We start from the raw sequence: 576716 nt of genomic DNA, 5'->3' as shown, positions 1-576716 counted from the left end.
GCAGAAGTGAGCTGAAGTGGAGAAGATGGGGTAATAATTGTATAAAGTCATGATCAGTTCTTAGATAACTGGGAATAGTAACTATCTAGTAGTTCACCAGAAATTGCATGACAAGTTTTGCTCACCTGAAAAATTTATTGATGGCTTGCTAGTAACCTGGGAAATGAGCTTGGGCCAGAGGGAAATAAAGCACATGCAAGTTCCCATCCTAAACTGCAACGATGATGAGTTCCATCGTGAAGGACAGCTCGAGCACTCCTCTGAGCTGCCTTTGTAATTCTAAAATCTTTGCTCTGACAACCCCTCTTTTCAAATCAGCAAACATTTTGCCTGCAGACTGACTTCAGCCTTCAACCATCTATTCTCTGGGTTCAAAACACCAAGGAAAGGGAATTCCCTTATCCCTTCAATGGGCAGCAGAAATGAATGTCAAACTTTAATCTCTCTGCCATCCTCGGTCTTCAGACTGAAGATGTGGTAAAATTTGGAGACAGAAATATGTCTGTATTTCAGTGGCTTACTGCTTCTGCCAGATGACTATTCTGCATTTGGCTACCGAGCTTACACACACACACACATTGGGAAGCAGAAGATGTGAAGAGAACCAAGAAAGCTGAGAAATGGAAAGATCAATCGTTAATCCCCAGAAAGTAGTGTTTGTGGGCAGCATGGCTAAGTTTAGAAATCAAAACCTATTTCTCATAAAATAATCGTCACTAGAACAAAAAAGCCTGCAGCATAAATTATTTCCTTTGGACCCTATAATGCGGAAATGCTATTTTTTAACTCTAATGTATCACTCGTGTTTTCAAACTGTGTCAAAGTCCTTCATATCAACACAGTATTAGATAGAGGTTATTCCTCTCACTGTGGAGCTAGCTGCAGATATAGTATCTACATCGACATCATGGTTTCTACCTAGCAAATTAATTCAGAGCATGTCGGCAGTGCGTAATTTTTTCCTCCTTTCTTCTCTCATACTTTCTTTGTGTTTATTTCTGATTCAGTTATCACTAAAATACACATTTTAATTGTATTGTACAAGATTCAAACTTCCCCAGCTTTGAACATTCGCATAAACATTTTCACTCAACTTACCTTCACACCGCCTGGAATCCTTGCCGAATGTTTGACTGCCTGTCTGCATTAGACAACACAGAGGATTTTTCCAAATATTCACATAGCTTTCTAATGCACATAAACTGCACAGACATGCCACACACACGCATTTATAATATATAGATACATGGATATCTATAGATATTATATATATACGCTATATATGTGATGCAGAGATAGATAGATTGTATAGACATACATACATATTGGATAACCACAGAGATCTGAACAGTAATAATGAAGTCCAGCTGCAATAGCAGGGGCTCTTTGCCTGCGAGACCTCTAACTGGTATCTGTGCATACCTGGGTATGCAAGCCATCACACAGAGTAATAAAAATCTGCTACAGATATACCTATTTTATTGTTATTCTTCAAATGTGCCTTAGAAACTTTACAACAAGCCAGGATTAAAGCCTGTCTGAGATGATACATTTATTTCAGTGGGCGCTGGGTCAAACACAGAGGTTCTGGTATTGGGAGGAAAAAGACTTTTGTATGTATGTAATATTAAAGTAATTGCCCCCAAATCAGCAGGATGGCTTATGGGCTTAAGAGGCCCTTTATGACAAGGTGGAAGTCAGGTAGGTTTTAGGTAGGTAGACAGACACACAGTGCTTCCTCCAGCTATTCTATCATCTGGTTTGCTATTTATTGATTTTCACTCAAGTAACATTACACCAGCGTTCAGTACAGTATGGAAGCACAAAGTATCAATTCATCTATCTATCTATCTACCCGTTCTTTAATCTACTGATTATTTTATGCGTGCGCATATAAATATGCTGCACTAAGACATATTACCTGTATGTAAAATCAATAGCTAAATGACAAGCAGATGATAGATTAGCTGAGAGCAGCAGGATTTAAACTTTAAAAGCTAAGAACAGAAAAGCTGGCTTAACCTGGCTTTAGCTGGCCCTGCTCCACCTTCCTCCTCTGACTCCTGAGCTACCTCTCGCCTCCTGGGGCCAGACTTCCCACAGCGTCCCTAGGTCGATGCCTTAAAAGCACCTTTCAAATAAATCTGGTGTCAGTCATCCCTGTTTTCTTCCCCGCAGCGTTGTGCGGCAGCACTTCCCTCAGAGGGAAGGAGAGGATGTGTGTGTGGGACAGGGAGGGGAGGAGGAAAGGGGTGTACAACTTCAAAAGTAACCCAATTCAGAGCACTCAGCCTAAAGCAAAGAAATTAAGAGCTGCACTTCTCCCAGCTGATTGGTAGAGGAGATGAAATCCATATGGTGGTCTCAGCACACTTCCTAGCGGCCAGGTGCCTGTATGGTAAATAATGCAGGCAGCGTAGTCCATCCCAAACCCACTGAGACCTGAATGTGGCACCCCTGCGTGGAGTGGCCCTGAAGCAGACACCTACAACACAGACATCGTCCAGACTGGGGAAGGAGAATGACTGCGTTTCCCCATTGCTCTTGGTTGAACAGCAAGGGTCAAAGCCTAGCCATGGAGAAATCATCTGGTTTGTCACTGTCTTTAAGAAGAGATGGGTTTGCATAGGAAGGACATGGATATGGCACTTCCTATCACACCACAAATTTGTAAATTTAACCCTTGCATGGTGCTCCTTGATAATCATCCCCCACTTGTATGTGAGGGGTTAGAGTTTTTCTAAAAAGTCTGAGGAAAAATAAATTGTATTCAAAATCAAAACAAGTCACCCAGGCAAAGGGAAAGAAACCGGACACATTTCATATCAGTGCAGCTTGAATCTCCTCCTACCTCTCCAGTCAGCAACCTGGTACCCTCTGATATCTGGAAGGGTTTAGGGGCAAGGATGGACTGCAAGCCATGCTACACCGACACAGGCAGGAGCTGCAGAGCTTACACCTTACATCCTATTGCTTGGGAACAGCTGAGGAGTAACCATCACTGACTGCAGAGGAGAAGAGGGACCTCCCCTGTTCAAAGCATGGCTAGCTCAAGGCTGACCCACGGCTCTTACCTAGTATGAATGCATACCATGGCAGAGGCTCTGCAGTGAGTTCTCATCACCAGGTCACACCCACATCTCGCCTTTTGGTTCCACCCTAAACCTCCATGGAAAAATCTACTTAACCTGAGGAACGCATGCTCAGTGGCCATAACTCCTTCAGCTTTGAGGGACCTGTCATGGTCATTATGATCTGACGACCTACCTCCAAAATGTCATCACCATCTTCAAGTGCTAGCAAACACATTATTATTCCCCATTATTAAAGATGCTCCTTAAAACCAGCTCTGATGAAGATGTCCCTAGACAGTCTTCCCCGAAGGAGGCAAGGCTTCCCATCAACCAAAGCAGCCTTGGAAGCAAGCCTATGGTCAATCTCGCTGAGCTAGAAATGGAGCCCTCTGTTACTCCTTTTCTTGATTTTTACCTGCAGAGGCAACACACAGCTTCTCCCCAGGAACCCCAAGGAGAAAGAATTCCGCATGGAAGGAGAGGGGCTGGAAGAAGAGCCTGGGGATTAGCCTTGCAGTTCCCATAGCTGCTAGGGCTGGCTGTTGGGGTTGTCACATTCATGCATTCTTGCCCTTCCTTTGCCAACCTGCTTTTGCATAGGCAAAGTAATTTGCAAGCCCGTGGCCATTTTACCAGTTGTGGCAACTTGCTGTCCTGAGCAACCCCTGACATTTTCATGCTGGAGCTGGCCGTGGCTTCCTATTGCATACGGGTAGGACACACGGCACTGTGACTGGCTGATGCCCTCACTGCCGCACGCTTAGTGCATTGTTCCTGCAACCACAGATAAAGAAGATATCCTAATAGTAAGATTAACAGTTGTGATACAGCTCCCTCACTGCCCTTTCTGGCAGTGCGTTGCCAGCTGACTACATATTGCCGCTCCAGTCGCTGAAAGGTAATGCTAGCTCAAACAATGAGTCAGATTCACAAGAAGTTTCACAGTCTGTCATGCACTTTTTTTTTTTTCATTGCTTTGGACCTGAACGGTGTTTAATAGCACTGCCTTTCTCCCACCCACGCAAGTGAAAAAGGCTAACTCATTCTTCCTCTCTCCTACCCATCTTACCAGCTTTACACATCCTCTCTGCTTCAGCTCAGGTCCGCAGCATTTGACGTCCTCTGCTCCTGCTGCAACCCTTCTGCTTAAAAAGAGGGGACGAGGAGAAAAGGTGGTTTGTTGGGCTGAATGGTGTCTATCAGTTCAGTTTCTAGCCCATGAGGAAAATTTCAGTGGAAGTTAAACTGCTCTGGCATATGCTTCTTTTAATTTCAGTGTTGGGAAACTCTGAAATTATATTTGCAGCAATTCAAAGTCACAAGCAACAGCTGCCAGATTAATGCTGAGCCTTTATTCATGGAATAGCTTTGCTATTCCTGGTGACACCATATGGAAACACAATGCAAAAACATAGCATAGGATCATACCATAGTTCCTCTCCCACCTAGCCAATTCAGGTGACCAAACACTAACTTATTACCTACTTCAATGCACAGAGTGGGCAGGAAGCTGTGGCATCTCGAGAGGGACACCTGGTTCATAGGAGATCCCAGCCTCCAAAGTGCATCTCAGACCTTCTCTTTGGAGTGTGCTCTTGCCCTGCAGTAGTAAGTCTAGTGACTAGCTGATCTTTGCCAAGATCTCAGACTCATTGAAACTGCCCTGATGCCGCTGCCCGCACAGTGTAATGCATCTACTGCACCTTTACATTTCTCCTAGGCATGGGTCAAACTGCCTCCAGGTACAGAACAAAAGAGCAAGGAGGCTTCTCCACCTTGCACCAGCTGAAAAAAAATATCCCCAGACACCATACAGCCAGCTGAGAAGGAGGAATACATCATTTTCATCCTCCAGGAAAGCTCCTCCTGCCCCTACAGATCTCCTAACTATTCACCACTGGGCCAAAGCTGTTCCCAGCAGCAGAGACCCATTATCCCAAAGGCCCCGCAGCCAGCTGTGCATTTCCCTCATAATGAGCTACGTAATAACTGAAGGTCTGGCCTTGCGCGGCAAAGGATGCTGACCTCAGAAAATTCTTTGCAAACCAACCTGTACAATGGCAGTGATGTATTGCTGGAAGTGCAGTTTTGTGTTCGAGAGGAAGTCGTGTCTAGTAAAAGCTCTGACACCTGATTTGCCTGCAAACAATGCAGCTCCTTCTGCAAGAAGTGTCCCCAGGAGAGGAGAAAGACGGTGAGCGAGCTGAGGAAACCAGCAAGGAAACCGAGAGCTGGAGCGTGAAAGAGTTTGAACAAAGAACAAGGGCTGGGCAAAATGCCTTCAGATTCGTCAAAACCAGGCAGCCCCACAGGACTTCTCCCAGGCTCAGATTCAATTTAGGAAATCATCATTTCAATGTGTTTTAATTTTGCTGTTGTTCTCTTTCATTTTCAGATGGGGTTGTCCTTTCAAACTGGACTCAGATACTTTTTTGTGATTGATATTAAATTTAGCATTCAGTTACTTAGTGTAAATACACTGAAAAATTTCCTCCTGCTCAAACTGCATGTTTGTGGGTAGAGCAGCCATGCACTTTTTTTTTCGTTTCCTTTTATCTCATTGACAAAAAGCGCTGAAAGTTTTTGTTTCAGATCAACTAAAGACAATTCTGAAAATAATTTGGCTTATCCACCCCCTCCCACCCAAAATCCTTTATTAACACATTTTTGGTAAGAATTTCTGGAGGCCTCAGAAGCTATAACCTTTGCCTGAGTATCTGTACCATCTACTTCTAGGAAAGCTGCCTGTAAACTACAACTAGACAAGATCACAATCAGATGTTTCCTTCTCTGGTGTTTCTTCTTTAACTTTTACAGTACCAGTAATGCTACTTCCTTTTGGGTCTGCATACTGAAGAAGGAGCACGGCTGTGAAATAGTGTGATTTCAGAAAAGGAAACAAAAACTGTTTCCAGTCTGTAAACCCAGAGTTGAGCAGGGTAATAGAAAGAGACCACAACAGACTATAAAGAAACAGTCAGTGCTACTCTGATTGGACCACTCATGCAATTATTTCTGTATCCTGTTTGGGATGTTAATAGAAATAATTTGTGATGTTAATAGGAATAAAGGTTTTGACAATGGATGCAAAGAATTGTGAAATGTCCAGAGATCTTTCTTACTTGTTCCTTAATTAGAAATTTACTTATGCCAGAAGTTTTTACAATCTTTCCAAATTTATTCCCTGTTCACCTAACTGTATGTCCACCTTGTTTCAGACAATAACATGAGGTGCTTTGTAAGAAGTTATCATCCCTTATCTGACAGTTACCATTTTTCCACTGGGGAAACATTAACTGAGATCTGGTGTCCTAAAATAGTCCCATTTCTTTCCCCTTTAAATCATTTAAGAGTGTCCACTGTCCTGTTACTGTTCGCACCTCAACTGAGGCCTCAGCTTCTGGCATTAGCTGGTAAGGTTTGCAGTATTTCAACACAAACTATTTAAAGGCTGCTTTATTAAATAATTATTTCTTGATGGCATTTAGTTTTGTTTTTAACCCTTCTAGGATCTTGATCTTCGTGACGAATATGACTCTTGGTCTCCAGGAGGAATAGGGCTGGGATAAGAAGTCCAACATCCATCTCATCACATTGATATCATGTGACAACACGCTGTACAGACTACATTTTCTTTGATCTATTTTAAACTTTCTGCCCTTCATTTTTTTGCTGAAAGTCTCCTTGTTTTACTGTTTTGATAGAGGGTGCCCATTTGGCATGCTTGCATATGGTCCTTGACAGATGGGTGAGGATGCATGAGTGGGTAATGTCCAGGACTATGCAACCAGAGAACTCATGGCATAAAGGAGGAAAGATGGATAGGATAAAGTAGATTCTCATGTCAGACCACCCCTGGAGAGGAGGTGACCATCCCAACCCATGGCCAAAGACAGCCAGATGGAGCTGGCTAGTGGAACAAGCCTTTGGGTTAAGGATGAAGGGAGATCACAGCTGTGTGCCAGAACACTGTGAGTTCTGGCTTTGGCTGGGGGAAGATATGAAGATGGACATTTATGTGGTTGTGAGCCTTATAGGACTTCCTTTGTGAAATTGCATCTGAGAACACAAGTTCTCATCTGAGAATGCAAGAGAATGTATGGGCACTGCAGAAGGACAAGCATTCGACTTGGTCTAATAGAAAGACAAGCCAGCAATTATGAGCCAGTCCCAGTTTCACTTTGAAGCCCAGAAATATAGTGGAACACATTCACTGAACTGTTTGTAAGCAAGCCAGGGAGTACTAAGATGGAACATGAGTTTGTGAAGAGCAAATCATGTCAAATCAATCTAATTCCCCTTAATGCTAGGATAGTTGGTATAATGAATGGAGGGAAGATGAAAATCTGATATAACAAAACTATTCTATAGTTTGTAGCACATTCCCGTAAAACATTCTTATCAGCCAACAGAGCTTCTGAGACCTGGGTATGATCACTGAAAAGCAGGTGCAGGACTACTTGTGAAAAATACTTAAAGAATCACTATCAACAGCTTGAAGATGTAGTAGGGGGTTTTGCTGTGTGCAGTATTGCAGAGATGTCCCCAGAGTTGAAAACCACTCAGTGACAGACTGGGCAGTACCTATATAGAATCATCATATGATGCTTTCAAGGGAGAATTTTCAGAAACTCCAGAGAAGATCAGGATTCGTGTTTTCTTGGTAAACTGGAGAAATGGTCAGAAATCCAAAGTGATGTTTAGCCCAGACAATAGAAATACATACTTGGGAACTCAGACAGAAATGCCTAACAGATGGGAGCTCTCTAGCAGCAGGGACATAGATGAATTGAAGAGATATGCTAGTGGAAAACATGACCTGCAAGGAAAGGTTTCAGAAAAGAGATTTGTTTAGTCTAGAAAGGAGGAGACTCAGTGAGGACAATCAAGCTTTCCTCCCATGCGTAAAAGGTTGCTTTAGAGATGATAGCAACCATTGTTCTCCAGTGGCACTGAGGATAGGACAGGGAAAAGAGATGGTTCAATCTGAAGCAGGAAGGACTTAGGTTATCTATTCAGAGGGCATGCTGAATAACAAGATCCATAATCACAGAGTCTGGATATTAAGGGACGTTGTGGAATCTTGTGCCACAGCCTTCAAGACCATGGTAGATGGTTATCAGTAGCCACTGCCTAAATATCCCTAGCTCCCACTTTAGAGCAGAGTGGGCCTAATGTCATCTTTTCTGCCTGGACAAAGGCATGAAACATCTACCTGGATGGAAGACAACACACCCTGTATTTCAGCTATGTAAATTTTTTCCAGTCTGAAGATGAGACTTTGCTTCAGATTTCTGTAATGTTATAACAGCTTCCGTATTAATTTCCCCTCATATTTATCTTATAATGTAAGTTGTGCTTGTCTTTTGGATTTTCACTTAGAAGTGGTGGAAGCAGAAAAAGTGGGGCTCTTACAGAATAGATTCACATGTGAACTCTTTTGAAAGGTAGAAGGGACTTTTCATTGCTCCTATCCGATTTCCCACATAGACCTGGGATAAATCCACTTCGGTACTGAGCCCAAGTTTGCTAAATGAAGCACAGATTTCAGGAAGGTATCTAACCCTGTTATGAAGAAACATGAGAAGAAAAAAAATATTGTATCAATTTAGTAATTTGTCCTGAAGTTGATCTCACTGACTAAAACACAAGTGAAATTTGTGAGGCTTCCTCTGCTGAATTACTGAAAGATCTTTTTTCATCACAATCAAATTCACCTCAAGATCTGCTAAGAAGAATGAGTCCTCCAGACTCTGATGGTCTGGTGTAAGGGCTATTGCACCAGCAGAAGTATAGTTACATTACTTTTTCATTCTTGGCCAAGGTTAAATCTAAATTATACTGTATAGAGGAAAATTTAATTCCCTCCGTGTGTTCAGTGAAAAGAATCCATTGGAAGACTGTCACTCCCTTGGCATATGACTTCTCTTTCACTCTGTGGTACCATGAGGTCTTTCGTTCCATTTCACTTTACAGTCTCCCCATTGAGGAGCTGTGATTTATTGGCACAGGCAAACAAAATATGAATAAAGCCTTTATGCTTTCTCATCTCAGATGTAACTGAAATGTTTGATATGGTGCTTAGAAATTCTACATTTTCACTCTAGATCACCCAACAGAACGTTCCCATAAAGTGCTAGAATTTTATTTAAGGTGAGTCAGTACAAAAAGAAAGCCAAATATCCTGGGAGGTGGGGGAAATGCAAAAGGGGAAAGGAAAGAGGAAAGGGGAAAGGGGAAGGGGGGGAGGGGAAGGGGAAGGGGAAGGGGAAGGGGAAGGGGAAAGGGAAGGGGAAAGGGAGGGGGAACGGAAAGGGGAAAGGGAAGGGGAAAGGGGAAGGGAAAGGGAAAGGGGAAGGGGAAGGGGAAGGGAAAGGGGAAAGGGAAGGGGAAAGGGGAAGGGAAAGGGAAAGGGAAAAGGGGAAGGGAAAGGGGAAAGGGGAAGGGGGAAGGGGAAGGGGAAGGGGGAATGGGAAAGAGCTGTCTGGAGGTCCAGGAAAAAGGATACCTCTGTCCAATTCAGATAGGAAACTAACTGGAAAAACACTCGTCAGAGAAATGAAAGTTACATACAGAACTGCTGTGCAAACACTGGGAAGAGTATCTGAAGAGCAAGAATACAGGTTAATTTTGAAAGAAGAGAAGGAAGACAAATGGCAGCACCAGCAAAGAAGGATTTTTAGAATATCCAACAAAGATTTAGAAAGCAAGTTCATATCCTTGGTTTAGGCTTCTGTTTCTTATCAGCAGCTTTAGAGCTAGAGGTGGGAACTAGAAATGATACCAGCTGTCTAAAAGTGAGTTGGAAACTCACAGTAGAGCAGAGTGACCTTCCAGAAGACGTAGATTTGCTGTTCGGGCTGTATCCATTAGCAGGACCAAAAGAACCCTGCATTTAGAGCCAGATCCTGACCTGTGACAGGTCCATTTGCAAAGGTTACTCCTGAACCTGTGTTTCAGATCTGCTCCACAGAGAGCTTTTATAATTCACAAGCCACACACATCTCTGGGAACACAACTTGTGTCGAGCCAGAGTGAACCTAAGCAGACTTGCTTCCATCAGGCACCAGCCTCAGTAAGCAGTAGGCCCTAAATCCATGTGTCTTTGGAAGAAACAGTAAGATAACAACCTGCTGAAACCAAATATGTAACTTGGCATCACACAACCAATGTATCACAGCCACACCCAGCATGCCCACATGAAGACAAATTTGCTTGAAAGGGATAATGGAGGATCATTCCTATCCTCTCCATCAGAAAGTCAGGAAGGTCTGTTTTCATTTATATTATTTTATTTCTCCCCAAATGAACTGAGTTGCAATAACTCAGGTAGCCTAGAAGGTGTTCACCAAAACACAGAAGGACTTCTGATATTAGCCAGTCCTCAGACCAGCGTTTTCCCAAAAATCTGATAATTTAGCTGAAAAGCATAAAGAGACATTAAGGGTTATAAAGACACAGCCCTTGGGGTCTTTTGGCATAACTACCTGCTGCACAGATTTCACCACTCTCCTCAGAACTCACCTGATACTGGTCAACAGAAATGACAGATTACCAAATATTTGATATTGTCTATATTCTGCCATATTGACCCAAGCTGATTTATGTCTGTGCAAACAGATTAGGACTACAGGAGATGGTGAGATTTTGCGGTCAATGTACTCATCTATTTTCTATCCTCATTTGTGGCATGACTTTGAGCAAGTCACTACTTTGTCCTGTACTGTAGTTTCCCCATCTCTATGACAGAGACCTGACTCGATCAAGATCATTTCAGACTCACTAATATTGTTCCCTGGCATCTCTTTTTTCTCCCCTTAAAGAACATACCCAACCCATGAGGACTTTCCAAACTATATTCTCAACCTTGAGGACTTTCCTTGGCAAAATTGTTATCAAGAATGAGGAAAGGTTTTCCATGCAGAAAAATAAAACTTAGCTTTCCAGTTTGAATGCAAGTGAGGAAAGTGTCTGTGATAGAGCAGTGAGCAAAGTTCATTCAGGAGCATCAAAGGTGGCCAAACGGTATTGAATAATGAAGTAGAAACATCCTTAAAAAAATTCAGAATGGGTACAGAAAGTGCACAGAAAGGAGCTGAGAGGTGGAGGCAATGACAGTATCAAAGGAAGGAAGAAAGAAAGAAAAAAAATTGCTGTATGCACTCTTTCATTTACGTTTCATTTTCCCGATTACTATATTCATGGAGTTACTGAAAGACTGTATCAGATGAATAACAAGTATGCTGTTGCCAGAAGTAAATGTCCAGCACATCTGTTAACACAGATTGGGCTGGACAACAACAGCAGCAGAAAAAAAAAAAAAAACAAAAAAACAAACCACAACCAGTTGTCCTGGAAAGACTTTTGAAATGTCAAAGACCTCTGTTAGGAATATACCTTGGGTAAGACATTGTACAAAGTTCTCTTACATTAAATAAACTGACCACTGTGCAAAACATTAATTGAACTACAGATTTTGCATTGCCTATTAAAATAAGACCTTTGGTGTTCTCTGTGGATATTATAGATACACAACAGTATATACATGTATAATATAAGAGATGGCTATTATATATAAAGTCTGGATACCTATAACATACAGATCATGCCTGTGATGTACACATCAACATGTAATTTGAATTCACCTCCAGAATGCCTAATTCATCATGTTTCCAGAACCCAGGAGTTCCCACCATGTTTTGATGGAATCACTTCATTACATTTTGATGGCTTGAGGACAAAGGACTGAGCTGGGGAAAGGGGGAAGAATGGGCCCACTGAGGATTCCCAGAAACGTGGTATAGTATCTATGATAGAAGCATACTGCTTCCTTGAACTTAAAAGCTTTAAGAAAAAAAATAAAAATTAATTCATCCTGGAAGAATTAATAATAAGGGGCAAATCTGTTCTTTCTGGTACTGTTTTTGCAGTACATGTGTCCCAGTTACATTTCTGTGTCATTCCTGGAGTGTGAAATTGAGAGCATGAAGCTATTAGTTTGGTGGCCTGCATATCAGGAAAGGGATGAAAGCTGTCTGATAACGGCCCTAAAAATTGACCACTTTCACTATGTGTTTGTTTGGAGAGAGGAATTTTAAAAAGAAAAAAAAAATCCCAAACTACCAATGAAATAAAAGCTTAAAATCAAGATGCTAATGAGAGTAAACCACACTCATTTCATTCTCCCACAGCAGTAGTGGTTTGGAAATGTGAGTGAGACCTAAGCATCTTTAGAAACAAAGGAGTGGGGAAAATAGGGAGGGAGGAAGAAGGAAGTGATAGCTGGGGAAAGGAAAAAATCCTCTGATGGTTAAGCTCAGGTTGGCTGACAGAGCAAGGATGTCCACTGGTGGGGTCCTACAAGGTTCACCACAGGATGCACAGTTATTTTCCACCGAGACACGGGAGGCAGCGGGCCCAGCTCTGCCCAGCTCTCAAACCACCCAGTGATTTAATACAAGAGCCAAGAAATGACCTACAGGCCTGCAAGGGGTTTCAGTTTCAAAAGAAGGTATTTCAGATGCGGATTTGTATTTCTGGTCAAAATAGAAGCGTTGAAGTGTGAGTAATTCAGCCCTGGCTGGATCGCAGTATGCCTCTGTCAGAGATGCAGAAGGGTCTGGAGATCAAATATATTATATGGAGCTGGAGCAGCTCCCTCAGGGAATAAGAAGGACGCCTATACTCTACACAAGGGCTATACCTAGAGTCCCACAATGCAAACCAACTCCTAAATGCCACTTCACCGCGGTGCAGTGCAGAGGGCTGTCTCCCCAGGACACCCCAAGAGAGCTGGGAGCCAGCTCTCTGTGTACTTCATGCAAGGAGAGGGAGACTCGGATTTTGAGTAATTTAAAATACAACCCCAGGAGCCTGGCTGGCCTTGGCTTCTGGGCCTCCTTCAGAGCCAGGGAGCTTAATGCTTGCTCTAAATCCTCTGGTGCCCCAGTCTTTAATCTCTGTGGCTCTCATTTTCCCACCCATCAGATGAGGATGCCTTTGCTCTTCAGCTTATCTATTTAAAATTTAGCCCTAATGTAGCTCTATTGCCTGCCCTGGAATTAGAGTTAGAAGAAGGTAATTAAACTCTATCTGTACTTGTCTAGCTGTTTATGTATATCAAATACATATCCCTCAAGGAAAACTGGACAACTTCTGTTCTCCTGACTATCTTCTAGTCAAACTAAGAAACAAAAATGCTTTCCATTTTTCTGTCTTTTTTTTCTGTCTTTTAATTCTGAGTAACAAACAAAGAAAAGGGAAATGATGACATACATACCCTCAGAAAAGGAATCCCAGGACAACTAAGCATTTCCTGCCTCAGAAATTCACCGCCTTCACAAGTTCTGTTTAAGCACCCATATAATAGCTGTGAGTTGCCTACGTAAAACAGGAGAGTTGGAAGAAACAAGTCTTTCCTTGGTCTTTAACAGTGTGGTATTAATACATGAGAAAAAAATATACCTGGTCATTTATATTGACACCTACAAAAACTGCAATATCCTTGTTACCAAATGAAAGGAAAAAAATGATTCTGAAATACAGTCAGTAGTGGAGAAGTGTCCTTACTCAATGCTTCTTAGTTGTTTTTGAGTCATAAATACATTTTTGTAAAGATAAAAAAAGAGTCACCCTTAATTCAGCTACAAGAAACTAAGCTAGATGTCTTTTGACTTTTGTTTTTCTATGAAAATTACTAAGAAAGAAGAAATATTTGGGTCCTAAAGACTGGTTTCAGTACAGAGTAATGTTAACACAATGACCTGGGATTAGTCTTATTCTCTAATGAGTCTTGGCTGTGTAGTAAGTATTCATCTGACCTCGATTTCTTAAAATAGCCTGCCAAAAACAGAGACAATGACAACTGTAAGGTAACACTAATGTGTAACTGCCATTAGTGTCAAGGGAAGCTATACAAATGAGGGGAGAATGACGCTCATGTTATCTTGACTTTCATCTCCTGTCTGGTAAAAAGAAACATAACCACCAACAAGGCAAGCTACCAGCAAAAAGATCTTTCCCTAGTCTAATATCCATAGTGCCTTGATTAACCAGTGGTGGTGGAAACAATACCAGCAGCAGAGCTGGTGAAGTACGATCCCTTTGTACTCAGCAGAGCCTTAATGAAAAGCTGGAATGACACCTCTGATCATAACATCTTTATCACTTCTCCAGCAGAAATTTGCCTCCTTCCCTGCAGACATACACATTTCCCATTGTTTATCCCCTCCAGCACTTTATCAGCTATATGAGAACATGGGCACTACATGGAAGATTTACAGTCTTTGGTTGATCTAGAATTTAGTTATCTAGTCAAAATCAATTGTGTGGGATCTGTCTCTACTGAAAGGAAGAAAAGGTCATTCATCCTATCAGTAGGTGTTTTCCCCAGGAGAAAGAATTTCCCTACTGAAGTGTCTGAATACGGAAGCTTAATCTCCCTGCTGAAGAGCTCGACTGTGGGAGAAAATATCCTGGGACAGCTTCATGTAGCCAGAGACTAGGAAGACACTGTATGGTTCAAAACTGGGGCCCAAATCCTTTGATTTAAACCCATATTTCATGGGTCCTCTAACTTGAATCAGTTAATCAGAGGTGGATATGAGCAGGAAAAACACAATGATGACACTGCGTAGTTTTTGTCACTGGCAAAAAGGTGGTGATTGACATGAATCGTTACTGCAGAGTAAGCAGTGCATGAAACACACCATCCTACAGAAATATTCAGTATTCAATGTCTTAAACATATGTACCGATACTTTTTATATGTGTTGATTAGGATTTCATGGAGTTCATAATAAAATGGTGTATGTTTCATGCTAAGACATCCTAATTTTTTTCAACTATTATTATTAGATCTGCAACAAGTTTTCTAGACTTTCAGGACCGGACTTCCCTTGAGGTTGGATTTATCTCTCTATCCTGAAGCATCTATAACAGAGATGCCTACCTCTGAGCTAGTCACCCTCAGTTTCCTTTACAGTCAATAGAGAGGAAGAGGCGTCTAGAGGTGGTGATTCATCTTATCCTAATATAGATATCAAACAAGTATCAGATTAATTGCTCTCTGTAGATATCTGTTTATCTCTATTGACAATAAAAGGAGCCTAGAGTGACTAACTCAGACTTACCTGTCTATATTTTGGTTGCCTACAGTTAGCTGAGATGAGATAAATCCCAGCCAGAGCTTCCTTTGATCAAGCAATTCAACCACTATCGTGAAATGAAAAGGATAAGACGGGCAAGAGTGGATGAACAGGAAGGACAGAGTAATTGTCTGTTGCCTGACCAGAAATAAACACACCAATGGAAGGATTCATAATCTTCCACTAGCCCAAATATATCTTATCTTCCATTTGTCCAAACTGGACCTGAGGGAAAGGCTGTATCTGTCCTCAGGAACATGCTCATATCTCTTCATGGTATAGCCTCTGTCGATAGGTCAGAGCTGGGGATCCCGTCTCAGCAAGTGTGAACACTATGGATTACACCCACCCGAATACCTAGCCCCTGACCTTCTGTTTCATGACTCGATTGATTTACACTTGTGGCTCAGATTTTCATTTATGATCCAACCTCATTGTGCTGTTACTCAGATGGGGGAAAAAAAAAAATGTCAGAAATATGGAGGTGGAATGGGGTTTTCCCTTTTTTAGCTTGCTCTTATACCAGTATTTTCCCTACCACAACTTGAAAATGATGCTGCACTGAAAGAGGACGGAGCTAATCTTCATCTGTGTGTGCAGTTCCTAAGGGACAAACTTACAAGTCATTCTGTCCAGTCTTGGACAAAAACAGATCCAAGACTGGTGAGCATCTCTACCTCAAGTGCTTTTCAGCTCTCAAGGAAAGTCTGCTGTTTACCCGTCTTTTCTAGACTTCGATTATTTTCTCTACTTTCTTCTCATCCTACCAGAAACAATCAAACCAAAGGACCCTCAGCCTGTGTTGACTGTTTGAAAAAGGGGAGAAGGAGTAAGTCTGGCTTCAAAACGTTTTGACAGTTGGCATGGTAATGAGCCCATTCTGACTGAAATGACCTCATTGCTGCTCATTTTTCCTGGCTACCAATCGATTTATGAACCCTTTTTAACATCTAGAGAAGTGTTAATGAATCAAGTGTTTAAAAATAACATACACCAGGAGGCTGTAAATTACAGCCCCAACATCCTTTGAATGAATTCACGTCCCACATTTCCAACACCCACCTGGTACCCGTCTGCTGCAACATGGGTGTTCATTCAGGGTCTGAATTTATTATCCACAAATATGTGTTTGGGGTTCCACCAAGTCTTGACTCATCAGCATCCAGCTTGACTGTCAGTCCTGACACAGCAGAAGAAAGGGGAAAGAAAAGGATGATCAAGAGGGGGTGTTGCTGCTTGAAGATGAGGAAGTAAATGGAGAACCAAGGCCAGCTCTGGCCATCCTGAAGGCAGTGATGTCAAAGGAATGGCACACAGTGGTCAGTGCTGAATCAGTGCACCTCGTGTTTCAGGCTCTGTCTTGAGCAACCAATTGGATCGAGTACCACTTGGTGTGGTTAGCTAAAGCACTAGCACTGACAATCTGTTTGGTATGGACTGTTTGCGAGACTGAAAATTTGTAGATTGAGCTCTTAGGCTGGAATTCAGTTTGCCTGGCTGTCAGTTATGCAAACCTAAGAAGCAGAGGTCAGCTCACAGGCTGAGATGCTAGTAACCTGATATCATGTCAGAAAAGAATAAATGCCTTTCTGGACATCAACATGCGTGTTGTGTGTAACGTAAAGAAGTAAGCTATGCAACCGCGCTTGGGACACTAGAATTGGGCTTATGTGTTAAGGCTGAGCAGCATTCTTTAACAATAATGCTGACAAACTGGAATGAGTCAAGAGGAGAACAACAAGAAAGGTTAAAAGTTAAGAGAACTTGACCCATAAACAAAGGCTGAAGGGGCCAGATTTCCAAGGCTGAGAGTGGTCATCTCACCTATTCCTCCTGTAGTTGTGACATGCAGCAGAAAGTATATGTTTGAGCTGGGTTTAAATAAAGTAGCTCAGATAGTCTGGGCACAGCAACATGGAACACATCTACTTCACCTTGCTTCTCAGAGGACTTTTCAGGAAGCAAGCTTTGTAAACAGCCAATGTCATACTTGAAAGCTAACCCAGGTATGCCTATCCTTCTGTTCCATCACACTGGACAAATCTTATGGATTCAACCCAGCCAAAAGTAAGGATAAATCAGGACTGGAAAACTATTCTGCAGGGCTCCTGGGAACAATCAAGTCAATCCTTCTCCTAATGATGTCAATGGCAAAGCTCGCACTGACTGAGGTGGCAAGAAGCTAGGCTTTAAATCTCTTTAATTAGAATATAAGAGTAATTTTTGTTAACACTTTGCTGAGTGGTATATATATATATATATTTAAAAATACCTACTTCTTACTGAAGTGGTTGGATTCTCATTAGAAACCAAGACACTGGCACTCAGGAAAGCAGGCTACACTAGAAGGACAAACACCACCACCCCCAACCCAGCCCTGTGGAAACAACTGTATTTTGTGATTTGGTGATAATAATTAAATTTATCTCTTGGCCCAAAAAACTAATGCTTTTCCTCCCAACGGGCATTACATCCATTCCTTCCAGTCATCCTTTTGTTCCATCATAAAATCGAATGGTAGTCAATGAGTTGAAGCAAAAGGTTATGTCACACTCACCTGAGTCTTCCCTTGGCCACAAAAAAAAGCTTATGCTATTGAAATATCCAGAGGATCTAGGATTACGTATGAATGAGTGAGGAGCACGTTGCCATTAGGATAACACCATCATCTCAAAACACCAGAGCCATTAATTCACACCTGAAAAGCTCCTGGTTTCAGACTGTAAGCAAAATTCTTCTATTTCATAAAAAAAGAAAGAACCATTCCTAACACGAAAAAGACAGTAGTCTTAGGAAAACCAGGAAAGACTAGATTTCATGCAAAGTGTCGTAACAGATTTTGTTTCTGCCCAAAGGTAACATTCTGCTTTGACACAGATAGATGCAAATGCTGAAAAATTTTCTCAATTTTCATGACTTTACTCCAGGTTTACAGTGGTGTAAAAGCACTGGATTTAACTCATTGTGTTGTTATTTTTTAATCCAAACCACCTCTTAGTAAAATAAATGCATTGAAAGGCTTACTGTGGGACCAACAGCACCTGTCAACCAAAGGGGTTTTCTGAAGAGTAAAAAAAAAGAGACTTACATTTTTAACTAAAGTCGACAAAATTTAAGTCTTTGGTTAAAATGCCAAAATATCTTCGATAACACATTTACACACCTATAAAAACAAAAGTTCACTCAAAAATTCCAATAAGTGGTCCTTAGGTTGTATAAGAGCCATACAGCTGCAAAAACATCAAATATGTCTCTGATAGATTTTAAAGCAACAGTCAAAGAAAATTCTTGTATACAACTTTAAACTCAGTTTTGTTTTATTTTATTTTATTTTTATTTTATTTTATTTTATTCTTTAAATTTGAACTTCTCATTAAATAAAAAGCAAATGTTTGGACTTGCAAGGAGAAACATCACTCCATCTTTAGTCTGCAGTTTCCATGTAGATCCCAAGACGTGCACAACAGAATTTCTTCTTTAGCTAGACAAATATGGGACAGAAAGAAAGAAGAAATAAAAGAGGAAAAATAATTGTGGGTGAAAATGGCCCAAAATCACATCCTCATCTGATGTAAATCTGCCTAGTGCTAATGAAGTGTGCAGGGTTACATCAGCTGAGGGATTAATCCAGGTCTCACATTGAATGCAAAATGAAAGCTGAGAAATGCCAAATGCCATCATGATATGAACACACTGAGAAAATAAAAAGGTAAACTGGAATAATGAGGGAAATCAGCTCTCCACATTAAACAAGGCCCCATCATACACTCAGAGAAATCCAAGTCAAATAATGTATTCCAAAACAGCTTGTTAGGAGTGCAACGATTTTCCAAACTTTTACGTCCATATTTTACTGGACAATGTATGGCCTGAGTTTCTATTAAGCCATTATTACATTTTGCAGACATCATTTTGACACATTTTTGAACAGGCTGGAAGCCCTTGTTTATTCAGCTTTCCCCGTGGGCACTTCAAGAAGTTATTCTCCTGTAGTTCCAGTTCTGCTTCACCTAGGTACACCTTTAACAGTCCTTGGTTTGTTATTAGCTCACTGACTGACTGAGGCAACTGGATTTTGAATCCTTGCCATCAAAGCCACTCCGTCAACACAGTGGTGACATAAGAGTCCATGTAAAGGAAGTTTAAAGGGAACAAAAGACTTTTCAAGCAGGAAAAAAAAAATGCTGGGACCTTCAAAACTAAATTCTTGCCAAAACAACAAAAAAAAACGTTATAGGTAGGCTACAAAAAAACCCAGAGACCATCTGAGTTCCAACATCAGCCATACATTTTCTGTCCTTGGTGCTTCTTTGTGTATAATAGCTACAGACAGACCATCAAAGAGAACTTCTCTTCCATAGACCTCAGTCAGATTAGACTTCATGGTGTTTAGAGCATTGATAATCATCCAGAGGACTTACTGTCATCAGTAATAGCTCAGATAGACTTACTGTACAAGCAGGCTGTCTGGAATAGGCGAAGACAAGATAATAAGGTGTCATTCAGGGTTAGAAGAGTTGAACTAATTCAAGTATGTGTATACAAGAAAAAAGTCTTGTTGAAGACAAAGCCTAGAACATAACATAAGAATGGCCATATCATATGAAACCAAAGATTTAGCTGGTGTTAATCCTGCCTTCAGCAAAGTTCGATAGTAAGTGCCAAGCATAAGAGATGAGCATAGGAACAGGAAAACCAGAGACCTATATTCTTAGAAGACTGTTTTCTATGCTTCTAACAAACTGTGGTTCAAGGACCTCCCTAGGTAGAAGTGAAGTCTTTGCGTTAAATAACCTCAGAAGGATTTCTCTTTGATGAGTTTGTGCAGCTGCCATCTGCAAGATCCTGTGGCAGAGACTCCCATAGTTTAGCCACATGTTGTACAAGTAACCTTCTCTTTTTTGTTTGTGTTGTGGTTGGGACTAACTAGTTTCATTTGATGCACTCCTTTTATTGGGGGGGAAAAAAAAAAGAGAGAAAAAACATTCCCTATTTGCTTTCTCCATGAATGGAGAAGGAAACTGTAATTTCATCTCTTTTGAAGAATGAACAGGTTTAGTCTGTTAGTCATTCCTTGTACAGAAACTGTTCCCTGATCTTCTATGTACTTTTTTCAGTTCTATTGTGTCTTCTTTGAAACAAGGAAAACCAGCACTGTAGACAATATTCAAGGTGTGGGAGTACTACAGATTTATTCAGAGTTATAGTGATGTTTTCTAGTTTGTTCTCTATTCCTTTCTTAGCAGGTACCAAAACCAAATTTACTTTTTGACCTCTATCAAGCACTGATCTGATGTTTCCATCAAAATATAACTCCGAGATTTATGTTCCTGAGTAACAAAAATCAGTTTCAAGGTGGAACCTGAATATAAATTTTCATTATAACCCAAAACCCAGATCTAAATGCAGCTCTGAATCTCACAGAGGAACCATCTCTGCCTCCAAAGACAGAAAAACAAAATCCCAGATACAAAGCTCAACAAATTAGCAACTAAATGCAAGATCTGCAGAGCTCCAGATCTTAGATTTTAAGGCTCTTGCCAATATTGAAAGACTATTACTGCTTGCCTGTTGTAAGCTAAGACACAGTATTAATATTCACCTAATGCCTGCCAAAATATGTATTTCCCCTCAACAATATATAAGCAGAAATTACCTAAAGTTTCAGAGTGTACAATTAACCTTTTACTTATATTTGTAATCCCCTCTGAGCAAAGTCATAAAGAGAAGCTTCTGACTGACCTTCTTCCACAGGAAGATCCCAGCTTCCAGAAAGAATCGTTAGAGCTGATTTCCACCTATGCTACAAACTCTGGGCTCAATTCACACTATGTCTTTTTTGGCATATGTCTATAAGAAGGACTTGGAGTGGGTGTAAACATAATGGAATATTTTTTTTCCTTTCAGGCTGAAGACTATGCAAGGCAGAACTTAACAGCAGCTAAAACAGGGCATTTTAATGTTTGGTTTTTTTTTTTCTGGACTACATAACAATACTTATCCGTTAGAAGAAGACTCTGGATAAATAAAACACTTTTATTTTATGTTCCATCAAGCCTATTCAAAAGTAGGTGTAAAATTTCCTCTACCATTGCTTAAAGAGATTAGAGAGAATGTAGCTCCTTACATTATTATAAATTTTACTCTAAAATTGGTCAAGTTTTGCTGACTGAAGTGGAATAAGCTTATATGTGGAACTATCCTGGATAGCACATATTCATTTTGATACCAAGGCAGAAAGATAATGATGGCAAAAGACCCTGAAACATGAATTAAAAGAGCTAAGGTCTGGAGTAGGCTTCACGTGGCCAAAAGAAAATGTCTACAGCATAGATATCTACAGCCGATCTCAAGTGTCCAGACTCCCTAGCAAGTCAATGAAGAGAATTAGGCACTTCCAGGCTGCAATTAATTTCATAATCCTAAACCAGGAATCTAAAATTAGTGATGAATCATGCTCTAAAAATTACTTTTTTTTTTTCTCCAGTCTATATAAAGAAACTGAGGGTGATGAGCTCAGATGAGGACTTCTACACAGTAAATATTTTAAGTTAGCTGGGATGATTCCAGTTCCTTTTTCTTTGCTCACTTAAAATATTTTAGATCAGCAGTATCCTGATTAAAGGAGTTACACAAATAAAATATTCATGAAAGACTGTGTGACATCCAAGTCTTTGGAATTGCTGTTACTGACTTTAAAGGGACATGAGTTTTACCTAGGATGAGGCTCCTCCTCCTCAGTGTAGCTGTCTAAAAGTTCAATATTAAGCAAAACTAGTTGTCAAGATCTCTATGAAGTAAATGAAGAGGTGCAGACCTGATTTTAGTCGTTCTGTTACTGAAAAAATGTCAAAGGTAAGTGGGATGCAACTGCTAGTGCCCATCTCTCATCTGGATTCATAGTAGAAATCCAGAGAAGTAGTTTAGACCAGACTCCTAATTTTTAGAAAGCTAAAGTTAATTGTGATGGATCCATATCTAGTCTCTGTTGCTGTGTTTCAGGGTTCTTTTTTAAAAAATTGAATATTTGTAATATTTGAAAAAGAATTGCAAAATGTTTCTCTTTTTCCGTTGAGTTAAAGTGTTTGAAACTAAACCAAAAGTCTCTGTAACTGCTAATTTATGCAATGTTTCCAACTGGGCTAGAATATCACCCATCAAAGATAATCTCTCATTTCAAGTGACCTGTAAAACTCTTCATCATAAATAACATCCCATCCCAGTGCAGCGCCTGGTTCAGAAAGCTTGATTAGACATGCACACCTCTACAAATCACCTCCCCTTCTTCTCTAAGCCATGAACACATTTAAAGAGCTTTGCTTCAGAAAGAAGTATGACCAAGCTGCAAGATATGTCTTCCTTTTCTTTCTTTTTTTTTTCTTTTTCTTTTTTCCCCCTGCTTTATTAATATAAGTTTGGAGTAAAACCTGGAGGATAACACACACTCCGGGTAATATTTAGTCATTTTGCCTTCTTCCCTCACAGGCAATATATTCAACAAGGCATATCTTCACCATTTTCAGCCTATCTTTCTCCGTCTCCTAAAGTTCAATATTTTCACCAACTTTTAAAGTATTTTCTTCTTAAATTCAAGAGCAAAACTAAAGTTCCCTCAGGACTTCTTGAGACATTATGAAACTTTTTATTATTTTTATTTTATGAATATACTTCATTTAGTATGCTGATATATTTCAAGATAAATTTCAAGGCTTAGTGCAGAGAGGGGTGAGGGGAGTATCACTGTAAGAGTGCAGCTTTTACTGAGAAAATAATTTTTTGTTTTGTTTTGGTTTTTTTTTGTTTTCAGTAGGAAGGCTTGTCAGCCCTTCCTAAGGACTGTTGCTCTAAATTCATAGAAAATATTTTTAAGGACATTAATTTCCTTTCTGTAAGCTCCTCAAAAGAAAATTAAAACCAACACACACAAAAAAATCAAAGAGTTCAGTAAGAAGCAATATATAAATGATGAGTCAATTTAGCTGCACGGTAGCTTCCATGAGAACATTGTGGCATTGTCCCAGAATGGTGTGGACGGAGGGTCCATTTTCAGCCTCACCACAGACATTTTTGTGTCCATTTATCTTGCTTGTCCTTTTATAAAATGAGGATAAGTGTTCTTTGGAGCTTTTCAGAACCTGAAGTTTACTCAAGTATTCTGGTGATGAAGAGCATGTGATTTTTTAGATTTCAGCTATTCAAGGATTTTCCATTTAAATGATCTTCTGATGGTAGATGCATGTTTTGCTGATGTTGAAACATCGCAATTTCCTTGGGGATCGAAATTCCAAATTTCTTCCAACTCTGTTTTAGACACGTCAACCTACATTTTGGTCCCCAGCTTCCTTTTCATTGGTTTCTAAAAGATCAGTTAAGCAGTTGTCTTCAGTGTATGAAGAACTTGAGTAATTCCTACTCAACAAGCCTAAACACAGCAGACTTTTGTTTTTACCTTAAGCTTTTGTTCCTTACCTAAGACAGTTGGTTTCTCTTCTGTTCTTGGTTAGGTGGCCACTTTTTAGTTAAAATAATCCAGAACAGACCCTCTTACAGGTGGGATGATGAGCAATATCAAAAATCTCTCCAATAAATACAGAACTAAAGTAGCATTGCACATTCCCAGATCTGTAAGTATAAGCAACTAGAACATTACAGCTAAGCAGGCATTGCTGAAAATGATGGAAACAGTTCCTTTGAGTGGATCCCATGAAGCCTCCAGTACAATGCAAGCAGCTACTTCTCCCTGAACCTTTCTGTGCTTGAAATAAAGACTGAACCATCCCAGCAAAACAGTTTCACGTTAAAATCACAAGACCACCTCTACAGTCCCTACAGACTGGAAACACGCTGGGTCAAATGTTCTCATTGGCCTCGTTTTATTACAGTCAATGGAGTAATGCCAAAACGAGAATTTGGCCTAGGAACCTGAGCATATGGCATTGTTCTATTACACTTGCACAAATCACTGGATATTATTACTGAGAACATACTGGGCCCTTATTTGAGTGCTGGAGGAGAAAGGGTTTGAGCACAGGGCTATGAGCCAAGAATTCCTGAGTTCAATGCTGGGGTCTATCAAATAAGCCACGGTATTGCTGTTTCCTTGTGCATGAAATGCAGGGATAGGAGGACGAGAGTATCCACATTATTCACAACATTAATTTTGGCCTAGCAAAACCATCTCCCTGGACTTTTTCCATATTCTTTGGAGAAAGACAGGCTCCACCATAGCAGGCCTCAGAGAATTACCAGGTGTTGATATACCCTCAGTGATCAAAAGAAAGGATCCCGCAAAGGAACATATTTGTCCTATCTGGCTAACTTTGAAAACCGATAGCATTCAAGTTCAAACAGTCGGAATGGCAGGATTTATATACCAGCACATTTCCACCATAGCTTAAAGCTAGAATTGTTGTGAGAATGTGTAGGTGATCTTGCTAGCAGAGACGGTATGAAAGTTCACTTGAAATTTGTACAGGTCTTGAAAGGCTGGAAACATTACTTAATGTCAGAATTACTGTAGCCACACGTAGGATATTCATAGAGGTCACATAGGATAGTGAGTGATGGAGCATTAGCCAACGTATTCAAGAGGTTTCCAAGTGCTTAAGGCCAGACAGAACCACTAGAAGGGCTTGTGGAGTCTCATTTCTTGCATCTTTCTCAGTTTTTTACAGTTGCCCATAATTAAGGCAGACAGATTCCAGCCTAGAGGGCCAAACGATGCTGCGGGTTATGTTGCATACAACCAGCCAGTGAATGTCATGTTTGACTCACAGGTCGGACTCCCCATTGCTCCCAGTGTCTGATGCCATGAAGCTCAGAGATGGCAAAGGAAGCAGCTGAAATTTCCAGCCTCAAACACCTGCAGCAGCCCCGGCCCTGGTGCAATCTGCAGCAGCTCTGACGTGGTGTGGGTGGAATAGTAAATAGCAGGAGAGAAGGGGGTGAGGCAGCATCTGCTGAATTTAAGAGCATTTCATTTGAGCAGGCCTGCACACCTACCCCAGGAGTCTTACAGGAACAAGCTAAAGAGCTTTTTGAACTACCAGTGCTGTTTTTTAGGAACTCTGGGAAAACTCCAAATGCTCAAATAGCTGGTAATGTAACTTTAACATCCTTTAGAAGATCTGGTATTTTTCTGCATAAGGCTTTCAGAAAGTTTCTGGCATAGGCTCAAAGGCCCATTTATGCAGGTGTCAAGGGGATAGTCATATTCTGTGAAGCCCCCCCAAAAAAATCTTCTTTCTTCATGGGTCATGGGTAGCGTAAAATTCTCTACTTTGCTCTAAACATATTACCAGCTTTTGGAGGGAACCACAAGGTGAAGAATCAAAGGTCACCTTGCAGGGTTTCAGTTAGCTGCCCTAAATAGTCATGAGGGATCCAAATCCCCACCCTCTCCCTCCTTCACCTAGGACAGACTGGAGAAGTTGCCCTCTGAAAATATCTGTCTTCCTCCAAAAGACTAGAAGGTCTAAACCAGATGTAGACAGCTCATCCACAGACCACTCAAGTTAGGTGCCAGGATGGCCACCTCTCTGCCCTGCTGGCATGTCCTCAGGTTTCCTCTCCAAGTCTTCATTGCACATTGGCTGCAACATATTCTCCAACTATTGAGGGTGAATAAACTGAAAACACCGCACTGTGCAAAGGCTGGGAAGGGATGTGCTGACACACAGCAAAAAAAGCATTTGGGCACATCTCAGCAAACATTTTTGCATTCACCAGACTGGGCATTGCTGGCGTGGGCCAAACAAGTCCAACAAACACTGCAGATGATGGGTCTCAAGTGTCGAGGCCCTCTTCAGTTTATTACAATCGATTTCTCCATGCAGCGTGTAAGGACGATGTTAGGGAAAACAAAGAGGAGCACAAGGTTTATAACCATCCAGGGAACCTATCCTATTTATCTCACCTCTGCCTTTTCCCCTTGAGGGTTTGGTCCTGTCCAGAGTGAGGTACGGGCTACTGGGCCAGCTGTGAGGGCAGCCGAGACACAGGGCAGGTCAGGAACAGAAGCAGGTAGCAACCTGAAACACCAGCTGGTTTCGTTATAAGATACAGGCTCACTTTCATCCTGGGAGAAGATTCAATTCGCCCTAACTCAAACCACGCACACCTGGCAAGCTCCCAGCTTGGTCTTCACCCAGGTCCCCCCATCTCCCACACTATGCCTTACTAGGCAGTTTCGCTGCTGCAAACTACGTGATAAGCCTTCCTGATCTTCCCACATACTCCCGCACAGGTTCTGGTCTGACTGGCAGCTGCCGATGTGCTCCATCTGCCCTCCGCGGCTCCCTGCCTGCCCCAGGGAGGCATCTGCAAGAGCCAAGCGGAGTCCAGAGCAGCTGGGGATGGGGAGGTCTCCATACAGCATTTCTTCTGTTACTCCTAGACCACCACGCCCTCCCCTCAGGTACCCCCAATGCTGCTCTCCACCTCAGCCTCTTCAGTCTCCTGTGGCTCTTCTCCACTTGTGTTATATCTGTGCATTTGAGGGCCTCAGGAAATTCAAATCTTTGAGTCTTGTTTTTCTCAGAGGTGGGTGAGTTGCAGCATCCCCACCCAGGAGCATGGCAGCACGGTGACCTTCCCACTGCCATCTGCAGGTGCCTGAGAACACATCTCCACACTGCCCACACCGTTCTCCACTCTTCACCCCACACTCACTCCGAGCCCAGGCAAAATTCCCACTGAAGCCGACAGGAACATTGCCTGAGTGGGGGATATAGGGCTTTATTAACAGTTCGTTAATTGCTGTGGAAGGCACTGGGGTGACAGATAACTATTCGTAAGTGGGATGAATGTAGCATTTTTTTCCCTGGTCTTCCACAGCTTTGTGAGACAGCTCAGATGCCCCAAATGTCAGCCTACCCTCCAACAATGCGATTTGTGAGATCCCTTTGTTGTCTAAATTCCCTTAAGTGGAAATATGTTTTCTAACAGCACAGAAACTCTCCCCAAGGCTTCTGTTGTACCAGGTTAATCAACCATACATGACAGCAGAATTAGAGGTGCTAGTATTTTATGTTCTGCATCTAAAGTATGTTTCTTCGTGTGTACTTAACAGGCTTTAATTTTATAAAACATTGCGCAACAAGGCACCTTGGGGAAGAGCAATTAACTCAGATTATGTTTTCGTTTCAGTGAATACCAAATGAGAAACTGAAATACTGATTTATGTAGCCACAAAGTCAAATCATGCTCCTTAATACTGCCTGATTTTTCAATGTGGCCATCTTTGGTCACAGCCAACTCTTTTAGTCCTGACATGCAATTAAGAAGTTGCTCAAACTGAACTCTCCCTTACAAATATATCAAGATATTTTATAATCACGATACACAGACAACCAGTCCTGTTTGAAGTTAATTGTGAGACTCCTATCATCTTCAGTGAGAGCAGGAATAAACCTACTGAGGACATTTTGGTATAATTTTCCTGTTGATGACTATCGCAGCCGGTTTATGTTAATTATGGATGGGGATAGGCACTGCAAAACAATTTGAAGGATGAAGGTACTAATTTAGGATCCAATCTAGCTCTCATTAAAGTCAATGGAAAGATTCCTATTGACTCCAATGGAAGCTGGTTCAAGCCCATAAAGACCAAATGAGCTCATGTGAACCTTCTCATCCAGTTTCTCACTGCAGAAAAGAAATGATGCATCAGCACCTGAACCACTATTCATGCAGAGGGCTTAATTTGGTCACCTTGAGTCACACACAGCAGCTCCTTACTGTACCGGCCATTCCCTTGGGATCAAGAGATCTGTGGACAACATGTAGTGATTTGGGCTGATTCAGGATCCTGCCGTCTGAAGGATTTTCCAGTTGGAAATGCTCTTTTGTTGGTTGCAACTAGGGATGGGATGGAACAAGAAGTGAAGGCAGGAGGGGAAGGGGAAGGGGAAGGGGAAGGGGAAGGGGAAAGGAAAGGAAAGGAAAGGAAAGGAAAGGAAAGGAAAGGAAAGGAAAGGAAAGGAAAGGGGAAAGGAAAGGGGAAAGGAAAGGGGAAAGGAAAGGGGAAAGAGGAAAGGAAAGAGGAAAGGAAAGGAAAGGAAAGGAAAGGAAAGGAAAGGAAAGGAAAGGAAAGGAAAGGAAAGGAAAGGAAAGGAAAGGAAAGGAAAGGAAAGGAAAGGAAAGGAAAGGAAAGGAAAGGAAAGGAAAGGAAAGGAAAGGAAAGGAAAGGAAAGGAAAGGAAAGGAAAGGAATTTCCATCATGAACCTAGAAACAGTCTCAGTTGCCATTTTCAAGGTTTTCCAGTGGGATGCAAGGAGCAAGCCCCTCACATCATTTCCCCAGGGCATCACATCTATTCCTCCCCATCTCTGCTGCGGGAAGCCGACCTGTTCCTGGCAGCACAGAAGGTGGGCAGTCATGGACCCCACTACTCCCCCATCTCCCCTCCGAGGCCATCCAGCCTTCTCTGTTCTTGCAACAACTGATTCCTCTGCTCCCTCACTGGCAGCTGCCTGCCTGGCAGCCTGAATCAGGGAGAACAAACAGAGGTTGAGGCCAGGCAAAGCAGAAAAACAGAATTCAGTCTCCCTGCCTGCAAGGCTCCTCTCAAGAGTCAGGCAGCCAGTGAGCCAGAACCTTCCATCCAATTCTCCCAAAAGGGTTATGTTAGAAAATCCGTTCCCATGCAAAACCCAGCTTCTTTTATTTTCTTTTCTTCTGTGTTATAAATCCACTATGAATCCTATGCAGTAGGTTTTATTTTTACTCTTCACATGATCCACAATACACCACCACCAATAAAAATTTATTGATGAGGTGGGTTTTTTTCCCTACACTAGGAAAAGAATTCATTCTTTCTGGCCCAATCAGTAGAAAAATGTCATTCAGTGTAAATAAGGTTGTCATTACTGTCTACTAAAAGATATGATTTCCTTAGACACAACTATATTTAGTCTGTGAAAAGTTCATGAAAATTGAAATTTGATTCCATCAAACAGAAGTAGAGATATTTTTTCACAGCATTTTCCAGGACACCTAATTCTTATGCATGTCCTACTCTGACAGATAGCTCTTTAATAATGACACCCTATTACCTGCATTCATTGCTCTAGGTTTTTTTTTCCTTTTGCCTACCCCACTCATTAATAAATGTTTTACTACTTTTAGTTAACATGCCAGTGTCAGCGCAGCCAGGGAGAAGAAGCTGGATTTTCATCTGTCTGCTGTACTTACAGAGGAATCATTAACTAATTTCAGGCTGCAAATTTCTACCTACTAATAATGGAAGGAAATTTCCATAAGGAAATGGGATTGAATTTCAGATTCCAGCCTGAATCTCTGAGACTAATAATGGTGAAAAAAAATAATATTTTTGATACCAAGGAGTTTTGATGTAGTCTTTGAAAGATAAAAGGATGGGTCTGATTTAGGCTCTTTCAGGACAGACCTGACATTTAAGCACAAAATGGAGAATTTTTTGGGTCTTCCCACTCTGGCCTTCCAGGTGCAAAAAAAAAAAAAAAAAAAACAACCAACCGAAAAAACCCCTGCTATATCATGAATACTTACTTCTCTGCGACAGGATATTAACTGTCAGCCAACCAGCCCATCAGATATCTTGGCTTGCCGTCTCTGGGCCAGGAATTAAGATTCCTATGGCCCTTAGTCAGCATTGCTACCAGGGAAGGCAGAGAGAGCCCTCCCCTCTTGCCAAGACAGTAGCAGTGCTGGTGAGCTCGTCTCTGACAGAAGTCACTCTTTGCATATCTTCCACCCATCAGTCTGGGAATTAAGAGATAAGGAGCATTTCCGTACATAAATAACCTCTGAGCTGTCTTTGAAAATAGAGCTCGGCGTTTTTCAGCTTACCACTGGTGATGGCATTCCTGCTTATGCAAGCCTAGTTCATCATAGCCCTGACTCAACGTTGCAAGAAACATCATGAAGGCCACCCCCGACCCCTGTGCTGCCAGGGTGACTGGATCCCCGGGCAGAAACCTGCCCTGCTCCTCCCTCTCCCAAGAAAATGCAGAAGAGTCTGCATTTTCTGCCTTCCCCAAGGGGTTGTGGTCAGGGCTGCTCCCTGAGGGTAGGTGACTCCAGCTGCAAGATCAGTTCCAGATCCGCCCGTGCTGGCTGAAAAAAAATCTCCATGCCCATATGGCTTGTCACAGTCCCCCTGTACTATAGGTGTTTCCTTTTTCGATCGGCTGACTGCAAACACCCTCGCCTGCTCCAGCCTGGATAACACCTGCTGTTTAAGCTGCCTACACCAACCTCACTCAGGAAGCACCCACACAGATGGTTTGGCCAGCAGGTCATATGGGGCTGTCACCAAAGCGAGCGGGCCAAAGAAATGGCAACCTGGCATCCCCATGCAGCTGCCTGCAGCTGCCTGCTCCTGTGATGACCCTCCCCGCCCCCCCCAAACACCAGGTGAGCCCTGGGGGCATCCATGCAGGCAGGAGGGGACAGCTGGAGGGAGAAGCACAAGGCACTGTCTAGCTGCAGCCTTGAGCATCAGTGGTCACACTGGGGCAGCAAAATGCAGACCTGTGCTGGAACTGTAGAGAGGCTTTTTGGCACAGAGGGTACCAAATCCCTTTCCATAGCCCTCCCATAGACCCTCTCTCCTTTCCCTGGTGCACATCCTCAGATCCCAGCTTTGCTGGATGGAAAGAGTCACAAGCAAAGGAAGGATCCAGGCTCATTTGCTTTCAGTTAGCGTATCCCACTGCATGTGCAAAAATGCCATGCAGTTAGAGCACGATTCTGACCTCCTCCTTATCACAGCCCTGTGGCACTTGCACAGAGAGACCAGCAAGAGAGACCAGAGAAAAGGACCTAATCTGCAATCCTGCAAACTGGTTGAGGACACCAGCCAGAGAAACACAGCTATCTTATCTCTCTCCGATTTCCCCCTGGCTGTTTCCAGCATGTCACTCATAGAGTAGCTGTTACCCCGAAAAATGCTGGAGGTTTTATTCTGATCTCTGGTGTTTCTCATCTACACCCAGCTCTGCTGGCTGTAAGGCAGCCTGCTCTTGCATCATGATGAGATGAGAGCAGCATACCAAACCCCCAGCCAGGTCACTGTGTCCTTTCTTATTTTTACATCCCAGCTTTTCCATACCTCATTCCCACAATTTCCTCCACACAAAGTAGTATTTTGAAATCCCTGGACAGATGCAATAACTTCTCTTGTTTTTTTTTACCGAAAGGGTTCCTGCTTTGCACTCTGGGCAAATGTGGGCTTCTGCAGTCGGCCAGCTATTCAGCTGCATCACACCCTCCTGGCATCCCACCACTTCACACTGGCCAAGGTTCTTCTTCTCACCTCTGTGGCCTTCATTCTCTGACACGCACAGATCTTGCCGTGCCATCACAGGCTTTACCTTGCATAAAGCAGTTGTGGAAAAATTAAATGCTCTTTCTGCTTTTCTGCTGTCCCCTCTCAAGCCTCACTCAGCTACTCCAGTGCATTGGTTTTCAGTCCTCTCCTTTTCTCAGTCCATTTTGAAAGGTCATCTCTGTCTAGAAAGGCCAACGTACATAAATGTCTTTAAGTCTACAGGACCTTTTTCACTGCCTTCTGCAGGAGCAGAGCCAGGCTCTTGAGGAACCATTTGACACCTTTCATTGAAGCTTTCTTTCTGTAATGGTGATTAGAAAACTGTTCAAAACACCCACTTTCATCAAGAACTAGAGCTGATCTCAGGGTAGCATATTGGGCCAAAGACAGACAGTTGGCCTTGAGCACTTCAAAAACCTCATAAAAGATGCTCATGTTCAAAGCCCAAGAAAAAGGCTTGCCTTGGGGAATCTCATCCCTCCTGTGCTCCTATGCTACTCCCAAGGAGAAGTAGTTTTTTCTGTCCTACAGAGGATACTATTTTCTCCCTGCCTCACTCTCACTCATCCACATTTTCCCATGCCCTCTGTCCTTCTTCTTTTGGGAAGAAGCATCTTGGTAGAAAGCACTCTAACCCAGGTGCATCCCATTCAATTTCCAACTCCTAAAAGAGATACCTCAGTTAGAAACGAGAGAGAGAGTTCCTACCACATGATGGTTTAGATCTTAGTTTTACTGATTAAATTGACTCTTTCAATCCACTGACAATAGAGATTGGAGGATAACTGCCACCTACGTGGGTACTTGGTTTTCATGGCTGAGAAGACCATGATGAATGCCAGTGACTTTCTGTTCCAGCTCTTGGCCTTGGTGAGCAAGGGAAATTTCCAGTTCTATTCCAAACTGAAAATTATATAAATGACTGTTTTCTATAGAACAGGCAAAACCAAAATTCAGGGTGCAAAGTGCAGAGGGGTTTATAATCTGAATCTAGACTCTACCTCCATCACTTGAAGGTAGAATCAAATACTTCTTCCCCTCTCCCACTCAACTGTCTGAAATCCCATTGACTTTGGTGGATATTTCCAGCTCCAGTTGAAGCATATTTTGGGGCATTATCATTTACCCTAGGAAAAAAAAAAATGCTCCCAAAGAACTCCAATAGAGTATTCCCTTTCTTTCAAGCAACACTCCTTGCCCCAGATTTTGTTCTCCGCAGTTTCCATTCCACAGTACCAGGCAATCCCAACATAGCTGAGGAACTGGACTTGGCCACACAGGCAAAGCTATAACTATAGCATGTTCCCAGCTAAGAACAGAAACCAACATTTAGGCTTGAAAGTAATCTTGTCAGAGAGGCAGATCAAATAATGATGGCTAACACAGCAACATCTCTGCCCACAAGAGACACAACACACAGTGAGTGTTTGTGAAAAGATCTCCCACTGACTCCCATAGATATGCATCATCACAGCCAGAGCATGGGTGGGGTGAGAAGGACAAGCCACATGAGGGCAAATATGACTAAAAGTGCTATCTATCTCTTACTACCACCATCATCCTGGATAAAAGAACAGAGATCATGAAGTGAGGAGGAGGCTGAAAGAAGCCTGGTGAGAAGGACAGAAAATAAGGGAGACGACAGTCAAGGTGATTGATAGATGCTTTTCACTGTTGTTCTGGACGTCCTTGGCTGCAGGTCTCCAGTCTGCATTGAGGCTGTCTATTGTTTCACAATTTAAAATTCCTGAAGGATTTTGATAGGAGAGTTTTCCCTGAATTTTCTGTCTTTCAGATCATACCAAGGGCACAGGTGGACGTACCTATGCACATCTCCTGTCCATCACACCCCAGTGTGGAAAGAAGAAACATTTCAAAACCACAGGCAGAGTGGGAGAGATACCACAGGTCTATCAGCCAGGAGGGCAGGTTGCATGGAGAGATTAGCTCACAAGTGACATGGCACACTGCGCTGGGCAATAAGAAGGACTTTTCATAACTTCCCCAGAAAGAATTTCATCACCTTCCACTGCAAAAGATTCATGGCAATAGCATTTGTTTTCCCACCAAGGTGCACTGTTCCAGTTTTCTTGGGTCATTTCTCTCTACAGCCACCAAAAAAAGGGCCTAGGAGGTCTTCAGCAGATTGGCACCTCAGGACAGGATCTCACTGCAGACTTCTTCAGAGGGTCTAATTTCTGGCCTAGCTCTGCTCCTAATGAATCACTGGGAATCACTGCCAGTAAATTTGATAGTGGAGTTCAGCCAACACTGAGCGCTTTGGAAAATCCCAGCCCAAAACACTCTCAGGTGTAAGGGATGGGCTGAGCAGATCAGATGACTCTTCCTGAAGAGTTAACTTCAGCCACGACATTGAGGGATATCATTGAGTGCTCTGCTTTAGCAAATCAGGTCATTTGTCATATTTTTTCTCATACCTGTGCACACCAATTGTGCCCACATGCCATGAGCATATTGGCTGAGTGGTACTGAGCAACATATAAACAAAAAGCTGCTGTTTCTGCTGTAGATTATGATTGGAAAAGTTTTGGCAGTCTTTATGCTGACAAATATGATATTCCGCATCCAAAATCTTGAAGGTTCTCAGGGCCAAGAAATCTCCATGGAGAAAAGCACTATGGACTTTTTGTTATTTTTATCCATTTCTAAATATGGATTCAGGATCCTAAATTTAGGTTCCCACTTGAAAACAAAATTCCTGATTCAAGTGGTTGCAATAACACATTCACATAAGAAGCCTAGGGTAAAAAAAAAAAAAAAAAAAAAAAAGAAGGCCCACACTGGAAGCAGGGGACAGCCATTCCACGCCTTTGAGTTTTGCAATCTTTACTTGTGGCTAAAAGCAAAGCCAATTAAAGTAAACAGCAATCTGGGATCTGTTGTTGACACCAAGGTCTTGGAACAAGGATTTCAGCCAAAACTTTACACTGAATCAACGTCTCAATGTCTGTTTTTAGTTGGAATAAAAAAAAGAAGAGGATTCTTAACTTGCATGGCCAACCAGATTCAGTAAAGCAAACATGAAAAAGCAGTGGTTCTAGACACTCCCAGAAATGAATTCTGGAAGTAAAGCAGCTCCATCTCTAGCTAGACTGTCTGTGAGGGAGTGCTTGTCACAAGCCCTTCCCATAATCAAACTCTTGGTGAAGGCTTCCAATATAAGCTGGAATTCTCCATTTGAATCTACTTCTACTTCTGAACTGATCAAAGATAAGGGCATTTTGAGATCAACTCTAACTAGTAATTTATGTTCGGCATCCAAGGCCCCTCTGTGCTTTAATCTGTTCCTTCTAACTTTAATCTAGTTAAAAACAAAGTTACTATGCCTATATGGCATTTTTTGTCTGAATTAGCTAACTCAAGTAAGTCAATACAAGAGCAAGAAGCACTTCATGTAATCCTACCTCTGCTTTATCAAAGTATTTACATATGCTCCTGCCTTTAAGCTCAACTATAAGTGTATTTATGTGCTTTCAGGAACTAAGACATACGGTTTTAATGACATGAAATCAGAGACTTCTTCCTATCTGAAATAGCACCTCTACCTTCCCCTGAGCATTAGAGTTTAAACAGTAAATGACTTTGATCTCAGCTACCCTTCATTTTGGTTGTGGAGTTGCAAAATGAAAACCCACATGACAAGGCTATGCCAAACAAATTAACACACCTCTTTGCCCGTCTCTGCCGAACCCCCAGCCTGTGAATATTAGACAGAGATTTAGAGTAGTCTAAGTTCTACTGAAAGTTAAAATACATGAAATCAAATAGAATATTGTGCACCTAGGTCTATTGGGAGTATTTGTTGGTGTTTTGGTACAATCATCCTTTACAGGGCCATGCAGAGGGAAGAGGCTAAGGGAGATATCTGAGAGTCATTTCCAAAAGGACAATTGGAGAAAAAGATCCGAAGTTCTTTCCACCTTCAGTGTGACGCAAAGTAAAATATAGGCTCATTTTCAGTAGAGGTGGCAAAGTCAACCATGGAGGTAAAGATCATAGAACTGATGTGCAATTTGTGTCAACTAGATCTCCCTGTGGTTTTGTTTCTTACCGAGTTACGTTTGCTGTATAAAACTGGAGAATGACATGCTCCACTCCTAGGTGACCAACCCTGATGCACAACCTCGGATGGGATATTTCAAGTATAAGTTTTGCTAAGTATGTCAGCATCTAGCAAATATTAGCTATCCTGTATATAAGCTGGAAAGTGGGTTGGAGGTTGGTCTTCAGCACAGTGTGCTCCATGGCACTAGCACTTTTCTGTTGACTGTGTGCAATGGATGAGGCTCGCCTCAATCATATTCGTGACCTCTTCTCATTCCCATCATCTCCCTCTGGCTGACACTGGATCTCATGTTGACACATTGCTGAAAAAAAAACAAGCTTTATTTTTTATTTTGGGGGGGTTTGTTTGTTTGTTTTCTTTTTTTGGCCAAGTCAGTTTATGGCCAGATCAATTCCCTGATCTGAATCACCACGCAGACCCATGAAAATTAGTGTAAGCACAAAGGGAATGAGTGGCTGCAGAGAAAAGGGGACTCGAAGGACCCTTCCAGTAACTCTTTCCAGCAGATTTTTCAAGAACTATGCCAGATTAAAGCAATGACTTAACCACAGCATTAAACAGTCAGCTTTTGCTCAGGCAAATTTTCCATTATCAAAGGACCATTTATGTTAATAGGAAAAATTCCTATGACAAGAGCAGTGCAATATCTATAGAAGTTATCCTGAAATCTGGTTTGTACCGAAAAATATGATCAACTCCATCTTGATTTAGATTTAGCGGGCCCAGAGTTGTCACCTATGTACGTGTTTTATGCACCATTCTCATAGCGAGAAACATCATTGTTCCCAAAAGGCTTTCCCAGGGCTGCCTTGTAAGATGACCTTGTGGAAAACAGAATCAGACCCAGAAAAATCTATCACATGCAGCAAACCATCTGAGATTCATTCTCAGAAAAGCTCCCAGCCCATCAAATGCAAGGCCAAGAGAAATGGGAACGTGGCTTTTCCCTACACCCCCAGTGAAGTGTTTTGTGCCATCTCTGACAAGCTGTGTGTAATCTCAGGGCAAGCGTGTGTCATGGGACAAGAGGCTGTTTATGCCCCAGGACCATACGCGCTGAACTCAACCAAGGGGAAACTTCCCCACAACAGAGGCAGCTTTTTTGTGGAAACAACAAAACAAAAGGGAGTGCTGGGACAGGCTGCCCCCTCGATTGGAGGAGTGGAGGGTGTTGTTTCCAGCAATCCACCTGCGTGTTCATATCTGTCTCATTTGCATGCGTTTGTTTAAGCTTTTTAATTAGCAGAGGGCCAGATCCTGATTGCATATACACATGGGTACAACTCAGTTGATCCCGACGCTGGCCCATCTTGCTGACCTTACAAACCATCTACCAACACCTTTCATTCAGCCGAGAGACAGAAGACACGTATCGGGCACATCAGAGAGCGAAGGGAGGGAGAGCAGCAGGAGTGGTTCGCCAAGGAGATAACAACAGCTCTCCTCCGTCTCTCTGCACCACTGTGGGATGGGATGGGGCTGGGCATGAACTGGCAAGTCCTGCTGATTTGCTTCATCCCACAGATTACCCAGCAGCCCCGCATCGGTGCAGTCCCACTGCTGATCACATGATATCACCCCAGCATAAATACACTTAAATTGCTCAAGAGCCATATGCAGCTCAAGAGCCCCCATGGGTATAAAGTATCTCGCTTTCCCATGCAGCGAGATCAGAATCAGGCACAGTATTGGGTTAGGGAGCGGCAATAGTTGTTCCATAATTAACTCTGAAACCGGGTTCTCATTAGACCTTGCTTTTCATAAACACCCTTCCCTCCACGCATGCCTAATTTCCTACTACTCATCAGGGAGGTTAAGAGGGACTGAAGTCAGTAGTAAAGCTCCCATGTGTTCCACTAAGGCAGATTCACACCCACATAAGAAAGGGCAGTGAACTGGGTGCATCTCTAACTATCTTCTTTTTTCCTAGATATATGCACAGCACCTTGCAGCATGAAGATCAAGCCAGGCTGCTGCTGCCAATGAATGTTAAATAGCCATCACAGTGACACTCTGAAAGGGCAGGATATTGTATCACCCTCCACATTGTGTGAAGTGTTTGCTCAGTGTCAGCTCTATTCAAAACCACTGTCACATCTCTTTTAGATTTTTTTTTTATTGTCGTTCACTGCTGTTGTTCCTTGGCAATATGCATACAACCTCATTTATTCATGGTGCCCCATATCTGCAATGCAATAAATGTGGGCAGATGTCTTGTCCTATGTAAAGCAGACCCTTTCTTACGTGTCAGGATCAGGCCCATCTTATCTTGCTCCAGAAGGACAGATGCAGCTAAGGTGGAGGTAGGAGAGTGGGAGAAATGGGGATAAGAAGCAGAGTGGAAGTCCCCTCCAGGGAGACAACTCCAGCTCCAATTCCTCTTTTGGGTGTGGGATTCATGTTACCACCGAAGAGCGAGATGGGCACTTCATTTATTGCCCTAGGGAATCTATACTGGATGGATCTCACCCCCCTGTTGCAATAGGATGCTCTTCTCCCAGAGATGCCTGTCCCTCCTCTCTGCATGGAGAAGTGCTACAAACTATCTAGTTTACCCCAGATATCAAACATCATCCTGCTCAACACTAGGCAAACTGTGTCTCACCCCTGGTGCCTTACCAAGAAGAGAGACCCATGGGCAGGGAGGAGGCAGGAGGCAAGGAGAACACAGTTATGCTCCTAGTGCCTCTCCACCTCAGCCCTGCAAATCCACACTCTGTTTCATCTGCTCATCGAGGTGCGGGGATCATATTTTTGAGCCTCTTAAAATTAATTAACCCTCCTCAACCCAAGCAAACTTTAGCTGAGGGATAGCTTCATAGGCTGATTTCCAGCCTAAGGAACCAGTGAAGGGGGTCAACATGCAGTTTGAGAGCCCAACACAAAGCAGGGATGACCTGATGAATGGAGAGGGATATCCAAGGCCACATTTCCAAGTCCTTTGCTCACTCAGGTCATGACCCTAGAAGAGGAAAGGACACTGCCTTACTGCAATCACCTATGATGTCTCTCCACTCAATGAGATCCCCCATCCCAGGGCTGGGACTGCCAGATGATCCCAGCTTTCATCTCCCTGTCTTCTGAGGAGTCTTCTTCCCACTTCACCTTTCGTCCTCTCCACCTTAGCCCCCCTCTTCCCAAGTTGCCTCCCCTCCCATTAGCCTGAAAACCGACCACAAAAATGCAAGGAAAGTTTCTGTGCCTAGGTGGTGATGAACAACACAGCCGAGGAATTGTCTGGCTGTGGAGGGTAGAAATTTAGTTGGAGAGAGGCTTAACAATTCCTCCTGCCAAAAGAGTGAAAGATTAAATTCAACAAAGTAAGCTCAGAGCAATGAAGTCCTCTGGCCGGTTCAAGAGATGCCAGCTGCTGGGGAAAGCATGGTCCCAAGTGGGGAAGTGACAAGGGTGAAAGAGCCCTTTTGGTGAGCAGTAGTGTCTGTCCAATCTGCAGAGGGACTGTGATCTCCCCACCAACACAATGTACTCAATGAGGGAAGAGAGGAAGGTGAAATAGAGACAAAGTGACATGCCCCAGGCCATATGGCGAACAAGTGGTGGAGCCCAGCACAGCCCTAGGGGCTGCTTTACGGTCACTGCTAGGCTTCCCAACACCCTCTAGGTAGTCAGCTGGGGAATCCCCAGGAGTGCTGCTCCTACAGACCTTAGGGGCTTCTTAACCCAAAGCCCTCAGGTCCGGCATCTCAACCAGGGATGCTGCAGCAGCAACGAGCAGATGCATTCCTGTTGGGCACAGTGAAGCTCCCCTCTCCCAGGACATCTTCGACTTATTCAGTCAAGCAGGGATGGCAGAATTCTTTGCACGTACAAGGAAATGATTGCAGTGTTTAACTTTTGATGGGAATAATTGCTTGGCAAGAAGGGATAAACTCTATTCCCCTTTTTGTTTGGACCAGACAGCTATGGTGGTTCGGTAGCAATGCTCCACAGGTCAGCCTAGAACTGAGAAGTGGTGGATCTGAGAACTGGTCTCAGCATGTATGTGAGGATTCCTTTAGACCAGGAATCTCCAGCTGGGGGATAGCCCCACGGCCAGCTGTCTGCCACCCCCTGCCAGCTCCCTCCTGCCTTGGCAGGAAAACCTGACATGAAATGCCACAATTTCCAGCCAGCATCATACCCGAACGACCATCGCAACTAGTCAGGGCAAGTCAGAGCAACCCTAAGGCTGCTTGATGGCATGTCTGCCGAGCTCCATGTGTCCTCAGCAATGCAGAGAGCTGAGAAGACAGAGAGGTGGCTTAAAATATCCCTGTAGTGGGCTAACTCTGGATTATGGCACTATGGTGTGTGTGCACATCTATGTGTGTGTGCACATGTATCAATGTGAAATATGGTGAATATATGTGAATGAGTTCAGAGCCAACATTACAGCTTCGGGGGAGCCAATCCAACATTGTTACTCATCTAATTCCAAAGAGCAGTTATTCCTTTTAGTCAAAGTTTTATTTTTATTTCAAATGTGATGTGGTTACAAACTCATTCCCTTGTATAATTTTGCTTTCCAAGTTAATTACAAGATGTTCTAATTAATTATATTTAATGATTAACGTACAAACTCACAAGGAATGAACATAGCTTAGAGAACATTTGCTCTCAAAAGATATGTCTAGACTAGTTTGGTTTATCAGGAAAAGGTTGAAAAAATTAAAATGAGCGAGAGCCAGGGAGAGAGAGCAAAAATACACTGTGTAAGAAAAAATAACAATAAAAAAAGAAACCCAATTATGTCCAAACAAGAGCATATTTTTCTTTGGAGTTCAAACACCACCTTTAACCATCTCCCCACCCAGGATCTGATTACTTTTAATGGGACTCTGCTTGTGATTTAAGTTGTTGTTCATTTGTACAGTAATTAAGTTGAGTTGAGTTGGTGTCTATTACATCATGGTTTATATTATGAATTCACACTGCAATTATGTGCGTGTGTGCAAGGGTAAGTGAGCAGAAAAAGGACCTTCTAGTTAAGATCACAACTGATAACTCCAGCAGGCTGGGTTTAGCTAAGCTCTGCGACACATTTCTTCTCCGACCTCGGTCTTGTCACCTCCAGACACCCAAGTGACACATGCAGGAGTGGGGATGTTGCCTCCAGACATCCTAATAACCCATATACCAGAGTGAAATGCCCATGAGGAAGCAGGATCCTGAGAAGAGGCTGTGTGACTGATCCTTCACGCCTCGGGCTAGATGGCTGCTGACACCTGGGCAATAGTCACTGAGCAGTGAAACATCTAGCCCAGCAGGACCATGATTTTAAACAGGGTCTCCATTGCCACAGGAATCAGGGATTATAACATGAAGCATCCATCCAGGGATAAAGAATATGCATACATATCTATTACACACACCTCTGCTTGTAATACACACACTTCCTATGTGCATGTGTAATACACACCTAATTTCTAATGCAAGAAAATTAGATTTTATATAGGCAGAAATTGGAGTGGATTAAGCCAAAAATATGTTTCCAAGTCAGAATTTAAAAGCTTAAATTTTTTCCCCCCTTTCACAGATATTTTGTCCAATTCCGCAAATTAACAGCGGGCTGAGAAACACCCCTAAATGTTAGTGCCAAAAGGACTGCAACAAAGATTTTCAGGCAGTACCTTCAGAGCACCCCAGATTGAGCATGCAGAGATGCTCTGCTGAGTTTAGTGCTTGAGGTGTCATGTTGCCTGGCGAGCTGGCTGGGGACAAGGACAGCCCTCCACGAGGTGCTGCACGAACACAGGCTCTATTGTTCACCCAGACGGCTGAGTGCTCGTGGCAAGGGATACAGATATGCCAGCTTTCATTTTGTGCCGTGAGAACGAGCCAGTGTCATCTCCCTAGATTTATTCTCACCAGCACAAATGCTGAAGTCTCATTACCACCTTCCACCAAATATTGCACTGGCACAGACCGAAGGGAGAGAAAAATCTTGTTTCGCCAAGTTATGACAAAGATGTTGGACACATCTGAGAAGAACCTGAAGGAAAACACCAGAACACCTTGTTCCTGCTAAAAACTTCACTTCCATTCCAGTATTAAATAACCCTGATTTGCTGCCCCAGTTGTTCATCTTCAAGACTTTTACATTGTTAGAAGATCTGGGAAGTTGCCACAAGTGGATCACAAGAGCTCAAAAGAATAATGGCAGCAGAAAAGGACAATGAGGAATCTGGTCCTTTTGGGGTATTCTGGAAATGAAGCTGTGCAAAGCAGGTCTGTAGGAAGGAATGAGTTAATATTTGGATAAACCAAGCATCACTTTTATCCCCCTTTCTTTTTCAGTGCTAGGATCCCAGCTATGCTCCCAAGTCCCTATTTAACATCTCAAGCTACATTCTTAAAAGCATTTAACTTCATCTATTCTAGTAAATAAAACATGCATGGGGCTGTTCTTTGGCCCAGAGGCCAATTGGCAAGGACCGACTTGCGTCCGTGCTGATAAGCGTCTTTCTTTCCAAAACCGGGGGGCTGCATCTGAACCGCCTGTGGTGATGCTCCTTGGCCCGGGCTGTCCCTGGACTGTGCCCAGGCATTGTCTGGGAGAATGCTAGTTGGAACAGGACAAAACCATCGCCAGAGACCATGCTAAGAGTTGGATAGATTGGGAGATCATGTGCCAGTACCTGGGCTTAAGCCTTGGCCTTGTTTAGTTTATCAACACAGCCATAGCTTTAGGTGCTTAAGTGTAATTATTTAAGGACCTAATTCCCATGGATCTCCCTGTAGAATGCGCCTAAAAACAGGTTTCGTAGCAGTCTGCACATGGCTCAGGAGCCTGCCTAAACTAACCAATAGAGAACACCAAGGGGAAAAGAGAAAAAAGGAAATGTTTTAAATCCTGCCTCCCTCCAGGATGTAGGTACCATATTCTGGGAGGCAAAAGGAAATCGCCTTTCCCAGAGGATTCATGGCCCTAACACCTCTCCTGGAGCTAAGCAATGATTTTTTTCTCTCAGAAACTCAAAGAAGGGGCATGCACTTTCCTCTTCCCCATCATTTTTATCCCTCTTCTGAAGGACCTCACGGTGGATGTGCAAGTACTGGGTGAGCTGACTCCTTCATCTGAAAGGACTTGAATCATCTTTCCAGGAGGGTGCATGAAAAAAAAAAGGTGGAAGGAGGAAGGTCTGGGATGCTGAAGGAAGAGGAGGACAAAAATAATGTGTTGACACACGCTAGCCAGGATTGGTTGTTATTGACATGTAAGTTATTATTTTTAAGCAGTTGGGAGCAGGAAGGAGAAAAAGAAAAAGAAATAAAGATTGGAAGACAATCTAAAATACTGTAGTAAAACAAAACTTTGCTTTACTACTAATCCCACTGAAGTCTCTAGCCTGGTGTTGTCTCAGCAGAACATATTCTGTGAGCAACTTGGGAAGTAATTTGAGCATCTCTGAAGTGCTTTGTCTTTCATTGGCTCATCCAGTATTAAATCATCTGGCAATGAAGAAAAGTGTTTAAAGTTAACTTCCATACAGAACAAATTCCTCTGGAAAACTTGTCATTCTGCCCGGTTTACCCAAAGTCTGGTAGCATTGATTAGACTGGAGTTGGGTATGAATTTTTTATGTGTTTTCATTTTTTTCTATTAAAAAAAAAGCAATTAAAAAAGAGTGCTGCTAACTTCTTTGGACTTATCTACTTCCTGGAAAACTTACAAGGCAGATGTTTGAGTTGGGGAAGAGAAAGCTGGTGCTAGATTTCTGACATGCTTATCTGTCATCCCTGGACAATGAAATTGTAATTGCAGCTCCCCCAGGACACTGAGGATTAAAAGCTTCATGTAGGTAACACTGCAGACCCAGGGAAGCATGGGTCTTTTGCATCCACACTAGTCTTTCCTTCTCTCCTTTCCAAATGCCAGGGAGGCAATGAAGCCTTTGATGTTCCCAGGAACCCTGCTTCAGTGCACTTCTCTGCACACACCCACCAGTGCTTAGCCAACCCAGGGAGCTCCTCGTCTGCAGGCAGCTTGACGTGTCCTCCCGAAGGGCCAGCATCGTGCCTCCACACATCCACCTGGTCCTAGCTGGTCCCATAGGTGGCTTGACACCTGCCACTTGCTCCCAGCTGCCTCCACCCCTTCAACCCAGGTCACCTCGGCTTTTTTCCCTTGTTTCCAACCCGATTCCTCATTCTCACTAGCTACGCTGACAGTCCTGCTCATCTCTTCCTACCCGCAGGCTTGGGAAGCTGAAACACCCCTGTCAAGTAACACACCTAGTTAACTGTGTAATGCTGTACCTATGGGGCAATTCCATCCCAGCACCTGCAGGGATCCTGATTACACCCTAAAACATGATATTTCAATTTCATTATCTGATCGGGCATTAGCAACGAGCACCACTAATGAGTATATTAGTCAGTTCCTTTATTAAACTAGCGGCAGCATTTGATGCAATGACCTCCTGATGTAGCTCTTTGATGCCATGTGATTTGATTTTTATTTCTTTTTTTTTTTTTTTAATTGAGAAAGATACAGCAAGGTAAATGGAAAAATGGTGAGGAGCAGAATTAGCACATTGGCAGTGCAGGCAAATACATGTTCAGCAAGGAGAATGAGTTTTATAGAAGCTGCAGAAAAGGCAAGTGATGAGCTCCAGCTAGCTAGCTAATTTTTGAATATACCCATTCATTATTCTTGCCATTATTGTTATGAATTTGTTGTTGTTGTTATTCTATTACACAGCCAGTCCTGTGGACTGGTTTTACCATCTATAACCTGGCGATCTTTCACCCTTAGCAATTGTTTGGCCATATTACCACAGGGCTTGTTGTGCAAGAGGCTGTGCAAGCCCAGAACAAAAAGGGGATGCCAGCCCCAGGGCATTTCCAGTGTCAGTGTCAGACGAGCGACAACAGGCAGATATGGAAGGACAGAGGAGTATGAGGAAATGGAGATGCACGTGTGGCAGATTCTGGGGCGAAGGTTTGGAGCACAGCTCCGGGCTTAGCCAGCTACCAGCTCCACTGGGGAAGCATTGCGTTCAGGCACGTAAATTCCAGTGTCCTGGCAAAACTCCAGGCTGGAGAATAATACAGAACATCCTACCGAAACTGCCATTATAGTTTTCACTAGAGAAATCATTGCACTTTTCCTTCCAAGATACTCTGGTAGTGCGGTCATAGCCCCAGATGACTGCTGCAGCTCTTTCCAACCATGACTGCATTTTCACAGATTCCATCTCAGGTCCAGTTTCAACCTGATAGTTAATCATGATAGTGTTCAGGGCTCCTGTGGATAATTACTGGAGGTATTAAGCTACCCCAAACTGAAGCATTAGGTGCTTTGCACCCATGCAAATGGCTTGCTTGGGCTTACATATGAAGCATTTGCACTGGCCATAGATCATTTGTGGCACTGCTCTGGCATGCTGACATGTGAAACACCATCGTTAAGATCCACCTGGCTTTGGGACTTTGAGGTCGGCTCACTCAAGCTGCTGGAAGTGAGGCACTAAATACACAGGAGATCATAACAGAATTATTTCTACAGTCATTTTCCTCCAGGAGGCCAGGAAGCAGCAAAGTAAATTGGGAACATGAGGAGAAAAAATACCTGTATTGGTCTGGCAAATGTTGGAAGACTCAACCTGCCTATGTGCTACAAGACCTTGTATCCAACAGGTTAAAATACTATTGCCACTGTGTCAAGTATGTAGTCTAAACCTAACAGTCATGGACCACCAAGCTGTTGTCTTCTCCCCCATTGTAAGTAAAGCCCTCTGCTCCCCACTGCCATGGAGGATGGTTCCTGCGCTGGCCCTACTGATAGTCACCCAAGCTGGAGTTTGTGCTGGGTCCAGAGGGGTGGTTCAGATTTCTTTTCAGGGGAAAGAGTGTCCTATGTCAAGGTCCAGGGTCAAAATACTGTCCAGAAATACTACCCAACCCTCAGATAAGTGCAGCAAGGGACCCCTGACTTCCTTTGACCAGGCCTGGCAAGTGGGCACTTCATCACCCACCATCATGTTAGCCAGGAAATGGGCATTTTTGGGAGATACCTACAGAAGACCAAACTATAGCTGAGGCCCCCTCCTCCCAGTATGCTGGAGTAGCTCAGCGAAATGGGCTCCTTTTATGGTTTTTTTTAGCAGACCCTCTGCTGCAAACCACCCAGCCAAGCCACGTGTCCGCGCATCCCCATCAACCCTCCAAAAGCCAAGCCAAACCCCAGCACACCCGGATCTGTAATGGGCCTGCTTCCATCTGACTGCCCAGTTAACATCCTCCTGCTGCCTCCTTAATTATAATCCTTTTATTTTATCTAACCCCAATTGTAACAGTTGGTGAGTCACCGGGCTCCATAACAAGACAATCAGGACACATTTCATATTACACTGCAGTTTTCATTCCAGGGCGTGGGCTGAAGGCGTTGTTTATTTATTTTAATTTGGTTCGGTTTGGGGTTTTCTCACATGTGATGGAGTACAGAGATTTAAGCAGGGGGTAGAAGGGTGGAAGGGGTAAAAAACAAAAACAACCTCAATCCATCTGGATCAATTAAATCTTGTTGAAAAGTTTTCAACCCCAGGGTTGCCTGAGGTAGGTCTAATAGTCACACACTTTGGCATTTAATGAAAATGCTAATGATTTCTCCTTTGGAATATATTTTCACTTCTAGTTTGAACAAGATGCATCTCTCCTCCAATCAATTCCACAAGCTCTTTTTTTTTTCCTCCCCGTTTTTGCGCGTGCCCCTTCAGGGCAAATTAAGAAATTATTGCCTCTATCCAAAAAGTAGCTGAAATGTGCAGCCTTATGTTTCACGTCACAGGGGTGGGAAGGAAAAATCTTTGCATGGAAGCAACGATCTCGTTTGTGTTTGACTTGCGTAGGAAAAAATGGCGTTAAATCATTCTCACCCTGGTTCACCAGGGAAAGCTGCGGGCGCAGGTCTCAGCTGGTGAAAATCACTGCCGAGCCAATGGAGCCGGCTTTAGATTTACAGGCGCTGAAGACCTCACCTACAACGTTCAATTTTCTGGTTAGTAGTTCGTTGTAGCAAGAATAAGAGTGAGAAAGATAGAGAGGGATGTTTAAATATAGGATGAGACTTATCTCCCCCAACTTCTAAGGGATCGGAATGGAGAGCAGTGCTTCAGTTCATCCCTACATGGCAGAGAGAGGCAGATTCACCCCATCCCAAATTGAGCACTGAACTTTTTGATGGCTGAAGTACAATGACTGAAACAAATGCACCAAGTGGGAGAATTGCCACAAGTCAAACCCAGTTAGAATTTGCAAAGGAAATTCAAACAAATCACAAACGTTTCCAGTAAAGGATGCGAATACTGAACAGAGGCTTAGAGGCATAAAGGCTTATGGGAAAGAGGGGATGGGAGTAGGAAGTGCATCCTTGAAACTGCTGTCAGCTTAAGGGGAAACTAAACAATCTCCCTGCAGAGGTCTGAGAGAAAAGACACAAAAAATTCTTAGTTTTGCCTGTACTAGTATATTAAACGAGGCCAAGGCATGTGATTGCCCTGCTCTTAGCCAAGTCCCTAACAAGTTTTGTCCTGTGGCATCTGGCATATTGAGGAATGGCTCAGAAGACATTGTGTGCCAGGCATCATTCCCAGTGCACAGTACCCACAGGACCACACTTCTGTGGTGGGGAGGTGGATGTTAGAGTTCAGGTGTACCATCTCAAGCTATGCCCTGCCGTTTGTCTTTGGGATCAGAGAATGAGCCCTGGACCATTTTAGTAGGTGCAAATTCTGACTGTGAACAATTTAAAGCGGTCTAACAAGTCCTAGGTTGAAGGAGCTGATCCAGAAAATGCGGGCTGGCATCAGCAATAAGTCAGACTTTGGAATATCTTCAACAGTAAAGAATAATTAAAGACATGGATGTAAATGAAAATTGCAATAAAACGTAGCATGTTTTCTGACAAAGACAGATCATTCTGAACTGACCTGATAGTTTGCTTTGATAAGATCACTGATTTTCTAATGAAAGGAAATGCAGTAGATCTAATCTCTCTGGACTTCAGAAAAGCATTTGTTATGGTACCTTATGGGAAATTATTAAGTAGTAGAGTATGGAGATTAGGAGAATAATTTTAGGATGGAAAAGGGAGTCACTACAGAGGAAATGACAATAGATGGTGTTGAGAGAGGAAATACTAAGCTGGTTGGAAGTTATGACTGTAGTTCTTCACAAATCAGTTTGGGGACTGATTTTATTTAATATTTTGCCAAACATCCTTGTCACAAAAAGTGTTGTTAAAATTTGCTGCTAACAGAAACTCAGAAGGCAGTGCTGTCAGTGCGTAAGAGCATAAAGTTATGATATAAGATGAACTGCATGTCCTTGAGAACTGGATGTTCAATACTGAAGGGGTCATCTCACCCAACTTTAGCTATGTTGAACATGTAGTCCAAGGTAGCTGGCTAAATTCCTGATATATTCAAGTAAAGACATAAGTAGATAAATCAGCCTCTGAGGATGTCTTTTTTAGACACTTATAGTAGGATATGATACCTATTTTCTCCCCTGTGTCTGTAAAGGAACCATAGACAATTAGCCTGGACTAGACAACAACCCTACAGACATTCAAGATGGATGCTGGATGGATACATTAATGAATTAGGTACTAATGAGAGTTTTTGAAGCTATTACATTAAAAAAGGTCTGAAAAGTGGGATACACGAATCAACCATCAGAAGAGAACCTGTGACATGGCTGTCAAAAACACGTCTTACAAGGTATTTCCAATAAGGATAGGGAAACTTCTGTCTTGATCTGCACAAAACATGTAAAGTACAACCTCTAAAGCACCAGAACAATTCCGGGGTAGAGAACAATCCTAGTTGCCTATATTTAAGAGAGATAAACTCAGAATACAAAGCTGAAGTACTGGGATGCACCAGGAGATGGTGAACCCTTGTCATGGGAAGAGAATATACGCCTTGGCAGGTTTAGCTGAACAAAATGAAGGCTGAGACCACAGCCCTGATTGATATAAATACATCAGGAGAGCAAATAGGGAGAAAAAAAGATCTATTTAAACTAAAAGACAGCATGAGCATGAGCACAACAAATGGCATAAACTGAAATTAAATAAACACAGGCTGGTGGAAGAAAGACTAGAGTGAAGGACCTGAACAGCTTCCAGTTAGCGTAATGGGAGCAAAAACACACACACAAAAGAAACTTTCCCCCCTCATGAACCATTTTCAGCTCAAAGAAGAGATTAAAAGAGAGAAGAGGTATGACTTAGAGACTCAAGAGGTGCACTCCAGTTTTACAGGTTTGTATGGAAGAGAGAACAAGTAAACTTTCTGAAGAGGGAAAACCCTGTCTGGTATGCTATACCAAAAACTATGGTTGTCCTTTTAGCACCTGGTACTTCCTTTTTCTCACTAGGCTGCTGGTGTTTCGCTTGTAACAATACACTAATTGAATAGCATGTTGACAGATTTGCATGCCACAGTCCTCCTGCTTCTGATTTTCTTTGTTGCATTTGTGTACATCGAAGCCTGGAGAAAAGAAGAAAAAAAAAAAAAAAACAAAGCACACCAACAACTAGCAGGAGAAACAAAACAAATGCACATGCACACAGCACTTCCAAACTGGTCTTGAGAGCAAACAATAGTAGGAAGGGATAACTACCACTCTCAGGGCTCTCAGATGATCGGATCAGCAAAGCAGACACAGGAAAGGGGATTTCGAGAAACAAATAATACCTGTGCCTGAAATGGGAGCTTTGCTGTAAAGAGAAAAGAAACATATGCTCTTCAGCTGGAGTGGATTTCTTATGTTGCTTAGAAGTGACCGGCTCATCCTCAGTGTAAAGGACCGGTGTTGTATTAACCGTTCTGTATCAGTTTCCCTTCTGAGTCCCCTGCCTGAGCCATCAGGTTATCATTTCTGACAGGCAGCACAAATAGGAGACCAGAGTAACTCAAGTCGCTGATGCTGCTGAGCAGACATCCATCGGTACTTCCTGGGCACATATATATATATATATATGTACACACACACACACAAACATACCCTGTCAGGGCTGGAGGCTGGATGTGGCTGAATAGTATTGACGAGGAGCTGGGACAGGTGGTGACAGTGGACTGACAAATGCAAGTCCCTAGTTTTCACAGGGTAGCTTGAGGTTCTTGCTAGGACCCCTGATGTCCTGCTCCTTCTTCTCTGCGAGCTGACCTTTGCCAGAAGAGAACCATGCAGTCACAGCATCCTCCTTTGCTCACCGACAGCAGCAAGTCCCCTGGGAACACATGGACCTCTGCCAGAGCCATGATTATCAAAGCACAGGCAAAATATGTGCCCTGCAAGTAGTTTAACAAATTTTGGGTCCATCATCATTCTCCTGTTCTCATGTGGTCTTGTTTATGCTTAAGCCAGCATTCTGAAACAGGCACTGCCAGGTTCTGCATCATGACGGCTACAGAGTTGGCTCTTTTATTATGTATCCATTCCTAACTGAAAAAAAGGCATTTGCCCTAGGGGAAGGAGGTGAGCTACCATCTGAGCTCTTCTCTGTACCACCCTCTACCTCACAAGGCTTCAGAGCCAACATATACAAAGTTTCCTTTGCCTTCAACCTACGTACCTAAACACAATTCCACTCCCAACTATTCCCTCCCTGCATTTGTTTGCCCACTTCTCAGAATCATATTTCAGCTGTATATGGCCTGGATCCAATGGAGGAAGAAAATCTCTCAGCACAAATGCTGTTGTTTGCCATAGACCTGGATTCTCTTGGTACAGCAGCGTTCACTTCCTTGATAGACCAAGACTTAGAGCTGAAAGTTAGGAGATTTCCCTGGAACTAGAGCTGGGAATTATTCCCAAAGCAGAATAACGTCAGGGGAATCTGGACCTCCTTTTGATCTTTATAGCATCACCCCCTCTCTCTCCAAGCTCAAAGCAAGGCAGATTGTGACTTGCCATCTTGGCCCACACGAACATCAAGATAGATGCTGAAGACTTCTTTGTTCCTTGAATGTCAACTGTAAGTGTGAGTCATTGTGGCTTCAGGAAGGAGGGAACCTCTCAGACAAGGTCTTTCTGAGGGAGAGATGGGAATTGATAGCTGATGCAGAAGATCCAGTTTTAAAGATATGAAGCTAGATTCTCAAGGGCACTTGTCTCCCATTGATTCCTAAGTGCCTCATAAGATCTAGTCATAATAACTGAATCTGCAAAGAATTAATTTCCAAGGAACCTGAGTGCTTTGTTCCACCTTGTTGAAGTGCTTAATAAAACAAAGTACCCATATATTGCCTAGATAACAGCTTAAAGCTCAGTTGTACTCTTTATCTCCTGATGACTGGTCCCTTTCTTCACAACCAGATCCACTCTCTTGGGTTGCAAGGTGGGATTGTTCGCCTCTCAGTACAACTCCATGTCTTTTTCTCATTCAGTGAATTCACTGGGTTTTCTTACATGAGGGTGGAGTAACTTAACAATGAACAACTTGGCAAAATTGGGCTTTATGTAATTACTTGAGGATTTGGCCCAACATACTGGTACAACATGAGATGTATCTCACGATCTTTCACTTGCGTAACCCTCTTCCTCTTGTTGTTTATTGTCATCCCTTGCTGGGTTAGTTCCTTGGGGCAGAGACCTTTTATTTAATTAGTCTGGAGAGGGCCTGGCACACCTACAGAGCCATATTAATAATGAGAAACAGTACTAACCTACCCACAAGAAGATGTGAGCCTCCTTGCAAGATGTGTGACAGGGTACAACCACAGTGATCAGTCACGCTCTGAACCAATAGGACTCACCTTGGTTGGTCTTGGGTGGGAAACTTATCACCAATATGTCCCCAGGCTTTTTCTTCTTTTATGTTTGGAGAAATGTCATTATGATAGATCACTTGCTGATTAGATTTACCTCAAATAAGAAGATAATAAGTGTTTCTTCCAACCTCTGGAACTCCTTTTCCAAGACATCGGAAGAGGGAAAAAATAGCAAGTGGACAGCAAGTCTCATGGAGCTTGTCTCCAGGTGCTTTTTATCTGATGGTTGATTGACTTCTAATAGGGTAGCACTAAGGTTGCAGCAGGAGCTCCCTTATTATGAAGAAAAGAGAAGAGAGGAAAAAAAGGAAAGGAAAGGAAAGGAAAGGAAAGGAAAGGAAAGGAAAGGAAAGGAAAGGAAAGGAAAGGAAAGGAAAGGAAAGGAAAGGAAAGGAAAGGAAAGGAAAGGAAAGGAAAGGAAAGGAAAGGAAAGGAAAGGAAAGGAAAGGAAAGGAAAGGAAAGGAAAGGAAAGGAGAGAAAAGAGGGAAGGAAGGAAGGAAGGAAGGAAGGAAGGAAGGAAGGAAGGAAGGAAGGAAGGAAGGAAGGGCAAGCTTCAGCATGTATTTGTGACTTACTAGATGCCACAGAGAAAACAGAAGCAGGCAGTGATTTCTATGGTGTCTGATAGGGCGTAAACTGATTAAAACTGTTCCTACAGGTAGGGCATTCAAAACGTCTTTCCTGTGTGGATTCTCTAATGTCTAAGGAGGGCAGACCTCACGTTGCTGCCTTTCTTTCAATAAAACCTCCAGCTCCAGTCAGTTGCTTGTTTTCTGACACCTTATGGGAGCTGCATATCTTTAAATCTCAAATGCTGTCAAATGTGATTGAATCTGGCTAATGGCTTCCAAAGTTACCAGGCAGACAGACACACAGTCGTTCACACACATCCCGGCTCAGAGCATGATCTCATGAGCCAAATTTCCATCGGAAAAGAAACCTAACAAGAGCAGCATAGCCAGCTCCCCCTTGCTTGCACCCCAGGTGTGAAACGCTGACCCGCACCCGCATTGAAGATCAGACTTTGCAAAGAGCCCAGGAACAGGCAGGCCAACAGCCCTCATTTAGCCCGTGCGTCATGCCTTGCCAAAAGCAGCATGCTTTCCTTTGTCACTGCTTAAGGAAGAGTATAGCTTGAATCAAGAGGTGTCATTGACTTTCCCTTTTTATGCCATCCAACAAAGCCAGCATGGTAAAATAGAACTGGAAGAGCACTCTACGTGTGTGGCTTTTTGCTGTTTATACGGCACAGCCTGAATTTCAGAGGCTGCGTTTTGGAGGCTCTCTCTGCTCTCAGTTAGGAGAAATGTAGGCACCTCCAAAAGGCAATTCAGATGTTACATGGACTGAACACAGGCTTCTCAGCCAGAGGCCAGTAGGAAGGAGGGTTGAATCTAGCTCAGAATGGGGGGTTTTTCTTTTTTTTTTTTTTTTAAGCTGAAAAGGGCCCCAAAGCCATCAGACCATACCACCTTCCTCAGTTCCCCTGATCCTTTTGATAGCTCCCAGGCTGTGGATGTCAGCTTTTATCAGAGACAAAAGACGATCTGAATAGCAACAAAACTACACTGGGAATAAAACTGAAGTCTATTATAAAAAAAAAAAAAATACAGAAAGAGAAATAAAACAACAACGCACGCTAAAATATTCCATATGCTCTTATGGTGGGTTGCCCTCGGCACAGAGAGAAAGATTGTTACTAGGCACAATCTGATAAGGCAGAACGCAACTGCTAGCTACTAGGCAACCACCAAAAAAAGAGGAAAAAAAAGGACAAAATCAGCATACACACAAGAAAGAAAAAGGTAGAAGAGGGAGGTGAAGCTGAGTTTCTGTGCATAAAATATCGCTATTCATGGAGGAGCAGATGTTAATAAAACTTTGCAAGGGTTTCCAAGTGAGGCTGTGAATGACGCTGCAGTTTGGAGGCCACACAAGGATGCCTGTTGTAGTCTAGCTGGTTTTCTTTCCCTTTTTGTTGCATGGTGGAGAAACACACGCTAACCGCATAATCACAAGACACCCTCGGCACCTCCTTCTCCCTCTCTTTGTAGGTCTCATACCATTGTCAAGCCTTGTCATTAATAGATGCCTTGATCCTGCAATATGAAGCACGCACGGGATGGCCAGTTCTTACATGGCGAGGTACTCTCCACCTGGAAAGCAGTTTTGTACCGGGATGCCGAGGAAGGGTGTTGTATTGCAAAGATTTCGACCAACGTCTGCAAAGCTAGTTTTGTTCCCAGCTTACAGCTTCCCAATAAAACATGTGGACGTTAGCACATAATCAGAAGTTAAACTCTGGTGGATCTAGACCTGAGATCGCTAAGGACAATTACTGTTTCCTGGCACAAGAGCTCTGAATGCTGATTAGGAATTCGACGCACTACTGCAATGAATATTAATGCTAATAGTAATAATAATGCTGTAGACCTAAGCTTGCAGCTCTGGTTCAAGCAGACTTCCTATTGAAATTAGCCAGGCTTCCACACATCCTGAGAAAGTGCGTCTTCTTACAAAATGGAAATGCGATCTTGCAGTCTTACCCCATGGTAGCAGTCAGGCCCAGGAACAGCGCCAAACAGCTCAGCGAGATGAGCCTGCACAAGGGCCATTTTACATAAAGGAGGAGTAATCATGGAAACACGGCTCTCTGGATTGGGACCAAGCCCCTGAGTCACAGAGCGGGACCCCCCGTTGTAGTTTCTGTTGAAACACAGAGCAACGTGGGAACATGGCTTCGCGTAAAGAGACAAAGGGCAAAAATCCCTTATTCTGGGTTTTTAAGGCAAGCTCTTTCACACCAACCTGCTGTATGGCTTTGAGCAAATCACTTTGCTTGCTTAAGTTTGGGGTTTTTTTAAATTAATACTGAAAATGGGTTTCGACACATTTTTCCTCACGGGGGTGTTGGGAGGCTGAGTTAATAAATGCTTGCCAAGCAGTAGGAGATTCTCAGATGAATCTCACTTCCCCTGGATGTCTACCATGCTCGTTGCGGCCGTGTCTGAACGCTTACGCATGTATAATTAAGAAGGACCATGATAACAGAAAGTGCAAAGCACTGCTCCTTTCTCACTGCATAATCATGTCTTGGAGGTGGGTGGCCCAAGAGGAAAGCATTGCATCAGGTGCGACAGGGTTTGCTGCTGAGGTATGTTCTGAGAACAGTCTTTTTTTGTCTTTCACCGAATTGGGGCTAGGTATAACCTTTAGATTTTTCACTATATGCTAATTAAACCTTCCCTGGGCATTCAGCTATTCCCTCCAGCCCCTGCTTGCTTTCTGCGTGCAAACCCTCTACAAGCCTACACAAGCACCCATCAGCTTTCATTATAACTTACCTGCAAAATCCACACACTCCTGCTTTCATGTAAAAAAAAAAAAAAAACCAAACCAAAAAAAACCCTAAGATATAAAAACCATCGTGAAAGCCGGTGAAATAATCTGTTGCCTACAAATCAGACCTGGGATGGTAGGAATTAGACCTCCCACATCACGTTAGCTTGGAGGGCTCTCCCTTCCCCTTTGCCTGCAGTGGAATTCCCGTTCCTACCACCATGGTGGAAGCCAGCCCTGGCCCGGTGTCTGCATACCACCCCTCCTGTTGCTGCAGTGTGTTTACTTCAGGATTAAAAATTCGGGGGAGAAAATGATGAACTAACAGCCGTCTCTTTGTTGTGTGTGGTATAGGCAGGGCAGGTGGAAGAATCCTGCTTTGGTTGGAGGCCAGGTTGCATGGCCTCCCTGATCTATTGTCGCTGAGATCTGGGTGATCTCAGGTGAGGCAACACGTGAGAAAGGGGGAAAAGGCAGGCTGGGCCAGGCAGGCGGACAAGGTGGCAATAGTATGTCCCCTAGTGTCTTGTCCAGCCTTAAACATTCTATATGATAGTGTCTCCACTTTTCTATGACAACTGCTCCACAGGCCATAAGCTCGCACAGCAAAGGTGGTCCTTTTTGATATGTAGATTCAACTTGAGCTCAACTTTGCCCCATTGCTAGTTGTTATAATATGTAGCCATGGCATTGTATTATCTCATTGCTGTTGGTTCTACATGTCGTATTGCCACAGATAACCCTGCACACGTGTAGACAGCTCTAGATGGTTATCATGTCACGTTTGCAAAGTGGAGATACCTCCTAGCCAAATGGTATGATTCAAGCCCGCAATGTCATCTCAGACATGAGGGCCTCGCATGGCCCAGAGGCCATCCCAGTGCTGTGAGGAACACTGGGTTGTTCTTGCCATCTGGGTGTTGTTCCCCTTTCCCCACTCATGTCTCACCCTGCTAGCCAAGATGGTCTCCATCACGGTGGCTCCTGTCAGCACTCCATGCACTCGTGCACCAGCCTCCTTAACAAAGGGAGGAAGAAGGAGGAGGAGGAGGACCACGAGCAGATCCAGTGCTCCAGGTTCCACCGTCTGCAAAATTGAGGGCTTGAAAATACTGACTCAAGTCAGTGGGTGCCAACTCACCGAAGCCTGTACCGCACCCTCTCTTTTTGGCATACCTGAAGCAAACACTGGGGAGCCTTCAAAATGAGGGCTGTGCAATCACTAAGATCTACAAAATGGCTTGCAGGACTCTGCCAAACTGGGTGCTGCAGCAAGAGCTTGGGGAAGGCTGGAGTCGGCAGGACGTTTTTGGAGAAGGGGTGCAGTAGGATCTCAGACATTTGAGCATTTTACCCACTGAGGTTTCAGAGTATGACAAGGAGTAGGTGGATGGACAGACAAGCAGCAACCGTGGCCACAAGCACTTATTGCCTCCTGCACATTCATCCACCACAGACGCAGCTCAGCAACAAAACCCTGAGGTGGGCATTTGATGATGGAGCTGGTTAACCCCCCAAAACTCCTACTCCAAATGTTTGCCTAAATATACAGCTACACATATTACAAAGTAAGAGTCACCAGTAGCCTTCCTGCTGGGAACTAGCCCTTTGGAAAGGAAGACTGCAGAAAAGAGAGAAGGAACACACAAAGAAGGATAAACAACTCAGTTTAAGAGGTGGAATGGGGTACAGAAGGAAGGCAGTGAAGAAAGAGTCTAATCAGCTTCAGACTCCCTGAACCAAGAGGGGACCCCTCCTCAATGAGGAACAGGCCATGCAGAGATACAGGTTCCCATCCAGAGTCATCAAGGGTTTTCCAAGGGACTTGAAGGGGACTCTGGGTAAGATGCTACAAAAGAGGTTACGACTCTTCTGATCCCTGTTGTGGTCACTGGTGCAGTAGGTAATTAGGGAATTGTTTCAGAGAGTCAGAAAGGATGTCAACAGAGATATCAATGTAACATACTAAAATCAGTTCATTTGGGTTTTTCCACTGCACACATTCACTTTATGGAAAACAGGACAATACACCACCACAACATCCAGAAGAAAAACAAGCAAGTGGACAGGCCACCTCTCCTTGGGAGCTCCTGGGCAGAGAGGACATACAGAACCTGAACATGCAGAAAGTCATCTATAGAAATGGGATACACTCGTGTCCCTTGGATATGATGGGTCTGCAAGAGCAAAGGTGCCTGTTAGCTTCTTTTGCGTAGCTAATGAATTTGGCAAGTATGATTATGAAGAGTCAAAAGCCATACCAATAGAACTGTTGACAAGGCAAAGGTTTATAGCCCTTCCCGTTGAATATCCAAGCCCTCACTCAGCCTACACCCACATTCAGAGCTCCTATCTCATTGGCCCTCATTGGATCTCCCATACAGTAGAAGGCCAGAGGGCTGCCAATGCCCAGTGGAAAAGCAACAAGCCCAGCAATGTATCTGGGTTCATGAACCCCTTTGATAGCTGCATATTTTTCCCTTGTGGTTTGCCAGCAGAAGAGATACCTTGTCAGCCATTCCCAGCTATAAAATGGTTGACAGTTCTCTGACAAATTGAGCACCTCGCTCATGATCCTCCCCTTTCAGTTATCCAAAAGTCAGATCGTTATTTTCCATAATGGGTAACGGCTGTTTGCCTGAGGGGCAGCTTATGATCTCCTGGGCTTGCCATGTAACTAATAAGTAATTGGTGGTTTAGGGATACTATGAAGTCTTGTGTTTTTCCTTCAAGACATAAGACAAGAAGAGAGAAGTTATTTCTAATGGTGAGTGTATTAATCACAGGAAGAAGAGGTTTTAAGAACCGCTGACAAATATCAGCCTATAAGGAGTATAGCTGAACCTGTTCTCAGAGACCTTGAGGTGAGAGCAAGGGATTGACTTCCCTCACCCCTGAAGTTCCTGCCTGCACTATGTACTGCATTTGCTACTTTTCCAGGAAAGCATTACATTTACTTCCATTCTGCTGTCTACAGGTCCCAGTACCACCTCTGTCTGGAGGTGTTCATACACCTTTCAGGAACACTGGAAGGATCATGACCAATCTCTCCTCATTCAGTGGCATCAGCCAGAAGCAAGCAAAAGGCAGGCAGCAGAGGCAATAGCCTTCATAGATACCCATCTCAGCAACCTGGGGGGCTCACATAACTTCTGGCTGGAGGCATTGCAATGTTTCTGAGCCACCCAGGACCTCATCTACAGGGACCAGTTTGCTGAGGTCTCTTGCCACCTAGCTGTATTGTTTAAAGACATAATCAAATGGATTCCTGAAAACAAGCCCTGACTGTAAAGTTTCGCTGCAACCCCTAACACACCTGCTAATGCAGCTATCGCCTGGCTGTGCGCTATCAAAGGTGTAATAACACGGCCGTATCCTGCAAAAGCTCCAGGGGAAAGCTTGAACAGAAAAGCCTTCATAGTATTAAGGCAAGGAAAATATTATTGCACTTCCACAAAGCAGCTTCCCTTCCTCCAGAACAACCACCTCAGGTCTTTCATCTCAGCAAGTTCTTGGCATTTATTATTTTAGAGCTTTTTCACATCAAGAAGTGATTATTTTTGTTCTTGCTCTGAGATCACTTCTTATTGTTAGTTAAATAAATCAAATTGGTGGAGAAAATAGCAAATGCTTAGCAAAAGTGTATTTCATCAATCTGTCTGATCCTGGGGATCCCAAGTATTTATTCGACATGGAAAACCTACTCAGCTGGATTTATATATACACACATATATATGTACACATACACACATACATATATATATCTCATAGGTCTCTGTACATTTATATGATGGCTAATATCAAGTCTCTCTTTCTCTTTGCTGCTGGAGGTGATCATGTTTCTTGAGTACAGACCTAAAGACTGTCTCTTTCATAGGTAACAAAGAGGGAAAGTCCGAGAGACTTCCATTGATTTCATTTCCCTTGGGAAACTTAAGTTTTGTCTGCAAGAGTGGCAAGCCCTTCACTGGGAAAGGAGAGGAAATGAGATCGTGTTCCCATCTGTCTCACACTTCTCCAGCAAAACCTCTCTGCCAAACTCTGGGAAGGCTGCTATGGATGGTGAACCCTGAAAGAAATAATAGTCCTAGGTTTCTGGGGGACCTGGGAAATCCTGCTCACGGCCCTGGATATACCATCACTTCTGGAGCATCCCTTGGTGCCAGGTGGCTCCCTGCTGCCTTTCAGATGCAAGGGCTGCGGTTGCATGGAGCGGATGAATATTTGCTTTTTCTTCACCCTTTGATCAAGACTAACTCCAGCAGCAGCCAGTGGGCTCTGCCAGCTTCCCTTTTGGATCAGACCCATTTTGGGTACTGGTTTCTGCAGTAACCATCCATGCATGCTTTAAGGCATGTTTTTGTTTCTCATCTATCTATTCACGTAACAAATTAGCACAGTCTAGTCTTATGCAAATCGGAGTTCGATTTCCTTGTGTACATTGAAACTCTTCCTCTGCCTGTACCAGCCAATGCGCAGCTACTGTTATTTCCCTGCTAGGATGGGTTTTCATTGTTCGCTGCAGGCTGTAGACGTTAATGCATGTGAATACAATCCAAGTAAGCTAAGCATGTGTTTTACTATATACAGAGAGTAAAACATGGGGACAACAGAGAGAGAGGGCATGGCAGGGGGCAGGGGGGAGAAGAGAAAGGGTCGGATGTCTTTCAGATGACAGAAAGCAAAAAATAAATAGAAAAAAACCAATGCAAAATCTGATATTCTGAGAGGAGAGAATACAACTAATTACACGCAAAATGGCAGCTCCCCCCCTTTCCCCCAATGCCTTTAAAAAGAGATGGAAGGTACCTCTCACATGTGAAAGCAGAGTATGGGGAGAACAACATGTCATTTCCTTTCAGTAGCACCTAGAGAAGGCACAAAGCCCATGGGTCGGTTTTCTAGGCAAAAAATAGAAACCTGTTTATGATGCCCACAGCAGGCCTGGAGAGTGTAGAAATGAAAAAAAAGGAGGAAAACTTTATGACAGCAAGAAAGAGATTGTAAGGAGAAGACCCCACAGCAGACCATGGACTAGATCCTGCAGCCCCTAAACCCCAGCTCCAGGCTCTGACCACTGGACAATAAAACCCCCCACCCAACTGCTGTTTTCACTTGATTTCGGTCAAGCTAAAGTGGGGCATGATTTCCATACAGCTGTAATTTTGTCAGGGGAATTGTAATGTGTCCATTGCCAGCATAGTTAAACCACCATAACAGATGCTATTCTGATGAGAGCCATCAAAATAAGTAGATAGATTAACAGACAGACAGAAAGAGTTTGAAATAAGGAAGATATATACAGAGAGAGAGTGAGAGAGATGGATAGATAGATGAGCAGGAAGAGCTGGGAATATAAAAGATTATATAGATAGATAGACAGATCTTGGCATAAAGCACTTGCATCAAGGTGCAGTTGGCAGCCCTGATTTAATGCATCATTCGTTCAAAGTGCTCATCTCCCTCCCTTTAAGTAAAACGAAATTGTTTGTTATGTGTTACGGAACAAATCTGTGTGTGGGCTCCCTCGGGGTCATAGGATTGCATGAGGTAAAGGGCCTGATCCTGCCAAATTCCCAGCACCTCACTCCCCCTCTGATAACGCAGGGTGAAGGGATGATGCCCAGCATCAGCACCCGAAATGCCGAACGCCCTGGCAGCCCTGGCCGATGCTGGAAGGAGAGCCAGGACACAGGGAAGAAGGAAGGAGGGTGGATTATGACTTACCCGCATCATCTCATAACCTGCCTCAAGATGTATTTAAATTATAAATAAGTAGTAAGATTCTTTCTGTCAACACATTTCAATTTAGGACTTCTGGTTTGGCAAACAGTTTCACAAGAAAGCTCCTTACAATACCCAAGACGGTGTGAACACAGAGGACTCATGGCCACTCTTCTGCATCACAGAGCACCCTTTCCAATTTCACCTGAGAAATACTTCTTGTAATTTGTTTAAACTTTGAGGCTCTCAGGAGGCTGCCCACCCTTGATTTTCATTTGAAGCAACTATACCTTGTTTCTGTGCTGCATTAAACCCCAGCATAAATGCCTTTTTGTCAATCCAATACCATCGCCCAACACGATGTTTTAACAAAGACAGCTTTATGCAAAGCTTGGAGCCGGGAAAAAGAAACAATGCAAATAAAAGACTGTAATACTCCTATTAAATAATCTTGCTTTATTCTCCCTGACTCCTCCACCGCCAGTCCTATCTGCTGGCCCACCTCTGCTGTATTTCAAGGTAGAGGTAAAATTCACCCTGATTTCAATGAGAGCACAAATTTTTGCAGGCTCAATAGGGACTTGACTAACGACAGGTCTCAACTGTAAAATTAGTTTAGGAGTGAAGATTTTATTTTGCCTTCTTTACATCCGCAAGCCAGGATCGTTCTCAGTCACCCACAATGAAGATTCAATTTTTACACTTAGGATGGCGAGGCTGGGTGAAGGTTTCAACCCACGGGAAAAGCCCCACCTCCAAACCCACTCACAAACAAGAGTCGTCCTGAGCTCTGCAGAAGTGTGCTGGAAACCAACCCAGGCCAGACGGCCCTTTGTGGTATTTCAGCACATCCTGCTTCTTGTCCTACCTTGGAGGAGTGAAAATGAAAATATGAATATACTTTCCAAAACCTCAACATAGTTTTGGTGTAAGGGTGGGGAAGGCAAAGCTGTGGTTTTGTTTGCATTGCATATCCACAGAAAGTTCAGTCTTTTTTTTTTTTTTTTTTCCACCACTGCCTGATTACCCTTTGTGAAATGTCCCATACAAGGTAACACTGGGGCTTGGAACATGTCATTTATCCATAGAAAAAAAAAATCATTTCTTAGCCAAATTTACCTAGTTGTTGCAGTGACTGCATTCTAGACCACTTTACGTGGACAGATAACCCCAGCAGAGACGCAAAATTGCCTACTGTAGTTTGAGGAGGCAACACTCCAAGAATCTCAGGTTTTCTCCTTGCCTGGAAAACTGATTGTCCCGGTATCTCTAGCCAGGTCACATAAAATTTTGCATTCATTTTGTGGTAATAGCTTTTTCCCTCAGCACTGTGTGGCAATGCTTAATTAACGACTGCTCAGACCTGAGGAAAGATGTGAAAGATCGGAGATGGTTGAGGTGTATCACCAAAAGCATTTTCAAAGAGGTCACCAGCGGTGATTCACTTCACTGAATTACTGCATTTTCCAGCAGTGTGGCCAAGCATAATAAGTGCAGAGGGGAAAAAAAAAAAAAAGAGTCAAAGCAAAGCAAAATGGGAAGTTTGAAGGTTTTCATTTGGTTTTAAGGAAACAAACAAAAAAAAAAATAATTTGAGTCAGCCCAAAACATTTTCTTCAGCTGAAAATGAAATGCTGAGTATCATTTGGAAGTCATTTAAAACTTTTCTTTCTTTCTTATCTGGGTTTGTTTTTTGGTTTTTTGTTGGTTGTTTTTTTTCTAAATTAGGTCAATCCTTCAAAGAAAAAGCCATTTGGAAATGAAAAATGCAAAAAGCTTCAGTTTAAAAAAGTCAAATCAAATTGTTACTTCCATAAAGGAAATATTTTACCTTACAAATATCTACATGCCATGATTTTTAAACACTTCTCTTATTTGTTTTGGTCACAAATTTCTGCAGCAAATTCAACCAGCATTTTGATCCCTGGTAAAAATGTACTATTTATTAAAATATATACATTCCCCTCCACACCATACAGTACAAAATACTAACTACTTGTTACCAAAAGCTGAATTTAATAAGTAAGTGTGAGACAAGGCAGGGTTTCAAATCATCGCCAATGCTCTGGCAAAAATACCCAGCAAGTGACAGACTCTGTATGAAACCAGATCATAACTAGAGCAGTCTTCTGTGGCCATTACTCTAGGGAAGGGGTTCACAGACAGCACGATGCCCACAGGCAGAAATTCAGGATTACCACTGAGCTTGTACAGGTCTACAATAATGTTTGCACACTGAAAAGCTAGTCAAGTGTCAAGAAAAAGGCTACAATCCATGACCCTCGCATTTTCCTTCATGGTCTTCGTAGCAGAAGGTTTGGAAAAGTATCAAAAAATCACTCCTCTCATGGCCATTTGGACATTTCTCCTAATAGAAGCAGCTTTCAGCTTAGTGTCTGGGTATTTGCCTACCGAAAAGGGTAGTGATGGGTAGGGGAAATATTGGAATGTTGTTTTCTTAACTTTTGCTTGAAATTTTAGGGTCAAATTATACCTGTCCCACTTACGAATACATGCCATTAAAAAAAGACTTTTTAATAGAAAGTGCTCTTACTCTAAACACATTGCACGAGCGAAGGTTTATTCTTACTGTAGATTTTGGAGTACTTTAGCTGAATGGCCACGTGTGTGTCATGTTGGATGCTGAATATTTTGCCCCTAGGGTTAGGGGCACAACCCACGTATTTATGCATGTGCTGAAGTGCAGTTACCCTGACCACCCTATCAGCCTATCTCATTATCAGACCCTACATCTGCCTGTATATTTTATCTCACCGTTCTCTATTTATTTATATTGCCATGATATCTGAGATCCTGCCTACACTCAGCTGCCAACATCTAGAGCTCTTGTGCTGCACGGGAGGGGAAGGTATGAGGAGGGGGTGCAAGGCTCAGCCTGGCCAGACATAGTTGTATAACGAAGGCAGGTTCGAAGCACCATCTTGCCTCTACAAAGTGCAAAATCTCTGTGGGTTTGTCTTTTTTTTTTTTTTTTTTTTGGCTGAGTGGTTGTTTTTCTGCAAGGTGAGTGTGCGGGGAGGTGCAAAAAGGTATTCAGCTCACTTCCAAACAAGCTCAAATTCACCCAGCTGGTGTCAGAGGGGTTTTTTTAAAAAAGTATTTTAAAAAAAAAAAAATTATTTCCCACTCTGACATTTGTTTTTCAAACATTCGTTCCCCAGCCATGAGCTTTGATGGTCTCTGAGTGTTAAATACAGGGAGGCAACGTCTAATTGTGGTTTTCCTGAGGGTGCTGAAACATTTAAAATGCATACAGGCTTGAGGTCAGTGTCCTGGAAGTGTCAGCTTTCTCCCTTGGAGGAAGCTGGTGCAAGTGGTACCTCGTGAATCACTCTCCCAAGGCCATATACCTGAGATTCTCAAATTCTGCCTGAAGGAGGGGAGAAATGTGGCTCAAATGCTATTTATCACCCCTGTCTTTCAACAACGCTAGCAGAGTCATCCAATATCTGTGGCACCACCAAGAGACTCCCGTCCACGTTTGCAAGGAAGGTCATGAAGAGGTAACTGAGCAATGCTACAGTTAACCATTTCTCTTGACCCAATGGGTTTGTTCCCTTCTTAAATCAAACTCTAGGCACAACCCAGGTATGTTCCCAGAGGATTTTTTTTTTTTTTGTGAAAGTCTCTCTAGAAATGGGAGATAAAAGGCAACATGAAAAAAATATTTTTGTGGACTGTGTTCTCATGGTGGGACCCCCCAGTTCCAGGCTGGCAATGGCCCTGTTAGCAAAAATTAAAATGAAATTACAATGTCAGCACTGTTTTTATTACAGCATGTTTGATTCATGCTGTATCTTACTTGTAAGACCCAGATGGCCTTACAAATGTCAGTGAGTTATGCCCCGTGTCAAGTAGGTGGAGATATTATTAGCAGTAGATCAAACATAACTATGATATTAGATTGGGATTTACACCCCTACGTTCCTGGATTATAGGGGAGCAGCTGAAGGACTTGTGAAATTACACAACTTTGGTGCATTTAGGCCACTTCTCTTTCCCTGCCAGTACCCCATGCCTTGAAAGAAGCCAAGGCACTGCCATGCCTTAGCGGCCTTCCAAAAATCTGTCCTAACAAACTCAAACAATGCCCAATCCATGAGCTTGCCAAGACACCTATCCTTCAGGATGTCTTTTGACACCATTTTAGACTGATTCCCTGCGTTGCACAGAACCTAGTGCTGTCCCAGGAGTCCCTCTGTTGAGATAAGCAACTCTCTTGAAAAGGCAATGGTGAAATGGTGCCCCTTTGTTCATTTTGGGGAAGGGCCACCCCAACACTAGGGCCCAGAATGGGGAGAAAGAAGGAGAGGAGAGAAGATGAGAAGAGAGGAGAAGAAGAAGAAGAAGAAGAAGAAGAAGAAGAAGAAGAAGAAGAAGAAGAAGAAGAAGAAGAAGAAGAAGAAGAAGAAGAAGAAGAAGAAGAAGAAGAAGAAGAAGAAGAAGAAGAAGAAGAAGAAGAAGAAGAAGAAGAAGAAGAAGAAGAAGAAGAAGAAGAAGAAGAAGAAGAAGAAGAAGAAGAGGAGAGGAGAGGAGAGGAGAGGAGAGGAGAGGAGAGGAGAGGAGAGGAGAGGAGAGGAGAGAGGAGAGAGGAGAGAGGAGAGAGGAGAAGAGAGAGAGGAGAAGAGAGGAGAAGGGAGGAGAAGAGAAGGGAAGAGAAGGGAAGGGAAGGGAAGGGAAGGGAAGGGAAGGGAAGGGAAGGGAAGGGAAGGGAAGAGAAGAGAAGAGAAGAGAAGAGAAGAGAAGAGAAGAGAAGAGAAGAGAAGAGAAGAGAAGAGAAGAGAAGAGAAGAGAAGAGAAGAGAAGAGAAGAGAGAAGAGGATACTTACTAACCTATTCTGGTATTTCAGGCAAACTCTCATCTTCTCTACTTGTAAGTGCTCTTCTGGCAAGATGGCCTCAGAGATCTTCATGCCAAAACTCCAGTGGGAAGTGGTACAATTATTTGACAGCTGAAATAACTATGTAGTTGAAAGCCTCTAGATTTATATGCCGATCCAAGAAGTCCAGCTCTTCACTCTCTGTGTGTCTACACATGCTGTTTTTACACAGAGTTATTATTATTGTTCATCATTCTGTCTGGACAGAAATGTGCAATCTCATTCATGGGCACTGGTCAATATGTCACTCATAGACAAAATAAAGCTTTCCTTACACTGGATATCTCTATAGGGTGTCTAAAGAGAGCATTAAAATGTCACGATCCCTGTTAATGATGGGATTTCTGAAGTCAGGCCATGTTGGCCTAGCTTGATTATTGATCACAGAGCAGATCAAACCTAAGAATGATCTAGAAAAAAAAATTATCCTTTGCTAGAAGGTGAGGAAGAGCTCCATTCAGAAACTGAATAAAAAAATTCAGGAGAGTTAACATTCATTTTTAATTTTCTGCTGAACTTTTTTTTTTAAATGAATTCTAGGTCAAGGCAAAATATTTTGTTCAACTTGACCCTCTAGTTTTTACTTTAATTAGCCTTACTCATTTTTTTCATGTTTTTCTTTTTTTTAAGGTAAGTCATGTTTTTATGAAGAGTGCCTTTTCAAAATGAAAAATCAAAACATTTTGCTTTTGAAACATGAAAACAAATACATTTCCAGAAGAGGAACATTTTGAAAACGTTTAAATTATACATTTGGGGATTAATTTCCCCACAGCTTTTTTCAGTCAGCTTCAAGCCCAGTTTTTGAAATGTCTCCATCCCTTTCACATGCTATTTTTTAGTAAATCTAATTTAAGAAAATACCCAGTTTCAGGGAGACTAGTAACTTGTTTGCTCCACCAGGAACTTTGTTCCTGTGAGAAGAAACCAACCCAGTGCCATAATCTAACACCGTCTTTAGCAGCCAGGATTATTTTTCATGCTATTAATCTCTAACTTTTTAAGACTGGCAGCTAAAACAACCCACCGATTTTTACGCAGCCATGTTTTGTGGGTTGGAGTGCTTGCAGATTTAGAAGACCTATCAGGACTTTATCCTCAGAAAATAGTATTTCTCACACAGAGCATCACCTAGGTCCTGCCACGGCAAAGCGCCGTAATCTTAAGTGGAGTATTGTAAAAGGGGGTTTGGCATTTCTGAGGTCACTAATTGGAGTTGGATGGGGTTTGTACTGTTATGGCAGCCACTTTATTCCGTTCTTTTAGCTTTGAAGCTTTTAACATCACACTCAGAAATGTATTGTTATTCTTGCATAATGAAGGAGATACAATGCTTTGCATCTCAAATGGTTTCACAATGTTTGATGACATGAGGTTAATTAGCTTCATTTTTCAGATGTACAAAAAGATGGGAACTTAACAATTTACGGAAATAGGCATTGGAACCTAAACCTTTTTTTCCACCATCCCAGATAAAGTCTTGAAAGCTAATGTGGGCAAGGAGAAAGAAGCATATAATTAATTAAGGGTCGCTTCATAGATGTGTGCCTATGTGACCATAATTTTGTGGCTGGTTAAATGCTCAAGTTAAAATAGGACTCAGGAGTCCTGACTTGATTTTAATGCTTTAATCATGTGTTAACAGTGAAATAACACCCCCTGAAGATGTGTGAAGCCTATGTATGTATGAACATATCTATGTAGCTGAGAATCAAAGTATTTATGTGTTTGTTTATTTACTTGTACAATGGTATTTCAAGCTCCTTTAACATCATTGCTGTGTCTGGGTGCCCTCCAATTACATGCTTAGATGTTAGATAAGATAAATATTAAAATAATTAGTGTCTATAATTATTGCTGCTGTTGCCAGAAGCCCTTTTGACACCATGTCTAAGACCAAAAAGAAAACCTGATACATGTAAATTAGTTGATCATAATAAAGTTAAGGAAGAATCACTGCAGCACTGAGTGCAACATTGACAGTGCTGATAGAAACAAAGATGGCCAGATCTGAAAAGGTTTGGGCGTTGAGGACTCTGATGGGATGCCATTTGGGGGGTAGGGGGGATAGATGAGGAGCGATACGAGTCTCATTCCTACTCTACCTACTGCATTCCTTGGAAAATTCCTTGCTATCAAGTAGTGACAGACGACTTTCAATCTAACCAGACAATCTTCTGTGCAAAGGTCGAAGGCCAGCAAAGTCACCCTTGCCTTGCATGAAGACAATTCTTGCAAATTTCGTATTGATGCCTGGGGTGAGACATCTCTCCTACCTCCAGGTACAGGCAAAGCCAGTATCTTCAGTAGAGCTACTCAGTGAAAAGAAATGGGCACTTCCAGGATGTTGTTGACCTCATCCTAAAATGACTGCCTAAAATATGTATAAGATTTAAACCTTAGTAATGCCTTTTTCTCTCCACTTAACTGCTGAGAGACTCCAGACAACTACCAGTAAGTAAACCTCTTCTCTGTAGGGTCCAAAGTTGTCTGGGAAGAATCTCAAGCCTAATGACACACTATAGTTGATTAGATATACCTGAAAAGGCCATTTTTACAGCTGGGTATTTTTAACTCCAAGCATGGGGAGGTAGAGGAACATGCAAATTGAGCCAGGCAACACAGCAAACACAGTCAGAAACCTGTCATAAGAGACCTCAGGGGGAAAACGGTTATTGTCTGTGTCCACAGTGAATCACTGGCCAGCTCCCATAGACACTGATGCAGGTTGCAGAGATCAGAGAACTCTAAATACATGTAATTTTTCAGAGACAGAAGACTTTTCCCTGGATATTTACTCTACAAAGAGAGTTTGAACTCCAAAATTGTTCCTATTTCATGTGGCTCAACTGATGGGTACAATTCAGGACATAGCTTTGTTATTGGATTAATTCCAGCCTTAGTTTCACAGCTCTACCACCGCCAAAATCAATTACATTGATGCACTTGAGAGCAGAGATGGACTTTTCCTGACCACCTAAAAATGCAAAGGACACAGCCCAAACGCTGATCCCAGTCCAGTATAAATAAGACATAACTCTACCTTCCTTAGATATAAAGAAGGTATAAATGTACCAGGATACTGGTATTAAAAAAACATGCCAGAGGAGAATCAGGCCACCACTTTTCCACCTCTTCTTTATTGCTTGAGGACACATGTGCTGTGAACATTTTGAAGGAAGACTACCATCTTCATAGTCCCCCTCACAGAATATCAACTGACTGTGGTCAAGATTACATCCCAGGCTTGAATCTCCTCCTGGGAGTTTCTTTTTGAAAAGCCTCACACTCCAGGGCAGGTAATGGCATTTATTGATCACATCTGACAGGTTGTCTGTTCCTTTGAGGACCAAGAACAGCTGACAGCCCAGGAAATCCAATGTCCCACCCTTGCTCAGGGCTGATCCAAAGATGACAAATGAGAGGGGAGGCTTTCCATCATCACCAGTGGCTCTGGGGATGGAACTCATGGGACAGGAAAGGACCTTTTCAGAAGCAACATCTTCCAGAAGATCAGGATCTGAACTGATTCAAATTTCTCATTCAACTGCTGAATCAACAGAAACAATCCTGCTGCACTTACTCCTGCAAACTGCCTCTGCTTTCCTGAAGACAAATAGCAGCATCAGCAAATCATTACCTGGGCAAAGGCTGGAGGCCATGGGAAAGCCTTAAGGATGGAGTACCTAAGACAGGGGAATGGACTCAGAAATAAATGAGCAGACACTTGAGCGCAGGGGGATGTGAAATGAGATCGTGCATTTTTATACATAGGAGAAGTCTAACTTTGGTTTAGCGGATGGGATGCAGAAGAAACTGTTTGGTAGGTCAATCTGATTACTTATATTTGTGGATGCTCATGCACCTGACATGTACTTTGATATGCTGAGATGTGCAGGCCTGTGAGTCTATCACATGTATTGCTGCTCCTGATCACACAAATGGCTCTGCACCCAGGAACTGTGAAAAGAGTGCATCCCTCGTTTAGGTAATACAGTCCACCCATGTTCCTAAGCCATAGTCAGTCACCAAGCTGAAAAATGGTCAAAGGCAACATTTAAAATATATTACAGAACTATCTGAAAACACCTAGAAATCTTTGTGATTATCCAGGAACAAGAAGAATCTGTTAATCTGGATTTATTTTAGCACAAGAATTTATCAAAATCAATAAACTTCTGTAGGCATGATAGATGTTTTCTCTTCCATGCCATTGGATTCTCATTGCCTACAGACTTCCCACTGCCTTAATGGAAAAATGGTTCATGTTCCTAACACAGCAGGAGATATATGATGGAGAAGAGAGAAAATTTGGGAATCCAATGGCCTGAAGGGAGAACTTAGTCAAAAGAACCCAGTAATTCTGGGGAGTGAGCAGAGAATGAGACCTGGCAATTGATTTTAGCAGCAATGGAAGGAAGACCTGATCCTCAAAGTCTGAAGGCATATTTGAGTCAACGGGTTATTCACTCTACATACACAGTAAAGATGTATGACATCATGTCAGAGGTGTGGATCAAGTAGACCAGAGGGAATGGAAAGAAAATTCAGTGAAGACACAGGATTTCCTCATCTCTCCAAACATTGTAAATCATGTCTGAACTGTCGACACACTCTATGCCGATCCATCCTACTCAAGTAAAGCAAGCACTTATGTGCTTGAGCAGCTTGAGGTCTTCAAGAAGCCAGGAAGCATGAAGACATACCACTTGAAGGTTTGGAAAGCCTGTTGCCTCCTACCTGCCTCCCAACTCAATTCTCCCTAACAAAAGCTCCCAGAGACCAGCTACTTCCACTCAAACAGGACAGGAACAGTTTGAGCAGATTTCCTTTGCACCATGGGCAAGTGAAACCTGAGACACACTGCTAAAGCCAGAAGCCAGGCAAGACCTGGGTGTTGTCCACTCTAAGGGCAAGAGAGGAGAGAAGGGACACTTTGAAACAGTGACTCAGAACAGAGATAATTAATTTGATGCTCAGAGTTTGTGTGATAAAACTTCAAGTCAATTTGCCAATGAGGTGGTAAGGAGAGGTGCCTTACCAGAGCCTGCACCCGGCTTTTACATCCCCTGATGCAAAAGGACAACTCTGTAGAGCAAACATAACACAGCCTTTCCTGTGTGCCATCCGTGAAATACCTACACATACACAACAGGGACAGATATACGTCATCAAATCCATAGGCTTTCACCTTCCTCTCCCATGACCTTTTTGGAAAAGGTCCACTAAATACAAATGATGTTGACAGGCCCATATGCAAGCATAACTCTTTTTTGATGTACAGGATTTTGTAGAAAAGCCACCCTACGGAAATTAATAGACAACAGTATCCCTAGTATGTACATATATACAGTGCACACAGTATGAAATTCTTATAGAAAGGTTATCAGTGTCTGACAAACTTAATCAGGTTTTCATAAAGGAAAACATCCTGCCTGCTATTAATGGAAAGACCCTGGGTGACTGTTCAGAAATCCATCATAGGTTCGGTCCCTCCTTCCTCATTTTTGGCTTTCCCATGGGTCCTGCTCAATTCCTACTTGAGGATCCTCTTCTCTCCAGGCTCAGCATAATTCTATATTCCCCTCCACTTCCTGTCCCATACTGGTACTTTTTTTAAAAAAAAGAAGTCTATTATGAAGCAGCTGCAACCGAGAATCACAGTTCAGGACCTGTACCTATTCATTACTGTTTCCTCAGAGTCTCTAAATATAGTTTAAAATTTATCACAGAATCTATAAATCTGCTCCAGTGCGACTCCACAGGAAGTAAATTCATGAGCAATCATTTCTGCATGCATGCAGAAAAGGGATGACCTCCTGCAACTAGCTTGAGGTTTTGCAAGTGAGACAACTTCACCTCTTGCAGAGAAGGCTCCTCTGGCTTCCCTGGTCATGGGCATTTTTGACACATGGGAGAAGAAACCAAGAGTCTCAAGAAGCCAACAGTCATCAATGCCCCCCTGCATTTAAAGTAGCTCATATTGCTTTCTCCTGACTTCTTAATTATTCCTAATGACCTCAGCTGAGAGAGGAAGCTCTCCTATGACTGGTGAATGTTAGAGAAGAGTGTAATTAAAAGCAGAATTGGAGCTGAAGGATTGGATCCCGACCTGGAATAAAGCAACCCAGTTCTGTGGACAGCAGTGCTCCCTGCAGTCAACGGGACCACCCCAATTTACACACTGGGTGATTTGTGGCTTAGCGAGAAAAGAATTATCCAGTCAAGTAGTGTAAGAAGATTAATGTAGTTCTAATACAGAAATAGTTAAGCAAACGATTGCACTATAATATTGCAATATAATATTAATTGGGAACTAAAACAGTTCATGGGCTAAGCCTAAATACACATGCAGAAGGTCAGCTAATTATCTGTGTTAGCACAAACGCCAGCCTGCGAGGCTCACAAACAAGCTTTCCCTGAGTATTTCAGTCACTTCTGTCTTCCCAGAGGACAGGTTCTCATGAATTATTTCAGTGCCTCTGGAGTCGACAGTAACCCAGAGTGGAAATGTAAAAGGACAGGTTAAATAACCAGGTGTTTTGTACGTTGAGAGAAAAAAAAAAGAGTTGAGTTTCAGGTCAAAGCCTTAATTTAAACTTATAACAAGGGAAATATACTTCTAAGATAGAGCGATCCAACATCCACCCGGGAGTCTGCATAGCCTCAGGGCATTGTGTGAAACAGGTATAAATTTGCTATACATTTGTGTTGTGCCTTGGTTTCCGTAGAGCTTAGATATCCACACAAGCACACACAGAACATCACACAACCAATAAAGACAGGTGACAACAGGCGCCCTCCAGTTCTCTAGATGGAGACATACTTACTCGTAGACATGACACATGCTGCATTTCCTTTGCTGACAAGGTATGGGGTCCATACCACTGATAAGCACCCATCTATACCTGTACATGTATATTTTTATAGAAGACTGCAACAAAAAAATGCATTAAAAAACCAGTGTGAATATAAAAAAAATCAACCACTGAAATGTTAGGAAACACCAGATTGAACTATCCACCCTTCCTCCACCTGCATTGTTCCTTCTACATATGACGATCACACCCAATTTTTTTCCCTTTGCCTCATTCAGGGCACTGGGAGGACATTGCCCTTCGTGAGCCTTTACTCCTCGTACCTTCCTTCCTGCAGACCTGCTGAAGCTGATGGGTTTTCCATGGTGCTCATCAACTTGCATCTAAGCACTTCAAAAGTGATGGATTTATCTTCACAACACATCTTTGAGGACAGAAGGAGCCATTATCTGTTCTCCAGACTTGGGAATGAGAGGGGGTGGAAAAAATGAAGCTCTGGATTTGCAGTTGAGGTTGAGATAAACCCTATATTTTTAAATAATTTGGTATTATGCAGCATTAATCTGGGCACAAGATCCCCTGGCTTCAGATACCACTGAGAGCACTGAACATTTCTGCAAAGCAGAACTCAGGATGTGAAATTAGGCAACCCCAAAAGGAAAAATCACATGATTAGTGCCTGTCCCCATGTGACGAGACTTGACTGAGTTTCCCAATGACACAGAGAATTTCTGTGAAAGAGGTAGGGTTAAATGTGACATTTTTTAAGGTTTAGTTTAAAGGGGTTTTTTCCATAAGAACATCTTCTAGTCTGTTCTCCCAAACTCTGCAGGAAACAAGAGAGGTTCCCTCTAGTCCCTTCATCAACCACCTGGATTCTTCCCCAGACTACAGCCAATCCTGAGTGAATCAGAAGTCTCGATGACCAAAAAGGTGTATGAGAACACGTGGTTTATGGCAACGTGTGCATTGGCAAGTAGTGTGGTACAATAGGAGTGATTCTGGAGGGAAAAACAAACTGTGCTGAGGACCCAAAGACCATATTTTGCTGGGTTGCTTCAACATAGTTTTAGTTTGGCCCTGCAGCGTGAGATCCCATTAGTGTGGTAGCACATTAGGTGGGAGTCCAAGGAAACCATATGGCATGAGCCAAGGTAAAATCTCATCACCCTAAGGTGGAACTATTGGAAAATCACTTCAAAAGCACACTGCTAATCTGAACCTAAATGCCGGTCTAGATGCATCCTAAGACAACTCATAATTCAAATGCATAGGAAAAAACCAAAGGTTTTGCAGATGGTGTTAATTACAGTATTTCTCATCTCTTCAACCTTGAAACATTGAGCTTGGTAATCTTAAAAATGTCCCTTCAATATGTCTGTGTGCACACATGTGTACTGACACAGGACCAATGCAGCTGAAAAGTTAACTAAGGCAGATAAATCAAGGTGATAACACTGAAGTTAATACTTAGGAGGTCTTGATTCAAGTCTTATTGCATTACTCATTAGGAGTCTTTCCACTGATGTCAATGGACTTTTGCTTGGATCATCAGTAAAATGTAGTTACCACAGTCACATCAGCACAGCAACTATTACTCACGCAAATTCCCAGAAGGCATTTTGCCTGCAAAAAGACCACAAGATTTGACCCCACTAATGACTTCCATAGTGTTTTCTACACCATATAGATTATCGAAGTAGAGCCATGACTCAGAGGGCTTTCCTGCTCCAACCTGCCTACCATCAGCTCTTCCCTGCAATTTCAGAAATTAAGAAAGGCAGAGTTGCTGTTCACAAGATGTTTGCCCAAGAACAAGAGCTCTCGGCCTTTTCTGTAAACTGGCTTTTTCCCATGTGTTAAAGGGAAGGAGAGAAACCAAAAAAACCACCCAAGCAAACAAACAAACCAAAAACCATAACAATAAAAACAAACAAGCAAACAAAACCCTTCAAGACATTAAAATTATGGAATATTTGCTCTGGGAGAAGAAAAGAAAATAAAACGTAACTGAAAAACTGGTAGATCACTCATGTTAATTCAGCATCTCAGACAGTAATCACGGGATATGTGATGTGAGAGATCTTATTCATCCTGCTCCTGGCATCAGAATATAAGATAATTGATGTAAGAACTCTCTAGACAAACTATATGTTTCCTAGAGCATACACAGACAGAGCGTCTGCATTTGTGTCCTTTTCAGGATGTCCATCCTCTGAGCTGGCTCCCATCCTGCTTCGTCTCGCTCAATGCCCCTAACACCTATGAAACAACATCAGAAGGAAACTGCAAGAAGAAGGCGTTTCCAGCTTTTAGGGGGGAAAAGAAAAAAAAAAAAAAAGGTTAGAGTGAGAAACTCAGAAGCCAGTTCCCTCTAAAGCAAATGGAAAGACTCAACACAATAATACACAAGTGCAAAATTATGTCATGCGAATCCTCCTCTAATTTTCACCATTGCTGAACTTCTGGAATCAATATATTAGTCCAACTGCAATCTGTTGATGAGTGAAAGGAGGGAAAGGTTGTAGCATCACAAATTAAAAAAAAAATAATCTCTCAAGCTTAATATCAGCAAAGATGATTATTTCCTTTGATTTGTCAGACTAATTGAAAATAGCTTTATAGTTCACAGATGATTAATTAGGAGCCAACAAGATCTCCATTTGCATCTCAGTAATTCTTCACTCTTTTATTTCAACATTTAGTCTTTATGCTTAAAATATTCATTGAGAGAGCAGAAAGGTGATTAACATAAGATTTTAAATGTGTGCCATTTGTTCTGACTTTTTTACACATTTTTGTCAACAGAGTAAAAAGGAAAGAATATACAACATTACAAAACAATTACTGCCTGTTCCGCTTACATCTGCTAAATCCTCCTTTATGGTAGATATAGTTTAACTAGGTTCATTTTGAAACAGAGAAGAAAAAGCCCAAATAAAGGTCAATCCTCTTCCGCTCCTCCCCCATTCCCAAATCAAATGACTCTTTGACCTCTGTATAATCATCGTGAAAGTTTCAAAGTGGTCCTTCTTACATGAAACATCCTTACTCATGTGAGCCATCCTGCAGAAGAAGATTAGACCATGCCACTGTTACCCTCTCCAGTTATCACCCAAGAGAAAGTGGGTTCAAAACAGCATCTGACAGATTTGGTGATATTTTTTCATCCACTTGGCATTGAACGGCAGGAGTACATATATTTCTGGGTGAAAGGACTCAATTATTTCATTCCACATTAAAAAAAAAAGAAAAAAATTTCATTTGCAGGTCACGTCTGTTGAAGTTTTTACATTTGGGGGTTGTTTTTTCGGTTTTTTGTTTGTTTGTTTGGGGTTTTTTAAGCATTTTCTCACAGCCTTGGCAACCTCTGTCTTATCACACCATGCTTAAATCTCCAGCAAATGGAGTGGGGTGATAAGACATTTAACCCTTTATCTGGAAAGTAAATGCCCAACCCATGTGATGGTATAAAGAATCTGTAAGAGTAAATACTGAAGACTAAAAGGAGGAGGGATTCCTAAGGATTAAACCATCAGAAATCAAATTATAAGAGCCAAACTTTGGTATTAACAATAATTAATACAAATAGCATTATTTCAAAGAAAACTCTTGCAGGAAGGGGCTGGCTGATGGCCTTTGAATTTTTGGGGCATTGTCCTCTGTCTACCGTCAAACCCAGCCTTTTGTAATAAGTTCTGCCCATTCCTCCAAGCACAGGGACAGGGGCTGTTCCATCTTGATTTAGACCATCGAATTATACCACTGAGTACCCAAAGGGGAAGAGCAGAAATCGTTTTTCCAGCTCCTGTCCAAAGTCTCGAGGTCTTTCCTAGTACTGCCCAAAGAGTAGCCAGGACCATAAGGACCCTGAGATACCTTTGCGCTTATCCCAGTCCCACATTGTCCTCAGCATAGCTTTGCCACTGTGGTGGCCATGGTTGACTGAGACCAAAAAGGATCCATCCCATGTGGGAGCCCAACAGTAGGCTGGGGCAGCAGCTGGGCTGCGGTTTGAGGGACAGGGAGCACACACCGGACAGTGGGGTTACACTAACATGCAGTCCATTTATTTTTGAGGGTTTTTTTTTTTTTCCTTTGTTCTGTGGGGTTTTCTTATATATCAAGCCACCACAAACACTGCATTGGCTGTCAGCATGAGCACAGAGACATACATTCCCGTACCTGTGGTAACTATGTAATAAATACCATCAAAACAAATTAAAAAATAAAAAAGAAAGAAAGAAACATATTTCCTTTCCCACCCCCAAGCACAAAACACTTTTAAGTCAACAGAATTTAATCTAGTTTATTCTCAAAAAAAAAAAAAGGAGGAAAAAATATGAAAACAAAACAAAAAAAGCAGGTCTTATCACTAGCAGTAAATAAATTTGTACAACCATTCAGTCTGTATAATAGGATGAAATAAATCTACATCTTTCTTATTTTGGTGCGTTGAATTATACATACAAACAACAATTACAGGAACTTGTTCACAATGCATATAGACCTGGAGAATGGCTATCTGAAAACCCCTTGTTGGCAATGTCTGCATGTTAACACTGATTGCCTGACACCATTGGTACTTCCTATGTAAAAGGCCCATGGCCCGAAATGAATGATCTCCCTACAGGTTTTATTTATTTAGTTATTTATTTATTTAGTTAGTTAGTTAATGCATCATCAAAACCGTTCTAGCCAGCCCCCTCCCCCTCCCCGGAAACGAAAAAGAAACCGAAAAAAAAAACAACCAAAAAAAACCAAAATAGAAATAAAATAAAAGGAGAAGACATGACTGGCAGTTGGTCCATTTGTTCGTAAGACCGCGTTTCCTCTTGGTCTGCATTGTTTATTTTTCTGGTTTTTAAATTGTCCTCCCGTCCTCTTTTTTTTTTTCCTTTTCCTTTAAAAAAAAAAATCTCTTGGAGTCCTTCATGCCTTTTTCTTTACAGCTCCCCAGATGCAATAAAGTCTTCCTCAAATGTACAGTATTTCTTACAATATAAGTTATATGCAATGTTCAGCGTTTTTTATTTTATTTTATTATTTTTTCACAGCACTAGAGATTCTGTCCAATAGGGAATGCAAGTTCTGAATGGCTTATTCACAAATGGTATCCAGATTCAGTGGGTAAGAATACATAGACGCCATAGTGAGTTCCTTTAAAAAGTGGCAAACATCACTTTCTTTAAACTTTTTTTTTACTTTTTTCTCTTTTTTCTTTTTTTTTCCTTTTTTGTGCTTTTTGTAGTTTTTTTCTGCGTTTTTTTTATTTTTTTTTCTCCTTACGCCTTCAAATAACGTTTTTATTTATTTTTTTTTTTTATTCTTTTTACCCCCTCCCATTTGATTTGGGACGTCAGACCCATAACCACACGCCTGCAAAAATGCAAGTATATAAAGTAAATCTCATTTTGAGACCGTAAGCATTCAGCAGGGGAGTCTCTCGCTAACCCATGGCAGTGACCATACTGGAAGGATGGTGAGGTCCGAAGGAGAGGCTGGATGGAGGATGCATCGGTGTCGGTGTAGTCAGCATGTGGCTGGAGTGACTGAAAGGTGAAATGTGGCTGATGGAGGACATGTGTCTGGAGAGGGCGGCAGGGTTAAAGGAGCTGCTCTTGGGAAAGTCTTCAAGGTTGTCATGGACTTTTTTGCACTTTTTGGATTTGCTAGACATTTTTCGGTTTCTGGTCTGAATTCCTTCTTTCTTCATAGTCAGGGGTCTGTTAATCTAAACAAAAATCAATTATTTTTTTTTGTGCTTCCATCCCTTCTCCCCGAAGCACTGTGGGATTCATCTACCCCATGCCCTCACAACCCCAGGGATATGCCCAGGACCAGCTGAACAGCCAGCAGCCCCTCTCCTCCCCTTGTACACCCCGTGTGCCATGGCTACACAACCTCTCCCCACCATCCCAAAATTCAGATCCCACCAGGAAATCCCAAATTCCATTGAAATTTCTGAAGACAAGACAACAGAAAATTTCTGGCAGAGCCTCATGGTAGCAAAACATACCCAAATAACTTACAGCGGCTGAAAAATTTCAGCTATCTGCACATTAGGTAATTGCACCTTGTTTAGGAACAAAACCAATCATTATCACCTTGAAATATTCCCCGCCCCCCGCAGTCAGTGTCTCACCCCGAGGCTTCCTGACTGATCTAAAACCATTAGCGGCAAGAGCTGCTGGGATTTCAGCGCAAACTTTCACAGCGGCGTTAGGGAGTTGGGCTAACTCTTCACGAAAGGGACAGGTATCTGTCTTATTTTTCTTCTTTCGAAAGATTTTGCTCTGATCGTCCATTCAGGTTTACTTCAGCCAATACGGGTTTATTTCTAAAGTCTTACAGGGTTGGGGTTTTTTGGCCTAACGCAAACACAAATATGCAGGCATATCTGTAGGAAACCTAAGCATTACATTCTTCTGCAGGGACATACACGGCAGCAGTGACCACCCATACACCCACTGGGGTTAGGAAATGGTGGCAAAAGTTCTGTAGGACCTCCTGTAAAAAACTATTATTACTGCATAGAGAGCCAGCATCACAACATGCATTAGCACAGGTGCCATGAAAGCCCCAAAGATCACACTTGGGAAGGGATTTATGCATCCAATATCCATAAACAGCCTTAAAAATCTGGACTTGGGAGTCTACATGAGGAGTTATATAGGTCTTGCACCGGCTCCTCTGCAGAATTTCACTCATAGCAGAAGGCAGGAGAGGCCAGCAAACTACTCCAGGGCTGAACACTCCTTTTCATAATAAATGTGAGCACACAACAGTGCTGATGGATATTCTGCAAAAGGAGAAAAGGTGGGGGGGAATGGATCCACTATCCACCAGGAACTACTGTCTCAACCCTGGTGAAGGACAATGAAAAGAGGTTCCTACAAGTGTCCTGAGCAGAACTTCATTCGTAAAATCTTAAATCAGCGCAAGGGACAAAGCACTCCCTTCTTCCAGATCACAGCAAAGTTTCACTTCTTGCTCATCAGCCACTGCTTGGTGCCTTTCCCTGCAGCATGGGAATCATTCACAGATTTCTCTCCCCAGGGAGGCAGGGATACAATAGCTCCCTGTTACATGCAGAGATGGAGGCATGGGGAGAGAGGGAGGACCAGACTCATCTGCTCCAGTTTAGGCATCCCAAAGTTCGTCATCTCAAGCTGAATTAGTGACCGCAGGCTCTCCATACCAGCAGTGATGGGAAACTTCACCTCATCCTAAAAATGGGTGAATAGAAGGATTCCTCTGCCTCTGGATAAAGGGAGCCGGAGGGAGCAGCCCTGCTTGCCAGCAGCTAAAGGTAGGAAGGAGGAATCTGCCCATGTGCAGTCCAACAGCAGCCCTGGGGCAGCAACAAGCAAAAACCTCAAATGTCATGGGCTTTAAATACAACACCACCCGTCTCCCTGGCTTCCTGTCCTCGCCGAGGGAACGGGGATACGCACACAAGGAAGGTCCTTTGCTCCAGCTGGATGGCTGGGGTAGGAAAGCTCTGCCTGACCTGTTTTAAGTCAGCCAACAGGGATGTGTTGCCCATGTTCAAAGCCAGGAGGAAGCCCCAAGCAAGCCCCACCGGGCAGCAATGCTAGAGGAGACCTGGAAGTCTCGATCCTTGATGAATCCAGCTCAGATTTGGGGAGGCACACACGAGCCCCGGGCTCCCCAGATCCTAATGAGAATTTGCTTTGTGAGACAAAGGCTATGGGGCAGCCAGAATTGATTTCCAGGTGAAGCAGCAAAGGTGCAAGCTCAGGAGCTGGTGGTAGCTAATCAACATCAGCCTGGGACTGTACTGGCTCTTGGAGCAAGCATGGGGTCCTGACCCCGCGTAGCTTGGTGTTATGTCCTGTAGGACAATGACCACTTCCCCAAAGCAACATCTCTCATGTTTCACTCAATCGCTAAGAACAGATTGGCCCAGGCCATGATTTGATGTGAAACCCAAGGATAGGAGTACCAGTTTTGCTCAGAATGGTGACAAAGCCACAGCCAGCCCTGCAACTGGGGCCAGAGATGCCATCCAGGCTGTTAGCTGGACACATCATCCTGGCGTACGTGGTCTCACCCTCCTAACAGATATCTGGCCCAAATGCCAAACAGTTAAGGACTCAGATAAATGTCAGGAGGAGTGAGACCAGCACAGTAACAGCAGCAAGCTGCAAATTTTTTCCACTGACTTCAAAGGCCAGCCACAGCAGAGTTGAAGTGATCCCCAAAACATCAAAGCCACTGACCCATCTCTGTTTCTGAGGTAGAGAAGGAAGAGTCCTGGAGGGAAGACCTTCTCCATGAAAATTCATTGTAATATAAATGATAACCACATGCTAAATTAAAATTAAACCAGCCCAATACATGTATATAAAATCCATTAATTTCAGATGGAGCCAATTAATTATGGGCAGGAATTATGCTCTTTGTTTTATCGTATGCAAAACGCTGACTGTTCTGCTCTCAGGACACATAGCCCTGCTTTAGGATATTGTGAAAGAGGCCTTTTCTGAGGACTTTTACCAGAAACAATGGCAACTCACTCATTTCTACGGGCATGGGCCAGTCTGCTGTGCACCTCCAGCAAGGTACACTCCCACCCATCCCTGAAGTGAGTGGATGCTCATCCCCTTTCTGAGAAGGACTAAAATAACAAGGACGAGAACCTCACATTCAACAAATCAAATCCAGGGGATAGTCTTAAACATTATAGGTCTGAACTTGCTCTGACTGAAGACAATGGGATTTTGCCATTGACCTCAATAAGGTCCTGTCACTGAAGCGGATTTATCCTTCAGACATAGTCATTACAATGTTGGGTTAATCTTCCAGGCTGGCTGTATCTTAGAAAGCACTCTGGGATGCCACAGGATGAAAGGCACCGTATCAATGTGAAATATTAGTCATTGTTAATACTGGTGTTAATGGAGCCGGCTCTTGTGGAAGTCAGTGGGAGAAATGCCAGCAGCTTCACTAAATGCACCCCAAGACTATTATGATTATTGCTTATATCCTACTGACAAATGGGTTTGCTTAAGCTGTGGGAATCAACAGTAAAACAAATTGATATAGCCCCATGAAAAAAATAGCACCATGAAAATATAGCTCCATGAAAAAAATAGCCTTTTCACTGCATTGTACTCAGTGTGGACTGAAAAACTGGGTAAACTTCATCTTCAGATCAACCCATTAAAATACCCTAATGATCTGAAGGTCCGAGAAAAAGTCATCAAGCCCAAAGAAAATACAAAAGGCGGGGGGGCAGGGGGAGTGGGGTTAAAAAGCAGCCAGGAATTTGCTACAATCTAGCCTGAAACAGGGTTGAGGCATCTGCCAAGCAGTTGAAGACCTTCCATTGGCATTGATGCAACATCTGTGCAGACACGCTCAGCTGCCTGGGAGGGACATTGGGAGAGACATGCTATGATGAGCCTCTCTATTTCTGACACCTCTCCTGATGGAGGACTGATACAGATACATAAAGGGAGCAGGACCACAGCCAACAAACTAGTCTTGCATTTTAACAGACCAGATCAGTTTGCACCAGCCAAGGAACCTTGTCCACATGCAACCACCAAACTTCCTCTCTGCCTTGAGTTGACTAAAGGATGATGCTGGTGCCGAGGTCCTGCCTCCCAGCAGCCAAAAAGAGAAGGCATCTCCATGAAGCTACCCCCACCTTACCACTAGTCACAAAAAATTCGCTCGTATTTAGCTTCTGAAGCACAATGTGGCCTTCACAGTGACAGCCACCAAAGCCATTTGGGCTGCAGAATGATGCTCCAATGCTCTGCCATTGTGGACCTTTACAGCTGCGGGTGGTATGTTCACGGACTATTGGCTGTTATGTCGCCTGTTTCTCACCACAGTCATAACTAAGCATCATCTTAAAAAGGTAAAAAAAAAAAAAAAATCTACCCACTCATAGCCACATTTTAGTATCCTTGCCTAGTTATATTGCTGCACACAGTATCTCAGTCCTCTAGGGGTTTCTTTCATTTAAGCAGGTCCCATTAATGGAGTTGCTCATAAGGCAAGATACTACTTGACTTTGGTAAGTAGCCGTGCTGAGCTTTTAAGCAGCTGTCGGTGTTTTTAATGAATATGAAAATGGTTCCAATGTGCTCAAGGCCTGCCCCATGTCACAAATTTCACAGCTGGATCAGAGTTTCCCTAAACAGTGGATCTAGGGGTCAGTTCAGGCCAACTAGGTTCACAATGTTAGTGTGAAAAAGAAAAGGATGTTCTCTTGCAGGCACATTTCTGGAGAACTTCAGCACTCAAGACACCATTCTAAAGGGGGGATTCCTCCAGTCAGATGTCTACAATGCAGGTAGACATATTTGAAATCATCCTGCACCTTTTGTAGTCATGAGGAGAAACTACGCTGTCTTCAAGGGTGCAAGTCATCCCATCCAAACACGGGCATCTCCATCAGGTCCAATAAATGGCACCTGAGAAGAGCCTATTTCCTTCAAAGGACTTTGCTGGGGTACAGGGGAGCAGTGTAGGTATAGGTATCCCTATAGGTCTCCCAAGCTACGTGATTTAAGTCCTACCACTGGTGGCTACAAGGCCAAAATGAAAACATAGCACAAGCATAGACTCCTCCAGTGAGGCTGGCTGACCTTTCTCCCTTCTTGCCATGGAAATAGCAAACAGAGAATATTTTCTTGTGATATTCTAAGAGTTTTCACTCTGGGTCCAACCCCTTTGTTTGCAGTGATCACACTGAGAGTTTGATGACAAGCTTTGCTTGCTACATAGGACTCAAAACATGCTGAGACGCCTGCCCACTAAAGAGTAAACACATTTTCCTTTTTTCCAAGAGGGATGCCTCTCACAGAACAGGTGAAAAATTACCCTGGTTGGGTTTTTGTGGTTTTTCTTCTACTTAATCCAAACTTGTTTACTCATCCCAAGAAACCAAAGAGCTTGAAATAACAAATGGAAGGGACTGAGACACCACAAGGGTTGGGTGCCCCATGAAACCCAATCTGTCTTTGATGCGTTTGCATGGGTGGACATGAGGGCAAAACATAGCCCAAGATTTCTAAGTCAAACATAAAGCAAATGACCACTAGGGGAAAAAAAAAAAAAAAAAGAAAAAAAAAAGTGATATCAAAGCAGAGAAATGGAAAGTCTTTTCCTTCTTCTGACATAATAATTATTCTAATACCACATGTGGAATGAGAGTAACAGGAGTAGCCTTAAGACTCTTTTATTAGCAGTATTATTCAGTAGAAGACTTTTCAGATCCCTTTAGCTCTTTCCATGGGGCACATATCCCTGGTTCCTGCAAGCTGGCTTTGCATGGAGATATTAGATTAAATCTGCAAGCCATTTCATTTCATTTTTCCTTCCCTTCCATGACAGACTCTTTAAAATTCACATCACAGGTTGAGCAGACTCTGCAACCCGCTAACTAAATCAAGTCCTTTTTGGTTGATGCTTGCGTCAACCAGTGCAAACACAAGACCTAAATAAATCGTCTTTGGGGATGGGTGGAGGGACAGGACAAAGGCAGCCACAAACCCAAGAAAGATCTAAATAGTCGCTGGCACATTTTGCTTTTTTTTTTTTTCTCCAGAGTTTGTATTTGCTGGAGGAACCAAGCTACTCATAGAAGGGGTATCGTCTTGCAGGACGGCATGTTGTCTTTTCCAACACACTGAGCCCAATCAGCAGCAGATACTGTCTCTCTGTGTTGATCCACGCCTCCTTTCTTGGCTCAGACATGGGAAAGCTCTAACATTACCCAGGGACTGCCCCGCTTTATACCTCCCCAAGTCAGATCAGCTACATTTGAGGGGATGCTGACTCATTGCTCCAAGCCCCGAGGTCCCCAAAGGGATAAAGAAGGTCTCAGCACCACCCAAGACTGGAAATCCTTAAGTCAAAGAAGAGTTTGGACCATAGAGCACCGAAACTGAGGCCTCGTTATTGAGCGTTACAGTCACACTTACATTGTGCAGCTTGTAGTAGAGCCCACAGGCATTACAGACGGGATCGCCGTTGGCATTTCTCCTCCACAGGGTGGTAGTGGTGGTCTGACAGTTCGCACAGGACGTGCCCGCCCTCCTGGCTGCAGACTGCGGGAAGGAGGGGGAGAGACAAGGGAAGAGGAGAGGGAGAGAAAAGCACTCGTGTTAAAAAAAAAAAAGAAAAGAAAAAAGAAAGAAAAAAAAAGAAAAAAAAGATGCAATCAGCAAAATTGCTGAGAAAGAAAACATCAACCCTGCAAGACTGACGCACATCAGTAGAGGCCTCCAGAAACTGGCTTGTGAGAACAAATAATAATTCTGAAAAAAATCCCCAAGGTACTTTAATCCCAAATTATATATGAACTGAATCAGGTGCCAAAGGGCATCCTAAAAGTGAGTGCTAAACCTCTGATAGAACTCATCAAAATTAGCAGCGCTGGCACAGCCCATTCCAGAGGGGAAAATATTATTTAAATGCCAACATGTCTTTCCATCTTAATTCTCTCAGACCCCCCAGGGGTCTAATTCTGCAGTCAGGGCCTGAACCAACAATTGCTGGAGTCAACGGCATGAGTCACGCCGGCTCCAGCGAGCGCCGGGTGAGACCCACGCTGAGCTTGGTGGGCAGCTGCTCACCGGGTCCGACCGCAAATACGGCCCGGTCCCGTAAATTCAGCTCGGCTTCAAAGGATACGGGTTCCAGATCGGAAATAACACTGTGGCAAAGAGCGAGAATTCCAACTTTTTAATTACACCCTTTTGCAGCCTAAACCTTCATGTTTATTTAAGGATTGGTAGGGAGCCTGAAAGAAGAATTTACCATTTCATAAAGGGGGAGGGACAAGAAAAAAAGTCTACGTGTCAAGGTGTATAAAGAAGCTTTTTTGTTGGCTGTGATAATGATTTAGCAAAGCCAAATTCAGCAAAGTCGCTCCTCTTTCACATGCATGAATTCATGCTTATCATTTAAAAACTGTTACGTTAGCAAACAAATTGTCCTTCCGCCACTGAAGGAGGAAAAGGAGTTTGCAGACTCCTATGTGAATGCGTATGCATGTTTGCCTGTGTGCAAGTGCCTACAGCTCCTAAAAAAAGACCTTTAGATCCCCGTCCTATCTCTTCTTCATCAATATGACACAGTCCCAGAGCTCTGATTTCATCCCAATGCGTTGCTTTCAATGGGACTGCTCATGTGCTTAAAGTTAAAACATGTGCTTAAGCGATTTGCCAGATCATAGCAATGCTTGGCACCTTGCAGAACTGAGCCTTTAATGCTCTCTTTTGTGCTCTTACTGTTTCAAATTTACCCCTCACCCCACACAGCCGCACACTGTAGCGCATCCAACATTTAAAAAAAAAACTCAAAACTACCGCATCTTTGGATACCGTACAACAAACCCAAAATGCAAACATGGACACTGGCACAGCGCTAGCGTTAATACCAACTCTTGTTAGGTCATGTTGCAATTTTAATCATAATTGAATGCGGCGTAGGTGGAGAAAGGACGGGTTGGTTTTGTTTTAGATAGAGTAGGATTTTTATTTTTCTTTTCATTAGACAAAAAGGACTGTCTAAAAAATAAATAATACGATGCCCATGAGTATTAGGATGCATCACGGAGAGCCTGATCTGACAGCAAGGGGCTCTCACTGTCTGCCCATGGGGACAGTTCCATTTTGCCTGACCATAAACCACGCTGAAACAAGCCGATCTCAAGCCCAAGGAGGCCTCTAGCTGACTTCTCCGTGCTGATGATAAGCAGGAGCTGGGAACAGCACACAGGTCTTTGGTTGCAAAGATCCCCGTGACGGCAGGAGAAGCTGAAGCGTCCCACCACGAACAGCAGAGCCCTGAACAGATGTGTGCGCACACACACCTCGGTCCTGTCCCACTCCAGACCATGCTATGGCTGCAAATTTAGTTCCCATCAAAATCATCAGGTTAATACACGTGCTTCAAGCACAGCACAGACACAACAGCTTGCAGAGCCGGGCTGTCGCCAAGACCTGGGGGCCAAGTCGGCAGATCTCTGCCCCCCCAGCTCCCGCCGGCCAGCACGGGTGGCTCAGAGGCTGGATCGAGTCTCTCAGTGGCAGCTTTGCCCTTATCAGACCCAAAAATCAAGCCTAAGGAAATTTCTAAAAACCAGTGATATTTGACTCAGCCCACACAGGGGAAACATCCCCTTTGAAGATATTTGGGGTTTCTACACGGTGCTCGTCGTAATTTCTCTTACGGCAAGTGTGTTTAAAAGACACGCCTGATCGCCACCTTGCTGCTTTCATACAATCTCTGACATTAAATAAACGAATAAATCACAATGTGAACTGTCTTTATAAAACCTTTTCCATCTGCCGCATTTCCCCTACAAAAATTCAGCGTTGTTAGCTCTTTTGGTCCCAGGCTGTACCTTTTATGCTGTACCGACTTATACTGGAGACACCGGCAGGAAACAATGAATAATAACACAATTGTAAAAGCTCCCAGCAATGGCATCCACTGACGCTAATCACCAACCTGAGCCTGACCACGTAAGTAATGGGATGACTAACAGGGTGCCCCATATCATCTGTAGGACCAGACCCCATGGCCCAGTTGCACGTGAGCGAGGGCACAACTTCAGAAGCGCTGGCAGTGATGAGAAAGTGGAATTGAGGACGGTGCAGGAGGAACAAAGCACTGATAAAGGTGCTTAATTAAGAGGCCTTTTCGATGTCTGGATTTACATGGGGTAGCCAGAAAGCTGCAAGCATCAGCTTCCTAAAAAAAGACTGCACGTGCATGGGCCTTCTGAGAAATTGGTTATAATCCTTCTGAAACCAGCATGGCTGGACACAGAAATGGAGAGCTCTGCATCCACATGGGCAGGGAAAGGAAGAAAATCTATAGGAAGGTTTTATCTCAGCAACATCAGTGACTACTGGCTTTGACAGGGACAGGAACGGTCTCCAAGAGGGCTGTAGACCTTTTAAGCAGAGCCATGGCCTGGTACCACCTGCCTGTTCCTGATGCCCTCACCAACATCTCCTGATCTTCCACCTTCCCCCCAAAGCAGACCTGTTTGAGACCCCTCAACCATTAAGGCTCCATCCGTCTCCCCTAAAGGAAGCCCTTACAAAGACGCCCATTGATTTTAATAAGGTTTAGGCTGGGTTCTCAGCGTCTAAGGATTTATTTGCCTTCTCTCTCCAACCCATCGGAGTCCTTTCATTAGTTTCAGCGTGCCTGGGATCAGAGCCTACAAAACCAGCCCAAGGTCACACAGGAAATTTGTGGCAGAGGGAGAGGAGCACACGCTGGATCCCCACCCTGAGCCTCCATACACACGCCGGCTTCCCCAGCCTGCTCGCCTTCACAAGTCAGGAAAGATCAAGTCAAGCCACAGACACACACACATCTACATCTATGCACACGAAACACAAACACGGGCCCAGCTTTGGTGCCTTCTGATTTCTTTTTTTTTTTTTTTTGGAGGTTAGTGAGGGAAAAAAATATAGATGCAAACAGCATTAGAAATGTTTCTCTTTCTTTTTTCCCCCAGGCAGTGCTGGGAAAAAAAAAATATATATATATATAAAAATCAAAAGTTCCCATTTAGCCAAGGCTGCATTCAAAGAACGGGAACTTTTTGTAACTTAAACTTTAACTAAAATGCCCAAGATTGAAGTGATTATGCAAGACAAGGTCTCTCTCTACTTTTTTTCTTTCTCTTTTTTTTTTTTCCCCCAAGAATGACCTTTTACAATGTATTTATTTATATAGTTCATTTTACATGTGCCGGGCTGAGAGTGACTCGGGACATTCTTTCGTGGTTCCATCAGACACTTTTTGAAAGCTCTCCCCCCCTTTTCCAGCCGCTTTTCTATTCTGCCTCCCCCTCCGCTTGTTTGGATACGCTCAAGCTCCTGTGTGTTTGGGCTGGGGAAACGGAGCTGTTGTTTAGGAGTTATCTCCAGGGCTCAGATATCCGGCAGCTTTTTCCTAGGAAGTTAACTTTACACATAAAGAGAGAACAAGGGGAAAAAAAAAAAAAAAACACCAAAAAAAACCCGGAGGTGTGTGTGTTTAAGACAGAAGAGCCGTGGGGAGGAGGAGAAGAGAACAAGAGAGCTGCCCAAAAAAATTAAAATCCCAGCCTGTACTTCCCTCCCTAGAAAGCTTTTCCTTTTTTCTAATAAGGCTGTGAAAGATGAGGAAGATCAACATTTTCCTATACAGGAAAAGCTGTATAGGAAGGCACGGAGAGATCCTGCCTCAGGCTGTGCTTTGCCTATGGGAAATTTGGGAGTAGAGGAGCAAACCCACATCTTCCCCAAAACCCACACGGCCAGGCAGAGCCATCGTCGCTGCCCCTCGTAGCGTAACCCCTCCTGGGGCCGTACCCTGCAAATGTTTCCCGACACCTATGGGAATATCGCTGATCCAATTTTGCAGGCATCTCACAGGTGAGGAAGCTGAATCCGTACCTAAGAGTTGCCAGACCAAGGCTGTGAGCACCTCCACGGGGAACACGAGGCCAATGAACCACCCTGCTCCTGCCTGCAGGATCCGGCCATGCCGGGCACAAGCCTCACGCAACCAGCCGGATCCATCCATAAGCTCAGAAAATCCACGGAGAGGCGAGAGTTGCTTTTCCTCTGCATTTTGAGCAGCCCCCAGGAGCTCATCCACATCTTTAATCCTAACGAAACCAAACGTGCCTCAATTCAAAACATTCAATAACTTCCCATGCAGGGAACATATTTTTTTTCCCCTGCTTGATATATTTTTTTCCCCTTGTGGTTTGCCTGATTATTTGCCAAATACAGTTCAACGCATTTATTAGCCATGCCCACAGCTTCCAGACCTTTTTGTGACTTCCAAGGAAATTCATAAATGGATCACTGGGGATGCTGTAACATATTGCCTGTACGTAGTACAGTCATGAGGCTTGCAACTATTATTTCAAATATTTACCCGCGCTTTTCATCTTCCTCCAACTTCTGTGGCCCCGGGGAACATGCTCGGCTTTGGACACTCATCAGGCTTGCTCCTACTTTGCCATCCCCTATTTTGTGTCCTCACCACTCCGATGGGGTGGCAGCTGCCCACCAGGCAGGAATGACACAATTTGAGACCCACATGGCTCTGGAACAAATGACCACACAAGATTCAAGTGGCATCAGGACCATCAGCCGAGCGCTTTGCAGGACCAAGGTACGACCAGTGCCCCGGTGGCAACTGGTACCCAGCTTGGGTCCCCCCTCCATGACACCACCAACCAAAGGGGATGGAGAGACACTTGGGAAGACAGCAGCCTGGAGAACCCAGGAGAAACTCCGTTCTCCTGATAAGGTCTTTGATCACTAGGAAACGATTACTCTGCCCTTGTCCCCTGGAAAAAGCCATCATCCTTGGGTCACCATCCAGAAGCACTATGTAGAGGAATCTGCCCCACTGCAACCTGGGAGAAAACTCAGTTCTGGTTTGCAAGAAGCCCTGGATTTTGATTTTTTAACTGGTTTTGCAGTTTGCAAGAGGACCAGACAACGGAGGCCCACAGTGTCTGGGAGCATGTCTCCGAGCATCCCCCCCTCCCAGCCCTCTGATGCGGTGGGACCAGATTTTGGAGCTGGCTGAGCTTCCCTGTCCATCCTAAGCTGCAGACAAGAAGCACAAGTTGCAGAAGAAGGAAAAGAAAGAATAAAAAAGGACACTCACCAGCCTTCTCTTGGGTTTGATCAGGGGCCGGTTCTGCCCATTCATTTTGTGATAGAGTCCACAGGCGTTACACAAATAGTGCCCGGTGCCGTCTCTTCTCCACAGAGGGGTTGAGGTAGCCCCACAATTTACACACTCCCTGCCTTCTGGAAACAAGAGAGCACATAGTTCACTTAGGGAAAGCGGAGGCAAAAGGGGCTGCCCCCCCCCCCGAAAAAAAACCCCACCTCCTAAGAGACCCAGCCATGCCAGACCCTGCCTGTCCTCTCCAAGCTCAGGCTGTCCAAGCAAGGGTCCAAGGCCATGGCTGAGCTACGTCCCTGGCACAGGCTGGGCCTGATCCTGTCCCCCTCGCCAGCACCACCCCACAGGCAGCAGCAGGCCTGTGTCCCAGCAGCAGGAAGAGGGATGGTGACAATGACAACTCGAACCCCCATGGTGGCTCAAGGGGCTCCCCAGAGAAGCTCTCACCCATCCCGCAGGTCCGTCCTTTGGCTGACAATTCCCCCTCACCCCATGTTGCCCTATGGACCAGGCAAATCTTGGCAGGCGTTCCAGGAGCCTCCAACCTCCCCCCGAGAGGGATGGATACCAAATTTAAGTCCATGCTCCCCTTTCTGATGCATATGGGGATCCTGGGGTTGCTCCTTGAGCACTGCCCAGCTCTGAGGGGGGGGTGCATGAGCCTGGGGGAGGCTCTTCCTTTGGCGTCAGGTCAAACTACATCAAGGACCCTCAACATAATCACAGATTGACAGCCAAAACAACTCCTCAGCCCCAGCCAATACACAACCACTCTGCCAATATCTGCTATCGATTAATTTGCAATTAAGCTTCCACCGCCCAACCTGCAGAAACCCCTCTGCATCCTCAGCCTGATGCTCCATCCCTAATAATTGGGATCCCGAACAGCGCCGAGCTAACCTGAGCCCTAATTAAGGTCTTTCCCTCTTTCTTCTGCCTTTTTTTTGGCACCTATCATCTCCCTGGGTATCTTGGTGGGCTTCTCCCAGCCCACCAGCTCCCAGCTTGCGGGAGGGAATTGGGGGCATGCCTCTCAGCTACTTTCAGAGTGTTGACTGGGGTTTTTTTGTTGGGTGTTGGGTTTGTTAGGGTTTTTTTTTCTTGCACCTAATGACACTTCCAGCCCATCTGAAAGCAGCAGAAGACCTCAGCTGGCCAGAGCAGAGCTAACTCAGCACAGAGCCGGCTCCCCGCTGCCCCAGCCCGCGCTGCGTTCGAGCAAGAGGCATCCGCGCCCTAACCACAAACGGCAACCGTTTTTCCAGAGCCTTTGCGCTAAACCCCTCTCCTCTCCCCCCCCCCAACAACAACAAAAAAAAAAAAAAAAAGACATTTGCAGCCGTTTCTCCCTCTTTCATCCTGCAAAAACACCCCCTCCCTCCTTTTCCTCTAGCACTAACCCCCTTTGTCTGCGAGCTTCCCAGCTTGCTAAAATCAACTTTAAAAAAAAAAAAAAAAAGAAAAAAAAAAAGGTGCTGCTCCTGGGGTTGGTTTATCACGAACCGCAGATGTGTCTCTAGAAGGTAAAGTAACAGAAAGTGGCAAAAGGAAAACAAGAAGCCGGAGGGGGGCGGGGGGGGGGCAAGACGGTTTGAAAATACCGCGCAGCCGGTGCCCCGGCGGGAGCTGCGGCTCGGCGGGCCCCGGGGCGGCCAGGGGAGCACAGCACCGCCCGGCTTCCACCGGGGCCGAGAATAAACCGGTCCCTACCCCGACACAGCACCCGGTCCGTACCAGGGCCAGGCGGGGAGCCGCTCCCGTTAATACCCAGGTCGTTTTGTTCCCCTCCGGTTAAACGGGGCAGCCGCTCCGGGGCTGTTTGAGTCTCTGTCCCTCTCTTTTGTTTCACTCCATCTCTCTCTCTCTCCTGCTTTCATGTACAAAACATACAGGTCTGGGTTTTTTGTCACTCTAACCGCATCCGGACTCTATTAAAGTTCCTGGCGCTGGATAAACAATGCAACTGTCGCGTGCAGCAGTCTGAAAATAATTGGATTAGCTCAAACATATCAGCTAAATAGAGACAGTCCCTGCTCAGACAGACAGAGTAAATGTCACCCTGGAAAAACCCTGAAAACTGATCTCATTCATGCCAGGCAACCCTGCAGCAGCCTCCTCGGAAAAAAAAAAAAAAAAAAAAAAAGAGAGAGAAAAAAAAGAAAGAAAAAAAAGAGTTTTAACTAATCGCCCTTTCTTCTGCACACACACCCCCCTCGCCTCACACACTACCCCTCGGTGCACACAAACGTCCAAGCCCGGAGCGTTCAGCCGTCGGGAGAGCCGGAGCCGCGCAACACCCCCCTTTCTCCGCGGGGTGCGCCCAGCGCTGGGACCCCCCAGCTCCTCCCCGAGCGGTGCGACCAGGGGGGGATGCTTTTGGGGTCTCGCACTGGGGGTGGTCAAAGACCCTGGCACGGAGCTGGATGGGGTTGGGGGCTGCGTGGGCGAGCGGCCCCCACCGCCCCAGGAAAAACCCTCCCCGCATCTCCGGGCGCCGCATGGGAAGAGGCCCTGGGAAGAGCGAGGCGGAGGGCAGGCGGGGGAAGTTGGCCGGGATTTAGTACCATTATTAAAATACAGAGAGATACACTAATGCTGCGGTTCCTTAGGTTTCGCTTCCTCCTTAGGCGCCGCAGCTGAGCACACCGTAGGCGCTTGGGGTGGCGGAGGGGCCCGGATCGCCCCCGGGGCAGGAGCCCTGCGGCACCGGGAGTGGGGGGAGGTTTGGGCTCCTGGGCCGGCGTGCCTGGGGTTGTACTCCCAGCCCGGGTTGGACAAGGGGGAGTTTGGTTAGAAACCCAGCAGGGCAACCTGTGGTGAAGGTAAAGTCCCCTCCCCGTGGCCTTCAGCCCCCGCTGCTTTCATCGCACGGATGCTTGTGCACATCCCTTTGCGTGCGGAGAGGAGAGGGGGGCGCAGCTCTATCCCTTTGCCCCCCGCTTCCCCCCATAGCTTCCTCTCCCGAGCAACGGGGATGAAGAAGCCAAAAGCCCTACCTGTGCTTGACCGTGCTTTCGGTCGCGATTTACACCCGAACCCGGTAGGCGATCCTCCTAAGAGGCTACTGGGGGGGAAAAGTCCAGAGCCATATTCTGGGACATACGGTGGGTAGGTAGTGATGGGGTGATGAGCGGAGGAGGTGGCTCCTCCTAAAGAGGCCATGCTGCTCCGAGAGTGAGAGGACTCCAGCTTCATGGTATCGGCCAGGGACACCTGGTATTTGATGCATTCCTTCTCGTCCTGCCGGGTGGAGCCGGTGGAGCCGGGGGTGGAGATGGACGGATCCGGGGACACATCTTTAGGAGGGGTCGGTGGGAAGGTGAAAAGGTGCGGGCTGGAGTGGCCGGCGGATAAAGTGGAAGAGGAGGCGGGTGGGTAGACGGAAAGGGGTCCCGGTGAGCTGTGATGGATGGAGGTCTTGGAGAAAGGGCTGAGGTTCCAGGGGGAAGCGCTGTGGTGGCTGCTCAGCGCCTTGCTCCCGTCCAGCCAGGGCAGCGAGCCGTGCAGCAGCGGGGGGCGGCACACCTGGCTCCCTGCTCGGAGAAAGCACAGCGAAACCCCCGTTACACTCCCTTTGCCACCCTGGCAAGTCCCCCGTGGGGGTCCCAGGCTGTACCCCCACCTCCCTCCTTCCCAAAGGGCTCAGCATGATGGGGGAGCAAGCAAAATTGCATCTGATGCAAACCCCCACTCCCATCTAAAAATTAAAATTTAAAAAGATGCAATAGCCTGAGGTGGCAGCCCGGATCCTGCCCAGGAACGGGTCTTCGGGTCGGGACCACCCCCGAGTAGGGATGCCAGTCCTGGGACATGGAATTTGGCGAGCCCTGCTTCACTCTCTCCCTTTTCCAGACAATCCCACGCGGACTTTGAAGCGAAGATCCTGCGTGAAATCGCCAAGCCTCGACTGCAGAAATTTATTTTTTTTTATCTTAGCTGGAAAATATTTTCCCGAACGCAGCCGTGGGCTATTCTGGTCAAACGAAGACGACCAGAAGATGTCCTCACACGTGATAATAACCTTTCCAACAGAGTTGATAAACTTTGCAAACCGCCCAGCTCGTCTTTTTTTCTTCCACGAGGCTGCACATAAATGTCAGACGGCTTTTTCGTGGTGATATGGCACACGCAGGGAGTACCAACTGTCTCAAAAGAAACTCTCCATCCCCTTCTCGTGACAAGAGACCCTTCACTTTTATTTTAAAATACAGACCTAGACTTAGCAAAAAAACCCCAAAACTACTATATTTACGAAGTCAAACCTTTTTTTTCTGTGGTTATAAACGTTCTTTAAGGATGGTACCTAATATTTTAAATTAATCGCATCGCTGCCCTTGCTTAAAAATAAAAAACATCCAAAGAATCAAATCTACCCAAATCCACAGCCACTTGAGTAAATTGCTATAAGCTGAAAAACAGAGTTATTCAACCGAAGGAGAGCAAGTTTGTGCCTGCTAATAAAGCCCTGAAACGCATTGACATCTAGAGAGCCTTAACCTCTGTAGGTATCGTGATATATGTATACAGGCTGCTAAATATACAGAAGGAGAGATGCAAACACAGCTCTATAGAGCCACAGATAGTTAAAGAGTTGGTGCAATGTGGACACGTATGTTTGCATGTGAGCTTGTGTGTGTCTAGAAAATCTCCAAGTTAGTTTTCACCATACCAGACATTTGTGAACAATACTGAAAGTAACTGCTCGAAAGGAAGGGAAGGTGGGTTATACGAATAGAAAGGGTCAAGATTCATTATCTTCTCCAGGAAGTAGCATAGTAAATAATATTCAGACTAGATCAGAGAGACCGCATTTCCACTTTCTGCTGATATATTGGAAAAAAGAAATGAAAAGAAAAGAAAAGAAAGAAAGGACAAAGGCTGCTGATCCTTAGAAATAATTGTTTTAAAGGGACTAATAGCAGAACAATGCAGTTACTGAGCGGAGCCTAATGCAGGCTCGCACTCAACAAGTAGCTGAGGGCTGGGAGCAGCCCCCTGAACCCGGCTCGGCTCCATCTCCACTCACTCATCCCACCTTCTTCTCCTTAATTTTGGCGTAATTTCCACTGCAAACCTCGGGCTTTTTAGATTTCGCCACTACAGAGATCACCCTCTGGCTTCATAAATCAGCATCTGTTTTTTCTTCTCTTGTTTTTTAATTTTTCTCTTTTCCGTATTTTTTAACCATACAGGTAAACTCCAGCTATAAATACTGGATCACTCCAATTCTTCATAAAAAGATGGCACCAAAACACTAATCCCTCTGTGGACCTGGGCCGCATCGGCCCTAGGTATTTCACCTCTTCTCTAAAAGCTGTGACCCAGGAACAAAATTCACAATGTGGATCACTACCTTCCTGCAGGACCCACAGGAAAACACACCAGATCTGATACCTAACTACACCACGGGATTTATTTGTTTTTATTTCTTCCTTGTTTTTAAACACACGGCGTGGTGTGGCCCTAGATGCATGTGCAAAACTTTCGACCCAAGCCTAACAAGCTCACCAAGTGCGAATGAAATAGCCCAAGCGTGAGGACAGGAGGGTCATTTTCACACCCCTGCTCCCCAGCTTGCTTTTCTTCTCCAGAGCAGCTTAATCGTGCAAAAACTAAACACCGTATGAAAACCCTAACTGTTAACCTAATTACGGGGGGGGGGTGGGGGAACTAAAGTGAAAGAGAGAGGGAAAGAGGAAGAAAACGAGAAAGATGAAAGGAAAAGAAAGAGAAAGAAGGAGAGCAAGAGAGGGGGAAAGGGGGAGAGAGGAGAGAGTAAGAGTGGAGAGAAAGAGAAAAAGAACGAGAGAAAGAGAAAGAAAAAGAAATAAAGAGACGAAGAGAGAAAGAGAAGAGATAGAACGAAAGACGATATAAAGAAAAAATAGAGAAATAAATGAAAGAATGAAAGAGGGGAAGAAGGAAAGAGAGAGCAAGAAAGATAATAAAAAAAAAAGAAATAAAGAAGGGAAGGAACCCTGGATTTTGATTTATTTCCAATAAGCCAACCCCAAAATCCACCCGTGACGTAGTTTCCCCGCCGGCAGGAGAGCTGCCGGGATCTGCCCGACGGCAGCCGGGCCGCCGGGGGTCGGGGCAGCGCGGAGCCGCCGGGGCTGCCCCGTGGGAGCCGGTGTCTCGGCGGGGACACTCACCGTGGTGGGCCGTGGGGTATCTCTGCACGGTGGCTCTCACGGAGTTGCCGTAATACGGAGGGACGGGGTTGCCTTGTCCGTCGATATTAAAAAGTACATCCACTTCCTCGGCGAGAGGATACTGCGTGGGGTCCATGTAGGTATGGCCAAGCGTGGGGTGGTGCGAGTCCGGGTGCTGCCCATTGAGCACGGCCGGGTGGTGGTGGCTCACCCACCGCGGCTGGTCCGTGGAGACCTCCATCTTCCGCGCTCGCTGCTCCGCCGCTGCTCTTCCTCCTCCTCCTCCTCAGCAAGGCGCGGAGGACTTGAGATAGGAGGGGGAGACGGTGCTGGAGTTATGCAGAGGAGGGGGGAAGTGCTCGGCGAGTTTGGGGATGTTTCTGGTTAGGTTTGGTTTAAAGTGGAAGGAAGGGGGGTTATGGTGATAAACGATCGATTCCAAAAAAAAAAAAAAAAAGGAAAAAAAGAATATAATAAAAAGAAAAAAAAAGGGAAAACAAACAAACTCAGGGAAAAAAATCTCTACGAAGTGAGATCCCCTCGGTATCTTCCGCTCTTTTGCAGATGTTTCTCTTCTTTGATCACCTGTAACGAGAAAGAGGAAAGGGAAGGAGCAGAGAGAGAGAGAGAGAGAGAGGCAGAGAGAGAAACGTGCTTGAGAAGTTCTGAACTTTAGCACCTGACTTTTTAGGCAAGAGAAAACCCATCCCATCCTTCGGCAGCCATCCCTGGGAAGCGCCTGCTCTGCCCTGGACCCACCTCTCCCCAGCGCCTCTTTCTCTTTCGCTCTCTCCTCTCCCGGCTCGGAGCGGAGCCGAGCAGCTCTAACCGCGCTCCTGCCGCCTCAGCTCTTACTCTTGCTTTTTTTTTTTTTTTTTGGCCTTTTTTTTTTTGGAGTCGTCACGGTTGTTTGTTTATTTGTTTATTTGCTCAATTTGCACCTGAGAAGCTCCAGTGGCTTAAGCTGGTGAGAACTTGTGCTATTCGCTGCTCTGCAGCCTAGAGCCACTTTGATTGCTCATTAATTATTATGCAACCGAGAAAGGGGGGAAGAGGGAAAAAAGAGAAGAGGGGGGGAAAAGTATCGGGGGGGGGAGTAAGGCGATGGAGAAGAGGGTGGGGGTGAAGGGAAAGAGCGAGGGGAAAAGGCGGGGGGGGGGGAGACAGAAAAAAAAAACAAAACAAACCAGAAAGAGAGAAGTTTCTAAAGAAATTCCGCACAAACCTTGGTAGAGAAGCAGTATGTGACCCAGGAGGGATGAAGCTGAAAGTGCTTGATCAGATCAGATTGTGCTCGCTCGCCCTATTTTTTTTCCCTATTTTTTTTTCCTCCCTCTCTCTTTTTTCTTTTTTTTTCTTTTCTTTTTTTTTTTTTTTTTTTACAGGGAAGGCATTCTTTCTGAAAGGAGCAGGATGGCGCCAGCCGGCTCAGTGCTTACAGACAGCTGTGGCGAGACGCAACTTAAGGAGGTTCCAGTGTCATAAGCCCGGGGGAGGCGGAGCCTGTCCCCGCCTCAGGAGGGGACCGGCGGGGCGCACCGGCCGCCTCCGCGCTGCCCCCGCCGCGCACCCGCGGGAACCCCCTTTTGCCAACTTCTTTTAACCCCCCCTCCTTTTTTTTTTTTTTTTAAATTTTCCCTTTTTAAGGGGGAAAATAACTTTTCCCGCTGGCCGGAAAACTCTACGAGTGGCCACTCCTGGAGGTCGTGCGTGAAACGCACCGGTTCGGTTCTCCTGCCGGCACCCCGGGAGATGCGAAGAGGGACCGGAGCCCCCCCAGGACCGAGGCCGGGCCGAGCCGGGGATGTGTCGGCAGGTGCAGGATCTCCGGGGGGCTGGCCACCTGAAATAAAGCTGCCTTTCCTCCTACACGGGCGGGTTTAGAGCTGCTCCATCGCGTAAAGGATTTAAATTATATTTTTCTTAAGGATACAAGCGCAGAGAAACGACCGCGTTTGGAAATAACGCGATTTTGGGGTGGTTTAGAGTGTGGGGGGGTTCCCTCCCAGGTCCACTGGACATCCCAGTGGGGCTCAAGTAGAGACGGGGAGGCTGCGCAGGGCTCAGGGCAGGGGGAGAGAGAGGGTGCCGGTCCCGGGTGGGGATGCGGGACGGGACCCCCGGGCGCCCCGGCCCCGGCCCCGCCGACCCCCCGCGGGCTCCGCGCCCGCAGCGCCGCCCGCCGCCCAGCAGCCAATGGGGGGCGAGCAGGAACTGGGGCGCCGGCCCCGGGAGGCGCTGATTGGCTGCCCGCCCGCGCCCCGCCGGCCGGCCCGGCCGCTGCGTTGAGCCAGGGCATCCCCTAGCGGCCCCGCCGGCACCTCTGCCCGGCACGGCACGGCACTGCCGGACACGGGCACGGCACGGCCCTGACCTCCCGGCCCGGGGCACCGGCCAGGGAACAACCCCGGGAATGGGGTCGGGTGAAAGGGAGAGGGGGAGAAGGGAGAAAGGGAGAGGAACAGAGAAAAGAGAGAAAAGGGAGAGAGGGAAGAGAGAAGAGAGAGGAAGAAAAAAGGAAGAGGGAGAGAGGGGAGAGGGAAAAGGGGAGAGAAAGAAAAAAAAAGACTTAGAGAGAAAGGAAAGACAGGCAGCAAGACAGAAAGACAGGGAAAATAAGAAAATGGAAAGAAAAATAAAAAGGAAAAAGAAAGGAAAGGAAAAGAAAGGAAAGGAAAAGAAAGGAAAGGAAAAGAAAGGAAAGGAAAAGAAAGGAAAGGAAAAGAAAGGAAAGGAAAAGAAAAGAAAAAAAGAAAAGAAAAGAGAAAAGAAAGGAAAAGAGAAAATTTAAAAAAGAAGAAATAGCGGGAAAAGGAAAAAAGAATACCAATTAAAAAATAACTAGAAAAAGTCACTTACAGGGTGCCTTTGGGTGCTGTCTCTCCGCACGCCGGCAAGAGAGCGTCTACCCGGGTGCGAGAGGAAGCGCCTCTCAGGAGTTTTTATACAGGGGGGTCTAATTAAAAACTGGGGCTCCGCAGCGGCGGCCGCGCTGCGCCGTTGCCCCCGCCGGGTGCCGCCGGGGCGGTCTCCGGTCGGCGGGGCCAGCGCCGTTCCCCGCGGCGGCTGCGCCGGGCTGGGCTCAACCTGCAGCCTGGAAATGCCTCCCCCGGCCTCTCTGCTCCTCGACGGACGGAGGAGTTGAGCCTCCAGACGGATGCTCCGGGTTCTTGCGCCCATTTTAAGCCCGGTGTTAAGCCCCCGGTGCGGCCCATCCGCCGTTGGGCGTGGGGACAGAGAAGCACCGCTGAGGTTTCATGCTTCTCGGTGGGAATGCGCATATATATGTTTATTTTATTTAATAACAATAATTAAAAGAAAAAAGTAGTCGGGCAGATATAGAAGCCGGGGAACCAGCCGTGCTTTGGGGTCAGTACAGCCGAGTCGGGGGATGGGGGGGGACACACACCTGGGAAACGTGCCGGGTTGGAAGCGCCGACGGGGCGGGGGGGGGGGGTACGGACAAGTCCGTATGGGGGTGGCAGGTCCGGTTCCCCCCAGGACTGACCGGGTGACCGGGAAAGGCTGCAGCGGGGCCGGGCTCGGCGCTGCCCCTCGCTGTCCAGCCTCGCCGACGCCGGCGGGACCGAGCGCCGAGCCCCGCCGCCCGGGGGGAGCCGGGCACCGCTCCCGGCAGCCCATTAGGAGGACGGGGAAAGGAGGGGGCTGTCGCAGGGGGGGCTGGGGGGGGGGTGGAGGATGCTCATGGCCCTCCCCGAGCTAGGGGTTTTAACTGTCTCCGGGAAAGCTCGTGTTTCCTCTCCCCCCCCTAACTAGACAGGAGCCGCTTTGCCTGCAGTTTTTGGGGGTTTTTTTTGCAGATTGCCCCCTCCTTTCCCGACCCCAGTTTTTGAGGTGCACTGGGAGGGAAAAGGGGGGGAGTCAGCGCGATCCCTTCTGATCCGCTTGCCAGGATGCCCCTCCGGCTCCCTCAGCAACGGGCGGCCCTACGGCGGTATGGGGGGGGGGCAGCTGGGTGACCCAGCACCGGGGGGGGGGGCGTCTCTTGCCCACCCCTCCTCCTTGGGGGGGTATTTCTTTGAGAGGAAGAGGACAGTAAAGAGGGGAACGTCGTTTGCGAAGCATTTGCAAGGAAGAGCACAAATTTTCCCACCCCCCCCCCCCCCGCCGCAAGCGTTTTATAGACGTGATGCCGAAGTGGCTCCCGGGAATTTATCCCTTTATCCCCGCTCCCCAAATTTCCCCAGACCCTGCGGGCGAGGGTGGTGTCCTGCACTTGCAAAAAGTCACTTTAAAAATAAATTTCTTTTAACATCTGGGTGAGGGGGTGTCTTTAGTGCCCAGCTGGGCTCTTTGGGCAGGTGAGCTGAGATTCCCAACACCCCCCCCCCCCGCAGTTACAGCCCTGGGACCTACAGCCATGGGATCACGGGAGGGGAATTTCCGTCTAGAGGTCACAAAATTGCTAAGCTATCGAGAAAACGTGCCTTTCCCCCTCTCCGGGGACAGGGGGAAACCGTTTTCCTTCAGCTGTTTGGAGGGCATGGAATGTTTAATGCAAAATAAAATCACTATGTTTAATGTAAAATAAAATGACTAAAGTAAAAAAAAATAAAATTAAACAATCAACAGCTACACCAAGTCTGATCAGTGGCGTGGGGGGAGAAATGGCAACAGCTCTGAGGGCCCCATCCTGTCCCGACGGGGCTGGGGGGGAGACAGGCGGTGGCACAGCGGGACCCTGCGTGCCGCCTCCCCCTCGCAGCCACAGCCCCCGTTTCGGGAGAAGGACACCCTCCTTCAAATCAAGTTTTCTCAGTCCTTCCCTGCATTTTCCCCCGGCCTCTATAACCACGATTTTACTATCCCCTTCCCAGCCGCAGGGAAACCATGGTGGGGAGGGCTAAAACACCCTCCTCAAAAAAAAAAAAAAAAAAAAAAAAGAAAGAAAAAGGAGGGAGGAAGAAAAAAAAAAAGACAGCAAACCCATCATCACACACACACACACCCCACCCCCCACCCCCCCCCGATTAATCTCTGATCCCCAGGGGTTTTGCGAGGAGCGCTGGCCTTGACCGTCCTTTTCCCAGGCTGTGGCTGCAGATCCATCACCTCGCCCCCCTCCCCGGCAGCCCCCAGCAGGGTTTCCAGTGACAGCTCGGCGTTAATAGGAGCCCATTGTTGGAGCAATTAGCCCCAAGCTCGCCACCAGCCGTCAGATAAGGCTCGGGGGCTCGGGGGTTAATTCTGGCGGGGGGGGGGGAAGCAAGGCTTCAGCATCCCTCCTAGCTAGGGGAGGGATGTCTGGGGGGGGGGGGGGGGGGGAGAAATGGGGCTAGCTCTGGCGTTAAAAGGTCAGAAGGAAACGCTTTTGACAAAAGTCACTGAAAGTCCCAAAAGGGGGGAAATTAAAAAAAAATCAACAACAACAACAAAACCCCAAATCTAAACTCGGGGAGATGGGGCTGTTAACCCAGCCTACCCCTCCCTTAAAAACAGGCGGTCAAAGGGCACTAAAGCTGCCCCCCGCCCTTTTTCCTCCAGGTCTTCCTATTACAATAGATATAGAGGAGATTTTCCTGGTGCCGGGACCCGGGGCCACCCGCTGCCTCCGTCCCCACCGGTGCCCACCGCTGAGACTGGCACCTCGGGGCGGGGACAGACAGAACACCCCCCCCAGCATCTCCCCCCTCTCCTTTAGCCCCCTTTTAGACGACAATTGACTGAAAGCGGATTAAGTTACGTTTGCCGGGCTGGGGTTTTTTTACAGGGTACCAGAATAGTACAGGTAAAGCTGTACAAACAGCCGGGAGCGACGGATCGGAGGGTTATGGAGAGGACACGGCCCAGGGCAGAGCTCCGAAGATTTTTTTTTTTTTTTCCCCCCCTGTATACAGCAACTTGCTCTCTTGCCGAGGCAGAGGGACCCGGGGTTGTGAGTGGCTTTGCCATGTCCCTGGCTGGGCCGGGGGAGGGAACCGCGCTCAGCCGTGCCCGCCGGCCGGGGCAGCCCCTCCCGGGATACGGAGCCTGCCAGCCCCCGGTGTGAAGATGGCTGGGCCCTGGTAACGCTGCTGAGATAATCTTGGGTTAAACAAAGGTGGAGAGAAGAGGGAATATTTTGGGGTTTTTTTGGGTTTGGGTTTTTTTTTTTCCCCTTCGTGAATCAGGCAGGAATTACGATCTGTTCCCCCAACGCCACACACCCCCCCTCTTTATCAGTAAAACAATAATCAGCATCCCTCCGGCTAGGGGCTGGCAAAATAATAATAATAATAATAATAATAATAATAATAATAATAGTCCAAAAGAAAGAGAGACGGAGACATTAGACTGACATTTGTGCCTCTCCCCTTTCTCATCCCGTGCGAACCTTCCCCTCCGCTTCGAAACCAGCCACATGGGTGGTTTTTCTTTTTTTACTTTTTTTTTTTATATATATATACACATATATATTTCCGTTCTCTTCTAATAGTTCTTTTATCTCCTCTTCGCGAAGATCGGGAGGAAACATAAACACACGCACACAAAGAAGTGACGAGCCATGCAAATTCAGAGAGAGAACAAATCAATGTCTGATTACATCGGGTCCAATTTTTTTCTCCCTTCGTGCACCACCACCCCCGCCAGACACACACAATTTTTTTCAGCGCAAATGATGCTATTTGGTGGAGGGGGGTAAGAGAGGGGGAAAACCCTGCTTTGCCGAAGAAAAGAAATTCGAAGAATTAAAACTGGGAGGAGAGAAACTAGGACTTTTATTTTCCCTCCTCCCCCCACCCCCCCCACCCCCCCTTTGAAGCTGAGAGGAGGGCGACTGCCCCGGGACACTGCATGAGTAAAAAAAAAAAAAAAAAAAAAAAAAGTCTGAGAAAGATCAAAAACCGGCTCCGCAAGTCCCAGAGGCGACCTCTCCCCCCAACACATTCCCCAAACTACGCGGCAGAGACGCGGAGAAGAGCCGGGCAAAGCGGAGAAGGGGGAGGTGGGGAGCCGTGTCACCCCTGCGGGTGCCCCGTCCTGCTCCGGGATGGGAGGCAGAGTCCAGCTCCCTTCCCTCCCTCCTTCCTTCCCTCCTTCCTTCTTTCCTTCCCTCCTTCCTCCGCAGCACAGCCCCGGTTTCAAGCTCAACCCGGTAAGTCCCTCTTCTTCCTTCCCCCTCCCCGTTCCTTTTCTCAAACAGAAAAGGGGTGGCTTGAAAAAGGCTTCTCCTGCTCCCCCCCCCCTTTTTTTTTTCCCCTTTATTTTTTTTGTTCTTTTCCCCCTTTCTTTCCCCCTCTCCAAACTGCACGGAGAGGCTCTCCGACCCGCCGCACGGATCCCCGCCGCGGCACCGGGCATCGCTCCCGCCCGCACGGCGCTGGGGTAGGGGCGGTCGGGCAGCGCTCCGGAAAGGCTTCTACTCGATCAATTGAAAAAAAAAAAAAAAAAAAAAAAAAGAGAGAGAGAAGAAAAACTAGAAATCCGCCTGAACAGCTACTCCAAGTTAAGATGAGGTTAAGGAAATGCGCATTAACTGAAAAAAACCCCAACAACCCCAAACCAAAAAAACCCAGAAAATGAAGGGTTGGTGGTGTCGTTTTATTTCGTGTTTCTCGGCTTTGCTTTATCGCCCAGGACCATTTTGAGCGATAGATTTTAAGGCGGATTGAAGTGAAGGGAAAGCATCTTGCAGGCTTGAAGCCCCAGCCGCGCCGTTTTCCTCGCACCCCACGGAGAAGGTGAAGCTGCCGTCGGGTTTAATGACTTTTTTTTCCCCTTTTTCCTTTTCAAAAGCAGAAATTACCCTGGGACTTAGATAAAGCAGAAACAACAAATCGCCAGGCGGTTGGCGTAAGAAGACGCGGCAGAATTAACACCAGTTCCTTGGCGAGGCGAAGGGGCATATCCCGACCTCCCGGGATTAAAAACGGAGCGATTTGCTCCGGGAAGCGTCCGGCTGCCGCTAGTTTCGAGCTGTCCCTGCACCCCCCAGCCCCCCCAAAATAAACCTCCCGTGTCCACAGACACCCCACCCCGGGTGTAACCCGGCACGACAAGGCCACCTCGCACAGTGGCACACCCCACTTTGTAAATGAGGGGCTCATATTTAACGTCCCAGGCTTCCAAATTCAGATAGTATCGGGGGTGTTGGGGGGGGAAAGCAAAATCTGCACTATTTCTTTTCAGTCTACGGGGGGACTATCTCACCCCAAATTCCCCTGAGGTGCCCATATAGGCACCCCTAAGATGCTGTCGTCGTCCCCATCACCCCTAAGATGCTGCCCGCATCCCGGGGGGGTGAGCGAACCCCCAGCTGGGTACCTCCCGCGGCGCATCCCGCTCTCTACCTGCCCCTGCGGGGAAGCACCTCCTCGTCTTATTTCCCCCCTTGAAATTTAAACACCCCCCTCGGCAATGTAGAAAAGGAAAAAAAAAAAAAAAAAGCCAAAACCAAAAACCAAACCAAACCAAAACAAAAAACCCAAAACCATCCCCGGGGAGAAAGAAGCGCTTTGCCCCAGCCGGGAGCAAAGTGCCGGGGGGGGGGAAGAACTTCCCTCTCCCCCTCTTCCTTCCCGACAGCCTATTTCTCCTTTTCCACCATCACCAGCCTGCCGAGACCCTCTCTGTCCCCCTGCCTGCCTCGGTGGCCGGGGATGCCAGTCCCGGTGTGTCCGGGGAGAGGGGACGGGGGGTCTGGCCGGCCGGGGCAGCCCCCGCTGTGGCCGCTGTCCTCGGCGCCGCTGACCCCGGCTCCCCTGTTCCGTACCTGCGCCCCATAAATAATGGAGAAAACAAGCAGGGCCGGTGGTTATTAATTATCCGGTTGCATTAAAATCCTTCACCCAGATCCCGCTGCCCGTGAACGTAAGAGGAGCTGGGATGGATGGATGGATGGATGGATGGATGGATAGACAGACAGGTAGATAGATGGATAGATATATGGATAGATAGATAGATAGATAGTAGATAGATAGATTTTTTTTGCCCTTTCTGTTTTGAAGACGCTCAATGACAGCTAACGCTCATTTCTGGACAGCCCGAGCCATATCCTGGCTCCCTCCTGAAATACCCTCCTCCCAGTCTGGAGGGAGGAAAAAAATGACTACAAAGAGGGGAAGGAGGTGAGAGACCTAAATCCAGGGGTGTCGGGAGAGAGGGGAAACTCTGCTCTCGTCCTTCGGGCACCGAGTCCTGCCGGAGCCCAGGACGGCCCTGCCCGGCCCGTGGATCTCCCCGGGCGCTGCGGGCAGTGCTGCCCGGCGGGGCCGGGAGCCGGGAGCCGCGGGGAAGATGCGGGGTCCATCTCCCTCCTCATCTCAGCCTGCCTTAACGGCACATCTCTCCTCCGCGGCTGAGGTAGCTGTGGTTTGGATTTACACGATATAAAAAAGGAGGAATATCTGCGGAAAGAGGCGAAAGATCGCCCTAATTAGATCCTATTAGAAGCAGAGTATGCTTGTTATAATCATATACTATATATATTTTAACATAAGATATAGAATGCTAAATGTGTAGTATATATTATGCACTATACAGCACAGATCGACCTAACATAATCGAATCAATATCGGTAAGTATTATACGTGGGAACAGTACAGAAACGCAGACGTCCCGCTGCTCACAGCCGCGCTAGCAGACATCGGCACACGGACATCGCTCTATACAGAAATATAAGTGATACGCGTATGTGGATCTGTATATACAAAGGTATATGCACATAGGTACGAAGCCAGGCACGGAAAGGCCCCGATCCCGCATACACAGATATATCCCTTTGCCGTCCTGAGATTGGTATTTCACATCCGAATATGACAGTGCCGTGTCCCATCTCCCAGCCGCGACCATCCCCACCTCACTCCTTTGCCCCTAACACCCAGGGGTAAAACCGCTTTTTCTCACCCGCTTCCCAAATTTCGGCTCCCTCACGGGCCGGGGAAGGGGGGGGGAAGGGGGGGGTGCCTTTCCCCAAGGTCACCGGGAAAACCCAACTCCCCCTCAAACACACACCCGAAGCAATAAGGGGGGGTGGGGGTGTCGGGTTGAATTTCAAGCCGGCGGCTGCTGCCCTTTGAGCAGAGATCCCCATCCTAATTCCCTCCACGTGGAGAAGGAGTAAAAGGAGGCGAAGAAATTTAAAAAAAAAAAGGAAAAGAAAAAAGGAGAAGGGTGACGAGACATACAAGACACACAAATCGGAGTATTCACTGACCTGGGCAGATGCTTTTTGTTTTGTCCCGCTCCGCTGGAGCTCTCAGGGCAGGAGTGCGGGAGGAGCGGAGCCGCGGCGGCGGCTGCTGGCATGTCGCAAGCTCCCACCGAGGGGGAAAACCTGGGGGAGCCGCATCCTCCAAACGCCCACCCTTGCCCTCCTCCTCCTCCTCCTCCGGGCTGGGCTGAAGATCAGAGCTCTTCCGGGTTGGGAAAGGGCAGAGAAAGAGTGAGAGAAATATGATGGGCCATTTCTTTACACACCCATCCCGGGAATCACATGGGGCGGGGAGGCGGGGGGGGAAGACACACACACGACAGGGGCAGGGCCGGGGGGGGGACGCGCCAGGTATTGGGGCTTGCAGAGGTGTGAGCGTGATGTAACCCGTCCCGGGAGCAACTGTCACTGCCGTGAGCCTACAGCGCTTGGGAAGAGGGAGAGAGACAGAGAGAAAAAAAAATAATTAAGCGTATGATCACAGAAATAACACCGGGGCTCGCTCCGCTTGCATCGAAAGCTTTCGAAGAAAAGCGGTGACATTAGCTACCAGGGACTGTTTCTTCTCCTCTGTCCCCCCTCCTCCTCGGGAGAGACTTTTATTGACCCTGTTTTCCTTTATTTTATTTATTTTTAGTTATTATTAATTTTTATTTTTCTTTCCAATATGTGTCTCTGTAAGGCTCCGGGATCTGGACAGTAAAATATATATATATATATATATATATATATATAAAAACAACACACGCATCCCCTGGCACTCCGAGAGCGGGGGGGACTGTCCCCCTGTATCTGTGCTCCCCCCCCCCCCCGCCTTCGGGATGAGGAAAGCTCCCGGCCGCGGCAGGGAGACACCGACCTTGGGGGCCGGTCCCAGCCGGGGAGTCTGTCTGTCTCCCCGCTGTCTGTCCTCCCTGAGCTGGACGGGCTTGAACCCAGGGCCGATCTCCGTGCGGAGCGAATGGGAGGGCTGGGGGGGGGGAGCTGCAGCCCCCTGTCCGCTCCCCGTTCCCCCCTCCTTGTGAAGACTTGGGGGATTTCGAGGGCTGGGGTGGGAGGGGGGAAGATAAAAGTCCCCCTCGATCTGCTGTGGGGCCGGAAGAGAAGACTGGGAGCCGGGCCGTGGCCATGCCGCAGGCTCCGGGGCATGCCCCAAATCTTGCACCGATGAGAAGGAGATGGAGGGACCGGGGGTGGGGGACAGACTGATTTTCCACATTTAACCCCCCACTCGTGCCAGTGCCCAAAACCTAGTGTGGCAGCCCAGCGTGCACACACTCCACCCACCCCACTCCCCCGATCCACCGCCAGATTTGCTCGCAAGAAAACTTCCCTCGGGTTTGGGGATGCTGGTTTTTACTGTTAAGGGTGGCTGCTTATTTTTGCAAAGCCCCCCCACAGGGCGGGGGGGTCCTGCCAGCAAAGCCAGACAAGACACGGAGGACCAGCCTGGGGAAGGCTTTGCCATGAAAAACGTGTTCCGGAGCGGCCACGCTGTTCTACCGGGGAGGGGAACCCCTTCCCGGGATGGGAGAAGAAGTGAGGAGGGGGAAAAAGTGAGGAGGGGTGGGGAAAAACACCCCCCGCTATTTAGCATCAAACCCTACATCCACTACTGACGCGAAATGCTCCTACGGGAATGAACCAGAAATGCTTTATTCCCAGGGCTAAACAAGGTGCGTGCAGCAGTCCTCAGGCCCCATGAGTGGGACACCCACTCGTGCTCTGTGTGTGTGTGTGTGAATGCAGACCCGCCCTCCCCGCCCCGTCTCCGCGGTACCCGGCGGAGATCCCGCGCATCCCGGCGGCGCTGGGTCTCGGCGCGACTGGCGCTTCAGAAACGGGGGCGAAAATTGATCACTTAGGGAAAAAAATATATATACTCCTACTCCTGGAGGGATATTGGGGTTTTTTTTTCTGCTGACGTTGGGAGTTCGCTATCTCCGCTTCTAGAGTGACTCTTTGTAAGGTGAAAGGTAACGTGATCGCCTCCCAATTCTATCTTTAGAAAACACATTCAATTAAGGTAATAACTTAAAGCTCATTAGAGCTGTGAAGGGAGCCTTCCCGCCGCGAAACACGGATGGAAACAGCTCGGGCACCCCAACAACGGGGGGGGAGGCGGGTTGAGCCCATCTCTCCTCACCGAGAAATGTGGCTTTTGCTAGGGAAAGGCTTCCAAAATTGGTATTTTAAAGCCACGAGGCTTGAGTGGTTTGCACTGAGCCGAGTGGAGGAACAGAGGCTAAATCCTTGCAGGAAAAAAAAAAAAATACAGCTAAAATCAGTAGGTGTGTGTGTTCCCCATCACCGGGTAGGGAAATTCCCTGGGAAATCTTCTGCTCGCTACGATTTCTGCTCCCCCAAAATAGTGCTACGGGAGGGAGGCGAGATCAGCGTGGAAGGCGATGTTGCCGGATCCCTCCAAGACTGCCCAGGGAAAAAAAAAAAAAAAAAAAACGGAGGGGGAGGGAGCTGGATCTGGGATGTCTGAGCACACCGTGGAAGTGGGGGCGAGGTGGGGAAACGAAAAATCAAGGATCCTCCTGCAAAAACCGCTTGGGAAGCCCGTGGAGATGGAGTCCCTGCGCTATTGTCTCTATTCCCCTGGATGGGGCTTGCTGGCGGGGGGGAAGAGGGAATTTGGGCAGAGGCGCAGGCGCATCCACACTCACGCTCATCCTCCCCCCCTCCCCACCGCATTCACCCCTCACAGTGAAGTTCATTTCCAGCTATGATGACTGGTGATTCAAAGGTTAAACATAACTAATGAGGCTTTAAATGGCACCCGGGGTTTATCATAAATATCACAGACCTTCCTTGATGCCTGCAGTTTAGGTCCGAATATACATTAAAAGCAATAGTCAGGTAGCCAGAGGTCATTTAAATAAATACATACATGCATACATATCTCGTGTGTATATACATGTGGAATATATATGGTCTATATATATATATGAAATCTATGTACAAAGTATATACGGAAAAATACATATAGAAGAATACATAAATGAAATAAAAAATTCCTTGTGTTTTCCAACTCACTAGGGGAGCCTGTGATTCTCCAGCTGCGTGTGGCTAATCCCACCTCTTGCTCTCCTCCTGGCACACATTTAGACGCGTATACATCGAAATAAATACCTACACACACACACATACACACACAATCGATTTCGGCTCCGCCTGAACCAAGATTTGCAGTCGGACCCTCCATAAATATAATCCATACGTTATTGTTAGTGATAACCGCTCCGCTGGTTGCAGAAAGGAGGTTAAGGATGTTTTATTCGCTATAATTAAACTGCCTTGTCTGCTCTGGAGAGAAAACCCACCCTTCTCTGCTCCCACCCCGCAGCAAAGTTGTCAATAATCAATAATTTCCCCCTCCCCGGCTATGAAAACTCAGTCTGAGATCGGTTATTTTTTAATATCATCGTTGCAATCTTCCTTTCCAAGGAGGGGGGGGGAGAAAGCACCCCTCCTCTTGATCTCCCCAAATCAGCCTGTTTGGCATTGATCCTGTGCTTTGTGTGCGCAGAGTATATTCGCTTTAAAACGATTTCCATTAAACGCAGCCTCCTACATTGGTAGGATCGACCTAATGACTTTGTGTGAACGGTGGGGAGGGAGAGCGGGGCTGGGGGGAAACCTCGGAAATTAAAATAGTCCCCCCCACCCCCCCACCCCTCCGCCCACATCTTCCATTCACCGAAATCAGAGACTTGGAAATAAAGTCAAAACCAGACCCCCAACAAATAGCCCCACTTGCAAATTCCTATCCATTAAAGCCAAGGTGCAAAATATATTTATAAAAATATATAAAGCACGTGGAAGTGGAGAATTTTAATTAAATCTTACTGCGGCTCTAACAACATCGAAGTGATATTTCATTCGGAGCCCGCCTCTTGCTTGTGTTTTATAGCGTTTTCTTGCCTCTGACTTTATTTAAAATATTAGACGAGGTACAGAATTATAAATGACTCTTTCCTTATCTGTGCTGCTCACATATCCAGGATCAGAGGAGCTGATTAAGAAAGAAGTCAGAGGCAACGTTGGATTCATAATGATTCGGAATAATGAATCCTTATCTCTGCTTTCCAGATTATCACCCTTTCAGCTCCCAATGTTTTGTTACATGGGATAATTTATTGCATCTAATACATCACAATGAATCTGATGGCGGAAAGCGATGGGCAACGTTGGGGGAAAAAAAAAAAAAGAGGGTCCTTATTTTAGTTTAGTTTTATCCTGGGGGCAGCGAAACTGATTTTTCTTTTTTTAGATTTTTTTTTTTAAATTGGGAAAATATAAGGTAAATCTGATAATAATAATAAAGAAGTTGCGGGGGGATGTGTGTGAGGCGCTTTAATTAGTGTGTCACTTTCAGACTGAAATTAAGAAAATCGACCGGAGCTTCTCCTCTCGGTGGCTGCGAGATCCTAATTTTACATGATTTATTTTTTATTTAAGGGGGAGATAATGCATCATAAACATTGAATAAAGCACGGAGCCGGGTTAAGATAAAACACAATTTGCATCTCTCTTTCCCCCCCTTTTTTTTTTTAAAGCGAGCGCTGCCAATAATGTTCAATATTCTCCCCGCCCCGTTGCTAAATAAATACATGCATAGCAAAAAATCGATAAGATTTCTGCTAGGAGTCTGTCCCCTCTTTCCCGGTGTCTCTGGCTCTTTTTTTTTTTTTTTTTTTTTTTTTAAGGCATTTCTCATAAACTGGAGAAACTCCGCGGGTTGCTTTGTATGCAAATGAACGTTGCTCTGTGTTTCTGGCTGAAAAAATGAAAAGTGGGGGGCGGGGGGCAATTCACCTGAAATTATTGATATTCCTGTGCCTGAGGAGGGGAAGATCTGCTGATATTTTGCTGGATTTGAATGTATTCGTTTGAATTCTTGAAGGGAAGAAGCAGCCGGTGTCTGCCTCCTCACCTGCGCAGGGAAAAGATGCATTTCAAACATTTTCTGCGGCAAATAACCCCCTTTATTCCCCTCTAAGGGATGGATCGGGGGGGGGGAGAATTCCCATAGCAATAACAACTCAGTCCAAAAGTTCATCACGACTGAACCACCGCGTGGGTCAAATCCGATAACGGCTCAACCCACTCCCCCAAAACCCCGCCGAGGGGCTGGGGGATGCTCCTGACCCGCGTTAGAGCATCCCCGCCTCTTAATTTCTTGGACAGCACCGGAGAGAAAATGGTGCCTAAAATCCTCTTCGTGGTCAATTTGCTCTATGTCTCTCTTTTTTTTTTTTTTCCCTTTTAATTTTTTTTCCCCTTTGTGTACAAGCACTCCTGACGCTAAAATTTCTGGGGACAGGTGCTGGCAGCCCTGTTCTGCCTTGGTTTAAGTTTCCCTGGCTCCCTCTCATCCCTTCTTGGCTCTCACGGCACGGGGACGGTGTTTAATCATTAACCAGGTCTAGCACGGTCCTTTTTTCCAGGAAGCGGGAGACGCTTCTAAAATGAGGTTGAAAAATAACTTGTTTTTCCCCTTTGCCTAAAGGGGAAGGCTCCCACCTGGGGTCTTGAATGGGGTGGACCTTCCCTGCCCACTCGTGTGCGTGTTACAAATACACGTCTCCCTGCTATAGGTTCATCATTTTATATGCGATGTTTCACAAATCCCATTCAAACGGTAATCTCTGCTTGCCTACTCTTCCTCCACCGTATATTCCGTGCAATATTTGTCAAGGAATTTCAAGTATCAATTATAACCGCAATTTTTGATCCCCCCAATTTGAAGTGTAGATGATTTGATAGGAATATACATATATATAATACCGGTTCTCCCTCAGATGAATTTATTGGACCACGTCCCACCCTCAGCTGAACATTCAATATTCCAGCATTATCTCCGCACTTAAACTCGCTTTCTCCATTTCTGTGCCAAGATAAATTTGCATAATATTTGCAGTTGTAATTAGCTGATGAACATCTCCCAGCCTTCCCCTTTGTTTTCCGTGCGTTTGGTCTTCAATTGATGCCACTTTTGATCTTTAATATTACTGTATCCCGATAGAGTATTTTATATCTTATCTGCAGCGCACGAAAGTCGCACAGAAAGGGAGCAAGGAAAAAAAAAAAACCAACAACAACAACAGCAAAAACAACTGGGGAGAAAGGAGAGGGAGGAAAAGGCACTGAACGAAGCTGAACTAATCAGAGTTTCGAAAGGTTGCTTCAGATGCCTGAATCCGCAGTTACGGGGCAAATGCGATAAATGTTGAAATTAGAGCCATTTAAAATAATATAGGGCTTGATCAGGTGAGGTACCGCCAGCATCTCTGCATCACCCGAGATGGGCGCCGGGGGCTCCGGCGGCGGAGCCGGGGCTGGGGACACGGGGTGCCGGGGGCGGGCAGCGTGTCGTGTCCCCCCCCCCCCCGCCTCCGGGCTTGGGGACCTCGGGGGGAGGCGTCCCGCGGACTCTTAGGGACTTGAGCGCCAAAGTTGGGTTACTTGGGTCTTAATTATTTTTTTTTTTTGGGGGGGGGGGACACGACAAGATGCTTTTCTTCACCCGACAATTGCATCAGGAGCAGCCCGTGGCTGCCTGGTACCCCCTAGCCACCATCCCCCCGGAGCATCTCGAGTGAGCGGCCCCCCCTCGCCCCCCCTCCCCCCCCCCAGGGTCACCTCCGCTCGCGGAGTCGGGAGTAAAGGATGTTATCACGTCGGGAGGGTTATTAAACCGCTAATGAATGAGTGTCTGTGAGACTCTGGACGGGCTGGAGAGACTGCGGGAGGGGGGCCGGGGGGGAGAGGAGGCAGAAAGGCTCGATCTTCATGCCAATCTCTGGAACAAATAGCTAACATTTAACGTTTACACCCTGCTTGGCGACGAACTGGCGCTCCACGGACCCCTGATCCAGGCTAAAATGTCCAGAAAGCCTTTGGAGAGAACAAGTTCCTAGCTATCAGGTTCTTCTGATCTCTCTCCTCCTTTCATAGGGCTTTGGTTTCAGGCTGGACTTGTCCAATGTCTGCTTTACCGCTGCGCGCTCCTAAATGAGTGTCAAGGAGGCGAATATCAAATAGCAGAGAGGTCAAGGCGATTTGGTTAACCGTTGGCTGGGCTGATGGCTTTAAACTTGTGTGGGAGGCTGGGGACGTGGAGGGGGGGGAGGGAAGGAAAGGGAGGAAGGAATGGCAGTGGAGGGGAAATAAACCTGAGAGAAAGGAAAGCAAGGAGGAGGGAAGGAAGAGAATGGGGAGGGGGGAGAAATGCGGTGCTTGGAGAGCCCCAAAAAGCCAGGGCCAAGGGTTTTGTGGTGGCGGAGGTCTATGGAAAGCCTTGGTGGAGGTTTATTGGTGGCCCTGACTGGGCTGAGGGTGTCCCTGTCTGTCGTGGGGTGGGGGGTGTCTGGGAGCATTTGAGCAATGCATGTATTTTGATGGCATCTGCATTTGGGCTTGTGCGCGCTTGATCCCGAGTGTTTTATACGGGAGGCTGCAGGGTGCAGGTGGGTGCACCCCAGATGAGCAGGTACAGCCGTAGAGATTTGAAGACGTGGGGGTATTTTGTAGCGCGTGGGTGGAGGGGCTGCACGGTGTTTGCGTGCAGGGGAAAATCCAAAGATGCACCCTGGAAGGTGCGTTTGTGCAAAGGGTGCGTGAGGGCAGGGCTGGTCGGGAGAGCCGAGTACCTGGGTGGGGATTCGTGGTCCTGGGGGTGACGCAGGGCATGTGTGTTTTGGCACGAGGGCTGTAAGGGAAGTTAGGGAGATGCCATATGTGTTTGTGCGTTTGGAGGAGAGAGGGATGTATGGACGTGTTTGCCTGTGGTGATGCGGGGATGGCGGGATGGGGGCAGGTGAAGAGGCTGTGCACATACGGAACATATAGGGATGGCTGTAAAGCAACGAACTGTGCCTGTAGCAGAAGCGCGAGATGTGAATCAGCTGTGGGTGTAGGATGACCTGTACACGGGGGTGCAGGGTGCAGGACCACGGGTGTGAGAGGTCCACACTGTACTGGTGAGTGGGACGTGCTGGGCAATGAGCACTGGGAAAACCACGGGCAGTGGAGGGCTGGGTAATCCAGCCATGCTTTCGGGGGGCAAATCCCCTTCCCAAGTGCTCTTGCACTTCCCAGCTTGGGGGTGGGCTGGGCAGCTCAGCAGGCAGCAAAGATGCCAAAGAGAAATTTTACTTTCCCTGTAATAATCATCTACTTAAAAAAAATAAATAAAAAAGAGAGAGAGAATTTCCTGCAAGAGAAAGTTTTCTATTACTGAAGTGGCCAATGAACAGAACAAATACTCGAGGCCTTTTCCAGCCACACTCCTCAGCTACAAAGCCGCGCAAGCCCTCCCTTCCCAGCAATCACATTTTGCTCCTCACATTAGCAGAAAACTCACTCTGGTCCCAGGTAATGTAAAGCTCGTCAGCTGAATCAAGGCAAACAATCGCCATAGGAAATGTGTGCACAGCTACACACGGCTGAGCAGCGCCGGGGGTTGTAACTACCAGAGAGTTTGCAATAGCTAAAACCAAGAGGGAGTTAATCGTGGGTTTAGTTCCCATGCCCTTGACCTAGAAGTTGCAGGGCCCAGGAGTGCGACGCTGATGGAAGACATCCAGGTGAAGCCACGGAGCCGCTCAGCCTAAAGCTATAGTCTCCATATTGCCCTGGCTTTTGCATTTTGAGCGTGGTATAAGGGAACCGGTTCCTGCCGCTCTCCCTTTTGGAGGTGCATGAGGGACTTCAGGGGATTCAACCCCTGGGCTGTCCTGCAGGAATGAGGGATGCCATCAGGGACGCTTTAACGAAGCCTGGTGAGGATGGGAGAAAGGGCGAGCAAATTTCAGGATCAGATATGCATTTTGGATTACTTTAATTTTTTTTTTTTAGCCCAGCGAGCACGGGGCCGCGCATCGTATGGGCATTGCAAAGGCGCGTCCCTATGGAGAGATGCCTCGTGCATATGTTTGGACACGAACATATAGGTAGCGTGTGCGCAGGGGGTTCTTGTGCATGTGCACGCCAGTGCTTGCAGACATCTTGTGCTATATAAATACATATATTCCATACGAGGCTCAGAGCTATATGTCTCTCCATCATGCCTGCATACATCCACATACATACACCCACTAAGATTGCGTTTCCGGAGACATTCTCAAATAGAGCAGTGTAATTTCTCCGCTGATTTTGATTGACATGCTGTCCCTGGGATCATGTGTTAATCCCTTCTTCACTCAAGCCTTTTCATAACTCATTTCTCTCTGCTAGATGGAGACTCTGATGGTTACCGAGGCAACGATGATAGCACTAAGCCATTTCCCTCTCTGCACGGAGACCATTATTCCGCATGCATAGGCCATTTGCAACAAAGGTCGCCACAAAGTCATCCACAACACAGCACACGTTTATTAAACTTTTATTCTTTTTTTTTTTCCCTCCCCCTAACAGAGAAACTAGCCGGCACGTGTGCAATCTCTCCTCTTTTTTCTTTTTTTTTTTTTTTTTGGAGATCTTTGTAATATAGGTAATAATAACTGTAGCAGATATTATTGTACCCAAACTATATATCACACAGATCAGGGGCTTAGAGTTCCTGGTCCAGAAAGATCATGCTTAGATGGCGAGGTTTTGCACCAATGACTCCTATTTGTCTTTTGTTCTCCTATCAAATAGTAACTTTAATAGCAGTTGGAGGAAAAAACCAGCCGACAGCAACGATACGAGAGCGGTGTGAGGTGAATATCTGAATGTAAAACCCACATGGAGATTCGTCCTGCAAAACCAAGCACTTCCCAAACACGAGTAACTAAATAACCATCGGCAGCGACCACCCCCTCGCCGAGGTGATTTTCTTTTTAAGTCCAGTTTCTACCTGGCTCCTTACCTGGGCTTCCTGGCTCTGGGTATAAGCTGTAGAGGGTCCTTCTTGTGGGGTTAGGAGCTGGTTTAAGGGTGTTAAAAGCCATCTCCGGCTGTAAGAGGACAACGGGTTAATGTGCTGCCGGAAACTGTCCCCGCTAACCTGAGGTGCTCCCTCCCCACCAGCAAGGCTTTGCCCATATGGGGCCGCGCTGGTGGATTTTATTTCAGCCCTGTCTTTCGTTTCTGGAGACCGAATGCGATGTGCCACTTTGGGCTGGCTTTTAGCGAGCAGCCCTTTCCCACCGGGAACGGCACGGATAAATGCTCAAATGTGTTTTGGTGGATTCGTGAATTTAGCACTGATGCCAACCCCAACAAATGCCCACATTCAGTATCTGCTGGCCACCAGCCCCTCTCGGTGCCTGGGATCACGAGTCCTTGGCCTGAAGATATTTATCACCTCTTTCTGGCTTTCTTTTAAAGCAGCTAAACATCTCTGGACGTCTAAATTTCTAACCATGTCAGGACAGAGACCCCCACTCTGGTGTGATGGGTCTTGCAGCTGCCGTGCCTGGTGGCAGCGGGGATGGGCGAGCGTTGGGCGGCTGCTTGGACAGTCCTGTGGCATCAGGTCTGCTGTGGATGTGAAAGAGGAGGAGAAGATGGCCCACGGTGATAAGCTCCCAGGAAATTTCTATGGTGCCTCCTACTCTTCTCTGTCCAGACAGCTCCAGCGCTGCTAAGGGATCTTATCTCTCCATATTGCTGCACCTCTCTGGCCTCCCTCCTACAGTGTCCAGCTCAGCCTGGTGCAAAACACACTCCTAATTGCACCGGCCTGGCCCAAAGCTCTGATCCCATCTGCCCTCTCCGACTCCCATCACTGGCTTCACTGGTTTTATCACCTATTTTGTTTAAATTTTTAATGCCGCCTCTTCAAAGCCAGGCAGAGGTCAGCCCAGCCCCAGGTCCTCCACTGTTTCTCCATTTATTACTAGTTTAGAAATTAAAAAAAAAACCAACCCCCCCCAAAAAAAAAATCCAAATGAAACCACAAAACCCAAAAAGCAAAAAACCAAAACTTTAAACATTCACCTTCTTCTCTTGGATACATGGAGCCACTGAAATGACTGGGAAGTCCACAAGTGCAACTTCTGCAAGTGCATGAAGGCCTGGGCTTGGAGATCCACCTAGAGGAAAACATCTCCCAAGAGCAAACCATCACTTGGAGACAGGCGCAGTGGTTTCCAAACCAGGCCATGTGCTTGTTTACAAAGCTTCTGTTTTGCAAGATATTGAAATAATTGGAGACGAACAGAAGTTGGGGTTAATCCTCCCATTCTGCCATTTATCTGAAGAATCACTTTCCCACTACGATGCAACCATTGTGGAGGAGGGTGAAACACCATCGGTCCAGCTGACACATGGGACTGTGGTTTATGGTGTGAGGTGAAGTGGCTCCTCTGCTGAGGTGGTGATTTAGCAGAGATGTTTGAAGAAAGCAGCTGTCCTGGCTCCTCGGTGGTTGGTGTCCAAGACCCGCCATGCCCACCCCTTTGAGCTGATGGTGAGCAAGAGCGAAGCTTGCTCTGCTAGTGTGACATTACAGTGGGGGGACCCGAGAGGGACTGATCCCGCAGACAAGGTCTTGCAGGATGCACTGTCTCGCATCACTTTTCACTATATTCCCAAACCACATCCAGTCTTTCTGAATAAAAGCCCATTTCCCTTTTCACCATCCCCTGCACCATCCAGTGCCCTGGCTGCTCTTGCACTGCTCCTTCCATGGAAAGTCTCTAGCCTGCTTGGCTTGATATTAAAAAAAAAAAAGGTGGAAAAAATATATTTATCATGATTTCTGCTCATAACGAGCTCTCCCAGCTCACACAGGGATGCTCGAGGCTGGGAAACGCACAGGGATATTTGCTTGTGATGCAGCCCTTGGATGGTGCTGGGACTTTTGAGCGAAGCGTGGCAGGTATTTCTGAGCCCCCTGCGCTAATTGATGGGCTCTCTATATATCATGCCAGATAAAGGGCTCTTGTGCAGTAAATGCTGATGTTTAGAACATCCTGATAGTGTTTTGTTAACAAGAAGATAACGGGAGAGCAAGATACGTTTGTTTAGCTGCCTATAGATAAACCCAATAGGGTCTTTGTTAAGTTTTCATGACTGATGGCAGGTACTAAATGCGATAAATAATACCCCAGGTCCTGATTGGAGCTACTGTAGCACAAATTATAACCCACAGCACTGACCTGTGAGGGGGGATGGAGGGGTTGAAGGCTGCAGGAGTGAAGATCTGGGATGTTTTTTGGGGTGGTGACCCCTCGTTTCTGAACTGACGATCTGCTAAGGCTTTTCCAACGCTCCTGCAAAGTGGTACACACCAGAAAAACAAGGGATGAAAAGGATGTGGGCAACAAGGTGTTTGTGGCAGCAGAGAGGCAGAGATGCTGCAAAAATTCATGGGAAGAGGGTGCCAGTGGACAGCCCCAGTCTAAAACCAGGAGCGAGCTTTTCTCCAGGGCTCTTCACCAGCTCATCCAGGACGAGATGCCCCAAGAGTCTTTGAAAATAGAAGGTGAGCAAGGTTGTGTCACAAAATCTTGTCCAGCAGATCCCGAGCATCCTTCTCCCCTCCCTGCTCCAGGAGGACGCTGAGTCAAGGCAGTGTCCGCCTCCCTCCCAGGTTCGCCTTCATCAGGGTGCTTATTAGCGTTTCTCCCCAAACAACCTGCTAATTGCAAGGTGGGTCGCTGTCAGCCCTCTTACAAAAGGAGGAATTGTTATATGTGGTTGCCCTGGCCGTGAGTCATGGGAGGAGAAGAGGGGCCATGAGGTTTGCCCACGGTGCTCCTGGGTGATGTCCCAAGGGTGTCCCCACAGATGTGCCAGCCTGCGAGGCCGAGGCTCGTGTTAAGCCCGTGACAAATTACCAGCAGGGGGAGAGTTGCTCGGCAGAGGCTCTCCAAAGCCTACGGTTGCAAAACCTGTCAAGGTTTAGAAGTCAGGCCATGAAACAACTCAGCTCCTCTCAGATGTTGAAAGGGATTATAATTACACTATCTTCAGCACCATCTTCCCTGAGAAGTTGGGAATTTGTTCCTATTTTTTGTTGGTTTTTTCTCCTCATGTCTTTTAGGAGAGGAAACTGCAGGAGCTGTGCCGGGGAGATGCTAAAAGCCTCCATGACCCTCAGGTCAATGCCTTCCTGATGTGTCCTGCCGAGCAAGGAGATGAGGAGGGCTCCAAGCTTGGCTCCCTGGCTGAAAACCTCTGGATTGCTGGGAGTCTCGGCTCCTTTTCTGATGGAAGTGAAACCAGAAAGCAGCCGTGGCATGTCCAAGTCAGCGCTGACTTTGTGCGAGAGCCTGCTGCCCAACCCAACATCAAATTTTGGCTCCTGAGGAACTTGGAACAAGTAGCTCAGAGTCCCAGTTTCCACCTAAAAAAGGTGCCACTGAGAGATGAAATGGGTACTTCAGGGGGTTGTGCACTTTGATTTTTGTTTTTCTACCCCAGCTGCTCACATGTGTATTTATTTGCTGGGGTTTTTTAATACTCTTAAGGACATGCAAAAGGCTGGAGAATAAAGCACCAGGGCTGGTTTGTGTAGTGTCCCAAATTATTTATGTTAATACCTGGACAGGCCCCACTCCTTGCCCAGGGAGATACCAAGAGCTCCTGATTTCTTCTGCTCCCACTTTGTGTGCATCTCTCCCGTCCAGCGCCAGGGCTGTGCCAACCCTCCAGCCCACTGGGCAAAGCTCACTCCTGCTGTGACAGCAACAGTGATGTCATGTTCACGCAGCACCTTGCCTCCCGGCGGGTCCTCGTGAGCACCGCACACGGGTGCTCCGGCTCGAAGGGCAAGCGGTGCTGATGCCATGCTGCTCCGGTTGAGCAATCCAGCTCACAGGATGCTGGAAACAATGCTGGGGGAAGGAAATGGGGCGTTAAGCAAATTTTGAAGGTTTTTTTACCTTCTTTGGTTTTTCTGATCACAGATATCAACAGAAAGAATATACTCGTTCCCATCCTCTGACCAGCTCCCTTTCTGCAAGGGCACCTGTAGGATTTGGCTGTAGATAAACCTACTCCCGGCATATATGCTCTAAATCCAGATTAATTTCCAGCTATTGATTCTCCCCCAGCAGAAATATTGCAAGAGGAGGGAGACTTTGTACCTGAGGCTGGACTATACACATTTAAACACTCAAAGCTTGAAAATGTATGGATGGGGTAGAAGCTCTGCCCCATACCTGGTCAGGAAGATCCTGAATTTCTATTTCGCAACCATCTGCGATGCGGGATTCACGCTGTGCTCCCGAGCGAGCGCTTGGCCCCAGCATCAGAGCCAACCAAGAGCGATGGAGAGATGTAAATGAAAAACTAGTGGGTCTTCCTGAGAAAACTTGGAACAGGCATCCAAAAAATGAATGTGTTTTCTTCTAATTAGGAGTGTTCGTTATATCTCATGGTGATCTACAAAACAAGCCACATGCCAGTTATTGTTGGTACAAGCACAACAATTCTGACTGTGGGAAAAAAATACTTCCAGGCATGTAGGACACAAAACGTACTAAAGGCATTTTAATGACACTTTAATTAATCTCTAGGCATAGGTTAAACAGAGAATATCTAAAAAGGTGTGTATGTGTGTGGGGGGTAATAACGAAAGTTAGGACTCAAATCAAAAGATGCTTTAGTACCTGCAAAAGCTATTAAATATAATTATATTCATTTAAAATATCCCCACGCACAAAAAATGGTAAACTGGAACGAAGGTTGCAAGCACATCTCAGTAAATCAAGGCTTAAAAAAAAATGTATCAAAAGAATGTTGTGATTATCATATGAACGAAAACAAACCTGAATAAATTTAGAGTTAAGGTGAGACTTAAAAAAAGAAATCCAAAGAAGCTAGGTGTGGAAAATTACAGTGGAGGCAGTTAAACCACTTCAACTCGGAGATGCCATGCAATAACCTAAAGAAAAAGCAAGTGTGGATTTAGAAACACGCTATCCTGACCTGGGACCACAGAAATGGAAATGCCTTTCTCAGATGTCTGTTGGCTGATAGAGTTTATTGCGCCCAGTTGGGAGACTCTCATTTCTAGTTTGCTCACCAGACCACAGTCCCGTCTACATGTACATCTGTGACAAAGCAAATGGGATCTCTGTAGAGATGCACCTTTCGGTTCAAGAAGAAATGAACCTGATTTTATTAAAAATCACCACTTCTTGCCCAATTCTTACAAGTGCTTTGCTGGGCTTGCCTTGCGTTGTATCCCAGTTGTGGTTAGGCGGTGCATCAAGCAGCCTCGGGGGGAGCCCACGTACAGACTCTCCCCATACCTTTGGTTTGGAAGGACCTTCCAGAGGGATCCAGACTTATGAATGTCTGTTACATGGAGATCTTGGCAGCTGAGGCCCGCTTTTGGGATAAAAACTCAACGTAAACTGGTGCCCCCAGTAATAGGTTCATATAAAGGTGCCTGGAAAAGTACCTGGAGAGGTACCCAAGGATGAAGGAGGCCCAAAGGTGTATTTTGCAACAGATGTCACTATTGAAGCAAGGATTAGCAGGTAGACGGGATCTCAAGTTTAGAAGGGAGAAGGAAGTTTCCCTTCTTGTATCATCAGGCTACTCTCTGTAGATACTGACCCTCTTGGCCACAGACAGCTCCGGCACCAGCCTTGTCTGCTTGGTGGGGAGCTGGGAGCTTGGAGGTGCCCATTCCCATCTCGGCTTTGCCCCTGATGTGCTCTGTGACCTGGCACAAATCACTTCACCGCCCTGCTTTGGTTGTGCTGTTCGTAACGCCAGCGGAAAACAAATCAGTCCTTGTTCACAGAAAATGAGTGACGCTAGCCTGGCCCCATGCTTTCTCCAAGCACATCTGATGGGTACGATCACAGCTTTTGAGTCCTTAAGCCATTAAACTATTACCCATGCTGAATAGCTCTCTGCTTTTGTTACCCTCTCCCAGTGATTGTTGGGGACACCCACCCACCTTGCCCAAACGCGTGTACATGTAAGAATTGCATGGTGGGACGTGTTGCACTGTGATGTCAAAATGTGGCCAGATGTCTCAGGAAGCCCCTTTATGTCTTAAATGCGTATAAATAGTGATCAGTTGTGCTCCCTGGCTGCAGAGTGTGTTGCCAGTAGGGAAGGGGCAGGTTGCTTTCTGCTAAGGTCTGATCTCCAGCAGCTTCCATATTCCTGGATTCCAGAGGTGTGGAAGGTGTATCTCCAGCAGATGACAACAGGCACAGAGGGGAAACGTGCAGTGTCAGACAAGTAAAAGTGAGGGACCCATTGCAAGCAGCAGGACACTTCTGATTGAGATAAGGATAACTCAAAATGGAGATCAACAACTAAATTACTAAATCGTTGCAGAAAACTGGAGTACCTTTGGGGAGGCAATGCCAAGGGCGCGCTCAGCTCTGAAACTATTTTGCAACATGCGCATCCAAGGCTGGATTCATACCAGAAGTCCAAGTAATATTATTTGGTAAGTGTTAACTCCATGACCAGTGCATGCGATCCAGAAGCGAGAAGAAAAACAAAGACGTGATGCAGTTCTGCAGCCATTTAAGCATGGCTTTGGTAAACAGAGCTGGTATAATATTCACTGGAGCCTCAGGCACGGGCTAAGGCACTGGCTCCTCCCTCCACCCACCTGCACACTGGATGACTGGTACAAAACTTGGCCAAGTGGGAGCTCTGGCAATTAATCTGGTCCCCCCGCGTCTCCCCACCACCCTCCTTCCCCAACACCAAACCAGCACGCTTGGTTCTGCTTGTAAACACAACCGGACCATCAACCAAGGCCAACTGAAAATGAGGAGTTGGGCGGGCATCCCAAGATCTGTAGCCTGTTAAAAGTCCGGGGAACGTTTTCCAGCAAGTTGGTGGAGCGTAGCTTTGCCAACATGGGCACCTGGGTGTGGGAAGAATGCTGGCAGGGCGATGAACTCATTAAGGTGGAGCTCTGTCACCACCTCCTGAAGGAATCTGAGATGAATCCATCAAGCTGCCGTACCCTTGTGCAAGCGAGTGTAGGAAGGATCAGTCACTGGAGCTCCATGCTCCCCTGCTCTACACGCTGAAGTCAATGCCACCAGGAGAAATAGGAGCCCTTTCCATGTAAGCGAACTGATCTGGCTGATATCAAGTAACTCATTAAGGGCTTACAAAACTTAAGTAGACCATAGTGTTGCTCTCTAGTAGTGGGAACTTCTTGGCTTGAAAGGAGGATTTGATACCTGCCATGAGCTCACCTTGGGCCTCACCGCTGTTAACAATAGCAGGTCTGCCCTTGGATGTACTTGCAAGAAGTTGCAAACTGTGCCTATTTTAACTCTGAAGAATTAAGTTTTCCAAAGACCTTGGGCACAGAGATGAGCTGGACCTGCACTGGGCTAATGATGAACTCCAAAGCCTGCAATGCAGGTGACGAGGGGTGAAGGTGGAATCAAGCTGTTCTTAGGCTGGACAAAAACATCTACTCAAACTGTGTTTTCTCAGTAGTTTATAACATTTGACCCTCTGCTTGCCACTTTATCCTTTTTCCCATACAAGCCCCTCAAAAGAATGAAAATATCCCATAATGATTAGATTCATTAGAGACAAATGAATCTCATTTTCTATATTCACAGAAGCCACACTAAGAAAAATAGGTCCGTGCCATTAGTGGTACAGAAGAATCTGTGTTTGGCCAGACGTGGAGAAAAGACTCAAGCTGCTGGAAAGGTCACTGCCATGTATGCAGACGACAGTTGAAACTTTGCCACCAGCAATAAGGATCATGTGAGAACTACCTGTTTCTCCTGCACTTGTGTTACCACAATAATAAAGAGGAAAAGGCACCAGAAGGTCCTGAGCACGGGTTTCATCACACAGCCATGCTGCCTTGTGTGCTATGGGTGGAAGAATGAACACACTTCAGATTTACTCCTTTCAAGGCATATTTGCTTCAGCAGCTGCTCATCTAGAGGCTACACAGAAAGGACAAACTTGTCATGAGCTGCCTCAGTGTGCTGCTCCCAAGTACATTTCTGTCATCCATGGCCCAGGTGCATCCTTGATTGAAAGAGGAGGTACATACATCGTCTTCAAAATAGCTAAATGCAAACACATCTGAATTGGAATCGCTGTGACTTGGAAGCACGGGACAAAAGTAGTCCATCCTTCTGGCCCCCATAGGTCACGTAGCCAAATCTTGCAGAGCACAGAAACATGAGACATGGAGAATCAAATGGAGAGGGAGATGTTTTTCCCAACTCTAAGAGACACAAGGGTTTCACAAAATAGAACCCTTGTGGTCTGAGTAAAATGAGTATATAGAAGCTGAATAAAGGTTAAGCAGATGCACTGCAATGGCTTTGCCATGTTTGCTATGAAACCTCCAGATAGACTTAAAAAACATCCCAGACAGGACATATGCATGACACCTGAAGTTTAGGTTCAGTGAATTTGAAAGACATTTCTCCATTGTAAACTGTCCACCAAGCCAGTCCCACCAAGGGGGACTCTGTCACCGATTCATCTCAAGACTTTGCATAGGTCATGGTTATATTCCCTAAACGTCATCTCATGTATTAGATAGCTACGACACCTTCGGTGGGATCCTCAGCACAAAACTGCTGAACATCCTTCCTTTGGGAATTTTTTTTTATTTTTGTCAGGCCAAAGCAATCCTGAAAACAAATAAAGGCGGCATTTAGCCAGTGGCAACTGGGAGGGATGAGGGGGTGTGCTTCCTCCTGAGCTGTGGCACTGCAAATCCAGCCTTTCAGAAAGCAGGTGGTACTAAGTGTTGATGATCGGGCTGGGTTATTAGATACTGAGGCCAAGGCCTGGATTTTGGGCTTGACTGAGCATCTGTCTTTGCAGAAAGTATAGAGAACAACAGCATCACTTCATTCTCAGCATCTCAATACACGGCAACTCCAAGCACTAACTCAGACATTTCACAGCCCACAAAGCCCAGAGAAGGCAGCTATTGTACGAATTATAAGAGGTGTATTTTGACGTCCCCAAAGTAATTTTAAGCAAGAAGTTGTTTCTCAGACAAACCCCGCCAGATATCCCTGGAAGCAAAAAAGAGCTAGTAGCAAAATAAAGTCTCAATGTGAGTCCAGACAGGCTCCTTCCACAGAAAGGCTCAAGATCAGCAGATGAAAAGAGAGTTGGATTCTTCTTGGAAAACTTGTTGGAAGCAGGTGAACTAAAAGCTGCAAAGCCAAAGGATCTGTCTGGTTCAGGAGTGTAGTAGATGGTTTCCAGCTCCCAACCTCAACGAAAACACAAGTGCAGAAGCGCAGAAAAAGGCTCAGTTGAGGAGCAGGTTCAAGGACAGACCCGGCACTGGGGGAGCTCCTAATAATTGCTCTGCAGTTTTATCCACCCGTGTTAGGTGTTATCCCAGTTATTTAACCCGTGGGAAGGTCTGGGCTGTCTTTATAAGCTTTGTATCACCTGGGTCCAAGGCCAAAGAAGAGCTGCCAGAGCAGGAAATGTCATCCTCCTCCTCCATGGAAACTGGGACATGCACGGATCCTGCACCCAAACGCACCAGTAAAGCCATGACAGAACTGAGAGCTGTGTCCGGCTTTCCCAATAAGACGATGATGTTTTTCCCTTTGAATACATGCAATGGTTACCACGTGGACAACAAAACCTACGAGCAGATGTATACACCTAAGATGACAATTCTTATGGTACTTACTAGAAAAATGCTGTAAATGACATCTCAGTTAAAAATACACAGTTGCACACTATCCCCTGTCCCTAATTTGTTTCCATAAAAGGAAAAAAAAAATCATATTTTTTTAAATTTGGATGCCAAATTATAAAAATCCACTGCAAACAGTGCCCAGTCCCACACTTGGGGAGGGATCAGCTTGAAGGAAGAGAACTGAAGGTCTCCTGCATGCAGCTAAGCAGCAGTGGTGCCCGCGGCCCCAGGTGACACCAGGGTGTCGGGCCGGTGACACCCCATCACACTTTTCATTAGTCCCACAGTAAGCAAACGAAAGGCACGGTAAGTTGTCAAACCCTCGCTGCCTTAGGGAGGCAAGACTTTTGAATTTGTAAAACAAATTCCTACTCATGACAGGTGATGAAACCTAAATTTTTGTAAATTTATTTTAAGTCTCTTTCTCCCTCATCCCCTCGTTTAGGCAATAAAATAATCTAAATATTTTCTGTTTGGTTTTATAAACCTGTTCCAAAGTCCTTATGGGAATGCTCACATTGAGAACATAACAGGGAGTTGTGTTCATAAGAAATTACTTTCTCCTTGTGTTTTAAAAAATACTTGGAAGATCTTGGATGTATCATGGGTTTAGTTGACATTCTGCTTTTTGAAAAATTTGCCTTCTTGCTTGAAGCTCAGGGCAGCAATATTCCACCAAATCTCAACTATCAGCACCTCCTCGGTGCCACCACGTTTGAATACAAGTCCCTGTTTGTGGATGGCACTCAACAGATGCCGAGCTGCTGTGGTTTTGGAACTGGCCACCAGAAACCCAAGTTAAGGGTCAGGGTCTCTGGAGCAAACAAGGACTGGAAGGAAAATTAATGGGGAGACTGCCAGGGGGGAGCGGGTGAGGGGGGCAGCGTGCTCCGGTAGCGCCCAGCTCTCCTCCTCTCTCCCTGTGGACAGTATCACAGGATTTAAAGTCCTGGTGCAAAAGGTGACTCCGTAAGCACGAAGGGCTGCATCTTAGAATCATCATGGAATGGTTTGGGTTGAAGGGACCTTTAAAGGTCATCTAGCCCAACCCCCCTGCAATGAGCAGGGACATCTCCAACTAGATCAGGTCGCTCAGAGCCCCGTCCAACCTGGCCTTGAGTGTTTCCAGGGTTGGGGCATCCACCACCTCTCCAGGCAACCTGTGCCAGTGTTTCACCACCCTCACTGTAAAAAATGTCTCCCTTTTATATCTAGTCTGAATCTACCCTCTTTTAGTTTAAAACCATTACCCCCTGTCCTATCGCTACAGGCTCTCCTAAAAAGTCTGTCCCCCCTCCTTCACCCAACATAAACTTTGAACAGTCTGAAACAGCACCTTTGAGGGAAAGCCCACCAGGAGCAGCTGCCATAGCTCATGTTTAAAGGCTTCTGCTCACGTCAGCCGGGTACGAGCTGTTTGCCGGCCGTAAATCTCCCGTTACAGCCTCCTCTGCCATACAGCACACACGGATTAATAGCAGCTTTCTACTTTTTAGGTTACAGCTGATCCGAGAGTCCCCAGAAGAAAGGGAGAGTTTCCTAAGTAGCATGACTGACAAGACGGCGAAGAGGGAGTTTATTCAGAGCATTATCTAATTCATTCCCCGGTGAAGGAAACTCATCTACTTTTGAGACTTAAAACTTCTAAAGAAAACTGCTATGATCTAAAGAGATTGGCCATAAAACTATTTGTATTGAAAACTTAGCCAGCATGCCTTTAGTGAACTTCATTCATTAACAATCTTCCTGGCAAGGTTTCCATATCTCAGCGTTCATTTTATACTTTAATTTGGTTAGTAGGTCTTTGTTTAATCGTCCTATTGAAAGGAGAACAAAGAAGGTTTAGGTGATACAGTGAAGTAATACACTATATTTTATCTCTGGAAAGCCCAGACAAAGTCAGCAGGCTCTGATACCCACCGATTCAGGTTGGTTTTTTTTTTTTTCTTTTTCTTTTCCGGGACATTTGGAATCACAAATCAGTTGCGGAGCATAAAGATCCTCACTGTACTTAGCTGCGGACACCTTCAGAAGAGAAACACCTTGTCAAGCAGAGAAATGATGCTTTGAGCACGACGTACAGCCCCGAAGGAAGATTATCTCAGGAAAAGTGCACCCCATTACTCCGGGGATGGATGCTCTGCATTTATATCTCTGCCCTCCAATAAAAATCAGTAGTCAAGCTCCCTTTCTGAGCTTTGTGCTTACCATCTCGATATTAACGTCATGGATTTTTCTGGGTGCAAAACTCATTAACGAGCTGCGATTTTGCCTAATGACTAACGCTTTGCAGCGAGCACCCAGCACCGCCGTTTTCTCCAGCGACCTGCAGGCACAAACTGCCGTAAAGGAGGATTTACAGGAGAAAAAGGATAGAAAAACCTGCCTCGTTTCACAACGAACGGAGCTGCTCCCCAGCCCCAACGTCGGCCACACGAGTGGGCAGCTCCTGGGCTGGTGTAAACTCACACAGCTCCAACTGACTCCAGATAATAATCTGGCCCCAGAGTAAAGGCAGGATTCAACAAGCTTTTCTCACGGAATAGCTTTTACGCTCTTTTCTTGAATATTTGCTACCGATACTCGCTGTACCACCTAAATCCACTACGTACGGCGCATCAGTAAAGGGGGGGAAAATTGTATCTGTCTTCTCTATACACCGTGGGCAGGTGGCAAGTTGTCTTCTCCTCACTGAAAACTCTTCAATTCTTTATTTTCTAGACTTTTAACCAGTTCTACTCCAAATACCCACGGAAATAGATGTTTTCCAGAGGCAGCGCTTACAACTGAGTTTTCTCTTGAATGAAGCTGCTCTCCGAGGCAGGAAAACCATTCAGAGATGCTGATGCTCTACTATGACACCCAACGAGCAAACCAACCTGCAACCCACCCCACTGTGCCTTCTTCCCATGGACGGTGGTGTCCAAAACCCAAATCATAAAAGGATTCAGAGGAACACAAATGCCCAACCATAAAAATCAAGCAGCGAATCAAGGGAGCAGTCCTAACTCTGGCAGAGTTTATGAAGAAACACAACCCGTGAAGTTACAGCAGCAAATACAAACATCTGGGGAAACAGCTGGGCTTGCTCAGCGTTGGGTGGTACGAGGGGCTGTAAGGAAGGTCCATGCCACACGGCTGCTCAGGGGGTAACTATTTTTGGAAGCCGATTATTTTTTTATACCACTGATTCCTGATACACCCCAGCATAAGTGAAAGGCTCTGCACAGCTACGGACCAGGGCTGGCTTCAAACCGATGACCCGGAGGTGAAGGGCCCCTTCTCCCGTTACTAATCCCGTCAGCCACACAAGCCTCCTGAAAATGATGCTTTGGTTTTATTGCCACGGGGGTCATTTATAAAATCATAAAACCTGGGGTAGGAAACCAACCCGGCGGCAGCAACGCACAAGCATGCATAGAAGTAGCTGAACGGCTGTCGAAACGGTAAAGTTCAGCCCTCTCATGGCCCCTTGAATAATTTAGTTGATTAAATGTGAGAAATTCTGATTAACAGAGGGGAGGAGGAAATGGATAAACAACTTACCAAAAGCTAGTTCTTTATTATTGCAACCAGAAATCACCAAAGACTGTGTATTTTGTATGTCTGCACATTACATGTGGGAAAAAAACAAGAATCAGGTTTGCAACATCCGACAATTCAAAATAAAGTAATAATAAAAAAAAATCAAACTCAAGAACTTTCTTGACTGGTAATTAGCAGGAAGGGATTATAAATGAGGTGGCATTGAACAAAGAAGGTAACAGTGCACTTTTAATAAACCAATTTCATCCATATCTCTACTGATTTGCAATTTAACAGTTCTATCAGCAAAGCCTCATTTCCCTAACTAGACTGGTACTTTTAAAAACATGACTAATTCATTCTCATTAATATCAATTTGGATGCATTTAAAAAATAACTCAATATCTGCACAACAGGTTAAAGGGCCATATTATCAAACATCAGATGTTTCTCACTGTACAGTTTAAAGTAGAAATATCCCCAAATTAACCAATGAAGTCTAAAATCGCTTCAGAAACAAAACATATATTTTTTTTTTCCAGATTTATTCTCATATTTTATTTAGCTCTGAGACCCATTGCACTACAATATCTAATACTGACTTTGTTTTTTTTTTTCCTCTGCAATTTCCCCCCTCATTCTCAATGGGGAATACGACTCGTATTCACTTTATTGGTCTTTCCAAGGGGATACACAGAGTAACACATCTGCTGCGTGACAGCGTTCTGCATCTTCTCCATATAAACACGAGCCTGATTGTTTTGGCAAACTCACTACCACTTGTTAAAAAAAAAAAAAAAGAAAAAAGAAGAAAAAGCTCCGTTCCAGCTACAGATTAACACACTGTAGCTACCATTAAAAGTGCAGAGTCCCCTGGCCTAAGCTCTCAATTCAGAAGGCATTTAAGCACATGTATAACCAAGTGTGGGAACAGGCTCCTTGAAGGCAATAGGATTACTCACTCCTTAAAAAGTTACCACATGTTTAAGTACCTGAATTGAGGCCTAATTACGGTGCTGGCCGACTCCTCGTGCGCGCACCGCTGGGGCAGATCTCGCCAATCCCTTAAAGCCATAAGGACAGGCGTACGTCGCACCAGCTTTTAATAGCTGCTAGGTTTGTATTCTCAGGCAAACGAAAATAAAAATCCTCAAGCCCTAAAAAAAAATTAAAAAAAAAAAGTACTTTATAAATATCGGGTATTTACACGTGTGAAAATCTTTTAATGGGAAGTGTTTTTACACACCAATGAAATGTACAAGCAATGAAAAGGTACATTGACAAAGACTAAAAAACAAAAACCAAAGTATAAAATATATTACAGGTCCACCGAAATAAATTCTCATGGGGGAAAAAAAATTGACACAATAGAAACCTTATTTTTTTTTAAAAAATAGAAGATATATCACAAAAGCTTGAATGTGTTTATTTTATGTTAGTACTAAAAATCAAGGAAAAAAGCTTCATATATTCTTGTCACAAAAATATTTACCAGCCACTTTTTATTTCCACATTATGATTATCTGGCTCAGCAGGAGTAGAGGCTGAACTGTATCCAGACTACAGAAATCATTCCAGAAAGGTCTCCTCAGTTTACAACTTACTGCAATTTACATTTTCTCCTCCTCCCAGCACCTTATTGCAAAGGTTCAGGAGGGATCAATAACAAATTGAGAAAGAATAGGACAGATATCTGTATTTACAACATTCATTTTTGTTGCTGCCGAGCCACAGGAGCGGGAGCGGTACCATGAACTACCGAAGTCTTCATATCGCTCTGTGCAAATTTCCCTCGGTAGGCGAAAGACAGAATCAGAATGTACCAAAATCCAACCCCCTGGGCTCGGACGGTCTGCGAAACGCAACAGCCCCTGACAGAGAGCATCTCCTCGCCCCTGATTCACTCCAGAGCCATAACCCTAACAGCCGGTGACGGAGGGTGAGACACGAGCACGCTGGACCCCCCCCGCAAGGGAGTCGGGGCCGAAGGCGCCGCGGCGCCCGCACGACTTCAGTCCGTTGCAAAGTCTTTTTCAGTGTGCCCTGTGCTTCCTCTTCTTGTGTTTTTTATCTTTCTTTTTATTGGCACACTTGGAGCAGAACCATTGTATCTCTTCTGGGGGTGCAGTCGTAATCCCAACGCAAGGCCTGTGGGGGACAGGAAAATATCGTTATCATCTCGACGGAGTAACGTTACTTTTGTTTCTCACCCAAAGAGATGAAACTTTTCAGTGGGAGACAGGATCTGGCCTTCAAATTAATGTAGCAATTATATTATCATTATCTTAATGAATATAACGATCGAACGGAAATCTAAAAAAACACTTGCTTTGAAACGAAAAAAAAGCATATCGAAAGGACGCTGATAAGAAATGTTATTTTAATAGAAAATATGAGCGCACTTTCAGGTATAATAGGCTAGATTTAAAATAATTTCAAATGCTTCTTTAACACATCTGCAGAAAACCTTATGATTTTATGTAGCTGTTTAAGAAAAAGCCTAAAAAGTGATTAATTCCCTCCAACTCTTTTATAAGAGCTGACATTTATATTACTGTTCATACAATGCTTCATAATTTGAAATGTCTATCTGTATACACTACGTTCATAATCCTGTAGTTCTGACAAAATTACTGGAATCAGCAATATTTCCCAGCAGTTTCAAAAACAACTGTTATCACCAATGCCCATTAATTAAAAAGTAACTCTCCTTCACAGCTTAAAATCTGCTTCTTCAAATTCCAGAGAAACAGAGATAAAAATGTCTTCCAGATTATTACACTGGACACAGTAAAGCCATTTAAATATTTCCAGCGTCACGAACCATTAAAAAAAAAAAAAAAAAAAAGGTTTTTAATAACGTAGCCCCAATCTGCCAGGGAACGGGAGAACAGGATGGATGAGAACAACTTACCAGTGATACCAATCATCGCAGTCATCACAACCTATCATTGGACTGCCATCATCTGGCTTGTTACAGCCAGGACAGATCCAGATCTGGTTACCCCACTCGTCTCGGATCTGGTGCAAAGGAAAGGAAAGTTAGCTGGTTTTCAGGGCTAAGCAGGCAGCAAAATCGACTTTTTTTTTTTTTAAAATAAGTTTCTTGCTTATCCGACAAAGAAATTCACTGGTCACCGTTGTTATTTATGAATTCTCTGATCGTAAGTGCTTGGCATTATGTTTTAATTGATTTTCCTATACTGTACATGATGACAAAAGCGTGCATTTTTCTGTATTGTCCTGCAAACCAGTAAAGCCAGTTATACCACCCGACCTAAGCACATGTAGCAGCCAGGGTTTAAGGACACAACTCCTTCTCTGTCTATACTATCGCGACTTTTTAAATTCTACCCAGTTAATGGCGAGAACGAGCAACGGCAGCCTCCTGCGTAAGACAACGGTCTTATATGCATGTAAAATATACAGTGCCATGTGTATATATTGCCGTATTACTTATTAGCTAAAGCCTTCAACTTCAACGAGCTGATAAGATCAGGATATAAAAAAAGTTGTTACTGAGTAACTTTCCATTCCCCTTATGACATTTATGTCACAGTACAATTTACTAAAGGGTAAATGAAACAAGAGAGGCAGATCATTTACAGTATTAGGCAGCTGCTTACTGGATTTATCATATTCGGAGCTTTATGAAATTTTTTTTAATGTTTATATCCTGCCAGACCCGTTATTTGTATTTTTAAATTTCAAGTGGTTTCTTTAACAGTTCTTTGGTAAAAACATACGTGCAAAATGTCATGAAATCCACCCAAAGTACAATAACAATACAAAGTACAAAATGTCTGGGGTATTACCCTGATTTCATCATTCCTTTATGAAGATTTGCACATTATCACTGGATCTCAAAAAACATAAACTGTTTTGTTCTCAGCTTTTGTGCATTACTGCATTTACACGTATCTAAGGCAATAACTTTTTGCTATCTGTACAGCTTACAAAAATGGTATTAAAAACTAGTACATGAAAAGCCCCAAATGCTCTTAGAAAAAACCAAAAGCCACTACCCGGTGGTCTGTACATCTTACACCACTTCCTGAAAAATCAATAGGAATGTACCAGAGCTGCAACCAACACATCACTCTTGACTGACTCCTCTTAAAGCCCTGATTTTTTTTTTGGGGGGGGATTTAAAACTAGAAAATACAAAGCTCAGGAATATTAAGCAGGGAACAATCCCCTTCCCAACGGCAACATGGAGTAGGCAACATCACACAATGAACTTGATTTTAAAGCTGATTGATCGCAATAATCATTCCTATCTACGCATCTAATCTCACATCTGCAAAGTCATTTTAAGTTGGTAGAGAAGCATCTGCTCTGCAGGTAAACTGTTTCACTCGGCGTGAGGAGGTCCATAGTCAGTTTTGTGGGGTAATCCTGCTGGGAAGGAGGAGATGCTGTGCCACGGTGCTGCAGAGAAGCAATGCTGTGGGCTGTCGGGCTGACAGCTACAGCTCTTTTACAACCTGCTTGAGCAACCTGGCTGCACCCACACCATCCTCCAGCACTTGGCAGGTACCCCACGCAGGGTGCTGCCTGTTTTGGGCACGGGCAGGGGTAGGCAGCGCTGCCTGATGTTGCCCCATTAGAAGACAGATACGCTAACTTTTCCAAACTTAGTTTTTCAGGAGGGGATGTTTGTCTGCAGAATGCCTGTCTCAGGTTTTCAGGGGCTGGAGAGGGATGGGGTGGTCTACAATCGCTGCAACCTCTGCCGGTTTGTTAAACGAGAACCTGCTGAATGAGGATGTTAAAAATATTGCGTAACTTCTCATTCCTTAATGAGCCAAGGGTCGTGGAAGGAGGGACAGTATGTGATTGCTGAATGCTATTTTAGTACAAACCGCTGAGAGTTAATGATCAGAGCACACTTACTAAGATGTTATCCTACAGGGAGATCCCACATCGTATCTTTTTTTTTTTAAACTATAAGATCATCCTCCTGTCCTCCTCTGCAGAAGGGAGTTGCACACCTCTGTCACCCTGGCTCCAATCTTATCTCTAGAAGAGCTTCCTCAGGCGACCTGGGGAAAGCCATTTCATCATTTTGTGTTCTGGATTCCCTTCATATAAGGGGTTAATAGTTATTAATCATTATTCCCTTCTTCCTCAACCTCTCTCAGCTTTTTGATTTGTAAATGTCTCACATCAGGAGTCTCTCTGCCTGCGTAGAGTTGTATCCTAATGCAGTAAAGCTCTGGTTTCAATTATAAGGTTGTAAAAGAAAGAAATAACCTGGAGTCTACGTGTCCTCTGAATTCTCCATAAGGTGCTAAGTGTGTTACCACTGGGAGTACTGAGGAAAAGCTCCTGGTTTTCCTTCTTTATATATTGAATCATAGAATCATAGACTGGTTTGGGTTGGAATGGACCTCAAAGATCATCTAGTTCCAACCCCCTTGCCGTGGGCAGGGACACCCTCCACTAGACCAGGTTGCCCAAACATCATCTCTAAGTTATTTGCTTGTAATGCTTACTGAAGAAAATTGTATGTAGTACAGTATTTTGGAAATGTTTCTCTCTTAGAGTGAATTTCCAAGCTTCTGGGCACTACTGTAATACGTCAGAGTGACACTGCATTTACGTCTGTGATACAGAAGGTGTCCAGAGGATGTGTATCCTGCACCCTAAAGATATGCACAGCCTACGTGTGGTAATCTAGTGCTGTAACCAACTCGGGAGTGAAATGTAGCAGCTGTTTAAATAGAGACCAGTAACACGATACAACAGTTTAAGTCCAGCAGGGAAGAGCACCTTTTCCATTAGAAACGGCAGGGTAGCTTTACATTAGGAATCATTATAAAAACAGGAATTTCAAAAAAGAGAAAAATCATGCATGTGTCGCAATTAAAGCACAGGAACCTCTGTAATAAAGCAAGCTTCAGGTGTTTTAAATGGTGAGATTTTTAAACTGCTACCCACTACAGATAAGCAAGGTGTCACCAACCAAGCTGGAACTTAGCCAGGACAGGGAGGATAACAGCACTGCTACCATTGTTAATGGTATCTGCTGCTCTTCAGTGACCGGAAACAGTCAGGACTTCCATTTTACACTGCATCTAAAGCAGAAATGTTCAGTAGCACAGCAATCCTAGTCCTGCCCAGAAGTATGTCCATGTTCTTTTAGAGAATGCAGTTCCTACATCTTGTCAGATGGGAGACTCTTCTGAAGGAATGAAGAAGTCTCAATGCTAGCAGAGAGAGGCCAAGTTCAGAGCCTATGTCAAACAGACTAATGAACTGTAGACTAATGAACTATCTACAGACTTTCGGAGATGCACAAACATTTGCAATTTCTATATGTTGAGGAAACCAGAAAAGAGATTAGTGGACTCTACACATTTCAAATGAGGGCTAAGTCAAATTCCTGATGTTGTACGAGGGTTTTGTACTTCACCTGACTGACAGCAAAATCTATGGCGAGTTTGACATTTGAGGTTTCAATTCAGCACTTATGAAAGCATCTATAAAAAATCTCCACCTCCAAAATTAAATGCTCTAGCTCTGTTAGCAGAAAATACCAACTGAGATATAACTGGACTTGTTAGAAGAAACTTAAACATTGAACTGGGAGCACAGAAAAAAAATCAGTCCAAGTAGTAGTGTTTTAATTAAGTTATTAACCCCTCAAGTGCATGGAAGCAAGGCTGGATAAAGAGTAGCTTAATAGAGAGCAACATCACAAGGCCAGATACCATCAGTTTGAGATGGTGAGTCACCCAGGAGCTCAACAATTCAAGAGATGAATGTCACCGGCACGGACAAAGCGTGGCAGTATGCATTACCTACCACGTAAGTACTGACGGTCTCGGTCACCACGCTCCTAACTGGAGCTTTGGAACCTCCTGCTGCCGAGACGGCTGGAGAGGGTGGTGGGATGAGGACTGGCGAGACAGTTGCCTGTGGAGGAGGAGGAGCTGGAGCTGGAGGAGGGGTGACATGAACCGGAGCTGGTACAGGTGACGGCACGGGTGGAGGTGTTTTGGGCCGGCTTACAGGAGTAGAAGGTTTGGCCTCTGGAGCTGGCACCACTTTGCTGATGACTCTGTAGGACCAAAAATGAGAATCATTAGAGTTGATGGGAAAGCAAGCAATGATCGATCACCAACTACATATCAAGAAAATACACCGCACCTAATGCACATCACCGCTGAGTTATCAAAGAGGCTGTTTCAACCCAACACAAGGACTGTTGTCATTGCTACACCCATCCACTGGACAGGATAAAGCACAGAGCCATTACAAAGCAAACGTCAGGACTGCCTGAACCGCTCTATAACTCGCTGTCATATAAATATTCTCTGTGGCTTTACTAAACCTTGTTTCGTTAAGTTTTATTACATTAGCTCATTTTGTGGGAAATATTAGAAAGGAAAGTTAATCAGCTGTGAACAGCACTGATTTTAATCTTCAAACTGAGAAACAATATCATCCTCTTAAGATCCTACATTAGGGGGTTCTCCAAATATTTGCTAGTTTGGTATTTCTTTCCCCAAATGTTTATGAAATCAGCAGTGGATCTAGTCAGGACAAATAAATGACGCACACTATATACTCAACAGTTAAAATATTGCTACTTACTCGAGTAGCTGAAGTAGACAGGATGTAGCTCTAGTAAATACACAGTATAGAATAATCTTACCCAGGAAGGGGGATACATAGAGGACCCAGCGTTTATTAATGAATGTTGATACACAGTGTTATTGATGTGCATGCAATTTAATGGACAAGACAGAAAAAGCCCTTATTATAAGGCTCTAGATTAGAAACATAAAGAGAAGGAAAAGAATGTTTTAGAAAACAAACCAAACCAAACCTCAGACAAAACACAGGATAGGTCTATTTGTTTTACCACATTTTGGTAAATCATTTAACTAACTTATTTATATTTGAATGATGACTGTGGGAGTGGAATTGATTTGTGATGGCACTGTAGGAAGAAGGCGATTTAAAGAAAGGTTAGACATTCCAGAGATGAGGATATCTTAAGAAAATGGAGACATCAGTAGGAAAATCATGATGAAAATCCAATTGCAACAACTCCTGAGAACCAGGCAAGTCCAGCTCCACCGTCAATGGGAATTTTACATTCAACTTTAGAGTTTACCGCAACTCTTTTATGACATTCAAAAGGCAGTATCGCTACGATCGGATGCATTGTCTGCATTTCAAGTTAATAATCCAAACCACCATTTGAGAAAAGCTTGGAATTACCCAGTACATAATGCCTGGCTGAGATAATAGCGTTTTTTCTCCCAAGGTAGGCCACTTGCACTACTAAATCAGAACTATGGCAAGTTATAGTAAAAACAGACCGTAAAAGGAAACAGAGCAATGGGTTTGGTATTCCTGCCTAACCTGCCAACTGTAGCATCGTATCTGCCTCCTGAGACCTGCTATGAGTGACTAGGGGAAGAAAAGCAAAACCAAGGAAGTTTAGAAACTTAGAGTGGAGCAGAATCTAAAAGGCATTAGATGATTGTCCATCAGCAACGCTGAAGGTATTCACACCACTTGATGTCCTAGTGATTGCTTCAGGTACGTAATTTGGGCGCTCAGGCTCTTTATATGTCAGTAAGGTACTGTGAGTCAAAGTACAGGACTCCTAACTTAGGTTGCCTGTGACTTGCAGAAGGAAGTAAGTCCTATTATCAGGCCATCCTACGAGCAATCTACGCATCCAATCCAGCCTTCTTCTCCTATTAGTGGGGTATACCTGAGAAGCCACTGTTGTTGCCCACCAATAAAGTTTTCTCTTTGGCACTTGAATGTCCATGATGTGTTTCTGGTTCAATGAAAACCTTAGTGTGCGGCTCCCTGGGGCTCCTGCTGGACTGGCCACCCTGACTCAGATGTTTCTTCTGTGCCTTCCTCCTTCCACTGCTCCCACAGAGAGCCCTGGCTCCCAATGCTGAATGGCCAAGACTTTGGTTGGTAGCAATACTCCCACGGTTTCCAAAGTTACCCTCATGACTTGAGAGCCACCTCTCAATAAAAAAAATCTTACTGATAGTAAAAGCAAGAAGAGGGACAGACAGCAATAGTAATTTGGATGGTTTCAAACATCATTATTCCTTCATTCCTCATCTCCCTCTTCTACGCCTTCCAAGTAAACAAAGTCCTGCTACGAGTTCTTCAGGGAGTCAACCCTCCCTGAGTCTAGACTAGGAAATGTATTAGCTAATAGGATTTTAAACACAACTCTGAACACAGTGTAAACAGTTTTAAAGAAGTATTAGCTAATATAATTTGAATAAGAGTGACCATGCCCAGCTAACATATGAAATTAAATTACATAGTTTCTTGGTCTAGATAAAGCCAGGTTCTCCTCCTGAACAGGGTCTTCGAAGCCAGTCTGTTAGTAACTGCAGATGTATAATGAACATCACATATGAAATCTTCCAAAACTACAAATATTCATTAGTGGGTGACCCACACTCATTGATTGGCTGGTTTGCTTGAAGTGTGCAATTAGGACATGTTCAGTATATAGGGCAGCTTGTTTATCTTGATTTTAGAGCTCAGTTATCAAAACAGGAGATCGGCATTTCGGAGCACGCTTAGGCCTACCACTCCCTTGAGCTAATAAAGTTCAGAGACTTTAGACTCCAGAGTGGAGAAATGATTGGCTTTGTCCTACACCATTAGAGGTGATGGAGTAATCTCAGCGAGGGTGGTTTAGCCTGTCCTCCGTCCTGAAGAAGGGGCTGCATACATGGCAATATGGAGGTGGGAAGAAATCAAAGGGAAATAGCAGTCCCACGACTAATAATTAATGTTACTTCAGACTTGGAGAGAAACCTGATATCAAAACACTATGTAAATGATGGCAAGATTTATGAGCTCTATTTTATAGACAGGAAAAGTGAGGCACGGAGCACGCTGCAAGGAGGCGGTACTCATTACAGCAAAGCTTCGATCCTCCTGGGACCAAGGTCCCTGCTAGGATTTAAACTTTACATTTGGACATCACCATACATTTATCGTTATCTTCTTTCCCAAATGTGTTTTTCATATGCTTCCAAAATCAGCACTTGTATATGAAAAGTCTGCAAATACAATACTAAATAAGACAAAATTTCACCTCCTTCCCCACTCCAATTCAAAAACTCTAAAACTGAGGCTGGATTAATATTTTTTGCAGTAATCAAATACAAATGAACATCAACCACAATCAACACACTCAGAGGCCTGAGACAAGAATTACACTTCTCTGCAGGCTGCTTGCCTGACAACGTATCACAAACACGTTCTACACTGAAAGATAAAAAGTCAATTAAAGTTGTTTTTGAATCAAAATAATTCCTCCAGAATGAAGGGGTGTGAGAAAACCCTTGGAATAGACATGGTAATAAGAGCCTCCATAAATCATAACTAAAGGCTACCACTCCCTTAAAAAAACCCCCCAAAATTAATGTAAACATTGTGTATCTGGTTGTGTCCAACCTAAATTCACTTTGGATTTATTTTTAAATGCTAGCAGGAACTGTATTTCTTACAGAACCTTGGTGTATTTATAATTGAATGCATGTACAGATACACGTCTTCATAATGGCAGAGTGAATGAAAACCCATTTTCATCCTTACTCCAGGGCAATCACCCCGTTCGCAGCTACAGATCCAAACCCAGACAGGATGAAAACCAAGTGTCGGCTTGCGGGCAAAGAGCAAATTCTACCAAGATTTTAAGTGTCGCGACAGGTCAGTTGGTTTATAATCGGCTCTAACTGGCATGAGCTGTAACATGCTACATCTGGAGCAAAATGAGGCTCCAAGGTGTGAAATGGTTTCCTATCTTTGGAAGTAATTTATTTGATTTCATTCTGATCCTTACGGCTGAAAGCCCCATTGACTGCTTCATATAAACACAGGGAAAAGACATGTGCACCGAAAGGAAATGGCTTTTCAAAAATAGGATATGAGCCACAGGGCTGAATGATTGCTACGGGTGATGAGCTCCAAAAAATGCTGTATCAGTACTTCAAAAGGTCTAGCGAAAAATCACAGCAATCTTTCTCAGAGGTAGAGCTCCAAAGAAGCTGTTTCTCTGCCCAAAGGAAAAACAACATTTGAAAAGTCCTAATTCTGTTCTGAACCCATGACCCATTTTTAAGCAAGGAACAGGAGCTAAACGGGTCTTTGTACATAGGTAAATGACACCATCACCTGCACTGACAGAATTAAAACTAGTACAACTCACATGGATTATTACGAGTGATACTATTATCTATTAGTATTGACATTCCCTTATTGATATAAATTCATCGACACTAGAAAGTTAAGTAGTGTAACTATTTTATTACTAAAAAAATAGCACACCTGGAACTGAGATTGTTGCACCAGAAAAAACCCCCAAAATACTCTAAGACCTATGGGTAAAAGTGTCAAAAACACCCAGGGGAATTAGGAAGATTTCCATATGGTTTAGATTCTTCACAGATTAGACGTAATTTTGAAAATTTTATTCCAACCCTGGAGGAGCATCAGTGTAATTTAAGCTCTGTAATGTAGGCTAATTCCCATATTACTTCTAGAAAGGGAAACTTAGTTGTTATCTCTTATGCCCCGCTGAATATTTTATTCTGTGCAAACAAGTCATATTGGCAAATCCAAGCTCCACAAATACATGCTATGACCAACTCATGCATTTGCAGAGTGCCAAAACGTATCAAACCTCCAGCAGAGCCCCTGGCAATTTTGCAAGTGAAAAGACTTCAGTACTTAAACTTGAAATTAAAAATATATAAATATTTTCATGTGATAAATTGCCTGCAATGTGATATTCTCCTCTATCAAGGAAAATGAACTTTGAACACTTATTCCAAAATACCATCCATTTTTGTGGACGCTGCCTGGTCTCATACAAATGGCACAACTTCCACATAAGCGTGTTAACCTTTAATGGTGCACATGGAGCTCAACAGCTCATTCTCCATTTCATCAGCATGGCAAAACCCCGCAAACATCCCTTCCTGGGCAAATGAGTCTAGCGATTTCACAGGCATCATGTCACCTAATCCCACCCACAAGTTTATTGAGCTTCATCTTAAAACCTGTTAATCTTTTTGTCCCCACCATTACCCTGTTCCAGGATCTCACTGCTCTGGTGGCACAGCAACCTCTTCTAATTTCCAGCCTACATTCATAGCCAATTAAGTCCCATTTGTTTTTGTGCCAACATTGTTCTTTAGCTTAAATTGCTTTCTCCCTCCAAAATGTTTACTTGCCTGAGATATTTGTAGCCAGCAATCATATCCCCTCTTCACACACTAGACTAAACACACAAAGTTGTTCTCCTCTCCTATCATAACACAGACTCCCCTATGCTCCCCTAACAGTGCTCCAAGCCCTCCTCTGCACCTGCTCTTCCCAATTCATCCTTCCTGAATGCAAGTAGCCTTCAAGAATTGAATATAACATTTCAGATGAAGTATCAACAGGTTCTCATATGATGGCCCGGACACTTCCACTATCTCTGCTAAAATTACCTCTTGCAATGCATCCTACAGTCACACTTGTATCATGGTGGCAACTCTGTCATTCTGTGATCAACTAATGATATCTCACCCACTTAATGCACCTACTGTAGCAATATACCTGCTGATCAGCTCTTTACTTCTGGCTGAAGTTTCTATTGGTACACTTCAAATGCAAAGCCTTAACTGCAGTTTTTCATTTACTGAATTAAGTACCATTTTCCTCGTCTATTCTAGGGGATCCATGTCTTTCCAGTCAATCATCAAATCCTCATTTGTACTGACATCATCCTTCAATCTTACCGCCAATAAAAAGCATCACTATTCTACCTCCTTCTATGACAAAATTTTAAATGAAATTATTAAATCAAACCAGTCCTGAAATACATCCTTGAGCACGTTCACTAGTAACCTCCTCTCTGGTTAGATAAGCTCTCTTACAACTCTCAGTTGCTATCTCCCTTTGAGCTAGTTCCTCACTGCTGAGCAGTTCCTTTGCTAATCCCATCTTTGCCAGCTTCACTATGAATGTCCGGTGTGATAGTTTTAAATGTTTTCTTGAAATCCAGCTCAAATTTGCCATCTTTTATTCATCCACAAGAGAGCGTTCTTTCTCCCAGTGGTAGGATAGATGTCAACTGTATTCCAGATAAGCATGTACGAGTATCTCACCTCTTCTCCACTGCAGCTGAGACCTTCCCTTGGAGGGGAAGCGATTTGATCCTGCACCCAGTGACTGCTTCCCCCATCCAGAAGAAATCACTCTGCAGTGGGAGGTGGAGGCAGCTGCTCTCAGCATTGGTGGTGGAAACAAATACTCAAGGTGCATGGCAAAAAACCAGCCATTGCCAGCCACATCTCTCATTAGCCAATGGGACTAGGCTAACCTAGAAAATCAGTTCCTTTATCAAAGATTGATATCAAGCCTGTTGATATGGCTCACTTCCGTTTTGTGTTTTATTCCATTACTTCCAAGCCTTTAATCAGCTCTTCCTCCAAAATTTGTTTTATAATTATGTGCACTGCTGTCACCGGGTGTCTAGATCACTTTCCCTTTCTTCCCTTCTTCAGCATTCCTATTTATTCTATTATTTATTAAAACAGATTTAACAAACATTGCATTTTAAAATAAAAAGAAATGTATTAAAAAATTATTTGTCACTGAGTCTGCAAATTCACAAAGCAGTTCTTCTAGAACTTGGGAGAAAGATTATCCAGTTCCTTGACTTCAGTGCATAAAGGTGCCCATATTTTGTTTCCCAGTTCACTATGGTAATTTCCACTGCTGTTAATCTACTGCTGTTATCCATCTCATCCTAGTTCTCAGTAAGGGACAGAATGAACATAGGATCAGAAGGAAAGTATTCTTTTCTTCTTCTGTTCTTGGCTCATACCTATATTATCCTTCATCTTCTCCCACTCTTCATTTCTGTGGTCCTCCTTCTTCCCTTCTTTTCCCATTTGCTCAATAACCTTCACAACATTTAATTTAGCTTGACTTCTCCACAGTCTTTTGCCTTGAAGACACAACTTCTTTGCTAACAGTCCATTTCTCCTAGACGTGCAATGCTTATTTCCAGCATCCTTTTGGAAGAAGTTATTCATGCAATTCACTCTCTCGTCATTTTGGTACAAGTGCCCCCTTCCCACAGGCAGAAAACGACACTTTTGAATCCATTAGGTCTTCAGTCCAGCTGACGTTTCTAGGTAACTCCTTTGGTTTATGGACATTTGCACTCTTGAAATTGAATTACAGGTTTTCTACTGTTTATTTTTCCATTACTTTAAGTGAAACAGAGTTCTGCCCTTGGCCTCCGCCCTCCGTATCTGTTACACCAGGGTATTTCTCCCAACAACCACAAACACCTTTCTACTGATGACTCCTAAATCTCCCTCCCATTCTTTCTCACCATTCTGACTTACATCTCCGGATGGTTCATCGCCAGTCTGACAAAACAAAACTAAGCTGGTAGCGTGGCGTCTTGGTATCTTTCATCTGCTTTTCTCTCTTATCATCAATAACAAGCTGCTCAGAGCTTCGATGTGAAAACCACCTGGCATTATCCCCTTCTGCTGAGCTTTCAACAGCAAAACCAGAAGCTGGTAAAACATGTTTATGCCAATGAGCTCTTTGCAAACTTTCTCTTACGTGTTTCTTGCAAACTGCCCTTTATTGTCATTTGTTTTGGGAAATTCTATGGGATGCATGATCTAGAAGCTTGCCCATAAACCAGTCCTACATCTACCCTCTTTAATGGGAACTAGTGGAGAATGTGGATTTTATTAACTACCAGAAAATTAGGCAAGTAGGGGTTTAGAAACCTCTAAAACTGTAATTTCCAGCTAGTTACTGAGACATGTTTTTGTAAGAACCAAGCAAACTGGCCGGTCCTGAACTTGGAGGCTCTGTACAGCTACAGATCAATTGCTCACAGGACAACTTTACTAAATTCAGGTAGGACCATCTTTTTTCCTTTGTTTCTATGCATGGCTACTCCTCCATGGCCCTCTTGTCCCCATCCAGTTCCCAGAACTATACTGTAACTCCTTGGGTGTATATAGTTTACTCACTTTTGCTTAAAAACTTCAATAAAAGCGTGAATAAAGAAGAAGCACCTATGTCAAAGACAAGAACAAATCAGTACCTTTCTCTTGCAGTCATCTTCTATGGAGGAAAAGTCTATTTTTTAAACAAATACCCGTCTGCCTTTCTAATCTTTCACACATATTTTCTGTTGTGCTTCACAAGGGCAGCTGCTCATGCCCATTTACACAAGCAATTCGCTTATGTGTCTAAACCTGTCTGAAGGGTTTTTTTTTTTTAATTGTGGCATACAGTATACAATTTTTTTACTCTTGAGCAATAAGCAGCAAAATCAAAGAATCTCACAGTAAATTGTTTTGTTTTCTAATGACTCAAGCCTTTTTATGGATTCACTTTTGGAGTCATCACTCAATGTGGCCAACAGCAAAATGAAAATAATTTGCCACAGCCTACCACCTACCATAAACAGGATGAATAATTAGTTGGGGTTGCTTCAGTAATTAAAAAAAAAAAAAGGGAAGAAAAAAGCTAAGGGCTACATCTGAAGTTGGAAATAACTCACACTCAAGGAAGAAAAAAACTCTTCTAAATCACCTTTAGAAATATAAACAAAAATGATAAGTTACTTGTTTTGGTAAAAAAGATATGGTATTCTTCAGATTTTTTTTTTCTTCCATGTAAGAGCTGCAATCCTGCAGCAAGGGAGAGGCTGGGGAACCTCCACTGAAGTAAAAGAGACTTCGGATGGATACAAGACCACACATGGGGATTTTACTGCAGGATTGGGGCCAATATGTTACAGTCAAAAAGAACAATTGGGAAAGTGATATGAATCATACCCGCGACAATATCTTCATTAAAATACATTCAGAATTTAAAAAGGCATTGAAAATCAGTCCTCCAGCTCTTAAAATTTAAGAGACTACAGAACAGAAAAATGCGGGTATGTATATACACACACAAACACGCACGCACAAAGATTTATGAAAGCTGTAAAGATCACTGGAATTCCTTACGCACACCTCTACAGCCCTGGAGAGGAGCAAGATCATTTTTCATTACTCTGCCTCCTCACTTAGGTGGTCTATTGATCATATCAAAAATGATTTCACCATTACACGCTCTTTTCCATCCTACAGCAAAAGTCGGATTGACACCCAGAGCGTTAATTCTGTTAACAGACAGTTAACACCGTCTTTCTCTGCTAAGTGCTACACTGTAAAATAATTGGGATATCCATTAGTCCTGCAATAAACACAGACTTTCGCTGCCCGGACTCTATTGTTTAATTTTCCCAAACAGTGGTTTACCCTTCTACATTTTTCTCCCTGAAGTATCACTTTTTCCCTCCTATTTAATTGCACAATAAGTTCTCCTCCAGAGCTTTCTGTTGAATAAGCAACGTCTCGCAGGGTAACCAACACCACCCACAGCTGTGTCCCACAATAGCCCCATGCTGCTTGCATTACGTCTTTCGGAGGATTTGGTCACGGTGCCTTAACTGCTCCAAACACTGCTCTTATTCATAAAAACGTGTGGAAGGAGGGGCTTCCAGCAGGATTCCTTTACCTGTTTCCCCACCACAAAACAGTGAAATAAATGGAATGGGTCATGAGCTACTTGGCCGGTAATGCAAACCTATGGCTTGACAAGTCAATAAAAAGCCAATCCTTTCCTCCCCAGCCACACGTAGGGAGCCAAGGCTAGAGGCAAACAATTTGGATATGCCTACACAGGGAGGTTAATGAACCCCATTATTCAGCTATTGTGGGCAAACACTACGAAGGCAGTAATCTAAATTATCAAAGTCTGAGTAGCTCTCCTCTAAGTAGCACCCAAAGTTCAACAGTTTCTTCACACGATCTGATGTATCCATATGAGAACAACTCTATTAAATACGAAAGATCCTGAATATCCACCAAAGATGATACCGTAAAAATAAGATGCATTCTTGGAAACTACATAGGGCAGAATTCTAGTTTAATTGACACTAATAGCAAAGTCCTGTCTTAGATATCTAGCTTTTTTCACAACTCCCAGGGAGTTTGAGCAGTTTTCAAAAAATACATATTCATGTTACAGCAGCAACTACAGATCCCCAGTGAGCTTAGAGGAACACCAACACAGTCCTTGCCTAATTTCTTGTCTTCAACCAGGTCAATAAAAAGTGTATCGATGGATTTGCTAATAACTTCTTCTCTCCTCCCTTGGTGCCATTACCTTTTTCAAGTCTGATGGTGTATGTGTGTGTGTGGTTTTCCCAAGAAAATTCAATCTCTGGAGAATTTGCAGCTCAAATCTTATGTAAATTAAACTTGTTGCAGATAGAAGACCCATTATTTAGGCATCCGTTTTTTTGGAGAACATTACCCTATAATAAACTTGGTGGCACTCTGCATGCTGCAGGTTAGGTAATAAAGTTTTACAGAATTTCAAACAGTATGAATAAAAAACTGTTTTACTGCAATTCTGTTGCCCAACTGTGGTTGCACTTAAAATAACGAATTCTTTAGCAAGTAGCAGTGATGACCCAAACCATGTAAATTTATGAAAAATAAACTCCTCCAACAGTCCAGCTGTGTTTCAGGTAGGGTTGTAACTTCAATGAGGAGATTTTCTCAAGCTACATCTCCTTTCAGGCTTCCATTTTTTCATACACATGCTATTTTGCCAACTTACAAAAACACATGCTATGAGCACCTTATTGTGGTAGGAGTTCTTAGATGGACGATCACAGAAACTTGGTGTAATAAAAAGGAAAGCAACAAGACAGGTTCCCCTATCTTCTTAGTCCCAAAAGTATGCTTCTGGGTCACCAATATTACACAGAGCGGTCACATCTACTGGTCACAAAATAATTTGGTATATATATATATGCGCCACTTGGCTTTGAGATTCCCTACAAAGGATGTCAGCTAGCTAAGCTGGTGGCTTTTGTCATGGGGATATCATCCAGTCGAGTGAGCCTCCAAATGAACCTAAGTTAGTCCTTGGACTGATAATATCCTACCAAGCGATAAAAAGCTTTAGTGGAGTCAATTAAATATCTGGATAACAAAACTTCTTCTATCCCTTAATCCTTTTAGGATTTTATTTTACAATCCACGGGTTATTTAATATACATTTTTTATAGACACATGCACATCTGAGCATATGTGCAATTTTTTGGGGAGAAAGTCACATATCTACTCATTTTAAAAATATGTAAGACAAGGGGTAACTTCATTAGAGTGGCAGGTCACGTTTACAAGTTAAACACTGTTAAAATACACATCTTCCCCCTTCTCATGTCTGGTTTCCAGGTTCCCTGCTGATGGCAGAGCTATGATACAATGCGGTATGAGTCTGGAGCAAAAGCCCAACATTTGAAGGTAAATTTGGAGACCTGATTTCACAAAAAAATATCTCTCCTGCTTCTAAGTCACAGGAGCACTGAAACAGCAACCAGTGAGTGGTACTCTGCTTTGTGGTCTGGCATTAGAGTCAGAAGCCATGTGTTTTTTCTTAAAAACTGTATTTAAATGTAGAATAAATTTATCTGAAGTATCAAAAATTACAGCACATACTTTTGCTGAAGTTTATGTGAACTGTGGTAGTAGCTGGAATGTCAACACCTCATCAGCAGATATGCTTTCAAAAAGCTCATGTGTATGAAAAATGATTGTGCTTAGGAAAAAATAATTAGACAAAAAGAAATCATGATGCAATTGAATAAAAGTATTAAATTCCACTCATCATTTGCAGTTGATTTAAAATTTAAAAGTCTATGCTAGCTGTGGTTTTTTGTTTTGTTTTGTTTTTAAAAAAAGATAGCATCTCTAGTTCCTTCCTATACTAACTCAGTTAGCAATCTACCTTGATAACACTGGAGTAGAAAAAAAAAAAACAGCAAAAAACCCTTCCAACATATCATTCAAATCATATCTAAAAAGGTGGTCATAAATATTTTAGAACCCAAGCAAACTAATAAGAGCTAGGCCCATTAAGGATAAGATCTTTTACAACAAATTAAATAAAACAATTTATTGAAGCCTGGACTTGAGATAAACTAGATTTACTAGCTGACCTTTTATTCATTTAAAGAACAAAATTAGCTCTAATTGCATTAGAATGGAATCCAGTAAATTTCTTCTAATGTGGCATCCATGCAAGTATTGCTGTAATTGTTTACAACTAAGATGGAAACGCTTTGATTATAATCTACTTTCTTCTTGGTTTACTGTGCAGTTAAAACACTTGCAAAAAAACCTAAAGTAGGACAGTTTTTCCAATATTGGTTTCTTCATCCTTCAGCAACAGTACATTTTCATGTCTATTAACCTAACGTTATTAATAGCCGTCTCCTTTGAACTGATGTGTTGTAAGAATATCTGCACACCGGACAAGCTCGAATGCAGGTATCACTCTGAATCTCGGAGCAATATGTACTCCTATTCACAGAAACAAGAAAGAAGGAGACTTCTCTGCCATTGCCATCACTGCTTTGTACGTTGGTCCGAGCAGAGGAGCCAAGAAGTGAAATGACAGAGAATAAACTGTTCGCTACACTGCAAAGGCATTTTCCTCACCACTGCTGCATTATTCGAGTAAACTTGTGTTGCTGTTGTTGCGCTGTGTTTATGGTGTGATGTGAATCTCCATTTCAAGCATCACTAATCTGACACTTTTTCTTCAGGCACCTGTAAGACTTCATGGCTTTACAAGATCTGTAAGTACTTCCATTAAAGACAGTTTTATATGAAGTTCCCCCAAACAAACCAATCTCCAGTTGTATGGGTACTTAAGTACTTCCAAAAGCCTCTGAACAGCTCTTCTCTCTAACAGAGGAAATTGAAATAACTCATTACTCCATCTAGTTTTTACTCATCAAACTCTATGAATCCCCAAAAACCTTTCCATGGTGATTCATGGTATTCTCATACAATCCCGTGCTAAGTAAACTCCATAGATATGCTAATTGAAACACAACATTTCTAGATGTTCACCACCAGATATTCACAACTTCATTACCAACACAGATGAAACATAACTTTCCCTTACCATAACATGTCACAAAAGCTTTTGTTTCTGTTTGTTACGAGCTACTTAAAAGGTTGATGATCCTACTACAGTCTTTCCAACTAATAACTTTAAATAGAGGTCACATAGACTTCTGGTATTACTTCAGAGGTCCAAGCCACACACAGAGCTATGTAATGCTTTGCCTCGGAGCGACACCAGTCCTTTTCATAATGATCACAACACGTGAAAATTAAAATATGCTCTGAGTTCAGGCTGAATATTAATTGTTGAGGATGAAAGCGAAAGTAGTATTTAGAGCAGGACAGCTCCACCGCAAGCCCTGCCACATTAGACGCTGGAATGATATGCAACACAACACGGTCCCCAGAGCCACGTGGCACAAACTGTATTTACTCGTGTAATGGCAAATTTCTTCCTGGATTTTGCCTTGGAAATCTATGACAAATCCTAAAAGCTACTACAAAGCTCCATAAGTTCTTGTTTGCCATCAGTCAGAAGGTGCGACTGGGTGATACAGCCATTACAATGGGATAATTTTAGGGTGCCAGTATGGTGGGCAGTGAGGAGATATTTAAGGTAGAAAAGGGAAACTAGTAAGCAAATAGAGATGGAATACTAATGACTCAAACCTCATTTGGTTATGCAGCCTAAAGCTATCTTAAGGATGAGTTTCACGTGGAGAAGATGAAGTTCCCCTCCAAGGCCCAGTACAGATGCTGCAGAAAGCTGCAGCACAACCATTTTTCAGCATTTGCTACCAGCCGCCTCCAGGACTCCCCTGCCCCTGAAGATCTCAGCCTTGGTGTTTAATTCTCCCCTAATTTGTCTAGAAGCTTTGAGCTAAGTCAGCTTTGTGTATGTCCCATCCTGGAGTCGGGGTTTAAACTCTGGGCTCTGCCATGCTAAGGATCACAAGACCTGAGGTTCTTAGATGGTGGTCACGGTGCCACTGGAGAGGCACAAAAGAAACTGGGATAGAAGTGAGTTTCCCAAAAGACCATAAAACAAGATGTCAGTAACTCTGACCCACTACAGACTGGCAGGGCTGACGATGAGGTACCCATATGATTTGTAGCAAGCAGATCTTCTGCTTTTTGTGAAGACCCCTTCACAAAATGGCTGTGGGTATGAGAAAAACTGGGGTGAGATAAGATGGGAAGCAAAGTCAACTCTTTGGTGCTAAAATATGGCTTCAGAACTCTAATTTAGAAGTACTTAGTAGAATTTTGAAAATATGACTTAAGTTTCCCTGTATAAACACTTGTACTGTCCTTGAAAAAAGGAGTTTAAAAGTATCCGTAGCTCCTTAAAGAGGAAAATAGATTTGTGAGCTTTGAAGGGACATCCTGTCCACCTGTGCACATTCAAATCTGCACAGCAGGACAGACAACCATTCTGGGAAAGCAGGAGCTTTTGTACAGCAATCTGAGTGTTTAGATCACGCTCAAATATTGTGCAAGGAAGAACACAGAAACTGTTGAAGAGCAGGAAAAAGCCCTGATATTTAGGGTGGGGGTGTCCCATAGAAACCAAGAAATGACTGAAGTTCTGTAGCAACTTCAAACCAGTACAGTCACAGTCACAGTTACCTACTGGAGAGGAGGAGGACCGCACAGAAAAAGAGAATAATCATCAAAGATGCCATTTAACTTATAAAGCAGAAAAATTACTGATTAGGAGATTTAGTTCAGAATGGCTATAAAAGAGAAACAACTACGTTAGCAATATAATAATGTGATGAACGGAAAGGAAAGATCTGTTTGGCGCTCATGTTTACCATCAGACGCGAAAGCGTGCTCTGCGCCATTAAAACCAACGTGAAAAACCTGATTAAAAGAAACTCTTCACACACAACACAGGACCAGGCTAAAAAGCCCAGCGGCACATGGTTTCCCCAGCCTCTCCAGCCACCTGTTTATGCTGTATGATGTCAGGATAGGAACCATCCTATTTACACTCGTACAGTACTAAGTAACTATTATTTGTACAACAGCACCCAATAATTAGGGAGTTAATGAACCGACATTTGCAATGTGTTAGGTACACTCATGAATAATCATCAACACTTATAATAAAACAGATGCATATAAAGGAATTTCAACTGTTATGTTTTAAAGCATAAAACAACTGTTAGCTGAAGAGCGTTATGAAACTTAGCTGTAGGTCACACTAGGGATAACCGCCCATTATGGAAGCCTCATTAAATGTCCCTCGAGGCGGCATACGAGTCTAGATGGAGTCTTGTAATCCATGCCCTAGAAAGGCATGGACTGGGAAACATTGTAGGATGGATGGAAGATGATGGGTCCCACTTGGAGAGTAGAAGAAAAAGGGTAAAATGTCCAAAAAGTTTCTACTGGGAAGCGTTCTGCTTGATTTTTCATTAGAATGGTCAAAAGATGTCATAGCTGTATGAATGTCATTTGCCACTAATTTTTAAGCATTTCCCACTGAAAATAAGAGCTACCACGAGTGACAGAGCATGAACTGTGGTAAGCGTACACTTTGCAGATGAATTTATTTGTACTCACATCTTGTCTTGGCCTGCACCGACTCTTAATGTCAGCCGAGGAATAACCGGTGATGGAGCTGGAACAACTGGTTCCACCTTTATCTGTACAAGGGAACACAATCATCAATCAAAGACTGCAAGCAGACTCCCAAAATATATTAATTACATGAAGTTAACCAAACAGAGTATATCGGTTTAATGAGACAGACCTATGATAGACTGATCACCGCTCTCTCATGCTTTGTGCTGTGGCATGGATGGTTGGAGTTTGTCAGGAGGTCCCAGCCAATCCCAAATATGAATTCTAGACTAAAAGGTCAACTTGAAATTTCATTGCATTTGTTAACATGTCTTCCCAATTTAGTATTTTTCTAAAGACACCCCCCCCAGTATGTTTCTAAACAATGACATAAAATGCTTTGACCTTAGTACTCAAACTTGATAGGTACCCACCAGTGTTTGCACTTTTCCTGAGATTTAAATTCAGTTGTTTCCCAGGATCATCACATAAATGTACTGTGACCCTCTTGAATCAAAATTAGACACAGAGGAAGCAAATAAACCCCAAGCACCAACAGCGAATACTTTATGAAAGTGCTTATCCACGTTCATATAACTGAACCGCTGCTTTTTAATGCAATTAAGCTGATGTTTCTCATGGCTACTTTTCAAATGGCCTGGTTTCCAACCTCAGTATCTGGTGCAGTTTAGATGACTTGATTATGTCCTTAAATTCTTTGAGCCAGTATCTGCCAAAATTTTGAGCATGTGTCATCATATCAAATAAAATAACCACTTAGCTGTACCTGGTCTAGGAATTTCAAGAAAAAAACAGTATGCGTACACTAAATGGAAACCCGAGCTACTCTCAGTGGGAGAAATCAGTTTTAAAAAGCTTTCATAAAGAAAAGGAGGGCAAACAATCAATTCAAAGCACAGAAAGCAGTGCAGGAGACAGCAGGCCAGAGTGGGAGGACTCAATTAGGACTTACATTGAGGAATGGTAATGACAAAGCCCCGTGCCACGCAGCTTGCCCAAGGAATCGGAGCTGCTCATTAGAAGATGTCTACTCCAGAGAGAGAAAGGCTGCAGCCTGAGTAGTATTGCTGTTTGGACACAGTTAACCATGCTTTTCACTAACGCTCTCCATGGATATGTATTAGCTTACTTCACAGGTCTCTCTCTACTCTTTTGTTTATATAGCACAGGTTTTTTGTTATGTCATTCCCCTTGGGTGTTGCAAGAGCTTTTTACCTCTGGAGCTCCTAATGCCTGGAACAATTTCACTTCCACTTTCCATAGGTAAGTCTCTTAACTGCTTTCCCGGCACCTTAACCTGCAGCATCATCCACTGGCTAGAGACATGGAATTGAACCCTCAGTACAGGAGGCTCAGCCACATGCCTTAGATTATCCTACCTCTTTTCCTGCAGGTTTTTCCTCTTTCTGTAGTACCTATTTCAACTACATAACTTCCCAGGACAAGTACTGCTACTTAGCTTCCAGCACACAGCACGGAAGGATACTCATGTCATCCATCCTTTGTATTAAGGTGTTTTGTATTATTATTTATATACTATCAAGATGTTCTAAACAATGGTGGGCTCATGTGGCAGAAGAAAAGCACACGAAACACTTCTTTATGCTCAGATACCAACATCACAGCCTGCTGTGAGAGGACAACTGGGCTCCATGACAATCCTAAATCTTATCCTTTGATACGAAAGGAGAGGAAGTATTTTCCAGCAACAGGGGTTTGTGTGTAGGGTTTGCACGACTGGAGCAGAGGGAAAATTAAGGAGCATTCACAGTTATATCCTGGATATCCCGGTCTTCCTCTACATCGATGATAGGACTTTGATTCACGAGTGAGGGCAGTTTACTTTGGGGCTGCTCTGGCAAGCCCTGCCCCGATGCCAGGATGGATCCAAGCCTCCTGAAGCAGTTCCTCAACTACTTTAGTTTACAGCTCAGCGTATTAAGGTTAGCTGAAACTGGGTCAGCAGCTGCTTCATGAGCTGCTCAGTCACTCCTACAGCACGCCCAGTAATCTCCATCGTAAAAGTGGGGTGTAACTGCTTCAAATGTTTGCTTTTAATTTGGTAGTGCGTGCAAGGCAGCGCCCCAGCTCACTGTCTCATTTTCTGGCTCCAAGGGCAGCATCCCGACACTTACTGCAGAGCACGGGGCTGAAGGCAAGCCCTACGCAAAAGCTCCTCTTCCTGAGTCGCACCACCGAACACTTCCAGCAGACAGCCTTCAGCTTCTGCTTTCTGCCATTTAGGCAGAGTACTGGTTGGTGTTCTGTGTATTCCAGCAGTTCGGGGGAAAATTACAGGGAAAATTGGATAAAAAGCTTTGATTCCCCAACAGGATGGGATGCACACTTAGGTAATAACTATAAAAATACTCGAAAATGGAAACATTACTGCTGAGTCACTCTTTAAGTACAGCAATATTAGAAATAGAAATCTGACATTTTCTACTGGCCATCAAGAGCTGAAGCTGCAGTTAGCCCACGAACTCATCTCTTGGGTTGGGCTTACGCCACGGAAGGTTAAGCATCCGAGCAGTAACTTGATCATTTGCTCTTGGAGCATAAACGGCTGGCTAAATAAGTCATTGTGTGATCTAAAAGCTAAATTAAGGAAACATGTACTTTTAGGGGTTAAAACGAAAGAGCAGCATTCTGGAGTAATACTGGGAATTGGGGCCAGCAGAAGAGCATTTACAGTGGATTACTAAGCTTCCCAAATCACCAAAGAGGTAAAGTCCAGCAATATAAGACTCCTTTGTAGCTAACTAAAAATACATTGTCAGTGGATTTGTCCAGTTTTATGTATAAGCAATACTTCTTTCACCTGAACTAATACTAGTAGTCATATAAGCCCCTTATTGCCATGTGCTGCATTTTTTTTGCTAATCTTCAAGGATTTAGCTTCTTTGCCACATACCTCAGGGCACCAACTGATAAAGCTCTAACTCTCCATTTTTCCAGGACACCAGCAGTGCGGCCTTGCAAAAAATGAAAATCGCTCAAGAGATTTAAAGGGGAAATTTATTTTTAAAATCCTGACTTGCAGCAAAGAGGTGGATTTAAAAAAAGCTTATCTATCAAGAATCAGTTTAAATTTTAATTCTATCTGGGGACTCTTTCATGCATTCTAGCTTTAAAGTTTATCTTTTGACAGGGACTTTTTGCCAAGGTAATGGGCAGCTTTGTCAATTTAATTTGTCCAAGTTTTTATTACTGTTGATCTCCTTTTCCTAATATATACATATGTTCAGTCTATACCGAAGCTTTACCAGTTTGTATTTGTTTGTGTATCTGTTATATTGCTCCAAAGCAAACTTGATGTAGAGATTTGCAGAAGAAATGCAAAATCGAATGTATGAAGAGCAAGCAACTCATTGTCTCGATTTTACACACGCACGTATTTAACTTAAAAAGAAAGCTCTGCAGAAATTCTCAATGAAATAACGACAAAATGGGGAATCCGTGAAAGTGTTGCTGCAGTCTAAAACCAGGCATTAAATTAACATGGACAACTGGACCACCACCCTGTCGAGCACTGACTCATCCGCAGCAGACAAATTTCAGTTCTCCAGATCACCTGGATTCTGCATGGAAAAAACATTTGTCAACTTAAAAAATATGTCAAGTTTTGAAATCAGCAGTTTGTTTCAAGTCCAGCTAGTAGAACAAAGGGTACAGTGGCAAAAAAGGAAAGAGAGGAATGTCTCAAATCTGAGCTTGTACGAACTGAGTATTACACTCAAAGCAGGATGTAAGGAGCATCTTGGTAAAACCAGAACTTATGTAGTGCTTCCTAATGCTAAGGATAGAGATTTAGGAAATCCTGTATCCAAGGTTATCACATATGAAGACAATCTCTTTCTTTTCTTCTTTTTTTCTTCTTCCTTTTTTTTTTAATATTAACAATTTAATGCGTATTATAAGGTGAAGTGACAAAAAATTAGAGCAAACCCTGAATTAGGGGAACCGTTTCTAATGGGATTTCAAATCTGATAACATGCAAATATGCTGGTTTCATTTCTTAAATATTAAATATATTCTCAAGATTAGGTGATATTGGAAAGAAGAAATTATCTTTGGCTGATATAAATCAGTAAGAGTTACAGGAGTGGAAGGAGCTCAACCCACTTGAAAACCAGCTCTCCCTTTCTCTCTCTCAAGCATACAACTCAAAATGAAAGGTGACATTTGAACATTTAGATCATAATTTGAAAACAATTTTCTTACTTCAAACAAATTGGAGCAACAAGGGGATGGTCTTGCTAAGAGAGGATTCAGTAGCTTTTCTGAACATCTGAGATAACTGTTGAACTTGTTTATTTGAAGGCAGTCTGCCCCTCATTTCTGTCTACCTGGTAATTTACAGGCTTCTACAAGCTTTGAAACAGTAGACTTGTAGAAATGAAATTTAAAGTTTATATGAAAGGTATATGGTCACCAGCCCTACTAGTGGAAATCTACAGAACAAAATTTGTGCTTTGCAACACTACATACATTTGTTGTGTGTGTGCTGCAGTTCAGTATGAGCCCCAGCTTTTCAAAATGAAAAGTGAGTTGAGGAAAACCAGAAGGACATTCTCACATTTCAAATTTACAGAATTGAACTTCCATTGTTTTGTCTTCCAAAGAGGTGCGACAATCCCTGAAACTCTTGGGGGATATCTTCCTTGGAGCCGTGATTTTTAAAAAATACCAAACCTGTAATAGCATATCTCCTCAAAGCTCTTAACGCTCAGCAGCAAATGTAGGAATCCATGTGCATTTTTCAAGCAAGTATGCCATCTCAACTCATCTAAACAGCTTACCTTTTCATGTTTGTGTTTTTCTTTTTCTTTCTCTTTCTTTTCTCTTTCTTTCCTCTCCTTTTCCTTCTCTTTCTTTTCCTTTTCTTTGTCCTTCTCCCTTTCTTTCTTTTTCTTCTTCTCTTTTTTGTCTTTCTTCTTCTCTTTTGGTTTCTCTTTGTCCTCAAACAGTTTTTCAGGAAGCATTGGAGACAAGGAAGGTAACATGCTGGGAAGCCTCATGGCAGTTGGTGTGCTGAACAAGGGCAAAGACATTTCTTTGGGAGGTAACACAAGAGGTGCTGATGGAGCCTTTATCTTATCTTCCTTAGCCTTATCTTTAAGTTTCTCTTTGTCTTTCTTATCCTTGTCTTTTTTGCCTTTCTCTTTCTCTTTCTTTTTATCTTTATGTTTTTCTCTCTCTTTTTTGGTATTGCTATCTTTCAACTTTACTTTTGTGTCAGCATCCTCAAAGTCCTTTAGTTTGAATTTATAGGGATCAAGATCATCATCTTTGAGGAGTTCCTTCCACTGAAATTTTGCTTCCTTGTTTCCTTCCTTGTCTTTATCCTTCTCCTTGTTCTTTTCCTTCTCCTTGTTTTTCTCCTTGTTTTTATCTTTTTCCTTTTGTTTTTCCTTCTTCTTCATTTTTGTCTTCAGCTCCTTTTTCAATTTCTTTTTTACTTCTACTGATGAAGCCAACTTGGTTTTCTCCTCATAGACTTTGAGAAGAGGTTCTGGAGTTGGTGGTGAAGCAGAAGGAGAGGAGAAATAAGTGAAGTTGGTAGGTGGATTAGAAGGTGTCCCCATGTTTGCCTTTCGAATGACCTCATCAATTGAGTCATCCATTGTCCATGAAATGTCTGAACTTGAAGTCCCACCTGAGGGAGGTATTGGAGTTGCTCCTGCCTTATTTGCATTATTGGCAGAAACAGAAGGTTTAGGAGTCGTAGTCTCTGAAATAGAAAGTCTTTTAGGACTGGTAAAAATTTCCCCTTCTGATTCAGAACCAGAGGAAAACTCAAAGGGATCCGGTTCTCGTTCTGCACATGCACGAGCAATCACAGCATCGATTGAATCATCAATGGTCTTGTCCATTACTGGTACTTTCTTAGTCTGGTTTTCAACATTTGGCTTGGTGACAGGCTCAGGTGGCGTCTGTACTTGTTTTACTTGAATGTTTTCCTTTCCTATCTTGTCACTTAATGCAGCCAGAGGGGTTCTACTTGGTGTTTCAGGCTTGACAGGTGGTTGGGGAACATGAGCAGGAACCTTTGGACTTTTAGGACTTTTTGGGCTCTTGGCGCGACCCGGTGACTTTTTCTCTTTGGATCCAGTTTTTGGTGAACGTATGGGACTTCCAGTTACCACTGGCGAGGGCGTAGTTTTAGGTGATTTTGTCTTCTGTACTGGAGAACTTGTTTTGGACTTTGTTTTGGGTACAAACGGCTTTGCCTCTAAAGTTTTGGGGGCTGGCACTTGTGATTTTGCAATGGGAGCCAACATTGGTGGTTCTGGTGAAGGAGGGGCTAAGTCCTCACTGTCCTGAACATGAACTGGAGAAAGCATTGGTGGTACTTTTTGAGTATTTATTGAGCTAAGAGGCTCACGTGGTTCCAAAGCTCCGTCCAAGGTGTCCCCTTTGGAAACAGATAGTTTTGGCCGTTTCACAGGTGGAAATTCCTCAGCATCAGGACTTTCTAACGGTCTTTTGCTCAAGTAGTTCTCATCATTAATTGCCTCATCCTCTTCCATATCTCCCTCTTCCTCCAGTGGCACCTGCATGGCCTCTGCAGATGTACCTCCATCGGTAGGCACCTGTTCCTCTTCCTCTTCTGTAACAAAGAACATTTTAAAAAAGCATTAGGATAATTAAAATGTGTTTTACAGAAACAAACAAGTATCAGAGAAAATGTTCACATGCATCTCAGCCCATAAGAGATAACTGGCCACCTAACAGCTTCTTACTGGTCTACTTGGAAAGAAAGAGTGGCATCTCCTCTGTGTCACATTAGCCACCATCACAACTGGCAGGTGCCCTCATCGCAGTGTAAAATCAAACCCATGAACAAAGAATACGAGGGTAGAGCTCACCAATGATGGCAGACCTTGTGGAGCAGGTCCAAATTGTCAGTTCTACCTAAAAACATCCTGATTATTTCTTACTGCAGGGATTACAATAACACAAACCTGCTTCGTTCATTTTAAACGAAGGGAGAGAGGTTGAAGCATTTTTTGCTGTAACAAAGTCTACTGCAAAGTGTACATCAAAGTAAAATTCACTGGAATTAGCTGTCTTGCTTACATATCACACAATTTTGACAGTATTTTAACTCCTAGGAAACCTTCTTCCTAAACATGGTTTGTTTTTCCTGAAGCAGCACAGTCTGAAGGTGAAAGCAGAGGACTAAGCCCCACTCAATCTGCCAGGTTCTGTCTCTGATACCATCTTAAGAGCTTGCTGCACACGGACGTTATCTGTTATGATTATATGGGAACACCCCAGTATTGCGTGTGTGCATGTCGGTTTGGATCAGGAGCACGCCTTTGAAATGCATCTCCCCATCATCCCTGCTTATTGTTGTTTTGTTTGCATCATGGAGCAATCCTGGAGTCCATATGCTGGCTTCCTGCTATAGTGGAACCAAAATGAAAGATATGTTGCCAGAGGAATACACCTAACATGCTCCAGGGGCAAGTGAGCATTCAGGCTATGAGACTAAAAAATCAGCTTTTGAAAACAAGATAAACCTGAAACATGCACAGTGTGGACATCAGGCACCAAATGTTTCAAGCCAGTGTGGACACCACTTGTGTGGTTGCTCTGGTTTTTTGTTTAATAGCAATTATTTTTTCCCCCCTACATATAAAACCATCTTCCGTCGTACACATGTGACATTATGGTGCAGAGAAAGGAGAAAATTCACTTGAGATCTCCCAGCAAATAGACAGCGGGTTTGAGAAGAGAATCTCTGATCTCCCCAACTACAGCCAAGCACTTTATCCTCTTGGATACACTTCCTCACTTTCAAAATGCAATTATCCAAGCAGAAAAAAGAATTCTTAGTCTGGAGTAAGAATGAGCAAACCAGTGTTAACCTGACACATTTATATTTGCTGTAATTACATCATTACACCTATGCTGGTTAACATTCCTCTGTAGACAACCTCAGTTCACTTTATTCCATGTCTCTGTTTACCCACCTGGAAAAATGTGTGACATTTTGTCTAGAAGGGAAGATATCAAGTGCCCTAAGATTCTCACATGAAATATGTAGTAAAAAACATTTATTATGACAGTGGATAAAACCCAACTTCTTAATGAGCAGGTGGTTTTAAGGAAGCAAACACCGAGAAACTTATAATGTTACACTGACACCATTTAAAGCTTTGTAAGCCAGCATCTTTCTGAAATATCTTTTTTCGAGGAGTTTATTTTCAGGTTTTCTGTGCTGGTGTTTCTCTACTGTAATGTGTCAATGCTCTGATTTAGGAGAGTTGAGTCAAGAGCCCTGGGCTGCAGCACAAATCTTGCCAGCATCACAAATTAAGTAAAATGAGCTAGCAACTCTGGCTTTTGCCAGGGCCCAGAGGATTTACAGCAGCCAGCCCAGAGAGGAGACTTTGCCTGAGGATAAAGTCTTAGCCTTCCGTGAAAAACAGAAATGTTAGGGAGTTAGGTTTTGCCTGGCTGGGCACTGACATTAAATTTTTTAAACTGCAAAGTTAGAGTATAACTGAGAAATCACTGTGGACCGAGCCTGCACCTGCTATGGGGGAAAAAGAAATCTGCTTCCTGATCATGGAAGTAATTTCAATCTCTGTTTAAGCTGTTACAGAAATCAGCTGCCTTCATCTGCACAAAACTGTTTTGGGGATGAAGAATTAGCATTCATCAGATGTCATACAGGACTGGTTGCTACCGAGCAATTCCCTCCCGACCCCATTCAACCTAGTTCGCCACTAAGAGTTTGTCATCATTTGAAATTTTAAAGAGTGCTAAAATTTAAAACAAACACCATACTTTAAAATTGGGATTTAGAGAAGTCTTCTGCTTCGGCTACAAGATGAAAAGTGTAGCCAAATTCAAATGATAGGAAAGACAGGGTTTGATCATGCAGACTTTAGAGACAGCAACGTAAACCATTTTAATATAAAAACCACGGGGATAAAAAGAGTCAATAAAGTGGAAGAGAAACTACTGCAACGAACAGTAAAAAAATTACATTTACTAGAAAAATCAGACCATTTATTTACTACAGATTTCTGCCCGGTGTCCGCTTAAACAGACACTCTGCTATACTGTGTCTCACGGAACTGCACTGCGATATTTCATATTTTTGTAACTCCTTCTCATCCCAAGGTGCTTCTCATGTTTTACCTACTCAGGATTGCAGAAAACCAGCAGCTGCTGGATCAAAGGCGAAAAAACAATTTCAGAGGAGGTTTGGAGAACAGGGACTGGAGTTTTGTACAATTAAAAAAGAGCAATGCTTATTTTTTTTTTAATAAGGCCAAGTAAAGTTTGCACCAGGCGCACGAAGTTTCTGTGATCTTGTGTGGAGATGCCGGGGAAGGGCAGAAAAGGTTAAAGTGCAGTTTGTAGAGGTGAGACTAGAAATTGGGGTGTCTTGGCTCCAGCTTTCATGCACATTCCTGCAAGCCACAAAGACAACTTAGTAAGGAAGCAGAAGCATTACCATCCCTTTTATACGGACTTGGATTCCCCAAAACATCTGGAAAAAATTGCCTGGGTCAGTCCTGAACAATCCGGGGACTAAGGAAGTTCACGAGCACTTAACTACTGACACACATTCACCACTTTTCAGACATGCTCAGATGACAATCTGGAATCCTATCGTGGTCAAATGAAACCCAAATTTCTCTTGGAAGAAGGCCACGGTCTGATCCTCAGCGAGGACTGGTTTTCTGCCAGGCAGCGGCTTTCAAACCTGAGCCACCGCAGCTGTGGCCATGGCAGAAAACAATAAAGCTTTTTTTTTTTTTTTTGGGGGGGGGAGAGTTTAATTAGAGCAAGTGAAATCTCTGTTTTATGTTCAAGAGCTACAGGCTCTTTTTCCTCCAGAAGGATTCACACTGGAGCAGGAACCAAATATGGGAAAACATCAGCTTTTAAGCGTAATCTGCTTGACTTGGCGACGAGCATTTAAAACCACGCAGCCACTTTTTCACCTTTGTCCATCTCATTCACTACCCGGCACTTTTCCATGCTCAATCCTTTGTGCACAGGATTGCTTTTTAACTCTCTGTACTGCCATCTCTCCCTATCTCTGGCCACCTTATTAATGATCCGACTCTTGAGTTAGCATCTATAGGTCAAATGGATATCACCTCGGCCATCTGCCCTAATAACTCTCTCCTGTAATGAAAGGAGACTAGAGCTGTTTGGGAGGTTTCTCAAGATAACAGATACTTTTTTTTTTTTTTTTGGGTTGTTGTTAGAGAAGTCAGTGCTGGATCAATATTAATGTCCACATTACTAAAGCTATACAGAGCAATTGTTTATTATGTCAGTCGGCCCCATGCGCAGAGCCTGGGTTCAGACGACGCACAGGTTACGGGAGGGATGAGCTCAGCCGTCGCAGCGCAACCCCGAAGGTGAACTTGTCCAATGCTGAAATAAAACAAGCTGATAGCCGTTAGCATGCTGCTTCTGAAAAACCTGTTTGTTAAGACATCATTTCTTACTGGAGCATATTAAGATGTGTAACATTGCCTGTGTGTGTAATGAGGCAAGTTCTTCACTTTCATGAAAGGACGATTTTGAAGTTAAGGGAGGAAGGAACCCACTCTTCTCCCGACATGGGTCTGCAGCATGATCTTGGGCAGGTCGCGCTACGTACTGCTGTCTTCCCATCTGACAAGCAATGATAATTTCGTCTCACAGAGGCGCTGTAAAAGCTGAACTTGATAAACACGTATTTCCTTGGGATCTCTGGACAAAAAGCATTAGAATCCCAAATGCAAGCCGTAGGGATCTGTCACCACTTCAAATGCTGGAAAATTTCTTAAGCTGAACAGTTCAGGCATGAAACCGAAACTCCTGCACCTTTTTAACGAAAAACCACTAAAGAAGCACAAAATTTCTTTCTTTGTACATCATATTCCTGTAGCACAGCAGGGACTCCAAAACCAAAGGCTTATTGAATATACCTTCTTAATTTGGCCACGGCTCAGTTTCAGGACAGCAATACTCAACACTTTAGTAATGAACTTCCAAGTTCACGATGATCGAGGGACTATTTGTCCCTAAAACTGACACAGAGGTACAAAGGAACAGAAATTCTGTCTTTATTGCAGAAAAAGAAGTGCAATCGCCTGTGCCACGCTATCATGCCTCATTAGAGGAGGCTGCACATACTGCTCTTTCAACAACAGGTCAGATGAAAGTGAAGGCAGGAAAAAATAGATGCCAAACTCTTCTGATTGAAGAGAAACGCACCTATGTATAGACTTCTTCAAGCAAGAAAACCTGTGACACACACATATATCCATATCCATCTCTCTCTCTCTCTAAATAAATAAATAAATAAAATTGAAATTGTCATCATCTTGGTCACTACCAGACTTTTTACTTGGTAGCTTCAGAGAGGGCAGCACAAGCACTTGCAGCTAGACGATGTCTTAAGGAACGTGGCACAGACTGGGACAAACAAGATCTCTGCTCAGTTCTTGACCCTGCCAAAACCTGTCTGTTGGCTGATATTTAATTTAAGCAAAGTTCCAGTCTCTCTTCCAGAAACTGGATTACTATTTCCCTATGTCACAGGGTGGTCGTAGGATAAAACCATCTGGCTAAGACCTGGAGATCTAAGAATAAATCAGTATTTCTTAGGTACGAGATGAAGCGGAGTCAGACATGCTGGCCTAAAGATGGACACCACGTGCTGAAGAAAGTATAACATGATGTCAATAACAGCAGTCTCTTACCTCCAAGGCAAAGGCTAACGTAGTAATTGCACAAAGCCGCGGCAGGTAACAGTTCCTGTGGAAGCCAACTCTTGTTATTATAATAATGCAAGATTTTGGCATTTGGTATTTGCTCTTAACTTTAGTACGGCAGACAAACAGTGCCAGCTATCAGAGCAAATCCATTAAAAACAGAATTCTGAACAAGCAGATGTTTCCACGCAACTCGTACATGTCTGTTTTAAACAACTACATTTCTTCCATAACTCTTTTCTTTTTAAACAGAATTTGAACATTTCATTTTCTAACAGAATGCAAAATGGCCAAATAAAGATCTATCAGTAGATCATGCATTTCTTTCATGCACAGTTCTGCTCATATCAGGTTTCTGGGCTCCTTTGCACTGCATGGTACCAAGTACCTAAGTATGGAAGTTGAAAGTGTCAAGGTTTTTAAGGAAAATTAGGACTCATGAAAAGAAATAATGTAGCAGTGCCTGCACTGAAATCTTCAATCCATCTTTCTTTCTAAGCATATGCTCCTTAGGAGCGCATGGATATCGAGTGGAAGGTTTTATACACAGGCCAGCTCAGCCACTCGAATGCAAGAAAGGAAGGGATCATTCCACAGCATATGAAACTTTTTAGTGACCCCCCCCCCCCAAACCCAACAAAATTTTCCTGCAGACTTCCAAAATAATTTTCCTATTGTCTAGATAAAGCATGAGATTAAGCCAAAGATATCTTTTGGGAAATTTTAAGTCACTAAGTCAAGAGCTTAACGTCCCTATCATATCCTAATAAGTAAGGGCTTTTGTTTTCTGTTAAAAGTGAAAAGATTTTTTCTTATGCCATGATAGGTTTTATCTCTTTAACTTGCAATAATAATGGCCTTTTCCCAAAACAAACAGAAAGTGTGCTTGTAGTCCATAAAGGAAATTAAGGGAAGAGCTACAAAATTCAATCCTGATATCCTACAGGCCAATATCCTGATACCCTAATGCAAAATGAACGCACTAAGACGCCTGCAATACATTTTGAGCTTAAAATGCCAGATTTTATATAGATATGTGTGTGTGTGTATATATATGTTATATATATTATATATAATATTATATATATAATTTCTCTGCCATATGAACACACCTGATCACTGATGTGACTTGTTCACCAAACAGGCGACACACCAACAGACTGTAGAAAGGAGATCAACCAATCTACTACCAAACCCTGACATTTTCCAGCTGACACTTTCTATGGGAAGAGACCTGGTAAGAGAGCACCACCCAGGAGCTCATCTTCCACGTGTCTCAAATTTTTCCACTGACATTGCCAGCGAGTTTATTCCAGTGGCTTCTCGGCATGTTCTAAAATGCAGAAACCACAAATACATTAAAAAAAACAAAACAAAACAAAAGAGCTTTCAGGTGTGGCTAGTGATTTTGCATATATAACTGAAACACTGTAAAGAGGATGTTAAAGGTGCCTGAAGTTCAGCATCCAGACTCGTTAGTCACACTGGAAAATTTTGGTCCAAATGGCTGAGTGGTGCCTCCAACCATCAGTATTAGCCAGGATTGAACTTGGAGGTGCTCAACAGGACTGAGAGATTTGGTGTATACATTTATCAATCACTCCAAAAGTAGTTATTAACTTGTCCAAAACGCTACAAGTGGTCGACAACCCCCTCCCCACCCTCCATCCCTAATGACAAAATACATCCATCCACCTTGAAATACAGATGATAGCAACAATCTGGTTCAGGACTCACAAATTTCCAGACCAATTCAGTTACCTCTCCACCCTGTTCAACAACTGTTTCACACTCTTCATTGGGCATTTCTTTGTATGAAATCAACGGAGATAAACTTTTGGAAACCAGCATGAGAATAAGATATCGATAGGTTGCCAGAAACAAACCACAACTACGAAAGCTGTAGTTCTACATCACAGCGTTGCTTTAAAAAGAAACAGTCCCATCCCTTCTTTTGTCCTGGTTCAAGCATTTGTGCAGGAGAATGGGGAACTAATCGAAGCTAAAATAAGAAAGATTATCTGTTAGTTTGAACTCAAATCACCACTCAGGTCTATCGTGATACTACTCCAACTTTTGGACTAGAACAAGCCAGTGGAAAGTCCTGCACCTCCTTTCTTGTATCATCATCTTGTCCCTTCTCCATAGTGAAGGGACTTAACAGGCTGTTGTGGTTTAGCCCCACCTGGCAACTAAGCACCACGCAGTCTCTCGCTGACTCCCCCCCAGAAGGATGGGGAAGGGAATCGGAAGAGTGAAAGTCAGAAAACTCGTGAGTTGAGATAAAAAGTTTAATAGGACAAACACAAAAAGAAAAATAATAATAATAATATATACAAAACAAGTGATGAACAGCACAATTTCTTATCACACGAAGTCAATGCTATGCACGACCTCCAGCTGTTCAGCCTCCCAGCCCACACATGCAAGCAAAACAAGACACGGAATTGATTCACCACTTCCCACGGGCAGGGAGGTGTTCAGCCATCTCCAGGAAAGCAGGGCTCCATCATGTGTAACGGTTACTCAGGAAAACAAATGCCATCACTCCGAAGTCGGTGCTGCGCAAGACCCCCGGCTGCCAGGTCCCCAGTTGACATACCTCTCAGCCCACCCCCAGTTACAAACGGGACATGACGTCGTATGGTATGGAATATCTCTTTGGTCAGTTTGGGTCAGCTGTCCCAGCTGTGTCCCCTCCCAGCTTCTTGGGTGCCCCCCGCCTTTGCGTTAGCAGGGCAGTATAGGAAGCTGAAAAGTCCTTGATTACTTGGCAACAACTAAAAACATCAGTGTGTTATCAACATTGTTCTCATCCTAAATCCAAAACACAGCACTACACCAACTGTCAGAAAGAAAATTAACTCTAGCCCCGCCGAAACCAGGACACAGGCGAACGCAGATGGAAATATATCTGGGGGTGGAAAAAAAAAAAACCCCAAAACAGAGAAAGTATTTTTCTGTCCAGGTGGCAAAATGAAAAGCCCATCTCAGGATCACGTAAGTGTAACGGTGTGGGAAAGGAGAGAGGTGCAGAGAGAGCATCCCTCTTCGGGCATCAGATCTTGGCTTAGGGTATAATATGCAACTTTGGTTTCCAGTGCTGCTTTAGGATACTGGATGCAATGAGAATAACACTTTAAAATACTTACTAGTGGCGGTCCTCATTATAATACTTTTTAAAATATGCAATGTTTATGAAGCCAAACTACCCAGGATTCTTAAAATGACACACCCAGCTTCCTGCTGAAGGCAGAAAAACAGCGTTGGCAGATTGTTATCAGCTACACTCACAATCTCTCTCTGACCTGACAAAGTATCAGTCCAGCATTCGCACTGCATACAGCAAGCAAAAAAAAAGTCTAAATACAAAGAGGGACTTTTTAATAGTGGCTCAACAGTTTTTGTAGATCACACGTACATGCAGGAATAAATGCATGTACATGGCAATGCTGTGCTAATGTGTCTGGAGCTGTTAAGCTGACTTTGGATGGCGAGTAAGATCAACCACAGAAGCATCTTTGGGAAGTGATTGAGTGAGAAGATGCGTGAGAACCAGCCAGCTCCTTGTCAACAGGGCAGCCTTGCTTCTGTTACTCTGACGTTGCTCTGAATTACCTGTGATTGAGTCTCTGCCCTGAAATCCGCAGAACAGAAAACCACCGCTGTTTGATCAAAACATACGCCCTGAGACAGAAAACCTCCGTAACAAAATTCAGACAAATCTGCATGCTTTTTAATATACATTTTTACTCCCTCTGGGGTGTGCGATACTTAACAGAATCAGGAACTCGCCCCAAAGTACGCGTGCAGGCATAGAGGTTTTCTCTTTAAAGGAACATTTTGACTTCTAAAAAATGAAATTATTAGCAAAGACAAGGTAATTAGGCAATGACAATTCATAGAGTACAACCAATCAATAACAGAGTACATTAGCAAGACTGACAGAGGTGTGAAGCCGATACGTTATAAATGGCTCTATACTGACCTGTAAAAATGCAGCGTTTCCCTAACATTCGGCACAATAAAAAACTAAAATGCTATATAAGCAAGCCAACCTGAAATGACACCTAGTATTATAAATGGCCTAATCTATATGTTAATACTGTTGTATCACATAACTGCAGCAAGACTAAGATAACAATATGACTTTGGGGTTTCTATGGCTACATCCTGGGCTAACGTGCCTGAGAGGGCTTGCTGCTGACACCACACAAGCTTTCTGAGTGCTTCTCTTTGGTTATTTATGATATGATTTATGATAACGACAACATCTCCTATTTTCTCCCCTCGTCAGATACAATAAATTGCCATCGTTAATCACCGTTCTTGCTTCAGCTATGATTACAATAGTATAATAGGGCCTAGCTATGGTAATACTGTGTATTAAGGTGGTTTTTTCCCCCCTTTAAAGAAATATGCACAAGTAGATCTTTGTAGCCGATGTCAGTACCTGTAGTATTTTAATAATCTTCCCCGGACTATTTCTGGATGAGAATTTCTGTTACAACTAAGATGCAGCACTGTTCCTCTTGCAAAGATCAAATTTATGATCTAAAGACTCAAAATCCACATCGTACTATCTGTATCTAACAATTCTCAAATATAATACGTGGGGTTTATATGTATTTTTCTTGACAAAAGGAAAGCAGACAGTCAGTCTTTTCACTTTGTACCTCCATATCTAATCTTCCTGGCCAAGCTTTCCAAACCAGATTTTCAAGTATCACAAATCTTACTAAAAAACAAAACCACTGAATCTATATAAACATTTGGAAGGATTTTACGATGTTTTGACTTTTATATATTATGGTCTTGTATAAGAAATTATACTGGTCTACCTTCAATAAAATCCTGTGCTAAAAAACCCCAGACTTTTACAAGTATTTTAGGAAGCAACTATCTATACCTCCTAGCAGAGGAACAAACTAGGTATTTATTACTGTACTACTTGTACTTCTGCCATACTACTAATTTTTACCTGGCCCTGCAGAATTTGAGTCCTTCACGGATTTGCAACCTGCATATGCATTCAGGTACTTGGATTCGGGAGTGAGAAAATACAGTGATTATTTAATATCTCATTTTGCAACTGAGCTGCAGAACCCCAGAAATGGTAAGACATAATTGTCCCATAGACATCACATATTTCTTTTACCATATATTACTTTGGACCTCACCCTTTCTTCCCAAAAGTTCAAAATTTAACCCCCAAATCTTTGATTTATGTGTAACGTGCCTGTGACAGCAGAACTGTGGTTTTGCGCAAGGTGCTAGAACTGAAGAGTTGCGTCTCTTGTCCTCAGGAGTCTCAAGTAGGAGACAGACATGCTGGCATGATGGAGTATTTTAGATTGTATTAATAAGCATATTTCTATTTATATTGCTGCTATAAATAGCTAACCTGCCCTTCAGCCCAGCGATCATCACTGACCCGACTTGTTATTGGTTTTGTGGCAAAAGTAGAAGAGATGGGAGGGGAGACAGTGGCAACACTGATCAGCACTGGGAAGAAGTTTGACATACAAGTGGAAGGATGGAAAAAATGGGACTATGAAGACAGTGGTGTCCCATCGAATGATTAACTCATCTCACAGTTCAGAGGATAAACATGGACACCGCTCTGCTAGGTGTGGCACAAAATCCACACGGAGAGAGAACCTCTCTGCCAGATGAGGTCTGCAATCAGCTACAATTACCTGCATCTGCCTGTGCCTTGCTTTACTCCCTGAAAAGTAAATCTGGGCTATTTTGGGTATTAATCTGTTATATACTTGCTCACATGATGGAGCTTCTGCAAAAACGCATTACCAGAAGGAAGCCTTGGCTCAACACAACTTAAAGACCATCATCACTCTTGTTATGCAGGACAAAGATGCAACTTTGCCATCGTAAAAAGGCTGTGAGTGTTTATATCACCTTCAAATAACTTCTTAGTTCAACAACTCATTTGGCCATTAATTGCCTTTCCTCTCCTCTTCCTATTGCGCATTACTTGCAATTGCAAGGGCACGTTCGAAACCAAATGATAAGCTGCTCAGGGCAAGAACCGTATCTGTATTTTTCAAAGTGCTTTAGTTACTTCTGGGCACTATAAAAAAACCCCAACAGAGTATTTATTTAGAGACTCTTCCATCCATTTGATTGTCTTCATTGGATAAGAAAGGGAAATGAAGTATTTTCTCAGCAATAGAGAAATATTTTATAAAAATGAGAAAGACTGGAGGAGGGAGAAGTTTATTTTCAATATATGAATTGAGATGTATAAAAATGTCAACCAGATCCTGTGCTCTAGAATAAATTGGAAAAAGTCTGTCTACACTGTTAGGTAAACCCCAGATCTGCGCTATCTATCCACAGTGGCACAAACGAACATAAGTCACTGCAATTCAATTTAAAAAAAAAAAAAAAAAGCCCTGCCGTTGACTGGAAACTCCCACTAAGGCAAACAGACTTACTACATCTTCAAAGTAAAAAAAAGGCAGGTGTTCACCCTCTCTCTTAATATCTGTATGCACAGTATACCCAGAAGTGTTTACCAAATATTCCAACTGTTGGGAATGGGTATGTCAGGTCATTTCTTTAAGGATACCAGCAGCATTTAGGAATGCTTTTGCCATGCAGAGCAATGCGTTTATTCACATGGTTGCTAACTTAGAAATACAAATGCAGTTCCAGCTTATGACTTTGTCTGAACAGCATCCAAAGTCTTCACGAATATGTGCTGACAACGCACACCCCGGGACTTCAGTACTCTGAATTGGTAGTGGTGTGTCTCGGTACGTACATGAAACCCCACATTTGCTGGGAAGAATTCTGAGATACAATACGAATCCCATAACAAATATAATCTTCTTGATCTAGCAGAGAAGGAAATCACTGATGATAAGGCTTTAATAAAGCTTGACAAGCCTCAAAATTAAATTTGCTGGGAATGGTTCACCCCCGAAACAGATACTTTCAAGCGGTCTTCACAAAAGAAGTCAAGAAAAGACTTAAACAGAGGAAAATGTTTACTTTAAGAGGTTTTTCTTCTTACAGCTACAAATCCAATTAGTGACTCTCTTTGTCTTTCAGCCTCTCTGCTTTATTCTGTACGGGAGCACATGTGTGTCCCTGGCTCTCCCTGTAACCCTGCCCTGCAAAAGGTGCCCATAGGCAGAGTGAAAACTAATCAGGGCAGCGTGATCACCTATACATCTAGACAGCAGCACTTCTCAGGCGGCACTCAACAGCCGTTTGAAACCAGATCGGACAGCCCTACGCTACGGTGGGTTCAAAATGCTGCTGTCAGCACCGCTGGAAAAAAAAGTGCTGCGAGAGCATGGGGTGACCGTGTTGAGTAATAATTCTGCGGGCAGCTTCCCACTCCAGCAAGGAGCCCAATTCAGGAGGCTGTTGGAAAATTTAAACCGCATCCAATTTAAAACCTTCTGCTTTTTTTCTGGCGACCTTATAATTTTTCAGGGACAGCTGCTAAAATCTATTGCTTCTTTCCATAGGACCTCATGGATCACAGTAACATCTTCAAATAAATCTCACTTCTAAGGGAGCTCAGAGGCTAAAAACAGAGCAAAGGAGTCTGTTAGATGCTCTTACCGTACAAGAGCTTTTTGGGGGACAAGTGCAAAGACTTCGTGGTCTTTTGCAAAGCCACAGCCACGAAACATTCCTATGCTTCCGCAGCTGCTGTAAGTCTTTGTAGGGTAATTAAGCTAAACAAAAAGCAAGGTAAAAAAAACAGAGAAAAAGAATAGAAGAGAGATTCAGAGATACTCGAGTCCTGCATGTACGCTAGGAGAGCTGGGCACAAAGGTGAAATGATTTGTGATACATTCCGCTTGGTATCGCTTCCAATGGATGCAAAATAACAGAGGATGTTTTTGTGGAAACATTAGGCAAGTTTCAAAATTATGTCTCTGTTTAGAAACATTCCAACTCATTTTTTTTTAAATAAAAAAATTACAGCTCCGACAATGACCTCAAAGCCAGCGCTGCGTGATGCAGCAGCCTTCATTTTGATGCAAGGTCTGCCTCGGTGCTCCCAATGACCTTGGCAAAATTCTTACAACAAAACAAAAACAAAAACAAAAAACACATAAAAACCCCCTTCAGGACCTCAGGCTCTAAAGCTATTTTAGAATTAGCTTTGAATAATTGTCCCACAATAGGAGTTTTCTTGATTAATTGCTTAAGATAAGGCCTCCTTTTCCTTGCTGGCCTCCAGTGACTCCCTCTACTTCCCATAATCACTTTTGTCTCAGTCTCCTGTTCACTGGGAACTGCTAAAAGAAAAATCAGAGATACACCAACTCCATTACCTGAGGATTAGCCAGGAGATAACCCTGTGTATTCCATTACTGACCATTATTTGAGTAATTATTCAATCAAGTTTAGACCATGTGAAAGAAGCACTAATTGTTTTGCAAAGCTCGCCCAAGCTGTATATCTAAGGGATGCAACTTGTGTCCTTTAACAAAACAAAAATGATGTGCTGATTGCAAAGGAAAATGAGAAGTGGTTTCGTATCGAACTCTGTTTTTTTTAAAAAAAAACCTAATTAGGCTTGACTAGAAGTTAAGGATCTATTTTGATCAAGTTTCTGCACAAGGTGGATTGTATACATACTTGATTACAAAAATTTTGCAGGATATTGCTCTTCCATCTGAATTATTTAAAAAATGGTACTCAGCCGTTAGTTTTCTAGCAGCTTATAAGATAAGCATCCTGAATATAAGGAAAGTAGGGATAGTGGAGAAACAAACAAAGAGCCAGTAACCAGCAGGCTTAATTTAAACAAGAAACTTGTGCGCACACATCAGTACTTGACTCAGAGGGCTTGAGACCCTGATTTAAACTGAATTAATGTCTTTTAGCTAAGTAATATTTTTCTTGGACACACGGGAGAAATGAAAAAACCTTATGAAAACAAATTTAGCGAAGGAATTGGCTTCAGTAGGCAGTTTTACGTAACATTAACTTTCCACTCAGACATTAAAAAAAAAAAACAACTTTATTTGAGAGTTGTTGGATTCCCATGCAATCTTCCCGTTCCATGGACCTGAGACTGGTACACTACCAGGTGACTCCCTGCCCAGAGGGAACTGAAATTCCCAGGGACGCCAGCTGATGCTCTACAAAGAGCCTCGAAGACGCCACAAACTAAAGACAACTTTTTAATCTTGAGATACAAAACTTCCCTTAGCTATCAAACGCAGGAAAGCGTTTACAGCCGATGGAAAATTAATCTGTAACTATTTATTTGATCTTCTTGTTGCCACACCTTCTAAACCCATGTTTTTAAAACCGCTGCTGTCGAACAAAATCTTCAGCCTTTATTTTTAAAAGCCCATCAATCTTCCAGCTCCAGCAGATCTCATGCAATACCTCACATAAGCTATTTTTTACACATAGTTTCCTCGTAATTGTAAGTACCATTCTGGTAGACAGATATAACCAGCCCTCGCTAGCATCCGGAGGGGTAGTTTGGCAATTTTTAACCTAGGTTACTTAACTGTCTTCCAGCTCTTGGCTGACGCAGATAGAGCTTCCACATGGCTGCCATAAACTCAGACCTTTACCACCTCTGCCTTCATGAGTTTTTGGGGGTGGAGAGGAGATTTATCTATGGGGGTGAGCACGAACTGTTGGCATTCTCGGGATTCAGGCAGAACGAAACGCGTTCAGCCGTGGCGAGGGAGCTCCTTCCAAGCTAGGATTAAAGCTAGTGGTAAGGAAGCTTTGGTTTTAATGGATAAATTGTTGCAGAGTATGCTCAGCCAAACACCTTTGCTGATGAACAGGACTTGAAATTCGGTGGGGAGGGGATTATCCTCCTGCCGTGGCATGTAATTTTTAAGAACACCCCCCCCATTAATCTAGTTACTTGCCAAATAGTAAGCAGCAGTTTGACCCAAATCCTATTAGCAACAACAATCTGTCATTACCTCCTCTCCCCAAAATGAAATATGCTCTGGGATGCGTTACAGAGAAATAAATTGAAACGCGGGAGGTTTTCTGCATTAATTTCTCCCACATCCCAATTCAAATTGTAAATTCACGGGGCAGGGACCTGAATTATGTTTGTAAAGCACTGCCTTCACCCACACTGCTGTGTGAATAAATCATGAACATAAACAACACTGAAGATTTTCTTTCCCATTTCTTTGTTTCTTCTTTTTGTTCTGATTCTCTGTTTTCTCTCATCTTTGTATTTTCCTCCTTCTGCTTGGTCTTCATTGCCTGTCCCTTCCAAAACCCAGAAAATATTACCATTTTTCTGCCTTTTTCTTGCCCCTCATTCTAAGCTTCCACTTTTGCTAAGATTTAGCAGAAACATAAAAACCAGAAGAGACCAGAGCACATTTGCTTTTCGTGTCACTCGGGATATCTTCATGAAGGAGACTGGTGGCCAAAGGCAAGACTGAAGCAAAACCACCCATGAAGCCCACGAAACATTGGACCATAAGAATACTGAGAAGTGGGAGAGGAGATAAAGAGGACTTACACTAAGTAAGTATTTCAGAGGCAAACTGAGGAAGATGGGACAAAGAAGGATGTGGAAACATGGTCAAAGTGACTGTGGAACAAGACAGAATGTGAATGGGGAGCAATCGCTTGCTAGCTGGGTTTCTCCATCACATGATGCTAAATCCTGCAAGCTTTGGTCCTCAAACACTCGTTTAGGGAGAATATCTTCACTCTCGAGTTCTTCCATCTCACACCTGTCACTGCAGATACTGTGGCTTCATTTCTTACGCACATCCAGAAAAATAAAAAATGCCCGAGGATGCTCTTAGATAAGAAGCTGTTCAGATGTGACGTATCTCAGCAGTTATTAAAAAGTAATTATACCTCATATTCTCATGAAGCATTCATTACTTTGAGAAGGGATTTAGATATCTAACTTTTAGATATATAACTTTTGCAGATCCTGCTTTATGATTCATATGTTATAGGAGAAACCAGGAATAGCTGAAGAATCACAGTTTGGTCACTAAGTTATAGATTGTCTTGCTTAAAATGGTGAATTCGGTGTCACCATGCCAAATCACGAGACTACATCTGTCCAGCACAAGATGCATTAGCTTACAATCTCTTGGTTTTTTCTGGTTTATAACATAATGCTCAAGAGGATGAAGTTGCTTGCAATGATCAGCAGCTTGGGACGTGGGGTACCGACACTGTCTAATGTAGACTACCTTAGCGTGTGGTCGCACGTTACCCTTGCTTCAAGCACAGCCATGCTCTGATGTTTGTCCCACAGCATCCCGTGGCTGTGCAGCCACAGAGCACATCAGTTCAGTGAGCTGAAGGAAAAGCCAAATTCTCCTCTCCCTCTTCCCTGAAAGAAACAACTTTTAGCCTAATCAACTTGTTTAACTAACTCAAAGGAAAGGGGGAGAAACAACCAGCCAGAGATGAGAGCATGCCTGCTCCTCTTGGCAGTATCCTGCAGCTACAGCAGATAAATCTTCTGCACAGCACGTGGCAGCCTACGTCAGACATAGGGGTGTCAGTCCTCCAGCTTAGAAGACCATCACACGATGAAAACTCAACATTCAAGGTTAGTATATCACTAACTTTGGGTTTTGTGTTTTAGTAGACCTACGAGCCCTTTCAGGTGAGATGGGACTTCATCTTCTCTTAAGGGTAGACATGGAAGCTTGTGTACTGATTCAGCCTCTTGCTGCAGATGGAGAAAGCTCAGGAGAAGATTTATTCAGATCTCCTACTTTGCAGTAGGACAGAGGATTCTTCTTCCAACTGAGGCAGGAGATTTATTTATTTTTCCTGAATAGCATCTCTGACTCAGCAGAGATCACTCCTCAATTTACCTTTTAAATTTTGTTTCCCCCTCTTTACATCGTATTATTCCCTAATAAGGTGGGAGAAGGAAAACCCTTTCCTCTCTCCCTCACACCAAGAACTGTCACTGCTCCGAGCTGAAAGACAGATAGCAGGAGAAGAACTTCAGATCATGTCTAGAAGTCTTTCTCAAAGATGAAATATGACTGAAACGTACAAAAAGGACCTGCCACCACTTCTTCTGCAGGGAGCTAAAGAGCCTTTAACAAGGAATTGCAGATCCAAAAATATTTGAGTTTGTTTCAAGTGCTTGATAAGACCCTGGCAGACATCAAATTCTTGTTTTATTTCTGAGCTTCTCCCCCCTCCTCCACCATTTCTGGGCTAGAGAAACAAACACGAACCGTTGGCGTACTCTGCGTACACCCAGGAACTCATTAAGTCCAATCAAAATGACCTCCAGAACTGTGGGATGAAGTAACAAGAAAAATAAAGCATTAGGAATTTTAATACAATAACTACTTGCTTCCTTTTGCCATAAATTCTTTATGGGTCTCTAAGATACATCTGTTACCGTGGGATAAATATCTTGTGCTCTGGCTGTTAAATATTTCCTACAAAAATCTAAGATTTACTCAGCTATCTGCACAGAAAGCTGTATAAAAAAATCTAGGTGCCTTACGGGGAGAAATAAATCTAACCATAAAATTTGTGAGCAAGAACAAGGACACCTTCTTAATCCTGTAAGTAACAAAGGTGTTGTCAGGACTTGCATCTATGCCTTCTGCAAATTAGAAAAGAAAAAAAAAAGGTAAATTATGGTCAAAAGCATAAGAAACTGGGAGGAGAAAAGACAGGTAACAATTTAGTCAGGACACCTGAGAAACTGTAAATACATTATTTCCATTTTCACTATGCTACACTACTGCAAGAGAATATTACCCTTGACATATACCAGACATGCTGAATGACAGAGTGGCAAAAAATATCATTTATCATAAGCAATATGATTAATAAGCTCTATGACTGCTCAAGAATAGCAGGTATTTAGAGACACAAGATACCTGATTCAGAATAAAAGTCTAAATTCATTCTTGCTCAGGAATAACATTTTTGCCAAGCCACAGTTTCGGGAATTTTCTATTACCAAGACCAAATATTTCAGGACAACCTGCTCATGGCACAGCCACATATTTTTACAGGCTCTTCATCAACAAATGGCAAAGAATTTGCACGTACAAACAAATTCAGGGGTCTCATCTTACAGAGGAAAAAACAAACAGGGCTCAGAAAGGACAAACTATTTACATATGGTCACTGTCACACAAAATACTGGTGGCAGAGCTGAAAATCAGAAGTACAGGATGAGTTTGGAGTTCTAACACTGAACCTACCAGCTCACCTTTTGCTTAAGAGAAGGTGTCATCTGGCTAATCAGATTTTTTTTTATACAGTCAGAAGGAGAAAGAGCCCATCTCTCACTCCTTGGATTAGGGAAGATTATCTTAAAATAAAAGGAAATGGTGTTTGTTCATCTGCAGTGTGATCCTGCATCTCTCCTTCGAAGGGGCAAGCTCCTCCTGCCACGGAAAGAAACCTCAAGTAGTTTCTTCTGGCAGAGAGTAGTTTAATTCCTTGCAATACATTTGCTCCTTTGGTCACCGGGACCGATTTGGGAATGACCATCACTTCACGGCTGATACCCCATTCAGAAAAGGTATAGTTTTTAATTTTAAAATAAATCGCAAACAGACTACGAGACCGTAACATCCACTTTTTGTACCACATCCCACTCCCTGCCTCCCCCTGCCCAGTGCGGATTAGGATGGGGAGAGGGATGAATTATCTCTGGAGAACTATAAAAGATAGAATTGATTTTTGGTAAGAACTCCAAGGAAGTTCTTAATACCGCCTTATCTTTGTGAGTAATACAGAAATGTTCCTCCGCTGAGTGAGCGCCTATCTTCGAAGCTATCCTTGCCAATGTTATCTCTACAGAAAAGCAGCTTTGAAGGATAGAAAATAATATATGTTCCCCGTTGGTTGAAACGGAGTTGTGTCAAAACTTGTAATACAGAGTTTAGGTTCTACACTAGATATTTCCATAACTTAAGGGAATTCAACAAGTTCACTGCTGTGACGCTAGCATGAGGCCAAGATAAGATTTGCCCATCTCGCATAATGAAATGTAATAATTGTGATGCAATTCAGAGCACTTGCACAAACCTCATGATGTGACATCGCCCAAATTCACAGTTTTGCACATTAGTATTTTTATTACAGTGTGAATTTGTGAAGCTTCTTTAAATAAATTTTAAAAATCCATCATCTTTAAGTATTTCTTGAAGAAAGGCCACAAAGTCTATGTTTATAAGGGGAAGCAATCTCCTATTAGACTAGTAAGAAGAGACGGAAAAAGTAGATGCAGTTTTGGATGCACAAGCTATTCGTCAGGACAGAGGCTGTGTGCTTGAAAGTTTTTTGTTTTTTCCCCTGATGACAACAGAAGGTCTAAGAAGAAATATTACCTCCTCCTACAAACTGTCTGATCCTGGCTGCAACATTATCAACACAAATATTGGACTGTCCCATCCCTAATAATTTAGGGTAGTCCCCCTACCCAACTTCTGAGTGTTTAGGTCAAATGGTACATTTAATGAGAAACAGGAGCTTTTGATTCAAAAATTCCCGTTTCTAAGACAGGCTCATTTAAATGTACATGAATCTCTGAACGTCATCTTCTTGCCAGTCCAGGGTTATGCTTATGTATAATATCTTCCTCTTTCTTCTCAGCCCTTGACAACTAGCAAGAAGAATACATAAAGAAAGCATCTTGCAGCTCCTCTAAAAACAATCTTCTGCTGGAGCCGAGCAGTCTCTCCCGAGAAAAAGAACTTTCTGGTCATCTGCCGAAGCCGGTAATTCTGTTCTTCGGACTCCCAGGATTTCTGCTATCTGATGGAATATTTAAGCAGAGACTTCATTCCCCCGGCGGAGTGCCGACAGCTCAGCCACTCCACTCCGGTGTTCAATGAGCTCTTGTGTTCTATTACAGAAGAAATGCGATTTTCTGCCCAGCTGGAAAATGATACTTCTTCCTAGTGCAGAGATTTGTACCCCACTCTAACCCGGCTAAATAGGTCACAGTCACATTTTCACAATACTACCAATATATCCCTTCAGAAAATGCAAAAGCTTATTGCACCCAGGGCAGAGACTATCTCACGTGGAATACAGCAGACTCTCTCCTTAGGAAGGAAAAATAAATAAAGCAAACTAAGGAACACGTTACATCTCTCTATAAAACCTCTTCCTCCGATCCGGCGGGTTGGAATAGCCCTCCCATATCTCTTTCCCTCATCAACTTTCCTATTTCGAGCAGATTTGAAGGCCCTGCTCTGCCAGTGACCAGCTCGGCAGTGCTTGACAAGACACAGCTCTGTGCCTTATTCCCACCCTCTATCAAATGGGGATTATTGATATTTTTTCCCTGAGTGCTTTGAGCTCTCTGAGTGTACCAGGAAGCTTTTTTTATTCATTTGCCTGCCCCAAATGAAACAAGCTCTGTCAATCCTACTGGGTAGGATGCTATAGCGTTACTGTTCTACATGGTACAAGCCTGCCAAAAAAAAACGGAGACACCCAAAAATATTAGGAGTTTGGGGTCTAGTGAGATGTCTTGAGGAAAGAGAAAGTGTGATATGATGTTTAATTTCTTCTTCGGATGTCTTCTGTGCATGCTTTTCTTATGCTGTTTTACCAGCCAATTACAGTAATTAAGCACTGGTTAATGTGCCCTTCAAAAGCACACACTGTTCCCAGCCACCCTGGTTTAAATCTGGACTAAGCTTAAAAAAGCCGAGAGAGTTAAACCCTGCATGTGAGCGGGCTGAAACTTTCGGTGTCAAAATACAATCGAGGTAAAATGCATCAAAACATGGAGAAAGGGGATGCTCAGAATTGATTTTTCCAACAAGGCATTTACAGGCATTCCAAACACGATCTCCACTTCAAACATAAAATACTCATTGTGCCGATTTGTTACAGTACGACTTGCTAACGTATTTGATTCCACATTATCTGAAACTCCCAGTTATCCGAGGTCTCATCTTCTTAATGGAAGGGAACGTACAAAAGTGGAGCACTCACTTTAACACACAATATATTATCTATACAAAATTGGTACTCATTCAACAGACAAACTTAAAAACCAAATTATGGTTGACTATCAATTTGATACTCTGCAGCAGACAACACCGCTTAAAGCCTGATAGCTTATAAAGCCTTTTAATGACATTTCTTGGCATTACAAAATACCAGATCTTGACTACGTGCTAGAACTCGGTAGAAAGGTCTCCCGAGAAGAAAATTTTCGCTAGTTGGTTGTAGCAGCTGAGTTCTCACCAAATATTAAACAAATACTGTACTGCGGGCTAAGATATCAATATTATAAAAATGTTTCTTGGTGTAATACCCCACTGCTGTGTCAAAAGCAAAGATTCCTGCTGAAGCAACGTGCTGGGTATCTCAAAGGAAACGATTTGGAAGCAAATTTCTCAGGCAGCCCTGCACCTAAGAAACCGATCCAGCAGCCAGTGAATTTCAACTTTTACCTTTGCTTCGCCACAGATGCCTCTAAACTAAGTTGCCTGCAAAATAAATTCAGAGCCTTGCCTCAGTCTCCCCAATTTTAGAGACTGCAGAACCCACTTGAGAACGGTGAATTCAAACTCAAACATGGAAACGTAATTCGCCAAACGTGCATACATCGACGCATGCAGAAATGCAGATTGCTTTTCCATGGAACAGACTTTCTGCATTTAAAAAAGCCAGATGCTAGAAGTATTAGTATTTATTTAGATATTTCTATGTGGTAGTAAATAATACTTTTTTTGCCTTCAGCATGGATATTTTTGAACTCAGGTTCATATTCTCAACAGCACTTCAGTAATTTAGGAATAAGAACCCCAACAACTTTCAGCAGAAATAATATTTTTTATTTCTTAGGCACTCAGAAGAACCTACCTTAATTTGCCAACTCCTTTAATTAAAACTTATTAGAAATTCTAACGTGCAATCAAAATTCTGTAATAAAAATGGCAAACCCCACATCTCATTCTACAGCTTTTCATCAGGACATAAGCCAGATCCCATACTATCAGGCATGCCATTAACAACACAGCACACTGTACAGTTTACTGAATAAAAATTCAAGTCCATAGTCCAGTGACAGATATTTGGATGCTACTGGGCAGTTCATGTTATAAACAGAGGCATTTCTCTTGAAAGTTCAATAAAGTTGAAAGCTAAAGCAGTGATATGGCATCAGGGATTTATCATCTAATAATAAAAGAGTGTTTGTTCTTCTGGATCTGCTCCTAACAAGTGGAGTCTCATGCTGAAAGAGCAGGTTCAGTAGGCATGCGGCTCTTCAATTGCACTCCTTATTGTATGCTTTATATTGAAGAAAGCAATTTAACTTTTGAGGACAAGAAAATTATCTTGAAACTGAAGTCCTGCCTAAGCTCAAGGCCAAGCTAGAAAAGAACATATAAAATTATTAAAAGGTCTTCAATTATTACTATAGCTGGAACACTCCTAACAGCTATAATTCAGGGTGCCTACACATTTTAATTATAACCCCCATTTTCAGCAGGTTATAGCTTTCCCTATCATGCTAAAATTTATCAGGTCTGGCTTGTCATAACCTTTATAAAAAAAAAAAAAGTTTAGGCCATATTGCTCACTCCTGATCAAATCATGGGAAAGTAGAACAAAACCAAAAGTAACTGCAGTTCTGCTGCCCCACGGGTGGTAGAGCAGAGGTGGAAATCACTCGAGCAACCTCTCTCAATGGTGCTTTCGAGTTTTTTGGTGAAAACTAGGTATGGTATCATTGAATCCACTCATGTAAACTCAATAAATTATAAAATAATGAAAGAGAGAATTTACACGGCTGTCAAAGCAATGTGAAACAGAGGGACACCATCTTCCAAGAAGCTGTGTTGTACCAGGCATACACGTGAATTAATTGGTCCTATTTCCACAAGTATCAATGAGGTTTCCTGCTTAAACAAGTCAGGGCTTTTAGGTTTTTAACCCACTCCTTCTCAAGCAAAAGTCAACAAAACTGGACTGCAGAAATGATCTAGGACAGCATCTTCCAGACCTCAATTTTCTACTTGTGGACTTTCCTACGGTAGTAAACCCTCTTCCCCATGCATGCAAGCTTTGATGCAAGGCACAACTCCGGTCATGTACAGAGCGAACCAATCTGCTAGCATGCAGCCAAAATTAATCCTTTCTCTTTTTTCTTCTTTTAAATATCCAACAAATTTAACATAAAACCACCCTGAGATACTGAGAGGGATGCCTGCTAACTCTTGAAAGACTGGAAGCACTTTGAGTTATGTATCTTTGACAGATGGGCCCAACTGATGACCTGCTGGTTGTGTATGTCCTGCCAGGACAGAAAAAAAACAATCTGCTGCCCACTCTTCTACAGCAGCACGTCTGGGGAATACTTGGAAAATCAGAGCAGGCTGAATGACTTGCCCTGGCCAAGGCATCTCGCTCCTGTTGTTTTCTTTTCCTAGGTCTGCTCAGAAATGCGCAGGGATTTCCTGTGCACGCAGGCTGGGCTGCAAAGGCACTATCAGGTTTAAACTGGGAAGCACTGGACAAACCGGGTGTACACAGATCTCTTGTACTGGGCTTCAGCAGTAAGTTCATTCACATGCCACACTCTGATTAAAACTTTGCTGTTCTTCTAAAATGCTCCTCTAGACTCTAACGAGTACCTACAAAACTATACACCAATGACTAAATTAGATATTAGGTGCCTGGATGTAAACATCAAGTCAAACTACTATATCGTAGTTTTGTAGATCCAGATTTGCCGAATCAAGCTCCAGCAAATCTCTGCTCGGAGTGCAGGACCTCATGCTGCATCCCTTCCTGCTTATAGAGTTCTGGTAAGTCAAATATTAATGATATCATGCATTTGAGAAATAAGTTGTGATGGTAACACACTCGTGCAATGCCATGTTAAGATTCTATGTCCAACCTCACCACTGGTATTTCCTGACTTTTTTGAGCCTACCAAGTATAACCTCATATGTCTCAATGTTTAAAAGCATGATGTAACATAGTTGTAGCATTGAATTTATGACTGCTTTTATTAAAGAAGCATCTTGGAGACCCCAGCTAACAACAGAACTCCATTGTGGTAGATGCTGTCCAGACTTAACCTGAAAAGCCCTCAGTCAGAACAGTTTACAAATCAAATACAGGAAGACATACCTAAGATGAAGGACAGGAAATATTGCTGTGATAATCCTGCTTTATGGAGGAAGTGACCTACCTAAGGTCACAAAGCAAGTCTGACCCCGATATTCCGAATCCCAGTCCACTGCATTAATTGCAAAACTGTTCTTCGTCTTCCTCCTGAGATGAAGAATTGGCGCAGCAAAGCTGATGCTGCACCACGAGAGCTCAGGGCTCCAGTCGGGCAAGGCAATGAAACAGTTTTACAGCTGCAGACAACAATGATAATTTTGTCTCACTTGATTTTTTTTGGTTTGGAAAATATAGCTCCAACAGTCTGTATGGGCTTTCTAAATGAGGTACAGTATCTTCCCTGGTGGACTAAAAAGTTTTATTCTCACACAATACTCAAAACCCACAACTGTACTGTCCCTTCTACATCCTCTGTGTCTGGGAAATGTAGCATACACCATTGTCCTACCACCCATCAGCAAGTTCTCTATATGTAATACCCTATTTGTTTGCAGGATATACTGGTGTACTAAGTGCATTTTTATTTATTATTAAGCACCCATTTCACAGGTGAACAAACTGAAATTAAATGACATAAGATGACTCCGTGCTGGATCAGCCAAAAGCTTGGCACAAATTCAAAGGGTTCTTGAATTAAGACTCTTCATTGACAATAATGAACTTGCAAGATGTGCAGAGAAACCTGTTAAAAAATGCATTTTTTAATGCATAACAGGACCCACAATATAGAAAACAGTTACTGCAAATATAAGTGGTCCAAGACCTTCAACTTACACTGGCTGAAGCTGATGCTGAAGAACAATAAACGCATCACCTTTAAGCTAGTGCACAAGCAGCCACCTCTCCAGTGGCTCTTTAACTCTCTTGGATGCTGATATGGTGTTTGTATTTAAAATACACAGTATCAAGGTATTTTAGGTCAGTCCTAAGGAATTTAACTACAGGTTTCGTTATGGTATCACTAGGAAATGCTATATATTTAAGCTGCTAATGTAAAACATCATTATGATGATTAAACCATAAGCATTGCAATGCCCTTTCAGCAGAGACAGTCTGGAAACACCCAGAGCTTGGAAGCTGACAGGTGCCCTTGTTAGTTTATTTTTGTCTCCATCTGCCTGACAGAAAGCAAAAAGCTCCCATTCTGGGTTAGCACAGGATCAATTAAGAGCCTGTTTTAATTGAGTGGAAGCCAAGCTTTCCTTCAGAACTATGTAGGCTGTGTATTCACTGATCAGATGAATTTCTCCCTCATGTGACTCTTCAGGAAAGTTTCCTTGTGCCTACGTGGGAGCTGGAGAGACTCACGTCAAACCTTAATAGCTGGGCCAAGGGGTTTTTTTTAAGTTGATTTTTAGATACCTTTAAACTTTTAATTTAAAACACTAAAAACAAATAAGAGGTCAACTCTTCAAATGCAGTCTATGCTATATAAGAGCATTTATAGGGTTACAACTAAGAAAACAAGCACATTTACAGGGCTGCAAGAGAAAAGCAACTTGAGCTTCTGCTAGAAGTGAAAGGGGTGGGTGGGCAGGGAAGGGAATAAAAAGAAGGTTTTAGGCAGTTTTTGCATGATCTGCATATTTTGACTTCTGATTTTTCTGCCTATCAAACGGTAACACACGCAGACTCAACAAGTAAAGTTCATCAGTGACTGAAATCACTGCGAGAAAAAGCTCCTGAAATACAGGCTTGTTATTCTCTGTCAGAGCAGGTCAACTTGAAGATGCTGCCACGGGGGAGAAGAAAGGACCACTGTGGTTAGCAACCCAGTTCCTAACAGGAACCCTTCCCAGTTTCTCTGGCGAGTAATGCCGGTAACTCTTAAACTGCAGCTGGCTTGCAAGTCATGCACCTCACTAAAACAGGAAAGCACCGGGATATCCTTCCCATTTCACCCAGGGCTATTACAGAACAAAGCAAGATTAAAAAAAAATAAAAAAATCACACACATTGTCCACTCTGTAAAATCCACGAAAAGAAGTTTTGCTCTTCCCTTCTCCCCCGTCCCTTTCCCTGCAGCCTGGCGCCAGGCTTGGCCCAGGGAACAAAACCCACGTCCTAACGACTGGTATTTTCAGACGCGAACCCATTGATGACACGTAGCCATGAATACCTTTCTCCTCTTACTGTAGGGAATGAAGAGCGGTCGGTGGCGTTATTGTTTTTACCCAGTTACATCCTCGAGCCTGTCATCGGGTATAGAAGAAGCCTTTATGCAGCAGTTGTACCGTCCCATTTCCTGGCTTCTGTCAAGCTTAACAAAACCCAAGTACTAAACACATTTTATGCCTTGGAGTATCAAATGTTCTTTGCTATCAGTCGAAATGGAGCTCTGTTCATTTTCATTATTGCTTCATATGAAAATGTTAGCTCTATTCATATTCCATATTCAAGATGTTTAACCTGGGTTCACTGTATGAAAAGTCAATCATGTGTGCATAAATTCAATATATTTTCCCCATTTATTGCAGTACAATGAATATCTTACAGAGAGCAATGTTTGTGTACTGATTCAAAAATATTATCTCTTTCTTTTGCCCAATTTATTTTGTATTTATTTGAGGTGAGGCAGGTATATTTGGGTTAAATAAGCTTTATCATTGCTCAGGGTTTATTATGTTTAGCACAAGAAAGAAAGGCGGCGTAAGAGAAGGAAATAAAAAATCCATCTTCGAAATCATGCCAGCAAGTGGGAAGAAACACTTTTGCTGATAAACAGGAAATATTTTATTTCTAAAGTTAACATTCTTAAGTAAAAAACCAAACACTTCAGCTAAATTTGTGGGTTTTAAAACAAACCGTGGAAAACGTTAAGGGAACTAAATAGAAACCATCTTTCAAGATGGTAAAAGTAGGACAACTGCAAGCACGAGGTATTAAACAAGCCATGACAGCAAACATACATGACAGCCAGTTTTAACACCAATTAAACATATCTCCAATCAAAACCTGGAAAAAATACTGCGAGAAACGTCAATCAAATTATTATGTAATAACATAAACCTTTCACATTATTATTTATATTTCAGGAAGTTGCATACGCTCCAACTAGCATCCAGTGTGTTCAAAGCACCCTACAACCTACAAAAAAAGATAAATTAAGAGAATCCTTGCTCCAGAAAACATGCGGCACAGTCGATGACTAGAGAAAGCTGGGGTAGGAGGGCAAGAGAAGAACGATTAATTGGAAAACCAGCAAATGTTGGTAATGTTCTGGCTGGGTTCTGCTCTAACTCTGCAAAAGCACCAGTTTTGTGCTTTCATGGGAGTTTTGATCAGGATGGTGACGGTGCAAACTGCTGAAATTGAAAGAATAAAAAAAATATAAGCGGAAAACATCTGTCTTCTGCTTCCCATCCTCTCTTTCTGCAAGTTTGCTCAATAATTTAAATGAAAGATCTAAAGGGAGTTTTCCATCTCTGTGGCCCTGTGCTGAAAGTGAAAACTGGATTTCAGACACTCTTTAATAGAAGAATTGTAAGGTTTCCTTCTGAATCGAAAAAGCAATTTTACTGTATTTTTTTTCACAGAAAAAGAAATAAAAATCAACTACACACATGGTTTCTTTCCATCAATCTGTCTATTCTATCAAGTTTTTTCACCCAATGGGTCGACAGATTCAGCCCAATTTTTGGAGCACAGATTAACACGCAACATGCAGTGACAGCAATCGACTGCCCGTAACAGGCACAGGTTTCTTATGGGCAAATATGCTTTTTTGTGCAAGTCAAATTAAGATTTTTACAGTCAGTGTAATACAGCACAGAGCATGTGCTAGGGTGTAACAAGCACGAGTGACTGACAGCCGTCGGACTCCTGCCCACCACTGCACCCACTCTGGGCACACTGCTGTACTGCAGCAAGTACTGGGCAGACTGGGATGTTGGGGAGCTCAATTAATGTGTGAAGAAAAGTGCTTTGAAGCTGAAAAGCAAGAAGTGCTAAGTATTATATCCCATTTCAGCATGTCATTTCAAGCTTATGATAAACACGATATATTTAAAAAAAACAAACAGCATGCAGGTAAGGAAAATTTAGCAACTCAGCCCCAAGTTTCTACCTGCAAAATACTTGACATGATCACGCACCACACAGATGTTGTAACCAATTCATACTGTACAGAATGGGCACACAAAAAGATCCTGAAAGTGCTAACAAACACCCCAAAAAGTGTAAAACTTGTCTTCAAAATACCGGGGTTGAGTTAGCAGTCACGCGTTTTGCTTAAGTGTGGAGCATTAAAAAGAACTTAATATTCTTGCAAAGAGAGGCGATCTGGAGGAAGCCTTGCTCTAATTTCTCTCTTCTGTTTAGATTCGTATAGCTACACCAAAACGTCGAGGACTAAAGCAACACGAATATTATGCTATCATATTATTTACCTACGGTGGGGGAAGATAAAGAGTTTTAATGGAGCGAAAGCAAGTAAGAAAAACTCGACTTCAAAGCAAAAACTAATTATGTGTTTTACTAATTACATTTTAAAAAGATACACAGGGCATTACCAACGAACCCTGCAAAACTGAAAACACAACTGTGTCTCAGGCTGCCTTGGCCTGGAAAAGAGCTCCCGAGAATTACCAAGGGATTCCTGCTTCCCGCAAACACAGCGCCACTAATATTCTCCAGATTTGCTGGCCCTGCTACGAACCATCTCAAGAAAATGTTTACATTAAAGTCGGGTTCAGCTAGGAGGTCAGCTAACTTTAAGGCTGTAAGAAATCAGCAGCCGTCTTGTCTCCCTAGCAGTGCAGGGGGATGGGGAAAGGTTGTGGGTTTTTTTTTTTTTAAAAAGAAAATCATTAACTAGCTGCATGGACAAAACCTCAGATTTTCACTCTGTTTCATTTGCTGTCAGTGATGTGAAAGTTTGTTTTTTAGGTTTTTTTCCCTCCCTGTCTTTAGGCATCCATCAATAAATTGTCAGCACATCTTCAAAGTTTCTGCATACTTCGAAGCTGCTTTTAGACTAAGCCACGATATTGCACATTTTAAACCTATAATGAAAATAATAGATACTATCTCGCACAATTAGCTGTGATTTTTATCAGGTTTCTGACTTTCGAACTGCACGTGTATATCAAGTAAACAAGATAAGGAATTTATATTGTACGCATTCAGCCTTTATTCTTTAAAAATTGCTTCAATGAACACCGAGTGGATGTCAGATGATTTTCCGTTTCATTCTGTACCACACAAGAATCAATACAATCTGGTTTTATTTGAGCCAGGCTCCTAAGCTTACGTCTTATTTACATCTCTCAACTGATAAATGATAGCAATAAAAGTGTGGCATTCGGCAGGAAGAAAGTGAGATTACACTTCATCTAATTGTTTAAAGTAGGAGAAACAGTATTCCCACTCAGAAATAAATGCCTTAAAGGCTTCCACTGCTATAATTGTATTGCAAAGGTCTAACAACTCTATGCTGAGCAAGAATGGCTGCAAATACAACAATAAAAAGTCAGATTTTTTTTTTCCCTTTATTTTTTATAGCTATGTATGCATGTAAACATGTCAGAAAAACGCAGCTTTCGTTCAAGGTTCTTAGAACTCATCAAAAAACATCTATCACAGTGTCTGCGTACAAGGCTGTTCATGTTCACTGTTAAATGAAATCAGATGCACGTTAGCAAAGAACGCAAAGGCAACTGTTAGTATTTGCTCCTAACACAAAATGTGTTTAGCAGATCCAGGGTTACACATAGACTACAACTTACAGCAACCGGCCCACGAGATACGGATTTGTGTTGTGGCTGATCAAATTTTTACTATTTTTTTTTTTTTAATCCCAGAATCAGTTCCTAACAGCACACAACCAGAGGGAAGGGAAAGACCCACATCATGTTCCAGTTCTGTCTCATTAACTTTAATTTATCTCTGTACTAAGTGCAACTATTTTACCAAGAAAAAAACCCATAAGCATGCATGCCTGAGCTACACAGGTAAAAAGAGAGGTAGAAACAGACAAGACAAATCCAAATTAGAAATAATTTGTGGACAGAAATAAGCTGAGTAAGTTAAGAGACTGAGTTAGCACAAGGAATGGATGCAAAAAACTTTCAGAAAGGAATTGTTACTGTCCATTTTTAACTTGCAAAGTTCGCCTTTCTGCAGGGTCTGACTCTTTCAAGCAACCCCTTTTCCTGCTCAATGAATCCCAAAATGATTTCCAAAGCTTTCACTCATTTTGACACAAAGGATACAGGAGACTGTTTAGACTCCTAATAAGCCAGGAGCCGTTAAAGCTGCACAGTACGGTTAAACACTGGATGGCGGCAGCCAAGAAAACAATTCCTTTGAGAGGAAAACAGCCAGCATGTGCCCTCTTGTAGGAATCACATACCAGAGGAAAAGAACTTTTTTGGGCTGGCGTGTGACGTGACTGTAAGATGCTCGCTGTGCACGGAGGGGCTCCATTTCTCTGGCGTGCCCCTGGAACTGGAAAAGGGACATTTATTTCAGCCGCCCAACCTCGCTGCCACCTGCCGAAGAGCTCGGTGCTTGGCAAGCGCTGGTACTGCTGTCCACTGGCAATGACTAATAAATGTTAGGGACATATTAACATTGACTCTTCGGTAAGTTATGCGGAAAGATTTTTTTTTTTTTTCTAATTCTGCTGGAAATATTCCTTTATTCTCCCCTCTACTAGGAAAAGTCAGACACCCCTTAAGAGCTCCTTAGAGGTGCACATAAAATTGCACTCTAGATCTAAAGTCCAGTAATCTCCAACTATACCATAACAAGAGCACAGCGCAGTAATTAACACATCACTACCATATTTCTTCCAATTCAGCAAATTTACAGCTGAAAACAATTCCGTGTAACCCAATTTAATTACATTAAAAATTATGCAACTTATTTTATTAAAACGGGATTGATTGCTCTACAAAGAATTTAGATCCAACAATGACCTTCTGTGCTACTGTAAAAGGTGTTCAAAACCCAATGAACATACAATGAAGGCTCTAAACCAGAAACTAATTAGCTCACACACAAAATATTAAATCTGTTTCACAAATTATGTAAATCATATAAAAAATGAGGTATAATACCAATGGCAAACTTTATAGTGCCAAAATGGAATAAGCTGTATGTATACCTGCCTTCAAATTAACTAAAGCAATTATACTGTAAAATCATTAGCCCAAGACATAGTTTAAAGTCAAGCTTTAATAACTTAATGCTACATGTATTTTCTAACCACAGAAAAAACATCACATACATTTACACTTCCCACTAAATTTAGAGGAGGTTATGCTGCATTAAACCAAGCAGGAAAAATAAAGTATTAAAAAAAAAAAAAAGGAATGCCAAAAATGTTTACTGCAGAAAATATGCACAAAATCAAGCCATCATTTCCTCTGGAGCTCTGTTTCCCCATAAAAACAATGCATTATTATGCGTTTTGAAACAGTAGCACTTTTATTCTAACTGCCACCGTCAAAAAAATTAAATAAACAATTCTCCTGAATGATGAGAAAATAAAACACGGTTTTACAACATCCTGGCAATACTTTTAAATGCCAATTATCTGGTCTCATGGCTGCGTGCATCCCGTGGAGAAAACCTCTTACTACTTCGCGTTAGGGTAGCTGGAAGAAGCAGCAACTCACGGCAGAAGTGTCTCTGTACCGCGAGGAGCAGCGCTACCTCCGCGACTGTAAGGAATGGGCTGAGAGGTTTAATTTTTTTGTGGGTGTGGAGTGCTTGGAAACTCTTGTGTTTCCCTAATGGGATTTCCAACCTGGTCTTCATCCTTTTAAGATAACTGCTGTGGAGCTTGATGCATCTATATAGGAGCAAAGGGACAGTGAACAAGGCAAAAATAAAGAAGCCTTTCTTACTCTGCTCAGATGTTAAATTCGTTATTGCAATTTTCATGACACTACAGTGTGTAAGATAAAGTCCTTTACGCCATTGTGTGGGACGACAAAGTTTAGGCAAAGGGCTGTGAATCGTCTACCTGTTACCATCCACGAGAGATGGCTCTACTGTATCTTCGCGCAGCATTATGCAGGTGTGATTTTTCAGATGCTTTGGGATTCCCTCAGCATAAACCCAAGACACTGCATACCTGATTTATGTCTGAAAATGAGCACATACAAAATACCCAGATAACAGTTTTCCTGGCCTGATTGGAGATGATTGCATTTTTGAGGGGTGAAGCTAAAAGCTGAAGCACAACTGTGATGCATATGTCTGTGTATGTATTTTAAAATAAAGACTATAGTTCAGCTTTAACAAATAAAAATTCAGACCTTTTAAAATTTCTTCTAGCTGTTCACAGCCAAGATGTTACGGTCAAACTTCTAATGGACATAACCACTTTTTGATTTTTACCTTTTTTTTTTTTTTTCAATTAAAAGAAAATAGCTTTTTTGTACATCAAAATGAGGTCTGATATAGTGTGAACTACATAAGCTAAAATCTGGTCCTCCATACCCCTTCTGCATTGCTGGGGCAATGTACTGTCACGATACACAGAACCTAAACACTGCTCTAGGAATGGACGTGGCTTTCGTGCATTATACAGGAGGGGTTGGAACTAGATGATCTTTAAGGTCCCTTCCAACCCAAACCATTCTATGATTCTACGAACTGCAGAGGATCTTTCAAAAATTGAGTATGAAAGGCAAGAACTTTTCCTCCCTTTCTAGAATACTGATTAATAAAAAAGCAATTTTCTGAATTTGTTACAGAGCTTTTAATACCAGAAATCCAATGGGAGACTGATCAGGTCAACTGGCCAAAGATATACAACTACTATTTCTGTGTGCATACATACCTACAATCACTAATTCTGTGTCATCAATACATACAGACTCCACATTTACTAGGGGCTGCTATAATTCTGTTTTAACATCACCCTCCTACAAAGGAGAGTATAAAAACAATGGGCATATGCTAGGAAGAAGTACTTGGGATGAGGGAGAGAACAGAAAGGATTACAGAGGGAAGAAATTGGGAAAATCTGAGACATATCTGGGCTAACCTGTAGTGAAAATTAATGACGTCCACGCAGCCAACTGAGAAAGGAGGACTGCAAGGCAGGATCGATGATTGAATCTTCTAATAAAATGCATTTGATTGGAAAAAGTATTTCCTTGCCTCAAAGTATTCTCACAGTGATCACGCTACGATAGAAGTTGTCTCCTAAATATCAACTGCCTCTTCATGTTGCATGACCACCTCCCTCACTCTCTGCAAACAGAATATAAACACTATGGTAATTACAGTGACTGATGACATGTAAATATTTAATACAGTTTAGTTTTTGTCTTTAAAATGTGTTTTAGAAAGGAAAGTAAATTAGTTTCCGGAGCTGACTCCGGAACTTAGTTATGGAGAATAAGTATTGAAAAAGAGATAGTCAAGGCAAGTTGTTTTGTCTGCCTGGCACTCTAAATTTAAGGGAAAAATACTTGCCGGTGTAACTGCATTTCTAATTTGTCAAAATAATTCAAAATTAGATCTTTGTCATCAAAACAGATGCAACAAAGCCTGTTCCCTGACAATATTTTATCTGTGTCTCTTTGACTTATTGCTTGAATCTGCACACGTGCCAAATGCCACAGTACTTGCTAACCACTTAATCTGTTTCCTTTGAAACTCATCATCAAATGTTCATTTCTGTACAGTTAACGGCAGGGTCTTTGTAATGTGTTTTCTTTTTAAAATGTAAATCCAGTGTCTTGGGAAGGTTTGGATTTTTAAAAAAAAAACCTCCACAAACCTATGAAGTCTCATTCCATGCTTTTAAACAGGAATGTTAAGTATAACACATCAAAGGAAAAAAGATGTCACTGATTGGAAAATTCCTTAGAGAGTCATATTTCCCCTTCTACAAACTGCTAATATATTATTAAATATTTTCTGAAAGAACAAAATGATAGCCTTTCCATCTGTTTAAGCAGCCCTAAAACCCTCTTTATCTTTAGCCTTGAGAAATTTATATTTTTAAGGGAAAGAGAGAGAGAGAGAATGGAATGGAAGAATAGGTCATGAAATATCCTAAAAACAAACAGCAAGAAAAACATCATTTCAACTATATTACAGCTCCAATTACTACTTACACCCCATTTTCCTGGGTTAGACTGTATCTTGATCAATGATATCCCAGCTGGTTTTAGTTGAAAAAGTTTCCATTTCTATCTCTACTAATGGTGCCACTGATAAAGAAGGAGAAATCCATCGCATCTGCAGCAGAACTGAAACTCCATTGAGGGATATATATATATATATATTCATATACGCATGCATGAACTGAAACCGTCAAAGAACATATATATTTATGAACCCTTGTCCACACACATAATATTTAGAAATATAGAAATCTGAACGAGAGAGTAGAGTGCAAGAAGCATACCAATATTAAAAAATACGCCAGAAAAAGGACTGCAAATCTTACATCTCTAAATGCTGAATAAAAGATCAGTGGAAAGCAGAACATTTCTGCAAAGTTACACAAGAAACTTCCAGCTTTACCATATCACCCTGTAGCACAATATTTAATTCCCACTTCTAATTTTTTCTAAGAGCACACTGTCTGCAGATACATATGCAACAGTTAGACAAAAAGAAAATATACGCAAGGTTAAGCACCCTCAGGAAGTGACTGCTATAGCTCAGCTGATCTTTACACCATCCCTTTCCCTTGTTTTATTGCTCTTCCAATTTACAGTGAAGTGCCGGTATAAAAATGCCTCCAGAAAGGTGGCAGGAGGATATTCTCACTCCCTGCATCTGTATGACTTTGGCAGAGAAAGAAAGCACAACGAAAACGTGGTAGCCTGTTTTAAACAACCAGTTTCCTCTTCTACGCAAACTGAAAGCATGATCGAGTCGGCGCCGATCTCTGCTGTGCCCGGGGACCGAAAGCAGCCCGACACCACGAGTCGCAGACGTGACCTACAGCATCCCCATCCCGACCAGCGAACCCATCCGGGAGCGTGGCACATCTCCCCACAGCCGCAGGTTGCTCCATCTATAAATTAGCAACAACATTGGCTTAAGGGTAAAAAAAAAAACCCTCTAACCAAAACTCGTCTGAGGTTTTGCTCGCTTTGCTACTCTCCAATTGTATTGAAGTTTTTGGGTGCTTGTTTCCTTTTTTTCTTCTTTTTTGGGTAGGGGACAGAGGGAAAGGCTTGGCTCGTGCTTAGAAACGGTACATAAACTATGAAAATATCTCACCACATCCACCAAGGCTGAAATTTTTTTTTTTCTTAAACATTGTTACTGCATGCTTAAAAGACAAAACAGAGGAGCGTGAAGGAAAGATTTGGCTAATAGGAGTAAGCTGTAAAGCCCAATTACTTTGACAGGGTCCTTTTCAAATTCACATTCATCTTCCACGCAAAGCCAGTCTGGCATCAAGGATTCAACAAGTTATATTGTAACTGGGTACTTGTATGTTCTTAAAATAAACATTTCTTCGCTTGGCGTGGAAATGTCATCCCTTTCAATTTACATCTTTGGAAACAAAAGCCCCTGGAAAAGTATACAGAAAAAGCTGGAAAAAACCCATCCTAGTTTGCAAAACTGGAGTAAGATATACAAAGGAAATGAACCTGTGATACTATTGCTGTAACACAAACACTCACTGTCCATCACCACATTTAATTCACATTACGTGCTTTTTTTAATCCCGGGTTCTTCGATTTAGCAATGATGAGCCGCATTAAAAATGAAAACTTAAATAACTGAATTTTTGTAGATTGTGCTGTGTTTAAGGCCAAAACAATCTGCAAAACAAAGAAGGAAATGGCCTCTTTTTGCTGATGGATTAGTATAAATCTGTATTGGAAGAACAGAGTGGGGAGGAAAATAGGGGAGAATCTGAGGTATTTATATAATTTTCTGTATACCTCCAGTTTAGATATCCAGTATTTTGAATTATCTACCTGGAGGTTTCAGTGTGTCTGTTCAATGGCTTTATAGGGATCTTTAACTCCCGTTTGTAATCACGTGTCAAACAACTTGGATATCTGAGTTAGCCTGTAGCAGCCACTGTGAATATTCGCACACAGGTTTAACGTGGATCCTGAACCAAATCCCTCAACAGGAGCAATTTTGATTTGTTTTTTTTTAAACATTTAGACCTATATTTCAGAGCTTAAGTCTGCCTCCATATTCAATTAAAAGAAAAGTTAATGAGATTATAGTCAAGTAACCATATGAAGGCCTGAAAGTACACTTTGTAGCTGAAATTACTTTGTTCTGGTTTTATTTTTGAGTATATATTTCAACATAAACTCTCCTGTACAGGCAGCACATCCCCATCTATCCATCCCAAAATGTTTTGTGCTCTGTGCACAGCTCTTCCACAGCCAAAACCAGATTTCCCATGCATGTAGAGTTCAGTATACCAAAATCCATATTCATGTTACAACCAAAGCAGATAATTTAATTTGTGGACATTTTTATGAACTATGTAGCCAAATTAAAACAGCTACCAAACCCCAAGCCTGATTTCCTGCCTTTTCTGTCCTCGTATTTCTACTGCATCGTGTTAACAATCAATTTTTCCATTGGATTTCCTCTTGTCTAAGGAAGGGACTGACCTGCTATTGATCAGCTGTTCAGACATGGCACAATTTATTTGAAAGAGCAATGTGAGATTTGAATGAAGGCACTGGCTACATCCGAATGTGTACAAGATCACACACCAAAATAAACACAGTTGGGTTAAATTTTGATGCATTGAGCACTCCAAAAAACATGTTCCCATTACACTGGAGGTGAAGATCCAGAGGGCTACACCTTGCTACGTGAAAAGCTATTATTTGGTGAGGAGGGAAACAGGCACCACAGGCAGCCTGTAAACACACAATTTAGAATTAGTAAAAAACTTGCTAGAACCTGGGAAAAGCAACTGTTCAGAGCCAGAAAGGAGAAACCATCTCACGCCATCAAAATGCTCATGGAGTTGAGACTTTGAGGTTAAGAATAAGGAAGTGCATTCCAAGTGTTCTGCTTCTGCCCTGCAAATAAAGTTTTATGGTCTTTGACATACGTTGCGAAATGGGATTCCTCCAGCACAGTTACACAGCTGTGTTGCTTTGGCACTAGCCAGACCAGGCACAGGGACGCTGTAACAAAAAATTCTTCACTTGGAGTTATCCTACTGGACAAACTTCTGGGAATTAATTCACGCTTTGTACTGCTACAGGAAAAAAAGATCCACATGGACATATAACTCCTACCATTCCAAGTACCATGAAAACCCAATTTTATGGTATATGTGTAGCTAAGATATTTTTATCATCTCCATTACAAGGGAGGATGCACCTCCAATCTGATTGATGTGGTGAGCAGCCACATACCAGAACCATTATACGGGAATCTGTGGCAGCCTATTGCTATAGCAACTGCCAATAACTAAGAACATCAACAAAGTTGTTTATTCATCTATTATAACTCTGATTTTGCTTCGTTGGGCTGAGACCTCTGAACAGATGACCGCCAAAATGAAAAATATGCAAATATTATTCTTCTCATTAAAAACCATAATAAAACACCAATTATTTCAAAATTATCATGCTCTTAAAGGTCAGGTACGAGGCCAGGAATCAAGAAATCTTAAGAGCTAATACTAGTCTGGCCACTGATGCGCTACACAAATTGACCTAAGCAGCTCCAGCAGAGTTTGGGAACGATACCTGGCACTGCAGCGACAAATATGATGAATGATACCTGGTATTGCAGCGACAAATATTTATGGGGCGATCCAAAGAGACCCATCATTATATTAATGAAGTACCTTCTGACATTGTTGTGCTTTAACACAAATAAATACTGATGTTGCACATATGGTAAAGTAAGCACATAATTTAGCAAACACTAAGTGCTACTAGCAAGCATCGCTGGGACCACAAGGTTGTTTTTTGTCTAAAAGATGACAACCCAATGAACCTTTCTAAAGCCACCATTGCTGTATCTCACAGGGACTGCAGTTCGGTGCCTCTTCACCCCCCTCCCTCCTCGGTGCCCTCTATACGTGCAGCTTTCCAACCAGACTGTTTTCTCTGGTTTACCAGCACGGCTTAATGAAAATGCACAGTCATTCGGATGAAGAAACTCAAGTCCATCCAGGGAACCTAGGCCAGGAGGAGAAGGCATGCGAGTCAAGCCAGCAATGACTTCCACGCAGCACTACAGCAGCATTTCCAAACAGAAACCTTGGTTTCTCCCTCGAAAAGCTTTTGCTGTATCAACGTTTGGTGAAAATGTCACATTTTCCAGGAAAAAGCCAATGTAACCTTGTCGTGTTTCCCCTCCTCTTGCCCCACTCATTTTGAAACATTTTAGGCTGCTGCAAGTGGGACCAAGAAGCACAGTTTCAGAGGAGAGAAGACAGGAAAGCAGTGATGCAGCTAAAGCTCTAAGTAACAATTTTGGGGGCAAAAAATACCCTGGTATTTATATTTTATTTTTTTCCTCTTCTGGGGTACAGGCAAAGGATAAAAAAGCAAGGACCTCTCCTGCTTTCAGTAAACCTCACGTAATGTTGATAGTTTAGCATTTAGTTTCCTTAGGAGTGATGAGAAAAAACTGCAAGCAGTCTTTGCTATCTCTATATTTTAAAGGTGGTCAGAAAATGGTTTCCTGCGAAGAACTCTTCCCTACAAGAAAAAAAAAGTTTTCTGGTTTACCACAAAAAGGCAGCTTTCTACAGAAAGCAAAATCCTTTTCAAGAAAAGTATTAGTGCAATTGAGAACCTCATTTACTGTTAAAGAATAGCCTGCAGATTTTTTTAACCAGCTGTTCCAGTTAAAACTGTACAGAATTGGTCATCGTTTACTGCTTCCTGCATTATCTAATCCTACATCTGATGTCCCAAGACTGAGCTTTTCAGGGCAAAAACTGCCCCTTTATGTGCATACAAAGCACCCAGCAAACACTGCTTGAGCTCTAAGTAAGTTAGGAAACTAATGAAGTTATGGAAATATGAAGACAATGAACTCTTTCAAGTGCTATTTCAAATTTTTTTGCCATATAGAACATCTACTTATGTTCTAAAACTCTACCATCTATAACTCTAAACCAAAATATTAAGTTGTTAACATTTTCTCTATAATAGAAGTAGGCTGCCTGAATTGAAAAATACACAGAACGGTCATATTTACACTAACAGCCTTTAAATCCTCACTGAAAGCTTAACTCTCTGAAGAAACATCTTCTGAAATGCCAATATAGAATATTAGTTTCTGTTTTACTGACATGCCACGAAAAATAACCACACAGTGTAATCTGATGCATTATCACCTCAGAAGCTAAATGAGGTGTGAAATTTACTAAGCCAATGTAAAGCTGTAGGAAACTGGAACTCTTTCATTATTATTATTATTATTAATACGGCTTCATTTTGGTTTTCCAGCTCCGTGGTGTATTCAAGGTTCCTTCATACTGGCCAACAGCAAATCCTTTGGAAGGGAGTCAATGGCAGAGAGAAGATAGCATTTCGGTGGCTTTGATTCCCCGGATAAGCAAAGAGAAATGGTTTAAACCCAATGGCGTGCTGATTTCTTTGGTGAAACATCTCTGCTTCACTGTCTCCCCACCTCCCCCGAGCTGCACGGCTCGGTTCGGCTACCCCTGCTGCCATCTTGGCAATACAAGGGATGTGCCAGCACCGAGCACAAGATAATGCCGTTAGTGGCAGTGTTAATTTTTCACCTGGATATTCATATCAATCCACTGCCCAACCTTTTCTCCCCTGGCAAAGCCCCTGATCTTCCCTGCGCCTTTGAAGGGAGCTGAGCAGAGGACCCCACGTCCAAGCTCAGGTCACCGCTTCAAAGAAGGGTCTATAGAATAAACAGTTATCAAAAGCAACTCCAATACATCTCAAGCTGAGAAAATAATTAGTTCATGCTACGATTGTTACAAAAATGAAGAAGGAATAAATGACCGAATATAGCTCTGCACATGCACTGCTCCAACAACTGTAATCATGAAAAATATTCCTTACACTTCTCAGTCTAGAATTAACCAGCAGCAGAAGAGGTAAAATGTCAGACTTTTCAAGAAAATATATACACGAGGCACCACTTACAGTGCCAAGGTGTTCTTGTATGAATTTGAAGGTGTGTCTTTTTATTTACAGTACGTAACTCTGGTCTCATTGCCAGAGGATCATTTAAATATCAAAAGGAAACAAAAAAGTCATGAGACACTGTCTCCTCTTGGTAACACATGTATGTTACACATGGTTGCGTGTGTGTATTTCTGTGTGCATGTGTGTGTTGTTTTACCTTTAAAGACTGGTTACGCTGCCAGCCCGTGTGGGACAAAACCCAGTTCAAGTCAAAACCCAGTTCAAGTCTCTCAAACTTCACGTTCGTGGTATCGCAGCTGTCCTGCAAACACACAGCGAGGACTCGGTCCTGCCTGCAGTCACTGGGCATTGCTCTGCCATCTTATTTAGGAAGGAAAAACAACTGGAAAGATGTGAATTAGCTTACAATTCATTTTAGGGGCCAAAGGCCCCTAAAAAGTAATACAAAAAATAATAAAGTGAAAACAATGGCAGTTTGAACTGGACTCCTGATGCAGACTTCTACATCAAGAAAACATCCAAAGAGCAGTTTAGCCACAGAGGTGAGAAGCCTGTGATACCACACAGGGGTGGTTTTAGCAGCTAGGCATCAGAGACGGCTTGGTGACTTCGCTGGAAATGAGACACAGACTTGAATCCCGACCGCAGATCTGAACAGTGGAGCTGTGGATGGAGCCCAGAGCAGCTCCGACTCGCACGTCTGTCTCACCTAGGTAAGAGGGTGCCGTGTTACACGAATCAGCTTTTTGGAGCTGCTGACAGCAAAGGTAAAAGGCCAAATCCTGACCGAAAATGCAATTATCAAAGAACAAGGGAATGAAGATTGCTGTGCATCGGTAAGAGGGAGGTGCAGGACCTGGTGTATTTGGGCAAACTCTCACGGTCTCGAGGAACGGTGTTGACAAGCGGCTTCCGACAAGCTTCCCTGTTCTTTGAAGCAGCCCTGGTGTTACCTCCAGGCTTGGAGCAGGGGCACAACACAGCGGAGGAAAGGAACAGGAGAGGAAGAGGGGCCTTGAAGTTAGAGCAAATGAGCAAAGGAGAAAAAACAAAGCAGACGTTAAGGAGTAAGCGACGGAGTCACTGAAGTGGCTTCAGTGAAAGGTGATCACCACCTTTTCCCAGCAGCACCTTTAATCATCCTTGATGCAATTTCACTAAAGCAAATTCTATTTAATTTCATTGTGCCTGACCAAGCAATGCAATTCCTACTAGCTGGACACTTTCTAGCCTTCATCAGGCTTTTGCAATAGCACTCATTCCCTCGAATTTATCAGTGCATTTATCACAGCGGTTCCAAAAGCGCCAGCTCCATGAGGCAGAACCTGGTGCTCAATACTTTATTTGTATTCAGCAGATCGACCTTTGCATTCTGTCCTGGTACGCTGATAATTTCCCCTGTTTCCAAGAGAACTCCTACTGCCCTGCCACGTAATCACTCCCTCGTTTGACGAGCAGAGCACTTTCCTTCACATGAGCTCCGGCGCCTTGCATATTTATACAGCTTTTAGCAGTCCACCCAGCCTTAAGTTTAACCCATAGATATTTAATTTTCATCCGCTACAAGAACAACAAAACTTGGCTATTTAGATTACTGGATTCAACCCTAAATTTAAAAATTTCAATGATCCTTTTCAGGAAAAAAATTATATAAACATATACGACAATCAAAGAACAATTTGAGAATCTCTACATACAGGATGCACTTAAAAGAAAATAAATGTATCTTGTAGCAGTGGGATTTTTAGTGCCAATCTGAAGGACACAGGGCACTCAATTAAAAAAACCCAGAGAATCTTTCCCTTCCAGTTGTTTCAGTACACAATCACTTGTTAGCAAAGCAGCAGGAGACTAATGGTGAAAGGAGATTATGAATTACATTGATGTATATAGAAATAGGTAAAAGTTTTTTTAAAAAAAGTTATTCAAGTATTTCTCATGCATTTACTCTCAAAATATATCCATGATCACGTCAGTTCATCCTTTGGAAGTCAATATTTCTTAAATTTTGGGTTTTACAGTTCCAGCATTTGCCATTTTAACAGCAGAAAATGTGATCTATGTGGCATAATTCATTTTTAGCTTGGATTGGATCCAGGTCAAAGAGCTCCATATTTTCAGCCCATTAGTCATGGGAATTATAAGTATTATACAGTTGCTTTTAATTGGTAGTTCATGCTCAACCACTGCAATCCAGTCTATGATTGCAAAACTAGGTAAATTATATTCTCAATAAAACATCATCCAGCCTACAAAAAAAACCTGTCCCAAAGCAAACTACATCTCACATGCATAAGTAAAATATAACTAGCTCCACACTCAACGATCATGGGAAAAATGTTGATGACCAGCCGCAACTGGCCGCCGGAGCAAAGCTCCAGCGCAATGCCACGTTCCACCCCAGCTCCCTTTCAAAGGAAAGTCGTTCTCAATGCTCGGCTGGTCAAACACAACATTAAGTAGCAAGCACTAAAAAGTTAATTGAATGTTTGCCAGGAGACGTATGCCCCATTTTTATACTGGATAATTAATTTCTTTGTTTTTATAAGAATTTTAAAGAGTGACCAACATAAACCCTGAGGGTAATGATCTTCATTCAAGGGAGACTTCTGACTTTTTGTGACACAGGACTTACTTGTATTTGGAAACACTCCAAGATTATTCTCAGGTAGGTGCTTGCTTTTAACATTATACAAACTCTTGTATCTATTTTATCTTAAGCAGCTGGTATCTTTGCACCTCTCCTAAAAGAAGACCACTTCAGTTCAAGGATCTCAAAAATAAATTTGTTCTTAACGGTGTTTTACAAGCAAGGTGAGAGCACTGGTGAAGAAGCACCTTGGGGCACACTGGAAGACTATGGGTGGCTGTGGAGAAGGGGCTATCTCTACTTCTAGTCATGGATTTTAAAATTACAAGACCTATCCTTTCTCATCGTGATAGTCTCTAAACCCTACTGCACACAGTAATGGGGCTTTGCTGTTGACAGCGTGAGCTACTCATTAAGATAAACTGCAGTTTTGGGGTTTAAAAAAAATTTTTCTTAGGTTACTATCAACCCTGTCAGGATTAATCGTTTTAAAGTATTCTTAAACTGTCAAAACAGTTCCACATTTAGAGCCAGAAAGGAAATATGGACTATTAGCACCTCACAACACATGCAAAAGCTCCAACATACCCACAGACTTCTGGTCTACTACTGTTTTGGAATAAAAATCCAGAATGATCTTTACCATGATTATGCCTTTGCTGCTTATGAGGAATATTGATATAACTTAAAACCTTAATCATTCCTAGACCGTTGCAATCTGTGAATAACTTTTATTGCTTCTGCAAACAAGCACTTCAAACAGTCAATCCCCCATACTAAAGAAAATACTGACACGTAAACAAGCGATAGTGCCCCCTTCTTTAAATCCTCCCTGTGATGATTGTAGGAACTACTACTGATTATAACTGATTATATGAAAACATACTGGCTATGTATGAGGCATTTAACTTCCTTAGCCTTTGCCATTAAACATGACCAACGATAAGGATGACTGCAGAAACACCAAACTCCTGAACAAGTGAACTCTAAAATTTCTTTAAGCTTTTATGTACTTAAAAGTTTGTGCAGTTTTTGGACTCTGATTTTTGACTGTCGTCCCAACTGATACGTCATCTAAAATTATCCCAGTTAATATAATGAGATGCTTTTTATAATCGATGAAAATAGAACCAGGACAGGAGACTGAAAGAGCAACAGGGTGATGACACGAGTTTAGCTGCTAACCTGGGCTAGTTCCTGCAGGTCTGAACACATCACCACTCCGAAATAATCAACAAGCAGGCACTCTGCATGGGTACCTCCAATCTTCTTTCTTTTATCACTACTAGATCTTTAAAGAAGTTTTTCTTCACTGCCTGAATACCTGTATGAGAGCAAATTTTAACTATCCACATCATAAAAGGCAAACTGGTGTAAAGGTGTTCGTTGATGAAGCATCTCGCTACCACTAGCTGGACCTTCTTCTAACTCTCAGCTGGAATTGCTACTGGGAAGAGGAGAGTTGTCAGCAAAACAAATTGCGCCATCCGCCTCCCTTTGGTCTGCTCGCTGTCTAGGTTACCTGCACGCTAGTTTGGGGTACAATAGCTGGGGTACAAGCATTCACGCTGTCATGACACCTTCCGACTTTATTACTCTTGGGACTGAGGTTTTCCTGCTTGGATGAAATTACCCTCAACCTCTACACTGCAGTTCCAGGTAAGGTAGAAGATCTGAGCTGCAGAGTACAGTGGTGTTCCACTGGCGAGACTCAGGTGATCGGCACAAAGGTGAGCATGGATATTCCCATAAGGAAGCCTGATCTCTTCGTCTTTGCTTGGATCTGGAAACGTAGCCCACGGTTATTTATGTTGAGACAGCCTAGGGCTCCTTCCCAGTCAGCAAACTCAGCTGGAGGAAAACTTGCCTGTCTGTCCAGGAGAGCAGTGGGGAGCACTGGGGCATCACTAGCATGTGGATTGCTGCCTGCAGCTCATGGACACGTCCACATGTCCCAGCTTGAGCGAAGGCAGCACCTGCCCCCCAGCAGAGCAGCCCAGGCCAGGGTAAAAGCACCTACAAACCAGATCTGCAGGTCTTCTGCATGCGGATGGCAGCAGATTTCCCTTGAAATCTAAGCGAGACAAACTAGAAGGAAAAACTCCTCTCTTCACACTACCGCAATGACAGAGAAGATGTAAATCTGGTAACTATTTATTGCACAAAGCAAGAAAAACCCATACTCTACCCCATCCCAGATCTTTGTTGGCATGATGACAAAAGAGAAAATCTACTGTTTCTTGTGGAAGTAGAAATATTTTTAAAAACGTGCGCACACCCAAAAATTTATGAGCAGACAAAGCTGCGGTGTTCATGAGGGGCTGACGGTGTCCCACCAGCCGCCCACAGAAATAATTCGCTTTATTGTAACATACACCAGCTGGAGGAGCTAGAGACGCTACCGAGCTGGGGGCAGCTTACATCTGAGGTTGTAGCAAGCTAAGGTTTATACACTATCTTCTGTTCTAAAATAAAGCACATGCGTTTATTGATCAAATATGAATTAGCTGCAAATGCTTTCATAGCTGTAGCCTTTCCAGACACTGTACTACCATGCTATAACACTGCTATAGTCGAGTTAAAGCCGATATTCCACTCACACTGGCAATTTTCCACTAACAACAAAACCAAGTCTAGTAGATGCAACATTTCAAAATGCATGTAAACTATTTAGATGAATTCTTTTTATTGACAATCCCAGGGGAACGGAGAGAAAATGATTTGTTTTACCCTCAGAGCTCAAAGCTCTCGTGGGAGGTAATTCAATTGAAATTTCACATTCAGTCTAGCCAGGCAGTGATAAACAGATGCTTAAATTAGCTGCATTACACCATAATCAAATATCTTAAGAGGGGGGAAAAGTTTCCAATAAACAATGGGGGTGGAGGGAGCTTCCCAGTATTTTTAGAAGGAATGTTTTTCATACCTCTCTAAAGCTCCTGCAGCAGCTAGCACTCCTCCAGACACAGAAGCATCTAACAATGCAGGGAATATACACACAAACACAAAACCAAACACAACGGGCATTTCACCAAGATCTCCACCAGATTAGGCTACCTGCACCCCCAATGTTCCTTTATCTACTGCACTTAAAAGACAGTTTTTATTACGATGTCCTGCTATGCTATGCTACCTCTTCTGCAATTTTACAAAAATGTTTCTCTTCTTTTCGTTTAAACAAACTGTTGCATAAAACACTTGTACGCAAGGGAGGCAGAAGAAGTAACCGGACCAGCCTTGTTGTTCAGCATCTACTGCTCAGGTCCAAACACCTCCCTGTGGACCTAACAATATTGTGCATCTCCATCCCCTCCTTCCACCACCCAAGCCACCAGGTACTCCCTTTCCCCCTCCTTCGTCATCTTTCCTCACCCTGCCAAGGGAGAAGGCACTAAGAGCAAGAAAGCCCATGTCTTGCTCCTGCTCCAACTGTCAGGAATGAGAAATTTCTCAAAAAAATAACTTTGTCCATGCAGGGGGGTCACCTTGTTACTCCTGAGAAATCCTTGGAAGGGCATGAATGAGTCCAGAAGAATATTAAAAATAAAAACCATATATAGCTCACTCAACTACATTTGCTAATCCGAGAAGCTAAGGGAAAAAACAGGGGGGAAGAAAAGCATATCGGAAGTTTTCTAAATTTTACCACTTTTTTTTTTTTTCTTTTTAAAGAGGTGGTTTGCGTTTCTCTCTGGACTTTATGTGCAGGTCCATGAGACTGCATCAGTGATGCTGGCTTTCAGTGCAAACGCTTTCTAGTTCTCATGGTTATGAATGTCATGTGCTTTAAGCACATGCAGAAGTTTCAAAAATCAGGAGGAACAAAATAATCAAGACTAAAATCAAGGTATTCCAATAATGAAGATTTAATCACTGAGGAGATTTCAGTTATGGGCTTTGGTGCTCACTTGCTGTGTCACTACAGACCCCTTTGCATCCAATACAAACAAAATGCCCTGAAACAGAGGGTCAAGTAAGCAGAGGTCAAGCTTTCAAACATTGTGTGTTTTCGGTTTTTTGTTTTGTTTTGTTTCTTTTGAAGTTCATTGTCACTTTTCCTTATCACTAAGGGCTCCTTAGCCTGTCGCTGCCAGTGAAAGCATTTGCCTGCTGCAAGAGGTGCACACAGGCTATATTAGAGGAGAAAATAAGATTTAAAATTCCAAACGTCCTGGACTCCACACAAAGCAAGCCAAAGAAAAATCTACTGCCTGTTATAGTGAAGGTTGAAGTAAACGTTATAATGATTCCTCTGGCTTAAAAAAAGAAACCCATGAATACATTAAAGCGGTTGGAGGTTCAGTCTAGTTAAATCATCTTGTGCATCATCACAACTGTAAAATCCGAAGTGTAAATGGCTCCTGGAGTTTGTAATACTCAAACCCAGAAGCTACTAGTTCACAAAACTTTTGGTTTTCATTGGTCATCTTGTCTAATTTGGAAAGTACTAAGTTTTAAGCAAACCCAAATAGCAATACTGGGGGGAATTCTTAAAAAGGCAATTTGTCTGTCCTCCAGGTCAGCTACCATCTAAATTTTTAAACTACCTTTTGAACCGAGCATGTGTTTAGTATATGAACGCTTATGACAGAGCCATTCCTACAAACATTAGATCATATTTTAAAGCAGTATGGAGCACCAGAATCTGAAAAATGAGGCTAAGAGCTAGTAGTTACTTATGGAAAGCTGGATTTTGCTGTTACCGATTTGAACATTAAGTGAGCATCAAAAATGCGCGTGGTGGATCAAATAAAATGCAAAACGCTGCCTCAAGTTTTTTAGTCAACTCTAGCACGTCCGTGGTAAAAACAAGCTCCACATTAGACACTTAACAAGTCCTATCGTAAGATAAGCACAGCATGCCAAAACATATTTCACTTTAAATCGCATTACTTCCCATCACAAATAGCTCAGGCGAAGTTGTCAGCAGCGAGTGAAACGGGAAGGTAAAAGCTCCTTCGGACCAGAGGAGGCAAAACCAGCAGATGACACGTATTTCTCTTCTCTTTCGTGCCAAACGCGCCAGGAAGGAGCTGCTTTGAAAACTTCGCAGCAGCGGCGGCATGCGAGCCCGAGTCAGCAGTGCAGGGAGCGCCGGTTCACAGGAAAAGCTCAAGAGATTTAAGGACAGACCTAATGCTGCAGTTCAAGTTCGCCTGACCCTTAGGTTACCACCACACTGCAGGCGATGGTGGTGGCATCTTGCTCTGAAACCCAATGCATCAAAGTTGTTTGGGTTGGTTTTTTTTTTTTTTAAGGGATAGCTGAGTTTCCAACTTCATTTATTTATAAGATTAAGAATATATAGTAATTGCAGCAGATTAAAAAGCAGCAAGGAATGGATCTTGAATCAATCTCTCCTTCGTATTCCCATGCCTTATATTTCCCATCTACATTTTCATAAACTAGATGGACTCCAACTTTCTCATCTCCTAAAAAAAAAAAATAATAAAACTGTCCAAACCCACCACTTTCAGGCACCCGATGCTTTTTAGGGCTAATATTTCCAAATAGAATTCATGGCTTTAAAAGGCTGCATGAATTAGAATAATGCCATAAAATCAGTAATTTAAATAAAGTAATATTTTAATTGATTCTGACATTCAGAGACGTTTCTTAGCATTGCCACCTCTTTCTGACCTTTTACTCAAGTGTGTTTCGCTCCAGTGATGGGGACCAGCTATTTATTGCTGTCTTTGAAGTTATAAATGCACAGTAGCAAAATCCGCCCCCAAAGAAATAAGGGGGACATTTCCCACTAATCTTATTGAGAACAAGAATTGGCCACGAGAAGCTTAATAAAAATTGCTTGAGAATACTGAAGTAACATAAACAAACACATCCAGTGAAAAGGCTACAAAATCAGAGGCCCCTTCAATTATTGTGGTTTCCCTTTATAGGAGGGTCAGGAAAAAATAATAATAATAGGTGGCTGTTACATGCCAAACAACATAATATGGCAATATAACAGGGCAGCTAATTAGACCCGCCAGGGCAGAACTCACTGGCCAAAGTTGTGACATGAGTATCTAGTCGTCTTACATGCTTACTTAAAAGCAAAAAAAACCAAACCAAACCAAAAACTCGTATAGGCAGAGGTACAGAGAAAGTAAAAATACATCAGGCATTTAGTTCCCCAAGACAACAATATAAAAATGTATCTTTCCCCCCCAAACCCAAAAGCATACCACGAAATGCAAGAAATGTATTGCCAAAATCCTCTGAAGTTCATTAAAAAACTTGGACATAATTTGACACATTTAATAAGGCTAGTCAAAGTTCTGATAAAAATAAAATTTCTAAGTCCTTATGATTCAGCACACGAGCCTTACAGGGAGAGGTAAGGGAAAATACATTTTTTTGGGGGGTATGATATTCTACAGTTGTCTTCCAAAGGACATCTCATATTTGGAATTTACCTATCACACACAGGAAGACAAATCAAATCCTCTGTCAGGATACAGACCCAACATTACAACACCTGGATTCCTTCATTCTTAAGAGAAGTTAGAGATCTTTGTCATTCCAGCTCCTGATGACTCCTATTTTCAGTTGTTAGTTACCAAATTCTGAAGAATTTTGTCAGCTTCTGACTCATCCTTTACCTAGTAGTCCTCCTCCTCCTCCTCCTCCAACCTTCATATGACCTACCTTCCTAAGTGCTGTCTAATGATTTATCATTTTTCTAATCATCAGGTCTCCGGAAAACACAGAACTATCTATATTCACACACTGCAGTACAGACATTTTAATTTAAGATTTTAGTAGCCTGTATATACAATATCCCAAGTGGTTCAGATACATAATACACTACCACCTTCTGTAGATTACTTCTTGAGCAAAACTACCTAACAGAGGAGTAATGTTTCCATGTTTTCCCAGAGTGAATATATAAATATTTCTTGAGTGCAGCAAATCATCAGAAAATTGGGCAAGAGGCAAGAATTTAAGCAACATGTATGAGAGCACGAAGTCTGCGAAGGTCTATGTGACAAAAGCATGAATGCAAACGCGTACGTGAAACGTAAGCAGCTCCATGCAAAGCTTTACAATTCTCCTTTAGCTCCCCTTTAAAAATCAAGGTTATTTTGAAAACTTTTGGTTTCTGTACTATCTGTTGTTTGTAAAGTCAATTGTTTAAGCAACAGCAAGTTATAATCCTAAATCGTTTATCTGCAGCCATAAGAGTATTTTTACAAACTTATTATTATTTACAGTTCTACTCGGTTTTCCTAAACTTCATTTTCCAAAGCTGTGTAACGTACCTTTTAAATCAAGCACACTTAGTTTCACGTCAATTAAATATAAGCAGACCTAAAATTAATAGCTGAGCACGCAAACCCCTTTACTCCTACTACCCTATGACTGACGCAACCACCCTCGAATGGAAGAAGAGTCGAAAGTTTCTCCCCCACCATCACATTTCTCCCCGCTTTTTAAGTATCGCAAGTTCTCCTATCTATTCAAGCAATATCAACACATTCATTTTCACAAACGCGTGACCCAAACGGGCACTTTAACAATCCTACTTTATATTTCTTTTACCTGCAACTGCTACTAGCATGCTTTTGAAGCACAAGATTAAAATCAACCGTAAAAGAGAAAAAATACAATGCAATTTATTTGTATATACCATCCACATGACAACGTACCTCCTTTGTCTAATCGACTCCTGGGGAAAAAAAGGAGGTCAGGAGGTGAGACTTGAGGAGAGGATGGAGCTCAGTGGGATGGAGGAGAGCAGAAAGCTCCCCAGACCGGGGCAACACAAGTGAGATACTGTGGAACCACAGGAAGGGGAAAAGGAGAGACTAGAGGTCAGATCCTGGTGTTTTTGCACATCAAACTCGCGCCAAGGCTGGTATTTTGCACAACCAGTTTTCAGGCTGCGATCCCAGGACACCAGAGTCGAGGCATGGATTTTAACAAGGCATGGTGCTGTGTTAGGAGAGCCGAGCATCTCGGGATCTGCCCGAGCCTTGCCCTAAAGGGGTACGCAGTCAGGCAGGGGAAAGCGCATTCTGCACAGGGAGCAAAAAAATCGAAAAGAAAGCAAACAAGGACGAGAAATGGAGAAAATGAAACAGAAGAGCAGTTTGGCTCTTGCTTTCTGGCCTCATAAATCCTTACTAGCAGAAGAGAAGTCGGATGGAACAAAGCATAAATAAAGTATGAGGTGAGTTTTAACCATTTTTCAGGGCAGGGAGAAGGAAAGCTAAACAGACTGCACCTCTCCACCCTCATTGAGATGCAAACCACACAAAGGCGAAAAACTCATCTTGATGCACTGGTAGTTACGCATGTAAATTCCAGCGCAGGGAGCAAGATAAGCCCAAAGAATGCAGTTTCTCTCACCAGAAAGATTCAGCTTTGTATATAATGCTGTAGTCTAACTACTGTAACCACCAGGACAACGCTGTTTAATATCAATAAAGTGAGCAATGTGTTCGCCTCATGCTAAACAAGCAGAAAACCCGGAGCAAGCAATTCCCACAACCTAGAAACACCCATACGTGAAACAGCATCCAACTTTGCTTCAATACAAAACACCCAACCAACTTCTTTCCACTTCAGGCTCTTCTTTCTTAACCAGAGCAGCAGAGAGGAGGCTGAAACGAGAGCCCACCTGAGCAGCGCAACGTGAACCTGAAGTCTCCTCTCCTAGTGGAAAATAAAGTTTTATTTTAGTAAGACAGGCCTGTGACGTGCCCTTGCAGGAACCCTGTATGATAACACTGACAGTACCGCTTTGCAACCTCTTTCTCTTTCCTCTGCTTCATCTCTGGCTAATTTTTATTTATTTTTTTTTTAGTTATTTTGGCAGCTGCAGAACTTACAAATCTGCAAACAGCAGAATGCCAGTTTAGTTATCTAGATGTGAAATTTTTTTATTTTAACCATTAACAGCAATTATGAAGCGTTTCTTTTGAAAGGCCATAATTAGGGATGACAGACAAACAGTGGATGTGGCAGAAAAAGATAGTACCAGTTCTTTGATAGTACAAAGCAAACCACCAAGGCAGTGTGATAGTAGTAGTTTCATTCCTTTTGGAGTTCATCGGTTGTGAGCGATTGAATTCTGCCTCATGACTGATAAATGCATATTTTGATTTGTTTCCCCTTGAAAGCCAAGTACTCTTTTATTGGCAGGCTGATTAAAGTGGAATTAAAATGTTCTCTGAGGAAAGAGGTGAAAACTTGTCACCTTTTCTGCAATGCTCTTTTTTCCCCCCTTAGTAGATAAGGGTTTTTCTGAGTCACAGACACCGGATACTTGGGGGTAAATTAACCAAACTAGTCATGTTTTAAAAGGACAATTGTTCTATTTTTAAAGCTGTCATTTTCTGAATATTTGATTAGGGCTGCGTTACAAAAGATAACTTTTGCAAACAGTCTGCTCTCCCCCCCCCCCCCCTTATTAATTTTACATTAGATTTCCACTCCATTCCAGCAAACCCCACGGTGACTCCCTGCTCCAGAGAGGCTTCCTTACTACGGCGAGCTCTGCAGGATTTCAGCACGGCAGAGTTCAGCTACATCAGCAAACAGGCAGCCAGAAACCTCAGGCCCCGAGCCCAAGTGCAGCTAAGCTTGAAAGAAATACAAATATTTAAAGACAGAGCAGAGAACCAATAAAAAGCAGGAAAAAAATAATTCAACAAACCATTTACATGACATAAAGCTACTAGACTAAAATAAATGTGGCCCTCGTGAATTTGCTATACCAGAAGTTTACGCTTCTCTCAATTTAAAATTTTCAAATAAAGAGACTAAGTACAAAGCCCTGGAGAGAAAAATAGTAGAAAGTAATATAATTATGAGCGCAACATCAGCCATTGCGAGTGATATTGTTATTCTCCATCAAGGAAGCAATAACTTTGATGAATAATCCCCTTAATGAACACCAAGATGGGGTTCTGCCTCCCTAATTAAATTAAATTAAAAGTGTCAGGTATCAAACCTCCGTGGTAAAGACGAAGAGAAGCTACACTGCAGCTTCTGAACACAGTATTATCAACCCCAATTTTGAATTTCAAAGTATTAAAAGTAGAAAGAAGCAATCTTTGGGTGCTCTGGAGCCAGGAGGGGTAGAAAACATACCTACAAAAGGTGACAACAGGGTATTACTAAAAGACCCAAAAGTAGGTGACTGTAGCAAAGGTGGAAACTTTTTCCTTAACTTAGTCCTTATGCCACCACCATGGCTGCATGGCGTGGTTTAAAAGATCAACTACAGAAAACAGAGAAAGCAAAATGAGTTCGAGCGAGCCATGCAGTCTTATCAACAAATTATCTTTACCGGATATAAGTCAGATCTTCAGTATTACTTTAGTAGGATTTTTTGTGGGTTAATTTTCTTACTCTCTATCTGATGCAACAGAAAAATACAAAGCCTGAAGGAAAATAATCCCTATAATTTGCATTTTTAAATGCCCCTACATAAAATACATATTTAAGTAGATGCATCATAATGGCTGGAATTATTAAGTTACATAAGTATTTAGAGAGATTATGAAATACTTATTGATTTAACTGCATAAATATGTACCTAGGGAAATTTATATCACAAATGAAATTGGCCTAAGCCACTCTGTCAAAGCCAAAACAAAGACAATTATCTCGTCAATAAAAAAATGGAAGGTAAAATTCCAAAAAACTATTAGAGTGCTAAAAATAGAGCAACTTTGTAATCGCAGCAGGTAACTTGGGGATAAGCCTCATAAATCCCTATACAGACACCCAAATGAATGGAAAGTAAATACTTATTTTGATTGTGTCCTAAGAATCTGTTAGGATTTGGCGAGGAGGAGCATAAAACCCATGAAGTTGTACATTTTTTATTTTTTAAACTCTCTAATTGCATAGGTCCCGTTATAAACAACCATTTAGGGCATCCACTCCACTGACAGAGTCTTACAAGCTTTAAAAATTCATTAGGATCTTGGCAATAAATATTGCCAATGTATTTTACTGTAACTGTATCGATCCTAATGCACTTGACTTATCTATAGAGATAAAACTTATCTTGACCTTGTCGAATACAAACAGTCTGGACTAAAAACCTGCGATAGCCTCTCATGGGGAAAACATACAACAGATAACAGCCACAGAGATGATACAGGAGCAGTACATCAGTATTAATGTTTCAGACAAAACAAGAATTTGCTTGAATATTAGCCTACCAAGCAGATGTAAGGAGACACTAATAAATAGGAAACGATATGAAAGAAAGCTTTAAAGAACAAAACCGTACATTTAATTAAGAGTCTTCTTGGGCAGAATATCAGTCCCCTTAGAAAATACGTAACGCCAGATCGTTACAACCCGCTGCACAGCAATATTACTGAGTATGCTTTTTTTTTTTTTGGAGGCAATCGCCTCGCTTTGTGAAAGTAAAAGCCAGTTGCATTGCGCTGCACTGACAAAAGGCAACGCATCCAACTTTTGCCTTTGTTATTTCAAGTTGCTGTTTCCAGCTGCAATCCTAGCGCTGACTTTAGACAGTGGCATTGGCCTTGAGACATGAATCCTGCTGCACGCAGCCGGGCAGTCTGCGGACAAATCCTGCAGGGCTCTCCATTCTCAGCCAGAGACCCGACAAGACCATGAAGACACCAGGTCCGCAGCAGAATCAGGCCCCGAGCCCGGGATTTCCCGTGGAAGCCCTAGAAGCAGAGAGCCGTACCGATCCGTACCGTTCGCTTTCGTTTCAAACTCTTTGGTGCTCCTCTCCTCGCAATCCTCCCAACTACATTTAGCTGTCGATAACTTAATTAACATTTCCAACTACCAAAAAAAAAAAAAGAAAAAAGATTCCCCACTATTTCTAAGGCAACAGAGATTTTTGGAGATGATGTCTTTTGTGGTTGATTTTTAAATGAATGTAAGAGTATCCTGCCAGTCAGCGGCAGAGTGTATCCCTCGATCTTTAATTCAAACTTCTCCAGGTGGTTCGTGTAACTCAACCAGTTACAGACGAAGAATCGCTTTCTGAAAGAAAACTAGAACATGCTTTTTGTAATTAATTCTGTACGTATTTGCCAATTTAAGAGCCAAACACACCAGAATATTAATAGACTACCATCTTCCAAAGATCTTCTCTTTACAAGCAGTAAGGGCATTCTAATGTAACGTAAGCATTAAGATTTAAGATCTCTAGTACCTCAGAAACTTATTTCTTTCTGACACAATGCTTTGTAGCTGGTCTTCATAAATTAGAAAAAAATTAGGATGTTTACAGGTATTTGGACAAGCAAACTATTTCTAGGTCACAGTAATTACTTTGCATTTGCAATTAATGAAAAATAACTATGCCTGATCACTCTGTAATTAATATTTCAATATGCTAAACAGCACCAAGACAGTACAACTTCTTGCAAAAACACAGAAGAAAACAAATTAAACAGGAAAAAAAAATCTGCCAAATAAAATCAATAGGTTTCCCACATAATTAAATATTACGGGCTTGCATATATATTTTTAACAACCTGCAAGTACTGACAATTCAACAATATTATAATACACTTTCGGATACAAAGGTAAAATTATTATGGTGCATTAACTCTGCTATTTCCTGAGCCACGAACAGGAATTTTAAAGGTTTCCTATTTACTCTGAGCAACTAAATGAAACTAACTGCACAGTTTTGTATTTCCACCTTTAAATATTATTTAGCTTTGAGATAGCAATAAAACTTTCTACGTTTTGATAGGCAACAGTATTTTGCATTGACTGAAGGCAAATAGAGACAAAAATAATACTATCCACAGCAGTGGCACAAAGAATAAGGCTCCATTGCTAATTATACAGGGAACTGAATTTAATTACATGGAGAACATTAAACACTTTCCAAAATAAAAAAAAAAAATAAAAAAATCAAGAAAAGCTGGAGATGAGCCTTTCAAGTGCCTTTAATGCTACAACAGTGCCCTCTGCTGAGGCATCAAAATAATGCTGAATTATTGCAAGAACACCAAACGGGACACAAAACCAGGCATCGGTGTTTCGGGATCGTTTCTGCTAAAAATTAGGCACCCTCACAAAACTGAATGAAACCAACTTTCTTCAGGATGAATAGGCCAGCGTGGTATTGTGGTAGGCGTGCATTCTTCAATGAGGATGCAACTAAGCTTTTCGAAAGACAGTCGTAGTTCAAAGACATTTAAAAAGCAATGTCTGAGGTCTGAATTGTTTCCTTCTCGCTCACAGGATCCATCTAGCGAGGATATTCCCAAAGACTAATCTGTTTAGGATCCTGTACTAAAGCACGGCTTTTCTTAAGATCCAACTTAGTTTGCTTATGCATTATGACGGATATAACGAGATGATACTACAAATACCTTTGAAAGCAAAAAGGCTATGAAATAATCTAAACCAAATAAATAGATTCATTATTCAATACATTTTAATAAGAAAACCAATTGGGTTTCTTTTTCCCCCCCCGATGGTAAATCCCCCAAAATACTGCTGTCTGGCTCCTGACAATAAACCAACAAACTAAATGCCATCCCAAGCACTGAGGAGAGGCTGGACAATGCTTTTCAAAATTCCAGTTTCATATGGCCGAGTGGAAAAAAGGAAACAGAAATAGGAGGCAAAGGATCTTAGCATGACCAAAAAGTGCAGCACAGAAATTCTGACAGCTCCCTCACCATTTCTTTTTCCTTAAGGAAAAAAAAAAAAAACGAACACCAAATGACACCCCCCCATTACAACTGGGATTTTAAAAGGACCAAAGAAAACTCTTCTTGAAGAGAGAGTGGATTTTCACAATCCGGTTGCAGTGCAATCATTCCAATTCTGTGTGTTTGAGGGAACTATTTCAGCAGCACAATTTCATAGCTTCAAAAACAGAGGTTCTCAGGACTCAGCTCATGCAGACAGGAGGTAGGCAGACCCTCCCTTACATCCCTTGGCTCTCCTACCTTCGTCTGGGAGAATAAAAGGAGCGAAGGAAGAATAAAAGGAAATCCCACTTCAATGTTTTTTTTTTCTTTGACCAAAGTTTTAAGAATTTCAACTAATACAAATGAACCATGGATTCGAAAGCCTGAGCATTGCCTTTCCCCCAAATTCACAAGTTATTCGACAGCTCTCTAACGATTAACTCACAAATAATTTTTGTCACCTGCAAAAAACTACAGCCACAAGCACCCAGATATTTTTTATTAGATCGTAGCCACAAAATTTAGATAAGAGGAGACACTCTCTGGGTACGCAGGGGAGCAAGGTGAACAGCATGAAAGGGGCAAACACAGACTAGGTTCAAACTCCTGTCTTTCCACCTTAGAGACAACTTTTCTAAACCTGGGGGTAAATGGTGATCTTCCTGCTTTTATTTTAATAGTATTAATAACCCCCCCCCCCATTCTTGAGAAATATTAAATGTTTTAAATGACAGAGAACACTCAATGTAAAACACAAATGTAGGCTGGCAGTCCTGAAGCGAGGTTTTTTTGCATGCACTGTAGATGACAGTAACTTTTGCACCACCTAGCAAGCCTCCTGAGAGGTGGCGATCTATCAGATGCTCATCTAGATGGCGATGCTGGAGAAGGAGAGTGGGATGCTCGCTCCAGCTTTGATACGGACACCGTCTTCTGCGATCTTTATCGAGCACGACGGTTTGAAATCAGGATGCTAAAACTAAGTACAAACCTTCGGGGTTGGGAGTACCGACAGGTGCTGCTAATTTCAAAGAAAGATATGAGTTCTTAGCAATCCTGACAGTCTTTTTATTTACTACATGCTGTTACCAGCCCTGGGCTTTCTGCATCCAGATCTACCTCTCTTTTGCCTGTCTCGCATCAGCAAAGCTGCGATACTTTTGGTTAACTGTGTCCTGAAAAATCAGTTGCTTAAACACAGTAGGATAGAAAAGGCTGAAAACAAATGTGTGTCTTTTTGAGGAGTCAGGCACCCGTCCTCACGCACCACTTAAATTTTAAATCTGTGTTGTGAGCCTGATTTTCACAAGTCTATCTTTCTTACTCCACAAGAGACCGCTGCGCAGATCGCAGCAGGTGAGCCTCCACTGGACATATATTTAAACTCACGCACACCAAAGCTGTTAAAATTACTTTACGCCACATCAGCGCAATAACAAAAAAAAAAAGAAAGAAGGCATATTAATAATGCAATATCAAGGATGTGTAATATTACCATAAGTTCAAGCTAGACAAAAACATGTAACAACTTGCTTACTCAAAATGTTATGCAAATGCTGGAAGATTTACTGCTGCTGTTGGATCCTAAAGGTCCACTTGCTGCCTGTTTAAATCTGTAGCCCTAATGCAATATCTGCCTGCTTGTAGGTGGTTTGCTTTTTGCTTATCTGAAAGGAGCGATAGTTTTGCAGGACAGCTGTACAATCTAAGATCTCAATCCCAATTTCAGTCCAATTGTTTTAGATAAGTAGTGCCAGGAGTGATTAAGTGTATTAAGTTATTCCTTTTCATTCCCAAAAGGGAGACTTTTAAATCCAGTATCTATTTCTAAGACAATCCAACAGCCTATGATTCACAAAAATTCTCCAGCATAAACTAATATCCTTGTCAACAAAACTTAAAAGAAGATTGCCTAGTCTTCTGAATAATCACAATAACAAAGAATTGTGAGAGCTTTGACAGTTCAGTGTGCAAAATGCTACAGAGGTCCAGCAAGCAATTAAAGGCAAAAAGCATTTTCTTCTTCTAAGTGTTAAACTGAGGCTTTTTAAAGAGACACGGAAACTAAAAATGGGAAGCTCAGGCCACCTTATTTTCCTACAGAGAGTTTAAGCAGGTTAGCGTAATCAAAATAGCAAACAAATAATCAAAGAGAATATATATCCCTGATTTACTACAGACCTATCTGTTCACGCATCTGAAACCCCAGATTTTCAGGAATTCTCCATTCGCATGCCGCAGAAGGACACATCAGCCACCCAAATTAATTTGCCACCTGGGGTTTAAGCACTGATAACTTTCTAGAGTTTCCCCTGATCTCTGAGATTCATCTTGAAAGACTCCAGGCTTTCAGCTCTCTCCCTCCTCCATTATCTGCTGCCAGTCCCTACAATAAGGAGAAAATGAAGGCTGGAGCTAGCAGAGGGGAGGAAAGACGAAGCAGAGTAACGCAGGAGTGCCCGCCACCCCCCCAACCGATCAGTGCTGCCCGTACAAACTGGAAAGCCGTCTGTGCAAATTCAAGTTGTTTATAGAATAAGGGAGCCCATTTCAGGGGCAAATCCTTTTTTTTTTTTCTTTTCCCTTACAAACAAATATTTTGATTTTTTTTTAAAACCAGGGGAAAAAACCTGACAACAGATTTTACTCACAAGGAATCTGTTCACAGATTCATATGGAAAGACGGAGTGGATGTGCAGATGTCTAAGCAAGCTAAAAACCGAGAGTATAAACCCACTTTCCCTGCATGCCCAGCACACACTATCACACCTACGGCACGGATTTCACAGCACACAACAGTAACTTTACAAAGTAGCCTTCCCAAATTCACAAAATTCTTGGCTTCTGCCCTAAAAGCATTTCTTTAGCACTTGGTCAGGATATGTTTAGAGCCCTGCTCAATGAAAATGAGAGAGAATGCCTTAATTTTTGTGTGCTAAGGTATCACAATATACAGCCAGTTGCCAATAGCTTGGATGTATGTTGCAGCTTTTGTGATTCCTACTTATTATGATGGTGAATTCAGGCTAAAATATGCAAAGCAGATTTTTTCCCAAGAGTAAATTTATGGTTTTACCATAGATTCATGCATTGCCTCAAACTAATTTTTTACAGTTACATTTTCCACGATGTGAAAATCAGTGACAGCGTATTAGATCTGATCTTACAGGTGAACATTTTTACATTCAGTAAACAAATGAAACATCTTCCAAAACAACGTATCAGTAACAAAGCACTAAATGGAGAACTTTTTACCCACGGATTGCTCCTGTAAAAGTTAATAGAGTTAGCACATTTAAACTTTGTTTGGTAAGGGAAACAAAGCTTTTTTTGTATTTATATAATATTAGCCCAAAGAGATACATTAAGTTGGGTGACTTAAAAATTATTGAAATGCACTGAAATCTGATCTCTCTCCCTCCTCCAAAAAATCCTAACCCAAACCAGGACGCCTAGTGAAAAGGAACTAGAGCAGCACATTATTTCCAAGTTAAAGTGTTAGCTAAATTCAGGAAAAAATATAACCCCCAAAATTCTCATTTCAGAGTATAAATGATTTGCATATATAGGTAGAAGACTCTTGCCAAACAGTGATGGCTGTCAAATAAATCAAAATTGCATCATTCTCCTCTGAAAGATTTCTAAAAGATTCAGGAAAAAATCTGAAATTCGAGAAAACAGAGAAGAATCATCACAAATATAAAGAAGTAATTTCCTGAGGGGAAACTAAATGTGACTGTAAGAACTTAGCTAAGACAAACCTATAGGGAACATCTTACCTTTTTGATACCTTAATAATAATTATTATATTTATTCCTTTAGATTTATACACAATGGTAACAAATACTGTTAACAATCCAGTCTGCTCATCAGACCAACCTACTCACAGCAGAGCTGCTCTGTAAAAGCAGCGAGAACAGCAAGACAACAAGATGCTCAGTAAGATCATGAGCACCAGTGGTGAAAGCAACCTTGGATGGTCACATCCAGCTTTTTGATTCTTGCCCACTCTACTATCTAAGCTTCAGAAAGCTCACCTAGGATCTGATCGAGGTGATTAAGCAGGCTGCTCCACTGCCAAAGTTATCAAATTTTTCTTCCCTTTTAGACATTGGCACAAAAGTTTGTTTATAAAAATTAGGGTGGTTGTTCATTAAAAAAAACCCTAACAAATCATTTGCTGCCTTAACAGACTAATGTACTTCCAGTACAAATGCACTTCAAGTATTTTCAGTCATTCTTCCTTGTTACTTCTGTTCCTTGTACCCTCACTATCTCACACCAGGCTTTACCTATAGGGAAACGGATGAGAGTCTTGCTGAAAATTAGGATAAGGGGTATGTAAGCCAAGACAAGCACATTTAATAGGGAAAAATAATTGGATAGAATACTAAATCTTCTATTTGATTAAAAAAATACAGTTAGCACTGATGCAACAGTGCCAAGATAGATGTCAAAACTTTTTTCATGTTAAGGAGACATAAACATTCAAACCTCTAAGACATGCTAAATCTGGACCACGGCAGCCATCGAGTCTGGACATAACACCAGCCAGGCAAATTAACAAAGACTCCTGCACTGGCCAGCTATGCAAGGAAAACTCTTTTGCCTTTTCAGAAGAACACAAATTAGGGAATTAAAAGGAAACACTAGTAAGAAAAAGACTGAAAATTATTTTATTTTTACCCTTTAGAAAGAACTCTAGAGCAAAACGTTTGCCTGTAAGGGTGGCCATGGGTTACAGCCACATCTCTGTATCAGCTACGATGTGCAGCTGGTTCCAAGTACGAACCCAGGGCAAGTTTCCAGGAAGGTGAACAGGGATGGAAATACAAACTGCAAACACTTTAAGCCTCTCTCTCTGCACTTTTTTTAACTTCTTGGGCAGTTTACATTTTCAGCTGCTTCTGCTCACTTAGTATCTTCACATTTCTATAATAAAACTTGCATAGAAGAAAACCTTTTTCAGTGACGTAGAACCAACATAATGTATTTTTGTTTTGCTTTTTTTTCATTCTGAGTAGTCTCAGACTGTGACCATCACTACCATATTCAGGTGTGTATCCCGAACCCAAGAAACCTGTACATAGCAGGCAACACTGCATACTGAAACGAAGATCATTTTGGATCATTTTGTTTCACCGCTTGAGAAAATCCATGTCTCAAACTATTGTGCTGTCTCTATCAAGAGTTCACTAATTAGTAAAGCTGCTTGTTATTACATGTATCTAATTAATATTATCAGTAAGTCCAGAATATACACACACTTCAAGAGAATGACCCTAACAACTACCACTTCAACCCATAACTGAATTAGGACATATTAAGAAAAAAAACCCAACAATCCCACACTACAAGATTAGACAGGAAAAAAAAAAAGAAAAAGATAACTTGAACAATTTTCAGATTCTTCTGAAAGAACTACAAAAATAATAGATAACTGGAAACTATACCAGAAGCTTTAAAGTTCGATATCTGACAGTATCACAAAATCTTACTTGAAAAGTCTTGGACAAAAAATCAAACATGCTGAAAGAACGCAGACAAGTGCTAATGAACAAGTGGCAAGAGCTATCTAATAAGGAACCAAAAGGAGGTAATTCAGGCATGCTTTTATTGCATCATCCCATCTAATGAAATTTGTTAGAAAGTATAACCTTGAAAGTGTGGCACAAACATTCACAGAAAATGATAGCTATGAGAAATATAGGCATAAATAAAACTGTTATGCTTAGAAAAATCTGAGCTGATCTTGGCACAGAAAAAAATACTTAATGCATTTCAAGATGTTAATTAAAAAGAGAAGCATGGAATACTTAGGAGTGGTAACTACTAGTAAGAGGCACACACTGGCAGAGAGAAAAGGCACAGCAAATCTGACCACAGCATTTATGTCAGTCTTGGTATTAGAAGACCCACAACACTACAGAACTGTCAAAACCAGGTTGCGTTTCCAGCTGGCAAAATGGCACACAAATTAGAAGGGGCTTAGGAAAATTAAAAATTCCAGAATGCTGGAAAGACTGAGTTTTGAGGGGAAAAAAAATAATTCCTAAACATGCCAGTTTAGCAAAATAAAATATGTATACAAGTTGAGATGGAGAAAAGAGTATATGAGGTTTGCAAAAACACTAGCTAACAAACCAAAACTCACTGAGCACCAGCAGCACTCAGGCACTTCATTCCCTTTCAGTAACATACATAGGCACTTACATACATATATACTCTTTTTTGCATTAAGAGTGAAGTGCATTTAAATAAAAAGATTGCGAGATACTATCTGATAGCTCTATTGAATCTATTTTATCTCCCTGCATGGTTTAACGATAGCAAATTGATAGTGGCATGACAGTGAAGGCTATGATGCTATTTCCATTTTAAATCACACCTCAGACATTTATAATTCTCAGGGAAAAAAAAACAACCAACTGTATGTATTAGAAATACAACATCTTACGCACGGATTCCACTCAGGAGCTGAATTTCTCTGAGGAAGTTGCCGTAAAACTTCAGCTATTTGAGTTCACAAAATATTTCCTTCCACATTCCTCTTTTATTAGCAAAATGCAGCTAAAATATATAAAAAATGTTTTCAATCAAAGTTTATTGAATACATTATTGCATATAATAACTGGAGCTTTTGTTGCATGTGAAGAAGTGTTTAAAAATAGCAGAACTTGCAGCTGTCTGAACTCTACATGTTCAATAGCCTTAAGTCATAACTTCTCTCAACTTGAGGCTTGGAACGATGCTATAAAATTTTTGCACGTGTGATATCTGAAGGGAGAAGAGTGATATAGACCTTTTGGGCTTTTACACCTCGGGATTTTCTAGCTAACGTAAAGAAAGCTTATTGTGCTTTCAAGTTGGAAATTCCTCTGAAAATAGTGTGCAACCTACGCATTTCTGCAGTGATTTGTAAAATACTACTGTTAAAAATACACTGATGCAGTCAGTGTAGAAGTCTGAACCAATATGATTATCGAATTTGCATTAAGCAGCAAATGAGATACGATAACGATGGTGAAAAACCACAGCTGTGTTATTTGAAAACACCTGATCTCATCTGACTGAGTTTCAAGAGGAAAAGGAAAATATCTGATTTTCCAGGATATCTAGAAGATTGGTGAAGAGAAAAAACAGCGGAATGTGTATTTTCTGTACAATTAGCTCATTATCAGACTCCAAACACCGACTGACAGTCTGCAGACACGTAGTCCACTTGGTTTGCAGGGAGAAAGGACACCTCAGAACCAGTCTAAACTTGAGAGTGGCATACCCGAATCCCAAAATAATAATCCCTTAACATGGCGCTCCACCTAGACTGATGTATTCTGCTTCTCAACAGGGATTCCTGCTCTTCCGTAAGGTGGATCCATCAAGGACTACTGAACAAGATGTGGATGCAGTCTCTGAATAAAGAAGTCCTTCAAGCACATAGTGCTACACGTGTACACTGTAGAAGGGTACTGTGCCAGCCCTAAGCCAAACCATTCTGCACCAGTGCTCCCATTACAGGGCACTCACCTAGACAGAGGTTCAGCTTGCCAAGCACAGCTGGGCTTAGGTTCTTCTCAACAGTACAAATTGACCTGACAAAAGCGTCCTGTTAACGTGGCTCTGCTGTTTCTAATACCCAAGTTAATTTGTTTAGCGTCGTCACCATTATGTCACTGCAATGGACCTTAGGCACACGCTCCAAGTCCTGCCTTACATCTCTTTTACATCACACACCCAAACCTCCCCTTACTGAGTTACACACCAGAACTACAGTACCGCAACAAGTTTGTGGGAAGGGTTTGGCTCCCTCCAAGTTATCATCTCCCTTCCCCCAGCATCACCATGTCCTCGGCACCTCAAATTGATGGGGGTACAACTGGAGATAGGCTGCGGTCCTGTGCTTTCCCCAGAGCTGCAACAGGAACGGCGATGATGATGCTGACAGCTCGGTGTGCCCTGACAGCTCTGGTTCAACTCCACTGCAGAACACGTTCTTTGCTAGCGTGGACAGTGTTTTGTTGTTTTCCCTTTCCCCCAAACTCTAGCAACTGCTAGAGCCAGACCACTTTGGTGTCTCTTTTTTTTGTCTCCTGAGGACAGAGATTGCTAGGAGCAAACCGCTGGACCTCACGCTCCGAATTTTGTGCCAGGTATATCACACACTAAGCTCTTGTTCTTTAGTAGAGATTACTGCATAGTAACTACGAATACAACCTCCAAGAAGATACACCACGACTGTAGTTATCTGATCTCCACTGCTCAGATCAGCCTGAAACATTTAATTTTTTTTGCATGTGCTCGTCTGGCTCCTCTCGCCTTCCCTCCTGAAGTTTCCATTCTAAAGCCAGCGTGTGGTGTACAAGCAATCACCCTCTCTGAATATATGTTCCTTTGGTTTGTTTTCGAGCAAGAAAAGAGGCGGTGGTAGAAAGAACTAGTAAGCAATTTCAAGTAATCTTAGAAAAAAACACATTGAATTAATTTTAATTAAAGTGCAGTAAGCATTAATACTAGTCTTTTAGTGATGCTAAATTTTAAAAAAATTGCAAATTTTAACACAACACTTAAAATATTCCATTTGTGCAATCAATTTTATAGGCACATAACACATAGCAATATAAGATGCTATATGGACTTGGATTAGAGAAAGCCTAGATCTTTCGTATTATTTCCTTTGCCATATGTACCCAGATGTATTGGGTCTGGCTGAGATGGAGTTAATTCTCCCCACAGCAGCCCTCATGGTGCTGTGCTGTGTATTGTATTATGCTGCTGTTATTTTAAGAACATATATTTTGCTATGAATGCCATGAATGAGACATGCACATAAAAGGCAAATAAAAGCTTGAGAGGAATGATTTGGGTTTTGCAGAATAAAAGTTTCAGCCTTGATACTGCATCAGCGGAGTTAAGGCAGGTGTGATATAACTCAATATAGATAGCTAACATTAAAGAAATGTAAATCCTTGATGAGTACAGTATTAATATGCTCTCAAATAGAAGGGGGGGGAACTTGAAAATCTCCACTTATATTTCTAACTTTCCTTACAATACATCAGAAGGTGCGATGACAGAACAGTTAAGGTGCCTCACTGCAACATGAGGCAACAAGGCTGACTATTGCTCTGGATTTTTGCCAAGTGTCATTCTTTGTCAACTCCGTTGTAATTAGAAATCTGGCTCTTTGCATGAGGGAGCGAGACTTTTCTTTGCACACTGTTTGTTACAGAAATTAAATTGCCTTAAATATGTTCATGTACCATGCTACCTATGACCAGGAGAGGTTCCTGGTTTAACAAAGCTTTGGCTCATTAAAATGAAAAGGTTACAGCTGCTGTCTTAATGCTGGAGAAAGAAATGAATTACTGTTCAGAAAAAGAACGGCACTAATGCAGCTTTAGCTGTTCAAAAAGTAACCCCGACCTTTGCAGGACGCTGGGACACCAAATGCAGGGAAGGAAACAAAGTCACCCAATTCTGGAGTCTGGTGTTTAGCGTGTTATCTGATAGCTTGCGTGTTCTCTCCCTGTTAATGCGATACTAAGTGGACATGACTTCTTGATGGGATCTCTCACTCTGAAGCTCGCTTGTTCCCTCATCTCACTGCCCCTTCATAAAAGATTCTCTGGGAAAGAAAAACTTACACCAATTAAGGCAAAGAAACTGCAAAACCGGACGTTTAGAAGCTGCAGTGACTCCAAGTAGTTAGAACTGGAGTCAACTCGAAATCATCTTTGTGCCAAACAGAAAAAAGCAGGTTTTTAAACCACCTCTAAGCTTTTCCTCATAAAACCAGCATCTAGAGTCTTTCCCTAGAGATACTACCAATATATTTCATCTCTTCTACACAACATTAAGAAGTAATAATGGCTTAATGCAAAGATGTGCTGCATTGAGAAACAGATCTAAGACAATTAGACTGCAGCAGAAACCTCCTCCACTGTTGAACAATACGGAATGAAAACATTTTCATTTATTTTCACTTAAAAAGAAAGTCGGAGTCCTGTGACTGCATTGATAGGAACGATGTACACATACTTCCGGGCGTATTGCCTTGAACTAAGGAAAAAGGAGCTGGTTCTTTCAGATGGAGTGGCAGTGCACAGAAGTCTTCGGCTCTGACTCCCTTTGCTCTTGATAAAAGCTTGGAGCAATGAACTCTCAGGAGATTAGCGTACACACACACTAGCTCCAAAAACTTTAGGCACCATACATGTTCCTTTGAGTCTTGTACATGTGTTGTGTATAATGTGCTCTTTTTGATATTAAAAAGTTGCTAAGTTGTTCTCAAGCTGGCAAGGGTTTTCCATTTAGATAAGGCCAATAGCTACTGCATAGAATAAGCACGTGTGTAACACTGGAGTCTGAAGGCAGCACAAGTGTTAGCCGTTCTACCAGGGGCTGATAAGAATTATTCCATTTTACCAAAATCCTACTGTAAGTTATTTAACCCCAATGTGCATTCTTCTGGTGGCACACACATCACTGCCAGCATCACTTTCCCACGTCACACACTTTTCTTTTACAGCAGATTATAACCAGTTGTCCTTCTACTTGGCTATTTGCATCTCATTACTCCAACAGTCCACACACCTTTTCCATATGTCGACTGCTAAAAACACTGCACAGGAATTATCTATATTATGCACAAAAGCAGCCCTCATATGCATGTGAAAGGAAAAAAAACTATTTAGATAACAGGAATCAACATTTCTGTTTATTTGACTGAGTTTCTTCAATATGTTCACAGCAGCTACGGATCACATATGGTTCTCTCCTTTGCAAATGCAGATTTGATGCCAGGATGGGGTCTACTCACTGTCCTGCTCCAGAAAGAGAGTAACAACCTTGTATTTCTTTATCATCATTCATACAGGTCTAACACTAACCTAGAAAACACGCATGCACTGCTGGATTTACCCTTAAAAAAGACAAAAATATGCTTGCTGCATACATTCAGCCGATAGGACCTGGCCTCAGCTCAGCATCACCTCAGTTACCGCTGAAATGCAGTAATCTTGGTTGGGAGGATGCGGCGGCTATTTCGGCAGCGCAGAAGAGCGCTGAGCAGTTTCTCCTCCACGAATTTGAAACTGCTCGGGGCATTTAGGTTGGCAGAACTCTATAACCCACCTGGAACCACGCCAGCAGGGTTAATATGCTACTCTTGAAAAGCGAGCCACCGAGGCTTTAATCACCACAAGTGGCAAGGACTTAATTTTTCATCTCATTTGAAATATGCCAGTCTCGACAGCTGACCAAGCTTCTTATAAAATGCCATCTACTAATCAACGTTATTTCCTGCTTCGCTGGATTGCCTTGGATGTCTCCCGTTACGAGCACTGCAGCAACCCAGCTTGGCTTAGTCTGTGACCCAGGAAAATCATAGCCCGCTACGAGCACAGGACGGACGTCCCACACACAGGACCGCTGACAAAAATACTACAAAATTCAAGCTCAAATTTCTTCTAATATTCTTCACTTTCCATATCAGTGGAAGCATTTTGTCTTTGACCAGGCAGCATGGTTAGTTTTTAAGACGGCAGCTTTACACTGGCATCCCATCTGTATGAAATTACACCGGGAAAGGGGTGGGGGGTGGGGTCCAGACAATGGGTTGGGAATTCACCTCGCCCAGCCCTCTGCCTCTACACAGCCCAGACGGGCAAAAAAATACATCCAAGGAGCTCAGCTTAGTGAGCTCACGTGAGAAGGAATGTCTGTGTGAAGGAAAATCTCCTTGAATAGATGGGCCATTTATAAAACTGAAGTTTACACTGAGATTTTGAAGATAGTCGGTGTTTCAGCCTGAATCACCTTAACGTTTTAAAGAGGTACTATGCATAAACTGAAGGTTGTTACCTGCAACGTAAGCATTAAGATACTTATCACTTTTTAATTCACATAAAGTTTGCTTTCCACAAGAGTCCTAAAAAAAATATTGAATTGTGTCAATATACGCAGTATTGTGATAAAACCTTTGTATGCTGCAGTTTGTAAGTGTAACTGAACTGTGTAGCGACACTGTAACAACTAAATTCTGCCTTGATTTTTCCGCTGGTCACAAGCAATGTGATTCTATATCATGTTTTTAAAGATTCTGGAAGGAAAAGTTAAGGTATGATGCTAGAGGAGGATAAATAGATGGCTAAATCTCACCAAAATCTAATAGATTTTCACTTGTAATTCTAAAGCTTCTTACAAAAACCATCCCAACTCAAGTTCCTTGGACAAGGATATGTGATTTTAACCATAGCTTTTATCTTTAAAAAAAATAAAAATAAAAATGCATGTTTTGATCAGATTGCAAATATTTGTTTGTAGAATATTTTATACCCCCCAAAAAAAGGTAATTGAATTACAATAAACCTTGTTGATCTGAACATGTAAAGCGTGTATTACAGAAAAGTAAAACTGTTGCATATAAGAATGGTACAAACCCATCAATTCTCTTTAAAATAGCAAAAGAAACCAGTTATCTCTGAGAGATTACAGATGAGCTATCACCTTCAGCAACAGTGTGATTTAAAATATTCAGAACAGAAAGAAAGCCTCTTTAATGAATGTGTTAAAAGTTTCTCATTCAAAACCAAACGCATCCTTGTTTCGTATTTAATTTGCAATAGGATACCCAGCCGCTGAGCTATGGGAGCTTTTCTGGCTGGTGACTAACTGCCTGCTGAGATGGGCTCCACACATAGGTAGCACAGGACTGAAGACTAAATCCTCAGAGCTGCATCTCAGCTCCCTTTAAAGTTAATCTGAACACACTGGACTCAAAAGGAAATGAAAAGTGAGTTTCTCTCCCTTCCTATGGCACCGGGACTTCCTGTGTTTTAGCGATTGGTCAAGAACTATTATTTCCTCCATGCTATTCCCAATTGTGACTGTCAGACATAATTAGCGTTGTCCGCACACAAGCGCAAAACATTTGTTTAAATACGCCTGGCACAAAAGTCCCACATGTATAGAAACCTGGAGAAACGTGGAGAAACTTGGAGAACATTATGGTTCAAGTATGCTGTACCTGAACGAACATGCTGCTCTAAACATTTAGAAATGCAAAGTTCATTTGCTGAGATGAATATCCACAAAAATCTATGCAAGATAAGGGGTATTAAAATTATTCACTCTCCAATTCAGGATGGATTATTTGGCCAATCTGTTAAGCCGTACCTCTCAGACACACAGAATCAGTACCATCCTCCTCCCCTCAGGGAAAAGAGCTCATAACGTTTGAAGAAAAGTATGCTTCATCCCAACCGTAAGAATACACATGAAACGCAGAGTCTTCCTTTAACACAACTCTCTGGAACAGGAAAGCAGCAGACATCAACAGTGTGAACGCAGAGGGCAAACAAGTTCACCAGAGAAAATAAATTAAGCAGAATGCTGCAGATTGTAAAGTGGCCAGAATAAAGGCCATTTAAGTTGTTATCGGACTGTTTTAAACACACACTCGCAGAGCTGAACTTCAATTTATCTCTCCATATAAAATACCACCTCTGGCAGCGTGGCGTCATCACTTATAACCATGATTGAAACATTAATCTCAAACCAAGTCAGAGAAATTTGTGACTTACTGTGTTACCACCTGAAGACCCTATGTTTTCCAGCCTTAGGCTAAATACAAGCCAGATCCAGCCCTGCTCAAGTTTGACATTGCTTCTCAAAAACACAGGTATGCTACGGTAGCTTTTGCTTAACCGATCCAAACAATATACATTTATACACAACTGCAAACAAAATTACATTTTACCCAGTCACGCAATACACAGCTGTTCAAAGAAACAAAATCCAAACTAAATAAATATATTAAAAATACCGTCATCAGAAAGTCATTAATGTTTCTAATAAGTGCAATTACAAAAATGAAAGATTCCAAAAAAACACTCAGTTACAGATGAACTTTAATTATCCAAGCGTCTTGCTACATGAACCAGGGTCATGTCTCCAAATGCCTTCTAATCTGACCTCTCCCTGTTATCCATCCAACTTTACATTTCTCAGGCTCTTGCAGAATGAAGTGGAACTGCCCACACACAAAAATGAGTTATTCCTTCCTAATGACTTACCCACTCACTAATATTGCCTTTAGTTGAGAGTTGGAGAAAACAGGAACATGTACCAAAGGTGAAGACTGGAAGAAGACACTGAAGTTAAGCGCTGTACGGTAAAGGTATAGTGCTTATCTGTGTGTGGCAAAAGACAAATAATTCAAATGAGCTTTCTTAGTCATAATTTGAAAAATTGGGAGGCAGAGTTCCTTGGTCTTAACCTGGACTCTACCACATACTTGTCTGCAGAAGCTTGCAATGAGTCATTCACCTGATTAATGTGAGAGAGATACGGTCCCGTAATCCACTGGTGATCTTTGTCTAGACAACGGCTTGCTCTGATGCTAAGATCAAGGTTAGGCTCAGCTACACTTGAAAACACGCGCGTAAACACCGTGCAATGTCTATTCTTGAATAGCTCCAAGCATGGTTATTTTTCACAGGAGGAAAGAAAGGTTTCAGAAACTTCAAATGTGTTTAACTGAAAAAAATTACTCTGCAAGTAACTCTTCTCTGGACAGTAGCGTTATTCAGAACAACTACCTGGAGTGACAACTCCTGAACTCCAGGCGTGGACCCTTCCCCTGTGTCCATGTACACACCGCAGCTGCTGATCAGCAGCAGGAGGATGCTGGCATTGCTGGGGAGACTTAAGGCCACATGGCTCAAAATCAGCTGTACGTATGAGGTCTCAACCAACATGTTCTACTTCCGTGTCCTTCCCAAACGATTCTCTCAAATATAGCACAAAATGAAGGCTTGCTTGGGTTATGAGCCATTTCTCAGAAAGTTTGGCACAAATTCCTGTGTAGGGGAGTAACAATCAAATTTGTGGTTTTGCTCCCAGTAGCTAAAATAACTTTTATTTGCTTTTTAAAGGCCAGGAGTTGTTAGTAACCACCGACTAACCTCTTCATTAAGTTAAAGCATCCTTGGCGGCAAAAGTCAAAGAGAAAAAAACCTAAAAGCATTCGATGAGGAGAAAAATAGGAATGGCTCCTGCATGAAGCAAAAGCACTGAAAAATAATAAACTTACAAGGTCAGCCCTTAAAATAGGCCAGATGCACTTTTCTTTTATCCTGCTTTAAGCAGTGGCTAGACTTTCCATTTCCCACCCCCTCCCCTAGAGTCACCAAAAATACTCGGTGCAGTAAGGGAAAGTCTGAGAACAGTAACACACAGCTATCAGACGATAACCTAATTTGAAACTTATGCTTTCAAAGGCACAAAGTTGTCCGATGATCCAGATGAAATAAAATCCTCAAGTATAGCAGCAGTAGACAGTGCAGGAAGCAACGCAGGCGCTAAACAAAGTCACACATTGTCAGAAAAGGAGAAAAACTGATCTGACATGACGAGTCAAGACAAGTGACAAAAGTTTTGCTGAAAAAGGATCAGTAGGAAATTAAAATCATGACAGTATTTCTGTTCAAAATACACAAGACAATAGAATCCTTTTATCATAAAGTCCTATTTTCTCCTCCAGTTTTATTATAGCCAAAATTGCAATTTGCACATCATAATGCAGTGAAAGAATCCATGACTTTCATTCCAATTCAATGTATATAATTTACTGCAAAAGGCTGGCTTTTATAAGTCAACTTCTGCATTCTGCAGTTTTTATTTTGAATCCTTAAGAATCACTAACAACTTGTAAGTTATCTAAACAGGTTTGAAAACCAGAAAAATCTTTGTGGGAAGGTTTTAAAGGATGATATCCCCTTGAAGAAAAGTCACGTTAACTTCATTTCATTTGCTATATGCAGCGAATAAAACTAGATAGCTACAGAAGCTAAAGAAATACATTTTCACAATGTCGAATTTTTATAGTTAGTATTACTCCTTGTTATTTCTTTTTAAAAAAATGGAATCAGCATCTTTCTAAAATGTATTTTCTGATTTGTTTATTCAGGTACAGCCAGGTTCCAGCTGGTTTATTTGTTTTGAAGGATGTAAACTTGGAAGACAAACCAAAACATGAAAACCCATCACAAGCTGAGATGAAGATTTCCCCTCTTCCCAAAAACCAACGCAAACTCTTTTAATCCATTTCCTCCATTCCCCACTTCCAGCAGCCACTATCCTTCTTGCAAAAATAGCAAGAGGGTTTTTTCCAAAGACATGAATTATTAGGAAAAGTTCGGTTTGTGCCTCCTATAGAATATAAAATTGCGTATGTCTGCATAGTCTACAGATCCCAGCTATGTGATTTGGTTTCTGCCACAGACAAAGTTTTACTATTGCACTTATTACATTGATTTTTTTTCCCCAAATGCTGCAAATTAAATGAAGCTCTTCGGTGAAAGTCTATTTAATTTCACATTTTAAGCTTTTTTTTAAAAAAATCTTCCTCATTAAATCCTTTCTTGCAGTATTTCACTGGAAATTATGCTTTTGATTATGATACAACTTCTTAAGAAAAGGTAAAGATACAGTTGTCTTCCCAATTACAGCTTTATCAGCATGCCTTCTATAAAAGAGTCATTTTTCTGTCTAATGGCAAGATTTAAACCAGGCACATTTTCTGTACACTTTTTTTTGTTCCTGTCTCATATTTTCCTTTTTCTTTGAAACCTGCCTCTCCTATTGGCTCTTTCCCAATGCCTTTCTTCTGTCTGCATCTCAAGCTTGGCTGCCTTTTTCATTTTGTCTGTTTCTCCTGTTGCTTCTTCCTTGCTAGGCTGATGCATATGTGAAGACTCATTCGCACAAAAGCAATCAGCGTCTAACACTCAGCACACTGCACAGACGGCTAAAGGATGCTTGCAAATACTCAGCAACCAGGCACGGTTAGCAGCCAGGAGCAAAGCGTTCACAGCCTGGCAGGGGTTTAACTCTTCAAACTGGTTGACTACACAGTACCTGTTTGTTGATGGATGTTGGTTTCCTAACCAAGTATACTGGAAAAAGCTCTGTTGAAAAGATCATTGCTGCTTTTAAATCATCGGTGCGGCCATTAGGACGAAGAAGAGTTAGCCTGTGGGGTTAAACTAGATATGGGGAAAACTAGAAAGGCTTAAAAACGACAGCAGTGAGACCTGTGTTATCAAAATGGCAAAGTCGATATCCCAGTATCCTTTTTAAAGCCCATCACGTGCTAATTTAGAAAGAGGTATTGGCTTTGTTTAACCCTTGAAGAAAACAGAGATTGAAATGAGGCTGGTCTGAGATCCAAGACTTGCTACATTCAGTTCTGGACCACAGCCAAAGAAAGCACTGCTCAACGGAGGGGCCAGTGACAATTTTAAAATCTGATATATCTAGCCACTGGAGCTAGACACTAATGCTTTATACCACCGTGATGCTTAATGCTTTATACAATTACAATTCTAGCACCGGTAAGCCCTAGGTATCAGATGCAAAAATCATGTTATTTTGATTAGCACCTTGCTTCATCCCTCCCATTCTCATCAATTCGAATGTGATTTTTAGCAACTAACATTGTACGAAAAATTAGAGATGTTCTAAGATGATCTCTAATTTGACAGATGGGTTCCCATGCTTCCAGGTAGCTGCAACCATCAGGTTTTGGTGGGTAACAGGTCCTAATGTCACATCAACAGCAAAGAGGGGAAAAGGCAGAACTGTAAGAAGATCAACAATTTTATGCTTTGATCTGCCAGGGAAATAACATGCTCTGACAGAAAAGGCTACAAATAAATCCAAATTTGTACACGGTGCCAAGAACTGGTCCTGACTCAGTGATCAGAAATACATTGCCAGTGCCTGAACACACATTACCAGGAATGAAAGACCACAAAACTTAATGCCGGGTAAAAATGACATTTGTTTCCTGATCATTTTTAAGGGAAAGGAGCTGAATCTCTACAAAGTGGGAGTGAAGTGGTATGAAGCAGAAGACAGAAAAAAATGAAGCAAGAATCGAGGAGGACATTTGACTCCCTAAAAGCTACCTCCTCTCCCCACAAAAAAATTCAACGACTGGGAAAAGACTCTCATGTCTTCTCCCTCATATCCTTCCAACGTACCCCAGCACAATTACAGTGTAAGAGAGGAATGAGGGTCTCATGCAAATATAATAGACTATGAAAAGCATTGCATGCACAAAAACCCATGTTTTCTTCAGTCTTCCAGTCAGAGAAACAGGGATGGACTAACTGTGACTTCAAAAAGTCAGAAAAAGCAAGCAGTTGACATAAAGCGGTTCTTTTTTTAAAAAAAAAAAATCATCATTGCTATTATTATTATTTAAAATGAGGTAATAACAAGAGGCAGCAAGCACAGATTTCCTGGAAATTCATTCCGGGAAGCTTAAAAATAAGGTTACCATGGCACATGTAGGATTCACACTTCACTTTTCTTTGGTTTAATTATGGAGAATGACACATGTTCTTAAAGCATCAGGACCCAGAGCTCTCAACATTATCACAAAATGTAATAGTGATTATTATTAGCTGTGGAAAAGTAACTGGGCTTTCTCAACTGGCCTAGTTTTAGCACAGTACTGTTTTGCTTCAAATGCAATCAACAAATTCTATGAAGTTGATGTATTATTGCAAAATTTATGTTCTTTTACATTAAAGCACAAGAAATAAAGCATGACCATCATGTTTTGCAACTAATTTATTTTTTTCTCCTTTTTTAATCTGTCTTACAAGTTTACCATGACATTTTAGTGACAACAGCGCTAAAATAACTCAAAAAACAAAAAGGAGACTAATTAAAAATAGGCAGACAGTGAACATCATGATACATTGGCATAAAATTATCCCTTCAGTGTCCTTTGTAAAAATACTGCTAAAAACCCAACATTTGCCAAGGCAATACTGAGTCAGATTGTTTTATAAAATATGTAATTTTATATGCAGATCCCTGAAGTGCAAGCATTTGGAATCTGCACCAGATCGTTTAGTTAGTGCACGTTACTGAAATGAGGCACGGCATATTTAAGGCAAGAAAACATTTTCTGTTTGCTTGGAATAAAACTTGCACCACCGAACTGAACTTCCAACTGACACAAATTACAGATCTTGAAAACCTATTTGCCTTCCTCCCTTTCCCCCACAGCTTCAGAAATCGTTCAGAGAGCTGTTTCAGCATTTCTTACTATTGAGTATATACGAAGGAAACGGCTCCTCTCAGGCTGGACAAGACTTTTTGCTCTTATCGAGTCTTTGGCAATGATAACTAAGACATCGCACAAGCTGCTGGGTAGATTGTATACTCTGAACACAACACCACCAGTTCTAGAGTAAGTGGAAATAAGAAGTTGGTTATATGCGCAGAACTAGAGGACTTTTGAGAAGGAGATTAGCAACACCTACTGGTCATGGTGCATACTGAACACTTCTTTTTTTTAAAACGAACAATAAAAAAGGGTTTTTCTTACTAAAGCACGCAGCTAAAATTACCTACGAAGTCAGTTTGTCACCAGAGATAATACTTCTAATTAGATCAACTGATAAAATTAAAGAATATTACCTCGCCCAATAAACCTTGTTCTGCTCACACGTTTACACCATCATGGCTACATTATTGCTAAAATACATCAGTACTACTAATTTCTGAATTGTAAATAAATTATAAATAAATATTCATAGCATAAGCTGAGCTCTAGGCTTCGATATAAAATGGGACATAACGAGTTCCTTTAAGTGACTGAAGGATTTACATTATACATCTTAACGTGCATGAAGCCTTCCTTCATTACTAATTATCTTTATTGCCTACTGAAAGCAAATCAAATGTTATGAACGGCGCATTCTTAGCAAGCAGCTCATTCTTCTTCCTAGTCTATAAAGATCTGCAAACCACTCAAACAGCTTCTGCAATTCTTCAGTATTTTTATGATGCGTTCCTTTAATTTGCGAAAGGAAAAGTTTTTCTTCCAAATTTTAGTTGGAATAAAATATGACAAAACATATACAACAGAGTTTCTTGATCTATCTCACCCCTTCAAAAAAAATACCATAGCAAAATTAGAAATAGTATTTTCAGAAAACACTTAATTCAAAATTTAAATGTCCTCAACTCTAAGTATTTTAAACCAACTATAACAAACCTGCATTCAGCAGTTTATTTAATGCTTGCTTTAAATTTCCATTTAAAAAAATATTGTATTTATTTTTTGAAGTTGTGTCTATAGGTCCTCTGATACACTAGCCTTAGGCATTAGAAGTTTTCCTGGTTCTCATCCAACTTTGGAAATAATATCTTCTTGCTTCGGGTGTTAAAAGGATTCATACATTATTTATAAGGACTGCTAAAATCTAACTCCTGGATCTAACTTGCAAGAGAAAGAGTATAAAAAGTTACATACAAAAAAAGCACACAACTGTCCCCATTTCAATTTTTAGCTTCTCTTTCTATGTCATGTATCACCAGACTGAGCCTGTAATACTCTCATCTCTCACTCCCCATGTTCACATATTTGTCTATGGCTGCTTTGAGCCTTGCTGAATTTGATCTTTGTTGCATATTTTTAAAGTATGATTTTCCAAGTAAAAAAACCCAAACCAACAAAATGCAAAACTGCTGGGTAACACTGTTACACTTCAAAGCTGCTGGATATCTCTGACAGAATGGTGTTTGTTTACCTCTTGAAAAATCAGGCTAAAGTGTTTTAAGAAAGCAGCCAGAACAGGGTAGCTAAAACCCCTTTTCACTTCCCAACGTCTTCCTCCTCTATACTATTATTAATGTTGTCTATATATACGATATTTACATTCTGTTTGTCTCTTCCTGGTTTAAGAGAGTTCATTGTTAGATTTTGAAAACAACTCTTTTAACAAACTTTAGGAGGGGGAGATTTTAGTACCTTCTTATCAATCCAATAAAATATTTCTGCAGTTTCACTGAAAATCAGCAGTTTCACTTCCTGGGCTATATTAAGGCAAGAGACATTAAAATGCTACTAATCTATAAAATAACTATGTATTCTATGCTATTAAAGAAAACAGAAAGGTCAAGTCCACAGAGCTTCAGAAATATTCATCAGCATGAGAAAGTCCTCACATCGTTACTGGAAATGGCGTATTTGTTCTGAACACTCTAAAACCACTAAACCCTTTACACTTCAGATATCTGTCCCTGACTATAATTCCACTTATTCCAACTGCAGCACATAGTAACTGTATCCATAGCTGAACATGATGTATGAAAGACTGAATCTATGCTTACTACAGGTTAACAAATCACTGAAATACTGCCCCATTTGTACCAGCACACCAATGGATTTCGTTCACCCTATAAGGTGATGTCCTTTATGTTCATTTTTACACTGGGCAGAATTTTTTATGCATATTTCAATGTTCAGACTTAGAGGTCTTAGTTCTTAAAAAAGAACAGTATGCATAATAGAGCATGATATCCATTCTGTCCCCACAGAAATTATAAATTAAGTAAGTATCTTGTGAGGATTGCACCTGTAAATGACACTCTTTTGGAAAATGAAGTTCTTCAGTCTGGGATTTTTGTACCTGGTCCACAAGCTTACATACATTTATTTCCCCACAAAGTACAGTTGTGTGATGTTTATTATTCAAAGGGAAAGTTAGACTAGGACTCGTTTCTTAAAGGTTTGTCTTATTAGAGATCAAGTCTCATGTAGCTGAAAAACAGAAAAAAAACCCAATTTTGCTTTTTCCACTGCCACTGTTAAAATTCTCAGGCTAGCTGTAGCTCGTAGCATTTGTATAGCTGGTTTCACTGTTACAGTGATCCTCAACCCCTGCCTCTGTGGGACAAGAAAGGGAAGGACAGCAGTTGGAACAGCGATGATGAAACCCTAATCAACATTAGCAAAGAGAATTAGAAGCAAGCACTGTGCCTCTAAATGACTCTTACTTCCTTATTTTAAATCTGACTTCATTTTAATTGGAAGAAGTTTTTTTGTTTTCTTTTTTTGTTAAATTTGTTCAAAGGAAGAAGAAATAGCTGTAAGGAGCTGGGAATGCTGTGCCAGTCTTGCCAGCCTTCCTTCTACCTTTAGCAATTTATACAAGCTCTTGCAGTATATATAAGAGGGAGACTAACACATAAAAGGTAATGTAAAGCATTAATTTCTATTATCATTTGAAAACTTAAAATGTAAAATGCATTACAGAAGCATGTATTAACGTGGTGTATTTTGACACTGGTTAATCTTGGAGGAAAGTAAAAGGGTGGAAAATAAACTTGCTACAGCGCTGCTACCTGTTTTGAAACCATGCTTGTGTAACACCCAGTGGGTCCTTTCTGAGTGACCCGCTCTGGGCAGCACAACTCGAACTGCTGGAGGATGCAAACAAATATGCAAACACACAGGGACCAAACCTTAAAGCAAAGGATTAATTTCGCACCTTCTTGAGAGGAGACAATAGGTGGCATATAATCAGGGATGTACTCCTTCCGTTCTTCCGCATCTTTACTTCCCGGCTGGGGAAACTGCAGGACATTGTTCTTGCTGACGGGAAATGAAGGGATTTGATGTGCAAAAGTGACAGGTTCGATATTGTGTATATAATCTTCTAGCTCGTGCAGGTTAACCCCCATAAGCTTGAAGGCATCACCTACATCATCCAAAATTGGATCTGTGCGGCCGTCTGTAACAAAAAAAACAACCGAAGAACAACATTTTTGAAAAAGTCCAGTTTAAAAAAAATATCTATCTCCACTTAGAGATTACAATCCGCCACGGCTCCCCACCAGTAACTGAGATTACTGCCCCGTAGTTCTGCCAGCTTTACTGTTCATCAGGCTATATAATGTTTCAGGCTAAGAACACACTCTCATTAAAAGTGTTTTGTTTCGATCCATATCACTTTGTTTCAATTCATACCATGAAAGAACTGCATCTCAAGAAGCAAATGAAGCAAAACCGAGGGAGCAGCAACAGGCAGCTTTACCTGGCAACAGTCAATTAACACTGTGCAACACCACTTAAAATAGTTTCCAATTTTATAATGAACATTCAAATGAACGAAACAAGCCCTCAATATGCAGAAAGTGGCCCCTTACCAGTATGTAACAAGCTACATGTTATTTTTCAATCTAGCAAATGAGCAATTTCATTTTGTTGAACTAATTATAGTTCACTTGTAGCAAAAAAAAAAGGAAGGTATCTCATGTATCTCTTGATAACAAAAATACTTCACATAGTATCTTTCCACCAGATAACTACAGGCTTCGTAAACTATGAGTCACTTTACCTACCGGTTAGATATACCTCATGGATGAAACACAGGAATATTAAATAGTGGTCTGATGAGGAGAAAACATTTTATACTAAACATCAGGAGCTGACTTCCTGAGATGCAACTTAAGTTTGACTCTACAGCACCAAACTTTTCTTTACAAAAAGCATAGTGAAACCTTACAGGCCAAGCAGTTAGGATATTTATTTACTATGACCTCCAAGAAAACAGTCCAAGAGAGGATGCAGCTTGTTCTACATATGTAATTTGGCTCCAAGATTCAACCTATATGGAGCATAAGTCCTCCAAGTGCCTCGGTTTCCCTGGTCTGACAGAGCGAAATCCCTTTGAAGGCCTCTGGAGGGAGAACTGAGCACCTGGCTTTGGTAGCCAAGGCACCACTTTGAGTCTCATCTTAATTTTTCATAACAGCAACACACACAAAAAAATGCCTTAAATCCCAAACATGATTTTTTTTAATAAATTCAATAAAATCATACTGAATTATTATAATTCTGTATAGTTGGCTTATGAAGATATTACATCCCTACATGATGATAAGCTGTGATTTACTTTAAAAAGTAATTATGGAAAACCAGCCTGTGCTTATTGAAGGAACACAATCGCTATTGTGAAGCCCCAGCTTTGGAGAACAGGGGGGGATGCTCTTTTGTTTGTCCTTTAACCTAATCTCTTCTTGGTTTATCTTGAAGCCGAAGCAGTCGAGTAGGCTGGTTCTCACATCATGGGATGAATTCAAACCCCCAGCCAACTTATGCCTGCAGGTACATTTAGAAAATAAGAATTTTGTTCTAGAATTTCTCTTCTTAGTCTTGTTGTGAAGATAAGGGTAATACTCAGATTATGGTTTTGATTCTCAGCTCTCTAACACTGGCCCCTTGTGTGACTCTGGGCAAGTCGCTTGTGTTTTAATTCTCTTCACAGCTAAAAGGGAGATCACACCAAGTTATCGCCTCTTTTGCCCGTCTGTATTTAGAACGTGAACTCTGTACGACAAGAACCATCTCAGTTGGATTTTGTGTTTGTATAATATCTAGTACGAGTGCAATACTAGTTTCCCCTGCAGACTCTAGGGATAGAGAAATGTGGAGACCTACATAAACATAATTAAAGGAGAATATTGCCACTCTGGAGTAGTTATGAGATCCCTACAGTTATTAGGTAGACAGAAGAGTGTTTTGTCCTTAAAAAATTAAATTTAGATTATTGACACAGCTAAGAAATTTTGTGTTGTCACTTTTAGTTGCTCTTTAGACTACAAAGATACCTTTGAACTTAACCATTTTCTAAGGTGTCAATATTTAACAGGTACAAGCTGGACAGCGAGTTAAAAAGAAAAATTTTGGGAAAACTTTTCGACAAGCCCAGAAGTACAGCATGTTTATTCCCCAGACACTTCTGAATTCACTGCCTGCGCTGCTTGCAGGACAGGGGGATTCACAGTGAGCCTCAGTATTCATTCCCAGGTGGGCATTGCCTAGACCTGGAAAGCATACCGAAGGCACAGACACACATCGTGCTTGAATTCAGATTCCCTTGGAAGAAAAACAAAGTGCACAGGCAGAGAAAATGCTGCAATAGGTTTCCCAGCGGGACACAGGACTGCAAGATACACCACACCACCGACCCCACTGCTGGGGCTCTGTGAAGGTGTTTCGAGTACCTTGCTCAGTCTGTGCCTCTTGACACCAGCACCGTCGTGTACCCAGGGTGAAAGTTTAGTCCAGTTTATCACTGCGATAGGAAAAGGTCTTTTCCTAGATCTGCACGTGATCTTTTTAACGTCCAAAAAAGTGTACTGATGTAATTAAGCAAGTGATAAATGCTAAAAAGGACTTTTTCCTACAAGTGCTTATTAAGAACACATGGCAGAGAAGCAACTACTACGTGCAATCGAAGCATGGAAACATTTAAGCAACCATATCAAAAACCAATTATGCGTGTTAGAAAGCAGGTTCAAAAGGCGACCAAAAAAACCCTGAAGAAGATTCGATTTTCCTGTATCTTTGACATTTCCCTCCAAAGAGACAATGCCAAGTCATAAGATTGATTAAAAGCTTAAAAAATTTTTAAACCTGCACCTGTCACAGGGATGAAAGGACCGATCAGTTAACCTCTTCTATGCAAGAAGTGTCTTTGGTGGGAAAAGTGTACAAAAAAAGTTTCAGGTCTGTCTTCATATCTGTGTTTAAATCAATTGGAAATACACACAGCACAAAAATGCATTTCTCCTGGTTTTCAGCTAGAATAGAGACAATTTTCACAAAAAGCTGGGAGGGGACACAACCAGGACAGCTGACCCAAACTAGCCAAAGGGATGCCCCATACCATATGACATCATGCTCTGGATATAAGGGGGGAGCTGACTGGAGAGGAGGGGTCACTGCTTGCAGACAGGCTGGGCATTGGGCTCCAGCAGTGAGCAAGTTACATTATGTATCACCCGCTATGTATATCCTAAGTATTGTTGGTTTTTTCCTCTTCCTTTGCTGTCCCAGTGAACTGTCCTTATTCCAACCCACGAGTTTTACCTTTTCCTCTAATTCTCCTCCCCATCCCATGGCGGGGAGGAGTGAGCAAGCAGCCACATGGTGCTCAGCTGCCAGTGACAGTCCTTTTTGGTGCCCAACATGGGGCCCGAAGGGTTGAGATAACGACAGATCTGACCAGAGCGTGTTAAAACAAATTTCTTACACACATTTGTTGTATTAGGTAAATAGTCGCTGGCCACAATAGTGTTTTGTTTGTTCATATGGCTGTGGTATGTAAATCCTTACTTGCTGTATGTATTCCCTACGGCACTGTTTATCAGGATTCTCATTTTGCTGTACTGTGTAATATCAACTTATGGTATGATAACTTCACTGGTCATGAGGTTAAGCTGCTACTTGCTGTCACGCCCATACCATGGACGACATCTCTTGGAATTTATTAATGATTACACCCAACCTATGGGGAAGACGGAGGGGGATACTTTATCCTGCTCGTTCACCTCCCTTTTTTGTTCAGACTGGTTACAGCAGCTTTTGAGAATTTTGAATATCCTTGGGATGGTCAAGCCAGCACGTTCCTAGTGCTATGTCCCCTGAATGTGTTTCAAGTCCTGCTTCACGTTACAAAAATTGTTTTAAGAATACCAGCCAGAGATCTGCCCCAAGATCGGATAGTCACGGGTGGTATGGCATGTGGGAGAATATGGGCAGGTATCTAGAGAACTTCTCACCTCCAATGGTCTGGAACTCTAACAACAACTACAGGACCCTGATAAAGTGATCGAATATTTGAAAGGAGGAAGACACAAGCCCTCAGCCTCTAGAGGCAACTTCTTTCAAGCGTGAGGGAAAGGTATCCCTTCAGTGAAGATGTACGTCATCCAGGCAAGTGGACCACCATGGAGAGAGGTATCCAATACTTGAGGGAATTAGTTGTGTGGGAGATGGTTTATTATGACCCAGACAACGTGCAGTTACCCACAGATCCTGATGAAGTCCAATGTACCCAACCCATGTGGTGGAAGTTTGTATGGAGCACACCATCGTCATATGCCAACTCATTAGCAGTAATAGACCAGGAAGATGAAGAAGCACCAGTGGTGGATGAAGTAGGTGGCAAACTCCAGCAATAGGAAGGAAGTTCTCTCTTTCTCCCTTGTCTTGGCTGTGGAGAAACTGTCTCAGAAAGGTCCAGCAACTCAAAAAGCATATGTCCTATTCCCCACCTGTATAGACCAGTATCTCAGCTATTAGGAGTAAGTGTTCCTCTGCTCAAGAGAAAAGACATAGAGGGTACACACCACGAGGTGCCCTGTGGTTTTACTTGTGTGACCATGGAGAGGACATGAGGAAGTGGGATGGAAAACCTACCTCTACTGTACAGGCACAAGTACGTGAGTTGCGAGGAAAAACAATCACAAAAGGGGATTCTTCCAGGAAAAATGCCGCTCCAGTTTCCAGTGGGCAGTTCCCCAGCCTAGGTGGAAGGCCTGATCATACTTATCCTCTTGAAGTGACTTCCTAGTCATTTTTGTGAGCAACAAGTGAGTATAAGGCTCCAGTGGACACCACTGCACAGTGTACTCTAATGCCATTGAGCCATGAAGGGGCAGAACCCATCTGTATTTCTGGAGTGACAGGGGGATGCTAACAGTTGACTGTACTGGAGGCTGAAATGAGTCTAACTGGGAATGACTGGGAAAAACACCCCATTGTGACTGGCCCAGAGGCTCCACGCATCCTTGGCATAGACTGCCTCCGGAGAGGGTATTTCAAGGACCCAAAGGGTACTGATGGGCTTGGAGACGGGGAAAATTGAACCATTGTCTACTTTGCCTGGTGTCTCAGAGGACCCTTCTGTTGTGGGGTTGCTCAGGGTCAAAGAACAACAGGTGCCAATCGCTACCACAACAGTGCACCGGTGGCAATACCGCACCAACTGAGATTCCCCGATTCCCATCCATAAGCTGATTCGTCAACTGGAGAGCCAAGGAGTGATCAGCAGAACTCGCTCACCCTTTAACAGCCCCATATGGCCAGTGTATAAGTTTAAGGGAGAGCAGAGACCGACAGTAGACTATCGTGGCCTGAATGAAGTCATGCTGCCCATGAGTGCTGCCATGCCAGACATGCTGGAACTTCAATAGGAACTGGAGTCAAAGGCAGCCAAGTGGTATGCCACAATTGATACTGCTAATGCATTTTTCTCCATCCCTTTGGCGGCAGAGTGCAGGCCACAGTTTGCTTTCACTTGGAGGGGTGTCCGGTACACCTGGAACTGACTGCCCCAGGGGTGGAAACACAGCCCCACCATTTGCCATGGACTGATCCAGACTGCACTGGAACTGGAGCACAGCAGAAGTTGTCTCTGAGAAAGGGAAGAAAATAGCCCAAATCCTTCAGAAAACTGGTTTTACCATAAAACAAAGTAAGGTCAAGGGACCTGCACAGGAGATCTAGTTTTTAGAAATAAAATGGCAAGATGGACACTGTCAGATGCCAATGGATGTGATCCATTGACTAGCAAAAAGGCAACACAAGATTTCTTAGGCATTGTGGGTTTTTGGAGGATCCATATTCCAAATTACAGTCTGATTGTAAGCCCTCTTTATCAAGCCACCTGGACGAAGAACAATTTCTCTGGAACGGCCGTACCTGGAGTCTCTGGCAGAAAGCACCAGGGGAGACTCAAGGTTGACCCCTGGGGTTTTAGAGTTGGGGATACAGAGGATCCAAGGCCCGCCACACTCTGACTGAAAAAGAGATATTGGCAGCATATGAAGGGGTTCAATCTGCTTCAGAAGCAATTGGTACTGAAGCACAGCTCCTCCCAGCACCCCGACTGCCAGTGCTGGGCTGGATGTTGAGAGGGTCCCTTCTACACACTATGCAACTGGTGCTACGTGGAGTAAGCACGTCGCACTGATCACACAGCAGGCTCAAATAGAAAACCCCAATCACCCAGGAGTTCTGGAAGTGACCATGGACTGGTCAGAAGGCAAAGATTTCAGAATGTCACCAGTGGAGGATGTGACATTTGCCAAAGAAGCCCCACTGTATAATAAACTAACAAAAGATGAGAAGCAATATGCCCTGTTCACTGATGGGTCCTGTCGCATTGTGGGAAAGCATCAGAGGTGGAAGGCTACTGTATGGAGTCCTACGTAAGTCACAGAAGCTGCTGAAGGAGAAGGTGAATCGAGCCAGTTTGCAGAGATGAAAGCCATCCAGCTGGCTCTAGAAATTGCTGAACGAGAAAAGTGGCCGATGCTCTACCTCCATACTGACTCATGGACGGTGGCAAATGCCCTGTGGGGTGGTTACAGCAATGGAAGCAGAGCAACTGGCAGCACAGAGGCAAAACCATCTGGGCTGCCAAATTATGGCAAGGTATTGCTGCCCGGCTACTGAAGCTGGTTGTAAACGTACGTCACATAGATGCTCACGTACCCAAGAGTCGGGCCACTGAGGAATATCAAAACAACCAGCAGTGGATCAGGCTGCTGAGATTGAAGTGATCCAGGTGGATCGGGACTGGCAACATAAAGGTGAATTATTTATAGCTCGTTGGGCCCATGACACCTCAGGCCATCAAGGAAGAGATGCAACATATAGATGGGCTCGTGATCGAGTGGTGGACTTGACCGTGGACAGGTTATCCATGACTGTGAAACATGCACTGCAAGCAAACTAGCCAAGCGGTTAAAGCCTCTGTGGTATGGAGGACAATGGCTGAAATATAAGTATGGAGAGGCCTGGCAGACCAATTACATCACACCAAGGCAAGTGCTGTGGACTTACAATGGTGGAAGCAACCACCGGGTGGCTGGAAACGTATCCTGTGCCCCGTGCCACCGCCTGGAACACTATCCTAGGCCTTGAAAAGCAAGTCCTGTGGTGACATGGCACCCCAGAAAGAATTGAGTCAGGCAACGGGACCCTTTTCCGAAACAACCTCACAGACACCTGCGCCAAAGAGCATGATATTGAGTGGGTGTATCACATCCCCTACTATGCACCAGTCCCTGGGAAAATTGAACGATACAATGGACTGCTAAAGACTACACTGAGAGCAATGGGTGGTGGGACCCTCAGACATCAGGATACACATTTAGCCATCTGGTTAGTTAACACCAGGGGATCTGCCAATCAAGCTGGCCCTGCCCAATCAAAACTTCCATGTACTGTAGAAAGGGATAAAGCCCCTGCAGTGCGCACGAAGAATATGTTGGGGAAGACAGTCTGGGTTACTCCTGCTTCAGGCAAAGGCAAACCCATCCAAAGGATTGCCTTTGCTCAAGGACCTGGGTGCACTTGGTGTGGGATGCGAAAGGATGGGGAAGTTCAATGGGTACCTAAAGGGGATTTGATTTTGGGTGAGAAGAGCCAATAAATTAAACTGGATGATACTAACTGCTAAATAACCCTGCCATTGTATGCCATCACTACTACAACTACTATATGCTGTATTGATGGTATTATAGTAACAATCACCCAAATTAATGAAGGATGAACTTTGATGAAACCAAGAAAAGCACAGCGATGATGGAACTAGAACCTCAGCAGACTGGCACCCAGGAACTTCACCAAAATCGACATCTTCAACCTGCAGACCCTGGGTACAGGCCGCGCCAGATACACCAGCCACGAGCTCTGGATGCAGCATGTAACAATTCAACAGCACACACCATCGCTCCTGGCCTGAGAGACTGTTATGACAGATGGAGCCCAAACCTACATTTTAGAGGTATGGCCCATAGACTAAGGGAATGATAACTGCATGTGTATATATCTATATCTCAAAGACAGGAAAAGTGGTGGTGATGAATGGGAAAGTGTAGAATCTGGGCATGATGTAGATGGTATAGAATAAGGGGTGGATAATGTCCTGGTTTTCAGCTAGAATAGATTTAAATTTCACAAGAAGCTGGGACAGGACACAACCAGAATAGCTGACCCAAACTAGTCAAAGGGATGTTCCATACAATATGACGTCATGCTCTAGATAAAAGGGGAAGCTGGCTGGGGAGGAGGGTGAGCAAATTGCATTGTGTATCACCCGCTTTGTATATTCTAAGTATTGTTTTTGTTATTTTCCTTCCCCTTTGCAGTCCCAGTAAACTGTCCTTATCCCAACTCACGAGTTTTACCTTTTTCTTCTGATTCTCCTCACCATCCCATGGAGGGAGGGGGAGCGAGTGAACAGCCACATGGTGCTCAGCTGCCAGCTGGGGCTAAATCATGACAGCATTAAATGTAAATTCAGGTGATTCATCAAATAAAGGCTTGTGACTTTATACTTTTATTTGAACACTTTAGCATTGCTCCTCTCTCTCTGGTTTGATAAAAATTCACTAAAATAGCAGAAGCTAGACAGATAAAAGAGAATGCTGACAAACATGTAACACACTCTCTCCTGGTCTTTCATTTAGTCTTAGGCTTTTTTCTGTAAGTAAACTTCCCCCCCCCATCAGTTAATTTGTGCATACTGAACTTGTCTCAATATTCTTCAGATATTTGGGCTATCCTCAGTTTAAAAATTCAGATGCTGAAGCCTCCCAGTGAAATAATTAATCCGATGTCACACAGCAAGTCAGTGCCAGACCACAAGCAGCTTTGGAGCTTTTGGTTTCCAGTCTCTTGCTGTTCCCTATACCACGACACTTCAAATAATATCTGTTGTCCAGGATTGGGAAGAGATGGGAGGAAGTGGGACTAGTTCATCCAGCAAGTTACAACTCTCCTCTTTACCTCATGAACAGTGAACTAAGAAATACCTTTCTCACAAGCTTTTAAGCTGTGCTGTCTCCCTGAATGGGAACTGTGCTCTGAAACAGATATAGCTGCGGCAAACAACAGAGCTAAATTAAGATCATTCAGTCTCAAAACAGCTCACTAGAAACCTGTGGGAACAGCCACACAGTTACATTACTCTCAGCTTCCCTATGCATGAGGATGAACACTCTGTGAGGAGGAATCTGCACGTAGAAGTGGATCCCCAGAAAAGTACAGCACCAAAATGATGGGGAAACAGAATCCATGCAGAGCCAAAGATTTAGGTGGAAAGTTATCCAGCCCTCAACCCTGCTGCTCAGCATTCCCTGCAGATAAACCTAGCTGTCCACAAGGAAAAACAAATCAAACAGAATGAGGACAGTGCACTAACTCCCCTTCAAGTAATAAAAGCTTGCTTTTGGTTTGTGGGGAAAAGGAATTTTTAGAAGCTACTAAACCCTAGTTATTTTTGCAAGAGTCACAAGAATTCCTCCAGCAAACAAGCTGACCAATGCTCATGCCATCCAAAGAAACTGGGAGGGAGCAGGTAGGGATTAGGTTACTTTCCTTAACTTCTGTCTCAGGAATAGCTGATTTACTTTTGTCAAACTCGCCCCCATCACCTCCTCCTTCCTGGCCCAAAGTTCATATGAATCAGTGAAAATTTAACAAGCGAGTAAGTACAGAACAGAAGAGGTTTTAGTTTCATGGCGAGTTTTTTAAATGGAGCAACTGCAGCTCTGTAATAAATACATTGAGAAAAGTCAGTGAGTCACTACCCATGCAACATGTACAGTCTATTATAAATAGCTCAGCATTCACCTTCATGTCTGCTCTAAAAGAGATTTTTTTAACCAGCAAATTATTAGGTATAGCTCCTCAGTATTTTTATTACAGGCTCTATCACAGATTCCTTGTGGTCCAGCACAACCCTGCCACACAATAAATACCCGTGTATCTATACTGAATAGTTACTCCAGGATGACTCTTTCAAGCAGACAACACACCACTTCTATCCAGCATCCACAAGAACAGTTGGAAGCATGCACAGTAGATTATTAAATAAAGTTTATATACCTTACTTGAGTGCATGTAAGTGGGGAAAAAGGGTCCTATTTATGTAGTTACCAGGCAGGCAAAAGCATCTTCTTGCTACTGCTGCTCAGAGTCTGCTCCTTTTCCTGGTAACCCCATAAATGTCAAGGAAAAACCCAAGTTGTCCTTCTTTATTGGTAGCCAGCAAGAAGTTAATTAGTTTAAAAACATCAACATTTAAGGTTATCAGGACATAAAGAGGTACAATCCTTATAACAAATGTTACGGGCCCTCTATAGATACTTGTTTTAACTGTTGTTCAGCATCAGTATAGGGAACCAGCTCATTTAAACTGATCATCAAAATTGAACACTTTGACAGAGATTATTATTATATACTGATAAGAGTGAAGGAACTAAAAAAAAAAGAGAAGAAAAAACGTATGAAGTAAATCTGACGTTTCATTAGAACAAAATTAAAATTTGGTTGATGCCAGGTCAATTCTCTCCACTGTGGTAATTCCTAATGAAAATATTGGTCTGCTGTTTGCATTCTCCAGAAAGGTAATTTGCTATAATGAAGGTTTCCTTTACAGGAGATTGTGCAGTGGCATTGGAGCAGGTTTAGAGCCAGTTCTATCATGGCAAAACATTTTGCAAGATCTGTCATTTTTCCTTCCAGTTACAATGTTGTGCTTACCAGATGAGAACCCACCTTTTTAATATAAATGCAGCTGCATTATTAATATAAATGTCAATATATTAATATTATGTCTATTTCATATTTATATATATACACACATATAATTAGTTTTAGGTAGTCTTGTGAGGAGCAGGGAGTTAGACTCAATGATCCTTATGGCTCCCTTCCAACTTAAGATATTCTGTGACTCTATGTCTACATCAAAATAATCTTCAAAAAAGTAGTCACAAAATATTAAACTAAAGAGCAACTTTTAAACTTTATTTCCTCACTGTAAGCAAATCTCAGCAGAAAAAATTAAAATTAAAAAAACAACCAACACAGCATATCCAAGCATACGCTCCTGCAAATTCAAGAAAAGAGTACCGAAAAACCCACTTCTAGATCCAGCACACCTCAAATTTAATTATCTAGTTTATTACACTTCCAGTTTTAGTAGCAGATAATCTAAATTTGTCCTGTTGATAAAAACTGAAGTAAAATTAGTTCCATTATGTTGCACTGCTTTACACTACTGCTGAAATATGGCTGGGTACCCTCAGTGATTAACGTTAAGTAGCTTCTACCTGGTTGTTTTTTAAAGCAATGTAATAGAAAAAAAAAAAAAATCTCTTTTGGGGGCATAAAGCACAGCTCCCTTCCTTGTCCCTCCAATCAACAATACCACTCACACAAACATACTGGAAACTAAACTCTCTTACTGGATTTGCTAAGTTAAGAGGTAAAACACGATGTATTCTTCATGTCTATACCCAACTATCACACTGCCAAGCTGCATTAGCTAAATTAATAGCAAATGAAGCAGATATTGGTCTGTCTTCACTGGACAGTTCCTCAACATAAAAAACCCCAACATATACAAGCATATCCAGAGCAGTTAACCCAAAGGACCACCTGTGCCACCACCTCTATCAAACCACATGAAACGTGAGTGCAAAACGAAGCGGCACATAGAGAACTTTTCCCTTTTCACCTCTGCTTAAACCAAACAACAACAAACATGTAGAACTCTGCTCTCAGAAACCACATGATGTCAGTTTGTTTTGTAGTTCGATACCTTAGTTACATATTCCAACACTGTTTTTCAAATTTTTTTTTTTTAAATTTTAGGATAAAAACATGTGCGAAGTCTACAGCATATTGAATAGGCTTCCTTTTACAAGCTTTCCACAAATTTGAACAGCATAACGTGGTGTACTTTAACAGGAAACCCCTTACTTTCTCCCCTGTAAGTTCGCGCTCTCCTCCACCCCCAACACAGTATTCAGAAGCATTTCATGGCATCAAACACATCTCAAGCCCGCTTTGCAAATCCTTTTGCCTTCTATTTGCAGCCACAGAAGCTCCCATCAACTACAGCTACTGCAAATGCAAAGAAACAACAGCAGAAAAGTAATGAAAATCTTGAATGTAGCTCTCCTAATGGGATGTAACAACTGGAACAAAGATTTAACACAGCTGGGAAAGCCATAATTTTCTTTTGCAACTGAGAAAATATGTGAACAGCAATGATATGCTTTTCAGAGCAATATCACACTGTCTCAATTACGTCAGAGTAAATCCATTCAGTTTCAAATACAAAGATTATGTCCCTCAGTTGACAACCCTGCTAACTCAAACCCCACTGGTTTGACTCCGAGATAACACACTGACAATAAAGATGCTACAATTGGAATTTAATTAATTCTACTTATGCAAAACCATAGCAAAACTCAACTCATTCATCCAGAGCTGGGTTTGTACAGTAACTTATTTTAGGAGCAAAAGGAAACAATTCTGAAAAAGCAGGGAGACATCAGCTGAGCATTAAGATGTCTTTTTACAAACCTTTTAAAGAAATAAATAATCATTTTAAGAGAGGTACTACAAGAAATACCACATCACTGGCATGAAAACAGCATATTCCCCTTCTCTCTTGCAGAAAAGAAAAGAAAAGAAGACTGTGATACTTCCCTCTGTGTTCAGAGGGGGAAAAAATAATCCTTTCCCGGCGTTCAGGAAGCACACCCAGAGAAATAAGGTGTCCCTCTCTTGCTATACACTTCTGATTTCTTGAGCACCGAAAGGAGAAAGTTGTATTTTCACCATCTCTGCGCCTTTTCCTCCCAGTCTTACAAACACTGCAGCACCTGTGGCAGAGTCACCTGAGCGCGGGGGGCAATGCTGCCCAAGAACTCATCTCTTGCACAAGTAGTGATTCAGTTACAAAAGCATCTCCCAAAAATTTGTACTAACCATATCAAAGGACAGCTCTGACCCAGCCTAGGTTAGCTCCTTTTTCACCCCATAACCCAGTTCTCCCAAACTCTCTATGCTGTCCCCTTTAATCTCTCTGTGGATCATTTCTGTTTGGATTGAGATACAGACTGCAGAGGTGCAGCGGCTGCACTGATGCTGCTGGTTTAATATCGCACAATTCCATTTCCAGACTAATGACACGACGCTTCACATCCAACTAGCTCTCAAATTTGCTGAAAGCTTGTATGAGGAAATCCATTCAACCTAGAACTCAAAGAGTTTGCGGCAATATCACTAAATTCCTCCTAAGCTTAGTTACACTGGCAGTGCCAGACTCGATTTCAATTATTCCTGAAATCATGAAGCAGAGGCAGGACCAGGTATGCTCAGATCATCACTTTGCTTTACCGGGGAACACTGCAGCAGTGAGAACTTCTTATTCAGAGAAGAGACATGAGCACAAGCAGCAGCACCTTCAGGCCACGGCTGCTCCTCTCCCAACCAAGCCAATCACTCCCCGCCTCCCAACCCACAGGTCTTCAATCCACACACTCCCCAAATTCACTCTTGCAGAAGACAATATCCCCAGCCTTCACAGTTCCTCAGATCTTGAGGCTGCATCCATCACCAGTTGACAGCAATATGCCTAATATACTCCTCTCATCCACAGCTGTGACACCCTCATTAGCACAGCTCCCACAATCCTGACAGAAGTGCCGGCAAACTTTTCCATTTACGCAGTTCAGGGCTGCCATCCCTGCTACCTCTCCCATAACCTCCCGCCATCCCCAGCACAGTCTCTGAACTGGTGGTGACTATCCAAAATCCTCCACCAGTGAGTCACATTCCTCTCACCCAGCACTTCAGGCGAGCAATCACATTATCCATCCCAGTTCCAGCCCCTGCTTCCTCTAAACACCTTCCCCGCTGCCAGACCCAACCGCAGCAGCTCTGACCTCTGCCCCACAGGCTCTCCAGGACTTCTCTCTCCACATTACAAACACGTGGAGCAGCGGCAGCCCACAACCCCACAGTTCCCCAGCATGCCAAAAAAAGGCGGAACGGGGAACAAGTCCGTCTCAGCACAGGAGGCACAAGCAGCCCTGTTTCTCCATGCACCCACAGCCTATACCCACCCCTCCAGGGCACCCTCACCGCCCCCAGCCTCTGCACTCTGTGCACCCCCTCTTTATCTCTCCCCTCCCCACAACACTCTCAGATCCAGCAGCAGCACTGGCAGCCCCCTCTGCACATACATCACTGCTGCCCTCCCCATCCTCCCTGCCACGTTACACCCTCCCTGCCCCACACGTAGGGCAGCAAAGGGCTCCACACACACAGACTCACAACCCTCCAACCACACCAAGAGCCTGAGCCTTGCTCCACATCCCCTGCAATACTCCCTGTGTTCAGGCCCCGCAGTGACCCTGACAGCCTCCCTCTCCCCACATACCACTCCCTCCCCACACACCCCCTGATCCCACAGGACAATGCCACCCCCTTCTTGACATTCCCACACCCAGCAGACCCCTACCACCCTCTCATCCCCCCAGTCAGTATTACTGACCCAGCAAGCAACTGGACATCCTGTCCTCCCACAGCCCCTATTCTGCAGGTGCCAGTAGGTCATCTGCCCCCCTCAGTACATCCACTGCAGGCTCTGCAGGGATGCAGACAACCCCAAGGGACACACAACATCCTCTGTCACATCCCCAGCCCCAGCAGTGATATTTGCTACCCCTTCCCCACCCTGTCCACACAAACACTCCATACTGCTGTGTGCCCCAGTCAACAGTCCTTGCACTCATTCCCAGACCTCTCTTCTTTCTCTTCTCTTACCTGGTGTAAACTCACCCCTTCCACACTCCCACCCCAGCACAGCCTCACCCCAAATCCAGCGAGGCCTTGGCCATCCTGCCCCCCAGCATCACTACCAGCTCCTTCTGCATGTGCCACCTGAATGGCAGCACTGGCTAACTCCAGTCCCCCACGTATCGAGCCAAAGCTCTTCCACTGTACCCACGCAAGGACACACACACCTCATGCCATGTGTACCAAAGTTATCCCCAGCCCCATCCCTCCCCATTCTCCATACACATACTCCACACCTCCCACATGCAGCCCCATCACCCTCCCACGTCCTGTGCACTACAGCTCCACCTCCCCCTGCAAACACCCTGGTGCACCCCTGCCCTCACACACTGCAGCCCCGCAGCACCCCATACACACATTCCCAGCCCCATGTAGCATCGCTTCCCCCTGTATGCACACATGCCCAGCCTCACGTATATGGCCCCATGCTGTACTGGTACTCGTGTGTCCTTGACACCAGGCACCACAGCCCCACATCATCCCAACACATGTACACCCTGACCCCACACCACATAGTACATGTGCATCCCCACCAGCACTAAAGCCCTACACCTCCCCTTGCACACATGCACCTCCAGCCCCACAAACCGCGGTCCCCTTACATGTATATACCCATCCCAGTGCACTCCAGCCCTAGCAATAGCATTTCCAGCCACATGTCTCTCCCCCCATGCAGGTGACTCCACTGACCCCAGGCACACCTCTCAGACCCCATGCACTGCAGCTCCACCTCTTCCCTCCTTACACACACCCCAGACACGTGCACTACAGGCCCAGCTGTAGGGTTAGCACCTCCTGCTGCCCTGCCCCATACGCCCAGCCCAAACCCTGCACCCTACAGCTTCAGCACTTCCTCTTGTGCCCACATCCTGGACCCTACACACACTCCCCACGTGCAGTGAGCCCCCACAGCCTCCTCAGCACTCCCCCCTGGGCACAGACTCTGACCCAGAGATGAGCCAGGACAACGTAGCAGCAGCATTACATCCTTTCATGCACACATCCCACCCAGCAAGAGGGCTGGTTGCCCCTTCTCCCCTCCTCGTACACCCCTCTCCCAGATTCAAACCACTACAGCCCCAGCGGCCCCATCTCCTCCTCCTGTACACACACACACTAGTACCCTGCTCACTGTAGCCAGAGAAAGGGGGGCAGCAGCCCCATCTGCCCACACCCCCGACCCACAGCCTCACAGCTCCATTTCCCCCAAGTCCACAGCCCCCACTCCTCACCCATGCCCACACCCCAGACCCACCTGCCCGACAGCCCACCTCTCCCTCACACTAAGGCCCCTGTGCACCAGTACTGCCCCACAGCTTCCCCCCTCATCCTCTCAGCCCCCTGCACTGCTCCACTGCATGGCTCCCCTTGATCTTCCCCCAAGTGGAGTACCCCACAGCCCCCACCACTGCCCCATAGCCTGAGCTCCCCCTCGCCCTCTTCTCCCTGCCACTGACCACTTCCCCACGCTCTCTCCCTACAGAGCTGCCCCAAAGGACCCCTCCCCATGCCACTACGACACTGCCCCACAGCCTGGTCACCCCCGTGCTTGCACCTCACACCCGCTGCCCCCCAGCCCCCAGCACTGCCCCCAGCCCACCTCCCCATGCCCTCCTGCACTGCCCCACAGCCCACATCTCCATGACCCTCCTCCTGCAAAGCACTCCCCAGCCCCCAGCACTGCCCTACAGCCTCCCACCCCACAGCTGCCCTCCCCATGCCTTCCGCAGTGCTAGCCCACAGCCTTCCTCCACAGACTCTCCTCCCCACGGCCCACAGCACTGCTCTGCAGCCTCCTTTCACAGAATGGCCGAGGCTGGCAGGGACTTATGGAGGTCACTTGGTCCAGACCCCCTGCTCAAGCAGGGCCACCCACAGCCGGCTTCCCAGGGCCGTGTCCAGACGACAAGGACTACGTCCTTTGTCGCAGCCCCTCTCTCCACAGCACTGCCCCTCTCACCAGACCCCGACCCGCACTCACAGAGCTCGCAGTAGCGGTGGCAGCCCCGGCCCAGCCCCTGCAGGTACCGCTGCAGCACGTCGGTGAGGAGATCGCAGGCCGAGACCTGCACCGAGTCCCAACCCAGCGCCTGGCAAATCTGCGCCACCGACACCCGCAGCAGCCACCGCGAGTAGGTCTCGCACATGCCGGCTCGGCTCGGCGCGGTGCCGCCCGGGCCCGCCGCCCGCCCTGGGCCGGGAGGGCCGAGGGAGACTCACGCACAGCCCGCCGCCGCCGCCATCTTGGCGCCGCGCCTCCTCACCGCCCGCGCCAGGCCGCGCCGCTCCAGCGCCGAGCGCATCGAGCGGGGAGAGTCGAGTCGCATCGAGCGCTCGGCCGTCGGCAGGGCGGGCGGGACGGAGGGGGATGTGGCGATGGCGGCGGTTTCCGCGCGGAGCGATTCGAGTTCCCCAAGAAACCCCGAAATCGGGGTTTTCCGCAGCGGTGTGGGGAAAAGTTGACGTCAGGCGGCCTTTTGGAGCGCTGTAGGCTGGCGGGCCCTGGGTTGAGCTTGCCCAAAGGCGAGAGGCCACCGCCGGCCCCGCTCCTCCGCAGGCCAAAGGGGCCGAGCAGGGGCCGTGCCCGTGAGGCGCTGGAGCAGAACCCAGGCGCGTTATTTAAACAAGCAGCAATGCCATCTGTTACCAGAAAGCTGAAAATTCTTGGTCAAAACAGTTTATCCGAAGCCCTGTTTGATTATTTTTCACTTTTTTCGGCTGGATGGAGAAGACAAACGCCAGCCCTCACCATCGCTGGGTTTCCCTTCTGCTGTGGGACCTAAGGTGTCCTCAGGCGGCTCACACCCAGACATCCGACGTTTGCTGTCAAGACCTTGCCATTAAGTCTTTTGGGTGAAACCTTTTAATACTTTTTATGCTAATCCTGTCAGTTGGTAACTTTTTGGTTTGGAGATCGCAGTTTTGGGCTGTCGGGTCCCACCACGTCACTCCACTGCTGTACGGCCTCACCACGTGTGTTGACATATGTCACACATATGGCCAATGCTGCAGCAGGTTTGTTCCGGAGCAGCCTCCTGCGCTTAGGTGGAAGTTGCAGGATTAGGCCTGTGCTGTGAGGAACGGGAATCTGAGAAATAGGAGAGGACATTTAGTGTAAGAGAATCCTTTGACAGTGAAGACTTCAGGAGACAGGAAGGAGCCTGATTCATAACACTTTAAAACAAACTTGACTTTAATGACTTGTAGGGGATATTTCTCCTTTGCAGCAAAAATAAGGCTGATTTGTTACATTTCTCTCCAATTTCAGTAATTCCTCCAGAGCTAAGAAAACTTTTGTGAACCTCTTCTGCAGCTGCACTTTTTTGCACATGGTGGAACCACAAAAAAAATATTAAAAAAAATAAATCGCTTTTAAGAGCCAGTATCAGCCAAATTGAAGGGAAGTTTGGGGCATGTTTTGGGGAAGAACCTTGCAAGCTCACCTGTATGTAGACAGGTATATAAATCATTACACGTATACATATATAAGGCCAAGATGGCTTAGGCAGTAGAAACATCAGCTTTGGGAACAGATGTAGCAAAATTGGTAACAATGAGGAAAAAGTGTTTATTTGAAGGGGAAAAAAGAAAAAAAAAAAAAAGCATGGAAAGGATGAAACTGTGGTGGCAAAAAGGAGGATCCAGAAAGAAAAATAAGTTACTGAGTGGTGTGGGAGGTAGAATGAGGAGCAACAGAGCTGTTACTCAATGGTGGCTGTGTATACACTAGCAGTACAAGTGCTAAACCGTAACTTGGTAATTGTAACTAATCAGAGCGTGAAGAACAGAATTGTAAATAATAGCGGTCTATTATTAGAAGTTACTTCACCAATTAGCTCTCTGATTTATTAGACCATTGGTAGCATGTTGATTAGTCAGTAAACAGACCAGCCTGCGACCTGAGGCGAGGGGCGCAGGATGAAGCCCTGCAGCTCACCGTTTTTCAGGGCGGGCGCTTGTTCTTTGCTCTCTCCCTTCTTTGGGGAGCTTTGGGCAGTTCTGAACTTCCACTGTTATACCATACCGCTACCATTTCTTTCTTACGCTTCTGCTATACTCTTATTTTTTATGTTTTATCCTTTCTCACATTTCTGTCATGCCCAGTGAAGGCCGAGAACTGGCACTGTAGTATTATATAACATGCAAATATATATACACGCACACTGACCAATGGTAAAAACCGTATGCATTCTAAATAAGCACTGAAATGACTCATGTAATCAGACTGGTTCATTTTAGAATACAAACATCTAGAAACAATAATAATATGGTATTCAAATGAGACAGAGATCAGTGTTCCAACTGCACCTTGCAGAGAGGTTATTCCATAACCTCCTTCAGCACAACGTACACAACAAACCAACACTTTTAAACCCAAGGTGAAGGCAGGCAACCCTGTCCACTTTTCAAACAAACACCCGCCTATATGTTCTGCACGCCAGATACATTGCAAAAATGCAGAGCACAGCTTTTAAAAACTACATTTCAAAGAGTAACCAAGTCAAATCCAGATATTTAGACATCAAGAGCATTTACTCCATGGACAACCAAGAACATTTGTTTCATGTAGGTGGTTTATTGTAAGAATTTACAGATTTCTGAGGCTTTACCACTTCTTCGCAAAATAACAGAGAAGTCTTGTTAACACAGACACAGGCAGGTTAGACCACGTGCTCCGAAGAGCTCTTCTTCACCTGTAAGGAAAATTGAAGCAAATTAAAACCCTTTCATTTATTTAAAACTTTTGTCTCCTCCAATTTGAATACTTCAACTCATTAATATTCCTTACACCCCACCCCCCCCTTTATCAAGTCTATTTTTCTTTTAAGTTTTAAATTTTGAATATGCTTGTTTTGCTACAGAAACCTCTTTAGGTACAACATCTTACATACAGACATTTTTAAGTCATTGCATAAGGTCAGGGCACTGTGAAAAAATTAAAACAGCAATCGCAAATGAATCCAATAACCCAGAAAATTATGTCAAATGTTGATGTATGCTATCAGGGATGTATTTTGCTTAAAATTATTGACACTTTACAACTTTTTGTTCAGACAGATTCAAACTAGCAACGGGCAGTTTCCCAGGGAAGAGAAGCTTGTCCACTCAATAACACCGAGTTCTGATTGCCTCATTTGACTTCCAAGATTTCCTGTGTTAATTCATTTTAAAACACAATCTAGTTTCTATTTCATAACTTTACCTCTTGGATTTGGCTGAACCGCTTTTTCCGATTAATCCCTGGTTATGGTATTACGAGAAAAAACAGAACAAGCAGGTTAGGAAGCACATCATGCAAATCAGGCAGAACTATGCATATATTTATGACTGTAAATGTATTGTGAGGAGCACAATACAGCACGTAACTGCTATATGGTATGTATTCCAGGCATTCTGTAAACACACAGGACATTAACACATCTGAGTACAGCACAAATTTTTAGCTGTTAGGTGTAATACACATTAGCTACATGCAGTTACAATTTGTGGTCTAAGCCCACATATTTGTAACCTGCAGTACACACCTTGACAAAACCTCTTTCTCAGGGAAATAAGCAAATTACTGAACTTAAAAGTAAAATATGCATTCAGTATCAACAGACTCTGGAAATTCCCTCCTTCTTCTGACCTCAACCCCTCAGCTTCTGACCACCACCCCAGGCTGCTTTACCCCAAAGCATTTCAGTCACTTGAGTTGCTCCCCCCACCCAACACTACCGGGCCGTTTGAGCAGATGAAGGAGAAGCCCAGGCAGAAGGGAGGAGCGGGGAAACCCACTGCCTGTTCAGGCAAGGGTGTGTGTTGAGGCTAAAAATCTATTTTACCAGCTTTTAAAGTTTATCTGGCCAAAAAAGACTGCCAAACTTCACACTTGTTAGTAGAACTGCGTAAGCTGAAGAACTTGGGAGCCATGCCACGGACTGTCTTCCCTTCAGTTTCAGGATCTACGTGCCATAACCTTCCCCTGACTGAAGCAGGACGTACAAGCATCATACCACTTTGCAACAACTCCTGCTTCACATTTACGCAGGTACTCACAGAGCAGCAGCACCAGAGATGATCTCAATAAGCTCCTTGGTAATGACAGCTTGACGGGTACGGTTGAATGTCAACGTCAATTTGTCAATCATCTCAGCTAGAAAAAATTAAGGTTGGAATTTAAACATAAAATAACTATTTAAATACCGATAAGGAGAAGCTGTATGAACAGAATACCAAACAGTTTTGTAAATCCATGCAAACAATCAAGAGTCTTACTGCACTTCTCGTATTTTTTCCCCTACAGATAACACTACTAGTAGACAATCTAGAAACTTGATAATTTGGCTTGAGGCCTCAGTTAAACATCTGAAGAACACCTGACAGACTAGTAAATACCATGGTGTGCCATAGCTTATTTTAACATAACACAAACATGCGTTATTTGCTTTTAAGTTAGATTTCACTGTCAATAAACTACATTGGTATTTCCTTCAAGTTACTGTTGTTCTGGCAAAGGGAGCCAGATTTTTTTAACTCTTTTTTCTTCAGATTTTTTTTTGTTTTAAATGCAGAAGGTATCACCTCTTTCTCTCTGCAGTCAGCAAAGAGCCACGCCTACGGTTCCAGGTAGCCCGACTGCACATCACATGGGCTTCACTCAGTCACTGGTATCCTTTATGCAACACGACCTTCTCAGGACTGAGGTCTTACCACCATGCCGCGTGAAAAGCTACTAGCTGTCTCCCACTAATACCAACTGCACACTCTGCACTGCACTCAGTTTGGACACCTTCCAAGGGACACTTGTATATTCTCAACTTGCTGCATGACAGGTGGTAAAGTATTTAACTCACCCTTAAATTGGTGCAGTACTAATTACATTGGTAATTCTAGGTACAGGTTTCTAAAAATTTTGGAAATCCTCAGACCAGCCACACGAGAAGAGCGTAAAGAATATTTGCCATTACAAGATTTAGTGTTTCATATTCTTATTGAAGAATCTGTTATTTCACCTCCAGTTACCTAGTCCTGTTTCTCAGATACTTGACAGCAATCCCTCTTTCCAGGGACTAAATAAGGTTCGTGTGTTCAGAAAAGAATCCCAGTTGAACAGGTTCAGAAAAAAAGATTCAAAATGGAATTAAGAGAGAAACCAGCTCATTTCTTATAATTTTGGAAACAAAGAATTACACAAAGGGAGGTCAGTACTTTCATGCTGAACTACTGAAGTCCTGGGAAACCCACAGAGTAGACTTACAGGCATTTTTGCTAGCATTGTCCATAGCGGTCATCCTAGCACTCTGCTCACTGGTGGTGGATTCTTTCAGGGAGTAGTACAGAATGTTTGCTAGTGTAAATTCCTGGTAGTTTCTCAGCACATCAGCATCAATATCATCGTAGATACTCAGGCTTTCTGTAAAATATGAAAGAGCAGACTTACATATACTACTTCTAGCAAAATAATATAATGCCGTGCGAAAGACTATTATGATAGCTTGTTTCTCTACTTAAGGCAATGCAAAGGGATTTTCTCTACATACAATGTGTACTTTCATAACAAAGTATTAAACAGCAGAGAGATTATTTTATGTGTTTTAATTCACTTTAACATTAGGAAAGTCAGATTCTGACCACGGCCAAATACATTATTGGCGTATTATGTTTAATCTTCCCACACAATGCTGCAGAATCATTCTGGGGTATTTTTACTGAGTAATGCGAAATTAGTCTGCGCCCAGGCTGTTCAGTGCTGAAAACATCAGAACTGAGAGTTTGGCTTACGCATAATTCTTGCTTGAGGGAGAATCTCAAATCAAAATTAGTACAACTGTTCATTTTAACCTCCTTGCCCCACGGCACCTTTGACAGGTCAGCCTTGGACTACCAAGATAAAACAACCTGTTGAACTTACGATACACGCACCATTATAAGATGTTTTCATACCACAATCTCATGTTCACAGTAGTTTTTCTGTGATTTATCACTTCACATAACTGGTGTTTTCTAGTTCACTACTTACCAGAACCAGCAACTGTTTCAAGGGAGAAGATGGGTTTTTCATCAGTCTTGTAGGAGATGACAGACCTGTATAAAAATAGCATAATAGGCTCTTCAGTCCAACAAACCCTAAATTGAGTGCTTCGAATCAAATTAGAATAGACAACTTTTGACAACTTCCAAAGTTCTGCAATAATCCCAATGAAGAGACTTCAGATATCACACGGATATGATGACGTGCTGACTGTAAATGTAACAGCACCCACTGCACAAGTAAAAAGATAATTCCAACCACAACGATTTAAAAAAACCCAACCAACAGCTCTTCACATACAACAAAATACAGTCCCTCCTCAAGAAATAAACACGACAAGTCACAGTCAGTTTTCACATTACTTCATCAGGCCAATGTGATGTTTGAAGCCTTCTACCTAATATTTTTCCAGTGCAGTTTCAGTTTAATCTTACCTGAACCGATTGTAAATGACAGAACCTTCATCAAATTCATACCCAGAGTTTAACAACTCTGAGGCAATGACTGAAGCATCTCCAAAGCTCGGAGGTCTCCGTCCCACTTCTTTGAATGTCAGCAGGAAGTAATTGCCATGTGTCCTGCAGTAACATCAAATCTGTGTTAGAACAAGTGGATGCTCTAACGTACAACCTCGTGGCAGCAAGACTTATTAGTGTTCAGAACTAAGCATTTTATTGAATTAGGGTCTGAGAGAAATTTTGCCTTTTTTCAGTTAAATTATTATGATAGCTTCATGATAAACACACACTTGTAGCAGTGCTAGTGTTACTAGCTTTCAGACTTTTATTTCAAAAATGTAACAGTACTGTGCAGCAGTCTCATGAATGTCCAGATGACCAAAATCCATGTTATAATATTTGCAGTTTTTTAAAGGAACTTTAATTTAGCGCAGTTCCATTAAACGCAATTGTCTGTGAATGCCACACGGCTTTCTGAGCACTCTTGAAATTTCTATAACAGAAAATAAACAAAACCACCAGACCAAACCCTTCTCCTTTTTACCTCTGAAGCAGGCCTCTGATCTTGTCACCTACTCCAACCACCATAACTTCTTTCCCTGCATTTGAGAGGTTGGTAATCTCGTTCTTCAAGGTTTTAGCAATAGACGTATGGATAGCACCACACAGACCTCGATCAGAGGACACACCAATAAGGAGGTGCTTCTTCTTGTCCTCAGGGGCCTTTATTTCCGCTTTCTCATAGAGAGCTAAAAAAAAAGATGGATAAATTACTCAAGGGTGCCAGGAAGCAAATATATCAAAATACCTTTGAATTATTCAAACTAAAACAATCTCTAAAGGTGTTCCAAATCACAGCCATATGAATTTTATCTCCCTCACAATCATTCAATTTTGCACGTGATCTGACCGGAGGTGACAAAGAAAGAACTCAGAGCCAGCCACATCTCTCCATCGGCTATCACACAATCAGCATCATGACTCAGTTAAGTTCACCGTGCAAGTCCACTGCCTCGGGAGGACATGCAGCCCACAAGTTCGCAGGGAGGTTTGGCAGTAGCCAAGGACACAACTCCATTGACAGATAGAAGCAGGCCAGAAATTCTGAGTTATGGTGCCTTTATGACTAACAAAACCAATCACACAAAGTTAAAAGAGTTGTCAGAAATCATAACGAATTTCACATTAGAACTCTTAAAAATCACTTTCCATAAATTATAAGGAATCCTCAAGGAGACATTGGCCTAGAGATACAAATTCTTTCAGAAAAAATCCACAAAAAGGTTAAAAACTGTAGGCATTTTATCACCACCATGAAAGCCCTCCTCTCTGTTCCCACATGACCCAGCACAAGAATCTTCTCTCACCCAGTGCTCCTGTTCCATAGACTCTAGCAGGCTTCAGCTCCCTCTCAGCTCTTGCATATTTTGCTGCAGAAACCATCTTCATGGACTTTGTAATTTTCTGAATGTTCTTGATGGACTTCAAACGCCTGGTAACTACAAAGTTAATAGTTGAAGGTCATGGGCCGTACTGGGCAGAATGACATCAAAACTAAGCAATAAAATGCTAGCAACAGCCATCAAAAAATATCTTGTCAAGTTCTTTGAAGAAAAAGTAAATAAACAAACAATGCACAAATAAACTTCATAAAAGACCTTAATATTTACAGTAATAAAGTAGTAAGAGTAGTAGTCTGGCTGAGCCAAATGCATCTTTACAATAGATATGTTTTTACCTCCGGGCATAACATTTATTTATTAGTTAGTCCAACATAAAATCTCTTTCCTATTCTCTTTCCTTCCACTTCTATCTGTGTCACAAAAATATCACTTGAGGCATATTGTCCTCTTTTCCCAGATGACAGGGAGAGGAAACAAACATCAAAAAAAGACCTCACAGTAAGAAGACACAGAATAAAATCCCTCTTTTGTTTAGACTGTAGCAAAATAAGACTCATAAAAATACTGATGCAAGAAGAGAACAAAACAGGTGTCCTGTAGACAAGTGCAAATCCAAGACAATATCCCTGTATAAGAACCTATGAGGAACGGCTTAAAGAAGCATTATCAAAGTGAAACAATTCAGTCAACCTTTTTGCCCCCTATATTGGATAAATGCACAGGGAAATAAACATAACAGAAAACAAATTAATTCTTAAAGGTAAGCAAAAATCTGGTTTAGTACATATGATAACATTATTTTTAAAATATGTTAGAGTAAAACTATGTTGGTTTGCTAAAATGACAGCTAAATTAGTGCTAAAACCATTCTAAGCAATACCTTTTCTGAAGGACACTTGTTTAATATAAGAAGTGCTAGACACTCATATATAAATGTTATGGTGTATCACAAACAATTTATCCAACACAGGCTAAACAAAATTATATTTTAACATATAGTTTTCCTGCAACACTTTCCCTCTCTCAAAAGCAAACAAAACCAGTACTTACTGTCTTTTAGAGTTGCCATATTCCTGACTTGGCCCCTGAAAATGAATGCAGGAGAAATTAGGATAGTTCACTAGTTCTCCAGCAAATCAACATCTGTCAAGGACAGGTCCCTTTCAGAGAGACGAAAATTTAAGAACTGCTGTTTCTTAAAAAGCATCTGTGGCAAGGACAAGCCTCTCTAAACCATGCCTTGTATGCATACCTTCCATCCTTCCCCGCATCTCCTGCATCATTTAATACATTATCCACTGCCTTGGATAATAACACAATGTAAACGAGGGCCAGACAACAGGGCATCAGAAGGGTACAATTGCTTTTGAAAAACGATTAAAACGAAGCAGAGGACAGGAGAGCAGTCTCCTTGCACCGCTTGTCATCTCCAAAGCTGTCCTTGTTAGTCCTCTCGCCTCGCCCATTCACCCCCGCGGCCAAGCGCCCATTCCCTACGAGCTCCCATCTCCCCCTCGCCCCCCCCGCCCCAGAGCCGCGGCTGAGAGGACGGAGCCTCCGTCCCCGGCAGGTCACCGTCGCGCCCCAGACAGGCCGCTTGCCCTCAGCCTCACGGTCACCGCTCCTCCAGCTACACCGGAGCCCATAGCACCTCAGGGCTTAGCCCGGCCGACGGTCTCCCACCCCTGAGGGCTGCACAGCTGAGGGGAGCGTCGCCCCCTCAGCCCCCCCGGGACCGGCCCCGGCCTCTCGGCCGCCCTGGGAGGCTGCCTCGCCGCTTGCCCCCACCACCGGGACGCACCCCTCCATCTCCACAGAGCCCTTCCCAGCCCACACCCCCGTCCGTTACCATTGCGGCTGGTAAAGCGCGACAGCAGCCCCCCGGGCGAACATGGCGGCGCCTCCACCACAGCCCCGCTGAAGGTCAGCGCGCCCGCACCGCGCATGCGCGCAGCCGAGCCCGGCGGAGGCGGGAAGTGCTTCCGGGACGCGGGCGGCCACTTCCGGTGGGTACGAGCGGGGTGGTGGTGGATCGGGGCCGTCGCCATGGGGAAGTCGGATTTCCTCAGTCCCAAGGCTATCGCCAACCGCATCAAGTCCAAGGGGCTGCAGAAGCTGCGCTGGTACTGTCAGATGTGCCAGAAGCAGTGCCGTGATGAGGTAAGCCCGACCCGACAGTGGCTGGGCCTGCGGCCGAGGAGCGCGGCGGGCCTCGATCTCTCGAGGAGGGAGGGCGATCCTCCGTGAGGGGACACGGGGGGCTCCGACCCCCTTGTAGGGAAGCCCAGACCCCTCGAGAGGAGCGGTTCTCTTGGGGAGACACGGGGGCGTCGGTCCCCGCGGTTGGGGTCCTCGGTTGTCTTGTGGGGGCTCCGATCCCTCTTGTAAGGGCCCTCAGTGCTATTGAGTAGGATACGGAGGAGCCCTTGTTGCGCTCCCAAATAATTTTTTTTGGGGGAGGGCTGCGACCGCCTTAGGGAGTATGTGACCTCATAACCATGTAGGGTTCCTGAGTTCCCTTGTGGGGGTAAAGGGCTGGCCCAGATTGCCCTTGTAAGTGTTCCCTTTCTCTGTGTGGGGCTCTGACACTACCTGTGAGGTGTGAACCTTCTAGGGAGGATACTGGCCTCACTTGCTGGGAGTACAGGGAGCCCCGACTCTCTTTAGAGAGGCATTGGAAAGGGCCCTTATTCTCCTTTGAGGATCCCCAGTCCTTCTTGTATGGACCATGATCTCTTTGAGGGCAGATTGGTGGGACCTGGTGGGTTCCTAATTGCTGAGGATGGGGTGATCCCTGTGGGATCCCCCATGGGAGAAGTTCTCATTGACTTTGGAGAAAGTGTGTTGGCCCTGGTTCATATTTGGGGACGTTCAATTGCCTGCAGAGTGACTGATCAGCCCAGGGGGAGGGGGAGCACAGGCTGGCCCCAAAACCCCTGGAAGGGTGACTCCCTCACACATACCTCGAGGGGTCTATAGGTTTAAGAATTAGGTGGCTCTTGTCCACCTTGGAGGGGAGTTGAGGAGGGTGGCCATGATTTCCTTTGGGGACAGGGTGAGTGCGGTGACATGCCCAAGGGGATGCATGTCTGGAGCACTCTGAGGTCTCTTTTCATAGAATCACAGAATGGTTTGGGTTGGAAGAGACCTTAAAGCTCATGCAGTTCCACCCCCCACTGCAATGAGCAGGTTGCTCAAAGTCCCATCCAACCTGGCCTTGAACACTTCCAGGAGTGGGGCATCTACCACCTCTCTGGGCAACCTGTGCCAATGTTTCACCACCCTCATTGTAAAAAAATTCTCCCTTGTATCTAGTCTAAATCTACTCTCTTTTAGTTTAAAATCATTACCTCTTGTCCTATTGCTACAAGCCCTGCTAAAAAGTTTCTACACCTCTTTCTTATAAGTGCCCTTTAAGATTTGAAAGGCTGCTCTAAGGTCTCCCCAGAGCCTTCTCTTCTCCAAGCTGAACAACCCCAACTCTCTCAGCCTGTCTCCATAGCAGAGGTACTCCAGCCCTCTGATCATCTTCGTGGCCTTCTCTGGACTCGCTCCAACAGGTCCATGTCCTTCTTGTACTGAGGACTCCCTTCTGATTCTGGCTCAGTTTCTTCCTTTTTTCTCCTTTTATGAAGAGGTAATTTTTTTCTGAAGCTTTCCCCTCTTCTTTTCACTGGTCTATTCACTTGGGCCTAGATGCCTCTGGGACGTGAGTGTCCTCTTCCTCCTGATTTCTACCAGAGTTGTGCACCAAAAGTACCTCCACTTGGGCTAACTGTGCTTTTAGTTTTCCATCTTGCTGATGTTTAATTGTCTTGTTCTTCAGCTGTTTCTGCCCCCTTCTCCCTTTCACCCAAGTTCAAATCTTATTCTCTTCGCAGTGGTACAAGCGAAAAAGCTTCACTGCTATACAACCAGATCATTTTATAAGGGGGGACGGGGCTCCCATGGAATGAAATTTGCTGTAGATATAATCATGTTGTGATGAAAGATGTTATGATGATATTATACAAAAAAAGGACGTGGTCAAATGTCTTATGTCTGGGTGCTTTTTTGGGACTTCCGATGACTTCAGCCCTGTGCCAGAGGTGTCCAGACTATCACAGTCCATAGCTTGAGCGCTCTGAGGACACTGTCCCCTCCTTGCACACATTTGGCGTCAGTGTTCGTCAGGTAGGGACCCAGCAAACATTTCCAGTGCTCTTGCACAAGCACCAGGATGGGTCCTGGGTGGACCTGGGTGGTGCCACATCTATCCCATTCCACAAGGGATGAAGAGGACTGCCGGAATGTCCTGTCTCATAACCCCTTTCACAGCTTGTCTTGAGGCTCTTTGCCCCGGGAAGAGTTTTGTTTCTGGATTGCCCAGTCAGGAGGAAGAACCACCCTGTGTAGGCTATGGCTGAGTTAAGGTGTTTTCTGTGGAGCCTCCAAGAAATTTCACTTATAAAACATTATTTTGAATGCTCTTCAGCAGTGTGAGTGTTGCCATTTGAGACAAAGACAGACAAAGTATTTATTTTTATTTTATAGAATGGCTTTAAATGTCATTGCATGTCTGAGTCCCACCAGAGGCAGTTGCTGCTGGCTTCTGAAAATCCTCAGCAATTCATGGATTACTTTTCTGAGTAAGTTTGCTGTATATTCTTACCCAGGTCTTCTTTCCTGTATCATATCTGCACAGCCGTACCTCTAAGGCCCGATCGTGTCCCATTGAAGACACTTTATTTATACATTTTAGTGTCAGCTCTTTTTTTAATGGCAATTTGAAAATTTAGGCAATGTCACTTTTGAATGCATGGAAGAGGTTTCAGGGAGCCATGATGTTTAATCAAATTTGACAGTTTTATGCCGTGTCTGAGTCCCGTTTTAAGTTACTCTATGTTACAGAGTACGTCACCATTCTGCCTCAGCTAAGTGACTGCCATGCACACAGAGTTCCAGAAACTGACAAGAACCATTACGGAGAGATAACAAGTCAGGGATGCGACTAATGTGCCACAGTTTCCCCCAGTCCTTTGTCTAGCTGACTTACATGGCAGCTGGGTTGACTGGAGCTGTCTTCAGCATGAGTCTGAAGCGAGGTTTGATACTCAAGCCCTTGAATTAGCAGGGAGATGAGTGATCAGTCTGCCCCATCCACCACTGCTGCCCTTTTTCCTGCCCTCTGTTTTGTGTCAGTCAAACTGGGAAGATACCTGGTAATGAAATACCAGCAATTAGTGGGAAATGTTTGGATTTTGTTCTTTCCATTTTATCCTTTTGAAAGGGTATTATACTTTTGAAGATTTAAGTTGTGTGTGCATGTACCATGTTGTGTTTCTTTGTGTATACATGATGCATTTAATGCTAATCAAAAAGTAAAATGAATGTCTGAATTACATTATGGTCAGTTCAAAAGAATACTTGTTTTTATACTGCAGATATTTCATTGTTAATAACAATAGAAAATTACTTTGTAATCATTAAAGTTTTACTAAAATACTTTCTTTTTATCCCCTGAGGGAGTTCCGAAATGATTTCCTAGAACTGCTCAGGAGGCGATTTGGTAAATATTTTACTGTTTCTTTCCTTGTTTGTTTGTTTGTTTGTTTTTAATGTCTTTTATTAGTTCAGTGCAAGAAGTTTTGGTTGCTTTCTCCTAGGTCCCATATTTATATTTAATAATTCTGTATTTCAGGAACAAAGAGAGTCCACAATAATATTGTGTACAATGAATATATTAGCCATCGAGAACACATCCACATGAATGCCACACAGTGGGAGACACTGACTGATTTTACTAAATGGCTGGGGAGAGAAGGTAAATGTAGTTGCTCAGGGTTGGGAAGTTTTAAAATTATTGGGTAATTGCGTTGCTGATAAGTGATCAGTAAACATTTACGTTAGTTCTCTTGTTTCCTTTTTCTTTCTACCCCTTCCCTCCTGTATATATATTAACAGATGTCCAAACACATTTCTGTGCTAACCACTAGGAGTTTGCTTATGAAAAATGTCAGAAGTCTGGGATAAATGCATCAGTCAAGAACCTTTCCTTGTTTTATCTGCTGGTCTATATTTACTGGAGATCTTGCTAAATTCTAAATCAACTTCCAACAATTGCCATTTAAAAATTAAAAACTGTGATAGAACATTTCTTATGACTACAGAATCCTTCCATATTTAAGGTGACAAGAAACGAGCAGTCATTTTCATTCCTGGCCTAGTGAAAGGGTTAAAGCTTGAGATCTGCAGGTTTGTGTTTAGTGCAGGGAAGAGAGGTTAGTTTGGCTAGAAAATTTACTTTGGCTCTGATTGCCTGTGTCCTACAGGATACATTCATGAGTCATATAGTGTTTGAAAAGTCACTCTAGTCACTCTAGTGAGAGTTAGTAACAATAATATAGCATAGTAAAGTTTTCTTTAGTATGATGCTATTAGTGTGTACTGTTTACGTATGTTAGATTTCTGTTTTCTTCCTTGTTAAAACAGTGGGAAGGAAACATTTTCTTCAATAAGGAAAGTATTGTAAAACACTCTGTCCACTTTATTATGTACTCTGGCCTATTTCCAAGCAGAACCAGCTAGCTGAAGGGCAGAAGCAGATTCAAAAGATAATTCAAAATCTATTTTACCAGGCCAGGAAGGGGTATGTTGTCTCTGGTAAAGTATCTGCGTTGTTATAGTGAACATGGACTGTGAAAGTGATCTTGATCTTTTCTTTGTCCCTTGCTTGCTTTTGTGAGTATTAATTGTACTTTATCTTGCATTGACTTTTTAGGTCTCTGCAAGGTTGATGAGACTCCAAAAGGCTGGTATATTCAGTATATTGATAGGGACCCAGAGACTATTCGCAGGCAACAAGAACAAGAGAGGAAGAAGAAACAGGACCTTGATGATGAAGAAAAAACTGCTAAATTCATCGAACAACAAGTTAGAAGAGGTTTGGAGGGGAAAGAGCTGGTGAGGAAAATTGTACTGTATGTCAGCCTTCACCTCAAACCTCCTCTTGGTTAAATTAATGGTGAATGCAGCGCTGCTAGGGTCTGTGCACTGGTATTTCCTTTGCAGTCAGTTAGAAGGTGATGAGTAAGCCTCATGCTTCAGGTTACTAGCTCATCAGCAGTTCAGACAGAGGAACAGTGGGCATATTTGGCTGCATGATGTTCTTTTTTTAAGCCACAAGGATTAGTCTTCTCCCAGATACCTCTGATAGCAGCCTTGACTAACTTCTTTCTGTTGAAATTGCAACTTGTTGCATTTTCTTGACCAACCAACTTGCTGGTAGTTTTTACAGCTGATGAACATCAAGGTCCTCTATGGAATCACAGTTCCAATAAATAAATAAATAAATAAATGGAAGCAGAGGTTTCAGCTCCTTTTAGATTTGATATGGTTTTTGAAATCTACTAGATTTGTGTCCTGTGGCCCTGGTGTCTGATCCTGGCCATTTCAGGCCATTTTATTTCAGCCATTTTATTTAGACTGTCATCTTCCATACTTGAATCACCATATCAGTTCACTTATGTTCTGAATTTTCTGCTATACAGTTTTCTTAGATTATAACCTGCTCTGGAGGAGAACTTGGAGTTACTTTGTACCTGCCTTGCTTTAGTACTAAAGGAGTAATAACTAGTGAATAGTGAATCTACCTGATGTAAGTCTTTCTAAAGCTCGTGAATTTAATTTAGTAGATTTGGCCTCATTCCGTGACTTTTGTACACATTATTGCCTGGGACTGGAACCTCCCAGTTGATCCTGGGTGTTGATAGGTACATTTAAATGCTGTTGTAAACAATTATCTTTTTCTTAATTTAAAACTAATTGAAATTTAAATGGTCTGAGCCTTCAGTGCTAAAAATTTGGAAAGATTCCAGAATTTCCTCCTTCGAGTTATCAGTCTGTCCAGAAACCAGTCTAATCATGTTGGTTCAAATAGAGAATACTACTACAGTAAGGCCACTTTCCTTTCATGTTGGAATCAAGCAAGTTTAGACAGCATCTCAGCAGAGGATGTTAATTAGAGAATTTTGCACAGGAGCCTGTAATGAGATAATGTTTTCAATTTATAATCTTCTTATGAATCAAGCCAGGTTGAATATTATAGTTACTGGTAATAATCTCACAGTAGTCTGTAAAACTGAGCTAATCGATGATCACCAAAAAATGATATCTTGGCTCAGTTTTCTGTTTGACTCTGAAATGTGCTGTGTTTTTTTGGCAGGAAAAGCCAGTCTATACTGAACTGAACAGAGAAAATGAAGAAGAAAAAGGTAACTAGGTTTTGATATATGTAATTTTCTAGAACCTACTGAAGCTGATTTTGTGATTAAAGCGAGATGAGCGCTGAGGCCTGCTCGGTGCTTCATAAAGTGTTTTGAGATCAGTTATAAAGAGCACTGGAATATGGAAATACAGAGTATTCTTTCTTATAATGTTTAAAGTAATCTATTTTAAAAGCTGAGCCGAAATATAGATTAGTAAATATTTTCAAATTTATGATCTTTTTCATTTGCAGATTTTTAAAATTGTAGCATCCTTCAATGCAGCTATATTTAAAGATAGAAATAGAGTAATGTCTTTTTATTTTTTAGTTACATTTAATTTAAACAAAGGAGCAAGTACTTCAATAGCAGCATCTTCTAAAACAAGGTGAGAAAAGAATTTAAGGGCAACCCTTACTGTTGCAAAGCACTTAAATGACAATCATATTTGTATGGGCAGGAAGGTGTATCTTGTCCTGAAATATTTGGAGTCTAATATCTCATCCTGTTCTGTTATTCAGGAGGGGATACTAGATGACTTCATGGTTCCTTTTGTATTTAAAATGGATGAATGGGTATATCTTAAATGTGTGCTGTGAGGAACCTTCTTGAATTCACTAAAGTTTGTGGCAGATGCCCATGAAGTCATAGGCAGTTATAGTTTCCTCTGAGGAGATACTGTTATGTGAAAGATTGGGTAAAGAATCCAATCAAAGCATTTGAAGTGAATGCCACCCAGTCCCAGCTGCCTTCTGTGAATGGGTATTCATGACTTGTTAATTTTGGTTCCTAAAAGGTTTGATTGCCTTGTCTAATTGGAGGTAATACTTTCTGTGATCATCATTTAAAAAGCTGAATCTACCCGATGTAAGTCTTTCTAAAGCTCATGAATTTAATTGTCATCATATAACCACAAGCAACGCAGGACAAAAGGCATCAATAATGCAAACAATACTGACTTATAGCAGTCTGTGAAACTGTTTGATGAGCAGTGCGTCTTTTCATGTGAGGCAATATTGTAATTAAATGTATTGCAGGTAAAACGAAAGCTTTCCACTCATCACAAGCTCAGCTCTTAGATAAGGTATCTGATGGGAGATACGCCAGGCAGAAAATGAGACAACAAAGTAGTTCTTTGCAATAATAGATACAGATTTCATGCTTTGAGGAAAACTTGTAAATTATCCCTAAGCATTGAGTTGTGCTTAAGATGAGTCTGAAACTTAATGCAGATGCTCACTTGAATAGTTTCAGTGAGGAATACTTAAGGTGCTTGCTAAAATTTGGCTGAATGTGAAATCATATATCAAGTAGTCTAACTTTTTTTGTAGTTTATGAGAGATACTTGTCTGTGAGCTTTGTATTGGTAGCGTAGAAGCAAAATTAGGATACCCATTTCACAGTAAAGTGACCAGATGGTAGTTTGTGTGTCACTGGTGATACAGGAATCACTTCAGAATTGTATATGGAAATGGCTTCCCTGTGTCAGCAGCATAAAGGTGTGTTCTGCAGCTGTTGGCTGTTACTGAGGATCAGTTGAGTTCAACCTGGTGTCCAGCACCGCAGCACAGCATGCAGTAGGACTTCTGGCTTCCCAACTTCTGTACTCACAGCACAAGCTACAGAAACCTGGCACTTGTATTTCCTGAGCAGAGTGCACAAATAGGTCTGGGAATTCATAGGTAGTGGATGGTGGAGTTTTGGGGGCATGGGGATACTGGTGGTTGGGTACTGAGATGGAGCTGGAGCCTTGCTGAGAAGGAGAGTGAGGGGTGGCGTGCCTTCCCTTGAACATCCATGTGGCTGATGTGAAGCTAGGAGTCACCGCTGCTGCTGTGAGCAAACTGGGAGCCCTGAGCTTACTTTTTTCCCCTCAAGAACTTACATCCTCAAATCCCTGCTTAACTCCGTGGACAAGTAAGATTAGAATTACTTCTAATTAAGGAATGAGCAGAAGCTATTGTCAAGGTCACTGACTCCTGTCCACGGTACTGGAAGTGTACCAGCGTACAGTCCTGTCCACACACTGATCAGCCTCCATTGTACACAGTTACAGTCTCCCCAGCTCTATAATCCCAAGAGAAGTTCCTTCAAAACCTGTTTGCTGTGATGGTTAGGACCTTGTCTGTAATTTCCCAAGTAAACGTAGTCATGGCCAGTTTATACCAGTTGCTCTCATACTGGTATGGGTGTTTAACATAAATAGTTATTTTTCTCCCTGGCGTTTGCTTTCTCAGACAATATGTTTGTAGAGAACAGTTTTAGCCTCTTGGCTTTCACTGTGCTGCACAAACAGACCTGCATGGTGCTGGCCTCATCTCCCCATTCCCCTGATCCACTGAATATCCCTTCCTTGTCCTTGTTCCAGTTTCAGCTAGTCTTGAACAGGGGAGCTGATCAAATGTGCGCATGCTGTGAATGAAACGTCATCGTGGCTTATACAAAGCACTAATGCCTGTCTGTCTTGACGCCTCCTAGGATTGCATTTGTCTCTTTCATGGCTGGTCCACACTGGTAGCTGTCATCTCTGGTTATAGCCAGACTCCTTTCTGCTTTTGTTGCTCTTAAACAGCTCCCAGTAGATAGAAGGTAATCAGAGTAAACTTTTCCACAGCGTGTGAGCTTGCATAACGTGCTGTTGAATTTTGTCTTTTTTAAAACAACAGTTTTCAAGATAAACTAGTCTTTTCTGGTGTCCAGTTCTTTCTTGTGTCCTCCACATTGAATGGCACACCTGAACAGTGTTGGTGATCTCTCACTCTGTCCCAGGGTCCTTAGTGAATATGATAAATAAGATTTGTTTTAGTATTGACACCCATGAATCCCTTAGTAATCTCACAGCTAGATGTGTTTTCCTTCTTAAATGTAGGCACCGCAGTTGTTATGTTTTAATTGTATGTTACTCTTTATAAGATTTTATTTTAAGTACTTGCTATTGGATTTGTGGTTTAACGTGCTTTTTCTTCCAGACCTCTGTTACGGAGATTATCCAGTCTTCCTCTGAAATATAATTATTTTTCCCTCAATTTTGTTTCTACTGCCATTTCTGTATCTTCATTCCTGTTTTGTATCTTCCCTTTGCTAGTATATCGAATGTCCTTACCACAGGCAGAACATGTGATTTGTTGTAAAGGCCGTACTAATCTTACCTTACTGTCCACCTCACAGCAACCTTCATCTTTCCAGATGAGAGAACACCTACATTTTTTTTGCTGCATTCAAATGTCTTTTATAAAAAATGGCTTAACTCAAGCTGTGTTTAGGCAGTTCTCACTTTACCTAGATGTTCCCTGATCCCTGAGATGTAACTTTTTGTGCTGATTGCTCTTTTTGTTCATAATTCATAGGCTGTTTGCCTATTTTGAATATGACTGTGAAGATGGTGTTTATTTGCTGGGTGTGGAGCCCTTTTCTGCAGATTCCCATGTATTTCCTCCCCCTGATGGATAGGCTGATTATCTCTGGATGGAGTTCTAGACATCTATCATGTTTAAGAGTTGCTCTGTCCAGATGGCTTCTCTAAAGCCACAAGTTTGTCCTTTTGAATTTCAAAACCTTATTTGCAGACCTGCTTTTGCCTTCTCCATTGAACTCAAGTCCCCGATCAAGTCTTTGCTGTTGCACTGGTGAACTGATCATTAAGTTGTTTTCATTCTGCTGGACTGCTAGCAGCAAACGTCAGTGGACATGGAGTTTACACCTCAAGATCAGTTCTAGCTGCCCAATGCAGTTCTAGAGAAGAAGGCATGCAGGGTCTGGAAGGTGACTTGCACAACTGAAATTAAATAGATCAGCAGGCTTTTTTTGCACAATGAGCTCTTCAAATGCATCTTGATAGAGGAGACAATTTAAGGCCTGCTGTGAAAACGCCATCTTATTCTTCCAGCAGTGCCCTTGGACCGAATGCACTGAAGATGGTGGAAGGGGCAGTTAAAAGAAAAGAATCAGCTCATAGTTCTGGTCAGTCCAAAGAGAAAAAGAAGAAATCTGCACTGGATGAGATTATGGAGGTAATAATCATGCAGGATCTGTGTCTTTATAACTCTATGCCTATGGCAGTGTCCACTTTACCAGGGCATTCCTGTGAAGTGACCTCAGACCTTCAGTTCATGTGGAATTAGGACTTTTATATCTTATCAGGCAAAACGATTTCAGTTCCCCATTAAAACTGGTTTCTGCTGCTGATCTGTGCCTATTCCTCAGGCGACTGAGATTTTGGAAGTAAAGGAATACAGATTTTGGAAAAGAAGAAAATATCTAGAAACACTTGACAAAACCAAATATAAATCTCCATCATTTTATCATGGATTCCTCTATCTCATCAGATTGATTTTTATGCATCAAGCACACACTGACTTATTTAGTTTTTGGTTTTTTTTTTATTCCGCGCTTGATGTGGGTCTGGAGAATTGGTTCAGCTTTTCAAAGGCATTGGAAAGCTGCAATAAAAGGAGGAGGTAAATGGTGATTATTTGTTGTTGTTCTGTAGCTCGAAGAGGAGAAGAAAAGAACGTCTAGAAGAGACTACTGGTTGCAGCCTGTAAGTATCTTAAAAAATATTATTATACCAAATAACAAGCAATTGTGCATCTCTAAAGCCACTATTGATTTTTGTAAAGATCCAAAAGCAGATTCCAAACTAAATTCACCCTTATTTTCCAAGCTGCCAAATATGAAATATTACGGTATCTGGGAGGAATTACTCTTCTGGTTGAGCATGATCTGCAGGCTGAAGCATTGTATGCCTGATCTCAGATGGAGTGGAATTCTCTAATTAAGGAGTTGGTACTGTGAATCTCTACAGATGATGTTTAAATCATGAGGTTACTTACAGCCCTCTTCTTTCTGCACTAGTAGCTGGCGTGCACAGAGATGTAGAAGTCAACATCAGCCTTTGAGCTGAGAGACCTCATCTCAGCTTCTACTTATTGACTAGACTTCTAGATCAATAAGTTCTGCCTTTGACCCATCGTGGGCTGTCACATTATTTCCTGAATTCAAGTGTAACTGTACTTGTAAAACAAACAAACAAACAAAAAGTATCTTGAGAGATACTATGGGGCAATAATTTGAGGATAAATGCAAGTTACTGAATGCCCAGTCTTTATTATTGTTGCTTCTTGTGCTGTGCTGTACAGTGTGTGGTTGGAGTCAGAGCAACCTGAATGTGCAATTAGTTTAGATTGTGTAGTTGTTTGTATGTTTTTGGCATTTTACTGGTTTTTTTTTTCTCATTTCAAATCTTCCAGGAAATCATTGTAAAAATTGTAACAAAAAAGCTTGGAGAGAAGTATCACAAGAAGAAGGCAGTTGTTAAGGTAAACTGCAAATGGAAGTGTGTGGCATTGGTTAGGCTTTTCTGGTATCAGATGACTTCTGAAGTTTTCTTTGATTGTGCAAGTTGTTCAGCCTTAAGTCAACACTGATAAGGGCTGAAACGTCACCTTCACTGTATTGGGACTTACTCTGGGCAGGGAGTGAGGTCTGAATTGGTTTAATGTCATTTACTCAGTGATTCTTTGTTAAGCACTGTTTTATCCTCTATAGTTTGTCCCTATTAACATATCCATCTTGGAGAACAGTCATTTTCTCAATGCGATATGACCAAGAACAGTGCGATTGCATTTTAATCTCAGACTAGTCAGTTTTGCACTGATATTTAAGCTTCAGGCTGCCTTTGAGCAAGATACAATTTGTGTACAAAATCTTCAAGCTGTAAGCCTTGCTCTGTTGTTCGGAAGTGCTTTCTTCTAGCCACTGCCAGTGAAATGTTGATGTACTAGGTAGTCCAGAGCTCAACAGTATGTGGCAAGTGCGCCAAAGACAACACCCAGGTGTGTTTTGAATGATTGACAAGAGTGTGTAGAGTTCAGAATCACAGCTGGTTTGGGGAGGCATCTGGGAGGGTTTATGAGTCCCAGTGGCTGTCTTCCATTGAGCTCTGAATATGAGAGGTGGAACATGGTTTATGCTAGGCACAAAGATGATCAGTGACATTTTGCCTCATTGAGAGGTAGTATCACAGTTGTCATCATGTGGCTTCCAGCCAGCTTAGCCTCCCGTGGGGGAAAGAAGCCGCTAATTTACTCTCCATCTTTGAGTGAACAGCTAAGATAGCTGACTCGAAGGTTGACAAAACCTTCAGACAAGGCTAGCAAAATTAGTGGTCAACTAGTCCAGTCGTTGACGTTCAAGAGGAGCCCTTTTAATCTAGCCTTAACTTAAGAGTAGGGCCGGTCAGCAGTTTGTGAAAGCTGAATGCCTTTAGGACAGCTCAGCAGTCCTTGCTGCTTTTGAAAATGTTGAAGTGCAGACTTACGGTCCCAAGTTTGTTAATTTTGAAATGTAAATTTAGATTTTTTTTTTTCTGATTTTTCTCTGCCTTTTGCAACAGGAAGTGATTGACAAATACACAGCAGTTGTGAAGATGATTGATTCTGGAGACAAACTGAAGCTTGATCAGACGCATCTGGAGACTGTAATACCTGCACCAGGTATGGCAGTTTTGTTCGTTTTTCAGCTTAGCTGTCACTGCAAAACTTATATTTCAGTTCTTTTAAACTGTAATTCATCCCCTTGAAAGTACCATAACAAGAGCCACCTTGCTCTTGGTACAGCATTTCGTAAGCTACTCTGATCATGTACCACATATCCTCTTGTTACTTTCCAGGGAATTACTACATTGCTTCTGCTTTGAGTCTTCAGTCCCTTCTCATAAGAATTAGATTCTTTTCTGAGAAGGTGGAAGTACTGTAGGAATTAGTTCATTTGACGAGATGAAAGCATCTCTCTTCAGCTGCCAGGAAGCATCTCTGGGAGCCCTACAGGGCCTTTGATCATGTTTATCCTGTATCTTCCCTCCAAAGTCATGCCTTAGGTAGCTGTGGGCCCTTGGCAAAGCTTACTTTGTCTCCTGTTTGGTTCGCTGGCATTTCTTTGGCTGGTGCTCGCTAATGTTTGTGTATAGCATCTGACCACTGTTTCAGGGAATGGTCAGGGTAGCAGTAAGCAGAACACCGTCAGCGTAGGGGAAATAGGATGTAGGATTTTGGGATTCACACATTCTTCAGCAGACCTGATGTATTCTGCATTTCCGTAGCTGGTGAAGAGCTGGCTGATGGTGTCCATGAGTGCTCTTTAGCATAACCGTACTTGTAGGTGAGCTCTGCCCATCCTTGCACTAGGATTGATTCCCTGAGGGACTGACCGTGTGAGACAGAAGGCAAAAGAGAGGTACGCTGAGCCGCTGGCACAGGGAATGGGATGTGGGAGAAATAGCTGTGGCTTCTTTTCCTGATGCAGTTTCGATGGATTCTGCCCATACTATCAATGTAGCCTGGAGCAGTAAACATAGGTGCTATTCAGGATGGATAGGCAGGGCAGGTGAGGTGGAGGTGTCATAAGGGCGAGGTTTGATTGTACAGCCGTTACAGTTAGTAATGATGTGGTTGAGAGCCTCTGGGTGAGGATTAGGGGGTGGAAAACAAAGGAGATGATGTAGTGGATGTCTGCTACAGCCAGGAGGTAAGCAGTGATGAGTTGTTCTATAGGCAATTAGGAGAAATTTCTGGATCAGTAGCCCTTGGCCTTGTGGGAGATTTCAGTTTCCCAGACATAACTGGGAATATCATGCTGCTGACATGAGCAGGTCTTGGAAATTCTTGAAGTTTGTAGGAGATAACTTCTTGTCACAGGTACTCAGTGAGCCAAATAGGAAAGGTGCCCTCCTACGCTTGCTGTTTGTGAATAGAGAAGGACTCGTGGGGGCTGTCTTGGCCACAGTGATCATGAAATGGTTGAGTTTAAAATTTTCAGTGTAATGAGAAAAAAGGACAGCAGAGTTGCTACCCTGGACTTCAAGAGAGCAAACTTTAAGTTACTTGGGGACCTGCAAGGTCCTGCACATAGGTTGGGGCAATCCCAAGCACAACTATAGGCTGGACAGGGAATGGACTGAGAGCAGCCCTGAGGAGAAGGACTTGGGGGTTTTGATTGATGAGAAGCTCAACATGAGCTGGCAGTGTGCACTTGCAGCACAGAAAGCCAACCGTGTCCTGGGCTACATCAAAAGAAGTGTGACCAGCAGGGTGAGGGAGGTGATCCTGCCCCTCTACTCCGCTCTGGTGAGACCCCACCTGGAGTACTGCATCCAGCTCTGGGGGCCCCAGTACAGGAGAGACATGGAGCTGTTGGAGCGAGTCCAGAGGAGGGCCATGAAGATGATCAGAGGGCTGGAGCACCTCTGCTATGAAGACAGGCTGAGAGAATCATAGAATCATAGAATGGTTTGGGTTGGAAGGGACCTCAAAGATCATCTAGTTCCAAACCCCCCTGCTGCGGGCAGGGACACCCTCCACTAGACCAGGTTGCCCAAAGCCTCATCCAACCTGGTCTTAAACACTTCCAGGGATGGGGCCTCCACAACCTCTCTGGGCAACCTGTTTCAGGGCCTCACCACTCTAACAGCAAAGAATTTCTTTCTAACATCTAATCTAAATCTCCCCTCCTTCAGCTTAAACCCATTCCCCCTTGTCCTGTCACTACACTCCCTGATAAACAGTCCCTCACCATCTTTCCTGTAGGTCCCCTTCAGGTACTGGTAAGCCACAATTAGATCTCCTGGAGCCGCCTTTTCTCCAGGCTGAACAACCCCAACTCTCTCAGCCTGTCCTCATAGGAGAGGTGCTCCATCCCTCTGATCAGCTTCGTGGCCTCCTCTGGACTCTCTCCAACAGCTCGATGTCTTTCTTGTTGAGAAACAAGGAGTTGGCGTTGTTCAGCCTGGAGAAGAGAAGGCTGCAGGGAGACCTAATTGTGACCTTCCACTACCTAAAGGGGCCTACAGCAAAGCTGGAGAGGAACTGTTTACAAGGGCATGGAGTGATTGGACAAGGGGTAATGGGTTTAAACTAAAAGAAGGTTCATTTAGATTAGATATTAGGAAGAAATTCTTCCCTGTGAGGATGGTGGACCACTGGCACAGGTTTCCCAGAGAAACTGTGGCTGCCCCTGGATCCCTGGAAGTGTTCAAGGCCAGGTTGGATGGGGCTTTGGGCAACCTGGTCTAGTGGAGGGTGTCCCTGCCCATGGCAGGGGATGTTGGAAAGAGATGGTCTTTAATGTCCCTTCCAACCCAAACCAGTCTGTGGTTCTATGATACTGTGCCTCACAGCATCCTTCTGGATAAACTGTCCAGCTGCGGGATGAGCAGGTTCTTGGTGCACTGGGTGAAGAACTGGCTGAAGGGCAGAGCTCAAAGGGTTGCAGTGAATGGGGCTACATCTGGCTGGCCATTGGTCACCAGCGGCGTTCCTCAGGGCTTCGTCCAGGGCCAGTTATTTATCGACAATCTGGATGCAGGAGTCGAATGCACCATTGGCAAGTTTGCTGACAATACCAAACTGGGAGGTGTCATTGACAAGAGCCCTTGCAGAGGAATCTAAATAGGTTGGAGCATTGGGTTATGAGTCACGGGATGAAATTTAACAAGACCAAGCGCCGGATTCTGTACCTGGGATGGAGTAATGCCAGGCACAATTACAAATTGGGAGAGGAGTGGCTGGAGACCAGCCCTGCAGAAAGGGATTTGGGGATGCTGGCTGACAGCAGGCTCAGAAGTCAGCAGTGAGGGCAAATCGCATCCTGGGGTGTATCAACCAGCTGGTCAAAAGAGGGGATGATCCTGCTGCTTTCAGCATTGGTGCGGCCTCACCTGGAGTACTGCGTGCAGTTCTGGGCCCCACCATTGAAGAAGGATGTGAAGGTCCTTGAATGTGTCCAAAGGAGGGCAACAAAACTGGTGAAAGGGCTGAAAGACATGTCCTATGAGGAATGGCTGAGGACGTTGAGCTTGTCTAGTTTGGAGAAAAGGTGGCTGAGGGGCCACCTCATTGCTCTCTACAGCTTCCTGGGGAGGGGAAGTGGAGAGGGAAGTGCTGAGCTCTTCTCCCTGGGATCCAGTGATAGGATGCGTGGGAATTGTTCAAAGCTGCACCAGGGGAGGTTCAGACTGGACATGAGGAAGCGTTTCTTTACCAAGAGGGTGGTCAAACACTGGAACTGGCTTCCTAGAGAGGTGGTTGATGCCTCAAGCCTGTCAGTGTTTGAGGCATTTGGGCAATGCCCTTAACAACATGCTTTAACTCTTGGTCAGCCCTGAACTGGTCAGGCAGGTGGACTAGATGATCCTTGTAGGTCCCTTCCAACTGATAGAGTCTATTCTATTCTAATTCTATTCTAATTCTTACTTTGTTCTTATTCTAATTCTATTGTGTTCTGTTCTCCTTTGGCAATGGGCAGGCTGTAAGGCGAAGCTGGGCGCTGCTTGCTGGAGCTGCTGGGAGAAACCTTCTGTCCTTCAGCTGTCAGTGGAGTTGAACACAACTCCACCAAAGGAAGTTGGGAGCCCTATTGTGTAACTGGTTTCCTGTTTCTCATTTCAGGCAAGAAAGTGATGGTATTAAATGGTGGTTACAGGGGAAATGAAGGCATCTTGGAATCTATCAATGAGAAGAGGTTTTCAGCAACAATAATCATCGACTCTGTAAGTATCAAACACTGCAAGATCTAGTTTGTGTAGAGTGCTTTTCATCTGTACATCGGAGAGCTTTCACAAAGAAAGATGGTATCATTAATCCTGTCTTAGAGGTGGGATTTATGGTGTGGTCACCTCCCACCTATGCCCAACCAGTAGGAAAACAGTCACATATTCCTCATTGCAGACTAACGCTCTGCTCTTTGCCTTTAAAAAGATGTCAGGATTCTGAAATTGGCAAGTTCTGAACTTGAAAGAGACTTGCAAAAATATTTTGTATGTTTATTTTGAAACGTGGCTGCTCTTGTACTATTTTGTGGGAAGGTAAAAAATGTGAAATATGCAAGGAGGTGAATTTTCTCCTGCCTTTTTCAAACTGAACGTGGGGCTTTATGTACTTATTTGTTGTCTTGATTATGGATAACAATTAAGGTTGGTTGTTTGGTTTTGGGGTTTGGGTTTTTTTACGTATCACCATCCTCTGTGGTAAAATTAAGCTGTGTTGTCATATCTATTTGTGTGGCAACTTCTTTATTCTCCTCTGCAAAACCAATCTTTAAACTCATTGATACAGCAGAGAGGATATTGGCTCCAAGACAAATTTCCTAAACACAGCTTGCAGGAGAGAGACCCTGTTAGGATCCCGTTCAAAGAAGGGCTGTAGAAACTCAGCCCATATTGGATTCTGGAGACTTTGCTTGAGAAGAGACTGTGCAGATGTCCCAGCCACAGAAGGAGCTTTGATTGGAGCTAAGGCTCATGATAACATTGGTCTTGGAAACCAAGGGTGGTTTTTCTCTAGTTCTGATGCCTGTGGATATTAAGATTTCCCTCTCCTGCATAAACTCTTGAGTCTATAAATTAAAAGCGGGTGAAACTACTCCTGGAAACCAGTGACTTCTGTGAGAATTTTCTTACTGATTGTAGGGTGACCACGATTTTTGTATATAAGAAGTTTGTATTCAAAATTACATCTTGTACTACTTATAAGATCATAGTGAATTAATTCAAAACAGCTGCTTATGTTTGCCCCAAAATCACAAGGAATTGCAAGAACTAATACAAAAAGTGTCCTGAAAGTGAAAAGATTTCTGGGACGGTGTTGAGGCCCTGTCACATTCTCTGCTCAGGTTGAAAATAACGAAACAGAAAATGCTGTGTCATGAGCAAATCCAAAATCTGCATTGTTTTGGATGCATTCTGCTATACATCCCCTGTACAGCCTCCAGTGTGCAGTTATATGTGTTATATATATGTTATATGTGGCTTTTGGACAGAGCGCTCAAACAGAAAAGTCGTCGTCATGCTTTTACCTTGTGCAGCACTGAGTAAATGTGCTAATGCCTGTGATTTCCTGGGCTATTCACTTTGGTTGTGCTTCTTGAAAAATGTCTAGTTATGGCGAGATTTCGTAGACCCCCTTTAGCTGTCTTACTTTAAGCTCCCTATTGGGAATCCAACAAACAAACAAGTTTATATTTTGATCTGATTTCTTCTATGATGTTCTTCTCCAGGGACCTTTAAAAGGACGCCGAGTTGAAGATATCCAGTACGAAGACATTTCCAAACTCGCCTGAAGCGCTAATCGTGGATCAGAGAAGATTTTGGTTCCCAAAAATATCTTTCTGGCATCTTGCAGGCAGACACAAGACTCTACCATGTCAGGGTTTTAATTGCATATGTGTATGTATTTATAATGTATATAGAAATTAACCACAAACAAACTGGATTTATTTAAAGATCACTATGGATTTGTTACATAAAATGTTTGTGGAAAGCTTATCAGTGGAAATATTTCATCTGATTCTATATCGAAGTTATGTTATAATATTTGGTTCAATTTCCTTTTGTAAAATACATCAGATAGCTGCAAGCTGGAGTATTTTATTTCCTGAAGTATGTTAGCAGTTCCATAAGAGAGAGAATGACTTAGAAATAGCTGCTTGCGGCAGGCAGTGTGTGTCGGAGCCAGCGGAGTTTAAACAACACACTTCTCAGTCTGCAGCCAAGATTGAGTTCTGGCTGCAGGAACAAGGGAAGGGATTAAGAGAATAGCAGGAAGGTAACAGCGCTGCAAGGGATTATTTTCCTGGATTTTGTAAGAACAGTCTGGTTTATTAAGTGCTATCACCAACTTATTTTTGGTTAGCACTTCAGCGATAGTAGAATCCAAGTCATCAGTCCTCCATCATCTTGTTGTCAGGGTTCCTAATAATACTAATAAGCAATTTATCTTCATGTGCACTCCCAAGATGGATGTTACCTGTGGGGTTTCTGGGATGCCAGCCAAAGTGCGTGCAGATACGAACTGCTGATTGCTGTTTTGGTTTTCCAGAGCCATTTTTTGTTGTTCGCGCTTCCATTGTTTCCCTGCTCTGCTGCATGAGTAACATTACTCATGCTAAATGATATAACATTACTTGTTTTTATTTTTTTAAAAATTGTCATATTTTGTACAATGTTTAATTTCTAAGGCAGTTCAGGAATAAACATAAACCTTTCTTAGGTCAGTGTATTTATTACCAGCCTTTCAAATGCCTGAGATGTCTGATGGTTTATGTCCACCAAAGCATGCAGTGAGGTGCCTGGCTGGTGCACTGCCTTGTTTGTGTAAAAGAAGGGTGCCAGCCATCCCAGGCGGTGTACAACCTGTCACCTGGTAGTCCAGGCTGCGTGTGTCTGCAACCCAATGGAAGGGAAATTGGTACCCGCTGCGCCCTCGGCTGAGGGTTGAAGAGGGCAGGATGATGTCCTGATGTGTGCATCAGGTATGTTGCAGTTTAGAAGTTCACCAGGGCCAAAAGTCACTGTTCCTTGTCCCTTTCCTTGTCTCAAAGGTTCATGTCTCGTTGATTTGTGGTTTCCAGGGGACCTCTGCAGGAAAAGTGAAAGACTGCAGAGGTTTAGTGAAAGCTGCTGTCTGGAATAGTCTGAAGTAACCTGACAAAGGACAGGGAGTGGCTGTCTAGGGATCTCAGACACGAATGCAAGGAGAGTCGAGCAGTAATGCGGTATCTAAAGAACAGAGAATTAGGAGGAAGGGAACTGGAGACAGAAGACACACTTGTCTGTAAATTCAGGGTCTTTGTGCAACCTGGATTGTGTGAATAGCTCTGCCCTTTCTCAAAGAACGGGGACTGTGAGAGGAGAGGTATGTAAGAGAGTGATGAGGATAAGTGAAAGATCAGAACAGCTTCTGTATCACCGAAAATAATTGCACTTGGCATTCTGGAGCCTGAAAAGTTAGACTGACTATAATAGACATGGCAAGTTACAAATCACGTAGAGAAGACCAGAGAATGATTATTCACTGCTTGTATTCACATACAAGCTAGGAAACAGAGAATGGAATTGCTGATTTGGGGATTTTAAAACACACTTGACAGGTTTTTCCTCCCCCCACAGGGCCTAGTTGAACTGGGGAACTCACAGCTGCAGGATGTTGAGGAGGCCAAAGCTAATAAATGAAAGAAACAGCGAATGGGTTGTAGGGAAGTTGCTTACAGTTCCGAGAGTTACTTTGAAGAGACATCTAAACCCCATCGATCCTCTCACTCCTAACACCATAGCTGCAAGAAAGATCATGTACCAGCCTTTTGTTCAGAGGTGAAGGAAACTGAAGTTCAGAAGGGCAAGTAGATTTCTTGAGTCCCCTTCCTACATCAGGGCTGCTGAGAAGAATCTGGCCAATATTTTTTTTTTTAAGGTTGCCAGAAAGCAGAGTTTTAAATCTGGCTCTAGGTACATACACATGCATATTTGTTCCACTACTGATCTCATTCATTGCTGAATACTCTTGAAGACTAAGGCATCTTTTGGGACCTGATCCCACTGGAAGGTAAGCTTTTAGTACTGATGGTGATTCCTAGATAGTCTGAACGTTTCTTGCTTTCCCAGATTTGTATCTGTGTGTGAACTACACTGTGATGTCGCAATTTTCACAAAAGATAGGCTGGAGTTTGTCTCAGACTCATCTAATTAATTTTCCTGCAATAGGGCAGGACATCAGCTATTTCAAGGACTTTCCTCACCACTAGTTAACCCATCCTTAAGGACTGGAGACTCCTCATGATGCCCATTCCAGCGACCATGTTCCTTTTCTGTCAGATTTCCCTTACATCTAATGCACGTCCTCCTGGATGGGCTTAAAAAACCCCGTTGCTTTTTTCCCAGTCCAGCAGTGCATGAACTTACATTTTACCAGCACCCTGAAAAAGCAAAAGTGTAAGTATTAAATCTGGCCATGCCTGTTACCCATGCTACAACTCCACTCTGGAATGTATATTACAAAATAGTTGCAATTTTTAATGGAGTTTACTATCTGTTAAACCAGACACAGCAAGTGCAAGATACCTACGATAGCCCAGCACGTCGCTTTATTACAGATTTATTTTTTTTAACAGAAAAGGGAGTTACATTGCTTTGAAACACTGATCATTTATAAAGCCAATGGTGGTGAAGTCACCTTTGGTCAATCCGGTTTGATAGGCTGACAGCTACTGTTCCGAAGAGTCGTTTGGGCATGAAGCAGCAGATAAGAATTTTTTTTGTAATAAACAGGTTTTGTGTTGGAGCATTCAGGGTTTCTTCAGAAAGCTGTACAGGTGGGGGACGAGGTAATCTTTGTAGTGGCCGTCTATGAAACCTTTCCCGCTGTTGTGCACAAACCAGCACTGCACGTCAGTCCCCAGCACGCGGTCTGTCCTGTAGTCCTTCTGCAATCCCCTGTGAGGAAGAGGCCACCCATAATGAAAATCACGGCATGATAGACAAGAAAATGTAGATAATCCTGCTCATTCGTGGCGCTGCTCTGCCAAAGTGGCAAGATGCGTGTCTTCCACAGGCAGAGAGTGGAAACGACCAAAAAATGTGATGAATTTTACAGTTCTATGACCTCGTGGGCCCTTTTGTGGGGGGGTCACAGGTGATTTTACGCAGCCTGCGCAAGGTCAGATGCTGGGCAGCTATACGGTCGGAACTGTGCATGCAAAAATAGGAAAGAACCCAACTTGTCCCAAGTGTTTTGCCAACTGCTAAACTCAGTTTATTAGCAGAGGGCAAACAGAAGGATTTTTTTTCCCCGTGAGATCCTTGAGAGTTAATAAGCCTACAGTCATTGACATCATTAAAAAGAAAAAGAAGTCAGATTTAGAAAGAGAGCAATAAAGCTCATTATTCTTACCTGGTAACAGTGAGCTTGTTGCCTTTCACTTCCATGGTGGCTTGTTGTTTCTCTGGAGCTTGCCCAGGTCTTTGGTGGTGGATATATACTGCTGGTTCAGAGGCAAACTGACCTGATCAAAGAGAAGTTTAAAGCTCTTTGTGTTGTCCTAAGCTTGAGGCTTGTGTAAGCTGCTGCCGGGCACTTTTGAAAAATCAAACTAGCTGCAGCAGGCAAACCCCTCCTGCATGGATCAGAGGGCACCGTGTCTCCAGCGCTATCGGATCGCCCACACAGGGAGGGTTGAAAGTTCTGCTTTTGAGCCAGAAAACTTCTCTCAAGTAAGCAATCTGGAGCTGCGAAGAGTATTTGGGAAAACAACCTCTGCTGCTCAGGATTCCCACATCTTAAAAGGAGCCTTGGGCGGGTCCAGGGCTCGGAGGGCTGATTTTCTCTCTGAACAAAAAGCTCTTGCTTTTGTTTTAAACCATTGCCAGGAAAAGGTTGTCATTCAAGGGAGAGCTGAATTGCAAACATTTGTGCAGAAGACTTCTCAGAAAGAAGCTTTGAGGGGTTTGTTTCAGTCTTTTTATTTTCAACCCGCAGCAGATCAGCCCGGCCAGGAAAGCCCCGTCACAGTGTCACCAAGTCTGGTCAGGCCTGTTTTGAAAACACCCCAGCTGGGACAAGGAATAACCTCCCTGATGTTCTACACTGTCCTTCGGGCTTCCAGGACAGGACAGGAATCTCCCCCATTTTCAATTTGAATAATTTTTATACCTTCTCCATCAGTACACAGACACCAACAAATTCACTTAAAGATCAAGCAAAACCCCTTCCTAGTGCCCCGCCATTCCCACTGCCCAGCCCGCAGCCCTTACCTATCAGTCCGTGGGCTGCAGGGGAGAACTGGTTTTCGGGGGGAATGTAGATTCCCAAGAAGTCAACGTTAACGGGGTGATTCTTCCACACACGGTGCAGCAAAATCATGAAGGACATCTCCTCACCCACGGTGATAGTAACGTTGTTTTCTTTCTTCACAGATATGAGAAGCCTAGCAGAGATGAAACAAAAGGAAGGGCTCAGTTTGACTGCCCATAAATAAGCTCTCAGGTCCCTTGAGATGCTTTTGGGCTTCCAGAACAACTGCATGGAGCTAGCAGATACGACAGAGGATCCATCAGAAACTCACAGCCTTGGAAGTGGTAGCCAGAAGGAGGGCAGTTGCCTTCATGCCCATGGTCCGGCAAACAAATCTTGCCCTACAAAGTTAAGCTCTTGCTACAATGAATGGAGATTTTGGAAGTGATCCCGTGGCCTAAACAGGTGTCTAGTGCTGTAGGGTGTCCAACATGGCTGCTAGCTGTTAATCTGCAGGTGAAGGTCTCCTGGATGTTGTAAGCCATGTCTCTCATCACGTCAGAAACCCTGAAGGTATCTCAAATAACATTAGGCGGTCGCATTTAGGCATCTGAATCTTGCTCTTAGCTAATGCAGTCAGTAGTAGGGAGAGAAATTCAGCTCTTTCTACTTGTGTCTGGTCAACTGAAACACTCTCTTGGCCCTACTGCCTAATTTCATTAACTTTAATGAGAGCTCAGACATCTAGCTAAGATTCACATGCCCATATGTCACCCTGTGACCTGGATCCCACCCATAGCTGGATCAGTCCAATGTTGTGCTGCAATGGTTTCCATAGGGCAGACAACAAATTCTCAGCAACTTACTGTTTCCGAATGATGTGCCCCGTGTCAGACCAGGTCAGTGTGATGCCATAAGATCCATCTTTCAGTGTTATCGTTTCTGTGGTGATCTCCACTTTCAGGCCTTTGTTTTTGAAATAAAACCCGATTTTGCCAAAGTACGTGTTGAGTTTCTTATTCTCTGTTTTCTTGGCCCCAACAAGCTGCCCATTGACCACAACTCCTGTGAAGAGCAGAAAAGAAGATGCTACCTAAATCTTGGAACACTACCTAGAGACTTGGAGTTCTGATCTTGGCAGGGAGTACCATGGGATCAGCAGAAACATGTGGCCATCCTCACAGTGAAAAAGTTTTTCCTAATAGCTCACTCCTACTCTGAATTTCACCTGTTGCAACTTGTTTCTGTTGCCTCTTGTCCTTTAGCTATGCATCTTGGAGATGTGTCAGGCTCCATCTTTACCTTCTGATTCAGTGGTTGTAGATGGGAACAAGATTCACCATGGGTCTTCTTAAGATTGACCAAACCCAATTGTCTCAGCCTCTCCCTGTACATTCTGTGCCCCAGCCCCATAGTCATCTTGGTGGCCACCACTGAATTTGATCCAGTTTGTCACCATCTTCCTTGTATCGGCAAGCCTCCAACTGGGCACAGGACTCCAGATGTGGAGTGAAATAACCACTTCCCCCAACCTGCTGGCCACACTGCTGTTAGCACACAGTCTTCCCTGTAGGCATTTCCCCTGCTGCCTCTGAACACCTTTCAGACCTGAGAGAAGTGTTTTTAGAAGTATTTTAAAACCATGTTTTATCCCCTTACCAGTACCAGGATCAGAAACCAAGTTTAGGATCTTTCCAGGCTCTGAGTTGATATTGAAGCAGATGTTCCTTTGGCTCTTGGGCAGGTGTATGATGAAATGTGGGTCATTGTCAACTGAAATACAGAAAACAAATGGGTGTGAGAAGCAGGCTGGTACCTGCCCTAGAGGTAAAGGACACAAAGTCTGAGACACTTTCCTTGGAGGATTTTGAAGCACTTTTTGGGACTCCTCAGAGTAGGATGAGGGTCCTTTCCATCCCTGCAGTAGCTAAGGAAGTTCTCAGATAATCCTTACAAAAGCCCCTCAGACACTTTCTCCCATATACTTCCCCTGTTTAGGGAAAAGACATGGCATTATTGGCTTGAGGAGCATCGCCAAGTGCAGTGAACTACTGGTTTAACTGGTCAGCTGCTCACTAGGGTGCCATAGACTCAACCTGGAGTTCTAGAGGCTGAGCTTTATTTTTTCATGATGGAAGCCAGCCTCCAGGTGAGGTCAAGAACCCATCTGGACACCAGACAGACAGGGACATATCTTTGAGGCCTAGATCCAGGAAAGAACCTAAGGCACAGAAAGCAGGACTTGGGTGACACCTCTGTTCAAAACCAATGTCCAACCCTTCCCATGCACAGCTGTTGCCTATTTCTAGAAGTGACACACTCCCGGGACATCACTCTCTCAAACTAAGAAGCTCTCAGACGTGTTACAAGTCCATACCACCAAACTGATGTTGGGTAAGGAATACATTCCAGGACTTGTTCTCACAGTATGTTTAGCACCCTGGTGGGATCGGGCCCCTCTGAAAGTCATATGTTCTTTAAAATTGGCCTCAAATGAGACAAACACCTGCACTAGTCTCTGAAGGCAGCAGCCTCCCACGTCGTCTTGAAGTTCAAAGCACTGCCCAGCTCTTGCTCATTTGGTGGTGGTTGGCATCTCCCTGTCAACATTCAGAGACATGCCTGCACTCTGTGTTGCCTTTGGGGATAGCCAGGCCAGCTTCCATTCCTTCACTGGTGGTCCTCAACTTTTGCAAGTATTTAACTCTTCCTGTGTACTAGACAAATCCTAGATCCTTGACCAGGAATGTCTTCACAGGAAACGGTGGCATAGGTACCCTCCAAGGGGTGAAGGAGCTTTTGAATGTCTTGAATCTTTTAAATATATTGAGTCTCTTGAATATAGCTCTCAATCTTTTTTTCTTATTCTCACCAACTGCTTGATCTTCCTCAATGTGATGCCAAGGCCTGCTCTGATCAACATTTCCAGGAACAAAAATAATTTCCAGTGCAAAACACAAGTATAAGATAGACACGTAACTTTGCCTTGCTCACCTTCTTTTCCAAGTAGTTTTTTGACTATCCAAAGTCTTAGATTAACCCCTGAGCTATGCTGAGAAGGAGTTTGACAGCTCTTTGTTTGCTAGCTATGTAAATACACACATCCACGTACAGGCATGCTCCCAGAGTTATTGTAGTTACGCTGCTTTTATAGGCGATGGTTCTCACAGCTGGTTTGTTTAAGTAGGCACTAAACTGTGGCAAAGGTCCAAGCATTAACAAGATCCATCAGTCATCAGTGCATTCAGAGATTTTTATCTACCACAGAGCATTCATCTGTCATTTACAATGGCAGTAACTTTACATTAGCTCTGCTACTCTGGAGAAGCTGAACGTGAGCTCAGTGAATAGCCTCAGCCCCAGGGAAGCACGCAGCAGAAGATGGGGTCACTGGGATCCTATGAGGATCTAAACTAGCCTCATGCTTGTAACTTAGAGCATATTTTTAAAGGTTCATCTATTCAAAGTCAAAATGACTCAGTATTTTATAAAGAAAAGCTTGATCCTTGGGTGCTAGATGGATCTGCAAAACTTTGACTGAGGTGGGTGTGATTTGGGACGCACATGGTTGTGCCCTGCTCAGACCTTCAGCAGGGGCTGAAGCATCGAGGACCTTTCACACTGATGTCTTCTGCAACAGCACTCAAGCAGCTTCATCAGCTGGTCACAGCAGTCGATTTATTCTCTTGCAGACTAGCCCCTAAATGAAGATATAGCTTTTACAACAATTCAGAAAACTCAACAAGGAAAATTAGGACGACAGACTCCATCATTATTTGGCTTAGCATTTTGTCACAGAAGCTGAAATTCCCAAAGTGCCCAATAACTTTGGTTATATTGCCTTTATTTGTTTATTAGGGGATGAGTGTTGCTGTCTGGTGTTTCTTTGCAGAAAAATACTGTAGCTTTTACCTCTGTTTATGCTCAGAGAAGACACAGGAGGACTCCTTTGCTCCGGCATGAAGCTGACTGGCACAGCTGTGATATTGGCCCATGCTGGGATACCTTTGTTATTATTAGGTGCGTTTGGAGTTAATCCTAGAGTACCTGTTAAATGACAGCCATAATTAGGTTTTTGTTAGTGCTGACATATTTAACAGTGTAATTTTTAAAGTCATGCAATAAATCAGAGCCTGATGTTGTTACACCAATGTAAAATGGGTGCAACACCATTCACAACAGACAGATTTGTATAATGAAGTTAGGATGGATTTATTCCAGTGTCTCCACTGGAGGAATATGACTTACCAGGGCAGTTGAGCTAACCATAAGCTATTGGTGAAAAATGCAGCCTGACTTTTTAACTCTTATTCATCAGAATAGGCCCCACTTTAGCAAAGCCCCCAATGCAAGGGCTTATGTGTTTGCAAATTAAAAGCTTCATTGTAAAAGTTTAGCATGTGGCAAATAGCTTTGCTGACTTGGGTCCTAAGTTTGGGGTGCCTGAGAAAAGGTAGGACTCTTTCTGCGTGTCCTAGGATGACCCACATACTTAAAGGTTGCAAATAATTGCAAGCATTTAAAGTGATCCCCTAATGTGTCCTCTTCTGCTAGAGGTCTCTCTGCCTTTGCCATGACAGAAGCAGGAGAAAGTAACATGTACCCTCTCTCTCTCGCTTAGTTTATAAAGCAATATGATCTTAAATGATCCATGAAACTTGGTTTGGTTTAATACGTTGGGCTGAGAACGGCAAGAGCTGAAGCGGGGCACATGTTCCCATCTGTTGGCCCTGCTCTGAAGGGCGGTAGGGGGGAAAAGGAGCTGGGGACAACAGCAGGACAGAAGATTGCACAGCTAGATCTTCTAAATCTCTGTCAGCATCTACTTTCTTGAACCCCTAATTCAGACCATCGGCTGTTTTTACTCAGGCAGAGTTATTTCTATTAGTGCAGTTATATGTGAAGTCAGTGCAGGTAATACAGCAACGAAAACTGGACAGAGGCTTCTGAGTTTCCAGGTCATACTAATTTCACATACTATTATGCATGAAGAAGCTCTCCCATGCACAGTCCAGTTTTGCAATACGTCTGTCATGATAAAAGAACAATTAGACAATCCTTTGAAAAGTGAGTGATTTCAGTGGAAAACACAGTCTCTCTCTATGAAGACAGACAGTGCAGCTCTGATGGGAGTTGGGAAAGGACAGACGGAAAAATCTATTTCAGATTACCCATTCCATGCCTTGTATGTACAAACTTTTTGATACAGCCCACGTGCTGCACAATCCTAAGCACAGTTTTACTTTGATATTAGTTTTACAAACTCTGTCCTCTGCTAAGGTTCAAGAGTCGTGTCCCACGCTGTCCCTGAAATCTGCAGATGCCTTGACCCGGATTTTAGTGCTCTTAAGTTTTGACTATTCCATCAAACACAGAGACGCAAGAACGTATATTAAAATCACTTAAAACCTCTGCATCATCTAAATCATGGTAATTATGCTCAGAATTAGTCAGCTGGTGCCATGTATAATGAATTCATTAGACATGAATGCAATACATGCTATTTCTGTGCTGAAGTGTTTGGTGGTTGAGTTGAAGTATGCAGTATAAATAACAACTATTTATTTTCTCTTTGGGTCTCAGCTGCAGACTTTAAAATTGAAAAGAAGAATAAATGAACTTAAAAATAAGAACCCCATTTCATTGAGCCAGCATCAGGACATTTTTATAGTTATCCAGGAGCTTGAGAACTGAGCATGCAGGACATGCTCGGAGTTTCAGCAAAGTCCCAATCACTTCCAGTGTGAAATGCCAGACGGATGACATTGTCTATTGGGGTAATATGTAGGTTGCTGCTTTCCTTCACAACCAGTTGTAAACTCTCCCATTTATTAATAGGTTTTAAATCACCAGAATCACTTATTCAAGGAGTTGATCCTTTACTTTTACTTTCAGTGCTTCCATTGCATCGCACTGGCAGTGTTTTCCTGACACCAACAGTTGTGCTTTTTCAGATCGCTGACCAGTGAGGGCACCTCACTGTGCCCCGTTAGCTGCTGTGAAGTTTCGTTGGAAGCAGATGGCTGTGCAGGGATGACTTTGGATATGCTAGATGCCCATGGATGGCAACAGCTATTGCTTTGAGACTGACTTTACAATATAATACCAGAACAAGCCAACCCCACCTCATTTGGCTGGACATAAGGTTGCTGTAACAAGGACCTTGCAACACGTATTGAAGTAATGGATTTAAATCCAGAAGTTTAATTAGTGAGGGGCTGTGTTGTTAAGACAACTCAGATTCCATGTGGGCTCACGGCTGATTGATAACAATCTTAGGAAGCTTCCAAGGCTTAAAAATGGTGATAAAGTATGGTTTAGTCAATTCTACAGCTTCAGTGCAGGGAACTAGACATAACTGTCCTGGGAAGAAGATGTTCAATCTGTGACACTGTAGGCTTATTGGAAACCTCATCATTGCAATGTTGGCACATTCAGTCCTCACTGAAGCCAATGGCTCCAAAGAGCACTTGCATAACAGGATGCTCTCAAACTGGCTGAAGATTTGCTCGGCTTTCACTGAAAATACAGGCTATCCTATAAGCACAAACACCTGGAGTGAACAATGAACGTGGTTGTTCTTCCAACACCAGAAGAACAAAGCCAAAATGAGATGTAAAGTAATGGACAGACTGAGACACTGACCTGGGCAGCAGCCCCTTCTGGGGTCTTTGGGTTGGTCTGCCAGCATTATCTCATCCTTTTCGGCGTTCTCTATCAGCATGGCTGTGAAGGGGGTAACAATATGATGGTCAAGAGACATCTGTAGGATGGATTTAGTGATGTTCCTCTTCAAAGCTGCAGTGGGAGCTGTGTTTCTGGGTGGAAAATGAAACAGAAGGCATGGTTAGCACCTCTACAGGGCAGCTGCCGTGACAATTCCTCCACAGAGGGGTCATAGAGCCACACTGGTAGGTGTTGCAAGAAGGAAAGGCTGAGGGCCTGTGTGAATGAACTCTCCATAAGAAGACTATTTTTGGCTTCTGTGGGCTTTGGCCTGGACTCAAAGAAGCCCAGTCCATCTCCTGGTCTCAGCAGAAGACCTCTTTCTGCATCAGAGGGGATTCATCCTGAACTGCTCCACAGCTTTTACTCAGACTCCGTAAAGCAAATCTCCCATTCATTTCATTCCCTCAGCCAGATCTGTTTGATCCTTATTCCTCTAATCAACTGCTCCAAAACTCTATTGCCTGATATCGATGAGTGCTAAAAATAGAAGGAATGTGGCTGAAGATATCACCTACCTTTATTTTGATTTGTTTACCTTACCCATTTGAAACCCTGTGAGCAACCTCATGGCTGTGGTCTCAGAGAGGAACAGATTGCTCTCAATCTTCTCTTCCCTCCCATCACAGACCACATTTCTCCTCACCTCTCTGCCAGCATCTGGTTGACAGTCAGATATGCCCACAGCTTCTTAGTGAAGTCAGGATCTGCGTATTTGTCTTTCTTCATAAAGCCATCCAGTTCTTCAACATCTCGCAGGGTTTCCATGACAAGCTCTGCATTTGCCTATGCAATTAGTAAGAGACAAAGATAATAGAGGATGACCCAGGAGAATGGGGTGGCTTTGAGTTTCCCTCTTGGCATGTCTGGCATTAAGGACCCACTCTGGCTCTGCCCATGGTCACTTCTAGATGAGAAAGTCCTGGCACTGTTGGCCTGACTGCCATGGGGAGGGGAGCTGTAGCAAGAGGATCTTCTGTTAAAGACACTTTTAGTGACAGTGGGTTAAGATAGATAAAGGAGCTGTCAGCAGTAGCCAAAGAGGGTGCCACCACATGCCAAAAGAGGCTCTCAACAGAGCTCTGCTATCCTTCCCTCAGGCTTTTTCACATCCAATTCCTATTGAGGAACAGGAACCAGATTCTACTTTCTCCCACAGACCCTTGGACTGCACTGTGTTTTGGTTGGAAAGAATATTTAACATGTTTGATTTTTCCAGCAAATAACAAATGGCAACTTCTAAGCCTCATAAGAGTGTGGATGCTTTGTGTCTTCCTCAGAAAGAAGGATCTGGATGTAATATTCCCACCCTGTCCCACTCCACCTGGAAGAGCAGCCCTGAAACACATGGAAAGTCTCATTGCACATGCCACAAGGCAGAGCATAGCAGGACAGTGCTAGGACTTGACACACTGCAGAAGCACCTGCTTGAACTCCCCAATGGTGGGAGGTTCAGCTATGAAAGGAGCTATCTTAGGAGATCTCCCCAGCACCTCCACAAAGGATGAAGGAGGACTTAATAGTCTTAGAGCAAAATTCTGGTTCGCAATTGAATTTTGTATGGTACATTTCTTACTAGAAGGAAGTTCCTCTGGTGGGATGCAGGATGCAGTCAGTGACTACTCATGGGCATACTTGAAGCTATTGTGAAACGTTGTTGGACAAACTCCCCCTCAGTTTCTCCATGCTCCCACCCAGGACCCAAATGGACAAAACACTCTACTGGCAATAACCTCCAGCAAGGAGACTGTACATGAGTGAATGAACCAGCCCAAGCCCCAGGAGCAGGTATCCTAGGGACACCTTCACTCACTGCTGTCGCTGTGACGATGCTTTCCAAGTGCTGCAGGTTTTCCGTGTCGACTTTCCCAGCTACTACTATCTCCGAGCCACCAAAGTAGTTGTGGAAGCTGCTCTGGGTGACGTCTGACACTGACTCCTGGGGATAGTTGAACTGAATCTTCTTCAAGAGCGGGGTGGAGACCTGGTTGTAGAAATTCTGAGATGGAAGGAGACAGAGAAGTGAGTCTGCTGTACCTGAAGCAACCCTCCCACATGCATCACTCTTAGTGAAAGGAGAACAGGTGACAAAACCTGGAGCCATAATGGGCAAGTGGGACTTGCCTTGCCCCAGACAATCCAGATGCCTTTATACTTAGACTTTAGTACACTTGTATGAGGGTACAGAAAGAAGATCTGGCCCAAGTCTTGTGGAAGTCAAAGGATGGTCAGAAGCCCATGGGCTGTGCTCTTCCTAGACCTAAAAGGCTTGAACACAGGTGTATATGAGCCTGAATCTATTATCAGGTTGGTCAGCTCTTGGCTACTAAGACACACAGCTGCTTCCCACCTAATTCTTGCCAAAACTAGACCTATACCTCACTTGTATTCGCTTCTGTGCTGTAGACTGCCTTTTTCTGACCCTGTTGTACCTGGCTGATGCGAACTGGGATGTGTGCGCAGCTGGGTTTAGCATATGGGAACACAGGTACCATACAGTGCTATGGGTGGAGGCTGTCTCATACCGAGGGGCTGCACTCCCAGAGCTGCTCTGTTTGGCAGAACACCATGTAGTGTGTCCCAGCACACCTGTGTGCGTCCTACCACACCTGTGTTGGGAAAGAAGTAGGAGAAGCTTGCGTAGGTGATGAAACCAGAGAATAGAAACAGAATAAGGATGCAAGATTTTGTTCATCAGCAATTGCTGCTCACGGATTTGGAACCATAGCTTCCTACAACTGAACTTTTTCTTACACTGGCAAACTTTGGCTTAGCATTTAGCATTTATATCTAGGCCTTTTGTTAGTGATGAAGTGGTCTGAGGTAAAATCCAGTCCTTAATTTTAATTCAGAAAATCTTTTTTATGGTTAGGACTTCTACAGAATATAAATCCTACACAGAGCAGTAAAGTATGTATTATAGATACTACAGAAATTGTAACTAGGAGCACTTAAGCTAATGAATGATTGTCATCTTGCAGGACTCTCCAGAAGAAACAACGCTTTTTGTGACCTTCCCTATGAACCTACAGTAACTCTACTCTTGCTAGTGGAGTTATCCAGCTCCACAGCAGTGAACAGAACTGGGCCCTCAGTTCCAGAGGCAATGGGCCAGAAACGCACCTTCATTTGGGCAGAAGTCTCCTGATTTCCAAAAATCCTTTGGGCCATGCCACGGTTGTCAGTTGCGATTCTCTGCAGGAAATCGTAATCTACATCAAAGCCAATCCCAAGGCAGAACAGAGAGAATTCATCCTTTATGCTCTGCTTCACGTTCTTCTGGATTGTCGTCAGCTTCAGCTCACCTTGGAGACACACAAAGGGTGACGTTCGTCCGAGCAATGGAGGAAGTCTCCATCAAGGTAAGTGCATTCATGCCTTTCCAGTGTCTCTGGGTCTCTCTTAATGTAAGGGAAATCTAGACAGTCAGCTCAGATGCCAGATCTCCATTTTGCAGTGCCTACAGTGACATCTGAGCTTTTCCTGGATGGAGATTAACAACTTGTTTCCACTGAATATGACTCCATTGAACTCTTTTTTGGTATCTATCTGATGCATATTCTTTGTATATCCAAACTTCCTGGGGAGTTTGTAATTGTAACACATCTAGACTTCTCCCAGATTTACTGCTTCAAGCTCTCTGCAGACTAACGCACCTATACAAAGGTTTTACTTCGTTTCTCGTCCTTAAAATGTTCTCTGCCACCATTGGCACTGACTTTTTTTTCAGACTTATTTGTAATGGCAGCCTCCTCTGGGCTGGCATCTTGCAGTAAGCAATTGCTTTTGACCCGTACAAAATACAAGCCAAATTAATTCACTTTCTACTTTATTTTCCTGATTTGGATGTTACACTTGGGACTGCATAGATCTCTGTGGGCTAAGGTCATTGGAAGAGGAAATTTTTGCTAAGGTTGTTGTGAAAACCTCTCCTGCAGGAGTTGTGCATCTCTGTAATTGTAAGAAGTACATAACTTGTGTAACATAATATGCTCATTTTTTGAAAGCTTCTGTGCAAAGCCCTATGGCACCTATAGCACTTGGCAAAAGAGCAGCACAGGCATTGGAAGAAAGAGGAACAGAATTTTTTTAACTTACTGTCAAAGTGTCTACGTGTTGCATGCTTTTCTCAGGCTAATCCCACTGGCCTTTCTTCTCACCTCGAGTAGGATCCTTACCTACTGTCGGGTCTCCATCAGACACCAATACGATCATGGAGACTGAGTTGGGGTCCAACATGCCTAAGTTTTGGGCTTCATTCAGGATGAATGTGGCTCGGAGAAGAGCTTCATTAATATTTGTGCCTGTCAAAGACACAATGAAGAAAACAAGTTTGATTCTTGTCAAGTCTCTTGTCAAATCCAGATCAGTTTTGAGATTCTAGTGGAATTAATCAGCATGGACAAGATCTGAGATCAAGGCAGCAAAACCCCTCCTCTATGATGCTTATAGTACATCTGCTAGCACTCTGGTTTCCTAAAGAAATAGAAGCTGAAATGTGTTGCATATGGGTCATTGTGTTAAACAGACCTTCTCTATTTTCCTTACCTATAGTTATACTATTTACTGAAACCAACAGAATTAGGATGTAAATCTCTGTAAGTGGAAATATTCTGTAATCTATCTGAATTTGCTCATCAGCATATTACTTTTTTCTTACCATGACTTTGAAATATATGAATACATATTTATATGAATTTATATACATCTGTATATACACATACATATGTGTTTTGCACTAAGTTCCATTAAGAGACTAGGTGTTGATACCCTTTTTCATCCCAGGCTGTGGCCTCCACCTACCCTCTCCATCCCCCTCACTAATCCCAGTGGGACTGTTTGTGGTGTTGGGAATTATGTGCTGTGGGAAGAAGCAGCGGATTTGCAGGCAGGTGATTGAATGAGAGAAAAAGAAACTTTATTTTCTGGCATCAGCCAGAAACAGTCAGCTGTGGACATCTTGATTGGAAGAGATGTACGTTTACTCACCCTGTCTAAAAGTCTGGCTTGTGATACAGAAGGCACTAAGAAATTAGTATAAGAGGAACTGGAGTAGGAAGGTTGGGCAGTCAGAAAATAGGTATTTCGTTTGTCAAGAAAGTAAAACATTAGCAGCTCCAGAGACAGGATAATAAAATGCTGCATTGCAAAGTGGTTTTGCTGAATGGGAGCAGGTCTCTTAGATTGTCAGTTCATTTGGAGTAACAAAGTCAGGCTTATGAGGCACTCATCTACCTAACAAAGGTTCCGATTCCCAGCGTGCTGATGATCTCGGACAAGTCTACAACTTTGTGTTGATCCTACCTTATGTGTTACCAGCATAAGTTTCTGGGAATGAAGGTGCCACAGCACCAGAAGGCTCTGATGTTGGGGAGAGCCTCCACACACTGTGGGCATACAAATAACTGAACAACTAAACAGAATTGCACTTCAGAGAGCAATAGATTAAAATGTTCATGAGCCCTTTCTGCACAAGTAGCTCAAGCACTAACAAATAAAGCATCTAAAGTGCTGTAAGGCCGAAAAAGGCAACTGTCCTTGTTTGTCAGACAAGGAATGAAGGCACAAAAAAGATGAACGGTTTGCCTAAGGTGGCATTTAGTAGATCATGGTGTAGTCTGCAATTTGCAGCCAGTGGAGACTCTGGAGTTAGGCTGCTTATGATCTGCTTTACAAAGGGTGTGAGACGGCCTTGGTCTTTCAAGGATATTTGGGATCTGTGAGGCTGGAGGCAGGACCTGTAGATTAAAGGCAGCTGTTCTATGGCCTATGTTCTATCTGTCATAGCTTATTCAGTAGAAGGAAATGCCATCCCATCCCCTAACACAATAAACTGGAATCCTTGCTCTCCTTTCACCCCAGGGCATGCTCTTCCCATCTTGGGAATCAGACTTTTTTTTTAGGAATCCTCTGCCAATCTGAAAATTGTCTGAGGTACCCGTTCCTGTGATATCTAACTTCCATGAGCGCCTGCAATCAAAACCTCATACCCCCATTGGGATGGATTGTCTGGATGTACTTCTTAGCATCTTCAACCTGCGCTGGGGTGGCTGAGACTAGATTATCTCTCCAGCATCGGACATTGTGGTTGAAGTCGATAAGAGAGAACTGATCAGCAGCACGGAGCTCACTCAATATTGCCTTCATGGCCTCGATGGTCTGAGAAGAAGAAATGTAAGAGAAGATGAGTTTATGCTTCCTGTTGCTGAAAGCATCTTAACTTGTGACTACAAGCAAACAGATGCCTCATGAATAAGAACATAAGCACTGGAATCCAAAATAACGTCTGCTATCCAAACTCTCCTTTTTTACACTTCTTGCATAAAGTCAAATTTTTCTCCAAAGAAACACAGAAAAAATGCAATTAGCAAGAACAAACCCATGTGCCTCAACCCATCCTTGCTTAACTCCTGCTAACACAGAGTGAGGTGAGAGAGAGAAGCAGTTTGTGGTTCAGGAGAGAGGAATTGTTCGTACCAGCTCAGGAGACCTAGCTCTGTCTGCGATGCTGTCATTTCAGGCTGGGTAACGTCTGTTTGAAGATGTGTGATTTAAACAAGTGACAATTAGCCTGTATCCCAATTTTGCAGCATTGATTTCCCCAAGGAAGCAATCTGTCAAGCCTTAGTATTGTGCTCCAAAGCAAATTCAAATATACCATCCCCAAATAAGGTTTGTCTAGCCAATTCTTAAAAACCTTCAGTGACACATGATATACAATCCCCTGAACTCCCCTCTCAGCACTACAAAGTTTTTTCCTAATATCTAATATAAATCTCTCCTGCTGTAAGTCCATCTTATTCCATCTTATTCTACCTTGGGTGGGCATGAATGTCAGTTGATGAGTTTCCCTTTTAGAACAATTCTTTGCATATTTGGAGGCTGATTATGTCTCCCCAAGTCTCCAAACATCCTATTTTTTGCATTTCCATGGGTTATATTGTCTAAACAATTCTCACTGCTCTTCAGTAGGCTGTCAACAATTTGTCCACAACTTTTTGAAATCAAGGATGTAGTATCCTCACTAAGACTTTCCCAGGATTCAGTAGAGAAGATTAGAGAAAAAGAGAGTCAGAGTCTTTGCAAAATGTTTTGTGATCTGTCAATTAAAATTTTAATTTAGAACTAAAGATCTATATTCTGATGTCATCATCTTTTCCTTACAACATGGAAGGAGTATTACAAATAAAGAGTAAAATTGTGAACTCTCTTGTTCACCAAATATTCTCCAAATTTAATGAGGCTTCCGATGGAGTAAAGTGTAAAGAACTTAGCTGGTAATTTTGAGTGCCAGTCTGCTACAGAATTGTATGGTAAGGCACATGGGAAAAGTTGGCAGGAGGTTCATTTTGCAATAGAGGTCAAACACTTACTTGTTTCATTTTCAGTCCCCACATCGAGCCACTGACATCTATAACAAATAAAATATTTTTGGGCAGAGGATCAAGATTTTCCGGAGCAAAGAAGTGAATAAAATAGCCATTAAAAATCTGAAAAATAAAATAAAGAGTTTCAGTGAAGTCAGCTATAGTAAAGATGTCAGAAAATTCAAGACAATAACAGAGCAGAAAATCTTATTCTTCTTTATGGACCAAATCTAACTTTCAGCTCTGTTTTTGTAGCCTAACACCATTTATACTCCATAGTCTTTACTTTTTATCAAGGAAAGCAGAGCCTGGTTCTCAGACAACTGCCATACACTAGCATAGGGAGGAATGAAAAACGTTTTTAAAAAGACTGTTCTGTCTGTAATAATTCAACCCCATAACTCTGCTTCATGTTAACATAAAAATAGTGATGTTCTGGTTGTCTCCTTGTGATATATTGGTACAACTTCCAATGACTCTGTCCTCTGATTCAACATTAAATCACCAGACTGCTGCTAGGTATAAAAGACATTGGCTTTTGGACAAGACAGGAATCTGCTCCTGACTATATGTAGGACGACGTCTTAGTCATAAATTAAGTAAATCCATTCTGCCCACTTAAAATCTCTCTGTTCTTTCAATTCGATACAGAGCTCTTCCTCATGCTTATTCTCCTGAATGATGAAGTTGAGCACAATTTGCTTAATGACAGCAATTCTTGTATTCACAGATCTACCATGCTGGTTAAACAGCAATACTTACTTCCAATTCTCCACCTGTGGTTTCCCTGTTCACATCATATTGCACCACAAAATTTCCATCTACTGCTGTGGATGAGCATGTGGGGCATTTTCGCTGCTGAGTCATCGTTGGCTTGAAAGAAACATGAGCCTTGAAATGAGAAGTGATCAGCCATCAATCAGATGTGTGGAAAGGTGGATCATCGAAACAAAAAGAGTTCAACTATTTATGAAATATTTCACTGAATGCTTTTCTTCTTTATTTGTACACTTTGTTTAAGCAGAAAATGGACTTTGTAACTTCAAAAGAAAAACAGCACTAAGGTTTGTCTGGATATGTTGCTTCAGTAGTAGCAACTGTGACACAAACTTGGTGACTTTTACCTACAGCACCAAATATTTCAGAGCTGTGCAAACCATTTCTAGTAACTAATATGTTGGCTCATTTAACATTTTCCTAGTTGAAACTATCCATAATTTTATCAACTTTTTAAAATAGCTTTTAAATTGATTTTTTCCCAAACAAACAAAAGCTTGTAATTTGTCTGTAAATTGACATACTCTGTGTTAGATGTCTATGTAAGATCAAGAAAAGTTGTACCCTCCTAGAGTCACTGCTCAAAGTTTCTTGAGAAAACTTTACTGTTGGAGGGTTTTCTTACACACAAGAGCTATGCTGGAGAAACCTAGGGTAAGAATGTTAAGGAAAAGACCAGTCCTAAAATAAGTCCATATGTAGATGTTCTCAGTTGAAACTGAGATTGTGGAGTTATTCCAGAAAGGTTATTCCACTTGATATTCATTACCTGCCTTTTTCACACCCAGCAATCTCAGTGCATTGCTCTTTCAGAATTACAAATTAAAAGCTTTGTGCAAAGATGGATGGACTACATGTTATTTCTATACTGCTCTCGCTGTAATATTTGAGCATCTTGTACTTACATTTAGGTATCAATAATGAAGACACTATATTTTTTGCCATATTTTTGCATGCTTCCAACATGAAAAAATGACTGCGTAGGAACAAGTGTGAAAACTGAAGTTTTCATGCCATTTCCAATCTGTGACTGTTACCTTTTTCTCTCCCTTGGAGATGGTGGTGATTCCATCAAAATGATCTCCGAGCGAATTAGGAACATGCACATAGCGAAGTCCCTGTGGCTCAATAATGCGGACATCCACCTAAAGGCAGGAAGGGAGGACATTTAGTATGGAGCAGTACCAGTGTTGTATCAGGATCTTATGAACCCGCCACAGGCAAACTCAGCTGGGGATGGGTTGCCCTTGGGAATGCTCCAGTAGAGCTAGTGTCATTCGTGGTGGGGATCCATGCAGTGCTGAAAATAGACCACGATGGAAAGACAAAAAAAAAATGTGCCCAAAGAATAGAAAGAATTTGGTGGAAATGCTCATTCTTCCTTTCTCTCTCACCCCCTGGGGCAAGTGGTGGGATTGGAGTGAAGGGTGATACCATTGTTTATGCTGAAAGAAGCATGAAATGACTCTGCCTATGTGTTGCTTTGGGTTAGGAGGCCAGGAGGATGATGAGTTCTCATACTCAATGATGAGTTCTCTTCCTCTCCACTCGTGCCATTGACAGGACAGAGAGCATTTTCCCTTTCGGTTGAATGGCCCTGGTGATTTGGAAAATAAAGTTTTTATCCAGTCAGCTAAGGACTTTTTCTGGTTGTGCCTCTGAATAGTTAATAAGACTACTAGGAGACCTGACATGGCATCCTTTTCAGTAAGATTAACTCAGGCCTTTGGTCAGCTTGAAGCAGATCACAGTCTGCTCCAAGGAAATGTGAGCAACAAACTTAAACTTTCCTATGCAGCTTGTGCTGAAGCCACGGAAAGCTGAAGATGACATTTATGAAACAGGAACGTGAGAATGGCCAGATGGAAATGTCCAGCTAGCCGTGTATCCTGTGTCTGTTGATGGATGTCAGAGGACACCTTTGAATGTATGTAAGACAGAGGGTAAGAATAAGACAAATCATCTTCTGGCAGCCAGTTGTGGACAGGCTGTCATTCAGAGAACATCTGCTCTCATAGTACTCTATCTCATGAAGTTGGGATTATTATGAAAAGCACTGCTCCAAATAAATAATGAATATTGTTTGCTTTCCTTCAGTCAAGGCAAGTTTACACAAGGGTATATATAGGCCAAAGCTTGTTTGCCCAAGTGGTTCTGACGTGAGTCAGTCACAATTCAGGAGATGCCCAGCTGTGTTAGTATGAGAAGAGGTAGGGCACATTTGCTCCGCACTCCTGTAGCTACATAGCTCCTGGTTTGAAGTGTCTCATGCTGGTCTATACAGTGACCCTGAAGCTATTTGTACCGAGCCCATATAAAAGGAAGGAGCTGTAGATGAATTGTCCTGCTGTGGTGCTCATGGGAACCTTGGCTGCTTTCTCAGTGAGGATTCACCTGTGGGGTGCTGCCTACACACACCAGCTCTACTTTACCTCCATGTGCTTTGCCAAGCGTCCTGGCTTCACAGAGATGACGTGCTCATAGGAGCTCAGTTTCCTTCGAATCATTTCATGGTAGTGAAGTTCAAATTGGATCCTCATCCCTGGGGGCACATTCACTTCAGTTTTGAAGTTTTCCATATCCAAGGCGTTGCTCCTGAAAAGTCAACTGTGGGGTTATTTTGAGAAAATACAAGGAGAAAGAGAGCTGCATTTGCTGGGTCTGATTCTAACTGTGGCCTATACCAGAGAATTGCAGTTGTCTGTTGGTGCAATATGTTTTATCAAGGTGAAAGCAGGAACACAGGTTAAGTCCTTGATAATTAAATATCAGAGTTGCTGTAAGTAAGTAAAACCTGCCTCTCCAACCCATTTCATTTCCAGCTCCTCCTGGGACTGGTCACCCCTGTTCTCCTGTGAATAAATTCAGTACAATATCCATATGCCAAAGTCTTTATACCTTACTATTCCAGCAGCTTTGCCTTTGGCTTTTGCTTGAGAGTACATTTTTCTGGCTTCAGATTTTTCACGAATTTTGCTGGTAAATGTTATACCATTGACATCCCTGGGAGAAAGAAGCACAGTCAGTTTGCAAAAGAAACAACTTTACAATTGACGACTGTTTCTTCACTGTAGAAAAACATCAGTGAAATCTAATCTGGTGGGAAATAAAATAATAAGGCTCTTGTTTAACCCTGAAGTAATGAAGTCTGGTTTCCACTAGATCTGTATCTTTTTCCCTACCCACTTTTTTTATTTCAAGTAGCCAGCACTCTTGTACTCTAAGGAGGATCTGCTCTCCCCCCCACCCCCTCCCCTTCACACTTTCCCCATCCTTTGGGCAGGGCAGGCAGTTTCTCATGTCGTGGCCTTTTTGGAACATGGATCAGGATGTGTCTGCTGACCAGCAAAGCTGGCTGCTGCCTCTTTAAATAGATACTGAACCAGGCTAGTTTCTTTCTGTTCAGTGAGGGCTCTAATTTGAGTCTCTCTCCTTTTATCTGGTGCCAAATTGCACAAGACAGGTAGGAGCTTAGTCTACTTGAAACTTCTGTCCTTTTGTCAAATTTTGTGGATTTTGGCCAATGGCCCAATAATCACTGGAGAAGAGACAGACAGTATGATGACACGAGCCTTTTTTCTTTGAGAAAGCCTGCTAAAATTACACTGAAGCTAGAAGATAATAAGAGGTGTTTTGCTTTTACGAATAGTTCCCTCCCACCAGATTCTGCCACCACATTGAACATGCCAGAGCACAAGGCTGATACCTGCCCACTACTTACATAGTAAAATTGTCAATAAAAGCTCCTTTGGGGACTTGTACATCAAACACTATGTGCTGGGACCGTTTTGCGTTATTCACCATTTTGGCTTGGATCATTGTGTTGGCCAACCGTGACGTTATAGTGGATTGAACTTTGTAGCTGTAAAGACCTATCTTGTCATCGTCCTCCACCTGTAATTGACAAAATTACTCTATGAATTTGGGAGACAGCTAGAAAATGTGCCCTAGAGGGAGATATCAACCCCTTTTATAGTCTCAGCGCCTTTTTTTCAACTGCTGTTCATTACAATATGGCAGCCAGATGGGACATGAACTCAAGTTCAAGACATCTCCATATTTTACCTGGCAATTGCGTCAGGATACTCATATGAATATAGTTCATTATAACGTTTCGGCTGAAAGGGGGAATTCATTAAGCTGGAATGTTTTCCTTGCTTTTGACCATGCAACCAGTCCTTGGAATGACTCAGTTGGTGTAATCCAGTACAGAAGGGTACACAGTAATCCTCAACATCATATATTGAGGAGGAGAGAGCTTACATTTTCAATACAGGTCCTAAACAAAGGAAACCTGAAGCATTGGTTACCACCCTAGTCTTGTAAACAGTTAAACCATGGCAGTGGGAGAATAGTATTAAAATATGTTAAGATATTGCCTTTGTCTAATCACTTTTGATGCTCATTTCTTCATATTTGCCATACCCTTCTCCCTCCAAGAGCAGTTGTATAAACAGCATTGTGCAAACAGCACTCTGTTTAAAGAAAATAGGTTAATACCGAACCAGCAGTAAAAACAAGGAACTGAGCAAACAAAAGGATTGATTTCCAAAAAATGGTTAACTAAGAAATCACTTTGTTCAGTATTATTTTCCACAGAGGTAGAAAAAAACTCACCAGATCTCCAACATACCCCCAGTCAGACGTGCTTCGCTAGAAAAAAAAAATATAGAGAACGTATTTCAGCAAAGCTAAGAACATAGATTGTGGCTGTTTCAAGACAGGGATCAGACAGTGGTAACATCAAAAAGCTGCTTTCTGAGATAATCAGAGTAGGTTTGAGATCTCAGACATAGTATGCATATTCCTTTTGTCTTATTTTATGTATTTATACACGGGATGTTGGAGTATGTGATCTCCCAGCTGTGACTTAGAGGCTATCAAAAACAGAAGGACAGCTCGCTTCCTCTGTCTTTATTTTTTATAGAAAACATTCTAGAACAAAAACATTCTTCCTGAAAGCAAAAATGTGCTGGCAAAAAGTCATACTCAGAAACCTTAGCTTTTAACACAAAAATTATCTTTTTTTTTCCTAGCAAAAGTTGAAAAACCTCAAAAGCCAAACCTTTTCATCTCATTTTGTTTACATTATAGAATACATATTTATATTATTGTATTATTTGCAATATGTATGTATACAAAAGCCTACTGCATAATTGATATGATATTTATATACTTATATAAAGTTAATTATGTATGCACTGCTTAGAAGAGCTGAAACTGTTCATTAATGGTGAGGATTTTTTCCTGCCATATGAATATTTCCATTTGGAAATTTCTACGAAGAGGTGGTGACATCTTGTGGCCATTTGAATCATTCTGTTTAATTCCCTAAAACTTAAACTTGTATGACTAACCCTGGGATGCGATTTTGCTCACCTAGTTCTAGAGGGAGATGCAGTTTTTAAAGGCAGCTATCTACTTTGGTGTTATCATCACAACTAGGCAAACTTAGCTCTTTACTAATGGAGTGATCCCTTTCATCTGAAAATAGATACTCCCCTTTGGTTGAATGAGTCCTGCCCTAAACCATGCTGACTGCTCTGATTAGAGGAGTGGGTACCCAGTGCCGCTGGTGGTGCCCAAGGGTACCACCCTGGCCTCCAGCTGGGGTTCCAGGAGATCATGAGGCTCCTGTAGGTCCTGCATGATACCTAAGATGTCTTGGACTCCCTGTGCTAGCTCAGACAGTGCTAGATATGTACATGTAGGCAACTCAACTGAGCCCTTCAACTCCATTGATGATGATGATGATGAACTTAGGGGGACTAGTTCAGATACTGATGCCTAAATTATAAAAATCATAGAATTATAGAATCAGAATGGTTTGAGTTGGAAGGGACCTCAAAGACCATCTAGTTCCAACCCCCCTGCCATGGGGAGGGACACCCTCCACTAGACCAGGTTGCCCAAAGCCTCATCCAACTTGGCCTTGAACACTTCCAGGGAGCCAGGGGCATCCACAGCCTCTCTGGGCAACCTCCTCCAGTGCCTCACCACCCTCACAGTCAAGAATTTCTTCCTAATATCTAATCTAAATCTCCCCTCCTTCAGCTTAAGGCCATTCCCCCTTGTCCTATTACTCCCTGCCCTTGTAAACAGTCCCTCTCCAGCTTTCCTGTAGCCCCTTTAGGGACTGGCAGGCTGCTATAAGGTCTCCCCAGAGCCTTCTCTTCTCCAGGCTGAACAACCCCAACTCTCTCAGCCTGTCCTCATAGGAGAGGTGCTCCAGCCCTCTGATCAACTTCATGGCCCTCCTCTGGACTCTCTCCAACAGCTCCATGTCTGTCTTGTACTGGGGACCCCAGAGCTGGATGCAGTACTCCATGAACTCCATGAACCAAAACATATCAATCTCATCTCAGGTTTCAGTAGCACTTGAATCCAAGAGGATCCAAAATCACAGAAGATGCTTACAATAACTGTTTTAGTCACATAGTGCATATAAGGCTTGCTATACAGTTACTAAGTTCATTTGAAGCTAATTAACATATTGCTACTAGGAAAATCTTTGGCTGTATAAGAGATGATACATCTTATAGCAAAATCATTTTAATGAGATGATTTTAAGGATCCTTTGAAGACAGATAGCGGGACTGCAGGATTTCTACCTGCCTGAGAACAAATGTAGGTTTTTACTTCCTAGTTATACAGGTTCCACCTGAAACATTCAGACTAGGATTTCAGGATCTGGAAGTTTATGGCTCTCTAGAGACCCTCTGCAAAGCCTGATAGACTAACCTTTGCTCACTTCACCCTGACACCCCACAAACATCACTGTACAATGAACTGGACCCTTCACATCTGATAAAGAAACAGATCATGATGAATGACTGTTGTCCCCACACATATCCTTAGGGTAGGAAACATCACCAGCATGAATACAAATTAAGAGTAAACCAACCTTAACTGAAACAAATTTAATTTTGAAAAGATGAAGACCAAGGCCTTAGCACAGAGGGGATTTGTTTTATTATGGTACTTTTCTGGTTCTCAAAAGAGCTCGGGGTTCTTGACTCACCTTTATAATGGTGCTTAAAGCTTTCAAGATGCCCAGGTTTCCTTCCTGTTTGTTTTTGTGAGAGTGGAGGAGAAGGAGGTGCTGATGGAGATGTGAACTATTACTTGCACGTGCAATGACTCCCACTGCTGTTTTTAGAGATCAGGCATGGGGTGGGCCAACCATCCCCCTGAGATCTCAAAGGTTCCAGAGGGTAGCCACTCCAACAAGTCAGGAGGACGGAATTGTAGATAAATGTACTTTAGGTTTGAGCACTGGTGTGGTTACTGAGAATGTGGGCCTTGCAGGGACTTCTGTGGCACACAAGACATGCTGTTTCTGAATTCTTGGCTGATCCTTGCCTTTAAACCGCATCCAGGTCTGCTGATGACCATACTGCCTAGAAACAGTACCTTGTGCAATAGCTAATGTGTGGCAAATTGCTGATTAGGGTGGAGACAAGTGCCTCAGGAACTGTTTTAAGGATCTGATCTTGACAGATGCTGGGCCCTATCTTTAGGTGTTGAGACCCATCTTCTCCTGACATCTGTGCAGGCTGTGTATATTTAGCCCTCCATAACAATCTTTGTTCAAATCACTGCGCATCAATGTTGCAATTACTATTCAGTCTACTATCATGAAAATATTGAGTACTTCAAGCTAACTATTATCCAGAGCTGCTGGCCCTGATGCTTCCTGTCCTGTCTGTGGAGGAAGAAGCCATGGTGTCTAAGGGAGGAATGCATTACAAGAGGTAATGCATTACAAGAGATTGCATCTATGGGATGTCTAGCTTACCATTGCTTTCAAGTTTCAGTCCACAGGCTACTTCTGAGGTGTGACTGACTTAGTAAAACAAGGAAAGCAGATTCAGAGATGTTATACTGTACTTGAAGGAAATTAATTTTCTACTCAGGCATGAAAATTCCTAGGAGAAGTCATAAGAATATGTAAATTGAGAAAAAGGTTGAAAAGCAGATGCCCAGCGTGCTATCTCCTCACAGATTTGTTTTCATGTGAGTCACTTCCTAAGCATTTTTGAACACACTTCAATCTCCTTGCAACCTCTTCAGACTCCTTTTGGGGATCATGATTCTTATTGTGAGGTGGAAGAAAAGCAATTTCAAACCTAGGGCTTGGCAGAGTTTGTCTTCACAGTACGACAGGTGAATCCCGATCTTTCTGATCGCATTCATACCCTGGGAGCGAGCGGGGTCTCCAGACAGATGATTCTACCCTCTCCTTCCTCATTTCCTTTCTGTGCTGGTTCTAATGGAGACAAAACCAGGCAGGCAGAGCAGCAGGGAAATAGGTGGGATCTCACCTGGCTTTGGACAGCCAGAGATCAGGACCAAGACTGGGGGACATGCTACAGAACATCCCGCCTTGCAGTCTAGACGAAAACTCTGTTATCTATCTCCAAAACAGAGATAACGGCAGTGCCCCATCATATAGAGGTTCACAAGGTTGCCTGCATTCCAGCCCATGAGGTGCTCTGTTTCTGTGGTCACAAGGGCCATTCACATTCCTGAGACACAGTATTTTGAAGTTACTCAGGAGCAAATATTTTTCACCAGAATACCTGATCTGGACTTAGAAAGCAATTCTTTCTCTTTAGAGCTAATCCATAGGTCTGCAGAGGAGTTCTGTCATCTCGTTGCCAATGGGCTAGTGAGCTCACTGTAGAAAAATATAGCACTAAAACAATAATTTGAAGACAGCCTTCCTCTAGTGATCCACACTAAGTAACTATGCCTGCTGTTGGCCAAGAGCTACTGTCTCAAGATGTTTCATGCAGTTCAGTTTAATCTCATTTATTAATCCTTTATTGTGACTCAACTAACATAAGGGTAGCTCATCCTATAGCTGAGATGTTAGTTCTACTGGTTTGCAAAGGCTCATTTGGTAGGTAAGGGATGGGAAATAATATATGGGAATATAAGGAATAACTGGTGTAATAAAACCACTAGTAGAATTGCAAATTACTGCATGTATATATCTATAACACTATGCATCCACAAAGGTGGGGAACAGAGGCAGCATAATACATACGGCACTAATACAGACATGTTGGAAAGAAATGGTGCCCTGAAGAAGTGCAGCTAGAGAGGATTTTTGCTTAAATCATGATTAAATTATTTAAATATTGGTCTGGCAAATGTTAGCTGGCTTGATTCACATTTGTGCTAAAATTTTCCTTCTCTCTGTCAGTGTAGTGGGGGCTTTTGGTGTCAATACATTTACACTCTGTGTGAGACCTCTTTTGAAAAGCCGTAGGATAAAGAAAAACTACGTTTGCCTGTGCTTAACTTCAAAGATGCTGAGAAATCCAACTTTACTCAAGAGGATCTTTTGTTTTCACTATATTGAACAAGCTCAAGAAAGGCAGCACCAGAGTTTGGTGGAGGACAAGGTCCACTCTGATCATCAGAGGGCTGGAGAACCTCTCCTATGAAGACAGGCTGAGAGAGTTGGGGTTGTTCAGTCTGGAGAAGAGAAGGCTCCAGGGAGACCTTAAAGCAGCCTTCCAGTACCTAAAGGGGCCTGTAAGAAAGCTGGAGAGGGGCTGTTTACAAGGGCATGGAGTGATAGGACAAGGGGTAATGGGTTTAAGCTGAAGGAGGGTAGATTTTAATTAGATATTAGGAAGAAATTCTTCCCTGTGAAGGTGGTGAGACACTGGCACAGATTGCCCAGAGAAGGTGTGATTGCCCCCTCCCTGGAAGCGTTCAAAGGATGAGGCTTTGGGCAACCTGGTCTAGTGGAGGGTGTCCCTGCCCATGGCAGGGGGGTTGGAACTAGATGAGCTTTGAGGTCCCTTCCAACCCAAACCAGTCTGGGATTCTATGACTCTATGATTCTATGATCCTATGATTCTATGATCATTTCTTTCATGCAGTGTAATAAAAGTTATACCTTCAAACAGCTGACTTCATTATTATTATTGTTAATTACTACTGTGTAAAACACAAGAAAACTCCTGCAATGAGTTTCTGTTTCAGAAGCTGACAAAATACACCAACCTGCAACCCATCAGCATGCTGAAAATAAATTTTCTTCCCTGGTGTCAGACTCCACCAGCTCATGGCCCTTGTGACACTGTGCTGCACTCTTTTGACCTGAGTTAAATATGAATGAATGGACTATCTGCAGGACAGAAAGGTTTCAGCCTACATTGCCAGCGTCTGAAGTCCTTTTCCATTTTCTCATGGAAAAGTCCCACCAGTATGAATGGGATTTTTCCCACATATGAAGTTAGACAGACAAGTATCTCCGTTGTTTAGAATCTGTATTATGGTCCTTAGGAGCACAGATATGGAATAAAGTCTTGTTGTGCTAGATACTGCATAAAGGATAGTCACAGTTCTTATCCCAACAAGAGACAGGGAGGTCTCAGTGCTTATAAAGACCCACTGGTCCCACTTGATTGCACACACACAGCCCTTGACATGGAACAAGCCACCTAGAGACCGCTTCCAGGCATTCTTACTTCCCTTTTTTTTTTGCAGCATTTCTGGGTACCATACCTGGTACCTGCCATTTCTCGTCTTGGAGGTTGAAGGAAATCCATCAATTTCTAGGTCAATCAGGTTTTCCACTTCCTAGAGAAGAAACAGGAAGAAAGAAAGAAAGAAAGAAAGAAAGAAAGAAAGAAAGAAAGAAAGAAAGAAAGAAAGAGGTGTTACTGCTGCCTTACTGTTTGATTTATCACTTGATTTATTATCGATTAGCACTCTAATAGAGTTCCAAAGGGAATTTACCTCCCCTTGGTGCAAATGGGGAGCAAATGCTGCATCTTCACACATCCATTTTCCCTCTGTGGACAGCTAGCTCTATATACTCTTTTAAGACCATGACTTTTACTATCATTTTGCAACCTTTCCTTCTGAAACAAGGAGTAATATTTAACACACTGAAGTGACCATAAAGAGGCAGATTATCATCAGGATGGGTCCAGCCATGGTAACTACAGCATTTCAAATACTGATATCACTTAAACCAGTAAGTTCAGAGAATTTCTGCTCAAACCAGTAGAAACTATCTCTGGTTTTATACTAATATACCTGAGAACTTGATTTGTCCCATTGACAGCAAAGGAACATCACGTCTTTTCCAAGTGCAAGCACGGATTCAATTAGAAGTGGGGTTCTTACACCACAGCAATACTCTTAAAGTTTGTTAGAATTTTAATTTATGGCGATAAAGAAGTTTAAGTTCATGAGCTTCTCTCCAGCTTATATGATAGCATACACACAAAGGTTTGCACAAAATTAACTTCAATTGTTTAAGCACATCAATGTTCAACTGATACAGCGTCTATGGTTAGAAAGGACCACAGGTCTGGAATATTTTTCCTAGGAATTACAAACTCAGGATAAAAATCTTGCCATGTCATGAAAAGTGCTCTAAGAAGAAAAAAAAAAAAAAAAAAAAAAAAGAGCATATCCCCACTCAGTAATTCTTTTCATGAGTCTCACAAAGGAAAAGAAAGTTTCACACCATCCCTGTTCTATTCACAGAAATATTGCAATACACACTGCAAAGTGGGAATGGGTGTAGACACCCAAATCTAAGTTCACTTGAGTCCAGGGGTTTAAATTTGGTTTAAATTAAATCCCAAATTTAATAACATTAAAAAAGCAACTCTATGAATGACAGGTGAAAACCAATTATCAGAACAATCCCATTTACAGATAAAAGTAGAAGAGAATTCGTGAGATACAAGCAGAGCTATGAAGCAATGACCCAGTTCTGCTCCCACCGAAGTCAGCTGCAGCTTTGATGTTGACTTCAGCATGGAAAGGAGACCTAGGCCCTGCCTTGAAATACTCACATCTGGGATTTCGTCGATAACAAGATCAAAGCTTCCTACTGCAGAAACGAGGAACAAAACCAAGAAGCAGATCAGATGCTTCATTTTCTTCCTGCTTGTCTCCTAAGAACAGCCCGCATAGGTAGTAGACACAAGATCTTTACTTCTCTGAGACAAGTTCAAGGAAACAGCTCAGGTTTATGCAGTATGTTGAACACAGTTTTGAAACGCTGACTTTGTTTAGGCCATAGGTAAATATTTGCCTTGCAACGCAAGTCTGAGCTGTGGTGCCTGAGCAAGGGTTATCCAAACAGTGTCTTCACTCGCCTCTGCCCTCGATAACAGCTCAGGCTTGGATAGGCTCACTTCTTGCTTTTGTAGCTTCCCATGATGTTTGACTAATTTCCTGCTAGGCGCAGACCTTGGAGTATGCAAAACTTCGAAAGATCAAAGCAAGAACTCACTCTTAGCTTGTTTGTTTATAGTAAATGAGGTGAAGACTGGTTCTCAGAGCAATGGAGGCAGCAACAGTGTGCTTTTCCAAGGGCCTGCCCACCCAGCCATCTCCCAGGGGTCGGCAGAGACCTTTGGGCTGGATCCTGACCCACACGAATACCCTTTTCCACTCTAGCTGGGAAAGGATCATAGCTGGTGGTGGGATAGCTCTAGTTTTTCAAAGTTATTCATGTGAAAACATCTGATGATATTTTCAGATGCATGTTGTATGGCTCCTGGGTGCTTTTGAAACTGTTTTGTCCTCCCTGCCTCTTTGGATACTTCAAGAGACTGGATAAAGTAAGCCAGCAAGGCAGTAGAGGGAAAGAAGGGAGGAAGCAGGTTTCCCTGGGAAGTAGCTGGAGTACCCCTTCCACTCCTCCAGGAAGAAAGGAAATTTGCAGACATCTGAGCAACCTCAGTGGAAAAGACTGAATTACTCTGTGGATCCAGTGACAAAACAGCAGACAAGATCATATCATATCATGTCATATCATATCATATCAATTATATTCTGTTATCTTATCCTATGTTATGTTTCAGTAAAAGCCAATGATGTCACTCCAGCCTTCAAAAAGGGCAGGAAGGAGGACCCAGGAAACTAAAGGCCAGTCAGCCTCACCTCCATCCCTGGCGAGGTGATGGAACAGCTTATTCTGGGGGTCATCAATAAGCAAGTGGAGGAGAAGGAGGTTATTGGGAGTGGTCAACATGGATTCATTAAGGGGAAATCATGCCTGACCAATCTGATAGCTTTCTGTGATGGCACGACTGGCTAGGTGGATGAAGGGAGAGCAGTGGATGTGTCTACTTTGACTTCAGCAAGGCTTTTGACACCATCTCTAATAACATCCTCATAGGCAAGCTTAGTAAGCGTGGGTTGGATGAGTGGTCAGTAGGTGAGTTGAGAACTGGCTGAATGGCAAAGCCCAGAGGATTGTGATAAGCAGCACAGAGTCTAGTTGGGGGCCTGTAGCTAGTGATGTGCCCCAAGGGTCAGTGCTCGGTCCAGTCTTATTCAACATATTCATCAATGACCTGGATGAGGGGACAGAGTGTACCCTCAGAAAATTCACTGATGATACAAAACTGGGAGAAGTGGCCGACACACGAGAAAGCTCCACTGCCATTCAGCGAGATCTGGACAGGCCAGAGAGCTGGGCGGAGAGGAACCTAATGAAATTCAATAAGGGCAAGTGTAGGGTCCTGCACCTCAGGAAGAACAACCCCAGACACCAGTACAGGTTAGGGGTTGACATGCTGGGAAGCAGCACTGCGGACAAGGACCTGGGAGTCCTGGGTGACAACAACTTCTCCATGAGCCAGCAATGTGCCCTCATGGCCAAGAAGGCCAATGGTATCCTGGGGTGCATTAAGAAGAGCGTGGCCAGCAGGTCAAGGGAGGTTATCCTCCTCCTCTACTCTGCCCTGGTGAGGCCACATCTGGAGTTCTGTGTCCAGTTCTGGGCTCCCCAGTCCAAGAAAGACAGGGAACTACTGGAGAGAGCCCAGCAGAGGGCTACAAAGATGATGAGAGGACTGGAGCATCTCTCGTATGAGGAAAGGCTGAGAGAGCTGGGGCTGGTTAGCCTGGAAGACTGAGAGAGGGGATCTCATCAACACTTATAAATATCTAAAGGGAGGGGGATATCAAGAGAATGGGGCCAGACTCTTTTTAGTGGTGCCCAGTGACAGGACAAGGGTCAATGGGCGCAAACTAGAACACAGGAAGTTCCATCTGCATATCAGGAAAAACTTTTTCACTTTCAGGGTGACAGAGCACTGGAACAGGCTGCCCAGAGAGGTTGTGGAGTCTCCTTCTCTGGAGAGATTCAAAAACTCACCTGGACGCCATCCTGTGCAACCTGCTCTAGGTGATCCTGCTTTAGTAGGAGGGTTGGACTGGATGATCTCTAGAGGTCCCTTCCAACCCGTACCATCCTGTAATTCTGTGATTCTGTGAAAAGATTTCTGCAGCCATAGTCTGCTGTTACACATCTTTTCAACAGATTGTTTTTCAGGCTGAGACCTGAAACTACATTCAGAGGTTCAGAAGGAACACAAGCAGTGGCCTTTCAACTCACCGCCATGTAAGAGCTGCCAAAGGAGCTTAGGGGAGAACATAAGGCACTGGAACAGGTTGCCCAGAGAGGTTGTGGAGGCCCCATCCCTGGAAGTGTTTAAGACCAGGTTGGATGAGGCTTTGGGCAACATGGTCTAGTGGAGGGTGTCCCTGCCTGCAGCAGGGGGGTTGGAACTAGATGATCTTTGAGGTCCCTTCCAACCCAAACCATTCTATGATTCTATGATAAGAACTGGAGCAAGCATGTAAGGTATTTTCCAAAGACCCATAGTTACTTGCAGATATGGTACATCCTGATCAGGAGATGGTTTCCGTTTATTTAGCAGTCCTTAGTTAATTTATTTTCCCAAACCCTATCATCTCCTCTGAAGAGATTGAATAAAAAATTAGCATTCATAGCATCTTGTGAGAAGTTCCACACCTTAACTATACACAGAATGATCACTTTGAACCTGTCACATGATAGCTCCATATACTGTTTCACAGATGTTATGCTGGAAGAGGAATAATTAATCTTTTGGGCAATCTTGGATCTTGAACTTGGAGATGACATAGTTCCAGATTTTCTAGAAAGCTTAGGAGCCTGTAGGCTGTACCCAAACTAGTACACAGCCTTCACAGCACATGCATTTGCTTTTGCATTGAGCCATCCACACAGTGGTTCCCCACATCACCTATTTATTACTTTCTCCCTAAGCTCTGGTTCAGCTCTCAGACAGTGCACATGTAGAGCATGCAACATTGCTTCTCCTGAAGAGACAGTTTCTGGATGCAGAGGTCACTCGATAAGCAGTTCTGTATCCCTTGGGCCCAAATGGCATGACCTGGCCAGCCTTCCCCTCCTCTGTATTACTCCAGGTTATCTTCTGTGCAGCTTCCTATGGAGGTGGGGGTAAGTGATGTGCACAGAGGAGAGGAGTGTACAGGAGAATGAGGAGGATGGGAGCAGGGTTTTTCAATAAGTAGCATAATGAGGGATGGGCTTACCCTACTGTACATCTTTGTCTCCCTTTTTAGTCCATGGAAATAAATAGATTTTTTTCTGACCATATGGCGCTGACTCAATTTAATTATCTGCCCTCACCATAGAATGGGCTGAATCCTGCCCTTGCTGGGTCTAATTAATGCCATGTACAGCACAGGGAGTCCAGTAAGAGAGCTCAGAGGAGGACACCAGCTCTGGGGACATCTATACTTCATCAGGTGACTCCTACGTCCTGGAGTGAGCTGTTCAGCATTTATCACCGTTGTAGGCTTTTTGAGCAGAGGGGAATCTCAGTGTGAAGATCCCAGGCACACTGCTTCAAACAAGAGGCTGGCTTACAACTCTGTGGTACATAAAACATCCATGTGGGCTTTAAATCATGTCGTAAAGGGATTGACAAGCTAACCATATACCTTGGACTCAGTGTTTAGTCAGCCTCTTAGGTGGATTTTGCTCAGTCCTGTGTGCATGTAGTCCTAGCAGTATTTAAGTTAGCTACCTTAAATTTAGCTTAGGAACACTAACATGAGTGTAGGTGGAGCTGTGGCTATGACAAGGATTATCCAGGACTGCAAGGGCAGCAGGCATGGGGCACGCAGTCTCTGCTGTGTTGATGGTAACTACTACAGCTTGAAATTTCCTGCTAATCTGAGTTCTGTTCACACATGTGCCCCTAGCTCAGAGTCACCAGCCCTTTCTCATCAGAAACTTAAGCCTTAAGATAAGTCTTCTGGAGATATCTGGGACCCTGGGCCGGGAAGCTAATCACTGCTGCTCTGAAGAGATGAAAAAGTCCCTTTAGAACAGAATTCACTTTAAACATTAATTTTGTAACCCCTTATTTCAGTCCTCTCATAACCACCCAAATGTGGCTTAATTTTTTCTGGTAAAAATAACGAGATTGCGAAATCAGTGTGACCACTAGATGGCACGAACTGCTCAAATATACTATCCAAAAGAGTCTAAAAAGCTGAAATTTCTCAAGGAGAAGGTATATAAACAGTATATGGGAGGAACAAGTGCTGAGGATGCTCAGAAAGATCCCTGAGCCATACCATTTGCTATCAGGGTAGGTGAACTTCCCCAGAATTTAACGGGGAGGACAGGATCTCACTAAGATGTTTCGTGGTATGCGTCTGTTGGGCTGTTTTGTGACTAGTCCTCTCATGGGCAGGATTTCTCTGGAAGGAGGTTTTCATGCACTGTCCTCCCTGAAGCACTTGGAGTTACTGCTGGGCAGAGTCCATTCCTTGGAATAATTAAATTCTGTTATCTTGGCTTGCACCTGGGGAGAAATGCTCACAATTTCTGTCTCTTATGAGATAACCAGTTTCCCCTTCCCAAACTGAATTTCTTATCTGAAAATTTCCAGTGATACAGGTAAGAAACCTGCAAGACAGCACACTTACCCAGGGTGCCTGCTGCCCTAACATTCATCCCACTACACACCAATCATTCTAGGAAACTGCATGTGGACATACCAAACAGGGTTTCCTGTTGTGTCAACTTTAATCTCTTTATACTGCCATTCTACAGAGCTGCTTCAGGTATCGGGGCCTGGCAACCTGCCTGCCTGACCAGATGACTTCTTCAACACATGTTTCACAGAAGCTCCCCAGACAGACTCAGACATCCCCAGCACCGAGGCCCTTTGGCAGAGAATTTGGGTATATTTAAAATATTCATCCCAAATCAGAATAGTACCAGATTTTGAAGTTCTGAAATGCTCAGCTGGGCCACAGTGCACACAGCTAGTGGCAACAGGGAGATCACCAGCCACTGAGACTCCAGATAAGCCCTTTCAGGAGCACAGGCACCTCCCAAACAGTGTCAGAACTGGGGACCGTTGGGTCCTATCCAGATGTTTCAGAGATTGATTAGATTAAGGCCTGAAAGAAAATATTTAATATAATTCCCTGAACTTCACTACAATTAACTTTATCTCTGGACATTTATCTATGTCTATGCCTGTGTAACCCTTTGGGACATTTGGCAATTGCTTGACTAAATTACTGGCTTTGAAAGCCACCAAATTCTACAGTTCGTTAGTGCTGTGGGTAGATTTAGTTCCTGGTTAAGCTGGGCATTTAATGTAGGTGCCTCTGTGTGAGGTGGGTGTCTGGTGTCCCATTCTTCTACCTAGAAGAGTAGAGAACTGGAAGACTTTAATTTCTGAATCCATGCAGCCATGGCACTGATGTTATGACCAAATACAGCTCTGATCTTGTTCCCTCAGCTTCAGTCTGGACTCTGGAAAACTCCCGCTCTTGAGCTAAAAGGCAACAAGGTTTTCTTTAGCTTCAACACTCCCCACAGGGTTTATTTAACTCGTATGGCGAAAATGAGGAAGACTAGTCCTACCCGTGAGCCTTGCATGGAAAAACAGGAGGATGCAGATGTGTGAAGGCAGAACATCACCAAGCTGCATGTGTTTGTATGTCAACACAGAGAGATTCCTTGACATAACACGATCCATTCCAGGTGAAATGTGTGTGGAAGCTCAGTTGTTAGATCATGCCTCTCTCTGATGTCTTTGCTCATGCTGGCCGCAGGCATGCCAGGCAATTTAATTTGCTGAGCTCCCACCCAAAGAACAGCTGCTCATCTTGCTAAGTCGGCAAAAGTCAGCATGAAACATGTCTAATGTGAACACACCTGAGTAACTGCTTATCTCAGTCTCCAATGACATCCCCAGAACAGCGCCTTCTGTGTTCCTCCCCCTGCCGAAAATCAGGAGACCTTATTCCAAGGAGGGGGAAGAAGGGATAATGTGAGCAAACAAGACCCGAGGCTTAATGTTCACTCACCAAACTTAACCGCACCTGAACCATGTTAAAACACACTTTGGTCTTATTTAGTTACATGCTGTGTCCTCATGTGGCCTTGCTGAGGAGAGCATGAGCAGAACTGGCTGCTCCTAATCACTTTGGGAAGGTCAGTGCTTTTCCCAGCTGATTCTCTCATGCCCGTTAGTTATTCTGTACCTGCTCTAGGGTCCTGTGATGTGCCTAGGATCAGCTTTATTGCATTACCTTTGCACTGTCTCACTGTTTTGATTTACTCTGGCCCTCAGCTCCTCACCTGTGCAATGGCAGAAGCAGAGTGGTTCTAGAAACAAGCTGAATACTGATCAGGAAGCAAAGAAAGATAGCCAGCGAGATCTGGATGTTTCTCCAAATGCTTCCTGACTGCCCAATGGTTATTTCAAACTGGTAAACATCTCCCCATCCTGCCCAGGCTCTACTGTTACCTCTAGGGTTATCATGGTAGTTTTGACTTGCTTTTATAGAGGTGCCTTGGTTTCCTCTAGGTTTTCCAAAACAGTAGGAAAATCGTCCTATATGTATTGTTTTAAATGCCAGTTTCCAGCATTTCTAAGCATATGCTGGAGAGCTACAAGACTTTTATTCAGCCGTGGCCTCTAGTGAAACATGGACAGAGCAGGTTGAGGAGCAGCCCATCCTAATGCCAGTAGTGAGGGCAGGGGAGGCTGCAGCCCCCCTTCATCTGGAGCTCGGACGTGTGCTCGTTCTTCTCTGAGCTGGACAAGACATGCAGAAGCTGGAATAAACTAGATGCAGCTGAAAAATACTTCAAAACATTTTTTGTGTGCCCTTAAACCAGGTCTCAGCCTGAACCATTGCTTTGAAGTCTTTCTTGAACCCCAACTGGATTGCTGAGTTCTCTTCCATCGCCCTTTGAAATGGTGAGGACCTGAGAGTAATGCCTTGACCATCTTTTGGCAGGGACCAGATCAGCACAGCAACCGTTTGGGGTGCCTCTGGGGGCCTGAAGCATCTTGCCCCAGCCTCCCTCCAGCTTTCTCCCACCATCATCTCCTCTCCAGCCACATAAGCCCTTCGTCATTCCCTGCCATGCTGCCCAGCTCTACAGCTCCCATCGGGGATGTGGCCACTCCAGAGGCCCTTGTACCTGCCCATGGTGGAGTGGTTCCAGCAGGAAAGGGGCTGGCCAGGAGTTTGATTTCTTCCCTCCTGTTGGCAATGCCACAAGGGGCATGTGTGTGACCACAGTGTGGCCACAGTCTAAGCCTGGGCCACTGATTTGCTAAAGGGGAGTTCCAAAGGTGTCTACTTTGCTGTCCCTTCTCTTTACTCCAGCTCCTCTCATCCCTTCTGTATGGGCAGCAAGCACCTTCCTGCTCCTCCATTACACATGCTAGATTTGGAGTGCTCCCAGGATATATGCTTTTAGTGGACATATGCTTTCAGGTGGGTGCACAGGTGTCTGTCCAGAAGGAGAAACTCCAGTGGCCCAAGGGTGTGTTGATACATCCCGGCAAGGCTGGAGAGACATTGAGACACTCTCTGGACTGTCACTGCTATGGACTGGAGCTGAAGGAAAACAGCTTCAGTCCCTCATGACCCAGTGCCGGTAAGGAAAAGGAAAATACAGTGGTTTGAATCCTGACAGGTTTGTGCGTGCAGCATCTAGAATCTGCAAAAAAACTCCCCGAACAAACAAAAAGAGAGGAAATTTGGGTCTGCTGGATTTAAGAAGTTACTGCTGGCATAGAAAAATGAAGTAGCATAAATGTGTCTGATCTGGGCTTAACTGAGTGCTGCAAATGCAAGTTCCTGAACGCCTGGGGATGAGATGTGCTGGCCTGTGCCAGCTGGCACAGCTGCGCCTGGGGAACGTCCCTGGTGGGGACTTGGCCAGGGGCTGCCTTCACCCTGGGGCTGGCCAGGGAGGAGAGGGCTCTGCCTCTGGGAAAGGGAGGGAAGAGCAGGAGGCTCATCCCAGTTTTGCCCAGCTGAGAATCGGAGTCCAGATGACAAGAGAGAGGAGTGGTAGTATGGGTCTCGGCTGCCTTTGCCGGCGGGGAGGCACCTGGCTGCTGGACGGGGTGCCAAGGCAAGGGTGTGGAGGGAGCCCTGCCCTGCTTCAGGATGGCAGGCCCCGGGGCAGCTTTCACAAACAGACCAGGGCTCTCCAGACTGGGGAGAAGGTAGGAGCATGCTTTTTCATACGTACCATGGCATAAGCCATTCAGGCCTGCCTGTGTCCATGGCTGACCACGTGAGGAGATACCCCGGCAGCCCAGTGTGTTCTTCCAGCTCCCACCAGTGCTGGGCACCATCCCCTCAGGCAGGTGCTGTGTGGCAGCAGCCATCTTAGGCCCCGTCTCAGTGCCCACCCAGGTGGAGGAAATGTCTGCTCAGCCTTACCCCCTGCTGAGGGTCACCATGGTGCTGGGGTGCTGCTGGTGACAAAGCGACAGGTGGCAGCACCTCACGGAGCCCTGGCACGCGAGGTGAGATGGGGGCTGAGGCTGAGGGCGGCGTCAAGAGGGGCATGGTGGTGGCTCATGCCCATGAGACCCCTGGCTGAGGGGAGTAGCTGCAGGATGGAAACCCTGCAGGGATCCCCCGCCAGCCCCTGGCAGCACAGGAAGCCGCCCCGAGTGGAAAAGGGGCCGGTCCCGAGCTGGGAAGGAGGAGAAGAGGGTGGGTCATCTCGTCTCCTGTCAGCCTCCTCGCAGCCTGTCTGGCAGCACAGGCACCAGCTGCAGGCAGTGGGGCTTTCCTCTCACATTCGGGGCAGGGAGCCCCGGCCAGCACTCCCCCTCCACCATGATCCTTTGGCTGTGGCTCTGCTGGGGCTTCTCCACCTCGGCAGGGCAGCCTGACTCGGAGCTGATGGCAAGGTACCTGGAAGAGAAGCTGATGGCAGACTACAGCATCATGGAGCAGGTAGGTTTTAAGGCGGTCGTTGTTTGGCAGCATCCGGTGGCTGGGGTTGGCTTGTCCCCTCTTAACTGTCAGTATCAACACACAGGGCAGTTTTTGCTAAAATTGTATTTATTGCACCCATCCCTGCAGCATGCCCATGGCTGCGTCTCAGCTCTGTGGGAGACTGCTACTAAGGAGCAAGCCAGTTGTTGGAGGTGTTAAGCCAGGAAAGCACCAGCACCCTCCTGAGCTGGGTGCTACTGCCTGGGGACAGGTTCAAAGCTGACATCCCCATAGCTGTGCTAACAAGGCATTTCACAGGAACAGCGGAGTTAACGCAGTGTCCTGGACGCATGCCAGTCTGAGTAATTCAGAGTATTTCAGGCTCGGAGGAAAGTTTTTCTGCCTACCGTCTCAGTCGTACCGTACTTGATTTTTAACTCATGCTGAATGAAATCAACCACATGAGTTTCAGCTTGTAAAATGCATCTTGACCAGGAGAGAAAAAAATGAATTCTGCAAGTGAGGGCTGTTAGACTGTGTCATTGCATAGCTTAGATTTTCAGAGGAAATAGGGCTGAAAGGGCAATGAACTTTTTGCAAGTTAGCAAGAGAGTTTGGATGGTGTTTTGGGAGGCTGTGATTTCAAAGGCTGAGCTTCAGACCTGTGCTCACATGCTTCAGGTCCATACCAGCTATCATGTGTTACTTTGGTCACTTAGGGCATCAGTGAGTTATCTAAGTTTGATCAGATCTGAGAGGCTCTGTAGTATCTGAGATACCCATGTGGGGCTGGCAGATACAATGCAGGACCTGTGGAAGACCTGCGCCTTGCTGGAGGCCAGGTGGGATACCCTCGTGTGTCTAAAGTGTCAGTGAATGCCTGTATTTGGCATCTTCTGCCATACGATAAGCGGAAAGAGACTTTTCAAATATGTATCTGTGCCTGTCTCAGAGTTGGTAATTTGGTTGCTCACCCCACCCATTCTAGCATGGGAAGAATTTCTCTGCAGTACAAGGACCTCAGCAATTTTGTTGTCCATCCTGATTACTGTGAATGCATATTCCTTCTTGGGGAATTCAGCTACAAATCAACATTGTCATGCAGACCCACCTGTCCAAGTGGAAGAGAATATCTCCACCCCTGTTCTGCCAGTGGAGTGGTATTTGGGAATGCTCACTCATCTGCTTTAGAGAGAAAATCAGTTGTGAAGCTCAAGGAACTGGCTCACAGTGTTGAAGTGACCTGGCTGATCTTGCTTGAGGCAGATAAGGGTGTTTTCACAGGAGCTGTGTTGCTGGCAGATGAGTGGCAGCAGTAACTTCCAACAGAAAAGCAGTGATGTATAAATAGAGGTGGTGATCTAGTCCCCTGGGACAGCTAGACCTAGAAGAGGACATCTGTCCATCTGTGTTGGGTTTTGTGTGGCAAGGTTTTGGTAGCGGGAGGGGCTACAGGGGTGGCTTCTGTGAGAAGTTGCTAGAAGCTTCCCCTGTGTCTGATAGAGCCAATGCCAGCTGGCTCCAAGATGGATCCGCCCCTGGCCAAGGCCAAGCCAATCAGCGCCTCTGTGATAACATATTTAAGAAGTAGAAAAACAGTTAGAGAGAGAGAGCTTTTGCAGCCAGAGAGAGGGGTGAGAAGATGTAAGAAGCTCTGCAGACACCAAGGTCAGTGCAGAAGGAGGGGGAGGAGGAGCTCCAGGCGCCAGAGCAGAGATCCCCCTGCAGCCCGTGGTGAAGGCCATGGTGAGGCAGGCTGTCCCCTGCAGCCCATGGAGGAAGGATGAGGGGGTGTAGCGATTCCACCTGCAGCCCGTGGAGGACCCCATGCCGGAGCAGGTGGAGGCACCTGAAGGAGGCTGTGGCCCATGGGAAGCCCACGCTGGAGCAAGTCCGGGCCGGACCGGTAGACCTGTGAAGAGGGGAGCCCACGCCAGGGCAGGTTTGCTGGCAGGACTTGTGACCCTGTGGGAGAGACCCCACGCTGGAGCAGTTCGTGAAGGACTGTAGCCCGTAGGAGAGACTCCATGTTGGAGCAGGGGAATGTTGAGAGGAGTCCTCCCCCTGAGGACAAAGAAGCGGCAGAGACAATGTGTGCTGAACTGACCGCAACCCCCATTCCCTGCCCCCTTGTGCAGCTGAGGGGCAAGGACGTTGAAGCCGGGAGTGAAGTTGAGCCCGGGAAGATGGGAGGGGTGGGGGGAGGTGTTTTAAGACTTGATTCTATTTTCTCATTGCTCTACTCTGTTTTGCCTAGTAATAAATTAGATGAATCTCCTCTCTACATTCAGTCTGTTTTGCTCGTGACGGTAATTGGTGAGTGATCTCCCCCTGTCCTTATCTCAACCCAAGCCTTTTGTTACACTTCTCCTCTCCCATCCTGCTGGGGGAGGGGTGAGTGAGCGGCCGCGTGGCACCCAGCTACCGGCTGGGCCTAAACCACGACACCATCCTCACTGAATACATGAGGCAAGTTAAGAAGAGGCAAGTGCTTCCCTAGATCAACATACTACATTCCCTATAAGCAGATATCTAATTCTGGAGAGCATATAATGCTGTGTTTAACTGGAAAGATCTTCCTACACAAAGGCAAGTACGGATACAGGTCTTTGCAGGATCATTGTATTTGCAATGAGTGTGGATTACTTGTTGGCTCATCCAATGATTGACCACTCTGCTAAGGTAGTTGACAAGGTTACTAGTTATTACCATTGCACTAGAGGTAGTTCTTCTGGACAGCTCTTCACAGATAGTTGGGTTGCTACTGCCCAGCTTCTTCTCTGTATACCATGCTAAGACTAGCAGATGGAAACAACTGTGGGGTCACTACCAGCAATTATTGGGCTTTAATGAGTGCTTTGGAAGGCCTTAAAAATAAAGGTAGATGGGAACTTGGAAATTGTTCCATTGGATGATGCTAAGTGAAGCTGGCAGGTTCAAAACACTTTGATGGACTGATCAGTATCATCAACCCTGCAGTAGCGCTTTGGCAGTAGTCATGAAGTCCTAGCAAAGAGAATACTGTTATCTGGTGATCCTTCACTACTCACTGATGTCTGCTGGCTATCCTCAAGACTTCAGAAGGTAGCTTTTGAAGGAGCCAAGTCATACAACACCTTCTTATGCAAATCAGCAAGCAAATAAATTGAGTGTGTGGTAGGGGAAGATAAAACCAGTAACCAAATTTCCAGTTTCACCTATTAGTAGAAAACATTGTGACTGTTCCATACAGGATGACAGGTGGATTTGTTTCAAAAGGCAATCCTTTAGTAAAAAAAGTACTGAGAATCACTGATCTCTCATCCCTGCCTCTGCTCCAAGCAGAACAACTTCACAGACATTTGTCTGGCTTGTTCTGAAGGACCTACAGTGATGGAGACTCTGCAGTCTCTCACAGCAGGCTCCTGAGGTGCTTTACGTGCCTGAGGTAATATACCCAGACAGAAAGTTTCTTCCGAAATTTGAACTTCAGAAATTTCCTCTCCTCTCCATTGAGAATTTCCTAGGGACCTGTTTTTCCTTGGTTCTAATTTCACAAGATGTTGTAAAAATAATGAAGAAAGAAATAGAATCATAGAATCATAGAATCACAGAATCATAGAATGGTTTGGGTTGGAAGGGACCTCAAAGCCCATCTAGTTCCAAGCCCCCTGCCAGGGGCAGGGACACCCTCCACTAGCCCAGGTTGCCCAAAGCCCCATCCAACCTGGCCTTGAACACTTCCAGAGATGGGGCATCGACAGCTTCTCTGGGCAACCTATATAAGGATACATAAATAATAAGGATTCTAGCAGAGGAGACTCTTTAGTTTCCTGATTGGGCTTTCCTTAGTTTCTCAATGCATGATATAAAAAGACATAAAATCATCTCTTTGGCAAGGAATGCTGTTATTTCAGTGTAAATCAACAGAAAGGGTAAATCAGGTAAAAAAATATCGTTGCATTCCTCTGCTCTCTGGAGTTTCACCGACATTTTAAGAAATCACTTGGCATCCCTCATTGGCAAGAGACTTGTACTCTCTGTTTTGGGAGGGATTTGATTTGGAGTTGTTGCTAAGCTGAGACTTACACCATGTGCAGGGAAGAAGTCAGAGGAGTTGTTGTTGTTGTGAAGGGCAACACAATGAGTACAATTGCATTGTCATAGGTGAAGCACTTCATTTCATAATAAAATCTGTGGCTGAGTTTAAATATCTTTATTCCCTTTTTGCACATGACTAGTGCTTTTTCCAGGGCCAAGACATAGCATCCAGGGCTAGGGCTAAAGGCTGAGGTTCCTGTCTTCATATAGAGGGTCTCTTGACAAGTAGCATTTGCAAAACACACAGTACCTCCTTGCCTGCGATAGCCACATTCCACTGCTGAGCTTTGATCAATGGGACTGTTAATATACAAGAGATTTAGGTTTTAATTTTAACCAGAGGAACATTTGAACCTGACCATGGGTGATCAGTCACACAAACCCATGTCTGGATTTAAACAAGTGACATGTCTTCTGTAAGTTGACTAGGCTCCACTAACTCCCTTAACTCTTTGCAGGTTGCACGCCGTGTTCCAAGACAGGCCAAATTTTTGCAGAGGCTGGTATGTATCACACTGTGTCTTTATTTTACCTCATGGGAATTACATTTGCTCTATGCATAAATGTGTGTGTGCATCCCTGTGCCCAGGAATGAACTATGTCAGTGGATGATGGTAGGGTGAGATTCTAGGTAAAAAAATCTTCATTTTGATCAATGCGACAGGTACAGGTTCTTATAATACTTCCCAATACATCTGCTCAACCCCAGATTTGGAGAGAGAACATCCAATGTGACAAACCTCAACCATGCAGTGAACATAAGCCTGATGAAATCTCATTGAATTTGAAGAGAAAGGGTGAGTTTGCTTTGAAATTTGAAGATGTCTGTTGTTCTCTGTTGATGCAGAGGCTAAAATTTACTGAAGGATGGAAAAAAACAAGGAAGCCTTCTTTTGGCATGGGAGCCATACTTTAAGATGGAAACCTGTAATTGTGAGATGTACAGCAAATCTGTGAGATCTGGCTATATTTCTGCACTGAGACTTGCATGGCTTAAATCAAAACTTTGGCTAAAGAGGCAGCCAGTGAAATTACTGTTCATGGCCAGTTATTTTTCTGGCTTTTCTGAGGGATGGGGGCTTCCCAGTTGAGAACTGGAGGAACTCATTTCACACACTGAGCAGCCATCACATGATGTCAATAGCTTCTGGTCCCTTTGATCTTTGACAGATTTGAATCAGCAGCATACAGGAGAGCAGCTCTCAGTCTTATTACCAGTTTCTTACTTCTAATCTGAGATACGGTCAATTTGTTTTGATGAAAACAACTGATAAAGGTAAAAACATGGAGTGTATTTAATTGATCTTCAGCTCTTTTCTGTCTTTCCAAACATTTGATGTAAACAAGCATAAAATCATTTGTTTGGCAAGAAAAATTCAGCTCCCAGTTCATCTTAATAACCAGGACACCTTCATAAAGCATCCAGCCAACCTGCCACATAGCAGCGTGCTAATCTGTCACCTTGGCATTCCCTAGTTTTCTTTTTAATAGGGATAATAAATCACAGCAATAATAATATTAAACAAATGTTTTGTTTTGTTTTTTCCTTTGTGGTGCCTCTCATCTTCTGAAGGCCTTAATAAAAAATGGAGAAAACAAACAGGCATTTGCGCAGCTGTAAGTCAGAGCATCAGGCACTGACGGATTGTGCAAGAGCTCCAGGGAACGCACAAGAATCGTTGAGTGGAACTTGGGCTGCCTGCCAAGCCTGACCTAGCAACCTGTTTGGAAACTGCCTCTGCCCCCATCGTTTATATTTTCTATATACAAGGAATGGCAGATCCCTTCCAGGGATGGGAAGATGAATCAGTTCTTTCATCCTCAGTTGTACATGATGCCCTTGTTCAGTGCTTGCTTTCTCCAGCAGCAACTCCTAACCACCAGGAAGAGGGAGAAGTGTTGAATGTCTTTTTTTGTTCATTTGTTTTTGCCGTTCCTCAGTCTGTGAGGATATCAGAGCTGGAGCTTGTTCAGTGGGATAGAGAGATATGACAGAGATCAGTTGAAGCCAGCAAATAGTAGATTCAGAGCGATGTGGTTCCACGTATAAAATATCATTAAGCTGTGGAACTCCTTGCTACAAGTTGTTGCAGATGCTAAAAGTTTACATGGATTCAAAAAGCAGCTGTGTAAAGTCATAGAAGAAAAATCCACGGAGGTTTACTAAGCACAAAAATGCCATCCTTGTTCAGGAGTTCCTTCAGCCACAAATTGGGAAATCTGAAAATTGAGAGAATATTTCTGGGTAGTATCAGTGCAGGTTGGGCTGATTTTACAGTCTTCTCTGACCAGGTACTATTAATCCCTGCCAGTGATAGGCTATAGGGTTAGAATTGCTTTTGTTCTCACCCAATACAGCCATTCTTAGGTTCTTGTCATAACAAGAGCGAGTCCATGTCCTTTGTCATATTCCTAAGAATTTCTAACTTCAGATGAATCCATCACTGCATTCACATTGTTAGACTCAGTGTCAGATCTCACTGCAGAACCACTTGTAACTCAAGTAAAAGGCAAAAAAGGCAAAGAGCTTGATCCTCTTTTGCTGTTGAGCTGTCAACTGTGTTTGAACCCACAGCTTATGATGAAATGCAGAACATGGGAGTGGATGCAGAAGATCTGGAACCAAAGAATTTGCTGTAGTTTCAGATTCTTTATTTTACTTCTGTTGTTAAATCCTCTATATCTCTTGCTATGCCACAGGAAATTAGTGGTATGGAAGACTGAATGAAACATTATATCTGGAAATGTTCCTATAACACTACTTCTGATCAAAACTCCCCATTCTCTCCACCTTCAGGATAAGACTGGAGAGCCATGCCTATGAATCGGGAAAGGTCCTAAGAACAGCAAGGCCTGGTTCTAATCAACAGTGATTGAGTAAAAGCCACTAGTGGCCTAAAGGGGGGATATTAGATCTGAGCAGATGTGTTCTAGTCTAGATCCATCTCACTGAGCTGTCTGAAATCAGTGAGATGAATCATACCCAAAAAGTGCTAATTTCTTGCCATTGTGCTCCATGTGAGCTGAGCCTGCGCTAAGCAGGACGATTGTGGACACAGAGCATATCACACATTCTCCAGCTGTTAAAGATATCTATCACAATTAGGTTCATTTGCCTGGAATTCACTAGCCCAGCAGCTTGGTTAGTTGGGTGCTCGGTAATAATACTGCTTCTGATGCCATCAGCTACTACAGAAATGTTCTTGTTTCATACTTATACAAACACTTGCTCCCTTTGTTAAGTGAATTGTCAAAATTATTTTTGTTCAGAAAAAAAGCCTGAAAGTACAGCTGAAGAACGTGTTCTTCTCTTCACAATCTTTTGTGGCTGTGACTTTTTATCAACCTCAATAGGAAGAGTCTCAGTTTATTTGTCATAGTAAAGTTGCTCTGTATTTGCAATGTATTTTTCTCTTTAGCTTCCTTCTGCTTTTGAGGGTTCGGTCTTTGACTGTTTAAAGCAACATACAGATTTTTTTTTTTTACATGGACTGCTTATGGTTAAATACACTGAAGTCTTCCAGGAAGAAAACCGTTGAGCTCCATGGAGATGTTGCTGTCAAAAAATCACATTAGACTGGAGAAATGCTCCAACCCAGGACTTGTGCAAAAAAACACATTCCCAAGAAGCAGGAATTGGCTTTGAGCTTCCATTGCTACACCATGTGTCATTCATTGCAGTCCCTGCTGCTTCTCTGCTGGAAAGAATCCAGTGTGGGCTAAAAGGCTTAAAATATTTTGCCTGAGACGTCACAGTGTCAGTGTTTCTTATTAAGCCTCTTCCATCCATTGGCTGAGACATCCCGGATGGATTCTCGGCAGAGGAGGACTCAACCTACTCCATTGACAGCAGTTTCTTCTATTTACATAACTTATAGATCTGATTGTGTGAATTTGAAGATGCTGCTTCATACACAGTGATCTCAGTCTTTCAAGAGGTCTTATATCCTCTCTTGTGCTCAGTCCACAAGGCAGTTTCTCTGACATCAGTTCTGGACCCTATGGGAACATAAATATGGCTTCTCTTCCCAGGCCAGAAGGGACTAATCCTGATCCTCTCACACAGCCAGAGCTGAAGGGTGCAATTTAGGATACAGGTAGATTTAGTCAGTGTGTTTCACAACATAAAGGCTGGTATTATCAGAGCTCTGATTCTTCCTGAACCCTTCCCAAGCATTGGAGAGTGATTGTGGCCTTTGCTCCTGTGCGTGAACAAAGGCAGTACCATGTTCCTGGTTTACTTTTTGCAGTTCACCTGAAATTTTGAGGGCAAGCCCACCTTGCCTGCTGTTGACTGTTTTTCATAGAGGAGTCTAATACTGATAGGGTGGCTATTTCCTTGAGCATTTTAAGTATTAAAGCCACTGAAGCACTGAAGGGGTGATTTATCTAGCTGTCAGTGTTAATAGGTAACCTTTTATAACCTACAGGAAACCAGGCCTCGGATGTCTGAATTCACTGTGAAATCCACCATCATTTCTCGGTATGCTTTCACCACAGTGTCGTGCACAATGGTGAACAGTGGATCTGAGGCACGTGAAGGTGTGTTTGAAATGCAGATCCCAGCTGCAGCCTTCATCTCCAACTTTACCATGTAAGTAATGCTGACAGCTGGGCGGACAATAGTTCTCCCATCCCATAGATAGCTCTCTGAGATTTCAAAAACTGGCTGATCTGCAGTAGGACTTATGAAGTCCTTTTTGCATTTCTTTGGGAAAAATAAAGCACACATATAATATAGTCCATCTGAGAGTGGTCATGGCCCCAAAGCACAGAGCAAGTCCCTGGATGACAAGATGCTAAGATTCAAGTCCTCAGTGTACATGGGGAAGAAAATTATTCTATTTCCCATCTGAGTGTCTCTTAACAACTTCTTCTCTTCTCTCTTTGATTTGGACCAAAAAATCTCTCCTAACCCTCAGAAACCTTTCCAATTAAAGTTTCAGCAACACTGGCACACGATAGTTATCTTGCCTAACTGACTGTGGTGCCTAAGCAGCTCCTTGTTGTTCCAAGTTCTCCATACTGTCAATGGAGGAGGAGAGTCAACTCCAAGTAGCAGATGGGTTCACTTGCTGCTGGAGGTGCTAGTCATTCTCTGTGGATAACAGAGCAGGTAGAAGGCAACCAAGCTCCTACTGAAATGACTCACTAAGGAATAAATTAAGCTCTTGGTTCCAAAACCACATTCAGTTTGGTCATGGTCAGATTCCCCCATATGGGTAGATATTGGGGCCACAACTTCAGACCTGACCATAGCAGACAGGGGACCAGCTCTTTTAGAAAGACTTCCATTTGGACTGAATGGGGAGAAAAACAGTCTTTTGCCATTGGCCAGCCAAAATGTATGTTAAGGGCTCTTTCCTTATGGAATCCATGGCCCTGTGTTGTAGTTTAACTCCAGTGGGCAACTAATCCCCACACAGCCACTCGCTGATTCCCCCCATGGCTGGATGGGGGAAGAGAATCAGAAGACTAAAATAAGAAAACTCATAGGTTGAGATAAAGACAGTTTAATAAGTAAAGCAAAAACTGTGCACACAAGCAAAGCAAAATGAGGAATTCGTTCACCACTTCCCATGGGCAGGCAGGTGTTAAGCCAGCTCCAGGAAAGCAGGGCTCCATCATGCATAAGGATTGCTTAGGAAGACAAACGCCATCACTCCAAATATGCCCCTTTTCCTTCTTCTTCCCCCAGCTTTATCTGCTGAGCATGACATCATATGGTATGGAATATCCCTTTGGTCAGTTGGGGTCAGCTGTCCTGGCTGTGTCCCCTCCCGACTCCTTGTGCACCCCCAGCCTACTCACTGGTGGGGTAGTGTGAAAAGCAGAAAAGGCCTTGGCTCTGTGTAAGCACTGCTCAGCAGTAACTAAAACCTCTATATTATCAAAACTGTTTTCAGCACAAATCCAAAACATACCCCATACTAGCTACTATGAAGAAAGTTAACTCTATCGCAGCACACCCTGTAACTCATTCCCAGGGAGAAGTATTTTAGTTAGGGAGGCAGCTAATTGAAAGCAGTCATCCTGAATATTGCCATGTGTATTGACACAAATAGTGGATCTGAGACCAGATCAAAAAAGTGCTGGTTGGGATTCTTGGTAATTGGTTTACTTTCTGGTTTGCGACCTTATACTTTGGAGATTACCTACTGAACTGGCATTTTAGAGAGGTAAACTGCTGGACTAAAAATATACTCTGCTGGTATAACCAGCCAGGGAACTTCTAAGTTGACTTCTGTCTCAGTGACTTGAGTGGACTCTAGGAGAGTTACACCAGCAGCACACTAAGCCTATTTGCATTTGCACAGTCCGTGAACCCTTCTACAGCAAGATGTACAGCTGTCACTGTATAAGGGTGCAGAGTGATCATGCTGACATCTCTGGTCTCTATAGGAGCATCGGCAACAAGACTTATTATGGAGAGGTCACAGGGAAAGAAAAGAAACATAGCAGTGATGACAAAGCAAGACAAAAGAAACCTCCGAGCCCCACAAATGGAAGGTAAGTGTTGTGCATTTGGCTGGGTTCTGGGAAGTGACATACTCTCCTCCCATCTTTATTTCGGCTGCTTTGGCATACCCATCCACAGATTCATAGGAAGAAAGAACTAAATAGAATGTTATCCATATTGCCTGGTGTCATTCCCGTACTCCAAGTCACGTAAAATTGCATGTGGCCTTTTCTACCCCTGTTACACAACATTTTCACTTCCAAGATGCTCCAGGATGTCCTTGAGAGGGAAATAAATCTTGTTATCTCCTGAATAACAGGCAGGAAAATTAAGGCACACAGAAATTCAATGAGTTGCAACTTTAAGAATACAACGTTAGTCAGTGGTAGAACCACAGGTAGCCTTTTGCAGTCATGCTTACACAGGAAGAAAGTCTCATGTCTTTAAAAATCTTAAAACTTATATGTTCACCTGAATGCACTTCTTCAGCAGCACTATGGGGTATTTTCCCCCTTCTAATTTCACCTGAATAGCTCTCAAAGCTATGTACCATTGAATGAATTTTGCTGCTCTGGAAAATCCTGCATTATTTTCTGGGATAGTAGCACTGTTCCAACATGAACACATGATCAAGAACAGCTAAATAGACCATGATTTTCAGATCAGAAAGATGATGAACTGTGGTGAAGGAGAGGTCTGACAGAGATCTAAACTCATGAGTGGTATGTGGAAGGAGAATAAGTATTTTTTATTGTCTGTCTTTTCATAGAAAAAATAGAGAAAATTTAATTAAATGATCAGATGTCAGGTTCTAAATGGCCAAAATAAGGTATTCTTTACATAAATTGTGTTTCTTGCCACTAGAAATTGTGAATAATAAACCTAGTGAGGGTTCAGAAAGTGACTAGATGAATTTTTGGTAGGAAAAATCCATCAGGAACCTTTAGCAAAGGATCCAGACACAGACTGGCAGAACCTGAAAGAGTTCTGTATTTCTCTCGAAGCACTACATTTCTCTTGTCATGCCCTTTTGCATCTTCTTCTGTAGGTGATCACTACCTGTCATTGTTAGACCACTGGTACGACCCAGAGATGTCATTCTAACTGTCCTACAGGCTAGCATAAAAAAAAAATATTTTTAATATGTGTTAGAGAAATCAAAGTCTCAAATTCTTTTCAATACTCACTGAATTGTGGGCATCACTGAAGTCTCACATCAGTGAGTTCTGAAGTTACCCCTACATGGCATTAAGAGTTTCCATTCCTGTTATATATAAACAGCTAATATTAGAGAAGAGGAATTCGTTTGTACCTTGCTTAAGATATTGCAATGAGTCAGCAGTGACAAAGTCAAGAATTAAATACAGGTCTTACAAATCCTCTGTGTAAGAAACCAAGAGACAGCCCTTCCTCTGGCCCTGCTATGTGTGTTATGTGTGTCTGTCACAGTCTACTCTGTAAGAAGTCATCTCGTCTTTTAAGACTTTTCCTCCTGTGGAAACCTCCTACGGGCCCAATGCTTTGTGAAGCATTATGATGTTTTCTTTCTTGCTGGTTTCACATATTCAATCATAGGAAATACTTTTATTGGATTAACAAAATCCAGATTCATCATTCACTGGAGGAGGTGGTGTGTGATGTGTATGGGGTATGAAGGTGTCTTTGGATTTTCCTTCCAGGGAGAATGGCTATGAGACATTCAAAGCTTCTGTCTTCATTCCTCGCAAGATGCAGGCCAAGTTCCTACTGCATTATGAAGAGCTTTTGCAAAGGCGACTGGGAAAATATGAGTATACACTCAGCATCCGGCCTCAGCAGCTGGTGGGGAGGTTACGAGTGGAGGTGAACATCCTGGAGAACTCAGGCATAGTTTCACTGGAAGTGCCTCCTCTCCGAAACAGCAAGCATAAAGGCAATGGGAAAGTTGAAGGTAAGGAGAGATTTTATGACCCATGGTTCTGTTACTTCTTGGGCCTTAATCACTTCTCAGGAACTGGACTTGCAGTGTTGGGAGTTCTCCAAGGCAATCTTGGATAATTGTGAGGACTGGTGTTGCATTCACTATCCCTCTGCTCCAAACGAGGCATTAAACAAAACCCCAAGGTTGTATAAAAGCAGCATTGTCTAGGATCAAGACTATATTAGAAACTAGAGGACATGTCATGAAGAAAACAAGAAAAATGAATGCTAGCAGCTCATGAGGCATAAATTATTCTGGCAAATTCCAACTATGGCTTTATTTAGAAAGACACATTTTTCACTTTCCCTTCTTAACTCTTGCTGCACTCACTGTATGACAGGTTCATTCCACCCCAGAGGTGGCTGCATTTGGTGACGAACAAGTCTCTAAGCATTGCAGGCCATCAGCAGTTCCTATTTAGAGATCTCTCATTCACTTGCAGGGCAGTCTCCAGGTTCATGAAAGCTGGTATAATGGCTGCAATGTGAGAGGGATGCCAGGATTATGAACTCTGAGGAGAGAATTTAGTCTTATCATAAAGGCTGATGGCTTTTGTTCTATTTTCTATAGATTACTATGTCTACGTGGTATCTGTGGATAAGTATGTGAGAACTTTGAAGCTTAATGAGTATATAGCTGATCCCTTTCAACACAATAGGATTTTTTTTGTTTTGCTATTGTCTTTATGAGCTTTGAACCAGGCCTTCAGGCCTTGTGCTCAGCATCTGATCAGGCTCTTCCCTGGCTGCACATCTCCTGGGAACTGTTTATTTTAAATGAATTGTTTTTTCCATCCATCCATGCCAAGACAGATAGGAAATCCTGCATTTTAGAACATGGGAAATTCCAAGAGGAAAATCCATGTTTTGCCAAAGCACTAAATGCAGTCCAAGTATCTACTCTTACCCCCAACTGTCCTTGCTCACTGCTCAGACAGCGTAAAGGTAATTTTTCTAGTGTAAACTAACAGTGAGGAGCACAAGATACTGTGATTACTACATGTTGACAAAAATCTCTCAGCAAAAAAAAAAGAGGGTGAATCAGAGGTGGAAGCAGGATGTGGAGTCTTGTGGGACTTGATCCTCAGTTACTCCAAGTGACATAGTGCTAGCAAAGTCAGTGGAGCTGTTCATGTCTGCCAGGTAAAGATCCTAAATCATGTGAACATGGAGTTAAACTGATTGCTCAGTGTGATCCCACTGATTTCATCCAAATCACATTGAAATTAATGCTCTCAGTGACTTGGACTAGCTTCAGGTCAAGCCTTATACAACTAATTAGTCTCTCTGTCGTACATCCATGCACTGTGTGATAAATGTGCTCTGCCCCTTGTCAGGAGGGACAGGAAACCTTCTAAACCTATCAGGGAGTATCATAGTACATTGTGGTATATACTTTCCTGCAAAACATCTGGCACTGATCAAGGTTAGAGACAGACTAAGCAGAGCAGAGATACTGTTGGTCTAATGCAGTGTGGAAATTCCTACATGTAAATGACATACAGGGAAAACTTCCGCAACTTGCTCTCCAAATGGCAATCAGTGAGCACTGATCATTCTTGGCACTGTGCTTCAGATTTAAAACAGCTCATATAAAAATGAGCCCAAGCTCTAAGGTTCCATAATCCTTCCTAGCCAGTGAAATGTATATAAAATAGATGTCCCATTTCAGGGTGGATAAAGCAACTGAAACTCAGATTCCCTGTGCTTTATCCTTGCTCAGAATTCAATTACAGACCCTTTCTATCTGGAATTGCCCTATACAGTTGGTGAAACCTGTTTGCTGTGGTGAAATGACTGCTATGGAAGTAATTGAAATGCCAAACCCACTTTTGGGGTCCATCATGGGCAGTCAGGAGTGGGTTGTGTCTCTGCTGGATGAAGTCTTCATTGGTACTCAGGTGTGTGCCACTCAGATGAGTGTATAGAGTTAGTGAATTCAGTAGGTTTGCTGAGCTTCTTTCTGATCTAAAGCAAGATGAGGAGATTGGGACATTACTAGCAGCCAGACCAAAAAAAAAAAAAAAAAGAATTTGCAGAGGGTCTCGGAAAGGTCTAATATAGGTCGCAGAGAAGGACAGCTTGTTTTGGATAGGAGGGATTTATTGTTTGTGACTGCTTCTGGCCAACAAGATCAATCAAACTTGGAGCAGACAACAGGAACTTCCTGTCATCCTAAACACAAATAGAAACCACAACAATACTCTTAGGGCGGAAAGGCCAAGGCAAGGAGCATTTCACTTGGAAATCCACTATATTCCAGCCAGTTGTTATCTCTCACACTTGACCCAAAAAGCAAAACATCTGAGTCATCAGATCCTCCCTGCAAAACCTTCTTGCTCATATGACACCTAAAGACCCAAGAGCTTGAGATCCGCACATCCAGTGAGACCTCCAGGGAAAGCTATGTGTTTTTAAGTGAAAGACAGGTGAATTGCAAATCAATTTGAAGAGTGGCTGCTTGGCAGACAGTCTGCGAACTGGGAGCAAACCAAGAAAAAGACAACGTCAGGCCTGTTCTTGGACTCTTGTGGCTTAAAACTCTTCAGTATCATTGACTGGAGGGCACGGTAGCAATGTAGTAAATAAGCAGCTAGCAAAGGATGCCAGACCAGATGCTGCCATACCGTGCTACCTGTGCTGCCCCAAATGAGAGGTCATGACTTAAAATAATGACCAAATAAGGAATGGAGGCCTGCACACTGGAAAATGGTACTGCCTGACTGGTTGGAGTTTGAATATGTCATGAAAACTCTCTTCCTCAATTTCCTATGTCTACAAAGATGTCTATAGTATTCATGGTTAATGATAAAATGTGAGATTTTGATAAGTATTAATAAATTAGCATGAGAGTATTGGATGAAAATTGTATTGTGACATCAAGTCATGAGTTAAATGTCCAAAATGCCACCAACCTGAAGTCATTGGTGAGGATGGGTTGTAGCTTCACAAGTAATTTAGATACTTTTGACTCTGACTGACCTGGATAAGAAACTATATTCTTTTTCTGAGTACAGGTCCTGAAGATCCAGTGTAGGATAGGCAAATTAAGTTGAAAATTAAATATGTTTGGCTTTGGAGTCATCCACAGTTCCAGATGATGAGCACCAGCAGTGACTGATGTTCATAACTGAAATGCCAATCTGTTGTGGCAATAAATGCTGTTAGCAAAACTAATGAAATAAATAATAATAGTTTAGATGACCAAAAGTGGAGGAATGGCTGATCTGCCTTTATTTCATGGACCAATCCTCTTACATATGTGGTGCTTTCTACATGCTATGCCAATGTACCATTGTCGTGGTTTTACCCCAGCTGGCAGCTAAGCACCACACAGCCGCTCACTCGCTCCCCCCCCCCCATCGGGATGGGGGAGAGAATTGGAAAAGTTAAAGTGAGAAAACTCGTGGGTTGAGATAAAGACATTTTAATAGGTAAAGCAAAAGCCGCGCGCACAAGCAAAGCAAAGCAAGGAATTCATTCACCACTTCCCATGGGCAGGCAGGTGCTCAGCCATCTCCAGGAAAGCAGGGCTCCATCACACGTAACGGTTACTTGGGAAGACAAACGCCATCGCTCCGAACGCTGCCGCCCCCCCCTTCTCTTCCCCCAAGCTCCTTATAAACTGAGCATGACGTCATATGGTATGGAATATCCCTTTGGTCAGTTTGGGTCACCTGTCCTGTCTGTGTCTCCTCCCAACTTCTTGTGCACCCCCAGCCATCCCGCTGGCAGGGCAGTGCAAGAAGCAGAAAAGGCCTTGGCCCTGTGTAAGCACTGCTCAACAATAAGTCCATAGAACAAAAACATCTCTATATTATCAACACTGTCTCCAGCACAAATCCAAAACATATCCCCACACTAGCTACTATGAAGAAAATCAACCCTCTCAGCTAAAACCAGGACAACCATGCAGGAAGCATAGTGGAAAAAACAATTTCTCTGTTTAATGGTCATTCAGGACATGCATTTTTGACTGCAGCCAAACTGCTTGTACCCATACAGTCTGTGATGAACAGACAAAACTTAAAGACCTATAGGCAGAAGATGTTCTTTTATGAGAAAGAGTGAAGAATGCTTTTTCTCCTCATTTATAAACCAGCACAGAAATCGCAGCAGTAGGAGCAGAAGCAGTTAAGAGTCCAATTCTGCCTGTTTTTTGACTGTAAGGGCCCAAGATACAAAGATTGGACTTGGTTCCAGAAATTTCCAGTGATTTATGTGAAGTCAAGATGTGCTTTGCTATAGATAGAGGCTCTTAGAAAGTCCTGCGTACATCCTCTCTGAATACGGAGCAGAGACAATGTGATGACAGGTCTTCCCAGGATATTTCCTTTATCAGTGACTCCTGTGCACACAGCTCCATCTGGGAGTTGTATTTTTCCCAAAGGAAGATATTAAGCATGTGAGTTTTGGAAAGTGACCTTTTGGCATGTTGCAGGTGTTGTCTTCTGTCACATACAAGCTCCAAAACAGGAGACATTGAGGCCAATGGTCCTGGCCTTCTCTGGTGACCTCAGAATGGAGCCATTTTCTGAGTGATGTCTTACATCCCCAGGGATGACTGTCCTCATCATTTTCCTCCAGTGCAGCAGTGTGAGAACTAATCATGGACTTGGGCAGGGAGATACTAAGCTGCTGGAGAATAACTATCTCTCTTCAAAGTCATAGGTCTCAGAAAGGTTTTTATTTCTTACCACAGTTGTCTAGATGCTCCCACATGTTAGCAGAGGATGAACTTTGCATTTGAGCTCTAATCCTGACTCTGCCAGTCTCCAAAATAATTTAGGTTTAAATGTTCATCATATGAGGACTATAGTTGCATAGGAAAAATGCTTTTTCCTGCTCTGTTTGCTTCTCTAGCTGAATTTGGTGGAAAGTTTGTCTAAAGGCCTTATTAACTACCTCAGTGTGAGCACAGACCAATTCAAGTCTTTGGAGCTTATCTATGCTCTGTACTCTGCAATATCTGATAGATTTTCCTCTCAGTCACTTGTTTGAGAAGGACTGGGCCAATAAACAGAGGAGAGTAATTGTGATCCAGATATCAAGTGCTGTCTAAGAAAGAAACCTGGGGGAAGACACTAGTTACTGTATTCAAATATGTAAAAGGCTGCTGCAAGGAGGAAAAGAATACTGTGCTTTCTGTGTCAATAACAGAAAGGACAAGAAGTCATGGGTTTATAGTCCAGAAATAAAAATGTAAATTAGACATTGAAAGTGTCTGACAGTGAAAAAGTGCAGCTCTGGAAAAGACTGGCAAGGGCAGGTACTGAGTTTCCATTACTACAGGTCTTGACTGTTTCCAGACAATGTCATAAAATCAAGTAGGAAGGGATTCAGTCTGGGAACATGTGATGGATTAGATAACCTGCCTTCCAGACCTGATTTCTATTATAACAGGGGAAAAAAAAAGATTTTGTATCTTCTCTATAAGACCATTTTTTGGTTCTCATCTCCATTCTGGAGATGAGAGATGAGTGACTATGAAGAAGATGGGAGAGCCTCCCCAGCTATTCCTGTTACCGACAATGTGAGGCAGCCTTGGAAACCTCCTCTCCAGGGGTTCCTAAAGCACTGTCTGTGTTACAGGGGATGACATTTCTCACCTCCAAAGAGTTTTTTGAGGGTAATAGAGGGATGCAATGTGATCCACATGATCCCATCTAGATTCCACAGTGCTTTACAAAACTGGATACATGTGATTATGCCTATTTGACAGGTGGGGAAACTGAGGCATGGAATAGTGAACTCAGCTAATTTCAGATGGTCAGAGTCCATAGAAATGCTAGGACTGGAACTCAAGCTGTTGTGGCGCACAGCATATTGTCCTCACCCATCAATGTACTTATGGTGGAGAAACACAGAAGTAAAGTCCAAAGGCCACAGCCACAGATGTATACGTGCAGTAGGTATAACGAGAGAGCTTCTGTTTCCAGTGTGAAACTCACGTTCACTAACTCTGACGTGATATGGCCAGACAGCCTAACCGACAACAGTACTTGCTTTTCAGCAGTTGAGAAGTAATGTGAGACCCTCAAATAGATCGGAAAATATAAATGAACTGTTAAGTCTGTTCTATGAATTCTAGGCATTTCCCACACACTGGCAGTTAAATGGGATTTTCGAAGTGATAGAAGACAGATGGAAAATCCAGGAAGGCCAATACAAGCAAATCTGATGCATTGTCCATTAAAAACATATTACATCTGTTGATTCATCGGATCAAAGGGCAGCTATAAAAGTAAAAACAAATCAAGATGGAAGTGAAATCTTATAGAACTATTGATTTATGACTTTTCTTCACCAGGAGAAATCTGAACTGCACACAGATTTTAGAATAAATGTCAAAGCTCTGGGTAATCGTTTTATAAGCCCCCTTTAAGATCCAACACTAGTGTCCTGAAATGATTTCAATATACTAGCTAGGACCTCTCTCTCTATTTCCATCAGGATGGATGGATTGGAATTGGCATAGTCAGAGAAGCCATAATGCAGAGGCAATTCTTGACTTTACTGAAATTGAGTAATAACTGTCATTCAGCCTCCTAGTTCAAGACTTCTGCTGATTTGAGTTTGTTTCACATGCCAGGTCCTCCAACTATAATTTATTTGTGTAGAGGTTGGGCCTATGAGAAAGTCCTTCCCTGTCTCAATAGTACGGTCTTAGAATCATAGAATCCTAGAATGGTTTGGGTTGGAAGAGACCTCAAAGATCATCTAGTTCCAACCCCCCTGCCATCGACAGGGACACCCTCCACTAGACCAGGTTGCCCAAAGCCCCATCCAGCCTGGCCTTGAACACTTCCAGGGATGGGGCATCGACAGCTTATCTGGGCAACCTGTGCCAGTGCCTCACCACCTTCACAGGGAAGAATTTCTTCCTAATATCTAATCTAAATCTCCTCTCCTTCAGCTTAAGGCCATTCCCCCTTGTCCTATTACTCCCTGCCCTTGTAAACAGTCCCTCTCCAGCTTTCCTGTAGGCCCCTTTAGATACTGGAAGGCTGCAATTACGTCTCCCTGCAGCCTTCTCTTCTCCAGGCTGAACAACCCCAACTCTCTCAGCCCGTCCTCATGGGAGAAGTGCTCCAGCCCTCTGATCAGCTTCGTGGCCTCCTCTGGACTCTCTCCAACAGCTCCATGTCTGTCTTGTACTGGGGCCCCCAGAGCTGGATGCAGTACTCCAGGTGGGGTCTCATAAGAGCAGAGGGGAAGAATCCCCTCCCTCGCCCTGCTGGTCACGCCTCTTCTGATGCAGCCCAGGATACAGTTGGCTTTCTGGGCTGCAAGTGCACATTGCTGGGTCCTGTAGAGCTTCTCATCAATCAATACCCCCAAGTCCTTCTCCTCAGGGCTGCTCTCAATCCATTCTCCGCCCAGCCTGTAGTTGTGCTTGGGATTGCCCCGACCCACGTGCAGGGCCTTGCACTTGGCCATGTAGAACTTCATGCAGTTCGCACGGGCCCACCTCTCCAGCCTGTCAAGGTCCCTCTGGATGGCATCCCTTCCCTCCAGCGTGTCAGCCACACCACACTAGATCACACCAGACCACACCACACCACTTGGTGTCATTGGCAAACTTGCTGAGCGTGCATTTGATCCCACTGTCTGTGTCTTGTGCCTTGTTTATTAAATGGACTCACAGTACAGCTAAAGAAGTAAAGCCAAATCAACATGGAAGTAACATCCGAGAGTGCTATTGATTTAAGACTTACTTTCATTCCATTGCCTAGAGGAATCTAGATTATACATAGCACTTCAGAGTAAATATCACAGCTTTGGCTAATCATTTTATAAACCCACAAGGACCCTAGTCCCAGCATTTCTATGGATTTTGACCTGTGGGAAGTCAGGTCAGTTAGGTAACCACTCCATGCCTCCGTTTTCCCACTTGTTAAATGTGTATAATTGTAGGTCTCTGATTTTGGAAATCACCGTGGGATCTGGATGTGAGGTGGTTTGTGTTCAGTGTTGCATACAGATGTCATATTGCATTCCTCTAATGCTGCTCAAAGCACTCTACAAAAGTGGAGAAGTGCCACTCCTTGTTACATAGACAGTGTTACAGGAACCCCTGGAGAGGAGCTTTCCAAGACTGCCTGCACCTTCTCATTGTGATCAGCATTGTTAATGGGGTATAGGACAGAATTAAAATTATCCTAAAGCAGATACCTGTGTCTGGCCAGATGTATCATACCCTAATCTCCCCTGACACTCTTGACCTGATCTCTACTGAGCATCATGTGAGCCTAGAAAATAAGGTCAGATGTGAACACCTAAACCAGAACTGAATCTCACTCATCTTTTCTTTTCCCTGCCATACCACAGACTTCATGGGCTGTCTTTGGCAAAGAGTTAAGACGTGCCCCTTCCCCCCCCCCCAGCCCAGTATAATTAAGGAGCTCATTCCCATGAATTTTAATCAGCACATGAGCAGATATAATAGAACTTCCATGCCTCAGAGGAGTTTTGGAATAATCACTGTGAGAGTTGAAGCACCCAAGAAGAACATCAGTTGAGAATCTATTTTGGTGTTTTCAATAGCTAGTTAGGGTAAGGGGCAAAGCCCTCAAAATCTGGGGAAGTTCAAGGCCAAATCTGTCCTTTGTCCAGACTCATGTAAGGGTCCTTATGGAGTTCAGAGGGAATGAACAGCTGGCGCACCAAAAGAGAGTGAGGTGGGATTTTGGCCACACAAAGAGACAAGGAATCTCCATATCCCTCAACTTCAGAAAATGAACAGAACTAACAAGACAAGCAGAGGTTCCTTCAGGGTGACTCAGGCCTAGACTATTGTCTTTCTCTGAGATGCCCTCTGAAAAGCACATCTCTCTTCATTGACTCAGGAAGGGCCCTCAGAGATTAGGGTGAGTTACATCTTGGGGATGCAGTTTGCATGACTGCACTAGCAAGTGTTGGACTGAAATTGCAGTGACTATACTGGTAACTCTGCTGAACATAAAAGCAGCTAAGGTGACTTGTTCAGATGCAGACATTACACACCGACACTTGTCAGATCAAGTAATCAATTAGTCAGTTTAATCCCACCTCACATGTCTACAGTACATCTGAACAAGTCACCTCAAGAACTCTTTATAATCAACAGGGAGAAATCTGCAGTATGATTCATCTAATCCTAGAGGAAATGTTTAAACAGGTCAAATGAATCAAACTTGCATTGACTGGCAGGCTCTCAGGTATAGGATCTGCATTCTAGATGTCTAGAGTTGGCTGGAAAGAATACCACATACATGTCTGAAGTTGTGTGTTCCTTATTTACAGAAAGCAATTAACAGTCATACAGAGAATATTTGGCCTTTGAGTTCAGTGACCTCCAAACAGAAATAAGCACAGGAATTTTGTCTAAACATTTATATTCCTGATAGCATTGCAATGTTGGTTTCAGTTTAGAATTAGAGGGGAGGGGTTGTTAAGTTCTTATTTTATCACTGGTGAGCTGAATCTTTAATCTCAGTATGTAACTGACTCCATGGTAATACTGTGTGTGCTATGCATAAACATCTGTAAGACAATGGGAAAAAGTTGTAATATTGTGGTTCTATCTCAACAGGTGATGTTTCTCCTCCTCCTTCTACTGTAGTTGGACATACCAAAACTTTAGCTAAAGTTACATTCAATCCCAGTGTTGTCGAGCAAACCAGGATTGCCCGAAATGGCATTTTGGGAGACTTCATAATTAGATATGACGTCAACAGGGAGCTGAGTGTTGGCGATGTTCAGGTGCTGTACATGACTCATCTTTTCTGTGTTATTAACTATACCTGAGATGGTTTAATTGTCTTGCATGCTCCAAATGTCCTTGAAAATGTTTTCCAAGTGAAGGCCACTTCTCCATCTTCTAAGAACTATCCAAAATAAAACTAGTCAGTTGGCAACCACAAGATGGACTTAAAAACCACAGGTACCTACTTCATTGAGTTTCTTTTTGTATCTGCTTTTCAGTTTCTCAATATACTGGCTGTATATATATGGATACAAGGCCAGTTCCCCAAATGCATGTCACGGTTCTGATTCCTGGGCACATGCGTTATATCCTTACTGCCTTTAGAAGGAAATCCCAATGTCCATCATGGAAGGAGACGTGGAGAGCTCCAGTAGGCTCCCTCAGTCTGGATAAACAGGGGACTAGGATTAAGAGGGTTACCAAGGAGCACTCTTATTCTCCAGTGTAGACACAGACATTGAAAGCAGGATCAAGTGTGCCTAACCAAATATCCCATAATAACCTATATGTGGAACATTGCATCGTGATCTGCCTTCAATTCCTGACTTCCTTGCTCTTCCACAGATTCTTAATGGGTATTTCGTGCACTACTTCGCCCCCACAGATCTTCCTCCATTGCCAAAGAATGTTGTCTTTGTGCTTGACAGCAGTGCTTCCATGGTTGGAACAAAACTGAAACAGGTGAGGTCCTTGCATTTTTTATGGACTGCTTAGCTGTAAGGTGGCAGAGAGCTTGGTTCAGGCTTTGTCTTACCTGATGGGTTCTTCTGCAAAATGCTTTCTACGTCTGAGGTGAGAGGAGCCTCTGAAGACATCTCAAGGTGAGATGATTTACCTTCAATGAGAAATTATCATGCTAGTGGTAATGGGATGGGAACAAGAAGTGCAGAGGATTTCATCACTCTGTAAAAAAGGTCAATGCTGTCAAAACTGAGCTAGGATGCCACAGATAGGATTGTCCTGGGCAGTTCTGTTCTGAGCAGTTTGAAGAGAGGCAGATTAGGGAGAATTCCCAGCAAAGTGCATTCAGCAGACCATTGTATCCAGCTGAACAGCAGAGAGAAGATACTGCTGTCTTTAAATTACCTTGGCAATACCCTTAGCAATGAGTTCTGTTGAAAAAGATCAGTTTGTCCTATTTGAGAATCTGAATCTTTCAGCACAAATCTCAGACATTTTTCTGGGGCCAACATTTTTCCGGGGCCTTAACATGAGCCAACATACCAAGCTGAAGGGCACTTTGCAATGCTTAAAGTTGATCTTTGACATGGAGGGTTCAGGCTGATGCCTAAAGGTTTTGCTTCTTCAATTCTCTAAGCTGGATAGAAGGAAACCATCTCCAGTTCAGGAACCAAGTAATTGGCTTAGAAGGGCACCATGCTTGGAGGAATGTCCTCTTTCTCTCAGCAAAGTATTATCAGTCTAAACTAGAAGCAGACTGTGCCTGGGGAAATATACTCTCTCTCTCTCAACACAATACTATCAGTCTAAACTAGAAGCAGAGATGAATTAAGACTTCAATTCCGTTTTGAATGATTTGACATATGTATCTCAGGTCTGCACTCACACTGGAGAGGTAAGTCTAGTTTTCATCTTATGTATCTGTGCAGAAAAGAAAAATCCTGGTAGAGTTAGTATTGTTTCCTTCCTTTTGAAGACTTGGCCCACAGGCATGAGATATGGAGAAGTTAGTTGGCTTCTGTCTGTTGGATGGCCACTTCTTTACCTTCTACTTTCTTACCACAGCCAAGCTAACGGCAGTGGAAAGTAACACTTTCCACATAGGTTGACACCAATATGGGGCAGTTTCAACTTGTATGGATGGTGTGATGTTGTAACTCTACTAAAATGACTGAAGGCCAATGGCTTGGACTTGTATCTTGGCCAGTTAAGGATCTCTAATCAGTTCATTCAGGCTCCTTGTTTGCCTGTCTGGAACATGGTGATATTTCTGGAAAGCATGGTTATTTGAGAGCCTTATTTTTCCATGGCCACCAACACTAGCCCAAATGTCCTTGACAAACACAGACCATGGTCATTCTTTCAGAATTCTCTGTCTTTGAACAAGGACATTTGGGGTATATATGCCTTTCTCTGCTCAAAACTTTTCTATCTGTTTTCAGTGGTGATCATAAATCTTAATTTAGAAGCTGTGTCCCCTATGAAATCAAATTATCTCCACTGTGAGCTAAAATGGAGTATGACTTTTATGGCTCCTAATTATCTTCCCCAGTGACTAGAGTAGCAAATGGAGAGCTGTTAACAAACATACCTAGTATTATGCTGAATGAGGTCTTGAATAAAGATGCCTTTGAATCTTTACAAATTCCTGTGGACAGAGCCTGGCTCTTGGCTTTCTATTATCCTTCTGCTGAAAAATGTCTGCCTTGCCTCGCAGAATAAACACATACTGCACAAATGCGCCCGGTCCTGCGTGCTGAAAGCAGACAGTCAGTGATACAATGCTGAACTAGGGAGATTAAGACTCCGAAGGGCTTTGGTGAGCTGCGTGAGTAGTGCCTTGGGTCAGCAGATTAACCTTGTACTATGAAAGCTTTTATTCTCCTGAGCGTATTAGTGTTTCTTTTTCATATACTTACTAGAAACAACATGGTCATTAACCCTTGAAGGTCTACTTCATAGACTAGCCAGCTCCTATTGCTAAATATACATGAATCTCAGGCTAATTAGCTGCAAATAGGTGCCTCTTGAGCCTGAAGTGAGAGAAGTGTCTAGCCAGAAACTTTGTTGAGGGTGTACCTAACTTTTTGCCTATTATCTCAGAATACTCTTTTTATGGAGAACCACTGGTACGTTATGGAGGAGTGCTATGTGCAGGAAGCACTTACCTTCCTCTGATTTCAACTGCTACAAAATATAGAACTTCATGGACTTATGACCTAAATCATAACCGCCCCCCCCTCCAGATTAGGCAAGGAAAGACCAAAATCTAGAACTGGCTGAATAATATGCCTCTTTTGGTACACTAAGAAAGTGTGATCTGTTACAGCCATGGCCCATGTCTGCTCAGTGGCCTTTTTACCCAATTGTTGTTGTTATTAAGATGTTTGTTAAATTACAGACACATCCCCTGATACATCTGAGCAGAGGAAATGCCTCCTTTTCTCCTTTTCTCTAGGACTCTTGCAGCTGTGGTGATCTATGGTTCTGTGTAGAGAGCTGGGAATTCCCATGGGACTGTCTTTCCTCATTTCTCTCTACTGAGTCACATGCAAGATCAGCTAAAAATACAGTCAGCACTTGTAAAGAGTGCTCCTGTGGGTCAGCTGCGGCAACTATGGCAAAGGACAGTGTTTAGGGTTCTATAAGTAAGGATGAGAAACATCAGCTGTGCACCCTTTTCTATAGTACTGAACTCTTCACTCAACTGTTTTCATGAAGTTAATGGCAAAGTGACTCAAAGGGGGTCAGGATTTCATGCATCCTGCGGTTCCAACAATCTAATTGTGAGTCATTTCCTCTTCTCCTCTCCCAAGGTTTTCCTTTTCCTACATGAATTTTTATCTGTTCGTGCCATCCCTTTCTTCCTAAGATACCTCAGTCTTTGAAGCAACAAGTTATCCAGGCCCAGTTCCAAACACATATAGTGAGACTGAGCAGCTTAAATCAAATCATTAAGACCCTTGAGACATTCCCCTCATATCACTGAGGCATGTATTAGCTTTGTGGGGAATATCAGTTAATGTGGATATTCCTCCTGCAGTTTACACAGCCTCTGAACTCTGGTAATGTCTAGCAAACTCAACTGTGTTACAGCACTCCACCTCCACTGAGAATCTAGGCCTTTGTGCCATTCACCTTCTAGCACTGGCAGGGAGGTAAAGGTCAGGAAGAGAAAACTCTTGAGCATCACGATAAAACATTTTTTCATGTGTTCAAGACTTTGCACATCATTACTGCTGTCCCAGTGGCAAGGAAAACACTGGTTTTGTCCTCGTGAGCTTTGTTCCTTCATTTGCAAAGAGACAGTAAGCTCTGTGTGGAATAGTTGCTTTTAGCAGGAGCCAGAAGAGCCTGGGGAACAGGTTATATCTGCAAGGTTTACTGGAAAGCAAAATTATTTGCCCTTTGAGCAGCCTGACCTGCTGATTTTCATGGTACCTTTGGCTTTATAGATGGAGGGGGACATAGCAGTTTTACATTGGTATAACTAGGACAAAGAGGGGCCAGTTACAGGTTCACCACCTTGTGATTACCATGGTTATCCACAGCTTCACTAAACATGGTGAAAAAGGACCTTTTATCAGCCTGCAATTCAGTGTTACAGAACAAGCATGTTCCAAGCTATGAATGTGTTCACAAGAGGATGGATTTACAGATGTTTTGCAGACATGCAGTAAAATGTAGTTGTTTCAACCACAGATTCATCTCACCTTACCTTTCCCACAGGCAATAAATACCCACACGCTCAGTTAAACAGTTGGCTACACCGCAAGCCTGGCAACTTGTCAATGGTAGTGTGCCAGATGGTAATTTTCTTTGAGGTTAATTGCGCTAGGAGGAACTCAATTGAAGCTGGGACCTGCTGCGTATTTGCAAATGCTTGTTTATTTGCCTACACCCATCCAAGGGACACTGTTGGTGCCCTTGATCTGTGACCCACACTGTCTAAGCCCTTCTGAGGGCCCGAGTGCCTTACATACACATATCCCTAAACCTCTATGCCTCAGCACACAGACTCCCTCTGAGTAGTTTCAGGGTGGTGAGAGACCAGACAAGTACCTGAACACTTGATGTTCTCACTCCAAACTCCACTGACTTCTGCTGGTTGCTGCAGAGCTGGCTGCGGGCCTGTTGACTACTAGTCCAAATAATGGCTGCTGCCCAGGAGAAATACATTAAATTGCCAAGGGACTTTGGAAAAAATGCTAGTTCTAATTACAGCCTTTAGTGATTTTCAAGCTAATGTGAAGAAGAAAGATTTGTCTCAGCTTTTCCATTTCTATTGGAAGGCAACATCCTGAGTAAATGCAGGAGAACTGTATGCAGCGTCTCCAGCACCGACAACTTCATGCAGCTGCCTCCTACTCGTGAATACACAACAGCAGTGTCATCTCAGGCCTCTCTGTAGATGTGAATATGGAATATAAGAACTACTACAGTAAATAAGGTGTCAGATCCATATAGACCTTAAATGCCCAGCTTCCAAGAAAGATGCAAGTACTTGTCATGCAGCAAAACAATCTGACTTCCCTAAACCCTAAAACTTATAAATAGTGACAGGGCCATACAGAGAAACAAGTAGGCTTCAGAGCAAGATGCCCTCAGATGTTAAGGACAGGGAGCATCTGCTTCTGGTCTCAGGACTAACAGCCAACATGTCCCCAGCTGATTTGCTCCACAATGAGGCAGCAAAAGTAGAGACAGAATTTTCCAGGAAGACCCCAGCCCCCTATAAATGGCAAGTCCCTTGATTGGATTCAAAGTAAATAGGATGCAAAGACAAGTGCAGTTTGGCAGGGAAATGCTGCTGAGGCCTGAACTGAAACCCCGTGAAGACACTGAGAGTTCTCCCAAGGGTTTCAATGAGACCTTTACTGAATTTATCAAAGGATGAACTGAAAATAGGTGCTACTAAAGTGGCAGACACAGCCCAGTGACCACCAGGCAGGTCCAGAGTGAAAAGGAAGGGGCAAAATCAAACTGGGAAGTCAGTTTATGGATCAGGGTCATTGAGGTCTGTGACCAGCTATAGCTGTGACAGAGCTGGAGACAGCTACAGCATAGCTCTTGGCCTGAGACTCAGACTGGCATTGAGGGCCCAGGATGGAGCTTAGATGGGCAGGGGTGTGTGTGGAGGCCCCAGGTGGGGCTGGTGAGAGCTACTAAACCCTTTTAGTATGCTCAAGGCCCTAGCATACACATGCAGATCTGTGAAGCTATAGATCTAGGTTTCTTTAATGGTCCTTTCGAAGCTGGAATTGTGTTTTTCCAGTTGCTGGAGCAATACACGGAAGCCAGAGCTGGCTTCTATTTATGTTTTCATCATGAATCTTTTATGTGAACTTAGGTAGGTTATTTTCTTTGTCGGTGCTTGTCTCTTTGCAGAGTCTTGTCTGTTTAGCTGGCAAACCCATGGCTGGGCTTAAGGCTGTACAAGATCCCCCAAGTCTAAGAGACACCTGATCTTTGCTAAGACTTGAGCTATTAGTCTAACTTTGCTTGCAACAACACTGCTATTTCCAAGTAAACACCCCTTCACCCGAATATGGGGTGTGTACTACACATTGCTCAACTGGGGCAGTCTAACTGTGAAGAGCAGTTGAAGCTCAGAAGTGCTTGTGGGACGTTGTGGGGAAGCCTGCTGGTGTGAGGTCTTCCATGTTATATTAGTGTATGAAGTAATGAAACAGTGTTGACAGGCAGTTCTGACTCTGAGGTCCACACGATGTAATTTGGGGTCCCCTGGGAATGAGGTATATGATACTACCTGTGTCATGAGGAGAGAGCTTTTGCTTGGATAGTTATCCCTGATATAGTGACTTCATCTTCTCCAAAGCACATGCTCTCTACTCTGCAGAGTTTTGGGCAAAGACTTGGCCTGCGCTCATGTCTGAGACGGTGGCTTGGGACGGAAGTGGGCAGGGGAAGGGTTGGAGGCAGAGATGTGAAGAAGGGAGTAGGGATCCTGGAGCTGGGGATGCTGAGGGGATTTGGAAATAAGGAAAATAGGAAGGGGAGCAGATGTTGGAAGACTGTGAGGGCCCTGTGGCAGACTCTCGTGGGAAAACAGGCAAGTTTGCTTTTTTAAAAGAACAATTTAGTGCTGTTGTATTGCTTAATGGTAACCCTGAGCAAAAGTGCTGGGCCTTTGCTCCAACCAACCATCGTCACCATCCCTCGCTCACTGGAGATGAAAATGGTGAAGTGGCATTTAAAAGTAAGAGGTATCACAGTTCAAGAAAAAAGGGCCAGGGCTATGAGAGCAGGTGGCTACAGAGCCACAGCCTCTGCAGAAGGATAACAGATACTTCATCTCTGTGGAAGGACAGCACTCCTTTTCATGGAGAAGTAACACTTCCTCCCTGAGTAGGAATGGCACAATCTTTCCTTGGTGAAATAGCACAGATCTTTTCTCTATGCAGAGGAAACATCTCTCTATGAGGGAGCAATGCACCTCTCCTAGCAGGTTACATGCACAGCTAGGGTGTTCTAAGAAGGGGTTAGAAAGCTTCAAACCTGGCAGGTTTCTGATTGCTGAGGCACCCACCATAAGACAGTGGCTACATGATGAAGAATGGAGGCTAATCAACATGAAAAGCATAGCATCCCAGGTCTCAGCCTAACTCCTGCTGCATAATGTAGCAGTTAGTGGTTGCTGAAATCGGGAAGATGTGCTGTGGACAGCCTCTTGGGCATGTCAACTTGTCAGCACTGTGTGGGCAGCTGATCTGTGTGACAGAGAATGAAAGTCTCGACTTACTGCAACAGTTTTCATGCACTGGGACTAACTTCATCTTCTGAGGATGGGTGGAGAGAGAGATGTCAAGCTCTGCACTGAGGGCATGGGGCACTTTTCCCTTGGTTTTGATGTTTTTGCTGCTAGCTCCATGGAAATTGTTTGTCATGGTGACAGGGTGGGGGTTTGAATGTCCGACTGGCATGTTATGGGATGTGATCCCACTTAAAATGAGCTAAGCACAAGACAAGAATGTGGCCTTCATAGACTGCTGTGTCAGTCTGGCTGTCTGCCTGGATAGCCCCGTTGTTTCCAGTGGGGCTATTTCAGTATGGCACTGTGGGGTAGCCTTTAAACTTTTCCCTTTGCCTTGTTGTACAGAAATGTTTACTGCTCTAAATGTAATCCACACCGCACTGTTGATAAGGACTTGAAGTAAAGATGCTTGGTGCTGATAAGAGCTTGCCTCCTTCAAACTTTGTACAGGCATTTATTTATATCCTCAATGCTGCAGTGAGATTGCAAAGACTGAGCATCTACTCTGCCCTCTGAGCACATGAAACCCTAGTTCCTAAGAAATTGGCTCATCACGCAATTTTTCATATATTTATCCTCACCGTACTGTTGGGTGCTAGAGAAGTAAGTTACCTCAACTGGTAGCTAAGCTTGTCTGCATCCGTGAAGACAGTTTTGTCTTCCTCTGAGCAGAAATCCAGTACTTAAATGCCCTGGATGAAAATGGAGCTAAAAGTGATTTACTCAATGTTAAATGGAAAATCTTTTTGAGAAAAGGCAGTAGAAACATTTGATCTAAATGATGGAGAATTTCTTTTGCAGACAGGGAGATTACAAAGCAACTTTTTCTAAGGCCATACAGGGAGTCAACAATGTTATTAGCAAGGGATCCATAGGAAGAGAGACTGGACCATGGACTGGAGACAGACCCTTATTATCCATAGCTGTACAACCGCACTCCCTCTCATCACTGGCCACCATCAGTGTAAAACAAAATGCTTGTTGTCCAGAATTGTGAAGGAGTTTTCCTCAGTTATGTGATCAGTGTTTGCCAGAAAGAAAGCACAAAGATACATTGACAGGGAGAGGGTGAGCTGCAGTTCCTGAACTGCATGACGCTCCCTGCAGAGGAAGAAAGGGCAGATTGTCTTCTCCAAGAGGGGGATGGAGGAAGACAAAAAAAATCCAAGGATACACTTCTGGGTTAAACCCCAATTTTGGTACAAAAGTCCCTGTTGCTGACAACTGGCACCTCACCTGCGTTATGTGGGCAGAAAGGAAATGGGACCGTAGAGGAAAATAAAACTTACAAGAAGTGGCTTCAAACCTCAGCAGGCATGGCACTGCCCCAACCTTTGCTCTCTCTGTACCTCAGCTCCTCCCTGTAAATGGCAGTGGTGCTCACACCGCCTTTCCCTTGGCTACTGGATCCCAAACCAAGTCTATGGCAGTACCTTGTCTGACCTCAACAAGCACCATTTCAGGTGCAACTGATGCCAACCATTCCTGAACTGACAGCATTAATCCCTCTGACAGACTGTAGGCAGAATTGACCAGATACTGCTGTTGTAGCTTTGGAAAGCCATCTCTGTGGCTTTTCGTCAGCTGCCTGTGTGTGTTTGGAAAGGGAAAGGTATGAATTGAAGCATAAAGGATGTTGAAGGGAAAGGGAGAGCTCTTCTGTTGTTCTTTTCCCTGTGTTTCCTTGCAGTGCTTTGCCAAACAACATATTTACTTGTACTTTTCTCCTTCTCACTGTAGGAAATATGGTTTTTGAGCCCTTCTCTGCACTGTTGCACGCTCAGACAAGTTACTGGACAGAGCCGTGGGTTCCTAATTCCCTTTGAGCTTACATCTTGTGCCTTAGCTCCTTTCTTGTCCAGTATGGATTCTCACAGGGGATCTGAAAGGACAAAGTAAAGGCTATTGAAATTTTGTCTTCTAGTTGTGGCATCCTTCAGTATATGGTTGCAGATGGTCCCATGTCTTTTATCTGCAGACTGTCCCTCTGCAGCGCTTCCAGCTGATGCGTACTGCTTTCCAAAGGCTTTGGTTGTAAATGCTTTGCTCTCCGATAGCCATCCTCTTTAGACTGGCTGATCTCAAGTCCCTGCAGTGGGGGCTGAAGCTGGAAAGGGGCTGTGTCACTGCTGTCAATGTCTCACTGCCCAGCTGTGCGGGCAGAGGCCAGCTGTGTTTGGGCGTGCAGCGTGCAGCCGAGGATTGCCAAGTGAGCTCAGAGGCACTGGCAGGGTGGGTGCTGGGAGAGCTCCCTCTGCATCTGGAAGTCGTTTCCAAGAGGGGCTGAGTTACACTACAGTGCTGCAGAGACCCTTTATCCATACAGAATTGGATTCAGCATGAACTGAAAGTCTTTTGATTTTTTTTTTTTTTAATGGGCTGGTGTGAAGCTAGCACAGAGGATGTGAGCCTAGGATGAAGCACTTACAAGTGCTCCTAGGCAATGGAAAGTGTGAATACGTGGGCTTGGGACATGCATTATAATGAGGTGCTTGAATTCCCCCCTTGCTTCATAGCAGGGCCAATGTATGGCAATGACATGGCATCGAACAACCACACATTGTCTCCCTTTGAACTGCGTAGCTTTCAGTGTAGCCAGGCTTCGCCCTCACCCTGCTCCTCAAACAAACAAGAGACTGTGACAGAAATGTCACCAGGACTCAGATTCCTCCTAAAAGGTGCCCAGATGGTCTGACATCATCCCAGATGTCTCTGAGGCAGCTCTTTGACCCAAGAAAGGGTTGAAGGCTCTCTCCCATGGAATGTGTCTCCCCATGCTTTGCTCCACCAGTGTTTAAACAGCGAGGTTTCTCAGAGCTAGCCTCAAGGGCCAGGTACAAAGGTGAGAAGTCACAGCTGAACTGGAGTGTAGCTGAGGGAGTTCTCCTCTTCCTGCTGTTGCTGGGGGTTGTACAGCCCCGAATCATCTTGGCCATGATGCAGGGCCCTTAGCAAGCAAGAACCAGAAAAGCAGCAGTGGCGTTGCATGTCTAGGTATTGGTGTGGAGGTGACAATGAAGACCAGAGTGGTGACTGGGAGATGGCTTGTTTCTGACCTTGTAGGCCTGAGAAGACACTATCTGCACATTGGTCATTTAAAGAGTGTGAGCCTGTCTTCAGCTTCTCATAATTTCTGAAGCACAAAAAACCCCTGTGATCACTCCCTGGCAGCCATGGTCGTCCCACCTGTCCCCAACTGTAGACCATAACTCTTCTGCTCCAGATTTGGGGAGTGATATTTTTGTAGCCCTGGAGGTGGTTGTTTCAAGCCCTAGGTTCCAGCTCTGCTGACAGCTCATTCACCAGCACAGCTTCTTGCCTCAAATGTACTGGAGTGGCAATTCAGTCTCCACCTCTCAGCTCAATTTCATCTGTGCTAATTTGGGGGAAACAGAGGAATCTTCCCCCACCAAGTTATCCTGTTTTAAATCCTCATTTAAAACTTGTCTCTGATAGCATCAAACCATTCCCAACTGGCAAATATGGATATTTTTTTTCAGCTGTTCTGTATTGCTACTTCCTGACATCCTCTCCTTTAATCCTTGCTCCATCTTCCACACAAAAATGCATCTACCCAGGCAAACACACTGGGAGAAATGTGTCACCTTACAGCACCTGGCACAAGGGCGCTGGACCCTTAAACTGGACTTCCTCAGTGCGAGTGGGCTAGATCTGTGCCGAGCGTATCCCCAAAATGAAACAGTGTCGTATGCACAGCCATATAGGAATGATCTGGCCCTTACCAGAGAAGAAACGGTTAATTTTCTGCCTCGCAAGAGAGTGCCTTTGGCACGAGTTTCAGTGCAATGACTCACTGGGGCCAGGCAGGACTGGAAGTGCAAAGACCCCATCGGCAGTGGAGCAGCTTGGGAATCCCACGGCAGCCTCAGCCCTTGGATCCTCGGAGCCAGGAGAAGTTCCAGCTGTGGCCTTACAAGGCCAGAACGAGAAACCTGCTGCTGTGTCCTGACTGAAGCCGCTGCCAGGCACTCTCTGCACGAAGAGCTTTGCAAATCCTTGCCTGGGGGCTGGTGGAGACTGGAGGAGAGGGTTGGGCACGAAGAGCGCTCAAGTCATAGCTGCGTACTTAAGGATTTCAAGCAGTGCACTTTTACCAAGATATTCTCCTTATTTAAAGTTGCTTTTGCCTGCCAGCTCCTGAATCATATCCAGCCCTCTGGAGGGAAGTCACGTCTCTCTCACAGCCCATTTATGGGTGAGAGATATTGGTAGCAAATTGTGTGTTGCCACCCCATGAGGACTGCAGTCTTTAGTACAAACCTGGAGGTCCTTATGAGCTGGGAGGAGAAATGGAAATGCACAGGATGAGCCAGGCAATTCAACTCACTCTGGGAGAGGTGGAGAGCCAGTTCAGCTCCCTTTGGCACCAGTAAGCACTATAGTGCTCAGGACTGGGCAGGATTTGGCCTTGAGGTGAGTCCCGCCGTCTCTATAGTTGAGCTACTCAGCCTCTTGGAGGCGATGCTGGGAGACAGGCACTTCCAGACAATGACTCAGCCCATCCTAAAACCTATCCAAAACAGATGGGATGCATTACTCTCCAGAGGTGTCTTTCCCTGCCTAGAGAGGGATTAGATGCAATGCCCAGCTTTCTGATGATCGAGTTAGGAAAGCTGAATCCCACCCTTCATTTTTACTGGGGATGAGGTAAAAGCTAGAGGAGAATGAACCATATGGCCTCCTTCATTCTGTTTGCTTTGGAGCAAAACCATGTGCACATGCACACACTTATACATATGTTTGTATGTATGTATTACACAAATTCAAAGTTTTGTTTTTGATATATTTTTTTAAATTGCAGAGACAAGCACATGATAGAGATCCCAGAATCCAGGCTGTCTGTGCATCTGCATTAAAATATGACAGAAATTTTTCCTAGGAAAAACTGACTCAAACTCCATGTAAATGACTTAACTGTGACAAAAATAAGAGCAGAAAAGAAAGAGAGAATGAAAGGAGGGGAGAGAAATATGATCCCATCCCCACATTTGGCCCCTGTACGAGGGTTGGGGAAGTGCTGTGTTTTCTAGGAAAGTCTGCCTCAGTTCCCTCCTGACCGCTCTGCAATTCTAGCTTGGATGCTGCATACACACAAACTGCACTACTGCTCTGTGATGTTTTCCTTTTTTCCCCTCCTTTTTCCCCCTCTCTTTTCCTCACAGGCAAGAATGTCAAAAGGAATTTCTGACCACACTGGAGGTGAGATGCATTCTCTCTGCAAGAAGGCCAAAGCAAGATTATTTTTCCTTTTGCCCTGTTCCCAGAAACAACAGAGCTGTTTGGGCCCAATAAATCCCTCTGAGAAAATGCAATTTGACAGAATTGCAAAAAAAAAAAAAGAAAAGAGGGGGTTTGCAATGGGAAAGGTCAAGTGATGTTAATTATAATCAGAGCTGTAATATGGTTGAGACCTGGGGAGTATCCCTCCAAATCATTGCTTCTAGGCGCCTCTGCTTCTCTCGCTTGCCTACTCTGGGGGAGAGTGGAGGAGGGTTGTTGCACATGGGGAGCTGTTGTGATCTCGTTGTTTTTTGCTTTAACATCCTGCCCAAAATTTCCTTCAGCAGAGGTTGGCACAGAGTTCTAATCACGATCACATAGGATAGAAGTTCCTCCATTTTTCACTTTCTGCTTACTTTGATCCCATATGTTGAGGGACGAATTCATGGGCCACTCTTGTTATCATGAAATAAATCCAAGACTCCTTCTCTCCACTGCGTGATTGTTACTTTGCCCTTCTATGCATGCATGAGAGATAGTTTGGCCTTTTGGATCCAGAGCTGGAAACTCCAAGTTTTGGCAAGCTCTCCATCTGTGGCCTTGACATCAAGTAGTCTGTGCCTTGGTTTTCACTTCTGTAAAATGGGACTGTGAATGTTTGAATGTCCCTCTGAAGGGTGATATCATGTATTATCTGATGCATTTTTACAGTACAGAGGCTATTGTAAAAGACGAGATGAGAGAGCATAAAACCCTCCCTTCTTTTTCAAACACCTATTTAGCTCATCTTAGCGAGTTCTCTATGGACTGTTAGACTGGGGAGGCAGCCCTCATGTTTGGGGCAGACATTCATCTTCTCAAAGGTTTATTTGGTGCATATCATTATGTAAACCTAGTGGGGTTCTCCCCTTCTCTTTGAAAGAGACTCTTCCACCAGGCTTAGTATTCTTATCTGTGGAATATCCATGAAATGCATGGTGGTGAGACGTGGAGCAATGTTCCAGCTAAGCAAATGGAAGGATGAATCCTGCGATCCCTGCAGACGACAATGGTTTATACTGAGGACAGAAACAGGCATGGAGGGACTCCAGACTTGGCTCCAGAATAACTGAAGCTATGGGAAATATTCCCCTTAGCTTCAGATGGACTGGAAGCCAAGTCACCAGCTGGGAGGATTAGAGATTCCACTGCGGTGGGTAATTTGTTTGCAGTTGCATCATTACATCATCAGCTTCAGTGCAGAATCCAGAGGGATATTGATGACACAGCTTGATCAGTCCTTTGAGCTCCTTTCCAGACTGTCTTTACATAGCAACATCAGGCCTTAGAAAGATGTGGTTTCCAGCACTGCTGATTACCTTTTGTATTTTTTCTGGATAAGCCCTTCACATGTTTCCCTGATAGGCATGAGGGAAACCGTTAAATGCTGATGAGTCCACCGTATTATTTCCTGCATAGCTTTCCTTGGAATTTGAAAGTCTTAATGGTGGCCAAGAAGGGTCAGAGCTGAGAAGCTGCTGATCCCTCTGCTTACAGATATTGCCTTGTATTCCTCTCATGTGTTTTGCACCCCAATATATGGTATGTTTGCATGGACAGAGGCTGCTTTTGGGCATCTTCTCTCAGCTGGGCTTACTAAGCTGAAGTTTGTTGCCATGTGACCACAGCTGCATGGCTGCTAAATCAAAATTGGTCACACTGGGGAGTACTGGACACATCTGCACTCTTCCGGTTGGCTTATCCTCAGTGGTCTGTCTTGCCCATCACTCAGGAGCCTTAACCTCTCTCGCTATGAGCTTGTCTTGATACCAGCTTTCCTCACTCTGGTTGCCTATATTTACATATGATGACGAGCAGCAGAGCAATATAATGTTGGCATATTGCTGGAAAAACAACATGCCTGGGACAAAACTGACTAGCAAGTAGAATCTGCAATGACTAGTCAGGGATCCTTTTTATATCTTATTCCTTTGAATATATTAGCTTAAACATTTGTTAATTGCTGGAATTACTCATTGCAGTATGTATATACCAACCAGTATCCTAATTATGAACAGAGCATGTGCATCCTTGACATATTTAGAGGTATTTCAATTTATAAGTAACCTTTTTAACCATATGCCACTTACAGCTTACTGCAAGTTTAGAGGACTTTAGAACTCCACAAGCTTTTTGGTATTCGTCAATGTTATTCAGTAACTCTTAGTTGAGGGCATGGTTCTTCCAGTCACTGGGAGCTTTTATCCTAGTTGTCATGCAACCCAAACTATTCTATGATTCTATGATTTTTAAGCTTAGACCCAGGCATGTCTCACACCTTTGCAAGATCTTTTGAGCAAGAGTTGTTCTTTCGTCTTATATTTACACCTGGTACCACAGAGATCAGGCCTTGAGACAGGAAAGGACATCCCAATTTTCTTCATGAGGCAAACTGGCAGTGAACAAATATCTATAAGATCAGTGAACAGAATTATAGAATGGTTTGGGTTGGAAGAGACCTTAAAGACTATCTAGTTCCAACCTCTGTGACAGGGGCAGGGACATTCTCCACTAGCTCAGGTTTCCCAGAGCCCCATCCAGCCTGCCCTTCAACACTTCCAGGGATCCAGGGGCATCCACAGCTTCTCTGGGCACCTTGTTCCAGTGCCTCGCCATCCTCATAGTGAAGAATTTTTTCCTAATATCTAATCTAAATCGACCCTCCTTCAGCTTAAACCCATTACCCCCTACTCCTATCACTCCATGCCCTTGTAAACAGTCCCTCTCCAGCTTTCCTGTACGCCCCTTTAGGTACTGGAAGGTGCTATAAGTTCTCCCTGCAGCCTTCTCTTCTCCAGGCTGAACAACCCCAACTCTCTCAGCCTGTCTTCACAGAAGAGGTGCTCCAGCCCTCTAATCATCTTTGTGACCCTCCTCTGAACTCACTCCAACAGCTCCATGTCCTTCTTATGTTGTGGGCCCCAGAGCTGGACGCAGTACTCCAGGTGGGGAGAGCAGAGTAGAGGGGGAGAATCCTCTCCCTTGACCTGCTGGTCACTCTTTTTTTGATGCAGCCCAGGACGTGGTTGGCTTTCTGGGCTGCAAGCACACATTGCTGGCTCATGTTGAGCTTCTCATCCACCAACACCCTCAAGTCCTTCTCCTGAGGGCTGCTCTCAATCCATTCTCCACCCAGTCTATAGTTGTGCTTGGGATTGCCCCAACCCATGTGTAGGACCTTGCACTTGGCCTTGTTGAACTTAGAATGATAGAATCATAGAATTGTGTAGTTTGGAAAAGACCTTTAAGATCATCAAGTCCAACCATTAACCTAGCACTGCCAAGACCACTATTGAACCATGTCCCTAAGCGCCACATGTACACATCTTTTAACTACCTTCAGGGATGGTGACTCAACCACTTCCCTGGGCAACCTGTTCCAATGCTTGATAACCCTTTTGGTGAAGAAATTTTTCCTAATATCCAGTCTAACTTCATGAAGTTCACATGGGCCCACCTCTCAAGCCTTTCAAGGTCCCTCTGGATGGCATCCCTTCTCTCCAGTGCATCGACCATACCACACAGCTTGGTGTCATTGGCAAACTTGCTGAGGGGGCACTCGATCCCACTGTCTGTGTCGCCGACAAAGATGTTGAACAGTGCCGGTCCCAGTACCGACCCCTGAGGAATGCCACTTGCCGCTGTTCTCCACTTGGACATCAAGCCATTGACCGCAACTCTTTGAGTGTGACCATCCAGCCAGTTCCTTATCCACTGAGTGGTCCATCTGTCAAATCCATGTCTCTCCAATTTAGAGACAAGGCTGTCGTGGGACAGTGTCAAATGCTTTGCGCAAGTCCAGGTAGATGACATCAGTTACTCCTCCCTTATCCACCAATGCTGTAACTCCGCTGTAGAAGGCCACTGAATTTGTCAGGCACAATATGCCCTTAGTGAAACCTTGTTGGCCATCACCAATCACCTCCTTATTTTCCATGTGCCTAAGCATAGTTTCCACGAGGATCTGCTCCATGATCTTGCCGGGCACAGAGGTGAGACTGACTGGCCTGTAGTTCCCCAGGTCTTCCTTTTTTGCCTTTTTAAAAATGAGTCAAAAAAAATCTTAAGAATTAAATTCTTGCCCACTAAAGCAGTGACGGTTGTGCCTACTGGTCTCTTTTATTTTCTCTTTCTAGACCAAAGAAGCTCTCTTCACAATTCTCCAGGACCTAAGGCCTGAAGACCACTTCAATATCATTGGCTTTTCCAACCGAATAAAGGTCTGGCAGCAGGACCAGCTGGTGCCAGTCACTCCAAATAACATAAGAGATGCCAAAAAGTACATTCACAACATGTCGCCTACTGGAGGTACGATCCAGAGATATGAATGGGCTTGATTTTGCTATCCAATTAACTGTGCCAGAATGGAGAGTGGTGAATGTAGCCCTGTAGCATGTAGCAATAAACACTGGGTTGTGGGACAAGGGCGGGGGGGGGGCTTCCTTACCTTCACTTAGGGTATGTGACAGAAGGCCATGCGCCGTTTATTCAGTGTACATGATGAGGAGGTGTCCCCAGATCTAGTCATATGACCTGATACACTTATTAAAGCCAAGCTGGGCCCATTCTCCCATTTATCTGGTGAGACCCTCAGAGTGGGAAAGTTCCCCAGATTATTTCTTGAGGACACAGGAAAAAATACTATATCCTGGTGAAGGACACACAGGGTCAGTACTTGTGCAGTTTCGGAAAGCCTATGTAAAAGCTTTCAGGCACATAGGTTTGTCTGGGCTGGAAGCTCCACAAATGGAGTACCTAGTGTGGGCTGTAGGATTGCCTTCTGCTAGAGCTGGTTTCTCACCTATTACTGTTGTCTTCTTGCCTCTACCAAGAAGCAGTCAGAATGGCATTTAAGAATTTCTTGTCCTTTTTTGCTTGTGCCTCGTTGCCAGAAGTGAAGAGGCGAGAGGAGGAGACCTCAGAACAGTGGCAGAGTGCAGGCATGATTCTGAATTTGATTCAGTGGTCTCCTATGAGGCTATGGACACTAGTATAAAAAAAAAACAGTGAGGTTTGTAATGAAACATACTTTGGCAGCAGTGCCCATCCTAGCTAAGCACCCCCCCCAGGTAAGCAGAGACCTGCAAAATGACCTATGGAAATCCTTCCCCATGCAAGCAGTCACAGCTGGTTGAAGGTCAGACAGGGCCTTCCCATGGTTGCCCCCGAGCAGTGACCACTCCTAGCAAAGGAAACTCTCTGATGGAAAACCATGGCAAACAGGATGGTTTGCCGTATTGTTTGTATTGTGAGAGGAAGAGTTGAGGAAGTGGTCAAGAGACCTGCCCAGTTAAACAATTACCAATAGTGGGACTAAACTCAGAGTACAAAGCTTTTTACTCCTGAAGTGCCAAAAGAGCTGTGCAGGAACCAGCTGAGTTTGCCCATGAACTTGCCAGAGAACAAATGTAAAAGGAAATTATTAACTCAGGTTCAACAGGAAGGGGCAGTGATTCTCCACTACAGGCCAGCAGTGCTTTAGTTTTGGCTTTTCCCTATAAAGGTGCTATTGCTTGAGTATCTTCCAGTGAACGTGAATGTGCTCAGGCTTATAGATCACGCACACGAAGAGTGTGCTGTGCTTACACTGCTGTGTCATAGTCACACACCAAAGAAATGGGAACAAAATATTGCTGCTAAATATTTGTGCATGTGGCAAAAGGCAGTTTTCAGTGCTTGGAAGCTCTGATGTGGCTAGGTTTGAAATGACGCTGTCTGCCATATAGGATAGTTTTCTTTTGTTTCTGGGGAAAAAAATGTTTCTGAAATTTTGCATCTGGATGGAGACTGAGAGAGTACTAGGATATTTAGGTGCAGAGTTTTGGTTCAAAATCATTTTTCTTGAACGCAGTCTGGATTTTGAGGATTCTTCAGAAGTCTTAGCCTCTTTCCTGTTTCTTGTCTTGCTGAAGTCACTAGAGCTGTGCACACTGAGTTTCTAGGTATATGATGCGCATTCAGACCTGCTAGCACATCCTTGCTGATAACCTCCCTAGATCTCCCCTTCTGGACCACTGGGAGGAGTCTGTTGTGTATGGCTCTTAACATGTTTCACCTGCTTTTTTCTGAGAGCTGTTTTTAACCCTGGTTCACTGATCTTACAAAGGTTCCACAACCAATCCCTCTTTGTTTTGACTAGCACAAAATATATGGAGCAAGGAGATATCTGTACTCATTTTTCTGCTTTCTTTCTTTTTTCTGAACAGTAGGTTTGAATCTTTTTCATGGCTATTGTTCTAAAGTACATCTGTTCCCTCATTTATTTTCTGTTTTGTCCCTCTGTCCCCACCTCAGGCAGCTCCATTCTTCACGAGCCAGTTGTTTTGTGAAAACACGCTCCTCAGCTAATAAAGCCATTTCTCTTCCCTTTAAACTTTGGTAGCCGCTGGGGTTTGAAGAATAAACCCAACCACTTGTTTTCCCATTTGAAGGCTTTATTTCCTCTCTTCAAATCTTGTGCCCTTCGGACAAAATGAGCAGAACTTGTTTTCCCAGTTCAGATACCATCTGGGAGATTCCCTAATTAAGTTTAACTGTTTTTTTATGTAGTGGCAGGACAGCAGTATGTGCTGTGACTCTGCCTACTACGGCTGACTATTGTATATTGAGACATTCAAGGATACAGCAATTTCACATAGTAAAATGCAATTCATAACTCAATTCATAAGACTATAAACACCTATTCCAAACTGGCACTGAGTAACAGAGCTGAATTGAGTTAAAGGGCTACTGCAACCTCATGTAGAGAAAAGGAACATCATAATGAACAGAGATGCTGACATGATACTAAAAGGAGCTTAGGGAAATTATTTGTACTACTCTTAGAAGGAGAAATGAGCTAATCATTTTGGTACCTTTTCAGGGACTAATATTAATGGTGCTCTCCAGACTGGTGCAAAGCTGCTAAATGATTATATTGCTCAGAATGACATTGATGCCAGGACCGTCTCTCTGATCATCTTCCTCACGGACGGGAGGCCCACTGTTGGGGAAACACAGTCGTCCAAAATCCTCAGCAACACCAAGGATGCCATCCGTGATAAATTCTGCCTCTTCACAATCGGCATTGGCAATGATGTGGACCACAAGTTGCTGGAGAGGATGGCACTGGAGAACTGTGGCATGACAAGGCATTTCCAGGAGGATGAGGATGCAGCCAGCCACCTCAAAGGGTTAGTTCTGCTTCTTCTGTGCTTATATCTGCATCATGTCCTCTGGGCAAGGGTTTTGGGAAGGAAAATCCTCTGTGGAGACATCACAAGAGATGGAAGTTTCTCTGCGGCTCAACTCTGGTTAAGAGGGGCAGAGTACGCTCAGATACTGAGGATGCCTACCCAGAAATTGTCTCCTTCCTAGCAGACCCCTGAGCTGTACTGGAGCTTTCCATCCCCTCAGAACAAGTTGTTTGTTTCCCTAATTCAGATTGTTTTTCTGGGCATGTAAACCTGGAGAGGTCGGAGGCAAAAGTGCCACCTCTCTGCAGGTGGACAGAGGGAGAAAAGGATGCATTGCTCACTTCAAATTGACAACATAAACAGCATGGAGGGTCTTGGGAATGAAGATCCCAATTTGGGGCATGAAACTATTTCTTTATTTTTTGAAAAATATAACCTTATGCCCAAACTCCAAAATATTACATTTTGAAAAATACACAAAGGTCATTCCTGGGATGATCACATAGTCGCTTCATTGTGACCCAAATGCCTAACAAATTTCCTATAATCCTCATCATTCGGTAGGACCAGGGATTATGTTCCTCTTCTGTGATCAGGGAGCTGTAGTCCAAGGGAAGACCTTAGTGAGGAACAGCAAAAATATATCTGAACCACAGCTCTGTCTAAAATATCAGGTAGTGTGTCAGTACTTCCAGGCAAAAACATTTGGCTTTGGCTCCCAAAAAGTTGGTGTTTTGAACCTCAGAAACCAAAAAGAGACAATCGTTGAGGAGAGACTCTCACCTAGCTAGTGTCTAATTCATCTGGCACAATGAGGCAATGCACCTTCCACCAGAGCTTTTCTTTCTGTGGTGGTTATGTGTGTCTTCCTTTTAAACTGGATTTTGTAGATCCATCTGCCACTCTGCCAATGTCATTTCCTTCTCAGAACATGCATTTTGGATAGCAAGTGGCATTCCCTGGCAAATGAAGGATGTGTTGATTGATTGGGCCGCAGGAATCCAGCACTGAAAGTACTTGTTCAAACACCTCTATCTGGTAAACACTCACTGTTTATCAAGCTCAGTGATGGCAAACCTTTTGGCATCTGGTGCCAAATTTATATGGAAAGGTACAATCACTTGCTGGAGGCCAATTAAAATCACTTGTGGAGGGAAAATCTACATGGGTGCCAATGTAATTTCTGATTTTTGTGGTCAGTATGTTGTATTTTTACATAGATACTTCCTTACATTGTACTATAAGACAGGTTGTATCCCTCACTCCACTATTTGTTATACCCTAGGAGTTATTTCACAGAAAGTTCTCAGGTTTAATTCACTCCTGTTTTAAAATGCATCGGGGTCTCTGCATCAAAGACACTGAGTGCTCAGAAAGACTTTAAAATGAAGCCAACCAATTCAGGCTTTGGGTTTCCTTGGAGAGAGAATCAAACAGAAAGCGTGACTCTAGCTTCCAGACAATCTGTTTAAGCAGATGTGAAAAATAAATGCAGCCTGAACTAAAAAAGGGCTGAGGCCAGTTCTTTGTTTATTTACCAAATTAGACTCAAATGACTTGCCAAGAGATGAGGAGTCTGGCATTTAAATGGGAAGTATGGCATTCTTGGAGCAGCTTGGGAAAATGCATCAAAAGCACATTGCTTCAGGGAAAACACAGTGCTGTAAACTTAGGCCTTGACCCCTTGTAAAGGCTTTCTGGTCTGTCCAGTGCAAAGTATTCTCAGAAGTAGGTCACGTTAATAAAGCATTATAGGGTTAAACTCTCTGGTTCCACAGAAGTCATTGCTTGCTCCAACAGAAAGTCAGCAATAAGGTAGCAGTGACTTTTTGTCTGCGGGTCCTCCTATATTTAATAGTTAGGATTCCTCCATTCCTTGGAAATGTCCCCATAAATGTGGACATGTCAGATTCTTTCTTGATTTTCTTTCTCCTCTGACCCTCAGAAAACCATGTTCCTGCCTGTCCCACACTGACCATCCCAAACTGTTTTATCTAGGGCTCTTCCAGTGATAAAGAAGCTTTGGTTCAGATAATCTCCAGCTTTGGGGGGGGCCTAGCAGTCTTGGGGGGTCTTACAGTTTCTGGCTCTGGAATACCATGCATAATACCACTAGAAAACTGTAGGTAACAGCAGCTCTTCAAAGCACATTTTGAAATAACTAGAGTGCTTTCTGTGAGCCTGAGAAGCCAAGATTTTACATTTGATGGACAGACCCTCTTAAGCAAACTTAAGTGATCACAGCTATCTCCTTGCAGAGCTCTTGAATCATAATGAAAGGGAGGTGACTGCCAGACGGTGCTGGGATGCTTCTGAAAATACCTAAGAGACTCTGTTTAGATGCCTAAGAAACACTGAAAACTAAAATGAGGCAGAGAATAATTCTGGTTGAAAGACACCTCTGGAGGTCATGTAATCCAGCCTTCTGCTTAGAGAAGAGCTAACTCCAAGTTTAGGTGAGGTTTCTCAGGGACTTGTCCACTCAAGTTTTGAAAATCTCTTAGGGTGGAAACTCCTCCACCTCTCTGGGCCCGGTTACAGCAGATGCAGTAGTTAAATTTGGGGCCTTGTAGTTCTAACTGCTCCTGAATGTCTTAGGAGCCCTATTAGGTAGCTTGACTGTATCCTAGGCCATGTATAAGTGCAAGAGTGTGTGCATACACTTGGATGAACGGTACCAATGGTGAGAAATGTATCTTTGTTTCAGGTTCTATGATGAAATAGGAACACCCCTTCTCTCTGACATCCGTATTGATTACCCTGAAGACAACGTGGAGCAAGTCACCCAGAACTTCTTCCCTAACTACTTCAACGGCTCTGAAATTATAATAGCTGGCAAACTCATCAATCGCACCTCAGATAGCCTCCACGTGGAGGTGACCGCTAGCAACTCTAAGAAATACATCCTCCTCAAAACAGATGTGGCTATTGACTTTCCAAGCAGGAATGACATCAGAGGTGTCCCCGGCCTGGAAGATGGCAAAGGTGATAAAAATTACATTGAGAGGGCATGGAGTTACCTTACCATCAAGGAATTGCTTAAGTCCCGGTTGAAGAGTGATGACAATCAGGAAAAAGACTATTTGATGGAGAAAGCCAAGTCAATGGCCCTGACTTACAATTTTGTTACTCCCTTCACTGTTCTGAAGATGAGAGAGGCTGGGCTCCATTCAGAACCTCCTCAGGAGGAGTTTATCAGTCCTTCTACTGATGGCATCGGTGAAAAGTTGCAGAGCTTGCAGGGACACAAGGCACCACCAGGTACGAGAGAAAAATAACCACATGCTGGTAAGAAATCTTTTCATATAGGTAATGTCTCATGGCTGACTTTGGCAAAAGCGATGATCTAGCCAATGAACCAAGGGGTGGTAAACAGAAAGCTGAGATTTTCATGTTGATTTTTCGAATTGTGGGCTGAGTGACTGTAAGCAAACTTTTTAGGCACCTGACTCACTCCCTTGAAGCACTTACTGCTCTGTAGAAACCATTGAAGAAAAGTTGGTATTATAAATGAAGCTTAAAGCAGCTGCAGCAATATGTCCCATAATCTCGCTGAATAATATTTTGGGAACATTATTATACAATGTGTCTTTCTGATGCTCAGTAAATAATTGTAACAGCCTTCCTTCCCCACTTCTAGGTATAAGCAGACAGCAAGATAAACAAAGAATTAAAATCTCCAAAACTTCAGGTCAGTGCCTATTTTCATGCCTTTAATAATCCAAAATAATAGTGGTTGATTTATGGAAACCTCAGTTGCATGCCACTGTGGTATAACCATCCCGATGGATCAGCCAAAATCGTATTTACTAGACCTGCAGAGTAGGGAGGAAAATGAAAACAAAACCAAAATACAGAGAGGATCAGTAATGAGAAGAAGTGTGAGGAGACGTAGCAAGGCAGATGATCTACAACACTTGATCCTCATGTTTGAGACTTCTGTAGATTAGGGAAGAATAGGAAGCACGTTCTCTCTGTACTAGAATGAGTCAAAAAACATTTTATAAAGTAATGTTGCTTAAACATAAAGAATGTTGTTGAAGAAAAAAAAAAGAAAATTCTATAGCGTTTTACTGTTTTCTTGTTGGTTCCACACCTTTAATTAACATCCTCTTCATACATAAAACACTGAAGAGTAGGCCCAGATCAAGAATTTATACTTGAATTTCACTGGATAAGGTCAAATTTACCTTAAAAACCAGGGGTTTGGCTTGTCTTATTATTAGTGACACCTATCTGGTAGTTGATAATAGGTCAGAGATTGTTGAAAAATTAAGATCATGGGATTGTTTAATATCTGCTGTTGTTGACTGCTCTAATCTGATACTGAGGGCCAGGAAGATTCAGTGTGAGGTGTGCCCATGCAGCAGCCCTTGGTTAGAAGATACATTTTTTTGGTGCTGTGGAGGATGTGGCCTGCCAACAGAGTATGAAGGAGTGTAAAACACCTGCATGACAACTCCCATAAGTCACTGAAATTATATTCCAGGAGGAGAATATCCTGATTTTCACCTGGACTGGTTTGGGTTTTGAGTTTTCATTGAAAACCCACCCTCTTCTGTGGGAAAAACAAAACAAAATAATTGTGAAAAACAAAGCAAAACTTGGCATTTCCTGACAAACTCCATCCGACCCTCTAAAAACAACAAACTGTGAGGTCTTAGAAAAAACAGGGACAAACACACTTTGAAAAGCAGTTTTGTTACATTCTTGGGCTGCAGTTTTGTGTAAGTGTCTCACATTTGTCTCTTTTTCCATGTCTTTTCAGCGGATGGAGACCCTCACTTTGTCATTGATTTTCCCTCCAGCAAGTTGTCTGTCTGCTTCAATATTGACGGAGAACCAGGGGACATTCTCCGACTGGTCTCTGATCATAAGGAATCTGGTGAGCAGCCAAGCAAAGCAGTTACTTGTGGAGGAAAACTGAAGTGCAAGGCCAGCTGTCTAGCAGTAAGACAGAACCAAGGTGCTTCATAGGCAAGAAAGCGGCAGAAAATTAGAAAAAGTTCCTTTTCTGGCCGAGCAATGGAAAATTGGTGCATACCAGTTTTCCATCTCTAATCTGGGTAAACTCACAGCAAGCCTGAGCAAGGAGGAGGCCTGGCCACTGTTACATACACAATTCATCTACGGAAATGTTTGTCAACAGATTAGACCTAACCATAGAGAGAAATGGCCTTTATGTGTATCCAAAACTTTTCCTAGTTCAGGTCTTCATTGACTGGAATCAGGGGAGAAGCAATCACATGTGAACAGCTAAGAGACCCGCCTGAGTGCTTGAGGACCACACTGCACCCCTTCAGTCCAGTTAGATTGGAGAGCTCAGATCCTGATGATTAGACCCAGTATGGTCTGGGGGTTGCACTTGACCAGTGCTACAACAGCCACAGCTGAAAGAACAGCCACAGGCTTTTTGCATACTGCAAGTTGTGTTTGCCTGAGCCATGCAGCCACCTCCATGCCGAGACACTGCACAGGGGATTCAGCTTTCTGGTGCAGAGGCAGTGCATTTCCTGGAGCACGCAGCTTCATCAGCTCTCTAGTCACAAAGTCACAACATGCAAATAAAAGATTTGGACTCACCAAAATTGCTCTGTTATTGGAATTTCACTCTTTACTTACAGTGCTTTTTGCTTCAGGACAGAGTGAAGTATCCAAACAGGCTAACCAAGCACGGAGGCTGTTTCAGTGAAGAGACTACCAAACTGGTTACAGAGTCATGACAGACTTGAGAAAACCCACATGATTCAGGATCTGCTTTGCCCAAGCCCATCTGATCCCCAGGGGCCCAAATTGTGCTCTGATCCTATCTGGAATTCTAAACAGGCCAGCTAATAAGCAGATTATGTCCTGAGAAGGGAAATGGTGGGAGGAAGGGGTGTCAAAACCAGACACAATGCACAGACTTGTTTTACAAAGAAGATAAACAACCTCACAATAAAGTTATAAGAATTCTGTTCTGTGTGGCAATGGTCTAGCCTCCATATTTCTGTGTTCATGCCTGCATTAGTGAATGAGATTCAGCTCCTGGCAATGTTTCTCTTAAACTTCTTTCACAGACTGTGTTTGTGCTACCACTTGAGTGATTCTGTGGCTCAAGTGTGGAATGAGCTTGAGGAAAACAGACTCTGTAGCAATAGTAAGTTGAGTTTATGAAGACAGAAATGAGAGATTCCCTCAGCAATGATGGGATATGGAGATATTTCATCTCAGTGTAGATGACTTGGGTCTAGCATGGGTTAGCCACAAGCCTCCTGCTTTATTGTTACTGTCTAGTAGCTGTTCAGAGACCTGTGGGAAGTGAGACACTGTCTTATGGACAAAAGTCACAAAAATCATTAAAATGATTTGGAATCTTAATGTGGACATCTAGGCTTTACTTGACTCAGTGGGATCTGCACCTTAGACTACTCAAAAGTGGTTCTTTTGGGGAAAAACTGAGGAAAACTGGAAGAGCAGCACTGGTGAAGCTGAAAATAACCCAATGAGAGTGCAGGGTTAAGGGTCCTCTTCTACAGCAGCACAAAGAGAAACTGAATTTCTTACACTGCCACCTGAGTATGTTTAGCAGACTGTTGCAGGTCGCGCTAGTCCCTCTACAGGTCCTGCTCAGTCTTTAGTGCGTTGGACAAGATAGTAACCCTTAGTCTGCAGCTTCCTAGGCTAGTTGTCTTCTTAGGAGTCAGGTAGAGAGGGACATCAAACTGCAGCTGTCTACTACCCTGAGAACCTCTGAGACAGCAGCATTCAGATACACCTAGGTCCTCTTCCTAGAAGTTCAGTCTCTATGCCAGTTGGTGATATGAGGAAAAGCAGGCTTGCCAGCAGCTTTTCTTAGTCCTCCAAGATTTGGTATGTTTGCCCAGGTTTGAATTACGCATCAACAGATAGGTGGTCTAAGTAAATCATTCCATGGCTGGTCAGGCTGTAGCAGTCAGGAAGATAAATATTTGTCTTTGGCTCAAAACTGCTGCACATCATTGTCTTGATGATAGGTAGGTCTAGGTTGGATGGACCTTAGGAAGTGGCTGTGCTGAGGAGCAGCTGATCCTATCCTGTAGCACTGTGTACACAGTGTTAGGACTGATGGGGCTGGGGGCACCTGTATCCAGGGAAGGCCAGTATTTCTGAGCTTGGGTAAATTTAGGTGCTGTGTATAAGGTAATCAATTTATAACAGACTAGTCATAATGCTTTGAATATTGGTAGGTGAAATAATTGAGCATGAGGTGGTGAATCTGCATGTCCTCAGTTGTGAGGCTTATTTATATTTGAGACAATAGACCTGTTCTTGATTCCAGCTTTCATTTACTGACTATCTTTCTGCAAGGTGTAACTGTGAATGGGAAACTAATTGGAGCTCCTGCACCACCCAACGGCCACAAGAAGCATCGGACTTACTTCAGCACCATCACTATCCTCAGCAATAAGCCAGAGAGATCTTACCTAGAGATCACACCCAAAAGAGTCATCCTGGATGATGGGGAAAGACTTCTTCTGTCCTGTGATCGGAGTGCCGTTGTGCGAAGCAGCAGCCTCGAGGTGTCCATCTCTGCCAATTCCAACATCACTGTGACGATACGAGACACAATCAGCTTTGTCATCCTCATCCACCATTACAAGAAGCCAGCCCCATATCAGAGGAATCACCTGGGGTTCTACATCTCCAACAGTAAAGGCCTCTCTTCTGACTCCCATGGGCTACTGGGTAGGTAACAGGTTCTCAGGTTCAGAGCTTTAAACCAGACAAAAATGATCCTTCCAAACAGTTTTAAAGGACAGAGACAGGAGATAATGAACAAGGCAGGTGGAGATTAAGTTCCCAGGTGAGACTTTTACATCCATTCTCAAATGACTTCTCTATTGCTAGTATCCTCAACTCCTCTCCCATCTTTTTCTGCGTGAGCTATCTCCCACTATCCTAGCTATGTGGCTGTGCCTGTTTTTCACATTTTTTATGATTGTTTAATACAGTTGTCATTAGCATACACATGCTTGATGCTCCCAGTACAGAGACAGAAACCAAATATTGCACAAGAACCCTGAATAAGACACCAGTAAGAGATTCTCTAACAGTCATCCTAATTCAGAATAGCCCAGCTGCTAATGTGCTCTCAGGAACATAGCAAAGCAGGGTCTGACTCTAGGCAGGGAAGACAGTCAACTGAGGTCTTGCAGATTCTGAAAGAGAGCTCTAGTCACAGAGCTAGCACATTGCCAGTGATCATTGGGTTAACCTTCAAGTACCGCACCTGCACATGTTCAGAGGGTCTGTTTTCACAAGACTGAGCTGTTTACACCTGAGCCTCGTTGACATCAAGAAACATTGGTATGTTTTGTGGCCCCTTTCTTTCAAACATGAAGTGAAAGAAGAGCCATCCCCACATTTCGAGGGCAACTAGGCTTTAGGTAGGCTCAGAGAATGACTAGATGATTGGGTTCTTTCAGCCAACGAGAAGTAGTGATGTTTATGGCCATGTAGAGGTGCAGAACTCTAAGACAGAAGCCATAGTTTCCGTCATTTTCGGGCACCCCCAAGTTAGGCAGGAGATGATCCCTCAGGAGTAGAGCTTTGGATTCAGGCCACTCACATGCACAAACCTCTAAATCCACACTTAGGTTTGGCCCAAAAGAGCTTGCTCCCAAGGCAAGGGAAGAGAACATGAAGCTTCACGCCTAGATCTTCTTTGTGCTTGCTGACGGGCATTGTATGCATTATTATCCTTTAGTAACCTTGGCCCACAGAAGGGAACTTACTATTGGCAGCTCAGAAAGCTCTTTAGCTCAGGCAATGTATCTTGACAAGTGAAAAAAAGAAATAGGGTTTTATTCTAATCTTTACCTCTATGTTTGTGAGATTTAGAAAAGAATCACAGGACCTAGCTTCATCCTGCTATTGCAGAGAAGCACTTTACAATCCCTTACACTAAGAATCCTCAAAACACAGCCTATTAAAAAACCCGAACCAACAATTTATAAACAGGCACAAAACAGCCAGTCATGGACTCCATTTTATCTTGCCTTGCAGGTCAGTTCTTGAACCATGAAGTTAAACTTCTTCAGGAATCTTTAAACACAAGTCATCAGCAAGTTGGTCAGAACCAAACGGAAGCATTAAAGCCAAACCCTACAAATACCCTGAAAGTGAAGGGGCGGCTCGTTCCTGTTGTGTGGAAGCAGAGGAGGATCTACAATGGCCAGCAGGAAGTGGACTGCTGGTTTGCCAAAAATAATGCGGATAAACTGATCGATGGGAGCTATAAAGACTATTTGGCTTCTCATCCTTTTGACACAGGGACCAGCTTTGGGATGCTTAACAACCTTTAAGACCAATCATAGCAATGCGTTGCAGCAGCATGTGTGACAGCGGTTCCCTTCTGAAGCCTCTAGAGCTAGGCAACTTATGAATATTTCTTTACTTTTTGGTGCCAAAGAAACCAAGGCTTTTTGCCCTTGGAAATCAGCTGTCTCTCTTTCATGCTAGATGACCATTGTTCATCAAATTCCTGAAGACAAGGAGGTTGGGGGGTTGGGTTGCGGACATGGTTAAAGGCGCGATTAGTGCTCTCCCAGTGGGAAGGGAGGGATAAACAGGCCAGCACTTGTAACTAACAGTGCAGAGAGCTGCTGGCCTTAAAATAAACCCTTGCAGGGTTCTGTGCAATACCCCCAGGGGCTGGTGAGTCACCCGGTGAGAGGCACAGATCAGCAGCGTGCCTATCTAGAGAGACAACCTTGGGTGCTTTGCAAGGAAGTGATTTGGAGTACCCGCTCCACCCATGGTCTCTGGGGAAAGGAGAGAGAGAGAGGAGAGGTGGGTGGATAATTCATCTGCAGTGACCCATTAGCATCAAAGAGGTAACAAAGAAATCAAAACCTTAAATCAACAGTCCAGAAAAGGGTATTGCTTTCCTGGTTATTGGCATGGGGTCTGAATTTGCCACTAAGCATGATGTCCCTGAACCACTACGGACCCTTAAAACAGTGGTGAAAACCTTCATGTGGTTTATTGCTGTCGCAGTGCACAGGCTGTCTTCAGCAGCAGCAGGAGTGGTGCAGGTTCCCATTCCATGAAGCATCTCATTTAAATAACATTGCAGGTTTAGTGTTTTCTTGAGCTTTGACTGCCTCAGAGAGAAATAAAGTTCCACTGTGAGTTTCCAACAGACCCACCACCTCCTTGAGCAGAGCATCACTTCTGCTTAGCAGAGATTTAAGTTCTTTAAAGGATGATGAACCAGCACCTCCGACAGCTTACGACCCTACAAAGCAGACTAGACATTTCTAGCTGTTTTTCTAATCAGGGAGGAAGTCTTTATTTACTCCAAATTGTCAAAAATGTTTCATCCCAATTTCTCCTGGCTCCATCTCCTTCCTTACACTGCAGGAATTTGTACACAGCAGGAATTTGGCAGCAGGAAGTTACAGAAGGGTCTGCCAGCCACCCCCACTGCAGGTGGTGCTGCTCTGCAAAGAAACCTCCAAACCCAAACTGCAAGGCTGTGGTTTATTTTAAAGTGAGACATTGCTGAATAATACTATAGATCAGCCACAGGGGAGATTGCTTAGTAAAGTACTTGGCCAAAGAGGACTGCAACAACCACAAAGACATTTACATTGCAAAGCCAAATTGAGCTCATGTATACTCTGCCTTTCCAGGACTGAAAGGAAGGAGGGTGGGGGTGGAGGCATATCCAGCAGTTAAATGATATCCATGTGTTGCAAAAAAAATAACAAGTTGCCAGAGACCTACAGAAATAGGTTCAATCTTGAATGATTTTTTGCATATTTAAAAATTAGATCAGATTGTTGCTGTAGGAGCTCCAGCTGCTGGGAGGGTGTGTGGGGGTGATGTTTTTCCAGTTGCTTGCTCATCTAATTAGCACTGCTAGCACTGTGGCACCAGAGCAGGTAGCGAGCACCGTTGCTTATTCACACCATGTGCTGCAGGGAAGAGGGAAACAGCCAAAAGCAAAGAGCTAGATTTCATTGCACTCTGGAAGATCCTTACAGAGAGCAGAGTCAGAGCAAAATTCAAGGCTCATATTTTGTGACAAAACATGAAGACAAAACTACTGCTTTGGCCCCAGCTATCTTGAGAAATAGCTCTCCTGCAAGGGAGAACTGAAGACAAGACCTTCAGCACAGTCCTGAATATGCAATAACCAAAGATGCTAATGCTTATGGGCCAGGAATAAGGTGACAAAGAGCATCCATGAAGTTGACTTCTCCTCCCAAGCAGATGGTAGGAGGATCATCCAGCCCATTCCCAAATAACCTCTCATTTCACTAGCAGAGGGTAAACAGATAGTGGCAGTGAACTTCTAGATAGTCCAGGGTTCGGCAGGTGTCTTCATACTGTCCTTACTGAAAAGAGGTTTCTTTGAAATCTTCACTCTCCTCCCACATTTTGCTGTTCAAGTGTATTACTAAGGGGAGCGGTTGGCTTAGGCTCCCCTCTCATCTCTCCTGTATATAGATATGTGTATATATATACACACACAGACACATATTGCTAATGCTTCAGGTGCATCATTACTCCTCTTCCTCCTCCTCCAACCAAAGAAACATATTTCTTTCAGGGCCTGAAAAGAACAATGATCAAGTCGAACTTCCCAGCCACGTGAAGCACCTGGAGCAATATACTCAAGTTCTCGTTAAGGCTCCAGTTATACATTTCACAATAAATATTTTACAGTGAACACTGCAGTGAAGCTTTCATTTGGAGAAGATAAAATAAGCTTTGAAGCTAAGGTTATATATGTTTTATGCTGCTAGACAAGCTCATATTACCAGATGGCTGAGAGAACCACTCACGAGATGACAATAGGTTGGGAACCACAGTAATTTTAGCAGAAAATTAAAGGTCAATGATGTTCTTCACCCTCTATACACTTGGTAGGAAGCAAGAAGTGTGTTATGTGAACAAACCCTAGGGGTCTACTCCCATGCTGAACTGAGAATTTAACCACACTGATCCAGCCCTTAAATACAGTAGCATAAGACATGGGAAACCAGAGTTTGTGCTCCTGCTGCCCCAAGAGCAAAGGCAGGTCACAGACCGTAAACTGCATCTCTCCCCATCGATAAAGGGGGCATCACAACACTTCCCTCTCTCAGAAGGAGAATGCATCCAGGCTTGGTCCTCACAGTCCTCTGCCATACCACAGAGAGCTCCCAGAAGTGCACTATGACAACCACACATACAGGCACACATTTGTTCTCATCTCCAAGACTGTCACAGAGCACTTTGTTTTTGCTGAGATACAGTTAAAGATTGCAGGCTGCTCAGCTAGCTCAGGAATGAGGGCTGAGCAATCACTTTGGAGCCCAATGGCACACCATCGTTTCAGACAAGGGAACTGGACTCCTGAATTTAGGGTTGCTGAAACAGCACGAGCTACACAGTGCTGGAGAGGAGCAACCTTCCTCCACATCATAGTTGCTCTGCTATTGCCTGTTGCGAGCCTTCTCAGCCAGCCTCAACTAAGAGCTAAGATGAAGACCACATCAATCACCCTCCATTGTAGGACAAGGACTTTGCTGTGGCTGAACCTGCACTCTTCACATACTGCAGCACTGCACTGTGCAGCCCAATAGCAAGAATAAATCCCAAAACACCAGTACACCTCAAAATAGGGAATAAGTTTCTAATAGGGCAGCTGTTTTAATCTATTTTCAGTCAAGACCTTGAACAGCACAGGAGTTACTCCTTAGCAGCACAGAAGTCTGCCAGACAAGCAAAAGTTGCATTGTGAAACTGATTTCACTGAGCAATATAAATGATCTATTGAGAGCTGTATGCCATGTGTTCTAAAAGCCACTTGATGTGCCAGCACAAGTAGGATTTTCACCCCTCATTAAGTAAAGAAGAAACAGAGAGACACTTAATTTCCAGAAATACAGTATAAGGCTGCGCAGCTGCAAGTGTAGCCAAGCACATCTAGTTCACTAAGGGGCACGCGAGTCTTTGATTTGCATCTAATGCTTCTAAACTACTTTGAAGTTAACCAAAAAAAGCCCCAAAAACTTCACACACTCTCAGCTTTTAAAAGCAAAACCCATCCAAGTTAGAAAATCCAAATCCTTTATTTTCCACTGAAGGAGCATTTTCCTGGGAAAATAAAAGATAATTCCTGCCAAATACTTCCAGGGACCATCTTGCAATAAGCAAAGCCTGTCTATGGTGCAGCCGGGTATATCAGTTCAGTGGATCCTGGATCAGGCTCTGCTCTGAGGACTATCCACCATTTGGACACCGTATGGGTCTCATCACAGCTGTGCATCTGCACCCAGGCTGGGAACACATTATGCAGCTGCTCCATGCTCTCTCTCCCCAGGAGAGTTGCAAAGTGTTTTGCATTTTTGTGTGTTTATAGATGAATACTGTATATTAGCAAAAGGGCAAGGGGAAAGCCCTGCACCTCACATTTGGAGCCAGATCTGGGATGACCCAGGGGTCTTCTCCTGCAGCACTCCTAGCTGAGGCCGTTCCTTTACACCCAGATCAGGGGTGGTTAATGGGACTTCAGTTAACTCATCAGATCTAGTTTTTCAGTCAGGTCCTGCAGAGATTTTATATGTTTATTTGAAGTGAGGCAAAAGAAAAGTAGTCAACTTCTAGCTCCCAGTAAACACTCACTTGTAAGGTGGCAACTGCAATCAATGTCCAAAACCGTTCCTGTCCTTGCATTGAAGTGGCTTATGCAACCCCTCTACAGAAACTGAGCACCGTGGCTCAACTTTTCTTCTGTAGGTTTATTAGGATAGCCCTACTACAGAAAGGCAACCTGCCATGTGAGGAACTGGGCAGGAAAGATTTCAACAGATCCCCTTCCTCCCCTGTACAGCATTAGGGTCTTGCAAAACATTAAGCATGTGGAAGAATTTCAATTATGAAGCAGTTTTAGGTCAAATATTTATTACATTCCTTATAAAACAGTAAAAAACATCAGATCCACTGAAACAATCTTCCCACTTCAAGACATTTATATATATATATAACAAACCAATTATTTTAATTATTGTGAATATAAAAGTGTCACATTTCAGGTAGTACAGATTTTTTTTTTCTGTAAAAAAGCAGACAATCTTTTGATTTCAGCCTTTAGCCCTGACAAAAAGTTACACCCAGCTGGCCAGCCAGGGGAAGTACATATCCACACCCCTAACCTCAACGTGCCTGCGTGTGTACAGGTTAGGGTCAGACAGGTAAAGCAGATACTGCTCAAGCCTGTACAGGATGCACAGACACCATCCCAGAGAGACAACTGCAGAAGGACAGGTCTAGATGAGGCAGGCAAAAGGATCTCTGCAGATCCATAGGGATCAACTGGCATTGCCCACCCTGCCCTTGCTCGGCCAGCTCAAAGATCACAGTGTTGCTTCCCTTCCTCCGCCTCCCTTGGCTCAGTGTTGTCAGATGACCACTTGATAGCTGGGCTGCTTCATCTTCTGGTTCATTCCCCGGAGTCCTGAAATATCCTGGTCACTTTCAGACTGATCAGATTCCATGTCTGGAGAGAGTAATGCCTAGAAAGAAAGAAGAACAGATGAAGTGAAAGTTGTCACCTCTTCTTGATACTGTTTGCTGAAGGGATCAAGCACCCCTAGAGGGGTCTGCTACAAGATCTAATCCTCTCTGGCAGATGGGAAAGGTCTCAAGATCACCTTGACCATCTCTCCAATGACAGCCAGACAGATCTGGGTACAGATACTGTGATGATCTGGTGTCCCAACACCCCCCTCCCACTGAGAAAACAGGCAGCTACCAGCTCCATTCACTGTGAGACAGGACTCACACAGACATGCATGTTCAGGCCAGGCTGCAGTCTCAGTGGAGATGTACAAAAACTAGGCCACATATTTTGTAAACAGCTGTACCAAATGCAGACCTTCTCCCAGCTCCCCCCCCCCCCCCGCAGCTACTTGCTATCTCCAAAGCTCAGCCAGGAGAACAAGCAGAGCTACAGTTAGCTTCAGCCATGGCCAGCAAGCTCAGGAATGGTGTCCTAGCCTGGTAGCATCTTATTTCTACCTGGCACAGCAGCTCCTGGCTCAGACTGAATTGTGGGAGCCAAAACAGAGCACTGACACCTCTCACCGGTACCTCTCCAGGTTAAGAAAGCCCACAGCTGCATGATCAAAAGGCTGCCCATTGCCTCCAGGAACACCTACGCTCTCAGTAGCTAACTTCAGACTTGAAGCTACCAACAGGCTGTTTTGAGCTAACTGGCTGTCACTGGCCGTCACTGGCCCGGAGCGTTTGCACGATGCAGACAGAGCCACATGTGGGGCATCCTCCAGCCACATCATCTGGAAGAGGAAAAAGGCCAGGTTTTACTCAGGCTATGGCTGCACTGACTGCAGAAGAGCTGAAACCCAATGCGAGCCAACAGGCTGTATGAGCAGTTTGCATGGGTGATATTCATGGCTTGACAGATTGTTTGCTCAACCCTGTCCTACCTCTTCTTCTTACCCCCAAACCCCAGCTTTGGGCAAGAGAAGCCCTACTGTCATTAGCCCTCACAATAGCTACCTTTAAGCACAGCTGAAGTGCTGTTAACCCTTGTGCTACAGCTTGTGTCATGCCCAGCAGTACTCAGGAGCTCAGTTGAATCACGGTAGTTCTGGTAAACACAAGTCATCCACATCAGAAGCCTGGCCAGGTCCTTGGCACCTCAGCACCCAACTCTACAGAAGGGCACAAGCCTTAACAGCACAGTCAAGGGCCTCCAGTTTTACTTCCCTAGATGAGCCTTGCCAACAGCCCTTGCCCCTTCCTCCAACTGCCCATCACAGAACCTGATTAGCATCATTAGTTCATGGCTGATGCAAGGACAAGGGCTAGGTACCACAACCACAGCTTCCTCCAGCAAGGCAGCTTAGACCTCCCACCCAAGCCCCAGCCCCACCTGACCTCGCTTTGCTTCAAGGACTGAACCAATGCACTACGAAGCTTCCCCATGCATAACCCACAGCAGCAACCTTCCTGCTCAAAGGCACAAGTCAAGGGATGGCCCATGGGCTTTCAGCCCAGTGCATTCACATGCAGAGTGTCCTCAACAGCTCTGCCAGTCCCAGAGCCCAGCATTCCTTGGCCAAATCCAGGAGCACGGGTAATTAGTCTTATCTGTGGTGCACAGTTGTGAATTAACTGCCCTCCACTTGTTAGCACTTAGGCAGCACCACCAGGCCAGTCACCACAGCAACAAAACTAAACAGGAAAAACAAACTCCAATGAGTCAATGACTTCAAAGGAGCAGAAGAGCTGCAGGGAGAGATTTCCTCCTCACGCACACTCCAGACCCTCCATCTGATGTTATCTTTACAGCAGCATGTCAGACACTCAAAGGATAGCATTAGATCAGATTAAGCTCTCTTGTCATTCCACACCCCCCCCCATAGGTCTCAAGGAATTTTTTTTAGTTCCAGACACGCACTGGAAAGTTTCCATCTCTTCCAAGTGAGGATTTCCTCTGTTTACCATATTAGTATTTTGATGCTATTGAAGCTGAAAAAAAATGGGCAGGTAGTCAGTCACACACAGCATTATAAACTCACTGAACTCTGACAGGCTGCAACAGGCTAGTTTTGGGGCCTAATGAACTGGTAATTTCAGTGGGTTTCAGCTGCAAACTCAAATCCACTTGCAGCCAAGCATGGATGACTGAGCAGGCACTAAGCATTGCACATCCAGACCCATTCAGGCTGCTACCTGCCCACCGCACAGCTCATACAAGGCTGTTTGAGCCAACAGTCCCCCAGTAACCTTTCCACAATTCCCCAGGGAGCTTCATCATGAGACGGCACCTCATCGCTATGACAGTCATGGGACGTACCCTCAGATATTGTTTTCAAGCCAAACTCCCGTTTAGGAGTTTTCAGCACAACTTGGACAAGACACTTTGCCGGCAGATGCGTCCCAGTCAGGATCACAGCGGGTTGGTGGCACAGCTGGGAAAGGACCACAGTTTCCCAGTCCAGAGACAATGTGCTACTGTCTCACTCAGCAGTCCTCAAATACTTCATGCATTCCTCCCCACACCAGGAGGCCAGCAGCCTGCAAAACAACATGGGTCACGCTACTGAAACAGGGCTGCTTATGCACTCTGCCAGCCCCTCAGGTCTGCAGGAAGAGGCTGCGTTCTGGTTTGGTACTCCATCCAAGCAGACCCTTCAGATAACCAAACCATCTCTGTGGCAGAGAAAGAAGTTGCACAGACAGCTGAGAACTATGACACAAGCTGTTAAACAAAGAAGCTCTGAGGAGGTTTCCCTGCTAGCTGTGGAAACCTGTTTGCCTGAAGCTCCACCAGCCTGGTGTAGAGGTAGGAACCATCCCACCATCCTCCTGCACCTGAGGTTAGATGAGTTCCCACGAGTCAGTAGGGCTGACAGGTGGGAGAGTCTCCTCCCAGAGGCACCTCTATGCCCACCTTCATTTAGCATTCCCATAAGGGCCAGGCATCTTAGTTCACCTTGAGCTATTAAAAAAATTATCTCAGTTCAGCAACCAGCAAATCAAACTCACTCTTGGACTATTCTTCAATACTTAAAAGCAAGGAGCATAGGTATTGGCATTCATCAGCATCTTCAGTTCAGGGATTTGCCAAAAAAGTCACAGCTCCTATGAAGGGAATTGGGGTAGGTGCTAAACTCCATGCTGACCAAAGACATGTCCCCATATTAGCTTTCCTCCCAACCTTAAACTAGCTTCCAGTTTCACCCTAATGGTTCTCACAAGTACCGCTTATTAGACTGAATTTTGCTTCAAGGCTCATCTCTGAAAATGTAAGCCTTCAGAAAAGGAGCACGAACTCACTCACCTCCCTTGGGAAAAAGCCCAAAACCAAGTTTTATTTGATCTTTTTTGAACATTATTAAAACTGACTTGTTTTCCTCAGTGGAGGAAACAAAGAAATTGCTGATAAGATCTAAAGTTTATTGGCACTTGCAAGGGCAAGGGAAGAGACTCAGGTCAAGGGCAGGACACATGCAAAGCAGAAATAAGGCCCATGCAAATGAATGTATTTCCCCAGCCTGAACAGCACTGGATTCAGACTGGCACCTGAGAGATCTCTTTCCATCCCATCAGAGAGGTCAAAAAAAAAAAAAAAAAAGACTACATGAAGATTTACCAAGGCAAGGCACAAGTCTGAAACAGAAAGCTTTAAGACTGACTTGGAAGGAACGGTGAAATCCTTCCAGCCATAAGAGCGAGTGTGTCCTTTTCAGGGTTTCAGTGTAAAAAAGTTCAGCATTTGCTCCATTAATAAGCAAGAGTCCATCATCATGCCTTCTGGTGTGGCTCACTAGAAGACCCTTAAAGCCCACAAGAGGTTGCAGTTCTTTGGTCCACGCTGCAGCCACAAAGTCAGTAAGTGACACCAGAAGCAGGATTGCTGGTTGCTGGGTTTCTCCTTGTTACCCAGCTGGTCTACCAAGCCGAGGACAAAGCCAAGTTTTCCTGTTAACCTTACAGAAAATACAGAGTGGGGATTTTTAACAGGTTAACTTCAGCCCCCTCTTTCCATTCTCCTTCCTCTCTCCCCCTCCTTTTCCAAGCACAAACTGCTAGTTCAAGTGAAAATAATGACACTCTCTATTGGCAAGATAGGCAGACGGTTGAAATTCAAGAAGGCAACATGATGGGGAATTGTTGGCGCCTGCTGCTAGACAGTCCTGATGAACCCTGATAAACCGTGGGACACATTACCTTCAGTCAGCTCTGCCCTGTAGAGATGCTTCTCAACCCCCTTCTTCCCTCTCCACTGGGCAGCAGGGAGGGGAAAAAAATTCCCCCCACTTTGAACAGGTTATTAGCAGCAATGAGCCCAGCAAACCCTCATTTTCTATTTTCAAACCTAAATTCCAGCCAATCCAGCTGTAAGGCCCAACCAGCCAACATGATATTTAATTTATAGCCTAAAAAGTTGACATATGAAGCAGGAGCCTATGGCTATACCTTAAGGCCTAGTGCCAAGAAGCAGAGTTTGAAAAGCAGATCACCTACTTCTATATTCATTAGCTTCCTTCTCTGCCCAAACTATTTGTTGGGCCAGAAGCACAGGAACATGTCTGCACAGAAAGGAGGCAGTCCCTGTAGACTGCTCCAGGTAGAAACCGGTCCCCTTGGTAGTTCAACTGCAGTGATAGATCAGAGGGCTTCTAAAGGAACAGATGACCCGCACATTGAAGGTCTCTGCAAAAATTTGTCTGAGAGAGTCAAGTACCTGGAAGATGGAAGAAGCCTTTGACAACAAGAGTCAGTCTGTGGGAGTCCAGTTTCCACTGTTTGAAACAGCTTAATTGAGCTACCAGAAGAACCTTTCCTAGCTTCTGGAGACTAAACACATATCTTCCCTTCAGGTTATCCAAAACTGAGCTAGAGGCCAGAAAATACTTGCCCTGCCTTCAGTGAAGCAAGGCAGAAGACCAGCTCCATTTACATGGAAAACCATTAACTGCGATACCATCCATGTATCCACAGCAGCAAGCCATGTTAAGAGTAGATGCTCCAAGTTTAGGTTTGAAAGGCTGGAAAGGAAGTTGGCATCTCAACTACAGTTGCCACCTCCTTACCCTTGTTTCTAAGCTGGTATAATTTTAACGGATCTTAAGCCTTCAGGAACACACCAGCATATCCAAATCAGTAAGGTGGATCTTCACCACCACTTTTACAACTGGAGTAGACCTCCAGCCTAGCTCTTTCCAAGGAACTAGCACTCTTGAACATCAGTCACCATCAAGAAACCAGGACTGCACCATAACCAGGGTCAATTTCATGCCCAGAGTTAATCCACCTTCACGTCCTAGGTATGAGTTCTTAGCTTCAATGCATAACTATCAAGACATACTGGTACTGCCCAGCTCAGGCCTCTCTTCACCCCTCTCTCCAAAACAATAAAGATTTCTCAAGGATGCCCCCACCACACAGGAAACTCCCTGGGGCACACTGTTTGCCTGTTTCTAGTGACCTCGCCAAGCTCCAACTGTTTATCTGGAGGCCAGGAGTGACTCGCTTGTCTCAACAGCTGCTCACATCTGCCTGCCCTTCCCACCAGAGGGAGGATTCCTCTGAGACAGCATCCCCAGGAGTGGCAGATGCTTCCCCACTACACCCTTGAGCCGTGGAAGCCATCGCTGCTGTACAGACTGCCAAGCATGCCATCAAACACTATTACCTCTGTGTGTTGCAATGTCACCAGTAATTGGCCATCCTACCCACCAGCACAAGAACCAAGTTACTCTTTATTAAAAGAGCTCTCAGAAGCCAAGAGTTACTTCTGTTCATCCTAAATTCCTCAGCAGAAGCTACTCCAGGAGCCAGCCTGCGACTGCCAGAAACTATCTTATCTCAGCCAGTCTCGCCAAGCAAACTGCAGGGTATCAGCAGTCACACACGGATCATTTTGAAAGCAGGTCTAGGTGCCAGGGGAAGGAAGGGAATTCAATCCAGCGACTCAGGTTGTGGTCTCTGCCCAAAGGCAGATGAGAAGCACAGAAACCACCTGCCCAGCAAACTACATGCCATTAGCAAAAACAAAGCCTTCTGGGACTGGAGCATTTCCCCCTCCATAACTTTTAAGGTTCAAGCTCACACAACACATAATACAGCTTCCTACAGCTAAGGGACCATCAACTGGCTGAAAAGATACCAAACTCTGACAAAAATAGCATCCTTTTTAAACTAGGAATCCTATGAATGACAGTGAGGAAAGCAGACTCTTCTAAGCCAAGATTAATTGCAATTAAGAACAGGAAAGTTGAGAGACCATGCAGAAGTACCCACCAGCTTCAACCTGCCACTCCAACAAGCCCACACAGGTTAGTGCAAAAGCTAGCTCATATACCACAAGATACTGTCATCATTTAGGGCAATATTTCAGTAATACTTTGTAGACCGTGATGTTGCTTATTGTTAGAGCAAGATCCTGAGAGGAAACGTCCCTCTGTTGACCTCTGCTGCAAGCATGAAAAGTTAGTTTGACTCAGCAGGGTCATCATCCGCATTCCTAAAGCATCACCCTAGGTCTAGGCAACGTGACAGTACGTTGCAGGTTGTGGTAAAGCACACAGACCACACCACAAGCTTGCAGTTTGGTCTCAAGCACAGGATATCTTTGGTCTTACCTGAGATTCCTCAGTCCTCCTAGCCCAAGGGCTTTCTATGGATCCATTGATGTCCAGGGTGTTGTTCTGCTTATGTTTCCTCATGATCAAGCTGTCCACAACCCAGAACATAATGGCCTTGGGGAGGAAGGAGTTACATGAATAGATTGCAGAGACCAAAATACAGTCATTCAGTCAGAGCTATTTCTTCTCCTTTTGGTTCTTCCAGATGTCCAGCCTTAATCAACCTAATATCTAAAGTAACCCTCCATCAGAAGTGTGTCTGTGGTTGGATGAGTGAAATTCCTGAGGTCCCTTTCTCATGTAAATCCTATTCATTCCATAGTTGTTGAAGATCCAGTTAAAGACCACAATAGGCCAAATCTCCACCAGGAAATAGCTCCATCCAAGGTTCACCTGCTCTATCTGCACCAGTCCCCGGTCAGTTCTATGAGAACCTATGTTTACATTCAAATAAGGAAATGCAGCCTGGGGTGAGGGAGAGAATCTGGTAGCAGAAGCAGGTAACCCCAACTTTGCCAATGCTGCATTCATTGCAATGCTCATGGTATAACTGAAAAGAGTTTGAGTCCTTCCTTTGTCCAGGGGGAATCTGAGTATTAACACCTTGTTCTCACTTCCCATCTTAGCAGGAACTAAACAGTAGGTCAAGGATTACCCAGAATCAGGGAAATCAGGAAAAAGCTGAGCTTCCAAGGGGTTTTACCAAGTTAGTTTTGTGAAGATCAGTAGTTCTGGGTAACCTGAACAATTTGCCTTGCTGTAATGCAGTCTGAAATCTAGCTAAATGGCTAGACTGGCAGGTTGCCAAAAGTCACTTTTGACAAGCCATCTTACAGGAATTTCAAGGGCTTTGGGGCATTCCCACACCTGTAGCTTGCTGCAGAGATGCAGCTCTCAGCTAACGAGCCCCAGCTTTCTTCAAAGAGTCAGCCACCCAGCAGCTCAAACAAGGGAGCAAAAATTAGGAACAGAGACCACAGCAGGGCAATAGTGACATATTTGTATACTCATGACAACAAATATATTTGTTCCCACTCCCCTCCAACCTGTTCCAGCCACTTTAATTACTCAAGGCTGCCCCAAGCCAGTTCCTGTACATGCTCCTCACTGGGAGGGCACCATAATTTCCAAGCCACCCCCCCCCCCCCCCCCCCCCGAGAGCTTGCAGAGACATCACTTACATTGACTATAAAAGGCACAACGAGCATGACCAGTATGAGCTCCAGCTGGGGGTTTGGGATGTAACCCAGGAGGATCTGCTGAAGCTGCAGAAGAGAAAGCATTTAGAAGCATTATTTGAACAGCTCTGTTGAGAGATCTTTGCTGCAAACTGGTTGCCTTCTTACACCAGCAGTCTCTTAGGTAGGGCTCTGCAGCCTTTGGCTTAGCCCTGCTCTTAGGAAGATTACATGGGTATTCCTTTAGCCCAGCTGCCAAACAGAGTTTTGTACAGATCAAGAAATAAGTACTGCTAGTCTTTCGGTTTTACTGCCCATGACAACTGGTAGGACTTTGCTTGGCTCCTTGGAGCCTAGCTGCAAAATAAGGACACCAGCCATGCGTGATAAGCGTGGAAAGAAATCCAGCAGCATCTCTGGATCTAGCAGCACGTGCTGCTGAACAACATGTTCACGGCCAAGTCAGCAGTGTAACCTCCTGGGTTAGAAGGACAAGCCCTTAATGGGAACAGATGAGTGCTCCCAGATCACTGTAAATAACTCCTCAGTCAAGTCACATCAGCCTGTGAGGTACCAGGCACTATGTGCCAATGCACTCAATACTGAGTTACCCATCAACACCCAGAATTGTTTTTTTTTTTTTATACCCATCACACCTATGTGCCACCAGGTAGGGGGCTACAACTGCCACAGGATGATTTACTTTTATTTTTTAAAAGAGAAACTCATGATCAACACAATTACCATTGCATGAGCTACCACACAGAAGCAGTTGTGGGGGGAAGGACAGCATACTACTAGGGTAGTTCTTTCCAAATTAACCTCTAAGAGTACCCCTAGTTTAGGCATGGGATCACAAAATACCAACATGAACTGACTTGATAACAAATGCAGAAATTGTCTGGCAGAACTGAAGTAGCTCAACTGCCAGCCCAGCCTATTTTATCCTTCCAAGGATGGAGAAGAAAATTAAAAGCAGCATCTTATTCCACTAGCTTTTGACTAGCAAGAGAATGTACCAAAAGCCAAACCGTTATGAAAATCGTGTTTCCCCAAACTTAAGCTAAAGATTTTAGAGAGTTGTCAACAAGTCATACAGATTAAAGACCTATGATGATGGGGACCACTAATAAGGCAAAGCTGACAAGAAACAAGCCATAACAGCTGTGGCTAGAAAAATACAGTTCAGGAGCTTACCTTTGTCCAACCAGGGATAAGCAGGACAAGGCTGATCACAGCCTTCTCAAACGCCATTATCAGCAAGTAGAGCATACACTGGCCAATCCAGGCAGCAGCTTGTGGAGGGTCACCTGGGAAGACAGCATATTAAATCTGAGACAGAGGACAGGAAACAGCCTTGCAGAAAAGTTGCCTCATGCTTGATACCCAAGCTGATTAAAGGGACAGGGAAGTGTTTCTATGTTGCAAGTTTTGCAGCAAGACAAATACTCAATACCAAAACTTAAAATTAGTTGAGAAATTTTCTATGCATAGTTATAGGAGTGCATGCCTGAGGTAGAAAGGTTTGGGGTCCCTGCTAGGTCTACAAGCCATTACTCCACTGAAGATCAGAACATACCAACTTCTAAGCTCAAATATTTCTAGTTTAATAAAAAGTAAGTCTGACCTGTATTAAAGAAATTTTAGCAGATTTGCCTCCCTTGCTAGTTGCAGCTCATTTTGCGTCTCTGCAAATTGCTGTAGAGAAATTAGCACAGAAAGGCAGAAATGCACCCTACTTCCATTTGTGCAGACTGCCTGTATCAGGGCAGCTGTTTGTCTTTCATACTGTAGTTGTGCTTTTGATTTAAGCTTGGCTATAAACAAGAGAGCTCTCCCTCATGAGACACAGCACACCACTACCAACACTGGCCTTTTATTCTAGAAGTGATTCTCTTTTTCTACTTTCAGGGCCAACTCTGAAACAGAGATGGCAATTAACCAGACCTCTTGCTAATTTGAAGGGCAAGCAAGTAACAAATTTTAGCCACGACTCAAAAAGCCCTACCTACCTAGCAGATGCTAACACTATGTGTATTTATCTGCCTTCTGTCCTGCTCTCCCTTCCACCAACCTGCCTCTGAAATCCACCAAAAGGAGAAAACCACCACCAAAAACCTTTTTGCCTTGCATCTCCTCCCCCCTTGCCTGTCCTTCCTAGATCAACAGCTTTGCTGGAGAAAAAGTCCTACAAGTGGCCTACAAGGTAGGCAGCTTCTGTGAAAGGGGAGAGAGACAGCTCTGGCTCTGCCCAAAGACCTGCAATCCCCCGTGTTTATCCAGCACTCACAGGCACTCCTGGGCTCTCAGGGGCCACAGCCCAGTAGTACCACCAGTGCTTAATGGAAAAGCCATTCCTGGTAACTCTAAGGAGACTGGATCAACTTTTATGAATCCTAGTTTGGATAACAAATATGCTGTCCTCCACTTGGGGGAAAGGACATACAGCCTTTTCCCTCTCCTTCAGCCATTGATGGGCATTGCCAGTATCCTCCTCAAGGTGTTGTGCTACTTTGAGCTGGATGGATACAAGTATTTGAGGAGAGGAAGCCCTGCTTGTACAAAGGGGCAAGGATCTCATCTTCTCAAGCACAGACCACTAAAATCCTTTATGTAGGGAAAGTCTGAAAGCTCAAATCTCAGCATCCTACTGAAATGGTTCCTTACAAGCATGTATTGTTTTAGGGCATTGCTCAGCTTGGTTTGCCCCTTCTCTGTCACCCTTTTGTCAAGGTCCCAGAGATTTAATTTCTCTTCACCTCAGCAAACCTAGAAAAGTCCAGAGATCTCAGGACTTTCCTGCCCCCCTCCCCCTTTCCAGTTGATAGAAGCAGCTCACAAAATCCTGGAGCACTTTGACCAGAATGGCAGGCTGATAATCCCTTCTGAATTAAAGCTAATCCCAATAGCAATCCCCAAGACAAGATACTGATGGAGTGACCCTCCTGTATACAAGGATCAGTCAGTATCCTGCACACTCCTCAAAAAAAATTAAAAAAATCAATCATTAAAGACATCATCTGCAATTTACTCCCTGCCAAGCCTTACCCACCCGGTTGCCAGCAATAGTCTGAAAATTTCTGGTCACTATTTTCAATACAAGCATAAATTTTCAGTCCTAAACAGAATTATTTTTTTGCTGATAAAGTGAATGGCTGGTTATGTGATACTGTCTAAGCAAGAGACAGGGGCTCCATCACCCCAGGTTTTAGAGCAAGTCACTCAAAAATAATCAATCCTAATTAAATATGAATGTTTCCAATGGGGTACTCACCAAGTAATAATCAAAAGCATATTTGTATTGTTAACAACGATAATGGTACCATATCTATTACATGTGCTTGCTTCAGCCCTCTAAGCACCCTGCCAGCTGGTTATCATCTTCCCAGGCTCATCAGAATTTCTCAGCTCTGCAAAACTGTGCTACAGTATCTGGCTTAGGAAAGCTGCAGCATTTCCTCTTGAATATAAAGATAACCCCTGGCAACACTTGCTTTCCAGCAGAATCGGGCCAGAATTTGGAGTTGCATCTGTACAAGAGAACCCAACCCATGGCAAGATGCTGATGCTTGACGTGCTGTTGGATGGCAGCGGACTGGGAGCTTTGCCCCACTTTTCTCAGCACGATACTGTTGAGACACGGCAGAAGACAACACCAGCAGCTTGCAAAAGCACATTTATCCAAACCACTGTGCAAACCTCTGGCCACAGATACCAGCAGTGCATACCAGGATTTAGTAAGAGCTTGTATCCAACCAAGCCCAGCTATAGGGGAATCTGCTTCCCAGCAAGGGGGAAAAACAGGCTTGCGTGTATACTTGTCCTTATTCTGTCATTATTAGCAACGTACCAAAATATTTGCCTTGTTGCAAAGCTACAGCTAAGAAGTAGAGGTATCCAGCTACTGTCTCCATGCCACAGACCTCCAAAGGATCATCTTGCATCCCAGCTTTTTAATTGCTCAAACCACAATTAGGAGGAAGCAAAGAAGAAGAAAGGGAAGGACCGGGAGGCCAAGGGTGCAGAGAGGCTGCTGAGCTGGGAGGACAGCAAGCAGAGCATGTCAGGCCAGCAGGCAACTGCACGGAGGGGGGAAGGAAGAGGGAGCCAGGAAGGTTACGTGTGAGTGCAACCAGAAGGGCCCTCAGAGGATTTCAAAGAGTCCACATCTCTGCTCCCTGGCAGGCAACAGCTTAATGGGTGGTCTGTGGAGGAGACAGGAGCAGTGTTATAGGCAGCTGGCAATTAAAGGCTAGTGTCAGAGAGGCTTTGATCCTCCTCAACCATGGACAGCCTCTCCCAATAGAGTCAGGTGCCTAGTTGTCTTTGGCATAGGTTAGGTATAACGGGGCTTTTTGTCCCATACCCCAAGACTGACCAATTTTCCTACCAAACCCCCAGGTTACGATCACCCATCAGAGCTCCAATTGCAAACAAAAACAGGAAAACAAACATATCCATCATTTCCTTCCTGGATTTGAACTCGTTCCCTTTTGCTGTGTTGTCAGCTGTGCTCCATCCCCCATGGGGAGACAGGGCTAACAGCCACAGCACCCTTTGCAAGTCAGCTCTTCTGCACAGCAATCCCAATGGCACTTGTGGAACACTTCCCTCTCATCTCGGCTTGCCCAAAAAAAAAACAGCAGCAAGTTTGAAATCTCTCCCAAATGCCTACCCCCTCACACCCTTTTGGGGACAGGAGGTCACAGCCATTCATCATCACAAACAGCAGGCTACGGTTCTTAGTTTTGCATGCTGTGCACTGGATAGCCAGGCTGATACACAGACACTAGAAAAGACAACCTGCTTCTTAACCCACCCTAGTCATGGACTTGTCCATGTGTCCAAGGTCAACAGCTTCTCAACCAAAAATTTTTTGCTTCACTAAGTTAACAAGAAAGCCAAACCGCTCCTGAGTTTTCTTGAAGTTTGACAACCTTTGGAAAAGAAAAATCTTTTCTCCCTTTACTAGAGAACAGGTTTTACCATGCAACTGCAAGATCCCACTTAGGGAACCCAAATTCTCTGAGACCAGAGGTCTGCCCCAGTTAGGCCAGCTTCACTGGCTAAATGTACAGGGCATGTGGAAGTGGTATGGCAAGACTATGTTACCAAGCAGGACAGACCCGCACTCCTTACTACCCACAACATCCCACCTTGTCAAAGGTGCCTCCATCACAGCATGGAGCTTCAAATATTCATATTTCTCACTCTGGTCTCTTCTATATCATCTACAGAAGATGCTGTGAATGTCCTCCACAGTTAGAGGGACATCAACACTTCTTACATGTCCAGGGTAGACAGTGGAAGAATATGGAAAGAGAACCACAGACCTAGGAAGAGACCAGATCTGTCACCTTAAGCAGCTCAAAACTGCTACTGTTTTGAAACCTCTTCCTCCTCTTTTTGCATTCTGAGCTTAGTTTTCAGACTATGGGATGAGGTGTTTCTCCATCCTGGAGCACAGAATTAGATAGGACTTAATTTCCACCCCCGACAGGAAGATTGGAGGGTGTCTCCACAGTTAATTTTTACTGCATCTTGGTCTCCCAAGGACAGGAGGCTGCTCAGTACCAAAATAACTCAGGACAAAGGTGAAAATGAAACAGCAGCATGGCCCACAGGGCTGCAAGGATCGCTTCAGCTATAAATAGACAGTGGCTTTTTTCCTCTTCACCAAGGAGCTCAGCTAGCTGCTCCTTACCTCAGCAGGTTTGAAGTCACCCAAGGACCATCGATCCACCTCAGAGTGCCCATCATCCAAGTCTAACTCACCACTAGTTCACCTAACACTGACTAATCCTAGTAACAAGAAAGTCACCATCTATTGGCATCTCATCAGGGATGAGAGAGCCTTCGATGTGGTCCCTGGACAAACCCATAAGACAGATTGGGCCACATCATCTCCTCTGTCCAGAGTTAGGAAACGAGGCTGGAGAACTTGAGCTGATCCCAACTAACCACACACACCTCATTTAGGTGCTGGCTTCCTACAGCAAGATGGTCAGAGGCATCCTCAGGTGTAACAGTGCCTTTAATGGATGAAGTGCTCTCCAGAGGTGCCCTGCTCCACAGAGGGGAGAGGATTCTTCTTACATGAAGTGCTTCTATTACATAAATCTAGGTGAGTGCCTACAGGACTGATCTGCCACACAAGATAGCCAACCAGCAAAACCAAATCCGCTCCCTGGAGACTAAAACCAAATAGATGCCCTCCTCTTCACTCTTGTGTCCAAAGCTTTCCTTTCCTTGTAAAGGAGGGGTGGAACCAGTCTAAAGGATCTTTGCAGCCTCTGCACCACATCTGTTAGGAGAAACCATATATCATGCTCCCTTTGAATGCTTCCCTGAAACAAGGGCAGTTTCTCATCCCCAGTCCTAGTGGTAAGGTACCTCTCACCTCCACACATTGACTCTACCATCAGCCTCTCCTTTTAGTTTAATGAACACCCTTTGCTCAACTCTCTTCATAGCCATCTCCCCCCCCCCAAGAAATAAATGTTCCCCTTTGCCCTAAAGGATGCACACATTGCATTTAGACCATTTTCCTCCAGCAGCATTGCTGGTGCTCCCCATCCCACCATCAGCAAAACTTCCTTGATGCAGACCTAGGATCACTGGTTCCTGCAGCAATCTCACTAAAACACGTCTCACATATTCCACTTGCGCATGGGAGCCCAACTGCTCGCAGAGCAAAAGCAACGCTGCTTGAGGTATTTAAGTTGTTACCACACAACAGGATTAGTTTTAATCCAGGCTGTCTAATGTACTGAGCTGTCAGCATAGCCCACACGTTTTTCTGCCAGACAGCTTTATTTGCTGTCTTTTAGGGACTGCGTGCACACTGAGCAGGTAGAGGGGGAAAAAAAAGCTTAACCACAGCCCAAGCAGAGGGTTAAGGGTGTTGAGGAAAAGCAAATATTTGAAAGCACTGAAAGATGTACTGGGTGACATGGTGGGGATAGAAAACATCAATAAAAACCTCTTAAGAGATACTCAAATGGTACCTCCGAAACCAAGGCATCTAGTTGTCAGTGCCAAGTACAGAGAAGGGTGAGAAATAGCAGCAAAGCATCTGAATTGCACAGAAGTGCTCACTTTGCGGGCAAGAACAGGTTTTCAGGGACTGGGACCTGACCCATCAGAGCAGCCAGATGGGTCCAGTGGATACCCCAGACCCTCTCTGGCATATTCTGCATCTGAACTAAAAGTGAGTGTGCAGCTGGAATCAGTCCTCAGTTTGCAGCATCACACCGCTGCTCTGGGTCTTCGGTCCCTGGAGATACTGCTACTGCATTGGGGTAAATGCTGCTGCTATCAGCCAGATCCAGGAGGGTTCAAAGGTCTGCACCCCTGCTCAGGACAAGGGACCTGACCACACACTCAACCATTTGAGGATGATCCCAAGTCCCCTGGTCGTAGGGGTGGAAAGGCCAAGCATGCCAAGGACAGGACAGCCCCTCGGGTTAGAGCTGTTTCCAGCAGTATTTCCTCAAGCACTAGCAGCCAGCTCCCTTGGCTGCTTCAGGACGTGGGAATATTTGTTATGGAAATTTTTTACATCACAGCAGGGCCAAAAGCAGCCTACACAGGTCCTCAGTTAAACTCGGCAGCTGGCATAGAGCATATTCTCTTATAACTAAATTTGACCAGCAGTGTTCAACAGGCCACTAAACAGACTTTAAAGGCCTCCAAGCAACATGCCTTTCCATTTCCAGACAGTGAATGAGCTCAAAGCATCAAGCTTAGACCAATCAGTGACATTTTCAAGTAAGAACACACTCTTTCTCTCCCCATAATTTCTTAATAGTCTTTCAGCATTTTACTTGCACATTGCAGAAGCCATCTCTTAATGCAAATTCATAGCACTTGCTTACCTGAAAGAAATACTCCAGTATTTCTGAAGTAATACTTTAGAGTTATTAGACACAACTACAATGCCAGGACATTGCAGCTATCCAGATGTTCCCTCTAGGGAGCTGCTTATTGCCATGGAAATAGGTGAGGGAGAAGAGGGCTGGAGCAGTTTGGAGGTGGGGCACAAAGCTGAACCAGGCTTCATCTGCAGGCTCTGACTCCAGCCAGCATCTCCCCTGCTCAGGCTGTACAGACCCAACAGCACCCCCAAGACCTTGGGTATCCACCTGCCAAGTCCTCTGCAGCTTGAACTCCGCTCCCCTTCCTGCGGAAGTCCCCTACAGCGACAGCACCTATAGATGTGGCCTGCTGCTACCCTGCTAGAGCATTCATGGAGTTTGTTAGCTTTGAGAATGTGTGAGGCAATAATCATTCATCCAAAGCCTACTTGAACCAAGATGAAGAATAAACCTCTCCAATATTTGATCTTAGGAGCCAAGCATCTGCCAAAAGGAGAGCAGCCTTTAAAAATTCAGTTTCCTGTGCTTAGATGCAGTCCAAAGAGCAATCAAGAGCTGCTGGACAAAGATGGAAGAACATAAGCATATAGGAGCCTTTGACTCTCCACTAGCTAAAGCCCAGGTCATTCCTGGCTGCAGCAGTCTGGCTAAGAGCTCAGGCACAAAAGCAGCTGATCTCAGAATGCGTGTCTCCTGTCGTTTTTGAAATACAGGAGTAATTGATTTTTCTAAAGAGTTCTGACAGCTGGATGCTTAAAATGGCAGCATAGATTGAGGTGCTTCCCCTTCCCTTTTCTTTGCTTCTCCATTAATGCAGCTCTTGCAGTCACACAGGGAAAACCACCCCGGGACCGCAGAGACAGGCAAACCAACAGCAGAGCAGAAGGGACTGCCAGAGCCCAAGACAAAGGATAACTGCACCGATTTGCAACAGTTGTGGGGATGCAACCAAGAGCTGGAAGGCCAGAAAAGAAGTAGTTGCAAAAGATTTTTTTTTTCTTTTGCTCAAAGACCATGCAGGTAGATGGGTACTGGCCATACTGGACAAAGACACAGTTGTTCCTTCCTGATGGCTGGAGCAATGGCATTCACCACTGTCCGCAGCATGGATTTGGTGCTTTCTGCCCTTCCCCCTCTGCAGGACTGCAAGAGATGCTTTTGCTCCTCAGGAGAATTGAGGAAAGCAACATAAAGTCTGGTACAGCAATTTAGACCAGAAAATGAATCATATTTCTGGAGCCTGTATCAAATTGTACAAAGTTTACTAGCATCTTCCAAACTGTTTTGGAAGTTACTTAATTCCTGAGATGAGGATAGCAGTGTTTTGCTTCCCTAGCCCTACAGCAGGATTGCATTGGACATGACACTTGACTCCTATCTAACTTTTCCATTGTAGTGTCTCTGGCGAGAGACCTGCACCAAGAGCAGTGCTGGGTGGATGAGATATTTAATCCTCAATTCAAGAGCTAAATTCAAGCAACAGCAGAAACCTTTTTATTAATGAAAGCAAGATTTCCTCAGAGGAGTGAGCTGTTTCTGTAATCTAAGCCAGCCTTCATGAGGGGCCAGCTACAGCTCAACAGAAGTTCATTACTGCTTTGCAAGGTTAAAGCAAGCTGTCAATACACTTTAACACTTCCTTGCTTTTGCTCAACTGCAGACGTGGCATGCAATGCTGAAGCTGTGCCCTGGAATGGCTACAGTTGGGCTTCAAGTCCTTGTTGCTCAAAATGGGAAAAATGCCAGTTCCTAAACCAAGAATATCTGGATTTCTCCACTGTCTCATCTGAATGACTTCAGCACTCTATGCTTGACTCCTCAGCTCTTTGAGAAAGAGCCATTAGGGGGAAAAATAGTAGTCCCCACCAAATGCATGCTGTCAGGATGCTGAACCTGCTCTGGAGATCACTGCAGCCTTTAAAGCCACTCTCAGGTTTGATGAAAGCTAGCCCTGCCTCATCCCATCATTTCAACCCATTGTGTCCTCTCATTCCCAGTCTGTAGCTGCTTCTGCTGTCTCACACCCAACCACCCCTTCATCCTGTGCCACGACCCATTTACACATGCTGAACATGAGCCTGAGTAAGAGCTCATGAGTCAGTGAGGTCTCCACAGCAATCCTAGTTTAGTCCAAGTTTTACCAGCTCAGTTGCTAAAAATACCGAAGAATGAAACTACCTTCAGAATAGACTTAATCATTATGGTCTTAAAGGTAGGAAAGCGATTAGTATGAATAGAATGTCTTTTCTGAAGTATGACTGAGTTAGTCTTTATATTAGATATAATGTAAAATAGGCAAGAGGGTTAATTTTCCCCTTTCCTGCAGCCAGGAGAAGCGCTGTTCTGGTAGCTGTCTCTGCTCTTTCTGAGGAGAGGTGCTACCCTCTAGTGGGGCTGGCTGAGAAAGGCTTTTCTGAAACAGTTTTTCCTCATCTCAAGACAGGAATCGAAGCAGAGATGTTGCCAGAGCGGGGCGTCCTTAAAATTGTTTTTTTAATATCAGCTGGCAAAAAACCTAACCAAAAAAACCCACAAGACATTGGAAAACTCAGCTTTGGGGACAGGCTGTGTCCTGCTGATGCCTACTACAGCTCAAAGCAAATGCAAGAACAACTCCACATTCTGAACTGAGAGGCTAGGAAAAAGACCCAGAAGAACCCTACAAAAGTCACCACCATCGCACCCAAACACCTTAATTTATCATGTGCATATCCTGGGGTATATTATCCGCCCAAGGAAATATTCAACCTTTCATCACCAACCTGCTTGGCAGGGCAGCAGGCAGAGTTACCTGCGACCTAATGATGTCCCAGCATTTAACACGCTGATCACTACCACACTCTGCAAGCTCCTTGCAGAAAAGGTAACAGAAGCTCGCTGCTCACATGTTTTCTCCCCAAACTGTTGTTCCTGCCATTTTCTTCTCCTCATTCATAGCTGGGAGCAAACAAGCCACCTTTGTGCCCAGCAGTTGACACCTACCATATTCTCCAAAGACCAGGTACGTGTACTTCTTGTGCTGCACAATCCAGGAGACAACCTTCACGCCAAGCCAGATCAGCAGCATCCCCAGCGTGGCATCCAGGATGAAATTAATAAGGTAGCTAAGAGCAAAGGAAAATTCAGGTTTCAGTTGTGTTAAGTCTTATTCAAAAATCTTTTATTTCAGTATAGGGATCCATAGAAAGCCCCCCCAGATCTCAAAAATCCCCACTTAATAGTCCAAGCTCACTTCCCTTCTCATTTCTTGGATTTTCCTATAGCCTTACCAGCAGTTTCTTATTTTAAAAGCCTGTTCAGCAGAGAAGGGAGCAGACCACCAACTCTGGCATTGCTCATTTATTCATACAGCATTAAATAATTCCTGGGCTAGCCTTGCTTAAGAGTTATCCCCAAAAAGGAGCCTATCCATTTGCAGCATCTTTTGTTCTTATTAGGATGAAATCCCAAGCTTCAGGGAAACAGAACCAAACATTTTTGGAACGTGACACAAAATGGAAGCTTCTTGGACACCACAGCTGCTCTGAAAACTGTGCAGCAGAAGAGACAAAAAGTCCATTTTACTGAGCAGCTGCAAGAGTCTCCTATGAGCAGAGATGCAGACGGTCTTGGGATAGGCAACAAGCCCTGGCTCAACAGGAGGCACCCTGGGGTCCCCAGAAGCCCCCGGTTCAGGATCCCCACTGCAGATCCAGGAGCTGAACCCATCCCCACGAGGAGATTCAGGCCTGATGGATTTGCTCTGCAGCTTTGGATATTTAAGTCTCACTGGACAGAGCACCAGAGACAGGAGACCTGCAGGGATCTTCTGGGGATTGCAGGGTCCAAGCTCTAATCCAGGGCTTGGTATTTTAATGAACTCCAGTGAAAAAAAAAAAGTATCACTCAGACTAATGTTTTCTGGCCAGTTTTCCATTATTGGAGTATCTTCTGCCAGATCAGGCCAGATTACTACAGTGTGAAGAAAATACCAAGCACAGAGCTACAGGAATGAACATTTCCTTTTCCAGAACTTGATATTGCCTCTGAAGAAAAACACTGAAAATAACAATCTGCTTTTGATATCCATTTTGAAAACATGACGTGAAGTTTTTCTACGGCCAAAGGCTCAGACTAGCCTACTAACTACAGTTTCCAGCTGCTGAGGTTAGAGCACTCTGACACAAACACGAGGCTCTGGTGGTTTATACTGGGCAGGACACGTAGTTTATGAGCCTCAAAGCCCAGGGACAGAGCTTTAGAGTTTTAAGCTGCCTAGTTCAGGATGACAAGTCAGGCAGCACAGGGAAACTTAAAAACACACATTAAGGAAGAAAAACCCTGAAGGTCACAGCATAAGCACAAAAGGGTTTATTTTAAAATGGTGTCTGTTTAAAACAATGAATCATTTTAGAGTTTATATTTAGCCCCAGCCAAACTTGTGTCTGTTTAAAGAAACATATCAAGGCACAGCGCTTTAATATATAAAAGGAGATGGGCCAGAAAGTTTTCAGCATGGTTTTGAAGCCTAGAGGAGGCTTAAACCAGGATAAAGTTAAACCTGAAACGAAACTTGTAGCTGCAAAGTAGCTGGTCTAAAGTAAAGGTGGCACATTATGTCAAGTCTGAAGTCTGGCTTAGAAAGCCCCCAAACAGGACTACAGAAATACATGAGGTAGGTGCAACTGAATATAAAAACCCCAAACATCTTTATGTTGGACAAATGCCTTCATCCACACGGTTTAGGGAGCATCTTGATACTGCTCTGAGATCAGCCAAATTGCAAAGTCCAGTGCGCAAATAAATGGCACATTCAGCAGTTGCATGGTGAACCACTGCATTATATATTGCCAAAAGGTGCAGTAAACATCAAGGTGCTTCAAAGGAATCAGCTTCCACTGTGTATGACATTTTTCAACAGGCTTGCTTCTTCCTTTTACAGATGTAGGGCATGAATGCAAGCATCTTGTGTACTTACAGAGAGCAAGGGTCCTCTTCAGTGAGATCCGACAGAAAAACATTGGCAAAGTGGATGAAGAGGGAACCTATTGCTTGCTTGAAGGTGTCATAAAACCTGGAGAGAAAAAAGGCAAAAATATCTGTGCCGCGGGGCACCAGCAGCCCAGTAGGCACACAAGTGAAGGCCCTGCATGCGTCTGCTTTCCTCCAAGATATATTCATGATGCTCAAGAAATTGTACGTGGGGAAAAGGGGCAGTTTGGCTGACTCCAAATACTTAAGAAAAAAAAAAATACCACTTCAGCACGTGGCAGCTCAGTCTTGCAGATCTGCACCTGACACTTACTGCTCAGTTTTAGCCTGCAGTGAAGAACAGTTTGCCCTTCAGTGCCCAGCCTAGCCTCAGTTTCCCCAACAAACAGTAGGTACAGGGAAGCTGTTCAACTATTTACCATTTTTGCACCCATCCACAGGGAGTTGGATTGAATTCCCAAATTATTTTAGAGGAAGAAACAACCGGAGGAGACTGACATGTTTTTCATCACCAACGTTGGCTGGTAGCTCCGTGCTGCCAAGCCAGCCTGACCACACACAGATCCCAATCACACGCTCACCTCTCGGCAGCCCGTCAATCCTTCAGTACAGGGATGCTTTGTAGGGGTGTCCGAGCTGAGAGCAATACCCAGCTAAGAACAAAACTTGACCCTGTCTGGGAGACAGCCCATGTGCAGGTATGGCTGCAGATCGGAGGGGACTGAAACCTCCTCGTTCAGTCCCCTGCAGTAAAGCCAAGTTTCCCTGGAGGAGCTAGGCAGGGAGTTTTATTTCTAGGGAGCACCAGCTACTTCATGGAGGTTTCCTTGGGAAGTGGGAGCAAAGCATTTCATTTAACAATTAAATACCACGCAGGATATTCAGAGGGCCTAGAATATTGTTAGTATAAGAGAAAATATTGCATATACATGGTCTTTTCAAGCTACAAATTAAAAATCTTACCATGTCCTCCAGGGACGCCTCTCTTCCTTTGGTTCCTTAAGTCGTTTTACTGCAAAGAAAATTAGAGAGTTACATTAACCAACAGAGCTGAACCGATACATTTGCGCAGTCTGCACCAATCCTCAGCGCAAAAGCAGTCAAAAACCCCAACCTGGAGGACACTCAGCATTTTGCAATCTGAAACTGAGCAAATCCAGATGACCTGGCTCCAAACTGAGCAGGGGCAACGCATGGACCCACAGGTCAGAAGGATGAGCAACAGCAGAGGTGTTTGGGAAGTAGGCGTGTGCTCCTGGCATCCCTCACCAGCAGCATTTTCATGCTATGAGAAGTGGCCTGAGGGAAGCTAGGGAGGGTTCACCACTACCTACCAGATCTAGTAAGCCTTCCAGGCAAACTGAAATTGTGGTAGCAACAGTGAAATGATATGGCCCAAGAGTCTGTTAAGCTTTTGGGTCACAATAGCACAATAAAGCCATCTCCTTGCAGCTAACAGGACCAGAAGACCTTTGAGGAAGCAGGACCTTGCACACATGTCCAGCATATAGGTACCAGTGCAAGTCCAAAAAACCAGCAAGTGGCACGGCTCCAAGCTTGTGCCAGCTAATATTAAAACATTATTTTATTATGCAACATTTTGCATGCCCACTAGCTACCACTGTGGAGCAGTAGTCTGAGATGCTTGACTTCAGTACCACCAGCCATATACCCTGGAAAAGATATTTGAAGCAACTCTTCCTTCCTTGAAAACATTCAAGGTCAGGTTGGATGGGGCTCCGAGCAACCTGATCTAGTTGAGTCCCTGCTCATTGCAGGGGGTTGACTGGATGACCTTTGAAAGTCCCTTCCAACCCAAACCATTCTATGATTCTATAAATTAAGTCACTCTGGCCATAGATGAGTTTGCTCCTTGCAGCCCTTCAGGCTTGTCCTCCTCCATGGAGCCCTCCGCTGTTGTCTATCACAGCTCCTGCTCTGAGCTTTCTCCTGTTACTACCTGAAGATAACAGGAATTCAGATTTTTACCTAGTTTTGCTCAGTGGGGTCTGAGCATTGCAGAAGCATCTCAAAGGGTCCCATTTAGTTTGTCACAGAGATTTGGTGCTCTCCTTGGGTTCAACCAGCTTTTACATATGCAAGTAGGAGCTGCTGATGGAAAGATACCAGTACCACATCCCACACAAGTCATTTTTGACTGTTCTGCTGTCACTCCAGCTAGGACCCCATTTCAGAAAGTACCAGCTACCAGGCTAACTCTTCTCCTGTTAAGCCCACAGGTACCAATGCTCTAGAACAAGCAGACCTGGAAGAGGCTTTTCTACTACATTAGATTTATTAATTAAAAAAAAATCCCCAAGAGTAAAAGGTATTCAGTGGCATTGTTTTGCTTTGTGGTAAGCTTGCTGACAGCTACATCTAGAGCTAGAGATATCATTGTTACAGCTACTGCTCCAAGCATGCTGCCTCCAAACCTCAGGCAGACACAGAGCGGGGTGCAGATCCTCCACCTCACCTTGGCCACTGGAACCACTCTTCTCCTCACCAATGCTAATGGGCTCAAGATGGATGGTGGATTAAATCTGCAACAATCCATTCCCAAACATGCTGCCAGCTTCAATAGGATTCAGAATTAAAAATAATGAGTCGCAACCTTTTTTTGAGGGAAATGGAAAACAATAATAATTCAGTGCATTCTCTCTAGCTCCTGACAGTCCATCCCAGGACACGAGCAGAGCAGCAGCTTGGTGGTGCCACCTAGTGAAACCAGGAGCCTGAAAGCAGCAGGACACATGAATATGAACCAATGTGCAATGTACAACCCTGTAAAGAAACCACCCCAAGAGTACATATTGTAAGCATTAATCACCAAATCCTTCTACACATTCCAGCTGTACCTGACACTGGACAGATCACTGCAATGAGTACTGAAGAGTACACAGACTGTGGAAGTCCAAACAGGCCACCAGTTAACCTATTTTATCATCACTAAGTCTTCACCCTTAGGAGCCCTGTAGCCCACTCTGCTCCTTTAAAAGCAACCCAAAACCAGAACAGACATGCACCACCCCACTGGGCACAGCTATTTTTTTTCCCCCTTCAGCTCCCCAGCTAGATGTAATCAGACACTGCCTTCAAATTTACAACCAAAGGGACTTTTCTCACTGCTGACAGATCTTGGCATATGAGGATGCTTCCCAGGGCGACTTGGGGATATGAAGACAGGGACCCAGAGTGCCACAGATGAAAGCAGGGGCATCAGAGCTGCATGCTTCTGCCTGTTCTCCAGTGGGGTAAGGAGATATGCTTTTATAGATATGAGTATCTTTACTGCCTGTGGGAGGAACAGGACACGGGCAACACCTCTAGTACATTTTAGATCATTAACACTGCTGATAAGGCAGCACAATTTTAAACAACTTGGTATCCAGCTCTCCGTTTCCAGATTTATACTCTACTCACTAGTTAGTCTTTCAGTTAATGAAACTGCAGAGAAGCAAATAGCTTCTGTCCAAGTAAAAAACTGCCCCTTTAGAGCCAGGAACTGATCTCACCCAGGCACATCACTGTAGCCAGTCCCATGGGCTTCCCATAAAACACCCACAGGGAATCTGAATGACTCTGGTTATAACCCAAAACAAGGCTTTTTCCTTCCCTGCCCTGTGGGGAAATGCGCGGCTTTGACAGCTGTACCAGCAAGCAAACCCTCCTCCAAAAGCAGGGTCAGCAGCAAGCTCCATGAAGGCTGGGAAGAAGCACCAAAACATTAGCTAGATACAGGTGATGTTCAAGTAAAGGTCTCTTTGCTCTTCTGCATCTAGATGGTAATTAATTCATCTGTTCAGTCCAGCTGTACTTGAGTAGTCAACCTGCCAGCTGGAGCCCTACCATCTGCCCTGAAGGACAGCCTGGGCTCATTCCCCTGGGAAACGCCTGCCTGGTCCAGCCTGGAAAGATGCAAGGACTTCCCTGCCAGGCGCCTCCACATTTCAGAAGCACAACTTTGTACTTCTCTTACTGGCGAGGCGACAGGGCGATATATGAGAAGGTGAGCCCCCAACCCCAGGACTTCAGTCAGGCACATGCAGGGTTTTGTTGCCACTCTCAAATCCACAGAAAACCAGCACTCCAATGACCTGACCCACTATTACCATTAATGAGTGATGAAGCAGCCGTCATGTTGAATTACACCAGGCATACCTGCAGCAGTTTGTGTCCTATCCCTGTCCAGAAAAAAATGCCTGGTTTCCCTTATCCAGCTGAATCCCATCACAAGAACACAGAACTGTTTTGGTTGAAAAGGGCCGTTAATTAAGATCATCAAGTCTAACCATTAACCTAGCACTCCCAAGTCCACCACTAAACCATGTCCCTAAGCACCACATCTATGCGTCATTTAAATACCTCCAGGGACGGTGACTCAACCACTTCCCTGGGCAGCCTGTTCCAATGAGTGACGACCCTTTCCATGAAGAGATTTTTTTCTAATATTCAATCTAAACTTCCCCTGGTGCAACCTGAGGCCATCTCCTCTTGCCCTAAATATATATCCCTGCAGCCATGACTTCCATCAGCACAAACAAGGTATACCATCACTAATGCCCTTCAAAGGGCCACTTGCATTTCACCCACCCACAAGCAAAAGACTCAGAGACCAAGCAAGCTCTTTGGGTGACCAGAAGTATTTAAACCAAACCTAACAAGCTTGCTCAGCTCATGGGGCAAAGAGTACGATGCTGCAGAGAAGCTGTTGGAGGGGTCTGCAGGCCAGCAGGCCAACCCACTGACCACTAGCCCAACCACGAGAGCACCAGGGATGATTTGCATTATTGTCTTAATGAGAAGTGACATGTTATATATCCACAGCCACTCAGGCTAGAAATACAGTAATTCAGTGTGATAAGATGACAAGTAAGAGGTAAGAAGTTAATGGTGTGGTGCCTTGTTGAACACAGCTTGTCATGCCTCATTAGATTTAAGAGAGTTATCTGAGACTCTGTAATTATCAGAGACAGTAAAACTGTTGTATTAAAGATAAAAGCTAGTATTATAGAGATATAATTAACTGCTTAATAGGGCATTTACCATGCAGAGCTGCAGCAGGCTGTCTCCAAATTAAACCAGAAATCCAGCCAGGATTACTGGAGTTTAAACAGGCAGCAGAGTTGTTTGGTGGCTGTGACCCAGAGGTTAGGGGTGATGCTAAGTCCACACAGAAGTAGCACAAGGTCTCTGAAAACTGAAGGAGCTGATGAAGTCCTCTTTGAACCAGCACTGCTTCTTTTGTGCTTTGGGACCACACTCGGGCTCTGGAACAACAGGCTGAGCAGCAACTGCAAAGCATCCCTCTCCTCTTCCAAGCCCTGCAGAAAGCCAAGCCACAGCATGCACAGCTACAGGCTCAGCTAGCTGGGGCTGGAGAAGGGCTGAAGTCTCCTTTGCTCTTCTCAAAACACATCTCCACTCACTGGGGTCAACTCAGTTTTCCACTGGCTGTAAGCATGGGTGTGCTACTGTGGCTCAGGCAGCTCAGTCCACCCTTAAGATTTATTTTAAGAAGAGTTGTGTATGCTCATGCATCAAGCAAACAAGAAATGTGATGTTCAAGTTCTAGCACCTAGAACCAATTAAAAATTGAGTTTAATGCACACAGAGTTGCATAAGATGGGAGAGAATCCCCATTCAACTAAAGACACTAGCGTTTACTGGTTCTACACTAGAAGACAACAGAGATTTGTCTTCCCAGCAGTGACACCAGCTACAGCATTGATTATTTTAACTCTCCTTCCCTTTTTCAGCTTTGTCCATTAGTAAAGCAAGCTGGCTTTTGCAAGGAAGCAAAAGATGTTACTGCACATCTCTATAGCTAAGTGATCCTTCCAGTTTGCCAGATACCTGCAAGCCTAGTTAGGGCAGCAGTCTGGACCACACCACAAACCAGGAAAGCACAGGTCCCCCAGCTTTCTGGCATGCATTTGCTCCTCACAGACCCATGTGCTACTCAGTGCTCTGTAAGTCTTACCAAGCATGCTATGCACACACAGTAAAGACTCCAAATCTCACTTTGTGCCTCTTCACATCATCACTAAACAGGAAACTAGTCCTAGAAACATGTGAAGCAAGTAAAATACACATGAACCTTTAGATTCTCTCCCCAGATCTTTCTAAGTGGAAGAAAACACCAGTGGAAGTACAGGCAAGCATTCAGACTTCTTTGAAGTCTGAAAGAAGCAATGAATCTCAAAGCTGAATGCAGGTTGGGAATGATTACTCCGGGGTTGACTTCAAGCAGGGAAGCTTGAAAAGTCAGCCTCAACTCACACTTCCACTAGTGGTATAAAGTCCAGATGTTTACGGCATGTTTAAGGTGAGTCTTAGCTAGCGTTGATGACCTACCAAGTTGCCCCCTTTATCACCAAGCAGAGCTACTCATGTTCTGAAAAGCAGCAAATTTGAGAGTTGTGTCAAGTCAACTACCTCCCCGAGAGCACAAAATCCCCCAGTGGCGCGTACTGCTCTGCAGGGACACCACGGGTTGATAGGAGATGCTGGGTGAAATAAAGCTGGACACACCACGTTAATGGCTGAGGATACTTGTAACAGAGCAGGATGCTACAGCAAGCACCATGGAAAAACAAGTTGCTGTACAGAGGAAGATGGAGACTGCTAGTCCAGGTTCTTCCTGCAGGATCCAACCCTGCACTGAACCTATTTCAGTCTGATCCTGAATTATTTCATTAACATTAAAGTAGGTGGATGTCAACAGTGAAATAGTTCACACTGTGAACTTTCCTTCAGAAAGGCTTCAAAAGACAGTCCTCAAGAACAAACAGGAGCCTCATGAAGTCCCAACCTGAAGCATACAGGCTTCTCTAAGACACACAGCCGTGCTGCATGTGGAGGTGAAGTGCTGTGTGATCATTTAGACTTGCCACATGGTCCAAAGCATCCCAGGAAAAGGCTGGGCAGGTGGGAAGACAATGGTCCTGGAAGGGTCAGGAAGAAGAGGGCCCAGGTCTATCCCATTAAACAGGAGCAGAACACCACTGAGATGACAGCATGCCTTCTTGAGTTGGTGTCCTCATAAGTTACCATTCTCCCCCTACTTGGCTCCAGTTACTGCAGACAAAAAGCCATGAAGTTAAACAAAAGGGAAGGAAGAAGAGTGACAATTTGAGACACATGCCCTGCCCATGGCTGAGAAAGGGCAGAGCAGGAAACTAAATACTCCCAGGCCCTTCCTCTTCAGTCAAGGACAATAAGGATCATATACACTGGCAATTCCCTGAGGATCACCAGGCTGGGTGGAAGTTGGACACCTGAATAAGGATCTGTGAAATGTAAAAAAGGTTTGGGAGGAGAGTCATTATAGATTTGTAAACAGTCAGAAAACTAGAAGATAAAGCTCAGTAACAGCTATCCTCTTTTTTTTTTTTCTCTACAGAGTAGGGACGCAGACATTTATTATGTTTTCTTGATGCAGGAGAAAGGGCTTTGCCTATCCTAGACACATACAGTTCCCTGAAATTTCCAGTCTGCAGCAATGCTGTCCCACAGTCTACTTTTGTTTTTGAAAACAAGATCTCCAATTATTATAATCAATTAAGACAAGGACATTAGCAACCACCCAGCTCCCTCATGCTGTTCCCCACCCCATTCACGGTGGACCTCTCCCACATGCAATGTTCTTCCCACATCCCCCACTGACCCCACATTTCATTCAGGCAGCTCCACTGCAGATGTGTGCATCAGCACAGGTGCCTTTTACCCCTCTTGGAAATAAACCCCTTAAACCAGGCAGAATTAGCCACACTAGCAACTAGCTGCTAATTAGCAAACTAGACCCCTAAGTAAGGTTTCTACAGAATCAAAGGGTGAAAATTATTTCCCTGGGAGAAGTTTAGGTGTGCTTGGCTGATGGTCAGACCATCTCCTTTATAAATCTTACCGCAATCAACCAAAGGATTCGAAAGTTGAGGTTTGGAAAGGAGATGCCAACTCAGACAAAGCTTTTAGGAGTTGATTTACAGGAGATGCAAGCCTGACCCCACTGTGGTCAGCAGCAGGCCCAGAAGATGAATACTGAAAATGAATATTGGAAGCACCCAGAGAAAGCACTGCAGCATGCATCACCTAAATTGTGAATGGTCCACCAAAAAAAAAAGGCTGCAACACCCAGAACTAGTTACACTGTCACCTGCTTTTAAGAGAAGGGTCCATCTCTAGGGCAACACCATACTAGCAAGAGCATCAGGACTTTATTTCTGGCCTTTTCAGAAGGGGACTTGGAGCTATTATACCAGGGAAGAAACAGAAGCTCTCCCCCTGCCCAACATCTGTGTTTTTTATAGGCAGTATAGTCTCCAATAACACATTTCAACCTATTTTGAAGAACACACCCTTTCCCAGGCTTTTTCCAAGCCCCAGGCAGGAAAGAAGCCAACATGCAGGATACAGAGGCCAAAACCCTGGGGTCTGCAACTATTCTTAGCCTGAGCATGCAGCTACTCTGACAGCTTGACCTGAGACACAATGGGAGGAAGCAGGAGCCACTGTTTGTAGAGAGCAGCCAACGTGCAGCTTGCGAAATAAGTGTGCGACCAAGCTGGAAAAGCTTAAAACATATACCCTCCATCAGTTCAGGGAGCAGCAAAAGTCCTATCAGTGGTTTAAGGACACAGATTGCTATTGACTTACATCCTCTAGTCTGCACTAGATGTATTTAGTCATTCCCTCGCAGATACCCTTGTACCAATGCTTCAAGCATGTAAGCACCTGTAGCAAAACTGGCAGAGGGAATACTTTAAGGAAGAAAGAGGAATGGAGGATATGTTCTAGGGTATCTCTGGGTCTGTGTGACACGAGGCAGCAGGGACGTATATAGATTGAACTAGCTCCCACTGAAGATATCCAGCTATTGCTGGGCTATTCTACAGCATTTTTTACATAAGAGTTTCTTCTGGGATAGAGTGCTCTGACTTGCTAGAGGAATGCACATGGACAGCAGGTTTATGCACTCAGGAAGCTCCTTCTGAACCAACGGCCATACGCAAAGTCCTGCATGGTGCTGCACACTGGACCTCCCAGGCTGATGCAGGTGGGCCATAAGAAAGAAACGGTTCTACTTTTTCCTAACAAAAAAGAGGCAAAATTCAAAGAAGAAAAAACTTGGACATCTTTCCTCCCTGAGATCTCACCTAACAGCTGCTCCTCTTCCCTTTCTTGTGTAGTTCCCAACGTTGTTTAGCCCATCTATTCCTATTCCTCATACAAATCCAGGATCATCTGCAGGTTCAGTGCAGGGGAAGCTCTGGAACCCACAGAGCAGCACCACCTCCCCATCATCTACCCTGCAGACACATGCCAAGCACCTCAGCTGGAGCACTCATCCATCTGGGGACCATGAGTGCCCAAATGAAGGCCACATAGTACTTTGGTATGGTTCTCAGTTTTAATCTCTACCCTGGGTGTCTTATTCCTACATGGATTTTTACAGCTGTCACTATAGCCAAGTGCCATGTGGTTATAAACCATAACTTTGAGATAGCAAGCACTAGTCATGCTTTGCACATTGAAAACAGGGCATATTATTTGATGACTCAGTCGATCTTCTAGGAAACCTGGATTTGGGCTAAGCTTTAGCTCAAATGCAGAGTGTTTTATTTAACTCTGTCCTGGGGGAGGCAGTAGTGACTTTCTCTACATAAAGCATTGCTACAGTTCAGGTCAGTCCCTTGAAAAATGGGGTTTAAACAGGGAATGCTGCATCTTGAGAGCACAAGATTTGAGATCATTAGAGAACAACACCTGAAGAATTAAGTCATGCAACTGGGCTGGTACTTTAACTTAAAGTCTGTCTGTCATACAGTTTTCTCACAAATGCTGTTAAAAAAACCAGCTGGAAGTTTAACAGACTCCCCCCTGAAGTGCTACTTGCTTCATCTCTTAATTACAGGAGACTAGTTTCCCTGTAAAGTTTCTTGTACAGAGTTAAAAGTCACATATAATATCAACTGTTCACCACATATTGCAGAAACAATTCAGCAAGGAGGAAGGCACTTTGCAGCCCTTAGGTTACAGATAACTTTTCCTGCAGTTCCAGTTTGCCAGCTCATTTCTCAGCTCATCCAACCCATTTGTTCCTTCAGAAACCAGGAACAGCCCTCGCTTCGCACGCAGCTTTCACTGCTCAGTTTTGCTGTTCAAAAGGTGACTTCCGAGAAGAGGTCAACGTAATCAACAGCTGAAATTGAGAAGCTTTGTAGAAAGCTGTGTTCAGCTTAATGAAGCACATCGAGCACTACGCAGACCTTCCGGCTTACAAAGCACAACGCCAGTTTTCAAGCTCAGCCGGTTTTCAGATGTAGTGAAGCAGAAGAAAAACGTCTTGAGAGTCCTGGCATACGTAGCTTTTTGCTTAACCCACAAACCTACACGTAAGTCAAGTCTGCTACGCCCTGTGCCTTGCACCTCCAGAGACACAGTTAACCTTTGTGGTTTTCTTTTCCCCTTGAGAGAAAAGCATCTGCAGTGGTGATGTTCCCATTTAAATATACATGTGCATGAATAATCAAAATCAAACATAGTTATTCATTTATGTTAGAGGAAGCAAAAAAATCAGTGGAGCTTGTCTTGGGCATGGTAAGCCTGTAGTGCTCTCGTGTCCTGGGCAAGTTTATTTCAAAACAGAGTAGAAGTCTGGACAGATCAAGTGACCTATCACTTATTTCCTCTCTTTGCTGACATGGACTCCCACTTCCACCCACCCTTACGAGAGATTTTCAGTGTAAAAGCAAAAACACCACATAGAACACACTCAGGATGGTTTTGAAGCACAGAAACAGTGCTGCAATTCAAAGAATGTATAGCAACAAAACTGAACTTAGCACTGGGGCAGGATCATAGAATGGTTTGGGTTGGAATGGACCTTTAAAGGGCATCTAGTCCAACCCCCCTGCAATGAGCAGGAAGATCAACTAGATCAGGTTGCTCAGAACCCCATCCAGCCTGGCCTCGAATGTTTCCAGGGATGGGGCATCTACCACCTCCCTGGGCAACCTGTTCCAGTGTTTTACCACCCTCATAGTGAAAGATTTCTTCCTAATATCTAGTCTAAATCTACCCTCTTTTAGTTTAAAACCATTGACCTAAAGGTCTACTAAAAAGTCATAAAAGGTTACTGAAGTTTGATTTATCTGATGGAGATGAGTACCACAACTTCCACCAATCCTGCTCAACGTTCCAATGCTTCCATTCACTGGGAGACTCTTTCCTATTTTCACTAACCAATTGCCCACCATCCTGGAGAAAAATGCACTGGAAGGTCAAGCTGGTAAGTCCACAGGAACCAGGAAAACACAGACCATAGAGCAAGGGGGTACATCTTAAGAGGATCTTTACCAGCAGTTTTCTACCACAGTCAAGAGCCACTGCTTCTTTCACAGTCAATCTGGCAAAATCCTATTCTGTGGTCCTTGGACCAGCATGTAAAACACTGCCCTAGCTGCTAACAGAGCACCTCCATCACCAAGTCCTGCCTGGGGGCCAGCATCAGTGTCCCTACCACCAGCAGCTCTGCCTTCTTAGGCTAAGCTCAAGGCAAGATGTGCTGGAAAAATGCATCCAGCAGTGATATGCAAGAGGAGATAAAGGGACAGTGCTGTCACGTTAGGCAGGATCAAGACATTTTCAAAAGTCAAGCTGAAACCCAGGTTTCACTGTGTGAAGAGGGCTATGAAGCTCAGTCCAGTACCACTCTCCTTGCCTGGAAGTATGAACTCTCTCCAAGAGCTAAGTCTATTTTGACACCCGCAGCACAAGTGCTATTAAACCTCATTCAGGAGCTCAGAGGCTGCTGACAGTTTCAGGAAGAGAGGAAGTTGGAATGGAAATAAATGTTCTTAGATGTCCTCCACGCTGTTTGTGGTGGGATAGAAAACAAGTATACCAGCTCCAAGGAAAGCTTTTTCCATTCACAATGGAGAAAGAGATCCTTTAAAACTCCCCAAATCTGTTTCTTTTGGACTCCAGTTAATCCACAAAAAAAGCTATGGCTAAAATTTCTACACACACCCTTCCCCCCCCATTTCGAAGGGTTTTGCTGTCAAGGTTGCAAATCTGGACAAGTTTTGCTAGTCTACCACCTCTTCCTCAAAAAAAAATTAAACTTAATAGCAGCACCTGCAGGGACTCAACCCCCAAATCCTACCCAGCATTTGCAGCTGAGATAACTCAGTATGTTTTCTCCACTCAACTGAGTGATGATCAAAGCAGAGCATTAAAAACTACTTCAGATGGGATTGCACAATTATCCACACTCCTCCACATAGTGACCTCCCTAAGGGCAAGTTCTTGCACAGGAAACTGGATTGCCGCACACACAGCTGCTAGGCTTTACTGGCTCTTCTTTCAAGTGTATCCTAGTTCTTGTAGCAAGTGTCCTTACAGCCAAAGTGCCTCCAAAGCCACAGCAGGCAGGTGGGAAGGATAACAAACCATTTTCATTTGATTACCAAATGGGGTAGAGTTGCACCCAGAGCAAGCCCTGGACCACACTGGAATTAGGCTTGACTACAACCTTAAAGACCCTTCTTATTGCAAAAGCAAGAGAGTATTTGTAGGCTCAAATGAACTCTGTTATCGCTATTGCTCATGGTAGTTGGCCAGATTAAATGATACCCAGCCTAGGAAAGCTCTTTAGTGTGGTTATATTACTTCTGGGTCCTGTTTTCCCCTAATGAAGGACCCATTTCATGTACCCCACAACAGTGGGGAGCAACCATCCCACTCATACCGTTACAGGGAAACAAGTATTTCCTCTGCTGCCCAAGAACTTTTGCTCTAAGTTGACCTTTTTGTAGCCTTTGCAACAGGCTAAATGGCCTCAAGAAGCCTAGTGGGCTGTTGCAATAAAACTTGAAACCATAGGTGACAGGTCCATTTGGCCATTATTTTCTCCTCCAGGATTGCATACAAGCAATCCTACAGCCCAGATGCACATTGGATGCAGAGCACCAATTCAGACAATCATGCAAGACTGACTTCCTCCTCTATTGGGTTCTCCTACCAGGTTGGCAGGAGACAATCTTTCCACAGCCCCAAGAGACAGAAATTCAGGGACACAAACTCCTCTGATAACAATGTATAAACTTAACCCTTCCGGCAATGGGTCATACTTGGGACCCACGCTCTGGATGCACACTCTGTGAGCACATCCCATGCACACACACCTGCGAAGCTTTGCAGAACACTACATTATTGTTAATTTGAGTTCCTCTAGATGTTTTCAAGTGCTCTGATTTGTATCTGCACAATTTGGAAGTCTTATCTAAACAAATTCAGGTTCTCCTATAGCCAAGCTGAACTAGTACTTTAAAGTAGAAGGAATGCAAAAGGCATTGGCTTGGGTTCAGATAGGAATTAAATTCCACTTGCTGACTTCTTAGATGGAGCTAGCTGGCCAGCAACATCCCATTAAAGCAGAAATCACAGAAATACACAGCCAGGAATGTCACAGTACTGAAGGAAGAAGTATCAAAGAAGGGCTGATGCTGACTCCAGTGACACCAGTGTCCCAAGATCTAGACAAGACAGTCATCCAGCTGGGACTGCCTGACAATGCTGAACTTGATGAAGATGCAGTCAAGGTTCCCAGGAACCATTTTGACTCTGGACACACAACACCTCCAGCTCAAAAGGCTCCCATACCTCCCAGCTACTGGAACCTTCTCCTCCCCAGGAGGCTGCCAACTGAATAGGCCACACGAATAGCCCAAAAGCTGCATCAAAGCAAGTTATTGCCCAATGTAAAGTTCTTGGTAAGCCCATTACAACCTTAGCAGGTTAGGAGTCTGCATATAAACAGCCCCAACAGCAGATCTGAGAAAAAACTCCAGCTGGGAGTGTGTGAATGGGGCACCGATAAGAAACAGCTAGGGTGAATTAGGGACCACCAGCGCAGCTGCAGCCAGAGGAGGTGCTGTGGTGAGATCCCAGGGCTGTAAACACATCTGCTTTTGTGGTCCCAGCCAGGGGTTTCCTTCACAGCTTTAGTCATTGAGCTGACTCACAAGGAAACCGCATAGGATCAGGTTTCAATTTCTCCTCATTAACCAAGAGGTTGTTAACGTTCAAGGAAATACTAGCCCTTGCACCAGGGGGAGAACAACAGTTAGCCCAGGGTTGATGACTTGCTAGTAGGGGCTATGAAGCCTTCATCCACAGAAGTACGATTAACTGATGTCCTTGGTTTTACAGGACACCCCCAAGGAGTTGATGGGACAATTAACCCATATGTGCACATCAGTAAGGGGAACAGAATCACTAAATTAATCTATTACTGTCAACACTGGGTGAAATACAAGCAGTGAAGCGCTGCAACTGGGCTACTCCAGCTGGAAAAAGCTATCAGTTATCACAGGAAGAACTTGGGGTTTTCCCTGGCAGCCTGGCATTAACTGCAGCACTGAAACCTTTGAAAGTGGTTTCCAGAAGGCAGAGAGGGGCAAGCGAGCCTCAAAATCTGCAGCTACTTAGCCAGAAAACTTGGGAAGTTTTAGTTCACTGTCATCATGGGCTTTTAAACAAGGAAAACAGATCGAGTTCTGGCATGTTATCCAACTTGTGTTAAACCACTTAACCCTAAAGAGAAGCGATGCTCACATTGCTCCGAGTGAAATGCAGCTGCAGCACAAAACAGCAGCAAAGTTTTTCGGGTCTTTCAGTACTAGTGCTCCCCACTACTGCTTCTCACTACTCAGCTGCTTTCTCTCACTACCACCCCTTCACAGAAACACACTCTCTCAGAAACCTCCTTCCCCAGCCCTAAAACTTTACAGTTTAAACAAAGTTAAACAAAACAACATCACAATACAATTAAGGGCACTATTACAATGCTGCTTGATTAGAGTACCTGACACCTGCCTTATTTTTGTTAGCTTCTTCCTTGTAAATCATCGAGTTACACCATTAGTTTTCACCCTTCATTAAAATTTTCTAAGTGACTGAGTAATCGCTCACACAAGCAGAGCCAGTCTTAACAGATTATAACCGCAAATTCGTGGGGCTTCATTACCATCAGATTAATGTTAGAAACAAGAGTTTTAAGAACAAGCATCTGGCGCCTTAACTGCCGGCTTAGTGCAGCGGTAACCACAAAGTACAGCACCTCCCTCCTCTTTAAATCCTACAGGTAGATAACACAAAACTTGGCACTTATAAACCCAACCTCCCCTCCCCGAGCTGCGTTAGCTGGAACCCGGCGAAGGTAAAGACGGTCGCCACCGGCCACCCCCGCGGGGCAGGGGGCTGCCCTCCCGGCCGAGCATCCCCCGGTACTCACTCATGAGGGTGCTGAGGGCGCAGAGGGCCAGCACCACCTGCAGCAACACGCCGAAGCGACCCAACAACGCTCCGCTACCGCAGCCGTGAGCCGGGCGGGGGACGGCCATGGCGGGTGCGGAACGATGTGGAGCGGTGCGGAGCGGTACCGCCGCGTACAAAGGCGCTCCCGAGGCAGCCACACCCGGGGGCGGGGCGGGGGTGGGCCCGGCTGGGGCTGGGGCTGGGGCTGGGGATGAGGATGAGGATGAAGATGAAGATGAAGGTCCCGGCGGGGACTGGGGTACCAGGTTGGGGAAGTAGTGATGAGGTTTGGGGTGCTAGGTTGGGGGAGTCCTGGTGGGGATAATAGGGGCGCTGGGCTGGGTGGGGTGGGTGGGGATCCTGTCAGGGTTTGGAATGCTGGGTTGGGGGAATCTGGGAGGTGTCTGGGGTGCTGGGTTTGGGGTGGGGTCTCAGCAGGGTTTGGGGTGCTCTGGGTGGAGAGGCCCTGGGAAGGTTTGGGATGCTGAGCTGGGGGAGGCTCAGTGGGGTTTGGGGTGCCAGGGGGGTCCCAGTGGTGTTTGAGGTGTCAGGCTGGGGGAAATCTTGACAGAGTTTGGGGTGCCTGGTGAGGGGAGTCCTGGTGGGGCTTGGGGTGCCCTGATGGAGAGGTCCTGGCAGGGTGTGGGGTATGAGGGCTGGGGGTGTGGGTGGGGGTCCCAGTGGAATTTGAGATGCTGGGCATCCTGGTGAGGTTTGGGGTGCCAGGCTAGGGAGGTTCTGGCGGGGTTTGGAGTACTGGGTTGCAGGGATCCTGGCAGGAACTAGGTTGGGGAGGGTGGATGGGGGTCCTGGTGGGGATTGGGGTGCTGGGTTGAGGGGTTCCAGAAGCAACTGGGGTGCTGGGTTTGGGAGGTTCTAGTGGGGTTTGGGGTGCTGCGTTGCAGGGATCCTGGTGGGGTTTGGGGTGCCAGGCTGGGGAGAGTGAGTGGAGGGACCAGCAGAGTTTGAGGTACTGGGCCAGAGAGGGTCCTGGCAGGGTCTGGAACGCTTGGGTCGGGGGAGTCCCAGTGGGATTTTGGGTATCAGTCTGGGAAGGGTAGGAGGATTGCCAGGGGAATTGGAGGTACCGGGCTGGGGAAGACAAAATGAGTGTCAGTGGGGCTTGTGACAACTGGGAGGGAGGCATGAAATCACCCTAACAGGGTTTTGGGGTGCTGGTCTGGGGGCATGGTAGTGGGCAGCAGGGTCAGGAGTGCAGGCATGGGGTGAAGATACAGCCTGTCCCAGCAGAGCTGTGGGCATGCTGAGCTGGGGAGAGGAGGGGGATGGTGCTAGTCAGGGATTTGATGGTGCTGGGCTGGGAGAGCACAGAGTCAGCCCTGGGGGGTTTGAGGGTGCTGGGCTGGCAGTTCTCAGGATGCGCAGGGCTGGAGCACTGCCCTGGTGAGGGAGGCTGAGGGAGCTGGAGATGGGGCAGCTTTGGGGCCAGCCCATAGCAGCCTGCTCATCCCTATGAGGACCTGAGGAAGACAGAGCCAGGTGCTTCTCAGTGGTGCGTGGCAGGAGGACAAGGGACAATGGGCATCAGCTGAAACAAGAGAGGATCTGCCTGGATATAAGGCAAAACTTTTTCTCCAGGACAGCAGTGACACAGGCTGTCCAGCGAGGCTGAGCAGGCTCTGTCTTTGATGGTTTTCAAGACTGGATTAGACCTTGAGTATCCTGGTCCGATCTCAGAGCTGACCCTGCTTTAAGTAGGAGGTTGGACCGGACACCTCCCCAGGTCCTTTCCAACCTGAATTATCCTATGCTCCTATTCCTGTGGTCTGTGGCAAGGTGATCTGAGACATTGCAAGGTCTGCTGATGGGGTCAGGATCTCAAACTGCAGGCTTAAACCTGGTTTTTTGCTACTCTGTGTAATACTGCTCCCACTCCCCTTTACAGCCACCTCCCCAGGGAGTAGGTTTCCTTTTCTATTCCTTTTCACTATACTTGATGCCGTCTTTAGGGAGCGCTGAGGTCACGTGCCTGAGTTTTCTTTCCTTTTCATTTAGTTACAAAGCCAAAGAGGCTACAAATCTCATCATATCATATGACCCTGAGCAATGGCCTTAAAACCAGCAGTACATGTGTTGAGACAAGAAAATCATGGGAACTGTCCTGCTTCCCAGGTAGGTCCTGTTTACAACACAGGAGGGAATTGTGTCATACCTGGGCTTGGGAATCCCCTGTCCTGCTGATGTCATTAGTGCCAGGCACTTTGGGCAGCAGGTCCCTCCTCCAGCTGCCTGTTGCTGCCTGCACGGACTTTCCCCAGCCCCTCAACTGAGCCAACACATCCCCTGGTACCAATGTGGTGACTCCACGTCACTGAAATAACCCCCACTGGAAATAGTCCCTCCTCTTTTCAAGGGTGAATTGAATTTTGGATTGATAGATGTTCATTTAGCACGCCAACTTTAATCATGGTTTAATCGTGAGTTCAGTCAGCAAGCTGGACATTTGATCTTGCTAAGTCATTGTCAGCTGATTTTATATGTGTAATTGTAGTTTCATAAAAAAAATCTTAATTCCCCTGGATTGGTAAATCTGTTTGTGTTTTGCAATCAGTCACCTTTATATTAAACTCTAAACCAAATATTAAAGTTGATATATAAGCCAGTTCAACACACTGTATGTGGAAGCATCTATTAAGCAAATACATATCTTGACTCAGATTTACTCAAGCTCTAACATTTTGCATTTTCTCAAGTTTCTTATGGTGCTGCTAAAGAATCATTTTCAAGAATTTGTTGCCAGATGATAATTTTTCACCTGGGAATTGCCTCTATTTGCCCTGATACAACACAGCAATTGGAGAACACACAGGACAAAAAAAGACATTTCAACTAGATTAGTATTTCTTAAACAAAATTTCATTTTCTATGAACAACCTGCAAATTATCTGTAAGAGATGGTATCTGTGATGCCTCCGTGGATTGCATGTATATGCACAAGGGGAAAGTTTTCCTAAGGCTTTCCCCAAACCAGTTGTGCCTCCTCTCTTTTCTTGCTAGCCCAATTAACGGTGATTTCCCCCTGCTGCTGCGTTCAGCAGTGTGAAGTTGTCTGAGGCCTTAGTTTCAAGTGCTGATACATTTACAAGAGAGCACAGTACCTCACGTGTGAAAACACACTGCTATAAAAGAAGGCAATAAACAGAAACCCCCTGATTTCACCCTTGGTTGCAGGAGGAGGCAGACACCATTTAGCAGCTATTGCTTCTCATCACTCCACCATGAAACCACAGCTTTGCTTTACCAAAAGCTTGATTTGCACTTCAAAATATTTGGGTTTCGTGAACCCATGCAAAAAGCCCTTAAGGCTCAGCTGTATCTGAGGTGGCATTTGGGAGCTCTGGCTACTAAATTCTGCTTCTATATTATTTTGGCAACCAAAATGCCCCACAGCTCTCTCCCTGCTTTTCCCCCCAGTGTTTTCTATCTCTCCGCAGAGGCAGAGGGAGGCACTGGATCCTGTTTATACCCGGCACAATCCCAAGGTGTGCGTCCACCTGGTTGTGAACGGTGCGAGCCGCAACCATCAGGGCAGCTGAACTCAAATCCTGAGTCAGTGCCCTCAGGTGCCACAGCTCAACCGATTATTTTCCTTAGGGAAATTTTCCTTTGGGGCTGTAGTTTTTATCCTGAGTTGATGCAAAGCTGTTTTCTAAGCAGGGAAGTTCAGAGAGTGAATGTGCTCTCTGATCTGTTCAGGGTAAAGCCCTCCAAAGCTGTGCCATGGCAGGACTTTGCAGCCAATCTCAGCAGCAAGGGTGGCATAATGACAGAAAAAAGAAGTGCTGCGATCCTTCTCTTTTCCCTTAACCTTGGTTAGATTTGTGCATTGGTCAGTTTATGCTGATTTACTTCAATCTATCCATTGATCTTTGTGAGCTTACAGAAATAACGATGAGAAATATTGATGACATTTGCCAAAACAGCAAAGTAAGAAAAAGCAAACCAAGTAAGAAGTTATGCAAGAAATTTCCTAACAAATAGAAATTAATAAAGGAGTCATTAAAGAAAAAAAAAAAAGGGATTTAAATATTAGGCCATGTGCATAAGCATAAAATCAGAAAAGATGAGACACCAAAGCAGTTTCAAGTAATAAGGGAAGAAAAACCAATCCAGGCAATTCTGTACATGCATGAAAGCAAGAGGAAAATGAAGGATGGAGTAAATCCGTGAATTCTAGAGAGTGGAAAACCAAATAATGGAAACCATAGGAAATACCTCATTTTTTTCACCCTCCAAAAAAGGATTAGCAAGCAAAATTAATTTAAATCAATGGGAGCAGAGATAGTGCAGGGCAAGAACAGGTTAAAAGATTAGAGGAGGCAGGTCCAATGTTTTCAAGGGCCTGAAGAAACCTATGCAAGAGTAGGTGTGAAGTGGGCAGAGTAAAGCCTGGCTCCTCAGGGGTTATCACAGGGGACTTGGTGAGGAGGTTTCGGAGGACTGGAGAAGGACAAACACTGTTCCTGCCTGGGAGAAAGGGGGGAATGAGACTCTGGGGAATCAGAGACCAGCCAGCTTTATTCCTGTAGCCAGGAAGACACTATTAAAAGTTATCAAACAATCAATTTATAAGCACCTAGAGGATAATAAGGTAATAAAACACAGCTGACATAGATTTGACAAGAATAAATCATGTTAAGCCAGGTTCATTTTCAACTCTGAGAGGACAGCTGGCCTGCTGGATAAGAAGAGGCTGGAGACTGGCTGTATCCTGAGGAGGGCTTTCCTGGCTTTCCCCACGATGCTCTCATAAATAAGCAGGGAATATATAGCTCCTGTGAGCTTTACAGGAGCACTGCCTCCCGAGAAACCACCACCTACTGCTCAAAAAGGTGTTTGTTGCTGCATCAAAAGAGGTTTAATAGCTCTGAGGTAGGTATCTAAAGTTAGGTAAGGTAAATCTCACGCTTGGGTGATGATCAAGGATTCCAAGCTAGAAGAGTCTGTGCACATTTGTGAGGTTAGGGTGATAATTAGAAATTATTTTGTTAAACTGGAGGGATGGTTGCAAAGTCAACAGAATGAAATGCAATGAGTGACAGGGAGGGAAGGAGGCAGAAATTGTCATACCTGGCTGGAGAGGGGACCGGGAGATGTAAGTAGCCTGCAGACAAAATGTGAGTCAATAATGAAAAAGGTGTTGCAAGGAAAGCACATCCTGTTCTCGGAGGTCATCTGGAGTGTTTTATACAAAATTTGGGGTAGTTGCTGGGTTTGGCCCAGTTTTGCTATCACACAAAGATGTATACGTGCTGAAGTCTGGAGAAAGGCAAGAAGAATGACAAGCATTTGAGAAAATAGGAATTAGAAAGGAAATGGGATATTTTTTCCCCCAGAAAAAAATGAACACAGGAATAATAGGTGTCATTGGAGGAATAGGGTTTGTGGCAATACTATTCCACTACAGAGACAGTTATTGGAAAAAGTAATTAGAGAAAGCTTTTAGAATTGTCCTTCACATCTATCTGTTTGTTTCTCAAAAGGACAGCACCATTATGAGCTGCTTATGCATCTTTTCTGGCTGAGAAGACGGGGACTGAGAAAATCAGATGTTCATTTTGGGCTCAGAGAGATCTTTTTTGTTTGCTTGAGTTGTAGCTGTGGTGGAGTCCGTCACTGGAGTCAGTGCAGGAAAGGACATCTCATTAAAACCTAACCTCAGCTGGGGACATCACAGCTGGGATACCAGGGCATCTTCTGTGCCATTCCTGTGTTGTGGGAGTGTGGCATGTGGGCTCAACACATCAGTGAAGAGCAGCAGCAGTAAGAGTAGCAGCATGGATCAGTGCAAGTGTTTTGGGCTAGACAGACCTGATTAGAAAAATGAGCAGTGGCAGTTGCCAGAAAACATGTAAAATAAGTGCATGGTGTGAGTTAGATTAGAGTGCATTTTTTTCCGGTAATTCTGCTCTATTTTACCCCATGAGTGTTGAGACCCTGTTTATTTTCTTCCTGACCTTCAGTACTTATTGTCCACTGCAAAAGGCTGCCCCTATTCCTTGAGGACAATATTCCTTGGTTTTTTTTTTTTTTTTGTCCTTACCTGCAAAGACAAATCATTTTTTTTGTTATGAAAAAGGGTGTTTTTGAGCACTGGAATTGTCCAGCCCATTGCAATGGCTAATGACAATCATCTGCATGTCACCCCTTCCTATGCGCTGCTGGCTGGGACGTCTGACATGCAACACAGGTACCGGATTACACGCAGAGCCCTTGTTGTGGCTGGGGTTCGGTTTCAAAACAGACCTGGGGGGGAGGACATGTTTTTCAAGGCTTCCTTGCTTCAAGGACATGTAGCTCTGAAAATCTGCTGGCTCGGGATCAGGCAGGATACTCGGCACTGGGCCAGGGGCTCCAGCTTATTTGCATTTGCTGCTCCTTGCACTGAGCTGAGAAGGAAATAAGAGTGCCGAAGACGACGTTCCTTTCCACCTCCAAATCCCCAGTGGTTGGGGTTTTTTTTTAGGTCTAATACTTTTTTGTGATGTTGCCATGGCCTTGGATGCCCTTATAGCAGTCCTGGTGTAATCACAGACCAAAAAAGCCAGTCCCTGCCATGTGCAAGCTATTCTTGGGTGGGATCTGTCTCACCTGGCTTTAGGAGTCTCCTGTTGAGATGTCTCTTGGCTCCTTTCATAGCCAGTGGAGAGAAATAGCCTCCTGAAGGATGTCTTCCTCTGACCCGTTCTGGTCAGCTCTCAGATGAAGTCAGTCTGCAGGCAGTTCAGCGACCCCCCCACGTGTCAGAAGAGTCACAGAAGCACGAGTGCTGATTTTTACAACACAACATCGTTTTCTTCAACTCACCCACCCCATAAGCACTCAGATGTTTTGCGCCCCCCCAATGTCCCCAGTGTGATGGTAGGGATGAGGAGGGGGCAGTGGCAGGTCTGCAGATGGTTATTGTGGTAAGATGGAGGGGGGGTGCAGGACACTGCCCTTTCCAGGATGACCCTTGTGTAAATTATTAATCTGATTTTATTTCTCATCTGATGGAGAAATGGCTTCTGAAAACAAGGTCTCTTGAGAAAACTTCCTTTAACTGATACTTGGAACAGACTTTATTCATGCTGCCAGCAGCAATGATCCCTGCTGATTAAGTAGTAGACAGACCTTATTCTTGCTTAATTACCCATTTTTACAAGGCCTGGCGCATTTAACAATCAGTTCCAGCTTATATTCATAAGAAGAGGCCAACACCAATTTTTGTATCAGCAAGACTTTGTATTGCAGGATACTGCAAGGAGTAATTGTCAAGATAATTCTTTTGTATTTTCAGTAAGTGCTTGAGCTGTGTTATTATGAAACATTCAATGTCTTGCTCTGAATGTGTTGTGGTTTAACCCCAGCCAGCAGCTCAGCCCCATGCAACCGCTCGCTCATTCCCCTCTGGCGGGATGGGGGAGAGAATCGGAAGAGTAAAAGTGAGAAAACTCGTGGGTTGAGATAAAGACAGTTTAATAAGTAAAGCAAAAGCCATGCACACAAGTAAAGCAAACCAAGGAATTCATTCCCCACTTCCCATGGGCAGGCAGGTGTTCAGCCATCTCCAGGAAAGCAGGACTCCATCACGTGTAACTGTGACTTGAGAAGACAAACACTATCACTCCCCCTTTTCCTTCTTCTTCCTCCAGTTTTATCTGCTGAGCATGACATCATATGTTGTGGAATATCCCTTTGGTCATTGGGGTCAGCTGTCCCAGCTGTGTCCCCTCCCACCTCCTTGTGCACCCCCAGCCCACTTGCTGGTGGGGTGGTGTGAGGAGCAGAAATGGCCCTGACCCTGTGTAAGCACTGCTCAGCAGTAACTAAAACCTCTATATTATCAAAGCTGTTTTCAGCACAAATCTAAAACGTAGCCCCAAACCAGCTACTATGAAGAAAATTAACTCTATCCCAGACAAAACCAGCACATTCTCCACTCTTTATTTTCACCCTTTTGGTGAAGAAATTTTTTCCTAATATCCGATCTAAACCTCCCCTGGCACAACTTGAGGCCATTTCTTCTTGTCCTATCTCTTGTTACTTGGGAGAAGAGACCAACCTCCACCTGGCTACAACCTGCTTTCAGGTAGTTGTAGAGAGTGATAAGGTCTCCCCTCAGCCTCCTCTTCTCCAGACTACAGAAGAATACAAGTTCCTTCAAGCTTGAGATGATGTTTGAATTCATGACCATTGCGGCCTGGGCAGGACGCCCTGGATCTGAGCTGCAACAGAGTGGATTTAGGTTGGCATCAGGATACCTTTTTCAGGAATAAAGCTAGTTAAGAGATGCAGTAAGTTGTTGGGGGCAGAGAGAGAAATTCTGTCACTGGAGGGTTTTAAGAACATCCATCTTTTTAGATAGTCTTCTCTCAAGGACAGCTGGGTAATTTCTGTTTGGGGTGGGATGATGGATGAGTTGATCTCCTAAGTTCTCCATGAACTGCATTTTCTGGGCTGCCATGCTTTTCTTAGCCAGCCTCTCCCTGTGATGCATCGTTATCTATTGGACAGACAGGTAGTGTCCTAATCCTATGCTTTTGGAGATCTGCCTCCTCATCCTGCTTGGTGGCACTACTGACAATTTTTCCACTTGTCAATCAATCTCTGGAGGTCATCAAGACATTATGTCCCCTCTGAGGGCAGACCCAACCTGGACTTACTTCAGGCAAGGATCGCGCTGAGGTGGCAGTGGTTGCCTGTCCGCCTGTCTCGCACCTTTCCACTTCAGGGAGATCAGACTTCTCCTCAGGCAAGAAAAAGGGTAAAGAGAAAAAAAATCAAATCAAATACAGTTTTGTTCTTTACAGCTCTTCTGTCTCTCTGGCAGACCTGAGATTTCCCCAGGAAAAAGGAAACCTTCTTCTCTGCACGGTCATTGGTTTGGATGAGTCCTTTAAGATCTTTTGCTGGATGTGGGAATCTGACTGCCTGGGTAACTATTTATGTGAAAAGATCAGTTAGGAAATGGAGACCTACCCAATTGGCGAAATGTTAAATATTCACAAAATTCATGTAGCATGAACCAGAGAGGACCTTGATGATTTTCCCCTGAGTTCTATCGCTCAATCGAGAGTCTTGAAATAAAATGCTAATTTGCCGAGAGCTGGAGAATATTCAGCGCTCCCAAGCCTTTCTTCCATTAGCACTTGAAAACCACAGGTTCCCTCACAAGCCATCCTTGATGTTTTATAAATGTTATAGCTAAGGCATCGTTTCTGCTTCCTTTAATGCATTTTTTACAGCTGCAGCAGAGATATTATTTCGATTCAGGCTGCAGACCGTCATCCTGAAAGAGCCCTCAGTTACCTCTCCTGGGATGTGTCCAAAACAGCAAATTCTACCTAACTTTAAGCTAATAACCTGCTCAAGGACTCCGTTTCACATTTACGGTGCAATCTCAGCCGCAGAACTGTGAGTTAGAAGCATGATGTAACCTCACAGGTACAAAAAAGCTTTCAGAAGAGGGCTCGATCCTCTGGCTAAGTCTCACTCTTTGGATTAATGGAGTGCTTCCTTCCAGAAAAACACTTGGGTGTGCAGGAAAAAGAGTGTTAATGGTGCTGGGATTAGAAATGATGCAACAAATATTTCGGCAAACAAGCCATCTTAGGATGCAGGAATAAGCCTGGCTGCAGCCTGGAAACTTCAGTAAAATCTGCCCCTGTGCTAACCTATGGTGTTTTACCCAGGGATTGCTAAAAAAAAAAATCAACTGTCTTAAAAGTTTTTTGTTACTGTCCTAGCTGGTCTCATGAGAAACATGAACACCCTTTCTTCAGGATAAAAGTCAAGTGTGGAGATCACAAATATCTTGGTAGCCTTCAGAGAAGCACAAGAGAGTCCATAATGATCACACTGAAAATTAAATGGGAGGGAGCAATAAAAGCAATGAAACTTGTGTTATTTTTCTTAGGATCCTACCCAGGGAACCAGACAGTGTGAGTCCCAGCCCAGTGCATCATCCAACATGCAAACATGGGTTTTGTGCTGTAGAAGGCAAATGTTGCAAAAGGCAGAAGAACTGATTAATCCGAGCTAGTTCTTCCTGGAGGACTGAGTACTTGGATCTCAGTTTTGGGTTCAATCCCTGCTTAGTCACTTCCTTTGTTTAAGCAAGAAACAAAAGTCACAAAGAAAATATCAAGGAGGGAATTTCTCATTTGTCCTGTGACAGGTAACCTGAAATCTGACGGTGATTAGTAAAGCAAGTTGCTCTAAAATATGCACTTTATTTAAAATAATAACTTTAATGTTATTATTTTCCATTCATTATAACATCCAGTGGTTTTCCAAAGCAATGAACATTGTGGTGAGGTTATTTAGGTTAGTTCTGTGTTTTTTGAATTCAAGGGGAATCCTTTTCCTGGCTCCAGTTGGCATCAGATCAGATCTGTAAATCACACCCTTAGATGAGATCTGATACAAAACAATCTCGGTCGAATGAATCCATTTACTGGAGATGTGTTTTCACATTTTAGTTCCCAAACGCTGGACCCATGCCACAAAGAGTCAACATACAACTTCTCTAGGTGCAGAAATATTACAGCGTAACTATGTATGCATGCAGAACTCACTGTCCCCTTCAGTTCTGGAGGGGGGGCTGTGACTGCAGGCCATTGGGTATATTGCTTTTTAACAGCTTAAGGTCTTCGACATGTAGACATGAAGTCAAAGCTGGCTTTCTAGGCTTTCTCAAATTGTGTCTTCTCATCCCATGTTTGAATTCAGCATCTGGAGAGGATGAAAGGATCCTTGAAGCAGTTTACAGAGGAGCCCCAGTGCTCAGCCAGGTGAGCACGGCTTGCGGACCAGGCTGTATTTTTTTTCTCCGATTCCCAAGCTCTGCAGTGTGTGGCTGCAAAGGTATCCCAAATGCCTGGCAGCTGTCCAGAGAAACTGTATCCCAGAGGAGTGAGGGTTTTTTACTGTGTTTCCTTCTTTAGCAGGAGAAGAGAAAATATTTGAGGGAGAAGGACAGTGGCCACTGTCAATGGTCGTACAAATCCATCCCACCCCCATCCCTGCTCTTGCTTTCCGTAACTGCCTGAGATGATTTCCAGAGTTAGCTGCAGAATTCATTATATTTTAAGTCTTTGATTTCTTTTATTATGTATGATTTTTTTTTTTAAAGCATCTGCAAGAAACTTTCCTGCAAAGGTTTCCCAGAACAAACAGGACCAAGCTTATTCCCTCATTGGCAAGGCAAGGGCAGAAGGTACATCTGCAACTATCTTGAACCTTAATTAATGGTTCTGGATGTGTAAACTGAAAAAAACCCACAACCCAGTATATTGATGAATGCTAGGGCTGGGTTTACTTCTGAGCACTGGCTCACAGCAATGGGCAAGACCCTCATGCTGACCTATCTTTGACCATCTAAAAGTTGAATCTAATCCAAACTAATCCTTGTCTAATCTAAGCTACTCGCTTGGGCTTCCTCCAGTTAATGGGAGGCCTCTTTGGGTAGCAATTCATCACCCTCCCGACCTTAGGGAGAGCCTGGGTGAATGGCTTAGACAAGAGGCACTACATTGCTGTTGGAGGTGAGGTAGGTCCCAGAGCCATCATTGCCAGGCAGTGAGACCAAGGAGAAATTGTAATGTGAGTGGGACAGGCTTGCAAAGCCTTGGTGGTTGCAGTCAGGATGAACACTCAGAAGATCTAAGGATTTTCTCTGGGGAGCACGGCCAGGTCACAGCACTGCCTGCATTTTATTAATGACAGCAACATACCCGAACTTGGGACCCAGACTGAGATCATGGTGAAAAAACACAAGATGGAAAGCAGAAATAAACCCAAAGGTTGTTCTTTACCCCAAGAAAAGCATCTTTGTGATGGAGCTGTACAAACTTCTATATTTCCCTGAATGGTTTTTTTTTTGGTGGTTGCTCGTGAGTGCAGTGCCTACTCCAGATCTGCAGCTCTGCTGTAGGCATTGTAATGTTCACACCAGCCTTTTGCGTTTGATGTTGCTGCTCAAGATTTTTAGTGGAAGTGGTTCTTTCAGATGCTGGGACTGAAGTTCAAACTATGCTGCAGGGTTTGGCGCTTCTACAAGGTTTGTAAAGATGACACATGCATCAGTGAATACTGAACCAGAGAGAAGGTTTGAGAAATGTGTGAAGAAACTGTGTTTTCTGAGCTGAAGGCGCAGTTTCAGAGAACTTGTGGAATCCCTCACTTGAGAGTAGCCATGAAGAAAAACAAGCAAACAGGCACTCGTAGAAGGTGCTTATGAAACTACCTTGATGTAAACTTAGAAAAAATGATCAGAACTTGCTAGGCTGCAGAACATGGGAAGGGGAGACCATGAGTTTTGGATGGAAAACAACATAACAGTAGCTTAAGACCAAAAACTAACACCACTGAGGAAATGAGGAAGCATGGGAAGTGGAAGTCCTTTGGTGACAAAGCAAAGCTGAAAAAATGCAATTAAGAAAAGGGAGAGCTAAGGTGGTGGCAGTTATAACAAAGAAGGATGATGGTTATAGGCTCAGCACATTCACTTGTTGACCTTAAGGAGGCTGCAGCACTTTTGGTCTGCTTTTTTTTTCATGTCCAAGACCATTAAGTACTTTTCTCTCACTCAGACCCCAGTTTCAGTGGGGTGGGATTCGAATCAGTCAATTTTAGCTCTCCAAAGTTAGACCATTAGTCTAAGTTAGCTGTCTGAGCTCCCTCTAGAGCCCTCAGAGAGAAGATCCATCTGCTCATAATACTGGTGCCTGAAACAGTGAGATGAATTGCTCTGTGTGACCTCCCTCCGCTGGATCTAGACTCCTTACTCCTAAACAGCTACGTTTAGTTGAGAAGAACCACAGCCTTTGCTTTGCCTTTGGCTAGAAATCTCAATCTGTCCCCTTCCAGCAGCTGCCTGATTGCGTTGCAGACCCCCCTGATATATTTTGCCAGGTTTGACCTTCTGAAAAACAAGACTTAAACCACTTCAACTTCAGCTTATATTGTTGCTTCAGCTCGTATATCTGTGCATCTCGTCTGCTTCCTTTTCCTTCAGTAGTTTTTAATTCTCTGTTGCAATGAGGTAGCCACGATCTCTCACAGTGTGGAAAATGGCAATGCTTTCAGAGTAAGGGTGGTGGGCATCCTCTACACTTCAGAGGAAGCCTTGCTCATACAGTACCTGGGGCTGTACATGGCTTTCCAGAATAGCTGAATTGTCCAAGGCGAGAAGGGATGGGTAAAACCCTGAGGTAGAAGTTGTCTTTCCCTTCATTGTGGAAAAAATGACAAAACCAAAGCCTCCTTCAGAACTGAAACGTTTATTTTACAATGTGACAAGGTGTTTCTAATGGGAATTTCTTTTATTTATTTATTTGCTTGGTATTTGGACAAGGAAAATGTAGTATTGTCTTCTTAATGTCCTATCTAAGCCATCAGGGACCTTTGCTTGAAGACAACCATGCAATAGGTAAGCGGTTCGGTACCCACACTCATAGCTCCCCAGCAAACGCTTCTTGGCTCTGCCAATTGGTGACAAATAGACATTGATTTTCTGATCCACTGTTTGCTCCCTGTGGAACCTGAGCAAAGGTTATTCTATTTAGGGACTGATTTGACATATGGCTTTTGGAAGCTGAAAAGTGTCTGTAGGTAAATCAGGGTTTATTGCCAGAGCGGTTCATTCAGGAACATAATTAGGTGAGCACACACATGCACACCCACGGAAAGATGCCCATAGGCTTTTTGTAACCTATGCAAGTAGCATTCACAAGATGGCTTTTTTCCGTAGCTGGTTCAGAATGAAAAACCTGAATATACTTAACATAACATAACATAGCAAGAAGTCTTTTTTATAAAAAAAAGTGATGGAAAATTGATGTTTGTCAGAGTGATTTACAAATCCCCAGTCACTGTACATGTCTGACCAGGTCTACTCCTAGTTTTTTTGACAGTGTTGCATCAGTGATGTTTTACAACCAACTTCCTGTGGTACTTGCAGTTGAAAATGAGACTAAACTGACCTAAATTTTACTCATTGCACAAGAATAGTACCTCTACAGGCTGGAAACCTAATATTTTGCAAGAAGATCTGTGCCTAGTGACTTTTGCCATCTGTTCCCACATGACCTCTGCTGAAAATGTGGCTTTTGGCATAGCTCAAGGTGGGGTCCCAAAACTGAGATTTTTCTTCTCTGCCTGGGAGGAGTTGCTCTGTTATCATATACCATTCAATAAAGATTTAATCTTGATTTCAGTGCTTATCTCAAACTCGAAGTGGTGTTTCTACTTTCTTCTGCTTCTACTGTTTCTTCTGCTTTCACCCTTGCTCTAACAAAAGGCTGCTGTTGTAGCAGGTCACTTCTTAGCTTAATGCTGACGTAGAACATGCGTTCTTGTCGTCCTGCCTCTTCACTTCTGGATGTTAGAACTGAAACACAAACCCCTGAATACCCAGGGACTTCTAAAGGCCAGAAGACATCTGCTTGCCATCACAGAGATTTGCAAGTTAAGAGAGGGGAGAAATAACTTTGGCCAGTGAGATTCAGAACTGACTCAAATTCCTGAAATTAGACATAAATTGTGCTTTGATGAAGAACTAAAAAGGGATGAAAAAAATGGAATGTAGGAAACAGTAAGAAGAGGAACTTGTTCATCACGATGTAACTGAAATATCAATAGCTTTTCTTCTCCTGACCCACCCCTTTTGGCAATCTTGGACTCGCAGATACGTGACACAGGATTGCAGCATCGTGATGGTGGGCCCCCCAAGGCAAAAATCTCACCATACAGACACTGCAAGGACAATGGAGGACTCTTAGTAAGAGTTAGCCAGGAGAAGTTGGGCTTCTAGCTTAGTTGTCTAGATTGCTCTTCCAGGCAAAGACATATATACCTCCATCATGTAATTCCTCCTATGTGGGACAAATATCTAGAAGTTCTTGGAATCGCTCTCTGGAGGTGCCTGTTTAACCATCATGGCCATCTGGAAAACCTAGATCAGGCAATTATATACTAGTGGAAGGCTGCGGTGGTGAATTTAGGATGCAAACTTGTGTGTGAAATGGTCCTAAAGAATTAGGGAGTCTTTACTTCACAGAGTGTCATTTCAGAAGGCAACGGTTGCCAAATATATCTTCACCATTCAGCCTAGAGTGAAGACACCCAAGCTAGCTTGGTTACAGGAACCAGTCTTGCTGTAGCAGGAAGAAATGCCTATGTAGGCTCATTTTACTCTGTTTTCAACAGGGAATGTATTACTGCAGCTATATTTTTTCTGGGTAGGTGTGTCTGCATTGAGGGGCAGCATGGATGCAGGCATGAATTGGGAACCTGTACCAAACCTAAGAGGGAAAATGAAGAGTAGTGGCTCAGGGACATAGTGCATGAAAAAGTGAGATGTGGCAGCAGAGACGAGTTCCACAGGGAGATCTGAGTGGCAGAAGTGTCACCTTTCCTGGGGAAGCCAGCATGGCCGCCTTCAAGAAAGGTGAAAAGTGAGTTTGTCTCTCCAATAAGCTGGTATTTTCTCTCTCCATAAATAAAGAACACGCTGTTCACTTGCTGTGTGTATACTGAACTCCACAAGAAAACATCCTGCTTTTTTCAGCAGGATCCTATCAGCTAAGGCAAAAATCATTCCGAAAATCATTTATTTCTTCAGAAAGTGTGGGAGTGCTTGTCCCCGCTGCTGTCACTTCCCATCCATCCCTTTTATTGGGCAATATCAACGCACACTCTTCCAGCAAGGACTGCTCAACAGCACACAATAAAATTGATTCATTATTCATTTTCTTCTTATTATCTTTCAATTGCTCCAGCTTTTGATACCACTTAAAGTGGACATTAGCTCTTTGTAACCAGTGTGTATGCCGCTAATGCAATAACACTCCTAGGAGAGAATGCTTTTACTCCAAGCTTTCATTACATATATTTTCATTTAGTCTCATTACTTTCTCATGAACTTCTTATAATGCCTTTATACAAGTTTACTTTACCTGGAGGTAGACCACCATGATAAGGAATGAGGACACAAATACATTTCTTAGAAAAACTGGCCCAGGTACCCTGTGGGTGTAAATGAGAAGCATTTAGTGCTGGGAAGTGATTTTATTCACAGGAGCTGGCTCTCGAGGAAAAGGCTGAAACCACTAAGAGTGAAACTCAACTTTTGTGTTCCATTTTGGCATGAAAGCAAAACTGTTTAAACTCCAGGAGAAGCCAGACTTTCTGTTTACAATCAGCCTTGAAAAATGGAGATGGGAGTTGATAGCTTTGTTTTGAGATAGGAGGGAGGATGATTTGAACTTCTGTATGCATTGGGAAGGATTAAAATTCATTGTTAAAGCAATAGTGAATTTAAGGTAGTTTTGCAGACTCTAGTTTGTCTTCTGGGAGGAATACTCCTCCCAGTTACAGCACTCATTAAAGTTTAATTCGAAGAGGTTCAGAGCAGTGTAGATCCAGTGCAGCAAAATTCATAAGTACATGCATAATTTTGTCATATGAATAGTGACCCTGTGGGGAATCTCTGCTCCCTGCTGGAATCTGTCAGACCAGGATTTCTTCTTGGTTTGGGTTGGATTTGGGACTCTTTTCACCTGAAGGTCCAGACCAAAGGGTATCACAGACTGCTTTGATCCTAGGAGCCAGTTTTCCTGGCACTGAGACAGGGCATGACCGGAGTGACTACTCAAATGTGGGAGTTAGGAAGTCTCAAGCATAGATACAACATTTGTTATTTACCTTAGAGTGATATGAGTTTCCTATCCAGGTCCCTACAGTGATTTTCTCCACCAATTACAAAGGGGATTAATTCTTCAGATGCAGTTATCTAAATATATTCTAGTTCAGACAGATGAATAGAACCTTAAACATTTTATGGGATCAGATTTCTTTTTAATTAAAGGAGCCCTTTGTTTCACAGTAACTTTAAAAGTCTTGTTTATCATTACATTCTTTAGGAGTCTCTTAAGAAAATAATTTCCTGCTACCGTTTTTACTCAGTCTTTGGATCTCCTATCTCTTGTCACTAGTAACAAAGTGCTGTAGGAAGGAGCACTGCTGTATTGCTTTCATGTTCTTCATCAGCTCTGATATGGATGGTTGTTATAAAGCTTCATACATAATATATGCCATGTCTTAAAGCAGCCCTGTAAATGACTGTACAACTGTAAAGGTTTCTTAACTCAACTAGCCTCCAGCTACCAGCTATAAAAAGGCATTTAAGCAGATTAGCATTAGAACTACCTGGCGAGATGAAAAATGGGGAGGCACAATGGCCTAATGATGGATCATTGGGCTGTGACCAGTCACCTGGGAAAGCCACCTTTCTGTGCCTCCAATGTGCAAGCGCTGGCGCTAAAATTTTTTGGAAAGTGTTCTGTAAGTGCGTGGTTTGCCCTCACAAGGGCCACCTTTCTGAGAACACGTAGGAAGGATTTTACAAGCAGTCCAAAGGAAATGTTGCCTCTCTCCCGCTGGGTCTGAATTTGCTCTGGCTCCTTTGAAAATTCTGCCTTCGTTGTGTAAACGCCTTTGAATGACTTTGCGTGTTTTCTGCCTTTTTGCTGTACAGAGTGTTCTGAAACAGCTGGAGAAATGCCCTTGGAGCCTGTTCTGCCAGGAGGTGGAGTCCCATCCATGCCTGGAAAGCTATTTCTTGTGGCTCAATTTTTTTGAAAATTTGAGCTGAGAATCAAGTCTGTTTTAAAGCTTGTCATGAGGAAAATCAAATTCCTTCCCTACCTCGGCTCCTGCTGTGACTCAGCAGAGGAGCAACATGAATTCTCTGCCCCATGCTGTCACATTTATCAGATCAGGATCTTCCTCTGTGTACATAGCTCACCAGTCCCAATCTACCACTGGGCTGGACACAAGTCATTTTATAAGAGTAGAAGAACATAAGAAGAGTAAGACAAAAGGCTCCAGCTACTTCAGTTTCCAGATTTTCTACAGTGATCATAATAAATTATGTGAATTTCCCCCAAATACTGACATTTCCCTAGAACAGAATCCCAATTCCTGCTTCTGGGAGGTAGTCTTGGGTACCCCAGAAGCTCCCAAAGGTGTCACTGAAGTATGTAAGGGGTGAGATAAATCTGAAGAATCAGCTTTATATGTCTTCATATGATTTGGATGTCTGTGCTCCCATTATACTTGGTAGATATCTGGTCAATGCAGCCAGTCACGTCTGGGGAGCAGTTCAGCTCACCCCTAAGTTGAGTACCTGCATTTGCTCAGCTCTCTGGTTCTCCAGAACCTACTGACCATCTGACTTCTGTATGTCCATCGGTTTTGAGCTTGAACATCTAGGGTAGGCTTTGGTGGCCTAAATTAGAGAACTTTCTAGCAGATGTGGCAGAAGACAAGTCAGAGATTCAACCCTTTCAGAGCTGTAGTTGGAGACCAAGAAGGTCACCCTAAGGCAAATTAAAGGGCACTGGACATCTCCAATTAGGCTTTTGAATTCATCTCCTGACCCACATGGAGATGCCTGCATAGGCGATACCTAGATTTAGGCATGCTAATGTGGATCTGCATCCAAGACACCCTGTCAGGCTAATTGTCCAGACTCTGTAGCCAGTCAATGGAGGTAGGCAGGCAATGCAGAACGACCTGCCCACAGCCAGCATCTCCCCCTCTCCCTCACTGCCAGCTCTGCCTTGCTCTCCAGAAGGTTTTCCTAGGCCAGTTGGGGCTAGTCATGCTAAGAGAAAAAACCTTCTCCCCTGGTTATAAATATATGAAGCTTGTTTGCTGCTTATCACAGAATTATGCTTGGAGAAACCTTGTTAAAAGGCATCATTACAAACACTGGCAGGGTTTGTAGATATGCTTCTTGTAAAGCCAAACAGGAGTCAAAAGCACTGGCTGTGAAGCCTGCGTTGTACTGATGGAGGGAGGTGTAACCCACACAAACAAACCTTTCAAGCACATCCATTGACACATCCTAATTATGCAACAGTGACATTACACTTGCCAGTTTAAGAAGGCATTGTCACACGAGCTTTCATCCCTGACATTTCTAACTTCTTGCTTTTCAAACAGAAAATATTTGCCCTGGCCCTGTCTCGTTGGCATCTCTTCCAAAGTCCCCCTTTGCCATGGCTTGTGCTTTGCAATCTTTGTTTATGCTAATACAATGAGCTGCCTTTTGTGGATCCTGGATAAAGGGGATACTGTCATAGACAGTAACGTAATCAATTAATTCTAGCCTGTGAGCATGATTTATTTACCTAAACACTACTTTAAACCCAATGCTTTTCAGCAAGCAGTTCCTCTTGATAGGACTGGGCAACATCCTTTTGTTTGTAAGAAGGCAAATTAAAGGACATTGAGATGAGTGCTGAGAAGATTTGTCAGGGTTAAACCTTCCCTCATTTTACAATATGAAATTGTAGATGTGAACAAGAAAACAGAAGTTGTCTGCACTGAGCAAAGAAAAATGTGATTCTCCCTGTGTAAGGAGACATGTTCCTTTAGACAAAACCTTTTCAGAGTACTAAACCCTATTATTTTCTCAGAACGCCACACCAAGAAGGTTTTACATTTATACCTCACATTTATAATATAAAGTGGTCAAAAAATGGAGGGGGAGGGAGGGAGGAGAAATTTTTCATGTTAAAACATCTTATCTGTTGGTAGCATACCTTCCCTGGTGAAGACCCCAAAAGATGCATCTGGTGCTGGTGAAATTTCCACCGCATCGACCCCACTTGTGTCGTTTGCTGTAAGAGGAGATCTCCAGCCTCCAGGCCAAGTCACATCCATCCAGCTCATGGCTGACCTCTTCCTAAGGCAACTGGCCATGATCTCCTCTGGGATTCATGTGGCATCTCTCTGGCCCTAAGACAAGAGGTAATTTTCAGTGCAAAATGCCTGAACATGCAGCCCACCGGAGTGGCACTTCTATGGCTCATCCCTCCTATGAGATCCTGGCAGAGTGTTCTAAGGGTACTTGAGGATGAGTCTTGCTGGGATAGCGTTGGAGAACCATGTTGGACAGAGGGAGGTAAATTTATCATGGGTCATACTGCCTACAAAGGAAAATCCTTCAAGCCACCCCTGAATGCACCCAAGTTTCATCTCACAGGGAACTGGTTGGTTCCATCCAAAAGCAAATCTGGGAAAGAATTAATATTTATGGTGTGTAGCTGGTCAATATTTATGGTGTAAGAGCGGCAGGAACAAGCTGGGGAAGTAGTTTTTTCACAGTACAGCTGAGCCCATGGAAAAGCGGGGCTAGCATGAATGTCAGAAGCTGCTCCTGCCCTGCTCCTCGGCTTCGAGGCAGGATTTAGGAGATGGCCAGATGTGTGTATCGGCCAACTGGAAAACAGCTGGACAAACAGCACTGTCCAGAGATCCTGCTGTCATTCCTGGCCTCCAGACATGCCAGTTAATGAAATCAAAAGGGAAGTCACAATATGGTTGAACTGCACAAAATCTATGTCTTATTACATGTTTTTTATGTCACCGATTCTCGCCTACCACGTGCTATGCTGTGTTTTAGGGTATCAGATCAGTGCCACCATATAAATCAGAGTGGTTGACTCAGATGCCTGGGTGACTGTGAGCACCTTCTGCTGGCACCACGGGCTCTGGGTGAGGATGTCTGCACACAGCCAAAATCCAACTTTTTTTCCATGGTCCTTCCAGGGTCTACGGGTGCGTTATGGGAGAGCACAGCCTTCATTGTGCCCACTGGGGTACAGCAAAACCCAAGTCACTTTTCACTGGAAGTGAGTCCTGTGTTTGGGGCTGAAGCTGTATCTCATCCCCTTTACAGATATTTCTGGGCAGCCAGGATGGGTGCTGTGCATTTTCACCCTCTCTGGCTGCCTGACTCTACATGTGGCAGCAGCTACAATTTTTTTTTTTTTTTCCAGCTTGAATTTTTCAGGTTTGGCTGCAATTTTGTGACAGACGTAGGAGCTGAGACTCTCTGCATGATTTCAGAGCGAGTGCGAATTTCAAACAGACCAGATGCTGCTATCGGACCGAATCTTACTAAGGCTCCGTACCAGTCTGGAGATGCTTGAATGTAACCAGACATGTCCTGGGAAGTCCTACTGAGAGTCCAAAAGTGGGGAGAAGGGTATTGATGCCGTAACAAAAGGAGGGACTTTGAGGAACTGCCTTGAGCAAAGATGCTTTCCTAGAAGGTGAGATCCTGGGGCCACTTCCACAGCTGGTTACCACCTTTTGTGTTTCTTAAAAATGTTCCTACAGTCTTAAAACTTATTGTTTACAAAAGAAAATCGAAAAAGGATTCCTTCAAATGAGAATGAGAAAACATCTCATTTAACAGGGATGTGTTTTATTTTCTGTTTAAAAAAAAATCCATCTATAGGGGCTGAAAGCAAATGTGGGTCATCATAACTGTTACCTTCCTCATCCTCACCGACCTTCCTGGCCCTGCAAACCTCAATGAGCTGCCCAGCAGCAAACTTTAGCCAAGATTGAGGAAGAGGAAAAGCTGGAAAGCAGAAATCACCATGCTGCAGCTGGGGATTATCTGTGCATGCAAGTTGGACAGGAATATTATTTTTAAAAATCTTTGCAAGAAACTGTATTTTTAAAGGTTGTGGGTTATCAGAGGTGCAGGCAACACCCATGAGCACATGCTGGTTTTATGTGGCTTTAGAAATATTTCAGAGATTTTTTTTCATTATCTCAGGAGGCAGTGGCATAGCTGCAGCTCTGGAGCGTGGGGAAGAGGGGTGTAACAGGAGAGGGGCCGCAGGATTTGCTCTGGAGTAAGAGGCTCACTGGGTTGACAAGGCTCGGTTACCAGGTACAAGATGCTGGTGTTTTTCAGCAGTGAATCTCCAAGCAGTTTATAAAGCCAGGGCATTATTCCTCTCTCCTTTTTATAGATGGGGAAACTGAGGCACAGAGGCCACCACTTGTCCGAGGTCAGCCAGCATCTGGTATCAGTCTAGAGTAAAACCAAGGTCACCTGTAGGTAGGAGACGAACTACCAAAGGAGTATGGTCTGAAATGAGATCAAAAAATCTACTTTGAGAGGAAAAAGCTCCATTTCCTTCTTTATTTATTAACCCAGAGCCATGTCTTGCTCGACAGAGTCCTAGCAAGGGAAGTATTTATACACCTTCCCTCCTGATCCCTGGACTGAGATACTCAGTCCCGAGCTCATTATGACCTTAAACATGTTACCTATTACCTTTAATGACATATTGTAGACTCCTCCACTCATACGCATTCTTATTAAATGTGCTTAGCAACCTGGCAGTGAAGAAATAGAAGTGTCAGCTTCTTCAAATTAAAATAAAAAATCAATTATGCTCTTAGGGGCAGATGGAGATTAAGCTGAATACAATGTACATTTACACTATTGTGGAAGCTGGGGCCTTTATGTGCAATTAGTGGCATTTCATTCTTAATCTTCCTCCTTAATACAGAAGGAGCCATTAAAAGAGTAAAACCCATCTACAAGCCCTTTTCACAGTCAGTTTCAGAGAGATGTTTCCAACTGCATCATTTGCATCTTCACTTTGTAAATAAAAAAATTTACTTATATGCCCCTTTAATTCTTCACTGTTATTTTGGGGGTGGCGGTGAATAGGGGCTGGAAGGAGAAAGGAGAAGGTCAAGCGTATAATTGCACAATTAGTTTTTGTTGCAAGAGCTGTAACACCTGGGATTAGTTTTGGCCATTACCTTCTGTCCATTCCATCCTCTCCTCGAGGTTTTGGCCACCTCACTGGAAATTGCAAAGGGGAGATGATCACCAGAGGAACTTGAGCACAAAACATGTTGTGGATGAGTTTTCGGGCTGTTGTGGGGATGTGCCCGGGCATTTCCGCCCACAACTGGCCAGCTCCTAAATCTGATTCAGTACCAAAGCCATGGAAATGCCTGGGGGCTGGCTTTCGAGTCCGCTGTGCAAGCAGGGCACGTGGAGAGCCAGAACGACTCAGTAGTTTGCACACTATGGTATGAGTATTCACTGGATGTGCAGCAACCGCTCCGATCTCCCATCAGGGTGCTACAGCAATGATAAGAAATGCAGCTGTGAGGCAGAATTTACATTTATTAATAGGACAAGAGCTCCTGGTCATCCTTGTTGGTCAGAGATGTTGGCCTTTTTATACCATTACACAGACTCCTACACTAAAGGGTGAGAAGGAAAATGAGGAAAAGGCATCACAGATTTGAGCAGCAACACCCCTGGAAGTGAAAGCTATAACCACTCTGCTGTGCTGCCCAGGTTCAGAGGTCTACATCCATTTCCATTACTGCAGCTTTTCCCTGGGACTGCACGTCTGTGTGTGAGCTCAGCTCCTTCTGCCTCAGTTTCCCCAGCCTCCCTTCCCAACGCCAGTTCTTAGAGGTTAAACCATCCAGGAGGTGTTTTCCTGCTGAGGGAATAATCAAAATAAACAGGAAAGATCTTAATAAATTGTAGAAATAAGAAAGTTCTTGATGTGGGAGTGGATCTCTTCCATAGTGCAGGCATGATCAATAAGACTCATGGCTCTGAGCCTCAGTATTGAACCTCAGTGCTGTGATTTATTGGATATAACATGTGCTTCCTTTTCATTTACTGCTAAGGTGGAAGAGCTATTGTTTAGCACTGGGACCACGCTTTCTAGGCATTCTTGAGCTGCAGACGTGATACACTGGTTCACTTTTTCCAGCTAATGTTAAAGCCAGTCATTGCCCCTCTGCTGAGTAGTCACAACTCCTACGCAGCAATTTCTAATCAACAGGCAATAAAAATAAATAAAATTGGGTGCGTAAGCTGCAATGAAGACTGCTTTGAGTTGTGGAATAGATGTGTGGATATCCACGTGCTGTGCGTGTCCTGGGCAGCTGCTGCTGAAGGCTGCGGGGATGCCTGGTGCTGAGACCTCCCATTTGAGAGGTGATGATCCCTTGGCCATGGTGTCCCTTGAGCTGCTGCAGGAGAAGGTGTACAGCAAGGGAACAGCTTTTTACCTCTGCAACCACTGCACGCAGGGCTGCTGTCAAGGAAGAGGTGTAAAGCGGTGTGAGACTATAACCCGGCGAGTGTTTTATGAATCCCAAGCCAGTAATCTCATTGCTGTTCACAGCATTTAAGAAGCAGGACTTTTACTGTAAAGCGTAACAAGGGAATTAAAATTTTGGACTAACTTCACTTATGCTAATCTCTTCTTTAGATCATGCCTTAAACACCTACCTTCAAAGTGCTGGAACTCAACAGCAAATCCAATGAAAAAAGGTATCTGCAAAATGCAGCCTAAATGTGATATCCCTCTCCAGGAGATGGCACTGTGAAACTAGTCTTTCAGCATCCCAGTGCCAACTTCCAGGGACCAACTTCTCTCTGAATTGGGACTGATGATTGAAAAGAAGAGAAAGGTAGAAGTGCTACACACTGAGACACAGCGCCAGCCTCAGCTGGCATGAAATAAGGTCCTTATGGTGTCTTTTCCTCTTGTAAATGTTGAGTATGGGGTGGATTGAATAGCGTAAGACTTAGAAGCTGAAGGACGCGGTTCGTTGCATGGAGGGGAGAAAATGCAGAGTAGCTTCACTATGAGCCCAGGAGCAGTCCTGCAGAGAGGAGATGACTATGGCAGAGGAACAAGCAATAGGAGCTGCACTTGGAGATGGAGATGGCCCCAGATGAAGTCCCACAGGTCTCCTCTCTGACACCAAGCTCCTGTTAGACAGTGTCCCTGCTTCAGCTCACTCGGGTTAGATACCTCTAACCATCCCCAAATAATTCACCGGTGTCAGCTGCACAGCCTTGCCCCTTCATGCAGTGCAGCGCGACTTGGTGGCAGCATCCCAAAGCGGGCAAGTATCTCCCCAAAGTGAAGCTCCTCAGGGTATAAACCTGGCTGCTGCCAAGTAACTTCTGCCTGGTCTGATAGTGTTTATCACAGATGAACCTCCAGAGCCTGAGTTTTGCCATTTTACCTATAGAAAATTTGTCCCCAACTCCACCATTTGCACTATCTGTAAGGCTAATACCATTTACTCACGTTTATGAACACACCTAGACACTGTGTGCAGATACAGACCTCATCTCAGCACCATGTTAAGCCTGTGGGATACTCTGAGTCCTTCAGGAACCTGGCTAAATTGGGGCCAGAAATGGATACCCAAATGCACATCCATCTGCAAATCCTGTGATGTCCCTCAGGGCGTTTATCTTCCCAAGCCAGGAGAACACAGAGAAATTGGGAGGGTTAATGCCATAACACCTGTGTGTGTGTGTGTGTGTGTGCGCGCGTGTGCTTGTGTTTCTTTCTGTAGGGGATCTTTTTACATTCCCACCTCTCCTCCAGAAATCTGAACCTGCTGAAGACGGCAGCCTGGAAAATGGGACAGGTTTTGTGTATTGATAATCTATCCCGGAGATCAGGAACTACTGATATCTGATCTAAAGTAATGGGACTGGCTGAATTTCACTGGGTTGGACATGTTTCTCTCATTCAGCTATGGAAAACTTGGGATTTGAACAGTTATATCCTTTGGGAGTGATCATCAGAGGCAAGGGCAGATGGACGATCATTGCAACTTGGGTACTTGGTGCTCAGGTAAATCTCATTTTTTATCAGTGCTATTTGCATAGAAATCTTTTTATTAAAAACCAACAAATTTCAGACGTGAAACTTCTATTTCCAACTTGAAATACAAGTTTGGGTATGGCGTAGCTACCAACAGATGTGGCATTAAACAGCATGGATAGCAGTGAAATTAATGGAGCCAAGTTGCTTTTACTCAGTTGAAGCTACATCCCTGAGAACACAGTGTCACTGAAAGTAAAACTGGAACTAACCTCAGTGTGTTTTTTTCACCAGGGATTAAATCCATTTTATATTTTGGGATACTATACTGGGAAAATTCAGTATTTCTCAAAGCACTTTCTTTTTCCCATTGATACTCTAAAGGGTAGTATTAAAATGAAATCTCTCAGCTATTACTGTGGTTCATGTCCACCAAACCAATTTGTATTCTCAGCTATGAGCAAGATCCAAAGTCTTTGCTGCCAACAGGAGCTGTTGCAGTCATCTGTAGGTCAGACCTGATATAAATCTACACCTTTTCATTCATATCTGGAAGTCTTATTGTAGCAGCCACTTAGAAAAAATTCTGAAGGGATTTTCTTCCTCAGCCTTTTTTTTTTTTTTTTTTTTTTAAATCCACCTCTTTGGACGCCTTCCACAGAGCTAATTTAGATCAGAAACTCTTTGGGCAAGGATAATCCTTTCTTCTACATCTCTATGTACAGGGCCAAATGCACTGTTAGTGCTTCAGAAATAGTCTCTAAATAAAAATAAAAGAGGGCAGGGCAGAGAAAACCAAGGCCAAGAGGGAAGAAGTTGCAGAGAGGTCAGTGGAACCAAAGCTCCTGCAAAGAGCACTGAAGTGTGAGTAGAAATAAAGCACAAAGGCATTTGTTAATGGAAAGGAGATGGAGAAACATCTGAAATGCTGTGAGAGCCGCTGTGGCTGTATCCGCCACCAGCTTTAGATCGAAATACGCTGCAGCAAGAGGAATCTGAGTGTAACCTAATTTAGAACAGGTTAAAAGGAGTGAGAACACAGACATTGTGTTTGCAGAGCATCTTCCTTTCAAAAGTATGTGGAAAATCTGAAATGTCACCATGCTGAAAATGTCAAGCACTTCCACAATCATCTGGAGAAACAGGACTTCAATGCTTTCCTGGCATCTGTTGGGTTTTTGGTCTTATTTTGAAGTTCTGACAGTGTTCCCTTGCTGTTTTGAAATCCCATCCAACCCAAAGCCTGAAAAATATGAACTGCTTGATTTGTATGTTTTACAGGAACTCTGCTGAAACAGGAGGGGCTGAAACCATCTCCATGACCTTTCAGATGGACCGTGAACGGCAAGAATGTGGATTGTGGTGAAGAAATACACTGTCTGCAATATTTGCTCTTTTCTCTGGTCTTCGGTATCTTCTCCACGAATGGATCCCAGAAAAAAAAAAAAATCACACCTTTCTTCATCTCTATTGCACTCCTTACTTGTCTTCTTGCACAAAACCCCTGTGGTGTGCTAATGTGTCTGTGAGAGGCTGGTGAAAAAGAAGAGAGAGTGGAAGAGAAAGGGGATGGGGAGGCTCAGTGGTGAATCCCCAGCAAGAACCAGTGCAAAGGGTGCTGGTGATTGCAACGGGACAGAGGAGACCTGGGGCCACGCGTGGGAAATAGGTTCCACTGCTCTGCCATGTCCCGAGGTGTGAGACCACCCCTCCCTGCAGCACTCCCCTGCTCCCGCAAGAAGGGATGTTCACAAGATCACCTGGAAACTTCAAACCACAGCTCAGAAATGACCGGAGAAAAGCAAGTGGAGACAGCGATTGCACCTGAGCCTGTGGGGTGAAATGCAAATTTGACAGCCCGCGCGTGGGGGCAGACACACCAGCGTTTGGGCTGAATTTCACAATGGAAAGAACAAAGCCCGGGACTGGTTGTTGCCCTGCAGCAAGGATGCCCCTTCCCTCTGCTCTCCTCCCGACCTGTTGAGTATGTGTGTGCTGCACCAGCCCTCATCCCGGAGGATGCTCCAAAGGCATCCGCCTGCATCCTCAGCCCTGTCAGGGATGCAGCCCCTGCCTCCCTGCAAGGAGAAGGGATTTAAGGCTCCAAAAATCCCCAGCAAGAAGCATTATGCAGCCTCCGGGCAGGGCTGCAAGCAAGGGAGCGAAATCGCTGCAAAATACACCCACTGCCCCGCTGCTGAGCAAACCCGGGTAGGGAAAGCTCCGGAGTCGACCGGGCACCACCGGTCGGGGCATCCCGAATAACCCCGGCTCCAGAGGGGGCTTTTATCCCCATCTCGCCCCCAGGGATTTTTCTAGCACCCCCGGGAGCAGGAACAGTCGGCAGGGGCATGGGCGATGGTGTCTGGCCAGACTTTCCAGTTCTGCATCGGGGCCGATTTTCTCCAAAAAAAAAAAAAAAAAAAAAAAAAAAATCAGAAAAATCCCGCAGTGTGGCTGTACGTGCAAACACCCCCACACAAGCACAGCCGCACGCCCCGACGTTCAGCGCAATTCTGCCGTGAATCCCCTGCAACCGCTAAATAAATAAATAACCGTAAAATAACCTAACGAGCAAACGATAGAAAGTTGCGCGCCGGGAGGGGCGGAGGGGGTGGGCACCAGTTGATTTTGCATCTTACCTTGTGCCTTCGCCTGCTTTTTTTTTTTTTTTAATTTATTTTCTGCAATGGGGAATAAACGGGTAATGCAGGAGCCTGGCGAAGCGGAGCGGACGGGCGGGCTGGAGGGGACTCGGTGCATTTTTGCTTTTCCTTCTTTCCCCATCTCCATCCCTGGAAGTTTTTTCGCGACACGAAATAAGGGGAGAAACCGAAATAAAAGGTTGCGGAGAGCGGTGGGGAGGGGAAGATCGGAGGCAGAGCTCCCACTTTGCTGGCGGTATAAAATGCTTTATGGTATTTTATCGTATTTAACGCGCGGACGGCGAGACCGTGTTACCCGCTGCGCTCTGCCCCGCACCGCGGAGCGCGGCGGAACCGCGGCATCAATTTTACGACTGAATTTCAATCTCCCTCCCCTCGGTTATTCAGTCCATTTTCCCGTCGGAGGCGCGGTTCGGAGCGCGGAGGCACCGCGGGCGCGTAGCGCGGCGGAGCCGAGGCGATGATGATTGGGGTGTGTATGTGATTTTTTTTTTTTTTTTAAAAACTGCTGAAAAAGGTCACTGAAGGAGTTGGCTGCTAAATAAAAAAAAAAATTAAAAAAAAAAAAAAGCCCTAAAAAGAGCGGCAGGCATGCGCACTGCGCGGATGCCATATTGGAATGAGTCTGCCGCGAGTGCGGGCGGAGGGACGGGTCGGCTCCGCGCCGCGCAGTGCCGCGCACCGCGGGGGTTTCGCCGCTGAGGCGAGGAAAAAAAAAAAAAAAAAGAAAAATACCCACAAAAAGCCAAACTTGCCCAGGTAAGGTACCGCGCCCGGTAGCCCCCCTCCTCCCCCCATGTCCTCCCGGCTGGTATTTCCCTTTATTTTATTTATTGGGTTTTGCACCGCTTGGGTGGAGAGAGTCGCTTTTCCTCTTCCAAGATTTATCAAAAAGCTTTTTTTATATTTTTTATTTTTTCTTAAGCGGGGGAAGCTAGGTGTGGATTTTTAATTTATTTATTTAGTTAGTTATTTTTTCCGAAGGGGGAAGACCGCGGTGGAGTTGTTGCGAAGTGTTTGCGTGCGGGTTGCGGGGCGGCTCGGGCAGATCCCCCGGCGGGAGCCGGTACCTGCGCTCGGGTTCGTGGGTCGTGGGTGCCGCTCCCCCGCGCTGCCTTCCCTGGGCAGGGCACGCCGGAGTTATCACGGGCAGGGTTTTGCAGTGCCTGTGCAATTAATCGCAGGCGTGCAGGGGTTTTCTTTTTACCTCAGCGTATCGCTTTTTAGATGCTCTCATTTCTCTCTCTTTTCTCCCCCCCTCCCCCCCTTTTTTTTTAAAGTAATATCTGTCGGTTTGGTGTTTTCCTGATAAATGCTTGTGCAACCTCCTTTCAAATTTACTAGGTTGATGCACGTCTCGGAAAAGAGTTATTTTGGGTGTGCGGGTGGGTTTCTTCCGAATCTGCAGGGGAGAGAGGAAAAAAAAAAAAAAGCTGCTGCGAAAGGCGAGGGGGAAGAAAAGAAAAGAAAAGAAAGCAATCAGCTGTGCCAAAATGTGCAGCCCTGATCTATACATATTTTCCCGTAGCGCTCCCGAACTGCGGTAAATGAATATTTATAAAGCTTGTCAGTTCAACATGGCGGGTTAAGGTGTCTTTAAAAACTGAAAATAAACATTTTGAGAGGAGAAAAAGAGAGAAGCCGAGGTGCCGCACGTTTGGTTCAACTCTCTTTTGTTGCTCGGAGAGGTGCGCTGGTGAATTAAATGCGAAGGGAAGGGGATGGGATCCGTCCTCGGGGTCCGTCCCCCCCCGCCCCCCGAGGGATTCACTGGTGGGAAAAGTATAGGGCATGTGAGAAACCGTGAGAAGGGGCAGGCGGACTTCGGAGCCCGGCCGATTTGCCTTTGAATGCCAAAATTACAGACATGCCATGAGGAAGAAAAAAAAAAAAAATAACAAAATGCCGGGAGACACAGCGGTGATTTATTTTGCATTAACAGTAGACATGTCGTGGGATGAGTGTCCTGTTGGAGCTGTCAAGCTTTCCCTGCTCGCTTCGGCGTAGTCAACCGGGGATGTGGTGGTGGGGGGGGTTCCTTTTTTTTTTTTTCTGTTGTTTAGTAAAAACGCTCTGAAATTGCTACGCACGGAAATTTGGGCAGCCAAACAAGTGACTTTCCCAGTGCGTGCCGCAACGAGCCTCTCTTTTGCAGAGAGACCCTAAAAAGCCCACGACGACAGAGGCGAATCGCAGCTTTTGCAAAGCAAGCAAATGAGAGTTTGCGAGGAGTTTGCAAGGAGTTGTTTGTGCCCTTCCCAGCTGCCTTTTGCAAGCAAATGTATTTTCCAGGGGAGTGGAGGAGTTGAGGCTGCCTCAGAGGCAGGAGAAACTTCCTTGTTCCCGTGCAGAGAGCACTTCATTGCTGCTGTTCTGGGATTGTTTCACCGTGGTTACAAGATGGTAACTTCGGAGCATTTGTGTTTTGAAACCGTGGGAGGTGATGGGAAGCTCCAGCATCACAGGCTGTCAGTGCCCGGGTGGGGATGGAGGAGCCAGGGAGGATCCTGGGGTGGGGGGGGGAAGAGAGCTGATCTGCTTGCCCACTTCCCTGCACCTCTTGGAGATGCTCTCCAGAAACCCACTGCACTTTTATTTAGCAGGAGCGGTTGGAGATGCTGTTTGCATTTTTATTTAGCAGGAGCGGTTGGAGATGCTGTTTGCACACCTCGTCATGCAGGTTGAGGTTTCTCCTTCCAAAAGGGCTCTGCTCCGCCTTCCTGCCCCATTTCTCCCCATCTCTCTCTCCAGCCCTCAGCTCCTGCCAGGACCAAGTTTTACCACTTAGGGAGCCAGCAAACTTGCATCGCAGGATATGGTGGTGGGGAGGGGGGTAGAGGAGAAAACCAGGGAGGAGGATTGTGATCTCTTATCAAAATAGCAGAAAACAGTGTTAAGTATAAGCAGAGTGGCTTGGAAGGCAGCTGTCAAACAGTCGTGGGACCTGAGTGGCAAAATCCAAGAGCTGCAGTGGAATAGTGTCAGCCTGTGGGGTTTTCCGTGGGATGGGATGGGAAGGGATGGAGCCGTTGCAAAATGGAAGCATTCCCCCCTGTGCATCTCTCCATCTCCAAGTTTGCTGCCCCTTGGGCAGGACAGCTTTAAAATCAGTTTGTGCCCCTGGTGCTCTAGGGAACAAAATGTTGAAGCAGGGAGACCTTGTTGGTGAGCAGAGAAGCAGCTTTGCCTGGTTGCGTGCTGTGGATGTGGGGATGGAGGGGTTGCAAAGGTTTCTGGAGATCCCTCTGTACCTGGGGTCTCGCCCCTCTTCCCCTGCGTAATTTTGTTTTTTCTTTGCTTGAAGGGATCCACTTAAAAATGGAAAAAGCAGCCTAAAATGGCTCTTTCCTTGCAAACTGTGCTTTCTGAGGGGAACACCTCGCTTTGCATCAGCATTGCCTGTTTCAGGCTCTGCAACCAACACCCCACCCAAGATGGGGTGCAGCCCTTGCCACCACCTTTGGCTCTTTGTTGGGGCAGGGGACACCCACATCAGCCAGAGGGGCTGCATTTATGGGACTGCTTTGCTCCCCCCAACTTTGCTCCTATTTCCCCCAAAGGGAGGGAGTCCTGTTGCTGCACAAAGCCCATGCACAGCCCTCCTGCAGTGCCCGCGAGGTTGCATTAGGCTTAGCTCTGGTTGCACCAGGCAAACCTCCTCCGAGGACTTTTTTTCCTGCAGTGGCAAGTGGGTGCTGGCCAGGATTTAATGCAATTTGCTTTTCCTCCCAGGAAGCCTCTATGTACAAAAAAAATTGATTTCCTTTGCTGGGGGCAAAGGGGGAGCAGGCGAAGCAGATTTTCTCTCCGGGGTTGGAAGGGTTGCCTGGGTAAGCAAGGATGCAAGTGGTGTCTTTTTTTCTTCTTTTTTTTTTTTTTTTTTTCTTCCCAGCAGATTATTTATGGAAGGAAAAGAAAATATTCTCACAAGTCTAATAACTTTAGCGCTTATAAAGGATTAGGTCCTAATAACTCCTCTGATAAGATGGAGGCTTGGTGTAATCTGTTACTAAGTGAAAATCTAAAAGCCATTTAAAAAGATACCGCAAAGAGCTATCAAGAGACTAGTACATTGTAAACAACAAGGAAATACCTTTTTACTGATTTTAGGGGGCACATGGGGTAGTGTGACAGTAGATGCATTATAAGTAAGACAGTATCATTTCATTTATATATTGAGAAAACATTTACAAATATTCAACAGATGTTACAAGGACGTTGCAGAGGTGGAAAGTGTGTTTCGCACAGATGTAAGAACATCTGTAGAAGACAGTATATAGTTATATAGCTGTGATTATGAGTGATAATTGACTGGCTGGACAGACAGTTGATGTTTTAATGAAGCATTTATTAAAACTTTATGGTAGTGTTACTAGGAATAGAATAAACACTGCAACCGTCAACTCTTTAGGCTGGGGATGCTTTTGGCTTGTGCTGCTGGCCCATTTAATACACATACGTATTCTGAATCACAGTTTCTGGCTTTTTTGCAGTCATGGGGTTGCTGGCCTGGTATAATGAGAGCATGGTAGTGAAGGTGCCAACTTGTTTCTTTAAGGACTTTTTGCTAAATTCATGTTGGTGTGGGGTAAATGGAGGTATGGAGAGCATCTGAGGAGATTTTCAAGGGTGGTGGTGGTTGAAGGAGATGGCTGGTCCCTGACTGTGTCCAAGTGACAAAGTAAAGGAGTTGTGGAAAGCTCCAAAACCTGGGACAAGTAGCCAAAACTTGAAGCAAAAGAGTCAGAGGTGTGTTTCTGAAGGTGCACAGAGAAAATTAATGTGATGACCACAGGGGACGTGTTTTAGATGACCTGAAGGCAATAGAGGTGTTGGAGGTCTTTTATTACTGTGAATATCGACACATGCAGAGTATATCAGCTGGTGCAACAGGGTCCTCAGTGCTGAAAATGAAATGCTGTGGCTGTTAATAGCGATGCTATTTCTAAATACCGAGTTTGTTGTATCATCGTAACATGCTGGTACCTGGGAGCAGGTTTTTTTAGGATTAGAGTAGCCAATTGTACCTTGTCAATATTTAAATCTCATCATTTGAAACTGTTGATCTTTGCATGACAGTCATCTCTGATGAAACCAGTCAAATCCATCCTATGGGTTTTCTGCCAGAAGATTTCTCTTTATTTTCTGTGTTTCAGGTATGACTTCTACAGTGATTAAAAATGTTTGAGTTGCAAAATAGGGGAATGCAGAAATATGCGCAAAGGCTCTGTTGCTGACATTTAAAAAACTCCTGAAAAAGTTTATTTTGAGATTGGCCTTTTGCAAGACCTAAACAAAGCATTCTTGAGAGGGCTGGTTTGGAAAATGTGTTCACAGTTACTCAATTTTTGTGAATCAGAAGCGTTTGCTCTAAAATTAAATAGTAACAAAAAGAAAGAAAAAACCCAAGCAGTTCTTGACAGCTGACCGAGAGATCATTTCTGAGTAGGTGTGAGGCTTAAAAAAAAGGTACGTGCAGAATCCTTGCTATTTTTACTTTCACTCATGATTCTTGCTTTCATGAGTAATACTCAACATCGCTGTGTGGCTTGTGCAAGGGAGTCCTGTTTTCTTGGGTGAAGTCCTGAGACCCAGTTTGAATATGTTATTGGAAAGTTTTGCGTTTATTTGCTTGGCAAGGAAGATGAATTCCCTCCACTGAAATCCAGGAGGTGACATTATCCTTGCCCCTGCAGTGTGGGAGATCAGACAAGATGACCATGGGCTTAAAGTCGAAGGAGTCAAAAATCCCTTGCTGGGACTTTGCATCGAGAAAAGCTATTGGTTTAAATTAAAAATATCCCTTTAAAGAAAGAACAAAAAAAAAAATAGTATTTAACTGTTTCTTGGAAGGTATTTTGAGCAAAGTGCACATGTAAGACCAGACTCCACAATGCACCGTTGTATGGGTGAAGGTGGGGCATTAAACCTGCACGTCCTGCAGCAGCTCACATGTTCACCATGGCGTCTCTTGGAGGCCACTTGTGGAATGAAAGGGAATCCAATTTGGTTTTTCTTGGAGAAATGAGGTGGAATTAGCCTGTCTTGTGGATTTTAGTTCTGTATAGACCTTGGCAGGGGTCTGCTGGCTGCCCTCACATGCCCTTGTGAAGGGAAGGGTCCTCCTCTTCCTGCTGTTGTACCGAGGGCTGGCAGGAGGTGGCTTGCAAGGGCTGAATCTTTTGGGTTTTTGTGTTTTTTTTTTTTTTTTTTTTGGCAAATCCTGCCAGTCAGTGAAGCTGCTTCTGGTAAAGCACTGAGAAGGATGTAAGAGCGTGTAGGACTAAGCCCAAATGCTGATCAGCTGTGCTGTTTAAATGAACCAAACAGTGCCAAGACCTAAAATGTCATTTTTCCTAAAAAGTGTTGGAATCAGATGGCAGATGTTTCCTGGATTCTGGTTTGCATCTCGTATTTTTTTTGGAAAATGGATCCGACTGCTACAAAGCACCGCAACGTAGAAGGCAGAACTGATTGCCCCAGGCGATGGGAGTTTTGGCTGGTGAGGGACTTCTGAATTGGGCCCTAAATTAAGTCCATGAAAACAGTGTTTTGTGTTTCCTGCTGGGTGACTTCTATCGCTTGGCTGATTGGTCCCGTTCAGGGCATCGGACTGATTTTTTTTGTTCATGTGGCTGGTGTATTTAGATGATAAGCATCAGATGAGATGTTTCAGGATGGTAAGCAGTTGTGTGTGTTGAAGTTACCCATCTAAAACACTTCCTCATTTCAGCTCCATTTCAAACACGGAGGCAGGAGAAGACAGGGCGTTGCAGATGGTTGATGTTACCACTGTGCTTCTTCCCTGCAGTTTTTTACTTGTTGTAAGGGGCATCAGGGATACTGATTTAGTCTTCCGAATCTTCCAGGGACAGCAGGGGCGATGGCAGGGGTACAGGTGTGGCAGCAATGCCCTATAGCCCTTGGTTATAAAACTTCCTGCTCAGTCAGGAGAAGGGAAATTTAATGAAAAAGTGCTTTTAATTTTAGAGGTTTGATCTAGTCCTCAGTGAAGTTTGTAGCAGGTTTTTGCTTTAAGTCCAGCTCTAGGTTCTTAGGTTGTATTTACACATAGGGCAGCTAGGAGTAGGATCATAGAATCATAGAATGGTTTGGGCTGGAAGGGACCTTAAAGATCATCTAGTTCCAACCCCCCTGCCATGGGCAGGGACACCCTCCACTAGACCACGTTGCCCAAAGCCCCATCCAACCTGGTCTTAAACGCTTCCAGGGATGGGGCCTCCACAACCTCTCTGGGCAACCTGTGCCAGTGCCTCACCACTCTAACAGTAAAGAATTTCCTTCTAACATCTAATCTAAATCGACCTTCCTTCAGCTTAAACCCATTCCCCCTTGTCCTGTCACTACACTCCCTGATAAACAGTCCCTCTCCAGCTTTCCTGTAGGCCCCTTCAGGTACTGGTAAGCCACAATTAGATCTCCCCGGAGCCTTCTCTTCTCCAGGCTGAACAACCCCAACTCTCTCAGCCTGTCCTCATAGGAGAGGTGCTCCAGCCCTCTGATCAGCTTCGTGGCCTCCTCTGGACTCTCTCCAACAGCTCCATGTCTCTCCTGTACTGGGGCCCCCAGAGCTGGATGCAGTACTCCAGGTGGGGTCTCACCAGAGCAGAGTAGAGGGGCAGGATCACCTCCCTCGACCTGCTGGTGACATTTGATGCAGCCTAGGACACAGTTGGCTTTCTGTGCTGCAAGCGCATACTGCCAGGTCATGTTGAGCTTCTCGTCAATCAATACCCCCAAGTCCTTCTCCTCGGGGCTGCTTTCAATCCATTCCTCGCCCAGCCTATAGTCGTGCTTGGGATTGCGCTGACCCACGTGCAGGACCTTGCACTTGGCCTTGTTGAACTTCATGCGGTTGGCATGGGCCCACCTCTCCAGCCTGTCCAGGTCCCTCTGGATGGCATCCCTTCCCTCCAGCATGTCGACCACACCACACAGCTTGGTGTCATTGGCAAACTTGCTGAGGGGGCACTCGATCCCACTGTCCATGTCGCCGACAAAGATGTTGAACAGTGCCGGTCCCAGTACCGACCCCTGAGGAACACCACTCATCACTGTTCTCCACTTGGACATTGAGCCATTGACCACAACTCTTTTGAGTGCAGCCATCCAGCCAATTCCTTATCCACCGAGTGGTCCATCCATTGAACCCATGTCTCTCCAATTTAGAGACAAGGATGTCACGTGGGACAGTGTCAGATGCCTTGCACAAGTCCAGGTAGATGATGTCAGAGGATGCGTACCTAAGTCAGACATCTGTGTGCCTGCTTGTCACCTGTCTGGGTTTTTTTTCCCTTGCCTAATACTGCAGGGCTTTTTGCTGTAAACAAGTTAGTTTCTTTAATTAGGTTTATTTTACTTTCTGTTATCTTATCTTACTGCTATTTATCTCTGTGTGTATCCTGGACTCCGGGGTGTGCCAGGTAGGAAGGATGAGAAAATTGCTTTGTGAAACAGGTTTCTCTCTGTTGGCATAAAAAAAATGAGGCATTTGGCACCAGTGCAAGAAGAGAGGAGAGCAAGGACCTGCTGAGTTATGGAGGGCTGTCACCACCTTGCATGATCCTTTCTCCACCATGAATCTTCAGAGAAGTTTGATTCTTGTCCTTCTTCCCCTTCAAGATGGACAATCCAGACTGTCCCTGCTCTGATAGTTCCTCTAGTTTCCCATTTTTGCATGTTTTCCCTCCAGGCTTAGTCACTTATTTTCTGTGCTGCTGCACAAATGATACTGATGCTTGACTTCAAGAGCAGAACGATCAGCCCTATTGAGTGGCTGGAGCAGGAGGGCTGGAAGGGACCTCCATGGCTTGTACAGACCATCTCTTACCGCAGAGCAGGATTTACTGTACCAAGGTCTGTTTCTGGACAGATCAGCATCCTAACCCCTCAAAAAAGCAAGGCTCTGTGCCCTTCCCACAGTCTATCCCACTTCTTCACCAGATTCGTTAGTAGCAGTTTCTTCTCATGCCCAAATCAAATGTCCCCTCCTGCAGTTTAGACCCAAGCCTGCCTCTGCAGTCCACCGAGAACATGGAAAACAAATTATACTCTTTCCCCGTTCAGCTGGTTTTTATATATTTGAATACTGTGAACATTCCTAGTTCTCCAGATTAGATGGGATTTGTTTCTTCCACCCCAGAGTACATCTGAACCAACACAGCGCTGTTCAAAGCAGTAATTTGCCCCTAATAAAATCCAATGGGGTGTTCAATATGAAAGAGAAATTGTCACTTGATATAAGTGAAAACATTTGGCGGGGGAAGCTCTCAAATAAATAATAATAATAAAAGAAAGGACAGGAATTTGGAAGAAGTGATCCTTAAAAGGTTTCCAACTGGTACTTTGTTTGAGAAGAGACAGGCTCTTTCTCTACGAGGTGAAAGCTGTTCCTTGATGTGTTCAATAGCCCTTCTAAATGAGCCTCCATTTGCATTGTGCAGATGCTCAGGGGGTGTAAGCATTGTGGCATGCTGCCACTAGCAATCCTGCTTGAAGTATGGTTTTATTTAGGGACCTCTGCCTAGAGGAGCAGACTTTTTTCTCAGCCGCAGTGTTAGACCTGTGTATCCTCATGTTAAATGAAATGGAATGACTTGTGGCATTGCCCATGAACTAGGTTTTGGGGGAGCTGGAGACTGCATTTATTGCCTTACTTTGCCTGCATGCTCTTGGAGGTGGTCTCTGAGCAATGAAAAAGGTCACCCAAATTGCTTAAAGCAAGGAATGAAGATCCAGACTTTTAGACCCAGAAGGAAACACTATTGACTTGACCTGAGCTGTAAAAATCAGAGGTTGTGTGTGTTGTGATTTACAGTGTGGATACTGGGAAGACTGATTTCAGTGTTTTCTGGGGCTGGGATCCACTGGGATATGGTATCTCCAGCTTAGCAGGCAATGGAGGCAACCAGAAGGATTGTAGCAGCGCAGTGTTGTGTCAGACCCTCCTGATGAAGGGCAGAGTCCTAAAGGAGAAAGGAGATGATGTGGAGAAGAGTGCTTGAGGGTGGGCAGGATATCACCTTGATATTTTTTGCCCTGACTTCTAGGTGATGCCTGGTCTCATATTGTGTCCTGTGTGTGAGAAGATGCTTTGGTGGGTCATCTAAGAGCGTGATTCAAGATCAGTCTTGTGGTGGCCAACTCGCATGTATCCTAGACATAGTCCCAGGGTGCTGAGTCCCTGTTCATGCTGCTCCAGGTACAAGGCCAGTGCCATATGGTGTCCAAGCATCTCGCTTCTTCAGTTTGTTTGCTGGCAAACCTGGGTGTCTAAAATCTTAAATCTAAAATCTTAGCAGATGCAGTGCCAGGACAGGCACGTCCTGAGGGTTGTTCATCTCGTCTGACCATTGAGTGTCTGACTTAGACCACACAAATAGCCTTTTGGAGATGTTTTCTCTTGGTTAGCTGCAACTGATTGACTAGGTGAGGCAAATCCCACCTGAGGTGGGTAGGATGGGTGGGCATCGTTTCTTGTAGTGCTGTTTCATGGGGATTTTCTGTGCTGGAAAACCCCAAGGTGAAGTCAACAACAGAGTCAGAACCTGGTCTGGTATCACCTGTGTCCTACCTAAGCTTTTACTCCATCTACTCAGGCCTAGGTGCCCCCATTTTACTGGCCAGGGGAAAAGGGAAGGGCATTAGCAGGGACATAAAAAACTATGTGTTCTGGAAGTAGGATGGAGAGGACGACAACTGGAGTGACCATCTCAGCTCTGGGATCAGGTTGAGGCAGGGCACAGTGACCATCTCAGCACAGTCCTGGCCTGCTTCCTGAGAGCCTCAGCACCAATTGCTGCAGTTTCCTGATTGTTCAGGCAGGTGGATCTGGTCTCATCAAAATGGTTTCCTTGATCACTTTGCAGTGGCTTTTTCACTCATGGTCCTGCAAAAGGCTTGAAGATGGTAAAGGCTACATGAAATTGCAGATGGTAGTGCCTGGGTTTGGGGATACTGGGGGAAACCAGCAGATATCTTCACCATGAAAGTCTACCGGGGCCACCCCTATGCGGCTTCCCTTCAACTTGGCTGGAAAAAGAAATGTGGATTCTTTCCCAGCATACCTAGGGTTGAGCTCTGGAAATGCCGTGAGTCCTGGAGCTGCCCGTGGACCCAGCCTCCCACCCGCCACATCCCTGGTGGGGGCTCTTCACCAAGACATAGGGTCACGCTGGCAGCCCTTACTGCAGCCCTGCCGTACTCATCAGGTGGCTCCTTACTGAGAGGTGACACCATCTCAAGTCAATGAATGTTACTGAATTTTGGAGGCAGGGTCCAGATCATTGGGAAAGGCAGTGAGATTCCTGTTTCTCCACCATTCGGGACTCAGCGGTACGTTGGCACAACTGACGCACTTTCCAGGCAGGAGGTTTCAAGTATGTAGGATCTTTTTTGCATCCTCTCTTCCAGTAGCCTGCCTTTTTTGTGTCAATCCCAATTAACCAAGCATGTATTGGAGGGAGAAGGTAAGTTTTTCAGGACTAACTCTAAGGAGGAGCCCAAGAGCGCTGGATTTGTGTGTGTGTCCTCGCCCTAGGGGGTTTTACTCCCAAGGAAGGAAGAACAGGGTGGAGTCAACAGGAGATGAGAAATGTAAAATGGTGCGAGGAAGCCCACACCGACACTTACACAAAGAGCCAATATTGATAGAGATGACAAGGCAGTGTGTTTGAGATAATGGTGCGGCTGAGACTGACAGCCATGAGAAGGAGGAAATAAGAGAGATTCTTTTTTATACTGGCTGGCTTTTTCTGCCTGTGAATTCAGAGTCTGGATCTGAGTTAAATACCAAGGGAATAGGAGCTGCGTGGGGGAAGAATCAGATCGGTTTGAACCACCACTGTGCAGAAACAATGAACAAGGGATCTGAAACCAGGGAATTTCCCCCCTCCCTGCTCTTTCCAATGCATTTCATAATATTTTTCTTTGTGTTCTGCCTAGTATAGTGTCACCTTGAGCTTCTTTTGCTGTTGTTTCCCATCCCCTGGTATACAGGCTGGCGATGTGGCTTGTGATTCTGAATTTGGTTTCCAGTGGATGCACATTTCTTCAGACAGACAGGGAAATCAGAGTACAGCGGTGTGTGCTGCTTGTTTAATGTTGATGATTGCAGGCCAGTCAGCATGCTACTGTTAACAGTATGGCTGGGGACTCTGTTTGAAGTGTTAATTAGCAGCAATTAATAAGAACTGAAAAATTAATACCCTATGTCAGCTTTCTTTGCTAGTTAGTTATATCAACACCAAGGCTCAGAGCTATCTTGAAACCTATGTTTGCATAAGAGTTTGGTCTTGTTGTTGCATAGTATTGGGAAAATACTTAAATGCTCTCCTGCCATAAATGGTAAACTAGTTATTCCCAAAATAAGAAGATAAGCTATAGCCTCTGACAGATCCAGTTTTCTTGGGATGTGGATGCTATTGACATGACATTTCAAAAACAGTAAGTTGTCCATAGCTTAAGCAAAAAATACATTAAAATAGAATTAAACAAACAAAAATGTTATTGATGTTGCTAAATCTGGCTAAGAGATTCTGCATTGCCCCCTTTTAATCGAAATGGGCTCAAACCCAGCCCCTGATGTGGCCACCAAGGATGGATCCCAGTCATGTTGCAGACACCTCGGGCAGGTTCCTGCTGGTTTTCCCATCCATTTTCCATTTCTGATGGAAATTCCCTGACCCAGGGGAATGGGCCTTTGTCATGGGTCTGGTGGCAGATTTGGGGCTTGACTGCATCAGAAACAGCAAATACTGCCATCGTCTGATTGGACGCCTTCAGCTTTTTATCAACTCATAACTTTGTTTTATCAGCATCATAGGAGCATTACAAGACTTAACTACACTACTAAGAGGCTTATCTTTTCTTCTTGGTATTTATGTTGTTACCCCTGAGTTCTGTTTAAGATGATTGATATGTTATGTTTAAATTGATCTCTCTGTTTCTCTCCATACTTTGGAAATTTTTTTAATAGACCTAGATTACCTTCCATCATTGTCTGGTCCTAGGCAAAAATGAAAACAGCTGAATCCACCCGAGGTTTAGGTTCAGCTGACAGCTCCCCTCCTCTCACATTTAACAAGTTTGATGTAAAATCCTGATACTTAACCAGTTTATTATTAATGATATTTACGGAAGTATTCTCTACCAAAGGAGAAGTGTTTTTTGACTTTGAGTAGACTGATTGCTTCTAGTTTCATAGTTAATTGAAACTTAATATACACTGGGGATGAGTGATATATATGTTCTGAGGTTAGCTGCACTCAAAATACTCATAGTATATAATACACTTAATTCATTAGCAAGTCTCATGTCAACAAAGAATAAAGATGAAGTGCTGTAGTGGCCATCGCAGTGGGGAAGTGATCATTATTATTTAAGGAGTGCTCGAAGTGTACTAAGCACTTTGCAAAGAGACCAACAAGCATATTGCTCTGAATTGGTTTACAGTCTCCTTTTTAAAGAAATATTTTATTTTTTTGCTTTCATTAACAGGTTCCTTTGGGGTGGGGAACACAAATTGCTGATGGGGGTCTAACTTTGCCCAAATAACCTTCAGTTAGGGATTGCATCACCTGCCTTGGTAATTTGCTTCTACCAGCGATGCTTTGTGAAACACCCATGGTTTTAACATGGTTTAATTGCAATCGCCATGATGCTGTTGTGATCACTCCAGCACAGTCCCACCATGGTTCAGTTAATGTATATCACGCTTTCACTTGACACGCTCGTCATCTTTTTCAGTTCCTCCTGTAACTGCTCACACATGTCCATTTCTTCTTCACAGTTTTCATTGGAACAGCCTTAAAAACTGGGAACGAAAAATCTATGACAGAGCACTCTCCCTCTTTCTATTTTATAACCAGCATATCTGGTCTTCCTGAATATGCTTCCTGAGTAGTAAAAGTTGAAAAAATCCCGTAATATTTTTACAATCTTATTGCCTCCTGCTTCGCCTGGCTTCTTGCAGTAGACTTTTTTCCTACTTTTAGTCATGCTTCTTGCAGGGCATTTGGCATCGTTGCTGCCAGCATAGTCCTCTCTGTCATGCAAGGTCTTGGATTCAGCCACTTATAAGGGGATCCAGTCCTCCACATCGTATATTCTGGACACACACCTTCCCTACTATCTGTCTTTGCTTTAGCATATCTTGTGTGAATAGCTGGGTCCCTCTGTGCCCATAATCCGAGCTCTTGGTTTCTCTTTTTCAGTCCTCCTTTGACACCTTGTAATTCAGCACCATCTCAGAGAGTTTTACTGAGAAGCTCACTGTGGAGTTCTTTTTAATCTACTCCTAAGGGTGTATCTCTGGGTATTGCTTGTCTGGTGGCTTACTGCAGCTAGAAATATAGTTCTCATTTAGCCTGGTGTCTGATTCAAGATCTAGTCAGTCTGTATTCCCTTTCTCATATCATTTTTCATCTCTGCGTGTTTTTATTCCACTCTGTATTTACTATGGTCATTCCTTCTAGAAGAATGTCCTCTGCCAACGTAACCCAATCTACACCTGAGTTAATATTTGCTACCCTGCATGGTACTAAGTGGTGCAGTTACCTTAGGTCAGTCTTCATTTGAAAAACACTTGCAGCCACCCCTATGTCATTAGGGTATCTGCATTTTGCATGCTGATCTTTATTTTCTAGAGTTATTCCAGACTCTCCCAAGTATTCTCCCTTCAGTGTTTCCTCTGTTTTGTTATTATAAATATTCCCCTTCAGCAGTTTGAATATTTATGGAGCAAGATATAGCTCACACAGTGTTAGCCATCAAAAAGTTTGATGCCAAGAGCTGGACTTGTTGGAGAATGGTTGAATTGGCCTTTCTTGGGTGCCTTTTTCTTTTGGCTTGGGTTGTGCCACCTTATGGGCTGGTCCTTCCTTCTGTGCTGGTGATACAGGGAGCTGGACTGAACTTTGAGATGTGGATCCTTTGTGTTGAATACTGTGGATGTCGTTTATTACCTCATTATCTTGTATGTTGTTACTGTTGTTATTGCTGCTTTGATATTATTACCATTAAGGGGAGATGTCGTCTGTTGTGGTTTCTCATCCAACTTTAGCTTTACCTTGGAGGAGAGAGCGGGATTGAAGAGTTACAATCAGCATGGGATAACTTGAAAACTGTTAGGAAAGGCTGAGGGAATGGGTTGGTGTAGGTAGAACTCATTGGGTTTTTTTCTTTTTCTTTTAGCTTGTCCTCTAGGTACTCCCTGCTGCAGGATGAATTAGGAAGGCAAGGACTCTTCCTCTGAACCATGGAGACAAGGGCATCTTTTATCACCACCATGCAAGAGACCCAGCATCTCACCCCAGAGAAAGGTCAGAGCCCAGCCAATGGCAACAGGGAGCAGTTTGATTCAGGTGAGCTCTCCTTCACCCCCATGGGTTGTCTTCACTGTTACAGCCCTCCACCTGATCACCATTAGAGGTGGGGACAGCCATGTTGCCAGAGGAGCATTGGGAATGGTTGTACAGCTTGAAGGCCTTTTTGGAGTCTTATAGATTGAACTGTGTCCTGTGGTTGATGGGTTGGGAAATTTGAGCTTTTCTTCTTCTGGGTGTCTTCTGCAGTATGTAGCAGCTATTCAAAATTTAAACAAAAAGAAATGGAAAACCTTTCCCAGGACATCATACTCTGTTCTTACAGTTTTCCCACCCTTTTTTATTTTGTTGAAGTTTTGTGGTTAAAGAGAAGAAATGAACATTCAGAAATTGCAGCATTTCTCCTCTGTTTTGACCTTCACCCTCATTTTCTTCATAGTTTTTTTGAGTGCTTCAGGTGAGAGGGCTTCACAAACATTAAACCAGCCAGCGGAGAGCTGGTCACGTGTTGTCCTTGTGCTCATGGGTATGACTGGATGCTCTGTAATGCTCTGGGATGGGCATCTTCAGGTGAGGATTCACTGCACTAAATTTGGGCATCATCGTGGCAGATACAGAAAAATAAGTGCTAGCTTCTGGTGATTTCCGCTGGAATTATGTGCTTTAACTTCCCGTATCTAGCCTTCACAGGAGGAGACTGTGTCTTATGGTGAAGTTGCACATTATGGCTAGACCCCATCTACTTTCTCTCTGATGCCAAAACGGGAGACCCCTTTTTATATCATCTCTTCTCTTGCACCACCTCTGCTACTCATCAGCTCACTAACACAGCAGAAAAGCAATCAAGAGGAAAAAAGAAGTGAATAATTTTCTGCCAGCTTTGTGAGTTGAACTGACTGGAAGAAGAGGGAGGGCCAGAACACATGCTGCTGGGAATGGGACCTCTCCCAGTGGCACTGAATTGTTAATTTGGCTCAGCTGTAACTTGTAACTTCATCCTTGCTCTGTGTTTGCATGGGAGAGCTCAACTGATGAACTTATGGAGAACAACGTTGACCTATCAGTCAGTTAATCTGTACAAAAGGGTTTGTTTTGACATTGTGGTACTTGTGTTGGTGCTCATATGCTTGAATGCTTTTCCAGAACTCGCCTGCATTTCTGTAAGAGCTATTCTTGACAAACGGATCCTAAGATGTAAATGGCAGATGAAAATTTGTACTTCCAGGTAGGCCTCCTAAAGGGCTGCCTAAAATCTACTTCCATGGAAATAGGTGCCTTCACCAGTGGTGAATCACTGATTCAAAATGACTTGAATGCAACAGTAGCAGTGTTGGGGTGACTGCTTAAAAACTCTGCATACTTTACTGTCAGTGTCTTTTGCATCCTTTCTCTCCGGTGGTGCTGTTTGTGCTTTATTGGTCAGTGCTGTGCTGAAGTCCTTTGCAGAGCTGTGTCTTTGGTGTGCTTTTCACTGTTTCTTCCTCAGAACCTCAGAAAATTTGCCACCCAGCCTTTAGTTTCTTCACTTCTCGTAGTGACTCCGTGATTTTCCTATTTCCCTGGACACCAAGCATTGGAAAGCTGTGACCAGCCTTTGAGTCTTTGCTACATTCAGTAATGAGTTGTGGGGGGAAGACTCACAGCAATCTAAGACCATGCCAGTTAAACTATGAGCTGTGGTCCTTGAGGTGACTTTGTAAGCTTCTTAAGGTGAGGATGGGCTGTTTTGCACAGCCCCTTGTGCAGTGCAACCATCTTTAACAACTTTTGCCATGACAATAATAAACAAGGGTGGCACATTTGGCCTGCAGGTTGCCAGTGCCCACCTAGGCAAGCTCTTAGCAAGCAACTGCATTAGTTTGTGCAGTTGAGATGGAAATGCAGGTGGGCTTTCAAGAGGTCAGCAGGGGTAGGGAAAATGAGGGATGTCTTACAAAAAAATGCAAACTGGCTATATTGCACTGAAAATGTGTTTGAGGTGTGGGCTACGCCAATTGGTCTTGCCATGATGCTTATAGATTCAACTGGGCTCTTAAACTCTGCATGTTAAGTGGGACACAGAGAAGCGCAAACTTTCCTGTGCTGTGGCATTGTTAGCCTAGCCAAAGTTTGGGGGTTTTTCCATGGTACATGCAGTGGTTCTGGTTGTTTCAGATGGCTTCAAAAGGAAATTGGACGTGCTGATGGAAGAGAGACACAGCTTTCTAACTGCTTAGAAACCATGTTTGTCTCAAGGAAACCTCTGAACCAGAAATAGTTGGATAATAGGAACTTACCTGGTGGAGGATCGTAGATGGTTGCCCTCACCTAATGGATTTCTCTAGGCATCCATGAGGAGGCAAAGCATACAGGAAAAGTGTGCTGTCTCTGTGTGAAGGGGAGGATGTGTAGGTATGGAAGGATTGCGGTGAGAAACCTGGATTCATCCCATCTAAAGGAAGTGGGACACTCCTGTGTTACCTTAGGTGAGAACATAAATATTGCCCTGGGTTCTTCTGTAGACATGAAAGAGAAAGACCCTCCCTTCTGTAGTGTGACTCATAGAGATGACCACTGAGGGTCATCTAGAGTTAAACATCTGAATTTGGAACTGAGGTGTCTTAAAACACCTTGCAAAACCTAGTCATCTGATGCTGCCTGTATCACCGGTGAAGGGAGAGAAAGCAAGCATCCCATTTTAACACAGGTGCTGGGTTGCCTTTGGGTTGAGTTGCTACCTGGAGCTGCCTGTTTGTCCCCACTGAGGATGAAGAAAACTAACCTTGGCTGGGGCAGTGGGGAACATCTCAATCCTTGTTGCTCACATGATGCAGAGCCCTCTCTTGAGGGCTAATTCAGTTATTTCCAGAGTGGACACCTGCAGCCTAATCTAGTCACTATTGGATCCATTTATATCCATGGGAGAGAGGTAGGTGCTTCTAGGATGAGATTCAGTTGACCAACCATAGACATTGGTATTGGAATGAGAAGAACTGGCCTGTGTTGCCTAAATTTCTTTGGGGGTATGGATCTTGGTGACTGTCCCAAGGCCACACAGGAGGTTTTTGGTTGATCAGGTTTCCCCCCAGCGCTCGCTTGGTGTGTTAACTACTAAAGCATTTCAATTGTCTGTTCACGCAAAAAGTCATGAATGTATCTGTGTGCCTATAAATAAGATGGCTAAACAATTTGCCACAAATACGTTCTCCTTCAGTGAAGCCTGGGAAAAAAAATTCTGTGTTTCTGGAGCTACAGATTTTGGGTCTTTTATCCCCTTTATTTCCCATAGCCAAGCATCCCAGGAGGCTGTTAACAGCTGGAACAGTTGCATTTTTATAGTGTCAGTGCGTAAGCACTTTAAAGCCATTGAGAGGCTCACAGATAATGACTTGTTGATTTTATTTGCCGTCCTGGGCTTGTTTATACATCACCGTATTGTCGGCTAGCCAGCCTTGACTCTTTCATTAAGAAAGAGCACTGGGCCTAAGTACCAATAATTGGAAAGGGAGCTGATATGTAAAATAGGCCTAATGCCAAATTTGTCGTCTCGCAGGGCACTCTGTGAAATGCTGGCACCTGGGGTTTTGCAGCTCTCCAGCAGAGCCAGGACTTTGTTCTTGGAGCGCGTGACTTGAGGAGCGATGAACAGATCAGCTTTGTGATAACTGCTTCTCAAGTGGGCACAGTCTTCGTTGCCGTATATTAAGAGAGACTTTGCATTTCTCTATCTGCATTTTAATCGGGGGATCTCCAGGCAGTTGAGAGAGGTCGGCAAGAGGTGTCCTCTTCTCCTCGTCAGTAGGGCTTTTCTGATGGATGCGGAGATTTGTGTACAGGCCCGTTACATGCACAGATGGGGTTGGGTCCCTTGGGCCGGTCTCATCCCTGGGCCATGCTGTCTCTGCTCCGGATGCCCCCCTGCCAGATTAGTAGAAGGGAACAAAGTCCATAAAAAAAACATTTTGGAGACTTACAGTCCCTTCAAAATCTTTTGTGATAAAATGAAGCAAAATAAAACACTGATGCCATGATAAATGAGTACTCTGACATTATTTTTACAGACCTTGTAAAAGTAATTTCCTGATAAAGTCTGCAGATAAAACATGGTAGAGGAGTCAGACTTGTGATGTGTTGGAGAGAAAAGAATTGACAGGGAGGGAAGGCTGCAGCTCTCACACTGCAGCTCTCACACTGCCTACCCCTGGGGCCTTAAAGCTGCTCTGTTTGGGTTTAGAAAGGAGTGATCTGGGTGATATTTTTTTAAACAGGTGCTGTTGTGAGTTTTGCTGTGGTGCATGTGAATAAACCTGCCAGTGGGACTGTGGAAACAGTGAGGCCAGTGAGTCTCTCTGTGTGTTGGCGTGGGGCAGAGTAGGTCACGGGTAATAAAATTATGAAGTATAGGGGGACTTGTTGCATCCGTAACTAGCATCTCTAATGCTAACATAATTAATGTGCTGTGGGCAAGGTCTGGAGAAGACTTTGTTGCCCCGGGGACATTGCTTCCTGCAAGGGCTGAAGTTTATATAGTGAACTGCCTAAAAATCCCTGCTCCCACTGCTCTGTGGAATGACTCCTTCCCGTAAGACTGCTGAGGGAGGCTGGAGAAAAGGAGGTACTTGTCTGGACTTACCCAGCAGGCTAGAGTAAAAAGCAGTAGTAAAACCCGAGTATATATAGAGAGCATCGTGGGCTGAGGGAAATGCCTCATGCTCTGAAGTAGAAGTATCTGAGCAGAAGACAAGAAACCCCAGGGCTGACCTGGAAATGACTTGTCCATGTTAACTGTCCCGAGGTGAAGATGTCCTTAAGGTTGTTGAGCAGCCCATCCCAACACCACAAGCACAGTTGGATGCAGAAGTGGGGAGCAACCAGGCAGAGAGGATGCACTTTTAGCTTTTCACCTTTTGCTTTTCATGTCAGACGTCGCTGACTTCTAGTGGGACGGGAATTAGTTGTGCTCAGGGTGGAAGGTTGCTTAAGCATCGGAGTAATTTTAAGCCTGAGATGGATAACCATATCTGCCCATTTACTTGTGGACTAAGATACTTTATTTTAGAGGCTCAGCCTTTGAAATTTCTGGACCTAGCTTTTCTCTAAAACATTAACTCCACGAGGTTGCAGACATTAAAGCTGAAAAATTTCCCTGATCATCTAAGTTGCCTGCCTACATGACGGAGATGAGGGAAACTGTTAGCACTATTTGCACCAAGCTCCTGCCTTGTGGTTAACCTGTGTCTTATCTTTCAGTCAAGAATGAGCAAACCCCTCATTTTGGGTCAAATATCTCAAACAGAGTCACCTTCTATGCCTGGAGATTTTTGCAATGATTGCAAGAAACAAAACAAGGCCCATCCCTTATTCTGCATTGCATTTGTCTATTTTCAAGTTGCAGTCATGGAGTTGGGTTATTTCTTGTCTTGCTGAGTTGAAAAGTCATCTGGTAGCTGTTTTATCATGGGAGTAAATGTTGATTTACATCTTTGTATTTAAGCAGGTTAATTGAGTTTAAGGCAAGGAGTCAGACCTTAGACTTGGATGCAGGAGTGTGCAAAGTGTTTAACAGCGATGACAGCTCAGCGCTCCTCTTTGAACTCCCAGGCGGATCTTTACCCTCCACCAGCTCTGTCTCAAAAACCCTCTTCTGATCCACCTTTTCCCCCTCACCTATCTATGTCTGGCTCCTTAGGCAGCAAATAAAAAACTATGTCTTCCCCTTTTAATAATGAGATATTCCCATCGCACAACATAATTTTCTGGTCCTGAAAACTGGAGACCTGTAGTAATAATTGCAATAAATTAACCCTGCCGTTTTCTTCATAAAACTGTCTGGGGAGGTTTCTTAATTCAGTTTGTCATGAGTCACTTTAATTACATCATGACCACCCTGATGAATGTTTGGGCAGGTAAGGGTCTCGCAGAGTTTGCCTGATAAATGCTTATTGCAAAGAGCTCATTGCTAGACTGTAAATATTTTTGCTCTGGGGGTGAAACTGGGTTTGTGAGATTGCTTGGGAACAAAATGAAAACAATCAGATTTGGCTGATTTTCTGTAAGTGAAAGAAGATTTATTTTTAATTATTGCTCTGTGTGTTTCAGCGATGGTTTGAGGCCTCAGCTCTGCTCTACTCAGTGCAGTTATAAAAAAAAAAAAGTAATAATGTCAAGTCGTTCGCCATGGGGAAGGATTGTGTGGGACAGTGGTGTGCATGGGAGAGGCATGATGTAGAGCCCCAAATCTGAAATGGGGCAAGGACAAGTGCGGGGAGCAAGAAGGCAATAGTGGTCTGGGGTGCTGGGGGATTTGGGGGAAAGCAGCTGTAGTCTTGGGGAAAGAGAGAGGCATGGGGGTCTCAGCTGAAATTCCTGGGTGGAGGGATGCTGAGAAGGGAGAGAAAGGGTGGCAGGACTGAAACTGGGGCTCCCCAGCCCCAAGGGTTGGGGTGTTTGGTCTACACACTGCTCAGCCAACGGAAGCAGCTTCTAATATTATCACTAGGGCACTGCTGCAATTAACAGTGCTGGGTGACCTGATTTTGGGGCACAGGCAAGACCATTGCACCCTTGTGATAACAAACAGGCAGCAACTTCCCTTGCAGTGTGAGAGTCATCAAATACAAAATAAAAGAGCACAAGTGCCTGTTGCAGTATGATGGGTTTGTTCCCCCACTGCCATGAAAGCAGAGTCATTTCTGGTCTCAGAGTGTTGGTTGCTGAAGTCCCAAAATCTGCTGAAAGAGCTGGTCAAAGCAGATAAGCGCAGATCTTTAAAACAAGCTTTCTGTTTTCCCTTGTGTTGATGTTTATACTGGTTGCTATTCTCACCCTGATCTCTTTGTCACAACTTTTGCCTTTTTTGGCTGTGTTTTAAGCTGCTTTTTTTCCTTCACTTTTTTTTTTTTTTTTTTTTGCTTTTGAACAGATGAAGGGTCCAGCATTGAGGACGCAGACTTCAACTGGGATGAGTTCCTGGAGGAAACAGGAGCCAGCGCTGCTCCCCACACCTCCTTCAAACACGTACGTGCTTTGTCTGAGCTTTGCTGGCGTTCCGTGAGTTCCCTCTTCTGGTTTTCAGGGGGTCCGTGGAGAACTGAAGTGGAGTCTGACCATTTTGGGGAGAAATTGTCTCTCTCTGCATGGAGCAACCTGTGTAGGAATGCCCCCCAAGCTGGTGTTAGCTGAACTCGGTGTGTTTGTATCATCTGCATCCACAGCTCAGAGTGCTCTGTCTATGCCACTGCCTTATCCTCTGCCTTGTGTTAAAATTTTCCATTTTTGAGGGCTTATAGTGCTCTACTTTTGCTTATAATGCTTATAATGCACTCATTTTTTTCTCTTAATTTTTCCTTCTCCTTATTTATTTGTTGCTGTCCATCCCAACCTATAGAGATTCATCTCACAAGAATGCCTTATTTGTCCAAAGCTGTCCTCTTAATGCATGGTTTACTGACTAGCAGAGTCACTCAGCGCTAAAGCCCAGCATGGCCCATAGAAAACCATCTCTCAGCCTCCTGCCTGGAGATGATGTCTCAGGAGCACGAGAAACAAGTACTTGGGTAGGTGATGCTTTTCCTGGGTGAACATGGCTCATATAGACAAGCATGAGAGTTCCAGCGTGGTCTGTGGCTCTGGTCCATGTTAGTGCAAGTAGCATTTGAAATCTCTAATATCTTGACTGATGAAGAAGATCAGAGCATGCTTCATAAAAAGGGCTCCGTCTCCAAGCAGGGCCCAGCACAGTCAAGGATATTGTTGTCTGCGACCAGCTTCTCCATCCACTACCAGTTGTTTAACCTCTTCAGCTTCTTCAACCTTATTCAGCTCCATGTGTGTGATGTCAATCTGATGTATGAGTTCTTCAGCATAGTCAAGGGCGTGGCCACATCGGTAGATTTTTCTGGGACATCTTTGTCATTCCACCACAAGACTATGCTGTCAGAGATGTTGAGGTCTAGTGGGAGGGTGTTGTGATGCCTTCATTTGAGTCAAACCGTGAAAAATCATGGTGGTTCTCTGTCCTCAGCTGCAAGTTCCCCAAGGATGGTGCTGCTCATCCTCCTAGCTGACCCATCAGAACTGTAGCCCGTTCTACTCATTGATTGGCAGCTCTTCTTCCTCCAGCTTCACTTGGCTGGTCTGTGTGCTCTCGAGGATGTGGATATCTTCAGCATGAAGAGAGGGGGTTTAGTTGTGATGCTCTGGGCTGCTTTACACTGAGCTGTTTGGTAGTGGAGATGTCCTTTGGGAACAGTGTAGTTGTGAGAAAGCTTCCTGAAGAACCTGTTGCTACTTTAAGAGAAGTCTCTGTTTGGATGACTGCATTCGTGCCATTAAACCACCTTTATCTCCAGGTAGTTTCTTGACTTGTTTTGAAGGGGTAAGGAGATGCAGTGATGAAAAACCTCTCTTCCATCTACATCTGAAAAAAATAATACAATCCTCCACCTCCTATTTTGCTTCCATTTTAACAACAGTACAGTATTGCAGGGTGAAGGACTGTAAGTCTCTACACTGGAGAATTACAGGGAAATGGCAAAGTTTTATTGTAGAGCTTATTCTTGGTCCAACAGCAGTCTGGAGAGACCATTTTGTTCCAGGGTTCTGCTTTGGGTCCTGACCCAAATACCAGATACAGGTGAAAGTTTTGTGCTTCATGAAGCCCTTAAGGATGTCATTAGGTGTGTGGAGATGCCCACCTCATCCTGTTGATCCTGCTGATTGCAGTGTCTCACAGCATCTTAATCCTGGGACTGTCGATGTGAGGCAAGTTAGTGCTGGGAACCGTCCTTAGTGGCTCTGCTTCACAACCTGGAGCTTGATCCTCAAAAAAATTGGGTTGGCTAAGAACTTGAAAGCTGTCAGAGAAGATTATACTATCTGTCTGTCTGATTCCCCTCTTTTTGTGATTTCCAGTCCCAAGTCCTTTGCCTCCAGAATACCACTTTGGTATTTTTGAGCACAAGGAGAAAAAATACAAATGAACACGTATCCTGCATTATTAATGAGGACCCTTAGCATCAGAAGAACTAAGATCCAATCTTATAACTAAGTAAAGCAGTGAATGTCACAGACCTTCTTCAATCTTAGACGATCTCCAGAGGTTCCTTCCAACCTCAGCTATTCTGTGACTCCAGGCATTGATGCTGATGGAGGTGCCCGCAGAGGTAAAGGCACGTGGAGTGTTGTAACCTGCAAATAATAAATGGCTTTGGCTGGGTAGCACTCGTGTTATAAGCTGGAGTGGGATGAGTGAGGGAGTACTACAGACATCCCAAAGGAGCTCAGTGTTTTCTCTGCAACTTGGCATCCCTAAGTCTGAGAAGTCCTCAGGTGGCCGAGCAGGCAATATTATATTTATCTTTGTAAGTAAAAGGGGCATTTTAACCTGTCATTTAAATGAGAAGTTAATAGAGATGAGCTTAAACCAGACTTTATAATCTCTCTCGTTTCAGCAGGAGATAAGGTACTAAGAAACCTGTAAGAACCTGTCCTTAAGCATCTCATAGGGAGTAACAGGCTATGTTTTGGATGGTTTTCTGAAGACAAAGCTGGCACCTGAACCAGTGAACTGGCATTCGCCTGTTCTTTATCAACAGCAGCTAGAGACATCCCACTGGCCCTTGGAAGATACATTATGATGTGCCCACAGCAGGCCCTAGTGTTTAACAGCAGTCCCTGCAGTGTCCTTGAAGAGATGCACTGGCATCTCCAGTGTCCTAAGGCAAGTTACTTGTGACCTGTCACTGGTGAGATAAATAGAAGTGACATCTCCATCAGATGGCAGGACAGTGACACAAACCATTTGCTTCTTTCAGCAATGGGTCATACCTTATTTACTAGGGTTCTGGGAGAGCGAAGCAGTTGAGTCTTGAGCTGCTGTGGATGGATTTAGTGGAAATGTTTTACTTGGTCTGCCTGGTACAGCATTCAGCCCTTGATGCTTGTCAAGCCTCAGGAGGTGCTTCAGTGTTGTTACGTGACTAATTATTACAGTTCGACTTAACTCCTAGAGGTGCTTAGTACCTGTCTTTCTACCTTGCATGTGTCCCGTGATTTGCCTGATGGAGCTGTGCAGTGGGGAATACAACCTCATTCAAGTTATACTGCCTTTCTCCCAGGCATTAGTGAGATTTATGATGTAAAGATGGGTACCAGTCTTCTCTTAGATGTAGTGCAGCTGAGGTTACCACTGCTGAAGGGCCTCTTTGGAGCACGTGGGACCTTGCATGATGTGGTATATGCCTGTGAAGTAGGAATGGTCTTGCCCAGACAGATTGTGAAGGAGGTGGTTGGAGCACAATCAACTCATGTCCTATCCCAGAGCTGCTCTTTAAGGGCAGGATTATCTTGCTAAGCTGGGGAGGGTGTCTTCGTGCAAAGAAGAAGAGGTAACACCATGCCTTTCTCATTTTGTAAGGTTGAAATCAGCCTTCAAAGCAGTTTCCAACCAGGAATGAAATTAGAAGTGGCCAACAAGAGCAATCCAGACACATATTGGGTGGCTACGATCATTACAACATGTGGACAGCTCTTACTGCTTCGTTACTGTGGCTATGGAGATGACCGCAGGGCAGATTTCTGGTGTGACGTGATGACAGCAGATCTTCACCCCGTTGGCTGGTGTACACAGAATAACAAGGTCCTGATGCCTCCAGATGGTGAGTTCTGTGTGTTTTGTTAGGGCCACGCTCTAGTGTTGGGCTGGTGGTTAATCTCCAGACTTCCAGTTGGTCTGGAATGAGTACTGCAGATCCTCAGCTGGTGGTGGGTGATGCAGTCAGGGTTAGGTCCCCACGGGTCAGTGGGTGATTCAGTTTGCCAGTCAGTTTCTAGCAAAGGCGTTTTTGCCCTAGTCGATAACAACAGAAAGTACTTTTCTATAGGAAGCTGTCTTAAGGAAACTTACTGCCAAATTGTAAAGCTGTGATTTTCAGTTCGGGGAGAAAATTGTCCTGTTCTTGTAGGAAGGAAAGGTGAAATTCAGAGTGAGAATAAAGTAAAATAAGATCAGTTTGAGCGTAACCAAAACCAGAAGTTGGCTGTGCACTCAAGCATTTTGCTCTGAAAGTTTAAAACCTTCCATTGCCAGATTTTTGCAGCTTTTAATGCTAATGATAGATACACATGATTAAAGGTAGCAAAATTTAGTTATCATAGGGTAGGACATGTCCTGATTATCAGCTCTTAGGTGCACAAAAGCTGAATACAAGAGCTGTATGTTACTGAATGACACGTGTGGAACAGTTTGTTAATAATACAATTTGATCCTCAGTGTGTAAGAAAAAATGGTTTTTTTTTGGCTGTGTGCAGCAATGGAACAGCTGTGTATCCTTACTACTGTGTAGCTCCAAGCAGAGGCATACTTGTCACTGTTACTTATACGTATTCCCGCCACATATCCCATTTTTTTCTGGATCAAGGGAAGAAGAGATGAATATTTAGCCTCCAGCTTGTGCATGCATTTAAGATAACTCTCATTTAGGGATTCTGCTGCTGAAGTTATTCTTTTACTTTCTGTTGCATGTACCCACTGAAAACAGTATATGTGCCATTTGTGTGCCGTGTGTGATTTCTTCTGGTGTAGGTGTTGCCTGAATTCCCACAGAAGTGAGCTGTGGGCACAGTCTTTGAATCAGAGCTGAAATGGGTTCGTTCCTGCCTCGTGTGTGCTGAAATATGACCTAAACTTATTTTTTTGTTCTGGTCTGTGTCTTTTGAATAAACAGGGGATTGAAGTCATGAAGACAAATATGGCTGAGAAGTCTGTTGGCTTAGCGCTAGTAAATCAAACTGATGTGAGAAGGGTTACGTATTTTATTTTATTGGTCTCTTAAAGTACCTTGTATTACGTGGATTATAATCAATGTTACCAGAAAGGTGTACAGTGCCGTAAACTAAATCTCAAAATGCCAGGGTCAAGGGGTAAGAGATCTTATCGACTGTTGTAACAGAAAATAAAGATTGTTTTATAACTGGAGGCAACTGCTTTTCATGGAAATGTTGGAATCTGCTCTTTGGCTTGTGGCTGTGAATTGTCTCGCTTGAATGACTGCAAATGTGCAGTGCGTCATACCTCCTTTCTCATCTGAGTGATGTAACTGTGTACCAGGGTCTTAAATTTGGGCAACTTCCCTGTTTTGTGAGTGGTGGTTTTTTTTTGTTTTCCCCACTCCCGTTCTCAGTGAATAAACTCTATTGAATATGTCTTAATATAGTTTTCAGAAAGAATAAATTAAATGCATAGGTTGTAATTTCAAAAGAGATTTAAGCGTTTAAGACCTTGAGTCTTGTTTTGGAATGAGACATCTGAAATGCCCAGGAGGATTTCAGCCTTCAGGACTTCTCTTACCTGGAAAAGAGAGAGGTCTTAAAAGCGCTCATAAATTGCAGAGCTCCTCTGGGTGTCTGCCCACAGGGTTCAGCCTGTGGTCAAAGGTGGGTTTTCAAAAGATTGTGTCCCATTGGGACACCACAGGGTAGAAGCTGAATTTTCAACAGTGCCCCTTGTCTTCTGTGGGGAGAGCGGAGCTCTGACCAGCTTTTAAAAGTAGCTTGTCAATGCTAGGCTTACTGTATGCAGATGTCTGGAGTTTGTCCTGTGCTTAACTGCTTTGCTGATCAATGAATGTATCTTAACAAGCCAAACTTCATTGCCGTGCTGAGTTTTAGCTGGTGAAGCTTGCAGCATCAGACTTTGCATCGGTTGTAGAGAAAGTGATGTTCTCTATGAACTCTATGGAGGTTTTTTGCCTTTTTAGCGTTACACGCTATTTTGTTGTCAAACCTTTGGAAGAAACGAAAGCCAGCTTCAAATGGCATGGACCTGTTTTCTAAGGGCCTGATTCTGCACATCTTGGTTACAACGAGGATATCTGTTGGCAAGACCATACAAACAGCATGGCCAGGGCCAGTTATCTGTCATTCGGATTTGATTTTAATCAGGAGCTGAAGGCTTTGGTTAAGAAGTAGATCTGCCAAGAAGGACTTGTTTCATAGGCAAAATACCAGCACTGGGACAATGCTCTGTTTCTGCTTACGAATCAGATCGGACTGATCGGCGCTTGTCTTATAAATGTGATACCAGACAAGAATGGTGCAGGGTGATAAGACGAAGAATTTCATTAGATGAGAGAGAGATGCGAAAAAAATGGGCCAGATCAGTTTAGCAAATCAATAGAGCTTGATTTAATGTTCAGCACACACAGAGCTTTTAAGGGGCAGCTGCCAAATAATTATTGTTTATGATCCCAATAGAAGAAAGTCATTTAATTTACAGACTGTTACATGATTATTTATTGGGTGATGTTAGTATTGCATCATGGGGCCTGCGAATATAATGTCAAGTCATGTTACGTCCTCCTATGACATTATGGCGCAATGCACTGGAACAGGACTGCTCAAGCCAAATACTTGAGTTTGCAATAAAATGTACTGGCGTATGAAAGGACGATGTGAGTGCGTATGTGCCCGCGAGCTTCACCCTCCACCCCCTCCTTCCCTGCAGGAAATCAAAGGAGTAAAATTGTAGTTACTTCAAGCTTTGCCATTAATTATATTTTTCTCATTACAAATCGGTGTGTAATTTGAATTGCAAACTCAACTATCCTGGCAGAATAGATCTGTTTACCATTCAAAGCAAAATGAAAATTATTTAAATTAGTTAATATAGAACTCATTTGAATGAATTGGATGTTTATTCATGAACTAGCTGAGGCAAGTGTGAAGCTGTCCTTATGGTCTGTAGCTTTGGCACTGATCAGCTCTAAAGTCACGTCCTGGGACAGAGACTTCTATTTTATTGCATATTAACTGTGGTGTAGACCAGTGGGTAGCTACTGCCTGATGTCGCTGAGTGTGAAATTTTCATCCTTTCTGACAAGGCCCCTCAGCAATTGTAATTCAGATGAGGAAGGACAACCTGCTTCAAAGTTCATAGACAGTGGCAAGGCTGTGGTGGTATAGTAGGATTTGTTGTCTGCACCGTAGGGTTAGGATGTTAGACTTCCCATCAGTTAGTTAAAATTTCCCCATTATATTAGCCTGCGTGGAACCAGGGACAGTCTTTATCCCCTCCTATGTCTTACCCAAGCACTATCCTCCTCCGCAGCACAGAGCTGATGTGGTTGTTTTTCAATATCCTCCATCCCTTGGGATGTTTTACCCATTGAGCATTAAAAATTAAAGTCTAACTAAACTTTCCCTTACTAGTAATTCCTTTAGCTGTGAAAGGAAGAGAGGTCTCTTGCCTCCTTTAGCCTGTTATTTCCATGTGCTGTTTTCTTTTGTTGATGACAGTTCGGTTCATGAACACATTTACCGTCGGGTAGAAGAGCAGCGTGGAGAACCTGACAAGCGTAGTAGCTAAATTATGCATTGTGAACCACGTGGAGAGCAGGAACGTCTTTTGATTGACACTTGGTTGTTTTTGTACAGATTGCAGATTTACAGCTGAGCCAACAGAGCTGAATCTCTCCTGGCACTATCTTAATGCATTCTGGGATGTGCTAAAGACACTGGACGACAAGATTATTGTGTACACTTGTAATTGCCGCAGTGGTTCTGCTTTAATGTTATTGACAGATGGAAATTCAAATAGGGCATTTCTGTGTGCAGATCCGTGCGGTGAGTTTGAGTCTGCTCACTGTGTAAACCAGGAGATGGAGGAGACCGGAGATGTAAAGAAATACAATGGGGAGAGAACCAGGTCTATATTTTGATTTTACAATGAGCTGGTACAGATGGTAAAACCTGTGTACACCATCTATACCTGGATTTGGTGATCAAGATGGTCAATCATACTGTGATTATGTGTAGGAAAGCAGCTTTTACTTCTCTGTTACACCAATATAAGGAGGATTAAAGCTCAGAAGTCTGATCCTGGGGTGAAATGAGTCCTCCTTGCATGGTCCTGAGCTTCGTCAAGCTTCATCATCAAATATGCCACTAGGAGTGGTGGACATAAAGCATTTTGCCTGCCCAGGCTTTCTGTGAAGGCAAACATCATCATTTGGTTGCTGTTTGAAATGGGTTTCCATGTGTGTCTCAAGTCAGGTTAACTTTTTGTCATGGTTTAACCCCAGCTGGTAACTAAGCACCACGCAGCTGCTCGCTTCACTTTCCCCACTCAAGGGGATGGGGAGGAGAATGGAAAAAAACTCATGGGTTGAGATGGTTTAATAAAATAACAAAGGAAGATGATGGTGATAATAATAATACCACCCACAAAACAAGTGATGCACAAATGCAATTGTTCACCACATGCAGAAAGGAAAAAAAAAACAAACCTGATGCCCAGTCTGTTTCTGAGCAGCGATCCCACCTCCCTGCTAGCTTCCCCAGTTATATATGGAGCATGACATTATATGGTATGGAATATCCCTTTGACCAGTCTGGGTCAGCTGTCCTGGCTGTGCTCTCCCAGCTTCTTGCCCACCTGGCAGGGCATGGGAAGCTGAAAATCCTTGACTTAGTGTAGACATTAAAACTACCTAGCAACAACTGAAAACATCAGTGTGTTATCAACATTATTCTCATACTAAATCCAAACCACAGCACTCTGCCAACTACTAGAAAGACAATTTACTCTATCCCAGCTGAAACCGGGACACTTTTACCCTAAATCCAGGCCAAAGGAGGGAAATTTCACTCACATTCCAAGTGCTGGGTCTGATTCTGGGCAGAGCATGGATGAAAAGGGAGATAAAACTTGTGCCATAGCAAACTGGGTTGCCTTCAAATGACAACTTGTTGCGAGGTTTTTTTATATGATTATCTGAATCTATCACAGAGCCAGATCCTGCTTTTTGAGATCATTGGCGTAAGGGAGTGGAGAAGTGGATCTCGTTGGTGATGTCAAAACTTACGGCATGAGGACTCACCGGATTCTGCGTAGTCAAAATGTGGTCGGCTGTGTTGCACAGGCAATTGGTGTGCAAGATGTCAGATAGACGAATAGATAGATTGAAGAAATAATTTAACTTTGAGCCAATTTTCACATTTTATTAGTGCTCAGGTGAAATCATTGATGGATGTAGCGGTTAGAACAGGCGCTGGGGCTGGGCTACAGCAGAAAGTAGTGGGATTGAGAGAAAATGGGGCACACGGGTTGGGAACAGGAACACTAAGGGAAGATGGTGAGACAGGAGCAAAGAGAAGAGCAAGCCTTGAGAAGTCACTTTCTGCTCGGGGTGTGGATTTGGTGTCATTCAAGACTCCTGAGGTGCACAGGGGGCTTTTTTGAGGGGCACAGCTGGCAGTGATGGTGGAGATGTGGCCCATGCGCTTGCCTTTCAGCATCGCTCTCGGAAGTTGCTTGTGTCTGCAAAGCTTGTCCTATGTTCTTCATAGAGTGACATGGAGATAATGTTTCTGAAAATAGCTGAAGGCCTCCAGAGCTTCTCTCTCAGAAAATGTGATCACAGATTTTTTTTTTTTTTAACCAAAGCCAACTTTCCCCTGGTAATCTCATCCCAGAGGAAATAAAACTTAAACTATGCCTGCAGGTCTGTGATAATAGTGCAGGTAGAGGGATCAGGTGGGCAGGGTGGACTTCTTTTATCTTTGTGAGGAGTTGGCTCGCCTCCGCTGACTTATCTGAGATGAGTTTGCTTTTCCACTAGTATAATTGAGAGCAGATCTGGCGCCGGTGTAGCTCTTTCACTGAAGGCTCACCTGAAATATTACTTCCTAAGAGCTTGAGGCTGGAGAAAATCAGTAGGCATTCACTGAACTTATGCTGTTTTACATCAGCTAAGAACTGGACCCTCGAGCCAAGTAAAATGAAACTCGGAAATCTTCTCTGGCAGGTTGTACTGTCAAAGACTGTGGATGTTTCTGAAATAGTATATAGATTGTTTAATTTTATATCTTATTTGCCCAATCCTTATCCTCTTATTCCATCAAAACCAAGTTTAGACTAACATAATGTAAATAGATTGAAGAATTTCTTTATTTTAAATACTGCAAATGACTCCTAGTACAGTGTTTTATGCGTGCTTTTCAGGTCGACTTGAGCAGACTATTGATTATGCAGGGGTGACGTTAGCATAAATAACTAGTCAGCAAATAAATGTCAATTAAATATTCTATTAGCATAGTAGGCAGCTTTATGCATTGGCATAGAACATTTAGCAGATTATACTTAACGAGCATATAAAAAAATAGCTTTTTTTTTCTTTGTTCTCCTAATGATGGCGAAGGGGAAGAGAGGAGGGGGGGTAAAAATAGTGCTGGCTTCAGCTGAAGAGCCGGGGGTGTTTGGGCTGAAATTTGCCCTATTAGGAGCCATGTCAGTTGATTCCGATGCCTCTTGCAGCAGCTGGAAATCGCTGGAGCATATCATGGCTCAGCATCTCCCCGCCAGCCCCATGCAGCCCCATGCAGACTTGCTCCCAAGAAGAAAATATTTTCATTATAGCACCCACGGGAGTTTTTCCTTCCCTTCCTTGATATGATTCAGATGGCTCAGTCTGGGATGTGAAAATTCAAGAGTTAGTCTGTTGCTTGTGCAGCATCAGGATAATGTTGTCTTGGTAGGGAAAATGGTCTTTTCCCTACTGTGTGAAACTGAAAATCTTTTGCATGTGCTGCTGGCTTTAGGTACTTTTGAAAGATTTAATATTGCCAAGTGGGTTCCTTTTGGGGTAATCTGAGTGTAATAGGCTCCCCCCATGTCTTTTGGGAATATAAGTAATTGTTGAGCTACTGTGGAAATGTGGCACAGCCTGGCCAATGGGCCAGGCTTTGCAAAAAGTTTGAGTTGTAGACTTTATCAAATCCAGAATTTCTGAGCATCCCCAGGTCTGATGGGCTTGAGGTCAACCTTTTCCATTTTGATTTTCCTTTTAATATAATTTATCAGATCTAGAGACATAGTTGCAGAAAACCTTGTAGGGATGAGATGCTGGCAGGCTTGTAAGGTGGACTGGGGAGTAAATGGTTTATCCTGGTGTTTCTGTTGTGAAACTCGGACAAAGAAATGGCTGTGTGAGTGGGAAATGCAAGGTGTGTGCTGCTCTAGCTTTAGCTGAGACTGCTGTGAGTGATGGAGGGTATTGAGGGGAAAAAATCAATGCTTGGTTAAACATAGGTCCTTTTGTTTCAAGTTTTTTGGGAGTGCAGTGGAGGTGGTCCTTAGGGAATGTACCTGCCATGAGGCTTCCAGCCTTGGCTCTGCAGTGACCCCGTGGTTTAGGTTCATGGCCATGGGGTACTGTCGGGCTCTCTGCTAAGGGGAAGATTTCCCCTCGGCTGAAGCCTCATCAGCTGGGGTCACTCTTTGTGCTTCTCTATTGAGTTTTTGGTGGAACTGGCTTAGAAAAGGTGTTTTTTCCTCTTCCTAGAAGCCATAAACGTGAAGCCTCTGCTTTGTTCTCATCAGTATTTTCCTTTGGAAAAATTCATTGTTTTTCCCCTCAAAAATGTCAGGATAGTTGTTTCTGCAATTAAATACCCAAAATGTTGTCTTGAGTTGTGGCAGTGCCTTACGGGATGCACAGGTGTATGCTGGTCCCTCCTTGACCTTTTGCCTGGGTTTGACTTCCTCTCATGAGGGTCTGGTCTGTCCTTGTGCAGGCATCCTGAGATGTCTTCTCCTCAGTGCCCCACGAGGTGCTCTTGTGCCTGGGGAACCCAGCCCTTGCTGAGGATCAGACACTTGAAAAACCGAAGCCATGCAAGATGGTTTAGGTTTCCAGTAAAAAAAAATAATCCCAAAGCTTGGACATGAAGTAGGCTCTGCTTATTAAAAGCAAGAAAAGAACACACTTTAATCAAAACCTAATTTTCCACTAAGAAGCTGTTTCAGCAGAAACATATCCAGCAAGCCTAGTTTCCAGGGACAACGACATCTGCTTATGCTGTATTTATATTTATTTATTCTCACAAACAAATGGAGTAAGGGAAACAGGAGCAGGCCTGACCAGACAGCCCGTGGTCCAATGAGGCAGGGATGAACGCAGTGACCGCGTCCACCAAAACTGCATGGGACCCTGCAGTGCACCTAAAGTGCCTGCTCAGCATCCATTTTAGGGTGCTTTTTTATTGCTCAGGATTATTTGGGGAAATTAGATTTGGCTCGCACCCAGATTAGGTATCAATGCAACTTCTTAGAGAGGTGACAGTTTCACTGATGCAATTGTCCCCGCACAGTCCTGATGCAAATCCTGGATATTTTGCACGCTTATGGGCAGAAAGTACTTTCATTTATAAGTATAACCTACACTCATTCCTGTACTGGACTGACCTATATAGTCAGTAAACCTAGTAAAACAGTATTACACAGTTTTACAGCTAGCACTGAGGATAATATAACACTGTTTACGCTAGTGTGTTATTAACCCAACTTGGAGCATGGGTTTAATCTGTAGGTTGGCTGACAGCCAAGGAAGGGTTCAAGAAGGGGTTTCACCGATGGAGTGAGGTTTGATAACAAATGACTCAGACATACCGATACTGAAATGAATGTGCTTTCTAACTGCTTTTCCCTTGCTTGGGTGGACTGTCTGTCCTGATTTTGATTTCCATGTATTGCTACCAGTGTATGGTGCCTTCCTCCGTAAATGAATGATGTTGCCATTCCCATAGCAGGAACGCGGTGAAGCAGCAGTATGGTTTGCAGTGCTGTAACGGTCCCTTTTGGGTGGTACAGGGAAGGGTGAACTATTTTAACTACAACTATCCTGTTATGAATAAAGCAGCAGCACCTTGTGTACGAGCAACAGTGGAGCTGAGGATCAGTCTTATTGCAATGAAAACTGAAAGCCTAATCCTTTTATAAACAGTCTGGAGGGGGATGGAGGTGGGGGAAAGACAAGCAGTGATTTTCGTGGACTTTGACAAGTTATAAATATATCCTGAGTGAAACCAATAGTGTGGAGCTTTATGAAAGATTTAATGAATAAATATTTCATGCCCACATGGTGCTTCTTCAGTAACGCATGCTGTCGGTAAAAAGCAATAAACAAAGAACCTCCTTCAGGGTTTGTTTGGGCTTTTAAATTAAACTAATTTAATCAACTTTTTCAGTCAAGCTTGATATTAGTTCATTTTTGTACACAGCACTGTACTCGGATCTGTTTGTTCTCTCCTGATACCTGTTCTCCTGTTTGGAAGATGCTTGAATATCAAAGAATGATTTGTTTCATCATGCCCTTATGGTGCTCATCTGGGTTTTCAAGGCAGAGAGCACATTCTGGCTTTCTCCTGATCCTACAGCTTGAGGAATCAGCCATCCTCTACCATCACAGCTGTAGGTGTCATGGGACCCCAGCTGAGGTTTTTGTTACCCAGCAGAGCACGATGGTCATGTCCGAATGCAAACAAGCAAGTATCTTTTGAGTTTTGGAAGCCTTCAGCACCCAGTTTGCTGCTGCTTGAAGGACAGAACTAGCCAAAAGTGCTCTGGAATCTGGCCCCACGTGGGCAGCAAGGCTTGCACACTTCTGCGATGGATTGCTGGACAGATTTATGCGGGGAGATTGAAATGCTACTCCAGCTCAGGCTATTGGCAAAGCTGGGGCTTGGGTGTGCTGGTGCCATTGTTTTATGTTTGACTGTCGCAACAAATGGCCAGGAGGAGATCAGGATATGTATTAACTCTGTGCTCCCTGCCTTTGCAGTCCTTTAAAAAAAATCCTGAGAGACTTGATTTTTCCTTGAGAACAGCAGGACTGTAGCCAATTGATTCGTTCACAGCTGGACCATGCAAGTGAAGAGCAAATAAGACACAGTAGGGAGGTAAAAGCGAGGGTGGTCGGGGGAATAAAGCTGACTATTGAAGTTAGCAGGTAGGGCTGCTAAATGAGCTGAGGATCTGCTCAAACTTGGACACTGATGCGCCTTTGCATGGGGTGATAGAGTTGGACACAGGTGCATGCAATGGGGTATTTCTCAGCTTCTTTTGCCATAAAAGGGAGTAAAAGTGCTTTTCTTTTTTTTTCCACACAACCATTAATCTGGAACCACTTGTTTTTGTACTGGGCAGCACTGGGAACTGAAATTTATCCCTCTTGGCTGGATGGAGTACGTCCCCATGAGGTTTGTGCCACACTATGGGCAGGTTGCATCAGAAACTGAGGAAGCTTTGATTGTCCAGATCCATGTAGACCTGTATTTTTTAACATTTTTTTAAAGTGTTAAGCAATATGTGAGATTGTCTATATAGATCAAAACCCAAGCCCTTTGCATAGCAAAAGCGTTCATCTTTGACAAAGGCTGATGGAGCAAAACTCCTTGCAGTAGCGCTGAGCTGCCATAGTTGACTGACAGAACCAATTTCTGCTGTGGCTCCCAACCTCCTGCGAGGAAAGCGCATTTCGATGGTACTCAAGCTCCATTCAGGATGCTCGGAGAGCTTAAGATGAGCAGTTGAGACCCCGTGGCTTTGCCTTCTGCTGCTTGCAATTCTGGTCACAGTCCACAGGATAACATTGCAGCCGCTGCTGTGACTAACCCATTGGTTTTGGACCTGACCTTTAGTACAAGTTGTGCTGGAGGAACAAAGATATGGGAGGAAGAGAGTAAAGGGAGTGTGAGGCAGAGACTGTGACTGAGAAGCTGTATTTCCAAGGAAATATTGCAGGAGAAGCATATGAGCAGACATCAGGCTTTTCTGTGAGTAGAGATTTCCTGAGATTTCTTTGTTCTTTAGCAGCAGGTGAAATGGGGTAGATTTTTGGAAGGTACCTTTGAGACCATTTCAGGTAAAATCTTCGTTTGCAAAGATTGTTGCAAAAAAACCCCTTCCAACCGTTGCACAAACCAGCAAAATCCTCCTCAAGGCATTTGAGTTCCAAGGGATGGAAGGATGCAAATTATTTTGCAGTTAAAGCCCCGATGAGCCTCCTAATAAAAGATTTGGTTGAGAAGACAGTAAGTTTTTTGAAGTACTGGCTCTGGGGCTGTGTGTTCAGCCATTTGACATCATCCAACTATTTAGTGCAAACCATGTGAATACAGAACAAAATGTTTAACAGTTGAGATCTGTGACTTGGTGAGTTGTCATTGAGGAGCAACATCCTTAGTCAAGCAAAGATCTGTGAGCTCTGGGCCTCAGTCATAGCTGTGGAGATCTCCACACCTTGAATATCCAGCAGCGCCTGTTTTGAGTTGTACTTCCACGCTCGTGCACCTCCTGGGGCATGTGCTCTGAAGCTGTGGAGCTAGAAAGCCCAGAAACCATAGGAAAATGGGAAGATTGACCCTCAAACTATAACACTGGATGCAAGCTACTTTTTTTTTTTTTTTGACATGGTCAACTTAACTAATGTCCGGCTGAATACATTTTTTACAAAATGTTCTTTAAAAATAATAATCAAGAGATTCTAAGTAGCCATTCTTGGTAATTGCATGTAATTTCCCTTCCCCAATCTCCTGTAATTTCACCCAGAAGAATTTTGGAATGGAAATGCCATCTCAATTGTAAGACTAGGCCTAAGTAGTTAATGTGGTGATATAATAAGTAAAACATTGGCACACTTAAATAATTGCCATTGGAGGCATCTGCGGAGACTTAAAATACAAATGATAGGGTTGTTTTTAAGTTAGGCACAGTTTGGAGCATTTATATCAGAGAAGGATGTGACTTTCTGTGCATTGCTGTAGGAGCTGGGAAGGGTAAATAACACAAGGGATTTGATCCAGAGCATGCCAAAGTTGACATACACATTTCTTTAGTGGACCTTTTTTGATCAAGTTGAAGATTAAATTAGGTCTATTAGAGCTCAGCAGACTTGAGAGGATTTTATGTGCCCTTTCAGGCCAAGGACAAGCCAACGTGTCTAGTGTCATGTCTTCAGCAGAGTGTTCCTTCAGATGCACCTAGGGGCACCTCAGATTTTGCTCAAGAGGAGCATGCATAATGTGAGCTGAGGAAGCTGCTAGTGGCAGATGCAAGCGCCAGCATGATCCTGAGCCAGCTGTGACTTGTGCTTGATTTTTCCCTCATTACACATGATAATGTGGGCTCCCAGTGACCGTGGAAGGGGCTTGCTTCCTTGAAGCAGACCATATGCTCCTGGAGCCCGTGGAGGTAGCTGTTACGCAGTGCAGAGATTTAAGTGATGCTCCTGTAAAGCATTTTCCTGATGACAAAAATCAATTCCTCTAAGCCAGATTCAAAATTCTGGGACAATTCTGGGCCTTTTGCATGACATTGGAAAGCTTTTGCTCTGAATTCCCAAATGATTTGTTTCTATGTCTGTGTGTGTGCGCTCTCATTTATATGTGATTTTGGTCACAAAAGAAAAAAACCAAAAACCAACAAGCAAATAAGCTTAAGGACGTGCTGAAACCCTTCCTAATGGATGGTTTATTTTGTGTTGTGAGGCAGAGCATCCACCTCCTGCATTTGTAGCAAAAAAAGAGCTTTTTCTCACACTGTCACTGTTGGCAATGGATGAAGAAACGAGGGGAAAGTCAGCATTTTCAGGTCATGGTGTAAAAATGCAGCTACTTCCTAAAGTGCTGAAGTTTATCTGGAAGATGTATCCAGGGAAAACTTTGCCAAACTCAGGAAACCATCCTGCTATGTATTGTATAAGTTTTAATGAAGAGTCTGTGCCCTGATGAGTATAGAGCCTAAAGAGGCAAGAAGGAAATACTGTAATTCTCCCATGCAAAGCAACCCTGGAAAGGTCACTGAGGAGTCCCTGGCCTTGAACTTGTCAGCCTGGCCGTCAGCAGGTGGCTCCATTTGGAAGCCCCCTTTCCTGTAGAGCATCTACAAAATTTATTTAGAAACAAAGAAGCCAAAAAACCATGGAGGAAGTTTTGGGTGCTGAAGATGAGATGAAGAGCTCACAAACCAGCTGAATGAACCATAGCTCTGCACTAAAATTTGGGAGCCTTCAGTTTAGCAGGGAAGGCATTTGGGTCCATCAGAGCATTGTCATCTCTAGTCAATGTGTCCCAGAGTGATGGAGAAGCTAAAGTTTTATAATTCAAAGGAGGTTTGGAGCACTGTGGAAAAGCTGCTGGCATTTCAAGTGCTGTAACATGTTGTTTTTCTCCTTTCAGATGATTGCTTGTATAATGTTCCACGTTGATCTCCGATTTAGATCTAAACTCTTCAAAGTTTGGGGGATTTTTTGATCTTGGGATTTATAGTTCAAGCCCTTTTCTAGTTTCAAGTGAGGAAAACACATGTTTAGCAAGTGCAAAATGAGCCTTGATGGAGTATGTCTTTGATGGTTTTGTGATAATGATTATGAATTTACATCTTGTGCATAGGATGTTAAGCACCTCATGGGGCCTGGCTGTGCTCAGACTGTACCATTAATTTCGGGAAGGATGTGTGATGAATGCTCATAAGGCCCTCTAAGTTCTGATTTGTGGCACTTACGTCACACGACTGAGAGGCTGCGAAGTGATTAAATGGGATTCAATCATTAGAAGCTGGCAATACAATTCTGATTAATTACAGAATGCACTGCAAAATGTGAAATGAGTTTGTTGGGGTTTTTTTTTAAACATATGTTTCTGCTTCGTGGAGGGTCAGAAAGCAAAGTCGTGGTCAATGAGGCTTGTTGGCTATTTCCGTGATAATTTGGGAGTGTGCTGGCTCACTCGTCGGTCATGGGCATGGTTAGATTTCCAGTAGTCCCCCATGCTCTGGGCATGAGCAGTGAAATTTGGGCAAATCCTTAAATTAGACCTAGTGCATTCTGCTTTGCTGTTTGTAACTTGCAACATTGTTCCTCACCAACTCCAGCATCGTGGCACCAGTCTCCTGCCTGAATCTTGCCAGGCTTTTCCCCCAAGCTATCCCTCTGCCTCTCATCTGTGGGATGCATCTCTGCCCTTGTGTTGGGGGTCCAGGCTGAAACTAGTAATGGCTTGCTTTTTCTTTCAAATCATTGCTCGTGTCTTCTAAAGAAGACACGGTTTGAGACTGCCAGTCTGTGGCCATCCAGCCAGGGACATGTTTCACTGCCTGTAGACATAACACATAATAATCTCAGATAATATGAGACTAGACGCTTAAAATTTACATAGGTTGTGAAGGGTGAGGTGAATCTGGACTTGTAGTGTCTGTCTAAAGGCAGAAAAAGTAAAAAAAAAAATGTGCTTTTGGCTATTTGCTGGGTCTCATGCATATCTGGTGAATTCGGTAATAGAAAATAACCTTTTTGCTGTTAATCAAAACTTGTATCCTTTTTTTATTTTGAATTGGTGTTTCCCACCAGAGCTAAGAATGAATTGTCTGAATCATTCTTCTGTAGTGTGCTATGCACATGATAAACTGCAAGCATCATCCCCACTAATTCTCATCTTTCTGTAGTAGATGGAAAATGGAAAAAACAAACCCAGAATGGGTTTCTTGGAGATGAGGTCCCACTATATGTCTTCTGTGTCTTGGTGCTTTTGTTCATAGTGGATATGTGCTGTAGAGTGTTGGCTTTGCCAAGGAAAAAAAGGTAATTGTGCAGTGAACTGGTTTATGCTTTATGTAAGAACATTGTGCTGTTGTAAATTTGTTGCATTTTACAGAGCTGTCTCCAAAGAGTAGCCTTCAGAAAGCGACCGCAGGATTTAGAAGTGAGAAAAGGCACTTAGTATGTGAGATAATTGGATAGAGTTTGGAGACGTGAGGTCAGAGCCTTGGGCACAATATTTATACTGCAATGGCATCCTCTTACAGAATGGCCCATAACTTTTAGATGTTGTTATGCCGCAGAATCCATTTGGGGCTGGCCTATGATATCCCAAAGAGAGAGGGCATAAAGTGCCTCTCGTGTCCATTTGCAAAGGCGAGCCAAGGGGAGAGCGTTTGGCATTTGGATCGGGATCAGGTAACCTCCAGACCTCCTCTCCTCCACTAGCTCCACTTTCTAGCATCAGACAGATTTGGTGCAGTGCAGTATTGTGTGAAAGACCCCCATACTAATGGATAACAACTATTGGCATGGTCCAGTGTGTGCCCAACAGATACTAATTCAGAGTATGAACCAAGCTGATGGCTGTTTGCAATATTGCGAATGGCTGTCGTTACGAATGTGCACTTGGATGGGGATTTATCCAGAAATTACTGCATTTTGATTTGTAGACATACCTTTTTCCTCTTTCTACATTCCTCTTCTGGACCTAGTACACAGGGAGTGCAAGAAACGCTGTATGTAGGCTTTACCAGGGTGATGGTGGGCAAGCAGCATGCATATATCCTCCCTGATGGCTTTCGAAACTTTTAAATCACGATTTTACAAAGTATTTGTGCATCTCTGCCTCCCTGCAACACCAAATCTCTGTGCCTGCAAAGATGACTAAATACTTTCTTAGTTTTCACCCAGAGGGGCTACAGCTTGGAATAAAATAGCTGAGCAACTGCTAAGTGCAGTTTTGCGCAGGGAATCTGATGTATGTACTTGTGTCTCATATAGGCGCGTGCATAACCCATCTTCTGCAGCCACACTCTGAGGTCTGTGACCTGGGCTGCTTCTGAGCACTTCGGTTAAGGTGCTGATTTTGCCTGAAAAACAGAGCTCTTACAATTTTTTTTTTTTTTTTTTTAAATCTCTATGGGATAAAAATGGGTTTAGAAATTACAATCAAAATACCAGGTTCCCCCCTCCCTGAATGCTCCCGAACTGCTGATTTGACAAGGCGTTCGTTAAGACTCCTGGGTCTTAAGATTGGGAGTTTGAGCTCTCATCGCACATGATACATCTCTTCTGTGCACTGAGCGTGGCGCTTAATGCAAGCGGAGTTAAAAATAATCAAGGAACGTACGTGGAGGCTTGGGGTTAAGTGGCGAGAGCCGTGGAGTTTGGATGCTCATTTTCACAGTGAGCTGTCACCCTAATGGACATTGATACTAATGATGGAGGAACCCCTATGGTTATATGGTTTGTTCAGAGCTTTCAAACACTGGGCATTGCTTGGCTTTCAGAAATACCTTCCAGGAACTCTATCGGTATGTGTACATGTTTGAGACCATTTAAGTCAGCCATTCCTGCTTAATTTCTAAGACTGTTGTTGATAAAAATGAAATTTAGTTACCTTGTACCTTGAATTGAATTGAGCAGAAAGCAGTGTTATTGCTACGAGAGCAATGTTATTGCTACGCGTAAAGAGTGTATAATCTCTGTTTAGGTAAGAGCAAAAGTGAGAAATTTTGGAGTAGGAACCACTTGCTCTGAGTGAAACACTGTGACCTTTGTAGTTATGCATCAGGTTTCCTCTTAATTTATCACACAGGTAGTGGAGAATAAAATCAGCCCTTTTTTACCACATTGGATGCTATAGCAAAATCAGAATAATCAGCCTTCATCCATACGTGCAGATACAAGAGAACAGATAACTGACTCAAGTAAAAATGTTTGTGCCTGGAGGATCTTTTCCTTTCCTAAGTTGCCAAGTGGCTGCTCTTCCCAGTTCATGGTGGTGTAATGGGGCTGTTTCTGTTGTTTGGTACCTAGCCTGGATGACAAGGTTTCAGAATTGTGTTCCAGGTGAAATTAATGTGAAAACACTTTTAAAAAATAAATAAATAGGGTTGCGCATGGTAAATGCTCTGAAAAGTTGCACGCTTCATCCTTGAATACCATCCTGTTGAGGCTGGATGGCTGCAGGTGACTTGTAGTTATGTTGAGGGACCAGCTGAATGAATTGGTTGCATCCCTGCAAGGCCGAGGGTGGGAAGAGATGAGTTTCCCTCACCTCTCGCCATCTCCCACCTGTGTCATGCTCTCCCTCCTCCCCAGTTTCTGTCCTCCCAAGGGAGAGCAGTTCTGCATCTCGGTGGTCCCTGGTTGCATGGTGCCACTTGCGGTTGCATGAAGTCTTCTTACAGCAAAGGGATGTGACAAGTGCAAATAGAGCTGATAAATTTGCTGCTGTTCTTTATCTACATAATCTAATTGCAATTGGTGGATAATGCCACCGAGATAGAGCAGAGCTGCTTCCCATTGTCAACACACTTCTCCTTTTTATTGCCTTTTTTTTTTTTTAAATTTTAAATAATCCAGTGCAAGTAGAGTATTGACTTTCACTGAAGGGAAGTGATTAATCACAGTACTTATGAGTAGATCATTTACTGCAGCTTGCATGCAGGTTGGGTACCTGAGGCCGTTGTACTCAGTCAATCAAGGCAGGCTAATATGGGTTAATGGCACACAGGTCATCATGCTGTTGGGATTTATTAGGCAAATTTCTCTTCTCATCTCGGGCAGTTTAACTTGTAAGCAGAAACCCATAGCAGTGGGCTCTCAAGAAGACTGTGGTTGTTTCCATAATGTTGTGTTTGGAGTGAAGACAGCTGAACCTACTGCGAGGAGGTACCTCAGCAGTTGCTGGTGGTGACCCTCCTGCCAGTTTTTTCTTGCCAGGCAAAGTGTCTTGCTAGGCTTCCTGAGCTGCAGTGAGCTAATGGAGAGGGTTGCTGCAGGATCTTGCATCATTCAAAAAAAAAAAACCCAAACAAACTTCAGTGTAATAGTATCACCTGGCTGCACATACACACACAAACACAGACTTTTCTCCCACAGCATCCCACATCCACCTTCTTCCACCTGTAGTTCCCACAGCTGGGTTGGAGTAAGGCCAGAGTAAGCTTCAAGAAATGAAAAGCAACTCCCAAACCACCCGCTGCTTTTTTATTGTTAAAAAGATAACAGTTAATTAAGGACTAGAGAAACCCAAGGGGAATAGTGTGTAGGTCTGTGAAGGACTCAAAGGATGTTAGGAAGTAAAGCCTCTTGTGGACAGTAAGACAAATTTTTGCATGTGAACTTGCTTGTTTTGATCAAGAGAATATAAGTGGATCATTTCTGGAAACCTTGAATGGCAGCAGGAAGGATAACAGTCATATCATACTGAAATTCATTGCATAGAAAAAGTATAAGGGAATAATTCTGCAGGTGAGAACCTAAAGCATGTGTTCATGCCTTTCTTTGTCTTTGCTTTAGTTTTCTAATCAAGGGGTGCTCCTTGCGTACAGATTTGGGTATGCAAGGATTAAAGTCTGTGCATTGGCCCTTTCTTGGGTCATCGTGACCCTACAAAGTGCAGCATGGGTAGTCTTCTCTTAGGGATGGGATCAGGGTGTTGTGGGTAGCCCGAAAAACCAGAGTGCACCAAGTATTTTGAAGAAAATTAAAAAAATCATGCAGAATATTCTTACTGTATGAAGTAGCTCATGTGGGCTAAACAAGCAACATTAATTTGAAATTTACACATTTTCAGTTTTACTTATATATAGTAATAAATAAAAATTTAAAAATATATAATAAAAAGATAATTATGTTATAAGACCTAGCAGATCAATTGATAGCTTAAAGCGGCATCTTCTATCAGTGTACGAGAGCTACACATTCTCCTACAGATATCACACTTCCTTCTAACGTCTGTTTATTAGCCTGTTATAAATTCATATGAATGGAACCACAATGTACTGCTGACTCCAGGAATGTATTTTGAGCACATGTATTCTTTGATGCACAGTTGCTTATAACTTCTGGTTTTCATGAAAATCCCTTATATATAATATTTTCTTTGAAGGCTTTCCATATTTAAGACAGGTGTGTAGAAGGTGATGCCTGAGCTCTGAAGTTGATATCTCTTGATATTTATGGCTGCATCATTAGGAAATCAGATCAACAGCTTTTGATGCACATTTTTTTTTTCTTTTTTTACACTGCATTTTCATTACTTTGCGATCCAATTCAAACCACAGAACTCTGCTGGTGTGAGAACAGAAGATTGTTTGAAGTTTCAAGTAAGAAAGTCGTTTGAAGGTGTCTCCAGCCACATTTGACTTTTTCCAGGGAGCCCAGAAAAGAATCCAAACCAAACATTTTCCTAGAAAATGCCATCAAATCACTAAGTAACTTTTTAAAATTTATTTTTGATTTATTTTAGTTTGGAAATGCTTAATGGGGGATCTTGTACTAGGCTTTGTAGGGTATGCGGCAGAGGATGTTCCCTGCCCCGAAGGACTTGGGGATGGTTCAAAAGCAGCGTAGACACAGCCTGAGCCCTTTCCTTCGGGGCGCAGGGGGACCCTGGAGCAGGGACAGCACTCACCCCCCCATCCCATTTCCACATCCAGTCTGGTTCACAAGGACGTATATAGTTCAGCAAGCTGAATGAAAATGTTTGGATTCAACCGTTTTCTGTCAAAATGCTGTTTTATCAAAATGGAAATATTTTGTGAGAACATGTCAGTTTTGACAAATTGTTTTGATGGGTGAAGTCTAAACAAATTGTTTCAGCATTCTATGTTATTTTGATATAAAGCCATCTCATTTTGACTCTATCATTTAGACCTTTATAACGTCGTTGTAACATTTATATATTAAGACTTTTATAACATATAAATATTGCATCAAATCTGTGACTTGAAAAATAAAATAACAATATTACAAGGTTTCTGTATTTTTGCAGTATGCTATTTACCTCTTAAAAGACTGTGTATCTTAAATATATATATAAAATATCTATATATAAACTTTTGAACATACTGAATTACTCGTTTAGAATTTTTTTTTGAGATCCTGATATTTTAGTTTATTTCATAATGGAGTGACAAGAATTGCGCAGGTCCTGTCCAACTATAATTCCTCTTTCTTAACCATTTTTGTTCATTCCAATCCTAGGAAGGAGTTAAATTTTTAATAATAAGAATAATTGCCACAATGAGAGTGTTGTCACTTAGCAGATTTATCCCAAAGATTTTAAACCATTTTATAAAGCTGGTTAAGATGCTGTTCCTCGCTTCCCATGTGAGACAATTAAAATGCTGTTGTTTAGAGGTCAATGGGGTCCAGTGGGGATGCTCCAGTAGAGGTGTCGACAGGTTGCTGGTGATCCTGGGTTACTAAAAAAAAAACCCCAACATGGAAAACATTTTTTCTAATGATTTTTTTTTTTTAAAGGACAAAAATGAACATAATTTGATATAATTACTCGTTCTGGGCTCTGTTACTGGTGGCAGCAGCTCAGGTCCTCTCAGATGGGCTAGTGGTAGGTTATCCTCTTGCCTGTAAGTTTGTACTCAACGTGCTCAAATGGTAGGCAGATAGATGGGCATAGATATTCAGTCATGCATTCTGTATTAATTTGTATTATCATGCCTTAATTTGAAGTAATGGCACACTACTTGCTTGATGATCTCTGGTGGCTGGAAGCATGGTCTTGGCCCACTCAACCTCCTTTTCTGCTTCTTATGCCTTCCCTTGTGGCTGGGAAGGGCAAGGGTATCCATGGAGTATGTAGTGGTGTTTCTGAGGAGCAGCTTGTTTACGTGCCGGAACCCCATAACGTATTTGTTCTACTGTTAGTTCATTTTACTGAATGCGGCAGTTCAAATTTCTGAGTCTTGCTTTTGTCAGTTGAGGGAGTGGTTTGGGGAAAAAAGAAGTCATAAAAAGGCCAAAAAAGAGTGCATGTTCTTTCCATTGTCTTCTCAGTCTTTCAGATTTCAAGTTTTTTCCTGTGCTTTGCAGTGTACTATTCTTGGAGAGGAAAAAAAAAAAAAAAGAAAAGAAAATGAAGATTTTCATATAAACCCATGAACCTGGGAGAAGTGGCTTTAAGAAAAACAGCAACTACTAGGAGACTAGATAAAATCCCAAGAGTTAGTAATGTGATAATAGTATCTCATATTCATTGAATGGAGCGCCTGTGACTCTGTGCTTTCATGGGACTGTAAATGTTCTTTTAATCTCTTATTTCTCTAGAGAGACAGATAAATCTGAACCCATTATACGCTGCGGCTGAGGCAGGGCACAGAGATTTACAGGATCGCAGGGGCAGCCGGTTGTGCACCGGGAATGAAGCCGCTGTCCTGGGTCTCAGGGACGCGGTTAGTGGGATTACAGGGGATGCGGTGAGGCAGGTTGTGCGGCGCTCTGGCATTTTCTCACCGCTGTTTGCATGGCTTTCATGGTCAGCACGCACAGTGCAAAGGGGAGAAGGCTGGTTTTGAGGAGCTGATGGTGAAAACCTGGTGCACGGTGAGCGATGCTAATGGTACTTTGCACTTCAGCCACTGACCAGGTCGCAGCAGTCCCTGGTCCTCAGCTGCTGCCGCGGTGCCCAGGTTTGTAGCAGTCAGGTCCAGCCACAGCCCGGAGTCATTTGCTTGGGAAAATGAGATGAATGAGTAAAAGTGAGAAAATGGCAGAGTCTCAAAAGGGGAGAGAGGAATGGGAGTCAGAGAGGCTGGGGGCAGGGTGAATCGAGTAGAGAAAGAAGTGGAAAGAATTATTATTTGAGGGATATTGGGTGCAATCTGTTTTTTGATGGAGTTCAGCCCTGTGGAAGGGGAGCTCAGTTTTATAACCTGTACCATCACTTCTGTGGAAATAAATAGAGTCTTAATGTGGAAAGGTCCTTTTTCTTTCTAATTTAAGAATCTGCTGTAATATCTGCCAAACTAGAAGCTGCTCTCTGAAATGAATATTTTTCATTGAAGGAGGCAGAGGAAGGCTTTGCATTTTCCTGCAGGACACGCAGAGGTAGTGTGCTGCAAAGACCGCAGTGGAGCAGGGATACTTGGTTTTTACTTTTCCAGGTGTGGATAATTTCACTGAGGTCTGTTAGGAAGAGGCAAAGCCTTGACTCGGCCTCAACCAGCCCAGCCCAGTGCTGAGTCTGGGAGTTGGTGCACCACAACAACTGCTCCTCAGGAACTGGGGAGAGCAATGTGGGATCCTTCTCAGGTCTTTCTGTGGTGATCTAGATCCAGATGGTTTTTCCTCTCTGTGCATTTAGTCCTGCATGAATGCAATCTGGAGCAGAGCAGTTGGCTCTATGATGGACACACCTTGGCCCAACAACGTGCAGATCTGGCCTTTGCTTTGGGCTGCTTTGCTCTAAGGCAGGTGGTTCTATGGCATTTTTATGGCAGGAAGATGCTTCAAAGCCTTTGGCCTTGGAGCTGCAGAGGTGTGAAAACAACCACCCACGCCAGCTCCAAGATGAACTGAACCCAATCCAAAGGAAACAGGCACATCTGTGTACACAAGCTGCAACTCCAAAAGGGGCTGTGGTATTGCCTGCTAAACCTGGAAAGAAAAGCAGCTACAAGAGCATTGGCTTTTTTGGGAGCATCAGTTTGCGCGATGCATGCCTTGTGTTTGGGTTGTACTGTGTCTAATATGGTGCAAGCTCTGACCGATGCTTTTTCCATGGTGAGAGTGTTGCTAATGCCTGTCTCCTCTCTGGATTATTTAGTGTTTAATCATTCAGTTCAGCTCACACTGTGCCCTTTGCATCGGTGGGATCACTAAACTGAGTCTTTTTTTCTGCTACCATGTCTCTGCTTCTCTTGAATCATTTCCTCTCACTGTAATAAATTTGATGACAGTTTGCCCCCAGGGTCTCAGACCATTGCACAGTCTCCTGTTGGTCACTTCTCTGCACAGCAGACCCCATGCAGGACCACAGGACTGGTGCTAATATGGGTGTGTTGCTCATAGCAATATTGGGACTCTTGATCAAGCTGTGATGTTGTAGAGCATCAAAGCCTCATGCTCTAGAGGACCAAGCAGTGGGGTTATGCTACTGTTGTCTTGGTCAAGCAAGCCATCACTGCTTAGGATATCATTTCCAAAGTAGCCCCAATATAACTGGAATATCTCAAAAAGCTTTCTTGTCATTGGGCCTGTTTGGAGCCCGATTGTGTGGGTGACAGTCCCTTTTGACGGTACCATCTTCACAGATGAGCTGTGCCTGGTGAGGGAAGGGTTGGTGTGCAAAGGGACAGGTTGCTTTCAGTACTTATCCTTGCTTGGAGAGGACTTTATGCATTGGTAAAAGTCTTCCAGTTTTGTCAGCTCCCTGGATTGTGAAGAATTAGGGATGTTTCTTCCTATGCCATCCAGGCAGACGTACCAGGGACTTTCTTACTATGAAGATTTCTTACCACCTTTTGAATCTGTGCAGCTCAGTAAAAGCTAGGGTGGCATGAATTAAGGTGAGATTGTAGATTACTGCTTGTGCCCATCACACTTTGAGGTTGGAGGGGGCTTGTTAGAGTATTTCCATTTGAAGGATGAAGGACACATTTTGTTCTGTGTGGCTTTTGTCTTTTGCAGAAGGACCTACCTCCCTGCAAGAAGTGGTTCCCTTTGAAAGGTTTTGATGAAGAAGTTTATTTCTTGTGTCTTTCCCCTACCTCCCAAGGCACCACAGATATTGGATGAGATCCTGGAGGTGCATTCAGCTTGACAGGTTCTGGGTGGGGGAAGTTCACAGAGGTCTTATGGGAAGATGGATCCATTGAAAGGGAGAGAAAATATGGATATCTGAGCCCCATGGACCCCTCCTGACTCACTGAAGTTATTTAAGGAAGGAAAAATTTTTTTGAAAGTAGCAATACTAGTGGAGCTTAGGTTCCTGTGGAACAGGATCCTTTGTCCTGTCCACCTTCCCATCCCACCAGTTGGGCAGCCAGGTGCAGATGGGCTCTAAAAGCAGAGTTCTTCCAACCTGTCTGCAGTAGGAGAGGTTTGATTGGGTCTTTTCCTGTAGCTAACAAGCAAACATGTGAATTAGCAATTGAAAAGCAGTGCTTCAATTCACAGGTGCTGAGTCCGATATACCAGAGAAGCAGCAGCATTTCCTGAGATGGATGCTCAGGTTGGGCACCCATGCATTACACTGCCAGCTATTCTCATTTACCCAGCGGATTTTCCTTTGTTTGATTATTCTTGTTTAACATTTTGCTTGGTCCTGAGAGGCTTTTGCAGATATTGTGATGATTCAAATTCACTTCATTACTACAAAAAATTAATATTTGCATTGTAATGATTTGAACCATAATACTGAGGAGCCTGATTGTGCTCTACAGGCACAGAAAAAAGTGCAAATTCCTGTTCCTAAAACTTCCGGTGCAATCTGTTAACTCCCAGAAGTTTCCAGAGTACCTTCATCTATACTGCAAAAGAAGAATAAGATAAAGCCAGATATTAGATTTGTTTCGGGAGGATAGCTCTGAAACCATCACAGAAACTGGGAGTAGCTTGTTTTTTCAACTGAGTCTGTTTAGTCTGAAAACAAAGGTCACCTAGGCAGTTTTGGATTTTGGAAGCCCGTAATCCAGATTTGAATGTGGGGGGCCCCGTCTTACTTAGGTGTCAAAAAGCTGTGAGGTGCAAGTCTTTTTAAAAGGACAAGGGATTTTTTTTGAGAGGCATTAGAAGGGGGACTGACTGACAGACAGCAAGATCTGTAAATCGGGCACTGTTAAGACATCTCAAATCAGGCATCTGGAAATGGAAGCCCCTGAAATCTGTTGTCAACTTTGAAAATCCTATTTCCCCCCCTCCTCTCCTGCCAGCTTTGAAAGTTCGAACTGTGTTCTTTTTATCACATTTGTCATTCCTTAGTAGTGAAGCTCTGGCATTCAAAATCTGGCTGACAACTTTGTGGGTATGAGCCAAAATGAAGTTCAACTTGCACCTTTCTCTGATGCACCCAGTGCTGTTCGCAGCGAGAGGCAGGAGTCTGAACTAGAGGGACTCCAGTCCCATTCATTATGGCAATTACTGTCTTCTCGCTGATGACAAAATTAAGCTTGTTTTCTTTATCCTGATGTAGATGGACAGGACCTGTTGAGGTGTACACAACAGGAATGTTGAGAAAGAAAGTGCCGTGTATAAACCATTTCTTCTCAGGCTATTCCTTCATCTTAAATAATGTAAAGGTCATAAATCTCCTGGAAATCATGTAAAATCAGTGCTGCAAAAGACTTACAGCAGTTCCAGGGTAGCTTAGGTTTTATTTTATAGAGGCTCATGTCCAGCACTTTAAAGTTTGCTAATTTAAAATACATATAAATGCACTTTCAAAGCAATTTAGATCTATAAACTGAATGTATAGTTCAAGTGACACTGAGAGAACTGGCTTTTGGGGAAGGAGCGCAACTCAGAAATGAAGTCTGATGTACAGTCTGCTGGGCATGGCGTCTGTCTTTATGGCCAGCTGTATGGATTACATAAGGTTTTTAGGGTATAAACTGAGTATGGGCCAGAGTCCAAGTGTGCCAAGCAGCCACGCAGGAAGCAAGCCCAACCATGAGCACGTTTTGTGGCAATGCCATATAACTGTCCTTGGGCAAACCCACTGCTCCCTCTTTGCATTTCTTTAAATCAGTGTCTGGCAGCAGATGGCTTAAGGATGCGTTTTGAGAGGGCTCAGGTTTGGTCTCCTTGTCTGGAGGTGGTGGTGGCAATATTTCTGCTGACATTGCTGCTTGCATTTGCAGTCCAAAGTCCTGCTCTACCTACTGAGATTGCACCTTCTCAGAGGTCCCACAGCTCAGGTTCTGTATTGTCAAGGCATTGCAGTAGCTGACACCCACCTCTGGGAAGGGCTGAGACGTCACCGTCACCGAGCTTTTAAAACATTTAGAAATCCCACCCTGATTTGTGTGAAAGCACAAAGTGCTTAAGACTGAATTGCTCTTGATTAGGTAACGTGGTATTTCCCTAAAATGTGGAGCAAAGGACTCCGCTTCCTTTGAGCAAAACTTGAGGGCTGCTATCATTTAATTATTTTGGACCTACACTGGTTAATTACAGCCCTTCCTGGCCTCCCTCGTGGGGTAATGGTCTTTAAACCGTGTATACAGTTGTTTATTCAGAGGAAATGTTTCAATTTACACATACTTGTGATTTTTCCCGTCTATAGGTGTTGCTGTGTTAAGCAACATAACTATAATATTGTTGGTAGTCTAACATATAAGTAAGATATTTTGGGAGAGAAAAATGTTTCTGATGTAATTTAATTCCCATTTACAGGCAGGTGGAATTGAAGTCTGGTTCCTGGGTTTCTGATGGGAAATGCACAGTGTGCTTGAAGAGGCATCTGAATCTCTGAAGCTGAGATTTGCTGAATTGCTTTTTGGTGCCCAACCTTTAGTGATTTCAACAAGAATTGAACAAGAATTTGAATCCCAGGGGCAACATTTATACCTTTCAGTTCAAACCTTAGCAACTGTGTGGATACAGATCCCTAAAGTAACACATGCTAACAGTGTTTATCTCAGCAATTATTCAAACTTTTGTTTTTAATTAAATAGATGTTCTTGATAAATTTTTACAAGTGTATTGACTAGGTAGGTGACATGATGTCCTCAGGGTTGATTTTTGTGCTTTGTGGGGGCAAGCACCTGGTGTTTCTGTTGTCCTGTTGAGGAACTGAAAGTTTGCACAGCTTATTTTTCTCTGAGGTCGTTAGTGAACATACAAAGGGACTTTATAAGCCTACATGGTAAGCAGGAAACAATCGGTTACACAAGTGGTGGCCAGTTTTGAATGGGAGGGATGGAGATGATAAGCTACGTGGTGGTAAATCGCTGTCTCTGACTACAGTGGAGCAACAACTTCCCTTATTTTGGGAAGTCTATGTGCACAGGTTGCCCAAGGAACTGGACAACAAACCAGATGTTCTCCTGGTCTGTATTGCAATTGTATATGACACTTAGAGCTGGTACAGCCCACGGAGGTGTCTCTAAAATACATGTGGCAAGTCCATTGCAGTCTGCTGTGCTAAGTATTTCTTTTTTTTCCTCCCCCTCCCCAGCAATCAAAGAGAAATACATGGACTGGACAGAGTTTCTCATACATGATTTGACCGGCGCCCGGACTGCACCTGCAAATTTACTGGAAGGCGTATGTATTAGATTGCAGTTCCTATCCGATGCGGTGTCACGGTGTGCATGCTGCAGCAGTGTTTGCGCTCCTGACGTGTAGGGCTGTGTGCTTGCAACGTCTTTGTGCTGGCAGCAGGGTCTGATCCAGTGCTGGCCAAAACTTGGTGGCAAGGTTGCCTTGACTCTGCTGGCTCTGCATCTGACCCAGTGATGGGTAGTTTGTTTTTCCTTGAGGCTGGAGGGTGATGCTTAGAAAGTTGGGTACTCAGAAAAAGGTTGGGTGGTGAAGGAGAGCATGGAAGGAGTCTGTAGGAAGGACACAGGCCTTCAGTGCCTCGTTAGATCCATCAAACTGGTGACCTGAGCTTTCAGGTGAGCACACAGGTTGGAGAGGGGGTCTAGTAGGTTGATGGGGAGCACTGTCAGGTTTATGTGTATATGGAAGTAGCTCCCCCCAAGGACATTCCTTCCACCTAAACACAGCAGTCAGATTTAGCAGGGGAGTTCAGTGAGGTGGCCCCAGTTGTTGGTAGTCAGGAGAGAAGAAGGGGTTGGTTTTTTTTAGATGCATGCATATGGCCAAGAGCCCAGTCGGTGCAGCATATTCACAGGGTAACTTGCATCTGGGGCACCCTCAGCTTGCCTTGAGATCTTGGACAAAAATCCTGCAGATTCACCTTGAAACTCTGGGAGCAGGGCACCGTCTCCATTGGGACCTGCCCTGCTCTCCTGTGGATGCTGTGCAGGTGTTTGGTGAGGAGACAGCCCGCCCTGCAGGACACAATTCTCTCTGCCCCTCTGTGTTGAGGCTGCCAGTGAAGGCATACAGGCAGTTTACCTTTGTGTAAGTGCTCGTATTGGCTTTTTGTAAGCAAGTGTGCATCCAGACACCATTTTTGATCATTTTATCCCTGGTCACTCCCACCAGCAACAACTGCATCTTTTTTCCACGTGCCTGTGCAGTACAAGCTGTCTGGCAGGGAGAATTAATAGCGTACCATTAGGGATTTTTTTGCCCCTCAATCTGTTAGCCAAACAGCCCTTGCATGCCCAAAATAATGCATGTCCTCAGGTCTGCTGCATCCCTGTTCTGGACCACTCCCCGTCAGTACATGCAAAAAGCTGGTGGTGTCCAACACCCATCTCTGGTGTACGCCAGTGCCGTCGCGAACCTCTCCATTCCCTTCCTGCAGGTAGAGAAAAAAGGCAGCCCCAGGCAGAAATGCAGAGAGAGAAAACATTGTGTTGGCTTGAAACAGTTTCTGACCCTTTTCTGGTGTTTTATGTAATATATGTGCTTAGTGCTGTCTGTGTCGTGCAATGTATGTAACCCCCTGTCGACAGATTTGCTGTTCGTGAGTGCTGCAGATTGTTGTTATACTGTTAAATCGATATGTAGTGATACTTTTTTTTTTTTAACATGCTAGCTATGCATATAAAGAGTTCTTGCGTTATGGTAAATGTTAATATTTCATGCAAGCCAATTATTAATCTTAGCCATTCAGTTCTCAGGGGTAAGTGACAACCCATTGGCTTAAAATTCAGCACACAAATCAGAGAAGCAATATTCGCTTTTAAACAGCCGGGCATTTATTATAATAAGTTAAATCATTACACCATTGTTTCATATTAAAGAATGTTTTGTTGCAACAAAGCAGTTGTATCAGAGGAAAAAACTCCATTACAGTAGATTTCTATTATATTATTAACTTCTGACACTGCATTTTACCATGAAATAATATTTGAAGAGATTATACAGGTGCTTGTAGTTTATACAATAGAAGAGTGGTTTATCAGGGCAAATATATTGTTCTGAGAAATATCTATTAGTCATAGAGCTGGTTAAAACTGTACATGTGATACGATTATAGATAATTTTAATTCATTTTTTTACCAAATTCTCATTCTGTTGCCTGCATTTTTGGCTTGAGAGATGTAGTCAAAATCAGCTGCATTTCAAAATTTTGAGTATTTTCAAGATTCAGTATGAAAGAGAACTTTTTTGAAAAATAAGGATTTTTCCTCTCTTTTTTTTTTCCTAGCCAACCCTAGAAAGAACCATCCTGGACTTACTCTGATTTATGGAATTAATATTTTAAAAAATACCGTGAAAGGTTTATATTGTTTAATTAAGTAGAAGTGGGGCAAACACACAGAAAAAAAGAAGTCCTAATATATTTTGCCTGTGCTTAGCATCTCCTTTGGGGACCAATGCGCCCAACTCTTGGATTGTTTTTTAGTGCTGCTCTTAAAGCCCTGGAATCGAGAAATTGCATAAGAATCGGAACTTGCATTTAAAAAAAAAAAAAAAGAAGATATCTAACTGTTACGTTAGTGGAGAAAAGCTTGACAACACAGAGATGTTCACAAAACAATTCACTGAGATGTTCACTGAGCCCCAAAGGTATCATTCTGCAAAGCATCTCATGGTTTTTTAATGCCTGCGGTTGGCAGCTTTGCAGGTGTAAAGTTAAGCACATGTGTAAATGGTTGCAAAACTGGGATCACAGAAAATACTGTATGTAAGCAAATAAACTCATTTACTGGGGTTTCTCGAGCGTGGTGGCTTGATCCAGCAAATCCTGTGTGCCTTGGGCTTTGATCCCAAGGCCACTTAAGCTGGTGGGAACCTGCCATTGGCTTTGGGCTTTGGGGTAACCACCACAGACTCTTGCATCCATGGCAGTAGGGAATAATTTGCTCTACATGCCAGTAGGAATAATATAAAGCCTTTGGTGGGAAAGATCAGTGCACAGAGGGCAATATCAGGGTCATGTCCAAAGTAGTCGCCTTTTAGGTAAATGCCATTGTCCAGTCCTATGATTGGTTCTTATCAGCTGCAATCAATGAGAATTTGGTTTTAAATCCTCCAGTATAACTGGGCTTTGAGTTGTTCAGGAGCATCCTAAGCGGATGTGCCTTATGAGCTGTTCCACCTTTTATTATTCTTTTTTGTTGTTGTTGATGATGTCGGTTGAGAAATTAGCACAACTGTTGTTTTCTGTTTTACTTCTGAATTTGCACTTGGAAGACATTGGGTAAAATAGAAGTAGAACAGACTGTTTGCTGATCGCTTGGATGATGGTGTGAAAAACAAAAATAATCTTCTGCTGTCATCTGTTTCCTTGAGAAGTCTTCAAATAAAGTTTAAAATAAGGAGTTTTGCTTCTATTCAAACAGCCTCTGCGAGGAAAAAACCCTGTAGACCTCATTACAGTTGATTCCTTAATAGAGCTGCAGGATTCCCAGAATCCCTTTCAGTACTGGATAGTTAGTGTGGTTGAAAATGTTGGAGGAAGATTACGCCTTCGCTATGTGGGATTGGAGGAGACTGAATCCTATGACCAGTGGTTGTTTTACTTGGATTGCAGACTTCGACCAGTCGGTTGGTGTCAAGAGAATAAATACAGAATGGACCCACCTGCAGGTAAAGAGCCTCTTAAAAATACTATCTCCCTTTCTGGCGTTTACTGATGTTTTGAGATACTTGTGCAACCCATTTCTTCTCCAGCATTCACATTGCTTTGACAGTAGTTTCTAGCTGTTACACAGATGGCATGTGAGAGTCATCTAATTTAGGTTCAAAATGGGTCAGGTAAACTGTATTAAATTTATTTAGTAAATTCAGTTTAGCTTAGCTCACTCCTGGAAGGAAGCAGTGTCCGATAAAAGCAGTTTTGTGCCATTTTCCACCAAGAAGCAGAGCTGATGGAGATAGTCCAAGGATGTGCTTGCTTGCCCAGCCCTTTTCAGTTGTGTTTCAGTGGCCTGGTCTTCTTGGCCATACTGTAGGCATCCTGGTGGAGGCCTCACTGAGAGCCATTCTTTGGCTGTCCAGATCAAATCCTAGGTGACACCTCTTAGCATATACTAGGCTCCATTTGCTTTCCCCTTACCCAAAGACCTCTTGCCCATTTGTGTTTCCATGGCCACACACATTTCGCTTGGGTAGCAGTAGATCTCCATGAAATTTCCTGGGGCTAGAGGAAGTGCTTTGGGACCTTCATGGTCCTTCTAACACAAATTTTTCATAGTGTGCTGTAACATCGCTGTACAGCTGCCAAGTGAGACCTGCCTGTGTGTAACCAGTCAGAAAGTGCAGTGAGAGTGCTGGGTTTGTCTGCCTGTTCATTTCAACCTGCCCATTTAGGAGCTACGGAATGTCTATTGCTAGAAGCTAAGAAAATAGTCCTTTAAGTAAGGGTAGATGAGATCTTACAGATTTAAAAGACTACAAATTTTATCTGCATTTTCTCCAAGGGAGTGAAGTCTTTGCAAATGTGTCAGACCAGATTCAACATCAGGAGATTGCAGCTTGGAGTAGAAACTCTCTAGAGTTGAGCTTAATGTTCAAAACAGCTTGGAAGGAGAGAGATAGGGGGCTGCAGTTAAGCCAGTCTGAGGTCAGAAACTGGAAGTCACACACCCAGGGGCAGGGGAAATTCAAGTGACAGGAGCCAGGCAGAAGAGTCAGGCACGAGTAGGTTGGGCCAGGAGGCTGGGCAAGAGTAGAGTTTAGGGGTCAGCTGGAATCAGACTCCAGGCAGTGGGACTGGGTTTGGCTGGATCAAACCAGCAGGGCAAGGAGAGTGCAAGGCTGAGTGTAGGGGAAAGCTAAGGATTACTAAAGTTTAGCAGGCAGGATAAGGTCTAGGGACCACAGCACACAGCAGAGGCTCGGGGCTGGTTGCAGCCTCCTGGAGAAATGCTTGCAGAGGCATTCACTGGCAGGTTCTGGGGCTGGCTTTGGAGATGTGTTTCCATCCAGGCTATACCCCATTACAGCAGGGGAAGATTGGGAGGGTGAATTATTTCCATCGCATCAATAATATTGGTCAAAACTTTGTGAAAGTTTCTAGGCTATTGGGTTTCTCTCCACTCAGGGTGTTTGGCTCTGAGTTGGCTGAGTTGATTGAGTCAAGTTGGTTGACTTGTCTTCTCTTAGTTAGGGATCTGGTTAAACATGACAGCTTAGGCTAGTGCATGCATGATCGTCTTCGGGGCAGAAAGTGTGCAGCATCTGGTTTTTTCATAAAGCTCTGACTTATACTTGGGGCTGCAAAGCTGTTTGCCAAGTCCTGTGGAGCCTGGCCCCCATTTGCTAGCTGTTTGCATCTCCAGGCTGGATGCCCCAGGACTACCATTTCCCTTGAGAGGTGAGGTGCTTTCTTGGTTAATGCTCAGGTTTTGGCCCAACAGACCTATTCCACCTTTTCCTGTGTAGGTGAACAGCTTGTCTGTGTCCATGCCTCATTTTCCTTGTGCTGTGTGTGAAGTTTTCCCATGGGTGTCAAATGATAGGAGAAGGGTAGCCCTCTGCTGGGTAGGTATTTCTGTTGTGACTTCTCTCCATCAGACCTGACACAGAGCGGTTACCCCAATACATGCAATTGTCGTGTTCACAGGTCTGTCTGGGTCTTGGGTCTAACTTGGGGTCTTGAATGCTTTTGGGAAGCGTGTGTTTTTCTTCACTGATAGGTAGGAATCAATGTTCCCCATCACTTCTAAATTAGATGCGAATGCTGGAGAGCATGAATATCACTCACTCTGTTATTTCACAGAGTATTTGTGTTGCAGAGAAACACTTTTTCATTGACTGTCTTTGAACCCTCTTGGCCTGGATAGGTTTAGTGAATCAATACAGAAATGGCCCAAACAAGATTTGTGCTTCCTCTTTGTTTATTCCATTCTCTTTCTACTCTTTCCTCCTTTTATCCAGTTGTGCTTCCTTTTCTATGAATTCCCTCCCCTGCCTTTTTTTTCTTTTCATTTTTTCAGTTGTCTCTAGACTTGTTATTGGACTCTCTGTTTGCTGAAGTTGCTTATGTTTCTTCTCCCCTCTCCTTGATTTAACTGCTTTTAAAATTTCTTTCTCTTGTTCTCATCTGTCTTCATCTGATATCTGTTTCGTCTCCTTGGCATTTCTCTGGTCGTTCGCTTTTTAGTGAACATAGTTATTAATGAATTCAATGCCCCAGGTCTTCTTCCTGACTTCTGTTGATTTAAATGAGTGGTCATTACATCTCCTAAAGGTGTGTCTCATAGGAGTTTGCTGAGAAAAGACCCTTTGGGTCTGAACCCTTCCATTTTCTCACAAGTCTTCTTCTGAACATTGCACCCGAGGGTCTGTCTTCAGTCCCTCTTTCTGGTCTACACAGTTGTTGGGCTCTGTGCTCTGGGGAGTAGCCAGTCAGAAATGGGAATCTGATGCGTTTCTGGAGACAGGAATGCTTGGTTGTTCCACTTCTGGCGTAGTGGACTATATCAGCCTTTTAATGTCTACCTAACATCAACGCGTTCATAAAGCACAATGGATGAAAAAAGTGTATGAGACAGTTGTGATATTGCATGAACCGAGAGGAAGAAGAGGGAAGAAGCCAAATGGCTGGTCCTAGGGGATTTGTTTCAAATTAAAGAGTCTGTAAAAGAAATCTGGGAGCAAGCAGGCAGGCAAGCAGTAGTGGGTTGTCAGGATGAGATGCTGGCAGAAGAGAGCTCTAAAGAAACTCAGGGATGAAGCTACTAAACCAAGAACTGTCAAAGGATGTAATTCCCCAGGCCAGGAGAATGTGCCAGGGACACATCTGTGCCTGCTTCCTTCCTTCCAAGTGACTTCTCTAGTAAATAGGATTTGGACTAGAAAGACCTTTGTGTGAAAAGACCTAGTATGGACCGTCTTAGGAAAGAGAGTCTATGGAGAGTATGTTGGGTTTTTACACATCAGGGATTAAATTCACCTGCCATAGTGTAGGCATCAAAAAGACAGTTCAGCGTGAGCTATTGCTTTCTCTTTATCATTGATGGAGAAAAAGGGATGCCTAACACATGTCTAACATAGGTCAGATGAAATGACATCTTCATAAGCCTGTTTTTTCCACTCGGGGCAGTTGAAAGCAAGGACTACAGACCTGATTGTCTAACTTGAACGTCTGAAGCCAGTTGAGGTGACTCCCTGATTGATAACAGGAACATCCTTAGACTGTATATCAAAGCTGTTATGAATCTCCTCTGAATAGATGCTGAGGACATGCAGTTCCTCCCAAATCGGGCTGTGTGTTTAATTGCTATGAAATGAAGATGTTCAGTTGCACAGTGGTTCTGCAGGTTCTCTGGGACCTGCCAAGTTGGGTTTCACCTTGCACAGCAGTTTGAGGTCAGTCTTTCAAGATGCAGAGCACCTCATATAAAGGAGATCCCATGGATCCAAGAACCGTATTTTGGGTGGACATATCTCTTTTCTGAAGTCATCCACATCCTAGCACCCACTTAATGTACAAGAATGTACAAGAGGGTCCTTAGGAAATAGCATCCTGGCTGTCTTCTTTAAATGGCAGCTTTCAGGGACTTTGTATGTCTCGCAAGCCCTTTTCATTGAGGCAAAGGGGTCGTAGCGTGTTTTTCCCCTCAGATGTATATCTGAATCCAAAATAAGCCTCCTTGCTAGTGCAAATTGGCACAGGCTGCTTGACACAGAGCCACTGATGGTCTTGCCTCGACTGCATATGCAGGAAGAGATCGTCTCATTTTATGTTACTTTCTATTTAAAGACAAATTGGCAGTCATTTTAATTGCTCACTCCTTGTTAACCTAAATACAAATTGACACAGTACACTTTGTTCAATTACCTGCAACCCTATCACTTAAATGAAATGCTTTATGCTCTTTTAACCGTACGATTTAGTGTCCATATACTTGCCAGCATAAGCTAGCTGCCACTAATTAAATGCGCATATGATATTACTTGCTGGTTATTGAAATCATTGGAGTTGTCTTTGTCTCTGGAAGTTTGTTGACACTGTCCAAAGAAGTTGCTGCTTGTTTTCACTGATTTTGGGCAAAGTTTCCCAAAATGCCACTTTCTTCTTTTCTGTGGATCACTGTCATCATGGTAGAAAATGAGGGTCTATTTTCAGTTTGCCCTGTCTGGGGAGCAGGGGAGCATCCAGGAGGGTTTTCCAACACTCAGACGTTTTGTTAGTTGAAACAACGGGCTGGCTGCAGCTTGGGGCAAAATCATGTTATATCAAGTATTTCCCTGCTTGGCGAAAAAAAGAAAGAAACAAGGGAAGTTGCTTCCTTCCCTGCACTTCAAGCCAATCAGAGCTTCTGCAAGTGAGGGAGAACTGGAGCAACAGGGCTGTAAAATAATGAACAATTAGATAAAGAGTGCGCTTCTTAACACTTGTGACTGCTGCACGTGCTGTAAACACAGACTTGAAATGTATATTCCCATTAATAACCAGACAGTTGAGGAATTAAAAATACAGCCCTGAAAGGTTAACATTTCCCTTTAAGTGTGTTGAAATTCATATGCATATCCTTGATGTCTGTTCTGAAGTAGCGAGGTTTGATATAGTGGAAGTATAAATACATCCACTTCCAGTGAGTGATTCTGCAAATCCTGTTTTGATAAGGTCTTAAATCTGTTGAGATCAGAGCATAAAATTCTCTTGTACCGTCAGTGCTAGGTGAAAACAGTGCTTGCCAATTCCTTTTTTTATACATATTTTTATTTCCTCCCTCAGAATTGTAAGATACAGCAGTAAATCTTCGCTAGCTAGTAAATATATACGGTTATTAGATGTACAGAATTTAAATGCAAATTGGGCCAAATTGAACTGTGATGTAAGTACGTGAGGCCAAACTGACAAAAGAAACGCTTCACACTGTTCACTCCTTATCAAGGTTCAAGTTTATTACTGAGTAAATGTTCATTTCCATTTTAATAATTGTTGCAATCTATCTACCTATCTTGTCTCTTTAAGACCTTGATACGAGTGTTCTGCAATAACTTGTTATGTGCAGGATAACAATATGTTTTCTAGGGCAGAAGTAAATCCAATATAATGTTCTTCATCATAGTATTGTTTCCTACGTTGTTTCCTTTGATGATTCATAGGCATTTCACTGCACTGAACCATAAAGGGCTTGTTACTATAATGATTTAATAATATTAAACCTATTTAAAGAAACTCACTGAAAGCAATGTGAATCTGCACAAAGATGTTGCCTAAAACTATAATGATGAAAATTCATAAGCTTAAGTCTTTGAATTGCTGCGATAGTCTGGTTTGAGTGTGGTACCAACAAACGGGTCTGGGTAGAGATTGAGCTGAAATGTTCCTTTGCACACCTACCCACCACAAAAAAAAAAAAAAATCCCAACCCTGCAATTAAAAAAAAAAAAAAAAAAAGACTTTCAAATGAACAGAAGCCTTGGTAAAGGTATTTCTGATTTTGTTCAAATATAACTAACATTGGCTGAAGACCTGAGGCTCCTCAAACTGGAAAACATCAGGAATTTTGAGAACTGAAAATCAAAGGAGAGTTTTTGTTATTTTCAAGTAATGAGATAGTACGGTTCTCGTTTCTACAACAAAAAATGAAGGACGTGTATTTTTCTGAGTTTTACTCCAGGATATAAAACACAATCTTCTTCAGACGTGCCCCTGCTAGTTGCTTTTGTGTTGAATTTATCCATGCTGTACAGCTTGGAATATACACGCTGTTCATTTCACTTGTACTACTCATTTTTATGACATAGGAACTTAAGTCTTTCAAAAATGTTTGTTCCCCAAACAGTCACCTCTTGATTTTGTTGGGTTTTTTTTTTGTTGTCATCGCTTTAGATATCTATTCTCTGAAGACTATATCTGAGTGGAAATGCGCTCTGGAAAAATCCCTTAATGATGCAGCAAATTTTCCTCTTCCAATGGAAGTGTTCAAGGTAAAAGATACACATTTTTCCTTCACTTACAGAACCTGCGATGAATAAATATCACGCGGTGTTTAGCGGCTTATGTTAAACTTTTGCAGGAAAGGCCGTTGCTCTAATACATCACCGTGAAAGGTCACAAGTGAGATGTTTGTATAAAATGCGGTTTGGCTCTTGTGCGGACTTTCTATTCTGAGAACTGATTTCTTGCAGTCAGTGTTTTATAGGGACTAGGGGTGATCAGCACTGATTTCTCCAACATTATTTTTAGCGTGTCTTATTCTGTTAGACCTGTGCGAAGGCATCATGTACAACCATGAGATTGTAAGGCTATTAATATGAAAGTTGACATAAGATGGACGGCTTTCTATGAGCCTTGCACCAAAATTTTCATGTCATCACGAGCCACAAGTCAGAGAAACCTCCTTCAGGGACCTATAGTGGAAGTGGGAGATAATTTTGCTCCCACATCTTCTTTTTTTTCTTTTCCCCTCACTCTGGTTTTTAATAGTTAGAGATGTGCTTCAGCCCTGAGGCACCAGCTTTAATTTCCCGTCCAAATCTGCACTGCTATTAATCATGACGGCTCCAGATAATCCTGATTTCTGGCTGTGCCCCTCTGGTTTCTAACAGTTACATCCTCGCTGCGGTGCGATGGGCAGCGTGGCCGTGGGAGCGAGAGGATGCTCAGGGAGGTGCGTGCCCTGTCTTTGGTGCTGTCTCCGGTGTCACTTCCTGCTTAGGCACCTGGGGGACCATGATGCCCTCCTCACCACCATTCCTTGCTCATCCAGCCTGAGGACCCTCTGGGTTCCTTCCCTGCCCATAAGCAAAACTGGAGTAGGACACCCCAAAACACCCATACAGTTGGAAGAGGCACCCACCATGCCCCATCCCGACTGGCATGCCACAAAACCCCGGTGCCACCTTCACTGTTTCTACAGGGACGTGCCAGCAGCTTCCCATGAGGAGTCCAGGCTCCTCACCCAGCTGAGAAAGACTTGAATTAGCAAAATTAATTTGGGAATGCTTTGCTAATGGCCCGTAGGGTGGCTCATTTGCTTGCAACGTGAAAGCTCTGCTAGGCTGGGAGAAGTGGGAAGATCGGTGCGTTGGCTTTCGGCACAGACGTGGGTTTGACAAGCCCCGTGTTGTTATGGGAGTGGCGTGCGGAGAGTTTTGATTCTCTGCCATTTATTTCATACAACGCTTCAATCCGCCAACTCTAATAGAGTTTGCATTTGCAGTTTCAAGATCAAAAATACATTGTGTGGGGCAGGGATTAAATCACAATAGGGAATGCCTAATGTGTAAATTTTATTCCTGTCTATATGAAAGAGTGAAGAATGTTTCTGATGAGGCTCATAAAACATCCTTTTTTTTTTAAAAGTTTATAACTAACAGCTGTTTTGCTGCCTCTTCTCAGCATGCCAGACTTATATCCACTTATTTTAATTATTGCATGAAGGTCATAAATTTAAATTCAGCAAATCCAAGTTGCCATGCCATGCGGTTGGAGCTTGCAAAGATGTTCCTCTTAAAAGACAATGTAAAACATTGGAATGCTTGAATGGCTTAAGAGGAGAGTTACTTTGGGGCGAAAGGGGTAATGGGTTTAAGCTGAAGGAAGGTCGATTTAGATTAGATGTTAGAAAGAAATTCTTCCCTGTGAGGGTGGTGAGGCACTGGCACAGGTTGCCCAGAGAAGCTGTGGATGCCCCATCCCTGGAAGTGTTTAAGACCAGGTTGGATGGGGCTTTGGGCAACGTGGTCTAGTGGAGGGTGTCCCTGCCCATGGCAGGGGGGTTGGAACTAGATGATCTTTAAGGTCCCTTCCAACCCTAACCATTCTATGATTCTATGAAATGTGACAAAAAGACAGGATTAGGTCAACAGGGCTTCTTTATCTGTAATGTGAAAGCTGAGCACAAGGGGAGCTGAATTCAGTATCTGGTGTTATCCAAGACCCTGGTTCTGGTGCTGGGAAGGCAGGAGGCAGAATAAATGATTTGTGTGCGGCCATCACTTTATTCTGCCCATTTAGGGGGAATCAACCCCATCTTGTGCCTCTTAATTAAGGAGAAAAATATGAGGGCTTGTCCATGCCTGTGAGCGTGTCTTCCTTTAGTAATGACTTAAACATGAGTTAAGGAAAGGCTTTAGGAGACTATATGAGAGTACACTTGTCTGATCTTATGAGATAAGCCAATGTTTATGTGTGGGACCTTCAAGGAGAATCCCAAATCCCAGCAAAAAGTGTTGGATCCAAAGGTGTCTTTTTGTATTTTATTTTAATTTTTTTTATTGTTTTTGCACAACCAGCACAGAAGTAATGTCTCTACATGGTGCCTGGGGCTCCATGCTACTGTAACTGTCATGTGTTAGATGAGATATAAAACACAGGGTTTGACAGCTGGCAACTGTTAAAGATCTTCTGGAAAGCTGGAAATGTTTACTTTGGCGGACATGGTAAACTGCACACCAAGCAATTATATTCTGCATTTTCCACATTTCCCTACAGAAATCCATCAGTGAGGACAGCGTAAGTGTGTGCTTGCTCCACAGACACGAGCGGTCCCTAGGGTGAGCACGTCCACATTTGGCTGGATTACGACTTAAATTACTGCTGCCCTTTGAGCTGTGCATGACCGTGGGCAGCGTCACTAATGGGTCTATCAGCCCATCATTGCTGTTGCTGGTGATGCTCTTTGGTTTTGGTATAATAGGGTTGGGTTCTGCCTGAGACCTCATAAACCATGGATTTGAGCCTGAATTAGCAATGCTCAGAAGTGTGGCAGAGCTGAATTTGCGTGTGGCGGTCTTCGGCAGCAGATCCAAAAATCCTTTGCAAAAGCGCAGCCCTGAATCCTCTCCTGGCATCCAAGGAGAGGGCACCAGCCACCAGACCACATGAGCTGGTTGTAAAAATCAGGAGGAAGCCTGCAAACAGGATCATCTTGTTTTCTCATGCTATTTTACACTTGGCCATATGTTGAAAGTGTTTGTAAAATGCTTTAGGATCCTTTGAGAAGGAACGTGATGTTCAACTGCCAGAAAACGCTGCTATTATATAGCTACTAAACATAGTGTTTTGCAAACTGCACCTCCTGGAATAAGTTTTTTCTTCACAAAAGCTTTTTGCAACACACCCGCTATTTTGTCGTTCTGTTCTTTTCAGAAAACATGTTGATCCTTAAAGAAAACTAAATACAGACAAGATTTTTAAGGGTGTTTGAGTAGTTTAGGAACACAATCCTTCTGAATGGCTGCAGTCCAAGAGATGTGTCCTTTGCTGTTTCTGCTCTGATTTCAGGGTGCTGTAGGGATCCCCCATGCTTGGCTAGGTACCTGCCATAAATGATGGCTTAGGCTTCAGAGGACTCCTGAGAAAATGGCCAGGGCTTTGGGTATGAATAAGGGTGGTTAAACTGTAACCGGTGCCTGATTTCAAGTGTGACAATTTCAGAGGTTTGCTTCAGTGATGGCATTTCTGGTGCTGAGAGAGAGTCTTGCATCAGGAAGCCAAACTCCAAGCACAGAACTTTCTAGCCTTGATGTTTATGAATCAATGTATTTTTTTTTTAGAGTTAAAGCCCTGTAGCTTGGGTAGGATGAATGCTGGACACAGATCATGGGATTTAGTTTCCTAGAGAGAGGCAGATAGCATCCTGGGAATCTTCTCTGACATCCCACTATGCTTCCCCTGCTCTCCTTTGCTGTATCTGTGGGTCCCATGCAGATGTTGTGGATTCCCAGGTGTCTTTCAGCTCACTCCAGACAGCTCTGGGCAACTAAATCCTACTCAGGATTTGCACATTCAAAAATATGAAGACAAATATTAAACAGGACCCCTCCCTCCTCTCTAAAAAATATTTTTTCCATCAGGTGAAATGTGCATTTTAATTATAAGAGTAAGATGGACTATTTCTCCAAGACTTTGATTTTTTTTTTTTTTAAGGGAGGACAACATCTCCCAAAAGTTAATAAACCCTTTGGGTCTTTTAGGGTGTTGTCTTCCATTACTTGGTGTTCTAGAGTAGTTTAAGTGTAAGACAGAGAAACTCAAGGGTTGCTTTCTGCTCAGAGACAACCCTGACCTGGCTGAATGAATAGACTTTAAGTCCAACAAGGTTTTTTCTGTCCTCAGCCCCTGTAATGGATGGGCACGTGCTGATGCAGTAGCTGAAAAAGGACGTGCTTTTGTTTTTGCTTGGAAGCCAAATCCCAACATAAGCAATCCCCAGCCCCTTCATGCACTGGTGGCTTGGCTGGCCCTTCTTGTGCACACTGTGCTTTAATAACCCGTGAGTCACCACGTTGTTTGCCGGCTGCCAGATTATTTATACTCCATCTGTTCTTCCCCATCCGTAGCACTCACCAGCCCTTATCCCTGAGTACTATTTGCCTGGCTGGGAGATGTGCACAGCGTCCCCTTCCCTCTGTTGTTCAGCTGCCTTTTGACCCACTCCTGTCCCAGCTCGTTAAAGCCATTTATCTTTGTAAGACCTAGTAACCATCATTAGGAGTATAATGCAAAGGTCCTTAAAAATGTAGCTGCCTTCACAGTTCTTGGGAGCAAGGATGTCTCCAATATCGAAGGTGCCACTCAGGTGAGATGGAGTCTGGTGGTACCTCTGGACCAGGGAGGTTTTAACCTCACTACAGCTCTCTCCTGACTGTGGGCTTTGCAAGGAAGAGAGTGAGGAGAGCAATGCAAGGAGGTGAATGAAGCCAAGCCCCCTCTGAGGTGCCCTGAGGATCTGTTTCACAGCACCATACGGGAGTCAGGGCTAGAAGAGAAATGCTGGAAACATTTCAAGCAAAGCAGACGGGCTGAGTGGGAACCTCACCTTTCCTCGAACCTCTGGCTGTATGTTTAGCATGTGTGGTTTTCTTTCTCCATTAAGTGCCAGGGGTCTCTCAGGATGATGAGAGGTTAGCCAAAGGGCCTGATCCAGTTTACTTGCTGCATCCAGGCTTGGTGTGGGGGAGTTTTTGCATGACGACCTGAGCTCTTGCCTCCTGCATCCTTGGGCATGGCAGTGTTTTTCACTGAGACGGGCTAATGTACGCATACAGGAGTCTACTCCCATGTAAGGGAGTGGGTGATACCTAAAAGTCATCCATCTAAAGATGGATGGTTTTTCTCAAAGAATGCAAACACCATCTCTGGTCCATAGCTATTTCCAGGGTGGTTGCAGCCCACAGTGAATACTGAATTTGTTCTGATCCTCTCTTCTCTAACAAATCCCCATTGATTTCTCAATAGCGATTACTGCGATGATGTTACTGAGGGCAGATTCAGTCTAAACAAGTGCCGATGGGGACTCAGTCCCTCTTTGCAGCTGAGGTACTTATTTAGGGGTGTGAGAAGAGACACCGACGGTTTCATTTTGAGCACTCAAGTTGGTGTTCCCACCTGTGTTTTCCTTTCCACTTGACTTTCACACCTGTGAAATGGGACCTCTGTGTGTGGCACAACCAGGATTCAGCAACCAACACTTGTGATGTGGCAGTCCTGAATGCTGTAATTCTGCTGTAAGACATTAAAAAACCCAAACCAACAAACCCCCCCGCCCCAAAACCCAAGTGGATGCATATCTGTCTCTCTTACCTCTGCCAGCCGTGCCTTCACCACCCTGGCAAATCAAAGCAGGCGCTGCGTAGGAGGGGATCTTTGCCCTAATGCCATCTGCGGCGGGCCGAGCCATACGGAGAAGGTGTGTTTGGATTTAGACCGGCTACTCTGCAATGTTGCTGTTTCTATGGTAACTATTTTTTATTCAACAAGAGAAGCTTAAAAATCTGTAGGGCTAAATTTGATCCTAGGCAGAAGCATCTGTGGTTTTTAAGGGGCTCTTCAGTGGGTGCAGTTTGTAGCTGGCTCTTGTGCTCGTTACTTCAGGGTCACAGTATCTCTAAAGCCTCCTGCCTGGCATCCTTTCCTCTTCATCCCACCCCACATCTCTTCATTTTGGTCTTCCCGTGACTGCACTTGTCAAACCGAGGGACAATTTGCTCATGTTGTGTCTTACCGGGGGATTTTTGTCTCCCTGCAGAGAGTGTGTCTTCAGGGGAAATTGCTCCGTGCTTAGCAAAGGAAGTTGATGAATCACAAACAAGACTGATTCATCTGCAAATAATGCAGAGGAGTGTATTTTGGAGGGTTTCTTTATTTATTTTTTTTGCTCAATTAAAAAACAAATGCCAGATTCCCGTAGAGGCAGTTTAACCACTGCTATTACTGTGTTTGTGACTGGTTACCACACATGAGCTTTGTGATTAAAATTAGGCTATTAGAAGCAGCCAGTTTCTTGGAAAATTAGAGAAAACACTGGGGGAAGTGATTTCTTTGAAAACAAAAACTGAATCAAATAATATGTTTCCAATCATACCAGATGGGGCCCACTTCTTCTGTGTCTTTTAGTAGGGTAAACCAGGAGAGATGTGACTGAAGGCAATCGCATTTCACACTGTTACAGTTGGTGAGGATTAAAGGAGGCTTAGGTCAATCATTTATTAAGTGCTTACTGTTTCTAATCAGCCTCTCAACTTTGCAACTTTTCAGCGTTCATACTTAGTTCTGAATTTTGCACAAAGTTGCCGTCTTATAATTGGTGTGAATCTGGCTGTCCTCGACCGAAAGAGCCCTGACTTTCAGGGTATTTGAAAATTAGAGTTCAAACTAGAGCTTTTTCCTCTTACCTCTACACAGTGTAAGCTGCTGGATTTAAAGTGAGATTACTCCAGTGTTCTATCTTGAGCAGAACGGGCTAAAACTGAGCATTTCACAATCTGGAGGCGATGTCTTTCCTTGGGTTTGTGGACACAGCTAGAGCAACCAGCTTCCCTGAATGTCATGGGCAAAAGCAGCTTAGCCAAGTCCCCCTGCCCTATCTGCAGTACCCAGTGTGCTGTAAAATTACCCAAGCTCTACCCTTTGGTGGCCAGAACGCTGCTGTGACAGGGACAAAGTTGAGTTTGTTTACACTTAAATGACATTTGTGGAGTAGAAATACTCAGAAGCCAGATTTAGCAAGGTATTTAGGCACCAGAAAGTGCAAATGACTGATGATTTTGAAATATATCTTTTTGAGTTCAGGACCTAAAGCCAATGCTTAGTGACTTTATTATTAGGACTTAAGCATGTCACCCACACAGGTACTTCCCTAAAGCCTGTCTGCATCCTTAAGAGCCTGAATGCTTTTGTAAATCTGTTTGTGGATCTCTTCTGGAATGACATTTAGGCTCCCAAGTCACCTGCCATTTTTGAAGTCTGCACTGCTAGTGACTCGTTAGCTACGAAGGAGAAAATTATGCAACTGTCTCACTACCTAAAGAAGAGGGTTGGGTATTAGGAGCTTGGTTCTCCTCTCAGCACCGTTTCTGACTTGTTATTTGACCTTCAGACGTTGCAGCTCTCAGCCCTGCAGGTGATGCTGGTTGCAGTGAGCTGTTGCAAAGCCCATCAGTATTTTTGCAGAAGGGTTGCAGAAACACGTGCCATACGAAGATAAGAGATAGTGATGCAGATGCGTGTCAAAGTGGGGCTGTCTTTCAGGTGGTCCGGAAGGTCGCAGCCTGTGCATGCTGGCAAATTTGCAAATGCATACTGCTCTAAAAGTGAGTGTGGGGCTGAGTTTAATTGCTTCTTGGGGTTTGTAGTGAGAGCTGAGAGTGCCCTGGCTTTTGCCGATGGGTTTGGGCTGTAAGTGACAGACGTTCAGTGGAGGGTTATGCAATTTTCCATTCATTACCCGTGAACGCCGTCACAGGCTGTAATCCATCATGTTAGAGATCGTGACCCTTTGAATGAGCGACTGTGGTGCTCGTACCATGTTAATTCATTGTAGTTTTCGTGGCGTGATTTTTCACTTTGCTGTAAAGAACTCTTCTGCATCCTTCTGGATTGTCGATCCCTCCAGCAATCAGAGAATATTTCCATCACCCACTCAAGGCTCATGAACCCTGGGACAGGCAATCTGCTGGTGTAAATCCGTGTGGTCAGCGGGGCTGCTCCTGGGAAGCATTGACTGCCAATAGGAGCACACGTTCACCGTGCACGAGGCTATAAAATGCTTCAACTGGTCAAAAATATTTTGCCTCTTCATCTGCATTTCAAAGAAAACTCCCTTGGAGTAGTTGCTAGAAAGTAATGCCTGGTGACATCCTCTTTAGATGGCTTTGGACACCGTGAAATAGCGGTAAAGGGTCAGATTCTGCCACCTATAATGATTTCAGACATTTCTTTTGCTCGACTGCGGAGCCTGGCGGGGACCAGGGGAAAGTCTCACCCCTTCAGTCCTCTTCTTGTAGCTGCTTTTATTAAACAGGCGCCTCTCCTGTCAATGTGAATAAAGGGAGGAGAGAGCAGTTCATTATCCAGTGTATCACTTTGAGTCTAATACTAATTAAAAGCTTTGCCTTCACTTCTGTCGAACCTATTCTTAGAAATTATGTAAATTAATTGGAGTTTTGAAGAGGAGCATATGCCAAGTCCTAAGTAATTCCCTGCTGGCTGAGGCAACTCCAGCACTGGAACTAGAGAACGGCATCGGGATCTTTTTTCCTTTTGTGGCTGCAAAAATCTAAGGCTGTTTCAGTAAATTTTGATGCCTCTCTTTAGCAAATATACAAGAGAGATCAAATATCCAGACCCTGACCATTTGCCACAGAGGTACAATACACAGGCTTTTTCTCCATGAAAGCTTTTCCATCTCAAAAATGACATTTAACGCAGACAAGCTTTTTACTTCCACAGCCCTCCTCTAAACAAACGTACCTTCCTGCTTCAAAGAGGATTTTGACCCTCAAAAGGGAGACGTACCTGAGATCCCATGAACTCCCCTTGCGGGTTCGCTCTTGCTATTAATTTAATGGGGAAGATATTTACATGCTACGCTGAATGAGAAGGGAGATTTGATCCTAAGGTACATAGTGTATGGAGAAAAGGGGATATGCTTTTGAAGTAAAATAGCTTTAAATGTTATTAGCTTTCCCCCCCCCCCCCAACTATTTTTTTCTCTTTGAAAAAGGCCAAAACAAATAGAAGGAGAAGAACCAAACGAATTCAAATAAAAATGAGAAGCAATACGGTTTGGTCTTAATATATTTTGGTCTCAATCAACAAATCACTTAAAGTTGATGAAACTTCTTGCATGTTTAAAGATAAACATGATTAAGTACTTTGGTGGATCTTGGCTTGTTATGTATTGAAGCTGGATACGAGTGTGAATTGAATCCTGGAACTTTTAATGAGAAGATGCTGCAGTGTAAGCTTCCTTCCAGATGTACATTTTGCCAAATTGCCTTTTCTTTACAACCTCACCCTAAGGATTAAGAGACACCGCGTGTGCATCCTTGTGCAGGAGGAGGCAACCCTCCAGTCCAGATGCTTTTTGCCTTTGGAGATTTGAAGTTGAGTGCTGGCGAGGTCTGATTTTTGTAGCCATCATCTTTTCCCAGCTTGACGCCTTTCAGTAGTAAAGATGGCAATTTTGATAACCTGTCTGCCCGATGCATCCCTGGTGCGATGCAACCGCTGTGTACAAGGTGCCAGATTCTCCTCCCTGATTCAGCCTTTATTCAATGAAACATCCTCTGTGTAAAGCTGCTAGAAATGGGTCTCCTGTTTCTCTGGGGCTTTAGTGATATGGAAGTGACTGCCAGCAAGTGCAGGTATGGCTCATGGTTATGCTACGCTGCAGGAGCCCAAACTGAAGCTCTGCTCCTTGCTCAGCCATTAGTTCACTGCGCTTTGGGCCATTATTGCTTAATCTTCCTCAGTTTCCCCATCGGTATATACTTCTCTTGCTGTGAGACTAAATCCATTATGATTTTTTTTTGGACTGCTTTTTAGTTCTTACATAAAAGGCTCCACAACATTGCAGGTTGGTAAGACGAAAACAACAGTTCATTTAGCTGTGGCTGGAGCTTGTAAAAATCCTTATCTCTAATGGCAGCAGGAATGTAAGATCCCAAAATAGAAGTTGTTAAGTCTACAAGTGAAGACAGTTCTTGGGAAAAGAAAGCACAATGACATACAACTTTGGATCAATAGAAAATCATTTTAGAACAAGAATACAACATGTAGCAGTGAATGTAGATGGGAATGACATTGCTAAACACTTATTAGATATCAAGCTTTCTGCATGTATTTTGGAGTCATCTGTATGTGTGCGTTAAATATAACATCATCTCTTTTTATGCTTGTATTGGCTAATGCACAGATGGTTTAAAAATTCTGTAGAACACTTTTGTTGCATGAACTCAAAATATGATCATTACTCTGAAATTAAGATGCCAACTTGTACACCTGTTAGACAGGGATTATGAGGGATGGAGTAATTTGATAGATGTTATATACTAAACTGGTGGCAAATCAGGGAGTTGAATCTGGGTTGTTTCTAAATTTTGGGACTGCATCCTGCTGCCATCCCCAAAGCTGCTGTCTGCAACCCTCTGGGTGCAGCCAGGTTTGATCCCGCTGAAAGCGTTGTGGTGGGAACGTACTTGAACACAGTTGCATGTTTTCCCACCAACGTGTTCTCTCGTTGCCCACATTTTGGGTCCAAGTTCATTGTCTGGGCCTTAGTCCACCTTCAGTCTCCTGGCTGAGGAAAAGACCTTCCCGTCTTGCAGCACATGGAAACCAACCCGGGTCCTTACTTCGGTGCCCTGCAGGAGCCGGACATCCATCAGGGTAAATCAGGGCCATCCTGAGCTGTTTGCACTGATGCTGTGCATTACCCTGGGGGACCTCAGGTTATGTCCTGACACCTCTGGACCTTTAGTTGCTCTCGGGTGGGGGAGGCTGTCAGAGGTGAAGGATCTCTGCCCAGGGGAGATTTTCATGTAGGCATTTCTCAGACAGGTCATCGTTTTGGTAAGCATGATCTCCTTGTTGGTGAAACTCAAGTTAGATGCTGCTGCTGAGATGGATGCACATTGTGCTTTAGATATTATGGGTTTGGTCCTGCAGAACTGTCCTCTAGGAGCGAGGCTGTCCCCTCTCTTTCTGTGATTGAGTTAGCATGAAAAGAACATAAGACCAGGAGCGCCCAGTTGGAGCTGGAAGTCAATCTGATAATCAGCTAAGTGACAAAACCCACGTGGACACATTTCAAATAGATTTTCAAATGTATCAACCCCTCCTTGGTGGATGGTGCTGACACACTGTGTGTTTCCCCTCACCATCTCTTCCCGCAGGACCATGCTGATTTGCGAAACCACTTCTTCACTGTGGGGATGAAGCTGGAGGCAGTGAATGTGAGGGAGCCATTTCATATTTGTCCTGCATCAGTGACCAAGGTGAGCTTCCAGAAAGGAGGGATGAAAAGAGCCCGATTAAGAACCTCTTACTGATTTCCACCACATTTAGGAAAACTTAAGATTAGTGCTCCATTGGTTGGAGAACACATAAAGAAATATGTTTAAAATCCATGGATGTTCCTAATTTATGGATTGTTTCTGTCCCACAAGCATCACCAGGTGACTATATATATACTTAGATCCGGTGGGGATGCTCTTGTCCATCTACCACTTACGTGCAGAAAAAGGGAATCCCTCTTTTATCCCTATTTTCCTTGCACATAAGGGAAATCTGTTGAAATAAAACAGCTGGATGGAGTAGGTACCTGGATATTTAATCCACACTTTCAAAGGCAAGGGAGAGGAAGGCTGTGGGGTCTCCAGGATCACCTCCAGTCCCTGCTCAGCTATGGGCACACCGAGTGACCCTGAGCTCCAGCGCTTTCCCTTGCCTCAGTTTACCCACCTCTAAAACTCAGGCTTTGATCTCTGTGGTAGAAGCACTTTGATGAAAAGTACTAGGTGAGAGTGGGTTATTTTCAGGAGTAGCTTGATCTAAGACCTGGCTGTTTCAGCTTTCCATGTTACCTAATGTTACAGCAAATTTAACTTCTGATTTTGTTTTCTTCTCTTTCACCCCTTAGGTTTTTAACAATCATTATTTACAAGTAACCATTGATGACTTGAGACCTGAACCCAGCAAAATCTCAATGCTTTGCCATGCGGATTCCTTAGGGATCTTGCCAATACAGTGGTGCCTTAAAAACGGAGTCAATCTCACACCTCCCAAGGGTTTGTATTCCTTCTCGGTGATTTGCAGGTTTCTGCTGAACAAAGTTTGCCTCTTTTTACTGCCTTTAAAACCATGATGCTGTTTGCCACAGAGCATCACCCTGAGTATCGTGAGCCAGAGTAGCTCTCTTGAGTCTCTGGGGCTGTTCTGGCTCATACCACCCTGCGACTGCACCTCTGCAAATGCATCTTGCTGGCGGATTGATGTCCGTGTGCTTTGTAGTCTGAAGCAGCCTGCACCAAAGCCTATTGAATTCCTGTAAAATGCATCTTAGCGATGCTCTGTGTGTGTAGAGAGCAAAAGGAGCATTAAAAGTGATATTGTACTAGAAGCAAACCAGGCATCTCCCTTATAGCATCCACCTTGGTACAATGCTGAGACCAAGCAAAGCTCCTAAATCTAAATGTCTAAACTAAACTCACAGCTGCCTGCCCAGGAGCGTGCAAGCATTTCCTTAGCTGTCTCAAAAAATCCCAGGTGATGGCAAATTGTGAGCAGCGTTCGGGTCAGAGCCAGGAGAAACAGCCTCCAACCGTGCTATTTCCCAACTTTGTAGCAGTGCAGTTAATTACTTGAAATTTCAGACAACCGCCTGTGGTGCCCTAGCAATATTTCTTCGCTTGCAAAATGTGTTGGCTCTCTGGAATTTTAGATTTTTTTGAAGCTGGCCGGGATGTTGACCCCTTGCCAAAAAATTGGTGTTGCTTGGGAGAAAAAGAAATGGCTCAAAAAAACCCCGAAAAAAACACCTCACTAAGTTTTGTGCATGCAGATTTGTCTTAATTTTGGAAAAAGTGTGCTGTTGCCAAATCCAGGGAAGCAAAGGATTATTCCCTACCAGATTCAGAGTCCTCTCATGTATATCCAGAGTGTCTCTTCAGCACATGTAATTTGAAATTCCCACCAAAGTCCTGGAGTCCCGTGTGTGCAGCTGCATACGGCGCATCCATGATTACCTTTACTGAAATGTGCTGTCCGGATGCTTTAGCTCCCTTCTGCTTAAATCTGAGTGTAATGATAATGCCTGTGTAAGTGCTCCCTGATATTGGCCAGAAAAGTTGTTAAAAGTGAAAATAAATGGAATATTTTGGTTTTTCTACCCCAAATTCACATGCAGCTTCCCCCAGGCCAGCTAATTAACTAAAGTCACCATAGGCCAGACATTTCTCTGTACAGGGTCATGGCCTAATAATTTCCAATCCGTGCTGGTACAAAGCCTGTCTGAGATGGTGTTTTACGGGTCAAGTGCATGCGAACTCTCTTTTAGATGCCAACATTTTTAGAAGTGGCTGTAGCATCCATCGTATGGATATTTTTCAACTTGGCTGGTAAAGTCTAAGGTGCAAGTAGTTATCTGGTGGGATGCCTGGTAATTGGGGTACAGCTGGGCTCCTGAGAAAGTGTAGGAAGTCTCCTCTCATTCCCCTGATGAAAAGAAAGTTTGCTTTCTGCTCGTAGATGAGAAATCCTGGAGGTAAGCTATTAAAAAAAGGCATAAAGCAAGCAGGAGATAGATGCATGCTATATATTGCTGTATTTCTATACTGTGTGTGAGGGCTGCATGCCCAAACTGCATCTTAGCACCTTTGGTGTCAAAAACCTTTTCCATTGGCAGACACGCTCTTTGAGTCACTAAAGTATAATCAGACATTGGAATGGTTTCTTTAAAAAAAAAACACAATAAAAACCTACAAACCACCAAAAAAGAAAGGAGATGGAAACTGAAAAGCATCCAAACCCCCATTGAGGGAGCCAGTCTTCTCTGAGCAGAATAATACCAGCTTTGGATAAAGAAATAACCAGGACTGATGTGAGAGGGCTGCAACGCTGCAAAAGTGAGGAGGGCTGTGGTGTGAGCTGGCTGCTAATGAGCAGGTCTGCAGGAGGAGGAGGAAATCCCACCATTTCCACCCAAATCACTGGACAGCTCTACCTGTCCTAGGGTGTCCAGAATTGTCCTTTCTCGCACACAGATTTCACTACCCTTCTACTTCCCCAGTGCTCACTCATTCCTGACCAACGTCACCCTCAACAAAGAATACGTTGACAATATTTAGCGTTGCCCACATAGCTCTCCCTGTTGAAAGCCAAGAAGTTCCTATGGAGCAAAAGATGACGACGGAAGAAGTCCTTTTTCTTTTTGTGAAAAGGATTTCTTTGCTGTATTCTGGGCTTGGGTTTTTTGGTTAATTTATGGTTGACAAGGAGGTTTTCTGATTTTCAAATTAACTGATTTTATGTCATCAGAAGAGTGTGCCAGGTTGGGGTATTTGGGTTCAGAGCCCTTTATTTGTCTGATATCCATTCTCTTGCCTTTTTGCCTATCAGGCCTTTGTTGAAGCCAAACATACAGTAGATGAGTCATGAACAGGAGGTGCAAACATTTGCTACTAGAAATAGAGAGCAGTATTTTCCTGTACAGTGCCAAAAATGAATACCCATTTACTGCTGCTGTATAAACATTGAACAAGTGCTGTTTATATTTATTAGAGCTGGATTTATAGACCACTTCCCTTTAGAGTAACAACCATTGTTCCTTTTTATGAGCTATTAAGAGGGGGAAAAACATTTCAGTAGCGCTCCTAGTTGTAAGGCTTACTAAGGAAATGCCACTTCCAAAGCCTCCAGTACATTTATATTGTTATATTTGCTTCTGATTAGACTGCTGGGCTCTTCCATGCTGGGAATTGAGATAGCAAACACAATGAGTTTTTACGTGTTTGAGGAGCAGCAGCTGAATCATGCAGGCAAAGCTCTGAATGTTATTACTTGGGCTGAGTCTTAAAGGATAACAGTATGTGAATGCCATGTGCTAATGGAGGTACTGGGTACATGGTGCCTCCCCATGTGCTAAGGGAGGTAGCTTATGTCATGATGCTCCATGAAAAGGTCATATACAGGTCCAGGCTTGTTTGAAGCCAATTCCTGAGTATGCTCCTCTTGGAGTTTTCCTCGTTGGGCTTCTGAAGTGAGTTACGGCAAACTCGCTAACTGCCTTCTCAGGTCTTGTTCCTGCTGAAGTCTACAGCAAAAGGTTTCCCAGCGATCTCAGTGTTGCAGGGCCAAGCCAACAGGTGGTTGTGCAGTGACAACACAGTCAAGTTTTCATACCTCACTGAAACCTTGTCAATGTGCCTTTTCCATCAACTCTGCCAAGACTTTGTGTAGCTCACAGTTAAGATTTAGAACCTGTCCACGAGGAGTTTGAATTGGAGATGAGAGAACGTGCAGGGTGTGGGCAGGCTTTTGGGTCCCTGAAGGCAACATGCTCTGGCAACTGGGGTGGACTCTGGTTATTTAATGTATACAACCATGCTGTGGCTGAGCCCATCACCCAACTCCTTCTGGAGTCCATGGACAGTGAGAAGGACTTTCACAGGGGGAATCTGCTCCTTCTGCAGGAGGTCAGACAGATGACCTCTAGATCTACCTATTTCTCTGTTGACTCTTGCATCTCCACTGCAAACATCTGTCTGCGATCAGAAGAATCCCCTTCTGACGTGATGTGCACTTCTCCTCCTGTTTTCCATTTCATTTTATGAAGCTGAAAAGTATCTGGCAAACAAATAACTGGAGGAAAAAAAAGGAGGTAGAGAAGAAACAGGAAGAAAATACTTCCGCAGAAATTGGTTGTTAATGTATGGGAAAACAGTGCAAGGATTTTTTTTTTTTTTTGTATGAATAATGAACATTCTCTATAAGTGATTGTCCTTTTTTACTTCCCTGTGCATGTTTATTTCTAGCTTTCCAATTATTATGCACTTTCATGCCCCACAGAGACAGGCATCTTAGGACCCTCTCTGCTCAAGGCTTTATCTCATTAATTTATTTGTCATGTACGCAATCGTTAGGATTAGAAGTTCATCTTATCCCAGATACTTGCATCTTAGCAGGATGCTTGGGACTTCCTTTTCAAAAATTTTACCTCCTTTTTTGGATCTAGGTGACTGGTAGGTGACTCCACTCAGTATTCCAGTCTTTTCTTGCCTACAAAAAAATTCACAATTTTATATTGTCATAAATGATTCATTCCCATCTGATCTTGACTGTCCCTTTTTGACCATCAATGAAAAACGCATTAAGGGATGTTCTGTGAGATGAGGCCAGGCTGAGATGCCAGGCAGGGAGACTGAGGGGAGAATTGTGCCTTTAGGTGACTCCTGAAACTTTCTAGTGAGAGTAGTTCTGCAATAATGTTATTAGAGTATCAACAGTATTGTCACAGAGCCCTGGACAGGATTAGCGCTCATTGGTTTCAAGCACTGTAAAAAATACAGACTAAAAGGCAGACAAAAAAGCCCCCTAAAAACCCAAAAAGCAAATAAATCTCCCCTCTCTGTCTCAAGAGTTTATTGCCTAAATAGCCAGGTAAGAAGAATGGGTGAGCAGAGATTTGTTTTGTCTCTGTGTGATGGGACTATTTGAGAGATGCTCATATAAATCAGTGTTGCTTCCCTTTTTTCCCAGAAGCAGAGGCTGAAGGGATCATCTAGTTGCTGAGACTTTAGTCTGGGAGCTGGGAAATCTGTGTTCATTTTCCTGCTCTGCTCCAGATTTCTATACAACTTTGGATAACATGCTTGCTATGATGGGATTCAGCTCACGTACACTGAGGTGATGGGAAGTCAGTCATGGAGGTACATCCATATCACTGAAGAGAGAGGAGAATTTATCTCACGCTTCAAAAGAGAGGATGGATCAACTTCTGATTGTGCTTATCCTCTCCCTGTCCACTGCTGAGGGACCCTTGATGTCCAGCTCCATAAACCCATCTTCTAGATACCTAAAGGAAGGAGAAAGAAGTCCATGACTAGCCCCACCTAGAAACTGGGAACAGTAGCACTTCTCGGTAGTTACAGGTTTATTAAAGCCTGGGAGATGCTCACAAGAAAAGGAAAATAAAGAAAATAAATGTGTTTTATTACTTTTTTGAGACCTGGAGTTCTCAAAGCGAAATGCAGAAGGTGTGTGAGTGGGGGCTGGAGAAGCTTTGGCATTGGCTCTCATGGTGTATAAACAGGCATCCAGAGAACTTGCCTGCTGATACTGCGCAGTCCACTGAGGTGGGATGGGATGCTGAAACACAAATGGTCATCTGCTTGGGACCCATTTTATGCTTTCTGTCTAATGTGAAGCAGTGGCTGATGGCACTTTCTGTTTTATCATCCTGCAGGTTACTCTGGCCAGGACTTTGACTGGGCAGACTACCAGAAGCAGTGTGGAGCGGAGGCAGCGCCTCACTTGTGCTTTAGAAATGTAAGTAAGTTCTCTTCTTGCCTTTGTGTCGCTCCTGTCGATCCACGTGAAACAAAATAGCTTGCACAGAAAAGCTGCAGCAAGGCTTTGGGAGGTTCCCCCAGACCACCATGAGTCTGTCTTAGGAAGGAAGCTGGAGAAGTGTTTCAGGTCTCCATCCCTAAAAGAGAAAAAATGTTATCTTACTCTTGTCTTTGATTAATTTAGAATTCCTGCTCTTCTTCTCCTCTCTGATTTTGTACAGCACCTAGCACAAGAGACATCTCAACTGGCCATTGCAAGTAATTCAAGTGCTATTAAAAAAAAAAAAACTAGGTAAAAAAATTGCATTATGTCATCTGGTCCTCTTCGCATTTTGGGTGTGTTCTCTGGTTCCCAGGGGGACACATTTAACCAAACCAAATGCATTTAAAAGCTAAGGCTGAAACTGTTGAGCTTAGAGTGTGAGAAGAGTGATTAACCCGCATGGATGCTGGGGACTTTGGGATAGTTAATGATCTTCTTGATACAGCAACAATGATGCAAGAGTGAGCAGTATATCATTAAGCTGGAGGCCATCAAGATTCAGAGCTTTGGAAATAGTCTTTTGCAGGCTGTTTTCTGGGAATGGCAGTCTGACATGGCTTGATCCGAGAGGTGTTCATCACTTGGTGAAAGGTAGATGTAGCCTTCTGGCTTTTCCAATAACCTGGTGCTCTTCTTCATGCTCCTATAACTGAAAACGTTGTGGCACCTAAAATGAGCGCAGAAGGGTTTGCAAAATAAAGCGGTGTTGTGAACAGTGGACAAGCAGGTTCCTCTGGGAGTTACACAGCTTTTCACTGTACTCAGCAGTCACGACACTGGGGGACATGGTGTTTATGAAAAGCAGAATTGAGATCATCTCACAAGACACCAGCTGTGGTTTTGCATGGCATGCTGGAGGCTGTGAAGTGGCCTTCCTCATCTGTGGTTGCCCAAGGGCAGCCTTTTGATGGTGACTAGATTAATTTGAACACTTTCTGTTGATGAATTCAGAGGGCCTGTATCATCAACAGAGTTTGACCTGGGAATCAAATCACAGTTAGGATTTCTTTGCCCCATTTATTGTGCCATCCTATGCAAAACCCTCTGCCTCAAAGGACTTTAAGCTAAAATTTCTGAAAGCGCTGAGTGAAGCTGGACAATTGCACTAATAGAGTGGGACAGTTGTTGCTTTTCTTCTCTTCTGCAAGTCCCCCTCCCTTTATATCTCTTCATTTTGTCAAGTAATGGATCTCAACACTGGCAGCCTTGAGGATAGTCTCTATGTAATATCCTCCAAAGATTAAATCAGCGTTGAGCACTTTTTTTTCCTTTTTTTTTTTTTTTTAAGGAAACATTCATCAGATGAACATGTGTCTGTTATTCTTTCATTCTCGATAACACAGCTCTCTGCAGAGAGATGTAATCTTGCTGTTGTCGCTTGTGCAACCTCCTTGGCAGGTCGGTCCATTTGTTTTGTGGCTGTGAGCGTCTCTTTGATAGAAGCTGTATTGCAAGCACATCTTCCACCTAGTGCAGCCAGACGTGGTATTGGAAGTGGATATGCTGTAACTGTTTCCCCGGGGGGGGATATTTAACAAGGAGAGGCAGTTATGAAATGGATTGACATGACCGAATGCTTAGTAAAATAAACTCCCAGCTAACTGTTTTGCCATTGATTCTGTATAAATTAGCCTCCAGCACCGAATTGCAATGAAAGGAGCCGGTGTGATGATAAATGACGTTTCCTTGTTAGGCAACATAAAAGGCATTTAAACAAACTCACCCTGCTTTTCTGCAGTCATGGCCATTGGCAGCTTTTAGAGAGTGAGGCTGATCTGTGTGCTGAGCAAGGCTTGCAATGGTCCAAGCAATGTTTGAGACTAGCAGCACGTTCTTGGAAGTCCTCTTGATGAAAAAAAAAAAAAAAAAAAAAGAAGACCAAATCCAGAAGTTTTTAGCCTCACAAAGAGCTCCCAGTGATTGTTCGAGGTGAATTGTCCATTGTGCTAGGTGCTCTACAAATAACAGAAGGATCGAATTTGAGTCTGGCTTCCACTTGCTGGATGAGAGATTGGTGTAATTTTGAGTCAGTGACAATGATTACCCGTTCTAATTATTATTAGCCAAAATGTCAGTCAAGGGGGGGGAAACCTTTTTGTGCTAATGTGTGCCAACAGAGACATACACGTGCTCGCAGCTGATGTGGTGCAGAATGGGTGGGACAGAGGGGAGGAAAATGCAAAGAAAAGAAGCCATGGCATGGCGATAGGTGTGCATCAGTGTGTTTTTAGGGATAGTAGTGGTGGGGATGTTGGGAAGGGATTGAGCTTAAATGAAAGGAGAAGGGACACTGAAAGGGACAGAGCGTAAGGATGACAGTGGGTGAGGAGTAGCATGAGGTTCAGCTTGTGGGGAAGGTTTTGGAGAAGGTTTTAGGGTCTTGGGATCCCTCTGCACTTGGGACCACCTGCAACAGCTACAAACAGGAGCTGTGGTTTATTATGTCGGGACTGAGCCATCCTGGCTCTTGCAGGAGCAGGAGGGACTGGTCAACAGCCTGCTGCTACCACATGGCCAGGCCAGCCTCAGAAGCAGTTTGCCAAGGCACACATTAGCCTGCAGCAGTGGTACCTGAATGATTTGAACCGCAGCTTCTCACAGGGTCCCAAGCCCTTAGTACAATAGGAGATGCTGCATTCTTGCAAGATCATGACCCCACATTTTGGTCCTATGTTTCTTGTTTGGGATGATGACCGCTCGTTTGGGGATCATTGCTGTAATACCTGGCCTGGCTCCATCTACACCTACCTGCAACCCGTGAACTTATGTACCTGAAGTCTACAGAGAAGGACCTTGTACATTGAGCTTAAAATGCTCCATGGAGAAAAACGTACTTGAATAGGTTCCTCAGATTTCTCCAGCCTCAGTCAGCCTGGGCAATTAAATGTGTGAAGGTTCTCTGGTCTCAGGCAAGATGGGTTATTTACTTTACAAGGTTCCTCCTAGCAAGGTGAGACATTCTCAAGCGCAGCAGATCTGAGAACTCTCTGCATAGTATCTTGTCACCAGCAGTGGCCAGCAAATGCATCACTAGGAAGCATTCAAATATACTCAGAGCTGGTGTGGAGTAACCTCCTCCCAGTCTCTGAGAATTAGGGATTGGAGTAAACCATGAAATACATTGCTTCCTGATTTGTTCCCATCATTGTTTTTTCATATGTGTGTCCAGGGCAGCTCTGTTTTGAGTCTGTATGCCTTTGTGTTCTTCTGCATATCCTGCACTTCCAGTGAAAAGCAAACCATGCTAAATTTATGCTTTCCAGTGTACAGAATAATTAAAGTCATGCAGGGCTGCATGCTTCAGTGTTGGTCCTTGACTCTTTCAGACATCCTTCAGCCGTGGCTTTACTAAGAACATGAAGCTGGAAGCAGTGAACCCCAGGAACCCTGCAGAGATATGTGTCGCTTCTATCACCTCAGTTAAAGGACGGTTAATGTGGCTTCATCTTGAAGGTATGTGCTGTAAAGGCTTCTTGTGTTTGTCTGGTTCACTCAAGGACTCTCTTAATTTTGTCCTTAATTCTCTGCACAAAACTGCTTTCTCCAGCCTTTCCTTTTTATACACATTGACCAATAATATGTTATAAAGAATTATCTTTCCCTGCCCTCTCCCTGAGGGAGCCAGAAGACCTTCCACCCTCACATCCATGTGGACTCTATCAGTGTGATCTCCATTGATGACAGAAACCTCCTCACCGCCATTACGATAGACCTCCATCCTGGGAATGGATGTTTGCCTCACTTGTGCGGCTGAGACTTCCACTGTGATTCCCAATGCGCTCTCATGGGATCTCCTTCCTCTCCCTCCTTCCTCTCCCTCCTTCCTCTCCTTTTTTTTACTTAGGTCCATAAAACTTGGGCAATATATGGCCTCGCCATGGCCATCATATGCTCACAACTCCAAGAGATACAATGGCTGGGAGGAAAGCAAGGCGCAGTCATTTTCTGCAGCTCAGGGAGTAGTGCATGTTGTTTATCCCAGTCTCCTGAAGGAAGAAGGGATGGGGAGAAATGAAGCTTGTGCTGGGTTCCAGGTTAGAGTTGCCTTCTGACTCGAGGTAGCAAAAGCTCATCTGCAGCCTTGTCTGGACACGGACAAATATTTTGTTAAAGAGCTGGAATTAATGCTTGTTTGAAATTCAGTTCTCACTAAGGCTGTTGTTGAGTTTACACCCATCTGGTCCAGGAACCTGGCCCATTTTGGCAACTCCTTTTTTTAAATGGTCAGGTGCCTTCACTTTTATATGCAGATTTTATGGGGTTTGGGAATCCTTTTGTTGTTTTCTCCCTAAGCTGTAGTACTATCAAAAGGACTCAGTGTTCACTAAACTCTTGCCCCTTACAGTGAATAGGAAGTGCTTGGGTCTTTAAATCAACTAATCCTCTGAGACCCTGGATAAAGGCAGGGAGAAGGCCACGCACTCCCACCTCGCTCCCCTCCCTCATCTCTTTCTCCCTGCTTTTACTCTTTTCTTAATTTCTTAAAGGATGTTTTTTACAACTTGTCATAAAAAACCCTGTGTGCATCTCCTTGTCTTTTGAGTTCTGATATATAGATGCTTTATGCTTGTTTTATATCTCAATACCAGGAATAGAATGATCTGTAGTAAAAAGAAAAGATGCAAAAGACTGCAAAAATAAAAAAGAAATCTTTGCTGCTGTTGAAATACATGATGACAGTATGCACAGTGTTAGGCTAAAACTAGGCATTAAAAAAAACACAAAACCCTGCTTGCAGAGTTGTAAACTAAATGTGGCTTGAACTGTGGCATGTTTTTTTGACTCCATTAATACACTATTGTTTCTAACTGATTATTTATGTTCCGGTAGCAGCAAGACTCCCCAACTACCATGGGAGCCCATCGCTGAAGACCTCGGGTCCCACCATTTATCATGGGCACGTCTGAAGCTTTCATTGTTGCCCTCCCCGTTTCGCTGTTTGACAGCCTAAACTGCAGCCATAAAACAGGACGCAGTAGTTAAGCAGCGTCGAGTTAGACATGAGGGAACATTGCTTAATAAATCACGCTTTGTACAGTAGCAAAACTCTGTAAACTTCAGGGCGAGCATTTAATGAGCAGCAGTATCGTTCCCCTGTGGTGGAAAAGAAGCATAGGGCTGATCCGAGGCTGTGCGCATCCCATCAGTTTCTGCTACTTTATTACTCATCATCTGCATTGTTAATTTTTACTGGTTCATTTTAGATTTTAAAGCTGAAGCTTTCTGGTGTGAATTTATACAAGTAATAATGTACACTCTCTGCACAGCCTAGGAGTTTGAGGAAAACCCTTTTGTTAATCACTTCTCCAGGGAGGTTTTCCATAATTTTCCCTTTGAGAGTTTTCTAGAGTTGCTGCTCTATTCTGCCCATCCCCTAAGATTCATAGCAGGAGGTGAAAGTTTTCCTCACCCTATTTCCAGTCTCCCTGTTCTCTTCTTTTCCATTTAACATCTCAAATCTCATGGACATTTCTTAGTCTGAGAAGATGGCAGCATAAAATGCAGCAAATGAAACTAATGAGTCTCAAACAAGCTGTTTTCCACTTACACGAGTGAGGCCAAACGAAGCAGTAAGATGTCGGAAGTGGAAGGCAGGGTTATCAATTGCCAGAGGGAAGAAGCAGTGCCAGGCAGGACGGAGTAGCTGTGAATATGGCTTACAAGAGGAGTAGCGGTGTTGCAGGAGAACAGACGTTAAGGTTCTTCCTTGCTCAGCAGGGTGGCTGCAGCTGTGCACTTTAAAAACAAAATTTCCCTGGCACACTTACTGTTGTTTACAAGCAGGAAAGTACATTTCATCTGTTTACTGGGTCAGAACAATGCTGTAGAACAGTTACAGTAATGAAAATAGTGGATTTTCCCAGATCTGGTGAAATTTCAGTGGGGACTGTTGATCTCTTGCTCTGTTTTAAGGTTTGATCCATGGCTTGCTCACTTCAGGCATGTCTTGCCACTGACATCTCACATCAGTTTCTTGGCTTGATTTGTGGCATTAGGTGAAAATGTTTTGCCCCAGCTTCCGTCAGGTTCAAACTGAACAGTGACCTCTTGGTATTTCCTCGTGGAGGGGAATGGTTGTGCAGGGAATGCCAGCTGCTGAGACCTCGCATTGACGATCAGCTTCTCATATGAGTAGGTCGTGTCCTCTGTCATGTGCCTTCATCCCATCCTCTTCCCTTCCCAGTACGCTGGTGAATAGAGCCTGTATCTTCATTGTATGATCTGTGAACACGATGCAGGGCTCAGAGGAATACTGTGAAGACATCCATGAATCTATGCAGACGTCATGATTTCATTTTTTTAATTATTTCCTCCAGCAATGTGAGCACCAGCACCTATTTTCCAGCTTCCTTTGGGTTTTCATACAACCACACTCTCTCAAAATGCAGCAGGTTTATTACTAGAGACAAGATTGATCCAAATGCTGTGTCTCGGCCTCGATGCCATTCCCATCACAAAGTTCAATTACTGTTTCAATTACACTGCAAGCCTTTGATGAACATTCATTAGTGGGAAGTTCCCCGTAGTCATCTAGCTGTGCACAGTCAAACACTGCTGCATTAAGCAGGAGGCAAAGATGCTGTAACAGATGCAAAGGTGAGGATGCTGCAGGGGAAGTTGCTGATCCTTTGGTCTCTTTTATTAGGAGATCATCTCGTGCTGGTGCTGGAGCTCTAGGTCCTAAGGTGGAAATGGCAGAGGGGGGTCAACTTGCTGGCCAGGCTGTGCCAGCGCAGATAGACTTGAATTGGAATAATTAAATGGTGTCTTGACTCAGGACCCAGAGTTGTTTTCAAAAGATCTCAGTGGGAATGTTTCCATTTGCTGCAATGGGCTTTGAGTGCAACCCACATAAACCAAGACAAGAGAGTGTAGTCTAAAGGAGACATAATAACCAAACTGGAAGAGATTTGCTTTAAGTAGAGATTTTCAGTGGGAATTTGGCATCTGTTATGCCAGACATCATAGCACATCTGTCCCACTTGAGATTTCTCTACTGCCTTTCCCCTGTTGGGTGATCAGGTCATGTTGTAGTGAGGAGCCCTAGGAGAATTTGTGGCATCTGTAGACAGAAGAGTGGCCATCTCCAACCCTTAAAACCAGTGGTTCAAGGGCAGAACTACACAAAAAAACTCTGGGGGAGGCGGGCGGGGGGGGGGGGGGGGCACTGGGGCATAAAGGCCTGTCACATCAGCTACCATCCTGTTAACACTCTCTTACCAGTAAGAGCAAGCACCCGGCTGGCCTTCTGCTACCTTCCTTGTGCAACTCTACAAAGCACCAAAGGGGCAATTAGGCTGTCTTGTTTGGGAAAGTCACGTGTGTTTAACCTTACTGACTTCTGGCTGCTTCACTGTACACTCTTAAAGTGCTCTTAATGGGGGTTTTCTCTGGAATCACATTGCACTGTAAAGGCAACAGCCTTATCATACTGTCTGTGCAAAATTGAAGATGAAATGATGCCTGATTTTGATGCAGGGGAGCAGATTTGTTTTTATGTGTTCCATCATTTGCTTCCCTTGGTTCATGATGAATGCTCGAATGGCTCTGAGCTCGGTATTCCCGTGTCTAAATTACATTATAAATTTGTGTTTATAGGTTTACAGATGCCCTCTCCAGAGTACATAGTTGATGTAGAGTCTATGGACATTTTTCCCGTTGGCTGGTGTGAAGCAAATGCTTATAACCTAACTCCACCACACAAAGCTGTTTGTAAGTACATGGAAACCTCAAACAGCATAGATATTACATCACGGATTTATCAGGGCATTTGTCTTATGCCTGTATTCCAGTTCTTGAAACTACCAACCTAACTAGCAGACTGGTAACCAGGCTGTAAGTGCACTGTAATAAATAGTAATAAATCAAATTAGTGACCAGTCTCCACAACACTGGTGTTATGCAATTTTTTACTTGCCTGTGTGATCAGTCCACCTAAAAATGGGATTGTTTGCACTGGGAAAGGCCGTTACGTGGTTTGGGAATTGCAGAGTGTGGCTTGTGGGTTTGCGGTGGGGTTGTCGGAGTGAAACCAGGTTTCATTGCGCTGAGCCAATTTCACTCAGGCAGCTGAGTGAATTAGGGACACAGGACCACAAATTGGAAAAAAAACCCCATAAAATATAGGGGGGGAATGGACATAAAGAGGCCATCCAGGTGCTCCCTATCTGATACAGAACCTGCTTCATCTAAATTGAGAAATGTTTGCTGGCCTCCAGTGATGGAGTTTCTGCCCCTTCGCAGGGTATTTATCCCTTTATTTCACTGCCCTTATCAGCTCAGAGATTTCCCTGGTGTTTAATTTAAATCTCTCCTGGCACAATCAAACGTTTAGTGTTTTGTCCTGCCTCCAGTGCGTATTAAGACCAGTTTCTTAACCTTCCATTTGCATTTGAAGGCAGTTCATGAGTGCTCAGTGGCTTGGTGGTGTTCTCCTCTTCCTCACAGAAACTATCCAACCAGATCTCAAGCCACCAGATGAAAAATTAGCCTCTCTGTTTATATTAATTAACATCTGAAAGGCAAATTTTAAAATGTGTCAACCCTTTTGAAGAGTTAAATATGCTTAAGCTAAAAATCAGGCAGCCGGGTCCTAATTTGGGAGAATACTGCTATGGCAACATTATGCAGCCTTATCGCAATTTATAGCTAGGGATAAATTATGTTGGAGGTAATCATGCTTGTAAAATGTAATCTTATCCATATGTGTTTCTGTACAGAAAAATATTTGTGTTTTTATTTTAATTTTTCTTCATACTGATCCCATAAAACACGATATTAGCATTCCAGAGGAAAGATTAAATGTATTATTACATCTTTAAAGTAGGTTTTAATGATGTAGTGACTTACTTAAAAATACCAAGAAAAGATGGCGATAGTAATTAAGTACCATTTCATTGTGTTAGAAGTCATTTTATAGTCAGCGTATTTATACAGCTTTTTATGCGTTATGGGTATGCTTTATAGGACAGAAGGGTGCAAAACTATTTTTTTCTTCCTTGCTTCATTTTTGCAGTGCGAAGGAAGAGAAGAATTGCAGTTGTCCAACCAGAAAAGCAGTAAGTTTTTATTATTTAAGGTGATATTTTTACAGGGATGCATCAGGTTTTCCGGGGGAGATAATACACAGCAGCTGAGTGACTTTGCTAACTACTGCCCAGATACTGCAGCAGAGTCTGCAAGGGGATTCTTTTAAATCTAAAATATTTGTGAACATACAAGAAAGTCTTTGCAATAGAAGTATTTTACTAGCTGGGACTGTATAGCCAGTGTCTGATGGCCAGTAAGGGATGCTTATGGAAGTGGAACACGTACCAGGAGGACGTTTCCCTCTCTAGCCCTTGCAGTTTCTAGAAACTAGAATTTAAGGGATTTAAGTGTGAATAATTGCAGCCTGAAGGGCTAAAGCTCACAGACCAAAGTTTATTTTTGGAGGAGGGGTGGATCGGACTCCTCCTTCCGCAGTATGCTGGCCCTGGGCATAAACCATGTGGAAGGAGGGTTGCATTTGAGGTATCTCCATTCCTCGCTCCAGGCAGGTGCCGGTATATCTCTTGGTCCAGCCTGAAGGCTGGTTCTGCTCCTTTGCACTGTCCGACACTATTAAATACACCGAATTGCTGTTTAACAGGTTACCATCCACAGTGCCTGTTGAGAAAATACCTCATGACCTCTGCCCGGTTCCTCAGCCAGACACAACAGGTAAGGCTGCTCAGCACCAGCAGGATCCTTATTTCAAGGACTCATTGCCTGTATGGAGGGGGATGACCCCAAAAAGGGACCGAGTGTGACATACGGGTGGGGAGACGGGACCACATCCTCAGAGGGTGTGAGGTGGTGTGGACCCCACCGAGAGTGCGAGGAGTCTCTGATGTACAGCGCGTGAGGATCTGGTCCTTCACGTGTGAACATCGTGTCTTGCTGGGGTTATAGGAGTTCCCCTGCAGCTTGCCCATTTCAGATAACGATGTTAGGGCTGAGCTAATGAAGCCCCGGTGAAGATGGATGCGACTTTTTAATTGGCATCAATGAAATTGCTTACACCAGGACTTAATGTGTCCCTGTGTTAGCATCATGACTGTGTGGCAGGGCTGCCGCTTCTGCTAAAGGCAAATTTTTCTCCTCTTTAGCAATGGCAGGAGGCTCTGAGAGTGCAATATTCATCCAGTTAATTGCATAGACTCAGCAGGAGGGGCAGGATTTAATTCACTTTATTTCAGCAGACTGCAGGACACACGTTGGCATCTGAGCCAACGTCCCAGGGCGCTGTTACAGTCAAATGGGGAAAAGCAGGCTCTTTTTGGGTATGAGAACCAAAAAGTGGATAACCACTTGGATGGCACATGAACCGCATCTAGAAGTACCCACTTCTCTCCATGGGCTATAAAGGACCCCAGAGTAATTAGCCCAGACAAAGTAAACTGCTCTGTAGAGCCTTGTTGGGTCAGGGGACTGGCACTGCAGTGCTTACTGGTTTGGACAGTAGCTGAGTGGGGTTTGTAGAGCTCTGCACCTGAATTTTCTCCCTGAGCCAATTCCGTATTTGTGAGAGGCAGCTAATATGTTCCCTTTCTAGTAAGTTGCATCTGAATTGCTCATGTCCATCTGCAGTGGAAGTTATGAAAGAGCCTTGGGTCATGTTATGAATGAAGTCCTTTCCTGATTCTCCTTTCAGGAGGGTGTGCAGCCAAATCAGTGGCTATCAAAAGCACTTGCTTTTCTCATGTTGGATGGATTCCAGTAGCAAAGGCTTCTCTACCTCCTATCCCAGGGAAGACTTCTTTGTGCCTCCTTTACTCATCTCCCCTACTTCCCACATCTAGGAGGAAGAAGAAGCACCCTTGATTTATTGTACAAAAGTGCTACATGTGCATCAATGCTACTTTCTCCTTGCAGGCACCATCAATGGGAGATACTGCTGCCCCCAGCTCTACATCAACCACCGCTGCTTCTCAGGTCCATATTTAAACAAAGGCAGAATAGCAGAGCTACCTCAGTCTGTCGGGCCTGGCAAGTGCGTGCTGGTCCTCAAAGAGGTATGGCTCAACTATCTTTTGGGGGGGCTTCAGGGGAAAACATGGGTCATGGGTTGCCTGGCCTAGAATTTGAAAAGGCACCTCAAATTGTCCTGGAGCTCTGCAGTGGTTTCTATAAGTCAAAACTGCAAGCTGGGAAGAGAGGGTAGGTATATGCATTGGGGGTTTTAATGGGAGAGATGACGTTTTTGAAACATGGATAGTTCTGTTAGTTGGGAGCAAGTTTCATCTAACTGTCACTACTGTGCAGATGAATTAATGGACCAGAGCCATCCCCGAAGAGGACCTCTGTGACTGTTGCTGTCAACCTGTTTCTCAGAATCCACGATGCTGTTAAGCCAGCAGATTCAGTGTGGGTGACACCTTTGTATGCGTGACCATGATCCCATGGGGCCCAAACCACAAGGATCCAAAGTGGACAGGACAGAATGCCGAGCAGGGATGTGTGCGATGTGCTGAGTGGATGGGTTAATCCCATGCAGCGGGATTGGCAGAGCACCACCATCTGTTCACTTCATCCTGACCAAATCAGTGCTTGCTCTGGGCCAAATCCAGAGTGTTGAGCGCTTGCTGTTTGAAAAAAAGCATCATTGTTTTCTGTGCGGATTACAGTTCATATACAGATGAGAGGCAAGGTGACTACAGGTGGGAGAGGACATGAAGATGGTACTGTTGGATAAGCAGAGTGCTGTTGGTGCCTTGGGCATCATTTCAATTTGACTTGGGTCTTCTAGAAATTCAGATACTCCAGCTTTCTGAACTGCACCTATATGAATCCCACTTGATGTAGATGCAGGGGCGTATCTGAGCTCCCTCTGCCCTGGGTGAAAAAGCAGGGGAACCTCTAGGTCTCCGTTTGTCTGATGTATTTTCAATACCTTCAGTGCCCAGCTCAGGATATTTGCAGTTGTCTGAAATTAGATGAATCCCAGCCTTCAGCAGAAACAGCTGAAAGGTGAGATTCCTCCCAGATCACCCACCACTTTTGAAAACACCTCTGTACTGTACTGCAGAGTGACTCCTGTGTCCTCATTCACTTCCTCATCACCTATGTGCACTACTCTATACACAACAGCACTGCTGGTTGTCTCACATGGTTGAAAGCTGGGCTATGAAGAGAGCCCAGTAATCCAGCTGCCTGTGCAGGTGGGACACTTGGGTCTTGGAGAAGCAAGTCAAAAATAGCCCTCAGCAGAAAGCAGGATAAAGTGGTTCTAGAGAAAAAGTTGACAGATGCCAAATTTGAAAGCAAGTCCACAGTGGCTTGCTGATGGGGAGCGTTAGCAATCTGCTGCTACTTGAAAAACAGGCAATGAAAAAGCAACATGGGGGAAACGTGAGGCATGCACAGTCAATACTTACGCTAATTTTTCTTCCTTCTTTCCTCCTGGAATTTGGATTTTGAAAACATAAGTAGTGCAAAGCTTCTGCCGGGTCCTCCCCTAGAATCTTGGGGCTTTCCTGCATAGCCTAACACAGCTTCTCCAAATTTCTCAAGAATGTGACTAACTACCAATTGCAACCTGTATGTCCTACAGAAAGCCTATTTTCTCTTGCTCTGCCTCCTTACAGAGGCAAATAGCAGTGTCAATGAGATGTAGGCAACTTGCTTTTGGAGACATGAATGACTTCCCAAGGAGCAGGACAATGGCAATAGCCCAGCATTGGTCAGTGTTATTTTGCAGATAAAGTCAAGCTCATTCTGGCCACAGGGACCAGGTCCAAATTCTGGAAAGGATAAAGAGAAGACATTCAGGGTGTTGCTGTAGGGGAGATACACCTGGTTCCTATCAGCTGCTGCCAGGATGAGAGAGGTGTTGGCAGCTCAGAGAACCATGGGCAGGGGGTATCCAGCACCTGGAGAAGTCGAGAAGTGTCAAGGAAGACATCCCTGCATGGGGGTGAAGATCTGTAGCAGCTGTCAGAGCACCCAAAAGGACTGCAGAGCTGAGTGGTGAGAACATGCAGGAGATACCTCCTCCAGCCCAAGACCATAGACACAAGGCTTTGCACAGCTGAAGAGCTCACATGAGTTCCCATCCCTCCAAACCGAGCCTTAGTGTTGAGCTTGATGCCTTTGTCTCGCTTTATACCCACTGACGATGTGGCCCTGAGAATGCAAATGCATTATAATTATCTCTCTCACTATATAGGAAAATTGTAGGCCATTGTAAATTATGCATCAGCGTAACTTGTCTGGAATAGATAAATTATACATGGGCTTTACTTTGGCAACACACAGGGGAGGGTGGGAAAGACAACTCAAAACAACAGCTATGAAGGAAGAACGGAATCATAGCAGTCTGGTGAGAACTTTTTAAATCACCCTCGTCTCCGGCCATAAGTCACTGCCTTTAGAGATGCTCTAGTTAAATATCTGTGCCAGTTGCCAGCCAGTTCACAGTGGGCAGCAGTCTCTGTGACCGAGATGCTGCTGTGTTTGGCACTGATGGAAACCCCAGACTGAAACCAGCTGAACAACCAATTTCTACTCCATTCCCTGGCCCGAATTACTTCTAAAGCAACAAGAGAGCAGATGTCCTCTCCCCACCAGCATCAGGTGATGGGAGACCTTGCTCCTGGCTGGGTGCTGAGGGGAGTAACCCCCATCCTCTACCTTCCTCCACACTCAACCATGAGGGTTGTAACAAAAATGCAGCACAACTAGAGTTCACGATACTCCTCAGCCCTTTTTTCCCCAAGGTCTTGTCCTTTGTTACCTCCATCACTGATGAAGCGAAGCATCATCCTGGATCCAGCTCCAGACAAACTGGTGCTACCATCACACATGCTAAGAGTGAGATAGCTGTGGGTCAGTACTGCTTGGCTCTGGATTAAACAAGGTTAGGAGCTACCCTTGTGGTGTGGAGTAGGAGCATCTCTTTCCATTTGAGAAGTCTAGGCTCTTCTTACCCGAGGTGTCAGGACAGAAGCAGCACAGATAGGTTTGCTTTTGAGCAGCACCTCTTTTCCAACAGAACAGGGATTTCTGCTGAGTTCTGCCTTGTTACTGCATCCCCCTGATTTCTGCCCAATTGCTTTGTCCTAGTGTTTGATTCAGAAGTTGTGAGCTGCGCAGGGAGGAAACTGCTAAGGTGCCTTGCAGAATGGCAGCCCTTGAGCAAGATTTCCCAGCAAAATCTTGAGAGCAATTGCAACTTATTTGATAGTATGATCAAAAATACTGATTTTAATTCTGTGTGTGTTTGTGTGCATGTATCCTTGCATCAATGCAAAGCCTTAGGTGAGTGACAAGTAACTCTTGCCAAACTTATTTTTAAATCCTAGCTGTTTATTATTCCTGGTGCCAGCACAAGTCTTTTCTGAGACTAGTGTTTTATTACGGTTTCTTTCACCCCAAGAGGCAAGTGAGATGGTAATGCCTGTTGTTTAACATCAGCTGCAAATCTTATCTCATTCCTGAGATACTTGTTTGGAAAAGAAGTTAAAACTTGGAGCCAAATATGGCGGAGACATCCACTGTTGTCATCCAGCAACTGCATCTGGGTTGAAAAATAGTGACTCTATAGTAGCTAAGATATGGAATAAATGCTAACTTTGAGTTAAATTAAACTAAACACATTATCAGCTTTAGATTTAGTTCTTAGGTCAGAATATCTAAAAAAAAATACTTCTGAACAGTTCTTCCATCTATGCCAACAACTTACCACGGCAACATTGTAAAACAAAATGAGGTGTCTTTTTAAGACTTCGAATGATCTATAACCCACCATATCTTAGGGAAATATGCTGTAAAGATTAATTAGCCTCATTGTTTACTGCTCTTACTATTTTTATGACACTTTGCTCTTTCTCTATTTAAAAAGAAAATGGACTTAAAGGTAATGTGACTGTCCAACTGATGCAAACAGGAGAAATCAGCCAGTACTTGTGAAGGAAGGCTATTGCACTCTGCAACTTGAATTTTTTTGCGCACTGCATGACTTCTTAGGAGAAATTTGCATAATTAAATCATGGTGCTCAGAAAATTAAGTAGCTTGTACTGAACCTTAGGTGTATGACTGAGCTGGGCTGATAGCATTATCATTAGTGGTCAGCTACGGTGTTGGAGTGGCAGAAACCTTCTGTAGTCTGAAAAGATATAAACTACATTTCTACATGAAGGTTCATTAACATCTATGGCTCATCTGTGGTAGTTCCTCTAACTCAGAATCTGGCCATCTGTATTTTTGAAATGTTATGGACTGTCATAAGCATGTCAGCACTTAAGAGCGACAACCTTGACTATACCAAAAGCTCACTTTTAGATGCTTTATCATCTAATGAAAGAATCCAAAAGAACTCTTTTTTTGCCTTCTCTCTCTGTGTCACAGACACATCATTATTTCAAGGAAAATAAAATAACTTTTTATTGTCTTGCCTGAAGCTAGCCTGGGAGTTAGGGTCTCTCCTGTTAGGTAGGAGATGGGGGCTCACATCTCAGATAGAGGAAGGAAATTGAGTTTCTCCTTACAAGGATACTGATCTTGAACAGCAGGAGAGGTGTAATGGTATTTTGAACCGCACCTTGTCAGTGATACCTCCTGAGAAAGCTTCATCTGGGGTTGGGACTATTAATGAAGAGGGGTGGAGAGATGGGAAATATGTGAATACCAAAAAGCTATGATGGGAGGTGCTGATCTGCCCAGTGGCATCAGGCATGTCTAGGCATGCTGAGAAAAGGGCCCTTGTGCACTTGAAAATCTATGACATGGAAGACTTTATAGCTAAGATGTCAGGGGCTTATAAGGCTGGGCAGAGGCTTGTGGTGGTGCTGTGTGATCACTGATGTGATTCCAACCTACTTGACTCTGAAAATCCAAAGTTCAGCAGTATCAAAATAAAAGTTCATAGATTCATAGCAGCAAAGGCTGGTGTTGTCTAATCCACCCCTCTGCTCCAAGACACCGCTGGCTCCCCCTAAACCATTCCTGATGGAGAGGGCTGGAAATAAACTATCAAAGTCTCAGACTTGTCACACTCCAGCCAAAGGGAATTTAGTGAATCAGATCAAAATTTGACCAGTCTGATAGGGGTGAAGTAACTTTCCATCTCCAGAGAAAGTTGGAAACTGGAAAGTTGGAAACTGGTCTAGGTTTCACTGTTTTTACTTTAATCACAGTTAATTTTTCCACGAGAATCAGTATTCTTGTTTCTCCCTAGTGTTTAATAGTGCGTAATATGAAGCGATAATGTTGTTAGAAGGTAACACTGTTAACATGGTGATGAACTTCTGCTGTAGGGTAAAATGCCAAACCCAGTGACTTATTTAAGATACAAGGAGAGTAAAAGCCAGAGGTTTTACAAAACATTTTTTCTTCCCTTAAAGGGAAATTATTGTTCTTACAAAACACTCTTTTTTTAAACCTAGTTTAGAAGTTTACAGAGTCCTGCTGGTGACAAGCCAGCTTTCAGAAAAGTCCTGGTATTGTGGGTGTCTTTGCAGGGCTGGAGTTGATTAGGTGTCTGGGATAATGCCCAGACATAGCGACACTGTTGTTTGCAGGGTTGGATTTTCTTTTCTTGCTGATTTCCTCACTGTTCTGACAACTCATTCAAACGCCATCACCCTGATAAAGAAGCAGGACAGCACTGTTTGTGGGAATTGGTCAGCAAGAGATGCTTGCTTTCTGCTCCCAGCTTTCCCACCAGCAAGCAGGGTGGGTGTAGAAGTGTGTTTAAGGAGAGCTTTCCCAACAAGCTCCTGCATAGGTGTTAAATACCTCCCTGGATTTGCTAATCAAGAGGGGAACACATCTAATGAGTTGTGAGTGAGAGCGGGAGCTACCCAGGCACTTGATGTATTTTGAAAACCACCTTTGGTTTCCCTACATCGGGTCTCAGCGTCAGAGGCCAGTGCCCCATCAGTTTGTACGGTGAGAAGCAGGAAAGAAAAGATGTGGATGAGCAACTGGATGGGCTCACTCAGAGCTTTCTTTGGTTCTCTTGGGAATCAGTATGGCTTAGTAACTAGTATAGTGGGTTGTGTGATGAGATGGGAAGCAGCTGGAGAGCTGTGGGTGAATCTGTGTTGTAGTTTCCCTTTGTGTGAGATAGGGAGTGTGCTCCTGCCCTTCTTCACAGAGTGCTCTGAGATGTGGAGATGATCAGAGCTGCATAAGACGTTGGTGCTATTATTAGTCATTGCTTTAGGTGTCTCTAGTTGCATTTTTTTGAAGAGTGATTCAAGTAATGTTTCCAAGAGCCCAATGATAAATCAAATTTTGCTTCTAGCCAAACAACTCAAACCACTGCCATTTTACATGGTACTATACAGCATTAAGTGAAGCCCTTGCCTGAAAATGATTAATCCTACAAGATTTTCAAAATGCTAGCAAATCCTCAGGTTGCTGGATTTAAAAAAAAAAAAAAAAACCAACAAAAAACCAAACATAAACACATTGCTCTTTGCAATGTGACCTAGTTTTTAATTTCTGATAAAACATGTTCATGGATGCTGGGGAAACAATGCTCATCATACTGAAATCATTTGCAGGCCCCCAAAGAATTAAGAACAGGCGCTAGGTAAAGAGCTAAATTATATCAAACCCAATCCAGACTCACTGTGCGGTCGTTCATGTGCGTACAATGCAGAGTGTTCAAACACATGGTCTGGTGCTGTTAAGAGATTTGTTTTTCTTGTATTTACCTCCTTAGGCCAAGTGTAGACTATTCAAGCTTGGATTCCCTGAGCCAATAGTAAGAATAATTTTTATTCTCAGAGACTTTGGATTAAATGGATTGGCGCATGTGTTTTGTTGTACACAGAGTGGACACACACTGGGTTTCAGGCACACCTCCTGCAAACTCTTTTTGTGTAGACTTCATTAATATTCTGTTAATACAGTCAAGGCACGCAGCACTCAGACGCTTAAGCATATTGCTGACCTCAAGTATGTGAATTTCCCCTTCAGTGTTCAGTGTGTAATGGTACACATGACACTGTACCTGGTTGAGCCATCAGAAGTATTTTCATTTTTTATTAAATTGAGCCACTATGGATGCAGTGAATGGAATGTGCTTTGGGTGAGAGGGTCTGTCTCAAAGAGAAATTACTGATTAACAGGATATTTTGGGGGTTAGCTAGCAGCATTTAATGCAGTCACTGTATAAGACTGATGCGTCCTCTACAATATGCTTGGCACATTGATCCAATCTGGGACCTCTTCTCACTGCATCTAGCACTAACCCTGTGCAGCCTTGGACCTAAACTGGCATCTGTAAGCTGCCTCTGCCTATGCAGCACCTGGGATCATATTCAGTGTGGTCAAGGATTGCTTTTAAACCCATTGGTGTCGTCGGTTTTGTCTCTCGATAGGTTCTCAGCATGGTGATCAATGCAGCTTACAAGCCAGGGAGCGTTTTACGAGAACTGCAGCTAGTGGAAGACCCTCAGTGGAATTTCCAAGAGGAAACACTTAAAGCAAAGTAAGTCTTCAGCGTGTGCTCTTTTATTTGTGAGGCTTCAAAAATGGAACTGACTGGGGGAAAAAAAAAGGGAAGAAAAGATTTTTTTCTTTTGTGAGAGTGTTACTTTTCTAATTATCATTTTGCTTCATTGAATGATTTGATTCATTCTGTAGCAACTTAAGAAATTAAATACTCACCTGAACGGTTCATTTCTATTGTCTTTCTCCAAGCAGCCATCCAGATTTTGATGAAAAATGCTATGTTTATTCAGTGAAGTCTTGAGTTTTATGATAAGCTGTTCCTATAAGCTTGGCTATTATTGAATTAACTCAATTCCTGGCTTTCTAAATGTAGGCATATTACTGCTTTTAATATAGAGCCTGTCCCTCTAATGCAGAAAAACCTGGTGAGAATAAATGGCACAAAAAGAAGTGCAAACAAAATAGCAGGGACACATTTTTAAGTAGGGGATCTGAGATTAAGATCAAGATTTGAGGCCTTTCTAGAATATATGCTTCAATTCTCCTCTAAACAACATTTAAGAAAATTGTGTTTCTAGAAAATACTTAATTTCTCCTTCCAGCTTTAAAATTTACCCACTTATGTCTTCTTTATGTAATGGGCACTACACTTCAGATGTATTTCAACATCCATTGTCTCTCTGAAAGAGGGAAGTCTTACCTTAGCTCTCTCCAGAGTCTCTCCAAAGAGCAATTCTTCCCACTTCAAGACGGATGTCAACAAATAGTTCTTTGAAGACAGCTCCATCCATTGACTAACTTGGTCACCTTGACTTTTTGAGTACTGAAGTTAAATGCAGTGAATCTCACCCTTTGTACTGAACTCTGTTACTCCTTTTCAAACAAAAGCAAATTTCTCTTGCTTATTTGAAATGATTGGCTGTCAAATATGGCACTATTGATTGTTATTGTATTTGATCTTTGGCCATGCAGAAAGCTCATGTGTGCTCTGGTTGAGGGAGAGAATTGAGAACCTTTTATTCTGCATACTCAGAAACTGCTTTTCTAAAGAAGGATTGCAATTTCCAATGAAAAGCTACTAGAAAATCCTATTTTTAATTTGCTTCTTTCACCCATGTGGAAAGTCATGGTTTTGTGTTTGTCAATTGAAATTTTGTGGATAGAAATCTAAAAGTCATCCCTGTGCATGCAGATTTTCATTAAAAATAAGTCATCGTCCATGACCTGGTTTTCTTTGATTCCAGGCTCCCACACCTTGGTACTAGCAAATACCAGATAATGCGCTCCTGCAGGTGCACAGCAGTTGTGAACTTAAGTTGTAATGCCCCATCTTAATGTCCTGTTCTGCAAGGACTTGAGCTTACAGGCAGTGTTCCTATTAGCAGTATCCAAAACAGGACTTTGTTGGGATTTCTCATTTGAGTATGGGGATCCGCCGTGTGCAAAAGCAGCAATATCTAGTTCTTAAGGCTGCTGCAGTCCTTATTTCTAATGGGAGACAGCCTGGAAAGCGTTTAACTGACCATCAAGTGCAGGGATCTCTTGTCCTTGATAGTCAGCTGTGTCTACAGCCCAATCCACTGAGACCTCAGGCAGCTTAATCATACTGCAATGAGCATATCCATCTCTGTTACCTTCCCCCATCACGCATCTACCCATTTATTCCTGTGTCTGTTTCCTCCTCCCATCTGTTTAGCACGGCAGTCAGCCTGCTGGCACATACCTTATATCCACATAGCCTGCTAGATAAAACTATACCTATGCTTTCCAGCAAGGAGGTTTTGTATTTTATGTTGGTCCACCAGTCATGGGCTGTGTACGTGTTCCTGTATGATGGCTACCCCAGGAGGCAGCAATCTCAGCTCTTCAGGGAGTCAAGCAGTATCTTTCAACTTCATCAAGCCACAGAATGGGTCATTACAGGCTCAGAGCTGGGACAGGATGTTTTGGAGTGACTTCTAAGCATAGAAATGTATTCTCATTCAGTCGCTCCTGAGGAGACAGAGCTCATGGGGCTGGACAGCACCTTGTTGCTGTAGCTATCTGGGTTCTGAGGCTGGAGCTCTGTTGACAGAGTGGTGCTGGTCATACCAGCTTGCCTGCAGGTAGTTTGAGTACTTCTAAGAGTGGGTGACAAAGGGTTGACGTGCCCGAAGACTGCTTGGCTACCCTAGGACTTCTTTTTTCCTTCCTGAATTTGCTTGAGCTGCTTCATCAAGAAGCATACCGGGGTTTTAATTGCATTTGGTTGTGCAGAAGCAGAAAAGAAAAACATACTGATGAAATCAGATACCCTGGGATGCGCAAATGGCACATGACATGTTACATCAGGTATGACAGTCAGTTGTGCTCCAGAGTCTTAAACAGAGACCCATAACGAGCAAATGCCTGTCTACACCGACTTCCCTCTACACCAGCTCCCAATGGTGTCTTGCTGCTAATGATGACAGCTCTACAGCCAGCTGGAGCGTCTGTGCTGTAATGTGACATGTCGTGTCACCTCCTTCCTTCTGATGTAAACTGACAACTCCTTGGATCTTGACAATGTTGTTGTTTGTTTGCAGCAACGGCTGCAATAGGGTAGAGGAAAGGGGAGGGAGGATGGTGAAGAGAAGGCTTTTTTTCCCACTGGTTCAAATGCCAAATCATGCACTGCCAGGAAGGCATTATCTCAGTCCTAGGGCAACCTGCATTTAGTTTACTCTGCTGTCATGAGTGACCAGCACAGAATCAATTACACTAGCCTTGCAAAGAAGATAAACAATTTAGATTGTCCAAAGAGATGTGTCTGCAATGCGTGATGGCAGTCGCTTCCCATCAGCTCTGCTGGCTCTCTGTGAAAATAGTCAAACCTGATTTATTGGTGATGATGGTTTAGAAATGTCAGGCCCGATCCTCTGAATTCCCGTGAGGGCCAGCCAAAGCTGTGGGCATTCAACCCTTATAGTTTCAATGCTTTAACTTCAGTGCCTACATCTAGATTTGGCTTCCCAATTTTACATAAAATGCTTGAGGGACTTCATGCTTTTTAAGGGCTTTCATTCCTAAGGGCTGTAAGTGGGGCTGTTTGGACTTACCCATTTTTGCAGGACTTTAGACGTAAACAGTACCAGTGTGTGCAGAGAGTTATCTCCTGGGTCTTGTATGAAGCCCAGTTAATCAAAATCAGAAAGATGAGTATTCCTGGACTCCTTTATTAAATGAAATTTTGAGATCTGCCCAAATCCAGTAGCTGAACTCCAGGAATATTTACCCCCCATGACAGACACCATTGCTTGTTTATGAACCTGCATTTAAAAGAAAGTCTTTTCACTGTGGATGCTTTAGAAGAATGCCTTTCAGTTGTGATAGGTGGTGCTGATTCTTTGCCTCAGGCTTTGCTAGCGAGGGTTGCTCTCAGGCCGTCCAGGTCCCTGTTATTGTTCAAGGGAGTGAAGTGTTACCCACAGTAGATGGAAAAGAAGCTAGAGACACTATAAGCAAACTGGATATGCACAAGTACATAGAACCAGATGGGATGCAGCCAACTCTGCTTGAGGGAACTGGCCAGTGTGATTGCATGGCCACTCTCTGTCGTGTTTGAAAGTTGATGATGATAAGGGAAGTTTCCTGATATCCGGAAAAAAGCAAACATCAAACTCTTCCTCAAAAAGGGCAAGAAGGAGAATCCAAGTAAGTACAGGCTGTCAGCCTAACATTCCTTGGAAAGGTTATTAGGCAAATCCTTCTGGAAGCCATTTCCAAGAACATACAGAACCAACAGGTGACTGGGAACCAGCATGGATTTATGAAGGGCAAGTTGCACCTGATGTGATGAGGTAACTGGTTTAGTGGTTAAGGGAGAAGCAGTGGAAGTTAGTTACGTTGATTTTAGCAGAGCTTTCAGCACAGTCTCCCATAGCGTCCTTATTGCCAAGCTGTGGATATATGGATTGGGTGTGTGCGTGATGAGTGGAAAGTTGGCTGGACAACTGAACCCAAAGGGTTGCAACCAGTGATACGAAGTCCAAGTGGCTTCCAGTTATTAATGGTGCTCTTCAAGGTCAGTACAAAGCTACAGTTCACATAATCTGCTTCAACTTCTACATCAGCTCTGCTGCAATACTTCTTGAGGCACTGCAATGGTGAGTGTGTTGGGTTTGCGTGGCAGGGTTTTGGTAGCGGGGGGGCTACAGGGGTGGCTTCTGTGAGAAGCTGCTAGAAGCTCCCCCTGTGTCTGATAGAGCCAATGCCAGCCGGCTCTAAGACGGGCCCGCCGCTGGCCAAGGCCAAGCCAATCAGCGCCTCTGTGATAACATATTTAAGAAGAAGAAAAACACTTAGAGAGGGAGAGCTTTTGCAGCCAGAGAGAGGAGTGAGAAGATGTAAGAAACTGCAGACACCAAGGTCAGTGCAGATGGAGGGGGAGGAGGAGCTCCAGGCGCCGGAGCAGAGATCCCCCTGCAGCCCGTGGTGAAGGCCATGGTGAAGCAGGCTGTCCCCCTGCAGCCCGTGGAGGAAGGATGAGGGGGTGCAGCGATTCCACCTGCAGCCCGTGGAGGACCCCATGCCGGAGCAGGTGGAGGCACCTGAAGGAAGCTGCGGCCCGTGGGAAGCCCACGCTGGAGCAAGTTCCAGGCCGGACCAGTGGACCCGTGAAGAGGGGAGCCCACACCAGGGCAGGTTTGCTGGCAGGACTTGTGACCCCGTGGGGGACCCCACGCTGGAGCAGTTTGCTCCTGAAGGTCTGCACCCCGTGAGAGGGACTCCATGCTGGAGCAGGGGAACAATGAGAGGAGTCCTCCCCCTGAGGATGAAGAGGCGGCAGAAACACCGTGAGATGAACTGACCGTAACCCCCACTCCCCGTCCCCCTGTGCCGCTGAGGGGGGGGAAGGTTGAAGCCGGGAGTGAAGTTGAGCCCGGGAAGATGGGAGGGGTGGGGGGAAGTGTTTTAAGAGTTGATTTTATTTTCTCATTCCTCTACTCTGTTTTGCCTAGTAATAAATTAGATGAATTCCCTCTCTAAGTTTGGTCTGTTTTGCTCGTGACAACAACTAGTGAGTGATCTCTCCCTGTCCTTATCTCAACCCACAAGCATTTCGTTATGCCTTTTCTCCCCTGTTTAGTGAATAAGGGGAGTGAGAGAGCAGCTCTGGTGGGCACCTGGCCCCCAGCCAGGCTCAACCCACCACAGTGAGTTAGTGTGATCAGGTGGCTTTCTATGCCAAATATTTGAGATAGAAGTCATTAGCACCAGTGGAATGACTTAAACCCTTTACAAGACGTCCTTAAAACCAGAACAATTCCAGGGCCCTTTCTGAATCCTGTCTTCAAAAGTACAAAATATCACTGAATGATTAAATAGCTTTGGAGGAAGATAACTATAACATTTTTATTGATTTTACATAGACTTAGATTATTTGCAAAATCCTTGGTATTCAGGATACACTGAGTAGCTTCAAGGGTATCAGGGTTTTGATGAAAACTTTAGGGTTTTCTGTCATTGGCAGTTGCAATGGCCCGTGCAAGCAGGGTCTGATTCAAACATAATGAAGTGGATGTTAGACAATTTCTGCTGCTGTACTGGTAAATTGCTTCTGGTAGACCCTATGGAGAGAGACTTTGGTTGTGTGCTGTGGGTAGCTTGGTTTTTTGCTGTGGGTAGCTAGTGTTTCCTGGAGATTTCTCATGTTTGGCAGACTTTAAGCCAGTAAGACAAATAGGAAATTTCTTGCAAAAGAACAGATAGGAGTTTTTGGTCCCCTGAAAGGAAATTTAGGCTTTTAGCCACTGAATTGTTCAAAATAGTCTGAATGATTGTCAGAACTGTGAATGAGACCTTGGAAAATGAGGGTAGTCTCAATGCTCTTGCTGTTTGAAGTGGCTTCAGCACGAGGCTTTTCACATCATCACACAATGGTCCCTAGCTGGAGTTCCTAGAAGACATTTTGTTCTCATGACCCTCTGATCTATTTTATCACCAAAGGAAGTTTCAACAGAAGAATGATATTGGCAGCAAAGTGCTTAATATTGTTGCTCATGGATCAGCAAAGATCCTGAGTATATTTTTCATGGAAATAGTTTCAGCCATAAAGGTTTCTCCAGTTTTGGGGATCTGAGGGCAGAGAAGGGGGGAGGGGAAAGGAAGATTTCTTTGGCTTTAGCTGAAAAATCTTTTTTTAAAGAACAGTGATTTCTAAGAAAACTGAAAATGTTATGCTTGACACAGCTGTTTTCCAAGTCTTCAGTGCTGCCATGCTGTGCATGCAGGTTACTTAATGCTTAGAAGTGGTTGGGAAGATAGAAGTCCTAGTATGAAAACATCAATAGAAATATCAGTAGTTGGTAATTTTTTGAGCGATGCTAATGGAAAAGGGTTTTCTGATTATATCCAAAGGAGTTCTTTTCACATGACTGTCCTTGAACAGCTCATATTACATTTGGTGGTGTTTGTGTTAAAAATCTTTAGTGTGTGAGGAATATGGAAAATATTAGTAGAACCTGGTTTATAGTTGAAAGGGTGCTGCCAAAGCCAAAATCATGTAAGAAATACTGCTACGGCCAGTACTAACACCTTGGGTTATTGACACTGCAGTCATGTTGATCTCCATTTTGCCATCCGTTCTGTTAATTGCTATGTGTATTGCATTCAAACCAGACTGTGAAATCAGTTGTTCGTTTTCCTGGTTTCATCTTTTTCATTCACCAGGCACTTTAGTACAATGGGTCTTTTCTGGGCAGCCAAACACAATAGGAAGCACACAGTTAGAAGAAGTCAGCCATCCTTGAATAATACCCATCAGGCAGCTTTCTTAGCTTATAAGAAAGAAGATCAAGAGGCAATTTCATTACAATGCTTTTGCAGGGAAACAAAACTAGATGCAGTCTTTTCATCCTAGCGGTGAAAGTCAGAACAAGGACAAATAAATGTAAGTTAAATCCAGACATAAAATGAGGCATAGGCGCATAGGCTCATGAGGTCTAGGTATAGGTGCTCCTGCTGCCAGGATTATTCCAGTGTGGAGACCCTCGAGGATAGGCTGGTGCTTTTCTGGAAGTGATGCTTTAGTCCAACCAAAGTTGTTGGGGTTCAGGTGAAAGTAACACAATGAAATTCTGCAGCCCGTCACAGGAGTCAGATTTACTGGTCTAATGATCTAGACCGTCATTAAACTTAATGGCTCCTGGAGAAGTAATAAGGGCAGGAGTCTTTTCAAACACATGGAAAAGAAATATAAACCATTTATAAGTAGATATATTTAAATGCCTGTGGAATTTGTTCTTTTGATATTAGGTATTGCCAACTCCCCTTTAGCCAGCCTGCCTGTGCAGCTATTTCATGGGGAAGCTGGGATAACTGCTCCGTATCTGGAAGGAATGCTTTTTCCATTTTACATCATCTGTCCAGGTCCATCAGGGTGCATGAAGAGTTGGCTAATTAAGTCATTCATTCATTCATTCAGATGAATGAATGCAGGATGGTCTCCATGACCTGGGGTCCTTGGTCAGACACCAAATGCGATATCGGAGCCAGGTGCCTTGCAGAAATGCTCATTTAGGTTATGGAAGAGTTTTGTGTTGAGGTGATCATTTGGATCAAGTCTTTTGTGACATGAGGATGGTTGGACTGGGCTGTTCTCAGACCCAAGTTTCATTTGGGTAGCCCTCTATAACACTTCATGTACCACAGTTTCAAACCCTTTTCCCATATCCCAGTGTTTCCAGAAAACACTTTTGGGAGGGAGAACAGCAAAAGGTGGTTTCTCAGTTCCTTTGTGCAAGTCAGTAAAACCTTCAGAGAGGAAACAGTGTCTGGGTGCATGCTGCATATTTTAACTCTCCCTCCACGTCTCCTTTGTTTCACGTTCTCCTCCTCTTCCTCTTCCATATCTGACTTAGCAGCAGCTGATTCCCTGCTAGAGAACTGTGGGTCTTAATGCGCTCACAAATGCTTTGTCTCATTTTTCCTGATGACTGTATCTTTGTCTTTCACTGCCTCCCATCCAGTAATCTTTCTTTCACTGTGTCTCCCTCTTTTTCTTTTGTGTGTGTTACTTTACTCTAAGCACATTTATAATGCCTTAGCATCAGGCGCTTGCATGATTGTCTCTTGTGTTGCATTCCTCAGGACGTGTAAGAGATGTTTTAAAAACCTTATCTCACTGTTTACAATAGCTTGGTGCTGCTGTTTAATAAATTATGGGGATAATTGGTTTTTCAGAGTTCACATCTACAATGTATTACAGCAGGGATGTAACTGTATCTTTCTTAGCCATTTATCACTCAGAAACACTTCATATAAAACACTGAAATAAATGTTTTAGTAGCACATGGATAACAAATTTAAGACAAACCTTTCATTGCAGATTTCTGCTCTAAGCATTCCCTGTAGGAATCAGTTTTTAGAGTCTGTTCCCGCAGCCCCGTTAAACGGCTCAAGAGAGTCCCAATTAGTTCCTTGGGTTTTGCATTGTCCACATCTCATAGCAGTAAAGTCATCTGGTACCCGTATGGCAGACAGTACAGTTTCACTCAGATACTTCTACACAGCGTGTGCATCCCAGTAACCACAGTTAGCACAATGAAACTGTGGGCTTGTAGTGAGCTGGAACGTGATATGAGAGCTGCCTTGAGAAAGGTGGCAATGGAGAAGACCAAAGGTGTATTGGGGTCTTATGGAGACAGTCTCCAGTGCAGCCCAAACACAGGATGGTGACCAGAAAGCTCTTCAAGGCATATAAGCTTCTCATCACGGGTCAATATATGAAGAAAGACTACATCCCTCTCCCCAAAACTTTGCATCAGTTCGTAGTATGAGCTTGCTGTCCTGTTCAGTATCCTCACCGAGCCTACTGTGATTTTTTTGTCTCTTGCCGTATCTACAGATATATCCAGTCTGCACATGCATTCCTCCCCAAATCATGTCCACACCTCTGATTCCAGGATCATTTCACTCTGCCTTTCCTTCCTCAAGTCCATCTGAAATGGAGCCACTAAAACAAGTAGACCTATTCCACCTGCCTTCCCAAGAGAGACACTCTTCCAAAAGTCATTAGGGAAGATATCTCCCCAACAGAGGAGAGTCTGGTCTGTAGCATTGAAGGACGTCGCTTGGTTGGTGACATGGGGTCTTGTACTCTTTTTTAGATACAGAGGGAAGACATACAGGGCGACTGTTAAGATTGTGCGAACGTCGGATCAGGTAGCGGATTTCTGCAGAAGAGTCTGTGCAAAGTTGGAGTGCTGCCCCAACTTGTTCAGTCCTGTTCTGGTGGCTGAAGTCTGCCCAGAGAATTGCTCCATTCATACTAAAACCAAGTACAGTGAGTATTGGCCAAAATGCTTCTTGTTGCTAGCTGGGAATTGGAGCAGTGGGAGACTGCATGAGCTAGTGATGAAGAACAGGAGTTGTGTAATAAATTAATATTGAGTAGGATTCATCTCATCTAAGAGCAGTTATTTAATCCTACTAGGCCACCATAGGCTCCCTTATATTCTGTACAGAGAAATAGGCATGTCCTGAAAACTGTCCATCTCAGTCCATCCTAATATATCTGTTTGAAAGTCATTACTCTTTGGAAGTCTTGACTTTTCTTCACATGTGGAGTTAATATAAGGCACACATAAAAGGAACCTGCAGTGGCCAGCTGAGATTTGAACTGCTACATCTGAGACACCTTCGTTAGGTGAGATGAATCCTGTCCTACTCAGGGAAGAGTTTCTGGCATACACACTGGCACAGGCCACTATCACAGTGCCAAGGTGCTGGAAGGAGTTTGGTAGTGTTGACTCTCTCTGATCAAGGTGTTTAATATTTAAACATGTTCCTACCCATTCAGGAAGGCTGAAGTTAGGCATGTGTTCAACACTTTTGGTTGTCAATAGTACTGATATTATTGGCTCTTAAAGAGGTCAGAAAAGTGGAAGTGAGTGCCGTCCTTCTTCCACAAAGGTTGCGAGAAACCAATATGATTGATTTAAACTAATTACCTTCTGTCTGGTGCCAGAGTAGAAGGGGAAATGGGCTCAGGGAGGTATTCAGATCACTGAATATGGGTTTCTGTAGAAGTCTACACCTAAGCTAGACTCCTAGCTCCTACTGGTAGCAAGAGAGATCACTGGAGGGCTGGAGGACTACAGCTAGGGGAGCTCCAGCTGAGATTGTCTCATATCGAAGTTGATGATTGCATGTGGCTGGATGAATTGCTCCTCAAAACTCCATTGATTTGATGAAAGGCTCAGTTCAGTTACGAACTTTGACATGGGTGCCAAGTGCCATTTTAGTTGTCCTGGGACACCCTAGCTAGTGAAGGGCAGAATATCTGTCAGTCCCAGAAGATGCTGTAGAATGTGTAAAAAAGCATCTAGCACAAGCACCTAATGCAAGGTCAGAGGACTCTTACGTCCTTAATTTCAACTTGGGCCACAAAATAGTCAAAGGTAATAAAACCCCATACCTTTGTGCATTGAACGAACATATATAATTCAGGATAGCTGTCCTTCTTCACTCTCTGCTGAAACCATTAGCAAGTTGAAGTGTATCTAAGACTGTTAACTCATGCAGAAGGGCATTGGATCAAATCTGAAACATGCTGGCTTCTCTCCCTCCAAATCACTGCTCGGCTTAGTGGAAGCTTTGCCTAAGTACATATCGTAGGGTTAAATTCTGAACTCCTCACTCATCACCGATAAATGCGTATACATAAGAGCTGTAACACTCTGTGCAAGTGTAATGTGGCATCTTATATTTACACTGTACATTTTTCCCAAATCAATGTATTTTAAAGTTTTTGTAAAAGTGCACCTAGAATGCAGTACTGAATCAGTAGCAAGAAGCCAGCCAAAGTTTCCTTCTCTTGGTGGTTAAAGTTTTTAATGGGTATTTTGCTTCATTCCTCCAGCTTATTATTATGGGAAGAGGAAAAAAATCATTAAGCCACCAATCGGGGAAAATAACAACATGAAAAGTGGACATGTCAAGCCAGCCAGACGCAGAAAAAGGCGGAAATCCATCTTTGTGCAGAAAAAAAGGAGGTCGTCAGCTGTCGATTTGAATGCTGCAGGCTCTGCAGAGGTATTTGTTGCACTGGGATAAATCAGCAAAAGCCCCTTGATGCTCTTTTTGTCCCCCTCATCTGCATCTTCCTTTTGAGGGACTTCACAGCAAACCTTAACCCTTCCTTTTTCCATTTTGAATCCCACCTTTCTACTCTGTTCTTCTAAGGTCAGACTGGTTTTATTGGGACACTTTGGGGACTTTTACCCTTGTCAATTTTAGAGTCAGCAGATAGAGTTTTTGCTTCCACCTTTGTAATGCCTACTAGCTAATGTGCTGTCTAATTTTATATTTTTCTTTTCTTTTGCTTCCTTATTAAGCAGATGAGCCTGTTAGATGCTGTGTGCAACATCTAGCAGAGTGAAGGAGGTCTGTGATCCATGTCTAAGATCTCTAAATATTATAATAAATAAAAATAACTCTTGGGCCATTATGGTTTCAATGGCTTCTATTTTTTCATTAATAATTAATTAATAATATTTTTGGTTCACAACATCAAACAATAGATGTTCTAGAAGCTTTAGAAAGCAAGCAAATGGTTTGTGTCCCAAATATATGGTATTTGAGGCCTCAGTGTTTCCTGTATGCTGTGTAATATGACGGGATCCCAGCTTCAGCAATGTTTCATGTCCAAGTACAATCTGGAGCAGACTTAGTTCTGTGTGCACCGTTACCAGGTGGTTTTCCCATGATAGTAATGATAAAGTTCATATGTGGTTTCCCTTCCTCAGCTGAGTGTCAGTGATCGCTGGTTTGTGCAATGTGAAATAAAACTGATTTACTTAAATTCCCTGTACTTCACCTGGAGGGGGATATTTTAGGCAGCTTTCAGTTGATTGCTTGCATTTTCATGACTTAGTCCTCATTTAGGTGCAGTTCTGCTTCATTTCCATAGATTATACCTGCTTCAAATGAATTTAAACTGAAATAAACTCATGTTAAACCTAAATCAACCATTAGCCAAGTTTTTCAACCTTTTGGCCAATATAACTAAGTTTGTCTAAAATTGCTCTTTCACTGAGCATATGGCTGAGATGCACACTCACACTTTGATCAGAGCTAAGCTGTCGAAGCCATTTGGGCCACTTATGTGTATATAAAGGTCAAAATACACAGTTTCTCTCAGTTGGTGTGTGCTTGCAAGCTCTGTGTGACAGAAATAACAAGAATCTGGTATAATATCCTTTAAATGGAAATTTGTGCTTCACCTTCAGCAGTTTGGTGTTGGGCTGAAAGCAGGGAAATCTGGGTGAAATTGTCTGTCCTGGGTTTTACGGAAATGCCAGCTAAGAAATCAAGTACAAGTATACACTTGTAAAAAGGCACATGACAGTGATCTCACAAAAATTTTCTTTATGATCTCTCCTAAGATTTTAAAACAGGGTGGATCAACTGGATCACTTGTATTTATTTTTAATCAGTGATGAAATTCTGCATATTACTAGCACATGGTCTTCAAACCTACTCGAAGGTACAAGTTAATCACATTGCACTGAATAAACAAAACTGTAAATACCTTTTACTATGTTTAGCATCATGTATCTGTTAGCCTTTTATATGTGATAGTTGTACTGACAAGTTTCTGTGAAGTACCTGTTGTGACACTTACCTGGCTACATGATTAATTACAGGGGCAAAGTTCGTTGGTCCATAAAGCTGTACGGATTTTAGACTCCTGTAATATGCCTCCATTACACCATCAATTCCACGGCAGTATGGATTTTGAGGGTTTCCATTCTAATGAAAATAAGAGATGATTAATCACAAGAAGCAATTATGAAGCAAAAATGATGTAGGCTAGTGAACACTACCCAGTGTACGTTTTTAAATGGCAAAGACCTAACCATTCTAGAATCTGTTCCAAGAGTTTAGTACAAATGCCGAAGCTAAGTGCCATGGCTGGTTATGTTAACTGCCTAGGGAAGGAGGTTCTAGCAGCCTCGTGTTATATGCAGTCTGAATCACTCACTGGAACTGGTTCCTAGACATAAATACCATCTAAAGTGGAATTAAACAGTCTTTCTTACATGCAACAGTAACAGGCATTTCCCTGTGTGGATTTAAGGTATGAATTACCTTAATGGGCAGATGTAAAACTGGAATCATGTTTAGGAGCACAGTTCTGACTCAATTATTTCTTATTTTAAAAATGTGAAAAAAACAGAAGTGGTAGCCAGATCCTGATATTCATACACTATGTGAGTATAAGGAAAACTATAAACTCTTCATTATTTTGAAGCTGATGGCACACAGCCTCCCTTGCAGGGTCTCTGCCACCTTCCTGAGGAGGTCTGAATGTCAAAGTTCTGTACTTGTCCAGCAGCCCTCTGGCCTGCATTATCACTAATCTTCCACCTCTTGCTCTGCAGAAGATACCACGTTTTCTTGTTCTTGACCTTATCTCCAGATCCCTTCCTATGCTCATTCCAGTGCAGTATAGCAGCACTCTGCTTGTGTCCTCTCAAGGCACCAAAATTTCCTTCATTTCAATACCAGCGACACCCAAGATAATTTGAAGCATCGTGAAGGTTTCAATTCAAACCTAGTTGTGATTTTATTTCATCTCAAACAACCTGAGTTTCATTTTATCATTTTTGTATTTTCCATTTCCCCTTCTCATGCACATCTGCAGTGCCACAAGGTTTGAGATACCAGCCCAACAGAGGAACATTTCATGCCAGATGAGTTATTGCCGTTGACCTTTTGTTAGCAACAGAAAAAGGATTTGCCCGTTGTGTAGCTTTTTCTTCTATATTTTGTGACAAATCTAAATTGAGGGCTAATCTACTTTGCACTGTAATGAAAATGAGATAATTTGGTTAAAATAAATGTTACCCTGGACCGGCATGGGCACAGGCACGCAGTTTGACCCAGTGCCTTTCGATTTGCTGCTGTATTAATCTCTGAGCCTGGATGCTGTTTCTCTGATGGTTCTTGTGCAGGAGAGTGAAGATGATGAGCCGGACGCAATGGAGGACGAGACGGGAAGCGAGGAAACCAGCTCAGAGCTCCGGGATGACCAGACGGACACCTCTTCCGCTGAGGTCCCCTCCACCAGGCCCCGGCGAGCGGTCACCTTGCGGAGCAGCACCGAGTCGGACAGACCTCCTCCCACGGAGAGAACCCGACGGAGCCGAAGACCACAGACCCACTCCTACGGCGAGGCGGAGAAGTGCATGCAAGTCAAGGAGGTGAGTACGCCCATAGGCTTTCACTCCCACTTAATAGCAATATTCCTCGTAAATTAACCTTCAGTGCCAAGCCTTCCTCATCTGAGGAGGGCATCCTTGCCCTGGTTCTCCACACAAGGTAGTTTTCTTTATGAGAGTTTTTGGTTTTTTTGTAGGAAATTAAGCAAGAAGAGGAGGAGAAGCTCATCCTGGACAGTAATCCATTGGAGTGGACCGTAACTGATGTTGTGAGGTTTATTAAACTGACAGACTGTGCTCCCCTTGCCAAAATATTTCAGGAGCAGGTAGAGGTCTTCATGTAACTCTTCTCTTTGTGTCTGTGATGCTTAGTCACATCACAATAAAAAGAGCAGCACATACCACCTTGCTAGCTGGGCCCTGGGCTTTGACAAAGAGATTATGATCAGACTTTAGATCCCTCAGGCCAAGCTATAGCACAAATTTTGACAAGGCATGGAAACCCTCGGAAACTTGAATCAGAGCCTTGCCAGATCCTCAGAGAGACCAGAAACAACCCAGCTGGGGTACTTGTGAAAAGTAGGAGGTTTAGAATGTTCTTGTTCATGCCAAGGTCCACAGCACCATCCTGGTGTCACACAGGCACCTCAGTATACCAACAGATAGTGAGAAACCTAGCAAGCTGTCTCTCCTGGCCACATGGGTTCCAACCGGTTTTAAAATATTGGCCTGGGAAGCAGAAAACTGCTGCTTGAACCCAAAACTGGCTGTCTGAATTTTGTCACTAACACCTAGATGCTTCAAGTGTGTAGACACCTACTTCCCATCTGCATTGCTCTGAAGATCTGGCAGTCAGGTCTTCAGATGACCTAATATTAGGAGATGCCAAGCATCTCCCCATTAAGCAGTTAGGTTTGCAGGAGCAGAAGCCAATGCTCTTCATCTCAAGTCACTGCGAACGTGTAAAATTTATATAGAAACAGCCATTCCTTGGCTAATGAGTAACAGCCGCTGCTGAAAGTAAAGGGCAGCACTAAGGAATCATAGTTAGAAAGAAGCAAGTGCGGTTAATTGGGCCATAGCTGATGACAGTCAGTGGTATGGCCACTGCACATTGAACATTCTCTGATTCTTCACCATGAATAACTGTACCCGAGTACAGCTGCTTTGGCTGGGAGAAGTTGAAGTGCGAGTCTAGAGCAAGGCTGAAACACTCCATAGCAAGATGCTGTATTCACTGTATCCGCAGTGTGCTCCGACTGTTTGTTAATCAGCCTGGAATAACGCCAGGGCTTGAAAGCCAACCCTGTCTCTCCTTTGCCAAAGAGTTTTATGGGGACTTTAATCAAACACAGATGACTGGAGCTTTTCCTTGTGATTTGCAAGGAAGCTCTGGTGCAATGGGCCATGCCATCAAGCTTCAGTGAAGGAAGAACCTGAGCCATGGACAGTCCTGATCAAAGCAGTGCTTAAGGTGTCCAAATCCTCCTTGTCTTTAATGCTACCTAATCAGGGCTGTCCTGGGGAGTTTATGTTGCCTGTGAGTTACAGTGCTTTTTCTGCACTTAGGCTCTGATCCTCCCTAAGGGGTAAAAAGCAGTTTTGTAGCCTGCTCGTCTGCTTCTCAGTCCATTAAAGAGTAAAGAGGACTTGAGCTCTTAATTAAGAAGAGGATCATAAAGCCAACAGAAAACCCTAGTAAAATGGCTTTCGTCTGGGGTGCTTGTTCATGGAGTTTGGTGCATAAATATGCCTCAGGTAAGGATGTGACCCCCAGAGGTCCCTTACAGCCTACACCATTCTGTGATTCTGGGACATTAGAGATTGCGAGGGCTTCACGTGGTCCAGACCCCTCTCTCTTGGTTGTTCAGCAGCTGAAGTGGGACAAGGCAGGTCCTGGGTGGACCAGGGTACACGGCATGGAGCAAGGCAGATATAAACCTGTGCTGAGCAAATCACAGGCCAAACGAAGTCAGGGAAGGGTCTGACTTGGCAGTGGGGCCAGCTTCAGTTTCCTGATTCTGCTCCCTCCTGTGTTTCCTGGTGTGTTGTCTGCAGCCTCCCCCTTGCCTCAGTTCCTCAGTCATAAAATGGGACTAATCAGATCTCCATGGACCCTGCAGAGTTTCTGTAGAAGGTTACCCAGCATTTCAGCAGCTGGGAGGCTTTTCCCAAACTGGGGGCAAGGTGAGAGCCTATGAAGACACACTAGATAAATTCTGAAAAAGCATCAGGTATCCCAGAAGAAGGAGATGGACAGCATCAAAGTGGGAGAAAAGGGCAGAGGAGAAAACCACCTTTAATTTTTGGGGCATTCTTCCCTTCTTGCTTCTCCAGACCTGGTTATGCTTTCTGCCCTCCAGAGACCACAAACAAAACCATTTTCCCTGTCTTTTTCTTCCCCAGGACATTGATGGCCAAGCCCTTCTGTTGCTGACACTGCCCACAGTGCAAGAATGCATGGAGCTGAAGCTTGGTCCAGCCATCAAACTGTGTCACCAGATCGAGCGAGTAAAAGTTGCTTTCTATGCACAATATGCCAACTGACTGCACTTCTCCATTTCTTTCTGTTCTCCTTCTTGTTCCCTCTCTTTTTTAACATTTCAACTTGTTCAAGGGTTTTTTTTTTCCCCTCTCCCTTTTCCAAGACGATGTGGAATTGGAAGCACTGGGAATTAATGTGTAGGGAAGGAAAAAAAAAAGACAAGAAAAAGCTAGCAACAAATTGAACTAATTTTTCTGTACTTGTAAAGCACACTGAAGGACTGCTGGCATCTTTCCTTGTGAGCCTCATCAAGCCGTTACACCGTGGTGCAAGGCCAGCATGGATCAGGTGGTTTGTCATTTGTTAAAGCTACCGATGGCAGACACATTCCCAAGAAGAAGGATTGGACATTTCTGGATGATGATGGTTTGTCTAGGTCAGTTTCTGGACATGAACAATTCTTTTAGCCAACTCTGACACACTTCTTTCATATTGAAATGTAAGTGATCATTTGTAGCATTACCTGGGGTTTACTGCAAATTTGATCTTAGTGATCAATGGGCTTTTTTTTTCTCCTGCCTCTCCAGTCTTACAAAAGGAAAAAATGTTATACCAGTCATATGCTGTCTGTTATTCCTGAGTGATTTATAAAAGAGGACTCAACCCATGGTCTCTGTATGATACCGGACGAAGCTGCAGTGAACTGACAGGGGTGCAACAACCTAGTGCGCAATAACACATCCTGAGCCGCGCTGGCTGTGCACAGTGAGCGGAATGTCTGTGTGACGGGGTCTGTGCAGTACTGCATTCTTGTACAGGAACATGCATGAAAGCTTTCATAGTCAAGCCCATCCTGTTAAATCCAAGTCACTTGAAAGACCTGACTTTGAGCCCCATGGGGTGAAAAAAAATGGCTCTTCAGATGTAATGATGAAACTGTTGAGTGAATACTGGTTTCATTTGCACCTTCATGAATCTGGTTGCTAGGTGGGAATAAAAAGCATCAATGTTTTCAGGCTGCGTACACCACAGTAATTTAGACCAGCTGAGGACCTGACCCAACGCAGTCTGTATAAAGCTCCCAGATTGTCCCAGTGCCACCCTGGCCAGTGAAACTAGGGGCTTGCTTTGTGCCAAGCAGAGTAAGCACCAGGGGGCTGAAGAAATGGGTTGGACACCTTGGGTTTGCCTCAGCTGTATTTATAGCAGAAGTATTTCCCATTTACGTTTCTGGGATATGTGACCCCATTAGTCCCACATGTCGAGTCTGAATTTGCTGTAACTCAGCAGAGGTTGGCAGCATCACATTGGTGTAAAATTCTCCCAAGACCAAGAACAAAACTGGGACCAAGTCTGAATTTTGCTCTGACTTTAAGGTGCAAGTGAATCCCTCCTTGCAAAAAGTGAATTGGATAGTTCGTGCTGAGATTTAGCCTGTTTTCATAGGAAATCACTGACTTCAGCAGATTTTTGTTCTTAAACCGTGAACAGACTCCTGTTCCCTGGCCTCAGGGAACCCACCTTGGAAATCATACACAGCTCTGTTACAATGCTGTGATGCCAAAGCCCACTCAGTGAAGACCTCTTCAAAAACAAATGCCATTCATAGCCCTAAATCTGAAGGCAGTGCTAATGGCCAGATAACCCCCACCTCAAGCAGTTACCATATGGTGACAGCAAACTTGGATCAGATAATCCTACTGACCACTGTGTGCTCAGAAGAACCTACTGACCAACACCAGGCTATAGCTGCTGCTTTCTCCTTCATCAGTTTCCTCCTTAAGTTCTTTGGATTAAAGAAGGAAAGCCTCAGAAATAGATATTCTGGACTACATCTGTATCTGCCCTAGGGCATGTGTCAGGCAAGAAGCATTGACTCCATTTGCTGTGTATCACTGGGGACTTTCTAGTCTCTCTTTCACTGAGTTTTCTGATTTGCCACTGAGGAATGCGATGGGTGCAACCGCTGCAGGCTGGGACAGATCCTGCCAACTCCTGAAACTTCATCAAAATTTTCTTACGTGGGAGATCAGCAGGACTGGATCTGTTTTCAGCTGTTGTCTTGTACTGAAGATCTTGTTGTTCAAGTTTTAATCAACTGAAGAGAAAAGTAATCACCTCTGCGTCAAATGGTTTTTATTTTGTTTCTCAGAAATCCAAGAATAGGGTTCTGTAGTGGTCCAGACATTCAAAAACTGGGTTTTAGACTGGATTTCCTACTGACAGTAGCAGTGGACTGTGTCCATACAACTGGTTTGATAACTACTTTGGATCCCTCTAAGGGTCCCCTAAAAATGTTGTTCCGTGTTTCGTCTCTGAATACAAAAGGATTGTGCCCAGCAGAATGAGAGCACAGCTGAGAAAAACAGGGAGGGTGCTTCTCCCAGCTCCTCCTTGCTTCAGCCCAGTCCCTCCAATGGCTGGTATAACATCTGTCAACAGGAGGTATCTCCCAAAAGACTGCTGTCAGGAGAAGCGGCCTATGAGGACATTTCAAGGAAGGGAAGCAGAATGGCTGTTTGCTGAACAGCATCCCAGCACTGATCCTTTACTCATCATGTCCATGTTTTTCTGAGCATCCTTTGCTGCTCTGATGTTCTTGGAGTTTCTGGCTGCTGGGATTTGTCAGAGACATTTAACACTTCCTGGGACATATTGCAAAAAATGTCATTGTTTTCTCCATCAACCTTGTAACTGTAGATATTCTTATGGCAGCTAACTACTCATGGAGGCATGGTCAGGGAGCAGCCAGCCTCAGACTGTGAGAGCAACCAGCTCTGATGTTGGCCAAGCAGGGGATGGGTGAAGCATTGAGCCCAGCACATGGGAATCTTTACTGACTGTTCAGGGAAGTTAAATCGTATTTAAAACTCACCTATTAAACAACAACAAAAAGTTTTAATTCTAGCTTGCGCCAGCTCTTTTATTTCCTCAGGTTTCTTTCTCCTCACCATTTGTCTTTCAATTTATTGTTCTTCAGTGTCGCCTCATTTATCACTCTCTGTCCTTTCGGAGATGATAACCTGAAATCTTTATCCTAAAATTACTTTGGGTGGTAAATGCTTTATTACTTGTTTTAGTCTGCAGGTTGGGAAGAAATAGGGGATTGGGGTACTGTTGTATGTTGCACTGATTGCCTTCCAGAAAAGCTGGAGCTGAACTTCTTAGACAATTTCTTAAGCAAGTGGAAAATGGACTGTGCATAGTTTAACTGCACAGTATGCTCAGATTGTCACTTACAGCTTGAGCGGAGATCAGAAGAAACTACTTACTCTTGCCTGGACTTCAACTCTGGAACATTAGCAAGGCTTTGGAGTAATGTACTTCAAAGGAGATATGGGAAAACCGATTTTGCTAGTGTAAAATAACACTTTACTTTGCAATGTAGAAGTACAAGCCACTACAATTTTTTTTTGGTCCAGCCCTGGTTCTGAGTTAAATTCAGAGCTGGCGCAACTTAGCAAATACACTGATGGCATTGGTGAAGCCACATCTTTTCCCCTCCTTGTTCTGAATTTGGCATCCAGGCCTGAAGTTTATTGTGTTAGCTACAAAAGGCCACCACTATGAAGTGCTGAACTCATGATTATTCAAGACTGGTACCAAGGGCTGAGGAGCAACCCTGCTGTTGCTTTTGGGCTGTTGGATGCTGAACTTAAGCACATTCACACAGACCACTTTGCTCCCACAAGAAGGGTGCACAGGCACCTGTTACTGGCCTCTCTTCAGGCATATGACCGAGGATGGGCATTTCTGGAGCAAAAGTAGGGGGCTGAAGAGTGTGTAGTACCTGCTCATCTTCATTTGTGCTGGCTTCTTTAGAGCTTGCACTCCGTCAGGTTAAACAGATCCATGGGCAGGTCCCTGCTCCCTTCCCAATCCCCTCAGCACTTACTGTGACAGAATCAGCCCATTCCCAGTCTGCAGGCCCACCACCCCAGTCTCTGAAATTGGATTAAAACATTAATTTAGGGGGATGTCCATGATTCCCGGGCTGGTTGTCATGCCTTCCTCCTGCTGTCATGGATGCTCCTTTCCCACCTTGAAATAACATGCTGTCTTTGGTTTCAGAGCTCTTCTTCCCTTTCCACCTCAAAAACACAGCTGCCGTCCACACTCCTGTTTCTTTCTCCATGCCAGGATGACCAAACCTTGGCTTTTTCTACCTCTCAGAGGCATGATGGCCTCTCAGCTCTGAGAATGATTTCAGGGTCTCCAGCTCCACCATGTTAATCATATGTAACAGCCCTTGATAGTTTGGTCCTGCAGGGTACAGAGAACCTCCTAGAAATGCTGTGTGCCCTCGGTAACCACTGAAATCAGGGCAAATGGTTACACACCCTGTCCTTAGTGAAGCATCTAGCAGATGCATGTCCTAGCTGAGATGGCCTGACCCACACTGTCAGAGGTGCTTGAATGTCTGGTAGGATGTACAAAGTTTCTCAGTAAGTTAGACACCTAAACCCCATTCACTTTGGATAAACAGCTAATTTGCCTTAACCTGGAAAGTCACCATTCCTTGGCTTTCACCTTCAACCTTTCGCAGTCCCCAGTCGTGTGGTGTGGAGTAAATACCATCTCAGCTCTTGGAAGGCAAACCAGACACTGTTGGGCTGCCATAATCAATATTTGGTTACCTGAAAAGCCTGTCTTGGTCTTTTCAGGGCACAAAATTGAATTTGGCAGAGCTGCAGTGCCATCTCAATGTTTTAGAAGGTCAGTACCATCAGGGCACTTCAAGTACTTTTTGCTTTTCTGGTGCAATGTTTCTGGAGAATGATGAACTCAGAGTGTTCCTCCTATTTCCAAATTCAAGTGCCAAAAAGAGAAGAACATGCTGCAACTGAACACCATTAAAACCAGCTTTATTACATGTGGATAAATATAGTCTCAAGGGCTCCATTTTGGTGCTAAGATATGTCATACTGTATTTTCCATTGCTTGGGATTACAAAGCTGCGTCCCTATTCCAGGAAATATTTTCTGTAATCAGCAATGTCTTAAGCATTAGGATTTTACTTTTTTTCTTGTGGCTTTAGATTTTTTAACTCGGATGCACTCAACAAATACCACCCTCCCCCAATCATGTAAGTTTTATACAGTATATTTATGTAAAAACTCTTTCAAAATGTAGATGCATGTGTATTTTCACTCAATAATAGTCTTCATCACATCCGCTGACCCAGAACAAAGGGAATCTGTTACTCAGGATTTGATCCAGAAGTAACCAAGGTTAGTGGAAGGGCCCTCACAGATTTGAGGGCTGTGGGACCAGGTCTTCACCGATTTTTTTCACTTAGAAGTCAAAAAGTGTGCAGTGAATTATAATAAAATTTAAACCCCTCCTTCTCAGAGCAGGCAGAAATCCAGCTGAAATCTGCCAGACTTAATAAGAGAGGGCTTGTGTCCTTAGGTGCTCATGAACACCCAATAAAGGAGCAGAAGTATTTAATATCCTCCTTTATTCTTTGGTACAATACTCCAGCAAGAAGTGCAAATAATCTTAGTGGCTGCATTTAGTATATGAGCCAGTCATCAAAGATGAGAGTTTTACAGTCCAGTAGTCCCTTAAATGTCAGCTGTCCTGCAGAAGAAGAGTGGTTTTGCAATGGTTTGTGCCATGCACTGGAATTCTCTTGCAGAAGAAGACACATGAACTGCACAAAACCAACACGGGTCATAGTTTTAAATACTCATGGCCTTTCTCTTGTTTTAGTATTTCATGTTAATTCTTACCTTGAAAAACATCTCATGATCCTGATTTAAAACTCCAGCCTCTGTGCTGTAATGGCACAGCGTACCAGCAAAATTAATTTTTATCCTTTGTCACACTATAGATGAGCACGGGGGCATTTTGTTGACAAGCAGGTCAGGTGAGACAAGGGGATCTTGCTTCAATACCTTGTTGAAGGAGTCATGGAAGGGCAGATGTTCCCCACAGCTCACTGTGGAGGAACAGATGTTTCCAGTGGTGCTATTGCTGGGTCACATAGCCCAAGTAGCCTAAAGCAGCAGGTCAGTTGCTGTGTGGCTACCTACCCACAGATATTCCTGGTCTTGATGAGTGCCAAGGATGTGGGAGAGGGGAGGGAGGGTTTCAGCGAAGAAGAAAGATTGGAGTTACGGGCTTGAGATACCTTTGTGGAGAGGGGACCTCTCACAACAGGGAAGCACAGCTGTGGTCCATGAGCATCATTCCTGAAGGCTTCTCTGAGTCTTTTTCACAGCAAAGATGCTTTGAGTCCCAACAGGGGCCAGGTAAGAGGAAGGAAAGAAGCTAGTAATATACTCAGAGCTACAATGCTGAACAGTTCATATTTTGTTTTCCCAGTGGAGATAACAGAGATTTGGCTCAGGTGGCTCTATGGTCCTTGGCTGGATAGTAGGGAAAAATCAGTCTTTTTTCCTTGTACCCAACTCCTGTGCATCTTCAGGGTTTGGGCACTGAAGAATCTCCTCTTGCACCTTTCAGATTTCCATAGGAAGTGTCAAGGGCTAAAACTTGGGCTCTCTCTCACAGAAAAAGGTGACATTGCCCTGAGTTCAGGTTGTGAGTCTACAAAACACTCTGCTCTGTGTTACGATGTGACAGGATGAGAATGATCATTCCCAAGTCACCCCACCTGCTTATTGCTGCTCCAATTTCACCGGAGATTATGGACATTATGTCTGCTTATAAATGTACCCATTAAATTTCCCAATCCCTGTTCTGCCAGACCTAGTCAGGATGTGCCCACATGAGCAGTTATTTCAGCAGCCTTCAGTTTCAGGCACCTGCTTGCTAGAAAACACTCACCTGGGGAATGGTATTGTGACACTTTCATGTACACAGGCAGGGATGTCAAGTACAGCCAGGCATTTGCTGCAGTATGGTCCAACAGAGGTGGAAGTCTCAAGTGCAGGCTTTGAAGGGAGTTGAGTCTTCTCATGTACCATGGTAGGACAAGGCAAGCACTTAAACCCTCCTGTCTCTTATGGAACAACAGAAATTAGCTCCACAACCAGCAGTTATGGTCCATTTGTGGTGATGCACGTTGGAAAACTTTGAATTGTTTTGCATTCCAGTTTGTACTGAAGATTTGATTCAAACTTTGTGATATAATCCCTTTGGTGTGTTACAAATGTATGTATGTGTATATATATGTGTATATATGTGTGTGTATATATATATACATATAAATCAATCAATGCTGGTGTTTTTACTTTTTAAAGTTCACAGGGCAAAGGGCATGTTAGTTTGCTGTAAGATTCGATTCTGTATATATTTTCTCATGTAAATAAGTGAAAATCTATATTCAGAGTTATATTTTAATTTTTATTCAAAATGAAATAAATCCCCTTTTTACTTGAAACAGTTGTAAGCCACATTGTTAATAAAGTAACAATAAATCCTATCTCTCTCCAGGGTATTTTTTTGTTTGGCTGGACAGTAACCATTGTGTTTTGATGTATTTGGCTCATCCCTGAGGACATAAGGTGAGAAAGCCATCTGCTTGGCTTCACTGCTAATACAAATTTAGCTCCATCTTCAGTGACCTCATGCATCTTCTAGGACAGGCCAGTCAAGATTTGTCCCTTATGGTGTTAGACATTTGCAGAGGCACCTCTGGAGGATCTCTTTTTGTCCCTAGAGGGAAGCACCTGCAATGAGATTTAGGTTGGCCAAGTTGAATCAACTTAGGGAACTGCCTTTCTTCAGTGCCTTCATCAAGAAAAGATGAACTCTTCATTTAGGTTAATGCTAAGAGAGGGTGAACCTGAGCCAGTAGCCAGTCTACATGGATGGGTGTCCTGGTTTCGGCAGGGATAGAGTTAATTTTCTTCCTAGCAGCAGGTATAGTGCTGTGTTTTGGATTTAGGATGAGAACAATGTTGATAACACACTGATGTTTTTAGTTGTTGCCAAGCAGTCAAGGACTTTTCAGCCTCTCATACTGCCTTGCCAATGAAAAGGCGGGGAGCGCCCAAGAAGCTGAGAGGGGACAGAGCTGGGACAGCTGACCCAAACTGGCCAAAGGGATATTCCATACCATATGACATCATGCTCCATATATAACTGGAGGAGTTGGCTCGGAGGGAGCGCAGCTCAGGAACTAGCTGAGCATTGGTTCTGGGTAGTGAACAATTGTGCTGTGCATCACTTCTTTTGTATAATCTTTTATCATTGTTATTATTATTACTATTATTATCATTTTCTGTACTATTAAACTGTCTTTATCTCAACCCACGAGTTTTACTTTTTTTGATTCTCTCCTGCATCCCACTGCAGGGGCGGGGGGGGGGGGTGCATGGTGTGTGAGCAAATGTCTGTGTGGTTGTTTTAGCTGCCTGCCGGGTTAAACTATGACAATGGGCATAGGTTGCATCCCTCAGAGCACCATGCACACACAACAGCATGACTCCCAGGCAGTGCAGGCTCCTGTCCAAGCAGAGCTGTGCCGCCCACATCAATGTGCTCTGCATGCTCCACACCCCAGCCCTAACAAATGTGCCTGAGCTCCCTGGACCACACTCCTGCCCTCATTGAGCCACAGACCTCCAGGGAGGTGCAACACAGCCTCCCTGGCTCAACCCTCCATAGATGCCAAGCTGCAGCCTCAGTTTGTAGGATCTGAGTTTATATGACTGCAAATTCTTCCCAGGAGCAGTATGGCAGAACATGGAATGAGAAAGATGGTGGGTGGGTGAAGAGACACAAGAACATCTGAGGACCTCCTAGGAGAGTGATAGGGCCAGGGGTGAAAGGAATGAAGGTAACACAGTGAGCAACAGGTAAGGAAGTTTGTAGTGAGAGAGGAGCTGATGGTGGCAGGACAAGAATTACAGCAGGGCCACAGCACATAGAGCAGAGACAGTAAACAAAACTTCCCAAGGTGTACAGCAGCCATTGAACATGGCGGGAGACCTCTGAATGGCATCCTGAGTCCTGCCCAGAAAGACTCTTTCTTGGGCTAGCTCAGCTATTGGGCATTTGCCGTTGGTCTCATCATCTGTCCCCTCTGTCCCAGTGAAAGTGGGTTAGGGCACATCCCAAGGCAGCAGCATTGCATCTGTTGCCATGTGTGTGGGAGAAAGTGAGCACAGAGTCTACAGAATTAGCTATCAAGAACTTGAGCCACCCTTATTTTGGTTTTGCTCCGTCAATCCCATTCAGATGTTTCTTGTGGATACAGCAGAAAGAGGAGAGACAACCTTGCTCCTTCTGTCGTCCTTTTCTCTTAGTTCTTTAAGACTGGCCATTCTTTAGTGGGCAAAAATACAAGTATGGGCAAGCAAGTGGGTTTATAGTGATTTAAAAAGGGATCAAACCACTGGAAAGATGATTTTTTTTTTTTTTTTTTTACAATGTCAATGACGTCTTGGGATGGAAATCCTCTGTGTTACTCATTATGATCCTGTAACTGCAGCCCATGCTTTGGGAAGCACAACAGTGCAGATGTAGTCAGAGAAGTGACCTGTCCAAACAGCCTTAAAAATAAAGCATCAGGCCAATGGATAGTGATGTGTGTTGACATGTGGCTTGCTAGACCATGGACGTCCTCACTGAGAGGTGATGTAGAGAATGGGAAGGATTTATACAAGGAAATAATTCTGAGCTAAGTCTGATGGTGACATAAAACTAAAAGAGCAAAAGCTTGAATGTTTTATGATATTCCTCGGAATCCAGAGGTGAAAATAAATCCATGTATCTCCCTGCAGCTTATTACATAGTCATTTAAAAGTAATGCAAAGGTCAGACACTGTTTTTTAAATTTCTGCCCCAGCTCAGGGAAGACATGCTCAGAGCTCTGCAAAGAGCTAATTTTGCAAGAATGTAATGCAAAGTGATTTTAGTAAAACACTGGCAAGATAGTCCAATGGAGCTCCTTGAAATTAATGACCAACACATGAAATATAGTTGTCATATATAATTTCCTCCAGGGAAAAAGATCTTCCAGCCTTGCTTCTGACATCACAGGCCAAGATTTTGAAGACTAACCTCCATTTTTAGTATTGCAGTTTTTCATGCACAATTAATTTGGGAAAGACTTCTAGATACTTCACCTGATTTGTGGACGTAATCAAGCACTTGTGTTAGAAGCAGTATGAACATCAACATGTCACCTACCCCTTAAAAAAACACCTACAAAAATAAAGTTGTATTTTCAGGTCTCTGAGGAAACACCATCTTTTTTTTGCACACAAAATGAACAAGAAAAGTAGGTAGTTGTAGTTCATTCCTAGGATTTTTTGATAGACTTTCAAGATTAATAATTATTGTTTTTAATAACCATATTGTTGCTGTTACTGCTACTTTTGTTAGCATTGTTATTGCTTTTTTAATTTCAAGATTCATGTGTCTCAGTGAAATTTAATGATTCTCAGTGTCCCTCTACTGCTACAATATTTACTTAAGAACGCTCTTGCTATAGTGTCTGTACTCAGTTACCATAAGTTGATTTTATAACTTCATCTCAACCGAAGAGGTAAGCACATCGTCTTCTCTAATAAGTCATAAAATCTTAAAACCAGAGAAAAATAGTGCTGCAGGACACCTTGAGGTGTCAGCTTGACTGTTTCCCCTTCACAAGGCAGGACCAATTTTGGACAAATCTTATTCCTATTTGGCATTTGTTTAACCTGACCTTCAGATGGGTGTCAAAATAAGACCTCCAGCAACAAACGATTTCCAGCACCTCTACAGGATATAAAAAAAAAAAAGGTGATGGCATTTGGATGATGAAACATAATATTCCCAGGCAAAACCACTGAGCTGATGGTGCCATTGAATGGCCATCTCAAAATGAAAAGCTCAAAATGACTGGTGATTAATGTAGAAATTGATAAACATAAAAGCAGAAAATTCACAGTTAAGATAGATTAAATTTCAAGTTTGGGAGGTAGAACATATGATCTGGAGGTTACAACAGACAATGGTACTACAGACAACTTCCCTGCAATACACAGTGCTGCCACTGTTGCATTTGAGTCTCTGGATAAGTCATCTCTGGAAATAAAGCTTTGTAACACAGAGCTCCTAGCTTGCACCCAGGCAACTCAATGGCCCACTGACTCACAGCCATACTGGCTGAAGAATCATAGACTCATGGAATCATAGAATGGTTTGGGTTGGAAGGGACCTTAAAGATCATCTAGTTCCAACCCCCCTGCTGCAGGCAGGGACACCCTCCACTAGACCATGTTGCCCAAAGCCTCATCCAGCCTGGTCTTAAACACTTCCAGGGATGGGGCATCGACAGCTTCTCTGGGCAACCTATTCCAGTGTCTCACCACTCTTACAGCAAAGAATTTCTTTCTAACATCTAATCTAAATCTCCCCTCCTTCAGCTTAAACCCATTACCCCTTGTCCTGTCACTACACTCCCTGATAAACAGTCCCTCACCAGCTTTCCTGTAGGCCCCTTCAGGTACTGGGAAGCCGCGGATCTAAATGTCGGATCCAAAACTGCAAGGGCTAAACAGTTTGCCCAGCAATGCCTAATGGTGAGTTGGTGAGTCAGACTAGAGCTGTTAGCCATAAAGAAGAGTAGATGGCCTTGATCGACAGTCAACCTCAAATGCTTCGGAATCAGTTGGACACTCTCCCATATCAGTTTAGGGAATGCAATACCCATGACCGACATGGGATGGGAATGCTTGAGCATGCATTTCTTCCAGGCATGATCATAGAATCATAGAATGGTTTGGGTTGGAAGGGACCTTAAATATCACTTAGTTCCAACCCCCTGCCATGGGCAGGGACACCCTCCACTAGACCAGGTTATGATAATACATGATAGCACAGTCTCCTTTAGTGGACAACTCCCACTAGCTAGAGAGAGAGGTAGGAAGAGCCCTTAGCACCTGAACACCTGTTAGCTCTTGATAATCCTGCTCTAGGTGGGATTTCAAGGTGATGGCTTTCTGGAACCTGCCTTTTGGTCCCAAGAGAAGATGACATTGACTACTTTAATGAGTCAGCCCAGGATTAACAGCAATCTTTAATTCTCTGCCCTAACCAGAGCTTTTAATTTAAGAGCCCCTTTTTGTTAACACATGTAAACCTAAAAGTGTCCATAAGAACCAATGTAAATTTTTCATGTAAATGTGGAGTCTGCACAGAGCAAAAGGGAGAGAAATAGAAGAAATGAAGAAAGGAAGGAAGGAAAGCAAGCAGGTCTCAACCCAACACCAGGGCCCTTGACCACAAAACTTAAGGACAGATACACTTTTAATTTTACTCATGAGAAAGTGAAGCTGTATGAATGTGTAGGCACCATTTGAACTGATTTCCCCAAATCATCTTCATTCTTGCACTCTTTCTGAGTGTGTCTGTGGCTCCTAATCATGTGCAGAACGCTTTATACCTAACAGCTTTATCTTTTTGGGGCTATTGTAGATAACAGGCCCAAATATTTGTTGGCAATGAGGTGGGTGGAGGAAAAGATTGTGTTCACAGATCTCAAAGAGGGTCCTCACCAAGAGGTACAGATGCAGCAATGATCAAAGATTGGGAAGCATGTGATAAAGGGGTCTGGTCCATATCTAGTGAGGACAGTATTTCCTTTGACTTTTAAATGAGCTGGAGCCAGCCAGGGTGCCTAGTGCCTGATGGGATGGACAACAGGATGGAAAGCGAAGAGGCTGGAAATCTAACTGCAGACTGCTGAATGATGCACCCCATGTTAGGGGATATTGTTTTCTGCCATGATTCCCCTGAAACCCAATACAACACGTCCAGAAATGTGTTCCAAAGTTTTATTTCTCCTCTGGGAATGGAGCTGCTATTGCATAGGCATTTTGAAGTTGCTTTCTGGGGGCTTTTTCTTTCATTTTTTTTTCTTCTTAATTCCTTTAATAAGAAACAGCTTTTTGTTTCCATTTACAATCGTTAAGCTGCAGTGTCTATGTGCGTGTGTGTGTATCTGTATGTGAGAGTCTCCAGTCCATTGTGAAACACAAACCAGAATATCAAGTCTTTGCATTTCCTTAGATCGTTTTTTATCTGATATTGAATTAAGTAAAGGGCTTAATGTTCAAAGTGGTGTTTGGGGAGTTACTCGCACAAGTTCTGTTATTGCTTTTAATGGGATTTGTGCAGATCGCTTTGAAGATGAGTCCCTTAATGTAGAATAGGAAAAGACATTCTAAATTGTAACTTATTTCAGACAAATCTATCTTTATTTTTTACTGATAGAGTATTAGAGACGTGAGAAAAGGAAGCGTTTGCTGCGGTTTTTCATATATTAGTATTATTGACAGGCATGTGAAGGCAAGTTTGGTTCAGATAATCCAGTGAATACTTTGCTGAACTTTTAGAAGTGGAAAGAAAAATACTTTAAATTTTGAAATTACAGTGAAAATTGGTGACATTTCAGAGAATACAGAGCTGGAAAGAAAAGGTCATAAAACATATCCTAGACAGTGTCTTACACTGTAGACTCAATACTGATGGAAATCTTAGTTTGCAAAGTGGACACCTCAGCCTGCAGCTCTCTAGTACCTCCCTTAGTTATTGCACTAAGTGATGACCACTCTGGTTTTAAGATGTGACTAGGAGCAGAAAAGAGAAGGCAAAGGGAAGTCTGGCTGATAGGACTGTAGAGAAAAAGGCTTGAGGATCCAGCATCATGCATTTTCTTGAGAAATCTCATCCCTTCTGACTCAGAGAAGGGTCAGATGAAGCTTGTCTTATATGAGCTGAGAACAGGGAAGCCTGGACCAATCAAACAACCTGTGGGCTGAGGCATGCAGCCACTGAGGACAGGGCAGGGCAGCACTAGGATAAGTGTTATTTAATTTTCAGGTGCGTGGGCAGAGAGCATCTCACCTGACTCCAGCCAAGGCTGGAGCTAGTGATCACCACAGAGCATCCAAGACATATATGGGTATATATCCAAGGAAAAGTCATATCTTCTTGGAGCAGCAGCTAGAAGTGGCATTTTGGGATTTCTTAGATAGCGGTAGACGCCTATGTTGAATCAACTCGTTCAAGTCCCACCTGGCTATCTGCTTTTATGGCTCCACTGACTGTACTAAATACAATCATAGACACCAACATGCTTGCAGACACTTGCATGTAGGCTTCCATTAGCCTTAGTGGGACAACCAAGGTCCACGCCTCTTTTGTAGTTTCTGTCTCTGGAGCAATGCATGGGGTGATAACCACACTGGTCCAGGCATCTCCTCTAAGACTGATGAGCAGTTTATGGCTAGCTTTCTCACTGCTGAGCTTGCAGTGAAGATTTGTGGCCTGCTTTCTTCTCAGATTCTTGCAACCCCTATCTTTTATCCTCTGATCTGGATGATAAAGTTGACAGAAGCGATATAAATTATAGTCTTCAGAGTATTAATTGCCTGTTTCTAAAAGATTAATTACAGAATATCTCTTACATTCACAGATGAGTGTTAGTGAGACGCAGTATTATTCAACAGTATCTCTTCCTGCATCACCCAGTCTGTTCTGGATGTAAACCAGTTGATAGTTTCTGAGCAGCAGAGGTGTGAAGAAGTTATAGGAGAGAGTTAGTGCAAACTTTTGTACTTTATCTACTTGTCATAACTGCCTACATATAGGTTTGTGGTCCATAGTAAACATGGAGCAATTTAATGCACTTAACCCACAAGCCAAGGTTACATTGTCACCTTAGGGTTAGCACTCTTTCTGCCTCAGTGAGTGGTCCCATCCCCTCCCTGTGTCCTTTCTGCTTTCTCACTTGTGCTGTGAGTATTTTGGCAGTTGGGAAATTCATCTGGTTAAAGACTAACCCACATTAAAAAGCTATCATATCTCTTACCTGGCTCCTTTTCCCCAATATATCTATCATCTGCCTTGATGCATGAGGTCTTCCATCAGTGTTTTGGGATGGGTAGGAACAAGCACTTGGGAAAGAAAGGAGGAAAGGATCATATTTTTCATTTGTCCATGGATTTACACTGATATCAGGTATGGGAATTGGCAATAGTCCTGGAGACAAGGGCAGACACTTCATACCACATGCGCAGCAGGAGAATTGTTACGTGTCAAACAGCTCACCTTGCACTCAAGCATCCATAAGCCAAGCTAAGCACCACCAGACCAAACCGAGATGATCTCCATCCTAGAGAAATGATTTCACTACATATTTGAAAGCCATGCCTCAAAGACATACAGAAGCAATGCAAAGAAACCACACGGAGGGGATCTCATCAATACTTAGAAATATCTAAAGAGCGAGTGTCAAGACGATGGGGCTAGACTCTTCTCTATGGTGCCCAGAGACAGGACAAAGGGCAATAGGCACAAACAGGAACACAGGAAGTTCCATCTGAGTATGAGAAAAAACTTCTTCACTCTGAGGGTGACAAGCACTGGGACAGGCTGCCCAGAGAGGTTGTGGAGTCTCCTTCTCTGGAGATATTCAAAACCTGCCTGGACGTGATCCTGTGCAACCTGCTCTGGGTGATCCTGCTTTAGCAGGGGGGTTGATCTCTGGAAGCCCCTTCCAACCCCTACCAGTTTGGGATTCTGTGATGAACTGAGAAGCTGAGCTGATGAATCACATGCAAAGATGTTTCTGAGACCTAAACAAGTAATTCTATGGTTGACCGGGTTGATTTATATCTCTCCAGTCTGAGGCATTCTGCTCACATGCCCATATTTCCTCCATAAAAGATAACCAATCTTTTTCGACCGACCTCACTTCAGTTTTGTTACCAGTTATCCACACTTCTAACTTGGATGAAAGTTTGACTTACTATATTTTTTGCTCTATTAAAAAAAAATTCTTTAAAAATGTTGAATGCCATTTCCCTCTCCTTCTGCCAAAAAAAAAAAAAAAACCCAAACCTGAGGAGGTTCACCAGCACAACTCTGTAACTATCCAGTCACATAAACACATAGTTAAATTTTAGCACCCAAATAGTTCTGAACTCTGAAATTTTGGAAGGAGTTTTGAGGTGTTTTCTGCTGGGCAGTAGGAAATGCCTTCAGATGTATCTGATATTATCAATTGTGTTAAAATCTGCTTTATTAGTGACTGCTTTCTGGTGATATACATATTTTACAAATGTTTCCAGAATTACCACTTGAAATATAGCCATTCTTACTCTGTTCTAAATTTTCATAACCTTGAGATATTGTTTACTTTGCTAAGTAATGCTCTACTTTCTCAACCCTCCCACCCTTGTAGGTTTCTCAGTTCCTCATACCGTGGTCTATCAACAACACTTAATTTTAGCTTTTCAGGCATATGCACCACATCTAAATTCCTTCTATAGCCAAGGAAGGAGATAAGCACCTCCAGAGGGCAGTTTATCTCATCTGTTTGAGACCATTACCTAGGACAGAATGAATTGCCTTTTGCAGAAAAGGGAGACAGATGTCTCCAGAAGACAACTAACTTAGTCAATGTATTTAAATTTTGGAAACATGAAGTCAAAGAAATCTCACCATGAAGTTCCTTTGGGGATAAAAGTTGATTTAGTTGACTTTGGAGTCCTAATATTTTTCTTACTCCCATTCCAAGTAGTTTTCACATAACTGACATTAAGAAACCATGGGCCATTTGAAATCAAGAATCTTCACTGCAGACCAGTTCTGATGTACCCTTCTACTTAACAGAAACTGAATCAGCTTAATGCAGACTTGTTTTTACCACAAGCTCTTCTAAAACTTGCTCTTCCTTCATAGATAACCTCATCACTTTCTGCCCAGGTGACCGTCACAGTGTCTCCCATGTCAGTGGCATCCTCAGGGATATTTTTTCCTTTAACAAGAGCTTCTGCCCACATGCAGGTCCACACATGGTGATTCATCTCAATCTTGGCACCATCTTCAGCGAACTTGTCCAAAAAGGACAAGTCCAAAAGGACTTCAGTTCAAATAGGTTCTCTGTCAGTCATGCTGTATTATCTTAATACTTCTCCTTATATCCTAAGCATGTAACTCTCTTCATTCAGTTCATTCTTGGACAGCTGTTAACTTCTCTGTCTGCATCACAGATTTATGCATAGCAGAAACAGATTTCCTTTATTGTCCTATCAGGGGTCTGTTGGGTTTTACCCATTTAGTTCCTTAGAATCCTTATTTTAAGCTCAACAATTTGTTTTCTTAGCTCATATCTATACAATCAAGACTCACAGGCAGATGTGTCCTAGATCTCCTGCAGGAGCTGCACAGAGAAGTGCTGTTTCAGGGGATTGCCCAACCAACATCAGAAGCCTTGCTGCAAGGTGGGGTTCATCTCCCAGAGGAGCACGTTGCTCTGACACTGATAAACAGCTTGAAGAACAGAGCCACTTCCCAGACACATACCTGGGAGCCTCACCTGTAAAAGACTGGGTGGACTTAGGCTTGACAGTAAAACTTTTTTTTTTTTTTGTATAGTTCACAAATTAAATTATTAGTTTACAAAATGAATTTTTAATATATTTCACCCATTCCTTCCCTTATCATGAACACTCTTTATTTGATACTCATCATCTTCTTTTCCTTATGGCATTCCTTAATCCATCACTCTACCCTGATTTCCCTGTTCTTTCTTATCTCAAAAAATCAAGACAACTATTTACACATTTATATACACAGAAGAGCACCTTGTGAGTTTTCAGAAGGAAGTACTCAGCTGTATCTTCAGGCACCTCTAAAAAACTAGCCCTAAGGCAGTAATTATTTACTGCAAGCAAAGGCAGGTACTTAGCTGAATAAAATGATTCCCTGATAATATAATTCCCAAG

The 576716-nt window shown here is 43.7% G+C and overlaps 8 protein-coding genes across 20 annotated transcripts; 3 read left to right on the top strand and 5 right to left on the bottom strand.

Moving 5' to 3' along the window:
- Positions 1 to 76479: 76479 nt before the first annotated feature.
- On the bottom strand, positions 76480 to 106324 carry GATA3 (GATA binding protein 3). 5 transcript variants are annotated; one of them, XM_054807345.1, is made up of 6 exons: positions 106209 to 106324; positions 96053 to 96637; positions 92894 to 93430; positions 89874 to 90019; positions 84155 to 84280; positions 76480 to 77922 (listed from the first exon to the last, which is right to left on the bottom strand). In XM_054807345.1, the coding sequence occupies exons 2-6, from the start codon at positions 96291 to 96293 to the stop codon at positions 77638 to 77640; spliced, it is 1335 nt and encodes a 444-aa protein (XP_054663320.1). In that variant the 5' UTR covers positions 96294 to 96637; positions 106209 to 106324; the 3' UTR covers positions 76480 to 77637. The 5 variants fall into 5 exon arrangements, with proteins under 5 accessions (XP_054663320.1, XP_054663347.1, XP_054663330.1 ...); XM_054807372.1 differs by having other exon boundaries at positions 89874 to 90016; XM_054807355.1 differs by lacking the exon at positions 106209 to 106324 and adding an exon at positions 99462 to 99591.
- A 23020-nt stretch (positions 106325 to 129344) lies between these two features.
- Positions 129345 to 254720, bottom strand: TAF3 (TATA-box binding protein associated factor 3). The gene is made up of 7 exons (XM_054844559.1): positions 254424 to 254720; positions 237474 to 237716; positions 156743 to 158553; positions 151920 to 152002; positions 136135 to 136390; positions 132239 to 132345; positions 129345 to 131472 (listed from the first exon to the last, which is right to left on the bottom strand). Exons 1-7 carry the CDS (start codon positions 254587 to 254589, stop codon positions 131358 to 131360), a joined length of 2781 nt encoding a protein of 926 aa, XP_054700534.1. The 5' UTR covers positions 254590 to 254720; the 3' UTR covers positions 129345 to 131357.
- Positions 254721 to 256998: 2278 nt separating this feature from the next.
- On the bottom strand, positions 256999 to 264285 carry ATP5F1C (ATP synthase F1 subunit gamma). 3 transcript variants are annotated; one of them, XM_054809259.1, is made up of 10 exons: positions 264167 to 264285; positions 263368 to 263402; positions 262282 to 262413; positions 261459 to 261663; positions 260891 to 261034; positions 260445 to 260509; positions 259683 to 259838; positions 258482 to 258578; positions 257646 to 257683; positions 256999 to 257136 (listed from the first exon to the last, which is right to left on the bottom strand). In XM_054809259.1, the coding sequence occupies exons 1-9, from the start codon at positions 264208 to 264210 to the stop codon at positions 257677 to 257679; spliced, it is 885 nt and encodes a 294-aa protein (XP_054665234.1). In that variant the 5' UTR covers positions 264211 to 264285; the 3' UTR covers positions 256999 to 257136; positions 257646 to 257676. The 3 variants fall into 3 exon arrangements, with proteins under 3 accessions (XP_054665234.1, XP_054665244.1, XP_054665253.1); XM_054809269.1 differs by lacking the exon at positions 257646 to 257683; XM_054809278.1 differs by having other exon boundaries at positions 256999 to 258578.
- A 37-nt stretch (positions 264286 to 264322) lies between these two features.
- On the top strand, positions 264323 to 285409 carry KIN (Kin17 DNA and RNA binding protein). Of its 3 annotated transcripts, XR_008576203.1 has the most exons (14): positions 264338 to 264477; positions 266851 to 266945; positions 267822 to 267865; positions 267998 to 268120; positions 269078 to 269259; positions 270521 to 270569; positions 270891 to 270948; positions 274447 to 274570; positions 275050 to 275100; positions 275810 to 275878; positions 276955 to 277054; positions 281003 to 281103; positions 282609 to 282777; positions 284500 to 285409. XR_008576203.1 is itself a non-coding variant. In XM_054818884.1 (13 exons), the coding sequence occupies exons 1-13, from the start codon at positions 264364 to 264366 to the stop codon at positions 282669 to 282671; spliced, it is 1173 nt and encodes a 390-aa protein (XP_054674859.1). In that variant the 5' UTR covers positions 264323 to 264363; the 3' UTR covers positions 282672 to 284489. The 3 variants fall into 3 exon arrangements, 2 of the variants coding, with proteins under 2 accessions (XP_054674859.1, XP_054674868.1); XM_054818884.1 differs by lacking the exon at positions 284500 to 285409 and having other exon boundaries at positions 264323 to 264477; positions 282609 to 284489; XM_054818893.1 differs by lacking the exon at positions 284500 to 285409 and having other exon boundaries at positions 274450 to 274570; positions 282609 to 284489.
- Positions 285410 to 285448: 39 nt separating this feature from the next.
- ITIH2 (inter-alpha-trypsin inhibitor heavy chain 2) lies at positions 285449 to 314012 on the bottom strand. The gene is made up of 21 exons (XM_054818873.1): positions 313821 to 314012; positions 312514 to 312588; positions 306604 to 306639; positions 305708 to 305880; positions 304885 to 304989; positions 304419 to 304581; positions 303024 to 303131; positions 301972 to 302100; positions 301216 to 301332; positions 299833 to 300001; positions 298021 to 298146; positions 296966 to 297147; positions 295656 to 295841; positions 294489 to 294628; positions 293762 to 293934; positions 291029 to 291163; positions 288776 to 288889; positions 287983 to 288181; positions 287137 to 287309; positions 286277 to 286388; positions 285449 to 285819 (listed from the first exon to the last, which is right to left on the bottom strand). The coding sequence occupies exons 1-21, from the start codon at positions 313902 to 313904 to the stop codon at positions 285672 to 285674; spliced, it is 2847 nt and encodes a 948-aa protein (XP_054674848.1). The 5' UTR covers positions 313905 to 314012; the 3' UTR covers positions 285449 to 285671.
- An 8818-nt stretch (positions 314013 to 322830) lies between these two features.
- Positions 322831 to 376920, top strand: ITIH5 (inter-alpha-trypsin inhibitor heavy chain 5). Its single transcript, XM_054808011.1, has 14 exons — positions 322831 to 323079; positions 327600 to 327644; positions 331572 to 331735; positions 333544 to 333651; positions 335281 to 335531; positions 345135 to 345304; positions 345873 to 345989; positions 362181 to 362352; positions 364907 to 365216; positions 367927 to 368480; positions 368860 to 368910; positions 369988 to 370104; positions 372549 to 372926; positions 374247 to 376920. The coding sequence occupies exons 1-14, from the start codon at positions 322960 to 322962 to the stop codon at positions 374543 to 374545; spliced, it is 2856 nt and encodes a 951-aa protein (XP_054663986.1). The 5' UTR covers positions 322831 to 322959; the 3' UTR covers positions 374546 to 376920.
- Positions 376921 to 379025: 2105 nt separating this feature from the next.
- On the bottom strand, positions 379026 to 415816 carry LOC129214351 (store-operated calcium entry regulator STIMATE-like). 2 transcript variants are annotated; one of them, XM_054845880.1, is made up of 8 exons: positions 415684 to 415816; positions 401346 to 401394; positions 400369 to 400464; positions 398394 to 398515; positions 388732 to 388844; positions 387538 to 387621; positions 386354 to 386470; positions 379026 to 379750 (listed from the first exon to the last, which is right to left on the bottom strand). In XM_054845880.1, the coding sequence occupies exons 1-8, from the start codon at positions 415790 to 415792 to the stop codon at positions 379637 to 379639; spliced, it is 804 nt and encodes a 267-aa protein (XP_054701855.1). In that variant the 5' UTR covers positions 415793 to 415816; the 3' UTR covers positions 379026 to 379636. The 2 variants fall into 2 exon arrangements, with proteins under 2 accessions (XP_054701855.1, XP_054701863.1); XM_054845888.1 differs by lacking the exon at positions 387538 to 387621.
- A 28134-nt stretch (positions 415817 to 443950) lies between these two features.
- Positions 443951 to 561925, top strand: SFMBT2 (Scm like with four mbt domains 2). 4 transcript variants are annotated; one of them, XM_054812982.1, is made up of 21 exons: positions 443951 to 444100; positions 459079 to 459248; positions 466111 to 466205; positions 469606 to 469846; positions 496713 to 496801; positions 499963 to 500209; positions 506412 to 506509; positions 517706 to 517807; positions 518452 to 518599; positions 523774 to 523856; positions 527249 to 527375; positions 531522 to 531635; positions 532939 to 532981; positions 533554 to 533624; positions 534819 to 534958; positions 542277 to 542386; positions 551478 to 551653; positions 553232 to 553404; positions 556329 to 556577; positions 556733 to 556861; positions 558942 to 561925. In XM_054812982.1, exons 2-21 carry the CDS (start codon positions 459143 to 459145, stop codon positions 559080 to 559082), a joined length of 2682 nt encoding a protein of 893 aa, XP_054668957.1. In that variant the 5' UTR covers positions 443951 to 444100; positions 459079 to 459142; the 3' UTR covers positions 559083 to 561925. The 4 variants fall into 4 exon arrangements, with proteins under 4 accessions (XP_054668957.1, XP_054668956.1, XP_054668958.1 ...); XM_054812981.1 differs by lacking the exon at positions 443951 to 444100 and adding an exon at positions 444419 to 444624; XM_054812983.1 differs by lacking the exon at positions 443951 to 444100 and adding an exon at positions 451907 to 452104.
- Positions 561926 to 576716: the final 14791 nt, after the last annotated feature.

The sequence above is a fragment of the Grus americana genome, chromosome 1 (genome assembly GCF_028858705.1).
Source record: "Grus americana isolate bGruAme1 chromosome 1, bGruAme1.mat, whole genome shotgun sequence".
Classification (NCBI taxonomy): Eukaryota; Metazoa; Chordata; class Aves; order Gruiformes; family Gruidae; genus Grus; species Grus americana.
The sequence above is the reverse complement of the archived record's forward strand: the minus strand, read 5'-3'. Positions and strand labels throughout refer to the sequence as shown.

Excerpts from the sequence above, each read along its gene's own strand:
- GATA3 (XM_054807345.1), bottom strand. The coding sequence starts at position 96,293 with ATGGAGGTCTCCACGGACCAGCCGCGGTGGGTGAGCCACCACCACCCG. Across the intron at positions 90,020-92,893 it reads GAAAGCACGGTCAAGCACAG|AAGGCAGGGAGTGTGTAAAT; the intron begins GTAGGGCTTTTG and ends TCTTGTTTCCAG. Across the intron at positions 84,281-89,873 it reads TCAAACCCAAGAGAAGGCTG|TCTGCAGCCAGGAGGGCGGG; the intron begins GTGAGTGTCCTT and ends TCCTTCCCGCAG.
- TAF3 (XM_054844559.1), bottom strand. The coding sequence starts at position 254,589 with ATGTGCGAGACCTACTCGCGGTGGCTGCTGCGGGTGTCGGTGGCGCAG. Across the intron at positions 152,003-156,742 it reads AAAAACACAAACATGAAAAG|ATAAAGGTGGAACCAGTTGT; the intron begins GTAAGCTGTTTA and ends TCCCTTGTACAG. Across the intron at positions 132,346-136,134 it reads AGACCGTCAGTACTTACGTG|ATCCGAGACGAGTGGGGTAA; the intron begins GTAGGTAATGCA and ends CCTTTGCACCAG.
- ATP5F1C (XM_054809259.1), bottom strand. The coding sequence starts at position 264,210 with ATGTTCGCCCGGGGGGCTGCTGTCGCGCTTTACCAGCCGCAATG. Across the intron at positions 261,664-262,281 it reads CTATGGAACAGGAGCACTGG|CTCTCTATGAGAAAGCGGAA; the intron begins GTGAGAGAAGAT and ends CTTTTTTTTTAG. Across the intron at positions 261,035-261,458 it reads ATCAGAGGCCTGCTTCAGAG|GACACATGGCAATTACTTCC; the intron begins GTAAAAAGGAGA and ends ATGTTACTGCAG.
- KIN (XM_054818884.1), top strand. The coding sequence starts at position 264,364 with ATGGGGAAGTCGGATTTCCTCAGTCCCAAGGCTATCGCCAACCGCATC. Across the intron at positions 269,260-270,520 it reads GTTTGGAGGGGAAAGAGCTG|GAAAAGCCAGTCTATACTGA; the intron begins GTGAGGAAAATT and ends TTTTTTTGGCAG. Across the intron at positions 277,055-281,002 it reads GACTGTAATACCTGCACCAG|GCAAGAAAGTGATGGTATTA; the intron begins GTATGGCAGTTT and ends TTCTCATTTCAG.
- ITIH2 (XM_054818873.1), bottom strand. The coding sequence starts at position 313,904 with ATGAAGCATCTGATCTGCTTCTTGGTTTTGTTCCTCGTTTCTGCAGTA. Across the intron at positions 304,582-304,884 it reads AAAGCTGCTGGAATAGTAAG|GAGCAACGCCTTGGATATGG; the intron begins GTATAAAGACTT and ends TTGACTTTTCAG. Across the intron at positions 286,389-287,136 it reads TGCAGCCCACGGACTGATAG|GTCAGTTTGCCTCTGAACCA; the intron begins GTAAGGGCTGCG and ends CTCTTTGATCAG.
- ITIH5 (XM_054808011.1), top strand. The coding sequence starts at position 322,960 with ATGATCCTTTGGCTGTGGCTCTGCTGGGGCTTCTCCACCTCGGCAGGG. Across the intron at positions 323,080-327,599 it reads ACTACAGCATCATGGAGCAG|GTTGCACGCCGTGTTCCAAG; the intron begins GTAGGTTTTAAG and ends AACTCTTTGCAG. Across the intron at positions 345,305-345,872 it reads TGAGTGTTGGCGATGTTCAG|ATTCTTAATGGGTATTTCGT; the intron begins GTGCTGTACATG and ends GCTCTTCCACAG.
- LOC129214351 (XM_054845880.1), bottom strand. The coding sequence starts at position 415,792 with ATGGCCGTCCCCCGCCCGGCTCACGGCTGCGGTAGCGGAGCGTTGTTG. Across the intron at positions 400,465-401,345 it reads AGGCGTCCCTGGAGGACATG|GTTTTATGACACCTTCAAGC; the intron begins GTAAGATTTTTA and ends TTTTCTCTCCAG. Across the intron at positions 386,471-387,537 it reads TTGTGCCTTTTATAGTCAAT|GCCATTATGTTCTGGGTTGT; the intron begins GTAAGTGATGTC and ends TTCCTCCCCAAG.
- SFMBT2 (XM_054812982.1), top strand. The coding sequence starts at position 459,143 with ATGGAGACAAGGGCATCTTTTATCACCACCATGCAAGAGACCCAGCAT. Across the intron at positions 496,802-499,962 it reads CTGCAAATTTACTGGAAGGC|CCTCTGCGAGGAAAAAACCC; the intron begins GTATGTATTAGA and ends CTATTCAAACAG. Across the intron at positions 523,857-527,248 it reads CTCACTTGTGCTTTAGAAAT|ACATCCTTCAGCCGTGGCTT; the intron begins GTAAGTAAGTTC and ends TGACTCTTTCAG.